Raw genomic sequence first — 576716 nt, 5'->3', positions numbered from 1 at the left:
CACTTTTATGGTGCCTTTTATAAAACTTGAAAGCCTCATTGCACGGAAAACATTTTGTAGCACCACCACATTTCACATTTTGCAGCACTTAAGACAGAAAATCACATTTTTTTTTGGAATGACATGAACAACTGAATTTAAATTTCTGGGTTTTCTGGAATGCTGCATTCACAAGAAAATCACTATGAAAGACCATATGGAAAAATTTGGAAAGGATCACAAAATTGCCTCATAGATATTGATTTGACACAACATTTAATTTTCATTTGTGCACATATGCAAAGGCTGACGCTGTGGCAAATTTCACTGACATGTCAAGCTTTTTGCACAAGAAAGTCTCATTTATTTATACATGCCAGATGCCTGGAAGTTTGTATTTTCAAGACAAATGAGATGGTTTTCTGAGTGTCAATAAAGAACACATCAGAATTTTTCATTTTTGACACAGTAAAGTTCCTGCATGAGAGGTTCTGCTTTTAAAGCACCTCCAGGGGAAATACGGTGCCTGCATCCACAATGTGAGGAAGTTGCGTTCTGACCGTTCACAAGCCATTGCTTCAGGGTCAGGCATCACCGGACATGCCATTCATCTTTCTAATGAGCCATATATCTACACCTTGGGTCATCTTTGGCAGCAAGCATGACACAGATCTGACAGCACCTGGAAGCCTGTTGGGAGATTCTGGGCGAGAGGTTCAAAGCAAAAGAGGCTCGGGATTGAAGCTTCATGCTTTAGAGACTCAGCGTGTGGAAAAGAAAAATCAAAATCCTCCTGGTTATTTTCAGAAGTTTTGGGACTGCTTTAAGACCAGTCGAAATCCGCCAATCCTTTAACAAAGCACATCGAACTGGCACTCGCACTTAAAAGGATGAGAAAAGGTTAAGGACGGACTTGTGAAAATGATCTGAAAAGGGCACTGTGGGAAAAAAATGTGGGGAAAAGGTGATTCACACAGGACAACCTACAGTACACGAGCTGATCAAAGCTATTATGTCCCTGGCAATTTGCGTCATTGGGGTTCAGACATGTTTGTCTGCAAGCACATTCATGAGCCAGTGACTTTCATTGGCAGTTCAATTAATTTCACAGCAAATAAACAACCAAATTAAAGCTCTAATGTGAAAGCACAATCATTTCAGAGAGCTCCATTTCCTTGTTTTCCCTGATCAAACAAAGCCAGGCAGTTTGGCTGATACAAAGAAAGCGAGAACGAGTGCATTTTAGAAAGGAACCGAGAGGCGTTGAAATGCAGCTGACTGAAAAAAATGACACAGTGGACAATGCATAATCCACTGAATCTTAGCTATTGAATGAAATCCCCAAATCCTGCTGATTCCAAATGGCACGGAGACTAAAGCGATGCTAGTCTTTGACAGTAATCTTACTTTTCTTTTCAGTTTCTCTATATTTGGCAACTTAAGACATCACAGTCATGATATTGACTCAGGTTCCCAGCTAGAAGTGTTTTGCTGTGTATTTGTTCTCTTGAATTCTTGAGAGAGTACAATAGTCAGCAGAAATCTTCCATATTGTTCAGCTAATCTACACTAGCTTCTCTGGATTGATCTCCTATCATTCAATGTCTTTGGAGTTGCTGGCCCAAGGCAGTCACAATCCTATTTTCCTATCACCAATTACAACAGCTTCTGAGGAAAAAAAAAAAAAAAACTGGGACATGCCAATCAAAATGTCTGCTTCGCAATCTCTAAAGATTTCACTATGGAGTAATAATATTTACCTGCCAACACTGGTATAATGTTAGCACAAGCTGGAGAAAATTGTGCTTAATACAGAATTCAGTACATTACAGAACTACAATATTTAATATCTAATGAGTGATAACCATAGAAAACATTTTTTTTTCCCAGAGTAATAAAAAGATAAATGTGAAGAAATAAAATCACACATGGAAAAAAGTCAGTGTGTGATAAGCTACAATTGTAGGATTTAAAGGGACAGCTCACCCAAAAATGAAAATTCTGTTAATTACTCGCCCTCATGTCGTTTCACCTTTGTTTATCTTTGGAACACAAATTATGATATTTATGACCCTGCATAGACAGCAATGTACCTGACACGTTCAAGGCCCAGAAAGGTAGTAAAGACATCATTAAAATAGTCCATGTGACATCAGTGGTTTGACCATAATTTTATGAAGCTCCGAGAATATTTTTTTGTGCACAAAGAAAACAAAAATAATGTCAATTTTTCAAACAATTTCTTCTGTTCCAAGTCAGTCTTTTCCGTGCGTTCAGGAGAGTACCACAATGCATTGTTATTTTTGTTTTCTTCAGAAATCTCTCTGATTTATCAAAAATATCTTAATCTGTGTTCTGAAGATGAACAAAGGTCTTACAAGTTTGTAACTACATTAGGGTGAGTAATTAATGACAGAATTTTAATTTTTGGGCAAACTAACCCTTTAAGAAAGATTTACATAATATTTGTGAGATACAAAGTTTCAATAGTTGCATTTTTGAGATAGAAATTTGCAGTTGCAAGAAAATAAGTAGCAATAATAAAAAATAGTTGTAATAATGAAATATTTGCATTCACAAGAAATAAGGTGTAGATACTAAGTTGTAATTATGAATAAAAACAAAGTTGCAAATTTTAAGATATAAAGATTATAGTAATTACTAAAAAATAAGGTTGCAACTGTGAGACAACATTGCAGTTATAAGATACAAAGTCACAGTTGCGACAAATAAAGTAACAATGGTGATATATCAAGACCAACACTATCTTACGACCAATTTGTACGTATTTTACGAGGTGGCTAATTAGTAAGAATTCGTATGACCTCACCTATACAATTTGTAGGATTCGTGTAAACCCCAGTGATGGGTAGGTTTAGGGGCAGGGTTAGGTCATTCGTACAAACTCAGGCGAATTGTGCAACTCTTAAAATAAATATGATTTAGCAAAAAAATTGTATGCGTGAGGTCATACGAATTCGCCACCTCGTAAGATCGGGCTGTCAAGATACATTTATGACAAATAAGTTACAATTGTGAGATATAAAGGCGCAATTACAAAAAAAAAAAGTCACAACTGTGAGCCAAAATTGTACTATTGAGATGCAAAGTCAGAATTACAAGTGTGAAACAGAAAGACACAATTACAACAAAAAAAGTCACAATTATGAGCTATAAAGACACAGTTACTAAAAAAAATATGTTGCAATTGACCCTTCGCAAACGACTTGATTGACAGGCGATCTGACCAATCATAACACAGAATCTGTCATTTTGTCCGACAAACATGAAAAATTATGTGTATTGACATCTTTCTGCGGTTGAAATAAAATACGTTCTGACGTTCATTCATGTTTTTTTCGTACTTTAAGTAAAGAAGAAAAGACAATGGGTTCATGTGTCATTGATCTAATAAGGCATTACACAGATCTGTCATGACACATTGAAAAAAACACAAAATGGTATTTATTGTGTGAATTTCTTAAAAAATTACATTTTAAAGTGGTTTCATATCAGGAGTAACCTGCTCTGTTTTGTCTGTTGGTGTGTTGTCAGTTTCCTCTTTTCTCCACAATGTATTTTTAATGCGTGATAACATGATGTGTAGTGTGAGAGCGGCACTGTTTGTCGGACATAGCAACAATATAAGGAGGGCAGGTCAATTGTAGGGTCAATTGTAAGACAAACTTACAGTTTTCAGTTATAAAGCCACAATTACAAAATAAAAGTCACAATTGAGATCGAAAGTCTTAATTACAAGTTATTAAGTCACAATTGTGAGATACGAAATTGCAAAAGTCTCAATTAAGAAAAAAAAATAAAAGTCCCAAAGACCCGCCCACCTTAGTTACTGTGTGTACTGTATGTCCAACAAGCGATGACGCTCTCACATCACACATCATGTTCTCATAGAGTGAAAAATACATCACAGAGCAAAAAGCTAACTGACAATGCACTGACAGACAACACACAGCAGGTTACTTTTGGTGTAAAGCGAAGTCTTAGCTTTAAAATGTTTTTTGTGGCTCTTTATTGTGACAACGAACCGATTATCTCTTCATCTTTACTAGTTTTACCACAAAATAAACATGAATGAACAAAAGAAGGAATATTGTTTCAACTGCAGAAAGACATCAATACACACCATTTTCAAGTTCAAGTCCATTGACGTTAATTTAATTTGTCAGACAAAAATGGCAAGATTCTGCGTCGTGATTGGTCAGATCACCTGTCAGTCAAACTCCCTGCAAGGGATCAGTTGTTTTTCATTTATTTATTTGGTTATTTTACTCTTAGGCAGAAATGGGCTTCCATAAATAAACAGATATTGCTGTTGGCCATTGATAATAAAAAAAGCAGTGCTTCCAAGATTTCCTCAGGTGACAGGCATAACAGAGATCTCATCTTATTTTAAAGACATTCATTTTAGACATTCACATCAGACCGCTGGAGCAAAATGTTCCCTCCTCAAGCCACCTATGACTCCTCGTGGCTGTTTAACATGCAGCATTGGTCTCATATCCCGACCCTTTACTCGCTACCTCCAGCACCTGTTTTAATGGTTACTGGATTCATTCCACATTTTTTCCATGTACATCACACATTTTCTAATTACGTTACATCTAGCTCGACCCGCAACTCACGAATGCATTTTTTTTACGAGGCGGGCCTGCGGTTTGGTGAGGAGGGCACTCCAAACTCAATTCAATCCACAATGTCATTACGGGAGTGCTTGTGTATAGCCATTTTCTTTTGGACGGCTGTCTATTGTTTGGCAGCACAATATAACTGTTTTGAAGTTTAATGAACTGAAATGGCTCAGTGTGTAAACAGATGAGTGGAGTAGGCTTCAGACATTGTGCTGTCGCTGAACGAGAGGCTTGTTTTTCACAGACGGTTTGTAACATTAAAGCAGCAGAAGGCCGATGAAGAACATGTCACTGACATCAATGGAAAACATACACTCTTGTGTTGTTCGTAATTACACGCCTCGCTGGATTACGTTGCAGTGAAAAACTGAGAGACATCTGAGAGAAAATGAATTATTATGAGGATTCTAGATTTGCATGTTGGAATTTCAAGAAGTGACCTAAAGGTCATAACAGAATTTCATGCATGATTAAAGGCAGTCATGAGTGTCTTATAAAGGCCAGAGAGCATGAAATTATAATATACGATACAAAAAGGTGAAGATTATGCTATTAGAAAAGTTTATTATGAAAATAAAGTCATAAGCATAACAAATCAACACCTTCAGATGCATCATCTAAAAGAGTTTATGCCAGCAAGCTCCCTTGTAAATGCAGCTCTAAAGTACACAATTGACTTTGCGTTAATCAAAACAAATAGGCCTGTCTTGCCAGATTTCTACTCACATGCCTTTTGATCCTTTCATAAATTTTCAATTACTGTCTGATTGCCTCAGTAAAAGATTGCTTATGCAGCCGCAAGGCAAAATTTTTGATTTGAGAAGTAAAGATGCCATGCAATTGCTTGATGAGTGCAGTTTCCTCTCCTACTGAAACATTAAGTTTTGGTGAGACACTCTGACGGGCTTTAAAGGAAACTCCAGGTATTAAGACTTGTATGGCCTAACATAATGTATAAGATGTGTTTTATTGAAATATGTTGTAGAAAACCCATTAAAGATTATCGTTTTATACATATTTTGGACTATGGGGAGCGCCATTATTAGCTATTTTTACCACAACAAAACTTGGAAAATAAAATACTGATACGATGACCACAGCTACTGAAAGAGCTTACAGGTGGCGATGGATATAAACATAGGCTTAAACCAAATGCCGTACCATTGATTTTGCCCACGAGGAGTCTAAACGCCCCTAGATATCAAGTGAAATCCACACTGAGAAACTCCTTTAGTCGTGACAAGCGTGGGCATATTACATTATAGTATTTATTCATATTTGAATATTTAGTTAAATTTGTTAATTTAACTTAATTTAGTTAGATAATTGTATGTATTTTTGTGATTTTTGTGAAAATTTAATCACACGCACACACACACACATATATACATACATATTTATATTATTAACACTTATTTCAGCTGCCAATATATATTTTATTTAAGTAATGAAAAATTATGTTGTACATTGTAAAATGTGCCAGATTTAGTCAGGGTGGCTAATTTTCTCTGTAGTCCCAGAGCAGAAAAATTAAAACAAAACAAAAAATACATATTGAAAAAAACACTATACATATGTACAACTTTTAACCTATGGAGCCCATTTCTGCAACATAAGAAAACAAAAAAATGCCTTACAAAGTCTAAAATGTAACATACTTAAGTCATTATTACGAGATAAAAAGTTGCAATTATGATTTACTAAGTCAAAATTATGATTTTAAAAGTCATAATTAGGAGATATAAAGTTGACATACTGAAGTCATAATTATGAGATAAGTCGAAATTATGAGATAAAAAGATGAAATTATGACAAAAAAAATCAAAATTATGAGATTAAAAGTCAAATTTCATCGACTTTCGACTTACCTCATAATAATTATGACTTAAGTCATAATTGCAACTTTTTCTCATTTCGACTTTTAAAGTCATAATTTCGTCTTTTTATCTCATAATTATGACTTAAGTAAATCGTAATTTTGACTTTTTATCTCGTAATTACAACTTTTAAAGTCATAATTTCATCTTTTTATCTCATAATTATGACTTTTAGTGTCATAATTTCGATTTTGTAAGTCATAATTGCAACTTTCTCATTTCAACTTTTAAAGTCATAATTTCGTCTTTTTATCTCATAATGACTTAAGCAAATCGTAATTTTGACTTTTTATCTTGTAATTACAACTTTTAGTCTTATCTCATAATTATGACTTTTAGTGTCATAATTTCGATTTTGTAAGTCATAATTGCAACTTTCTATCTCATTTCAACTTTTAAAGTCATAATTTCGTCTTTTTATCTCATAATTATGACTTAAGTAATTGTAATTTTGACTTTTTATCTCATAATTACAAGTTTTAGTGTCATAATTTCATCTTTTTATCTCATAATTATGACTTTTAGTGTCATAATTTCGATTTTGTAAGTCATAATTGCAATTTTTATCTCATTTTAACTTTTAAAGTCGTCATTTCGTCTTTTTATCTCATAACTATGACTTAAGTAAATCATAATTTTGACTTTTTATCTCGTGATTACGACTTTTAAAGTCATAATCGATTTAGTAAACCATAATTTCAACTTTTTATCTCATAATTATGACTTAAGTATGTCATAATTTAGACTTTTTAATGATTTTTTTTTCTTACATGGTGGAATTTTAAAAGCTAAAAAACACAAGCATCTAGAGGGACTTCAAGCAAATAGGCATGCTTTAAAAGCCATTTCATGAGGTTAGAAAAAAACAAACCATACATACAAAGCAAAAACTAAAAAACAACAACAACAACAACAACAAAATCCATCTATTCTTGTGTAAGATCTTTTCATTTTTGTCTCTGATGTACCGTGATAGTACAGTTCTGCTTGTTCACATTATGCCCATAATGTCGGCCCCTACTGTGATGGGCATAACTGCAGGGGTTCTAGATAACACTTTACAAGAAAACACAGTTTCTTCAACTAAGCGGTTTGCAGGAAACAGGGAAGATAATGTTGGTAAAGCTTTGTCATTGTTGGAGCAGATGCTCTTGCTGCACCGTAACACCCAGACTGTCTGTTAACACAGCATGACACAGAACGAGAGGAAGAGTTTGCTGCCAAACATGCTTCCTCATTTGCATCACACTGACAAGGGAACATATTACACGCCATATAATGTATTTGCAATGATTGATGGGCTCTATACAACAATGAATATATGAGTACACAAAATAAAGTAATTTCTAATGAATTAGTGTCAAAGATACTAAAAACGTTCACCATATATGGTTTAAAGATCCAATTAAACAAAAATGTCTGGCTTTTAATTAACGCTTGTTAGTATTAAGGTCATCTGTTTGCTGGTATACTCCTAAACACTGACAAAATTCAGTTTTTAAGGAAATATTCCAATATACTGATGACTCATGTTGCACTACACAGATTTTGGGCAGTAATCGGATCACCTGAGACGGATCTTAATACCATGAGCAAATAGGGTCATAGAGTGTAACTGCTAATGACTCATTTTTTCTTCAAAAATGTGTATTCTACGTCAGGCCATAAAAGCAGTGTAATTTGCTAGCAATTTGGTCTGTAAAGAATGAAGTGTTCTCATCTAATTAGCAATGAGGGTGCTGCAAACCTCCCCCCTCCCTTCATTAATCTGTCAAGCAATTACCCTGCAGCTTTGGTCATGCAGTTGGTGTGAGTTGACTCTATTATGCTGCTGTTCTGGTCAGATCAACAATATGAAGCTTTTCTGTATGGACACACAAATGGCGCAATGTGTTTCTACTGGGTTTCTCTTTACTCATTGCTCTGGGGATGAGCAATGAAACCTTCGGAAGCATTCTGAAAGAGAATTCAGTGATTTTTCTGTAGGTTATATAATTATAATTATATAATTATGCCAGTAGGTGGCGACAAGTGACAGTCTTTATGAGTGAGTCAATGAATCATTCACTGAACTGATTTGTTCAAAATACTGATTCATTCAGTAACAAATTTGGCCCTGTCCTAAATCACACCCTAAACAATTTTGTGACGTAATGTCGTTTTGACTGATGGGTTAGAGGATATCAAGCACATATTGTTTTCATTTGTTATGTGTCTTTTAGAAACAAGGCGCACGTTTATCCGTGAGTTTGTTGTGATTGGAAAAACTTCAAAGTCTGCTAGTGTATGATCCTCAGTCGTGTAGTGTATCATGGCCAGTTTTCCTCTGTCACTATTTACAAATTTCGTAAGTGTATGATGCCTAGTGTTTAAAAAATCTGTTCAGATTTTAAAAGAGTCGTGTAGTGTATTTCAGCTTTAAGTCACATAACAATGACCACATGATGAATGTAGTACACCTGGATTACATTCATACTACACAAATCATAATATATACAATGCATTTTTTATACAGTCACAAAGTAATTATGTTTTTGGATGCAGCTAATGTCTTTGTGAGGAAATAATTTAATATTTCACTGAACTGATTTATTCAATCACTAATGCGTTAAGGAACCAAATAAGTGACTGTCATTGTGAGTGAGTCAATTAATCATTGAACTAATCCATTTGTTCAAAAACATTGATTCATATACAAAACAAGAGACTAGGTGTGTCCAAAATTGCATACTGTCTCGTAGGTATTACATTTGGTTTAAAATCTTCATGGCTATTATTAAAAAATGGCTACACTTTATTTTAAGGTGTCCTTGTTACAGTGTAATTATACATTTAAGTACTGAGTAATATTAATTAACTACATGTGTTTACTATATGGTTAGGGTTAGGAGTAGGGGTTGTCTGAGGGTTACTTGCATGTAATTATGCATAATTAATTGTTATTATAATAGTAATACATGTAACGTGTAACAAGGACACCTTAAAATGAAGTGTTACCAAAAACTGTATATAGAATAAATATGGGTAGTATGAATGGAATTCGGATGTAATACATCCACCATCTTGCCACTGTCACATGACCAACCAGCATCAGTTGCGTCACTTCACTGCCATTTACAAATCCTTTCCCGTTGCCTCATGGGATAGTAAAACATCTATTAAATGTGCACTCCAGAATCTCAGGAAAAGTAGTAGTTAATCCGTAACTTTTTTCGCCTACTGTTTTATAAATACTACGAATTCAGCAACCTGATCTTATGACGAAAACTTTCCTGTGGGAATTTTTTCACGAGATGCATACTACCATGTACGTTTCGTGACATATTCGATGTGAAATGTCAACTAAGTGGTGCTAAAAGAGTGTTCATTTTTTTCCCTCAGAACAGATGAATGGACATATGGTACGTTTTATGTGACATTGGTTTTGCATGTGTAACCTTAGTTCTGATTTGAAATGTCCATTGAGTGGCACTATAACTCAAATGCACCATGTTTTAAAATAACATACCATCTGAACTACACCTAAACCTACCCTACGAAAAAACACAATCGCAAGCATGCCGTTTTGGTTTGTTTTTTCAATCTCTCATCTTTCAGCTCTTTCATCGTGAGTTATGTTTTTCACAGGATTCGTACCCAAAGATTTCTACATCCTAAGCCTAATTCCGTGCCGTCTGAGCAAGCTTGTTACATCCGGAAAGTGAAACATATGGAACTGTAATCAGAACTGTGTACGAAAACGTTGTGTTCATTTCTGTTGAAAACTGCAGTGATATGTGCTTATTGGTACGCATTTCGCGTCTTGCGAAAAAGTTCCCACAGGTACATTTTTGTCATGATATCAGATATAGTTTTCGCCTACTGTTCTATGAATACTATAAATTTAGACATACTATTTTCTGGCATACTAGTTTGTATGAAAGCAGGCTTATTCGAACGCACTTCATGGAACAAGTTCATGGAACATTTACTAAACCAACTTCAAAATCACTGATTTATTCAGGCGACAACAATATTCTTGTTTTTCAGAGACGATTTCTGCTGTCACCTTTTAAAAAAAAAAATCAAAATTAAAATGGCAGTGAATGAGGGTCGAGAATTCGAAGCCCAAAAAAAGTGCATTCATCCATCAATTGCTTCACACAGCTCCAGGGGGCTAATAAAGGCCTTCTAAAGCAAAGCTATGCATTTTTTAAAGAAAATATCCATATTTACAACATTATAACTGTCGTACGTGTTTTCACAAGAGTGCCATTCCAGCGGATGATGTGACAAGAAGTTTTCACATTTGTGTGTATGTCCGGTGTTTTGTTTTGCTCCCTCCACTCCTTACGGTTTATAAAATTTTAAATATGGACATTTTTCTTACACAAACGCATCGCTATGACTCAAAATCGCTTCAAAATCGCTATTAACAGCCATTATAAAGCTTGGAAGAGCAAGGATATTTTTTCATTTAAGTCCGATTGTATTCAGCTAAAAGAACAACGTCATTTACCCCTGGGGTACTTTTAATTTTTGGGTGAATTATCCCTTTAACTAAGGATTATATACTGTTAAGGGCGAGGTGTTTTAATGATTTGTATAGACATGGTTTATGTACCCATCAACTGCAGCATGCACTTACATCGGATAGATTGGTTTTCACACCTCTCTCTTTTCAGACCCCCGTCCCCTCAAGCTTGGGCCCTAACAACGCACGCACACTCATCTACCACAGCAACAATTACCCCGGTGTCAGAAAGACACATAATAATCATGTAAATTAGCCAGTGCTGTTGGACTTGTCGTAGCATCTATTTGCCTCCGTTAACACCAGTGCAGCAAAAGTCTATTATCTTCTCGAGCCAAAATGGCTGCCGGCCAATTTACGGGGTAAAGACTGTTTTTTCCATAACAGACTTGATGGGACACATATGAATTATTGAAAATGTATTTGCATGTAGAGCAAAACTCTACAGCACAACAAAGAAAGTGGCTTATGTTGCACTTCTGCTTTTTTCCACACCTGCAATGCAAAGCTTTCTCTGTCCTTTCAAAGAATGCAGCAGTGTCTAATGAATAATCATCTGCTACTAATGTCCTCTGCAGGGAGTCGGGCTTAATAAAAGCCATGATGGGATTGCGAAAATGAGATACAATCTAATTAGAGCTGATGTGGAAATCTGACACATCACCTGCGATTTGGCATCCATCATTTCAATAGGTTTGCATGCAGACAAGGACAACTGTGAGGGCGTCAGTCTGTCTTTCAGTTAAACAGCACTCGAAGCTCATAAAGGTGAGTGTTTTTTCCTCCACTGTGTGCGTCTCATTTTTAGACATCTGTTGACTGTTAATGGGATTGTGGAGGGCTTTCCATCCATCATCCACAGCCGCACTGTGTCCTTCCATCCCTGAACAGCATCTGTGCTTCAATACCCAAACACATGAAGGTTTTCACGCTGGAATACTTTCAAACTAACCTGGAGCCGTGTAGTATTTACTTCAGAGGGCTTGGAACAGACGCGCTTGGATTTGAAACACAGAAACATGTTATTGTTTTATCATTCCTGTCAGAATGGTTCAAATTTTGCAGCCGCCAGAGATTAGAAATCACAGACGCACATGTTTGAATGCCTCAGTCTAAGACGAGTCTCCTGACATTTGAAGACACCGAAAATTGGTTTGTTTACAGAATCGCAACGATTTGGCAGACAGCAAAAAGACTGGAGGAAACGCTGCAAAGTGATAAACAAATATAGCACAAAAACAACATTTTGTCATTGACACATGCAAGATTATCACCTTCTCGCACAATTATCTCACAATGTGAGATTTTCCATGCAAATTACTCCCGAGGAACGTTTCCTCCCACTTTCCAAACACGCCAAGCTGTTTGACATTTCCCTCTGAGGGAAACCCGACACTTGGCTTTAAATCTGCCCAACAATATAAGAAAAGAGCCTCTATTCAGCTTTTATCTGGCACTAGTGATTCACAGTGATGGTCCGATAACATGCCGTGGCATTTAGTGCCCCCGCGGCTCGGCCATGGATGCCAATGGTGGGCTAGAGGGCCTTCGATTTGCCTAGTGAAGTTAATACAAAGTGACAAGATTTTTGTCTACGTTCGCTTGACACATTTCTTCCAAGCAGGGGTCTGTCAACACATCGACACGACAGAATGGCAAAAACAAAACCAGCCAAAAATACCTCCAGTCTGGTTGCAAGCAAATTGATCGAACAGAGCAAAATAATAAGAGAGACCTTCAAAAAGCCCTTATACATCAAGTATCTCCTCAAGTTATTTTTAGTAATTAAATGCTTTTATTTTTTTTACAAAAATAGATTATAGGATACATTTAATTATGCAATTTACATAACATTAAACAGCCTAGATTAGAATTAAATATATATTAATAATAAAACATTTTATATATTTTGATAATACTATGATACATACATATTTGCATTTTGCACGTTGATTTTAATGCAAAAAGGTTATTTTTTATGCTTGTGTGTGTGTTTTATGAATGTAATAAACATTAAAAGCACCAATTTTACATTATCTTTAAAATATATTAATAAAACAAATAAATATTATTTATTTCTAAAGTTTTGATTAAATATAAAATGATTGGTTTTAATGCAATGCTTTTTAACCTTTTAACTGTCACCCATGCCTAAGTTTACTTATATATATAATGAAAAATTTTAAAAATGTGTGTGTGTGTGTATATATATGTATATATATATACATATATATACACACACACACACACACATTTTTAAAACAAATTTAAAACCTCAAAATTCATCACCTTTTTAAAATCTGACATTGCATTACTATTGAAATTGTACTTCAAAATCATATTAGAAATTTGTTTGTTTGCATTTGATTATGAATTATAACTTTTTAGATTTGGATAGTGCACTTTCTCATCTGTGGTCAAAAATGGGGGTGACAGTTAAAGGGTTAAACGTGAACAATAAAATAAATAATAAAAAAATGTAATAATATGATATTTCTTTAACAGTTGCTTTCTAATAAAAGTAACATGGTTGCTTTTAATGAAACGCATTTTTAAAGTTATTGCCCTTTCATCTTCAATGATTTCACAGATGTGCACAATGTTTTCAAACTATCCAAGCTGCCTTGTGTCACTGAAAGTTAAAATTTACATTTAAATTAATTAAAATGCATTTATGTGTCAAAAAATATATTTAAGTTCTAACAAATTAAGGAGAACCCAACTCGAGAAATCATGTTAAATCTATGCCTGAATTAAATAAATAAATTAGATAAGGCTTCCACACATGATCAAACGTTTTAGTCCACATCTAATAATAATACAACATAATTCTGATCAAAGCATGAGCATAATTTTTCTGTCACAGTGCATAAGCAAAATCCGTGGCAAATCCTATTTTTATCTCTCGGGGATACTGAACAGTTATTGCCAAAGTAATTTTCTTAACAGTATCTTCTCATAGGAATCTTTGGCAGGCAGTGTTGGCAGTTTTGGATTTAAATAATTATTCCCTCTACAACCCACACAGGAATCCAGTCAAACCATGAGAGATGCTATCCTGAGAGTAGGTCATTTTTAACTTAACACCAGCCTGGCTCTATTTCACAGGTGTTTCTGAGCCAAAATAAAGGCATTTTTCTTTTAAATGGGATCCTCATTCATAAAAACACCATGAATAATAACATAATCCACTCTACAAGCAGAAAAACCATAAATCTAAATAAAGAGTGGTCATTACCAGAATCCTTGTGGTTGTACTCTTGATTGGAGATGAGAAAGAGGAACTCCTCACAGGTGTTGTGGTCCAGCCGCGGGCTGTCCTGCGTACAGAGGTCAACTATGAGAGACACTGCCTTCTGACAGATCATGTCATGCCCCTTTCCGGCAGCAGTCATGCTCCTTGACGCATCCTCGGCGTTACTGCCTCCTCCAGCGGGATCCGAACACACCCCCTCTCACCCACAGCGCTGCTGAAACACCCACATGAGCGCAAGTTTCTCCTGCTGCTGATTCTTATTGTTCCTCAAGTGCGTGTGCAAGAATGTGTGTGTGACAGTTTTTGTTTGTGCATTTATGTGGGTGTATCATGCAAACGTGTGTGTGCAGTGCTTAATGATTCACTAACGCCCCCAGGTATTCCAGAGACGGCGTTATTGCATCACATTTAATCTCAAGATCCACAAATGAAATGCAACAAATGAGTCCAGTGGCGCAGGAGGGAGGCTGTGATTATATAGCACTGAGCATCTGCCTCCTTCAGCCCCTCTTTGCTCTCCGCACCCCCGCCCCACACCAGTCCCTGTTCTCTGTAATGAAAAGCCTCTCATTATGACCATTGGGCTTGTTTTTCTCAGGTCGATGTGTCCCTCAGTGCCTCCTCCTCCTCGGAGGCTGTCCTCAGAGATCAGAGCCCTGTGTGCATACGTGTGAGTAGAGGGAATAGTGTGTTCTTGTGTACGTTCCATTTGTCTTTAATGACGCTTCTGTAGAGCGACTGTGTGGATGATTCATTACTCTAATTTCTGTTTTATCATGACTCTAACTATATGTGGCTGCTTGCAGTTAAAGTGTTTACATATTCACTGCCGATGTGAGATATGGAGATTTTAATATGTTCAGAGCACTCAGTCAACAGCCGTGTTAAATTCATGCAACTGAACTGCCAAGACAAATCAGCGTTGATGTATTTTGTATCTGTAAATAAAAACAGAAATAGAAAGATATAAATATACACACGTCATTATAAAACATTATTATTTTTTTTTATATTATACAAAGAATTTAATTATATTAATGTATTATATAAAACAACAGCGGAGTGTTTTTAAAAAAACGCTCTTTTGTTTGGAACTACTTTCTTCCCCTACGGATTCAATCTTAAATTGACAGCTGAAATGACAATTCGAAAATGTCAAAAGCCTAGCCTACTATTATTTATATAAAATATTATTTATTGAATAATAATATTTAATAAACATCAACAGCCATCATAAAGTTGCTAAGCAATTCAGTCAGAAGTACAAAGGCAGTGCTCTGATATACAGCGTTAAATTTACATAATAAATAACGTGATGCGATTTTGCCCTCAGCCAAAACTATTTGCTCTGGAACAAATAATAGATTAATGAGACCAAAGACTGTCCGTTAGATTTAGCTAAAATTAATTATATCTTATGTTTAACCACTATAGAGACATCAAAGTCAGTGGAAAATTCCAGAAGATCTGGCCGAGGAAAGGCTGCTGTTGGTGGGTTCATGAGTGTTGAGCGTTCGCTGACACCCTGGAGCTCACAAAACATCAAAGCAAATTTTCAAACAGACGTTATTTTTAATAACAAACTGGATATTTTAAGTCTAAACAAGTACATTATTACCTAAAAAACTATTAAAACTTCATTCTATGACAAAAAAAACAGTATCATTAATAATATTATAGTGGATTTGGGCATCCGCCATAACACTAGCTGTGAGAAGTATCACAAGCGGAGTGATACAAATGGTAAAACGGTTGCAGCTCTGTTATCACTAGAATATCACACTCCTTAAAAGGGCTATTAGCCAATCAGATTCGACAACACATTCTCACTTCCAACAACGCTTGGTCAGGACCCTTTGGCATCACTTTTTGACCCACAGGGTACCCCTTTAGTATCATTTTTCGACGTACAGGGTCCTTCCTTGCTTTAAATAAGAAACCCTTGGCACTATCATGCTGCCGCAAAAGGCACTGGGAATTTTACCGTCATGATTAAATTATATATTGGGTAATAATATTGCCATTTTTGCATATATGTTGGGGTGTGATTTTTCAATGTAAACAGTCACAACAGTTTTATTTACATTACATTATTTACACATTTACAAGCACGTAACCCAACCCTTGAAACCTACCATCTGTCAATAAAACAGAAGATATAACAGGCAGATACAGCTGCAGTCATAATTTATTCATAAAGTATTAATATTCCAAGTTTTCGGAGGCAAAATGATTGATTTGTGAGAAGAACAGACGCACCGTCTCCGTTCGCTGTTAAAGCTCAGTCTGTTTGTGTGTAAATTCAAAAAATGGCGCCAAAAGAAGCGTTACGTCAGCCTTGGTTGTGAAATGCCATTGACTCTTGTGTGTCTCGTGACTGATAGCGCCATGCTAATATTCTGGAGTATCTTTTTGAATGAAATATGAGCGCATTAACGGAGGGGGATCAATTTCAGCGATTAAAACCTTATGTTTCACTCTTTTCTTCGCATAAAAATATTGTATGGCTTCAGAAGACCTGGAATGCAACACGACTTGTTTATACTGCTTGTTTATGGCCAGTTTCTGCAATAAATACATGTGACTGTACTTATATTTGCCTGTTATGTGTTTTATATTGTTCAGAAGTGGGTAAGTTTAGGGTAGTGTTGGGGTGCTCCAATGAAAGTATAAATTTATATAATATTATTCATATTTTTTACAAATGCATGCAAACCATTAAATTAAGGCGAATAACTGAAAGTGTCAATATGTGACAAGTTGGGAGTGAGAATGTGTTGGATTTGAGGACCAGAAAGAAATGTTGTGCATATCATAGTTCTATATAATACAAAACAAATAATAATAATAATAATAAAAATCTAATGCACTAATGAAACTAAAAATACAATATACATGCACCATTACACTGTAAATAAAAAAAAAAAAAAAAAAAAAAAAAAAAAAAAAAACAGTCAACCCACTAAAATGGACTAACGTTTAATTGCAGCCTTACAAAAATGAAGTGATGACCAGCAGTAATGAGTTCACTGCACTTTTTTTTAAAGACTCTTAATAAATTAATTGCTGATGACAATCAAGTTAAATCCCATAAAATCAAGTAGAAATAAAATGATTTTGATAGCCTGTGGTTAAATGGACTAAAATAAATGTATGATGATATTAAGAAAATCTTACATAAGTACTGTGTACATACATACACACACACAGCATAAATATAGGCTATCATATAAATATACAATAACCATTTATTTCCTGCACATCTATTTTTAAAATACCACTTTAAGTAAAAATATCTAATATAAAAAATTCTGAGACAAAGGGCCAGGTAAATTACAGGTCAGGTAAGCTGCAATGAATATAATTTAATCAGATTTTTTATTTCACCCCATTTTGTGTCACACACCAAAGAATATGCAGTGTGAAATCATTTACTGAGTCCAGCAATGATTTGAATTATCCATTTTTATATCACTTTGAAAATTATATACACACACTACACAGCTGAATCAAAATTCAAGCAAATAAAGTAAAGAATAAAATAAATAAACTACTCAAACAGAGCTTCAAAAATGAATTTGATTTTCTAAAAGGCGTTGTATGGTTCATTAAATACTGTGCCGCTCAAAACAATGAGTTTGACTAAATTAAAGATGTGACACAGAAGAAGTAATTGTTTGCTAATTGACATCTTCATTTACTGTTTATCCTCATCGGGACTCCCCTGATAGTCTGGCGTTCTCCTGTTTTAATAAATACAGAGTCAGTTTAGTCTAAGGCTTAACAAAGCTGTTAGTTCAGACTCATGCATTCTTTATCTTTACTATGGACCCTGAAGGGTCAAACGATGCCTGTTCCTCTTTAATAAAGAGTTATTCCATCACAGAGAGAAATGATTAAATAAATGCCTCCGTCAGGCAATGGTGACAGAGTGCTATAGGGGAAAACATCATTTTATTACTGTGCTGTGCTTTCCAGTGATATCACAGTGTCATGATTAGACCAGCAGACCTATAATTTACAATTTTATGTGGCTCAGCACTTGATGTTTTTATAGCAGGGCATCAATAAGAAATAATACGTAGTCAGAAAGACTGATGGTTTTCATGATTCTGAAATGGTGTCTTCAGCAATGGTATTTTGCTCATGTAGACTTAGAAAATAAAGTCTGATGCTGAACACTGAAGCGCCGCAAGTTAAAGAAACACCCAAATATGCTGTTATATTTTGTAACTGCATCATAATCACTGTCTTCAGCATCATCAACCTGCATTTGGCAGTGCATGTTTTCCACTGAACACACAGGGTTAAGCTGTTGCTCATATAAACTGTTTTTTTTTTCTTTCTGCATCATTAGATTGTTATTTCTTCTGGCTGCACTGATCTGATTGTGAAAAGTGAGGGATGACAGGTGTTAGAGACTCTGCCATCGAGGAATGGCTGAGGTGACACTACGGTTTTTCATGCTCCTTCATGTTCACTAATTTCCTTCAGCAACTCAAATCACTCCATTGACGCAGTTTCAGCCTCTTGCCAATGGCCTAAACAGCAGTGAACTACACCTTTTCATTAGGGACATTTCTGCTTAATAACCAGAGGCTAATCAAAAAAACGGAGTGGGTCTGATTACAATCAACATTGTATTGTTGATTAAATGTTTATGTTGGGATATTTCAGATTTCAGGTTCCCAGTAATTTTCAACCACTTGATTACAATTCGGGGAAAAAATTCCTTTATCATTTTGTTGTTTGTAGCCCTGAAGCAAATAAATCTGGGATTTATTTTAAAGCTGCTAGTAAAAAAAAAACCTTAACACAAACCATAATCTCAATATTGATTCCACATCTCAGGACTTTATTGATTTAGCATTTTAGCTGAAAGGATGTGATTGTTTTCAGTTGTGCTAATTTTTTCTAGCTGATTTTTTTAAGCAGACACTGACAATCAGCTCCAGTCAAGTTTTCATCAATTAGTGCCCTATAAAATCTATTTTATTTTTTCCCAAATTCTGTTTTATTTTCTCTTAATTCCATTTTTTTAGAACTCTGTTTTAATAGTTAATTTAAATGTTATTAATCAAAAGCATGTCTAATTAAATGAAATCATGAAACTTGAAACATGACACAATTTAACAGCCATTTATTAAAAAACTGAAGGCCCTATGAAGTTTTATTTTGTTCCTCAAATTCATTGTATTTATTTATCTATTTTATTTTTTTTTTTTATTTACCTACTTAATTACCAAATTCGGTTTTCCGTAATTTTTTGTATTCATTTTTAATTGTTAAAAGCATTTCAAATGAATGTATTTTATTAAAAAAAAAAAAAAAATCGGGTAAATATTCCTTAAAGAAAACTTTTAATAGTCCCAAACAATTTAATTATCAGTGGTATCATTATCATTACATTAAGTAATACATTTCGGTCACAGTTTCTTCAAGTTAAACCGAACTTTTATTTTGACAGGTTACTGTTTGTATATGATATGACAATAGGTTTTCTCAAAAGTAAGAAATGTCATGACATTCATTTAAGTGATTTATTCTTTTAAAAAATGGTATAGAAACAATTTTCACACAATTGTTAGTAAATTTCACAATTATAACAAGTAACACACTGAACTGTAGAAAAACTGAAATAGTATTTTCTTTTAAAACATACTCCAATCCACCTTTTTCCTGAATTAGTGGTGTCATAAAGGATTCTCGACACTTTCACTTTTAGAAAAAGCTGGATAATCTTTGTTATTTAAAACATTGAAAAATAATTTTTGCAGTAAATAGTAGTGATGGTTTTGCAGAGAACATGGAAACATTTATATTACTTGGAAAAATGACCTATTTTAACTATTACATCAAAAATTGCCCCCATATTCTGTCATATTATTGTCCTATTTTTTGACCCAGAAACTACCCTAAAGAGAATTTTAGTTCAGACAACTAAAGTTAATTCCAAGAGTTTAGAGTTGGTTTATGAGCAGTGATGAATCTCTGAAGTGACAAGGCAGTACCTGCAGGTGCAAAACTTCTCTGTATGGCTGTCGCATGGCATAAGAGGCTGCTTATTCAAATCATGCTAATCAAGTACCGTATTTATAAACACTCAGAATGCATTTTGTTCAAATGGAAGAATATGATGTCTAGTCCATTTGTGGCATGAATCCAAGGAAAAAAACTGACATCCATAAAACATATCCCTGACCGTCAGCAAATATAATCCAACCCCCTCAGAGAAACTGCATCCAATCTTAAACAAAGGTTACAGGGAACCATGCAGTAACCTATTGGAATTACATTTTCTCCATCATCTTCATAAACCTCAGAAGAAGCAAACAATACGAGGGCAGCCGTATCACTCATCTTCTGCGATCTCATCATCTTCTACGTTTATCAAAGCATCACATTTTCAATTCTATACCTTCATTACTGTTAAACAAGGACATTTCTTAGAGGTTACATTTGATCGCATAAAACATGAGCCTTCATCTCGAATACAAGTTGAACCCTGTAATCAAACATCTCTGCCTGCATGCTAATTAATCTCCCTTAATAGGCACCTCTTGGAGGACAGAACATATTTCTGATATAGTATGTTGTTCCAGCTGTGTCTAGGAGAAATGGGTTAAACAAACCTTTATTTTAATTAAACATTACACTTAAGTGAATGGTTTATTGTGGAGGTGATTTAAGAAGGTACAATATTAAGAACACTAGTTTCATGCTACTGTTGATATAAACTAGCTATATGCCCTTATTAAAGGCACAATATGTAATTTTCACCACTAGAGGGTGCATATTCAAAACAAACAAAGAAACAAAGGCGTAGTTTGATGACGCCGTGGTTGAGTGTGTTATCATGGAAGTTGTTGTCTTCATCCACACAGTGGATGCAATTCGATGGAACGCGGGCAGAATTCATGCTCATGGATGAGCTAATGTATTAAAGATTTATTAATATCACTGTAGTATGAAGCAGGGTGGGCCTGAAAACAGTGGAAGTCGAACGAAGCCGCTGGAACAATTGCTAATGAGAGACGAGCGTGACACTTGGCTTGAACTGAGCTTTTATTACCCCACATTTGACTGCTTCCGCTCTTTCCAGTCATGCAAATATATGATAAAGCAGCACTGTTTATGCGTTTGTCACCTGTTTAATAAAATTTATAACATATGAAAGCATCTTTGGTGTTCCATGTTTTCTACAAAACAAAACCGAAAATCAAGGGTGTATGATGTCACTGGCATGCTACAGAATGACACGGTCCACTAGTTAAATTCTTTATTTGTCTGGATTTAAACATTCTTTGAACATTTGGGATTCTGAGCCTCAGATTCTCTGCAAAAAAACATCTGTTTGGTTTTGAATATAATGTCTACTGAGCTGAAAACATGCGTTTTAAAACCATATTAGTTTAAACTTCTGACTTACGGTTTTCTGAGCGTACACATACGAAGCACACAGACAGAAAGTGGCTGACACAAGGCACGTGAGTACTAAACTAAGTGATCTTTCACACACAAGTTTTTGATAAAAACACACATAAGTTACAAAAACAAAAGTCGGTTATGTCTTTGAAGTTAAACATCCTGGAAATAAATCGCATGTTTATATTAGATATAGATTATGTTTTCACGACGCATCAACAGTTGGCCATATTGGCGACACTGAACATAAACCATGACACTAAAACGAACTGAAACTTTGCAGATTATTGCTGCTGAAAATGATCAATTATTGTCACGTTTTGGGCTGTACTAATCGGTTGGACCAGAAAAAACATTTGGAGTACTATAGACTGCCAAAAGTTATAACAAATCAAGGAAAAGAGTACAAAAAACTGTCTGAAGAACAAAAGGCATTTGTGGTTGGCCAAACTTAATCAGGATTTCCAGGGCAAGAATCTTGACAACATTCGTGCTTGTTCTTATCATTTCCAGTCAGGTAGGCAAAAAATTAGGCTAATATCTTAATTAATACTGCTCATATATATCTTTATCATCCTAACTTTAGTTTGTCAAAATATGGTGACTTTTCTAGCTTACTAAGTCCTTCTCTATATGATCTAGCAACTTCCACACATTTTTTTTCTGTGTTTAGACAGCATAAATTAGCAGAACAAAGTATTCAGTAGTACGTTAACCGTGAAATCCATGCTGTTGTTTACATCCGTGTATCTCCAATATGGCTGTTTATCCGGGTAACTGACCAAACTATGATGTAAGTGCAAACCCTCTATACAGTGCGTATACTGCTGTCTATAATCCAAACAATAAAATAAAAGCAGAAAATAACTCACTGGACTGAATAATGTCTATAGCTGTAATAAGAAGACATTCTTACTTGAATGCTGCTTTTAAATGCTCTGGTGTGAAGATTAACATGGCAAATTGTGTGCAGCAAACTCAGGGCTGTGTCTCGGCTATTACGACAGTGACTGTCAAGAGTCTTGGGTGGGGCTTGTAAAAGGTGACATCACATTTTGTGGATTCTGTTATTGATTGCTCTGGCACACTGCTTATGATTTATGGGGACTTAAAAAAAAGGAGTAGCTGGATTTTTATCACTATAGGTTGGTTGTGTACACACCCTGCCAACCAGAGGCGTCATGCCCATTAAAAGTAAGGGGGATTTTGAATGCACCTTCCAAAAGACAAAAAATAGCTGAATAATATTTTCTATATTTGATACAATCACACCGGCTGATTAGATCGTTCGCTTCATTATCATCAGCAGATAAATTCAAATCTGACGTTCACTGGCTGGTGCTGAGCCAGAGAAATACACGTTTTACAGCACTGTGCATATAACCAATCACACACAATGCTGTTGAGCTTATGAATGCATTGACCAATCAGAGGCGTTCAGATGAGTTAACGCTAAAATGCCGGTGTTTCTTTACTCGCTCACTGACTAAATACCACTTTCTGGGGAATCTCAGTGGAGATGTGTGTACGAATCTGTAAGTAAGATTCACAGTGTAAACAGTTTCAGTGATTTTAATGGGAGTTTTTGAGAGTGCTTGAACTCTAGATTGTCAAAATGTTATTTGATATTGTAAATGTTCTTTGCTCTTTCAGTACAATTAAAGTGTTATGATTAGTAGCCTAACTTTTATTCACATTAACTTTAATTGTTAAATTCACATTAAATATAAAGTCAGTCATATTAAAAACCCTAACTGTAACGACCGTATTGAACCGGAAAAAATAGAGTTCAGGCCGACTTAGATAAGATGAGTGTTTGAGGTTAAAAAGTACATAAATTGTCAGTTTGTTTAAAAAATGACGGATCATTTTGCTAGATAAGACCCTTCTTCCTCGGCTGGGATCATTTAGAGCCATTTAAAGCCGCATTTAAACTGTATTTTGGATGTTCAAACTATTGAAGATAGTCCATTATATGGAGAGAAATCCAGAAATGTTTTCCTCAAGAAACATAATTTCTTACCGACTGAAGAAAAAAAGACACAAACATTTTGGATGGTAAGGGGGTGAGTAAATTATCTGTAAATTTTTGTTCTGGAAGAGAACTTCTCCTTTAAGAATCGAGAATCGAGATACTTCATGATATAACATAAGTCTATTGTGGCTGCTGTGCCCCCCCAATTTGCGCCCCCTTAAAAATAATGAGTGCATGACGCCAACACACATTTATGTTCAAACAACATGTACAACAACAGCATTTGAAAGTAAACAAGTTGATGAAATATTAAATCCAACAATATTTGTGGGGAAAGTGGGGAAGAAATCTCCACCCCCCCCCGAAAAATGAAAATTCTGTCATTTATTCATTTTAAGTTGTTTACCCTCAAACCTGCATGAGTTTTCTTCAAAAAGATATTTTGAAGAATGTCAAACAACGGTAGCCACTGACGGTAGCAACTGTTTGATTACCAACATCCTTCAATCTCCATTGTGTTCAACAGAACAAAGAAACTCGTGCAGGTTTAGAACAAGTGGTGGGTGAGTAAATGATGGCAATGTTCTTTTTGGGGTAAACAATCCTTTTAACTAGTGTTTTGAGGCGGGGAACACAACATGAAGGGTTGAACAGACTGAACATAAACAAGCCTAATTATACATATAAGTGAAGCCAAAATACAACAGAATTACCCCATAAAAAAGGTTTAATTGAATGCACAGCTTTTAACGGCGACAACAAAAGATACATAAAGCATTTTGTCATGCATTTTGTTGATAAGATAATGATAAATTGATTGCCTTTTGGGATTACAACACCTTGAAAACTGCTGGTTTGGATGACACAGATGAAATAACATAGCTAATATGTAAAACTCAAATTTGGATGCAATAATTCTATTGACTAGTAGTGTGAAATATTAAAAGTTAGCTGCACGGTGAGTAACAGATGCAACAGGTTATTTCCTTTCTCCTGCAGTGCTTTAATTTCAGTCTGAAATGAAACAGGTTGTACACAATCAACCTTTTTGATAAGAGCAAAATGAAAGAGAAAAGCATAAACCCATGGCCAACTTTGATTTAATCCAAAAGGAGATCACAGAGCCGGGCGGAATGCAAATGATGTGCTGCTCTTTAACGGAGGCCAGGCACTGAATATTACCCTCAAAGACAGAAGCTGATATTGAAGACACACTCTGGTCACCTGTTGCCTCCATTTTCAAGTTGCCGATCGCTTTGAAGTTCACATTTAATTTATTTTTCAGATTAGGTTTGTTAAAAGTTTAAACTGAATGAAAGTAAATCATATTAGTGGCTAAAATATCTAAATTCACATTGTTGTTTTTGGTTTTGCACATTTTGTTTTGTACATGATCCAATTGGGCATGAGAACACGGTGTTGTTATTATGTTGATTTCCACATTTTTTAATATTGTTGTCTGTAGGCTAATAGAAGGTTATTTTTTTCAGTGTAATTGGCCTGATTTGTTCACATAACAATGCAAAAATCAACTAGGAGCCTCTCTCCATATTTACTTTGTTATTAATGTCCCTGTCGCATCGTTGCTCCGCCTGAGGCGATGTGAGAGATACATTGTAAGAGCATGTCAAAACTCCTTCACATATCGGACTCAAACATGGCATGGCATCTCCTGCAAGCCTAGCCGAGGATGTGGAATTAATTCAGGGCTGTGTGTCATTGTCATCTCAGATGTGGAAGTTTATCCTTTATGCTCCCACTGTTTGTTCAGGTGACTCATACAACTAATATCCTTTTTTTTTTTTTTAATTTATCACAGACAGAGACAAATAGCCACACCAGTGTTTTCCATTTCTTTATGCAAGTGTCATATACTTTATAAAATCTTTAGCTGAGCTGCTAATTTAGTCAAAATATTTTGATTAATGATTGTATGAGTAACTGTTAAAATATATTACCAAAATAATTTATGTACATTTATATTTAATTTAATGTTTTAATCAATCAATCAGTCCTAACCTAAAACTATGGCTTTGTTGTTTTGGCTCTTTTTCCCTCTTCTCAGCTTGTACTGTTATGAATAATTTATATGCTTGCATTGTTTGATCATTTACAAGACATCAAACTTATTTTCTCATTAAAAACATGATATGAAGCACAGAACACTGAACTAAATTAAGCTAAATAAAGGACATAATTTGCATATAAATGTACTTATAATAACTGAATCTACAGGTAATTGTTACGATGATTGAAGATTTGAAGTCATATCAGCACCTTGGTGATGGTGAGGAAATAAAGGAAATAAATATGATTATATTATATATAGTTACCCCATTATTTACTCATGCTTAAGCCATTCTAGGTGTATATGACTTTTTTTTTAGACTAATACAACTGGAGTTATATAAAAAAAATGTCCTGGCTCTTTCAAGCTTTATAATGGCAGTGAATGGGTGCTGAGATTTTAAAGTCCAATAAAGTGCATCCATCCATATAAAAAGTACTTTACACAGCTCCGGGAGGTTAATAAAGGCATTCTGAAGCGAATCAATGCATTTGTGTAAGAAAATATCTATATTTAAAACTTGAACCGTAATCTCTAGCTTCCGCTAAATGTGATGCGCGTGTTCACAAGAGAGTGGCGTTCCAGCTGATATCGTAAGATGTAGGCATAAGCTCCGGTGAGCATGTGTTAGTCTAGTAAAAAGCAAATTTTGTTTACAGCAAAGGAAAACCAGTCTCCTCTTGGCTTATGTCAAAATCCTCCAACATTTTTATTTACAAATCCTTGTTTTATACTTCTAATTCATGTCCGGTGTTTTGTTTTACTCTCTCCTCTCCTCTCCTCTCCGCATTTGTCTCACTGGAGCTTACACTATACCTACGTCCTACATCGCTGGATCGCCACTCTTTTGTAAACGTGCATACAGTTGCACGCAAAAGTTTGGGAACCTCTTGCAGAGCCTGTGAAAATTCTAATCATTTTAACAAAAAAAAAAAAAGAGAGATCATATAAAATGAGAGCTGGGGGGGGGTGAAAACTTTTGAACAGGATGAAGATGTGCAATTTTTTCTTATTTTGTTGAAATATCGTTTTTTTCCATTTAGTACTGCCCTTCGGAAGCAACAGATACTTGCATGTTTTCCGGAAGACAAATTAAGTACAATTTACCTTGATCTTTAAAATCAAAAAGTTTTCACACCCCCACCTCTTAATGCATTGTGTTTCCTTCTGGAGTATCAGTGAATGTTTGAACCTTTTTTAATAGTTGTGTTTGAGTCCCTCACTTGTCCTCAGTGTGAAAAGATGGATCTCAAAATCATACAGTCACAGCTGGAAAGTGTTCAAATATGCAAAAGATGGGGAAAAAAAAAAGACAGTTATAAATCATCCAGAAAACCACACGCAGTATTAAGAACCAAGGGTTCCCAAACTTTTGAAGGGGGTTATTTTAATAATTTCAGCTATTTTTTGGTCTTGTGGACTATATGTAAACATAAAAATATGTTTTACGTGAAATATCTCAGGACAGTACTAAATAAAAAAATAACATGCATTTTGTATGATCTCTCTTATTTTGTTAAAATTACTTACATTTTCACAGATTCTGCAAGGGGTTCCCAAACTTCCGCATGCAACTGTACATTACTATATTATAATGTTTTAAATATGGATATTTTTCTTACACAAACACATTGATTCACTTCAGAAGGCCTTTATTAACCAACTGGAGCCATGTGGAGTATTTTTTATGATGGATGGATCCACTTTATTTGACTTTAAAATCTCAAAACCCATTCACTGCCATTATAAAGCTTGAAAGAGCCAGGACACTTTTTAATATTACTCCGACTGCATTCATCTAAAAGAAGAAAGTCATATACACCTAGAATGGCTTGAGCGTAATTCATGGGGTAATTTTCATTTTTGAGTGAACTATCCCTTTAAATTACATTTGTATGTCTTGTTTGTCAAATGTCTTAAACTTAAAATGTCAAGTCCTTTTTTTACAATCTATAACATCTAATTTTTACAAATTAAGAGGATATTCTAAAAATGTTAACCTGACTGTTGTTGACAGATGTTTTCATGCCCATATTATGAGACAAATACATGTTTTAAACCTTGTATTGCATGAAAACTTTTCCTCCAAGTCTCCTGCCTAATTTGTCCCGAGACTGTAATTGCACCAATTCACCCTGGTAACTGAAAGCCTAAGATGGACAGGGAAATTACGGGTGCTGTGCGGTCAGCCAGTGAGTCAACAGCGAGAGCCGTCTGAGTCTGACTGCACTGAAGCAGACAAGAGAGTGCAAAGTTCTCAACGAGAGTGACACAGACTTTAAAGTGACCTAGGAGCAGCTGTCCCTTTCTCAAAAACCACATGTAATAATTGAAAGAAAGTCTGCGCAGCTGGTCTCGGATCAGTGTACTAAATAAAGCTTTTTCTGAGCTCCGGTTTGCTTCTTTCTCTCCAGCTGTGCTGTGTCTAATAGCAGTCGCTCAGTGTTTGAAATCAGCCAGGTGGAATGATGTGAGGTTTGGCTGTGATGCAGAGGCGGGGAATTTATTTTTGTGTGGATAAATACAACTTTCACCACCGTCTCCCGGCCTTTGATTTAATTTTAAAATGGTCATGGTGAGGAAATCACTATCACTAAGCTACTGCCAACTTTTCTGGAAAATAACTTTCAACATATAATTATATTATATACAGTTATTTCAATGAGCAATTCTTCCAAGCACAGTTCTTCCACTTTTAATAAATGCTGTCTATATTGAGACAAGAGTTGCATGTAATTTCATTTACTTTGGATCAATAAGAGTGGAAGATGAACAAAAACAACTTGGAAAGCAATCTTGGAGATTAACGCATGGAAGGCAGAGAAAAGTTCTGGATGTTGCCATTCACCGCAAATGCACATACACTGGGCAAAACACTCTGATGACATCTAGCAAAAGGTCACGCAACTAACTGCCGTCACATACAAAAATAGACAGAGAAGCAGAGAGATAACCCCCAGATACAGTTTCCCAGCAGCCAGAACAAAGAAAGAGCAGAAACAGTGAGAAATGTCAGAGGAAAGAGGTCATGCAGAAAACTGAACCTACCTGCGCCAATTAAATTCACTAACAGCTTTCAAAAACCTAACTCACGTTCATATTTAAGCCCCTGTACAAATAATACTATGTAAATATTTATGGGCGTATATCCAACTTTTGGTAGTCTTGTGTCCCTTGGGTTGATTTTTATTCAAACTTTTTAATGGTTATTTTTCCGGTATCTTTTTTTCTCATGGTTAAATGAAGGTCACATAAAAACTTCAAAACTAATCTTCGAAACTTTTTACCATGCATTTATCACTTATTCATCACTTTTTACCTTGTAATAGGCCTATACTGTATATTTTATCCTTCTACCCTTGTCCATTTTAGACTGTATAGATCCATTATAAAATTACTATATGGTTAAAACGTGACCATCTAATCATCTAATCAATACTCAAAGCACCTCAATAGATATTATACAAAAATGTATATAAAAAAAAGTTTCAAGTACTATCCCACAACAGTATTTTTTGTTTTTTACTTGTTTACCAAGAGAAAACGGTGTCACTAAAGGTATGCATAAGATGAAAAGAAAATAAAAATAAGGAAAAATATATTTTAAAAATGATATTTTTAAGTGTGCATCATTTCCAATCAAGCTAGAATTTTGTCCAATTGCACAAAATATCATTTTAACAATGAAAATATTAATTGGGCTTCATTAATGAAACACAAGCAGATCGAATTTTTGTGTAAACTGTTTTTAAAGCTGTTCTGATGTAAACTTTGGAATTCATGAAAGTGTTTGTATTTTCAAATGTTAGTTGGTACAAAAAAAATGTACACCTGCTTCCTACCATGTGTAAATGGCGCGGTAAATGCTCTGTGTTCTTTTTGGCAAAATTTTGATGCACTATAATATTTTACAGGTTCATTTGCCCTTTTTTTTTGTAGCTGAGAGTTGATAAATGTTTAAATTTGGGGGAAACATGGCGCTCCTCACTGTCACTTTTTACACCGACCAACCATCCTACAACGAAAGAATAATAATGAAGAAGTTAATACTACTGCTTACTGCACTTTAATATTCAGTAGGCTCTTCAAAATGAGACACTAGTAATACATTACTGCTGTGGATATTCCAAATAATAGCAACCAAAGCTGGAAAATGCTGTGCCACCAATGCATTCTCAAGCGCCACCAGCTGGTTAGCCTTGGATTTTTTTTTAGCTGACTATAAACGCTTTGGTGGATGCAAGTTAATTTAAAATTTATGAATGATTGGAATTCATTAACACGTTTAAGCATTAAATCTGATGTTTACGTGTTTGTGAATTCAGAGGAGAGTTTTGGGGAAGGTCCGTTTTACATGCAAATTACTCTGAATTTACTCATATTACTCAAGTTTTATGAATGAGGCCTATTGTATGTATTTAGGATACATAACTTGCTAGCTATGGAACTAGTCATAGCACACCTTTTTAAAGGTGAAATATCATGAAAATCAGACTTTTTCCATATTTAACTGCTATAATTGGGTCCCTAGTGCACCTACCAACCTAGAAAATGTGAAAAAGAACAACCCAGTAACTTCGTTTAAAAAGCTGGTCAGCAGAAAGAAGCATGAAGTGCTCTAAAATTTCTTGGTAAATGGGTGCATTGACTTCGATTTTCAAAAAACACAGTGGACCAACACCAGCAGATGGTTGTGCATCTTTTTCTTCCACAATTTTTCCTTCCACTCAACTTTCTGTTAACATGCTTGGATACAGCACTCTGTGAACAGCCAGCTTCTTTGGCAATGAATGTTTGTGGCTTACCCTCCTTGTGAAGGGTGTCAGTGATTGTCTTCTGGACAACTGTCAGATCAGCAGTCTTCCCCATGACTGTGTAGCCTAGTGAACCAAACTGAGAGACTATTTTGAAGGCTCAGCAAACATTTGCAGATGTTTTGAGTTGATTAGCTGATTGGCATGTCACCATATTCTTATTTGTTGAGATAGTCAATTAGTGGGGTTTTGTTAAATGTGAGCCAAAATCATAACAATTAAAAGAACTAAAGACTTAAATACTTCAGTCTGTGTGCACTGAATTGATTTAATACAAAAGTTTCACAATTTGAGTTGAATTACTGAAATAAATGAACTTTTCCATGACTTCCATAATTTATTGAGATGCACCTGTATGTTTTTTGGCAGAATATCTGAGATATGAGCTGTAAAGTGACAGCCCTATTCTGGAAAAGGGGGCAGAGAGCAGCATGAAAACAGCATGTTTCTGCTTCCACTCAAAGTGGGCATTTCAGAATTATATAATAAATGATCTGTGGGGTATTTTGAGCTGAAACTTCACAGACACATCCTGAAAGTGCTTGCAATTCCAAACAAAATACATAATTTGAGATGCTGTAAAAATGACTTGAGATACCTGTTAAAACTTTTTTAAAAATTAAAAAAAAAAAAAATGGATAATTAGGTGTTTCAGGAGCTCGCCACAGTAAAGAGCATCAGTATGATTTTTACCTTTAGTACCTGTGAAAACGATGACGTGTACCTTTGACTTTGAGCCAAGCTGTTCTTTTCTTCTTTCCCCGTTATGTTCTAGAGAGCTGCAGGCAGAGAGGTGATTTGAGGGTGAGCGGCAATATAATAAAGACCGAAAGCAGAGTCAGAGTTCAAATGGAGAGTGAAGTTTTGGGGGTGAGAGAGAGAAACCTCATCATGAAAGTGAATTACATGGGAAAAGATGAGGAGATCGCTATAGTTGAGTTGTAATTGAATGTCTTCACTTGAGCTGTGCTGACAGGAAAGATGGCGTATAGCGTTACCACTACCATATAATCAAGATACCATAATTGAGATCCCCTATAATTTAGATGCTGTAATAATCAAAACATTGAAAAAAAAAAAACCCAGATCCATTTAGCAATTTCTTGAAAAGCATACTTGGTCTGAAATACATACTGATTCAGTGGTCGAATGTGAACAGTTTGAAAGTGAATAAAAATACATTTCAGCCACCTTCCCAAGCTGTGTGTCTGAAGAGCCCAGACTGAATCTTTTATCTGCAGTTGTTGCAAAGTCAGAAGCCTCTTCAAAGTGCTTTAGTCAATGTGAAGCCCACTTTATTCCTGTTAATGATCAGTTGACTTCATTCTCTGCCCACTGAGGCTCCATTTTAATGACACAGCTGTTTAGACGTCCTGTGATGGGCCAGCTAATTGAGGGGTCCTCCAGAGGGTGAGGCAAAGCTGTACTTCAGACTGTGAGGGACATGTGGTTCTCACAGTCTCCTGTGGTGTAATGTCTTGTTATTTTGCCATGACAGAACCAGATTAAGCGCAGTCAAGCGTTATTGGTCGTCTCAAGGAGCTGTTCAGCCATGTTCTGATATGAGCCACTTTCGTGTTTCATACATTTTTAGGCTTTGATTTAAGAGGGTTTGGAATTGAGTTGCACTGAATTTCAAAACCTGACAAGGGAGTTTCATCCTTGAGTGCACAGACACGCACTGAGAAATATCAAAAAGTGATGGGAAATAAGAGATTGACCAGCCTGGTCTCTGAGAAAATAAAAAGCTGATGTTCTTTTTACTTTTTAAATTAAAATGTATTATATGGATAGTATCCAAATTAGCATACACTACCATTCAAATGCTGTTCTTTTCAACTTTGAAGAATCCTTAAAAATTGTATTACAAAAATTGTATCCTTTCGAACGTATTCATACCCCTTCTTTTTTTTCGTTTTGTTATGTTGCAGTCTTATGTTAGACTGCTTTAAATTACTTTTTTCCCCACATCAGTCTACACTCCATACTCCATAATGACAAAGCACAAAACATATTTGTGACAACTTTGCAAATTTCTTAAAAATAAAAGACTGAAATAAGTACACTTCATAAGTATTCATACCCTTAACTCAGTACTTGGTAGAAGCACCTTTACAGCCTCAAGTCTTTTTGGGTTTGATCCACTTCAAATGTTGTATATGATCATGGAGCTCAACTAGAGTGACCATCAGCTTCTTGGTCACCAGTCTAAGTTTGGCCAGTTGTTACAAACTTCCTAGAAGAGTCCTAGATGTTACAAACTTCTTCCATTGTGGATAATGGAGGCAACATGCTTCTGTGAACTTTCAATGCAGAAGAATTTTTTCTGAACTCTTCCCCAGATCTTTGCCTCGACGCAATCTTTTGACCTCAGGGCTTGGTTTTTGCTCTGATATGCATTTTCAACTGTTAGACCTTTTATTGAGAGGTGTGTGCCTTTTCAAATTATACTCATTCAAATGAATTTGCCACAGGTTAACGCCACTCAAAGCAATATGAATGCTCCTCAGCTAAATTTCAAGTGTCCCAGAAAAGGGTATGAATACTTATGCAATGGAATCAATTCAGTTGTTTATTTCTAATAAATAACAAAACCTGTTTTGTGCTTTGTTATTATGGTATATGGAGTGTAGAATGGTGTTTAAAAAAGTAATTTAAAGCATTTAAGGCTGCAACAAAAAATGGAAAAAAAAAAATGGATATAAATACTTTCGCAAGGATCTGTATATATAGTAGCAGTATGATAGTAGTTCAGCCACAGTAGCTGTATTATATTCATTGCAGCGCTTTCTGTTTGACCCATAGTTCCACACTCTGTTCTTGTAGCGTTATAGGTCACAGTTCATGCTAAATTGAAGGTTTGAGGATAGCTGGGAGACAGAACCACTCTAAGATAATAGGCGCTTTCCCACATGCAGCCTTTCCTATAAATTTAATGGCATATTTTTCTGTGTGAATTGGCCCTGTTGTCGAAATGCCAGCAAAGTTCCATAATGATGCAATGTGTGAACAAAGCCATATTAACAGTTTTAGCACGTTAGGATGCTCAATGATGCTCTGTCGTAAGATTCTGAAAATGATCTGAAAAATCAATTATATCATGCTGTTTAAATCTAAGCCTATGATGTGAGTCTAAAAGATTTTTTTTTCAGACTTGGCCATCAGTGGCTTTAATAGCCCAAAGCCAGTTTAAAGTTCACTTCCTTAAGTGATTTCAGTTTACTTTTGAACCTTGTGCCGAAGTAGTGCTTTGAGACACTTACTACAGTAATGCTGTGCTGGCCTTTCCTTCAACTGCTGACAGGATGATTGATTGCATCCTATAAAGGGTAAATGAACGGATGAATGTCTGTCGAGTCTGAACACTCTGTGGAGGCCACTGTTCCCTTTCCCAAATGTGTAAAGAAAAGAACATATTCTGATAAGTGTGACCAAAGAACAAGAGTAAACACTAATGCATCCTAATGCATTTTTGACAAAATGAAGATGTGTGCAGTAAATACATTTCTTGTGCAAGTGAAGGGAAGTGCTGGTCTTCATAATGTGACTGAAACACAAGATTACTTCCATTCCATTTCACAAATGATGGGACACATCAGGGGAATTCAGTATGAAAGACCAAACTTAGTGTCAATGGAACCTTGCAAATGATGTTTATTTCTTATTCTGCCATGACTATAAGGAGCTGACAGAGAAAGCCGAATGAAGCCCATACATCAGCTGATGGAGATTTATCGACTAGAGTACATGTGTCCCATAGGAAAAGGGTTTCAAGCATTTGTGTGTAATGAATGCAAATATGGACTCAATTCAGACACTGAACAGAACAAAGAACACCCGCAAGATATAGACTACACAAACCATAATTTACCATGTCAAATATCTAGAAAGGGTTTCAGCTATTTCTCTCCTGGCACTTAAAGAGATTCACCAAATAATGAAAATTCACTTACTCCACAAAAAAAGATATGGAAGTGCTGTTTTTGTTCTTACACACTAAAAATGCTGTTTTTTTACTCAAATGCTGGGTTCAGCCAGTTTATTGGGTTGTTTTTAACATTTTACCCAGGAGCTAGGTTATTTTTTTCACCCAAATGCTGGGTTTAACTTTTTGGCTCATTTTGGTTATGTTGATTATTCTTAATATTTTTACCCAGGTGCTGGGTAGTTTTTCTGTAACTTGCTGGGTCACTTTTAATGCTGGGTTATTTTTTTTATTTATATTGCTGGGTTAAGCAGGTCTCTGATGAAACAACCCAGTTGCCGAGTTACAGTCAGTTAGACTGCTGGCTTTTTGAGTCCTCTACAGGAGAGAGCAGTTCTCAGCGCTGCCGATTTGGTGCACTTCTTCAGCGAAATAAAGGTTTGTATACATTTTAATTAAGTCTTTTCTGTGCTGTAAATTATAATATTTTATGCAACGCAACATAAGGACAAGATCTCAGTCAGCTGCATCAGCAGCGATCAATTCGCATGATGGAAATGTTTTTTGCCTTCCATAAAATAAATGGTTACCCCCGGCGAACAGCAAACTTCAAACCGCAGCCTCGCGTTTCACTTGTAGCTGAAAGATGCCCTGCCCATAAACAAACAGTACTAACATTAGAGAACATATTTTAACATTAAATTAAATTAAACCCAGTACTATAACGAATAAAATCCATTTATTTTATGCAAGGCAAAAAGCGTTTCCGTCATGCGAATTGATCGCTGCTGACGCAGCTGACTGAGATCTTGTCCTTATGTTGCGTTGCGTAAAATATTATAATTTACAGCACAGAAAAGACTTTATAAATTAAATAAAATGTATAAAAACAATTATTTTACTGAAGAAGTGCACAAAATCGGCAGTGCTGAGAACTGCTCTCTCCCGTAGAGGACTCAAAAATCCTGCGCTCTAACTGACTGTAACTCAGCAGCTGGGCTGTTTCATCAGAGACCTGCTTAACCCAGCGGTTGGGTAGAAAAAAATAACCCAGCGTTAAAAATGATCCAGTAAATTACAGAAAAACTACCCAGCACCAGCTCAGGTTTCAGCATTACATATTTAAATGTTACTTTTTTTATGTCTAAAATGCTTGTTAAACAACTTTAAATGTATGTAATATCATAAACTATGTAGTATTCACCCAAATAAGTTCAGTTTGTCTTGTATTTTATCCATGTGTTTTTACTTAATAATAAATGTTAAATCTATTGATTATTGCTGTTGCCTATAGAACTTTGTGTGTTTTTATAAGTTCCAATCCATTTTAAACCAGACATACAATAATTTTTAAACAATAGTTGACTTAAATAAAATAACACAGCATGTTTGGTAAAAACATTTAACCCAACCAGCTGGGTCAAAATAATCCAGCATGTGTTCTGTCCAATATTTACCCAGTGCTGGGATGCCAAATAACCCAAGCTGGATTGTTTTTAACCCAGCATTTTTTAAAGTGTACAAAAGAAAAAGCCTGTGGGGTCCAAAAGAACATTGGACACCTTTTGATTTTATTATGTAAACATAAGAAATATGTTCTTTTGAGTTCCACAGAAGAAACGTACAGTTTTGGAATGACGTGAGGGTGAGAAATTATGAGAGTTTTCATTTTTAGGAGGACTATTCCTTCATCCCCTTTATCTGTTTCAGAAATGCATATAATCACCATGAGGATTGACACAACACCAGGTGTTTAAAGGTGCAGAAAATAGAAGGATAATTGAATTCGGGTGATGAATAGTACCCACAGTGAGAATCTATTGTGGTATTTAAAGACTCACAGGGGTTGATGACAATAACAACCAAATGTGCTAAAGAGGCATTGCCAAATGGCCTAATGATAAAAGACTAATTACAGGTTGGTATTACTGGAGGTTTGTATTCATCTCAGATACTAGAACCCATTTTTATGCAGAATTCTGTAAAATGACTCAAACAAGCCATATGCCTCATTACTTTCCTCTGGCTGCTCTCATGGAAGCTGATTCTCTGTCTAATTGACCTGAAATGCTCTCTGAACCCACAAAGTCGCTTGTGGATCGTTGAAATCCGTTGAATAAATGTGATATAGTTGTTTGAGGAACACACCTCTGTCAGGTGCTATTGTTACATAAAGAATAATAATAAACTTTTTGAGTCATAACTGCAAGAGACTGTAATTGAAAATATCATCAAATTATATGTAATTAAAGTAGTCATACAATTAAAACTTTCCATTTTATCTATTTATATTTATATTATGCCTTGAGAATTTCTGTTGTTGTGAAAGGAAAGAAAATTGATACCTGTCAAGTATTTTTCCAACCTCTAATTTAGGAGAAAAACTGAACTGAAAACTGTCAAGAACAGGAAACAAAGAGCTGATTTAAAAAGAAGAACCTATATTTTGCCAAACGAGGAGAGATTGTTTTAATCCTAAATAATATTCAGATTTCTGAAGGATCATGTGACACTGAAGACTGGAGTGATGATGCTGAAAATTTAACTTTGTCATCACAGACATAAATCACATTTTAAAATATATTAACAGCATAAGAGACTTATCTTACCTACCTCAAACATCTAAACAATAATGTGCATAATTTTACGCTGTTCAGTAATTTGTTTGTGGCATTTTTCAGCTTTGAACTGGGTTCTTGAAACAAACATTCACTAAATAAATGAGCAAAAGCCAGAAACTGTTACAACTATTTCTGCTCTGCTCTCCTGTGATGTGACAGCAAAGATAATGGCTTGTCAGAAACTAGACGAGACAAATTTATGATTTTTAGAAAGAAAGATTTCTGCCCTGATATTGTGGGCACAGACCACCGTTTCAAATCAAAGTTAAAACAATGTCAGAACACAAGCCTAAACAAGCACATTGACATTCAGCTTCAAGGTGAAGGGCAGCTGTGGATTGAATTTTTGCTGTCAACTGAAGATGAAAGCAGCTGGACCTTCTTTTAACTGACACGCAGCCTTTAAGTTGAAGGATAACAGCTAACTCAATGTCCCCAAACCAGCACATCCACATGGAAATGATCAGTCTAGTCACCGTCGGGTCACCAGTCTCCAAATGAAAAAACCCAACGGAACTCTTGCTATTTGAAGGAGAATAAACCTCAGGCCTGAATAGCTAATAATGTGCAAATAAAATAATAAAACACTGATAAATGGAGGTGCAATAGCAAATGTGGAAAACTTTAGACATACTCTGGGAAGAAATTACCCAGTTGTCTGAATAATGAGTTTAGTTTAGTCACTAATGGTTTGTACCAGGAAAATAAATGAGCTTCAATAACTGTACTGTTGCTTGATTTTCCATGATCTCAGCATGATACTTACTCAGGTATTTATTGCTAAATTTGGAGCTGTACCTTTCCTTCATGATTAACACTTTGAACATAAACATCTGGACTATGCTGAATCTACTAAAGCAGATGTTTATCGGCATGTAAACTTGGTCAATATACAGGCTATACTATCAGTCAAAGGTAATATATACTACCAGTCAAATATATATGGGCCATTCTACAGAATTGGTGCCGATTGCTGTCCCACAACCAAAAAGCACATTTAAGTATTCAAATCTTAGATGTTTACTAAGATCCTTCTATTATCTGTTGCTTAATATAAGCTTAATATATTTAAAAACATTTTTTTTAATGTGTCCCGCATTTTCATGTCACTACCAAAACAATGTATGTTTTAGTATATATATTTATATTTATATATATTTACAATGTAGATGTAAGCAAAATCTTAATAGGTCAAAATAACCCTACTAATTAATTATTATTACTGTTTCGCTAGTGACAAATTTAGAGACAGGACAAATATTCCAAAAACTAGAAATATATACCTTGGATATTATACTATTTGCATACATACACATTTTTTGGAAAAAGACAAAAAAAAATTGTTTTTTTCCAAGACATTTCCACCTCTGACTTTTGTAAATTCTGTAAAATTCTGTAAAATGGCCCACATATGTAATATAAAATGCAAGGACAAGACAAAATAAGGATAAGAAAAAACACACTTCTTTTCTTGGAAGAGAAAAGACAGTCCTCAGATGGTCATCTTGAATTCTAAGCAACACCCTTGAGCATCACCTGATGATAAACGTTTCCCCGGAGATTTATGAGTTCAGGTTAGAATGCATTAACCCCTTCACACAGAATCTTCAGTGTGTTTCACTATCATTAGCAAAGTAAACAAGTGCTAAAGCTAATGCAGAGTTCTTTAGCACAGCTAATGTACTAAAAAATATGTAATGGACAATGCACAGCCATCATTTCATTATCACAAAATAAACCAAAACGCAGTAATCAGGACTGAAGCGATAGGAAAGAAATAAAGTCCATTAACAAACAAACTCAGCAACAAGACCAACACTGAAGCAATTATCTTCCAATATAAATATTACGATATTAAATATTGACTTTTAAAATTATTTAATAATAGGCCTAGCCTATTATCTGTATACCATCTGCTTCCGCTAGGAAAAATAGTCTATTATAAAGTGCATTACAATTAGCAGCAAGACGAACAGTAATATTAAAACTCACGTCCTCTGAGGTTATTTTGAACATAATTGATAGCCTAAACAGAGACACAAGATGGTGCAAACTGTGTTTGTATTAAACATTAGCGAGTTTGTTGGGCATTAAAACTGCGCTTTTCACTTTAAAAGCGTGAACGTTGCCAATTGTGAATATTGGGAAACATAACACTACTAAATTCCACAATTATCCAACGACCCGTGTAATAATAGATGTTTCTACTTACTGAACCTGATTGTTATTTTTGGCAAGAGTCTGTTTACACACAGCACTTTGAATGCAGTGTTATAATTGTTTCTGTGTGCCGAGAACTGTGCAAAATCATATCTACAGCATTTCCCTTCTCTCCGCTTCCCCCGCCGGCTGAAGTGTTTATTGGCATCCACACTCTGGTTTAACAGTTGTATCAATAATTTATGCTCCGACTGTCTGACAGTGGTGTTTTTCCCCACTGCTCTGCTCAGCAGAATGATAATAGAACAAAACAGTCCACCGATTTAGTGTTGATCAGTAACATTACGCTTCAGTGCCTAAATCTAGCTTTACGTTACGTCATCCAACTATAAAACGACTAATGCCAAACCTTATGTTGTGGACATTTTTATTAATTCTCACGATTAATGCACAAACCTGGTAGTGTATCTCTAAAGCAAAGCTGTAAACCCACGCTTAGCATTGCCAAGAATTGTGGAAAATGAGGATATAATGCACACTGGATTGTCAATGGATTTTTTTCTGCATATATGAAGCCTATCCAGGTCCAGATTTGCAGTAAATTGATGATTGCTAGTTTCTACACGAAAAACAACTACATAAATAAATAGGATAAATAATACTCCTATTTATAACTTATATAACTTATATAACTATTAGCATTGCTTGCAAGAGTGAGTTTACCAATAGAAATCTGATACAGCTTAACTAAAAACAAATACATACAATATGTGAAATAGCTCCATCTAGTGAGTAAAATGTTTCCGTACAGTCATTTCAGATGTATAACCACTGCAGTCTAACCCCATCTAAGCTCTCAGAAATAAGCATGAGTTCTTAAACTAGACTGAGCAGGGTGCATTTCAGCCCATTCCTCTCGAGCTATAGCATTACTGCATTAAAAGACTTGCTTAAAGGCAAAATATCTTCTTAAGGATGAATACATCAAAGTTATGTGGCAGTTTCTTCTCCACATCAATCGTGAGTATGTTAAAATGCACTCAATGTCATGGCTAATCAATGAAGAGCAGCAGCATGAGCCTGGAGTCAAAGTGTTTTTTCTCAAAAGGGAGTGTCAGCATTTTCTGGGCCAATGAAAGCTGATGCAGCTTCATGGGAATGTTGGACTACTTATTGTGAAGAAATGTTTAATCTGAAGGTGCATTCTAATCATTGAAAGAAACATGGACATTCTTAGAATGTTCATATTTAATAGCAACTAACTCAAATGTATAGTCATTTGCATTTCTGACACAGAACTGCTTCAGGATAAGATTTATTTATTGGATCTCACATAATTCAATTTATACGCCTCATATGTTTTTTGAACTTAAAACCTGTAAGCACACACTAAATCCATATTCAGAACTGAACATGATTCAAAAAAATCTGACAGTTTTTGTTAATCATGATGCTTATCTGAAATGTTCTTTTCAAAAAGACAAGATTTCTGTTTTTCCATGTAACCATTCATTCACACAAATAATTATCTCTGATTATGCATGCAAAGACTTAGTCTTGGCAGAAAGATTATTTTACAACACCAGGGGGCCTAGCATTTTAAATCAAAATCTAACAAAGCAGGAAATAATCTCTTCGCTTTGAAGCCAAAAAAAATAAAAACATAAAAAAAATAAAAACAAACATTAAAATGCAAAAATGTTCAATCTGATTAAAGAGTTTTGTATATATACAGTTATGGACGCCAAGGCTCTCACTTTTTATCTTTCAGTGATTATTTCTAGAGTGATGTTATTTAGAAAATCCAGACATCTACAGAATATTTCCACCATTATCTTCTATTGAATTAATAGAGGGCCACACAGAACTGGAACGTGCAACATGCTGACATGATGAAAAATTGAAAACTGAAAAATTGTATTTCAAGTTTATATTGTACATGAATAAATAAATAAATAAAAATCTTATGCCATCTTCCACAACATGCAACTAGTCAGTCCATGTAATCGGTGTCTTTTGCATCCCTAAGGCGGATGATGCCATCAGCGGACAGCCAGGTGATACAGAGGGTCCACGACAGTTCCCAAGCAACATTGCTCAAAAAAAAGTTGCCCATCAAAATTGCTCAAAAAGTTGCCCTGTGTATCATCAGCTCAAGAGTTGATCATACATATTTAATATTTATTAACAACAAATAAATATGTAATTTAAAAAAAATAACAATACTATGTATGCTTTCATCAATATTACATTTTAAAAAAGCGTCAATTAAACATTATTTTAAATAATTTAATAATTAATATAATTATTATTATCTAATTTAATCATTTAAATAATTAAATTATAATGATAAATTATAGTTAAATTATAATTAAATAATTTAAATGTAATATTGTTACATCATTTTAAATCATTTTTAGCATTTATGCTGGTAAGGGTAAGGTTTTTTTTTTTTTTAATTTTTAAATTAATGTTTAATTTGCCAAATGAAGGCAAAATTATATTATTAAAATCACATTTGTATATTAAGTGACATATCAAGTGACATAATTTCTAGGAGGTTACATCATCTCTCAACCAGGGTTTTAACACTTAAAACATACACATGTTTCTCTCACTCCTCTATAATATTCTATTTTTGATTAATTATGACTGGGGTGGGGTGGGCGATTTGTCTGAAATTGTCAAACCTGTTAGTGTCAACCTGTTACTTTTTAGAGTAACAGGTTTTGACATGTGGGTAACAGGGTGACATTGATTAGGTTTGACCCTGTTTTTAAAGATTCTCTGTGTAAAATTCTACCATTTTGTAGGTCATCCTCAGTAGTCTATATTATGGAGCTAACGCCTATTTCATTCAGTGGCATATGAGTTCTAATTACACTATAGTATCTAGTAACGCTTGTGTCGGTAACAGGGTTGACAAAAATACCATTTTGTCATTTTAAGGTGTCTTCATTTCATGGATTTAAAAAAAAAAAAAATATTAAACTTATTTTATTTTTCACTTTTCCCAAGTGGAAAAGGCACCGATTTCTTTGCTGAATTTTCTATTTGTTTGGAGAATTCATACAAAAATAAATAACGTGCTATTACTACATAAACAGATTTTTGAAATGAAACATGATCCACTGGTAGAGAAAGCAAAAGCGGGATTTTTGATTCAAAACCTAATATAACTCCCTGTGCCTTCGGTGTTTAGCACTTTATTGCAAAACCTGATTCCCTATAATCTTTTTAAAAAAGACCTACAAACATACCGGGTTTATGCAGAAAGGGAACATACAATCTCCAATTGATGAGCGTCCATGTGCGGCGTCAGTTCAACAGTTTGGTCAGTCAAACTTGAGAGCACGTCACCATGTAACTGCTGCACAAGTGTCCAATGAGGGTCTCTTATGATGCGGAGTCATGGCGCTGACATGAGCGAAGACAAAACAGACACACTAGCAAAGTTAAACGCTAAATAGGGATATAGGACAGATTATACCGATCTTTCAAACTATCCGAGGCGGATAGCAACCGAAATCGTTAACGGCTTGATTCGGTAAGTAGAAAAGCGTCAGAAACAGCCTCTGTATGAAGGTGAAAATGTGACGCTTCTCGTGTTGTTTTTCTCAGCCGAAGCAGACGAACAGCAGACGGTTATTGTGTCGGAAACCGACTTCACGTGTTTCTGTAGTGATCATCACGCTCAAGTATTTGTGATTAATTTAGTGGATTGAAAAAAAAATATTTAAAACGTTTCCATTGTTACGTGAAGCCTCGTTGGTATGTAGTTGGCAGTAGGTGAAGATGAGCAATGCATGACATTAACCATCAGGTCAAATCTTAAAATAGACTGGCTTTTGAAGGTCTCCTGGCTATAGGCTATTGCAAAAAGGTCTGGTGAAAGGGTAAAACTAGCTTAAATTCCAACATTCAAGGTTTAAACATTGATAATAATTTTGTAGTCCATAAATTTGTAAACAAGTTTCATACGCAGTGCTGATGGCAGATTGACTACTTACCTAACGTTAACGATTTTGTTCAGTTTCAATTGAAAGTGAGAAAATTAGTTTTTATATGTATAGACACTTGTTCCCACTAAAGAAACAAATCCTTTTTCAGTATACATGTGGCAGTGGACCACCAAAACAGTTATAAGGGTCAATTTTCTGAAATTGAGATTTATACAACATCTGAAAGCTGAATAAATAAGCTTCCTATTGATGTATGGTTTGTTAGGATAATATTTGGCAGAGATACAACTATTTGAAAATCTGGAATCTGAGGGTGCAAAAAAAAAAAAAAAAAAAATATTGAGAAAATCACCTTTAAAGTTGTCCAAATGAAGTCCTTAGCAATGCATATTACTAATCAAAAATTTAGTTTTGATATATTTACGGTAGTAAATGTACAAAGTATCTTCATGATCAACATGATCTTAATATCATCATGATTTTTGGCATAAAAGAAAAATCTATCATTTTGACCCATACAGTGCAATGCATAGTTGGCTATTGCTACAGATATGCCTGTGCGAGTTATGGCTGGTTTTGTGGTCCAGGGTCACAAATGTGATGGATTGAGGACTGCTTTAACTGACTATATAAAGTGAAGCAGTGCCTGATTATGGTTGTCCCAGGGCCCAAACTTGCTTAGCTCCTTTGGATTTGTGCTGATGGAATGCAAAGCCGTGGCAGCTGTGTTATGATGGGCATCTCTCAGTCAGGTGCAACATTAAACTGCAGGCCACTGGTGGATTAGAGAAACACAGAGGGTATACAATGGCTCTGCAGATAGAAGGGGGCCCTGAGGGGTTCATAAAGGGATTTGCTATTCTAAAGTTGTACAGAGAAGATACTTACCGTATATATGGTCCACTGGTTGCAAGATATAAAGGCTGCACTAAGTAGACAAATGTAGAGTTCAGTCTAGCTATATATAAATATTTAATAATAATTTTGTTGTGCTTATGATGTTTTGTCTTACAGGTTTGTTATTAATCTGATGTTTTAGAAAGTCCTAATCTTGGGTTTCCTGTGTATAATCATGACTCATGTCTCATAACTATAGATCATGACAACTTATTGACATGGCAGGACAATAAGTCAGGAGATGTCTAGTGTTGGTCACTGTCAGCCATGCTATTTTTGGACTGACTTGTAAACAGACTACTAGTAAGCAATTTGGTATGCGAGTTGCCTAATACGCAGCAGGTATAAAAGAAACAAGATGGTTGTTTCATAAACATGACCTACTAAAAATCAGTGTTCATTTATACAAAGCTTATTAATGAATTGCCGTACTGTAGGTCATTGTCAAGAGTCGATTTGAGAAGCAATGCTTGTTGGAAAACATTCAAATTCTGTGTGGAAATTCCCAACCATTCTACTAATAAAGTGGCTTGCTATTTAAAAGCATTTTTAATCAGTGATGAAAACAGCTGCCTTAAAATAGAATTAAAAATTTGTAATCTTTCAATATTTCTTTGATAGATACAAACACAGAACTGAGACACTGCATTATAGAGAATATATATTGGCATCTAATGCATTCCAAAAATACCCAGCCTCTCGGGAACCCAGTATGTGCACAAATGAATGCGTTATTCCTCAGCCCTACTATGCATAATGTAGGTCTCTCACTGAAAACTGTAGAGCTTTGCTGTTCAGAGCCGGTCTATTTCCTTGCAGTTTGTTGCCCCTTTGGGGCTCCTCTCTCTCATCCTTTTTGATGAGGCAACCTCCATAAAACATTGAGCTGCCTGCTGCATAGGTGGATCACTGCATGGAATGTCACATGGCTCTTCAGTATAAGCTATGCTTGTGTTATGCCTTCAAGGAGTCATGTGTGTTTGCCAACCTGCTTTGATACCTGACCCTGTAGATGGAAATGCCATTTTATTTTAAACTCACACAGACATAGAAAAAACTCTTACTTCAGCTACCTGCCTTGTGACTGTTGCTTAGAACATAAACAAAATATAGGAGAGTGTAGGGTATATTTATGCAGACTGATAAATGCTCTTTTTCATTTTATGAGCAGAATATTTTACAATTTATACACATATTGTCAATCATTTTTTCACCGTCATTCATATTTCTTTCTTCTGTTAAACTGCAGTTTCAGTGCAGCTTTAAAGGCATCTAGCCTATCTAGCGAAAGGTATCTAGCGAAATGATTGGTCATTTTCTAAAACAGAATGAAAATGTATATACTTTGTAACCACAAATGCTTGTCTTGCATTAGCTCATCTTCACATTACATAGTCATGTAGGTCACGTGCGACATAGGCGGAAGTACCGACCCAGTGTTTACAAAGTAAATATGCAAAGAAAGTCAAATGTCTTTTGCAATAAAAGGTAAAACAACAATGTTCACCCTACCCTCCTGTTTTGAACCACAGTACACAGATAAAGGTTGACATTTCCAACATGATTACATAATGCGTCATAGTTGCGCACCACAGAGCTAGTGCAATATGAGCATTTGTGGTTAAAAAGTATTTAAATTCTTCTTATTTATTTATTTATTTTTTAGAAATTGATCGTTTTGCTGGATAAGACCCTTTATTCCTCAGCTGGGATCGTGTAGAGCCCTTTGTAGCTGCTTTGAAACTGCAATTTGGACCTTCAAACCACTGATCCCTTTGAAGTCCACTATATTGAGAAAAATCCTGGAATGTTTTCAACTGCAAATAAGATTTGAGAGCTATGACAGAGAGGAAAATTTCACAATATGAGTGAAATACATGGATAATACTAGCTTGATCATTCTGTCCTTTGTGTTACATTAAATGGAATGACGTGAGATTGAGTAAACGATGACACGGTTTTATTTTTGGCTGAACTACACCTTTCTTTAGATTTGTTGCTGTATGAGGAGTTACTCAGAGTGGATAAGTTTCTGTCATCTCCAGTAAGCAAAGCTAAAGGGTGTGTAGAGACCCCCCCTCACCCAGGCTGTGAAAATGGACACTGCTGGTGTATTTATAGACCAGACACGACGAGCACACTTTCTTAAGAGACCAACGCTTGCACACATTCGTCATAACCACATGATATTTGGTTCTAGAAGCTACTGGGTCCTTTCACTAATTTAAACACTTTGAGAAGAAACGCAGGTAGGCTGAAACTTCAGTTTGGGGGTTTTCTGTTCTTTTATAACTTGTTTTCACAATGTAAAATAAGAAACTACTACTTAAAATTACTAATCAATCTCCTGTTCTTTGTTTAAAGATGAATCCGGAGTTCTGACCAGACGTACGCCAAGAGAAAAACAAGCTATGGAGAAACCAGTTTTACAAACGCAGCCCTCTATGCTGCCCTTCTTTGACGCGGCCCACGCTGTCAACTTGCTCCGTGGCATCCACGAGCTCCGTGCTGAGCGCAAGTTCTTCGACGTCACGTTGTGTGCTGAAGGCAAAGAGTTCCACTGCCATCGAACTGTGCTAGCAGCTGCCAGCACCTACTTCCGTGCCATGTTTGCTGGTACACTGCGAGAGAGCGCCATGGACCGTGTGGTGCTACATGAAGTATCGGCTGAACTGTTGGGCCTGCTTGTGGACTTTTGCTACACGGGTCGCGTGACCGTCACACACGACAATGTTGACCTCCTGCTCAAGACGGCGGATCTCTTCCAGTTCCCATCTGTCAAAGAAGCATGCTGCGCATTCCTGGAGCAGAGACTTGATGTTTCCAACTGCTTAGAGATCCAGGACTTCGCAGAAGCTTACGCCTGTCGTGAGCTTGCGACTAGCGCACGCCGTTTCGTGCTGAAGAACATTGTGGAGCTGGCGAAGAGCATGGACTTTGAACGGTTGTCTTGGAAGAGGCTACTGGAGTTTGTGTCTGATGACGGACTGTGTGTGGATAAGGAAGAAACGGCGTACCAGATTGCCGTGCGCTGGGTTAAAGCCGACTTGCAACACCGGTTGCATTACTGGCCTGAGTTGTTGCAGCAAGTACGCCTACCGTTTGTTCGCCGTTTTTACCTTCTGGCCCATGTGGAGAGTGATCCACTGGTCTACTTGTCGCCAGCCTGTTTACGGTTAGTCAGTGAGGCACGCAGCTTTCAGTCTTACGAATATGACCGCCATGACCGACCCAGCCATCGCATGCGCCCACGTCCGTCCACCGGCCTAGCCGAGATTCTGGTGGTGGTAGGAGGATGTGATCAAGACTGTGATGAGCTTGTTACTGTGGATTGTTACAACCCACAGACTGGACAGTGGAGATACTTAGCAGAATTCCCAGACCACCTTGGAGGTGGCTACAGCATAGCCGCCCTGGGCAATGACATTTACGTGACAGGTTAGTACAATGACGATGTTTCCTGTTGGGACAAACTCAACAAGCAAGCTCAACTTGTGCTGTAATTATTTCATGCTAAGTTAATAGAAGAAAGCACAAATCCCCAGGCAGGCTCAGAGTGTCCTGCTTTCCAAACTGTTTACAACATGGCAGCTGATGTATAAATAAACCCCTGTATATTCAGCTAAGTAAGAGTGTGGCAATAGGACATAATGTTCTGCCAGATCAGCAGTGGCCAGTGTGATTTCGGGTGACATGAACGTTACCTTCCGGAACAGACAATGTTTTAATTTCTTGCGGTTATATACTGCTTCTATTCTAAGTGTCCTTTGCTGTTACGTAAGTGGTGTTTAAAATGGTGACTGAGCACTGACTATGTAATTCAAGAGTTCCCGTTTCAGTTCCACTCAACTCGATTCCAATAACAAGCCTTAAAGGGAACCCTATGTATTAAGATTGAAATATGTAGCAGAAAACCCATGAAAGATGTACGTTATTTAAAAAATCCACATTGTTTTATACATATTTTGGACTATGGGGGCGCCATTATTTAGATGATGTGAAATGGTTGCACTCGGTGAGCTACTGGTGCTACATGTTGCTATTTTTACTTAAACACAACTCAGAATACACAACACGGAAAATAAAATACTAATAGGATGCCACATTGTACAGCTTTTGGTTGTAATTTTCAGTTGAAGGGCAACAAGGGAAGTGATGAAAGTCTTCACTGCTTTCCTAGTGATAAGAAGAGGAGAAAAGAAAGACCAGCGTCTTTGTTCTCTCCACTTCAGCCCTGATGCCTTTTAGTAGACCACAGCTACTGAAAGAACTCACAAAAACTAGAGACAAGAAACTATATGCCATCCTGGCAGGATGTAAACATGCCACGGCCCCTGAAGGAGTTTGTCAGTGTGGATTTCACTCAATATGCGTGGGCTTTTAGACTCCTTGTGAGGAAAAAATCAACGGTACAGCATTCGGTTTATATCCATCACCACCTGTAAGCTCTTTTAGTAGCTGTGGTCATCATTATCAGTATTGTATTTTTTTGAGTTGCGTTTTGGTAAAAACAGCAACAGTTAGCGCCAGAACCAATTTCATGTCACTGAAATAATGGTGCCCCTCATAGTTCAAAATATGTATACATTATTGTGGATTTTTTTTAAATAATGTAAATCTTTCATGGGTTTTCCGCTATATATTTTAGTAAGAGACATCATTTACATTATATTAAGCCATAGAAGTCTTAATACCCGGGGTTCCATTTAACTGTTTATTAAACAACATCACTCAAGAAACAAAAAATGGTAATATATTTCAATCATTTTTTATATAATATTACTAGCTAAACACATAATGTGTATTTATATTACATGTAAAATGAACAACTAGTCAATAACTACACTGATTCAAGTCAGTTAAAGTGCAGTCACATTTACCATTGTACTGTAATTTTCACGGGTGAACTAACTAATAACTAACTAACTAATGTTAATATGAATCCACACTATCTGGAATTTTGCATTGTCTTCTCTACACAGATTTCAAAACAGGTTCAAGAAAGCTGCTTGGTTTGAATGTGACTTCTGTAAAATGCACTTCATAGTTTGCCACACAAAATTTGACTAACATTACCAGTCAAAAGTTTTTGAACAGTAAGATTTTTAATGTTGTTTTTTTTTTTTTTTTATAAAGAAGTCTCTTCTGCTCACCAAGCCTGCATTTATTTGATCCAAAATACACAATACAATTTTGTACAATACAACAAGTACAATTTTGAAATATTTTTACTGTTTAAAGAACTGTTTGAATTATTTTAAAATATAATTTATTCCTGTGATCAAAGTTTAATTTTCATCATTAATCCAGTCACATGATCATTCAGAAATCATTCTAATATTCTGATTTGCTGCTCAAAAATCATTTATTATTATGTTGAAAACATCTGAGTAGATTTGCTTTCAGGTTTCTTTGATGAATAGAAAGTTCAGAAGAACAGAATTTATTTGAAATAGAAATCTTTTGTAACATTATAAATGTTTTTATCATCACTTTTGATCAATTTAAAGCATCCTTGCTAAATAAAAGTATTAATTTCTAACATTTGTTTTCCAAAAATCTCCAAGAAATAAAGAACAAATCAGCAAATTAGAATGATTTCTGAAGGATCATATGACACTGAAGACTGGAGTAATGATGCTGAAAATTTAGCTTTGATCACAGGAATAAATTACTTTTTAAAATATATTCAAAGAGTAAGCAGTTGTTTTACTAGTAAAAAAACATTTCACAATATTACTGCTTTTGCTGTATTCTGGAGCAGACTTGGTGAGCAGAAAAAAACTTCTTTAAAAAAAAAAAATAAAAAAAACATTAAAAATCTTACTGTTCCAAATAATAATCTGTAATCAGGTTACACAAGAAACTTTAACAGGATCAAATTATATTTTGTCCTGGTATTTTTTCAACTATCATTAATAATCCCAAATTATCCCTATTTATAACAGTAACCCTGAGGCTATTAGTGTAAGCAAGTTTGAGTAATAGGGTTGATAAATAATAGGAAGGAACATCTGCTTTATTTTTAGCTGTTTGGTATTGTGTTAAGGATTTCAAACCTGCTTTATTTACAACAGGTGGCTCAGATGGATCACGTCTTTATGACTGCGTTTGGCGATACAACTCCAGTGTGAATGAGTGGACGGAGGTCTCCCCCATGCTGAAAGCCAGAGAGTACCACAGCTCTTGTGTCCTGAGGGGTCAACTTTATGTGGTAGCCTCTGACAGCACAGAACGCTATGATCATACTCTAGACTGCTGGGAGGCTCTTCCACCCATGCCACATCCCATGGATAACTGCTCTACTACAGCATGTAGGGGACGGCTCTATGCTATTGGCTCCTTAACCGGAGAGGACACAATGGCAATTCAATGCTACGATGCTGAAAGCAACCGTTGGTCACTAGTCAACGGGGGGAGAACTGCCTCCATGGTCCTTTGCCCCCAAATCAGTGACTCTAAATGGGTTGATCTACTTTGTAAGGTGAGGTGTTTCGTTTTTTTCCCACAATTTTAAATATACAGTTTAAAAAAAAAAAAAAAACAATGAAGGAAGTAAGTTTTTCATGTTTCTCATGACAACGGTTGTGTTTCAGGGATGATTCAGCAGAAGTAGATGTCTACAACCCACAGAAAAACGAATGGGATAAGATTAGTCCCATGACACAAGTATGTACATTTTACGTCGTTTCACTCTTTTAAAGGGTTAGTTCACCCAAAATAAAAATTCTGTCATTATTTACTCACTCTTATGTTGTTCCAAACCTGTAAGACCTTCGTCCATCTTCGGAACACAAATTAAGATATTTTTGATGAAATCTGAGAGCTTTCTGACCCATTAAAGATCCAGAATGGTACCAAGAACATCAACAAAATGGTCTATGAGACATCAGTGGTTCAACTGTAATTTTATGAAGCTACAAGAATACCTTTTGTGCACAAAAAATCCTTAAAAAATAACTTTCCTTCTCCTCCGCATCACCCTAGCGCCATTTTTTGGAGAGTACCACGATGTATGCGGTTGAACCAGAGATGTCAAAAGGACTGTTTTATCGATGTCCTTAATGCCTTTCTGGGCCTTGAACGTGGTAGTTGCATTGCTGTCTGTGCAGGGTCAGAAAGCTTTTGGACTTCATCAAAAATATTTTAATTTGTGTTCCGAAGATGAACAAAGTTCACATGATCTGAAATTTCGCTTGAGGGCAAAACATTTTCGCACACAGATTTTGCATCAGGTTTAAGTTGGCCATGGCATCGTTATTGACACTTTTTTTTTTTTTTTTTTTTTTTTGTCTGTGAAATTAAGCGAATTATCGTGACCACACCTTTACATATTATGTACATGGGTCAATGACATATTACAAATTTTTACAAATATCATGAATTATTCATTTAAATTTTTTGGGGAGTCGCACCTCATGACATTTTAAAATTTTAACTGACCTAGTCATAAAAAGGTCAAATTATCTAATATTTCATTACAATCTCACAAGAAAACGTGACTATTTCAAGTGCTGATGTACAGTTGAAGTCAAAAGCAGAAACGGCAAAATGTTAATTATTTTACCAAAATAAGAGGGATTATACAAAATGCATGTTATTTATTTGCATGTTATTAGATATTTCACATAAAAGACGTTTACATATAGTCCACAAGAGAAATAATAGTTGAATTAATACTAATACTTTGTTGTTACCTGAATGATCCACAGCTGTGTTTTTTTTGTATAGTGATAGTTGTTCATGAGTCCCTTGTTTGTCCTGAACAGTTAAACTGCCCACTGTTCTTCAGAAAAACCCATCAGGTCCCTCAAATTCTTCGGTTTTTCAGCATTTTTGTGTATTTGAACCCTTTCCAACAATGACGGTATGATTTTGAGATCTATCTTTATACACTGAGGACAATTAAGGGACTCGTAAGCAACTATTACAAAAGGTTCAAACGCTCACTGATGCTTCAGAAACACAATGCATTAAGAGCAAGGGCGTAAAAACTTTTGAATATGAAGATCAGAGTAAATTTAACTTATTTTTGTCTTCTGGGAAACATATAAGTGTCTTCTGTAGCATCTGAAGGGCAGTACTAAATGGAAAAAAATATATATATATTTCAGCAAAATAAGAAAAACACATCTTCATTTGTTTCAAAAGTTTACACTCCTTGCTCTTAATGCATCGTTTTTCCTTCTAAAGGATCAGTGAGTGTTTGAACCTTCTGTAATAGTTGCATATGAGTCCCTCAGTTGTCATCAATGTGAAAAGATGGATCATGTTTATAAACACAACAGCGGGAGACGGAGCCGGTTAGAGGTCATTTCTAGTTAATGATGTCACAGAATTTACCGGTATTTTGAAACCGATGTGTGAATGGTGCTTTACCGGTAAAAAGACGGAACAACGTTGCCTGGGTGAACAGCGCATTATTGTATTTACTATTTACTGTTCCTGTACCGGTGATTTTACAGCAATTTACTGGTATTACTGTGTGCAAGGGGCTGTTGACCCACATTATCTTATTCACACAGATAACTATAAATTCTCGCCTTCCACAGGTTCATGTTGGAGGCAGTGTAGCAGCTCTGGGTGGTCGACTATATGTATCCGGTGGCTATGACAACACTTTCGAGCTCTCTGACGTGGTGGAGGTCTACGAACCCTCTACTCGATCTTGGACCCCAGCTGGCCGGCTCCCCCAGCCCACCTTCTGGCACGGAAGTGTCAGCATATTCCGACAGTTCATGCCTCTTGTTCCAAGCACCTTCGAACCCATCGACATACCCGAGGCCAACGCCATCCACCTCCACAGACACCACCGCAACCAGGCACTTCACAACCACAACAACAATGTCAATCAGAACCGCAACCAAGATGTCAATGAAGTGCGTTGAGAACGTTTTCGAAACGTGAGACTGAAGGTCATTCAATGTGACGTCGCTACTAGGTGTTTTGCACTTTATGACATATTCACCTCAACTGGGCAGCAAAGGGAGCTGGTGAATGGACAATCAATGTTTGCATTTTTTTCTCCCAGTAACCCAGTGTTACTACAGCTTTAATTGTTGCATGCATTTCTAATGCTGACTGTGTTTACCTTGAACAGAGACTTGAGTGAAGTGACTCATGAAATAGTGCCTGGCGAATTTCAAGCAATCCATACCTTGGAAATTGCATGAAGGTTATGCTCATTTTTCTTTTTTTAATTTATTTTATAAATCAGCATGGACCTCTTAAAGTGATCCACAACATTGTAACTTCAAGTCAAGATCCCCAAAAATATAGTATACCAATAACCTAATGTGAATTAAAATTTTGAGACCCCAATCATTCCAAAAGGTTAAAGCTTGGATCACGTAGACTGTAGATGCATGTTTGTAGCGTGATTGGACAGTACTCTGCAATGTGGAAAACTAATGGTATTTTATATACACAGAGAAAAGTCTGAATTTAAATATTTAGGAGAATCTGAGATTTTCCAAAAACAACATAATTTTGTTTGACAAACAAACAACTCTGTCCCAGCATAACCCATTGTTTAATGTTCATCATACTAGAATGACATATTTCAGACAATCTAGCGTGCATGCAGTGGTCACATTTTTTTTGTGAATTTGTATCGGACTTGCTTTTAAACTCTCATATTTTAATATTAAATTAAGTTTATGATTATCTAGTTATTGTTTATTTTAGAGGAAAGTACACTACCAGTCAAAAGTTTTTGAACGGTAAGACTTTAAAGAAGTCTCTTCTGCTCACCAAGCCTGCATTTAATTTTATAATAACTGCTTTCCGTTTGAATATATTTTAAAATGTAGAAAAAGTTACAGAAATTAATACTTTTGTTTAGCAAGGATGCTTTAAATTGATCAAAAGTGATATTATGTTACAAAAGATTTCTATTTCAGGTCAGCGCTGTTCTTCTGAACTTTCTATTCATCAAAGTATCCCGAAAAAATTCTATTCAGAATATTAGAATAATTTCTGAAGGATCATGTGACTGAGGAATGATGCTAAAAATTCAGCTTTAAAATCACAGGAATGAATTGCATTTTATAATATTTTAAATAGTAAAAATATTTCAAAATGACTGTTTTTGCTGTACTTTGGCTCAAATAAATGCAGACTTGGTGAGCAGAATAGACTTCTTTAAAAAACTTTTCAAAAACCGTTCAAAAACTTTTGACTGGTAGTGTATGTAAAATGTAAGAAACAGCTTGTGTTTACTAAGCTGTCTGTGATCATGAAGAAATGTGAGGAAGAGATGAAGGCATTGTGTTTTTGTCAAATTGTATTCGGATGCTGTACTAATAACTGGAAGTAGTAATTCAGTATCTCGTTATTCTTGAGTAAATATATGTGTTTGACAATACCAGTACTTATGAAACTAATTATTTACGACACGCTTAAGCGGTACTTGATGTTTATTTTATTTTTCTTACAGAAAGTTTTGTTTGTTTTGTGGCCAAAATTATTTGTACAATACAGACAAGGCGATGATTTGTGTAATGTTTGTTTGTGTGGTCAACCAATAAATGACTGCCAGCACTGTTACTTTCTGCTCTTATCACGTGTATATGTAATAATGCAATGATTATGAAAAAGACAAACTGTCTTCAACATTCAAACGTTCAACATATAATCAAAACTGACCCAGATTTATTGTGAACTATTTATCTGTGCACATTATTCCAAATCATAGTTAAATCAAAATATATTAAATTTTACAGTTTCACTCTGAAAATGAAATGTAAAAATTTTAATTTACTTTTTTCTTGAATCTAGCATTTTAATTTAACTTTATGGACTGAATTACGGTTGAACCGCTGCTGTCACATGGACTATTTTAACAATGTCTTTACTGCTTTTCTGGGCCTTGAATGTGTCAGTTGCTGTCTACGCAGGGTCAGAAACCTCTCAGATTTCATTAAAAATATCGTAATTTGTGTTCTGAAGATGAACGAAGGTCTTACGGGTTTGGAACGACATGAGGGTGAGTAATTAATGACTGAATTTTGATTTTTGGATGAACTATTTAAACCAACAAGACGTGCATAGAAAAGTGAATACAAATAGACAGATTTGTACGTATTTTAATGGTTTATTCCATTAAAAGAAGAGCATACATGAAGCTTGTTTTACAATAGTCTTTAATTTACATTTTGCCATCCAGATGCTGAATAAATCTAGACATTCTCTTCCAAGAACTTTGGTCACATTTTTGTATCCAATTTTGTCAAACATCTTGTAACTTGAAGTGCTAGTCAATAAATAAGACAAATACAAGAGGCATAATGCATTACTTTTGCCTTACAGAATAAAAAAGCTTTAAGTTTATGTCTGTTCATTCAAACAGAGAGAGAACATTTTCCATTAAAAATTGTAGACACAGTCTGACTTCAAAAGTTAAAGGCGAAACATTTTTGCAGAAGCTGGGTTCAAATGACTTCTGACTGCAGTAGACAAAAATGTAGCTATGGAAATCTCAAGATGATCTTGCAACGTCATGCTTGATACAAACGAGTCTTCTGTCATTTCCAACTTCTTTGAAGATAAGAAATGAATATGAAAAAGACTTCTTCATGCAAGAAAGCTATTTACAATGACTGACATGTCTCAGACTCTAAAAGGATAAGTCCACTTACAGAAAAAAAATCCTAATAATTTACTCACCCCCATGTGATCCAAGATGTTCATGTCTTTCTTTCTTTCTTCAGAACCAAAGAAATTAAGGTTTTTGAGGAAAAACATTCTAGGATTTTTCTCCATATAGTGGACTTTGATGGTGGCCAATGGGTTGAAGTTTCAAAATGCAGATTCAGTGCAGCTTCAAAGGGCTCTACACAATCCCAGGCAAGGAATAAGGGTCATACCTAGCAAAACGATCAGTCATTGTCTTAAAATAATAAAAATGTAAATACTTTTTAACCACAAATGCTTGTCTTGCACTAGCCTGACCTCACATTACGAAATCATGTTGGAAATGTCACGCGTGGCGTAGGCAGAAGTACCAACCCAGTGTTTTCAAAGCGAACGTGCAAAGAAAGTCAAACACCCTTTACAAAAAAAAGGTAAAACAGCTAGGTTGGACAATTTTGAAGTTGGACCTTTTCGAAGCAAAGTACACAGACGAAGAACTAACCATGCGTGACCTTTCCAACGTGATTACGTAATGCTTTTACGTAAGAGCATTTGTGGTTAAAAAGTATATACATTTTTATCATTTTAAGAAAATGATTGTTTTGCTAGACAAGACCCTCATTTCTCGGTTGGGATCATGTAGAGCCCTCTGAAGCTACATTAAAGCTGTGATTTGGACCTTAAACTCGTCATGAATCCCTATTGAAGTCCAATATATGGAGAAAAATCCTGGAATGTTTTTCTCAAAAACCTTCATTTCTTTGTGACTGGAGACAGAAAGACATTAACATCTTGGATCACATGGGGGTGAGTAAATTAATAGGAAATTTCAATTCTGGAAGTGAACTTCTCCTTTAAACCACATGCTTTGTTGTCAAGTAGCTTTGTTGCTCTGCAATCAATAAGTCTCCTTAATTTAGACTTTCTCATCAGTGTCAGAGCCGGGCAGTTCCACCACCACGCTGGGCTGATGGATGGAGTATGCATCGGTCACCAGCAGTGTCTGCTCCATCACTTCGGTTACAGTAAACGGAGTTTGCTCCACTTTGCCATCAGTCATTCCAGTCAGAGCAATCCCAGTCTGTTCAGCACTCACTGCTCCATCAGCCAATGAATATGTGGCCTGCTCTCCTCCTGTTCCTTCAGCAGAGGCTGAGACGACCTGTTGCACCACAACTGCATCTGACTGGATAACCAGTTTAACTATGTCCGCTGGTTCTTCCTGAGCCTCGGCATGGCTGGGAGGACTGGATGAGGCAGCTGTGCTCTCGTCCTCCACTATTAGGTTACGTAAGCGTCTCTGTCTGGGGCTGTAGTTCTCCACGCGGTTGTGGATCTGTAAGTGTCGGCGCAAATGTGCCTGTCAAAGGCAGGATAGAGACACTGAGGTCTTAGGGATCAAGTAGGAAATGTATATGTTAATATGTTAATCCATAAATGCATCTAATTCATACCTGTCTGGTGAACTTGTAACCGCATTCAGAACACTCAAATTTTCTCATGCCTTTGTGACGTCGTACATGAACACGGAGCTGCTCAATGGCTGATGGGACATAATGTGATATTTAATTATTATTAATTACTGATCACTTTAAATACTCTTTCATACATTCTAGTTTTCAATTATATATTGATATAATTAATAATATATATATATATATATATATATATATATACACACATATACATATACATACATACACATATAACATGATTATACTTATATATAATACTAATAATATATAAATCATATTAATGAAAAATATTTGTTGGCAATTGACATAAATAAATTGTATATTATTTATATATAAGTTAACTTATATATATATATATATATATATTTAACAGTATAATCAATCTTTATACATTATAGTACATACATTTTTTTTATTATATATATATATATATATATATATATAACATATATAACATAAAACATTACTTGTCAAATAAAATAAATACATTGTATATAATTTATATAAAAGTTATATACACACAAACATTTATAACATTAATATACTTTCATATACTTATATAATATTACTCATATATAATCATTTTTTTTATTATATATATATAAATAATGATCTATATATTATAGTACATAAATGTTTTATTTTATATATTATTTTATTTTATTTTTTTTATATATTATATTATGTCTTGTTTTTGACATTAATGAAAATTATTACTACTCAAATAAAACAAATAAATTGTATATAATTAACATAAAATTTCATAATCATATTATTCTTGTTTTTGATATTAATGAAAAATATTTATTATATTTATTAAATAAATTGTATATAATTTATGTAAAAGTGTAAAATTATGTAAAATGTATGTAAATGTATTTATTTATTTATTTATTTATTTATGTAGAATAAACAATAAAATTATTCATTTCTTTTAAATAAAAAAAAAATATTTATTTTTAATAATATATAACAAAAAATGTTAGAATATATTGTATAAATATACAATAGCATATTTTTCTTTCTCCTATTTATACATTTTTTCCCAAAACTGCCTCAAAAGTGTAACTGTCCTGATATCTTACCTTTAAAGGTTTTGTTGCAGATTTGGCAAAAGTGTGGTCGACCTTCTTGGTGTTTGCTGGCTATGTGGCGTAAGAGAGGGCCTTTCTCAGTAAATCGTTGCTCACAAAACTCACAGCTATACGGCCGTTCTCCCGTATGCGTGCGGTGGTGTTTGTCCAGACTCGCTGCTCACACAATCAGCAAACATTGGGTTAATAATACAAACCTAACAGAAAAACTACATGGATTCGTTTTTAAAAATCATCTAGAAATCAAAATGACCAGCGTTAAATCATTCCGACTGCAAAATTACCTTGTGTGCGAAACGTCTTGCCACACAGATGGCACTGGAAAGGTTTCTCTCCAGTATGCGTTCGAAGGTGCATGTTGAGATTAGCTTTCTGGGTAAAAGCATGATTGCAGAACTCACACACAAAAGGACGCTCATTTCTGGAAAGCAGCGCAACAAATACAGCTCAACACTAATCCAAACACAAACATGCAAAATGAATTACGCATATAAACACCACAAAAAGGTTTCTTTTTTGTCCAGCTTGCTTTCATTCCCATTGTTTACCATCTTTTCACCACATGCATGCATAATTGTAGCATTCGCTAACAGTCTCGCTTTTGAATAGCAGACAGACGTAATCAGCAATCAGTTTAAGCAATAAATAAAGCATGTTTCAGTTCTTTGTTTCTTTATGGTAATATTTAATAATGGCATATGTTTACCTGTGAATGGCTTTGATGTGCATTTGCAGGCCGTTGCGGCTGGAGGCCCGATGGCCGCACTCCTCACACACAAACAGTTTCTCACCACGATGTTTAGCTGCCTCATGCAGACGTAGCTCAGTGCGGGACAGGAAACATTTGGGACACAATGGACACTAGACAAGACATATCACAGATAATACATAACATTTAATCAGTAAAAACTCATATTTTGTTCAGTTTTCAGTGGCAGGCCATTGTGGTATTGCAGACAAGTTTTAGAGTCACTTACTGCATGGGGTTTGGGAGCTCCGTGAACTTTAATCATGTGGATCCGGAGGTCTTTCTTCTGCATGAACTGCTCAGGGCATGACGTGCACTATATGACAAGTAAAATAACATTGGCACAATGTCCGCCGACAAAAGGTCATATCTGACCTCCACAATGGATGGCGTACCTTATTGGGCATCTCTCCTGTGTGTGTGACCGTGTGAAGACGCAGCTCATGTCGCTTTTTAAAGGTCATGGTACATTTTGAACACGAAAACACCTGGCGCAAACCAAAAGTTGCATTATCTAAGTATTAGTAATACACTACCAGTCAAAAGTTTTTGAACAGTAAGAATTTTTATGTTTTTTAACATCTGCTCACCAATCCTGCATGTATTTGATCCAAAATACAGCAAAAACAGTAATACTGTGAAATATTTTTACGATTCAAAATAACTTTCTGTTTGAATATATTTGAAAATTCTATTTATTTGTGTGATCAAAGCTAAATTTTCAGCATCATTACTCCAGTCTTCAGTGTCACATGATCCTTCAGAAATCATTTTAATATGCTGATTTGATGTTCAAGAAACATTTTATTATTATTATTATTATTATTATTATTATTATTATTATCAATATTTAAAACACTTGAGAAAATTTTTTTCAGGATTCTTTGATGAACAGAAAGATTCAAAGATCAGCATTTATCTGAAACAAAAAGCTTTTGCAACATTATACACTATAACATTCAAAAGCTTGGAGTCAGTATTTGTTTGCTAATTTTTTTTAGCAAGGATGCTTTAAATTGATCAAAAGTGATTATAAAACCTTACCAAAGAAACCTGAAAATTTTCTACTCAGCTGTATTCAACATAATAATAATAATAAATGTTTTTTGAGCAGTAAATCAGAATATTAGAATGATTTCTGAACAATCATAAGGATTACGTGAATGAGTAATGATGTAATGATGCTAAAAATTCAACTTTGAAATCACAGGAATAAATTACATTTTAAATTATATTCAGATAGTAAAAATATTTCACAGTTTTACTGTTTTTGCTGTACTTTGGATTAAACAAATGCAGGCTTGGTGATCACTTCTTGGAGAACATTAAAAATCTGTTCAAAAACTTTTGACTCGGAGTGTATAAAGGCTGCACTGCTTGACATATTATTGTTATTGTATTGATGCATATTGTTTGTTGTCTCCTTTGATACTCACCACTTCTGCTCTGATAAGACAATTCCTAGCTTCATGCTCCAGCAGGTTTTCCTTTCTATAGTAGCATTTCCCACATTTAGAACATTCAAAGGGCTTCTCTCCTGTATGTCTCCTGTATGGGAGGAAAGACAGAAGTTTGGATTAAGGCACGATCAATCATGTTACTTAAAAAAATTGCAAAAAATGAAAAACACCTGTCCTTTGACAGTGTCTATATATATATAATTAATCTTATATGTGACACTGGACCACAAAACCAGTCTTAAGTAGCACGGGTATATTTGTAGCAATAGCCAACAATACACTGTATGGGTCAAAATTATCGTTTTTTGAAGATCATGTTCTATAAAGACATTTTATAAATTTCCTACTGTAAATATATCAAAATGTAATTTCTGATTAGTAATATGCATTGCTAAGAACTTCATGTGGACAACTTTAAAGGCAATTTTCTCAATATTTAGATTTTTTTACACCCTCAGATTCCACATTGATATATGTATACAGTATTAAAGGGTTAGTGATGAAATATTTTAATTATCTTATAGAAAACTGACTGACTGTGTATCAGTACCAGAGATGGGAGATGCCACGGGATGACATGTGGTACAGGATGAGACGTGGAAGTGCAGAAACAGATAATGTGTGTAAAACTCATTAAAATCCTAAAATGTTTATGCCTTTGCTACCTTGAGCACCCGGAAAGTGGTAGACGAGAAAAACAGACTAGCAGGTGTTTTTCTACAATAAAAGCAAGCATTATGAAAACTAATAAACAATTGTGGGAAAGTACTGGGAATGATATATCAACAAGTGGTCTATATCCTCACTGGACAGTAGCAACCGATAACGAAATTATACAAAGATGGTAGTCTGGAGAAAGAATTAGATGTTCTGCAGGCATCTCGGCTTTGTTGTCTTCTTGCAATAAAGTCAAATTTTGACAACTGGAACTCTAGTTCATTAGTTCTTCCAAAACTGAAAATGTTGTCTTTAATTACTCACCTTCATGTCATTTCAAACCCATAAGACCATTTATCTTCGGAACAAAAATTAAGATATTTTTGATGAAATCACACGTTAGAGTACGTAGAGTACTACGACATGTTACACTTATGAATGCACGTCGACTGACAAGGAAGAGAAGAAACTGTTGACTAAAGTCGTTATTTTGGTTTGAATTATATTGGTTGAACCACTGATGTCACATGACTTTCTGGGCCTTGAATGTGGTATTTGCTGTCTATGCAGGGTCAGAAAGCTCTCAGATTCTGCAAAAATACCTTAATTTGTGTTCTGAAGATGGACAAAGGTCTTACGGGTTTGGAATGACACGAGGGTGAGTAATTGATTACAGAGGGGTTTTTTGGTGAACTAACCCTTTAATTATATATAAACATACAACCCCAACCCCAAACTTTTGAATGGTAGTGTGTGTGTGTGTGTGTGTGTGTATATACAGTCATGTGAAAAAGTTAGGACACCCTATTGAATTCCATGGTTTTCTGTATCAGGACATCATTTAAAAAAAAAAAAAAAAAAAAAAGGTGCTTGGCTGGTCTTATTTTGAAAATAAAACCTCAGATGAACAACAATGACTGATAAATTCACACAGAAAATGAATGCTTCAAGTTATTGCTGCTAAAAGTGGATCTACAGGCAACTGACTCATAGGGTGTCCTAACATTGTCACACATGGCCTTTCCATATTGGTTTTATTATTGTTAAATAAATAATGACACAGTGTGATGTGACATGTGATGATGTTTACCTGAGGATTTATTTTCTAAATTTTAAGACCTGCCAAGGACCAGATAATTTTTTATTATGTCCCGATATAGAAAACCATTAAATTCAATAGGGTGTCCTAACTTTTTCACATGACTATATATATATATATATATAAAACCTTAAAATATTATGTGTATCCTTAACAAAGAGGAACATACCTGTTGTGTACTTTCAGGTAGTACTTGCTGAGAAATGTTTTGTGGCATGTAGGACATTGGACAGAGCCTTTCTTACTGTCTTTAGATGTTCTTTCCCCATTCTCTTTATTGGTGTTTTTCTCGTGTCGTTTGTGCTTTCCCCGTGGAGTCTTTGAGGTCGAGCAAGGTGAATCATGAGGCACATACTCTTCATCAGTTCCCTCAAGAATATCTATACTGACACCTCTGTCACTGTCATCATCATCGTCATTGTCATTGTCGACGTCGTCATTTTGATCGGCAGATCCATCCACCTGCTAAAAAAGTTATTTAATTCATTTATTATTTAATGAATTTTTAGCAATTTTTATAATCAATGCATTCAATTTTCATTGTCAGATCAATGCACACATGTTCAAGTTTAAATGATTTGAATTAAATAAATGTCTTCTGGTTGAATGTAGATGTACTGAGTACCTCAGTCTCACTCATTTCTTGATGTTTGAGATCATCTCTATCTTCAATGGCAGCAGTCTCCTGCTCTTTGTCTTCTAGAAATAATGATTTTCTTCTTCCTGCTCCCTGCCTTGCGACAGTATTCATGGAATTTTCTCTGACTAGTCGACTGGGCCCTTTAACGCGCCTTCCAGAACGTGTGGTGGTAGTAGATGTCGAGGCAGGAGGGTCATCATCGCTAGTTGTGCCCGCTGAACCAAACCGACATGCATCAGGTTTATTTTTCGTCCTCTGCCAAGATTTAGTCTTTCCTTTCGGGGTGTGATCAGGGTGAGGGTCTGCAGACGTGGGAGTGAATAGTGGTTTGGCTGTATTATCTACACTCAAGGCAGGTGACTCTAAAGTCTTTACACCTGGCAAACTCTGGCAAGGTATGAGAGAATCCGGCACTGATAGTCCGCTGGCTGCATTCTGAATTTTTTCTAAATTGCTGTCGTTTAACTGAAGTTCACCTGTGTAAAAAAAGTTAAGCAGTAGCTCAAGTCCATCATCAGGGCACTCTAATGGCAGGTCGACTTGTATAAACGGTTTGTTTGAACTGGGGTGTTGGAACAAGTTGCTGAAGCAGGCAAGAACATTGCGGTGGGCCAGATGCACCTGCCCACTGGCTGTGCTTAACATGGCATCACAGAAGTGGCCAAGACCCCTCTGTTTGTTGAGCAAGGACAGCACCCGCTGAGCGTGAGAGGTCCGTTGAGCAGGTATCTCCATCTGGAAAAGCAAGAGACATCAGTTTAATTTTATTAGTGATTTTGTCTTAATGAATTTACAGGTAAAGATAACATCATTTAAATTAAATATTATGTTTAAATGAATATAAATGTAAACATTTATTTAAAAATGCAAATTATTTTGACTAATTCATGGATATTTATAATAATCAAAAAATGGTCAAGCTCAGAATTATAATATATACTTGTGTAGAATACCATAAAATGTGCGTCTGTTCTGGTTTAATTACTATAATTATCAATAAACATAAAAACGATTTTTGAAAATCATTAAAAACTGACATTATTGTACTACAAGCACAGGTATTTAATTCATTTAAATTCAATATTAAAATGATAAATTATACATATACATTTTTCATTTACATTTTAAATAATTATAATAATAAAAATGGTTCATGCTCAGAATTATAATAAATTTGTGTAAAATACAACAAAAAAGTGTATCTGTTCTGGTTTTATTATTATAAAATTCTCATTACTAATAAATGTTTCATGCAACTTTAAATAATTTGATAAAATCACAAAATGATGCAATTATTGTACTACAAGCACAGGAGTTTATAGCAATAGTTAGCTTCTTTTGGCGTAGTTCGTTTTATAAACAGAATTTCACAGAAAATATTAAAACTACAAATATTATCTATCTACCTATCTATCTATCTATCTATATATATATATATATATTACAAATAGTAAATTATACATATAAATGTTTCATTTACATAAATATTTTTTTTACTCATTTTGTTTGTGGGTATTTACAGTATAATAATAAAATTTATCATGCTCAGAATTATAATAAATTTGTGTAAAATACCAAAAAGTGTGTATGTTCTGGTTTTACTGTTATACTGTCACTACTTAGAAAGGTTTTATGCAACTTTAATGCAACAATAATTTTTGAAAATAATGAAATACTGCAATTATTGTACTGCAAGCATAGGTGTTTATGGCATAGTTTATGAAAAGCACACAGAATTATATTATAAATATTAATTTATTTTATCAATGGATATTTATGATAATAAAAAAATTTATGCTCAGAATTAAAATACATTTGTGTAAAATACAAAAAAAAGTGTATTACTATACTGTCATTACTAAAGTTTTATGCAACTTTAAATAATTTTAGAAAATCATGAAATACTGCAATTATTGTACTACAAGCATAGGTGTTTATTGGAATAGTTTGCTTATTTTGGCATAGTTTCTGAAAAGTACACAGCACATTTTCATTGAAATTAAATATAAAAAAATTATAAATAGTAATACTTTCTTTAGATTTTAAACTACTTTTAGTAAAAGTAGAACATTTTTGAACAACATGAACATTTTTAGAATAAACAGCCATCAATAAAGTTCAATAAAAAAGTATTTTACTAATTTATTCATGGATATTTATGATAAAATGTTCATGCTAAGAATTATCATACATTTGTGCAAAACACAATAAAAGAACAGTGTCTGTTCTGGCTTTATTATTATACTGCCATTATTTATAAATGTTTCATTAAGATATAATGTTTGTAACATCATGAAATAATGCAATTATTGCACTACAAGCATAGTTACTGCAAGCTCGTGCTTATTTTAGCGTAGTTCGTTTTATAAAACAGTACACAGAATAATTCCGCACGTTTTTATCCATCCACGCTCAAGAATATTTTCCCATACCACGCGGATGACTTTGACTGGTTAACGACTATTTGATTATTTACTATTACCTCAACGTTAACCGCAATGTCCGCATTTTAATGACGCTCCCTAAACTACTCGCTGCACGCTTAACTGTCTATGACTCACCTTTAGCGTAAATTAGATCATCGCTATCTTCTTTCTTTTCATATACTGAAACTCCACTTACACGTGTTATGTAATCAACTAAATAACTTATATATTGTATAGCATCAAATGCTTAATTTGAGCTAAACAAGAAGAAGCCATGTTGAAACAGAAACAGGAAGTGACGATATTGTTCGGTAGCTGGCCATTCAACCCATAACGCTGGGAGAGCATTTCTTCAAACGTGAACTGTTTGAATAGTTTAGCTCATACGACCAAACTGCACAACAATACTTTAATTTTATAACATTTTTGAAAGCTGTGGTGAAATTTTATATAGTGACGTATCAATTCAGGATGCTAGTGTAGAATCAAAGCTCTGTCGAACTCCGTAACATCTGTTATTGTCCGTCATGCTAACTGTGTGCGCCCAGCGCTGCACAAAATTGCTTCTGTTAACCGGATAGTCCTATATGTAATATGTTTTCTGCTTCATCTTCGTCTCTCCTATATTTGTCCTCTCAAACGCATTCATCAAACAGTGATAGTGCGGTCTTAAATCAGAGGAAATGAGCAGCTTCGTCTCGATTAGTGGAGTGGAACCACAACAGCATCGTGCAGCGTGATTTCATGCTCACAAGTCACTGCCAGTTACATAGAAAGAACAGTGTGTTCATAGAAATTCTATTTATACGTGTTTAATGTTTCTGATTTGATTCAAATCTGTTGTATTACCGGTTGAAGCGGCTTCTCATTTTAAACAGGTACGTGAACTAACGGCACCAACGTAGTGATATTTAACTATAACTAACAGCTGTGAAAGTATCATGGTTTTACTAGAGATTAGTTAAAATGTGTGGAACGGTAATTTTGCACCGTATTTTACCAACTGAACACAGTACGCTATCAGTTAGTATTGTAATAACATGTAGGAGCACAGCTCTGTTAACTTGGCAAAGTCAACTTGATGATATTCTGTTTAAATGCATTTCTTATAGACAAAATTAGTTTTGTAACTCCAGATGTTCTGATGCTGTCATTAAAGTTCTGTCTTCATTCACAGGTGTCTTCCTGCCCTGGATTTATGACGTTTTCAGTCTTGTTGGAGTTCATTGGATGACAATGAAAGTCCACAAGGGTTCTTCACGGTCCCAACACGAGCAGCGAAACGCCACTAAACGCCACGGCAAGAATAAATGGCGCAAAAAGATACACAATCTGGACTCCGCTCTCCTAAATACAAGCCCTGGGACTGCAAAGTTGGGGCAACAGATAGCCAAACAAGAGAAACCCACATTAAAACGTTTGAAGAAGTCGTATACAAAGCCTGTCCCTGAAAACAGTTGTGCTGAGGAGAAAAAGGTTAAATCCGCTTCGGAGACTTTTGCTCATGTCCACACAAACGGAGGCACAGAACTGGACGACAGCAGCAAGTCACTGGACTCTCAAGAATGGAGTGAATATGCCAATAGTGTTCTTCAGAACGGCATGGAGAGTTCAACCGTGCCTAAAACAGATGAGATGGAGGAGGGTGGTATTCAGTTCCATGCCCACTTTGATCATACCCACAACCATGCTGTTTTAGTCCTGAAACAAGGCCAGGTAGACTGGAAATCTCATATATTATAACATTACAAACTTTAAAACGGTCAAATGTGACCTTGGACCACAAAACCAGTTGAAAGCTGAATAAACAAGCTTTTCATTGATGCATGGTTTGTTAGGATAGGACAATATTTGGTCGAGATGCAACTATTTGAAAATCTGGAATCTGAGGGTGCAAAAAAATCAAAATATTGAGAAAATTGCCTTTAAAGTTGTCCGCATGAAGTTCTTAGCAATTCATATTACTAATTAAAAATTAAGTTATGGTAGGAAATCTACAAAATATGGAACATGATCTTTACTTAACATCATCATGTTTTTTTTGGCATAAAAGGAAAATTGAAAATTCTGACCCGTACAATATGTTTTTGGCTATTGCTGCAAATATACCTGTGCTACTTAAGACTGGTTTTGTGGTCCAGGGTCACATAATAGCATTACAGATTTTTAAAACTCAGTACTTTCTGCAAGTAGACTTACCTTTGTGTTTGATGTTTGTGCAGGTCTTGTGTTTCCGTGGGACGTGCCTGCTCACTTGCCTCTATGGTCATGTAGAGGTGCTGGGCTTTACCATAGAAGAGGGCCAACAGCCTTACCCCCTGTTCTCGCCACCGTCTCACTGCCCTCTCACCATCACGGCCTTAGGAAACAACTCCCCCTCTGGCAAGAACAAGAAAGAGGGGCAGCTGGAAGCAAAAGCCATTGTTCGAAAATATATCTCTTCAGGTAGCATCAGAGTGTCCTCCCACCTTATTACCTTTATGTTATTTTTTTTTTATCACTTTCTTACCCTCTTATCTTCCATTAAGGAAAAACATTCCTGGTGAGTAGGGTAGAAAATGTAATAGATATCACCATATCACCCAGTTGATTGATTACATTAATAATAACCAGTGTTGGGGGTAACGCATTACAAGTAATGAGAGTTAGGTAATATTATTACTTTTTCCAAGTAACTAGTAAAGTAACACATTACTTTTTAATTGACAAGAAAATATCTGAGTTACTTTTTTTCATTTGTCTATTTTATGGGTCTGGTTTCACGTCTAATCCGCGTCCAAAACAGTTGTACAAAACAGCTTGTTTTGCTGTTTGATATTCCAAATTGGTGTGTCTTACCATATTATTTTAGTGTATTATCTTAATTATGAGCACACTGGTTTGTAGTGCAAACAATTTTACAGTTTACAGCACTTCCCTCTAGCAGCTAGTGAAACAGAAGTCTCTCCCATTAGCTTACTTCTGTGTTTAAGAAAATGGTGAATACATTTATGCTATTTTTTGCATATATTTCCATAGCAGAAATCTGAAAACGGGATAAACACAGGTGTAAAATTCCTGGTTTGTTTTGATGGTTTTTACAGAGGGGTGTTTTAATCGCTCCATGAATCAGAAAATACTCTCAACAGCCAAAAAAAAAAAAAAAGTCAGCATTTTTTTAAGAATAAAATTAGTATAAATGCAGGCAAATATCTAACTATCTATCTATCTATATATACTTGGAAAGTTTAATGTATGTAAGTGCTATTGAAGTGGAGATATCTGGCTCAGTGCATGAGAGAAAACTAATTTTGGGGAAATGGCTTTTAAAGGAATAGTTCACACAAAAATGAATGTTTGCTGAAAATGTACTCCCTTTCCGGCAATCCAAGTTTAGGTGAGTTTGTTTCTTCATCAGATGTGGAGAAATTCAGCATTACATCACTTGCTCACCAAAGGATCCTCTGCAGTGAATGGGTGCCGTCAGAATGTCGGTTTAAATAGCTGATGAAAACATCACAATAATCCACAAGTAAATCTACATGACCCCAGTCTGTCCATTAACATCTCATGAAGTAAAAAGTTTGCAATAAACCCATCAAGATATTTTTAACCTTGCTTCCATCTAAAAATTGACTTATTTACCTATAATATTGCTTCCTTCAGCAAAAAAAAAAAAAAAAAAAATTTATTTTTTATTGTAATTTTTTTAATTGATTTTATTATACTTGTGGATTATTGTGATGTTTTTATCAGCTGTTTGAACTCTCATTCTGATGGCATCCATTTACTGCAAAAAATAAATTGGTGATATAATGCTACATTTCTTCAAATCTGTTCTGTTTAAAAAAAAAAACCTCACCTAACATCTCAGATAGGCTGAGGGTAAATTGCAATTAAATAAACACCTAAACATGTATTTTGGATACACAAAAAGCCACAAACCCCACAATCTCAAAATTGACCAGTGCATGAAAAAAAGTTTTTGTCTTAAGTGTCTTGCCGTACATTAATTTCTACCTGCACTAAAGTTCCTTTTTGCACTTGCTTTCTAACATTTTGTTGCAATTTGTGTTTTTGTGTCTAGAGCCAAGTAAAAAGCTTATGAATGAGGTGGACTCTGACTCCTGCGTGGTGCTTCTTGAGCCTCTGGACACACCGCTCACCCGCTTCCTCACCAGCTTCTCTGAACTCTCAGAGATCTTTGGCCTCAACTCGGTAAGTTGGTGACTTTTCAGATTTTGTATGTTCATGTTTAAAATAGCTGAGATGTATATTGTTTGTAATGTTGAAATACATTCTCAGTTTAATATGCAGACGCAACTGTAAGTAAGCCATTTGTAGGAAGAGTGTAAACACTGTGGTTCTGTGGTGCTTGCGATATTGCTTGTTTGAGCATCCGGATATAGCAACGTAGATATATTTGTGTTTGTGTTTATGCATCTTGCAGAAGGAGCTGAAGTCTCAGGCTGCCGTCTATAATCCTGCTCTGTCAGCTGTGGGTGTAACAGCTCTGCGTGGAGATTGTGCACAGGGTCTGGTTATGTCACGTAGCTACAGAGAAGCTATAAGCAGTTTGCTCAGTGCCTGGGCAGGTAAATGTGAACGTTTTTTTATTTACTTATTGAAGGAATAAGAGTTATTTCACCCAAAATGCATGTAAATTGATCATTTCTTCCTCTTCATTACTAGTTATAGAACAAAACAAACATATATGAGCATCGAAAGGTATTTTAAAAGAAAGTAAAACTCACCAAAATGTGTGATCTACCACTCATTCAGTGTCAATCATCATGGAAAGACAATAAATCAGCTTGTAAACAGTGTCACGTAACATACTTTTCCCTTGGGAAAGCCATTCATTGTCCACAGGTCATTAGTTAGTTCTATATTACATATTCATTATATTTTATTTGACCTGTTGGTGATGTCAAGTGTTGTATGTTTGAATAAATCTGTCCTGAAATCAATTTTTTTTATGACAGCCACTGTTTTAACAACAAATTGGAGCTGAAACATGACTGTACAATTAAAAATGTGATATAAAGCTGTCTTACATGCAATTTAAATTAAAATATTTTTTTAAAAAAATGTTTTTTTTTTGTGCACAGGGGAATTCGATCGCTGTCCCATAATTCTTGTGTGTGGGGGGAAATCCTCTGGCAAATCTACTTTCAATCGACACCTTATTAACAGCCTTCTCAATCAGTGAGTTCAGTTGGTTCGTTTTATCAGTTTAGTAATATGCAGCAGTAGTAGGCTAGCCTGCATGCAAAGTTATGGATGGAATTGATGGAATTGACGTGTATTGTCATTTTAAAGTGGTATTTTTGCTCTCTACCTTGTGTGTAGCACTGTAAGCGTAGAGTATTTGGAGTGTGATCTAGGCCAGACTGAGTTCACCCCTCCCGGATGCCTTTCCTTGAACACAGTTACAGAACCACTGCTGGGTATGTGTCATGCTCTCAATCTCCATGAAGTACATTTTTCTTCACCAGTGTCATTTAGCAGATTCTGCTTATTCAAAAATCTGCTAATAGAGCTTTGTCGTGCATTTAGCATATGTTCTTTGTTATATACCCCAACAAATAGACACATTTGTGATTGTGCTGTTCTTTTTTTAGGGCCTCCTTTCACACACCTGCGTGACCCAGAGCACATGGTGTATTATGGTCAGGCAGATTGTCAGGCTGACATCGATCGGTATCTGGACTCTCTCAAATCCCTCTGGCGCCATATTGGTGGAGAAAGTCCTGTCATCATCAATACTATGGGCTGGATCAGAGGTCAGCAATAAAAATATTGCACATGAAGGTTTTTGAGGAAAACATTCCAGGATTTTTCTCCATATAGTGGACTTCAATGGAGATCAACGGGTTGAAGGTCCAAACTGCAGTTATAATGCTTTAAAGAACTCTACATGATCCCAGACGAGAAATAAAAAAAAAAAATTCTTCCTCTTTACTACTAGTTATAGAACAGAACAAACATAAATGAGCATCAAAAGGTATTTTAAACGAGAGTGTAACTTACTAAAATATCATCTACCACTCATTCAGTGTCAATCATCATGGAAAGACGATATGCCAAGTGTTGTATGTTTGAATAAATCTGTCCTGAAATCAAGTTTTTATGACAGCCACTATTTCAACAAACAATTCGAGCAGATACATTACTGTATAATTAAAAAAGTTGATATAAAAACTACTTTACATGCAGTGTTTACATAGCAAATGTGCAAAGAAAGTCAAACAAAAAAAGGTAAAACACTGACATGGGATGATTTTGAAGTTGGAGGAGAAAATTAGATGATTTTTTTTCACCCTACCCTTCCTTTTTGAACTGGAGTACACAAACAAAGAACTAACCATGCACAACTTTTCCAGGATGATTATGCAAAGCATGAAGTCACGTATGTGCATCACAGTGCTAGTGCGAGATGAGCGTTCGTGGTATATAAGTATATTTTTTTTTTTTTTTTTTTTTTTTTTTTTAGTAAATTGACGATCGTTTTGTTAAGTAAAAACCTTATTCTTCAGCTGGGGTTATGTAGAGCCCTTTGAAACTGCATTGAAACTGCAGTTTGGACCTTCAACCTGTTGGTCACATTTAGGAAGTGAATTAATCCTAGTATATTTAATATTTAACCTTTCTCTTTTTAATAAATGTAATGTTTTCTTCTGAGTTTCTGGTACTGACTTAACTTGTGCCTTCCTCTTTTTCACAGGCCATGGCTTTCAGATATTGATCGACCTCATTCGCCTGTTTTCCGTTACACATGTAGTGCAGCTGAGTTATGGAAAAGCTCCACAGTGTCAACTTCTTACCCCAGAATTCCTCAGAACTGCCCACGGCTGGCAGACGCACCCTCCGACGCCGCCCACCTTGACAGAGGAGTCTTCTACTCACCCCTCCATTCGATCTCATGTATTTCTCAGTGTCCAGTCAGAATTTGAAGGTGCTGGAACATCTGGAGAAATGTAAGTTGGTTGACTGTACCCCTGATTTTAACTGCATTTATGATTAGTTGGCAGTTGTTGTGGTGAATGTGTACTTAGTTCAGACTGGTCATACATATTTGGATATTACTACTACAAAACGTAAAGTGAATTCCCATCCTGCTTTCCTCATAGGAAACATCAGCGCAGTAATGAGCTGCGAGATCTGGCTCTGCTCGGCTATTTCAGTAAACTGCAATCCCTAGAACCCGGCCCCATCCGTCCGCTCCACTGCTTCATACCCTACCAGGTTTTTATGTTTTCTTTTGAAAATTTTTTATTTTAATTCTTATATACACTGCCGTTCCAAAGTTGGGAATCTTAAAAAAGTTACTTATACTCATCAAAGTTTCATTTAGTTGATCAGAAATGTAGAGAAAAGGTAATATTATGAACTATTTATTTATTTATTCATTTATTTATTTATGTAATGCAAAGCTGAATTTTCAGCATCATTACTCCAGTTTTCAGTGTCACATGATCCTTTAGAAATCATTCTAATATACTGATTAATTATTGAATGTTGGAAACAGTTGTGCTGCTTGAAACTTTTTTTTAGGATTCTTTGATGAATAAAAAGTCTTTACTATCATGTTTCATCAATTTAACACATCCTTGCTGAATAAAAGTATTAATTTCTTTCAAAGAAGGAAAGAAAGAACTTTGAACGGTGGTATTGTTTCAAAAGATTTCTATCTTAAATAAATGCTGCTCTTTTTAACCATTTCCAACACTGATAATAAATTTAGCGTATTGTAATGATTTCTGAAGGATCATGTGACACTGAAGACTGGAATAATGATGCTGGAAATTCAAATTTGCATCACAGGAATAAATTCTATTTCAAAGTATATTAAAATAGAAAACACTATTTTATTTCACTATTTTATTAAACTTTATTTCATTTATGACTGTTGTTTATTTTTCCTTAATTTTATGTATTTTGAATTATTTGGTTTTTTTTTATATTTTGTTTTATTTTGTAAATGTTTTTTTTATTTTATTTTTTTTTTACTTTTTTTTTATTTTAGGTTTTATTTTATATATGTGTGTATATATATATATATATATATATATGTGTGTGAATAATGTATATGTGTATATGTGTGTATATATATGTGTGTGTGTGTGTATATATATATATATATATATATATATATAAAATTTTGATTATTTAATTTTATTGTTATTATGTATTATTATTATTCATTTTATTTGTATTTTATTTTAGATTTTATTCTATTTAAATATATAATATATAAAAATAATTTTTTAGTAACATATGACTCTTTTTTGAACGTCTTTATGTGCTCTATTATTGCAGGTCCCACACTCAGCAGTGGCTATAGGCGTAACACACTGTGAAGTGGCACCCACCAACATCTTTTATGCGGCCAATGCCAGTATAGTGGGATTATGCTGTCTCAGTGAAAAGGTTATGGGCAGAGGAGGTCCTGTTGTACTCTCCCAAACTCCTATCTGTCAATGTGTGGGATTAGGTGTGTATTCATGGCCTTTAATATGTGTACCTGAGATTGAATTAATCTATCAAATTAAATAGCATATGTGGTTGCATTACAAATATTCATTATACAGCAATGCAAGATTATAAAATCGTCCTTAAAATGTAATTCACCTGCTGTTGTGTTTTTAAGGTGTTCTGAGAGGAGTAGACATGGGACGTGGTCTGTACTTTCTGGTTACTCCAGTGTCCCCCTCTGTCCTAAAGCACGTGAATTGTCTCCTGCTGGGAGAGATCGCTCTGCCTAAAATATTGCTCACCAAGCAGGTACGTAAATCAGCATTACATACTACTGTTCAAAAGTAGTGCTTAATATTTTTATGCCTGAAAAATGGGTCTTTGTTGTTTTCTCTTGATCCAGCATGGAGTTGAAGGAGATTTACCTTATGTCACCACGGACTACAGCTTTGAAGTCCAAGGGGCAGGAAAGCTTCACGTCTACAAAGGACTGACAAGGCCTGGTTTTATAAAGTCGAATAACTAAGCTCTTCTGTATGGACTCTGCTTTCTGTGAATGACATTTGTATCCTTGTATTTGTTTTATACCCTAAATATTGAGGTGAAATTTGCCATTGAATGTACAAATCTACACAAGTATTTTGGCTTTTGGAACTGTATACTGTGGGGAGATGGAGTGTATGAGTGCATATGCTGTTTCTTTATCTCTTGTTGAATGGCTCCATGTTTAAAATCCATATGGGAAACTTTGCCTCCTGTTTTGATTTGCTGTACTGTTACAGTTTGTCAACATGTCACTAAGAAAATGTCATTGAGAGTCTTTTTCTTTTACCAAGTCACATTCCCAGACCAAGATAATGCAGACTGTAAAATATTAAAGTGGGTTTCATTTTTGTCAAGAAATTAGTCTCTCTCCTTGAACATCTGTGTTGAACAATATAGTAACAAAACTGCTTGTTTTTCAGCATCTAAATTATATTAGGTTATTTTAATGCAACCTGTTTTACATGCCATCTTGTTGCCTCTTTGAATATGCTGAGATCCTTTAGTTGAGAACCACTGCAAAAGAAACCCTCAGTTGGGTGTCTGTAACAGAATTAATTTTATGTTTATTTATTCACTTCTGCACTGGATCTATGCATTAGATATAAACATATCAGCTACACAAACAACAGTGGCATTTGACCTTACAGTATGTGCCGCCTTTTGTTGCTTTCAATAGTGTTTTTAATTGTATGAAGGGCCAAAATTACATATTACAACATTTACTGCATCTGGCAGCAGGTGGCGCTACAGTTTTGCAATTTTTACTTGGGATATGTTTTGGATATTTGTTAGGATATTTTTTTGTGCAATATTGTTAAAGCAGTGCACACATAAAGGCACTAGAAATCAAAAATGATCAAATACACATTTTTTACTTTTATTTAAAAATAATGTTACTTTATATTTACTTTATATTACATTTGAACGGTAGTGTATATTATTACAAAAGATTTCTTTTTTTAAATAAATGCTGTTCTTTTTTAGTTTTTATTTACCAAAGTATCATGAAAAAAGTATCACATGTTCCAAAAACTTTCCAATATTGATAATGAATCAGCATATTAGAATGATTTCTGAAGGATCATGTGGCACTGAAGACTGGAGTAATGATGCTGAAAATTGAAAAAAAAAATGAAAATCGCAGGAATAAATTATATTTTACAGTATATTAAAATAGAAAAACGTTATTTTAAATTAAGTAATAATATTTCACAATACTACTGTTTGTTCTGTATTTTTAATCAAAGAAATGCTTCCCTGAAAAGCAAAAGAAACGTCTTTAAAAAACAATTAAAAATCTTACTGATCCCAAACTTTTAAACGGCAGTGTATAAGAGTCATGCTATTTTTAAACATTGTAATAAGTATAACAGTGTTAAAATAGCAAACATTATTTTTAAAGTGCAATAATATTAGTTTGTTTTTCATTACAGTTTGATAAATGCCACTTGATGAGCATAAGACAATTTTTTTTAATTTTTCCGATCCCAAACTTTTGAACGGTAGTGTTTTTATTTCGTTTTATGCATATGGAAAGTTATCACTAATAATATTAAATGATGTTACTTTTTCTGTTTCATACACTAAATTTATCATTTCACTTCCACACAGTTAAAAACTATGTTTAGTTATCTACGTATGAAATTTTGTGTTTCATTTCAACAGAAATCACAAGAGTAACACGTTTAACTTAAAAACGTTTCAGTTTCACCGTGTTCTTTGGTAAACACCTGCCCTGCCCGAAAGCCGTGACGTCATCGGCAGCAAGATGTAAACAAGGAAGAGAATCGAAGCAGCGAGTGAGCAGTTCAGTCAGTTCAGCTCAGTTAAAGCTTTGTTGTTTTTAACGCGTTTTGTATGTTACTTCCACAAATAAATTAACAGTAATTCCGTCATATTGAAAACGTCTCATAGCCATAAACATTTTTAATACTGCTAGAATGGACCCTAAACACAGAAAGATACTTCAGCTGCACAGGTCTGATCTAGTCATATCATTAAATCTTCCGGACATCTACGATTTGCTTTTGTCAAAGGGGGTCTTCACCCAGGACATGATCGATGAAATACGGGTAATGCTGATTTCTTTGTTTACATGTGGGAAACTGGGAACGGGATTGTGAGAGTTCACATGCGGTCGTTGTGAAAGGTCACAAAGGAACAGTACAATTTGTTATTTATTTAATCACCCTCATTCAACCACTATGACTTTCTTTCATTCCGTGAAACAAAAATGAAGAATATTAAGCAGAATGACAGTTACCATTTACTGACAATCTGCTGAACATCTCAAACTATCATGCTACAGTTAATGGCGTAAGATGATATGACTTTTTAAGTGCAAATGGTTCCCTTATTGCCAACCTGCAAATGTGAAACACTGTTGTTCTCTTAAAAGAGCAAGGGGCCAAGACGTGACCAAGCCAGGCAACTGGTGACAGACTTAGAGACAAGAGGGAGTCAGGCTTTCCCAGCCTTCCTGGAATGTCTGCGTGAAACCGGCCAGCATGACCTGGCAGAGCTTCTTCAGTGTGGAAATGGTGCTCGACTGCCTCCTTCTGTCCCCATACAGCCTTCACTGATCCCTGTGCCAGTCGGTAAGTGTGTTACTTCCATTAAAAACACAGGATTTACTTGGGACGTTCTCATAACACCCTCACCTACCCATGATCCTCTTGAGCCTTTCCTGTAACTGACATTCTGCTATGATTTTTTTCCCCCTGAAGTATATTAAAAGATGCATGTTTGATCTTATGGTTTAATGCAGAGAAACCTGAATTAACAGAAAAACCAGACAGACCTGATTTTACTCCACCACGGTTAGCACCACTGAGACCAGAAACCCTGCCTGTCCCCAAACCTTTTAGCCCATGTGAGTCATTGTCATGTTTTAATTCTCAATAAAGTATTCTAGTTTTTATCTGTTAAATACTACCCTTAAAAAAAAAATTAAAGGGTAATTTGGTTAGAAAGCATGAATAACCTTTGAATTTATACATTTACACAGCTTTTGAAACTCAAGGAGTGAGACAGAGAAGAGACAGTATACAGGTAACAGTGATCCCTCTCAGCAAACAATCCTGAATGTTTAAAGTCATTCGTTCTTAATTATTCACTTATAATTGAATACAAGTGTTCTTATTCGCTTGTTAAGTCGTGATGTAAGAAATGCTGTTTCCGGACCCAAGCTGGGTCCAACTCATTTCTCAACAGCCGTTTACGAGCACTGTTTATTTATATTACACATTTAAGATAAACACTTAAAAACGTACGGTGTACACACAGTTTAATGGTGTTAAAAATATTTAACGCAGTTAACACAGGGGTAGGGCTAGAGTTTGCCACCCACTCACAACTGCTGCTTCTGTCTCTTTTTTTTCTTAGCAAGAAGTGTGTTTATTTATTTGCAGAATGTCTTTACGACCACATCAAACAGGAGATTTTTTAGACATGCACTCACTTCACTTCAGCACCAGATGCTAGTCAAATTAGCGTGGGAAAGGTAGAGGTGACAAGGGAGCTTCAGTAGAACAACAGTCAGCTGTGGCCGGATTAGGCTATATGTCAGTAAAAACAAATGTCCCGTCAGCCGTTATACTGTGCTCGTAGTGCATGTTTTTCAATTGCATGCACAAATACGGCGGCACACGCTGTAGCCTGTATCATTTCATATTAAAGCGTGAATGAAACTACAAATATGCAAATGCAAATACAAGCTTTTAAAGTAATAGCAGACAGATAACCAAATAACCCAGCTGCTGTGATGTCTAATATTCAAAGAACAAACAAAAACAGGGGAATCAATAACTTTTGTTGCTTTAAGGATTCATCCATATTTAATTTAGTATTTAGTGTTTGATAACTATTCAATTTCTGTATATTTCCTTCTTACTGAAGAGCACAGGTAAATAATGGGTTTATGTTAAGATTGTTTAAAGTTCACTTAAGTTTTTTTTCTAAGAATTTTTTTTTTAGTCTAATAAATGTTAAAATTGATAGCTCTCAATTATACTGTAATATTAAATGGCTATAGTCAATGGTTAAATATAAGGAAAAAACAACTAAATTGCAATTTAAAAGGATATTTAAAAGCTTAATACTCATAAATCGCAGCACAATGTTAAGTATCACGTGAAACTGAAGACTCTTCGTTTAATACTATTTTAATATATATTCATAAAAAATGAAAGTGCAAATGTTCATATATAAGCATAATTTAATATGTTAATATATAAGACTACTGCTTAAAAGTTTGGGGTCACTAAGATTTGAGATGGCTGCTAAAAATTCAGCTTTGCCATCACAGGAAGTAATAACATTTCAAAATATAGTAAACTAGATAACAGTTCTGTCATGAAAACTCTCTGAAAAGTTAGCATAGTTTCTCATGAACTGAGAAAACTAAATTCCTTTGATATTTTGACATATAAGAGGTCATTGTACTGTAAAAACATCTTGTAAGTTTCAGAACTCTAAAATCAGCCTATACTGACACCAGTCTACCAAAATGGCCCCTTTAATGTGTTTGGTCTTGGCGGAATAGATCTTCTACACTGCTGCTGCTGCAGCAGAGCAAGTACAGAGGCTTGTTACTGCCAATATATCCACAGACATGCTGCTGTGAGTATTTAAGAAATACTTCTGCTTCACATATAACATGTGTGGAAAGTGCAGGGTTTCTGAAGCGTGCAAACAACATTGTTGTTAATATTGAACAGCAAGCTCATGCAACAAAAACCAATCAGCTGTGCCATGTAAATAATAATGTGATTATATCAGACTAAGTTAGGCCTGCACCATGTAGAATTTTATGACCGAACTTTGTGTTTACTGTACTTTTGCTGTACTTTTGTTCAAACAAATGCCGTCTTGGTGAGCATAAGAGACTTCTTCTTCTTATTTTTTTTTAATCTTAATTGCACCATTGTACCTAACCACCCACTTACTATTTTTTGCAGTGCTATAAGATGGATGCCATTCCGTGTGGGATCTGCCTGATTATAAACAATGTCGATTTTGACCCAGGCTCTGAACTAAAAGATCGAAAGGGGTCCGACATTGACTGCGACAAGATGGAGAAAAGATTTAAAGCTCTAAACTTTGAGGTTATTGTAAAAAGGAACTTGAAATACAAAGTAAGCATAGTACTTCCTCTTCTTCTCAGCATAAACAAAGCTGTTAGATAAAATTCCATCTGTCTTTAATACATTAATATATAATAAAATGAATAAAAACTTTTTTTTCTCCGCTCTCTAGCACATAAGACACGAGATGTCATCTTTGGCAAAGAGGGATCATTCTGCATATGACTGCTGTGTGGTGATCATCCTTTCACATGGTACTGAGGTAAAAAGCGGTCACATCTTTTTTTCTCTCCAGAAAAAGAGGATATATGTAATATTTGCTTTTCACATTTATGAAGACTATTAGTTTTCAACAAAGAAGTACAACCTCCAAAGAAGTTTATTTGCTTCCTCATTTTGTAGAACACCAACAAGTTATCCAATTACAAAAACATTACTGAAGTTTTCTCATTTTGCTTTGGGGCTTGACATTCGTCTAATGTTTAGGCGAACCACAATCGTTTTCCCGGAGCAGTTCATGGTGTTGACGGACCATCTGTCCCAGTTCAGTTAATCACAAACTACCTCAATGGCCAGAACTGTCCTTCTCTGCAGGGCAAGCCCAAGCTGTTCTTCATCCAGGCCTGTGGAGGAGGTGGGCATCCGTGAAATCTTTCACAAGTCTTGTAGCCAAAAAGTCACATGTACTGAATTTTCATGCAAAGTCCAGTCATGACATAAAGAATATTGTTTCCAGGCACTTTAGAATTTTAGGAGCACTATTATTATTTGTTATTATTTTAAACTCACAGTGAAGTTCATTTGGAGGTAAAAAGTCCACCCTGCTGAAAGCAATGCTTTGATTAATAAATAAATATGTGCCACTAAAATGAAGAGAAGAAATCAGAAATCTGCTTAGTTTGTAGGTGATTTCTGTGTGTGACCACACCTAAAAATAATAAAATATTTGAGGTTTTCAAATGTAACATTTCCCAGTGTGCTACAGTTTTTCAGATTATGCTAACATTTTTATTCTCACCTGTAGGTGAGAAGGACACCGGTTTTGAGGTATCTTCAGATGAGGCTGAGCCCTCTTTGGGTGGGATAGATGACCAGACGGACGCTATTCCTGTATCCTCCAGCAGTGACTCTCTCAGCATGTCTGATGAACCTGATGCTCGGGCCAGTTTGCCCACACCCAGCGACATCCTGGTATCCTACTCAACCTTTCCAGGTCTGTGTTTTGATCATTACAGAATTGCATGTTGTGCCTGTAAAGGAGAAGTCCACTTCCAAAACAAAGATTCACATATAATGTACTCACCCGCTTGTCATCCAAGATGTTTATGTCTTTCTTTCTTCAGTCATAAAGAAATTGTTTTTTGAGGAAAACATTTAAGCATTTTTCCTCCATATAATGGACTGCTATGGTGCCCCAATTTTGAACTTCCAAAATGCAGTTTAAATGCGGCTTCAAACGATCCCAAATGCAGTCGCAAACGATCCCAGCTGAGGAAGAAGGGTCTTATTTAGCGAAACGATCGGTTATTTTATTTTTAATCTCAAATGGTTGTCTTGCCTTGCTCTGCCTTGCTCTGTGTATTCTGGCTCAAGACAGTTAGGGTATGTTGAAAAACTCCAATCGTATTTTCTCCTTCAACTTCTAAAATCATTTCAAAATCATCCTACGTCGCTGCAGAAGTACCGACCCAGTCTTTGCAAAGTGAACATGCAAAGAAGATCAAACACCCTTAATAAAAAGGTAAAACAGCGATATAGGATGATTTCAAAGTTGAGGGAGAACATGAGATGGGAGTTTTTCGACATACCCTAACTGTCATGAACCGGAAAAAAACAGTCTAGGCAGAGTAAGACAAGACGAGCGTTTGACATTAAAAAGTATATAAATTGTACATTATATGTGAATCTTTGTTTTGGAAGTGGACTTCTCCTTTAATAGTTATTTGGTTAAATAATACTTTTAGAAAGACAAACCTATTGATTGCTAAACACAAATGGATTACACATGCTTATGCATCTGCAGGCTATGTCTCCTGGAGGGACACGCAAGCCGGATCCTGGTATGTAGAGAATCTTGATCGTGTGCTTGAGGAGAATGGTGCCATCCATGATCTGGTGACCATGCTGATGATGGTATGTCTTTGTCCCATAAAGCATCTTAAAACTTTAAAGGGTTAGTTTACCCAAAAATTGAAATTCTGTCATTAATTACTCACCCTCATGTCGTTAAAAACCCATTAGACCTTCATTCATCTTCAGAACATAAATTAAGAGACTTACATTGGTTTAACCACTGATGTCACATGGACTGTTTTAACAATGTCCAATGTCCTGTTACCTTTCTTTGAGGCTGGAACGTGGTAGTTGTGTTGATGTCTATAGAGGGTCAGAAAGCTTTTGGATTTATCAATAATATCTTAATTTGTGTTGAACAAAGTTCTTACGGGTTTGGAGTAATTAATGACTGTTTTTTCATTTTTGGGTGAGCTATCCCTTTAAGATTTAGTTGATGGAGACAGCAACTGATAGATGCAATAAATATGTCCTCTAAAATGCAAAAAAATTATCCAAACTAAATTTCTTAATAATGCTACCAATTAGGGTAGAACAGTATGATGGTATTTGCCATATCAAACAATAGATATTCTGCTGGCTTATAAATAATTTTATAAAAGATTTGACATCAAAAAACTAGTCTAGTCAAACTGCATTGCATATAAACTCTTTTCAGTTGAAGTACTATATTTGCACTGGTTCCAGATATAAAATTCATACGTTTAGGCTGGTTTTACACTGGCTTTAAAAAATCCGATTTTTTACTCGCATGTGACACAGATCAGATATTGCTGCATATTTGTTTTCATCTATTCTGGGCCACTTACAAATGTGGTTTTAAATCCGATATATATATCCGATATGTGGACATCTGGTATATGTTTAAACACATAAATCTGATTCCTGTTGGAATTCCAAGGAATTCACAAGGTGAGGGAGACATATAACTTTTCTTAATATGTGATCCTGGACCATAAAACCAGTCATAATGATTTTTTTTTTAATTGAGATTTATACATCATCAGAAAGCTGAATAAATAAGCTTTCCATTGACGTATTGTTAAGATGGGACAATATTTGGCTGAGATACGAGATCTGTAATCTGAGGGTGCAAAAAAAAAAATATTGAGAAAATCACCTGACATTGTCCAATTGTCCAGCATGTTCTTAGTAATGCATATTACTAATCAAAAATTTAGGTTATATATATTTATGGTAGGAAATTTACAAAATATCTTCATGGAACATGATCTTTACTTAATATCCTAACGATTTTTGGCATAAAAGAAAAATCTGTCATTTTAACCCACACAATGTATTTTTGGCTGTTGGTACAAATATAATCATGCTATAATTGTGCTGGTTTTGTTGTCCAGGATCATAGCATTATGAAGCAGATGTTTCCTCTATGCGCTCATGCAAAAACTCTGCTTCTGTTATTGAGATGCAGACTTAATATAGATAGATAAGAGATAATGCGCACACACAGAAACAAACTTGTTTTGAGCCCCCCATTAATTTTATAAATAAAATATCATCACTACTAAAAGCTACTGTGCTGTTTTTAAGTCATTTTAAGCACATACTTTTTTTTAAATGATGTTGTTAAGTAATTAAACTTACAACTTTAATATAGAGAGGTGACAAAGATGCAAATCATTTACACACATAATTAGCAAATGTTATTTGACCACACATCACAATTCTAGTAATTTTATCCGTTCAGTGAAATTTTGCGCTGTAAACATCAATAACAGCTTTAACTGCGGGTTGGCAAATATGTAATGTAAATTATATAAAGAATTTTTATATATAGCTGTTCAAAACCCAAGTAAACCGTGCTGCTGAATGAGATCTCTCATATGTTCAGTAAATGTACAGTAAGCATCAGATACAAGCCATGACTTAAGTAAATAGGTGTTACAAAAAGTTGGATATGGTCAAAAGATCGGATCTGTGTATTAAGCCCTGCAGTGTAAACACAGCCTTAGGTTTGTTTCCTGCGTCCCAAAAGAAAAGTAAAGCTAAGCATATTTTAAGTTAGATTAGTTAGATTAGTTATATAGTTAACCCTCTGGTTGTGTTCGGATTCCTGTCACACTTGTGGTGTTCCCATTTCAAAAATGACCGGACTCCAAACAATCGCTTATAAATCTCTCATTATGCTATATTATCACCAAATATTGGATTTATTCTTTTTGTCAACTTGTTTTCTTTTATTTAGGACTGGTTTTGTTTTTTTATTTGCATCTGTTTAATCGTAGGCCTCATTTATCTGAGAGTACATAGTAAAAACTAAAAAACACAATTTGTTGAGTCAGCTTAAAATAAATTGTTACCCTGCTGCCTTAAAATTTTAAGTTCAGTCAACTAAAATAAGTTTATTCAACTTGAAATGTTAAGTTGTACTAAGTAATAACTTAGATATTTGTGTTTGTTAAACTTAACAGATGGGTAAGTAACCCAGCTGCCTTAAAATTTTAAGTTGATTCAACTCAAATATCTAAATTGTCACTTAGTATAATTTAACATTCCAAGTTGAATAAACTTTTTTTGAGTTGACTGAACTTAAAATTTTACGGCAGCCAGGTTACAAATTATTTTAAGTTGACTCAACAAATTGTTTTTTTACAGTGTAGGTATCTCGTTTAGAGTCCGGTCATTTTTGACCGGGAACACCACAAGTGTGACTTTGTGCAATTTTGTACAGTTTTGCCTACTTTTAGATAAATGAGGTTAATCAGATGCATATAGAAACACAAAACCAGTCCTAAATGAAAGAAAACTGACAAAAAGATTGAATCCAATATTTGGTGATAATATAGCATAATGACAGATTTATAAGCAGTTGTTTGACAGAGTCTGGTCATTTTTGACTGGAACACCACAGCTGTGACTTTTTGCAGTTGTGTACAAAATAAAAGCATTTAAAAGCAAACTTCCTTATTAAACATTAAAGCACACTAGTGTGATACACAGTACATATTTTCATAATTTTTTATCTCATATTGTGAAAATTATTCATAAACATTTTTTCTCACTCAAAAAACGAGGTACCTTCTCTCAGAAAAATGAGGCCTACGATTAATCAGATGCAAACAGAAACACAAAACCAGTTCTAAATGAAAGAAAACAAGTTGACAAAAAGAATGAATCCAGACTTTAGTGATAATATAGCATAATAAGAGATTTATAAGCAGTTGTTTGGAGTCTGGTCATTTTTGACTGAGAACACCACAAGTGTGACTAGGTGAAATAAAACCCACAAAAAATTACGAAAATTCTAAAAAAAATTCAGAGAAGTACTTATACCTTGTGTGAACAAAGTCAGTAAGTTTGAGTCAAATATAATAACATTAACTAGTATTTTCGGGAAAAAGAAATTATGACCTGAACACAACCAGAGGGTTAAGCAAAAATAGACATTATTAATATAATTTATGCCTATGTAATACACTAAACTTTTTTTTGTTTGTCTTACAAGCACAGATAATAATATTTATAAATTATTTTATGTTTTTTAATGTTTTTGGATTAAAATAAATGATATATGAAATATCTATTTTCTTTAGGTAAATGATGCCGTCTCCCAAATATCTGCCAAAGGCCTGTATAAACAAATGCCCGGATCTTTCAACTTCCTCCGAAAACATCTCTACTTTCAGTCTTCGCAGTCATGATCACTTGAAGATCTTTCTTTCTTTTTCTGCTGTATTTTGAACACTACCATGTACTTGATATCATGTGATAAAACCTATTTGTTGTTTTTTACATCATAAACTGAGCCATGTGATCAAAACATTTGACTTTGAGTTTTCGTTTTTAACCTAATTCTGTTTTTAAAATTCTAAATTCGCAAGCAGAAGATAAACTTCACGAATATAAACCACTAATAACTTTTAACATTAATTTTATAAATTCAATTAGATTCTTTTATATATCATTTTGCAGTGCACAGCAAGAGGACAGTAGTCTTTTAATGCACTTGTGGTGCAGTTGTGGGTTTTTTTTTTAGTGGTTAACTGTCACACTGTTCTTAAGAAATAACCAGTTGCATACTGCGCACATGTTTTGCAGTGAATAAAAAATACGTTTCAAATGAATAAACATGTAAAATGAACTTAATAGTTTCAATAATGAGACTAATAGTCGCTAACAGACTTATCATGGGAAACAGATAAGACTGTCAGGAGAGGAAGGAAATGATTAGGTCCTCAGACTCTAACACCAATAAAAGCACTGTGTTTGTGAGAATGTAAAAGTGAGGTGTCACTAAACATGTACTAGTAAAGTGAATTTTGAATGTTTTTAACTAATTTGGTAATCTGCCATCTGTTGCAAAAACAGAACCTGTTTTTATTTCCTTCTTTTGAGCTTTAAAACTGGATGGATTAAATAAATAGGAACAATGCAGGTGCACAAGTGAACAAAAATGATGAGATGCAATCGGATCCATACAAGCTGCTGCTTCTTCTGTAGAGGGAAAACTGAAAGGTCAAAAATGCTTATTTGGAGGTCAAAGCAGCTATTACTTTAGCTGCATCAAAATCAAAGCGTTTCCACTACTTTTTGTTTGTTTTAGCAACCTTGTTATTGGTGACCTATGTGGGAAAATCTTCAATGGAAACCTCCACTTACTTTCAAAATGACATCAGTCCTTTAAAATCTCTAAATGGGCAGACGTAAATAGCCATTACTAAGACGTGTAACCTCAAAAAAGTCAGTTCAGGCTGCCTGAATCTGAACTGAAAAGATAGTGTTTGTGAAAGTGAGACAGCACGGTGAGGGAGGAGGGGCCAGTAATGTAAGGTTTTACCGAGCATTCAGCACACTTACTGTCAGCACACAGTGACCGAGTGAGGAAGGAGAACGGTCTTGTCTTTCTCCATCTCACAGTGCTTACGCACGAGGGAAAGATAGTTTCTCAGGTTTTTGTTTTGGACAAGCGATACTGAGGGAGTTGTGAAGCTGTTTAGAAGGATATATTGAGAATGCCAATGTGAACGTCTCCAGGAATTACTAAGGTAAGTGTTGTGGGTTTACTTACATGCAATGCAAAAATAGTTTTATGTTTATAATTTAGTTGTTTTATTGTGTAGGATTTTTACTAACTTTTGTAGCTGTCAGTTTGCATGTGCTATTCATTTTCACACATTAACTTTGGTTAAAAAGTATACAAATATAATTCATAATGCATATTAAACTTTTTTTCACATATATTGCTTCGTCAGAAAATAATATTCTGTAAAACGAAGTTTTAACATGAGCCAGCATGAGTAGGTGAAGGTAAATCTAACCTCATGAAAATATATTTAAAAAATGTTTGTTGTGAAACATGTGTTTTTAAATTCTAAATACCTCTGTTAACATGAAGATCTGAAAGCAATTATTTCATTGAATGATTGCTTATTTTCATGAGATGTAAATGAGGAAGTTTCTGTGAAGAGTGATAGAAGGAGAGAGTCTGAGGGGGTGGCCTGTTGTCATGACTCATGGTGAGAGTGTGCTGCTGCGTCTGATTTGCTCTAAACACAGGAAGTCTGCTACCTTCCCCTTTTTTTGACACCCTAGATGTGCAACTTGTTCATTAAAATTGAACAGTGAACTGTACATCCACTGTACTTTAGGTCATGGCATGACGAAGGACCGCTGTCACATTGAATAAGGACACTCCTGTTGGAGATTACAATGAGCTGATGAATGAATATACAGTGTCTTCATATAGAAATTGCTTTATATGCGTATATATGCTTATTAATTCCCAGTTTGTCTGTTTTATTTGAATCTAAATATATTATACAAGACATTTTATATTATGTTAAAGAAGTAGTTCACTTCTAGAACAAAAATTTACAGATAATGTACTCACCACGTTGTCATCCAAGATGTTTGTATTGCATTTGAGGTTAAAAAGTATAGATATATATATATATATATATATATATATATATATTTTTTTTTTTTTTTTTTTTTTTTTTTTTTTAGAAAATGACCAATTGTTTCGCCCTTATTCCTCGGCTGAAAGCTACATTTAAACTACATTTTGGAAGTTCAAACCCATGGCCACCATAGAAGTCCACTATAAAAACATAATTTCTTGACGACTGAAGAAAGAAAGACATGAACATCTTGGATGACAACGGGTTGAGTATGTTATCTGTTTTTTTTTTTTTTTGTTTGTTTTTTTTCTGGAAGTGAACTTCTCTTTTAACTGCTGAGAATGTTTATATATTTGCTGCAAATTATTATTTTACACAATGGTTGGTTGCCTGAGTACTTGGACAAGTAGGTGGACAAATCAAGTTTTTGTTGATTATTATAGTCCAAATTAACCAAATGAATTAACTAAGACAAAGAAATTGTGAGTATAATTTTGACCTTGTGATTGATTTTGGCGTTAAAATGGATGAAATGACAATGAATATGAATGTGGAGTATGCATTAAAAGTCAGCGTTTCTCATTTCTATGGGTCATATAGATTAGTCAAAAGTAAGTAGCAATGGAAATCTATTTCAAATACATGACATCTGTTTATTCACCTAGTTGAAGCTACAATGACGTCCCATGTCAAACTGTGGAGAGACAGATTGGGGACAGGGGACTATGATACGCAGATTAAAGGTAACAGATGTCCTAACATAAACACAAACTAATTCCTTTGCAATGAGATAAGCTTTGCTGATCAGTTCCTCTTTCTAGTTTTGTATGTGCTTTCAAAATCACAGATCTGTCTATCTGTCTATCTATCTCGCTATAGCTAGCCGTCTTGTTAAACTTTGTGAACAACATAGTCTAGTTCATTTGACACTTGTCAAATGAAACATTAACAGAGAGGAACTATAGAAATAGTATTTATCTGTCTTTCTTTGTCTCCACTAGAGGTGCGTTTGCAGCTGGCGGAGCAGCTGAGGATATTTGACGGTCAGGTAGAGCAGAAGACTCAGGTGTTCCAAGATCTTATCGATTATTTGCGCAGACGAGGCGAGATCGAGGGGGAGTACGCCCGCTCACTGGACAAACTGTGTGACAAGTTTTCCTCCAGAACCAGGAAGTGAGCATATGCAAAGAAAAAAATGTTTTTAATGGGATAGTTCAAACAAAAATGAAAATTCTGTCATTAAATACTCACCCTCTTGTTGTTCTAATGATGAAATCCGAGAGCTTTCTGACCCTACATAGACAGCATGTATGCGTCGTGGTACTGTTATGAACATGCGGCGTAGACTGACACAGAAGAGAAGAAACTGTTGAGTAAAATGTCGTTATTTTTGTTTTCTTTGCACACAAAAAATATTCTTGTAGCTTCGTAACATTACAGTTGAACCACTGATGTCACATGGACTATTTTAACAATGTTTTCACTACCTTTCTGGGCCTTGAAAGTGTCAGTTGCGTTGCTGTCTATGCCGTGTCAAAAAGCTCTCGGATTTCATCAAAAATATCTTAGTTTGTGTTCTGAAGATGAACGAAGGTCTCACAAGTTTGGAACGACATGAGGTAATTGACAATGAGATAATTAATGACAGAATTTTCATTTCTGGGTGAACTATCTCTTTGACCTACGAATGAATTTTATATATACAGCAAGTGCCAAAAAGGTGGCCACTTTTGCTACCCTTAAAAACCTTGTAAGAACAATTTATTTTAAAGAAAGATAGCACAAACACAATTTTCAAGCAAAAATGACACAATAACATATTATACTTCCAATCAAAAGAGGTTGGTTGAAAAGTTTGGTAACTCTTTACACTAAGGTTAAATTTGTTAACATTAGCTTACGTTATTTACATTAACACCGACAAATACTTTTAAAGCATTCATAATTTTGATTTCAACATTTAGTGATACATTACTAAAATCAAAAATTGTATCTGTTAATATTATTTAATGTACCTAAACAAATAAACTAAGAATGAATTGTTGCATTTTTATTAACTAACATTAACAAAGATTAAGCTATACTGTAAATTAACTATTAACAAGTAACTGTAAAACAGAGGTGTCAAACTTCGGTCCTGGAGGGCCGCAGCCCTGCAGTGTTTAGATGCAACCCTAATTAAACACACCTAATCCAACTAATCAAGTCCTTCAGGCCTAATTGAAAACTGCGTAGTATGTGTGTTGGAGCAAGTTTGGAACAAAACTCTGCAGGGCTGCGGCCCTCCAGGAACTGAGTTTGACACCCCTGCTGTAAAGTGTTACAAAGTGTTTTTGACAGAAGTCTTGTATGTTCACCCTGGCTGCATTTATTTGTTTAAAAACACAGTAAAATTAGTAATATTCTAAATTATTATTACAATTTAAAGTAACTATTTTAACTGTTTAAGCTATCTGTTTTAAAGGGGTCATCGGATGCACATTTTCCACAAGCTGATATGATTCTTTAGGGTCGTAATGAAAAGTCTATAATATACTTTGGATAAAATTCTCAAAAATTTTCCTGGTAGTGTAAAACAACACCCTTTTTACCTTCCCAAAATCAGCTCTGCAAAAATCATCCCATTCTGGTCGAGGCTGCTTTAAATGCAAATGAGCTCTGCTCGCTCCGCCCCTCTCTTCTCTCTGTGGAGTGACGAGCATGTTTACTTTAGCCGCATTTAGCCGCTAAATGTAGCTGGATCACAAATGATTCGCGTGAACATAGACGGATATATGTAGATCGGGAGGCACATTCGCTTCACAAACAAACGTAATCCACTGCATCTTCAGCGCCTCAGATGACGGGAGTAAATGACGACCACTATGTTCATTATTACATCCAGCAACACAACACCTTAATCGCTCAATTCTTGTCTAACTTACATCCGTGCTCCGGCATCAAAACATGGAGGTTGGACTGTTACAGCTGATCTGAGGTAAAACACTCATGTCAATCAACTATCGTGGGAGCGGCCTCTGTGGGTGTGACGCCACACCGGCAGGCATCTGAGAACGGCTCGATTTGAAAAAGGGAATCTTATTTTTACAGATTAATTAAAAACCACTGCATGGATTTTTATCATTATAGATTTGTACACTGCCAACACACATTAATGTTCAAACAACATGTAAAAGTGAACTTAGCATCCGATGACCCCTTTAATATATTTCAAAATGCAGTTTATTCCAGTGATTACTTCCAGCCATTACTCAAGCATTTATTTAAATTAGAAAACTTTTGTGACATTATTAACACTTTTAATCAATTTAGTGCATACTTTTTCATTAAAAGTATTAATTTCTTTAAAAAAGAAATTTAAAAAAATGACTGACCCCAGATTTTAAACAGTTGTGTATATATTTATTTTTAGTGTTTAGTGTAATGCATTAAAAGTAATGCACAATAGTTTGCCTTACTCCCTAAAAAAGTAGCTAATTGCATTACGTAGAACATTTTATGAAAAGTAACGCATTACGTTGCTTTTGCATTACTGTTTCTCACCTGGGCTGGGCTTCCTTGTTTGCTTGTAATATAAAACAGTTCTATTTTTGGCAAATGTAAAATCCCCCACACCAAAAGTGTAATGAATCTCAGGCTGACGGAATTAAATACATAAAGGATTTAAAGTTAACATTCAATTATTGCAGATTTGCATCATATTCTAAGTTTGCATTTCACTGTTTTTATTCATTTTAAGGATTACTGAATCTGTTTTTGTACAAGTGAAATGAGTAAATAAATGCATGTTCACATTTAGTCTCAAACTACAATAAGCAACGTGTTTACATGCACTTACTCCTAATTTCTCTCAACATGGGGACAGAAGAGCTGTCAATCAGTAAATGGGGAAAAAGAGTAACTGGCATTACATATTTGAAGATGTAACTTAGATATTTTTTTTGTAAATTAAAAAGTAATATTAATTTACTAGTTACTTGAAAAAAGTAATCTGATTGCTGTTACTGGTAATGCATTACCCCCAACAATGTTTATTTTAGGCAAAGCAAGCTATGTATATGTTGCTTACCAGGAACTTGGTAACTCAATTTCTTGGTTCCTGTCCCCTTCAGGAAGGAGCCCAGCTATCAGTCAGTGGTTAACTGCTGGCAGGTGTTGTTGACACAAACACGTCAGGAGAGCAGAGATCACAGTTTCTTGAGTGACAGCTACAGCAACACTCTGCCTCAGCAGCTTTCACACTGTGTTGAACATGCCCAGCGCCTGGCCAAACGGGTACACACCCACCATCACACACACATACATACACACATTCACACATTTTCACATCCTTCCACATTTGCAAAATGAAACACCCACACATTACTAGACTTGAAGGAGAAAACATGCCCACGTATATACATGTGGCTTCCTTTGCACTGACACTTTGCAGACAATGCCTTTGACATAGTCACCTTGCGCTCGTCTGACATTGCAATACACAGCTGCTAAATGATCATTTATCTTTCTGTTTTTATTATTTATGTTTTTCAGAGCAGAGACATTTGCACCCAGTTACAGGATGGACTTTTGAAGGTCACCGCCGAACTTCATACAGTGAGCTTAACCCTTCCTTCCTCTCATCGAACTACATTTTTCTTTTAGAAACGATGTTTGCTTGCATTTACAGTTAATGGATTGTAAAATGTGACTGCAAATCTCATTCCTATTTTTGTTGAAAACAGACCTTGAAGACATATTACCAATACTACACTGAGTTCCTGTCTGCAGAAGGCAAATTAAAGGAGGCAGTCAGACTGGAGGAAAAGCAGAAGCAAAGTGCATCTAAAAAGATGGAAAGACAAAAAGAGAAAGTATATCTCCCCTTTTAATACCAACATATGAAAGAGTTGTGAATGAAATGGTTATAAATAGGATATGTTTAAGGTTCAATGGTACAAGTTAAACTCAACCGACAGCACTTGTGGCATAATGTTTATTACCAATAAATAAATAAAATATTAAAAAGAGAGAATTTCCACTTTCCATTATTTTTCCCACATGCACTACCAGTCAAAAGTTTTTGAACAGTAAGATTTTTTATATTTTTAATAAGACGTCTCTTTTGCTCACCAAGCCTGCATTTATTTGATCCAAAGTACAGCAAAAACAGTAGAATTTTTGAAATATTTTTACTATTCTTTCACAAAAATAAATAAATGAATGAATAAATAACTAAATACAATACTGGCTTTGAATAGTATAGAGTATAATGTTACAAAATCTTTTTTTTTTTTCAGATAAATGCTGATCTTTGGATCTTTCTATTCATCAAAGAATCCTGAAAAAATGTACTCAACAATTTTAAATATTGATGATAATAATAATAATAATAATAATAACAATAGAAAATGTTTATTGAACAGCAAATCAGCATATTAGAATAATTTGTGAAGGATCATGTGACACTGAAGACTGGAGTAATGATGCTGAAAATTTAGTTTTGATCACAGGACATTTTTAAATATATTCAAATAGAAAACAGTTATTTTAAATAGTAAAAAATATTTCAGAATTTTACTGCTTTTGCTGTACATTCAATTTTATATAATATATATATATATATATATGTATACATCTTTGAAGAAGTCACTTTTTCTTATGCTCACTTGGGCATTTATTTAATTAAAAATAAACTAAGGAATGTTGTTAAATATTATTTACAATATAATAGTACAGTTTAAAATAACTGTTTTATGTTTTTAATTCATGGCCACAATTTTTTTTTATTTTGCTTTTAAAGAAAATTAGGAATATGTCCAAATTATTTAGGATTATGTGACAAAAAAAAAGAAAAGAATATCTGCCCGGTGACAGAATCAAGAGAGCAACAGAATGTTTTGCCTGCATGAACTTGAGTTGCAGTTTCCACCGTGCAGAGTGATGTAGGGCAAGTGTTCTCTGCATGTGATTGGCAGAATACAGATCAGCGGTTGGTTATTGTGGCCACCTTGTGTGATTCGACTTGTGACTCACTGAATGTGTGTGGAAAAGTGATTGTTCCAGTAACATCTGAGGTTACATCTCATATCTTTTTATGTGTGCACAGAGACAAAGTAAAGTTCAGGAGATTCAGCTAAAGTGCACAAAAGCGCGCAATGATTACCTGCTCAACTTGGCTGCAGCAAATGCATGCATGAACAAATACTACCTTCAGGATCTCTCCGCTCTCATAGATGTGAGTTCACTACATTCAATCTAAATAATAAGGTTTCAGTACTAAGCAGGTTTAACTCAACCTCTCATTCCATGTCCTCTCAGTGCTGTGATCTAGGTTACCACCAGTCCATATCTAAGGTTTTTCGATATTACCTGGCCAGTCGCCAATGGGCCCAGCAGAACGTGAGCGCTGGGATGCATCAGCTGGACACAGCTTTGTTAGAACTGAGCCAGAACCAGGATAGAGACACTCTCATGCAGGCCAACATCTCTGCCTTTTGCCTGCCCCTCCGCTTTCAGTACCAACCCTACGACGGCGACCAGGTACTGCCTGATAAAACGTGTCTGTACAAGCGGAGAAATGTGTGGTTGCTTATGTACGTTTCCTCTTCCAGGTAGTTGAGGTGTCAGCAAAGTCTGAGATGATGGCCGAGCTGGTGACCCGTTTTCAGCAGCTGCAGTCCAGGCTGTCTTCAGTCACCATGGAGGTTGAAGAGGTACGCAAACCCCATAGCATCAAATGCGACACTACTATGAAAATAGATGGATAGATGTATGGATATTTGCATGAGGGAAAATTGTGTTTTTGTGTACTTCTTAGAATTCAGGTTTGTCTAAATATGAACTTACATAAACATTTTTTGCAGTCTGGCAAATTACTTCAGTCAGCTCAGACTTCCATGCTGGATGGTATTGTCGAGGACACATTTGGATCTGCCCCAGACTTTCCCATCATCCCATCATCACCAGAGGGTGATATATCAGTCAGTAAGACATATCAGCTGAAACGCAGAGCCAGTCTTCCGGACACTGAGAGTTTGTACTTCTCGGTAATCTATCTATCTATCTATCTATCTGTCTATAAAAGGAAAAAAAATCATAGTACAAAAATAAAATATAGCATTAAAAAGTGTATATCAGTTGTAAAAAAAAAAAAAAAACAACCACCACAAGGTAAAGGTACAGCAGGAGTCTGCATCTCTATCGCCTCCCCTGAGCCCACTGAGTTTTAACAGACCCCCTAAAGCATGGGGGGTAATTGAGATTGAATGGGGCAAAGACACGTGAGAGAGGCAGTGCCTCCATCGCAATATGATTGGATATGACTGGTGTTATTGTAGGCTGTGATTGGTTCATGTGATAAATCCCGCCTTGTGTTTGTGCACGTTTCACGTACACGAATCAGTCTGAATGAACAATATAATGATGTTAATGGGAAGACTAATTTAAAAAGTAAGTAAACTCACACACTTAAATATAGCCACTTTGTTATGTCAAAATAAGACTTAAAATGACATGAAAACATGATCTGTGGGAGTTTTTAGTAAATAATCAGCTTGGTGAAATTTAAAGTAAATGTCCATGTCTGTGACCAGTATTTACTGTGCTTTGATGATTGATGATCCAAAAAAATAGTTAAAAGTTAATTTAATTAATAAGAATAGCTGAACATAAGTTCACAAAAAAAAAAATATTATTATTTAAATTGTTACTGCCTTGAGTTATTATTTTGAAATAAATGTAAAATTCTTAAAAACACTAACTTGGTGAGATTCATACTTGGCTTTATTAAATGGAATATTGATTACATTGTTAATGTAAAAACATAAAATACAGTTGTTTTTTTCTGATACTTTACTCTTGTCTGATTCTTTTTTTCTATCTAAATAAATAAATAGTTATTTTTATGAAATTATTGTTGTTATATTAAATATTTAATATAAAAAATTATATACTTATATGCATTTTTTTTTTTTACTTTTCAAAACATTTTTCAACATTGATAGAAAGAAATTATTCTTCTGTTATGTATATATTATATTTCTGTTATATATATATATATGCAGTGTGTGTGTGTGTACAATTAAAATTAAACAAATAATAACATTAATATATTTCTATAATGTTGGTCAAAAGTTTTTGGACATTTTTAATGTTTTTTAACAAGAAATCTCTTCTGCTTACCAAGCCTGCATTTATTTGATTCAAAGTCCAGCAAAAACAGTACAACTGTTTCATAATTTTACTATTTAAAACAACTGTTTTCTATTTGAATATATTTTAAAATGTAATTCATTCCTGTGATTTCAAAGCTGAATTTTCAGCATCAACAAATGTTTATTGAACAGCAAATCAGCATATTTAAATGAGTAATGATGTGGAAAATGTAGCTTTGATCACAGAAATAAATAACATTTTAAAATATATTTAAATAGAAAGCAGTTATTTTAAATAGTAAAAATATTTCACAGTATTACTGCTTTTGCTGTATTTTTGATTAAATAAATGCAGGCTTGGTGAACAGAAAAAAAAAACAGAAAAAGAACATGAAAAATATTACTGTCCCAATACTTTTGACTGCTAGTGTAGTAGTAGTAGTAGTATAATCTCTGTTGCTGTTTTTGTCTGACATTTTCTATATTTTATATTGCAGAAAGTCAGGGACCATCTATGTAACAGCTCTTTAATATCAAAACTGGAGGCCAAACATGACCTGCTGAAGGTTGCCATTCAGAAAGGTGGAATAATGTCTCCTATTTTTACAGAAATTGTTGTAAAGCAAAGACAACACAAACAAGTGAAACAATTTCTTCAATTTTGTTCTTCTGCTTCTTTCTCTTATCAGCTGAAAGTGTTGACAGTAATCATTCCAGGTAAGGAAATTAAGGCTTAAAATATATATATTTTGTATGAAATAAAAAATATTTGTAAATGTAGGGTAGCAAGAGCAAAAAGGCTTGTTTTTATTGTTAGTGGTGAAGCATTTCTTGACTATAATTAAACATTTCTGTTTATTTAGAACACGCTCCAAAAGATCTGTGCGTCATAAAAAGAGTTATCCTGGTACCCAGATCAGCCAGAAGCTCTTTAATGGAGATCTACTGTTATACATCCAAGTAAATCTCTCTGATTCAAGAAGTGTTCTGGATTTACTCAAACAAGTTCAAGGCAACTGACTCACTCTGTGTTTACTCCCTATTAGGCATCGGGACAGCTCATTCCAGCTGTGGTGGAAAGTTGCATTCGCTTCATCAACCTCAATGGTGAATCTAAGGCAGTAGATAATGCCTCTTTCTACCATTCTTTCCATCTTAATCACTGGTTTTCTGACCTATTCACTGTTTTTCTCTGGTAAGGTTTACATCATGAGGGATTGTTCAGAGTGCCGGGATCTCAGATGGTGGTGAATCAGCTGAAGGATGCGTTTGAGAAAGGTATGTGTGTTGGGTGATGATATTCCCCTCCCTTTCTCTGAGTATTAGTAATAGGCTGCGATTTGTGAATTTATCCGTAGGCGATGACCCGCTCGCTGATGAGGGGTGTGACATGGACTCTGTTGCTGGAGTGCTGAAACTTTATTTTCGAGGACTAGAGAAACCCCTCTTTCCTGAGGACAGTTATGAGCAGCTGATGGAATGTGGGCGTAAGAGCACTTTACTACACTATCATGTGCTTGTACGCTTGTATGTTGACTGTGTGTGTGATTTCTTTCCTGTGATAAGATTTTCTATTTAAACAGGAAGTTTGGGAAGGACATATTGAAGTCTCATTTTTAGTTAGCCAGTAGCCTTATTTAGCCCTATTCAGTGCCTGATTAAAACTCCAGCAAAATGATGTACATTACTGTTTTTTTGTTTGTTTGTTTTTTAAGAAATTAATACTTTTTTTTTTGGTAAGGATGCATTAAATTAATCTAAAGTGACAGTAAAGACATTTATGACATTACAAAAGATTTTTGTTTCAAATAATAATTGTACTTAACAAATAATATTAAACTGTAATAATTAATATTATTAATTATATAATTATTAAATTTTAATATATTAATTATATAAATATTATATAATTATTAATAATTATATTATATTAAATTGTAATAATATTTCACAATATTACTGTTTTTACTGTATGTTTACAATACATGCAGCCTTTGTGAGCACTTTTTTTTTACCAACAGTTTTTTTATTTCTAGTGTATACTATTACATTAAGAAACTTATTAATTATTATATATCATTCTTTCTTTTCAATACTGAAAATATTTATATATATATACATACATATATATATATATATATATATATATATATATATATATATATATTATTGAATATATATATTGGGTATGTTTTTTTAAATAGAATTTTTTTAAATGATATATATATATATATATATATATATATATATATATATATATTATAAAATATATTATTTTACAATATTTTTATTGTAAGTACTACAACTTATATTTTTCTAATTGTCCCAAAAACATTTTGCTGGTTTGTAGCTGTTTTTTTCTCAATCAAAAATTAAATCTGCTAGTGTTTAGCTGTTTTTTGCTAAATAAACTGATTTTAGCTGTTTTTTGTTGTTGTTTGTTAAATCATCTGGTTTTAGCTGTTTTTTTAGCTGTTTTTGCTAAATCAACTTGTAGTTTTTTTTTTTTTAGCTATTTTTTGTTAAATCCTCTAGTTGTAACTGATTTTGACTGATCTTTAGCTGTTTTTGCTAAATAAACTGGGTTTAGCTGTTTTTGCTAAATCAGTTGGTTTTAGCTGTTTTTTTAGTTGTTTGTTAAATCAGCTGGTTTTAACTTGTTTTAGCTGTTTTTATGTTACATCTGCTGGCTATAACTGGTTTTAGCTGATCTTTAGCTGTTTATTTCTAAATAAACTGGTTTTAGCTTGTTTTTAGCTGTTTTTCCTAAATCAGTTGGTTTTAACTGGTTTTTAGCTGGTTTTGCTAAATCAGGTGGTTTTAACTGGTTTTAGTTACTCTTTAACTGTTTTCGCTGAACACTGGTTTTAGCTGTTTTTTTTAATCAGTTGGTTTTAACTGTTTTTAACTTGTTTTAGCTGTTTTTATGTTACATCTGCTGGCTTTAACTGGTTTTAGCTTATCTTTAGCTGTTTATTTCTAAATAAACTGGTTTTAGCTGGTTTTTAGCTGGTTTTAAACTCTTTTTTTAATCAGCTGTTTTTTACTGGTTTAGCTGATTTTCGCTAAATAAACTGAGTTTAGCTGTTTTGTTTTTGTTTTTTTAAGTAATATTTACTGACTTTTGCTATTATTGATTTGCTGCTAGCTATTGGTAGTTGATTCTCATTTTAGAGAACATTTCACTGGACAAAAGTCAATATTTGGCTGACCATTTTAAATGCATATCAATTAAACGTTTATTTTTGTCGACCTATAACTAACAAACATCTTTAACTTCACCTCCCTTACAGAAATAGATGACGAGACTAAAAAAGTAATGCAGCTGAAGTGCATCATCTCCTCATATCCTGCCCCACTCGTCATTGTCATGAGATATCTTTTTGCGTTCCTTCACCAGTGAGTATTACAGGGGGTCATTGGGTTTTGCCCTTTTTCGATCACAAAACCTCCACATCTGAATGTCTGTATGTGTGTGTGTAAAGTGTCTCCCAGTACAGTGATGAGAACATGATGCAGCCCTATAACCTGGCAGTGTGTTTTGGTCCCAGTCTGGTGAGGGGGCCAAACAACGGCGATGCGGCAGAGCTTCAGCGCATCAACTCGCTAGTCAAGAGCATCATTATCCAACACGAGAGCATCTTCCCCAGCCAGAATGAATTGCCTGGGCCAGTGTATGAAAAGTGCATGACACTGGAAGAAGATGACTGGTAAGAATGAGGCACCATCCCAGTACTCTATGCTCCCACACATACAGTATGGATAAAAATGTGCTAACATATTATAAACAAACATTCTGATTTTTGGTAAAGCTGCTTTGAAACAGTGTGAATTGTGAAAAGCGTTATACAAATAAAATTAACACGACTCAATATTTCTAATGTGTACAGTGAGGCTGTAGCAGAGGAAGGAGATGGAGAATCAGACCAATCTCAAATTAAAGAAGCAAAAGATGGTAAGGTTGATATGATGGTTTACTTATCAACATTTGCCATTTAGCAGACATAACTAAGTTGGCTTTCAAAAGCTAACTTACTACTCTCTACTATTTAAGCTTATTATTCTTCTTCTGAGCCATAATTGAAACAGTTTAAACTGTTTTAGCTGTTTTATGTTAAAACAGTTGGTTTGAGCTGGATATTAGCTGTTTTCGTTAAATGAATTAGTGTTTTTTTGCTAAATCAGTTGGTTTTAGTGGGTTTTCAGCTGACTTTAGCTAGTTGTAGATGGTTATTTGTTGTTTTTCACTAAACGAACTGGTTTAAACTTTTTTTTGCTAAACCACCTGGTTTAGCTAATTTTAGCTTTATGTGCTAAATCAGCTAGTTTTAGCTGGTTTTTAGCTGTTCAACTGGCTTTAGCTGGTTATTAGTTGTTTTTCACTAAATGAACTGGTTTAACCTTTTTTTTTTTGCTAAATTAACTGGTGATTTTTAGCTTTATGTGCTAAATCAGCTAGTTTTAGATGGTTTTAGCTATTTTTTTCTAAATCAGCTGGCCTTAGCTGATTTAGCTGGTTGTAGCTGGTTATTAGTTTTTCACTAAATGAACTGGTTTAACCTTTTTGCTAAATCAACTGGTTTAGCAAATTTTTTGCTTTATTTTTCTAAATCAGCTGGTTTTAGCTGATATTTAGCTGTTTTTCCCCTAAATCAACTGGTTTTAGCTAATTTTTAGCTGTTTTTTACTAAATTAGCTGGCTTTAGCTGTTTGTTTGTTTTTTTGTTTTTTTTGTTAAATTAGCCATTTGTCGCTGGTTTTAACTGGTTTTAGTTGTTTTTTCTGATTGTTTGTTGTTGTTGTTAAATTAGCTGTTTGTAGCTGGTATTAACTAGTTTTAGCTGGTTTTAACTGGTTGTAGCTAGGTGTAGCTGTTTTTCACACAATTATTTTTTTTTTTTTGTGTTAAATTAGCTTTTTTGGCTAAATCAACTGATTTATAGCTGGATTCTAGTTTTTTTGTCCTAAATTAGCTATTTTAACAGATTTTTAGCTTTTCTTTGTTAAATTAGCTGGTTTTAGCTGGTATTTAGCTGTTTTTTTTCCCTAAATCAACTGGTTTTAACTCGTTTTTAGCTGTTCAGCTGGTTGTAGCTGGTCATAACTGGTCGTTGTTGGTTATTAGCTGTTTTTCACTAAATTAACTGGTTTTAGCTGTTTTTTGTTGTTAAATTAGCTGTTTATAGCTGGTTTTAACTGGTTTTTAGCAGTTTTTCACTTAATTACCTGGTTTAATCTGTTTTTTTTTTCTGTAGTTTTTTTTTAGCTAAATCAACTACCTTAAACCTGGTTTTTATTTTTTATTTTTTATTTTTTTTGTGCTAAATTTTGTGTATTTTTTTGTTAAATCTGTTTGTGGCTGGTTTTAACTGGTTTTAGCTTTTTTTTATCAGCTGTCATAGCTGGTCGTAGTTGGTTATTAGCTGGTTTTCACTAAATTAACTGGTTTAAGCTGTTTTTTAAGACTTTTAGGCAAAACAACTAGTTTTAGCTGCATTTAGCTGCTTTTTTCAAAATCAACTGGTTTTAGCTGTTATTTTGCTAAATCAGCTTGTTTTAGCTGTGTGTGTGTGTGTGTGTGTGTACTTGTTTTTGCTACATTGTGGTACCAAATGTCCCCACAAGGATAGTAAAACCTAAAATTTTTGACACTGTGGGGACCGGCCTGCTGCAAACATGTTTTCTGTGAGGGGTAGGTTTAGGGTTAGGGTTGGGTTAGGGGATAGACAATAGCGTTTTGTCAGTATAAAAACTACAGAAGTCTATGGAAAGTCCCCACAATTCACAAAAACAAACGTGTGTGTGAGAGTGTGTGTGTGTGTTTGGATGAACCAGCTGCTCCTAGCTTTTTTTTAAAAAAACCTTCAAACTTCAAGCTTATAAAACTACTTCGAACTTTCTGGCTTGGCTTTTCCAAGCAAACTTTAAAGTTTGCCTAAACCTTGTGGTTTTTTTTGATGTGCAGAGCTGCAGGGAGTAGCTTTGTTCAACTACACAGGCCGTTCTTCAGCTGAGCTGTCCTTTAAACATGGAGACCGTCTCATCCTACATAGCAGAGCCTCCTCTGATTGGTGGAGAGGGGAGGTGAACGGAACAAAGGGTCTCATCCCAAATAAATATATCAGTGTGTCAAGGTAGGTTTTCATCTCTTGGATAGCATTGAAAATGGCCGATAAAATGCTTTGTAATGCTACACTTCATTATAGCTCTTATAGGTATAATATACAATAAAAATATGAGCACATTTTACTAAAATTCAAACGGGACTTTCTGTAAAGCTTGTCTGAGTGAACAACCCAACCGAGGGGGCGTTGCTGTGCAAATGGTCAAGTGAAGAAACTGCTTTTAATTTCACTTCTTTATTTGCTTGATTGTCCATAATCAGTGCATTTATATACCCATTTATGTCACTGTCTTTTTTTTTCATTATTGTATTTAAAGGCATTTAGAAGGCTTACTGATTTAAAATACTAGCAAGTTGTGAATCACAGGAATAACAGACTTATCACTATTGAGTCAATACCACTATCAGTTACTACCAGCCACAGTCTAAAGTGTCATAAAACTTCTCAATCCTCTCCCTCTGTGTTGTTTAGCATGGATGGAGGCCAAGATCAGAAAGGGAAGGAAACTTTGAAATCCAGCTACACCAGACAGCAGACAGAAGAAGAGCAGAAAGCAGAGCAAAGTACACGGTAAAACCGACTGTTTCATGTGATCTGCTGAGTGCAAAGACATGAACTATAACCATGTGGAGTTTTTGTACTAGTACAACCACATGGTAGTTATTCTTTTAAAAAAAACTTTATTATTATATTAAGTGCCAAAGTCTTTAAAGTCTTGATTTGAAGTATAAAAAAAAGTATTTGTAAATCAAACAAACAGACAAAGGTACAAGACTGTGTATTTAACAGCTTTAATGAGGGAAGGAACTACAATTCCATGAAGCACTGTGAATGACAATCAAATTAAAAACATTTATTATGTATACGGAAACAATATACATGCAAAGGTATGCATATACAGTAGATACAAATGCAGTAATGCAGACAGGCTTAAACAAAAGCATATACCATATATTAAAAAGCTCATACCTCATAATAGCATGTAGGTATGTAATTTAAGTGAACTTTATGTGAACCCTATTCTTACTACTTATTGATGATCAAAGAATAAAAAACTTAATTCTTACTGCATAATGATGACCAATGACTGAGTCACTAGCTAAACTAAATAATTTTATCTTTATTCATTTTTTAGGCTTAAGGCCACGAGTGACAAAGCGGGACTCGGGCCAAGTCACGTCACTTCTGGAAAGGTTTCATTACAAATACCCACGGCACAGTACGCACAGCCAGGAAATTCTCCAGGGGCTCTCCGGAAAACATTAGAGTGTGTAATGAGACTGCTTGCTTTTAATATCACAAAATATTATCTACAGAATAATGACGAAATTGGTCAATTTATAATTTTCGCAGCCCTCAAATGAGACGATCTACTGCCGATGGAGGAAGCGGAGAGGAATTCTCAACAGACGTGGATAAGGTCAGAACATTTAAAGCTCATTTATAATCCTAATGAGTTCTCCAGCCTTCCTCTATTAAAGTGTATTTTTGATCATACTATCTTGCAGGAAGTGCATCACATGATGCACTCCGTGTTTAAGGAGCTCCTCATTCGCCAAACTTCCCCAGATCAAAATACATCTATAACCTCAGAAATCACACCCCCTGTGCAATTGCCTCCAAACAGAGGACCAGGATGGAAAGGAAAGGCTTTATTTAGATCAGCTGATCATGTGGACTGAAAAAAAAGAAAAGAAAAAGAGAACAGGGGTAAACCTGTGTAACCGTTCAGAAACACAAGAAAGTTTAGATGAAATATCAGTTTGAGTGAGAGCTCAATTTTTGTTTATGGTGTTTTTGTATAGTTTAAATAGATGGGTTTAAGAGGCACTTTCAATTCAACGTGAATTTTTAGATATAAATATGCACTGTGACAATTCTACTATGTACATTAAGTTGCCATTTTCTTTTATTTTCTATTTACACTCGTTGTTGTAACAAGCAACTGTATTTCTGTGAAATAAGAACCAATCAGGACTACTGTAAGGCTAAAAGCTCACAAAAGCTTGTTTACAATTTTTTTTTATTATTTATAATGTGAAAACCTTTTAAAACGCCACAAGGCACCACGCCGAATGTAACTAACAGTCCTGAGATATAATAACAGTATCTTTAAACAGTAAAACAAAGAAGTGTCTAGAAGTGTATAAAATATGTGAACCATCCTTGATCAAGTTTTCTCATTCCTTGTGACAACAAACTGTAAGCTGCAACAGAGCCAGAGCTACTTTTCTTTGTGCAAGCACATAACTTGATACAAACAGGTGAATATGGTATGCAATTTCCTGCGAAATCCGTCCTGACAGGTCTAAAATATATATCATTATATTTATATAAATCATTATATAATAAATAATAAATTAAATAGATTTATTATAGTGTATTTGAGTGATATAAATTCATGTTTTTTTCCACTCTCCCATTGATAACATTTTGTTATTTTTCAATTTATAAAGTTACATTGTATTACAATGTATCTTTCAGTTGTGACCCATTCAGAAACTGTTGCCGTTTACTAACACAGCTGCGTGGATTAGGGAACTGACAGGAACAAAAAAGAAATTCGGAAGTTCTACAACGGTCAGAAGTTCTAAACAGCGTTTACATCGCCTCTACATGGTAGGTCACATACAACAGAGTAGATAATGTCGTCCTATTTTCTGTATGGAGTGTTTTCACGACGCGTCAACAATTGGCCATAGTGGCGGCGGCACAGAACGTTTAACAATGCGACTGAACCGAATGCAACTCGCAAATTTAGCCGATTATTGGTGCTGAAATTGGTCAGTTATTGTCATGTTTTGGGCTGTACTAATCGGTCGGACTCGGAAAAACATTTTGAGTACTATAGGCTGCCAAAAGTTATAACAAATTAAGGAGAAGTGTCCAAAAACTGTCTGAGGAACAAGTTTTGTGGTTGGCCAAACTGAACCAGAATTATATTTCCAGGTCACAAATCTTAACAACATTCGTGTTCGTTCTTATCATAACCCTGGTGAAAAAACAGCATATGCTGATAGGTATGTTTTGATGCTGGAATGCTGGTTAGGTAGGTTTTCATGTTGGTTTAAGCTAGTCCTTTGCTGGTTTATGCTGGTCCTTTGCTGGTTCATGCTGGTCCTTGACCAGCAAAAACCAGCAAAGGACCAGCTTAAACCAGCATCAAAACCTACCTAACCAGCATTCCAGCATCAAAACATACTTACCAGCATATGCTGGTTTTTTCACCAGGGAGCACTGGCCAAGTAGGTGAAATATTAGGCTAATATCTTATAATATTGATGTTGCTCATATGTATCTTTACCACTTAGAAAAAAAACAAACAAACAATAGAACCACCCCAAAAATTCTAATGGTTTCCACTACAACTACCATTACAAACATTACAAACTATCAACTTTTAACCATTAAAACCATTAAAAAAAAATTCTGTTGTGTGTTTTGGTGTATTTGGTTTTAATAAGCCACCAATGGACCTTTTTCACAAGACTGATGACGCGTTTCAACGGTCATCATCATAAATCCTTTAAAGTTTTTCATATTTTGATTGTTTAAAATAATGTGTGTACATTTATAACATTATACTTTGTATTATATCACCTTTTCATCAAGTTACAAAAACCTAGTTAACACGAGGGTGTTTCTAATGGCGCGTCTATGAGAGGAACTGTACATTTGACATTGTTTGCTCTTCTGAATGCCGATATCAGTCTCTCTCAATTTTTTTCCTTTGATTGAAAGTCGTGAAAACACTATCGTGGAGTTTTTCCTTTTGTTATTTAAGCAAATGTGAATGCAAAAATATATTTGTGGTACTCTCCCATTCACTGCTCACGGATTTTACCCAACTTTGACGACTTCCGCTATGATAAACGCGGAAATGTGAGAAAGGTCCATAGAAGGTGACCAATTACCAGTAGAGACCAACAGGGTTCATTACAGTTTCCATTAAAACCAATACATGTCCCATTATGACCAGTAAAACCATTAAAAATTTTGTGATGGTGTCTGTTTTTTTGGTTGTTTTTTTCAGCAGGGTTGTCAAACTACTGCGCCCTTTCCTGCTTACTAAGTCCTTCTCTATATGATTTAGCAGTTTTCACACATTTTTCCCGTGGTTTAGACAGCATAAATTAGCAGAACAACATGTTCAGTAGTACATTAAAGAAGAACTCCAATTTCAGGACAACAATTGACAAATAATTTACTCACCCCCTTGTCATCCAAGATGTTCATGTCTTTCTGTCTTCAGTCGTGAAGAAATTATGGTTTTTGAAGAAACAATTTCAGGATGTTTCTCCATATAATGGACTTCATTGGTGCCCCGATTTTGAACTTCCAAAATGTAGTTTAAATGCAGCTTCAAAGGGCTCTAAACAAGCAGAGGAAGAAGGGTCTTATCTAGCAAAACGATTTGTCATTTTTTTAGAAAAATAAAAATTTGTATACTTTTTAAGCACAAAAGCTCTGGGATGCACGTTCACACACTATTGTCGAAAGGTCATGCAGAACGTAGGCGGAACCACAGACCCAGTGCTTACAAAGCGAACGCACAAAAACTAAGAAAGTGCAAGTAGGTCAAACGCTGTTTACAAACAAAGAGGTACAACGATGTCGGACGATTCTGAAGTTGTAGGAGAAAATAACATGGAGTTTTTTGACATACTCTACCTTTCTGAGTCGGAGTACACAGATGATAAACTTGTGGTGATTCGAAGACGTGACGACTCGTTCTTCCCGAGTCACATTAAAGATTCATTCAAAATGAATGAATCGTTCAAGAATGACCCGTGGACGTGCATTCCAGAGCCTGTGCTACACAAGCTTTTACAAATTTTTATTTTTCGAAAACAATGACCGATCGTTTCGCTAGATAAGACACTTCTTCCTCGGCTGGAATCGTTTAGAGCCCTTTGAAGCTGCATTTAAACTGCATTTTAGAAGTTCAAATTGGGGGCACCAATGAAGTCCATTATATGCAGAAAAATCCTGAAATGTTTTCCTCAAAAACCATAATTTCTTTCTGACTGAAGACAGAAAGACATGAACAATTGGATGACAAGGTGGTGAGTGGAGTTCTCCTTTAACCATGCATCAATGCTGTTGTTTACATCCGAGTATCTCCAACATGGCCACGCATCCGGGTAACTGACCAAACCGTGATGTAAGTGCAGACCCTCTATAATTTTTAATCTAATAGCAGTCCTATCATTTCCTTTTGATATTGAAATTGATATTGATTTTCACTGGTGTCCATGATCTATGTCCTGACAAAGGGTCCTCCAACCTCATGTTCAGATGTTTCTATAAACAGCCAGAAATTATCTTGTCCCTTTAAAGGAATAGTTCAGCCAAAAATGAAAATTCTGTCATTAATTACTCACCACCATCATGTTGTTCCAAACCGGTAAGACCTTCGTTCATCTTCAGAACACAAATTAAGAGATTTTTGATGAAATCCAAGAGCTTTCTGACCCTGCATAGACAGCAATGCAATTGAAATATTCCCAGGCCCAGAAACGTAGTAAGGACATCGGTAAAATAGTCCATGTGACATCAGTGGTTCAACCGTAATATTACAAAGCTACCAGAATACTTTTTGAGTACAGAGAAAACAAACATAATGATTTAATTCAACAATTCTTCTTCAGGGGCAGCCATCGGTTTTCGTCAATATGTTAATTTGTGTTCTGAAGGTCTTACAGGTTTGGAACGACATGAGGGTGAGTAATAAATGACAGAATTTTCATTTTTGGGTGAACTATTCCTTTTAATGACCATGAAAAGGTGGAGAGGCATTTTTCCCTGAGGCAACAAGTTACTGAATCACTGTAATCACTGCAATAGTATATAGTGCAATTGTATGTTCATTTGGTTTCTGAACTGATGCAAATATTTGACCTTTTAGTAAAGTTAATTTTCATGTAAAAGCTAAAAGCCAATTGTAGTTCTGACTAATGAACACTAGAGGGCAGTAAGACTTCAAATATGAGCAAAGTGACTAGTCATAGTCAGTCATCAAAGTTGCCTTTTCTTCAAGATTAAGTAACATTAGTATCATGATCATTTTTCCAAATTGTAATAAAACAAGCCTGACACTTTTCCCATAAAATGTTAGTATAATTGGCTACAGTACTTTCCAAACACTGTAGTCTTCATTTGACAGCTTAACATTTTTATAAACTTTATAGGCCATTCAAGACTTTTCCATAATACTTCAACACTTATAGCTATTTAAGTGCAAACAAGACTATGTATTAAATCGAATGCAATGTCTGGCAAATGTGTTTCTTGTCTGTTCAGTATCCAGCAGCGTGGCCAGCTGCCAAGACGGCCTAAGGTGACCTGAAACACAAGGTGTAACTAATTTCATCCTTATTAGAGAGTAATGTTCAAAGCTTATGCAATGCTGTAAAATAAACAGGCGGTTCTTGCAGAAATTCTGGAAAAAATTCTTGCAAACGGCTCCTAGATAAATATTTTGGAGATGAAATGGGGTACAGACTAATCTTATTTTGAGCAGCTTTTTTATTACGTCGGCTAATTCTAGATTGTATCTTTATGCATGATGTGATTTGGTGTGCACATTATTTTAGCAGCAGGAGATTTAAACGTCCTTACTTTATGTTTATTATCCTTTCAGCTCTCTCTTGACATTTATATACGAATTCTAATGTAGACCAGCTGTTTGTAATCATGTTGTGTACACCCATCTGTGAATGTGACAATACTCTTCATTCAGGTTTTATATTACATAAAGTTCACACTGTTATTTCCTATCATCGTGCTGTGGTTTTCTCAGCTGTTTTTGAGATACACTTTAAACAGTTACACAGAACAGAACTAGAATAATATACTACCATATGTGCCATAATGAAAATTGTAAATTGGGCGCTAAAATCCTAACTCAGCTTTGAAGGCTGTCAGAAAGATATTTATTTATATATGAGATTCCGCAGATGCTTTTGCTCTAAAATGGGGGGAAAAAATGATGTGGACAACATTTGCCATGTGGATTGAAAATGTGAGAATCCATCACTTCGACGTGAAAATTACAGAGTGGAATTCCAGTCTTTCCTGGATTATTTTGAAAACCTTAAATTCTTTGTTGTCTCTTCATGCTGTTTATTGAGTGATATATTTTCTATAAAAAGAAATCAGATTTTCTTTCTTTGTAAGCATAAGTTTATATCTGACCCTAACTGCTTTTTCACCAGAAGGGACGGCCACTGCATGTCAACCTCTCAAAAGATACGCTCATTATTTATATCTCTAAAACTGCCAGAAACGGCAGTGAATTAACGCATGACCTTGGACGCAAAACGCCATCCAACACTGGCAGGATTTCAGTGGTCCTTCTGAACCACAGCCATTAATAAGCCCTGCATAGCTGTCTTACAAACCCAATGGGATGAGAAGAAATTATGGTTTCATTCATAGGAATGTTTCAAAGATCCAAATTTATCCCTCATGACCCTGGCTTTAAAGCTTGCACTTCCAAACGGATGTTTGTTTGTTTTTTGCCACGTGAAGAGTGTTTAATAAAGCTCATTTGCCCAGCAATTAGTTTAACACTGGTCTTCATTGTATTTCCCTACTTAGGTGTCCACTGTACAATCTGTGATCCAAAGTGACATGCCTATAGTGATGTCAGAAAGATTTATACCCTTTTAAGGGCATAGTTTTGATTTTCCAAGTGAGCACAGAATGTTCCAATTACTATCCCTCAATGTAGTAAACATTTTGTTTTAGTACAAATTGTATGTTGGTGTTATAAACAATTGTATGTTTCTGTGGACAATTCACAGCTCTTTTTTGTTATTATGCAACAACTGGCAATGCATAGCTGCAGTAACTGACTAATTAAAGAAATACGTTCATATGAAGTATTGATTTGTACAGCGTACAACGTAATGGACACAGCAACAAAACTACACTATAATTAAACTAATAGTTAACCCCAGCCAAGATGTAGATGAGTTTATTTAGCAATTATATTACTTGCTCACCAGTGAATCCTCTGCAGTGAATAGGTGCCGTCAGCATGACAGTCCAAAGAGCTGTGTTTGTAATAAACAAATACATCATTGCGATGTTCTTAACTTCAAACCTCTGCTTCAGGCTACAGCTCGAGTCCTCTATCCATAATCTTGCTTTGTCCACTTAAAAAGTCATCTCTTCTGAATTATGAGCCTAATACGCCCAGATGAAGCAGTGTTTACAAGTGAAACGGTCCAAAACAGTTCTAAACAAATATGTTGGTGGATTTTAATGTGAGAGGACAAAGGAAACATTATTATGAATTATGAACTCATATATTGTTCATTTCGCACAGCTTTTTACTTCACAAAATGTTAAAGGCAACCCCAGGTGTTAAGATTGTATGGGTTAATATAACGGAATACGCAACTCGAAAAATAAAATACTGAAACAAAGTTACATTGTGCGGCTTTTGGTTATAATTTTTAGTCGAAGGGAAACAAGTTAAGTTAAGTCTTAGCCCTGGTGAAAAAACCAGCATATGCTGGTAGGTATGTTTTGATGCTGGAATGCTGGTTAGGTAGGTTTTGATGCTGGTTTAAGCTGATCCTTAGCTGGTTTAAGCTGGTCCTTTGCTGGTTTTTGCTGGTCATGTTGCTGGTCAAGGACCAGCATGAACCAGCAAAGGACCAGCTTAAACCAGCATCAAAACCTACCTAACCAGCATTCCAGCATCAAAACATACCTACCAGCCAGGGTTGGGGCCATTCATGAATTGAATTGAGAATGAATGGTAAATTCCAATTCACTTCCTGGAATGGAACTGGAATTGGAATTGCATGCAGCTGACAGGAAATGGAATTGGAACTGAATTGGAATGTCAGGAAACAGAATTGAAATCAAATAAATTCCACTAAATTCCACTTGAGATATTTAGGCCTGAGAGATGCAATCTTAGCGATGCCAAATTTCAGGAAGTGATGATAATTCAATGCAATAAAAAGTGAATGAAATACATGAATGAACATGACTCATTTTTTTGTGAGTTGAGACATATATTATGTGGTAATCATATATTGAATGTATAGTACATCCAGAAACTTATCACCACTGTCATTCAATTATTAATTCATAATGTACAGTTCTCATTTTTATTTACTTGCATTTGATCAACTCTATTTCATACATTACTTGGTATTTCTAAAGCATCATAAATAAAGTTCAAATGTATGTCTCTAAATGCAATCACAAATAAATGCTCAGAAACAGCAATAAACGGAATTCAGTGGAATTTCCCTGAATTGAATTCCGCTTCCTGTAATTCCAATTCAATTCCAACTCTGTTTCCTGTAATTTTTGTTGAATTCCAATTCCAATTCCATTTCCTTCTTTGAATTGGAATTGTTGAGTTCATTCCTGAATTGACCCCAACCCTGCTACCAGCATATGCTGTTTTTTTCACTAGGGAGCTGTTTTCCTAGCGATAAAATGAAGAGAAAAGAATGGGAAGATGCCTGTGGATGCATAAAACTTCCTAAAGACCCGCTTTTTTGTTCACTCCGCCTTGACCATGACTACTGAAAGGGCTTACAAATGTCAGAGACACGAAACACTCGATACCGGGCAGGATGTAAACATATCAATGCTTGTCATGACGCCGGAGCCATTGAAAGAGTTTCTCAGCAGGGGTTTCACTCGATATCCGGGGGCGTTTAGACTCCTTGTGGGGAAAAATCGATGATACAGCATTTGGTTTAAGCTTACGCTTATATCAGTGTCCATCTGTAAGCTCTTGCAGTTGCTGTGGTCATTATATGAGTATTTTATTTAGCTGTGTATTCTGAGTTCTGTTGCGGTAAAAATAGCAAGGCAGCGCCAATACCTCACCAAGTGAAACCATTTTACGGAGTCCCCTATAGTTCAAAATTTTAAAAAAAAAAAAAAAAAAACGACGTGGATTTTTTTAATAATGTAAGTCTTTCGTGGATTTTCTACTACATAATACAGTAAGAGACATCATTAAGCCAGGTCTTAATAGCCGAGGTTCCATTTTAATTGATGGACTTGAGTCATGTAGATTATTTGAGGATTATTGTGATGTTTTATCATCTCCCAGATAGCACACATACGTCTGCAAGACGTCTGTTAAAGATCACTTAATCTGAAAAGCATCTGCTATGTATAAACATCTGACAGACATCTGTAAGATGTCAGTTTTACATACGCTCTAAATCATAAAAATCTTAAATACATCTAATAGACGTCTATTTGATATCTGATAGGTAACGTCTTATAGTCGTATTGCAGATGAGCAAAAACTCTAGGGGAGAGCGGGGACGAAAGTACCATTTTTTAGAAAAACATCATTTAAAAAGATAACGTTGTAGACAGAGATATATTTTTGCCGTGGCCTGTAACTCAGAAGTGTGGTTCATTAATACCAGGTGGTATTCTGTAAAAATGTAGAAAGACTTCTAATTTCAGTTTGAACATAAGTTGCACATAAGTTGTTACTTTTGACCCTGTTGGTTGGGACGAATGTAACACGCAGGTGGGTCAAAAGTAACACACCTAGATTTTTTGTGTTACTCTTGTTTTTATTAAATATACATGACTCTGACCTTGTTAATATGTAACTGCAAACATATTTTGTCCTTAATCTTTGCAAAAACTTATTACAGTTTCCTTTCACATTTAAGTTTCATCAAATGTTTCAAAAACTGAGTGTACAAACTTGAATTGTTTAAATTATTTATTCATTCAACTTACTTTTATAAAACATTTTTTAACAGAACGAACAATATTAAAATTAGATTAAATTAGCATAATATAAATTCTCAACATAGTTTAACAGTAGGCCTATTCATGTTTCTATCCAGTTGTTTGTATGCATAAATTCAAAATGTGCATAAAAACATCTGGAAACACTGCAAATTCATTGGTGGAGGTTTAAAAGCTTTGGAAAAAAGGTATGGCTAAAACCTAAATATGACTAAGGTAAATAAAATGTAGCAACAGCCCTGAGACTGATATTCCTGACATGGAATGACATGGAGACTGATATTCCTGACGGCTTATGTCCAGAAACACCCTCTCATGAACATGTGGCTAAATCAGACCTCTGTCTGTCTTTCTGACCCTCACTCTTGGCATATTCTTTTGGTATAATACAACATAAACATTTATAATAAACGTTTTAATAAATGATGCAAGACACAGAAAGTCAGCAAATTAGCATGCTGCTAATTACTTCTATAATTAGCTGCTAATTACTTCTATACTGAAAAACTCTGAAAAGCCAAACTTCAGGATGTATTACAGCACATGTAGATTGATCATTACTGTGACACATGAAACGAGAAACACAACACATCTAATTTGAAAAAAATTACCGCTTCCATAATTTACTTATTGTATTCGAAAACTGGTTTCCGGACCTGGTGGGAAACAATGACGAAATCACGTGATATTTCTCAGCTCCATCAAGGGTTGAGTGCTGAATGTGTTGTCATAGCTTGGAAAGCAAATAGTGTCTGGGCTCTAAGAAAATAGCTTTGTTACTTTCATCCCCGCTCTCCCCTAATAAATATGTCTTGCAGATGTAAATGCAGACGTCAGATAGACGTCTCTGAGATGTATGTGTGCTATCAGGGCTGTTTCGACTCTCTGACGGCACCCATTCACTGCAGAGGATCCATTGGTGAGCAAGTGAAGTAAAGCTACATTTGTCCAAATCTATTCCAGTAAAGAAACAAACTTGTCTAAATCTTGGATGGCCTGAGAGTGAGTATATTTCCAGCAATTGTTTTTTTGTGTGTTTTTTGGGGGATGAACGTTTCCTTCAACACCCAAGTCCTCTGAGGAATCTTTCGTATGGATCAGTTTGTGAAGAATTTTAGCCTATTTGTTCACAGTCCATATCACAGATGATAACCTCATCACCATATGTTATGGCTGGAATGAGATACTTTCCTGCAGTGAAGTGTTTTGTCTTTCGATCCTAATTCACGCTGTAAGTTTTAAAATTTCATCTTATATGTCTGCAGTGCATTCTTAAAATAGCTGGATCATGCAGGTGGTCTTTGACCAGTAGTCGTGGTGGTAAACCTGGGGTTATTTGTGACCGCCAGATGTATTTGCTATATGACTTCTTCTTCTACCATTTCAACTAATGCAAAAACTACCAACAGTGAGCTACACATCAACGAAAATGTATTGATGTGTAACTGTGTAAAACCTTTCCATTGTCCATAAGGACTTTAAATGATATTAACCACTAAAGGTGATGTTAAAAAGTGCTGTTTGACAAAGAGGTTAATTTGGATCAGTTGTTCTAATCTGTTTACTGATCTTCTTTGACTATCAATAAAATTTAAATGATCAGCTCACATTCAGATCGACAAAAAAAGTGTATTTAAGATCAGTTACTCTTAAAGTAACTCAATTTTCAACGTTAGGGTTTTTTTTTTTTGTGATTGGGCATGTTTATTTTTTGTTTCTGGACTATATCACAAGGATTTGACGAAGACATTTTTCTCTTTAAATGCAAAATAAATATATTTAGATAAACATCTGTAACAATAGATTTTAAAATTATTTACACTATATCTTGTGTGTTTTCATTTAATCTAAGTCTTTATATGTACAGTGTCAGCTACTGCTACAAAAATATTTTCTCAATCAGTACTTGATCAGTCTTGTTTTATATACAAAAATATTTAGCCATACTTAAATAGAAGAAGATAATAACTGATAAGCACAAGATATGCCTTTTTAGTGGTTTATGTTCTGGCCAATTGGAAAATGATTTGTTCTAATTTTAAGCAAAAATACTGATTAAGAAAATAATTTTTGCAGAGTATCAGATGACGGGATCTGTATATACATATACTGTACATCAGTTTAATTCAAGGCACTGTATAACATGATGTCATTTTAATTTCTCTTCCATTAGTATTTTCTTATTTTCAGTCTGACTTTTTTATTCTCACACAACTTTAAATAAGCTATCAAGCGCTCAATAAATAACTTGACTGTTAGCGAGAAACTAAAAGTATTGCTGCTTTGCACACAGCTGGTGTTTGACTGAATAAAACCATTATTATTTTCTTATTCAGTATGCCTCATTAAATATACAAATTTGTCAACATATGTTCAGTTTTATAACAGTACCTTTTGCATTGAATGCGTATGAAAGCCATTTGTCAGATATTTGTCCAATAAGGAATATATATCACTGTTTAGTCCTGGATTTTTCAGTTTGGCATGGATTTGAACTGTCCCCTGGATATAGTTTCCACGCATGAATCACATAATTTATGTTCTTCCTCAGTCCTTGCAAAGAAAGCTCTAAATCCGAAGAAGACTTATGGCAGAAAGACTGATAAATGGGATGAAATAGCTGGCTCTGGGGTTAAGGCCTTGATCTCTTCTTCCTCTGGACTTAAGACGTTTATCTCCATCTCATACCTGATAGTGGACAATACTTTGATAAATTTTAGTGTTTAATAAATTATACATTTTTTTCTTAGAGTTTAATTAAGCTTATTATGGCAGTCAGTAAGCTGTTCTTTATCCTGGTTGATGAGACAGCAAAGATATTCAGAGGTCCATTTTTGCATAAAATCCTCATGAATTCATCTTTGTGTCATACACTGGTCCTGTTTGGTCATTAATAAGCCACTCTTTGCAGTTCACTCGGTTAAAGTGGCATCGTCAGATACTCTGAATAAAGATGCGGCAATATCTCATGACAACATGTCTTCCACATGCGTAGGACAGATAGACCGTACACGCGCATAAATCGCCGTCTCTGCTGACATTCAATTTTCGTTTCTTCTGTAGGGGTCAGTACTGGTTGTCCTTGGTAGTTGAAGTGTTTATGTCACTGGAGTGGTCATGCGTTGAGCTCCTGCGAGGCAGCTTTGGCCGACAGCGCAGCAGAGCGAGAAGTTCACGGGACACGCTGCTGGAAAAGGCTGTGTAGATCCATGGATTCGTACAGGAGTTCAGACTGGCTAACAACATCAGGATAGTGAAAGCCACTCCTGAGAATGAGGGAGGGAGGAAGAGAAAGTCAGATCAATTTCAAGTCGATTATTGTAGAGGTCAAGTTATTGTCCTTATTTAAGGGTTACTATTAATATAAACCACATTAGAGACAGTGGCTCCTTGAATTGTGTTGATCTAAATTCGACTAAAACCTTGTTTATACTTTCACAAATGCTTGCCCAAGCTAGCGGAGAACGTTTTTAGAACGTCTGGGAAGGTTCTTTTAAAGGGGTCATCGGATGCCCATTTTTCACAAGTTGATATGATTCTTTAGGGTCTTAATGAAAAGTCTATAATATACTTTGGTTAAAAATTCTCAATGGTTGTGTAAAACAACACCTTCTTTACCTTGTCAAAATGAGCTCTGCAAAAATCATGCCATTCTGAGGGATTGTTCCTTTAAATGCAAATGAGCTCTGCTCGCCCTGCCCCTCTCTTCTCTCTGCTGCTCTGAGAGTGTTTACTTTAGCCGCATTTAGCGTGTTTAGCCACAAAACTTGCTAACTAGCACGTTATTAGGAAAGGTGATTGCAGAGATTCATTAAAAAAACCCTTATACTCAAATCTGCTGTAGGTGAAGCTGGATCACGAATGATTTCGCAAACATAGACGAATATATGTAGATTGGGAGGTGCATTCCCTTCACAAACAAACGTAATCCACTTCATCTTCAGCGGCTGAGATGTCTGGAGTAAATGACGACCACTATGTTCATTGTTACATCCAGCAACACAATTTAAATCTAATTTAAGTCTAATTTAACATCCCTGCTCCGGCATCGAAACAATGTGACGGCACACCGACAGGCATCTGAGAATGGCTCGATTTGAAAAAGGGGATATTATTTTCACAGATTATTAAAAACCACTGCATGGACTTTTATGATTATAGGGTAGATTTGGACATACACTGCCAACACACATTAATGTTCAAACAACATGAAAAAGTGAACTTTGCATCCGATGACCCCTTTAAAGTTATGTTCCAGTAATGTTAATAGAATGTCATTCAGAGGTATTGTGTCTTTAAGAAATTTCACTCTTTTGACAAGTTTGTGACACTGTGTCAAAATGACTCAAGTGCCCTCAGGTCATGCTTGTTATAAGACATACCAAGTTTGGTCAGAATCTACTAAAGCGTTGTGGAGATATAGCCTCATGTCAACTTTTGCACAAACGTCGTCAAATTCGTGAACATGCTTTACGAAAATAGTTTTGTATATCAAAAAGCTTTTGATAACTTGTTGCCCAAATGCTCTGAAGATGATCTTTGTGAAAATTAGACAAACCATCTAGGACGATGGTTTAGAAAGTAGACTTTTCGGATAATTTAAAATTGTAAAAAATCTTGACCCATAGAAATTTACATCTCGGTATGCTTTCGACTCAGCAGGAGCCAACGAATTAGATTAAAAAAAAAAAGAATTTTGTTGGCACTTGAGAGTTTGAGGTAGAAACTACAAATTTGCTGTGGTTAATATTGAGACTATCTGTGTGCCAAATTTCATTACTTTCCCACAAGCTATTCTATGGGACGACTGAAGTGACCTCAGGTCATACTTGATATAGCACAAGCAAAATTCATTAACACACTTTTCAAAATGGTTTGGTATATCAAAAAACTTTTTGTCAGAATGCTCTGAGGATGATCTGAGTAATATGAGTTCGAAAAAGTCTATTTTTTGGGGTAATTCAAAATTGCGAAAAATCTTGGCCCATAGAAATGTAAATTTTGGTATGCATTCGACTCAGCATGAGCCAAGGAATCATTAGGAATCAATGCTTTTAGACATTACAGTACAAATATTAGCAGAAACAAAGCATAAATTTGACCTGTTGGTGGCGCTAGAGAGTTTGAGTTAGAGACTACAAAATTGCTATGGTTAATATTGATATTGTCCTCTATCTGTGTGCCAAATTTCATAACTTGGGATGCCATAGACTTCCAGAGAAGAAGAAGAAGACGAAGACTAATGGATACAAGAGGTGCCTACAGTAAGCACCTTTGGTGCTTGGCACCTAAATATATTAAAACAGAAAACAGTTATTTCATCACTCTTTTTACTCTATTTCACTGGACACTCTTAAAAATCGCTTTAGAGCTCACACTTTAAACTGGAATAGTAAATAAAGAAATAGAAGCCAAACAGAGATTTATAATGACAAAACATTATATTCAACTGTTTAATCAATGGCAATATATTGCCCATTTGGCTGCAAGTAAACAGCTGAAACCAATCAAAAGCAGCTGGGGTAGGAGCACACATGTGTGTATTAGCAGCTCTCAGTTGCCTGTGGTGAGAGATATCAACATCTGGTAGGTGATAGAACAGCAGCAGGGAATGGAGATTTATTGATGTGAAGAAATGGGCTTTAAATATGTATGTGTGTAAGAGCAGAAAGAGAGAGAGAGCGAGGAAAGAGATAGCGAAAAGATAGCTGGAGGGCATTTGTGGGATATTTCTTGTAGTAAACACCAACATGACTGATTGCATTGATGGGCTGAACATTTTCCAGATAATCTGCAATCATTCCAAAGCACTTCCACAATCCAATGAGTCAGTCTCATTACTGAACTACCCTTATCGAACAGCCAAATGTCGTCACTGAATTACAGTGACTGACTTTTTTCTCCAAAAATGGCTATGCTATATCTTTCTTGTTAGGACTGCTTTAGTTTCTCACCTTGTTCCGGGGGATTGGGGTCCCAGGCACCCCACAGCTGTACAATGAAGAAGGGTGACCAGCACAAGGTGTAGACAAGCACAATGACCAGAGTCATCCTCACTGTCTTAGACATAGCTTTCGACACACCTGTAAGAGGTGGATGGAGGGGGTAAGGTGGGTAAGAGGGGTTTGAGGAAGCATTGAAGTCCTCAGTAGTGGTGTTGTGAGAGTTCCTGTGAGGAACAGAGTTCCCATGTGGTGTCTGGACGGCAGCAGAGTTGCTCCAGATGGTGTGAGGATGAGTCTGAATGTGAGGCAGCATATCAGGGGATGAACTGTGAGTCTGTGAGGCCACGTCATTGGGACTGTAGCCATCCTGACAAGATGGGTCACAACAATCCAGCTCTGGTGCATCCTCAGAGTTGCAGGTGTGAGAATCACTGTTGGTGTTCTTTTTATGAAGTTCTCTTACTTCTCTCATCTTGTGTGAGCGTCTAGCTCTCTCTCTGACTGTGCTGGCCCGTTTTTTGAAGACGGGAAAGTGAAAAATAACTAGGTTCTTCCTCACGTCAGCAGAAACCACACGTTCTGATTTCAGGTAAATGTTGTCATGGATTTCTTTAAATATTCGTACCTGGAGACACAAATATATAAACAAATAATAGGACTGTCAGCACAGTAATACATTAAGATTAAATAAATTAGTTTGACATGTAAATTCCATTTTACACGACTTCTTTATTCTGTTCTGGGTTATTACTACAGACCACAAGTCGTTGTCGCTGTTTAATACATTATGGACAAATTAGTGGTGCGGATTGTGTCGGTGACTTGAATCGTTTAAATTGGTTCACTAAAAAGATTCATTTAGATTGGTTAACTCATTTGTTTTTCTGCAAGTAGTTTGTGAGCAATTCTTTGAATCATGCATGCAAAGTATTTGTTTAAAACCACTGATTATTTATCTTTATGTCAACCTCTGGACATGCAGCCTTAACAAACAACTCATATAGTTGGTTAGAAAATCATTTTGTTCATTAGTTCACAAACTAATTAAAAAAATGTAACGCTAATTTATACAAGCACAACGGCGGTTATGGATCCTATCCAAATTTAGATAAAAATTTGGAAAGCTGAATCAGGTATTTTACGTAAGAAATCCTAAAATGTGCAGTGTTGAGAATTACTGCTTTCTAATCTCTAGCACTTACTTATTTATTAAGTCAATGATAGAGCCTTTAATAAAAATCTTGTCTATAAACCAAACCCATATGGGACGTTTAACAGAAGTAATTTAAAAGCTTTGTATGGTGGTATTGAATCACCAGTGACACTCTGCAAGTGAAACAGACCATAAACAAGTCAGCGGCAAAAACAACTTTACACGTGTAAGTTCACAATATGAGAGATTCGTTCATTATTTTTGTGAGCTTTGTGGGAATTATTTGATGTATTTTATGAAAGTAGAACATTTTCACGTCAGTAAGATGTTAGCCTGGAAAGTTTTACTGTGCAGATGTTTTAATGGTCAGACCAGCTTTGAGAAGGTTCTTGCTAAATGTTTTCTAAAGATTTTTTGTTGCCAAAGACACATTGTCCAAAGACACTGTGCCAAAGACACTCAGTGGGAAGCCGTTTTAGGTTTACACTGTACTCTTTCTTAAATAAGATGATTGACTTCCTGGGAACTGTATCAGCTCGTTGAGGGAAAGATCTGCACATTTGAGATTTCCTCTCCTGAAATAGACTTCCACTGACCAAAACCCCTTGGCCAGGTCAGAGATCATAATCTCACTAAACAAGCATTATGATACATGTCAGGGGATCCACCTCCTCTTAATTACTGTCACCCCAGCAGATCATGTTTTATCTCCAGATAACAAAAGTCCTTTTCTTCAGATCACAGCTGAGACAATAGAATCTTAAACCTGGAAACTAGTTACTGTTTTAGCACTTCCGGTTCCATCACCCTGAAGTCAATGGGTAAAATGCCTAAAATAGGTTTGATGGTAAACACAAGCTTAAGATATTTTATTCTACGACTTATAATACATACAAAAAATAACCCACTTGTTTTTTTTTTTTTAAGCTTTATCTTGAAAAAGGCAGTTGCTAACACTTGACTAGCTGGGACAACAGAGGTGTTTAGGCACATTTAACATTATCACACCAAACAGAATCTATTCACTAGTCCATTTTTACAGCCTTTTTGTGTTTATACTTTTGCTGCTGCAGACTATTCTAACTCGAATTTTCCAACTTGTTGATTTCAAATTAAGATTGAAATAATTGGTAGTATCTTAATGGTGATGACGCTGAAGTGTAGTGTAGTTCATATATAGACACATCATCAATCACCCATATTGGAGGCACTGAACCAAATAAAACCCACATATTTTGCTGATTACTGCTGCTGATAATGGTCAATTATTGTCATGTATTGGGCTGTACTAATCAGTCGGACCGGGAAAAACATTTGGAGTACTATAGACTGCCAAAAGTTATAACAAATCAAGAAGAAGAGTGCAGAAAACTTACTAGAGGAACAAAGGGTGTTTGTGGTTGGCCAAACTAAACCAGGATTTTCAGGGCAAGAATCTTGACAACATACGTGTTTGTGCAAACATTTCCGGTCAGGTAGGTGAAATATTATTATCTTTACCACCTATTAACTTTAGCTTGTCAAAATATTGTGCCCTTTCCAGCTTACTAAGTCCTTCTCAATATGATGTGGCAGCTTCCAGATGGTTTTTCCCAACATATTCAGTAGTACATTAACATAGGGCTGCATGATAAATCGCATGCAATATCCAATGCGCATCTTGTCAGTAAAGCCGGTTATGTAACCAGTAGTAAATCTCCATCAAATGTGTGCTTTCAGATAGAGCAGCGTTTACTACACAGAGCTGTTGCTCACTTGATACCGTTACGCCTGTCGTTTACACTACTCCGGAGTTTTCAACTTTTGAAAATGCTGCAGACCCCATTTTAGTTTGAAAACTCCAGGGTTGCATTTCAAGCTAAGTTTACACTAGTGCGTTTTCATTTTAAAATGCATAACTTTTGCTACGGTTACGCCTATCATTTACACTACTCCAGAGTTTTCGACCCTTGAAAACAGAGACTTTTGAAAATGCTGCAGACCCCATTTTAGTTTGAAAACTTCAGGGTTGCATTTCAGGCTACATTTACACTAGTGCATCTTCATTTTAAAATGCATAACTTTTGCTAAGGTTACACTGTGTTTTGAAAACTGCAGACTCCATTTTAGTTTGAAAACGCAGGGTTGCGTTTCAGAGTAAACGGACCAAAACGGAGACTTTTGAAAACACCTCTGAAAACTCAATACGTAAAATTCCTTCATATTAACACAGTACATTGGGTCTTATTTTTATGAATTTTTCTTATAATGTTGATTTGTTACTAAAGGAGAAGTCCACTTCCAGAACAACAATTTACAGATAAAATACTCGCCCCCTTGTTATCCAAGATGTTCATGTCTTTCTTTCTTCAGTCATAAAGAAATTGTTTTTGTGTTAATGTACCCACCCCCTTCAAAAATCATTTCAAAATCATCCTACATCACTGCAGAAGTTCTGACCCAGTCTTTGCAAAGTGAACATGCAAATAAGATCAAACACCCTTAATAAAAATGGTAAAACAGCAATATAGGGAGATTTTGAAGTTGTGGGAAAAAATATGATTAGAATTTTTCGACATACCTTGTCTTCAGCCAGAATACACAGAGTTCAGGGAGAGCAAGACAAGATGAGCATTTGACATTAAAAAGTATATAAATTGTATTATTTTATGAAAATAACCAATCGTTTTGCTAGATAAGACCCTTCTTCATCGGCTGGGACTGTTTGAAGCCGCATTTAAACATTTTGGAAGTTCAGACTCTGGGCACCATATCAGTCCATTATATGGAGAAAAATCCTGAAATGTTTTCCTTAAAAAACATAATTTCTTTACTTGGATGTTGTTCTGGAAGTGAACTTCTCCTTTAAAAACACTATAGTAAATACTAGGCCCACTAGTTGTAATTCTTAACTGTGCTAACATTTATGTTTTTTTTCCCAAGGTGATTGGGAAAGCTGGGATTCCAGACACAAATGGAATTTGCAGACACCAGGAGTACCTGACAAACGGTGATAATAAAGGTAGGAAGCAGAAATACAGCTACAGTCATCCAGGTCACATATGCTTTCAACCCCCAAGGCTCAGCAAAATTCGCCCAGCACTCAAACACCCCTGGAGAAACCTCTGACCTGGAGAAAATAAACATCTGTAGGGAAGACAGCATTGGGAAAATATGTTAAATATTTCAGAAAGACTCCATTTGTATTTCATGGAATAAACAGCAGTTTGGAATGACCTGAAAATAAATAAATAATAAATTGTCAGGTGAGTCACTTTAAAAGGAGTAGTACACACAGTCAGGCCTTTAAAGATTTAGATGAGTTTATTTCTTCATTGCAACAGATTTGAGAAATTTAGCATTACATCACTTGCTCACCAGTGGATCCTCTGCAGTCACTGGGTGCTCTCAGAATGAGAGTTCAAACAGCTGATAAAAACACAGTAGTGATGGATTTGTCTATTAGAAACAGTTTTTTGCTTTCCATTCACTGCAGAGAATCCACTGGTGCTCAACTGATGTAATGCACAATTTCTCCAAATCTGTTCAGATAAAGAAAAGAACTCATCAGCATCTTGGATGGCCTGAGGGTGAGTACATTATCTGCAAATTTTTATTTTCGGGTGAATGCATATTCACTGAAGTGTAGTCATTTACAACTAGTACCTGTGGCACACTGAGAACAAGGGCTAGACCCCAGGCTACCATGATGTGTGTATTCCAGTGTGAAACTGCCCCTCCTTTGTAAGTCTGCAGGGGGAAGCAGATGGCATTATGGCGGTCCACTGTCATAGCAACAATCATGTAAGAGGATGCAAACATTCCCACGATCTGCAGATATTTGACTGAGCGGCACAGCACATCAGGACCCTGAAATCTCTCTGTGATATCCCATACTAGCTGTGGGAGCACCTGCAAAACATTAGTGTAGTGCTGTTGACTAGTGACTTTAAAGATGAAGTACTACACTAAGCATTAGACCAAGTTCAGCTCACCTGAAAAAATGCCACCACAAGGTCTGCAACACACAAATTGACCATAAATATGTGCATGGGTGCGTTGTATTTGCGCCTCCTCAGCAGAACCCACAGTACAAAACTGTTCCCTAGTGTTGTGAGAGCAAGAATCAGACCCAGAACTCCAATCTCAGCTTTGGCCAGAGTCATGTCCCGCACCCTGACCGGAACGGGCGCCTGAGTGGGGTTTATTGAGCTGTTTTGAGACACCAACCAGAAGTATGATCCTCCTTTGAAAGTGTTGTTGAGTCCAGGACGCTCAGAGAATGAGGAGGAGGATAAGTTGGGCCATGCAACGGTTGCATGGAGGGATCCTTCCCAACCTGGCTCCCTTGAGAAGGGCTCCATGCCTGCATGAAAAAAGCATGATTGTCATAAAAAGGTGAGAAAAGATGAGAACTTGCATATAGGAACAATTTCTGAAGGACTTGTCCCTTGAGACAATCATTTTCACATAATTTTTAATGCAGCCTTTGTGATGTCTTTCAAAAACATTAAAAATTCTTAATTATAACAAACTTTTGACCTTTAAAGGGGACATCAGGAGCAAAATTCACTTTTACATGGTGTTTGCATATAAATGTGTCTTAGCAGTGTGTGAACACAACCACCCTACAATGATAAAAATCCATTCACTTCTTTGTTTTTAAAAAACCTAAACCATCTCAATTATCAAGCCGTTTAGATTTTCTTAGCAGTCAGGGGGGCCTGTCATACTGCTCGGGCCCCACCCACGGCCACTTACGGGCTGTCCCGTATTAGCATATTTCTGCCCTCAGCCAGTTGTATGCTGTCCGCCATTTTCTCAAGCAGCTGTAGCAACAACGATGTCTCACAAGCAATACAGGTGTCTTGTTGTTTGAATGTAAAAGTAAACATAAGAGTGTTCATTTTTTCCCAACATCAGAGCCACTGAGGACCCAGTGGATTAGTTTTGTTTATGATGGTAATGTGCCACCAAATACGCAAACAAACAGAGGAGAGACAGGGTAAACAGTAGCTCATTATCATTTAAAGAGACATGCACCGAAATGGCTCGCTGTGAACAGAGCTGTTTTTGACAAGGTAAAAAGGGTGTTTTACACAATCAAGACAAATTTAATCAAAGCATGGTGCAGAATCATACCAACTTTTGGAAAATGGGCATCTGATGACCCCTTTTATATAACATGGCCATCACACATAACATTGAAACTCTTATCAGTTACTTTAGCAATTTTACAGACACTCAAAAAGCAAGCAAACAAATCTGCTTCCTCTTCCACTTTGTTTTTTTTAATTTCCCAAGGGTGCAATTTCCCCCCCAAAGTGAGTCTTGTCAAGTGCTCTTGTTTTTGTTTTGCTTTATGCTCTTGATTTGACTCCTATCCTACCCAGCTTAGTCTATCACGTTCGCTCCCCTTTAGTATCTCTCTCATCCTCGTTTCTTTTCTTTCCTCCTCCGTCTATTTTTCGTTGCTCATTCCTTTGCGCCGTTTTCTACTGCTTCCTCTCTGTCTCTTATCAACTGTTCCTTGACCCATTAAAATGTGGTTTATTGTAGTAAATATGCAAATAAATAGTGCAAATAAAATATTCAAAATTTCAAATTTGAGATTTATACATACAATCTGAATAAATAAGTTTTCCATTGATGTATGGTTTGTTAGAATAGGACGATATTTGGCAGAGATACAACCATTTTAAAATCTGGAATCTTGAAGGTGCAAAAAATCTAAATATTGAGAAAATCACCTTTAAAGTTGTCCAAATGAAGTTCTTAGCAATGCATATTACTAATCAAAAAATAAGTTTGAAATATTTACGGTAGGAAATTTACAAAATATCTTCATGGAACATGATCTTTATTTAATATCCTAATGATTTTTGGCATAAAGGAAAAATTTGGACCCATACAATGTTCCTTATCTAATGATGCTAGGCACATTAAAACTGATAACTAATTATACTGACAAATTTATCTGCCCTAAAAATGCAAGTGCTATGATGAAAATCTGACTAAAAATGAAACAAACAAAAAAAAGTAATTCATTCATTAAATTAGATTAAGCAGGTTTTCATAGATTATGCAATTAATTAGATTATACAGCTTTCAAAATACCATTCCATAGTGCAAGAAACATTGTCACTATACTTTGCATGTTGAATTTTTCACATCTGACATCTGGTTTTTACAGTGTGGAACAAAGGCACAATGGTGATTCATTTCATTACGGACTGGTTGAACCTGGATACTTGCTATCTAATTCTTGTTATTTCATTTCATTATACTCTGATGAAATGAATCATATATCATAGTCTAATCTCAAAACGGAGCCCGTCTATCTCATTTTCAAGTCTTTGACTCTACCTTTCCCCTTTGTTTCTGCATTCTTTCTGAAAGCCCATTGTTTCCAGCAGTCAGCTCATCTTAAATCAACATAAGGTTTCTTTACATTGAGTGTGAGCTGTGCGTCTCTCTGCGTAATTATCTGGGCTTTGGTGTTAATATATACAATATATCTTCACCTGTCTTCCACCTTCCACACACAAGTTTTTATATACATGATCAAATACAATCTGTGATCTTAAATATATATTTTATATTCAACTTTTAAATCTTTAGCCCTGAACACTGGTCCGGACTAAAACAAGAATATGTTTTTTAGGAAAATCTGCATAAATAATAGCGAACTTCAGTATTTTTCAGCAAACATAAATAGTAAGATTGTAAAACTCTTGCTTTTTACAGAAATGTCTTTCGCTGTGGCTTTTCCAGGTCCAGTCATAAATAACAGCAAGCGTCCCTGTCACAGCAGTGTTTGAGGTCATTCTCTGAAGCAGCTGATGCATGAGCTGCTCAGTTTACCCTTGCTTTGTCATTTTCTGCCTCTCCTTGAATCCCTTTCCCTCGGAGGAATCCACCAATATGGCGCAGCAGAAATGTTGACCTAGACTAAATATAACTGATGATACAGAATAAGGACTTTGCTTTTGCAAGCTGCTTTTTATGCATATGCACAGCAAATGACAGATTACGTCGGGTTGCTTTAGGATGATTGACTATGAAATAATTGGGTTTTATTAAATGCATCAATAAGATAAATTTAATAGGATTAAAAAAAAATGTCACCATATTTATTTAAGATTTTGAGGGAACCATGATACTTTTGCACTTTTAAGAGTCTGGAATTAATATATTATGACACTTTTGTTTTTCACATGCAAGTTTTTCTAAGCTTTTTTCTAAGCTCATGTCTATTTTTAGCTCTTGCTTTTCCCTTTCTATTTTGACAAAGAAAGTAAAGGCGTTTGACAATAAACAAGCCTAATTGAAAGAGGAATTAAAATGCACTTCTGGTTGAATGGCCAGAATTTCAGATATGCCATATGTAGGTTGACAGCTGGTCAAGTTGCGTAACAGTTGAGTGTGTCATTAAAAATTAAATTCCTTTCCAAAATACTTTTCATTAGTTTTATCCTCCAATGGCTTATGCAATTACAAATTCATTTTCCGGTTCATGGATGCCTGCCTCGTATCGTATTATAATAGTATTCAGCACCTTATTAATTTAATCGATCGCACACTAGAATATTGCGTCAGCATGTGTTTTATACCTCCCTTTTGGATTTCAACAGATTCTCACATCAGATAAGAATATTTACTTGCAAATTCATGGATTTACAGAAAACATACGAACTAGATTAATATGCCATGATAAAATATAAATAGTACATGACGTTTGTCTTCTTTATTGTTTGTTTTATCTTTCATTCTTCAATACTAAATCTCACCCTACACTAGAGCTACACAAATGAATCAGAAAGAAGATGAAAGGCTGAATTTTAGATTATTTATATCCACATACATATCCCATGTTTAAATGCTACTGTCCTACCGTTCCCTTTAAGCCTTTACTGACCGCATCAAATGGAATCCATCCTTACCGCCTGATAGACTTTAAAATTAAAATTAAATTGTAATGTTTGTACAATTTTCCATTTTCTGAGATTAAACAGTTAGAGTATAAAGAGGCATTATTCTCATAAAGTGACCACTAAATATGTCTACATGAGCAAAACTACATAAATCTTTCATTGAATGTAAACAAGTCAGTAGTGCTGTGTTTCCACATTCAATTGTTGACATGCCTGTGGACTTTGAAGATTGAGATTTTAGGTTTATATGATTGTGTAAGGGAAAGTCTTTTCACCACTTCTAAAGAACGTTGGAATTTCTTAAACATGTTGTGTTTTATGAGGACTTTCCATAGTCATTTTGAAATTGATATTTGATACCCTATCCCTAACTCAACATTATTTAGTGTGATATGTAAACGGTCTTCTAATTTTGTTCACACAACATCAAAAATTTTAGTTTAAATGTAGGGGTGAATAAACATAGATTTCATGTAATATCTTAAATAATGTTAATATGTCATGAAAACTGCGTGTATTTATAAAATACGTAAAAAAAATAAGTACTGAAACATTTTTAAAAATTTGTATAATGTCATATTGAAATGCGTCAAATTCCCACAAGTGTTTCAAGGTAAAAACCCATATTTTTTACTAAACGGGTGACAATTATTGAGTTAAACTTTCACGCTCAGCTCCGTCAGCACATGCTTATTACTTCAATAGTAGCTTCTCATTTATTCTGTTACACTAAAACGCATGAATCAAACAGAACGAAAAAAATCTCTTTTCAGAATTTAGCACTTAAATAAAATTCAATGCAACCTTTCTAGATCCCTTTGAGTTCTGGAGAGAAAAACACTCAAATATCTGCCCAGCACAGGAAAACTACAGACCTGTCAGTTTGGCATTTATACTCCCATTCTGATGGATTAACATTACTATCGCTGAATTTCTTACTTATTCTAAGATTAAATAACTTTGATAATGGTCTTTTGGCACTTTTCAAATTATACTTTAGTATTAGCTCATTTTTTCATATCTCATACATACATCCTTACAGCTGTAATGCTCAATTTTGTTAGATGTATTCTTGGAATAGGGAAAAAATTGCCAGAGTGGTGAAGATATTCAAGATAAATTACAGATATGTAATACTGGACCACAAAACAAGTCATAAGGGTCAGTTTTTTGAAATTGAGATTTAAACATTTTAAGCTTTTCATTGATGTATGGTTTGTTAGGATAGGAGAATATTTGGCCGAGATACAACTATTTGAAAATCTGGAATCTGAGGGTGCGAAAAATCTAAATATTGTGAAAATCGCCTTTAAAGTTGTCCAAATGAAGTTCTTAGCAATGCATATTACTGATCAAAAATTAAGTTTATATATATTTACGGTACAAAATTTACTAAATATCTTCATGGAACATGATCTTTACTTAATATCCTAATGATTTTTGGCATAAAAGAAAAATCTATAATTTTGACTCATACAATGTGTTTTTGGCTATTGCTACAAATATACCTGTGCTACTTAATACTAGTTTTGTGGTCCAGGGTCACATATATCATCAGAATTTAACAAAAATAACTTACTCTCTTCTCTCGAATCAGCAGCAATAATCCATGTGTTTTGTAAGGATCCACATTCAGTTCTTCAAAGCTGCAGTTGTGCTTTGTGATGGTTAGTTGACACAAGAGTTGCTGTGTTTATGAAGAGCGTTGAGATATTTCACCACCCCATGTGAACTTGTCAAGCTGTAGTTTTGCAGCTTTCACCCAAGTTCATGTTCACAGAATTCAGAGCTTCTTTTCTCCACGCATCCGTCTGACAGAGGCATGCAATTTATTCCAAGAAATGTCCCATCGTTCCTGAGTCTCAGCGTGTCGGAGCTTCAGTTTCCCACATTATGCGAGCACCAGTGCACTGATGGCGTTGAATTTGAGCCGGGCTTAGTATAAACATATCTCTTACATTCAGTCACGCACTCTCTTCTCTCCCTCCCTCCCTCCTGTCTCTCCTTTTCTCAGGTCTCATGTGTTGTAAGATGAGGGGGGGAGCCAGTAACGCGAGGTGTTCTTATACATCCTTCTCCACTGTAACAGAGAGAACAGACATAAGCAGAAAGCTCTTGGTCACAGTTTGTGCTATATATTGACACTGTTCAAACCGGGTGAAATCTATGTCAATATTTGCTTCCATATTTACATTAAACTGCCCTGGGTGTGACTGTACTCTTGCCAGGTGTTTTAGTTTTGTTGGACTAATAATAAGCATGATTGACATTCACACAATGCATATTGTGTATCCTTATGTGTAAATTGTGAAATGTCTTTGAAATGTATTTGCAAATGATTTATGGATTTGTATTTTGGACAAAGCAAGTCACAACAGATACATTTCCATTTTGGTATTAAGAGGTCGTTGCTAAAATGTTATTTGACTTGATCAAATTATAAATTAGCATTAATAATAAATTGCTATCATGAGGTAAATATACCTTTTTGTTGTGTCAGCAACAGATATATATAATTTAACTAGGTAAAATTGTAATTTATTTATATAATTTCATTTGATAATATCAGTCTTCATGGTGAAGATCCTCTTTCACAAGCGCTAGTGAGTTTAATGATTTTAATAATTCTACGTTAATTCGTTTATTTATTTATTTATTTATTTTGTGCAAGCATGTCAGCTAGAATTTTTTTGATTAAATAGTTTTTTTTTTTTTTTAATAATTTCTCGTACTTTGGTAGGTCCACTTAATAGAAAAACACATGACTACTAGAAAATGAAAGTAGTACGAAGTGGCACCACAATAATTAGAAAAAAGCAATTTATTACCCCAATAAATTCATGCACAAAATGTAAAATGTTAAAATGATTTTTAACTGGTGTAATGGGGTATTAAAAACAGCTCTCTTGAGACTATACACTATTAGTCAAAAGTTTGTGAACAGTAAGATTTTAAATGTTTTTGATGCCTGTATTTATTTGATCCAAAGTACAGCAAAAACAGTACAATTTTGAAATATTTTACTATTTAACATAACTGTTTTCTATGTGAATGTATTTTAAAATGTAATTTATTCCTGTGATTTCAAAGCTGAATTTTTAGAATCATTGCTCCAGTCACATGATCCTTCAGAAATCATTCTAATATTCTGATTTCCTCCCTCAAAAAACATTTATTATTATTATTATTATGTTGAAAACAGCTGAGTAGAATTTTTTCAGGTTTCTTTGATGAATAGAAAGTTCAGAAGAACAGCATTTATCTGAAATAGAAATCTTTTGTAATATTATAAATGTCGTTATCATCACTTTTGATCAATTTAAAGCATCCTTGCTAATTAAAAGTATTAATTTCTGTAATTATCTGAGCTTTTGAATGGTATAGTGTAAAATGTTATAAAAGCTTTTTATATTGAGTAAAAATGTACTCAACTGTTTTAAATATTGATAATAATAATAATTAAAAAATAATAATTCTTGAACAGCAAATCAGCATATTAGAATGATTTCTGAAGGATCATGTGACGCTGAAGACTGGAGTAATGATGCTGAAAATTTAGCTTTGATCACAGGAATACATTTTAAAATATATTTAAATAAAAAACAGTTATTTTACATAGTCAAAATATTTCAAAATTGTACAGTTTTTGCTGTATTTTGGATCAAATAAATGCAGGCTTGGTGAGCAGAAGAGACTTCTTTAAAAAAACATTAAGAATCTTACTGTTCAAAAACTTTTGACTGGTAGTGTAATTCACAAATAATGTATTTTTAGGGCAAAATGTAGAATTCTAAACTGCTTTAATTTGTAACAGACAAATATGGAAATATTATAATATAATATTATATACGAAATACAGACATTAAAAACAAAGTGTGCTAGAACTCTCCCTGGTCTCTTCGGTTCCATAAAAACTTTTTTGCAGTCTAAATAGGCTTTGTTTATAGAACTAATAGGACTTAAGTATTACATATAGTAGCCATAATACTTCATCCTGAACACACTGAACTCAAATGCAGCCTGTCTCTTGAGCCTCTCCTATTGTTGTAGACTTGGACAAATATCTAGGAGGCAGAATGCATTTGCAGCATAAATCAAGCAGACATGGATCAAGCCCCAGTCATTTCCCATCATCAGCGGATTTATTGAAAGGAACGTTTCCAGGGCCCCGTTGAACAGTACGAGGGCCAAATCAGAGCAGTTCCACATCTCACTGACCTCATATGGTTTTCTATAGATTCAGACCTTCCTCTGTGGCCAGAAATGAAAGAGACAGCTGTTTTTCCCCAAACAGAGCATTTGTCTGGCAATGTACACATATGTGTATCATCAGCGGGCTTCTTCATAATAAAAGCGCTGAAAGACCCAAATCTTAACAAACAGTCCCTCACAAGATCAGGCATGTGTTTTAACATGTTTCTGCCAGAAAGTACATTCTCCAGCCTACAAAAATACTTTTGCTAACATTTTTTATAAATGTTCTCAGAATGTTCAAACATTCAAGTCCCCCTGTAGTCAAAATTTTTATCTCTTAAAACTGATCTTTGATCATCAAAATGACATATTTAAATGTTTTTTCTTGTCAAAATTTTTTTTTATCATGCCTTAAAACAGCTTGAATGTAACTCCCCTTGCCTCATTTACTATACGCTGAACTATGAATATGCAAATTAGCCCCGCCCCCACGCAGTCACTCCAGCCAGAGCCCCCTGATCCACTAACTGAACTGTAATAAACGCGATATAATAGCGAAACACGGATAATGACTGATAAAACTATGTTTTTACTAGCGGACAACTACAGTAGACACTGTAACATTTGTTGAAGTTACTTACTTCACAACGTTGTGCCCTCAAAATGCCTTAAGTGCTCGAATGCAGCCTAGTTTGTGATTCCAGTTTGCGCCTGCAAGCATATGCGAGTGAAGTGCCAACGGCAATGCGGGAGAGGTGCATTTGACTCCGGGCTACTTTTACTTGTTGCGGCGGTTATTTTTCAAGTTAGCGGTTAATGCTCTATATGCTCTATTTAATGTTCTATATGCTCTATTAAATGCTCTATTAATGTTTGCTTTTGTGCTGAAAATCCTATTGGTATATGATTGGTTACTTATTTTGTGACGTAGCAAAAAAAGGGCTGTTCAAACCTCATTTTTTGCAAACATTATAAGAGTTACTTTTGAATGTTCTCTGAACTAGAGGCTGACATTTTTTCGGGAATCCCGCGGGTCACGGGATGGGAAACAAAATGACTAATAATTACGGGATTGGGACAGGATAGGAAAAAATGTCAGCGGGAGTGCGCGGGACCGGGAATCGTAATGCTATGGAACCCAACTTTATACACAAATATACCTTTTATATAAATAAACTATAAACGATATATTGTAATTTTGAACTTAATTCTAGTTGACCTGTCTCTTTATGCTCTCATTCTGTATGCTTTGGTGTGGCTGGTTAAGCACGGACAGATCGTTAACGACTGGTAATACAGCAGGACATCCAAATGCTCACCTATCATTCATCGACCATATGGCTTTTCATTTGAAAGATGTATGTAGTAGCAAGTTTACATGGCCGCTCAATCTAATGTTAACCTAGAAAAATGTGCGCTATTGAAGTTTTTTCCCAGTTTTTTCGTGGGATTGGGATTGGGATTTTTTTTCTGGGAGAGGTTTGAAAATCCACTCCCGTGTCACCCTCTACTCTGAACCATGTGAAACTAGTAAGTAGTAACATCAAAAAAGTTAGATGAATGTCTAACTAAAGTGCATGAAAGATGTATAAATAATCTCTCTATGCTACTGTTTGGAGAATTTTATTACAGACTTGTTAGCTCTAAACAAACATTCTATTAATGTTACTGGAAGTTATGTTTGTTCATGACTTTGAGAGAAATTTCCCAGAATGTTTGCAGAAGTTCTAAGAATGTTACCTGTTTCCTGAAAACGGTTTGATAATTAATACATTTATATCTTGATAACCTTAATAGTTGATAACTGAGTTGATAACAGATGTGGTGGATTTTTGTGGCTATTTGCGTGTGACTGTTGGCCACGATGACTCTGGGTTAGCACCTGGTCTTAGATTTCTTTGAAAGCTTCTGCTCTATAATCCAATGATTTTCAGACCTCTCGCAAAGGAGTGGGAGAGGTGAAGTATATGAGGCTTTTGTGTTGAGGCTCTGGAGGCTTTACAAGGGGAGTGCAAGGAGACAACGCTGAACTGACAAGCGGTAAAATCAATGCGAGGTCTCATGTGAAATACTACTTCATTTAAGTCATTTCTCCTGGGCTTTCTGGTGAGATGAAAGGGGCACAGAATCAACAAGTTTAGACAAAAGAGCCACAGCTATTGACTGCTTTGAGTTCAAACCTCTTCATTTTAACCTTTAGAAATCATCCATGTCTGTCCAAGTTGCAGGTTGCATCATAAATTGGTTAAACTGTAGTTCTCACAAATATTGGTTTGGATTAATTTATTTATATATCTTTTGTTACCAAAGGTACCCTCAGCTTCACCTGTTTCACACCAGATTGTTGTTTCCTCACAAAAGCTCTATTGTTTTCAGTTAGTTCATTTTTCTTTCTTTTCTTTTTTTTCATCCAATATACATAAATACTAAAAATAAACATTAAGATTTGAGTAATCTGTCTTGTGAATGATAAAGTTAAACAGATGGAAAACAAAATACAGACTAGAGCAAGTAAACCACCAAGGTTAATTAGAGGAAAAGTCCAACTCACAAAGTTTAATTTGTTAACGTTCTATAAAATTTATTATTCATTCGCTAATGCTAACATGTAGAATATACAAAATACAAGGCATAACTTTAAAAAATATAAATATATGAAGGGCGTATGTGAAGCGTGCTTTTACAAAGTCAAAGTCGTTATGTCGTTGTTAATTAATCAGGAAGTGCATGCTCATGCAATATTTGCTTCATAAATAAATCATACTTTAAGCGCTTGAAAAACCTGATGATTTCATCTGGTAACAAGTCTGTGTTTGTAACCACTGTATGAATTGTGAGAGAGGTTGCTTCTGTATGTTCATTTAGTAATTATTTAGCTTTATGTACTATTTAGCTTTCAGCTAAGTAGTGTAGTGTTTTTGTTCTATTTTAAATGTTCTACCATATTTAAATTCATTATACAAAGTTAATTTTAACCATTTTATCCATTTAGTGGAAAACAGTAGGGTCTAAAACAACATTACAACTCTTTGACTTTAATTTTATGGATTAAAAAAATAATAATATGAATATACATACACTGCCGTTCAAAAGTTTGGGATCAGTAATGTTCTTTAAAGTTTCTTATGCTCATCAAGGCTACATTTATCTCATCAAAAATCCAGAAAAAAACAGTAATATTGTGAAATATTATTCAGTGTAAAATAACTGTTCTGTATGTGAATATGTATTAAAATGTCATTTATTCCTGTGATGCAAATCTAAAATTTTCAGCATCATTACTCTAGTCTTCAGTGTCACATGGTCTTTCAAAAATCATTTTAATATGAGGTTTTATTATCAGTGTTGAAAACAGTTGTGCTGCTTAATATTTTGTTGGAATCTGTGATACAGGATTCTTTAATAAATAAAAATAATTTGTTTAAAATAGAAATCTTTTGTAACAATATAAACTACCATTTAAAAATTTGTGGCCAATAAATTGGTATTCTTTCTTGTTTTGAAAGAAATTAATACTTTTATTCACTAAGGATGTGTTAAATTGATAAAAAGTGATAGCAAAGACTTAGCAAATGCTGTTCTTTTGAACTTCTTATTAAAGAATCCTGAAAAAAAAAATCACAGGTTCCAAAAATAAAAAATTAGGCAGCACAACTGTTTCCAACATTGATAATAAAAGTAATGAATCAGCATATTAGTATGATTTCTGAACGATCGTGTGACACTGAAGACTGGAGTAATGGCTGATGAAAATTCAGCTTTGCAACAGAGGAATAAATTATATTATAAATATATTAAAATAGAAAACCATTATTTTAAATTGTAATAATATTTCACTATATTTCTGTATTTTTGATCAAGTGGGGGGGAGGAAGAAAAAAGTCACACAGATTTGGAATGACAGATAGAGTGAGTAAACGATGACAGAATTGTAATTCTTCAGAGAAATCTCTAAGCATTAAATATCTGAAGAGATAAACTGCTATAATGTAGCTTTTTCCGAATGTCTGCTACTGCAGGAAACCATATTATATCACACAACAATATACGCCTAATAACCTAGATTATGTCCCGAGTTTATCCATGCATACATATGGATATATGTGACCCTGGACCACAAAACCATACATCAAACAAAGCTGAATAAATACGCTTTCCATTGAAGCATGGTTTGTTAGGATAGGACAATATTTGGCCGAGATACAACTGCTTGAAAATCTGGAATCTGAGGGTGCAAAAAAATCTAAATATTGAGAAAATCACCTTTAAAATTGTGCAAATGAAGTTCTTAGCAATGCATATTACTAATCAGAAATTAAGTTTTGATATATTTACGGTACAAAATTTACAAAATGTCTTCATGGAGCATGATCTTTACTTAATATCTTAATGTATTTTTGGATTTTACTACAAATATAACCATGCTACTTAAGACTGGTTTTGTGGTCCAGGGTCACACATGTGTTAGTAGGTGTGTCTGAATGCACATGTACTCGGTGGGGGGCACAAGGCAAAAAAAACACAGATCAAGGACGGCAATGTCGCTTTATCCCTTGCTTTGAACTAAAATGTTCTCATTTCTACCTAGCCTCCCTTGATAGACAGAGAAAAGCAACAAAAGCCTGAAAGGAGTAGAAAGGGACAACAGATGAATATATAGGAAAACTTAAATTGGCAGATAACTGCAGATCCTGTAGCGCAGCACTCATGCAAGCAAGCACAAAGAAACCGAAAAGTACAAACAAAAGCTCTCGTATCAAAGGATGCATCTCAAACAGAGTGTAACATTACATTTCTAACCAGCCGAGGCAAACAGACCGGCAGCTGAGGAAATGAAATCACTGCCATGCTGAGTAACTGTCTTATTCATTTTATATGGACTGCAGGGCTTGTCACGGACTCAGGCTAATGATTTTAACAAGCCTATTTCATTTGTGTGTTTTTATTTACACATATTTGGATGTCTGAGAGTGCGTTGACGTCATTCGGTAATTTATGGCTGCGATCATGATGATGATGATGATTGTACTTATTTGTGAGAGAAGGTGGAAAAAGGACTGAAAGGGAGCTCTGTTGCAGAGGAAGGTAGATGCTGAAAGGAGGTACAGAGCAAAAAAAAGCTGAATGGTCCACTTGTGGTCTATTTTACTGTTAATCGTGAGGCTGAATGAGAATGTCAGTGAAACCTTAAATGTGTTTTTAACTTCTTGACTGCATACATAAGCACTGATTAAGGTTGTTAATGATTTAATTGCTTTAGATTCTGGTTGTCTTTCAGTGTTGATCTTTCTTGATCTCAGCGTCGCTTTTTTTAGATCATTCTCTTTTAATTACTCATTTAGAAACTGTTTTTGTGGTCTCCGATACTGCACTTAATTGGTCCTACCACACAGATCGTAAGCAATTTGTTACCAGGGGTGGATTTAGGTCTGAGGTTTGGTGTCGTGCAATCTGGAGTCCCTCAGGGATCAATTTTGAGCCCTTTGCTTTTTAAAATCTACACTTTTCCACTTAGTCAGCTTTTGGGGCTCTAGGCCAAAAATGTAATTTTTATCCAGACAACACTCAAATTTGATGATACTGTGCCTGTGGATTTGCTCAGTGTATTTCTAAACAGGAATGGATGTTGCAAAAAAAAAAATTCTCGTTGGTTCACCCCACCAGCTGCGTAAAGTTTACATAAAGCTTAGTTTGGCTTTTATGCGTCTTTGTACTCTTGTGAATGTGCTTTGAAGACTGACACAGCAGAGAAGAAATTGTATAAAATCGTTATTTTTGCTTTCTTCACGCACAAAAGGTATTCTTATAGCTTCATAAAATTAAGGTTGAATCACAGATGTCACATGGACTATTTTAACAATGTTGTTACTAACTTTCTTGGCTTTGAATGTGTTAGTTGCGTTGCTGTCCATGCAGGGTCAGAAAGCTCTCAGATTTCATCAGAAATATCTTAATTTGTGTTCTGAAGATGAACGAAGGTCTTACAGGTTTGGAACAACATGAGCGTGACAACATGATCTTTTCAAATGTGCAACTATTTTATGTTAGTCTCTTAATATGAGCTCCTGAATGCATATTTTAAATAACTTTTATAAGAAGTATAACATGTCATACAATCACACATGCCAAAAGTATTTCATGTCAGCTATTCTATTGTAATCTGAATGCTTATAGATCAAAGTCTAGTTTTACAATTGTTCCTGGTTGTATAATGAGGGATGTGGCCAAACGTACTACTGATGGACAAATGCAGGATTTCCGATTCATCTTGATAGAAGTGTTTGATTTTGACTAAAGTAAACACAAATTGATTGTCAGGTGTGACACAAGAACAGTAGATGGTGTGAGAGAAGATGAAAGAGAGAGAAATGTTCAGAAGGAGAAAATTCAATGTGAAAACAATAGTGGTTTCTTTTCTTTAAATTATAGTTGACAAAGTAGACAGAGAACAAAGCTGTACAGAAAACAGAGACACTTTATAAATACAGAAAGCTTTTTGACACACCACAGAATGAGAAACACTCGCTGAATAAGAAAACCCTGGAATTTTTTTTTGAAGTTCTGCAAGAATAGAAAATAATAGTTGAATTCGTGCTGATCCACACTGAATTCAGCATACTTGCAGATATCGCAATAGAAGTAATGGTGTGCTATAGTATGCTCTTCATCTGTTCATCTGTCCATCTAGCATACAGTTTTATGCAAAAGTTTGGGAACGCCTTGCAGAATGTGTGAAAATGTGAATAATTTTAACAAAATACAAAAACATACAAAATGCATGTTATTTTTTATTTAGAACTGTCCTGAGAAGGATATTTTAAATAAGATGTTTACATAGCTGAAATTATTGGGTTAAGGGAACCCTTGCTTCTTAATACTGTGTGTGGTTACCTGGATGGTCTACAACTGTTTTTTTTGTTTTGTTTTGTGATGGTTGTTAATGAGTCCCTTGTTTGTTCTGAACTGCTCTTCAGAAAAATCCTCCAGGTCCTACAGATTCTTCAGTTTTCCAGCATCTTTTGCATATTCCAGCAGTGACTGTATGGTTTGAGATGCATCTTTTCACACTGAGGGCAACTGAGGGACTCAAACACGACTATTAAAAAAAGTTCAAACATTCACTGATGCATTAAGAGTTGGGGGGTGAAAACTTTTTGAACTTGAAGATCAAGGTAAATTGTACTTGATTTGTCTTACGGAAAACATGCAGGTATCTTCTGTTGCTTCCGAAGGGCAGTACTAAATGGAAAAAAATGATATTTCAACAAAATAAGAAAAATCTTCATCCTGTCCAAAAGTTTTCACCCCCCGGTGAAACTATTATTTACTCGCGCTCATATTATTCCAAAACTGTAAGATCTTCATTCATCTTTGGAACACAAATTAAGATATTTTTGATGAAATCCAAGGGCTGTCTGATCCTGCATAGACAACAACAATACCACTTTCAAGACCCAGAAAAGTAGTAAGAACATCATTAAAATAGTCCATGGGACATCAGTGGTTCAACTGTAATTTTAAGAAGTACGAGAATACTTTTTGTACGCGAAAGAAAACAAAAATAATGACTTTATTCAATAATTTCTTCTCTTCCGTGTCAGTCTTTGGTACGCGTCCACAAGAGTACCATGACGCACGCGTCAGTTGCGTTGCCGTCTATGCAGAGTAAGAAAGCTTTCGGATTTCATCAAAAATATCTTAATTTGTGTTCCGAAGATAAACGAAGGTCTTATGGGTGTGGAACGACACGAGTAATTAATGTCAGAATTTTCTTGTTTAGGTGAACTATCTCTTTAAATTGTACAATTTTGACTTTTCTTTTCAGAATTGCTCAGAATTGTCTCACAACTGTCTTTTTTCCTCACAATTATGAGAAAAAAAGTAAGAACTGCAAGAATATAAAATCAGAATTGTGAAATTTTAAAAAATTGTCTAATATAATAATATAGTGACAATGGCTTGGCCAATGGCATGAGTTTAGGTCAGGACTATCTGTTTAACTGACCAATGTGAGATGGAGGAGTGATGGGGCAAAACAGTTTGAAAGTAGACACTGCAAAATTAATAATGGCGCAAAATGAAACGACAAACATGTATTCACCATATCCGACAACAAACAGACTAATTTGTAAAAGTTTATGAAATAATTATTTGTAATTTATTACTTCTAATTGCCTATTTTTAAAAATTCAGAATTTTGCCCAACCGTTAGACCCTGTTTTTTTTTAAAGAAAGAAACAAATAAGCAAGAAACGCATTTGTTTTGTAAATAGCCATGTAATGAGTGAATAATGTACAGTTTTATCTGGTCGTTATCACAAAATAAACTACTTCAGGAGTTATACAAGACCCTGTTGGGGTTTATTTAGCGATAATGACGTCTGTAACACCGCTTTCTAAAAATCAAATAAATAAATGGACACGAAATGTTGGTTTGAGTTAAAAGTATTTGATTAAGACATGGAGTTCTATGACCTAGAATTTGCACAGTGTTGCCAGGGACTATAGTCCCTGTAATTGTATACAGTTTAGTGGTCATTATTCAAAAATTATTTGACAAACAAATATAGCGACAGATCCGACGGACTTGTATATTCCAGCTCGATGGAAAAACTCTCACAGCCTTCAGGGGATAAAAGAGTAAATATTAGAAAACGGTAAACATTAGCTGAACAATATAATGGAAACAAGTACAAAAAGAAAAACAAGCACTCAAAAGAGAGAGGTTTTGCATTGTTAACAAAAACATTCACAATTACATTTGTCATTCAACTTGTATGAAAGGTCTGTCTGATTTGTGTGTGATGTAAGTGTGTGTGTTTAAAACTTCACAGATCTTGTTAGTCTGGGTGTGGCTAGAAAAAACTAAGAAGCTGCAGACACTAACTAATTTGGTCTACTGTTGCCATCTGTTTACATTGCAAGACAACGCATTTGCTTAAACGGAAGTATTCTCTAAGGTTCAGTGAGAAAATGTTTGTTTAGCTTATTCTCTTAAAGCAAAGTGTGTTTAACATTTACATGCAACAATATCTGGATGATGTACTGCAAACCTAACGAGTTGAGCTTTTATAAGGAAACATTTGTCTTACTTCACCCTCTCGTAAAATGAAGAATAAACCATTTTAAAAATTTTATAAATGGCAATTTAAAAAGAAAACTGACAGCTGCACTCAAAAAAAATAGTGTGGGATTTGCTTTTTTTTTTTTACTATTCCAACACACTTTATTTACAACTTTAAAAATCAGTGTATATTCCAGAGCCGTTTTGCAAGAAAGGCTTTGCCTCAAAAAAATATTTAGATGAAACTAATAGTAGTTTGAAAAGGAAATCAAACAAATATGAATAATATGATAGCAAATGTGTGTAAATCACTTATTTTTTTCAAAAGTGACAGCACTTTGGGAACCTAAATGAACTTCAAATGACTTGGAACATGAAATGATCTGTGAGTGAGCGTGTTTTTAGCAAGCACACAGTTTGGGTAGATTAAAGCTGCACCTCCGTGCCTGTGGCTTTAATTACACCCGCAGTGTTTGCAGAGGGTGTGATGACTAATGGTCCGAAAAGAAGGTGACTATTAATAATAATAGCTGAACAACAGCTGCTGGTGACAAAAGATGGCTGAAATTTTTTTTTTACTGAGAAAAAAATAAATATATAAAAAGGCAAAAGGTAAATGAATAAATAGCATGCTCTTTACATCCAAGTCACAGTACACAAGATCAGAGAACGCAGAGGATCATTTTATGGAATTGCTTTTAGCAAATTGCAAGGCTACTACACATCGTTTATTGTATTTTTTCAAGTACACAATATCAGATGTTGTGTATTTTGGTCATGTGCTATTTTTGCATTATAAACCACAAAGGAGATGGATGACAGGTCATTAGTGTGCCTCCGTAGTGTATTAAATGCACTTCAGTAATGGAGAGTAAGGTGAGAGAGAACTCACAAAGCTTTGCTGCTTGTTTGTCAGGGCTTCATTATGCTACGAGGATTAAGGAGCTTTTCCTATCATATTCTTTTTAAAATTGAAATGGAATGGAGATCTGGTTATCCTAAATTATTCTTCCCTGGTTTGTATCATCATAGGACTTTACTGCCAAAGTGCCATCAACCCCTTTATGGTGAAATAAACATCTGTTCGTGCAGTTTAAATGAATAACCCAAAAATGAAAACGTATTTACTCTCAGGCTGCATTTACACTGGCAGAAAAAATATGATTTTTTTTCCCCACATCTGACACAGATCAAAATTTGATGCATGCGTGTCAACACAAAAATCTGCACGAGATCCGATTTTTTCACATCCGATGAGCCGTTTCCAAATGTGGTTTGAAATCAGGCTGCGTTTACACTGCAAGTCTTAATGCACAGATCCGATCTTTTTGCCATATCTGATTTTTTTTGGCCCGTCTGTTTACATTCACTTTAGACACGCCACATATCCGATATCCGTGTTTACACTATCTCCAGCATAAAATCATTCCACCGGCTTTCATGACCGTGAGCGCAAGGACTGACTCTCGAATCCTGGATGGACTTATTCATATTTTCCAAAGTCTGCAAAAGTATACCCGACAGCAAATAATTAAACTTTTTAATGATATGTTAATGCTATAGCGTACTGTGTCATGTTTATCAAAATCGTCTACCCTCCTTACTGAATGTGTTCCTTCTAAAGTGAAAGTAAATTTGAAAATAATAGCGCGCATACGAGCCAGGCAGGACAGGCAGGAGTGGTGAAACCAAGTCGACTCCTTTGACGAGAAGGAAACAGTACAACATTTTTGCTTAAACAAGACTAGCTTTGAGTTTCTATGTGAGCGCTTTCGCTTTCTTTAATTATTTGCTGTCCGGTACACTTTTGCTGAGGCGTGTCTCGCAAAACACAGATTATGACGTTCAACGCAATCTGTCGTGAAACAATAGGGACTTTAAACAACAACTTCCAAGTTGATATGATTCTTTAGGGTCTTAATGAAAAGTCTATAATATACTTTGGTTAAAAATTCTCAGTGGTAGTGTAAAACAACACCCTTTTTACCTTGCCAAAATCAGCTCTGCAAAAATCATCCCATTCTGGTCGAGGCTGCTTTAAATGCAAATGAGCTCTGCTCGCCCCGCCCCTCTCTTCTCTCTGTGGAGTGACGAGCATGTTTACTTTAGCCGCATTTAGCACGTTTTGCTGCGTTTAGCCGCTAAACTTACTAACTAGCACATTATTAGGAAAGGCGATCGCAAAGATTGTATGTGTATGTGTAGGTAAGACGCTCATGCCAATCAACTATCGTGGGAGCGGCCTCTGTCGGTGTGACGCCACAACGACAGGCATTTGAGAATGGCTCGAATTGAAAAAATATATATTTTTACAGATTAATTAAAAACCACTGCATGGATCTTTATCATTATAGGGTAGGTTTGTACATACACTGCCAACACACATTAATATTCAAACAACATGTAAAAGTGAACTTAGCATCCGATGACCCCTTTAAGCAACCGTAAACAAGACGGCACAACGCGGCATTCAGTCCTTTATTTAAGTGCAAATGATGGATTAGCTTCAATTTATAACATATCAACACAAATGAAAGACTAATGGTAGAATCGTATACTGATGGAATTACAGTGGTATATACTATAAAACGTAACATTTATCTACCTAATAGGTAACGTTGTTTACCTTTACAGTCATAATCGACTGTTTTTGTAACTTATGTGTGTTTTTAACACAAACTTGTGTGTATTTGACAGTTCAAGCGCTCCTGTCTACTACAGGAGAACTACGCCGATTGTTTGTGTCAGTTAAGTCATTAGTCACTTATGGAACGGCAACGGCATTCCAACGTCATATTGGGCGTTCGCGACTTTAACTGCAACTTCCTGACTTTCGACTGTAACCGTCTACTACAGGAGAACAGCTGGTTTGCTGATTAAATTCTGTGTTGGTGCTGATAGCCTAGTGGGCAAGTGCGCTGACATACAGTGTCATTGCACTACGGGTGTCCCGAGTTCGAATCCCATCTCGAGGACCTTTTCCTGATCCCATCCCCCTTTCTCTGTTCCACTTCACTTCCTGTCTGCTTTCCACTATCCTATCATAACAAAAGAGGAAAACGCACAAAAAAAATGAAAAATCCATCAATGACGGTCAATTTTCAGTTAACACAACCTCTGATCTGCACATATCTAGCTTACTTGAACATACCTGACAAATAACTGCATGGCAGGCACGCTGGGTCCTATTGAAGCATTAACAAAGAGTGTGGACAGCCTCAAGCTGTTGGTTTATTTTGGTATTTCTTTTTTTCTTTGGCTAGTTGAAGTCATGAATGCCCGGTAACTTACAAATTTAGTAGCCAAATTGGCTGGTGAGTGAAAAAGTTCAACCACCCTGGTGCCGTCAGAATGAGAGTCCGAACCGCTGATAAAAAAATACTAGAACCGCACTGTGGGGGTTGAACTCTGGGGTTCAAGCCTCCATTGAGGACAGCAAGCCAAGTTTGTTTACCATTAACCATCAGGAATGGATGGGCAGGTGAATTTGTGAAGTAATATAAGTCTCAGGTGTCCCCGGAATGTGTCTGTGAAGTTTCAGCTCAAAATCCCCCTCAGATCATTTATTATATGAGTTTGAAAATCTCTATTTTAAGTGAAAGCCGAAACACGCTGTTTTTGTGCATGTCTCTTTAAATGCAAATGAGCTGCCTTTTTCAGAATAGCGCTGTGCCACTATAGCTCGTACCTCAAATACTCTGCTAAAAACCATGTTTGGTTTTGATTCTCATGTCTATCGCATTGAAATCATGCGTTTTAAAGCCATATTAGTTTAAACTTCTGATATAGTGCACAGAAAGCGGCTGTCACACGGCATGTGAGTACTAAACTAAATTCTCTTTCATGTCTTATTGCGCTTGATCTGTCAAATACACACAAGTTTGTGTTAAAAACACACATAAGTTACAAAAACAGTCGATTATGACTGTAAAGGTAAACAGCTGGGAAATAAATTGCATGTTTGTATTAGATCTGTGTTGCAGCAGTGTAATATACAGTAAGTAAATAAATCCACTGCTCTCTTGTCTACTCTGAGGCTGGGACTCTAAATAGTGTTCTGTGCTCATCTGTGCAGCCAACGACAGAACAGTTAGCATGCTTTGCTTGAACTTTCGCCATGGCGTTAGAACTGGTACACCGTTGCTTGCTTGTAAAAACACAATGGCGGCACCGTGAATGGAAACGTGCAGATTAAGGGGCCGCAATATTATAATAAGATTCCCTTGTCGATCGAAACGATCGCTCAGATTTTTTCACATTCTTGTAGAAAAACGCTTACCAAAACAAAGTTACTGGGTTATACTCTAAGTTTCAGAACTAAAAACTCCTATCCCAGTCCAAAAATGGGTCCTTTTGAAATCATCACAGCTGTAGAGTGTGTGCTTGAAAATGAGTACATGTGTTTAGATATCATCAGTATAAGATAGATAGGGTAAACTGTAGCTTGGACTTTGTCAGAGAAGCCTTTCAATCTATGTGGAACTGATTTATCAACCAGATAAAGAGGAAAGCCCATAATGATGCTGTTAAACTCCCAAAATGTCCTACACTTGACCTGAAAACAATATCATTAGGAGACTAAAAGCTACTTCAAGCTTTAAATAGTGAGTAAACCTTAAAAAAGCACAATACAGCCATTTTATGTCAAATCTTGTAAAAAATAAATTACTATATTAAATTAATCCACAAGTAGTCCACACGACAATTAAAGCCTTCAATTAAAGCCTTGTACAGTGAAAAGCGGCTTGTTTGTGACGGCACCCATTCTGACCCACCCAAGTAAAGTAATGCTAAATTTCTCTAAATCTGTTCTGATTATAAAACAAGCTCATCTACTGTCTTATAGGTGCTTTCTAATTTACACAGGCTCTTGTGAATCTTCAAGATCACGTACTTTGCATTATAGCCTATAAAAGCCTATTTAATTTTGGAGCACATGCAAACCTTACCAAACAGCCACATCTTGTCCCCTCATGGCATATGCCATTCCACCCCTGAGGACATGAAGGCATCTGCAGTAAACATTGGACAAAAATGAAAACATTTGGCTCAAGCAGTAATGCAAATTGTCAATCTGTGTTGGAAAAGGCCTGCTGAGGATGTGTTTGTATGAACAGAAGTCTAAAGCTGACAGGAGAAAATGAGCTGACTTAAAACAGCACCACTTTGAGTAGCATCAGGATTATGGAAAAGCAATACTCATGTATTGGTCTAGTGCCATTATTCATTTGAGAAAGCAAGCCTTAATGGTAATGGCTTGGGGTGTATAAAGAACCCAGTCATACTGGAGTCAAAGTAAAGATACCTTTATGGAAAGTAAAAGTGCCTGGCGTAAACAGCTGATTATAGCTATAGCAACTAGGTGAGTGCCTGTGACGGCGATGAGGTGCTAGAATCTATGTTAGGGTATGTGTCTAAATGCAGAACACACCAAAATAACTTAATGAAGTTGAGCCAACAGAATAATATTAAAAATATATGTACTGACAGCACTAGTCAAAATTTTGGAATAGTGAAGATTTCTTAAAGTATTTTATGCACAACAAGGCTGCAAAAATACAGTAAAACAGCATTATTGTGAGCAATCAGCTGATTTGGTGCTCAGTAATCATATCTGTTAGACATATAGGTAGGCCTATATGGTGTCAAATAAATACAATTATTTGCAGTATCTTTAAATTGTAGACTTAGTAAATTTTTGTATAAAACAAATTGATACAGTACAAATTATTTTGGCCACTGAAGCCTATCTGTAAAATCTGAAGCCTACATCTGCTAAATGTTACAAATATCAACAGTTCTCTATCATAGCGGGAGATAGCTATCATATACAGTACAAATTTAATGGGAAATAACTTAAACATCTGCATTTGACAGTGCTCCTGATGTTTCAGTAAAAAACATATCAAATTAATTTTATATCCAAATGCTTACACTAAGTCTGATCTGTTTAGATCTCCCTGTGGGAATCCACTGCTTGTTGTTTGGAGAAGTTCTCTACTGATTTTGAGGAATGTTAAATAGAGCCCATATTCATTTGGAGCATAGAAAAACTGCTGTTTATCGTGAAAACATTTACACACACTATCAGAATGCATTGCTTTAAGCTGACACATTAACTGTCTCATATCACGGAAAACCGGATTTCCTCTTTATCTGATTGATAAATTGGTTCCGCATAGACTGTTTTTTTTTTTGTTTTTTGTTTTTTGGCAAAGGCTGAGCTGTAGTTTCCCACGTCTGTCTTATTGTAACGGAGTGAATGAGACGAGAGGCGAGCGGATCCATCTGCGAGCTTTTATTTGAGGGACTAGACAGATACATGGTCGAACAGGCAGGGTCAAACAATGGCAGGCAGGTATAACGAAGACAATACACAATAGAAGTCCGTGAAACAGGCGAGGGTAGATCCGTGGCGAACGTAATCCGTAAGGGGCTTGGCGAGGAGAATAACCAGAAAACACGAGCGAGAGTAAGTAGGCAGGCGGCGATGAGTCGAAACGATATAACCAGGCGATAGAACCAAAACACGGGAACTAGGAACTCGGGAACTTAGGGAACAAGGAAACTAGGGAACGCTAACAACAATAACAATCCAGGAAGTGCACTGGGAGGGACCGGCGCTTATATAGAATGCCTGATTGGTCACGGGGGCTGACGCAATCAGTGCGGTGGAGGATGGGAGATGCAGTCCGGAGTGTGGTGCAACAGTCAGAGTGTGTAGGTGAGGTGAGAGTGACATCTGGTGGTGAGCGGACGACGGGACACCGACCAGATTCGTGACATAGCCCCCCCCCCCAAGGAGTGGCTTCCAGACGCTCGAAGGGAACAACAGTCCAGGGGAGCGGTGGCGTGGGAGCGAGACAGGGCGTTGGCTGGAGGACCAGGTCCATGTGGGGGGCCCAGTGATTGAGGCAGGACCAACAGAGCAGGTACCCTCCAGGGCGGGGCCGGAGGCGGAGCAGGAGCCCTCCAGGGCGGAGCCGGAGCCGGAGCAGGAGGCGCAGGAGCCCACCAGGGCGGAACAGGAGGTGCCAGGGCCCTCCAGGGCTGAGCAGGAACCCGCGTCATGGACTGGGACCTGGGGAGAGCAGGGACAGAGGAGGCAGAGAGAACAGGGAGAGAAGCAGAGAGACCACAGGATAACGCCGCCTCCCTAGGAGGATCCACAGCCGAAGCTGACACCTCAGGAGGCATTGGCGCGGCTTCTCCGACAGGGAAGGCCTCTGAAGTTGACTCGTGGTCAGACGGGACCTTTGGAGCAGACTTGAGACCAGACGGGACCTCTGGAGCTGACCTGAGACCAGACGGGACCTATGGAGCAAACTTGAGACCAGACGGGAGCTCTGGAGCAGGAAACCGCGTTATGGCCTGGGACCTAGGAACAATAGAGACAGAGGAGGCAGACAGAATAAGGGGAGAAGCAGAGAGGTTGTAGAGGGATGTCGCCTCCGTGGGAGGATCTACAGCCATGGCTGACACCTCAGGAGGCATTGGCATGGCTTCTCCAAGTGAGGGGAGCTCTGGAGCAGACTTGAGATCAGACAGGAGCTCTGGAGCAGACTTGAGAACAGATGTGACCTCTGGGGTGGACTCGTAAACAGACGTGACCTTCGGAGTGTAGTGTGCGGCCCACATACTGAGTATGGTGATCGCCATCGCACTGGCCGACATGATGTGACTTGACTCTGGGCGGTCCGGCGGGACGTGACTGGACTCTGGGCGGTCCGGCGGGACGTGACTGGACTCTGGGCCGTCCGGCGGGAAGTGACTGGACTCTGGGCCGTCCGGCGGGACGTGACTGGACTCTGGGCCGTCCGGCGGGACGTGACTGGACTCTGAAACAACAGCCATACCTTGACTTGGCTCAATAAGTGCTGCTGTGACTTGACCTGTCACGTGAAGTCCAGCGATGATTTGACCTGGCCTATGAGGATCAACGGTGACTTGACCTGGTCCGTGGTGATTGGCTGAGGCCTGACTTGGCTTGTGAACATCAACTGTGACTTGACTAGGCTCGTGGAGATCTACTGTGACTTGACCTGGCTCGTGAAGATCAGCCATGGCTTGACTTGGTTCGTGAAGATCAGTAGTGAACTGACTTGACTCTTGGAAATCAGCAGTGACTTGACTTGGCTCGTGAAGATCAGTAGTGACCTGATTTGACTTGTGGAGAATGGCCGCTGTGTCCTGACTTGACTCAGGGGTAGCCGCCGCGACATGAAGGAGCGCCACTTTAGTTGCCCATACTGACATTAGGGGTGAGTCCAGCACGTGGGCCATCATGACCACAGGTTCTGGAATGGCGGCTATCTTGTGGAGTGGCTTGGAGACGGCGGCCATCTTGTGCAGTGGCTCTGGCGTGGCAGCCATCTTGTGCAGTGGCTCTGGCGTGGCAGCCATCTTGACAGTGCTTGGCTTAGGAAAGATGGCTGTTCCTTGACTTGAGATGGGAGTGATAGTTCTAACTTGACTTGACACTGGAACAGCAGCCGTAACTTGACTTGACTTGGAAACTTGACTTGACTCGGGAAATGCAGCTGTACCTTGACTTGACTCTAGAAATACAGCTGCAACTTGGGTAGACTTGGAAACTTGACTTGACTCAGGAAATGTAACTGTACCTTTGAATGGCTCTTGTATGGCAGCTGTGACGTGACGGAGCTCTGTGATCGCCGCCATTTTGTGAACGGGCTCCGCCGTCGCCGCCATCTTGTGAGCGCGCACCGGCGCCGCCGCCCTCTTGCGAACGGGCACCGCAGTCGCCGCCATTTTGTGCACGAGCTCTGTTGTCGCCGCCTGAGTATGATCGCGTTCCGGCGCGGCCGCCATTTTGTAAACGGGCACCGCTGTCGCTGCCATAGCTTGAGCGCGCTCCTGCACGGCCGCCATTTCACGGGCGATCCAGGCGGCAAACGTGTTTGTGGGATCGTGCTCCGGCATGACCGCCAATCTGCGGGTGGGACGCGCGGTCGCCTTTACCGCGTTGTCGCGTTCCCTCTCTGCGACCCCCACGGTGCACGGCGAACCCACGCACGACAATGCAAAGCTCATGAGAGCTGCTAGAGAGGAGCGCGGACCCTCGCGTCTCAGTCTCGCCCTCAAGTGCTCGTTCACACCGTCACAGAACACCTCAATTTTAATACAGTCCGGGAGGGTGGAGTAGTTAGAAATGGCAATAAACTCACGGGTATATTGTTCGAGGGTGTGGGATCTCTGTTTGATTCTGCATAGAGTTCTGTCGGTGTCCATGTCTGAATGTCCGGGGGTGAAGCTGCTGGATCCTGTGGTGCTGGATTGTTCTGTAACGGAGTGAATGAGACGAGAGGCGAGCGGATCCATCTGCGAGCTTTTATTTGAGGGACTAGACAGATACATGGTCGAACAGGCAGGGTCAAACAATGGCAGGCAGGTATAACGAAGACAATACACAATAGAAGTCCGTGAAACAGGCGAGGGTAGATCCGTGGCGAACGTAATCCGTAAGGGGCTTGGCGAGGAGAATAACCAGAAAACACGAGCGAGAGTAAGTAGGCAGGCGGCGATGAGTCGAAACGATATAACCAGGCGATAGAACCAAAACACGGGAACTAGGAACTCGGGAACTTAGGGAACAAGGAAACTAGGGAACGCTAACAACAATAACAATCCAGGAAGTGCACTGGGAGGGACCGGCGCTTATATAGAATGCCTGATTGGTCACGGGGGCTGACGCAATCAGTGCGGTGGAGGATGGGAGATGCAGTCCGGAGTGTGGTGCAACAGTCAGAGTGTGTAGGTGAGGTGAGAGTGACATCTGGTGGTGAGCGGACGACGGGACACCGACCAGATTCGTGACACTTATACTGATGATATCTGAACACATTCATTTTCAAGCACACACTTTACAACAAAGACCCATTTTGGCAAAGTTTTAATAAATGGTTTGACTGGGATAGGAGTTTTTAAGTTAACACAGTGAGCTGCATCAAATTAATTTACTTTAAGTCAACTTTATTTATATAGTGCTTTATTGAAACAGTTCAAAAGAACAAGGAAAACCCATTGAGATGGTGGTAAACTTCCACAAATGTTTTATATGTGAACGTAATTGTATCATTATGAGACTGAAAGCTACTTCAAACTTTAAATAGTAACAAAAAAGCACAAAACGGCCATCCTATGATGTAATATCTTCGAAAAATAAATACCTTATTCAGGTCAGTACTAAATAAACAACATGCATTCTGCATGATCCCTTTTATGTTGGTAAAATAATGAACATTTTGCAGATTCTGCAAGAAGATGTACATTTTTGACCTCAATTGTACTTAAAGAGATCAAGAGTTGAAGAGATTCATTGTTTAAGAGATCCATTTTTTTCACACTGAGGACAATTGAGGGACTCTTATGCAACTATTACAGAAGGTTCAAATGCTCACTGATGCTCCAGAAGGAAAAACGATGCATTAAGAGCCGGGAGTGGAAACTTTTGAACAGAATGAAGAATGTGTACATTTTTCTTATTTTGCCTAAATATCTTATTTTTTTCATTGTTTCATGTTTCCCAGAAGACAAAATGAGTTAAATTTACCCTGATCTTCAAATTCAAATGGCTCTTAACACATGTTTTTTTTTCCCTTCTGGAGCATCAGTGAGTGTTTGAACCTTCTGTAATCATTGCAAATGAGTCCCTAAGTTGTCCTCAGTGTGAAAAAATGGATCTCAAAATCACAGTCGTTGGAAAAGGTTCAAATACACAAAAATGCTGGAAAAGGATTTTTCTGAAGAACAGCAGGCAGTTTAACTGTTCAGGACAAACAAGAGACTCATGAGCAACTATCACTAAACAAAAAAAACAAAAAAAAAACAGCTATGGATCATTCAGGTAACAACACAGTATTAAGAATCACAGGGGTGTAAACTTTTGACCAGGGTCATTTTTATAAATGTAACTATTTTCTCTTGTGGACTATGCATTTTGTATGATATGATCCCTCTTATTTTGGTAAAATAATTAACATTTTGCAGATTCTGAAAATTTTTCACCTCAATTGTACTTCATTAAAATCTGTGTAATAACACATTTTTTTGAGGTGTGACAAATTTAGAATACATATTTAATACAGCTTTACACAGACTTTAAATTATTTTGAACAAGTTCATATTTTCTGATATTTTTCTAGCTTTCTTTTCCTGCTACTTTTACAGATTAAAACCTATTTAAAGGTGCCCCATTATGCCCCATTTTACAGGATATAAAACAAGCCTCTGATGTCACCAGTGTGTGTATGTGAAGTTTTAGCTCAAAATACCTGGCAGATCATTTTTTATAGCTTGTTAAAATTGCCACTTATAGGGTATGAGCCAAAACGCGCCATTTTTGTGTTTGTCCCTTTAAATGCAAATGAGCTGGTGCTTCGGGGCCCTTTTTCAGAATAGGGTGGAGCTTCAAGAGCCAGCAAAGACAAAACAGGTCAATCTCACGCACTGAAAATGTCAAACTCTCAGTAGAGGTGTTCAGCCAAACCAGAATCGGTTTAAAAGTTTGTGATTATATGAGCTCAATAAATTCAAGCAGTCGACTTCACATTGCTTTCATATGCAGTTTTTAACTCCCACATTCCTATTTACGATCATTCTGATAGCACGTGAAGGCAGCATCAGTAAAAACAGACAGAGACAATGCTAGCTTTAGCAACATTAGCCCTACAGACTGCCAAGAAGCTCTTTCAGAAAGGCAATACGTCTGGAGCTGATGTTCGTGCACAAAGCATTGGTATTGATCCTTTAAACATAGGTGACCTTGCCAATAATTTCCAGGACATTTCCTTCGAAAATGCAATTTAACCACAGTGTCCTCCATGGCTCAGATGAATGGAGTCTATGAAGACTCTTATGTTTGTTGGCGCTGATATTGCATCGCCAGCAGCTACAGCAAGAAAATAGTAATGGCGGACTGCTGCTTCTCACTCAGGGCTGTGTCTATGCTAATCGTCACAAATGGGCGGGACCTTTTCCCTACGATGATGTGTACATATGGAGAAATCTGGAATCGCATGTTTAGAGAAACTGTTTATGATTTATTGGGATTACAAAAAAATGAGTGGGTGGATTTTTACCATTACAGGCTGGTTGTTTTCACACACTGTGGCCACACAACTGTTTTCAAACACCTTATAAAAGTGTTTTTGCATAATAAGTCACTTTATCAAAGAAGCGTGAACTGCATGTTTTCACATAGTTGAGATCGTCCTTTCAGTAGTCTGGTCTTTAACATCATTAATGTTTTTAAAATGTTGGCATAAAAACATTATTTATTAGTTATTCATGGCAAGTTTTTACCTGAAACATTTTAGTTGAACATTCATCTAACATTTTTTAAATGTTACTACTTGAGTCCCTCAGTTGTCCTCAGTGTGAAAAAATGGATCTCAAAATCACAGTCGTTGGAAAGGGTTCAAATACACAAAAATGCTGGAAAACCAAAGAATTTGTGGGACATGAAGGATTTTTCTGAACAACAGCAGGCAGTTTAACTGTTTAAGACAAACAGGAGACTCATGAACAACTATTACTAAACAAAAAAACCAAAGAAAAAACAGCTGTGGATCATTCAGGTAACGACATAGTATTAAGAATCACAGGGGTGTAAACTTTTGACCAGGGTCATTTTTATAAATTCAACTATTATTTTCTCTTGTAAACTATATGTAAACATATTTTACGTGAAATATCTTATTCAGGTCAGTACTGAATAAACAACAACATGCATTTTGTATGATCCCTCTTATTTTGGTCAAATAATTAACATTTTTTAAAAGTTACTACTTGTTTTAGAATGTTCAGAGAGTATTTGAAAGTAACATTCCCATAATGAAAAATAATAAAATTGAATATTCCTTTACCTCCACATAACCAAAAAAAAAAATGACTTTAAAACATTTAACCTGGATGAGAGAACTTTCAGAAATAATGTTTTCATAACTTAATGGGAAACGTTAGAAAAACATTCTTGTTTTTGTTAGCTGGGGAGAGGCTCACTGGTTTGTTTTTATTAATTGCATTACAGTACATTTACGACTGATTACGTGGTTAGACATTAACTTCAAATGGTAAATAAAGCCATCACAATCACGCATATGCAAAATACTTTTGATAAGAAGAATGAAAGCGGAAGCAATCAGGCTTGTGTTTTGAGGTGGATTTTCAGTTAAATCTGTTTGCTTTTTAAAAACAGTCCAAGGTGGGCAGGGGGATGTTTGTTTGTATGTTCTCACTCTTTCTCATTCTTTTTGTCTCCCCTGCCTTTCTATAAATGTCCTTAGTTACATTCTAGACGAGTCTTTGGCAGTCATGACGGAGAGACAGAAACTGGGGGATGCAGTATAGCTAAAAGAGAATACAGCTGCTCTTTGACAGCTCATGTGATGGATTCCCCTTTTAATGTGTTGTCTTCCCTAAAAACCTGCTGCATGTAAACTTAAGGGAGTGGGGGAGGTCACACATTCACATAATTGATGACATGATTCCAGCGCTCAGGAAATGATAGGAGAGTTGCAATATGACAGTAAAAGTAAACTATTAATGATGCGACAAGAGCTGAGGCTGATGTTATATTTTGCGCTGAGAATTACAAATACCCCTTACAGAAGGAAAGGAGAATGAGTCATTGTCAGACAATACAGTTCCATCAAAAGCAGAAGCTTCTGCAGTAAATTTAAAGAGCTTTTTATATTTTTCAACATACTGTACAGCATATTTTGCACTGTTATAAAATACATAAGTATGAGCTAAGTTAAAGGAATAGTTCACCCAGAATTTGCTGAAAAATTACTCACCCTCAGGCCATCCAACAGTTTGTTTCTCTATCAGAACGTATTTAGAGAAATATAGCATTACATCAATGGATCCTCCGATGTAAATGGGTGCTGTCAGAATGAGAGTCCTCCTACCATAATATCGCTTTCTCTACTATCTCAAAACAGCTCTAAATGAATATTCGTTGGATATTGATGTAGGAAGAAAACAGGGCATGGACTTTATCAATGGAGGAAGTGCTATAATAGATTATGGACTGGTATTTTGGCCTGAGGTGAAAGTTTTAAAAGGTCTTGATGGATTTGTTCCTTACAAATATAGCTTTTCACTTCGTAAGATGATAAATGATGGAAGCTGAGTGATGCAGTGCAGCTGAATTTGTTTGCGATAAAGAAACTCGTCTAGACCTTGGATGGCTTTAGGATAAATATATTTTTTGCAAATTTTCATTTTTCAGTGAACTGTTTCTTTAAGCCACTTGCATTTCTTGAATACTTAAGTACAAATACATCTGTTTTGCACTTGATACTTTGATTGTGAATTGAGTAAAAGTTTGACACGCATGCTTAAAAAAGCTTTCCATCTGTTATCAAAGTTGAATTAACTCGCTATAGTTTAAATTGGCTAAATACCAACAGAAGGCAATATAAATACATCATCCATCAACCATGATAATGTGTGAAAAGCTCGAATGAGGGCAATGAAAACTATAATCCTGAACTCAAGGGTCTGAAATCCACTGAGGAAATGACTGAAAAAAAGCTGCTGGAAATGTGTTGGAAAGCAAGAATGTGGTGAAGTAATGGTGCCATATAAATAAGTGATCGTTTTCATTTTGTGCTGCCATATTAAATGGAAAGGCATGGAGAATTGATAGAGATGCTCAGAGGTCACAGAAAATAAAGGAATTGTAAATCGGCATGTCATAACACGATAAGTATCTAATAAGTAACCTATTTCCTAATACACTGGGGATGCATGTTGGAAACAAGAGGTGCCCTGAACAGAAGTTGTTTAAAAGTACTAAAGCTCTGACCTTTAACATATTTCCATGCAGTTCCCTTGACATTCACTTACTGCCAATAATTGAAAAAGTTCATGAACCCTTTAAAATGATCTGGATGGGAACAGATACGTGATGATTTCATCTGAACATGTTGATGTAAACAGTCATTAAATAGGTGATTGACTGATCAAGCCCTGCCACATGTCAAATTCTGTCCCTCATATCATAATTCTAAAAGATCACAGAAGAAGATTTGCTAAAACATCCTTTCTTCAGATGCAGTTGGGATCCTGCAGTTAGAACAGGAGAAAAAAACACTTGTGAATCTGACAAGCACACAGCAATATCCAATATGATTTACCGCCTTGAGAGTTTACAATCGTGAAGAGATCAATAAAATCCGAATTGTTTCAGGAAATTCTGAAGCAAAATACATGGCGTCTGTGTCTGAGAAGTTCTCAAGTAGTGAGATCATGACCATGATTAGAACCCTTATACATAAGTGACCCTGAACTACAAAACGAGTCGTAACAGTCAATTTTTTAAAACTAATATTTATACATCATCTGAAAAAATAAGCTTTCCATTGAAGTATGGTTTGTTAAAGGGGTCATCGGATGCAAAGTTCACTTTTACATGTTGTTTCAACATTAATGTGTGTTGGCAGTGTATGTACAAATCCCTATAATGATAAAAATCCATGCAGTGGTTTTTAATTAATCTGTAAAAATAATATCCCCTTTTGTCTAATCGAGCCATTCTCAGATGCCTGCCGGTGTGGCGTCACACCCACAGAGGGCACTCCCACCATAGTTGATTGACATGAGCGTCTTACCTCAGATCAGCTGTAACAGTCTGACCTCCATTGTTTCCATGCAGGAAGTTAGACAAGAATATCACTGATTGAGCGAATGAGGTGTTGTGTTGCTGGATGTAATAATGAACATAGTGGTCGTCATTTACTCCCGACATTTGAGCTGCTGAAGATGCAGTGGATTACGTTTGTTTGTGAAGGGAATGCGGCTCCCGATCTACATAAATGCGTCTATGTTCACGCAAATCATTCGTGATCCAGCTTCACCTACAGCACAAGTGAGTATAAGTTTTTTGATGAATCTCTGCAATCACCTTTCCTAATAACGTGCTAGTTAGCAAATTTCGCGGCTAAACGCGTTAAATGCGGCTAAAGTAAACAATCTCTCAGAGCAGGAGCTTGTTTGCATTTAAAGGAACAATCCCTCAGAATAGGAGCTCATTTTGACAAGGTAAAAAGGGTGTTGTTTTACACAACCATTGAGAATTTTTAAGCAAAGTATATTATAGACTTCTTATTAAGACCCTAAAGAATCATATCAACTTGTGGAAAATGGGCATCCGATGACCCCTCTAAGAGAGGACAGTATTTGGCTGACAACTATTTGAAAATCTGGAATCTGAGGGTGCAAGAAAAATAAATAAATGTTGAGAAAAGTTTTTAGCAATGCATATTACTAATCAAAAGTTTTGATATATTTACAGTAGGACATTTAGAAAATATCTTAATGGAACATGATCTTTACTTAACATCCTAATGATTTTTGCCATAAAAGAAAAATCGATAATTTTGACCCATACAATGTATTGCTTCAACCCGTGCTACTTATCACTGGTTTTTGTGGTCCAGGGTCACATATAAGAATGAAAATTCAATACTGATCTCAGCTTTATTGGAATTTTGTGGCATGAATTCAAACACACTGTAAGGCAATGCAAAAAGTTAATGTAAAATCACATTTTTGTTTTGTTTTATTTTGCTATCCACCTTTTCCTGAACGCGGACGTCTCGCCCGACAGGAACAATGCTTTACATGTCCAGTCTTTGGGGTTTCTAGTCAAATTATGGCCCAGTAATATAACGTTAAATTTATGGAAATGTTTTTAAAAGCACATGGCGTCATAGTTTCCTCACTTTACAATGTCGCAGTGACCGTCTTTTTGCAGTAACTCACTTGTCATAAGTTTAATGTGTAGGAAGATGACAAGAAGTGACGTGAGGTTAAGGGAAACAGCTCTTGAAAGGTGGAATTCACAGGATTTTGTCCTCAAAATGATATATGCACACATTATATTATTATTTCACACACAGTATTTAACTTAAGCGCTGTAAGCAAAGCTCAGTTATTTTTCTGTCATCGTCACGGGTAGATTTGCTGATAATGAAAACAGTACAGTAAATTGCTGTTACTGTGGCAGCCAATAACAGCACAGCTTAACCCTGCGCACATTTTTATATCTAGTTATATTGAAGAAGTTTAAGTTTAATCCAGTCGATCTTTTAACACGGATTTCTATGACCGGAACACGAGAGCCCCCAAACGGAAGTTAGGATGATCAGCGTTCATCAGTTACTCAGAAAAAAGGTGGATCCATCGATCGACTCACTGTACATCATCCTGTTTATTACAAAGACTACCCAACAAATAAGTAAATACATGGACATGAAAATAACTTAAGAACATGCAGTTCAGCGCATCCAGTTTTTTTGCATGACCTTTATCAGTCTCTGTGTTCTGATACTGACTGCTTTTTACAAGCCATCTCACACCACTCTTATTGGAAACACTTGATGCAGAAGGCCTACAGGATATTTAATCACAACATTATATAGCCCTTGACATGTCTGTTAGTTCATAAACTTGCATAATCTACTATGAATAACATTCCACATATTTTCCCCAGCTGCTGTATTTTGTTAGCGATCGCAAAGATTGTTAAACTGCAGTGGGAAATTGCTATTTCTTCTGACTCGTGTTATTGGAAATTATACTTCCATTTAGGTTCCTAATATTATTTTATAAGATTTGAGTCTGTCCCTTGGGTTTCCCACTCAGAACAGCAGGCTGTTTTTTCCACACGTGAAGGTCCAGCTGTAAACAATCCAAAAAGAAATTGATGTCAGCAGACTGTCAGCCTGTCATGTTATTTACGAAAACTGTGCATGTGGTTTTATGGCTGAGAATCAATTTGAACAGACTTTATTGGTTACCTACAAAGATACATTTATCTGTGATTTGTTGCCCTCTAGTGCCCAGACTCACACTTGATGCATCAATCTTTTAGGCAGTGTGTTGGCTTGGAAGTAGCAATGTCTGCAGGAAAACAGTAACCTCCCAATTTTGTTTTTCTTAGTTCAGAGTCATACAGGACATTTGGCAAAGGCCCTGAAAGAGGGATAATCCTTCAAGTGGAGTGTTGATGTTTTCTTGTCACCAGTGTTCGCTCAGAATCTGTTTTTTTTGTACTGCCAAATCTCCTGCTCCCAAAGCCTCAACAGTACATATTTTTGAATACGTCCCTTATCTAATACACAGATTCAACTCAAATTTACCTTAGTGACCATGGACTCCAAGATTTTAATTTGGTATTTGAGATGTTAAAAACTAAAATGTTTAAATGTGCATTATGGGGGAGTATTAAAGGGATAGCCTGCCTAAAAATTAAAATTGCCCCATGATTAACTCACCCTCAAACCAACTTAGGTGTATATGTCTTTCTTCTTTCAGACAAATACAATCAGACTTATATTAAAAATGTCCTGGCTCTTTTCAGCTTTATAATGGCAGTGAATGGGCGTTCAGATTTTGAAGTCCAATAAAATGCGTCCATCCATCATAAAAAGTGCTCCACACAGCTCTGGGAGGTTAATAAAAAATATTCTTATTTATTCAACTTTATAAGCTGTAATCTAGCTAGCCTCCACTACCTGTCGTACACGTGTTAACAAGAGAGTGGCGTTCTAGCGGATGACGTAGACGTAGGCATAGCGTAAGATGCGCAGATGAGAGAGCAAAACAAAACACCAGTCACGAATTAGAAGTATAAAAACAAGGATTTGTAAAGAAAAAAGTCAAAGGATTTCAATATAAGCCAAGAGGAGACTGGTTTTCCTTTGCTATAAACAAAATTTGGTTCTCGCAAGACTAGCACATTCTCACCACGTCATCCGACAGAACGCCACTCTCTCATTAACGGTTTATAAGGTTTAAATATAGATATATTTTTTTACACAAATGCATCAGTTTACTTCAGAAGGCCACACCCTTGGAGCTGTGTGGAGTGTTTTTTATGATGGATGGATGCACTTTATTGGGCTTCAAAATCTCAACACCCATTCACTGCCATTATAAAGCTTGAATTTTTTTTAAAATAATTCCAACTGTATCCATCTGAAAGAAGAAGGTCATATACACCTAGGAAGGTCTGAGGGTGAGTAAATCATGGGGTAATTTTGATTTTTGGGTAACCTATCCCTTTAAAGCACATCCAATTTCTCAGCCTGTGTTCAACTTGATGTTGCCAGTGATTATACCAGTTTAAGATAACACAACAAGCAAAACATTTTAACATGATAACAATGATTTTATTTAGTATGTCTTGATATTACCAGTGAGTCATTAAGGATTTGTGCAACAGTCTAGATTTTTAACCTCTTACAGCAGTGGTTCTCAACTAGGAAATGACTTGGATGACTTAAAATTAAAGTTTAAACTTACAAAAAAAAACTTAGAACATAAAGACCCAAACTAACTGATGTAACATTAGATCAACATTGAATATTGATCATAAATAATACCACAGCATAAAGTCTAAAGAACAATATAATCTCATGGACATCCAGAATATAAATTCCATTTAAACACCCAACTTTTTAAGGCCGTAAAAAAGTAAAATGCTGCAGTTTATACAAGTATAATATTGTAAGTGTACAGTTGGAGATTTGTTCAGGGTCATTAAAGTAAACATAAGAGGTATAAACTCAAAATTACTATGTTGTGTTTGAGGATAACATGGTAAGAATGGATAAAATATGGAATGCAAGTGAGCAGCGGAAACACAAATCCAACGCAGGACCCTCTTTATAAATACTGTATTAGCATAGCATTAAAACAATATAACCTTTAAGATACAATCTGATAAATCTAAAAACTGCAGTTTCCATGGAAAGACCACTACGCCCAAGAAACACCACAATCACAATTATGTATGCTGTATTTCATGTGACAACATCTCCACCCCTGATTCCCGTAAGGACTGCAGGATTCAAGAATAAATCTCTTGTCTTAAGCGAAAGCAACATTATTGAGACATAAAATGATGTGCAGATGTCCTTAAGAAGCTGAAAATAAAACACAGGAGGAAAAGATATTATTGAAAGCCAGAACTGCATCAACAATCACAGACACAACATTAAAAGCCCTACCAAACAGGAAATGGCATTTAGAATAACTTGTTGGCACCTTTTAATGGATTATATTAGAAAAAAAATGATGTGCAAGAAACACTCAGTACCAGACAGCGGTGGAGTGACGCTGACTCTGTTTAGATCTCAGTGGTGAGGGGGCCGCCGCTCTGGATGATCCTCATGATGGACTGAACCACTTCTGAGGTAGTGCCCTGACCCCCAATGTCAACTGTGTGCAACTACAACATGAAACAATACAGAAAACATTACAACATATGACAGAACTAAGCAACAAGCATCTGGACTCTTCTGAAAATTATTTGATTCTGATTGTTAAAACTGAAAAAATACTATTCTGACACTAAGAACCTCACATAGAAATAGGAGTAATATTTTTTTAAATGGAACCCTGGATATTAAGACTTAAATTGCTTAATATAATGTAAATGGTGTCTCTTACTGAAATATGTAGTAGAAAAACCATTAAGATTTGTTATTTTAAAAAATCTACATGGTTTTATACATATTTTGGACTATGTAGAGCACCATTATTTTGACTATATCAAATGGTTGCACTTGGTGAGCTCCTATTTTTACTGTAACAATAACTCACATAACTATATTATGATACATACAGTGATACAAAATTACTAATTACTAAAAAGAGTTCTTTTATGCACCAATCCAAAGAATGTTAAGAATGTCTGGTACCTTGAGGAACAGGTATTCACACAAAATTCTTATTTACTAAAGTCAGCTATGATCTAAAACCTGCTTTACGTAATGTGCAAGACCAACCCTAAAATGTGAACAGGTAGGTTAAAGGAGAAGTCCACTTCCAGAACAACAATTTACAAATAATGTACTCACTCCCTTGTCATCCAAGATGTTCATGTCTTTCTTTCTTCAGTCGTAAAGAAATTATGTTTTTTTGAGGAAAACACTTAAGAATTTTTCTTCATATAATGGACTGATGGTGCCCCGAGTTTGAACTTCCAAAATGCAATTTAAATGCGGCTGTAAACGATCCCAGCTGAGGAAGAAGTGTCTTATCTCTTAAACTCAGACCGTATTTTCTCCCTCAACTTCAAAAATCATTTAAAAATCATCCTACGTTATTGCAGAAGTTCCGACCGAGTCTTTGCAAAGTGAACATGCAAAGAAGATCAAACACCTTTAACAAACAAGGTAAAACAGCGATATTTTTTTTTAAGTATGACGATTTTGAAGTTGAGGGAGAAAATATGGTCAGAGTTTTTCGACATACCCTGTCTTGAGCTACAATACATAGAGTTCAGGAAGAGTAAGACAAGATGAGCATTTGACATTAAAAAATATATAAATTGTATTATTTTTATGAAAATAACCAATCGTTATGCTAGATAAGACCCTTCTTCCTCGGCTGGGACCGTTTATAACCACATATGGGATCGTTTGAAGCCGCATTTAAACTGCATTTTGGAAGTTCAAACATAGGGCACCATAGCAGTCCCCATTATATTAAGAAAAATGCTGAAATGTTTTCTTTACAACTGAAGAAAGACAGACATGAACATCTTGGATGACAAGGGGGGTGAGTACATTATCTGTAAATTGTTGTTCTGGAAGTGGACTTCTCCTTTAATAAGTTAGAAAGTGCAGGTGTGACTTACCCTGGTCTCATTCATGGTGGTGAGAATTGCACCTCGGACCATGTTGGCATAGTCATGAAGTCTGAAGAGAAATAGAAGATAGAAATAGAAAACTCATATCCTAAGCAATGCACTACAGTAATACAAAATGCTGTCAGTGCATATTAGCTGATTTTATATAACAGGACAATTCTGGTTGTTTGTTAAAAGCATAGTTCACCCAAAAATGAAAATTCTGTCATTAATTACTCACCCTCGTGTCATTCCAAACCCGTAAGACCTTTGTTCATCTTCAAAACACAAATTAAGATATTTTGGATTAAATCAGAGAGCTTTCTGACCCCTGTATACCACGTTCAAGTCCCAGAAAGGTAGTAAGGACATCATTAAAATAGTCCATGTGACATCAGTGGTTAAATTTTAAATGTTATGAAGCTATGAGAATAATTTTTTTGAGCAAAGAAAAAAAAAAAAAAAAAAAAATATATATATATATATATATATATATATATATACAGTGGGTACGGAAAGTATTCAGACCCCCTTAAATTTTTCGCTCTTTGTTATATTGCAGCCATTTGCTAAAATCATTTAAGTTCATTTTTTTTCCTCATTAATGTACACACAGCACCCCATATTGACAGAAAAACACAGAATTGTTGACATTTGTGCAGATTTATTAAAAAAGAAAAACTGAAATATCACATGGTCCTAAGTATTCAGACGCTTTGCTCAGTATTTAGTAGAAGCACCCTTTTGATCTAATACAGCCATGAGTCTTTTTGGGAAAGATGCAACAAGTTTTTCACACCTGGATTTGGGGATCCTCTGCCATTCCTCCTTGCAGATCCTCTCCAGTTCTGTCAGGTTGGATGGTAAACGTTGGTGGACAGCCATTTTTAGGTCTCTCCAGAGATGCTCAATTGGGTTTAAGTCAGGGCTCTGGCTGGACCATTCAAGAACAGTCACGGAGTTGTTGTGAAGCCACTCCTTCGTTATTTTAGCTGTGTGCTTAGGGTCATTGTCTTGTTGGAAGGTAAACCTTTGGCCCAGTCTGAGGTCCTGAGCAGTCTGGAGAAGGTTTTCGTCCAGGATATCCCTGTACTTGCCGTGTTCATCTTTCCCTCGATTGCAACCAGTCGTCCTGTCCCTGCAGCTGAAAAACACCCCCACAGCATGATGCTGCCACCACCATGCTTCACTGTTGGGACTGTATTGGACAGGTGATGGGCAGTGCCTGGTTTTCTCCACACATACCGCTTAGAATTAAGGCCAAAAAGTTCTATCTTGGTCTCATCAGACCAGAGAATCTTATTTCTCACCATCTTGGAGTCCTTCAGGTGGGCTTTCATGTGTCTTGCACTGAGGAGAGGCTTCCGTCGGGCCACTCTGCCATAAAGCCCCGACTGGTGGAGGGCTGCAGTGATGGTTGACTTTCTACAACTTTCTCCCATCTCCCGACTGCATCTCTGAAGCTCAGCCACAGTGATCTTTGGGTTCTTCTTTACCTCTCTCACCAAGGCTCTTCTCCCCCGATAGCTCAGTTTGGCCGGACGGCCAGCTCTAGGAAGGGTTCTGGTCGTCCCAAACGTCTTCCATTTAAGGATTATGGAGGCCACTGTGCTCTTAGGAACCTTAAGTGCAGCAGAAATGTTTTTGTAACCTTGGCCAGATCTGTGCCTTGTCACAATTCTGTCTCTGAGCTCTTCAGGCAGTTCCTTTGACCTCATGATTCTCATTTGCTCTGACATGCACTGTGAGCTGTAAAGTCTTATATAGACAGGTGTGTGGCTTTCCTAATCAAGTCCAGTCAGTATAATCAAACACAGCTGGACTCAAATGAAGGTGTAGAACCATCTCAAGGATGATCAGAAGAAATGGACAGCACCTGAGTTCAGTATATGAGTGTCACAGCAAAGGGTCTGAATACTTAGGACCATGTGATATTTCAGTTTTTCTTTTTTAATAAATCTGCAAAAATGTCAACAATTCTGTGTTTTTCTGTCAATATGGGGTGCTGTGTGTACATTAATGAGGAAAAAAAATGAACTTAAATGATTTTAGCAAATGGCTGCAATATAACAAAGAGCGAAAAATTTAAGGGGGTCTGAATACTTTCCGTACCCACTGTATATATATATATATACATATATATATATATATATATATATATATATATGTCTGGTGTAAAAATTAAAATGAATGTCAAAATTAAGAATTACTACAGCTCTGACAAAAAACTTAATATCGCTATAATAATATCACTATATATATGCTTAATATCGGCGCCAATAATCGGTGGACCCCTAGAATGCACATAAGTGTGCCATGGTAAGGGTGACCACCTGGCAATAGATCTGCTGCGGGACAGATACATTTACTACTCTTATGCTGGTTCAAATGAATTTTCCGTGTGCGCTCGACCATTTCTGTTGGTGGTGCTAGATCACTTAGAGGTCCACACATCGCTTGCACGGAAACTACGCCGCAAAAAAATGAAAATAATTAGCTTTCTTAAAAAGCCAAAAGAATGTATGTACATTTTCTTAATGTGACAAAAACCAACAGACTGATGAAAAACATTTTCTCAATATGCGACGTGCGGGACAAGGGGTGAAAATGCTGTACTGAACATGAAAACGTACTTACAGGCTGTGAGTCAGAAGCAGCAGACTGTCCTTGCAAAGTTGAAATTGCCTCACTCTATAGTGTGCACAGCCAGAATTGTAGGCTAGTCTCCCAGGTTCAGGAAACAGTCCTCAGTAAAATGCGCTGCACACACTCAAATATTTGTGTTGTACTGTTCTGGAACAGTATTGAAAATATAACTTAACCACTGATTTCTAGTAGTTTCTAGAAACACACAGCGTCTCCGCAACATGGCGGCGGCTGCAACAATATTGCAATGAGAATAAATGTTATGCCTTCTTTCTCTGTGTATACATTTGGGCGCTGTTATGCAAATCTTCCCACACGTGATGTTGACGTGGGGGTGTGTTTGAATGAGCCATTTTAGGAAGGCGTGGCTGAGTCTTAACTTTTATAAAGAATATCTCTATGGGTTTGAGACTTTATTCTTTGCAACTTTACAGGTTTTATATATGCACAAACAGCATTTAACACTCCAAAGACAAAAGAAAACATGAAATCATATCATATGACCCCTTTAACGTTGAACCACTGATGTCACATGGACTATTTTAACAATGTCCTTACTAGCTTTCTGAGCGTTGAATGTGTCGGTTGCATTGCTGTCTATGCAGGGTCAGAACAAAAAAGTCTTGAGGTTGAGTAATTAATGACAGAATTTTCATTTTTTGGTGAACTATCCCTTTGAGTTAGGATATGTAAGAGTGGACAAACAACCAGAAGGCAAAAATAAGCAAAATTACCATAATAAGTGTTGACACTTATGAAATAACACACACAAACTCCTCATTCATTACTTACTTGAGATGATCTAACATGAGGCAGCTGGCAAGCAGCATGGCAGTGGGGTTGGCAATGTTCCTGTTGGCAATACTCTTTCCTGTATTTCTGGTGGCCTGTCATTACAAATTTAATGCTAGTTATTCAAGTGTCAACTTAAATTTACATTTCAACTTAAGTGACATGAAAATGCATCTTCCTATATATTTAAATACACAAGCACATCATAAACTCTGGATTGTAAATACTGATCAGTCCAGACATTCACTCAGTAGTTAAACTACAGAGAGGTACACTGCTGTAAAAATATTTTTAATGCTTTTAAAAGTATCTTTTGTTCACTAAGGCTGCATTTATTTGATAAAAATATAATAAGAGCAGATATATTGTGAAATAATAATATTATCATTTAAAATGATTTAGTAAAATATATTTAAAAATGTAATTAATTCCTGAGTTCCTGAATTTTCAGCATTACTTCAGTCTTCAGTGTCACATGATCCTTCAGAAATCATTCTAATATTGTGATTTGGTGCTTAAGAAACACTTCTTATTAATATGAATCATAATTAATATTTTTGTGGTAATCGTGACACATTTTTTGATGAATAGAACAACCAAAAGAACATTCTTTTATAACATCATAAATGTCTTTACTGTCACTTCTCATCAATTTAATGCTAAATCAAAGTATTAATGAAAAAAAAAAAAAATCATACTGACCCCAACTTTTTGAAACTGTATTTTTTTTTACAGTAGTGTCATATGCTAGCCATATTAAGCTTACTGAGGCATCCGTTCCTAAATCTGTTGTTTTACATAGCTGGCTACCAGCAAGTCAGGATTGTTCTAATCGCCTGTCTTTTTCTTCAGACCAACCGTTTCAAACACAGCATAGTCTCGCCCGTAGTTGGCACCAGGCACCAGACCGGGTCCTCCCACCAGTCCTGCACACACATTGCTGACCACATTTCCATAGAGGTTAGGCATCACCATGACATCAAACTGGTGGGGCCTGGAAACAAGCTGAAAGATAGAACATAATCACAGTGAAGGTAGAGTTTTTTGCTTTCTCATGAACATCAAAATTTGTTATTTGTTTGATTATTTGTGCATGAAGACCTCACCTGCATGGTGGTGTTGTCGACAATCATACTATCAAACTCAATGTCTGGGTATCCAGAGGCCACCTCCTTACAGCACTGCAAAAACAGTCCATCCGCCAGTTTCCTGAAGAGAGTGAGAACACATTACGAGACCAGTGACATTCTCTGCTTTGATACAGCTGTGAATTAATAGTGCAGATGACGAAGGAGTTGACTGACTAACATGATGTTAGCCTTGTGGACAGCCGTGACCCTGCGGCGACCTTTCTCTCGGGCCAGTTTGAAAGCATAGTCAGCGATGCGGAGGGAGTTGTTCCGTGTGATGATTTTCAGAGACTCTACAACTCCAGTTACACTCTGAAAAACACAGGATATGATGATTATTTATACTATGATATAGACCAAAAAAGAAAACATATAAAAAAAAAGATTTTACACAAGAATGAGGACGCATAGAAAGTGTCTCACCAAGCCTGAATTTATTTGATCCAAAATACAGCAAAAGCAGTAATATTGTGAAATATTTTTACTATTTAAAATAACTGCTTTCTGTTTTTTTTTTTAAATGTAATTTATTTCTGTGATCGAAGCTAAATTCTCAGCATTATACTTTAGCATGATCCTTCAGAAATCATTTTAATGAAACATTAAAGAAACATTTTTTATTATTATCATCGATATTTAAAACTGTTGAGTACATTTTTTTCAGGATTCTTTGATGAATAGAAAGATCCAAAGATCAGAATTTATCTGAAATGAAAAGCTTTTGTAACATTTAATATTTTAATTTAGCAAGGATGCTTTAAATTGATCCAAAGTGATGATAAAGACATTTATAATGTTACAAAAAATTTCAGATTTCTACTCAGCTGTTTTCAAAATAATTATAATGTTTTTGAGCAGCAAATCAAAATATTAGAATGATTTCTAAAGGATTATGTGACCGAAGTAATGATGCTATAATAAATTACATTTTAAAATAAATTCGAATAGAAAACGGTTATTTTAAATAGTAAAAATATTTCCAAATTTTACTGTATTTGCTGTACTTTGGATCAAATAAATTCAGGCTGGGTGAGCAGAAGAGACTTAAAAAAAAAAAAAAAAAAAAAACTTACTGTTCAAAAACTTTTGACTGGTCGCGTATGAACAATTAATGAAATGTATTGTCTACAGTATATATACTATAGAATACATATATAAAATATATAATATATATTTCTATTGTATACAGATTTCCCTAAATGACATTGAGACATTGATTTTAAATAATGAACATTTTATTGTACACTACCATTCAACAGCTTGGGGTCAGAAATTAAAAACATGAATACTTTTATTCAGCAAGGATGCATTCAGTTGATCAAAAGAGACAGTGAAGACATTTATTTACATTACAAAGTATTTCTATTTTTAATTAAAAATGTTTTTTTGAACTTTTTAACTTTCCATTCACAGAATTTCAAAAAAAAGTATCACAATTTCCATAAAAATGTAAGCAGCACAAGAGTTTTGTTTCCGCATACGGATAATAATACATTTCTTGAGCAACGAATCAGTATATAAAAATGATTTCTGATCATGTGACACTGAAAACTGGAGTAATGGCTGCTGACAATTTAGTCTTGCCAAAAAAATATTTAAACGATGGTGTATTTTACTTTTGCACTTTGTCTAATAGAATAATACATTTTAATATCTTCACCGATTAATTCACACATATATGTCGACACCCTGTATGGGTAATATGTGTGAGAAACAGATGAAGCTGTGTGAAAGTCTGTTGAGCGGGTGCGGAAAAATTCTGACCTCATGCTCCAGACTGCTGTACTCGCCCTCTGTGTTTTCTCTAATGATTATGATGTCGATGTTTTTGTGGCGCGTCTGGACTCCAGGAAGTGACTGGCAGTGCATCACATTGGCATACAGATCCAGACTCGTGCTGAGAGAGAGAAAGTGACAGCTGTGCTGAGAGCGAACGGAGGTGAATCTGTCTAGATGCACAGTCATGGGCCAAATCTGAGGTACTCTGCCATCACTCATCAAACTCAAACTGAGGGGCCCCAACAACATTAACCACTTTCATATAACAGCATAAACATCTAATGAGGATGGTATAAAATATTAACTGTATAATCATTCGTCTTTCAAGCTTACCGTAGAAGATTGTTTCGTGACTTGTGGTTAGAGGGCATTGTGTGGTTGGTCTCAATGTTACCTGGGAAAATAAGATTTTTGTTATCTAAAATCTCACAAAGAATAGAGGAACAAATATAATCCGGATGTACAGACCTTTAAGAGCAACTCCATTGCGGCGAATGGCCGTAATGGCATTGTTGATGTCGTCCTCACTGGTTGATGCAGAATCTACATGCACCACCTCAAAGTCCACAGGAACACAACTGAACCTATGATCCAACAGGAAAATCTTAATGTGGCACTACATTAATATCAGCCTCTATTTATGTTTTTGTAAAGTATTGATTTGACAAACCTGAAGAGCTCCCGCACGTGGTTAAGCAGTTCTGGTCCAATCCCATCTCCGGGAATCAATGTTACAGTATGCCGGCCTCCATACTTGGCGGGAGGAGGCTGCAAATAAACAATAAATAAATATTCAGTGGCCATATTACATGTGCATGATAATTATGGAAATAACTGAGGTAATGGGCAACATGATTTTATGTTTGCTTTTAAGTTACTCCATACTTACTATGATTTGTCCCTTCAAGACAGAGGTCAGAGGTGAAGAATTTATTTAAAAAAAAAAAAAAAAAAAAACAGAAAAAACAGAGAATTAGGTACTGCAATTCATTTTTTACTCCTTAAGCTCACATAAGGCATTCTTATAATCAATAATACAATAAGATTTTTAATGCTTTTTAAAGAAGTCTCTTCTGCTCACCAAGCCTGCATTTATTTGATCCAAAGTACAGCAAAAGCAGTGATATTGTCAAATATTTTTACTATTTAAAATAACTGCTTTCTATTTGAATATATTTTGAAATGTAATTTATTCCTGTGATCAAATCTACATTTTTAGCATCATTACTCCAGTCTTTAGCATCACATGATCCTTCAGAAATCATTCTAATATGCTGATTTGCCATTCAAGAAACATTTTTATTATTATTGTCAATATTTAATACAGATGAGTATATTTTTTTTAGGATTCTTTAATGAATAGAAGGATCCATAGATTATTATTTATCTGAAATTATAAGCTTTTGTAACATTATACACTAAACTTTTACTAACTTTATACACATTCTTTTATTTAGCAAAGATGCGTTAAATTGATCAAAAGTGATGATAAAGACATTTATAATGACACAAAATCTATTTCAGATAAATGCCATTCTTCTGAACGTTCTATTCATCAAAGAAACCTGAAAAAAATGTACTCAGCTTTTTTCAACATAATAATAATAAATGTTTTTTGAGCAGCATATCCAAATATTAGAATGACTTCCGAAGGATCATGTGACTGGAGTGATGATGCTAAAAATTCAACTTTGAAATCACAGAAATAAATTACATTTTAAAACATAGACAAATACAAAAACGTTTTTTTTAAATAGTAAAAATACTTAATTTTAACTGTTTTTGCTGTACTTTGGATCAAATAAACGCAGGCTTGGTTTGCAGAAGAGACTTAAAAAAAAATATACAAATCTTTTGACTGCGATAGATAGATAGATAGATAGATAGATAGATAGATAGACCCACTGAATATGTAGGTTTTCCTCTTTGACTGTTGACTGCTGCGCCAAAAACCTACAAAAAAAACATTAAACACGTTAAGTATTAGATGTTACAGCATGCCTCGCATCATGACTGTGTTTCAAATCCTAGTGCGCTGCCTACTTAGACAGCAACATCTCATGACTAGAATGCAAAAAATGTTGTCTATGTTGGCAGCTCACTACGTTTTGAAACACTGCCAATCTCTGAAATCATGCAGAAACATCATGTCAGTCGCATTTGTATTTTTGCAACGTCGCACTGTAATTTTAAATATAAATGTACAAAAAGTACAAATACGTAAGTGAACTGTATGAGCTAAAATACAAGTATGCGGACTAACTCTAAACTGCTGTTTAGCGCGCGCTGACCTTGTCTTGCTGAAATGTCACGCTAACGTGCCTCGCTAATAAACATAATGTTATTATTTGTATTTACAAGGTTTCCCTGGTCATATCGTGTAAATAAAATGCCTTGCCTTTGCTGTATTTCCCAACTGCCTTCCCAGGATTGGTTTTAAAGCTTTAGTTAGAGTTGCCATCATGACAGGAGTATGCTTGTGCGTTATATTCCGGATTAAACACCGACCGGTGAAGAAAGGTTCCGGACTACATTCTTTTAAATAAATCTTTAAAATTACTTAAAAAAATGTTTTATTTATTTTGACGGATTTAAATCATACGCATTTGTAATTGTACCTTTAAACATGTCGTTCTGCTATAATGTCTTACATTATTAAAAAATGTCAAGTACTACATATTTGTTTTTCTTGCAAAATCTTTATGTATATACACACAGCACTATTTTGCATGAGTCGTGTGTAATTTTCATGTAAACTAAGTAAACATTTGTAGCATAAGAGATGACATTTGCATACTGGGTGCGCACTAGAACCACGTGTTCATAATTGGCTCCCCAAACCGGAAGAGTGTCATCGGAATTTGTGTATTGGAAACTGGAGGACGCCGAAGAAGGATATCTCGTTATTACGGAGTTGTATGCTCGTTAAATTTTCGTCATATTTGAAAATATTTCGTGTTTTTAAAATGAACATGCAGCGTTGAACGCGAGTAAATTAGTCGAGTCAAACCAGAAGAAACAATCTGTTACACAAATTTGCTGCACAGGGTCACTACAGGTTTCAGGTTGGACTGTATTTTGATTTTTAAATGCGTGTGTAACGTGTGTTTGGATTCCATGATTGTGATCCGAATTCCAAATAGTTGTTTGCTTGGTTATACAAGCAGAGACTAGTGTGATGCTGGTGTCTAGGTGTCAATTCCAGGGAGGTTTGCTTCCCAGCTGATTAACAGGTCTAATGTCATATAAGTGGGTAGTGCTTAAAGCAAAATATGTTGAAAACGTATCAAACCAGCTATTAAAAATAAAATATTAAGCAGAAGTAGACATCACACTTGTTTAAAAGTATGTGTAAAACTGCTGCATTTCCTGAATTTCAGGATAGTCAGTCTAGTTATTAACAGTTTTGTGCCTGTTTAGTTTAGTTTGATTTGGAAACTTGTTCTCTGTTCATGAGTAACTTTATCATAAATGTTGCTGCTTTATGAGCTTAATGTTCTCATTTACTCCAAACAGAATCTTATCAAAGTGGCCGTTTGCTGACCAGATTTTGACATCTGTCTACTATGAGGTTTGCAGGTCTGTGTATTTTTATGCTTCTCATGTACTGGTGATGTTTCCTCCCACAATTGCTTTCAAATGCTATTTCCTTTCCTCTGTATTCCCCAGTGGCACTGCGTGCTGTTGCTTTGGTTCTTCTGTTGGGCTTTACCTGGCTTCTAGCAAATTCAATGCTAGGAGGGGATGGAAACTCATTGATACGGATGCTGTTTAGTGGTAAGGATGTTACATGTATTAAGGGATGTGTTGGTGGTTGACCGCAATACATTATACAGAATGTATATAGACAGATACACAGATGCCAGTGTTATTGTTGTATATGTTATGATGATACTGAGTGAATGCTTCTGACACATATTATATGTCCATCAAGTACTTTTACTTCAAACTCACTAAATTCCAGCCTCAGCCCAATCAGAAGTACCAGTACTTGCATTGAAACCTATACAAAGTAGCCAGAAAGCAGGCAGAAATACATTTAATTTCAAGAAAAACATTGAAGAAATTTAGAGGCTTTTGCATCTGTACTCTACTCTTTATATATATATATATATATATATATATATGTATATATATGTGACCCTGGACCACAAAACCAGTCATGAGTTTAAATTTTCCGAAATTGAGCTTTATACATCATCTGAAAGCTGAATAAAGCTTTCCATCAATGTATGGTTTGTTAGGATAGAACAATATTTGGCCGAGATACAGCTATTTCAGTATATGGAATCTGGGTGCAAAAAAATCAAAATATTGGGAAAATCGCCTTTAAAGTTGCCCAAATTATCTTCTTTGCAATGTATATTACTAATCAAAAATTAAGTTTTGATATATTTACAGTAGGAAATTTACAAAATATCTTCATGGAACATGATCTTTACTTAATTTCCTAATGATTTTTGGCATAAAAGAAAAATCGATAATTTTGACCCATACAATGTATTTTTGGCTATTGCTACAAATATACCCCAGCGACTTAAGACTGGTTTTGTGGTCCAGGGTCACATATATATATATATATATATATATATATATATATATATATATATATATATATATATATATATATATATTATACGCTGCTAAAAAAGTTCGGGATCAGTAAGATTTTTAATGTTTTTTTAAAGAAGTCTCTTATGCTCATTAAAGTATCATTTATTTGATCAAAAATACAAAAAAATGGTAATATGATGAAATATTATTGCAATTTAAAATAACCATTTTCTATTTTAATATACTTTAAAATATTTATTTCTGTGATGCAAAGCTGAATTTTTGTCACCCAACTCCTCCAGTCTTCAGTGTCACATGATCCATTAGAAATAATTCTAATATGCTGATTTGTTACCAATGTTGGAAATAGTTGTGCTGCTTAATATTTTTTGGAAGCTGTGATACTTTTTTCAGGATTCTTTGATGAATAAAAAGTTAAAAAGAACATCATTTATTCAAAATATAATTTTTTCGAACAACGTAACTAATATTTACTATCGCTTTTTCAATTTTTCAATTTAACACATCCTTGCTGAATAAAAGTATTAAAGCTATAAGTTTTATTCATCAAAAAATCATGGAAAAAAAAAATCACAGGTTCCCAAAAAAAAAAAAAAAAATGAAGCAGCAACTGTTTCCAACAATGGTAATACAGTAGTCAACGTTTGAAGTGGATCAGTAAAGTACATCAAAGTTGTCCTAAGACAAGAACAGGTATTGTTTTAGTTTTAGGACAACTTTGATGAAAGATTTTGATCCACTTCAAATGTTAACTACTGTATATCAGCATATTAGAATGATTTCTGAAGGAAAGGAAGACACTGAAGACTGGAGTAATGATGCTGATGCATCACAGGAATAAGTTCTATTTTAAAGTATGTTAAAATAGAAAACCACTATTTTAAATTGAATTAATATTTCTCAATATTACTGTTTTTTTTTTTTTTTTTTTTTTGTATTTTAATCAAATAAATGTAGCCTTGATGAGCAGAAAGACTCCTTTAAAAACATTAAAATTCTTACTGATCTCAAACTTTTGAACGGCAGTGTATATATATAGTGTTTATTTTGAATTTCAAGTTTAGTTATTTTAGTACATTTAGTCAAGTTAAGCTAAACCAAAAAAAGAATAGTTATTTTATTTCAGACCGTTAACTTTAAAAATATATTAAACTAGATAACAGTTCTTTTAAATTGTAATACTAGTTTTAAAAAGTACTATTTTCATTAGATAAATGCAGCCTTGCACTTTTTTCAAAAGGAATAAAATATCATAATTTGTCATAGGTTTTAAGTCTAATAAATGTTAAAATTGATAGCTCTCAATTATACTGTAATGTTAAATGCCTATAGTCAATGGTTAAATATTAGGCGGGAAAAAAATCAGACATCAGTAATATTTATGGCTTTCAGTCATAAAAAAGATGCCATTAAACAAATATTACAAATATACTGTCTTTGTTGTTTATACATTAATTTAAAGATTGAATGAAATTATTGAAATATAAAAGTATATTTAAAAACGTCAATGTTAGGTGGAATTAATCGCGATTATAGTGTCGGAAAAAGTGTGATTAATTCGTTAATTTTTCTTTTAATTGATTGACAGCACTATTTAAAACCTTTGACTGATAATGTGTATATATAATTTAAAGATAGTAAATTACACAAGCATAATAATTGCTGCAATAAAGTATATATGACATTGTATCAGCCAATTATGAAAAAAAACGGTGATATAACGGTCGACCACTAGACCACTATATAATATAATATAATAATCTCATGAAAGTGGCTTAATGGTCATTCACAAAGTTTTATCGTTCATAGGTGGACAAGAAGAGCCTACTCCAGGTAAAATTACTTTGCACTTAAAACATGCAATTTTCCACAAGACGCATTTAAGCAATCTAATCATTCAATGCAATAACCTGCTTTTCTCCAGAACCACGACCACGCAAGTACAAGTGTGGCCTGTCAGCACCATGTCCCCCCAAACATCTCGCGTTCCGACTGACCTCCGGTGCTGCCAATGTCATCGGCCCGAAAATCTGTCTGGAGGATAAAATGCAAGTTGCCTGACCTTTTCGCTGCTACTGTGTCGCCGTTGTTCTCTTTAATGAGCTTGCACGATCACCACTGCTCACTAAGCTCTGCATGCAACCTCCCTCCCTATTTCTTGTTCTGTCTGCACTGGTATTCATCATATCGTCTTTGTTTTTCTCATGGCCATCACTGCCAGACTCATAATCTTATTGGGGGACGTGATGCAAGTAGGCGATGGTTTCTTTTTCCATGCCTATCTTTTGTTCATATATTCTATTTTCTCATCCTCCCTTGACTTCTACCATAGCATTAAGTGTGTTATTACTAAAAATGATGCTTATTGACTTCTGTTTGTTTGGTCTTACAGTCTTGTTAGCAGTGCTAAAAACAATGTTGGCAGAGGGCTCAATATTGCTTTAGTAAATGGTGAATATTTCATTCTTTTATACTGATATGTTTTTGCATGTGTTGCATATGCATTGTTGACAGTTCAATTTCCATTTTCTTCAGGGGTTAATGGAGATGTTTTGGAAATAAAGGCATTTGATATGTGGGCAGGAGGTAAGTTGACGTTTAAGGTGGCTGTTTTTTCATTAAGGTGGTTCGTCAGATCTTTAAAAGAGTGCTTTCTCTCTCTGCCACAGATGTTTCAGAGCTGCTGAAGTTTCTTCGTCCTCTCCATGAAGGAACGCTAGTATTTGTTGCCTCTTTTGATGACCCGGCCACCAAGTAAGAGTCTGTTTAAATCAAGAGAATGTCAGAACTTTTTTTTTCTCCACTGTTTCTTGGATTTACTTACTGTTAAACGCATTCACAGGTTAAATGATGAGGCTCGGCGGCTGTTTGAGGAGCTGGGGAGCACAGCTGCAAAGGAACTGAGCTTCAGGGATAGCTGGGTGTTTGTTGGAGCCAAGGGAATAGAAAATAAGAGCCCATTTGAACAGGTATGATTTATGGGAAGAAATATGCATTTTTTTTAATGCAACCCCCTTGTTGTGAAGGTTTTCACAGTGTTTACATGTCTGTCTATTGTTGTAAAGACACACCATGTACAAATTCATTAGTTAGCACCATTGCTACCAAAGAATGTCTCAAATGCATTGTGAAACAGCCCATTACCTACCACTACAACTTTTTATTTCATTAGCATATGAAGGGAACATTATTTTTGTAACATTAGCAACACAGTGTTAGCTGTTTGATAACATAGACAAGCCAAAGGCTATTAATATCAATTGCTGTTACATGTCTTTTGAGCTCAATAGATAAAATCAATTACAATTCTGATACATTGCTCTGTAGATGACCCTGTATAATTCTTTGGAATCAATTTCTGTTCTAAACATATATGGCTGAATTAATCCAGTATTTTGTCTTGCCATTGTGTAGCGCCAGGCAGAGATTTTCTTAATATAGGGAGATGAGAGGGTCTGTATTACTATTGGAGAAAGCGTAACCGCTAACTTGGATCATGTGTTCCTTAATAACCACTCACATTACAGCCTTGACGTCATTGAATTTCGGTCAGAGTTGTGCAAGACTCATTGGCCGTTTACGGATGCCATAGGAATGAATGAGAAGTGCCGTAAGCTAAATCCCACCTGTCACAAAAAGTCAGTGACTTCTCTTATAAAACTGCTTTTTTTTCATGGTAAACTCTAAAACTAGTTCAATCCAAAAGTATTGTTTAGTGTAAAACATGTCAAAGATTAGCCAACAGGCTGTCGATTCATTAAATGATAAGCCGTTTCCTCTAAAAAGCTGTTTATTCAGCGTAGTGAAGCCTCTCTTCCATTGACAGCCATTCAAAGAAAACAGCCTCTACAGTTGTACGGTAGCTTTCCAGGTGTAGGGTTGGAGATCCCTGGGACTACAGTAGTCAACACTTCAAGTGGATCAAAACCTTTCATCAAAGATGTCCTAAAACTAAAACAATACCAATTCTTGTCTTTGATTAACTTTTTTGATCCACCTCAAATGTTGACTACTGTATACCATGGAGCCAGTTTAGCTGGCTATTCAGGTAAGTTTCAGTTTAGATGGTGCCAACTCTGGGCTTTTGGCATTGTGAAAGTGGTTTGGACTTGCATTCCTTGGCTATCCTGCTATCTCTGATGAAGCTGATGATACACAGGGCAAGTTTTTGAGCAGTGTTGCTGTCAACAGGCAACCAGGCGAGAAACAGGGCCCACGACTGATGTAAAGTATCTACATAGAAATTTGTTCCTCATTTTCAAGATTTCAAAATAATATCATCTAGCTTTTAGTATAGATTATTTATTGTAATTGTTTAAATATGATTTATATAATAATTATGCTCTTAAATCATTACACGTGCCATTTTATTGTAATAATCAGTATGCCTTTATTTTAAATTAATATAAATGTGTAGAGATGATGATGATAATATGCAATATAAATATTTTTGGGGATAGTTTACCAAAAATGAAAATTCTGTCATTGACTACTCATCCTCATGTCGTTCTAAACCCCTAAGACCTTCGTTCATCTTTAGAACACAAATTAAGATATTTTTTAAGAAATCCAAGAGCTTTCTGACCCTGCGTAGGCAGCAACGGCACTACCACGATCAAGGCCTAGAAAGGCAGTAAGGACATTGTTAAAACAGTATGTGTGACATTGGTTCAACCTTAACGTTATGAAGCTGCAAGAATACTTTTTGTGCATGAAGAAAACAAAAATAAAATTAAGATTAAACCACCATTCATTTGAAGATGAACGAAGGTCTTACGGTTTTGGAACAACATGAAGGTGAGTAATTAATGACACATTTTTCATTTCTGGGTGAACTACCCATTTAAGAATCAATAGATATATATAAAGCTTTAAACATGACTACACATAAGCTTAGAGGTTTAAGTCTTTTTATTATCTATTTAAATTATTAACTATATAAACTAACTTCACTATTGTCACTTGGACTGAAATGGCAAGATGTTTTCATTACGTTGTCCTCTTTTATGGACAGCTCTTCATCTTGCTTTGTAAACTTGTTTCAATTCTTCATATTTTTCAGTTTTTAAATCTTTGGCAGTGAATTGCACTGACTTTCTCACGAGGAGTGAGTGACAATTTCAAGGCATGTGATTTGCTGTTCATTACTGATGTCACACTTTCATATGCTACATGAACTCAGAATCAAAGTTGACAGAGAGAGTAGATGATCAGCGTAATGGTACCAACAAAGCCATATTGGATTGGTTTGGTTTTGTCAACTTAAAACTAATCTTGTAACTCTGAGTTTGTCCAGCCAGCTTCATGGTTCAAGCCCCAGGTTTAGCATTTACTAGTAGTCCGAACTGATTTACTCACCATCATGTCCTGGCTCTTTCAAGCTTTATAATGGCAGTGAATGGGCGTTGAGATTTTAAAGTCCAATAAAGTGCATCCATCCATCATAAAAAGTACTCCACACGGCCCTGGAGGGTTAATAAAGGCCTTCTAAAGTGAATTGATGCATTTTTGTAAGAAAAATATCCATATTTAAAACTTCATAATCTCTAATCTCTAATCTCTCAATCATGAGATGATGTAGTACGCAGGTTTTAAAGTTTTAAATATGGATATTTTTCTTACACAAATGCATTGATTCGTTTTAGAAGGCCTTTATTAACCCCCCGGAGACATGTGGGCCACTTTTTATGATGGATGGATGCACTTTATTGGACTTAAAAATCTCAACAGCCATTCACTGCCATTATAAACCTTGGATGAGCCAGGACATCTTGTAATATAGCTCCGATTGTATTCTTCTGAAAGAAAAAAATATATGCCTAGGGTGTCTTGAGGGTGAGTAAATCATGGGGTAATTTTAATGTTTGGTTGTACTATCCCTTTAAATGACCATCCGCTAAGCCCCATACTAAAAATCTGTAGATATTCTATGTGATTAGATAAATCCTCTAAAATTGTTTAAAACTATCCAAAAAAAAATCAGCCAGTACAGATACCACTGGATAGTGTTTGACTATCTCTAATTCACTGCCTACCCTAAACTTTATAACTTCAGAAACATCAGAACCTTTCTGTCTGAATATGGTTTTACCTTCTAACCTCCACCCGAGACCATTGTGACCTTCATGAAATATGCCAAATCGCTCCTTTTTCTGAGTACTAAACTTAAACCCTGATGAAAGCTATTTGCTAAAAAAAAAAAACACTTGGCACTGCTTACTGGTGCTTTGCTCTTGTATAATAAATTGCTTCTAATATTCCTCATTTGCAAGTCGCTTTGGATTAAAATATCTTGCTAAATTAATTGCTGTGTTCCTTTAATGCAAAAATGGCAAATAAAAATCCTTGTAATGTCTCACTTCATTCTAACCAATGTACAATTAATATCCAGCCAATTTGAGAGCATTGAAAACATTTTACTGCAAATAGAGCTGTTCATTGATGTTTTGGAAAGTTTGTCTGAGCAAGCAACAGTAAAAAATGGGGGCAGATAAGCTATCAGTGCATTTAAACGGGTTAATAATTTACGGTTTTGAATTCTTAAAGCAAGTATTTCACCTCACGAGTCTTTTCTCTCTCTCTTTCAGAGAATGAAGAACAGTAAAAGCAGTAACAAATATGAAGGCTGGCCCGAGTCTCTGGAGATGGATGGCTGCATTCCTCTGCGCGCTCCTTTAGAAACTTAAGGCCTCTTAGGGACTTTGAACTGTAGGAACACTTCAGACACAAGGATCAAGGAGCTCTACGTACAATTACAATTGGCTTCCATTCAGAGAGTGACTCCGATGCCTAAAAATTTTACTCAGTGGATGGTTCGATGTGGATTTTCCTTGCAGAGCCGTCTGGTTCTTTTCAAGGTGAAGAAATGAACTGAAGTGAAAATATAGCTGGAAGTCTGTCTGCTCCGGTGGAATTAGAATTGTTTTTATGAAGAAAAAATATATTGCCACAGTAAATATTTTTTATGTTTAGAAAGGTTCTACTGTTTAAAATGTGTGAAGTTGATACTGCATAAAATCTGTGCCTAGCGGTTGCTCTGAAGGATGGCATTAATATGCTTTTTAAATTCAAAGGAAGAATATTAAATACACATTGTCCGGAGAGTTTATTATATATTGTCACCTATTTATAACCCATGCTTGTAATAAGATGAGTCTCATAAGACTCAATCTCAAATTAACTTCTTCCATGTGTAGGTTTTGTTCTTTGTAAAATGATGCACTGGTGAAATGCACTGTATAGACAACCTTTGATGGAAATCGACTCAAAGATCAAGATTATTCGTGTAGTTTTATTTAGGACAGCCTTTTTTGGGAGGATTACGTTTATCTTATCTCATAATAAACTCTCACAGATGTTTATCCCCTCGTGTTTTGACCAGCGTTGCGGTAGGCTGTTTGAAATGTCCTATTTTTGCAGCCACCAAAAAGCAATGTGGTTTGTTTTAGAGGAAATGACTTGTCGGTGCACACTTTTTAGTTCACATGCAAACAGTAAACCCATTTGGAGAAGCTTGTGATCACGTGTGTTGTAAGCAAATTAAAATAGCCCAAACAAGCACCATGGACAGCGGCGTTACTGTTCTTACACACTAGAGGGCAGCAGAGAAGGAAGAATTTGAATGGAACCTAAAATGGCAGTTTGAATATGATTATAAAAATATTTTTAAACTTTTATTAATTTAATTAGGTTCTGGATTTTAATATATATTTTTTTAAATATATTGCAATATTTATTTAGTAAAACGAACTAGTACTGATTTTTATGTTAGTACTTTTTTGTTTTTAATTAACTAAACCAGTAGTGATTAATAGGTTGTTGTTTTTTTCCAATTCTACACTACCAGCCAAAAGTTTTTAAAGAAGTCTCTTTTGCGAACCAAACCTGCATTTATTTGATCCAAAATGTAGCAAAAGTAGTAATATTGTGAAATATTTTTGCTATTTACTCCTTTCTATTTTAATATATTTTAAAATGTAAGTTATTCCTGTGATCAAAGCTACATTTTCAGCATCTTTATTCTAGTGACTGAACATTTTTATTATTATTATCATCAATATTTAAAAGAGTTGAGTACTTTTTTTTTCAGGATTCTTTGATGAATAGAAAGATCCAAAGATCAGCATTTGTTTGAAATAAAAAAGCTTTCGTAACATTATACACTATACCATTCAAAATTTTGGAGTCGTTACAATTCTTTGTTTGTTTTTGGGAAAGAAATTCTAGAAATTAATACTTTTATTTAGAAAGGATGCTTTAAATTGATCAAAAGTGATGATAAAGACATTTATAATGTTACAAAAGATTTCTGTTTCAGATAAATGCTGTTCTTCTGAACTTTCTATTCATCAAGGAAACCTGAAAAAATTCTACTCGGTTGTTTTCAATGTAAATGTTTTTTAAGCAGCAAATCAGAATATTAGAATAATTTCTGAAGGATCATGAGTGGAATAATGATGCTAAAAATTCAGCTATGAAATTACAGAATTAAATTACATTTTGAAATATATTCAAATAGAAATCAGTTATTTAAATTAGCAAAAATATATCAATATTTTACCATTTTTGCTGTACTTAGGATCAAATAAATCCAGGCTTGGTGAGCAGAAGAGACTTCTAACTGTCATGACCGGAAATGTTTTCCTCAAAAAAACAAATTCTTTACAATTAAAAAAAAAGAGAGAGATGGATGACAAGGGGGTGAGTACATTATCTGTATTTTATTTTATTTTATTTTTTTTGTTCTGGAAGTGAACTAATCCTTTAAACATGAGTACATTTCAGACATTAATATAATCATTGTATTGCGTTAAGTGTTAGTTTAGCAGGATAATTAGTTAGCATACGTTAACAAATTAAAATCAAATATTTGTTCCTTTAGTTATATAATGTGTTTTGATACATAACACATTTTACATTAACTGACGTAAGTTATTTTCATAATTAAGGCCACATGAATTGTCAAGTGATGTTGTAGGTTCGGGCTATGAATAGGAAAAACAACAAAAAAGTAAAGTCAGACATGTCCTTTATCCTAATAAGCAACAACCCTATTAAAATGTAAATTAATTAGATCAGAATGCTCAAATCTTATTGTTCGATCAGACGTTTACTGGGACAATGCGCGACCTCGCGTGGTCAGACAGAGGCGGCGGCGGCGGCGCGCATAGTTGGAGCACGCGGTACGAGCGAGCGAGCGAGCGCGCGTCTGTCTTTAACCGAAAAAGGAAAAACGATTGTGCTCGATTGAACTACCACGAACGCCGCAGCGACGGATGTTGCTTTGTAAATTATGTAAAATAAACATATGTGAACACGTAGCCGTTACATTCACCGGCGGCGCAAAGGTGTGCTGATAATCTCGCGGTAAGGCAGAGCAATATGTTTTTTAACAGATGATGTGTCCAGGCGGATTTGCAGGATTTAACGACGCCGCTCAAACAACAGAACCAAACGCACGTCCAAGAAAAGGAGTAAACACCGGCAACCTTACACGGCAAATTACGCTTAGATGCTGACGAACTGTTGAGTCTATGGCATAAATTGGAGAAAGCGAGACCTTTCGACAAGCTGCTTCTGTTTAAATAACGACAGGGGATGCAGCACACCGGTGAGTAACGTTACCATTGACTATTGTGCTAAATAACGTCAGTCATTAGCTGTTGATATCCAGGGGACTTGTCTTAATACATGTCATTTGTTAAATAAAAACGCATCTTTAGGTTGCCATATGTGTCTTTCAGACATACAGGAATCCTAGGCAAACATAGCTTAGATGCTAACACAACACGGTGGTGCTGAAATAGATATTGGCAATGGACGAGACGAGTAATGTTATTACCGCTTGAGCGGTAAAATGAAGGTGTTTCCTTCCTTCGTCTTTTCTTAGTCTGCGTTTTACTTCTGATTCCGAGGAGGTTTCTGCTCCTTGTATTATTGTCTTTTATATTCTTCATCCGTCTTGCTAACCGAGTCCATGTAAATGAAGACTGAATGTGCAGCTCAGACAGGCGTTTGCTCTCTTATCTGTCTGTATTATGTCATACGCTGCCGTTGACAGATATCCTTATGTTTACTGTCAATTTGTCGACTGGTGGTGCTTCAGTTTTCAAGTTACAATCTAATAGCACACGTTTGTGTATTTTTGTGGCTGCCATGTCTTCTGTTGCTATGTGTTTTTAACTCAAGGCATTGGCCGCTGTTGGTCAGCGTAGTGGCTAATAGATGGTGCCAGTCAGTAAGTTGACTTTACCTTATCTTTCTTTAGGGCTTTGTTTAAATAGTAGCATGATGTCGTAGGAAATTTCATCTGGGTCAATGACAAATAAGGATGTCTCGGATGAGAAAATGAGAAATCTAGTTTGGAGTGGCAAGTGCTTTGAAAATGGTTGATGCCAATTATTACAAATGTTTCATGGAGTGTCAAGGGGTTTAATCAACAAATTATTTGTTAAAACATGGTCATTGCGCCTAGAATAAATGTGTGAATTGTTATTTTTGTAGTAGCTTTTAAAAATATATATATATTTTAATACAAATCATGAATTTAGTCAAATATCAAAAGGGTTTAGGCTGCCTGGTGTTACTCCATTTGAACTAACCTAATTTGACCTGCCTCAAAATATGTGATATTATGTTTGTTTGTTTGTTTTTTAAATAGTTTTATGACATGACACCACAGTTACACCAACTAGGCTTTTTTGAATGTTAACGTAAAAATGGTTGTTGTTGTTTTTTCTATGTGTTTATTTATTTATTTTTAATATATTTTAAAATGTACATTACCAGTCAAAAGTTTTGGAATGGTAAGATTTTTAATGTTTGTTTTTTTTGTTTGTTTTTTTTAAAGAATTCTCTTCTGCTCACCAACCCTGCATTTATTTGATAAAAATACAGCAAAAGCAGTGATATTATAAATTATTTTTACTATTTAAAAAAGCTGCTTTCCGTTTGAATATATTTTAAAGTGTAATTTATTCCTGTGATCAAAGCAAAATTTTCAGCATCATTACTCCAGTCTTCAGTGTCACATGATCTTTCAGAAATCGTTCTGATATGCTGTTTTGCTGTTCAAGAAGCATTTTTAATATTATTATTATTATTATTAAGTTTTTGTAACATTAATAACAGCTACACATAAACTAATAATGTTTCAAAAATAAACGATAGAAACTAATACTTTTATTTGGCAAGGATGCTTTAAATTGATCAAAAGTGATGATAAAGACATTTATAATGTTACAAAAGATTGATGAAACTTTCTATTTATCAAAGAAACCTGAAAAAAATTCTACTCAGCTGTTGTCAACGTAATAAGAATAAAAGTGGCAAATCAGAATATTAGATTGATTTCTGAAGGATTGTGTGACTGGAGTAATGATGCTAAAAATTCAGCTTTGAAATCAAAGGGATAAATCAAATTTTAAAATGTATTAAAATCTAAAAGAGTTATTTTAAATAGTAAAAAAAATTGAAAATATTACTGTTTTAGCTGTATTTTGGATCAAATAAATGCAGGCTTGGTGAGCAGAAAAGACTTATTTATATATAAAAACATTAAAAGTCTTACTGTTCAAAAACTTTTGACTGGTAGTGTAATTTATTCCTGTGACAGCAAAGGTACATTTTCAGCATCATTACTCCAGTCTTCAAGTCAAGTCAAGTCAAGTCAAGTCACCTTTATTTATATACCGCCTTTAACAATACAGAATTGTGACAAGGCGGCTGTACAGTATTAAATAGGAAACAGTACATCAACAATGCCAAAGGCAACATTAAACACTCACATTATAGGTAAAGGTAGTTAATCAAAAACAATAAAATAAAATGCAATATTGTGTTAAGAGAAAGTGTCCCCAACTAAGCAAGCCAGAGGCGACAGCGGCAAGGAACCAAAACTCCATCGGTGACAAATGGAGAAAAAAACCTTGGGAGAAACCAGGCTCAGTCGGGGGGGCCAGTTCTCCTCTGGCCAAAGTTCCCGTGGTCTTGTGCAGACAGCCGTCTAGGTGATGTGGTCTTTAATGTGGATCCGTCCCTGGGGCTCATCTAGTTGATGTGGACTCCGCTGACATTCAGGGCTGTAGAGGTCGTCTCTAGGTGCTGATCCACCGTCTGGGCTGGGTTCGGACTGGATCCGGGGGACTGCAGTGACCATCTGATCTGGATACGGACTGGATCTGGTGGTTAATGTGACCTCGGAATAAGAGAGAAACAGACTAATATTAGCGTAGATGCCATTCTTCTGACGATGCACCGAGTACATCGGGTGTTATGGGAAGTGTTCCCGGTTCCGGTTGACCTAATTAGTGCAGCCTAACAATCCTTTAACGGATTTGAATTATAAGAATGTGGATTTGTTATGTGTAAGCAAGGTTAAAGAGATGGGTCTTTAATCTAGATTTAAACTGACAGAGTGTGTCTGCGTCCCGAACATTGTAGGGTAGATTGTTCCAGAGTTTGGGTGCTAAATAAGAAAAAGATCTGCCGCCCGCGGTTGATTTTGATATTCTTGGTATTATCAAATTGCCAGAGTTTTGAGAACGCAGCGGACGTGAGGGACTATAATGCGATAAGAGCTCACTCAGGTACTGGGGAGCTAAACCATTCAGGGCTTTATAAGTAATTAGCAAGATTTTAAAATCTATACGATGTTTAATAGGGAGCCAGTGCAGTGTAGACAGAACCGGGCTAATATGATCATACTTTTTGGTTCTAGTAAGAACTCTAGCTGCTGCATTTTGGACCAGCTGGAGTTTGTTTATTAAGCGAGCAGAACAACCACCCAATAAAGCATTACAATAATCTAACCGTGAGGTCATAAACGCATGAATTAATGTTTCAGCATTTGACATTGATAGCATAGGTCATAGTTTAGATATATTTTTGAGATGGAAAAATGCAGTTTTCAGTGTCGCATGATTCTTCAGAAATCATTCTAATATGCTGATTTGCTGTTTAGGAGACATTTCTTCTTTCTTTTTTCAGGATGCTTTGATGCATAGAAAAAAATGTATTTATTTATTTGAAACTTTTGTAATATTACAAATATCCAGTGTGTTAAAAAAAAAAAAATTACTGACCCCAAACTTTTGAACAGTAATCTGCCCCATAGTGTATAAAAGGATAAAACAAGAGAAGCTTACTTTAGGCATAAACCTCAAAAGCACAATAGTAAGCCACTTATCATGTATAATCCACATTCATCATGGCAAGCTTTGATTAAACCGGTCTCACCTAGATTATATCATAGACTGAGTGAAAAGTATTAGGTAGTATCTGGTCTCTTTTCTGGTTCACTGTGTACCCTACTCTCTGTGACCATAGTGACACTCACTTTCACATGCTTGACCTAGATTGGACAAAAGTGTTTGTTGTATGTTGTTCTTGCTGTTACTTAATGGGATAAGGAGGGCAAACTTTATACCTTTAACTCCAGCTGTCACTTCTGTAATCTACACCTTGAAATATTACAAGTGCTAGATTTAATTTAATAACATTTACAGTTTTGATGGTCTAAGCTGAATCCACTTCCTCAGTGCTTATTTTACCTTAAAAAGAGTGAGTTAGGTTTAGAAAGACTTTACAGCTGTTATTGTTGTCAATCATAACACAACCCCCCTTTCCTAGAAATATCTCGTCAATAGACTGGTTGAGGAATGAGTGTAGATGTGATTGGTTAAAAAGAAATTAATTGTGACAGCAAATTATCCAGCTACTTACATGAGCGCCTAAAGCAAATGCTCAGATCTGCAGTCTCAAATTATACATTTGATGAATCTGCCTTTAGGATCAGAATGAAATGACAAAGAACGAATGACCATAGTGAAACCTTTCTTGCTCTGCAAACTGACCTTTTCTTCTCAGGATGAACTGGCACTTAACTGGGTTGCAAACTGAGTCGTAAATTATGTAGATACCTTAGTAATCCAAGACAGACACCACATGTCTGAGGGCCCAATTTAAAATGACTCTTTGTTGTTGTTTATACTTCCTAACGCTTTAAGACAAAAAGGGACAGTTCAACCAAGAACTGAAAAATCTGATCATTTACTCACCCATGACCTGTCGTTCTTCTGCAAAAACACAAAAGAATGTTTTGAAGAATGTTTCAACTGCATTTGTCCATTCAATGCAGGTCAGTGGGCTTTAAAATAACAATGGCGCCCTTTGACTTTCTTTGTATAGATGAAAAAAAGAATCATCTGAACATTTATTATATTTATTATACTCAACATGAAGACATAAAAGTGAGTAAATGCATTTTTGTTTTTAGGTGAATTGTCCTTTTAATAATGTGGTTCTCAACATTTTTGACTCTAGGGCCCCCTAAATTGATATTTACCTCTGGTGCTTTTGTTGTAATAAAACCAAATAAACACAAAATATGACGACAGTTTAAAGGATTTGTTCACTCCAGAAATAAAATTCTAAAGGAATTTAAGGTTTTTGAGAAAAAACATTCCAGGATTTTTCTCCATAAAATGGTCCTCAGTGGGGATCAACGGGTTGAAGGTCCAAATTGCAGTTTCAATGCAGGTTCAATAAGTGGCTTATCTAGCTAAACAACTGGTCATTTCTTAAACCAAATAAACATTTTTTTAACCACAAATACATGTCTTGCACTAGCTGTGCGTCCACGACTTCACACATTACGTAGTCACGTTGGAACGTGTAATGTAGGCGGAAGTACCGAGCCAGTGTTTACAAAGTGAACGTGCAAAGAAAGTCAAACATCCTTTACAAAAAAAGGTAAAACAACGATGTTGGGCGATTGTGAAGATTTGATTTTGAAGTCGGAGGAGAAAATGAGATGGAGTTTTTCACTCTGCCCTACCTTTTTGAACTGAAGTACGCAGACAAAGCACTAATTGTGCATGACCTTTTCAACGTCATTACGCAATGCATGAAGTCGTGGATGCAGAGCTAGTGCAAGATGAGCATTTGTGGTTTACTTACATACTTTTTTTTTTTTTTTTTTTTTTTTTTTTTTTTTTTTTTTTGTTTTAGAAAAATTACTGTTTTGCTCAGCTGGGATCATGTAGACCCCTTTGAAGCTGCTTGAAACTGCAGTTGGGACCTTCAACCCGTTGATCTCCATTGAAGTCCACTATATGGAGAAAAATCCTGGAATGTTTTCCTCAAAAACCTTAATTTCTTTTTGACTGAAGAAAGAAAGACATGAACATCTTGGATGACATTTTTAGCATTTAGTGACGATTGTGAACGTAACTAAATATAACTAATTGTAAGACTTAATAGCATTAAACCTCAAGCCAGAACAAGGCAGCACAAAAGATCTCTAATCATTTAAAGCAGAGGTCCCCAACCACCAGGTCGCGACCCAATACCAGGCCCTGGAAGAATTTCTACCGGGTCGCAAATTTGTATAGATATGATGCTCTGTTATTTATTTTGCGTAAATGATTGTTCTAATTATTCTGTACTTTCGTTGTATGCGATTGATATGGAGTAGCAATTTGATGATTGCATGTTAAATTAGTGAGTAAAAGATTGCTCTGATCTGTCATTTAGCCTATTAGGGCTTCAGTGGATCACAGTTGATCCATGATACATACAGACGAGGTCCAGACCCCACCGTTCAGCATATGATTTGTAGATTAATTTGACAGTTTATATGTTCAAGCTAGTTCTTGCACATATTTCCGATTCCGATTTTGCTTATTGATTCTGATTCTTTTCGATTCCCAGTTTCGATTCCAATGTGAATGAAAGATGATATTAAGCATATTTATTCTGTTTCTTTTTTTTGCTAAACATTTAGTTGCAGCTGAATACCATGAACAAAAATGAACGGGCTACATAAAAACAAGATTCACTTAAGAGCTGTTTGCAAAATAGAGTTGCATGATTCTGGATAAATTATTGGTTATTGTTTTTGTTTTTTTTAATGGAAGTTGTGGTTCTCTTACAATTCTGAAGAAAAAAAAAAACATTAGACAACTAAACAAAATCACGTGTAAGCCGAATTTATAAGAGAATGATTCAGTGATTTACTTTGGTTCTTTACTTGATGAATCAGTGTTTTTGAATGAATAATCAAATTAACAGCCCCCTTTCGTCATCTGCTGGCATAACAATGTAATCAATAAATCTTTAACATTATTTAGAAAGTCAAATTAACTTTCAAAAGGACGATTTACTCTATTTTGATCTCTACCGTACATCTCAGAGTTTATGTCTGGACTATGACCTTTTATCCCAGTACATCTGTGATTATTTTAATGTTTGTAACACAGAAATAATGAACCGTGTGGTTAAAAAGACTGTGAAACTGTTTCATTCATATATATGACCATGGCTCTCTTTAGGTCAGCGCCAGTACGAACGCAGATTTGAATGTTCAAATCACACTAGTATGATCGTATGCTGCACAGAAGAAAGGTTGAGGAATCGAACAGCAGATGAATCATTGTAGTTCAGGAACAGAATCATACTGGTTTTTGAATCGTGTTTGTGATCTTTAAGAATCTGTTGACTTTAAATGCTTTGTCATATTGGTGCTGACACATCTATTGCAAGATGTTTACCTTATCACAAATATTTCAACATATAAAATCAATTCAAAAAATTCAGTCAAATCAATTTCAACATATAAAAATGAGCTTGCTATAATTTTTACAGATATTACTAATTTTGTTGATGAAGCTAAATCTACATCTGCATTCTAACTCAAGCTACTATCAAATGTGTATTTCTAAGAGACAAAAAAAATGCTATATTATTATTAATATTAGGCAACACAAACCTGTTTTTTTTATTTGAAAAATATTACTCAGTAAAACACGCAGAACTAAGAAATTATTTTTTTCTATTAAGATATTTAATTTGTTAAGGAAAAATGACTGTAAAAAGTGTCAAGAATACAAAAACGTGAGGTGTTTGTCATGTTCTGACCATAAAGAGTTTTAACTTGAAGAAACTGTGACAGAAATATATTACTTAATGTAATGATATCCCCCAGCCCTAATTCAGCATGTTGAATCTGCATTGGCCTGTTGGTGAATCAGATCACTTTGATTTTCTATTCAGCCATGCTGTTCTAATTTCAAATCGTTTTATCTGTGCATTCCAATACGAGTATTTTTATAACGATACAGCTATCTGGACTGAAGAAAGTGATCAACATGATTCATGATTTAAAAACGAATATAGACTACTGATATCATCTGATATAGGTAGACCGTTTATTTATCTCATGAAAGTGCTGAACATTTAAATGCAAGTCGGCTGTTAGTGGTGTTCAAGTGTGACTTTTTAGCCCAGGCAACAACACAGTTTGATTTTGACATGACTATTGTCTGTTGTAGGTTTGGTATGACACAGCCTCTATTCAACCCCCACTGGAAATTTTCTGAGGCCCCCTAGTGGACCCCGGCTCCCTGTCTGAGAACCACTGCTTTACAATTGAACTGAATTATGATAAACAAAAAGTGCTCTATTTACTATGCACAGTTTATTTAAAACTGAAACAATGTCTGACACTTCAGTTTAGCTTTTCTTATTTCATGTACTTCTTTGGCTGATCTCATCATACTCATATTCTGCTCCACCCCTCTTCCACTCCCAAATGCCCAAACTTCAGTTGGTTTTGTTGTGGTGGAATTTTGTCTATTGTCACTGCTGTCACTCACACTCACACCAGCACATATTTTATCACGGGAAAATCTCACCAACTCTTTTTGTGTGTGTGTGTGTGTGCTCGACCCCCTCCTCCTTTATCTTCCTCTCTTGTTCCCATTCACGCACATTTTTCCCACCCATTTCAACACAAACCCCCCTCCTTATCTGTCTCCCCCTCGACTGGCTGTCTAAAACCTTGATGTTCTCTCTCCCTACCCACAATCCTTTCCTGTCCCCCCTCCTCCATTTTATCCACACTTTTTCATCTAGATTCATCATAGCTCAACCCCCAAACCCTTCTGTCTGCCCCCTCTGTAAAACACACACACACACACAGATACACACACACTCTGTTCCCTGGCTCCCTCTTTGTCTGCCTCAGTAAATCAGCAGAGCCTGCTCAGTTCCAGGGGATTAATGTGTGTATGCCAGTGAAGAGAGCAATGAAAAAACTGGGAGAGGCAGAGAGGACCTGATTTTTGTGTAGCGCCTGTTGTGTTTGGAGTTTCAGAGCTCTGTGGGAGCGGACAACATAGCGTGTGTATGTGTGAGAGAGAGAGAGTGCTTTAACTACACAGTGCACTGATTAGCTGTACCGTTGTTGAAGAGGAGCTCGGGTATGGCATGATAAAGTGATATCAAATACTTTTAAGAAGGTCTTGTCCAGTGTGAGCTGCAGTTGATGCACTTTAAAAGCCTGTCAGACCTTTTAAACTCACCTAGAGAAAGCGTTTGCACATTTCAAAGAGGATTAAATCACAGGCACGGATATTCAAATTAGCGATACATCTGGGTGAAGTTGAGCACCGTATGTCATGATTAGTCCCACATGCTCCACTGACAGATGAGAATGTAGAATAACAGAGCTGATGTACCAAACTAAACATCCTCAGAGGTGACTGGGCTTGTCATATTCAGGTTTTCCCAAAGCATTGTATGCTAAATTACACAGGCAAGTTAAGGCTACTCTGATGCATCCCTGCCTGCCTTTGTTGTGTGTATGAAATGCTGCATAAAAGTAATGCGAAAATATGCAGATGTGACCTGCCTCAGCTCATAGTGACAGAAGCAGCTCTGGTTCTGCTTTGGGTTTGTGTGAATGAAGTTATTTATTAATAGCTTCAATTCACTTTTATTTCTTTCCATTTTCTCAGTTCTGTTTTTTAAATTTTTCTAGACTCTGGTTAAATGTATAAATAATATTCAAGTTTATCTAATGAATCAAAATTATGACACACACAATTTAGCAACAATGTATTAAAAGTTTAAAGAAAATTAAATTAAGGCTCTATAAAATGTTTTATTGTTTTCTTAAATTCAATTTTATTTTTACCAAATTCTGTGTTTTCCATTATTTTCTGGATACAATTTTAATAGTTTTATTAAACAATGGAATGCTTCTCCAATTAATTGATTTTATGTAAAAATGTCAATTTATTATTATTTTATTTTATTTTTTTTTTTTTTTCCAGAAATACTGTGTTGCGTATTTACATTTTCCTGGTAAATAAAAAGTTTAAAAAAAAAAAGTTTAATAATACGTTTATTAGTAGTAATAGTACTATATTTCTGTCACAGTTTTTCCAAAGAAATGGTAAAATGTACTCATATTATGAGGTGTTAGAGGCTGAAAACACCACGAGCATCACACGCGCTTCAATATGTGTGTAGTAAACAAAACCATGTGTCTGTGCCATTCCTTCACACAGAGACGCAGAATATGCAGGATTTGTTCCTAAATAGTATTTTTCTGGGTTATTATTCACAGACCGTAGTCCATATCACATTTTAATTTAAGTATACTGACCTACTTTTGATTTATTCACCCAAAATCTGGCAAATTCCATGACATTCTGCGTTATACAGTAAATTCCATTTTTATGACTGGATTCCGCGATCCATAGGGCCCTAGAATGAAGTGCAAAATTAATGCCGGTGTAAAATTTTGTAGTTAATGGAGCAGTGATGCACTGAAATTCTGTACTTCACACTGAAATCAAAAGTTTGAGGTCAGTAAGATATTTTTTTTTTTTTTTCCTTTATGCTGTAGTGATGCATTCAATTGACAAAAGTGACAGTAAAGGCATTTATAATGTTGCAAAATTACTTTTATTCTAAAGTTTCTACTTATCAAAGAAAATTGCAAAAGAATGTATCATGATTTCCACCAAATATTAAATAATAAAAATAGAAATATTAAAAATGGAGTAATGGCTGCTAAAAATTCATCTTTGCCTTTACAGAATAAATAACATTTTAAAATTTATAAAAATGTAAGTAGTTATTTTAAAACAGTAATAATGTGAATTAATATTGCAATTTATTGTACTTTTCAAATCAAATAATTCTGTTTTTCTTTCAAGTGGCATTACTACCATATTATTTATGCTCAACCCTTAAAATATTGGATAGTATATCTCAATATAAGCACGTTTTATCCTATAAAATCCAGTGTTGCCATTTTTGTTTAAAAGTTTTACTGACCAAAATCCACTCAGTTGGCCTAGTATTATTATTTTTTTATAAGAAAGAATTGACTTGTGTCAGTTGACTCTTCAGTTGTGGTCATTATTCAGTTTTGCTCCTGTCTGTCACACGACACAATTTGAAAGTCAAACCTTTTAATAAATACAAATGTGTACTGTCTGCACAAATGTGCTTAACCATATTAAGCTCATTTATATGAGACTGACAGCTGTATTCTGCTGATGTGGGAATGAAGCCATAGATGCAATGAAGGAATATCTGATCGTGACATGATCTGAATCCTGTGTGTCAAATGAGTTTGAGAGAGTGAGAGAGAGTGTGAGTGATGTGCCTGATGTATGTGTGTGACATTCTGTAATCACTCTGTCCGGTATGTGGATTTCACAGGAACACCTAGCCCTGAGGACACAGGCAAATAAGCTTGTTTAAAGCAGCACTTCCTCCTGGGTTGTTGATGTTGTTGCTTCATGCCCTTTTATATCTGCAGTCAGCTCTCTATTAATTTACCTTTTTTTTTTTGCAATGTAATAACCCAATACTGCAACTCCCTTTTTTGTTAATCAAGTGAGTCATCAGAAACATCACACGTGACAAATAAAACTTAAAAGCCTTTTAGTTACAACCTGACATACCATTCATGTCATCATCACTGTATGAATGAAGGGATTGTGAAGTTTAGGAGGAGTGGTTGATGTCAGCTAGTGTAACTAGTCTAATGACTTCCCTTTGTATATTCAAAGTTTGCATTTGTGTGTGCGTAAGAATCTATTCTGTCAGTTCGTGGTTTACTTTTATCTCATTTGCAGATGGTTTTTTAGATAAACCAGAGCTGCCAGATAAACTTGCATTTCAAGATACTTTCCTCAGGAAATCTTTAAGCTCAAAAGCAAAACGTAAAGAGACCTTTAACTGAAGTTTCTTGCAAAAACAGAATTGAACTAGTCTAACAGAAACTTCCTGCTATTTCACCTTTACTTTAAAGGGGGTTCTATTATGCTCTTTTTCAAAGTCTTGATTTTGTTTTGGGGGTGTACTAGAACATGCTGTCATGCTTGGTCGTTCAAAAAACGCATTATTTTTACAATACCTTTCTCCCCAGCCTGGCACAAATAGCTCAATTACTTCCGGGTTTAATGAAGGCCCGCCTTCTGAAAAAAGGAAATGTGTTATGATTGGTTAACTATCCCAGTGTGTTGCGATTGGTGAACAGCTTAGACGGTGTTTCAGTACTGCCACGCCTCTTGCAGTTAGCGCAAGCTAGATTTATAGTGAATCTTATGTTTTAAATATGGATATTTTTCTTACAAAAACGCATTGATTCGCAACAGGAGACTCTTTTTATTATGGATGGATGCACTTTATTAGACTCCGACTGCATTTGTCTGAAAGAAGGAAGTCATATACACCTAGGATGCATGGAGGGTGAGTAAATAATACGCTACAGTAGTGTTGAGTCCTATCCTCTGCCTGCGAGATCGCCAATACATGATGTTATCATGCTAATTTATTTATTTATTTTACATACTTTGTTTCATTGCCCGAAATCAGCTCCAGCATAAAGCTAAAAGCAGCCTAACATCAAAAAAACGTCATCACTGATTAGCCTAGCCTATTCTAGTGCAAATTTATGCATTTTAAAAAACATTTGCGTTATAAGTGATATAGTGTAGCTATCTACGCTGTATGATGAATAAATCTCTTACCACACACTGTACACGTCTGCAGTGTGTTACGGCTCCAATGCAGCAACCAGAGTAGATTGTGGCTTCACCAGGTGTTTCAACCCTTTGTACTGCAAACGTCTGCGGTGCATTACTGCTCTGAAGCGCCCGCTCTAGTCAATGCTTGTGCTTATACCCGCTGCGCTGCGGCTCGTTGAAGCGGCTCTCTGCGCTACATCGCTAAAGTTTGGCTAATCCCCCACCTCGTCCCTACCCACCCCCCAAACAGTTCGAATTTCCGTAGGTTATTCTAATGGACCGCGTTGTGACATCATTGCATGCGGAAAACAAACGCTGTGGTCCAAAGGAGCCGTTTGTTGTAGTTCTTGGAAAGGATTTTTTTTAAAAAACGAAATATCTTCCTTTGTGATGAACTTTGAGATTTGTAACTTTGTAGATCTTTTTTATGCCCAAAGATACACACCACACACTGACTAAAATTCAAAAAGTGAAAAAACATAATGGCACCCCTTTAAAAACAACGGGAATAAATTGTTAACCTGTCTGTGAGATTCAGAGGAGCATCTTGTTCCACCTCTGAATCAGTCATGTTATTATTAACAGCTTGTTTGTAGCAAACTAACCTGATGGATGTGGCCTGCCAGAAGACAGATGGGCTTGACAAGAGGAGAACTGAAGATAATGATGTCACTAGAGAGTAAAAGCGAGAGATTGAGTTTGGGATAGAAGGCAGAAGTAGGTTGTATGGGTCAAAGAGAGCATTGAATCTTGTGAGAGCCAGTGTCAGGTTTTGCAATGTCTGAATAGACCCAGAGAGCATGAGGAACAATGAAGATTCACTCACTGTAAACATGAGAAGCTGTAATGCTCCCCATCTGGGGGCAATACTGCTGGCTACAATTAATAATCGCATATGATCCCTTAGCAATGATCTGTGGTGGTCACTCATGTTCATTCTGTATCCGCTCTGCCTCTAAATTATTTAACCCTAAAGGGCCTTTATGCCATCATTCATTATTAATCAATCACAATCCACTGTGTTCCTTTTGTTTTTTTTAATGGCTAATATTTATTGGCACTTTATGGATTTGTTATGCACCAGGTACCCGTCATGCTCCTGGACGGTTTAATTAATCACTGGATTAGTCAGTTACTTTCCCCTGTGTTTGAGGGCTCTTGTTTAGAATATAGATGGGCTACTAATCACCTTAATGGATTTATTCATTCTCACAAGTTATTCTAAGTGCCCTTGGCAACATGCACACTTGAATAGTTTTTAGTGACAGTTTGTGAACAGGCAGAGGCACTTTTTTTGGTGAAATGCAGGCCCAGTGCTATAAACTTGAAATGGTAGCTTAAAGTGCTACCGTCTTTTAATGATGCATGTCTATGTTCTTAAATGTACCAAAAATGAAATTGAAATTTTTTTCTATATTTGAGTATGTACAAATTAAGAAATAAGCTTGTTAAGTTGCATTTCCACCACAATTTTTAATCAAGGTCAAATCAAGAAGTGGTTTTGAGTCATCCTTCATATGAAAAACATAATACAAGTTCAAATGTTTGTGAGCAGTAATTTACTTTTTTTTTTTTTAATTAATACTTCCATTTAGCAAGTAAACATTACATTAATCAAAAGTGACAGTAAAGATATTTATAGTGTTACAAAAGATTTCTATTTAAAATAATTGTGGTTCTTTTGAACTTAATAAATATAGCAAAAAATAGCAGCACAATTGTTTTTAGCACTGATAATAAGAATGTTTCTTGAACGCCAAATTTTGCATATTTCAATGCTTTCTAAAAGCTCATATGACACCAAAGAATGGAGTAATGGCTACTAAAAATGTACCTTTGCCAGTTTAAAATATATTTAACAGAAAACATTTATTTACAAACTGTAATAATAGACCAATTTGGAGTAGATGTCACAGTTACGTCTAGGGCTGCAATGATTCCTTGATTTTTATTTCAGTATTCGATTTTTAAAAAATCCTAGATTGCAATTTTGCCTGTGTCGAGTAATCTGCAAAATACCGGAAGTGGCACATTCCACATCTTAAACCCATTTAAAAATCATAATAAAGCATAATGCATAATTCTCGAATTCACAAAAGCTATGATTCAATTAAATAAACATATGTGATGCAGGTTTAATGTTTGCGCTTTAATTATTATAGGTTAAAAATCACAGTAAATTCTGCGTTTCAAAATCCATCTCTGCATATTGCTGTGAGTTTGGCTTTATTATAACGTTCATCTGGAAACACAACATGCGCTGTTTTATCAGATTTGTAAGGTAGATCATTTATAAACCTACGCAAACACAGGAGAATAAATTATTATCTTTCTCAATATGCTAACTGTTCACTGCAATTTCAGAATAAAAGTGTAAACCCTTTTACAGTTTACACGTTTTGATGTCCACATATTCAAGAAATTACATTGGCTGTAGCTTTCCTATCGTAAAGAAATGGCCAAATATTAAAGATTAAGTGGACATTTATATTAAATGTTGTTGAGTCAATATTAAACAAGAATTAGATTGCACAGTAAAGTGTAAAAACAATCGTCAGGCCGTTGACACCCTCTGCAGTCATTTGGTATAATGTGTAATGTACATTAGCTCTATTGTTTACAATACATTATGTAGTTTAACAGTTTTGTTCAGTAAAACCATATGATTTCTTGCTTTTGATATTTTATTTAAACTAATCATTGTTGCCTCGTTCCTATTATACATATATTTTAAGTCATTATTGCTTACTTTGGTAAGAAAAAAGCCAAAAGTGTGGAATATAAACTCATGATTCTGAGCCAAGGGAAAAAGAGAGAATGACAAGTTGATTCTTCTTATCAGAATTGTGAGGTTTCAAAAACTGTATAATAAAAAATTTAAAATTTTCTGTGACTGTTTGATGTTTGTTAAATGAAGACTGTTAAAATGCTCTTACTTGCAACAAATTCTCAATAACAGTACCCTGTGTTTTTCTTCTGTAGGATACACCTGAAAATCCCCCCCCTCGCTGAAGGCCATTCACCTGTGAATCAGTCATTTCTGAGCCAGCCACAATAAACTCTATGTAGGATAGGAAATGGAGATAAGGAAAGCACACAGCAAAAACTGAATTAACCTGCCCAGATATACTAACCAAACAAGCACCCTGTGATACTCCTGTGAACTCGAGAGAACGCAGAAGATAAAAGCCGCAGAAAAAAAGAGAGTAATTCTTGTCGCTGACAGCTGGCAACACTGGAAGGACGGCTGAGGAACTTTATAAGAGGGTAAGAGGGTGATCACAGAGTGAGAGAGACGGGGACTGACAGAGAGCCAGAGTGCAGGAGGGGGCGGCGGCGGCGGAGGAGTGGGAAAGGTCAATCGCCATGGCGACGGACCCGGGAGAGCCCACTGCCACGGAGGAGTCCTCTGGAGAGAAACCTGATGGAGAGAGGGAGGAGGAGAGTGACCAGGGGAACAGGGCCGCCCGTGAGAGAGAGAGGATGCACAGCACTGCGTCTGACTTCCCCTCCTCCCAGACCCAGGAAGGGAGAGCTTGGGGAGCAGGAGGAGGAGGTGGCGGAGTGGAGGACGGTAAAGAAACAGAGGTGCTGGCCAGACCTCTGACCTTCTTCATGCCCTCCTCCCCAGCAGCCCACGAACCCTGTCGGAAACGGGAGAACAAGCGTTTTTTCCGGAAGAGCGTGGAGATATGCGAGGAGGACGATGAGGTGGAAGACACCACCGGCGCCCCTCACAGCGCCCCTCACCTCGAGTTTTGTGCCTCCGACTCTGTTTTCACCAGCGGAGCCCAGCAGTTACCCACTAGTGCCTCGGCTGCCTTGGGTGAGGATGGCACTCACGGCACGCAGGATCCTGATAAGTCCGGCCTTACGGAAGCCGCTCTGAAGGGGAAGGAGAGAGATAAAGAACAGGAAGAGGAGGCCGAGATGAAGGCCGTCGCCACTTCACCCGGTGGCCGCTTTTTAAAATTTGACATCGAGCTTGGAAGAGGAGCATTCAAAACTGTTTACAAAGGCCTGGACACGGAAACCTGGGTAGAAGTTGCCTGGTGTGAACTGCAGGTGAGACTTGTTTACCCACAATTGAGTTACGGTTACTGTATTAATGCAGCTAATGCACCAAAGGTTTTGACATTTCATTGTTAGCGAAGATTAGTATTGGTCGCCTTTCCTGGACAGGAATTTGAGTTGTATCATGTTTTTCAGTCTAAGTGCTTTAGCTCTGCTGGTTTGAATTAGGATGCTGTTACTCAGGAGTTTGTTGGTGAAATCTTAGCCTCTTGTGTTTCTCTTCAGGCTGTTACAGTTGAGTGCAGTGAGAACAGTAGAAAAAAGAGTTTCAAAGTCAGAGCTCAATAGCTTTATAGATTACACAGAGACTATCCGTGGGAGAGAAGGGTCAAGCCTACTCACGGCGCAATGAACTGGACAAACAACAAGGCTCAAAGAGGCTCTCTTGTTGTGAAATGGAGTCTTTTTGCCTTTGCCACTATGCTGAACCTATTGTTGCCCACAGCAGATTGTATTTTCCAGGAAAAGTCGTCACTGAATAATTGGTTTTGCGACAGGGACCCGACTGTTTCGTAATGATGTTGTAAACAGAGGGATGTGCATATATAGATGTCGGTGGTGGGGCTGCATTGACCACGTATCACAACAGACTATATAACATACAATAGCTTAGCCAGCATGCCATCAGAAATATTTCAGTGCCACGTGTCCTTTTAAATCCTCTCATGAAGCAAAGCCTTTCAGCTCATGCAAAACAGCCAGCTGAGAGGAAAGCCTGTTGCATTTCAGCACTGAAATGGTGATCGGTACAATAATTAACCAATAAGGTCCATTTAAGGAGGTTAATACCAGCTACATAAGAGGCTTAGCGAATCAGATTATTGATTTAAAGGTTGAAGTGGCATGTAAATCACAAGTCTGATCAAGGGAGATTATTCAGAGACTAATTATGTACATGTTTCCGTCTTATTCTAATTTTTCAGTGGATGTAGGCTATTGTTACTAATTCATCTCAGTCTGCCAAATAAAGTACTTTTCTAAAGATTTTTATTACAAAAGAGACATTTTAGTCTTGAATGTGTTTATTAATCCAGGGGTTTTTAATTTGTTTTTCTTTCCACTGTTAGTGGATCATACAAAATGCATGTTATTTTTTATTTAGTACTGACCTAAGTAAGATATTTCACATAAAAGATATTTACATATAATCCAAAAGAGAAAATAACAGTTGAATTCATAAAAATGACCTGGTAAAAAGTTTACATACAGTTGATTCTTAATACTGTGTTACAACCTGAATGATCCACAGCTCTGTTTTTTTTTTTTTTTTTTTTCAGTGATAGTTGTTCATGAGTCCCTTGTTTGTCTTGAACAGTAAAACAGTTTCTTTGTTTTTCATCATTTTATCATTTTTGTGTATTTGAAACCTTTCCAACAATGACTGTGATTTTGAGATGCATCTTTTCACACTGAGGACAACTGAGAGTCATATGCAACTATTACAAAAGGTTTAATTGCTCATTGATGCTCAAGAAGGAAAAACAATGCATTAGGAGCCAGGGGTGTAAACCAGAGGTCACCAGACCCGGTCCTGGAGGGCTGGTGTCCCTGCGGAGTTTACCTCCAACCCTAATCAAACACAACTGAACCAGCTAATCAAGGTCTTACTGGGTATACATGAAACTTCCAGGCAGGTGTGTTGAGGAAAGTTGGAAATAAATTCTGCAGGACACCGGCCCTCCAGGAACAAGTTTGGTGACCCCTGGTGTAAACTTTTAAATGAAATGAGAATGTGTACATTTTGTACATTTTTCTTGTTTTTCTTAAATATATTTTTGAATTTAGTAATGCTCTTCTAAAGCTAGAGAAGATACTTGCAGAGAGAAGACAAAATAAGTTACCCTGATCTTCAAATTCAAAAAGTTTGATATGCATTAATGCATTGTGTTTCCTTCTGAAGCATCAGTGAGTGTTTGAACCTTCTGTAATAGTTGCATGCGAGTCCCTCGGTTGTCCTCAGTGTAAAAAGATGGATCTCAAAATCATACAGTCATTATTGGAAAGTGTTCAAATACACAAAAATGCTAAAAAAAAAAAAAAATAAGAAAAATAAAAATCTGTGGGACCTGAAGGAATTTTCTGAAGAACAACAGGCAGTTTAACTGTTCAGGACAAGTGCCTCATGAACAACTATCACTAAACAAGCAAACAAAAATAACACAGCTGTGGATCATTCAGGTAACAACAAAGTATTAAGAATCAAGTGTATGTAAACTTTTGAACGGGGTGATTATCTTAGTCGGGTCAGTACTAAATAAAAAATACCATGCATTTTGTATGATCCTTCTTATTTATTGTTTTAATAATTTTTGACTTGTTTTCTGAAATTTTTGCTCTAGTGGCCTATTGGGGGTCACCAAGCCCCATTTTGAAAACCCCTGCATTGATCATTTTACACAGCTAAATTTGCCAAAGTTCAGACCAACCATACAATTTATAATCTTTATAAAAAAAGCACTATTAAATTCAGCTATCCAGCAAAACAATGTAGTTGTTGTTGTTTTCTGGCCAGTCTTGTTATTGGCCTTGTCATTGTCTTTTTGTTCATCATCGATAGACTGTGTTCCTCCTTCATAATGGCAAATTTGTTGCCAGTAGCAGGCTGGAGGCAGGACAAAAACAGAATAACAACACGCCAGTGTACTTTTGTGGTGATTCTGCTAATATGTGTACAAACAGTGGGCTAATAGGGGTGAATTAGATTTAATTCTGCTGTTGATTTAAAAAAGGAAGAAAAAGATGTTATTAACACTCACAAACAACAGAAAAACAAGCAAAAGATACTTCATGGGAATACAGATCTGTGATACTCTGACAGTAAAGAGGAACAATGACAAATGGCTAAACAGTGACTGAATGAGCAATCTGATATTTCTTCTCAGTTCTCTCTCTTTATCATGTGTGGTTTGTTTGGTTGCTTTGTGTTGAAAGGTTGGGAGTCATGTGTTTGGCTTGGAGCTAATCCCACACACACTCAGGGGGCCAATTCACTAAACAGTTGCACCACTTTAGTTTGCAATATTTCAGAGTGTGTTTGCTTATCTGCTACGCGAAAAACAATGCGGACAGCGCATGCAAATAAACACAGTACATTATTTTGAACCACCCAACCTTCCTCAACCTTCTCTTTATGCCAGCAGGTGGGCCATCCTGGTACTTGTAATGAAGTAAACATTAAAAAACTGTAGTCTGCACACATACAGTGATTGTATTCGCTTTAATCCTTGAGCTGTGGTGTAATCTCTTGACTGAGATTGAGCAGATGAATCTATAGTTTAGGAGGCATTCTCCCAAGCCTCCTTGACCCTAACAGTCCATGCTGCTGCTTAGAGAGTAATGTGATACAGAACTAAACTATCCATCTCTTAAAGTCCTGATGTGAGCTCTTTGACACGATGTGGTTATTGGCGTTTCCTAAAAACTAGGACAAGAACCAGTCCGGAACATAATGAGACACTGTGGTTTGTTAAGAAACTGTATGTGGTTTGTTAGGAAACTGTATGTGAGATAATGGTACTTTGCAATAATTTTGTCATTAACTTCCAGTCACTTATTGCCTTTCAGGGGAATTTGAAGATAAATGTCATGTTTTTCCAGTAGTGCATTATGTGAAAGATTTCACATTTGTTTCTCTTTGAGTCCATTGTGTAGTTAATTTCTTATGTACATTGTTACAACGCAAAGTGCTTGGTGTTCACTTTAGGTCCTCAATAACATAATTCCAAACATTTTTGATTACTGCAGGTTATAGTGAGGAACTAATATGTCCATCTTGTGTTTTATGCTGATTTAAATTTGTCCAAGGTAGAATTATCTAGCTACCAGAAGTGTGTTTGATTTATTTTATTTTATATTTTATTTTATTTATTTTTTCAGCTTTTCATAGCTATAATTGTGAATTTAAAACCTAGTTTTTGTTTTGTTTAAATGGAGAAATTTAGTTGATTTACATTATCAACCAAATATAATTGGTTGAGCAAATTATGTGGGCTCGTTACTCAGTGTTAAACTGAGCCTTTACTTGGTGTTCGTTTTTCGAATCTTTTTCTCTGTGCAGTGATGGAAAAACATTCGACAGTCATAAATACATATGTTAACACACAGGGAAAATGTGACGGAAAAATTTACCGGCCGCTTATAACGTTGTTTATTACTTATCAGAGCTGTTGAAACCAGAGATTCACACTAATAAAATAAATAAAATACAACCAAGTATAGCCTTCTGCCACATAAAACTAGTGAGTGTGATTTAATCTTAAAGGGATAGTTCACCCAAGAATGAAAATTCCAGCATTTATTACTCGTTTCATACCCATAAGACCTTCGTTCATCTTTGGAACACAAATTAGGATATTTTTGATGAAGACCACAATGTGCTGTTTTACCGATGTCCTTACTATGTTTTTGGGCTTGGGAACATTTCAGTTACTTTGCTGTCTATGTAGGGTCAGAAAGCTCTCAGATTTCATCAAAAATATCTTAACTTGTGTTCCGAAGATGAACGAAGGCCTTGCTGGTTTGTAACAACATGAGGGTGAGTAATTAATGACAGAATTTCTGTTTTTGAGTGTACTATCCCTTTGATGCACATAAAATTTTCATATATATTTTTGTATGTGGCGTGTATGTGTGAATGTGGCCGAAAAACAAAAGTTGTGTTCAAATTCTGAATAGATAACCGTGTTTCCCACAGACTTCCACTCTATGTGTGGCGGGGCTGTAAAACGGTTGCAGTCTGAATGAAACTGTATTCTTTGCCACAAATGTTGCTTAATTAGGCATTACAGGCATGATGAAATGGAAATGAAATCTAACATTTACTGAAGACAGTTGGTTTTCAGATATTCACTAATGTAAAAACACTAGCGCCACGTTTTGATTTTGAAACGTGCTGTGCTCATGTTTATTCAACAAAGTCAAAGCCTTTTGAAAAATCTATTTGTGGCGTCAGTTGTGATATTGTGGCAGCCCGCCACGAATAAATCAATGTATGGGAAACACTGGATTATATGTAGCCTAGAAAGCACGCAAGGAGCATTCCCTTTGTAATCACTAAAAATATTATAGAGAATATCTCAAGTTTTTGCCATGGGTGCTCAGCCATTCCTGTGGGTCACCTGTGAAGATCCTAGGCACCTATGCTTTTAAGTGAAATGATCAGAATTATTTGTATGACAATTAAATAAGCCAAAATTGCATAATGGTGACAGACGTATTGTCAAATAAGTTCAGATAAGAACTCTATAATGAGTGCACAATACAATCGAAAGTGCTGAAGGAGTGTGTAAGAGTGACCGGGTGATAGATGAGCCAAATAGAGGATTAACATGGCATCAGTCCCAGAGAGAAGCTGAGTGGTTAATACTAACCGCACACACCCTTATATATGCAGTGAGGCCTGAACAAGCTGATCTAATGCACTTACATGGGTCATAAGAAGGCTCAGTTATGCCTTCGGACTTTCACGTGAGTAGTTTCACTCATTTTTTGTAATACTTCAAGTATAATTACAGATGACTGTAAAAGTAAAATCGAGCATGAACAAGACTGCTGTTGTTCTGAATATCAGCGACCTCGTGGCTCAGGTAGCCTTGCAGATATTTAGTACAACAGCAGGATTTCCTCTCATTGCACAGAGCTTTCTGTTATCGCTCTGGGTTTTCCATTTCTCACTCCCTGCTGAGAGAAACCCTGCTCTGAGCAATCCTGGAGCGAAAAAAAAAAAAAAAAAAAAAAAATGCATCTCTGTCTTTCATAAAACTAGTTCCTTGCCACAGGCAAAATCACACAAATCCGCTTTAATTACAGTTAACTTAAGCACAAAACTGATGATTTGCAGTTATCTCTTCTGTAATGAGCATAATAGCTTCCTGGGTATTCATTTATATTATGAAATCTCATGAAACGATCCCTAATAGCCTGATAAATGATTGGAATTGTATATTTATCTATAATTCATAATTCCACACCTAATTGAATCATACAAAATTGCTCTGTTGGAACTGGTTTCGACATTTTTATTAGTTGTTTCAACTCAAGAATGGCATCAAAACATCCTGTTGTTTCCCACTCATGATTATAGTGCGTGACAGTTAGAAGAACTATAAAAACAACGCCGTGGAGCTCTGACTGAGACACTCGTAAGTGATTATAAGAACATGAGACAAGTGAGGTGTGAAGAGTCCCTCTCACAGTAGGCTCGCATATCCGGTAACAACAGCCTGCACTTTTCGCTTCGAAATGCTCTTCTCCCAGGGCATTTATGAAATTCTGTGAGTTATGTAAATGTAAGGTAGAAATTGTTTGTAAATGTTTGATTTTATTAATGAGGTGCTTAAATGGATGTCCTTAAATGTTGCATGGGAGTTCATTGTGTAAGTTTTGAGGCGAGCATGGGTTTGGCCTTATTTTGAATAACCTGATTATGTCAGCTGAGGTGAGGTCTGGATTGCTTTCAGTTTTATTTCTGATTTTGAGATTCCTCCTTGTTTCTACTTCATTTACTGTGATAGAAGAACACCTCTCCATGCATGTTACATAATAAAGGACAGGCCTCGGTTATTTCAGAACAGTGCTACTCTGCACGACCTCACTGAGTCCAGACAGATTTGTACTGGGTGCCAGTAAGAGCAGTAGTGATGGTTAGAAGGCATGTTGTTCTGTCATTTCGGTGATGATTTTGTTCTCTATATGGCCTCGATCCAGATAAAAGCAGACAAGTGCATAACCCTGTAATGAGAATTTGGCTATTTTTGCAACTACATAAGCTGAGCAGAGTTAGCTAGACAGATATTCTTCTACAGCCTTTAGGTTGTTTGTTCAAGATGTTTCTGTCTGGACAGCATGTCCTTTAATGACACCTTACCTTTAAAAGCCTTAGAAGATAAAAACTAGAAGTTGTTATATTGTCAGTGCAAGAACAACTGTGGATTTGTGGTGTTTACTGCATTATCAGTTCTATGTGCAACTTATCTGATACTTGTTCATTACAATAGCTCATTAAGGTCTCATTTGTTTCACTGAAAAGCCTTATTAAAACCTCATCCGACACACTCACATACACATTTGTTTGAGTATCATGGTGGGAGAGCACGATATATTGGTATCTTAGTATCTGCCAAAAGAAGTTATTGGAGTGAGGGTTTGTTACTGAGTAAAAGATTTAAGAAGTCTGGACTGTCACAGGAGTTTGATTGACAGGCGATCTGACCAATCATTACACCGAATCCATTATTTTGTTCGACAAACAAACCAGACAGGAAAGTTAATAGATTGATGTCAGTAGAGTCAAACTTGAAAATAGTGTATTGATGTCTTTCCATGATCGAGACAACATTCCATCTGATGTACATTCATTTGTATTTCATGTAACCTGCTGTGTCTTGTCTGTTAGTGTGTTGTCATTGTCCTCTTTGCTCTGCGATGTATTTTCACCGAGTGATGATATGTGGATCATCTCTTCCTCTTTACTACTAGTTATAGCATGAAATAAATGTGAATTAACATTAGTTATGTTGTTTCAACCACAGAATGAAAACAATACGCCAATGTTAATTTAACTCGCCTGTGTGGATTGTTTGTCAGACAAAATGGTGGATTCGGAATTATGATTGGTCAGTCAAACTCCTGGCAAAGGTTGAAATCCCTCCCTACATTCCAGAAGTCGTTTCAGTCTAATATATACGCACTGATCTATAAGAGTATTATATATAGATCAGTGGATATACGTCACAATAAGGAAGAAAAGACTGTGCAACTTCCATTTCATGTCGACTTTATAATTCTAAATTAAAAATTGCATAAATCATGCATTGTTGAATCATTCACAGTAAGATCAGTAACATCTGTTTTAGAAAAAAATAAGGTAAATTTCCATTCCATGCCAACAAAAGTCTTCAAGTAGCAATCTATGGAAGCCATGGAATAAAGGAATAAAAAAAGTAAATTTGAGTTTATATTTCAAAAATCAGACTTTTGTTCTCGCAATTCCATATACACTCCATATATTATATTAATAGTTGATTGTCAATTATTGAGTTAAATCAGGTTATAAAATCTGAACTAGGAGATTTAAGCTTAAAATGGCATGTTTGACAACAGTATTTTATAAAAATGATTTGCATTCCGATTCTGACATCCAAAGGCATAATACATTTTTTTTTCTTTAATTCTATGGATTTTACCCGTTTCCCTCCACTTGTTACCGCAATGCGGTGACGTAACTGTGACATCTACTCCAAATTGGTCTGTTAAAGCATTATTTATAATGTTTATTAAGCTATTGTCCTTATGGGGACCACTTGCTGTTCCCAACAGCATGATTTCAGTTTATAATATCCTAGTGGGCACATTTGTTCCCCACGATGTGGGAATAACCTGACCCACACATGCACACAAAAGTCCACAAACTCTGGAAGGGAAGGGACTGTTGAGATAGGGATTAACTGTGTTAAAACACTTAAAAAGAGTGGAAAACTTGCGCGGAAGATTCGATTGAGGCGCATCGCAGCAATCGCATCGCCCAATTCACATTATTCGCATTGCCCGCCACAAATTTGTGTATGTTCGCATATTTGCATTGACTTTGTATGTAATCTACTGGTAAATAGTTACATTCGCTTTGGTATACACTATAAGTTAATATTTCCTAAACATGTTCTTTAATATATGTTTGCAAGAGTTTCTTTCTTAATTTATTACATTGTGTGAGTGCAAACGCAGCTCAGGTTTGTTATTATGCACTCTACTCCTTGCAGCTCTATACTGGCACGTGAACTACAGTGTTGTGTGCCTTTGTTATGCGTGTGTGTGTGGGGCGTACAGTGTTGGAGGGGTGTTCTCTCTGTCCGTGTGATTGAGTATACAGGGTGATCCAGGGAGTTAATTACAGTGGGTGCCTGTCAGGCCTGAACAAAAAGCCTGCACAGACAGCACAACTCACGCAGAAACACAACTGGCTGAATGCAAGCAGCCCAAACCAGACCAGTCTGCCCCAGCTCAGCTCCTGCCACAACAAAACACACTCCAGACCATAGAAAAATAATTAATTTACAATATAATTATTTAAAAATAAAATTGCTTTTCTCTGGATGCTTGTCTGTTTATAAATAGACTAGCTGAAATGGTAAGTGAACTGCTAGATATATGAATATTCAAATATTACTGCAGTCTAAATGTGGGCGTTATGAAAGGTGATGTGCTTTGGAAGCAGTGGTCACAAAATCTCTTGACAAGACGTATGTGATTTTAATTATATCATTTATACATCATGCGAGTAATTTTAGCCAGAATCTTGGCAGAAAAGGTCTATAATGAAGATACATACGTCGAAAATAAGAGCTTTTTAGCAATACAGAGTTGTACTGTTTTTTTTTTTTTCTCCCAGACTAAATTTATTTAATTCAGAGTAATGTATCGTATTGCAGCGGAACTTTTCACCCCATCAGTTGTGGTCAAATTTGGTGTCAGACATTCAGTGACATAATGTGGCTCTGAGTAAAAGAGAAACTGAGGCAATGGCTCTGTGTGAACATCTTCATTCTGCTGGCAGAGCTCTGAGCCCTCTGTTAAACACAGAGGCCAATCCTGTCTGTGCAAAAGGTCAGTGTCCTCAATGTTCAGTAGCATCACGTTCAGGCTAGGGTTTGAGCAGTGAGTTTTTAAAGGTACACTCAGTACTAAATAGTCCTTTTGAAAATTTGTTCAAATCATTTACAGTCACATGAGATGAAGACTTCAGTCATATCGGTAATGTAATAAATGCTGTGTTTTGCATGGAGCAGGTCACCTGGGGGCCAACAAGTTAGGATCACATGACCATCCGACTATTTTTGATTGAATTGATCTTTCATGAAAATTTCTAACTGCCGAACTATGACAGAGTTCATCTTAAAATCTTTATAATAATAATAATAATATATAAGTGCTGTAATAATATATAAGTGCTGTAAAATCGATTATCTATATAAATATAAATATAAATATAAATATATATATATATATATATATATATATATATATATATATATATATATATATATATATATATATATATATATATATATATATATATATATATATATATATATATATTAATATTTATTTATTTATTATATTTATTATTATATATTATTCAAAGTATTTACTGACTTTTTATAATATAATAATTGCATTAAAATATAATAAATATATATATATATATATATATATATATATATATATATATATATATATATATATATATATATATATATATATATATATATATAATGTATATGTAGTGTTTTATTTTAATTATTTTTTAAAATAGAAACAATGGTACCTTTTTTTAGAGCTGTTTTCAATAGAAATGTCTAACTCCCAGTTATCACTCATTTTAGAGGATGAAAAGGATGAAAATGATCACTATCAACAATTTTTAGTCATCATCAAGCATCAGTCTCAGTTATTTCTTTAAGAATGATAGATATTCATCTGTTCTAGGTACTAAATTAACTCTTGTTAGTATACATTTGAATCATTTTGTCATCCGACAAGTTGCTTGTATTAGTGCATTTATTAGTTATTACAGGGTTGCTCAGTCAAACTATCTGTTTCTTGTCATGTTTGTTTTCACTAGCGCACACACATATACACAAAGACAGGCATGTATCTTCTTTGCAGTACATTGAGCTAGTGGTATTATGTTGCTTTTGCCATGCTGCTGTATTACAGTGAATGTGTTAGTAATATGAGCTGATCACCCACCCTCCCTTGCTTCTTCATTGCAGTTAAACCCAAAGGCATATCGACTAGCACAATAATAAAAAGATGATGCTCATGATTGCTTTACACATCCATAGGGATCAGAGAATTCGTTTAGATTAGAGAACGTGGATTGAACAGCAAAACTCAATTTAAAAGCCATGATGTACGTGCTGTGTACTAATGCATGCTACTTGTGTTTCATCAGCACGCGGGGAGTTCAGCAAGCGTTGATCTGTAGTGTTTTTGTGGGGCTTTTTTGGGCTGAACAGGTGACAGATCCTGAAGTGTTTCCTTTTGTGGAAAGGGTCAGACTGGCTTAGGCTTTAGGCTGTTTACGGTAGCCTGAGTTACTGCAGCCTAACCTGACAACTGAACAAACAAGCTGTCAAACTGAGCAGACGCAACTTTTACATGGAAACTCAACTTGCATAATGTTTAAAGTGTGGTTGACAGGCTGTCTGACCGGTTTGTTTCTCATTTCAATGTGTGGCGTCATTTGTGACTAAGAAGTCATATATATTAAACAGCTTTTAGCGACCTTAGGTCATTGCCAAGGTTTAGTGTTGATTTTAACTAAACAAAAAGGTTTACATTAGGCCTGTCACAGTGTTTTGGTAATCAAGTAATCTGTCGATTATTCTGATGATTAATCGAATAATCAGATCATTAAAATTATTTTTTTTAACAATAGCCTTTAAAATAACTTAAAATACATATACAGTAGCAATGAGGCAATAATAATTAGTTCAAATAAAGTATCAAAAGCAAGTAATCGCATGGTTTTAAGGAACAAAACTGTTAAAATACATAATACGAATGTGTCAGTTACTTGACACGGGCATTTTGCAGTTGAGGATTTTTTTTTTTAAATCGAGTACTCGAGAAGTCATTACAGCCCTTGTTTACAGGGACTTTTGACATTTTGTAAAATAGTTCTAAATTTAGTAGTTACATAAATTAAAAATCTAAATTAATAGTTATAGCACAGGGGTTAGTTATTTTGCAATCTGTTATTCCGTAAAAAGGAAATTTCAGCTGGATACCCGGACAATATTTGTTCTGGTTTTACATGAAATGACTAATCGCTTACTTTCTTAAAGGGATAGTTCGCCCAAAAATGAAAATTCCGTCATTAATTACTCATCATCATGCTGTTCCAAACCCTTCGTTCATCTTCAGAACACAAATTAAGATATTTTTTATGAAAACTGAGAGCTTTCTGACTCTTCATAGACAGAAACGCCCAGAAAGGTAGTAAGGACATTGTTAAAATAGTCCATGTGACATCAGTGGTTCAACCGTAATTTAAATAAAGAATACTTTTAATAAAGAATACTTTTTGTCCACGAAGAAAAGAAAGAATGACTTTATATAACAATTTCTTTTCTTCTGTGTGTGAATTTTAATTTTTGGTGAACTATCCCTTTAATTCCCCTCACTGCTGCTGAGTCAGGTTGCTGAACATACTGCTTTAAAAGCCAGGACAAGACGCTGTCATGAAGAGGCCAAAGGAGGAGGTGAAACTCAGACAGACAGAGGCGCCCTTACGAGACAGTCTTAGACACTAACTCAGCATTCAGAGTTCAGCAGCAGGGCTGCACGCAGATGCTCAGACACACACCAGCACACACATGCACAGATACACTCATGTTAGCTTTCAGCCACAAAACAACGAGCTCAGCATGAATTTTCAGTGCACCACAAAACAGGAAGCATCTGTCAACACAAAGAAACCTTGTTGCAGACCTGGAAATGAATAGTCAAAGTTCAAGGATGCTTTTAGTGATGTGTAGAAACTGTTATAAGGTTTATGTTAATAGCTTTATGTTTGTTGGCCAGTATGGGTTTTTCAATGAGATGTTATTAAACTTATTTTTTCCAATCTATTATAGTTGATTACAACCTTGACTAGGTCTAAGCAAATTATGTGTACTTGCAAGAGGTGGGGGTGAAATCCATTCACTGATGCATTATGAGGCTTTTCTGAACAATTCCAGATCGATTCTCGAATTCATCGGAATTTAGATTAATAATTAATAATTCTGGTTATTGAAAATGCTTTCATAGGGCAAAACAGTACAGATAAGTGCCTTGCTATGTGCAACACTACAAAACTGCATAGCAGGCATATCTGCAGTGGTATGTATACCATGAAAAGTATGCTTGCACTGTACAAACAAGCACACACAGGACCATTCAACACCACACAGAATCCTCTACAGATTTCCTCTTATTCTGTTTTTATTGGCTGATCAAAGCCGACATACTTTAGTACGCTGTTTATGTGGAACCTTCACTGAATTAGCAAGAGACACCTCGACAAATATTTGCCTTTACGCTGTTGCTGAAGACTTGAGCTTTATGGTTTTGGAATCAAATTATGACTTGAATTGAAATTGAATTGACTGAATATGCTTTAAAAAGTCTTTAGTTCTCCATTTCTATTGGTAGCTGCAAGAATTTTTTAATCTTTTAAACTCTTCTATGGTCACATTTTTGCATTCAGTAAGTTTTTTAAAAAATGTTTTGGAAAGAAGACTCTTATGCTCACCAAGCCTGCATTTATTTTTTTTAATGGAAAATCATAATATTGTGAAATATTTTTGTGATTTTAAAATAACTATTTTGTTTTAAAATACAGTTGAGGTCAAAATTTAACAAACACTTTGTAGAATCTGCAAAATGTTCATTATTTTACCAAAGTAAGAGGGATCATACACAATGCATGTTATTTTTTTTAGTACTGACCTGAATAAGATATTTCACATAAAAGACATTTGTATATAGTCCACAAGAGAAAATAATACTTGAATTTATAAAAATAACCTCGTGCAGAAGTTTTTCTACGCCTGAATGATCCACAGCTGTGATTTTGAGATGACTGTATGATTTCGAGATCCATCTTTTCACACTGAGAGACTCATATGAAACTGTTACAAAGGGTTCAAATGCTCACTGGTGCTTCAGAAGGAGAAACAATGCATTAAGAGCAAGGAGGTGAAAACTTTTTCAATTTGAAGATCAGGGTAAATTTAACTTGTTTTGTCTTCTGAGAAACATGTAAGTATCTTCTGTGGCTTCTGAATGGTAGTACTAAATGAAAAAATATGATATTTAGGCAAAATAAGAAAAATGTACACATCTTCATTCTGTTCAAAAGTTTTCACCCCCAGCTCTTAATGCATCGTTTTTCCTTCTGAAGCATCAGTGAGTGTTTGAACCTTCTGTAATAGTTTAGCATGAGTCCCTAAGTTGTTCTCGGTGTCAAAAGATGGATCTCAAAATTATACAGTCATTGTTGGAAAGGGTTCAAATACACAAAAATGCTGAAAAACCAAACAATTTGTGGGACCTGAAGGATTTTTCTGAAGAATGGTGGGCAGTTTAACTATTCAGGACAAACAAGGGACTCATGCACAGCTATCACTAAACAAAAAACACAGCTGTGGATCATTCAGGTAACAACACAGTATTAAGAATGAAGCATATGTAAACTTTTGAACAGAGTCATTTTTATAAATTCAGCTATTATTTTCTCTTGTGGACTATATGTAAACATCTTTTATGTGAAATGTTTTATTCAGGTCAGTACTAAATAAAAAATAACATGCATTTTATATGAACCCTCTTATTTTGGTCAAAATAATAAACATTTTACAGATTCTGCAAGGTGTATGTAAACTTATGACCTCAACAAAGCTATTATCGTTACTCCAGTCTTCATTGTCACATGAAATTTCAGCCACAAATCATTCTAATATGGTGATTTGATGTTTAAAAAAAACGTTTCTTATTATCATCATTGTTAAAAGCAATTGTGCTGCTTAATATTTTTATGTAAACTATGATACTTTTTTTCAGTGTTTTTGAAAAGAACTGCATTTTTTGAACTAGAAATATTTTGTAACATTATAAATCTTTGGACTGTCACTTTTGACCAATTGAATATCTTTGCTGAGTAAAAGCATTTTTTTCTTTCAAACCAAAAATCTTACTAACTCCAAACATTTGAATGGTAATGTATGTAAAGAATTTTGTGAATGACCGGTGTTTGGATTATGCATTGCTTTCGTCAGAGTTTTGCGGGTCTACGTATAACTTACTGGCATAGAAAGGAGGAAAAGAAAACAAGAGGCCTCAGCTTCCACTGAATACTTCCTCAAAGAAACACCCAGTTAGTTGATGACTTAAAACAGAAGGGGGAGCAGAGAGAGGATGACATGATTTACAGATGGAAGTTTAACAAGAGAGAAACCTCATTACATGGCAAATCAGATTGCACGTCACAAAACAGCCTCCAGAAATTAGCCCTATTTGTTGATGCATAGATGGCAGGCCATTGGAAAGTTGTTTATAGAAATTAAAGTAAAATTATGTCTATAAATCTCATGCGATTTAACTGTGAAAGCTGACATTTCTTTCTTTTATTTGGCTGTTTATTTTGCACACTGCTTGCGTAACTCATGTCGTGGCCTTTGACCCAGACATTTTTGATTATTTTACCCATGTAGGTCATGTACTAACTCAAAGCCTAAGGGTCAAGGAATCTCAATACTTCATTTGTATTCAGCTACAGTACCAAATGACCTGTGAGAACCTAATGTAGAGCTATTTATTTTTTCATCTATTGAAATTAGAATTCAGGGAGATGTCCTGTCAGCACACAGATTAAAGATTACAAGCCTTTTTTAGGACATCTGTTCAGATTCAGTGAAGAAAAGAACAAACAGTGGCTTGTCTTAAAGGGATAGTTCATCCAAATATGAAAATAGTCATGATTTATTCACTCTCATGTCATAAACGAGATGAACCATAAAATAATCTTCTTTTTGTGAGTAAATGATGATATAATATTCATTTTGTGCAAACCGTTCCTTTAAAAACGAATGCATTCTATTAGATGAAGCTTTTATGCATTAACATTGTTTTATTAGTATCATGGGGGTTGTTCAGGGTGAGCATGGTTAATCATCAGTGTGTCGCATGGCAGCACAAGCGTGTGTGGTGTTCGCCAGCGGAGTGAGCAGGCGTGTGTGCGTGCTTGGTGTTGGCACTATGGCATTTTCCCCACTGCGTGCCAGCGAAGGGATTTAATCAACATCCGCCACACTGGGGCAATCTGGTCATGGTGGCCGCTGTGGCTGAAATGTGATTTTTAGGCCAATGCTGGGTGTTGCCTCCCTGTCACGCATCTTCTTATTGCCAGCGCCACCTGGTGGCCGTTATTAGCTAGTGTACCGTCTCTGAGCGCACGTGCCCATGCTGAACCAAGCGTTTTGCTGTGTTCAGCCGTCAGTATACACCTCTAAATATCTCTCCCTCCACCCCACCTGCCAAAGTGCTGTATTGAAACCACCAAAGATGGCAGATTCGCTGATGAACGACATAACGTAGCGTGTTTGGGAGGGTTACATTCTTGCAGTAAAACTGAATGGATACAAAGCGTTGAACATTCCTCTCTCGCAGCACATTTTTTAAAGGGGAACTCATTTTCTCTCAGCAGCAAGTGGCTGGAAGTGTGCTGTGCCATCATGGTATGCTGACATTCATAATTAATGAGGCAATGCAATATAATTTATGAGTACTTTGCTGTGAGAATTTAAATCACATTTATATAAAATCACAGACTAGTTAGTAATATTCATGACTTGGTCATTAACATGATTAATAGGACAGTCGAGAGCACTTTTGGGTGTGAAAATGATTATATCTTTCCTAGAGAGGATGTTGAAGCAAGTGCTGTTTCATTCATGTGTTATTTTTGCTTAACAGTACAATCATAATCGGTTCAGACATGTCTGTATCCTTTTTTTCGTTCTCTATCCCAGTCTTTAAAGAAGTAAAAATGTAGATGAGTCAGAGTTTAACAGTTGTGAGGAATTTTAAATAATTACAGGCTGCATTTCATTAACATGTTACAGTATTTTAATGTTTTGTGTTTGTGTATTTGTCAGGATCGAAAGCTGACCAAAGCAGAGCAGCAGCGGTTTAAAGAGGAGGCTGAAATGCTGAAAGGTCTACAGCATCCCAACATTGTGCGTTTCTATGACTCCTGGGAGTCTGTTCTTAGAGGCAAGAAGTGCATCGTCCTAGTGACTGAGCTCATGACCTCAGGAACGCTCAAAACGTGTGTATTATTATATTTTAAATTCTATTTACATTTTTTCATTATACATCTGTATAAATGTATGTGAAAGGTAGTGCTGTCAATCGATTAAAAAAAACAAACAAACGAATTAATCACTTTTTTTTTCCGGAAATTAATCGCAATTAATCCCACCTAACATTAAAGTTTTTAAATATACCTTTATGTTACAATAATTTCACAGTCAATCTTCAAATTTATGTACAAACAACATAAAGACAGTGTATGTTTTATGTTTGTTTAATGGCATCTTTTTTTATGACTGAAGGCGAGTATCGCTGATAGCAATACTACTGATTTTTTTCCTAATATTTAACCATTGACCATAGCCATTCAACAGTGTAATAATGAGCTATCAATTTAACGTTTACTAGACCTTAAAAATTAACAATCTTTTCAATTTAAGTGAACTTAAAACAATCTTCACATAAACCCATTATAATATCATATTTACCTTTGCTCTTCAGCAATTAGGAAATATACAGAAATTGAATGAAGTTATCAAACATGAAATTCAAAATTAAATATAGATGAATCCTTAAAGCTGCAAAAGTAATTGATTTTCCTTTTTTTTTTTATCTTTGATTAATAGACATCACAGCAGCTGGGTTACTAGCTTATTTGGCTGCTATTACTCTAAGAGCTGCCGCTGCTGATTGTGATGTGGATCTGACACCAATGCCTGTAGTTTTGTTCACACTTTAATTTGAAATAATGCAGGCTACAGAGCACACTGCCAGGACAGGAAAATTTGTTTTTACTGACATATGGCCTGATAACATCTCATCTGACCGCAGTTCAATGTTGTTCTATTGTAAGCTCCTCGTCACCTGTACCGTTTCCATGCTCGTTTGACTAGCGCCTGGCACTTAATTGAAGTTGGAGAACGCGTCTGAAAAGTCTCCTATTTGATGATGTTGTAAAGATGTGGTGCATCTAAATAAATGCAATTCTTGTCAAGAATAAGAAGTCAAAAGTAAGAGTTGCAAGTGGGGTGGTCACTCCACCGCTGCGTTAACTGCGTCATTAAATCGTCATTAAACTGAAAAAATTAATTGCCTGCGTTAAAGCGTGCTAAATTTGTCAGCACTAGTGAAAAGTACATGTATGTTTGAAAAATAGGAATAGATTGATACAGTAGCTCTGGGGTGCATTTCACAAAAGCAACTATGGTCACAAGTTCTGTCATTACCAATAGAGTTCAATGGAACTTGCCACCATCGTTAACAATGCTTTTGGGGAATGCACTGTTGAAAAGTTAATTTGTTGCACCATATGCCATCAATTTTTAATCAAATCTGCCTGGAAATCTGTCTTAGCATGTGACCAACTGGTGCAAAATGTTGCTTGTTTATTTTTGGCCCATTCAGACTGTTGCTGCTAAGATTTCATACAGTATATACAGTTAAGGTCAAAAGTTTACATATACCTAGCAGAATCTGCAAAATGTTAATTATTTTACCAAAATAAGAGGTGTCATACAAAATGCATGTTATTTTTTTTATTTAGTACTGACCTGAATAAGATATTTCACATAAAAGATAGTTACATATAGTCCAGAAGAGAAAGTAATAGTTGAATGGGGTCATTTTTATAAATTTAAAAGTTTACATAAACTTTTTCATACTGTGTTGTAAATGATCCATAGCTGTGTTTTTTTTTTGTTTAGTGATAGTTGTTTGTGAATCCCTTGTTTGTCCTGAACAGTTTAACTGCCTGCTGGTTTTCAGGAAGAAATCCTTCAGGTCTCACAAATTCTTTGGTTTTTCAGCATTTTTGTGTATTTGAACCCTTTTCAACAATGACTGCATGATTTTGAGAACAGTCTTTTCACACTGAGGGACTCGTATACAACTATTACAGAAGGTTCAAACACTCACTGATGCTTCAAAAGGAAACACGATGCATTAAGAGCTGGGGAGTGAAAACGTTTTGAATTTGAAGATCAAGGTAAATTTATATTAGTTTGTCTTCTGGGTAACATGAAAGTATCTTCTGTAGCTTCTGAAAGTAGTACTAAAAGAAAAAAATATGATGTTTAGGCAAAATTTAAAAAAAAAAAAAAGGTACACATCTTTATTCTGTTCAAACGTTTTCACCCCCATGGCCCTTAATGCTTCATTTTTCTTTTTGGAGCATTAGTGAGCATTTGAACCTTCTGTAATAGTTGCATATGAGTCCCTCAGTTGTCCTCTGTGTGAAAAGATGGATCTCAAAATCATACAGTCATTGTTGGAAAGGGTTCAAAAACACAAAAATGCTGAAAAACCAATGAATTTGTGGGACCTGAAGGATTTTTCTGTAGAACACCGGGCAGTTTAACTGTTCAGGACAAACAAGGGACTCATAAACAACTATCACTAAACAACAACAAAAAAAAAAACACAGCTGTGGATTATTCAGGTAACAACACAGTAATAAGAATCAAGCGCATGTAAACTTTTGAGTGGGGTTATTTTTATAAATTCAACTATTATTTTCTCTTGTGGACTATATGTAAACATCTTTAATGTAAAATATCATATTCAGGTCAGTATTAAATAAAAAATAACATGCATTTTGTATGATCCCTCTTACTTCAGTAAAATAATTAACATTTTGCAGATTCTGCAAGGTGTATACTAAACTTTTGACCGCAGATTTAATCACCAAGTAACATCGAAAACAAACAACTTGTGTCTGTTTTCAGGTACCTTAAGCGCTTTAAAGTGATGAAGCCCAAGGTTCTCCGCAGCTGGTGCAGGCAAATCCTAAAGGGTCTTCAGTTCCTACACACCCGTACGCCACCCATAGTGCACCGTGACCTCAAGTGTGACAATATCTTCATCACAGGCCCAACCGGATCCGTAAAGATCGGTGACCTGGGCCTCGCCACTCTCATGCGGACATCGTTTGCCAAGAGTGTCATAGGTTTGTGCCTTTCATTCAGTTTCTTGTGTGTGGTAAAATACGTTCTTTGAATATGCAACTGACCTCTTTAGAGACTTTTGGTAAATGCTTCCCCTGAATGGGGTACAGGTCTTCCACACTAGTGACTGTAATTATGCTCTATCAGGAATCCAAAAAAAAGGTCTCTTCTTGGTCTCTTTAGCTCTCTTAACGTATATTGCTGCACTGAAACACACTAAAAGGCACTGCTCACCGGTCCACATTATTGACAGCAATGTGTGCACACACAGAAAAACATCAATACCTACTGATTTTTTTTATATATATATATATATATATATATATATATATATATATATTTACTGAGAGGAAAGTTAGTACGGCAGATATCCAGACTAGTTCAAACATAAAAAATGAAGCAGCACTTCAATTTATAACACTTTTATTTTTAACAAGGTAAACCTGAAAGCTCCAGCAGCAGCATACTTGTAAAATATTATACAATTATTTCAAGTCTCACTAAGATAGAGTTTGCTGCAAAGGGTATCATTATTAGCAGGATCTGTGAAAGCACCAGGCTGCTGCATAGATGATTTCAGTTTGCAGTCGCTGAAGTCCTTCATTAGAATTTCAGAAATTGCGAGATCAAGCCAGAAAAAGGTACACAATTGGTTCAAGGGCTTCTTGATTGCTTCAAATGCTTGTGGTTTGCAGTTGAAAATGGTTTGAACTCGTTTTGCCTTTGTGATACGTTTAAAAAGCCTCAAATGTGGACTGTGCACATTTATATGCTTCAAGGTCATTGTGATAATTAAGTTTTCATAAGTACTTGCACATTGATTGGCTGTTGTCAAGGAGAAAAGAATAAATGAGTTTAACTGATTTTTGTTTTTTTTCCATAGCAACTGAAGATAAAGATAGCAAAATGGCAGACAGATGCCTAAAGAGACAGAATGTCAAATGAATGTTGTATTGATTTCTCAGGTACTCCAGAGTTCATGGCCCCCGAGATGTACGAGGAGCACTATGACGAGTCAGTGGATGTCTATGCCTTTGGCATGTGCATGCTAGAAATGGCTACCTCAGAGTACCCATATTCCGAATGCCAAAATGCTGCACAGATCTACCGCAAAGTCACTAGTGTAAGTCTTTATATAACTCTCGATCAGGTGAATTCACTAAATTATGCATTTATTCTGACACATGGTGTAGTCTAGTATACTTTCAGCATTTTAAAAAGACAGTGCCTGGATTGCAATAGTGCTACAATGCTGTACACACAAACCAGTAAAGTATGGCATATTGTGGTAGTCTGATGCAATCTGATACATCTGACACTCAAAACCAACCTGCACTCTTTGGAATTGAGTCATGCAAATTGTTTAAGCATGTGCAAATAAACCTCACCATCAGTAGGCACAATTACTTTTAGTGAATTCACCCTTTTTGTTTTTTATTATAAATTTTTTAGTGTTTGCTACAGTTCAGTATGCAGATAGCATGGTGTTTTGGAAATCATGTGGAGGATTAACACACTACTTTTTCTCTCTGTGCAGGGTATCAAGCCTGCCAGCTTTGACAAAGTAAATGATCCTGAGGTAAAAGAAATCATTGAGGGCTGTATTCGCCAAAACCGATTAGAGCGGTAAGCACGCAAACAGTGGAAGTTCTTCTGTAAGTGAAGTGAGAACGCAAAGTCAACTAAATTCTCTCTTTTTACTCTCAGGCTCTCAGTGAAGGATCTTCTAAATCATGCCTTCTTTGCGGAGGACACCGGCGTGCGTGTGGAGCTTGCTGAGGAAGATACAGGCGGCAAAGACTGCCTGGCCCTGCGCATCTGGGTTGAAGAGCCAAAGAAACTCAAAGGCAAGCACAAGGACAACGAGGCCATCGAGTTCAGCTATGACTTGGAGAATGATAGTGCTGAAGAAGTTGCACTAGAAATGGTGAGAAACGTGAAAGAGGACAAGAAGAGTGTATTATAAATCTATAAAAAGAGAAGTAATACAAGTATAATTTGAGCTATTTATTGTGATTCATTTTTTAGGGGACAGATCTAAGCACTAATCTGTTTATAAAATACTTTTTCTCACATTTTTATGTCATGAGGCTGATTTTTTTTATTATTATTATTTTTATGAGGACACACATTTCAGGACTCAGAAAAAAGAAAAACAATTTTTTGTTTAATTGAATATTTACTAGAATTGTGTGCATAAAATGTCATTTTTAAGTAGACTTTTATAAAATGTTATTATGTTTTATTTTATTTTTTAATGTTTAATCTATATCTGCTATATAATTGCCTATGAAACTGATATGGCAATACATTTAAATATACCCAACCAATACCCCCAAAAAATTGTTTACTCAAAGTTATCAAACACAAAACTCTAAATGTGACCACAAAGCCAGTCATAATTGTCAATTTTTTGAAATTGAGAATTATAAATCATCTTTCCATTGATGTATGGATTGTTAGGATATTGTTCATAATATTTGGCTGAGATACAACTATTTGAAAATCTGGAATCTGAGAGTGCAAAAAAATCTAAATATTGAGAAAGCTGCACAAATGAAGTTCTTAGCAATGCATATTACTAATCAAAAATTATTTAGTTTATTTAGTTAATTATTCCGTTTATTTACAGCAGGAAATGTACAAAATATGTTGATGGAATGATTTTTGGCATAAAAGAAAAATGGATAATTTTGACCCATACAATGTGTTGTTGGCTAATGCTACAAATATACCCATGCTACTTAAACCTGGTTTTGTGGTATAGGATCACAAATTAAATATAGATGAATCCTTAAAGCTACAAAAGTTATTGATTGCCTCCTTTTTTTGTTTTGTTTCTTTTGTTCTTTGATTAATAGACATCACAGCAGCTGGGTTATGAGGTTATTCGGCTGCTATTACTTTAAGAGCTGCCGCTGCTGAACATGATACATATATAAGCCGATATGGCAATAAATTTAAATACACCCAAACAATACCCCCCAAAAAATAAATTTCAGTCATCCTCATGTCGTTCAAACCTGCTTGACTTTATTGTTTAGAAGATAAAAAAAATGAAGTAAAAGAGGACTGGAGCTGACGACACAAGAAACAACAAACAGTAAAATAATCATTCAAAATTCCTCCTTTTGTGCTCCACAAAAGACAGTAAATCATACACATTTGGAATGACATGAGTGTGAGTAAATGCTGACACAATTTTCATTTTGGGGTAAACTGTCCCTTTAAGACATAATTTAGATTTTCCCTTCCATTCACCTTTTATCTTTTTTACTCATGCCCCAAATCTCTTGTTTCAATCTCTTTGTAGGTGAAGTCCGGCTTTTTCCATGAAAGTGATGCTAAGGTGGTGGGGAAGTCCATCAGAGACAGAGTGACTCTAATTAAGAAGTCCCGAGAACGGCGGCAACAGCAGCTCCTCCAGCAGCAGCAGCAACAAAGTTTGGATGAGCGCCGTGACTCCACGGTCCTAACTTCCTCCTTTTCTTATGTCCAGCCTTCCGCCACCACCTCCTCACAGGGCACAGGAGCCGCTGCAGCTGCTGGGGGTCACGGAGAGGCAGAGGAGCTGCCGGAAGTGGACCAACATGTCCAACAGCAAGGTACTGCTTTGGGGCTTACAGGTGAGCAATTAATTTTAAATAACAGTTTATGAATAGGATCTAACAGGCAGTTTTAGCTAATGTTGATTTGGCATTCCCCTTTTCCATATTCAGAGAGTGAGAGTCTTTCTGCTGTCACTGGACAAAGCCAAGCTTTTTCCGTACCCGAGACGGGGAACCAATGTGCTCATGCTCAAACCAGCTACCCCACTGGCACATCTGTAAGTACTGCTACTTCAGGAAACAATTTTATACTTTGCATGTTCACAAACACATATACATCCCCAGCTGCTGAGACACCACCATTCTTGCTCATTTGAAACCTTTATTGTTCAGTACAAAAAAGTAGTTGTTGTTTGAATGTACACTTTGGTTGGATAAGAATTGTTTCCTTTATTTAGGGAGTGAAAGGAGCAGGGGTTATGTCTCACCCCCAGCTGCTCCCTATTGGTCAGAGCGGAGGGGTTCCAAATGTGCCTGTTGGCCAGAATGGTGGGATATCTGGCATTTCCATTGGCCAAAGTGGTGGTGGGGCTCCTAACATTCCTGTGGCACAGACTTTCATTCAACCAGTCACTATGGCATCACAGGTCCCATTAAGTGTGCCTCAACAATATTCTCAGGTGATTGTCTCCCTTGTGTTTTTCTTCTTCTCTTGGTCCACTATTGCACTGGACACGAAAATTCATATCTAAAACAAATCAAACCAGGGAGACAGTGTCGAATTTTATTTTAATAGAATATGTTGAGGGACTACTGGAGTATGTCATCCCTCAAATTCGGTGTCTTTTGTCAGTTGTACTAACTTTATGTGCCTATAAGTGACCCTCGACCACAAAACCAGTCAGTCAAGGGTCAGTTTTTTGGAAATTGAGATTTATGCATCATGTGAAAGAAATGATTTAGAAATAAATAAGCTTTCCATTGATGTATGGTTTGTTAGGATAAGACAATATTTGGCCGAAATTCTTGAAAATCTGCAATCTGAGGGTGCAAAAAAATCGTCTTTAAAATAGTCCAAATTAAGTCCTTAGCAATGCATATTACAAATCAAAAATTAGGTTTTGATATATTTACAGTAGGAAAATTACAAAATATCTTCATGGAACATGATCTTTACTTAATATCCTAATGATTTTGGGCATAAAAGAAAAATTGATAATTTTGACCTATACAATGTATTTTTGGCTACTGCTACAAATATATCCGTGCTACTTAAGACTGGTTTTGTGGTTCAGGGTCACATATTGTCAGTAACATGTAGATATGGCACTCTATTACTGAAATACTGAATTGAATGTTCTCTCTGTGCAGTCTGTGACTTTGATTTAGGTCATGTGCTGAGTTACATGATGTTCACTGACCTACATTTTTAATGTTAGGTCAAGAGAACATATTTGTTGTTAAATTTTACTGTAAAATTGGGTTGATTATTATAAAACCAAGCAAAATTTTATTTAACTGCGGTATTTAATCCTTGAATTCAAATTATATTATATACTATAGTAGTTTAGTGTCATTTAAAAATGTATGGTTTTAGATAGTAAGACATCTGTCAAAAAAAAATCGATGAAGTACAGAGGAGTGCTAATAACAATATCTGAGGGGAAAGCTACAATGTTTGCAGAACAGAAATACATTTCCTGAGGCAGTGAGTTGGAAACATTTTTGAATTATGGCCTATTCACACACACCAAAACAACAAATTAAAACAAATTGACCACATAAAATGCAATTTGGGGTTTCAAACTCTGAAAAGTTGGCATACCTGAACAAAACAGCTGCAGTCATTCAAAACCCGTTGCTGCATTGCAGGGCCAATATTCACCAATAGGAGTGCATCGTTATGATTTCAGCCAGCTTTTTTTGCATTCAGTGTGAATGGGCCTTTAGGGTCCATCTTTAGTGGTGCAGACCCGAACACCATATTTAATGGCTTTCATTCTTGGAGTACAGCTATCTCTGATCTGACGAGGCGTATAATCAAAAAACAGCAGCATTGATTGTAGGCTGAACACAGTCTAGAAATAACCTAATGACTCCACATGTGGAATCCTGTTTCATATCTTTGCTTTCCATAATGTCTTGTTTCCTTTGGATGATTAATGAACTGCACTAATGCTTACTCTTGCTCTCTCTTTTTCTCCCTCCCACCACTACTTGCTTCCCCAACCTTCCTAAATATTGTTTTCCCCACCAGCCCCTTCCACCATACTCAACAGATATTACATCCTCACAAATGTTACACTCCCGCCCCGCTGACGCCCCCACTCCCCACAGTTCTCTTGTACAGTCACAGACATACATCCCCCCAATATCACCCCAGGCACCCATGACTGCCCTTGCTTCCTCCATCCCGACTGGAGAACCCATAGCATCAGCAGGCAACATCATGCCACCTATGCAGACCCAAACTACTATTGCTCCTGTACAACCCACTGATGTTTTGCCCCAGCAAACTATCGTTCAGACGCAACAGCAGGTGATGTCAGAATTGCCTGGGACATTGCAACTGAACATCCAGCAACCAACACCGCAAAAGCAGGCAAATATAATGCAGCAGCACCCGACGGTGTTGTTGCCACAGCAGACTGACCATGTTCAACAAATGGCGGTTTTGTTACAACAGCCACAGCATATAGACCAAACCCAGGTCGTTCTGCAGGAACAGCCGCCACATTCCAGTTCATCTCAGCAGCCATATATCCCATTGCCACAGCAGAAACAGCAAAGTGATCTACAACAGCAGGTGTACATACAACAACCTGCAAGCCAACCCCAACAGCAAGTTGTGATTCAGCAGCATCAGGCACCAGTACAACAACCCCCAGTGGAACAATATCAACAGCAGGCACAGCAAGTTTATTTGCAACAAATGGCGGAATCACAGGAGCAGAACATGGTAAAGTCCATAGTACAACAGCCACCGGTACTTCAAACAATCCAGCAGCCATTGCAATTGACGGAGCAACAACAACAGCAACTTTTAATTAGGCAACAAATGGAGCAGCAACAGAAGGCTGTTCTGCAAAATCAATTGGAAAAGCAACATCAACAGCAAGTTTATATTCAGCCACCACAAGTTGAGCAGCAACAGATTCTTCTGCAGCAACAACAAAACTTGACGGTGCAGCAACAGATTGAGCAACAAAAGCAAATAGAACAGCAGCAAAAGGCCATTTTACAGCAACAGGTAGAACAACAAAGACAACAGCAGCAGGCTTTGTTTCAGCAACAGCAACTGGAGCAACAACAAGCATTACTGCAGCAGCAGCAGCGTGAACAGCAACAGGCTCTTCTGCAGCAGCAACAATTGGAACAGCAAGCTTTGCTTCAACAACAGCAGCAGCTCCAGTTAAAGCAGCAGCAAGCTCTTTTACATCAGAAACAGTTAGAGCAGCAGCAGCAGGCTTTGTTTAAGCAGCAGCAGCAACAACAGTTGGAGCAGCAGCAAGCTCTTTTACAACAGCAGCAGCAACAAGCACTCATTCAGCAGCAGCAACAGTTAGAGCATAAAGTGCTGCTACAGCTGCAACAGCAGCAACAACACATAGAGCATCAACAAACTTTATTACGCCAGCAGCAGCAGCAGTCTCAGCAGATAGAGCAACATGCTCTGCAACAACAGAAGCCGGCAGATCAACAATTGCAGCAGCAGATCTTTAAACAACAGGCCGAGCAGCAACAACAGACATTGCTCCAACAAAGAGAGTCACAGATGCAGCAGCATCTTCTGATGCAACAACACCAGATTGAATTACAGCGACAACAAGCCGAAAAGCAACTGCAACAAGTTTTATTGCAGCAACATGCTGCTCTACCAGATCATAGCGTGCAACCGCAAGCAACCTTAGTGAAAGCACAGCCTCCGGAGACGATCCAGCAGATTAGTCAAATGCACTCTCAACAAATGATTGCAACAAATCTTGCTCAACAACAAACTGAACAGCAGCATGTCTTGATTCAGCAGCAGCAAGCTGTCCTTCCCCAGGCATCACACAGACCATCTCTGGTAGAGTTGCAAGTTCCGACCCTAGTTCAAGCAGTACCAAAAATGGTTAGCGCTCAAGTACCAGCCCCAGTACTCATCCAGCAACAAGTACCACCGCAGATGTCAGCTCAACCTCCAGCGCAAGTGCAAATCCAGAGTCAAGGGGATGCTGCGATTTATACTCAGATTCCCTTGCAGACTGCACCGCAGTCAATGGGAGGCCATATTCAAGCAGCCCAGCTGCAAGTTCCTCAACCAACCCAACAAATCACATCTCCAACACAAGTTCCTACACCACAACCCATTCATTCTTTTGTCCAGACTCCAGCGCAAATTGTCTCACAAGGGCAAACCCTTCCAACTCAAACTCAGTTGGTACCACCTCAAGCTGCAGCTTCTCTCCAACGTCAAGTTCCGTTAGGGTCAACTACTCCTGCGCCTCTTGTTCATGCTACAGTGCCGCCTGCTTCTACACTCCTGCCCACACAGTATGCTCAAGCACCTGTCGCTTCGCAAACCATCCAGTCTGTTCAGCTGGACCTCACGCAGTCTGTGAAACAACAACAGCCGGCTCTGCAGCAATATCAGCAAGCAGTACTGTCTCCAGTGTCACTTGCACCTACCATCAACCCAATGGCCACTTCATCAACACAGTGCTTTTTACAACAGACAAGCCAAACTCAAATGCAGGCCCAGGCTCCGCCAGTTATCCAAGCTCAGCAGCAACCAGTCAGCGTGGCCTCAATGCAGACGGTCTTGCAGCCCATGGCTCCAATGCAACCTCAGGCTACCCAACAGTATGAACAGCAGCTGCCTCAAGCCCACCACGTGCAGCAGCTTCTACCGCCAAATGCTGTCCTACCACAAGATCTCCACCAACAACCTAGTCAGCCTCAACCAGTACTCCAGCATATGCTCCCGATGCACATTGCACCCAGTCAGGTACCTCAGACCCAAGCTATAACGGTACCTCTGTATAGTCAGGTGGTCTCGGGTCCACCAGCCTCCCCACAGAACCAGCCGAAGCCAACCCATCCTAGTGTGCAATCACAAGCACAGGCACAGACCCACATAGAGGCTACTGGGAGTTTTGAGCAGCCTTCTTACTCCCAAGCTGCCTTTATGCCATCACAGATCCCCCCAAGTCCATCTCATACTTCCTTACAGCCTTCTGCCACACTCCCAGCCCTACAACCGGCTGTCCCAGTTTCAGAAATTCCTGTCACAGTAGATGCGCAGATAACCCAGGCAAGGCCTGCTGACATGATCCCTGCTTCCCCTCCTACTGTCAATGCTTCACAGTCCCATGACTCTAATGGATCTGTGTTGCCCACCACCTCACTGGCAGAAAGTGACGCAGCATTGCTGGGTATTGCTCAGGTACAAAAGCACCTTAAATTAGTTTCAGATATACAGTGTTGCACAATAGCAGTGAACATTTTTGACCAGCAAATATATAAAATTGGCCTTTTTATGTGCATGTGAGGATTCTGCAAAACATGTTAATGGGGTAGAAGGCATACAAACATCTATCTCTTCTAACTCTGTTAACTTGAGATGCAAGACCCACTACTTTTTTAACACTTGTTAACACCTGCAAAATTAAACTTACATAAATCAAACTTACAATTTTATCTTTTTAATTAAGGACAGTTTTGTTTTTTTGGTTAGCACACATACTTTGCCATTTTACTTATTTTTTTATGTTATTGTATTATTATTTGTATAGCTTGTTACATAACTGATATTTTGTCTTTTGTTTTTCTTTTTGTTTTTCTGTTTTCTGGTATGTGGTCGTTCCTGTGTGTGTATTTGTTTGTTTGTCTTTCCTCTGGCTAAACAGGAGAGCTTAAATCAGTCTGCCAATAGAGGCTCTTCATCAGGGTAAGCAGTTGTGTATTCTTATTTGACTTTTTTGGTAATACAACCAAAAAATGTGCTCTGTGATTTCATTTAAAATATTTTATAAATCCAGCTCTGCTCCTGTCAATGGAGATGAGGCCCAAGTGCTGTGGGCCAGTGCTAAATTAGAAAAGGTAAAATCTCAGAGGAGATCATCCTGTCAAAAGGCTGAAAAAACTCATTTTCAACTCAGCATGTTGCAGGTATGTAAATCACAATATTTGCAATATTTTCTGTGCTTCATTTTTAGTTTAAACATTAAAGGATAAGTTTACTTCCAGAATAAAAAGCTCCTGATGATTTACTCACCCCCATGTCATCCAAGCTGTTTATGTCTTTCTTTCTTCAGTCAAAAAGAAATTAAGGTTTTTGAGGAAAACATTCTAGGATTTTTCTCCTTATAGTGGATTTTAATGGGAGCCACCAAGTCGAAGGTCCAAATTGCAGTTTCAATGCAGCTTCAAATGGGTTCTACACAATCCCAGCTGAGGAATAATGGTCTTATCTAGTGAAACGATCTGTCATTTTCTAAAAAAAAAATTTTTTTATTTATATACTTTTTAACTACAATGACTAAGCTGCATTGAATCAGCAATTTGCACCTTCAACCCACTGGCTGCCATTGAAGTCCACTATATGGAGAAAAATCCTAGAAATGTTTTCCTCAAAAACCTTAATTTCTTTTCGATTGAGGAAAGGAAGATATGAACATTTTGTATGCCATGAGTAAATGATAAGGAAATTTTTATTCTGGAAGTGAACTAATCCTTTAAATAAATCCTATTATAAACATTTTCTCTGTGTTGTAGGTCTCAGGCACAGGGGACAACATGGTAGAGTGTCAGCTGGAAACTCACAGCAACAAGATGGTCACATTCAAGTTTGACATTGAGGGAGATGCGCCTGAGGACATTGCAGATTATATGGTGAAATACGTTCAGCAGCTAGAATGATTCATTCGCTTCTTGAGAAACATATTTGTGGTAGCTGATGCTGACCTGTTGCTTTTGCTTTAGAAGTATGTCTACACTAGTAAATTTCTTAATAATGTGATTCGTGTAGGTGGAGGAGGATTTTGTCCTTGAGCCTGAGAAAGAGAAATTTGTTGAGGAGCTGAGAGCTATAGTGGAGAAAGCTCAAGGAATACTAAGCACTCAATCACAGGTATGTATTGTGGCTGAAAATCTTCATTTTGGGATTAACTATTCCTTCATGTAGTCCTGGTGATCTTTTTTTTCACTTTATGAAAGAAACAAGGTATTGTTTTTTGTTAATTTTTTCTACTTTGATAAATCTTTGAATAAAACATTGAAAAGAATAACATTTGTTTGAAATAGAATTTTTGAAGCCTTTAGTGTCACTTTTGATCAGTCTAATGTGTCCTTGCTCAAAGTATTTAAAAAAAGGAATCCTACTAAGTGTATGTTTGGTCTATTTCTAATTAAACTTTTTTTCTCTTTCAGACTGGCTCCTTGGAGCAACTCCATGTGAGCACCCCATCCAGTGCAACAAGTGAGTTTAACAATCTGATCTTCTCACAAATAAAATAGAAGAATAAAGTTATTGTCTGTCATTTTTTTTTTTTTTTTTTTTTTTTTTTTTTATCTTTTAACTCTGTTTTTTTTTTTTTTTTTTTTTTTTTTCCATTTTCCAAAGTGGATTCAGCCCCTCAGTCTTCCCCAGTGGGTCGCTGGAGATTCTTCATTAACCAAACCATTCGTCATCGTGACTCACACTCCAACCAGGGAGCTTCCACTCCCCCTCCAGTGGGAGAGGCCCGTGTTCCCAAGTCCACAGAAACAGAGAAAGGTAGAGAATTCACTCTGACATGCATTACTTTTGGCCTGGAGTGAAATTGAAATGACACTACCAGTCAAAAGTTTTTGAACAGTAAGATTTTTAATGTTTTTTTTGTTTTTTTTTAAATAAGTCTCTTCTGCTCACAAAGCCGGCATTTATTTGATCCAAAGTACAGCAAAAACAATAAATTGTTTAAATATTTGTACTATTTAAAATTACTTTGTATTTGAATATATTTAAAAATGCAATTTATTCCTGTGATTTCAAAGCTAAATTTTTAGCTTCATTATTCCAGTCACATGATCCTTCAGAAATCATTCTAATATTCTGATTTGCTGTAAAAAAAAAAAAAAAAAAAAAAAAATTTTTTTTTTATTACTGTGTTGAAAACAGCCAAGTAGAATTTCAGGGTTTCGGGTTTCTTTGAATAGAAAGTTCAGAAATTAGAAATGTCTTTCCCATTTGAATGGCATAGTGTATAGTGTTACAAAGCTATTTATTTCAGATAAATGCTAATCGTTGGATCTTTCTGTTCATTAAATAATCCTGAAAACTTCTGTACTCAATAGTTTTAAATATTTGATGATGATGATGATGATGATGATAATAATAATAATAATAATAATAATAATAATAATAATAATAATAATAATAATAAATGTTTATTGAACAGCAAATCAGCATATTAGAATGATTTCTAAAGGATTATGTGACACTGAAGACTAGAGTAATAATACTGAAAATGTAGCTTTAATCACAGGAATAAATTACATTTTAAAATATATTCAAATACAAAGCAGTTATTTTAAATAGTACAAATATTTATAATTTATAATAATATATATATTTTTTGCTTTTATTAAAATGTAGTTATAGTGATGGTAATTAATAGAACAACGTTAATTACAACAACTGTTTAATATTTTACTCTGTCTAATGTATTATCAGATCACGAGAGCCCTCAGCGCTCAGAGTCTTTTGCTGGGATAGCATCTTCCCCAAGTTCTTCACTGTCTGCATCCTCTCCTCCAGTATCTACTGTATCAGCTCCCGCATCCATGTCAGCTTCGACTATTGCTGCCCAAAAAGATGTAACACCCATTGCCTTGCCAAGAGTAGAGCCTGCTACTCTGACTGCAGGGCCAATTCCAGTCACAGCCTTTACCACCTCTGCTGCTCCTTTCCCTGCAGTCGCAGCCCTCATTGGCTCCAGCACGGACCAAAGAGATGCTACAGTTAATGGTGAGGGTGAACAGCCCCTCTCTACCTTACCTACTTATGGGACACCTCCAGCGTCACTGGTGACCCACGCTGATCCTTCACAACAATTACTACCGCAAACCCAACTGCAGACTCCGGATGTATTTCAACAAACCCAGACACTACAGTCAGCAATGCCCACCACCGAACAAGCTCAGAAACAACAGATTACACCTCAGCCAGTGCGGCAGGTTGCTCCTCAGCTGCCTAAACTCCAGCCTAGTGAGTCAAAAACACTACCACAGCCAGTGCCAATGGAGACGGTACCTTCACAGGGAGGTCTTCCAGCTGCCCAAGTTCAGCAGGTTCCTCACCAACAAGTACCAGTTGAAACTCAACAGCCGGCAGTGCAACAGACTGCTTTCTTGCAGCAACACGGCCTTCAAACAGCCCCTGCTGAGCATATCCAACAGCACAAGGCGTCTCAAGAAACTACAACGATACTCTCCATGCATCCACAGCATGGCCTCCAGACCCAGGATCCTCAACAGGTTCGAGCTCCATTTCAGCCGGTGATCCCACAGCAGGTTCCCGCTGAGCAAACCCAGACGTTACTTCAACAGGTACCGCATGATATGGCACAAACCACAATGCCTGTGCAAAAGCAGGCGTCTATCCAGCAGTCGGAGTCTGAGCTGTCCACTGGTGAAGACACTGTCAGCCACTCCGCCCCACCCCATCCCTCTTCGGACACCTCACTCCCACCCCTGCCGCTCTCTGAAACAGCTCTGCCTGCCCTCTCCCACACGTTCACACCCTCTCCAGCCCAACCTTCCTCAGTAGCAGAGTCAGACAGCGAAGGCCCACCCAAAATCGAGTTTGTGGACAACCGTATCAAGACTTTGGATGAGAAGCTGAGGACTCTTCTGTATCAAGAGCATAGCGCTGGCGGGACAGTACTGGGAAGTGGGTCCACCGGCGGTACTGTGCCTGCTCCCAGCTCCACTTCTGGATCTGCTGTGGCCTCCACCGCAGTTGATGAGTCTTCAGAGCCCCCCAACACATTCTCCGCTCCTCCTACAACCTCCTCAGACACCTCCCCTCACTCCAGCTCTTCCACCACCTCCTCCACCACCCCTCGCTCTTCCTCTACCTCTCCGGATGGAGAGCGGGAGAGAGCAGGGGAGGAGGAGACGATCCCGTCTGCTGTTCAACACCAGCCTGCCTCATCCTTCTCCTCTACATCCCCTCCATGCTCTCTCATTTCCCCTCCACAGGAGCCTGGGTCCCCGAAAGTACAGAGTGAACCATCTCTAAGTGTAAGTGGGGTGTGTTTATCTCACATGAATAGGTCAGTGATATAAAAATGTGTCTTTATGAGTTCAAGCATGTAGCACTGAAACTATTGTAATTGTTAGAATGGCCAAGGATCACAATTCTCTACCTAAAACTGATCGGACAGCCCAAATCGTAAGTCATAGAACTTGAAACTTGGAGGGACGATAGTACTCACACAGTTTACAGCGTCACCCCAGTCGAGCTGATGGTGGCGCAACAGCGATCAAAAGTACAAAATCACTCAATTTTTTAACGGTTAGTCGCCTTATATATACACATTTGTAAGTCGCCTTTACTACAACGCCGGTAACTCATGAATGAAATTAGATATTTTGCCAAACTCAGAACACATATGTGACCCTGCACCACACAGTCTTAAGTAGCACATGTATATTTGTAGCAATAGCCAAAAATACATTGTATGCGTCAAAATGATCAGTTTTTCTTTTACGCCAAAAATCATTAAGATATTAAATAAAGATCATGTTCCATGAAGATATTTTGTACATTTCCTACCGTAAATATATCAAAACTTAATTTTTGATTAGTAATATGCATTAAGAACTTAATTTGAACAGCTTTAAAGGTGATTTTTTTCAAAATTAAGATTTATTTTTTATTTTATTTTTTTTTTTTTTTTCCACCCTCAGATTCCAGATTTTCAGATAAATTTGATATAGAATTATCAGTACATATTGAACTTTGCCCTTTGGGTAGCTATAACAGAGTCATTTTGAAAAGGGGCTAGGCCAAATATACCTACAAGCCTACAAATCCTAATAAAAAACTCAAAGCTTCAAAAAACTAGGTGAGCATATGCAACAGATTTTAAACAAGCATACAAAATGTTATGGAGATTAGACTGTTACAGTCATTAACGTTAAAAATCATTATATTTCTGTTGTCCACAATCTTGGATTTGCCAAAAATGCTTTTTCGGTTATTGATTTATGTGGTTACAAGCTTGCTAAATAATACATAATGTCTTATCATTTTGTTTTTAATTTTGGGTGAGGGGATAAAATAGAAAATGTCAGAGTAATACTAATGTCCTGATATCATAATGAGAAAAAAACAGCTCGGTAATAATATTTTATTTTTCACAAAACATACCAGAACTGCTTATTAATTAAATTGTAAATTGTAACAATGTATTTTTTTCTCCTAATTCAAATTCAATTCAAATTCAATTCAAAACAACCACTATGAAAAAAAAACATAAAAAACAGGTATGATATCATAGAGAGGACTCCTGCAGAATTGACTATGTCAGGCCATTAAAGATCAGAGTGTAAAAAAAAAAAAAATTCAGGTCATTTGACCTTTTAATGACAAGATAATGTTAGTTCAGGTTGTTAAATGTGATTGTGGTGTGACTCCCCAAAAACTTATTGATATTAATGAATCCATGATGTTTATATATTATATACTTTATATATATATTTTTGGTGCTTATGTATTTTTGAGTGTATAAACTTCAAAAAAGTTTTTATTTTTATTTTCTAAAAAGTACTTTTTACCTTTACCTACCTAACACGATGGAGTAAATTTATAAAATGATGATGTAGTTTATTTTAGATTTGTACAGTCTTTTCACAGCACTTCTTACATTTGTTTGCCTCCTCTTGTTCATGTGTGGTGTCCAGGCTCCCCCTTCCCTCACTGAAAGCTCCACCCCTGGAGATGTTCTGTTGCCTTCCTCTTCTCAGCCGCCTGTCCCCCTGTGGCCTGGACAACAGCAGCAGCACAATGAAGGAGGTGGATATTTTGGCCTAAACCTGACATGTCCTAGTATCAGAAATCCTGTTAGCAAGAAATCCTGGACTCGCAAATTCAAAAGCTGGGCGTGCAAACTGCGCCACTCCGCCAGCTTGTTCAAGAAGCCCAGAGTCCAGCAAGGTAGTGTCCGCAGGAAGCGCGCAAGAGAGAGCGAGTGAGGGGTGTGGGTGGGCACTGACCTAAAACAAATGTTAAGGTTAAACATAATGTAGCTGACTCTTACCTTGCTAGTTAGGGATTTCTTAATGTTTAAAGTACGCTGTTAGAATTAATAATTAATTATTAATCCTAATAGTTCTTCCCTGGTGACGTGGTTGTTGCTGTGCTTAGTCTGTACTGAAATCATTACATCAACTAGCCATACATTTTTCTTGCTTTAATTTTTGTTTGAACTGAATTGCTCTGCTGTACATTAACATTTATGTTGTAGCCTCCTTTTCGTTTTGTCTGCATGGGTTACCCAGGGGTAAGAACAGAGGAGTGTAGAAAGGGGACAGAATCTAAGAGGAACGACCCTTGTGCGTCGCACCTGGATCTGAGTCTCCAGTCCCATCGTATGCAGTGCAGTATTGCAGTGCCCACGCCCCTCACCTTCCTGCACCCTGCCTCACTCACCCAGAGCACCTGCAGTCGCAAAATAGCACACTTGTTTGCAAACGACACGGGCCACCATCTGAAGTTTGCACCTGTTCATTTGTTATTTGTTTAGTAATTGAAGAGCCGTAAAACTAGATGACACACTGTTGTTCATCATGCCCACTCTAATTAAGTTTCTGTCCATTCAAATGCAAAAATAATAACAGCTGCAAACTTTCATTAATTTAAAGAAATTAATCTGGCCACATGACATTTTAGAATTTATGTTTGTATGCACAATTAACACTAATGTCTGTGAAAGCCAACAGCTATTTTTCAGATACTAGCCATCCATTTTTCATATGAACAGTTTTATTTTCTCCCAGAGCTTTAGATCATATCCTGTTCTTTCCTACCTGGGTAGATTTTTGGAAGATTTTATTTTCTATATTTTTTGCATGTCCATGGGTATGTTTGGAATGGTGTACTAGCATATGCTGTCCTTGCGTCTTTTATTTAAAAAGTAGTATGTGAAACAGTACACAGTATGCACTGATAAATTTTAAAACTTGTCACAGTTGTTACATGTCGCTCTACCGTTCTAAAGTGTGGGGTCAATGAGACTTTTAATTAGGGTTGGAGCTGAACTCTGCAGGGCTGCGGCTCTCCAGGACTGGAGTTCGCCACCCCTGGTATAATGCATTATATTGATTAAAGTGAAAGTAAAAACATTTTTACCAAATATTTCTATTTCAAATAAATGTTGCTCATCAGAGAATCCTGAAAAAAAAAATGTTTTACAAATATAATGAATATAATGAATGAATGAATATTACACAATGTGTGTAATTATTATTTTATATATAATTTTAATACTTTCTTAATAAAAAAAAGAAAATGTTTGTTAAATATTAAATCAGCATAAAAGAATATAGAATTTCTGGAGGATAATGTGACACTGAAAACTGGAGTAGTGACTGCTGAAAATTCAGTTTTGCCATCGCAGGCATAAAATACATTTCAAAATATATTAAAGTAGATATGTTCTAATAATCATATATTCATGATCTTACTGTATTTTGTTAAAATAAATGCTGCCATGGTGAGCATAAGACACTTTTAGAAATCTTACAGACCCCAAACTTTTAAACGGTTTACATTGTTCATTGTTAAATATTTATGTTATGTTAAATTCTTTAATTTTGTAGTAAAAATGACAGTCTGATCATGAGTGAGAAAAAACATTAATGTCTTAAAAGATGACAAAATAGTTATTACTTGTATTTTTTTAATCTTATTCCATAAAACCTGAACATTTGCATTCTGTGCACAGTATATATATTTCAATGTTTGCATACACTGTCATTCAGAAGTTTGGGATCAGTAAGATTTTTAATGTTTTTTTTGTTTTGTGTTTTCTGCTTATCAAGGCTGCATTTATTTGATTAAAAATACAGAAAAAAAGTAATGTTGAGAAATATTATTGCAATTTAAAATAGTGGTTTTCTGTTTTTATATACTTTAAAATAGAATTCCTGTGACGCAAAGCTGAATTTTCAGCGTTATTACTCCAGGCGTCAGTGTCACGTGATCACATGTTTTTTTCAGGATTGTCAGATGAATAAAAGTTTAAAAGAGCAGCTTTTATTTAAAATAAAAATATTTTCTGACAATATACACTACTGTTCAAATGTTTGGGGTCAGTACATGTCTATTCTTTATTTTTTTGGAAAATGTTATGTGATTAAGAAGTGATTAGCACTTAAGTGACTTACATTGTTCAAAAAGATTTCTACTAAATGCAGAATTACCGGAGTAATGGCTGATGAAAATTCAGCTTTTCATCACAGGAATAAATTATATTTTAAAGTATATTGAAATAGAAACCTTTATTTTACATTGTAATAATATTTCCCAATACTACAGTTTTTTTCTGTTTTTTTGATCAAATAAATTCAGTCTTGATGAGCATAAGAGACGTCTTTAAAAAGTATTACTGATCCCAAACTTTGGAACAGCAGTGTAGTCACCAAAATGCATAGCTTACAACCAGAGAACACTAAAAGGAGTACCGTATCATACCACTTGTACTAATTTATCTAAATGTTCCATGAATACAAAAAATGTGCATACTGTGCAAAATGTGTATATATTTAGTATGAGTAATATGGTAGTATGCCATTCCTCACATAGCCTAAATGTACCCTAATATATTGTAGCGTCAGTCCAAAACAATAACGCAATAGTTTTCAGCAGTTTAAGCCTGACAGACTGTACATGTTTAACATGCATATGTGTGTGTGTACATATAGTTGTGCATCATGAAAAGCACCTTAGGAACCATCATCAACTAGAAATAGTCCCTGGAATGATACAGTGTTTCTGTATACACACTCTGAGCACACAATAGATGTGGATACTGCAATTCACACATGCTGACTGGTATCACTTGCTCTCTAGGCAGTGATATTAGAATCTGACAGATGAATGCAATCGTGTGAGTGTGGATGGATGGGGGCATTTTACATGTGTTTATTATTCTCTAATGTTTTGGAAGTTGTACTGCAGAGATTGTTCTTCCATGAAATGGTTTTACTGTTTATTAAAGCTGCTCCCTGCCACCCTTCCCCACACCCATTCCCCATCACACTCTGCATCCACTCAGCATGAAGTTTGAGACGATAATCATGTTCGTATTCATGTTCACCGACTGCCAGTGATGGTGTAATTTGCCGTGCTGACTCTATAATCTTCATGCATGGATGCTTGTTAGTCAGAAAAGATCTCTTGTGTGCTTTAGTTATTAATGCCACCTTTCTGTGTCTGTGGTGTCTCTTGTGTGTTTGTTTGTCTTGTGTGTTTGTTTGTGTGCTTGTTTTTTTTATACCAAATACACTGTTTTTATGTTCTCATTTCATTTTACTATTGTCGTTGTGTTCCCTCGTCTTTGCGTCTCTCTTTATTCTTCCTGATAAGATGGCAACTTGAGCCAAGGGATGAAGGAGGAAAGAGAGGTATCTACAAATGACCAACCCTGCTCACGCAGAGGCCGTTTCCAGGTACTGCAATTATTCACTTTTATTACACTTTTCCAGAATAGGGCTGTAACTTTACAGCTCGTACCTCGGATACTCTGCTAAAAACATCTGTTTGATTTTGATCATCACGTCTGTCGCACTGAAATGTGTATTTTAAAAAATATTAGTTTCGAATTCTAATATATACGGTTTTCTGAGCCCACACATCCAAAGCACAAACACAGAAAGCAGCTGTCACACAGCATGTGAGTACTAAAGTTCTCTTCCATGTCTTATTGTGCTTAAACTGTCAAATACACACAAGTTTATGTTAAAAACACACAAGTTACAAAAACAGTTGGTTATATCTGTGAAAGTAAATAGCTGGGAAAGAAATAATGTTTATATTAGATCTGTGTGGCAGCAGCGTAATATACAGTAAATAAATCAATAAATCCACTGCTCTTGTCTCTGAGGCTGGGACTCTAAATAGATGTGATCGTCTGTGCAGCCAACGACAGAACAGTTTGCATGCTTTGCTACAATTTTTGCCATTGCGTTAGAACTGGTACACTGTTGTCGTTACTGAAAAACAAAATTACGGCGCAGTGAGTGAAAACGTGCAGATTAAAGAATGGTAATTCATGCTTTCTGGGTTGGTAGATGCACTTGGGACCCGATTATGGTACTTAAACACGGAAAAGGTTATATTTTCATGATATGACGCCTTTAAACTTAAAGTGAAGTATCAGCTGTTCCCATTCTCTTTTCTCATAGGTGATTCCAGTGTCCCAATCCGCTGAGCCTCTTCCAACACAGGAGGCTCCACCAACCCAAGGGGTCACGCAAAGAAAAGTTGGCCGTTTCTCTGTCACCCAGGCCGAACAAAGAGAGGAACATTTGACTGACAGCTCTCCCGTGTCACCTGACCTTGAGCGAGAGAGGAGGAAATCTAAAGGAAAAGATGGCGAGAGAGATGAGAAGAGAACTACAGCGCCCAGCCACCCACCCAGGAGTCATGCACACTCGCCCCTGGGCAGCAGCGATGATGAGAGCGAGGTGGAGGATGAAGATTTGAGGAGAGAACTCCACAAGCTAAGAGAGAAGTAAAAGAAGTTAAATTCTGCAGTGCTGTTTTTCTTTTCCTCTCTTCCTGTATTTCAATCTGATGCTTCCTCTTCCTTTTATTTTTGCAGACACATCAAAGAGGTGGTATCCCTGCAAGCACAGCAGAACAGAGAGCTGCAGGATTTGTACAGGCAGCTCCGCTCTCTTAAAGACCACAGACAACCTATGTCCATGACGCTGCCCCGGACCTCTCCTCTGCCCACGGCACCCCTCGCCATATCCCCACGCAGACCCCGACCCGCCAAAACCAAGCTTCGGCCCCGACCCCACTCTCACATGGATAACAACGGAGTCACACATCAAGGTACTAGTACCACCATACAGTGCCATAAAGTAGTCATACCCCTTCGTTTTTTGTTTTATGTTGCAGCCTTATGTTAAAATTCTTTAAATTACTTTTTTCCACATCAGTTTACACTCCATACACCATAATGACAAAGCACAAAACAGGTTTGTAACAACTTTGCAAAGTTATTAAAAATAAAAAACTGAAAGGATTCCATTGCATAAGTATTCATACCCTTTTCTGAGACACTTGATATTTAGCTCAGGAGCGCTCACATCGCTTGTAGATGTTATTACACTTCAAGTAGAGTTAAACTGTGGCAAATTCATCTGAATGAGTATGATTTAGAAAGGCACACACTTCTCAAGGTCTAACAGCTGAAAATGCATATCAAAGCAAAAAACCAAGCCCTGAGGTCAAAATAGGCACAGATCTGGGGAAAAGTTAAAGGGGTCATCGGATGCCCATTTTCCACAAGTTGATATGATTCTTTAGGGTCTTAATGAGAAGTCTCTAATATACTTTGATTAAAAATTCTCAGTAGTTTTGTAAAACAACACCCTTTTTACCTTGCCAAAATCAGCTCTGCAAAAATCATCTCATTCTAAGGGGTTGTTCCATTATCCTTAAAGGAAGACAACTCAAACTCTTCCAAGAGTTGGCCTCCTCCCCAAACTGAGCAATTGATGGAGAAGGGGCTTGGTAATACTGGTGACCAGGAAGGTGACCTCAATTTCAAGCATCGTGTTTGAAGGAAACCAAGCACTGCTCATCACCTGTAGAGTACCATCCCAAAAGTAAAGTGTGCTGGCCAGCCTCATGCTGTGGAGCTGTTTTTCAGCAGCAGGGACTGAGGAACTCGTCAGAGTAGAAGGAAAGCTCAGTGCACTAAAATATTGGGATGGCCTTAATAAAAACCCAGTTTAGAGCATCTAGAACTTCAGGCTGTGCAGAAGGTTCACCTTCCAACAGGACAGTGACCCGAAGTGCACAGCGAGAGTGGCTTGTAGATGACTCTGGGAATGTCCTTAAGTGGCCCAGCCAGAGCCTGGGCTTGAACACAATCAAATATTTCTGGAGAGACCTGAAAGTGTCTGCCAGGCCCCATCCAAGAAGAATGGCAGATAATTGCCAAATACAGATGTACAAAGCAGGTCGCATCATACCCAGAAAGTCTTGAGGCTGTAAAGGCGCTTCAACTAAGTACTGATTTACTGAATTAGTGAATACTTATGCAATGTACTATATCTGTTTTTTTGCTTTCCCATTGTGGTGTATGGAATGTAAATTGATGTGGGAAAAGAAGCAATTTAAAGCAGTTTAACATAAAGCTGCAACGTAACAAAATGTGAAAAAAATGAAGGGGTATGAATACTTTCGCAAGGCACTGTATTAAGGCTATGTTGTTGTTTTTTTGTTTTTGTAACTATAATTCACTTGTACCATTTTTCTCTTGATTTTTAAAACACACAGGGAGTCTTCAGCAGTCTAGCAGTTATTCTGGTGGGGAGCAAAGCAGGCTCCACTCATACTGCAAGCCGGAGAAAAGCCAATCACTGACCACTAATAGAGGTACTAAACCTATAGAGCATGCTCAAAATAATAAGACTCTAATGACTGCTGAAAATTCAGCTTTGCCATCTTTTAAACAATAGCATAATTACTAAGAATGACATTTTTAGTTAACAGTTACCTTGTTTCTTTTTCAGACCAGAGTCCTTCAGCCCAGGGTTCTGCCAATAGAAAGAGCACATTTACAGATGAGCTGCATAAGCTTGTTGATGAGTGGTCAAAGGAAGCTGTTTGCCCTGTTCAGCCCAAGCCTTCTTTGAATCAAATCAAACAGATCCAACAAGTTCAGGAGTTGGGTGGATGGGGCCAGACTACAGAGGTAAAGCATACATAAAAAAAAGTTCCAAACATCCACATGTAGACTAGCATGTTTAAGTTCAAGTATTTTTGGTGTTCAAAAGTTTAAAGGTGCTGTGTGAAATTTTGCTAAAAAAAAATCCATTGTCTGTTGTTAATAGTGTGGTGATTTATGAAGCGCAGCTCACACAGAAGTTACTTTCAAACAAAGCGTCAGTGAATTTGTGTTACCAAATTGAACACATTGCGAAATCAGATTGCATGGATCTATTGAATCTATTGAGATGACTGGGTTTTGTTCGTGGAAATATGCTAAACAATAGTAATCATAACTGCATCTTAAGACCGCTAGTGAAAATGGCTTGTATTTAGATTTTTTCTAATTTAATACTTTTTTTTTTTTTTTCATTAGAAATTATGCAGCATGATGTAAACTGCATGCTTGGACTCAAAGGGTGATCATCAGTCAACATTAAAAGTTTGAAAGTGTGAAAACAGTATGAAAGTACATAACTTAAAATCATACTCTTTTAGCCTTTTTTAAAGACACCCAGGAGTGAGTAGCACACCATGAACAATCAACAACAGACCACAGAAAAAAACTATTCTTTGATTTTACAACATGACAATTAAACCTGTGGATTCTGCATAATAACAGGAACATTTTGCACTACAGGCAATTTAAAGTCCGACAGTGATCATCTTAAAGGTGATTGCTGTAAAGGTGGTGCTGTAAATGAGATGAATGCTGTGCTGATTGTTTAAAGGGTTTGTTCACCCTATTCCTGTAATACTTAAAAGCACGCTATAATGTTCTCAGTGATTTGAGAAAATGGGCCTTTGCCAGTGTACTTATAATTTTCGATCAGACATTATCAAAGCAAAACATAATGACACATACGGATGTAAGAGCTGCACAATAAGCTGATGAGCTTCAGTTCTCTCCAGCAACCTGTCACTCTCATGAAATGATCAAGTGACAACATGTTTTACAATTCAATCAAATCCTGATGGACAGAATCAAGTCCCACTCTACATTTGATATGCTGTTGAAAATAGGATAGTCAAAATGTCCTTTTCAAGTCGACTTTAAATGTACCACCACTAAAAAGAATTAACTTGCTATTTGACCACACAAATCAATTAAGTTTAATTAAAGTTTAAAGTCAAATAATTTATTGTATTTATCATTTTAGTATTAGTAAAAGGGATAGTTCACCCAAAAATGAAAATTCTGTCATTAATTACTCACCCTCATGTCATTCCAAACCTGTAAGACCTTCATTCATCTTCAGAACACAAATTAATATATTTTTAACGAAATCTAAGAGCTTTCGGACCCTGCATAGGCAGCAACGTAACTGGCACGTTCAAGTCCCAGAAAGAAAGTAAGGACATCGATTAAATAAGCCATGTGATGTCAGTGGTTCAACTGTAATTTTATGAAGCTACAAGAATACTTTTTGTGTGCAAAAAAAATAAATAAAAATAATGACTTTATTCAACAATTTCTTGACAGTACCATAATGCATGTTGTTATTAATAAAGTTATTTTTGTTTTCTTTGAGCACAAAAAGTTTTCTCGTAGCTTCATAACATTACGATTGAAGCACTGATGACACATGGACAATTTTAACAATGTCCTTACTACCTTTCTGGGCCTTGAATATGGTGGTTGTGTTGCTGTCTATGCAGGGTCAGAAAGCTCTCGGATTTCATCAAAAATATCTTAATTTGTGTTCTGAAGATGAACAAAGGTCTTAAGGGTTTGGAATGACATGAGGGTGAGTAATTAATGACAGAATTTTCATTTTTGGGTGAACCTAACCCTTTAACTACAATAACCTTTGTCTGTACTAAAAGTAGGACTATCCTCGACCAAAGAATTTTTTTTGGTCAACTAGTAGTCGTTCATTTTAGCATTAGTCGAATATTAATCGCACATTTATTAATAAACCATATAAATCATAATAATGAGCCTACATAGCCTTAAACACTTAAACGCATGCAAAAAAGCTTGCCACAGTGCATGGGCAGATATAATAATTACAAATGTGTCAGGGAAAAACATCAAGGAGACTGCATTTTAATAATTTATTGATAAACTAGTGTTGTCTTTGTTTTCGGCTAGATGAAATCGGCGACACTTACTTGTCACTTCCACAGTAGTGATGCGCCTCATACAGATTGCACAGTTTGAGAATATTTGTTTTGTCTTTTAATTGGTTCATTTAAAAGTAGACATTTCACTCTCTATAGATATATTTTTCATGTTTGTAAGGCAAGTATACACAGTTTCGAAGTGACGCACTCAAGTTCAGAGACCAAGATGGCAGAAACCTCATCATGTTTGCTTTCATTATTTTACAAAAGCGCAACATTTCGTTGTTATTCTGAATGCACACAAATAAACATAGTCTTTACAGATTTGAAAGATGTATTACTTTTATCTGTATGACCAAAAATGGAGTATTTTAAGAGCAAGTGACCCCACCAGTGCCTTCATCTGTCATGCAGTAAGGGCACTACTATTCAGCTTCCGCACTCCGACACTTCAATAGCGCACATTTTTCGGTTAACATTAGATTGAACTACCGTGTAGAGTTGCTACTACATACATCTATCTATAAGACTCTTCAACTAATGGTGTTGACTATTGGGGGGCACCCCTAACAAAAAGTCACATGATCAGTGTCATGAATTTACTTGGTTTGTGAATAAATTTTGTCTAGATGTTATATTTTTCATATCTCTACATCTTTTATTTCCATATTTCCTTGTTTTTAGTATAATCCCAGAGATCTGGATTCATTTGTATTAACTGGTATCTGCAATAATAAAAATCGAATAACAAGTAACGTTGTATTTCAGACAACAGCTTCATCGGGTTGGTTTTCCGGAGCCCCTTTGACTGCTCCAGTCTCAGTCAGCATGTCGACAGTGGCGCCCGCCCCCTATAGCACCATCGGCGGACAAACTCAACCGCCCCCCACGCAATTTCCCATCGCTCCTCTATCCCAGCAGAGCACGCATCTGCAGCCGGCCCTGCACCGCCAGCCCCTGCAGTACAGCCCGACTCCCCTGCACCCGCCGCAGGTCCAGCTCCCAGCGTCCGGCGCACCTTCCCTCATAACCACAGCGGGGCCTCCTCTAGCCCCCGCCACCAGCATCACAGCTGCCTCCTCTCCCGCCACGGCCGCCAATCAAGACGCCGTCTTCTGCTCGTGCTCCTCCTCGTCGTGCTCCTCTTCCTCCTGCTCCACCTCCGCTCTGCCTCCCAGTGCCAAACTTCACCCCAAAACCTCCACGTCCACACTTCCTTTAGGACAGCAGTGAGAAGACGGATACATCTTGTACAGGAAGGACACTAGTAGCAAGCGGTTGGGGTGTATAAATACTGTAGTGTGTGTATTCGTGTGGGCGTGCGTTTGTGTTGCATTTTTCAATACATATCCTCTGTGTGTTTCCGCACCGTCAAGTTTTCTATCCGACTTGAACTCGCCCTATATAGAGACATTTTTGACATGAGAAGGTTTGACATGATCCTCTTTGTTTTTATTTATCAGTGCTTCGGACGAAAGGACTATTTGAATTTTAAAAAGTGCAATTAGTAACTGATATTTAAATTCATCTTTTCTGTGTTGTTGTGACGTGGATCTGTATAGCTTAAAAGAAATATTTTTTATATATATACGCACAGAAACAACAACCAGACGTCAGCAGTGAAGCGCCATCTTTATAGAGCACAACAGATTCAGCTGGCGGCCGGATCGATCGCATGTTCCAGCGCAGAGCATGGTAACCTTGCAACCATCATCGTAGCTACGAAAAACAATCGTTGTGCACGGATAAGGCATGCTCCTCATGTATTATATTTTACGACGATAAATAGCGGTAACGTTTTAGATTTAGCCAAGATTTTTTCTAGAGTAACACAAATAGCCATTGACTAATTCCTTTTAAGATCCTGCAATTGATTCTAAAAAGAAGAAAAAAAGAAAGAAAACACATTGGTTTCAAATGAAACTAGCTAATATGATTGCAGTATTTTCCTCTCTGTTTTAGCGGACGTTCATACTTTTAAGGTTTACACTATTAACATTAATCCCATGGTGAAGTGTGCAAGACTAGACGGCTGTTTGGAAAGCTCAAGTGAAGTGAATGCAGCTTGTTCTCGTTCTTGTGTGTTTTTTGCACAGTCCCGTATGAACGTGCTTCCGTGCACACCGAACTGTGATCTGTGAACTGTGAGTTTGCTTTTAGTGAATGCAGCGCATCAGCAAAAAGACGTATTCCTCATCAGATACTACTCTGGTGGAACTTTACATATGTATACATAAACACAACTGCCAAGCAAGTTCATGATTGGGAGAAAATCCAGAAACAGTTTGCCTTTCTAGTGTATTTTTCCTGATCGTAAAGCGCCACCAAGATATCAGAGCCCAGCCTTTAAGTCTGTTGTACAGCCCATATACAGAATGTTCTTTAATGTTTTGTTGGAAAAGGTAAGAGGGGTTGGTGTAATAGGTGAGAGATACACAGGGTGGAATGTATTGTGTTAAAGTGCACAGGGAATGAGGAACTGGTTTGTGTTGTGAAGTTTTTTTTTTTAAACTTGTGGATGTTACAAAAACAGGTCAACGTGGCCGCTGCCTTCGGAGGGTTGTGATAATTCAGTTTCCAGTATTTTATGTCATTTTTCTAAAGACAAGACCCGCCTCTTCACAGTAAAACCAACAGTACCGTAGCGGTGAGTAAAAAGGCTGTTGTGTCTAAAAACTCCAAACATTATCCATTTGAGCTGTACAAATGGAAATGTAAAGATAACCCTCTGCTGAAGTGTTACCAAAATGTAATCTAAAAAGAAAGCATTATTTTTGTATTTTGAAAGGGGTTGTAAAAATGTAAAATTGTGTACTGATCAGTGTTGAGAAAGCTGTGGGTATCTGACAAGACACAGGTCCTAAAACGGTTTCTTGAGTTCCCCTGGCTTTACCCCAGACGATTACAACGTGATTTAGAATTTAGATTTTTAGAGGGGTTTTAATTCATTGTGTGTGAACGGGAACATTAGAGGCCGGATTGTTTCTAAAGTGGAGGTGTAGTAAAACCAGGGGGACTGACCACCAATAATTAAAGGTTATTTAAGTGAAAATAATCTATAGAGGACTAAACTTATTGCTGGTGATTTAGCTACTGTAAATTGTAACTAATTCAACTGTTGATTCTATTTATGTTTTGTAACTAATCAAAAATAAACATCAAATGTTAAACATCAAAGTGTTACGGGTTATTTTGTCATGTTCAAAGGCACATGTAACTTTGTCATTGTTTTAATTAAAAATATAGTAAAACGGTAATCTTGTAAAATAGTCCTACTTAACTGTCTTATTTTAAAATATTGTTTAATTCGGTTAAGCTAAATTTTTAGTCTTCGGTGTCACATGATACTTCAGAAATCAGTCTAATATACTAATTTGCTGCTGAAGATACATTTATCAATTATCAATTTTGCAGACATTTGCTGCTTAATATTTAATATACAGTGATACATTTTTTCAGCGCTCTTAATAGATATTTTAAAATAACAGCATTTATTTTTATTTTATATTTTTATGTATTATTTGATTGATTGGCTCTGATGAATAGAAATGTTAAAAAGTTTTTTTTTAATTTTATTTATGTATTTATCGATTGATTTATTGACTGATGAATAGAATTTTTTAAATAGCAGCATTTATTTTTATGTATTTACTTTTTGATTTGATTGATTGACTCTGAATAAATTTTAAAATAACAGCATTTATTTTATTTTATGTATTTACTTATTGATTATTGACTGATGAATAGAAATAAAAAAACTGTTTATTTTATTTTATTCATGTATTTACTTCATTTATTAATTTGACTATTTGATTAGAATTTTTTTAAATAACACTGTTTTAAGTATTGATTGATTGATTGACTTTGAATAGAAATTTTAAAATAACTTTACTTTTTAAAATAGTTTTATTTTATATTTACTTACTGATTGATCTATTGACTGATTATTTTACATTTTAAAATAACAGCATTTATTTTTATTTTATGTGTTCCCTTATTTATTGATTTGATTGATTTATTGAACCTTTGATGAATAGAAATTTTTAAATAACAGCTTTTATTTTATTTACTTATTGATCGATTTATTGACTTTTTAATGAATCGAAACTAAAAAAATATATATATTTTTATTTTATTTACTTATTTATTTACAAATGTCTTTACTGTCACTTGATCAATTTATGTATGTGCTAAATAAAAGTGTTGGTAACACTTTACTATAAGGGTAATTAGTTAACATTAGCTAACCACATTAGTTAACATAAACTAAGAAGGAACAATACTTCTACAGCATTTATTAATATCACAAGTTTATTAAATATCACAGGTTTATTAAAATCACAAGTTGTTTGTAAACATTAGTTAATGCACTGAACTAACATGAACAAACAATGAAGGACTGTGTTTTTAACTAGCATTTACAAAGATGAATAGTGTAATAAATGTATTGTTTATTGTTCGTTCATACATGTTAACAAATGACACCTTATTCAGAATCAGAAGATTGTTATTTAAATTATTAAAGTATTAATTTCTTGAAAAATCCTACTTTTGAAAGGTAATTTATTTCATTGCACGCTTTCTAAAATTACAGTGCCTGTAATATTCTATGATACCAGTAGAGGTCTCAAAAGTGTCTTTACATTGTAGTGAATAGAGTAAGCCTTCTTTACTGCATACAATCACAACATGACAAGAATCGTTCAACAGAGATAATTTAGCCATCAACGCAAAGACAAAAAGTACATGTCCAGTCAATAAGAGACATGTTAGCCAGAATCCTAGAGGCTGAAAATAAGCACCATGAAACCAGATTTTCCTGTCCGCTAAGAAAACTAAGAATAATCCAGCAGCTGACATCATCATAACTGTAAATTCATACATAATGAAGCGTGATGTCAAAGCCTTCGCTCTTCTCTCAGATGTGCGTGTTTGCCATCGTACAGTGGACGGTCTGTTGAGATCAGGCATGTTCTGCTGCGGGTTCAGAAGTCACCAAACTGTCTGACAATGTGCCTATTGTGATAGCTCGGTCTATATGCATCAATAGGGGGATTAAGCAGTCGACATGGCACGAGTACAATAATGCTCTTCACTGTGAACAAGAAAGCCATGCAAGACCCTCTGCGGATGACGACCCGCTCATAAAACTCTGCGGGACTCTGACAAGAGCCTGACTGGAGTTTCTGTGTGATACCTGTAGAATTATTACCACTCAACCCCTACAATTAGCATAACTATATGTCCTGAAGGAAGCTATTTAGTGGGCATGCAAATGAGGGATTCCTCGAGCAGGATTCCTCGTTTCAGTCCCCTAGAATAGTTACTTAGTTTTTTACATGTTGAAAGGTAAAATTTAAAAAAATTGTCGATATTTGCAGGATAAAAGCAAACTGGTAGAATTCTAATAAAGTACTTTCACTTTTCCCTTTCTAAAAATTCTATAAAAATATTAAAATCGGTGACAATTGTACATGTATTCTGAAAAGTTTTAATCACGACGTGAATAATAAGAGAATACTATAGACAGAAAATAAGAAGTCTCTGCAATTGTTACTAAGATGACCAATCAGAATGGACATGTAAATAATTTATATAAATAATGTTAAAAAGGGGGAGGCTACATGAAATGGAACCAGTCATGGACAGAGGCAAACTTTCAAACCAATCAGCTTTCAATATTACGTTCGTCATCAAACCTACAATGGCTGAGGAGAAACTCTGAAGATTTAGCCAAATATTCACCTTATTCTTTAGAATAACAATGTGCAGTAAACGGTAAAACTGTTTGCACTACAAAAGTGTGCTCATAATTAAGATAATACACTAAAATAATATGGTAAGACACCAATTTACACTATCAAGCAAGAAAAGGAGCCGTTTTATTCAGCTAAAAATAGCTGGATGCAGATGAGACCGGAAGCCTCGCACATAAAGTTTACAAATGGCCACGCCCACTCTTGTGAAAAAAAAATCCGGTGGATTGCTATTTTTTAAAAAAAATGAAAAATTAAAACGATTGAACATTATATACTTTAAGCACACTTGTCAGTAAATAGCCTATTAAAAAAATATTTATTGCAGTTTTTATTAGTCTATCAGTATTTATTTGCAGCAGCCTCCCGGTAATATTTCAATTCTAAAACAATCAATTTTACTGCTGGTTTATTACCATCGCGCATATCACAAACCATACTAAATCCTATAGAAATGATGTGTTTATGCCGGGACGTGATTTCAACATTGTTCCTCAAGACTGCAAAGGTGCACTTGTAATTGCAGCTCATCGCTGCATGGAGAATCGCCCATCAGTTTGTGAGTCACGGGCTGTTGCTCTAGTTTCTGAAGGGTGGAGAAGCGGAGTGTTCATGTAGTGATTGGTAAATAGCAGCGCTCTATCGGGCCAATCCAAATGTGCACATCATAAGTGTACACTCAGGGAGTGGTGAGCCTGCGTCATACCTTCAACTTTCCTTCTCACTCTCCTAATCTCGTTTTAGCCTAGTAAATAGTTTATTGCCCGTTGACTAACCGGGAAAATCCAATGGAAAAGGTGCTACCGCAAAAGCGGAATTTATTCTTGATCATACACACGCCGCGGATTATTTGACAAGAAGTAGTGATTATTCTACAAGGAGAGCACCCGAAGAAAAGTCATAGATGAGTTTCATGGATGTTTTATTTTAGCAAAAACTTTTTTCCCACTGGAATATCATCCACGGGCTGTCCATCTTCCTTGAGAGGGGAGCGCTAGGTGTCTGGGTTTCCGCGGTTATGTCTGAGGGCGCTCGTGCCAGCTCGAGACGGTCCTTCACGCACGAGACGAGATGAGACAGCAGGTGCTCGCGCTCAGCGCGCTCGTGTTTCTCTGTGTACCTCAGCCAGTAACTTCACAAACACAAGAAGGTATAAACGTCTTTTAATTTTGTTTAAATGCTATGTATTACTGTTAAAGGCGTTATAGGAAACACGTGTGTAAATAACTATAGTTGTGCCGCCTAATTCTTCATGTGAGTTTAAAAATTAACGGGCATTTGTTTTCCCTTCATGGTTTGTGCCCCTTAATGCCCCCTGGGTTTAGATCCTTTCCACCTGTTTAAACTGAATGAGCTGTTCCACCTGTAAACTAGTTAATAGGATGTAATCTGTACTTGGGTAGTTGACCAATAACTTTTTTCTTATTGTTGTGGTTTACGTCCTATTTATCTGTATAAAGAAAAGCAGGTGCTATGATTTTTCAAGTCGTTTTTACATTTTTTGCAGCTCATTTAAATAGTCTTTTAAAAATATAAAACCACTGTGTAGTTATTAAAACTCGTGTAGAAATAATACATAGTCCTATAATGTTAGTCCAATACATGGTCCTATAATGTTTGCCATTGAGTTTAGCATGTCACAGTGCAGGACGCTGCTGTCTCTTCTTGATATGTCAGAAACCCAGTAGAACTGTCTAGACATCACCTTTGACCACAACTGACCACAACTGACCCTAAGCTTTTTAATATACATGGTGCAAAATTGTTTAAAAGAACCGTTTTGGGTTTCCTGAAGCACCTTTCACTAACACACTTTTTTAAAAGAACCTTTTTTCTGCATTTAAAGAGGAACGTTTTGTGCATTTTGGGTTCATTAACTTTTTTTTTAAAATATTTACATACTATTTGTACTATTTGTAAAGTAGGTACTATGATTGGTCACGTTTTCACGTTTTTCACAGCTCATTTAAGCCGAAATAGTCCTGTCCTGTGGAAAATGCATTTTAAAAACACTGTCATTGAAACTCATGTAGAAATAATTGTGGCAAATAGGCTTTTAATGTTTTGCATGAAGTTTAGCATGTAGCACACTGCTGTCACTTTACAATATGTCAAAGTCCCACTAAAGCTGTCTAGACATCGCCTTTGGTATAGAAGGTATAGAAGAACCGTTTTGGGTTCCCTGAAGCAACTTTCAGTGAACACTTTTTAAAAAAAAAAGAACCATTTTTTTTGTATTTCTATTAATAAAGAACCTTTTTCCGTTATGAAGTACCTTTTGTGCAAAGTACAGTTTCCATGGATGTTAAAGGTTGCTGTCACTTCTTGATATGTCAAAAACCCATTAGAACTGTCTAGACATCTAGACTGACCCTACGCTTTTAAAATAAATGGTCCAAAAAGTGTTTAAATGAACCATTTTGGGGTCCCTGAAGCACCTTTCAGTGAACACTTTTTTAAAAGAACCATTTTTTTCTGGATTTTTAAAACCTTTTTCCATTCTAAAAAGTACCTTTTGTGCAAAGTAAAGTTTTCATGGATGTTTAAGGCATTGCCTTTGACCACAGCTGACTTTGTGCTTGTTAAAATAGATGGTCCAAATTGTTTTTAAAAGATCCATTTTAGGTTTTCTGAAGAACCTTTCAGTGAACACTTGTTTTAAAATAACCATTTTTCTGCATTTTTAGTAATAAAAAGGAACCTTTTGTGCATTTGTGGTTCCCTGAAGTTTTCAAAGAACCATTTTTTTCTGCATTTTTAATAATAAAGAAGAACCTTTTGTGCATTTTTGGGTTCCCTGAAGCACCTCTCAGTGAACTAATTATTTAAAAGAAAAAAATTTTTCTGCATTTTTAAACATAAGAGCCTTTTGTGCATTCAGTGAACACTTTTTAAAGAACCATTTTTTCTGTATTTTTAATAATAAAGAAAAACCATTTGTGCATTTTTTAAAAAGATTTTTTCTGCATTTTTAATCATAAAGAAGAACCTTTTGAGCATTTTGGGTTCCCTAAAGCACCTTTCAGTAACACACTTTTTTAAAAGAACCATTTTTTCTGCATTTTTAATAATAAAGAATAAACTTTTTGTGCTTTATGGGTTCCCTAAAGCACCTTTCAGTTAACACTTTTTTTTAAAAGAACCATTTTAAGGATTTAGTAATAATAATAAAAATATAATAATAATACTTTAATAATAAAGAAGAACCTTCCAAAAGTTTCCATGCATGTTAAAGGTTCTTTCTCAAACCATCAATGGCAATTAAGAAATGTTTATTTTGAGTGAACAGAACTACCAAGGGTGTATGAATGGTTTGAGACTTGAGTGCTTAAAACATTAATTAGGGGAACATGTCTAACAATGACTTCTGTGCTTTTACACTAGGCTTTTGTGTACTGAGTAAGAATAATCATATTATTAATAATAGGAAAATGCATGCTTGCTCATTTAAATTAACCTCAATTCTAAACTGTTGCATGGTTGTGAGTCATGCTGATGTATTGACACTCTTGAAATAATTAAACCAGCTTCTACTTAAACAGCTTCAGGGCACAAAGCTCTTTTTTTCCACAGTAGCAACTTTTCCACAGAACGTTAGCTTAAGGAACTATGATTCCCATGATAGCCGATCCCAATCTCGTACTTTTGCCGCCAATCACATTACGTCATTGAGCTACACAGAATAAGGTGTGGGGGACTATAGTGCCATATCATAAACCACTCTTTAATAACTCCTTTACAACCACGGCTCCAAAGTTCAGTCTCTTTTAAGCACACAAGAGGTTTGATAGGAAGGACTGGACTTAAGTTAATAATGTAATCACCCTTTCCTTCCGGTGAGAAGAAGTCTGGGAAGCTTTTGAATAGTTGACATGTGCACTGACCTTATAAAAGCTCTCCAATATCAAATATTAAGATACTGCATATGTGTGTGTGTATAGGCAAAGCCTCTTTGTTTTACAAGTGAAATGCACATTTAACAGATTCCTAGTAGAGGCAGAAACTATGTATACATCCCACTAGCTGCTGAAACCAATGGCCTCTCTTTCGGAGCAGTCTGTACTTGCATTAGTTGACGTGAATAGGTGTGGATGTGTGTTTTAGAAATTGTCCTTTTTGTCTCATGCTGGCTTCTGTTTCGGTTTGACACTAGTAGTTGTTTCATTGCTTTCTCCGTGTGTCTACTATTCTATCTTTGCTTTCCCTCATGGATTCTTCCATTCACCCTATTTTTTTGTCTCTTGTTCTGCCTGTCATACTTGCTCAGTCCCCGCCCTGACTCTAAGCTGTTAATGCTCTTTGAACTATAATCATTGTGCTCTGCTGGATTCTATTGTATGTTCCATAGAAGCCTCTGCTCTCTATCTGTGGTGCTGTTGACTTAAGATTATGTGTGTGAATGAACAGGACTCCATAAATCCATACACAATTAGCATCCAGACATCATGTGTGTGTGTGTGTGTGTGTGCATGTGAGTGTATATGAATATGCATATGCTATCTAGACAATACCTGGTGCAACAGCAAATATGTACAAGTCATGTGGGTGTGTACACCTTTACACGTGTATGTCTGCATAACCTTTTGTGTAAGGGTGTTTCTCTGATTTCATTTCAACATACTAGATTGATAATAAGGATGCACTGATTAAAACTGTGGCCAATTTAATGTTACGGCAGGTAAATATTAAAAACCTCTACTAATTTGTCTAAAAATAATTTTATTCATGTTGTGGTGCTGAAGAGAATTTAGGCATCACAATATTGTGATATACACAATATGATATATGGATAACTATTGATTTTGCCATCTGTTTAAGAATGTAATGACAAAACAATGTGGAAAGTCTTTAAAAAATGCTCTTTAAGAAAAAGTGCTCTCAAAGAGTTAAAGGAGAGCTCCACTTCCAGAACAACAATTTACAAAAAAAATGTACTCACCCCCTTATCATCAAAGATGTTCATGTCTTTCTGTCTTCAGTCGAAAAGAAATGATGGTTTTTGAGGAATTTTTCTGCATATAATGGACTTTATTGGTGCCCTGAATTTGAACTTCAAAAATGTAGTTTAAATGCAGCTTCAAAGGGCTCTAAATGATCCCAGACGAGGAATAAGGGTCTTATCTAGCGAAATGATCGGTCATTGTTTTCAAAAAATAAAAATTTGTATACTTTTTAAGCACAAAAGCTCATGTAGCACAGGGGTGCGTTCACGGTTCGTTCTTGAACGATTCGTTCATTTTGAACGAAGCTTTAATGTGACTCGGGAAGAACGAGTCGTCTCGGGGAGTGATTCACTCAGTCGCACATGCGCAACATCCTATTAGGTTCTATACCGGAATTAGTTCACCTGTTAGGAGTCTTCGGGTTTTTTAAATCGTTCGTTCATCTTATGGGGCTGTCACGTGATGCTGATTTTGCTAAAATGAATGAAATGACTCAAAAAAAGATTCGTTTATTTTGCTGAACGAGACTCAAAGGTCCGAGTCGGTAAAATGATCCGAACTTTCCATCACTACTATGAGTCTTCAAATCACCATAAGTTCATCGTCTGTGTACTCCGACTCAAAAAGGTAGAGTATGTCGAAAAACTCATTTTCTCCTACAACATCAGAATCGTCCGACATCGTTGTACCTTTTTGTTTGTAAACAGTGTTTGACTTACTTGCACTTTCATAGTCTTTGCGCGTTCACTTTGTAAACACTGGGTCTGTAGACCCGCCTACGTTCCGCGTGACCTTTCGATGTGATTCAATAGTACGTGAACGTGCATCCCAGAGCCTGTTTTTTTTCAGAAAAAAATGACAGATCAAATCCAAATCCACCAATGAAATCCGTTATATGGAGAAAAATCCTGAAATGCTTTCCTCAAAAAACATAATTTCTTCACGACTGAAGACAGAAAGATGTGAACATGTTGGATTACAAGGGGGTGAGTAAGTTATTTTTTTTTAGAATTGTTGTTCTGGAGGTGGAGTTCTCCATTAAATCTCTGCTGTAATGTTGCTGTAACGCAGTCAGGTCTTTTTTGACCTGGAAGAGATTAAAAAAAAAACATATTTTAGTAAAGGAACCAAACTTTCCAAATGGGCCAAGCACATAATTCAATTTTTTTAGATTAAAAAAGAAAAAGAAAAGAGTTTTGACCCGGTTGTAAACTGAGGGTTTACACATCATGATGTTATGCAGACTTTCTTTTTTTACATCTTCAGTTTATTTCTTACATGTATGAAGTTATGAATGGTCTATTTGGCCTTTTTCCAATATTTTGCACACACTTTTGTGACTGAATTTTGTTGGTAAACATGAATATGCATGCCTATTAATGAAACATTGTATCATGCAAAATTAAGCTTTTTTATGTATTTGCCACTAAAATGAATTTAAGTTTTGTTTGAACAATTTCCAGATTAATTTTAATTTTGTTTTGATATTGTTTTGTTAAAAAATACATATGTACCTGACTAGGTGTCGACCGATGCAGATACAGATTATTACAGATCAAGTAGACCGATAACCGATATTTTGAACCGATATACACTACCAGAAAATTGTTGAACAATAAGACTTTTAGTGTTTTTCTCTTCTGCTCACCAAGCCTGCATTTTTTTGATTCAAAGTGCAGCAAAAACAGTAAAATTTAGAAATTTCAGAAGAACAGCATTTATTTGAAATATAATTTTTTTATAACATTATAAATGTTTTTAGCATCACTTTCAATCAATAAAAGTATTAATTTCTATAATTAAAATTATTATAAAAAAATACTGCAACCTTTTGAATGGTATAGTGTATAATGTTACAAAAGCTTTATATTTCAGATAAATCGAAAGCAGTTATTTTTAAATAGTAATAATATTTCACAATATTACTGCCTTTGCTGTAGTTTGGATCAAATAAATGCAGGCTTGGTGAGCAGAAGAGAATTCTTTAGAAACATTAAAAATCTTACTGTTCAAAAACGTTTGACTGGTAGTGTATATGTCTAGGGTAAAAATGAAAATGAATGTCAAAAAAAGGACTCCAACAAAAACAAAGACTTCTTTTGGTTTTGGAAATGACTGATACCGATAAACCATAAAAATGCTCAACATCGGCGATGATAATTGGCCAGACTCATAATCGGTCGACCCCTATACTTGCACTCAGAAATGCAAATCTGCAGTATGCAAGAATGTAAGAAAATGCACAGAAGAGCATCTACAATTAAATATCCAACATTGGTCAATAAATATCTAATATCAGCTGCTACCAATCAAAAGTCACCTTTATTGTTCAATAACGATATGCTCTCGATAAACTGCTAGATAACATTCAAACTCGACTGATAAAACCACTTGAGCCAATATATAACTTATATTGCAGAAACTAAAAATAAAAGGCCCTGTTTATAGATATAACAGCATTTAAAGTGCATTCGTTGTGAATTTGCTCTTTAAGACAAACATGCAGATGCATGCAGAACTGAAAAACCCATGTGACAGCACTTCCTGTAAGCGGCACATTTTTATGCTTTCCCAGAACACATGCTACTATAACTCGTCCCCTCCAGCCTCATTCCATCAGACGGGCAGGCGAGTGCGTTTGACTGCTGTAGTTGTAAAGTCTCTCAGTGGTGTGGTTGTATATATTTTGGGATGCAGTAACGTATAGAATAGAGCAGTGTGGAGGACAGCGGCCACTCTTAGATTATGTCCTTATGTCCCCCTCTCCGGACTCCCCCTCCTCTTGATAGAGTACCACGCTCACACTCATCCTATTGTCTGGTTGTATGATCTCAGCCCTGCACACACACACACACAGAACCACTGTCAATCACAGCTACACATTAACAGAGCCACACATTTATAGCTAAGTGACAATACTGTGCTTTGTTCATTAATAATGCCTCTCTAGATCTCATAGCCAGATACAGCCTAAAGCCCCAGACATGCAGCTGAGCATTACACTCTGCCAGTCTCGGGAATATACCGTTTAACCCCTCGCAAAATACGCCCACAGTGTACACTAGGCTCTCCTGGCTCTCAGGCAGTTGCCAGCTCCCAACATTTAAAGATTTTCTTTCTTTCTTTCTTTCTGTCTTTCTTTCTTTCTTTTCGTTCTTCTCGAGTGTTCTTTGCACACAATTAATATTTTACAGCAATGCTATGATGGATGGGTTTATTGAATGCAAACGCTAGCAGGTTCACCAGCCAGAACTTGCTGTGTTTGTTTTACAATGTCATTTTCAAGTCCTTCTGTTCTTAAAGGAATATTCCAAGCTAAACTCACGCCCCATTTGACATATTTGTGGCCTGCTCGTCCTACCTCTAAGGGCTGATTTGCACTGCTCTACAAAGGCAAATGCTGTAAAATTGAGTTAAGAAATTGGGTCTCTGTGATCTGTGTTGTGATGGACAAGTTTGACTCAGATTCCGAGAAAACATGTCGGTATCTAATCAATCTAAATTCAATCAAAAAACTTTGATGCACTTTTCTCAGGTTAGTTTGTGTTGGCTTTTTAGAGCAAAACTTGCTCAACAGTAAATATAGCTCACATAAGATTTTGACAGAGGAATTTGTGAATTCAGGTGCTTCAACAACAGTGCAAACATCACATGTTTTTTTCAGAATCTTTGTGTTACCAAGAAAATCTGTTTTTAAACCTTTTTTCAAAAGTTCTTTCTATGTTTTTACAGCATAAAACTGTTAATTACTCTAATTATAATGAAAACTACAACAACAACAACAACAAAAGTAATTGTTCTAAATCTAATTGTATGATAATGGTTAGGTCCACACCACAGCAGTAATGATAACTTCACAGAGGAACGATATCATTGGAATAACTTTTGATTTTTCAGCTGCTGAGTGACCCCACCTTGTTGGCACCAACATGTGGTAGGGTTAGACAGCATTGCTAAAGATGCCCATTAAACAGCAGTTCCAGTGCTGTAGGTAGTTAAACGTTTAGCAATTATTTTTTTATGCAGTTGCCTCAAGTTCAAATCTGTCTATCTGTCTGTTTATGGCTTTTCATCTGAAAGATGTAGTAGCAATTTTACATGGCAGCTCAACCTAATGTTGACCTAGGAAAATTGCACTACTGAAGTGTCTGTGCCGAGTGTTGAAGCTGAATAGTAGCGCGCTCACTGTATGACAGATTGAGGCGCCGGTGTGATCACTTGCTCTTAAAATACTCTGTCATTTTTGCTCATAAAGATAAGAGTAATACGTCTTTCGAATCTGAAAAGACTCTACGTTTATTTGTGTGCACTCAGAATAACAACGAAACGTTGTGCTTTTGTAAAATAATGAAAGCAAACAGGATGTGCTTTCTGCCGTCTTGGTCTCTGTGAACTTGAGCATGAAACTTTGAAACGCTGTGTATACTTGTCTTACAGACATGAAAAATATATGTAGGCATTCAAAGGCGCATTATTATGATTTATATGATTTACGTTCAACTAATAGTCGACTAATGCTTAAAATGAATGACTAGTAGTCAAACAGAAAAATGTTTAGTCAAGGACAGCTCTAGTAAATAGCATCTATTGCTAAGAAAACATGCTGTATGAAATGTTGTTCTGTCTGTTGATGTGGTTGGCAGCTTAGTTATTGTTATAATTATCTTTATAGATATCTTTCTTAGTGTGATCAGGCCTTCTATTCTCAGTGTATTTCTTTAGACATATTCTCTGTTCATTTTTTACCGAAATTTGTGTTTTATGAAAAACACAAGTTTTACTAAATTTAACCTGGAATATTCTTGCTATAGCTAAAACACAGCTGAGATTAGTTTATCGTCATGTCTTACAAGACCAGAATCTTAAATCTCTTCAAATCTGTTGCAATGCATGCTGGGTAACCTCGAACGCCACAGTGTAAAAAAGTGATACACTTTTTGGGAGATAGTTCACCCAAAAATTAAAATTCCATCAATCACTCACCTTCATGTTGTTCCAAACCCGTAAGACCTTCGTTCATCTTCGGAACACAAATTAAGATATTTTTGATCAAATCCGAGAGCTTTCTGACCCTACATAGACAGCAACGCAACTACCACGTTCAAGGCGCAGAAAGGTAGTAAGGACATCGTTAAAATAGTCCATGTCACATCAGTGGTTCAACCGTAATTTTACGAAGCTGTGAGAATACTTTTCGTGCGCAAATAAAACAAAAATAATGACTTTATTCAACATTTTTTTTCCGAAGATGAACAAAGGTCTTACAGGACATAAGAGTGAGTAATTAATGACAGAATTTTCATTTTGGGGTGAACTGGCTAAGTAATGTGCTCATGATGAACAGTCTTCTGTAATGCCTCTCTGCAGATGCACTGCAAGAGTTACGGCTTAAGAGACATGGAGACCCTTGTGTATTTTATGGTTGGGGTGAAGGGAGGGAAAGCAAGAGAGAGAGAGATGTTTCTATCGTCATTAGTTGTTATGTCTCTCTGTCACCTCAGGCTAATAACCCTAGATTCCATCTATGTCTGAAGCTGTTTCCAACTATTATGTACTTTTCCTTTAAAGTCTGTTTGGGGACTTTCAGTTGTCTTGTACTACATGCTGACCTGCAGCATCTCGGTGACCTCTGACCTTGCCCTCATTATGTTAATGACCTTGTGTTGCAGCCACTGCATGAAGTCTTTGTGTGCGCTGTGAGTGGACGCCTTGTGTGGAAGTGGCCACTTCAAAAGGGCTATATTTGTGTACAGAGGGTCTCACAAGAACAGTCTCATACATTTTTGTGCTATTTATAAATAGATGATCAAACTGATTATTAAATTGATCAGTAATTCACAAAGATGATCAGCGTCAAACTACTGTCCCACAACCAAAAAAAACACATTTAAAAAGCATTTAGGTATTCTAATCTTAGATGTTTACCAAGATCCTTCTATTATCTGTTGAAACCCACAATAATATTTAAAATATTCGTAAGCTTAATATTTAAATCATCATTTATTGTGTAATTTTAATTGGGAGGTGGCTGTCCCAAACCCTAACCCCTAAATTTCAACTTATGAAAATGATATTGAAATAATTTTAGTATTTTTTTTCCATTGTTGTTTTTAAAATTATCTTTTTGATTCTTTTAACAAATGAAATTTCAAAATACAACAAATCTTTTAACTTACACTTGAAATATTGTAAAAATGTAATTGTTATTGATTTACCTTTGGAGCAAAATCTTAATAGGTCAATATAACCCCTTCTAATTAAATTATGATTACTGTGTTTCAGTAGTGACAAATTTGGGGAGAGGACAAATATTCCAAAACTTTCTGAAATACAATATGAGAATGAACTGCAGAATTACTAGAAATGTGTACCTTGAATATTATACAATTTGCATACATACGAAGTTTTTGGAAAAAGACACATTTTTTAAGACGTTTCCAACTCTGACTTTGGACCAGTTCTGTAGAATGGCTCATATATTTAAATGGGTTATCACAAAGAAGTATTCTGGGTTATTTACTACTTAAAAAGTCTGTGGACAGCATATGTTGATTACTATAGAAAATTTGATTCGCCGTTTGGTTTCTAAATGGAAAATGTATGAACAGCAATACATTTAAACTTAGAAGTCATGCAGACAATTGAGTAGTACTATGACAATAATGTTTAAAACACAAAGTATTAAACTGGTTCACTTCCTTATCAGCTGAATCAAAGTATTATTTCTCTAAAAGAAAAAGACAATATGAGTTGTGACAGTAAATTGCTATTCAAATGATACAGCATAATTAAATCTAATTGTTCTCTTTTCCCACCAGTTTGCACAGGCACCAAAAATGCTCTGAGCTCCACAGGCACACCTGCACAACACTACAACAACCTGAAAGAGCGCTACACCGGATGTGAGATCGTCATGGGCAACCTTGAGATCACACAGATGGAGAGTGACCTCGACTTCTCTTTTCTTGGAGTAAGAGAATTTTTAGACATACATAATGGTTGATGTGGCAGTAAGATAAAATCCTTATCTGATGCTTCTTCTTTCAGAGTATCCGAGAGGTCACAGGCTACATCCTCATTGCTATGAACCAGTTCAGCAGGTTGCCACTTGACCAGCTCAGAGTGATTCGTGGTAGCAGCCTGTATGAGAAGGAATGGGCCCTTTCTGTCTTCCATAATTTTGAGAGTCACAGTGGCCTTGAAAATCTGGGCCTCACCAACCTCACAGGTGAGATGAGACTGTAAAAATGTGTTAAAAGCGTCAACGTGACAGTTGTCACATTGGGTTTCCTTAAATTAGTAACTTGTCCAAATGACTAATCTAGGGATCATCAAAATGTCCTGCCACTTATCGGTTGTAAATACTTTGAGGACAAAAGCGCATTTTTAAACGCACACTAAAAAAAAAATGAACACTGAAAAGTTGGCGTTTGAATAATTTTGAAACAGTTCACTCAGAAACTGCTAAATTTCGCAGATAACAATGAAAAAACAAATAGCACACTAAATGAAGCATGATTTTTTTAACATAATCCAATAATCACTTTTGCAATAAGGAAGAGATCACTTTTATCACTTGAATCATAAATTCTTCCTCCGATCATACCTTTCTGTGTAGCATTTATGACTCGTGTCTTGTAAAGCTACCTTCTCAAAACAAATGGATGTGACAAGTTGATTTGACATCAGTGATTTGCGGAAATGTGTAGGAGTGTTTAGGAATCTGGCACATTTGCATAGTGTAGCACTGGCACACCCTTGTCACTCAGTAGAGCAGAATGCTATACAGACAGGCTCAAAAGAGCTTGAGCTTTGGCAGAAGTGTCTGTGTGTTTTGTAGGTCACATCATTCAAATTGTACCATTTGGCTTGTTCAGACTCATCTGAGACGAAAATGTGCACTGAAGGGACACACACTGTATGTCTTTTGTGCTAGCTCAGCAGTATCTTACATTTTTTGCAGATCTTCTGAGACATTTACGAGAACTAGAACAATCCCTCTAATTCTGTCTTGACAGTAAATTGAAACTTAAAATAGCTTGTCACGCTTAATATAGTACAGTTGAGAGACAATACTTTAGAGAAGCACAAGTGCAAGCAGGTGTTTGTTCCCCCTTAATACATCACATGTTCTGCCTTAAATGAATCAGACTTTCTTCACTGTGTCTGCAGAGATCTTGGAAGGAGGAGTACAGATCGTCCATAACAGGAATCTCAGCTATGCTCCATGGATCAACTGGCAGGACATTGTCAGAGACAGTGACGCTCGCATCCAGATCCAGAACAATGGAAAAAGAGGTTTGTGCATTCACACCTTGATTGGGTGATTATTGATTGGCAGTGTGAAATAGGTGTGTGTCACTGCATTACGTAAGACCATTCATCATTCATCTTCTCAACACAAATTAAGATATTTTTGATGAAATCCGAGAGCTTTGGCACGTTCAAGGCCCAGAAAGGTAGCACGGACATCGATAAAATAGTCCATGTGACATTAGTGGTTCAACAGTAATGTTATGAAGCCACGGGAATACTCTTTGTGCCTAAAGAAAACAAAAATCACTACTTTATTCAACAATTTCTTCTCTTTTGTGTCAGTCTCTGTCGCACGTTCACAAGAGTACTACAACGCATGCGTGTGGTGCTGCTGACACAGGAGGTTTACAAGCAAAAGAAGATGCATACTGTACATAAAACAGTCTTCGTAAACATGTCTGAAGATTTCGACAGAGATCGAGATGACATGCAATTTTTAGTTTGAACCAAAATATGCAGACGATAAAGTAAGAGAGATGGATGATCTACCTTAGAACGTCGGCTCCTGCGTCAGCAGTACCCCACACATGCATTGTAGTACTTATGTGAACGCACGGTGGAGATTGACACAGAAGAAAATAAATTGAGTAAAGTGTTTTTTTTTGTTTTCTTTGCGCACAAACGCTTCAAAAAATTACGGTCACATGGACTATTTTAATGATGTCCTTACTACCTTTCTGGGCCTTGAATGTGGTAGTACCATTGCTGTCTATGTAGTCAGAAACCCCTCGGATTTCATCAGAAATATCTTAATTTGTGTTCTGAAGATGAACGAAGGTCTTAAGGCTGTTTTACACTAGGCATGATGCGAAAAAGCAAGGTGAACGCTGACGAAAAGTGCTTTCACACCGAGCGTGAAACAACTGATTGCCTTTTGCAGATTCACACCTGCACACTAGGTGGCGCTGACCAACAATGCATTTATCACCTATATAGATTTAAAGGAGAAGTTCACTTCCAGAGCAAATATTTACAGATAATTTACTTATCTGCTTGTAGGGATGTGACGAGATGAGATCTTGTGAGATCCACTGTGCCTCGCAAGACTAGTCAAATCTCGCAAGAACTCGTGATGATATCCTTGAAAAACATTTTGCTGTTTACATTAAAGCTGCACAATGATTAATCCTTAAAATATCGAGATTACGATTCAAACACCCACGCAGTCTTATTCCTGAATGACAACGATTTTGCTATGTCTATTAGGACTGTTTCACGAGTGTCAGTGGAGCGTGAGAAGCACGTTTTGTCGCTGCCCATGTTAATGAATCAAAGGGTCGACAAGTGCCTGTTTAAAAAAAAGTATGTCATTGAATCATTCATTCAGGAGATTTCAATAGTCAAACAAGTCTTAATGAAGTGAGACACTGACTCCTTCATTGAATGTTTTTTTTTTTTTCAATAAATGAATATATGTTTTTAAAAGACTTAAACAATAAACAGTTTGTCAGAACCACTAGTAAATTACGTTACTTTGTTTAGTTTATCTTTTTTCTCCAGAATCGTGAGAAAAACCATGGTCTCCAATTTATTAAAAACAACTGGGATTTTCAATTTATCCAGAATCGCGAAGCTCTTGTTTAAATGTTGTTTATTACTGCATATAATTAATTAAAATGGAAGTTTGATTTCATAAAGTTCAACATGCACCCGCATTTCTTCTGCATTTTGTCTTTTTCAGTTGAATAAAAGACTATTTTCCCTATATATTTCATTATTGAGGTTTTCTTTAAAAAAGTTTACAAATCTTGTCTCGTCTCGTGAGATAAGTGTCTCGTCACACCCCTACCCCCTTGTCATCCAAGATGTTTGTGTCTTTCTTTCTTAAGTCGATAAGAAATTATGTTTCTTGAAGTTCTCCAAGGTTGAACTTCCGAAATGCAGTTTAAATGCAGCTCCAAATGGCTCTAAACGATCCCAGCTGAGGAACAAGGGTTTTATCTAGTCTATCTTATCTCGTCTTGTCTAGGTCTGCGTGAACTCAGTTTTTTTATGTCACAGTTAGGGTATGTCAAAAAACTCCCATCTCATACTCTTTCCCAACTTCAGAATCGTCCTACATTGTACCTCTATTTATCTTAAAAAATAAATAGAGGTACAATTAACATCAAGCTACATTTGATAATTTATGTGATAATTAATATTTTTGCTTAAAACCCACTTTAAACCGTCATCGAGTGCTTGTAATAACTTCTGATTGAGATCTAAAATGGATTTTTATTCTATAATGGGCAGACGTGCACTCTTTGTATGTTTTAAAATTGGTTGAACGCAACAACTGCTTCATTTGTCATACACATCCTTCACTGTCATAAAAAATACCATGAGCTGGATAAAACAAATATGATGCGATCTCGGAAAACCCGTCGGATGTCGCGCTGGCACGTTTTCAGGAAATTCGAAAAATAGGTTGAATGTCATTTTTTTTGGTTAAAAATTAGGTTTTCATTAAATTATTATGCTATAACATCTTGACTATCATCTCTGAAAATATCTCGGCAAAATTCTCTTGTTTAGTGCAGAATAATAGTGATTTATTGCAGCAAGCAGAAATGACTGTGTCTTTCTTAAAAATTCTCAATGGTTTTGTAAAACAACACCCTTTTTACCTTGTCAAAATGAGCTCTGCAAAAATCATCTAATTCTAAGGGGTTGTTCCTTTAAATGCAAATGAGCTCTGCTTGCCCCGCCCCTCTCTGTGGAATGACGATCTTGTTTACTTTAGCCGCATTTAGCCGCGTTTAGCCACTAAACTTCCTAACTACCACGTTATAAGGAAAGGTGATCGCAAAGATTCATAAACTAAACTAAAAAAAAGCACGCAAAGTTTTTTTAATTAATTTTTAATATCGTGAGATGGCGGAGCGCAAGAGAGCAACGCAGTCTGAAGTACTGCAGCTGCTCACTTAACCGATCTTACTTGTCTTAGTCTGCTCAATCTTGGTGATGTCAGTGCCTTAAACGATGTTATAATGGACTATTTTACGTCCAGAGATGAAGAATCAGATGATGAAGTTACTAAAGAGAAGGCCGATGACAGTTGCGCTACGGTTGCTTTTCTAAATGTAAACTACAAGGTAAATATTGATGCTGTCTAAACATATAAGGGGTGATCAAAAGTTCAGAGACTATCCCCATGATAAACAACAGAAAACTGTCCTCTTCAGAATAACTTTAGTCTGTTTGGGTAATGATGCAGTATAGCACTCCTGACAGACAGCTCTTGTTAAACCTGTGAAATGAAAGTGTAAACTGTCTCACATTAAACAAACAAGTTTTTCTCACAATTCCATTCCGGGAAAATCATACCTATTAGTCAACTTAAGATAGCCATAACTTTTCTTACGTTCAAGCTATGGACAGAAGTAAACAGAAGTTTTGGAAAGGGCTTGAAGCCAGCTTCCATATGGTATCAAAACCTAAAAAAGGTAAAATTTCACCATGTGTTGGGTTTTTCTAGATTGGATGGGTTTTGAAACAGCGCCACCACTCTCACCCTTTTGTGCAACAGTGGCAGCTCTGGGCACGTGATCTAAGCTCACATGTAATTGCAAAAAAAAATAAAAAATCGATGCACAGGATGAAAAAACATCCCCATAGGGATCTATAGTTTTGATTTAAAAGTGTAAACCAAATGTTCACGTTCAGTGTGAAATGGCCTTTACGGGATTGGAACAACATGAGGGTGAGTAATTAATGACAGAATTTTCATTTTTGGGTGAACTATGCCTTTAAATGCCAGTATTGTCAATGTAAACAATTGTTTTGAAAGAAAAGCAAGAGAAGAGATTAAATGCTGGGTCAAAACTAAATGATGAAGAAATGTGCAACAACCCGTTTAATTTAATTTGTTTGGGTCTTCAACCTCTCTGTGTGTCTCATAGGATCCTGTGATTCTGCATGCGGAGAGTTCTGCTGGGGTCCACATAAAGATCAGTGCCAGAAATGTGAGTAACTGAGATTCAAAATTCTCTCATTTCTTTTTTTTTTTTTTTTTAAATCATAGTGACCTCATACTTTTGAATTATTGTGTATCTTGTGTGAAACTTTGGACAGTTTGTATTATTTAATAACTGTCCTGCTGTCATACACAGCTATACTAAGGCATTTTGTCTGTGTTTCAGTGACAAAAACAGTGTGTGCGCCTCAGTGTCATGGTCACTGTTTTGGGACCAACCCTAATGAGTGCTGCCACACAGAGTGTGCTGGAGGCTGCATTGGACCAAGAGACACAGACTGCTTTGTGAGTACCAGCACTATTGCCATTATGCTCTAATTTAATTTCTCAAGATCTGCCACATCTGTTGTAGGAGACAAATACAGTGAAAACAAAGCAAACTTTTCTCAAGTTTTTGACACTGATGCTTCCCCAACAGGCCTGTCGACATGTCAACCACTCAGGCGCCTGTGTCCCTCACTGCCCTTGGCCTCTGGTATACAACCGACAGACCTTTCAGCTGGAGCCCAACTCTGAAGCCATGTATCAGTACGGATCCATCTGCGTACCCAAATGTCCTGGTGAGTTACAAGCCACCACACTTAGTTTAGCACAAAAGAAATCTTTACTAAAGCATGAGCCGGAAAATAAATAACCCGGTTCTGGGGATATGGTGGCTTTGGGGGATAAAGATCTAGGATTGTAATTTACAAATAGCTGGTTTGAACCTGTTGGAAATGATGTATAGGTTAGTAAATTATTGTAAATGGACTGTGAATGAACTCTGGGAGCATTCACTGAGAAAGCTGGATGATATGCCTCATTGACGGTGCATCAGAACTGCACAGACGTATCCATGGAGGACCATGAACTACATGGTAAACAAGACACGTTTAAACAAACGGCAGATTTGAATGGTGCTACACCACTCCCCTGTACTTTTAGATTAAATTTGCGGACAGAGAGTCCACAATTAACACTCGCCAAACACCACCTGCGTTGGCGGCAGAGAGTAAATAAAGCACAGGAGAGATGGATGGTCCCATTTTTAGGAATTGTATGATAATACATGGTTTTAAACCACAGTGTTTGGTTGCTAGTCTTGAGCAACATGAACAAATCAAATCAGAGATACCAAAAGTCTACTAAAGAAAACTGATTTTTACTTCCCATTAAAAGCATATTCAGAAAGTCACAGAAACAAAAAACCCTACATAAATCATTTAAATACAAAAACAAAAACAATAAATAAAAATGTAAAAAACTTTTAGAAATACACATTTATCATTTGAATTATTTTTATTTATAGTCATTTTAAATTTATACATTTTAATTTGACTTAAGCAATGTGAGCAAATTAAATCAAAGATGCCAAAAGTCTACTAAAGAAAACAGACTTTTACTTCCCATTAAAAGCATATACAGAAAGTCACAAAAATGAACAAAAAACCCCAATCAAAATATAAATAAATAAATATTTTTAAAAACCTCCAAAAATAAGCATTTTATCATTTTAATTATTTTTTTGTAGTCGTTTAAAATATGTACATTTTTGTATTTGACTTAAGCAACGTGAACAAATTCAATCAGAGACAGCATATTCAGAAAGCCACAGAAACAAAAAACCCTACATAAATCATTCAAAAACAACAAAAAAATGTAAAAACCTTTAAAATAGACATTTTATCATTTTAATTTTCATTTATAGTCATTTTAAATGTGTTTATTTGTTATTTGACTTAAGAAACGCGAACAAATCATATCAGAGATACCAAATACCAAAAGTCTACTAAAGAAAACTTACTGTCACTTACTATCACACCTATATATTTTTATGATTGTAATAATTTTATTTTTAGAAATTGTATGTATACATAAACATATTTTTTATAGAAGTTTTGCTAAATATACTTTTATGGCAAATGGCTCTTCTTTGAGTACTGTGATTATATGTAATGCTGTAATAGCGGTAGTACATTAAATAAAAAAAGAGTTCTTGTAACTCTCTTAAGACACATAATGAAGAGTGCAGTATGTAGAATAGATGTCTTTATTCTCCTGTTATGTTTTTTTTCAGGACACTTTATTGTGGATGGCAGTGCATGTGTGAGTAGTTGCCCTCCTGGTAAAAGAGAAAAAAAGAAAAATGGCATTAAGCAGTGTGAACTTTGTATTGGCCTGTGCCCCAAAGGTAACCATTATTTAATTTACTAGACCACAGCAGCTGAATGCAGTGTACGCTTATGAGTCTTAAATAAGAGACCGTTCATTTGGTGTGATGTGGCCCCTCAGATTTTTTTCTTTTTCTCTGTGTATGTAGTATGTGAGGGAACGGGAGCAAATCATAGACAGACGGTGGACTCCAATAACATAGACAGCTTTATCAACTGTACCAAGATCCAAGGAAGTCTACATTTTCTGATCTTAGGTATCAAAGGGTAAGACACACATGAGCACACTTTTTTGATAAGCTCTTTTAGACCTGAACAACACTGTGTCATAAACAGTCTGTGCTATATTCAAGACCTTTGCCCTGTAATGTCATCGAAAGCTTTAATTAGGCCTTCACATGTGATTCACAGGCTGTTTCTCACCTCAGATTCTGTCTTCAACAGCGCTTCACGTATTATTAACTGATGAATAAACAGAGCTGATTGATGAGCGGCCACAGGGAGTCCATTACTGAAATTGTTTATGCTAATATCCACACTGTTTTTATTCTGCAGAGATGTCTATCATAACATACCACCTCTGGAGCCTGAAAAACTCAAAGTTTTTAACACTGTGAGAGAAATCACTGGTATGCTGCTTTATTTTAGGTTTGAACTGACTGCTCTCTGTTTGTGTTCTTGTTGCTGTAGCTTTTGTTACGTCATTGAGTGTCACGTTGTGACTCAACGGTGTGTGTGTGTGTGTGATTTGTAGGAATTTTGAACATTCAGTCTTGGCCTGATGAACTCAACGATCTGTCTGTTTTCTCCAGTCTCACCACCATTCAGGGAAGATCTCTACACAAGTAAGACTGAGAGTGTGTAGGTGTATGAAAGAGTATGTGTTTAATGTGTGTTCACAGGGTCCAATATTAACCTTTTTCCACACATGCAAATGGTGGGTGAATTGTCACGAATGTTTCTTACTGGCCATGGAAATGTATATACTGCAGTATTGTTATTTCAAAAAAGATGTTTCTTGTTTACTATGTTTACTGTGTTTATGGCAGCCCATAGAACCAATTGCAGGAAAGGTATGAAATTTGGCCGAGTCGAATGCATACCAAAATTTATATGTAAATTTTGAATTTTGCAAAAAGTCAACTTTTGTCCAATTTTCACCAAAATCTTCAGACAATGCTGGCTGAAAGTTATCAAAAGCTTTTTGATATGACAAACTGTTTTTGTAAAGCGTTAACGAATTTGCCAAAATTTGTCCAAAAATGGGCATAAGGCATTAATGCAACGCTTTAGCGGATTTGGACCAAACTTGATACATGTTATACCAAGCATGTCCTGAGGGCACATGAGTAGTTTCGGCACCTATTGGTCAAAAGATATAAAAATTTGACATTTTAGTTTATAATTTCTGACCAGTTTGACCAAAAATCAAAAGAGTGATCTTGTTAGATTAGCGGTATACCCATGTCAGCCATTCTGAGCGTGCACCATTTCAAAATTTGTTGTAAAATGCTGTATTTTTCAATGCTTTACTGTAGTATTATGAATTTTATAAAATCGCTTGTGGGAAAGTTATGAAATTTGGCATATGGATAGGAGACATTTTCATCATTATTTACAGCAAATTTTGAGTCTTTAACTCAAATCATCAGATTTTCACAGTTTTGAATTTTCTCATCCTAGAATTCATCTTTTCACCAAAGTTGGGTCAGATCATCTTCAGAGCATTCTGGCCAAAAGTTATCAATAGCTTTTTGCTATACCAAACCGTTGTCATAAAGCGTATTAATCAATTTGACAAAATTCATGCAAAAATGGACACAAGGCTATATCTTCTCAACACTTTATCACAGGGGTCACCACACACGGCCCTGGAGCTCCAACCTTATCAAAACACACCTGAACCAGCTAATCAAGGTCTTACTGGGTATACTTGAAACTTCCAGGCAGGTGTGTTGAGGCAAGTTGAAGCTAAACTCTGCAGGACACCAGCCCTCCAGGATCAAGTTTGGTGACCTCTGCTTTAGCAGATTCAGACCAAATTTGATATGTGTTATAACAAGCATGACCTGAGGGCACATGAGTAGTTTCGTGACTTACTGGTGAAAACATATAAAAAAATTATATTTTTGTTTATCAAAAATCAAAGTAGTGTTCTCGTTAGAATTAGAGTGGCTTCCCAGCTTTAGCCATTTTAAGCGTGGACCATTTAAATTTTGTAGTACAGTGCTGTATTTTTCAAACGCTGTAGCGTATTGTTATGAATCTTACAGAATCGCTTGTGGGAAAGTTATGAAATTTGCCACACAGATAGAAGACATTCTCATTATTATCCACAGCAAATTTGGAGTCTCTTACTTAAACTTTCTAGTACCACCAACAGGACAAATTTTCATTCATGTTTCTGAGAATAACTTTTAAACCATAAGGTTTAAAAGCAAAACTTTTCTTCGGATTACTTGTCTCATACCGAGTTGAATGCATACCAAACATTGCATTTCTACGGTCAAGATTTTTAGAGATTTTAGAGCAATTTAGAGTTTTCCAAAAAATCTACTTTTTCAAATTTGTCCTAGACAATTTAATGTCCAAATTTTCACCAAAATTGGCTCGGATCATCTTTAGAGCATTCTGGTAAAAAGTTATCAAAAGCTTTTGATATATACTAAACCGTTTTCGTAAAGCGTGTTAACGAATTTGACGAAGTTTGTGCAATAATGGACATGATGCCATATCTCCAAAGCTTTAGTGGATTCTGACCTGTTATAACAAGCATGAACTGAGGGCACATGAATAGTTTTGGCATAGCTCCACCTACTGGTCAAAAATATGAAAAAAACGTACATTTCTGCTTATAACTTCTGACCAGTGTGGCCAAAAATCATAAGATTTGGAACGGCATACCGAATCAGTGTCGGCCTTTTAGAGTTCTTTGGTAAAATTCAGTATCAACAAATGTCTTTATTTTTTGATGGAAAGGTTAAAAGAACGGCATCTGTTTCAAACAGAAATCTTGTAAATCTAAAAATACAAGTGTTTTTAAGATGTAAATTTTTTGATCAATTTAATACATCCTTGATGACTAAAAGTATTAATTTCTTAAAAAAAAATCTTACTAATCCCAAACTTTTAAACGGCAATCAGACAATATATAATATGTAATTGTTTATACTCATTTGCTAATTGTATACACTCCTTTTACCACCATCTAATGCTCACTTAAAGTAAATCTTTCTCAAAGTAAATCAGTCTCAGAATGAAAGTCCATATGCTGATGCCTAGGTTTTCCTGAAGAATGAAAAAATAATAATAATAAGGCTCACTAACACTAGCTTTCTCTATTCTTTTTCTATTCTATTTATTTCTTTTCTTTTTATTTATTTATTTTTTTTAAAAATGGCCGTGTGTACTGTATTAGACTAACTGGAACTTGTCACAGTACTTAATATTGCTCTTTTGTTGTTGTTTTTTGCTTCTGTTGTCCTCTTTCTGCCAAATGACAATATGTAATAAGAGTGATTTTAGTTCTTAATATTTTATTTTTCAGTTGTTTAGATGAAATAGTACAGAATTTAAATTTCATTTATCTGTAATTTTGGACTCTGTGTGGCACATTTGTCATTATTTTGTGCGTCATATCCCAATCACATCCCGTGTTTATTTTATTTAATCCTGAATCTTAAATGTTTGCCTCTCCACTAAATGTTTTAATGCTTTTTAATCCTGCAGTGTTTAACATTGTGCATGCGTCTCACCATTGTTTTTTTGTGTTCCCTGTGTTTTGTATGTTACTCCCCTCATTCTCCACATGCGCTTATATCTGTCCCGCAGCCCCAAGAGGTATGTACTCCCTGCAACCCGCCAAACTAACCCTCTGAAAACTGGTATTTCTGTTCTGCTCTGTCTCTCAGTCACATGCACAAACATTGTTTTTATCCTGCTGTGGGTTCCAAGTAATGACTACAGTATTCCTGTTGGGTTGTGAAATGTTTCCGTAAGGATAATTGGGGCATGTATGAGCACATATTCAAACTGACATCAGATGAGGGTCATGAATCGTTCATCTGCTTTTGTTTTGTGATCTGACACGGGTGCTTATAAGTTCTCAAGGGAAATCATTGTGGATCTGTCCCTTCCTTCATTTGTTTTCCTTTTTATGCTGCATTTTCTCATTCATGTCATTTGCACCGTTAGGCCCTTCTCTTTGTTGGTGATGAAGATTCCCTCCCTCACATCTCTGGGACTGCGTTCCTTGCGTGAGATCAGTGATGGCAGTGTGTACATCACTCAAAATAAAAACCTGTGCTATCATCACACCGTCGACTGGAGCCAAATTGTGACCGGTAACCGTGATAATGACATCAAGGACAACAAACCCCAAATCAAGTGTGGTAAGTTAAGTTCCCACTAACTGGAGAATGCATACTGCTTCTTTCACATATGTATGTTATTATTTTGTTGTCCATCGTTAAGTTGTACACAAACAATCGTTTGCTTTGCATGTCTGTGTTCATGTAAACAGAGGAAGAGGGCCATGTGTGTGATCCACTGTGCTCAGACGCAGGATGTTGGGGCCCGGGGCCTGAGCAGTGTTTGTCATGCAGGAACCACAGTCGGCACGGCACCTGTGTATCCCACTGCAACCTCTACTCTGGGTCAGTGTGCTTGGTAGATTTGTTGTAAGTTTATTGAAAGTTGGGCCAGTGTCTGAAGGACTGCTTGTGTCCACAGAGAGCCACGAGAGTTTGCAGCATCGAATGGAGAGTGCCTTGCTTGTCACCCTGAGTGTTTACCTCAGAATGGGAAACAAACATGTCGAGGAAAAGTATGCAACTTAGTCTTTTCTTTTTTCATTTTGCTTTAGCTGTCCATGGGGGCTCATTTCAGTGTTGTTATTTTCATTCATTTAAAGGGATAGTTCACCTAAAAATGAAAATTATCATTAATTACTCATTTTCATGTCGTTCCAAACCCGTAATACCTTTGTTTATCTTCAGAACACAAATTAAGACATTTTTTAAAAAAATTCAAAAGCTTTCTGACCACGCATAGACGGCAACGCAACTGACACGTTCAAGGCCCAGAAAGGTAGTAAGGACATTGTTAAAATAGTCCATGTGACATCAGTGGTTCAGCCATAATTTTATGAAGCTACAAGAATACTTTTTGTGCGCAAACAAAATAAAAATAAAAATACAGCTTTATTCAACAATTTCTTCTCTTCTTGCCAGTGTTCAACACACGTTCACAAGAGTATGAGAGTTTAACCTACTTTGACCTACAATTTATTCATCCAAAATTCGGCAAATTCCGTGACATTCCGCGTTGTACAGTAATTTCGTTTTTTATGACTGGATTCCGCAATGCAGAAAATGCAGACGGAATCGCAGAATCCAGTCTTTAAAACAGAATTTACTGCATAACACGGAATGTCATGGAACTTGACAAATTTTGGATGAATAAATCTAAAGTAGGTCAGTACACTGAAATCAAAATGCAATATGGACTAGTGTCTATGAATATTAAGCCACAAAAATACTATTTAAATAAGAATTCTGCATGCTCAGCATGTCTCTTTGTAAAAAAAAAAACAGACGCGTGGTTTCATTTACTACACGCGTACTGAAGCAAGCGAGATGTTCGTGATGCCTTTGCCGCCTCAGTATATGAGTATTTGAATACATGAACAATCTCTAGAACTGCATTTTATAATTTCTTTTGAGAAAAAACTGTTGTCATAAAACATAAAAGTTTGGTTTAACTTGAAGAAACTGTGACAGAAAAATATTACTTGTTGTTATATGTAATAATAATAGTAATAATAATCAAATTATTATTGCAACATTATTTTAATAACATTAACATTATATATTAGTGTAAATACACAGTATTTATGGAAAAAAAGAGGAATAGCCTAATATAATAAAATAATAAATACATTTTATAAAATCAATAAATTTGAGATGCTTTTAATTATTCAAATTTAATGAAATCATTAAAATGGAATCCAGAAAATTAACTGAAAACACAGAATTTAGTAAAAAATAAAGCTGAGTTAAAACAAAAAAGTAAAATCTAAAGTCTAAAAAAAATTCAAATGGAAAAAAAACAGAATCCAAAAAATAAATAAATAAATAAATAAAATTTTATAGGCCCTATTAATGACTGTCCCATTAAATATAAAAATAAAAATGTGACAAAAAACATTTCTGTTAATTGCCAACATTTCTAAGTTTTTGATCAAGTAAAACTGAAATAGAAATAAACTAAAGTTAAATAGAAATGTATATAAAATAAAATAATGACAAAGCCACATAAAAAAATAACTAATACAAACTAAAATAAAAATGAAAACTGAAAACTATTAAAATAATGTAAGTAATATTAGAATAACACTTGTCAAAATGTGGCATTAAATATTCTTTTTAAAGTTATTTTTCTCATCCTAAATTACATGAAATTAGATATTGACTGATTATTTTTTTTAAATTGTGACTCATTTGTTTGTTTGTTAGTTTGTATGTTTTGATAATTTATTAATTTGATAATCTCAAAGCCGTGTAGCTTTCTTCTTCTATAGATTTCTGTGTCTGTAAAACCATTATAGGCATGTAGCAACTATTTACTAAACTATTTTAGCAACTATTCAGATATAAGTTTCTGCTCCTGTGCACAAGTCATATCCTAGCTTTTATCTATAAAATGACAGTCTGCGTATCCTCTTGCAGTTAAATTTTACCCCACTTAGAGGAAAATAGTTTACATTTTTTCCCGCTTAGATTCTGTCCGTGTTCCATCTGATTTGTTTTTCTTACACTTTAAGATGTCCAAGTCTTTGTTTCTACCAGTGTCTACTTGACACATTTTTAATCAATCTCTTACATGTTTCTTATGATAGTGCTAGAGGGTGTTTTGATAACGTTGTGAACAAAGGCATTTTACGGTAAAAGAAAATCCAACCCACACACTCTCTGTGTAATGTCTGCATGTTCGCTTGATTACAGTAACCTGCCAAACCGGCTTTGCAGGCTCTTTGATTCAGAACTGTTTATTGTGCAATGCATGACATTTTAACAGTGACTTAAAAAAAGAAATTCATCCAAAATGTTTGTCTTAGCACAGGTGCTTAGTGACAGGAATATTTGTTTTACTAATAAATAACTTATATAAGTTTGTCGTCTCTCTTTTTTGTGCATCAGGGTGCTGATCAGTGTGAAGCATGCTCGAACCTGATGGATGGCCCTCACTGCGTTTCTACTTGTCCTAATGGAGTAAACGGGGAAAAGGGTCAGACCATATTTAAATATCCAAATGCAGAAGGTCATTGTAAGCCCTGTCACCTCAACTGCACAAGAGGGTAAGTCGCACTAAAATTAACACGCTCCACAGATGTCAGTTCAGGTTGTTCGTTCTGAGAACACTGTGGATGAAATGAAAAATTCGTTTTGGTTATTTTGTCCCCTCAACAGATGCACAGGCCCTGCGCTCACCAACTGTATAGAGGTTGACAGACTTGTGAACAGGTTAGTAGCGCCCTCTTCTGGTTACAATCAGAGAGCACAAACCTTGTCAGATGTATACATCAATTATGCTTTCCTCAACCAAACACCTTCCTCCCAGCTCTCAGATCGCAGGTATAGCAGTTGCTGTGTTTGCTTGTATCATCGTGCTCCTGGCACTGTTTGTGCTTGGTATGCTGTATCACAGAGGCCTGGCCATCCGCCGCAAAAGAGCACTGAGAAGGTACCTGGAGAGTGGTGAGGTGAGCCATGTCATCTGCTTAAATACAAAGCTCATTACTTAACTTACATAAATGTAAAAATAAGGTTCCATGCATTCTTCATTTGTTGGATAGTTCACTCAAAAATAAACATTCTGTCAACTATTACTCACCCTCATGGTGTTCCAAACCCGTAAGAGCTTCGTTCATCTTCAGAACACAAATTAAGATATTTTTGATAAATTCTGAATTTCCTCCTGTCTCCACACAGAGCATGGAGCCACTGGATCCAGGAGAGAAGGGGACAAAAGTGCATGCTCGTATCCTAAAACCACAAGAGTTGCGAAAGGGCAAACTTTTAGGCTACGGCGTCTTTGGCACTGTGAATAAGGTTGGAATGGCTCACACATTACGTTCAGCCTTAAACCGAGTTACCTGTTCTCTGAACTGTAATTAAGCTTAAGTGACTTTTTCCTCAGGGCTTTTGGATTCCTGAAGGAGACTCTCTAAAAATCCCTGTAGCAATAAAGACAATCCAAGACCGCAGTGGCCGGCAGACCTTCACAGAGATTACTGATGTGAGACATTAGCTTGCAATAATGTACAATACAATAATTGCAACAATGTTGCAATACAGTGTTGATTTAGGCCTTCATATTCATTATTCACCTGTCTGCAGCACATGCTTGCGATGGGAAGCCTGGATCACCCGTATATAGTGCGTCTTCTTGGGATCTGTCCAGGGACGAGTCTACAGCTGGTCACCCAGCTCAGTCCTCACGGATCCTTACTGCAACACCTTCGCCAGCACAAAGACAACCTGGATCCACAGCGTCTGCTCAATTGGTGTGTGCAGATTGCAAAGGTGAGATGACTGAAGATGAGAAATAGTATGTAACACAAAGCTTGTTGGTGGATAATGTTTATATACAATATTTGTATGTATCTTTAGGGAATGTATTATCTTGAGGAGCACGGCATAGCCCATAGGAACCTCGCTGCTCGCAACGTGTTGCTCAAGAGTGACTACATAGTGCAGATCTCAGACTTTGGGGTTGTAGACCTGCTGTATCCAGATGATAAGAAATATGTGTACAGTGAACACAAGGTAATTTACAGATTAAACTTCTCCTGATACTTTTTTTTAACATCAAATGTATATTCATGTCCCAGCTGCATTTTATTGGTTAAATAAACATTACTTACGCCAGAGGTCAAAAGTTTACATCTCCCTCTCAGAATCTGTAAAATGTTAATTTTCCCAAATTAAGAGGGATCATATAAAATGCATGTTATTGCTTATTTAATAATTTAATACTGACATGAATAAGAAAAGATGTTTACATATAGTCCACAAGAGAAAATAATAGTTGAATGTATAAATATGAACCTTTTCAAAAGTTTACATACACTTGATTCTTAACACTGTGTTGTTACCTGAATGATCCACAGATGTGTTTTTTTGTTTAGTGATTGTTTTTTATGAGTTCATTATTTGTCCTGAACAGTTAAACTGACTGCCGTACTTCAGAAAAATCCTTCAGGTCCCACAAATTCTTTGGTTTTCCAGCATTTTTGTGTATTTGAACCCTTTCCAACAATGACTGTATGATTTTGAGATCCATCTTTTCACACCGAGGACAACTGAGGGACTATTACAGAAGGTTCAAACATTTACTGAGGAAAAACCATGCATTAAGAGCCGGGGGGTGAATTATTTTTTTAATTTGAAGCTCTGGCTAATTTTAACTTATTTTGTCTTCTGGGAAATGTGTAATTATCTTCTGTACCATCTGAATGGCAGTACTAAATTAAAATATATATATATATATATATATATATATATATGTTTAAGCAAAATAAAAAAAAAATGTACACATCTCCATTCTGTTCAAAAGTTTTCACCCCCTGTAATAGTCTTAATGCATGTTTTTTTCTTTCTGGAGCATCAGTGAGTGTTTGAAAAGTGGCTGAAAAGGGTTCACATACAATGAAATACTGGAAAAGAATTTGTGGGACCTGAAGGATTGACTGTAATGACTGTAAGTACAGCAGTCAGTTTAAGTGTTCAGGACAAACAAGAGACTCATGAACAACTATCACTGATCAAAACACACACACAGATGTGGATCATTCAGGTAACAACACAGTATTAAGAATCAAGTGTATGTAAACTTTTAAACAAGGTTATTTTTATAAATTCAGCTATTATTTTCTCTTGTGAACTATATGTAAATGTCTTTTATGTGAAATATCTTATTCAGGTCAGTAGTAAATAAACAATAACATGCATTTTGTATGATCCCTCTTATTTTAGTAAAATAATTAACATTTTGCAGATTTTGAAAGGGGGTTGTAAACTTTTGAGCTAAAGTGTACACTATCTGAAAAAGAGGGAAAAATTATTTTATAATTTTTTACACTAAGTGTAATCAATATTTTGTTTATTAAAACCAAGTATGAATCTCATGAAGTTAGTGTTTTTAAGCATTTTACATTTATTCCAAAAAAACCTTAAGCCATAATAATTTAAAAATTTTATTTGTGAACTTATGTTCAGCTATTTTTTCAATAGCTAACTTTTAACTACTTTTGAATTTTTCAGATCATCAATCATCAAAGCTTGGTTAATATTGGTCATAGACACAGAGATTTGCTTTAAATTTCACAAAGCTGATTACTCACTAAAAACTGCCAAAAATCATGTTTTCAGGCCTTTTTAAGTCTTTTTAAGTCTTGTAACACGCACAAACACGAGAGGCGATCTATCGCATGTACCAATCATATCCGTCATATCCAATCATATCACGATGGAGGCATAACCTCGCTCACGTGACCTTCCCCCATTCGTTCTCAATTACCCCCACCAAACTCCCTGCACGCTTTAGGGAATCAGTTAAAACCCAGTGAGCTCAGGGTAGGACAATGTTTCTTTAGAAAAACGAGTGGTATAAACTGTATATAAATTCTCAGACCACCTAGTGAAGGGGGTGATAATTTGTTATTTTTATGAGAAAACTGCAAGTGTAGTAAGAAGGCATCATCTGTTGAAGTTGCTGATGTTTTAATATGGCCTCTTTTTCAGATGCCAATCAAATGGATGGCATTAGAGAGTATCCTCTTCAGAAGATACACTCATCAGAGTGATGTGTGGAGCTATGGTGAGTCTCGGTGCTGTAGAATATCAGGTGTTTGATTTTGTTTAGGTATTTGACGTTCTTCTTACTCATTCCAGGGGTGACTGTTTGGGAAATGATGTCATATGGAGCTGAGCCATATGCATCCATGCATCCCCATGATGTGCCAGGTCTATTAGAGAAAGGAGAGCGACTGGCTCAACCGCAAATCTGCACCATAGATGTCTACATGGTCATGGTCAAGTGTAAGGCAGATGCTAGACACATTTGGGAAACATTTAATGAATTTAGAGCACTGAACATCTGTATAAACACATTTTTAACCCCTCTATTCTCAGGCTGGATGATTGATGAAAATGTAAGGCCTACATTTAAAGAGCTCGCCAGTGAATTTACGAGAATGGCAAGGGATCCACCACGATACCTTGTGGTGAAAGTAAGAAATCAGGATTTTATTTGAAAGTGTTTAAATATATGTACCAGGAAGCAAGTTTGTCATTGTTTTTAATGCTGATTACTGTGTCAAAATGTAGCTTCCTCAGAATTGCGCTGGTGCAGATGAAAGCCATCAAAGATATGTTAAAGCCTCTCATTTAGAGGCAAACCTGGAGGAGGACGATGATGACGATGAGGTATTGCAGGGTGGGTTTGCTACTCCTCCCCTCCAGCTGTCACCAACTAGAAGTCATTCTCGCCACCGTATGACCTCCTACAGGGTGAGATGTTTGCAATTTAAAATATATTTTCTATTTCAATATCATGTAAAATGTAATTTATTCCTGTGATTACAAAGCTGAATTTTCAGCATCATTACTCTGGTCTTCAGTGTCTCATGATCCTTCAGAAATCAGTCTAATATGCTGATTTTTTTTCAGGATTCTTTGGTGACTACAGAGTTCAAAAGAACAGCATTTAATTGAAATCATTTTTTCTCTCTCTTCAGGCCACCACAGATCACACAACACCGATAGGCTATCTCCCCATGACCCCAGGCGAGGACCATAGACAGGTCAGCTTTCATTTCATCTGATCATGCTGACTTGACTATAGTTACATGTAACTTCAGGGTTTAAGTTCAAATGAACTTTTTTATTATATCACAGTATGACCATGTATTAGATAGGGGCTCCACACTTTTTGGTTCAAAAGACCCCCATATATAATCCTTGTGTGAAAAACACCTTTCATAAAATCTAAAGTCAGCTATATATTTTATACTTAAAGACTCAAATATACTGTGTAAGAGAATGCAACATTAAATAATAGGCTTTTCTATTACTTATATTATGAAATATTATTTGTCTATTATATATTACGTTACCATACTGGAGCAAAATAATTGACCTAGAAAATACTGACTTACTGAAAAAGTGGTTTCAACCATTTTGATTCAAAGGTACCACACATTATTCAAATATTCAATATTTCATAGAATTCTGGTGCAATAATGACAAAACTGCTTGTTTTTTATTATATAACATTACTTAACTAATAATTTGTTTAACCAGTAGTTACTGAGGGAAGATTTAAAAAAATATGATTTCAGTTTTAGTATTAAAGTGTAATATTGGAGTAATTTTTATATTTATATTTATATTTACATTATTATTTAATCTATTATAATATAAAAATATAATGATATATATTTTCATTATTGTATTATTTATATTATTATTTTTATATTTATATATACACTGCCATTCAAAAGTTTGGGATCAGTAGGATTTTTAATGTTTTTAAAGAAGTCTTTTCTGCTCATTAAGGCTGCATTTACTTGATTAAAAATACAGAAAAAACAGTAATAATCTGGAATATTATTGCTATTTAAAATATTGGTTTTCTATTTCAATATACTTTAAAATTTAATATGTATTATGTGATGCAAAGCTGAATTTTCAACATCATTACTTCTGTCTTCAGTGTCACATGATCCTTCAGAAATCATTCTAATATGCTGATTAATTATCAGTCCTGGAAATAGTCATGTTGCTTTTTTTTTTTGGAACCTGTGATACCTTTTCAGGATTCTCTGCGTAAAATGTTAAAAAGAACAGCATTTATTCAAAATAGAAATATTTTGTAACAATATACACTACAGTATGTTAATTAGATGTGATACATAAAGTTTGTGGTCAGTAATTTTTTTTCTGTCTTTCTTTGTATGAAAGAAATTAGTACTTTTAGTCAGCAAAAATGTGTTAATCTGATAAAAAGTAATAGAAAAGACTTTCTATTTGTAATTGAAATAGAAAAGACTTTTCTATCTTCATAATGGTTTCTATTTGAAATTAATTGGTGTTCTTTTTAACTTTTTATTCATCAAAGTATCCTGATATACAGTAGTCAACATTTGAAGTGGATCAAAAAAGTTAATCAGAGTTGTCCTAAGACAAGAATGGGTATTGTTTTGGTTGTTTTGGACAACTTTGATGAAAGGTTTTGATCCACTTCAAATGACTACTACTGTATATATATACATATATATATATATATATATATATGTATATATAAAGCAGCACAACTGTTTCCAACATTAATAATAAATCAGCATATTAGAAGATTTCTGAAAGATCATGTGACACTTAAGACTGGAGTAATGATGATGAAAATTCAGCTTTGATCACAGAAATAAATTATAAATTATATATATTATATTATAAATTATACATTTTAAAGTATATTAAGATAGAAAACTATTCTTTTAAATTGCAATAATATTTCATAATATTAATGAAACAATTGAAAAGCATTGCATTAGATCACATAAGAAGACAGAAGTTGAAATAATCTATTTGTATTGTTCCCACACAGATGAGAGCCCAAAGAAGGAAGATGGGCTCTGTGAGGACAGAGTCCGAGTGCTCAGAGGGCAGGGGGACCATGGTGGACATGGAAATGTCCGAACTTAGTTCTCAAACAGGTAGTCTACACAGAGGTCATAGCCGTATGGACAGCGCCATATCCACCGGCGTCTCTGTGGCCTCAGATCCATTTTCCTCAGGTCTGGAGGGTGTAGACGAGGACAATTACGGATACGTGTTGCCCACAGAGAGAGGTAAAACAATACTGCACTCGCAGTTTATCTAGAGTCATTATTGCAACTTAACCCGATGCCATTTTTATAAGACATATCTTCTCATTTAGGTTCCAGAAGCGCGGTTCCTCATAGTAGGACATCCAGAAGCTCCAAGACTGCTCTCCCACCACCAAAAACAGAAGTACAAGAGTACGAGCTAATGAACAAACAGCCTTCTCGGCTTTCTGCTTCACCCACAGATAGCACTGATGGCTCATCAGCACTGAGCAATCCATCCTCCCCTGCTTCTCCTTACACATGCAGCGTTTTACCTCAGAAGAGAGACACTGACTCAACACAAACCGAACTGTCAGAAAAAGGTGCTAGTGTGCCTGAAGGGGACAGCGTTGAGTCTGCTGCTTGTGAAAACAGTCTGGTTGGAACTGTAACATGTACTGATGAGAATCAGTCTGACAGCAGTCCTGTAGAGGAAGAGCCACCAACGGAGCCACGGCCACAAGAAGCGGTGGTTGAGTATGAATACATGGACATACGTACCGACATAAACCAGCAAAACAATCCCACGGGCAGTCCAGATGAGGTGGAGAGTTACAGAAGAGAAGCGATTTATCAAAATGTGAATGCAATACGTAAGGAGAATGAGGATTCTGATCTCACTACACGGCGGAGTGAATATGTGGACATGGAGGCTTCTGGGGGGACTGGCTCTGAGGACAGAGATCAGGCTGAATATCAGAACTTTCCGGTAAAGGGAAGACCTGCTGTGGGAGAGGAGCCACAAAACACTGGTCTCAGGTCCTACATAAAAGTGTGTGCTGGAGTGGAGGCGCAAAACACTTCATTTGACAACCCGGACTATTGGCACAGCAGACTGTTCCACAAGCAGGACACCGTTTGCACATAATTATTGACTGGCTAACATAAACAATGTGATGGATCATTGGTGGAAACAGAATGGACTGGCAAACCCAACAACTTTTTTTTAAGGACGTATATCTACCATGTGTTCAGTATTTGAACATATAAGTTATGCTAGCGCTGTCAAATCGATTAACTGCGATTAATCGCATCCAAAGTAAAACCTTGTGTTTACATAACAAATGTGTGTGTGCTGTGTATATATAAATACACAAATGTACATATATATATTTAGGAAATATTTATGTATGTATATACTGAATATGTGTATTCATATTTAAATATATGTAAATGTGAATATATGTATTATATATTACATTATATATTACATTTTTTAAATGTATACATGTATGTGTGTATATTTATATGTACATATAAATATACACAGCACACGCACATATGTTGTTATGTAACACTCAAACTTTTACTTTGGATTCGATTAATTGCAATTAATCGATTTGACAGCACTAATTTATGCTAATGTGCCTACAAAATATTATACTTTATTGTAGTATAAAATCACTTGTCGTGTTGAAGATTGGCCTACCTCCACTTGTGTGTCTCTGAACTCTTGTGGTTTTGTATAGAATTATGTTTGTTTTTAAGACGATGATTTTTGTGTACTCAATGAGGAACAAGTCTTTTATGGAAAAAAAGCTATTGTATATTGATTTTTGTCTATTAGTAAAAGTAATCGTTCAAGTTTATTGTCTCCCATACTTAATTGTTATTATTATATGAAAATATTTAGCTGACACCAGTGTTTTGCTAAACTAGAGTATGTTATTATATTTGAAAATATTTGAATTGAAACTGTAAAAATCATTTTATAAAAAAAAATATTTGTTTAGGCAATTAATAATATTTGGTGTAATATTTTGTAAATTTAAGACAAATGAATGGTTTGCATACATAGATTGAGCTAAAAGCCTATAAGTCAGACTCTTGCATATTTTGTTAATTTACAGGTAAACAGCACAGTTATAAAATCATGGTATAAAAACTGAATTTAGAACATAATTTATCTGAAATAAAAATATTCTGTTGTTAATGTTTACCAGGTTTTATTTATTAATTATATACAATAGCCTATCACTCATAACAACACAAATTATAATTTTTATATGTCTTCAGCTTCAGTTTCACGTGTACTAACTTTTAGACTGGTTAATTTGAAGTCAAACATGACTACTTAGGATTCAACAAGTGAATAATTTTAAGCATCAGTGTTTTGATTCACTAAAATGAACCAACCCTTGAGAGTCATTTGATCGGGAATCTGAAACCAGTCGAGCTCAATTACATGTATATTGTTAGATCTCGATTTATTCTAATAAATAATAAAACAAACACACAGTCTGATAAACAGAAAAACCTTGATTAAGTTCTCTTTCTAGAAAGCTGTGATCATATCACAGTGCCAGAACACATGCATCACAACACCAATGCTAGCCTTACTATTGCAAGTCTAAATGTTAAAACAGCTTGCCATACAGGTAGTATTCTGTTTTTGACATCATCTATTAATATTGGACACTTGATTATTCCAACAGTGACTAGTATCTTTTTAAATAATACTAGTAAGCATTCATTAGATAGTACTTATTTATTTAATACTGGTACTTATTCAATAGATACTAGTATTTGTTTAATAGATACTAGTAGTTATTCATTCAGTGTTACTTATTTATTAGACACTAATATCTTTTATAATTAATACTAGTAGCAATTTGTATCTTACTAGTCATATCTGCTTTTTACTTGTCTCATGTTATGACTAGTCCAAATGGCCACAGTATATTTAAATTAAAAATTTTACTAGTGAAATAAAAAAAAAATCCTACTAGTAACATTTACAATAAATACTTGTACCTAACAGCTAATCAGTAAGTGTTAGTATGTAACAAATAAGTGCTAGTATCTATTTAATAGGTCAAATTACCTAATGAATAAGTACTAGTATCTACTAAGAGCTAGTATTTACTGAATAAATACTAGTATGTAACCATAAAAAGAACTAGTATCCATTTAATAGGCAAGAGCATCTAATAATATGCACTAGTATTTAATGATTAAGTACTAGTAAAACTAATATCTTGAATACATACTAGTCAAAACGGATTAGTTAATACCTCAATGACAGATTCCCATAGAAGTCAATGGAAAAATTTTTCCATTTATACTAGTATCTAATGAATAAGTACCAGTATCTATTTATTTGGTAATAATATCTAATAATAAGTATGAGTATCTAATGAATAAATAGTAGTATCTAATAATTAAGTACTTGCATCTAATCAGTGTTGGGGAGTAACTAGTTACATGTAACGGAATTACGTAATTTAATTACAAAATAAATATAACCGTAATTAGTTACAGTTACTGAGAAAAATGTGTAATTAAATTACAGTTACTTTTGAAAATGTTAATGATTACAAAGTGGGTTACATCTGATTTTTTTTTTTTTTTTTTTTACATACACCCACATACAGGTTTAATTGACTTTTAATTGACTGCTCTAAAATGAGACACCAATGTTTCTGGAGTTTAGGACACAGAATAGGACACATTGTCGCCTTAGAATTATAAGGTTCTATCTGACATTTTTGTCAAAATTAAGTTATTCACATATTCTTATTCAGTGACAACTTATTTACATTATGTGATGTTTCTTTTTTAAAGGGCCTTTTTTTAGAAAACAAAATGGTTCTATCTACAGAAGTCTATGGAATGCAAAAACTTTGAAGCTCAATATCTCAAAAGTGCTCAGAATGCAGATAGAACCTTATAATTCTAAGGTGACAACATACTTATTCTTAACTGTTTTATTTCCCATTTGGGTTTATGCATATACTTTATTTTTAAAGATAAGTTGTTTTTGTTTTGTTTTTTGTTTTGTTTTTTTTCAAGGCATTGTTAAATGCCAGTGTCTCCTGTCATAACTATGCAAACTTTTGATTTCAAAACCAGTATCATAGCTATTAAACTATTTCTTGTTATCATTTCAAATCTGTATTTAACCTCAGAATAATAAGTAAATTAAAGTAAATAAGTTAATAATTTGTGGCGGTTGTGCTTTAAATTAAATTATTACACGGCATTGTGGAATGCTTGATTCTGATTGGTCAGTCATGACATTCCAAGGTATGTTATTCCCCGATAACAACTGGTAAAAGCTAATAACACAGACTCATCCGGGCAACTTAAGTCGGCACTATACAGTTGATAGTTTTTCTTGGTGGAAGCTTTGGGTTTGGTTAGCTAATAAAATATTAAAACTCAATTCAATATTATGTGCATAATTTCTTAATTCTGTCAATTTGCCACTTGCTAGCAACTGATTTCTTCATGGAAACTTTGTGTTCAAATATTTCAACTCAGACCAGTGTTTCGTGTCTAATTATTTACTTTTGTGCTAAGCAGCTGTGTAATAAGTCAGATAATGCACATCCAGCCAGTTGTTATCCCAAAATAAAATTGTATATTATCCCTTACTTGTTATAATCTTAACTCAAGTGCTAAAGGATTTTGTAAGTCTGACAGTAATCAGTGTTGAGTGCTACTGTAAGGTCAACTCTGCCTGGTTCAAATGTTTCAAAATGATTAACAGTTGCAAACTTGAAAAGTAATCAGAAAGTACTCAAATGTAATAAGTTACATTACTTTTATAAAGTAATTGAAAAGTTACACTACTTATTACATTTTAAATAGAGTAACTTGTAATCTGTAACCTATTACATTTCCAAAGTAACCTTCCCAACACTGCATCTAATGACTAAGTACTAGTATCTAATGAATATGCAGTCTAATATTTAATATGTACTAGTATCTAACAAATAGGTGGTAGTATTTAACAATAAGTACCAGTTTCTAATAAATAGGTAGTCGTATCTAATAACTAAGTACTAGCATCTAATGAATAAGTACTAGTGTCTATTTAACAATAAGTAAGAACTAGTATCTTTTAAAGGTACTAGTACCTAAAGAATAAGCACTAAGTACTAGTACTTAATGGAAAACATACTAGTATCTTTAAAAAGTACTTGTAGCATGAAAATAGATACTAGTTTGGTTTATAGATTAAATGGTAAAGCGGCCTGCCATACACTTACACATAAAAAACAGTTGGGAAACATCTTGTGGAGACCAAATAAATAGGCTGTAAGAGCATAATCATTTTCAAAAGTAAAACCTAAATATAAATACGTTTTAATTAACTTTCCAAGACATTCATGCGCTGTAACAAAAAAGAAAAAATAAATATCTTATCCAAGTGACAAAAATATGCAAGATGTTGAAGATATAATTGTTATCCTAATTTGTTTTTTTGTTTTTTTTTTTTGTATATAAAACACTGACACCCATGTGCCAAACCGGAAAATTTCTGACGAGATGTAATTAATATTTCCCCTAGCTCCCGCAGCAGAGGTCACTCTGTTAGTCTATCGTCAGGTCTCCGACTTTTATTTTGAAGTGCGACGCAGTGATCGGCCATCTTGCGCGTTTCCACGGCTGCTGTTGGCGCAGGCTGTGAGATCTGAAGCGTGCTGTGCTTCATCATCCCGCAAGCGAAGCGAGGGAAAAAGTTACGAGCTCCTCTTGAATCCCACCACTGACAAGCATGTCAGGAGACGACGACCAGCAAGAGCTTACCATTGCTGATGACTTGGTGGTCACCAAGTACAAGATGGGGGCCGACATTGCAAACCGTAAGAACGATTCTGGAGCTTTATGCGTGATTAACGGTTGAACTTGACCGAGTGCTGGTAACGTACAGCTCAACGCTCGGCCATGTGTCTGCGAGCTGTAGGCTGATAGACACCGATACCAGTCGTTTCTAATTTTTTGGCTTGACTTAACCTGAAATCATATGGACTGCTATTAGCAGCCGATGTTTTGTAATCTTAAGTGCGTTATTTACGTTTATAAATATTGAGCTAGCAGGTTAGCCAGTTAGCTGTAATTGAAACGTAGCGACTTAAAGTGGTTGTTCACTCAAAAAGTTAAATTCTGTCAATATTTACTCACCTGAATGTCACTCTAAACCTGTGTGAGTATGAAGCACAATTGGAAACGTTTGACAGAATGTAAGTGACAGACAGCCTGAGTCACCATTCACTTTCATTGCATCTGGTTCATTACAATGTGAATGAATGGTGACTGACACTGTCATTCTGTCAAACGTTTTCTGTTGTGTTTCACTATCTATATATAGTAGGTTATGTTGTAGTAATGTGAAAGTGTCATACTGACTAGTACATTTGTTGACAGGTGCTGACACTGTTATTTACTGTCAGCTGCTGAAATGTTACATTTCTTTCCTTTACTAGAAGTGCTTACTGATTTAATGTGTATTGATCTTCTTCAGACTACGTCGTGTCACACAGCCTCAAAATCCTTTGGTTAGGAAAGCTTGGTGTTTAATGTGAAACCTTTTTCTCTTTCAGAGGCTTTGAAGGTGCTCATCGAAGCAGCCAAGCCTGGTGTTTCGGTCCTCAGTCTGTGCGAGAAAGGAGACGCCTTCGTCACTGCTGAAACAGGCAAGGTCTTCAAGAAGGAGAAAGAGATAAAGAAAGGTAGGAATGCTTCTGAATTTCTATAGATGTATAATAGTCATTGCACTCTTGAATCAGTGATTTTTAATTTGACATTAATCAGTGATTTTAAATGTGGTGTGTTTATATTATTGAATAAAATATTGTTTTTTTATATATTTATATATTTAAAAATATAATATTAATAAATCAGGATTTTAAAAAAAAAATACAGTAAAAACACTAAGATTGTTCTTATATTGTAATATAATGTAATCTTACAATTTAAAAGAAGTGCTCTCTATTGTAATATATTTTAAAATGTCACTTATTCCTGCGATGGCAAAGCTGAATTTTCAGCAGCTATTACTTATGAATAGTGATTTCAAATGGTAACAGTATTTCACTTTTGACAGTAAGATTTTTTTTAAAGAAGTCTCTTCAAGCCTGCATTTATTTGATTCAAAGTACAGCAAAAAACTGAAAAAATGTAAGTATTATTACTGTTTAAAAAATAGTTTTCTATTTGAATATATTTTAAAATGTAATTTATTCTTGTGATTTCAAAGCTGAATTTTTAGCATCATTACTCCAGTCACATGATCCTTCAGAAATCATTTTAATATTCTGTTTTGCTGCTCAAAAAACGTTTATTATTATTATTATTATTATTATTATTATTATTTATATTGATATTATATTGAAAACAGCTGAGTATATTTTTTCAGGTTTGTTTGAATAGAAAGTTCAGAAGAACAGCATTTATGTGAAATAGGAATATCTTAAATAGAAACATTATAAATGTCTTTATCATCACTTTTGATGTTATTTGAACAGCAAATCAGAATATTAGAATGATTTCTGAAGGATCGTGTGACACTGAAGACTGGAGTAATAGATGCTGAAAATTTAGCTTTGATCACAGGAATAAATTACATTTTGAAATATATTCAAATAGATAGCAGTTATTTTAAACAGAAAAAAATGCACAGTATAAATGCTTTTGATGTATTTTTGACCAAATAAATGTAGGCGTGATAAGCAGAAGAGAATTCTTTTAAAAGCATTTAAAAATCATAATATTTCCAAACTTATGACAAAGTACTACATATGAAAAAATGAAAAATTATTCTTGTGTGACAGGAATTGCCTTTCCCACCTGTGTATCTGTGAACAACTGCGTGTGCCACTTCTCACCGCTGAAGAGCGATCCAGACTACACACTTAAAGACGGTGACTTGGTTAAAGTGTGGGTATTATTTCTGTTAAATATATAAATATATGTATTTTGTTTTCATCTGTTTTCAGCACATTTCTTAATTATTGCTTTGTTTTTGTTTTTTTCCACAGTGACCTTGGAGTGCATGTGGATGGCTTCATCTCTAACGTTGCTCACAGCTTTGTGGTTGGTGCAACCAAGGTATGTCTCTCTTAATTGTGAATGCAGAGAAACTCATTTTTCATTCAAGTGCACTTAAAGGGATAGTTTATCCAAAAATGAAAATTGTGTTATTAAGTACTCACCCTCATGTCGTTCCAAGAACTTCGTTCATCTTCAGAACACAAATTAAGAGATTTTTGATGAAATCCAAGAGTTTTCTGACCCTCCATAGACAGCAAGGGTCCTACCACGTTCAAGGTACCATAAACATTGTTGAATAAAGTTCATAGCTTCATAAAATTAGGATTGAACCAAGATCTTACGAGTTTGGAACGACATGAGGGTGAGTAATTAATGACAGAATTTTTGTTTTTGGGTGAACTATCTCTTTAACTTTGCTGTTCTTCTAGGATGCTCCTGTGACAGGACGGAAAGCAGATGTGATCAAAGCTGCCCACCTGTGTGCAGAAGCTGCTCTTCGGCTGGTTAAACCTGGGAATCAGGTTAGTTGGAATCAGTCTGGTCCTGTAATTAACTGCTAATAACATCCTCATGAATAACACTGATTAATGATTTAATCTCTCTTTGAAGTCACAATAAATTCTCTATGATAAAATGTGTAAGGATTATTTAACATTAGTTTAAATGTGATTCACAACCTGTATATACACAATTAGAAAGCCATGGTGGATCAACTGGCTGTTTTTTTGTTTTTCTTAGAACACTCAGGTCACAGAGGCCTGGAACAAGATTGCCCAGTCATTCAAATGCATGGCCATAGAGGGTAAGCTGACCAAATACTAACCTCACTCACTGTTGAAGCATCATAATATGGTTTTTAAAGCTCCTTTTGTCTCTGCACAGGCATGCTGTCTCATCAGTTAAAGCAGCATGTCATTGATGGAGAGAAGACCATCATTCAGAACCCCACCGACCAGCAAAGGTCAGGACAATGAAGCGCTAGATTGTTTTTCGAAAATGATTGAGTGTTCCTCTATGCTAAATGCTCTCTGTCCTTGTCTGCTCTAAGGAAGGACCATGAGAAGGCAGAATTTGAAGTGCACGAGGTGTACGCTGTGGATGTGCTCATTAGCACCGGAGAGGGAAAGGTGAAGACTCATCTCAGCGTCAACTGTTCCCTCAATGTCTGCTGTTAACGTGACAGATAGCTAATCACCTTGATTTCTTTCTTCTTGCAGGCTAGAGACTCCGGGCAGAGGACCACCGTTTACAAGCGAGACCCCAGCAAGCAGTACGGCTTGAAGATGAAGACCTCCAGGGTGTTCTTTAGTGAGGTCGAGCGGCGATTTGATGCCATGCCATTTACTCTGAGGTAATTTGTTTTAGGTTCAAGTAGAGGTTTAATATTTTTATTATCGCTAGGTGATAGTTAGGTTAAGTTACCAAAGGGCAAGCAATCCATTATTAAAGGGGTAAATCCCAGCTGGAACGATCAAGCTACAGTTGAGGTCAAATGTTTACATACAGCGTGCAGAATCTACAAAATGTTTGGGGGGGTTTAGTGATAGTTTGTTTAGTGATAGTCCCTTGTTTGTCTCGAACAGTTAAACTGCCTGTTGTTCTTCAGAAGAATCCTTCAGGTCCCTCATATTCTTTGGTTTTTCAGCATTTTTGTGCATTTGAACCCTTTCCAACAATGACTGTATGAATTTGAGATCCATCTTTTTACACTGAGGACAACTGAGGGACTGTACTGCAACTGTTACAGTAGGTTCAAACTCTCACTGATGCCCCAGAAGAAAAGAAAAACAATGCATTAAGAGCCGGGGGGTGAAAACTTTTGACTTTGAAGATCAGGGTAAATTTAACTTTTCTGTCTTCTGGGAAACATAAGTACCTTCTGTATCTTCTGAAGGGCACTACTAAATGAAAAACAAAAAAAGATATTTAGGCAAAATAAGAAAAATGTACATCTTTATTCTGTTCAAAAGTTTACACCCCTGGCTCTTAATGCATTGTGTTTCCTTTCGAAACTTTAGTGAGCATTTGAACCTTCTGTAACAGTTGCGTAGTCCCTCAGTTGTCCTCAGTGTGAAAAGATGGATCTCAAGTTCATACAGTCATTGTTGGAAATGGCTCAAATACACAAAAATGCTGAAAAAACAAAGAATTTGTGGAACCTGAAGGATTTTTCTGAAGAACAACAAGCAGTTTAACTGTTCAGGACATATAATTAAGCGCATTTCAGTTCCACTCACACGTATGACTTTGAAGTTCCTAGTATCTCAAATGAAAGTGCACTATTCACCTTTGTTGCTCATCACATTTCTTTGTGTGCCTCTCCTTGTCTTTCTGTCTTTGTTTGGTCTGGTGTCTGTGCTGTCAGGGCATTTGAGGATGAGAGTAAAGCTCGGCTAGGTGTGGTTGAGTGTGCCAAACACGAGCTGCTTCAGCCCTTCAATGTCCTGCATGAGAAGGAAGGTGAGGCGTTAGCACCACAGTCATAAAATGTCACTTTCATATGTAAAACTTTCAACCAAGCATGAAGATGATAAGGTTAAAGCTTTGCAACGAATCACTAAACGAAAATGAAAAATAATTTCCTGTCACGGCTGTGCTTAGAGAAGCGCATCCAGCACATTTGCCGCATGACCAGGTCAAAGACTGTTCTTATTTTAGAAGTTTGGTGCCATCAGCAAAGTCTCAAGAGTCACATTGTCAAACCTTCTGTCTCCTCCTCATCTTCTTTTCATTCAAGGTGAATATGTAGCGCAGTTTAAATTCACGGTGCTGCTCATGGCAAACGGTCCTCTGCGTATCACCACTGGACCTTTTGATCCAGAGCTTTACAAGTCTGAGCATGAAATACAAGATCCAGAGCTCAAGGTAAGAAAAATAAGGGTTTTGGTGTTACATACATACATGTACACTACCAGTCAAAATATATATATATTTTTTTTTTTTTTTTTTTTTAAAGAAGTCTCTTTTGCTCACCAAGCCTGCATTTATTTGATCCAAACTACAGCAAAAACAGTAAAAATGTAAAGTATTTTTCCCATTTAAAATAACTGTTTTCTATTTAAATATATATATTATTAAAATGTAATTTTTCCAGTGATCAAATGTAAATTTTCAGTATCATTACTCCAGACTTCAGTGTCACATGATCCTCCAGAAACAATTCATGCTGATTTGCTCTTTTAGAAACATTTATAATTATCTTTTCCAATATTTAAAACAGAGTATTTTTTTTTTTCAGGATTCTTTGAATAAAAAGATCCAAAGATCAGCATTAATCTGAAATAAAAAGACTTTGTAAAGTTATACAATATACCATTCAAAGCTAGGAGTCAGTATAATTTTTTTCTTAATTTTATTTATTTATTTATTTTTTAAACATAATAATAATAAAGTTGTTTTTGAGCAGCAAATCGCAGTATTAGAATGATTTCTAAAGGATCATGTGACTGGAGTAATGATGCTAAAAATTCAGCTTTGAAATCACAGGAATTAATTACATTTTAAAATGTATTCAGATGGAAAACAGTTATTTTAAATAGTAAAAATATTTCAAAATGTTACTGGTTCGGCTGTACTTTGGATTAAATAAATGCAGGCTTGGTAAGCAAAAGAGACTTCTTTTAAAAAACAAATTTCTTCTAAAGTAATTATAAAAAAAAAAAAAAGTTATTATCTACAGAATTATCATTTACAGAATTTTTGCTTTTTAGGGACTGGTTCGAAATGATTTATTTTATAAAAAAATATATTTTTTTCCAAATATTATCAAAAATAAAATAATTTTAAATTATTAAAAATATTGAAATTAAAATGTCTAGGGCTGGGTAAAAATATATATATATATATATATATTTTTTTTTTTTTTTTTTTTTTCCCTTTCCCCTCAATTTTAATTGATTCTCATTTTTACTATATACTTTTTTTTTTTTTTGCTATTTTTACTTGTATTTTAGTGTTCTTCAATATTTAATATATTTAAATAATTATCAAGTTTATATGACAGCTGCAATTTAAGTGTTTATATTTTAAAAAATGAATTGTAGTACAAATATAATTGCAGTTGTAAAGTTAACTTTATTATTATAAAATTTAATTGAGTATAATTTAAGTGTTTGTATACAAATCGGTTACTTTTAACATTCAATATTATAGTACCAGCTGACTGTATTTTATTTTGTATATTTTATAAATGTATGTAAAGTATATTTTACAGCAGATGTTTTCTTTCCTTGAGAAAATCTGCCATGTACTGTACCTGATATATAGCCAAAATATTCAAATTGTGAAATGTCAATACCCAGCCCTAATGTCTATAATTCACTATTATTCATTAATGTATTTTTTTTTATGTGTGTGTGTGTGTGTGTGTATATGTATATATATATATATATATAATATAGAAAAATGCTCTACAATAAAACAATGAAATTGTCCGGTTGAATTTTTGTTTTGTTTTGTTTTTCATTTAAGATTTATTGGCAACATGTTTTATCATTTTCAGGCATTGTTGCAAAGCTCAGCCAGCCGCAAGGCACAGAAGAAGAAGAAAAAGAAGGTTTGTTGCATCAGCATTCGCTTTCCCAATTTCTAATGGTGCTGTACTCTAAATATGAAACCATATTTGCATACTTTTTCCCAGGCATCCAAAAATGTGGAGAGCGCCACAGGACAGCCAGTGGAGGCTGAGAGCGAAGCTGCTGCATAGTGTCCCACTGCCAACCAAGCTGACTGACAGAGCCTCTGCACAGCCCAAAGAACAGAACCGTTAAAGCTAATTATGACCTGCCCCACTGAGAGGCCTTCCGGCCAAGCCTTCTGTCTTTTCGAATACCTCCTCATTAGTTATATAAGACTGCTACAGGGTTTGTGCAGTTTACTTACGTTTGGTCGTTTTTGAACGCGGCTGTTCTCCGGAGCAGCTGGGAGTGTACGGATGAGCAGGTAGATACTGTCCAACCGTGTTTACAGGAGGCGAGTGCTGGGTTTCTTTTGACCCTCTCTGTCATTGTACAAGCCATCATGAACAATAAAAGTGTAACGGTGGCACTCCTTAGGCAGTATTGCTACAAAGTGCCATTCATGTCCATGCAGATGAGATCCCCGTTTGATATCTGTTAAAGGTTTGAGTTTTTGTCAGTTGGGAAATGATCATAATTTGTATTGGTGACCTGTAATGAGTCTTTGGAGCGGTACCTGCCTCACTACAACTTAAACATAGCAAAACAACTACAATGGAAGCACTGTTAATCAATTTGGTAAGCTTTGATTTCTGTTAGATGACATTCAGCATTCGTTTTCTAGTACTTCCCGAATTATGAAAATGCTTTTCCAGGGTCTGTTTCGATGTAGATCTTCCTCTCAGCTTATTGGTCTGACTTCTGAAACCATTGTTTATTGACTAAACTGACTGACCAAATTATCCTGCCATTTTTTTAAGCGTACATCTAATAAATTTAATTAGCCAATTTATGGATCAAAGTCTGTTTTGTTTGAATTTAAACACTCAAATGTCATCACACTCTAATCCTGGGTTAAAAACTATCCTGTGCTGGGTGAAATATGGACAAACCCATGAAACCCAGGTTAAATGTTTAACCCAACCTAACAGTCTATATTGGTTCATTTTAAGCCAGCCACATAGTAATTTTTAAACAACAGTTGAGTTAAATAAAACTACCCAGCAATATGGGTTAAACATTTAACCCAACCACTGCGTCAAAAAACAGCCCAGTTGCTGGTTTTGTCCACATTTTATTTGTGAGATACAAAATGTCAAACCCGCTGGCATCTGCAAACCAATGACATACCTTTTAGAGATCATTTATGTAATCATTAACCATCTGGTCCCAAGGCAATTTAACTGGAGAAACATTTAGGGGTTATTGCCAAAAAAAAAAAGTCCTGCTCTGCATAACTCTCCAGCTGATTTTTACATTTAAGATTCATTGGCAAATGGTCTCAAGGCAATTTAACTGCATCTTTGGAGTCATTTCCTGTCTACATCACACGTGTCCTAGTAGAGTATCCACAAGTTTATTTCATATTAACTATGAACATAGTCTACCGAGTTTGACAACTAGAAAGTGTTGAAATACTTATACTTAGTTATAAAAATTACTTTTTGTGATATGTTTTGCTCAAAGACTGTGCTTTTGCAACATATATAACTTTTTAAGAGTGGTCAAAGTGCCGTAATACTTCTCAGGCCCACTGAACATCAACATGGAAAAGCCTTGTTGCAGGTAAATGATTGTAGGTCATAAATTGTTTGTTGTACAAATTACTAATCCCATTATATGAAGAAACGTCCCTTTTGCAGGACACTACATTTTAATATTTTAAAGATAATTTTGTAAAAATACAAATAAGCTTTACAGATCTGTACTTGACAGGTTTAAATAAGAAAAAATCATATTTGTTCAATAAATTCTAAACGAGCACCTGTGGAACAGTCCTTAGGATTTTAGAGAGGGTTTACAGGCGGTATGCAATTAAGGTTAGTTATAATAATTTAAAGTAAATTAAAGAGAACACCAGAAGAAAGATGCCCAGGGCATGACGACTGCAGACGTGACCAGAGCAATATTTATTTATTTTTTTTATTGAAAAAACAAAAAATGTACAAACCAAACAGGTTTTAAATAAACCAAAATAGAAAATATCAAAAATACAATTGCAAGTGCATAAGGCAGACACAACTATACACTGTATCACCATATGACAACATTTAAATTGGAGTACAAAATCAAGATAAACTGTATTACAATAGACAAAATATATAATAATAAATAAGTGAATAAATAAGGATAAAATAAAATAAAAAATAATACAAAACATTTACATAACTTTGCAAAAGGGGTTATAAGTTATTATGAATTACTAAACTCTTTGAAAAAATTAGCTAATGTAATAGCCTTATTATTTGAAATTGTACATAGGGATGAAGCAATAATTCTAAGCTCATTTATGAAATGAGAAAAAGATGGGGTGGTCTTCAGAAATCTACATTTATGAATAAAAAATTTGCCACAACAAATAAGGTTGTTAACCAAGTAGTGTTGCATACAATCTTTTTGAAACACTCCAAACTTAATTTGTTCATAATTAACAAGGTTGATATGGATATTGACAGAGGACATTCTATTATTTAAATGAGACAAAATAGCTTTGAATGAATACAGTTGAAAAAAATGTGCTCGGTGGTTTCAATATCACTTTCACAAAATTGACAATGGATGGATATATATCATTCATTATTTTAAAATGAAGCTCTTTTACTTTTGGGAAGACTGGAAATGAAAGGTAACTCATTCTCATCTCTTTTAATTCCTTTGAATCCAAATCCTTAAAAATATGGTGACGTCTGAGTTGATTTGGGTATAGTCTATTAATAAAAACACTTCTTATAAACAAGTTAGTACATTTTTGATCTCGAACAGAATAAGGACCCAAATACAGAGATGGAAGAGAGAATGTCACAGAATAATGAGAAAGAATTCCTTTGAGCAATAATACCATACTTACCATAGGAATGGCATTTACAACTTTATAAAACTCCTTAGGGTGACATACAAATCCATGTTTCAGGCAAAAATCACTGTAGCTGAGAATGTCCCCATGGTTATCCATCATATCCAATAGAGAAATAATATTATACTTAAACCAGTTTTCATAAAATAAAGACTTATTGTGATGTAAGATAAAACGATTGTTCCAAATACAAGTCTTGTGGGGACTGAAATTGTGAGAAAAGGCTAGTTTGCAACATAACAAAACCTGTTGATGAAAGAGAGACAATTTAAGAGGTAGCTTGGACAATTCAAAATCACATTTGATTAAAAATTCGAGACCACCTACTTTCCCAAACACTGAAGAAGATATTGTAAACCATATACTGTGTGTATTGTGAAGAAATGATCTTAGCCATTGAGTTTTTAAAACATTATTCATATTCAATGTTTCCAAGTCAATAACATTCAGACCTCCTTTTTGTTTATATAGTGATGCCTATTTTTCCAAACAAAATTAAAGATTGTGCTGTTATATTCTTTTATTAAATGAAAAGGAATTGCTAATGACGAGGCTGGGTAAACAAATCTAGAGAGAAATTCCATTTTGGTTAACAAAATTCTTCCAAAAATCGACACATCTCTTTATAGCCAACTACTGAGAATTGATTTTGCTTTTAGAAATTTGTTTACAAAATGTTCCTGAATGTTATGATTATTATCTTTAGTAATAGTAATACCCAAGTATTTTACAGAGGTTTTAACTGGGATATTGCATAAAAGTCTAAACTGCTGTCATGAATTGCAATTAATTCACATTTGTTTATATTTAAGTGTCGTGACCAGGGCAATAAACGGCGCGGTCTGTATCGTAATACGCATAAGACAGTGCGACAGGAAGGACCTGATCGTCCTTGCAGTGGCAAACCACATGTAACCATGTGTCCCACCAGACATGCTCAAGAACTTTGAAGTCCCTTGGTGGAAGATTGAGAAAACCCCTCACAAAAAGAACAAGCTAATCTGGTTCAGTCCACGAGGAGAGAAGCTGGTGCCACACAAGATATACTCATTATTCCATTTTACTTTCTAAATGTATGCTACAGTTGCTAAACTTGTATGTTGAACCGAATATTTACACATATTAAGGAATCTGCTTAAATAAAAGCAGTTAAATATGAGGGGAATTTACACACACACACACACACACACACAAACAGTTTTCTAATAATACCATAATTATTACAAGCGTCAGGAATAAACTGTTTAAGGAGCCGTATTTGTCTGTTGAATTTGACGTAATGGCAAAATTGAAAAACTTTTTTTCTGTTATTAAATATGTGTCGTCCATGTCAAAATCAATAAAATTAGATGGTAAATCAAACCCGTAAGTTATGAAACATATTCATTGAAAGCATTTGGTTAATTATATTAATAATTATAAATGTATGCATAACTAATAATAGTTTATAATTAACAATAGTTCTATTTTACAAAAATGTTTTAAATTACATTTTAATTTTTTTTTTTCTAGAGTGCGTCCCATATACACTGGTCGTGCGTCAAATAAATAACGTTACCTGCAAATATTTAGTCAAAAGTACACTGTGAACACATTATAAAAAAATGATCACTGGTACATTTGATGAAAACGGAAAATTTGAACATTATTGACAGGTGTAGCACGCGTTTCTTTTTATAGTCGCTGAAAAATGACGCAACCGGGGCGTATAAAAGAGCCCGTCTCCCGCATGACGTTCTCTTGGAGTCGTTGCTATCGCTTGACGAGGTGAGGAAGTTGCATCCGCAGACATTGTGTTCACATCTCATACAATCCATAGTAATCTAAGACATTTACGCACCATCCATCAACAACTCTAACGTTATTTGTTTATTTACAGAACCATCTTCTCATCATGAGAGCGAAGGTAAGTACATTTTTCAGTTATGTGTTAAATTGTGTTTGTCATTATCAGGCTAGTCTCTGTAGCATCTTGCTGGCTAATACACTACTTGTTACAACTACTTCAACTGTTTGTTAGTATTAAACTGGATATCTTTCCTTTAAGTTTTATTTTTTTTTAACCATGTGGAATAAAGTCACTAACTACTGAGAACATTACTGTTGTTTTGTAGTAATATATATTCGGGCCTGCTTTGCTAGCTTGCTAACACACTGTCGCAGGGAATTTTGTGACCACGTTGAGTTTGCAGTCGCTGCATTCTTTCTTTTTTTTTTTAAAAAATGACTTATTCACATTGTTCAAATATAAAACGGTGGCTTATTATACACGTGTTAAGTCTTGTTCATCGCTTATTTTTGGCTTCTTAAAATTTATTTCGGCCGAACGGCCATGCTGCACAGTGAAAATCCAGCCAATGGCGCCAGTTGCTAATGCGCATGTTTGGTTTTAGAAGCTGTAACGTTAAATTGAACCGCTTTATCGATACTAGTTTATTAATGGTTGTGCTCTCTTGCAGTGGCGAAAGAAGCGTATGCGCAGGTAAGTTTGTAACCATTTGAGCTGGATCTTCTGTTCTTGCTGTATCGGAATAGGCATGAAATGACCGATTCCATGTTTCTTCAGGCTGAAGCGTAAAAGGAGAAAGATGAGGCAGAGGTCAAAGTAAACTGGACCCTGTTCGCTGAAGCTGAGTGTTCCTCCACTTCCATCTCCTTGGCAAGAGTCTGCTGGAAGCCCAATTGAAGCTCCACTCCTCCACCATCTAATGAGGCCTGCTTTCTTCTGAATGAGGATTTGGATTTCCATCACCTGGTTCTACAGAAGCGTCCTGGTCTTGATGACCATGTTAACTGTTTTGGACATTCCTCAGACCTGTCATTTCAGCGAGTTTTTGTTAATTCTTCAATAAATCTTTTTGGTTTAAAGAATCCTTTGGCCTGGTGTATTCTCTTGTTTGGAACAACTATTTAATTCATGCTGTATGATTTTGAAGGTCAAACTAAGGTATTTGCAAGAGCAATGCATCTAGAGAGCTTTCATCTTTGGCTTTGCTGCCATTGTATATTTAATTGTGCATGCTCCTTTCACTTACTGTCAAAGTCTTAGATTGCATAATGCTTAGACTTTAAAACGTGGTGTTTTATTTACCTGAATTAACTAACTTTTAAATCTGCCATTGCATTAAAGGCTGTAATTTTATAGTATGCCATAACCTGAAACCTAGCCATAATTGTAGTTCAGTGTCTGCTGCTAGGCCTCTGACAAAACATGTGCCCAGTGAATATGGGAGGAGTGTTCTTAAAGGGACACGACAAAACGAAAGCTGTCAGTAAGTACTAACCCCCATGTCGTTCCAAACCTTAAAGACTTGCGTTAATCATTGGACCACAATGGACTGAAATCTCTCAGACTTCATAATAAATGCCTTAATTTGTGTTCTGAAGATAAACGAAGGTTTTACAGGTTTGGAACAACTTGAGGGTAAATTACTATTTTTGGTTGCACCGTCTCTTTAAATTAACCCCCGAGGTGCTAACTTTGCATGGGCTGCTATGGACAGCAGGTTTTCACATGAAAATCGACTTTTTTAGGGTATATTTTATTTACGCATATAAGCAGCGGTGCTTTTCGTAATGTGACCGCAGGGTGGTAGCTGTGTTAGAGACTGTACATTTGTCTCCGTGTAGATTCTTTTAACAAACCAGTGCATAAACAATGCAGATTTAACCTGCACAGAAACGTAACCTCGGCGGAGCTGGTTGCTGGGTGATGCAATGCAGGTGTGTCAGTAATCCGTAATTTAGTCAGTTTATGGACAAATGTTCGTTTGCATTAACTTACCCGTCATTAAACAAAATGCATTTTCTGCATCATTTGTTTTTTTGCTTAACGTGTACGAAAGTACACCACACTGGTTGTCGCAAGACACTATGTAAACACCCATGCGACAGCTTAAATGTGTGCTGGAGGCTAAAAATATGTTAATGTACACTATCTTTAAAAACCCTGTTTTCGCTTTTATCCATTTTTGTACCGTACAGCGTAACATATAACGAGGTTTCAGTTACTGGTAAATGATGGATGAGACTGTAAAAATATACATTATCCCATACCCAGACATTTTAAGGTTCTCGGTGTGGTTTTTACAAGAATCTAGGAGGGCTGAAGCTTTCAAAACACGCCCCTACACGCCCATCTTATAAGCAAACTCGAAATCCACAACTTTCCGCTGCAAAGGAATTGACGCCTGTGCTGTGTTTTTGTAGAGTGAACGAATTATGAGTCATTTTTTGTTCTTATTTAATCGTATGTGTACAGCACCTATTCGTTTTTAATTGTACTGAGTGGGTTTCTAGTGTCTAGCGCTGAACCGCTCACAGAAGACAGGATTTGATGGAGAAAGAGCCGATGTCATCTGATGATGCAGGGCCGAGCGCGGGTGCCGCTCCGGAGGCTGCGGAATCGGCCCTGCCTCAAGAGTCCGCTGGAAAACACGCCGTGTCAGTTCTCTTGTCCTTTGGAAAATGCGTCGGTGCCTTACTGCCGGTCTACCTGGCTGGCTATTTCGGATTCAGTATCAGTTTAGTTTTGCTCGGTCTCTTGGTGTACATGGGATGGAAGCACAGTCGCGATGGAAAACTAGCGCGAGTGCAAAGCGCGATGTATTTTTTGGAGAATGAACAGGATGTCACCACGACACGGGTGTTCAGAAGTAAACGGGATTTACCGGCATGGGTAAGCGAGTTTATACCATAATTGGCAATGATTCTGGTTGTTCAGCACCACAGTCATTCAACACATTAAATCTTCGAGCAGGTTGACATGCAGGAGTCCCAGCGCTTTTCGCTGTTACTTCAGTCTACAATAAGACTAAAAGGTCTAACGTCATATTTAGATGCTATCGTGTCAATGACAGCTTATTTTCATGATATGATATGATTTTAAATATTTGTTTACTTACTCTTACAGTGCAACCTGTTAGAAGCTATTAAACAGTCCTGTTTTTTCTTCAGCCTGTGGATATTTAGTCATTTTCATCATAATTACACTCTGTGTTCTTTATTTCATTTAAAATAACATCTGTTTATGTTACTAATACTTATTTTTTATAATTACTAGTAAGTAATCCAGTAGTGACCACTGTCTTTATCTGTTTCGATTTTTTTTTATATTAGTAGCTACTTATTCCAAAATTGACTCGTATCCATTAAATTAGTCACTAAAACATTAATTACATAATAGTATACGCATCCCATTGACAAGTAACTGTTCCATTTGTGACCGGTTGCATTTAACATTGAATTTTATGGAGACCTTTGGTTAAGATTTAAACTATTTTCTTCTGACTGCTGACTAATATGCATTTAATACAAATAGTACCCATTACTTCTACTAGTTACTAACCCAGTAAAAAGTTAATATTCCATTTGTAACTGGTAACAAATTGCGCTTACCATTGAATTTTATGAAGATCTGTAGTTCAGATATCAACCTTTCACTTCTGACTGCTGACTAATATGCGTTTAATACAGATAGTACTCATAACTGCTACTAGTCATTATCCCATTAACAAGTAAATATTCCATTTGTAACTGGTAACCAGTTGTATTTACCATTGAATTTTATGACGGTCTGTAGTTCAGATATAAACCTTTCACTTCTGACTGCTGACTAATATGCATTCATTACAAACTACCGCTCATAACTGCTACTAGTCACTATCCCATTAACAAGTAAATATTTCATTTGTGACTGGTAACAAATTGCATTTACCATTCAGTTTTATAGATATAAACCTTTCACTACAGACTGCTGACTAATATGCATTCATTACAAACTACCGCTCATAACTGCTACTAGTCACTATCCCATTAACAAGTAAATATTTCATTTGTGACTGGTAACAAATTGCATTTACCATTCAGTTTTATAGATATAAACCATTCACTTCTGACTGGTGATTAATATGCACTTATTACAAACTACCGCTCATAACTGCTACTAGTCACTATCCCATTAACAAGTAAATATTTCATTTGTAACTGGTAACAAATTGCATTTACCATTCGGTTTTATAGATATAAACCATTCACTTCTGACTGGTGATTAATATGCATTCATTACAAACTAGTACAAATAACTGCTACTATTATTAACAAGTAAGTATTCTATTTGTGACTGCTAACAAATTGCATTTACCATTTACCATTTCTAGGAATCGGTGCTTCAGATAAAAGCTTTACCTCTGACTACTGACTAGTATGCACTCCAGGAAAATACAAGTTTACTGAAGTGTATTCATTACAGACTAGTACCCAGAACTGCTACTAGTCACTATCCCAATAACAAGTAAATTTTCCACTTGTGACTGCTAACAAATTGCATTTAACATTGTAGTTTCTGAGGGTCTGTGGCTCAGATAACTACTAACTAGTATGCACTCCAAGAAGATTTAAGTTTACCGAAGTGTATTTATTACAAACTAGACATTATCACAATAAAAGTGATATTTCAAAATATTTCATTTGTGACTGGTAACCAGTTGCTTGTTCCATATAATTTGATGTAGACTGTACTTCAGATATTAGTTATTTAATTCTGCACAGAATTTCAGATTACTAGTGTTTTCCTAGCAGTAATCGAATAGATACTGGTACTTTTTTATTAGGCACTAGTGTGTATTCCAGTTCATAGCAGTAACATTTTTAATCTTACTAGTAAGATTTTAATTAAACTATTGAGTAATTTTTCTGACTATAGACCATTTTGCTAGATGTAAACAACACTGGTCCAGAAGCACTTCCTGTTTTTTTTGTTTTTTGTTTTTTATTTTATTTAACATATACAAATGCACCTTAAAGGTGCTAATGTAACATTTTCATCCAGTCAAATGTTATGTTGGTTGTATTTTTTGTGATGTTTGTGTAAAGTTAAAAAAAAAGAAATAGAAAGTGTATCGGGACCAGTATGTTTACATCTGACGAAATGGTCTATAAGTCAAAAAGCAGTCATAACTAGTGAGATGTCAAATAAGTGTTTGTTACTCTAGTTATCGATGCAGTTATCGTTGGAATTGCATACAGAAGGTTTTCATTTTGTTATCAGAGAACCCATAGTTTTGGTGCTATATTTAAAACAATATTACAACATTATTACTCGGAATGCATGATCATGCTTATATTACAACATCATCATGGTGAGAGCTTCTTTTAGCCACATTTGCCAACCAAAGTTTACAGTTTCTCCATTTCATAAGCATTCTGCACCCTGACAGAGGTCTTATTTTCTATTCTTCTCTCCTCCCTCCTTTCATCCCCCTCCCTCATTAACTTCATTACATTCCAAAGTCAGTCCAGCCCTCGCTATATTTGGACATTGAAGTATCCAGTCTCATGGGACTGAGTCACCGGCAGCTAAATGGCAAAATGAACCATTTGCAGAAAGAATTTGGTGAGGGGGTGATGGGAAAACATTGAGAAGTTGAAAATTCTTTGGAAAGTATGACCTGTGGTCAGAAAAAGAGTTGTGCCACTTTTGTATCTCAGTAGCTTGTACATAGTGGTTAAGCTGATGTGTTTTGTATAAACCTAACCACATCCTGTTACAAATCATGTGTTTAAACATTAAAGATAACTGCTGCAGAAAAATATACCTTTGTCCGGTTACTTACTTTTTTAAATTAAATTGCAGTGTTTTATTTATTTATTTGTTTTAGTTAAACATCTACACTGAAATCAGAACTGACCTTTAATCAAGGTTTCTTTGCCACTGAATGTTTGTTTTTAGTCATGCGCTCTTATGATTCATTCTTTTAACTATTATGATCTACTATTGCCATATACATTTCGGTAAACATTCACAAGTATTCTTGTGCAAGAATGATGGTATTTTCAAGAACTGGCAGAACTGTATATTCCTGTCTGCACAGCTGATCTCCTCGTTGGAAAAAGCTGCTGTTTTGTTACCAACAGCTCGGCCTTCACAATATTTACTTAGTGTACAAAAAAAGAGGTCATGCATACTGCATGTAAAACCAATGTGCTGACATCGGAAGTCAAAGTGTACTCTTTTGTTTTTCCACAGGTGAACTTTCCTGACGTGGAAAAGGTTGAATGGATAAACAAGGTATTACATTTTGTATTCAAATACACAAACACACATGTGACCGTAGCTGCTTTTCTCATTGTTGCTGCTTTGTGTTCCTGAGGGCACGGCGTGTATGTTTTCAAATGCAGTCCCTGAAGATAAATAGTTGAATGGTTTGGCAGCGCTCCAGTCTTTGCATGATGTTTTATTAAGTTAGTGGTGTGCCTGTTGTCATTGGTGTAACACACCTTATTTAGAGTAAAGTAACCTACAGACTGCATTGCAAAACTTTGTAAAATGTGTGAAAATTACAAAATGTTTGCTTATTAGACAGATTTTAAAACGGCCACACAAACCGCACAGACTTATGAGAGCTTATCAGTCAGAAAACTGCCTTGTGAAAGTCTTAAGACTGCTTACTACATGATCTTCCGGATTCTTTTATTATTTCTTCTTTTAGAGCACAAAGTTTTAATACTGGCTTTGAAATTTCATTAGCCTATTCACAGACTAAGAGTACAGGCCAGACATTTCACGGATTGTTCTTGAGTCTGCCTGCACACCAGGCTTGTTGTTAACATTCAGGCTTCAAAGGTTGGCCTTAAATAACCTTGTAGACAGTTTAGACAGTGAGAATAGAGAGGGTAAATTGTGCGATGTGCATCAAAGCTAGCCATAAACTGCTCTTAAACTTTACTAAACAGCTCGGATTTCAGTTGTTGCATCAATCTTAGTGCTGTCAAATCAAAATAAATCTACACAGAACGCACATATATTGTGTAAACACGAACTTTTATTTTTGATACGATTAATCACAATTAATCACAATTAATTAATTAATTAATTGATCTGTGAAAAAATTAACCAGTATTTAAAAAGGAATAAAAGTTTATTGAGTGCAGCAGTCTGGTGAAGAAAAAAAAGTGCTTTAAAGGGTTTTCATCCTAAGTGCGTGTGGCTTCCGCCCGAGGTTTAACTGACAAATTAGATTCATTTTGTATGTAGTCATTTCAACACATAATGCTCTAATGTTTGTGTACTAGATATTGACATCTTCATGAGTTTCTACCAGTTCTTATTGTTTTTAACCGTCCTTGCTCTTAGATATTGCAGCAGGCCTGGCCGTTTATTGGACAATATCTGGAGAAGCTGCTGGTGGAGACTATTGCCCCTTCGATCAGAGCCGCCAGCGCTCATCTGCAAACTCTCAGCTTCACCAAAGTTGACTTGGGCGACAGGGTATACAAATCTATTTCTGATAAAAGACTTATTACTATGGAAGCCCGTTTCCGCCACTGAATAAGAAATTTAAAAAAAAAAAAAAAAAAGCTAATTGCAACTTTTCATCTTACATTTTTTTTTGCGAGTTCTGAGAAATAAAGTTGCAATTCTGAGAACTGAATTCAGAATTGCGAAATAAAAACTTGCGGTTCTGAGAACATGTCAATCTCAAACCCTCAAAATTGGACTGTATTGGCAATTGCAAGTTATCTCTCAATTCTGACTTTATTTCTCACACTTTGTGAGTTTATGTCATGCAATTCTGAGAAAAAAAGTCTGAATTTTGAGTTTATCTTGCAATTCTGACTTTATAACTCACAAATGCGAGTTTATATCACAATTCTGAGAAAAAAGACAGAATTGTGAATATATCTCGTAATTCTGACTTAACTCGCAATTGCAAGTTTGTATCTCACAGTTCTGAGGAAAAAAGTCAGAATTGTGAGTTATCTCAATTCTGACTTTATTTCTCACACTTTGTGAGTTTATATCATGCAATTCTGAGAAAAAAGACAGAATTGTGAGTATATCTCGTAATTCTGACTTAACTCGCAATTGCAAGTTTGTATCTCACAGTTCTGAGGAAAAAAGTCAGAATTGTGTTATCTCAATTCTGACTTTATTTCTCGCAATTGTGAGTTTATATCATGCAATTCTGACTTTATAACATGCAATTGCGAGTTACATCACAATTCTGACTTTATCTCTCGCAAATTGTCAGTTTATGTCATGCAAATAAAATTCAGAATTGTGAAATATAAAATCGCAGTTCTGAGAACATATCAATCTTTTTTCCTCTCAGAATTGGACTTTATAACTTACAATTGCAAGTTATCTCTCAATTCTGACTTTATTTCTCACACTTTGTGAGTTTATGTCATACAATTCTGAGGAAAAAAAAGTCAGAATTTTGAGTTTATCTCGCAATTCTGACTTTATATCTCACAAATGCAAGTTTATATCACATTCTGAGAAAAAAAAGTCAGAATTATGAGTTATCTCAGTGATTTTATTTCTCGCAGTTGTGAGTTTATATCGTGCAGTTCTGACTTTATAACTTGCAATTGCGAGTTTATATTACAATTCTAAAAAAAAAATTGCGAGTTATCTCTCCATTCTGACTTCATCTCTTGCAAATTGTGAGTTTATGTCATGCAATTCTGAGAAATAAATTCAGGATTGTGAGAAGAAATAAAGATGTGATTCTGAGAAATAAAGTCAGAATTGTAAGATATGAACTCACAGTTCTGAGAACGTTTTTTTCCCCCTCAAAATTGGACTTTATAACTTGCAATTGCAAATTTATATCTCTCAATTCTGACATTATTTCTCGTAATTGTGAGTTTATATCATGCAGTTCTGACTTTATAACTTGCAATTGTGAGTTTATACCACAATTCTGAAAAAAAAGCCAGAATTGCAAGTCATCTCTCCTCTCAATTCTGACTTTATTTCTCGCAATTATGAGTTTATTTTGCAATTCTGACTTTATGACTCGCAATTGCGAGTATCACAGTATATAAGAAAAAAGTCAGCATTGCAAGAAAAATGTCAGAATTGCGAGTTATCTTTCACAATTTTGAGTTTATATCATGCAGTTCTGACTTTATAGCTTGCTATTACGAGTTTATATCATGCAATTCTGAGAAAAAAGTTAAAATTGTGACATACAGTAAAAAGTCGCAATAATCTTTTTTATTTTTCATTCAGTGGCAGAAACAGGATTCCATAATTTGCATATGTTGCAACATACCAGAGCTATTTATTTATTTTTTTTTACATTTAGCCCACTAACTAAGAAGTTTGAAAAAGCCATTAAACTTTAATTTTTTTTTAACAGGCTTTGAAGGTAGTTGGGGTGAAGGCCTACACTGAGTATGATAAGCGTCAGGTGATACTGGATCTTTATATCAGGTAGTATTACTTCTATAGTATTTTTATTATATTTACAACAAAAACAGACTTTTTGTACTAGATTGTATTAGAGTTTTATTCATATTCATATTTTGAGAACCCCTGGCTTATAGCCATTCTTAAAATGTTTTGGTTGTATTGCAGTTATGCTGGAGATGTGGAGATTAACGTTGAGGTGAAGAAGTACTTCTGTAAAGCTGGAGTGAAAGGCATTCAGGTAAGGAGGAGAACAACGTGACACATTAAAGATAACAGATAAAAGACTGACTGAAACCAGTATCTCTTCTTCTATAGCTTCATGGAAATTTGAGGGTGATCTTGGAACCTCTAATTGGAGATGTTCCTCTTGTTGGAGCCATCACCATGTTCTTCATTCGCAGACCTGTTAGTCCACCATTTTCCATCTTAATTACTATATCACATCGTAATGCCCCCCTCTATTATTACACAGTCTTTGTTTCTACTTCTGTCCCCCATAGAAACTCGACATCAACTGGACCGGCTTGACCAATTTGTTAGACATACCTGGTTTGAAGTGAGTGCATTTGTTTTGTATCACCGTTCTCTTTTGGTTTGATGATTCAGATATACCACAACTGCACTAGTACTATTAATACTGTAACTCTCTTTTCATATGCTTCATTCATTAATAATCAGTAAGGCACTGGTCTGATTATTCAAAGTCTGCTGAGCTTCCCTTTATTCAAATAAAGCAGGGAAACATGCAGTCATTCATATTTATCATAGCTTAACTCATTATAATCACTCAGAAGCCATGCTTTAAAATAGTTTAAATGTATTTTGTTTGTGCCTCTGTGTCCCATTTTCTCTGTACGAACCCCTTGCATTCATTTTCAGTGCCATGTCGGACACTATGATAATGGATGCAATCGCCTCTTTCCTGGTTCTCCCAAATCGTCTCACTGTGCCTTTGGTGGCCAATCTGCACGTTGCACAGCTGCGTTCCCCTCTCCCACGGGTAACACTTCACTGTGCTTTAATGGAGTATTTAACTATGTTAACCTACTTATTTTAACTATTCAAGATCCATCAATTGTACTTTAATACTCCATAGTTTCATCATGCATGCTTGTCCAGTGTATCTGCTTCGTAACTGCAAGGGCGTGTTCTCATTTACATAATTACATATGATAATTAAAGGAATAGCTCAGCCAAAAATGAAAATTGCTGAAAATTGACTCATCCTCAGGCCATGTAAAATATAAATGAGTTTGTTTCATCTGGGGAACAGATTTGGAAATTTAGTATTACATCACTTGCTCACCAATCAATCAACTGCAGTGAATGGGTGCCGTCAGAATGAGAGTCTAAACAACTGATAAAAACATCACAATAATCCTTAATTCATTCACATGACTCCAGTCCGTCAGTTTACATCTTGTGAAGCAAAAAGCTCCATAATTATGATGGATTTCAGCTTAAATACATACATAATATTATTTTCTTGCCACAGTTTAAAGTTAAAATGTCTTGATGGATTGGTTTCTTATAAAGATTCATTGATGGACTGGAGTCATGTTGATTACTTGTGGATTATTGTAATGTTTTAGCTGTTTGGACTCTCATTCTGACGGCACCCATTCACTGCAGAGCATCTATTGGTGAGTAAGTGATGTAATGCTAGATTTCTCAGAATCTTTTTCGAGCTTAATTGGCCTGAGGGTAAGTAAATGTTCAGCGAATTTTATTTTTGGGCAAACTATTTCTTTAAGGCACGCCTCTTGCACTCTGTTTACCCTTGTTCTGTTTACCTATAGGGTATAGTGCGCATCCACTTGCTGGAGGCAGAAAACCTTGCTGCCAAGGATAACTACATGAAAGGCGTGATATCTGGGAAGTCTGACCCGTATGCAGTGTTACGCGTGGGAACGCAGACCTTCACTTCCCACCACGTGGACAACAACCTTAATCCTCAATGGAGGGAGATGTACGAGGTTAGAGAAAGAGATGTGTGTTAGTAACATGTGATCAGTGTGGTTGCTGAAAAAAAGTGTTTTCTGAGGAAGGGGAAGCTGTGGGTGTTTGAGTTTCTAACATGTGTAGGTGTTTGCTGTGTTGTGACTTGTTGGCAACAGCAAAAGAACAGAATGTGATAGTGCAGTATGTGACTATCATGTGCTAAGATCAGATGAGCATAGAGCAAAAACACAAGCTCAGAGAAACATCTGATAATTGCAAGATTATTGCTGTGTCAGCAATTGGTTAATATCATTTGTTACTTTTTTTTTTTTTTTATATCTATGCATGTGTGCATTTGTGTGTGACACTGTGTTTGTGTGATTATTAGGTGATTGTTCATGAAGTGCCTGGTCAGGAGCTGGAGCTGGAGGTGTTTGATAAAGATCCTGACCAGGATGACTTTCTTGGAAGGTATAATTTCATTAATAACTTATAATTAATAATTATGTTTATATATAAAAAGTTTGGGATCAGTAACATTTTAATGTTTTTTAAAGAAGACTTTTCTGCTCATCAAAGTTGCGATTATTTGATTAAAAATACAGAAAAAACAGTAATATTGTGAAATATTATTGCAATTTAAAATAGTGGTTTTCAATTTTAATATACACTCCCCTTCAAAAGTTTGGAAGCACTTCTGGCGAAGTGTGGTTTTGGACGATATCCACCATAAATGGTGCAAATACATTAAAGTAACTTGACATTGTCATTGAAGACCAGCAATAATAATTTTCATTTTGATTACATAATAACGACAATATATACATGTCAAAGTCAGACATGCCCCTTTGCCAGCTGTGATGCCTGGTTACTGGTTTAAACTTGGCCCAGGTTTTTAAAAGATTTTTGGGTCAGCACACATTAACAGCTTTAACAATTTATTGCCAATTAAGTTTAGAATACAATGAATTTAGGCCCAGATTATGCAGAGCTGTAATAGCTCAATTTTGATTAATCGAAAATTTAAGTTTGTTCTATGTATAAACTGTTTATGTAATAAAATGTGTTTTCGTAGTTTGTGTTGTCCCTTATCAGTCCAAAATTATCACAAATTAAAAAGGATTCATGCCAATATTGTCCCAAACCCCACTTTTCTAGATTGTTTCCAAAGTTTTGGAGGGCAGTGTATTTTAAAATATAATTTATTTCTGTGATGCAAAGCTATATTTTCAGCATCATTACTCCAGTCCTCAGTGTCACATGATTCTTCAGAAATCAATCTAATATGCTGATTTGTTATCAACGGAAACAGTTGTGCTGCTTAATATTTTTTTGGAACCTGTGATACTTTTTGCAGGATTCTTTGATGAATAAAAAGTTAAAAAGAACAGCATTTATTCAAAATAGAAATATTTTCTAACAATATAAGTTGCTGAGTAAAAATATTAATTTCTTTCAAAGAAGGAAAGAAAGAAAAAATGTACTGACCCCAGACTGTGATAGGGCAGTGTGTATTGTTACAAAAGATTTCCAACATTGATAATGAATCAGCATATTAGAATGATTTCTAAAGGATCATGTGACACTAAAGACTGTTTCCAGCGTAATGATCCTGAAAATTCACTATTTAAAATTGCAATTTTAATCAAATAATCACAGCCTTGATGAGAAGAAAAAACTTCTTTAAAAAACATGAAAAATCTTACTGATCCCAAACTTAAGATCGTAATTTACTAAACTTTATATACATATAAACATAAATTCAATTCAATATATTTAATGTATATTTATTTTCAACTGCGTTAGATATATAATAAAAATATAAATATATACATATTAATAAATAATTTCTAGATGTATTGTTCTGATATTTATATTAATGTCTTTACCCCTCTATTGTCTCTGTATCATCTTTTTTAGAATGAAGCTGGATTTAGGTATTGTGAAGAAAGCAGTTCTTTTGGATGAGGTACAACCTTTAGACTAATTTTGTTTTTATTTATATATTTGTTAGTTGATTTTCTTACACCAAGAACCCTTCCCATTATTGTTCTGTATTTTTATCTCTTTGAAATCAGTGGTGCTCATATTTCACCACCTTTTCTGTTTCTCAGTTATGCAGTCTGTATTGTTTATGATAGTAAAATAATGCTGTTCTCTGTGGTTTTAGTGGTACACTTTAAAGGATGTGCCATCAGGTCAGGTTCATCTCAAACTAGAATGGCTCTCTCTGCTGCCCTCTGCAGAACGCCTTAGTGAAGTAAGATCTTACCTGACAGACTGTAAAAACTGTGTTTGTTGATATTCTCTTTTAATTTCCAGACTAAAACCTTTTAACAAATACAGGTGCTGGAGAGGAATAAAAACATTACCATATATGGTAAGACAGCAGATGCTCCTTCTGCTGCCGTTTTGACTGTTTATCTGGACCGGGCACAAGATTTACCTGTAAGTTTAAATCCTTCACCTTTGTTGCCCTTCTTTCAGCATTTATTATTTTGTTCAAAGAGTGATTTAAATGTTGATGTTATTCAGTAAGACTTGTTTCTATTCAGTTTAAGAAAGGCAATAAGGACCCCAGCCCCATGGTGCAGATTTCTGTGCAGGATACCACCAAAGAAAGCAAGGTAGGATGCCATCATTATTGTCATACCTCGTGTAAAGTTTAAAAAAAAGGCATATTTATACTTTTGGAGTCACTCTTTCACGTATTCTCTCATTAATTAATAATCCAGACGGTGTATGGGACTAATAATCCAGTATGGGAGGATGCCTTTACATTTTTTATTCAGGACCCACGCAAACAAGATATCGACATCCAGGTATAATTACTATGATTGTAAAATATTAAATCTAAAGTGTTATTCATTTACTACTCATTTTCCACTTTTTTATGATGTAACTTGAGTAATTTAATTAATAAGTGCTCATTTGATTGTGTATATATACATGTAAACAGCATTTTTTCACTGTGTTTGCTTCCTTCTGTCCCAGGTGAAGGATGATGACAGGGCTTTGACACTGGGCAGTTTGTCTATACCCTTGTCCCGTCTGCTCTCCAGTGCTGAGCTCAGCATGGATCAATGGTTTCAGCTAGAAAAGTCTGGACCGGCCAGCCGTATCTACATCACAGTTATGCTGAGGGTAAGATGAGATAGATTGATTTTTATTAAACACTATTGAAGGGGACATTGGACACTCATTTTCTACAAGACTGTATGATTCTTTATGGTCTTTATGAAATGGCTGTAAAATACTTTGGTTATTTTTCGGTGCATGTCTCTTTAAATGATAATGAGTTACTGCTAACCCCGCCCTTTTCTTCCATTTTTGTGTATTCGTTGGAACATTACCATCAAAAACAAAACTAATCCACTGCGTCCTCAGTAGCTCTGATGTCGAGAGTAAATGAAGACTCTACAGTTGCTCAAGCACAGAGAAAATGTTGGACAGTGTACAACTGGCTGAGGGCGGAAATATGCTAATACGGGACAGTCCATCAGCGGTTGTGGGCGGGGCCTGAGCAATATGACATCATACTGCTCAGAAAATTAAAATAGCGTGATAAATTAGACGGTTTAGGTTTTTAGGCGATAAAAAAAGGAGTGAATGGATTTTTATCATAGTATGTAAACACCATGTAAAAGTGAATTTTGCATCCGATGTTCCCTTTAAAAACTTTGAGGACACATAATGTGGGAGATGTTTGTTTCAGGTGTTGTGGCTGAATGAAGAAGCCATCCTTACCACACCTGTGACCCCATTACCTGGAGATGGAGGTGTTGAATCAGAAGTGTCTTCAGGGGTATCAAAAGTGACTCCCACTTCAAAACGTCCCGACCACACTAGCCCAGACAGCAATTTTGCCTCTGAGGTGAGCCTGTAGAGAAGTGTAGATCTTGATCTCTTTTGAGGATTGAGGTTATTAATATTTATAATTATCACATGTTCAATATAGGGTGTTCTGCGGATCCATCTGGTAGAAGCCCAGAGTCTCATCGCTAAGGACAATTTAATGGGCGGCATGGTGAAGGGAAAGAGTGACCCGTATGTGAAGATCCGTGTGGGAGGACTGGCCTTTAGGAGTCAGGTCATCAAAGAGAACCTCAATCCTGTCTGGAATGAACTGTACGAGGTATGCATGCTAATTTATTTCATGTGTAATATGGAAGGATATGGGTTCTTTTTTTTTTTAAACAGATGGATTCCATCTCATCTAGCTGATTTCTGCTTCTCTACTGCTCTGCTGGCATATTCAGACATTACATTTTGTGTCTGGGAAATAAATGTTCCCATGCAAACGGATATGTATAAGTAATGCATACCTGGCTTCTTGCACTGTAGGTGATCTTGACCCAGCTCCCAGGTCAGGAGGTGGAGTTTGACCTTTATGATAAAGACATTGATCAGGATGACTTCCTCGGCAGGTGAGGTGGCAACCTTCCTCTTTTACTTTCAGAAGTTTATACTGTTTCATTGTAGTTGCTTAGTGATTCTTGAGTAATAAAGAAAAACAGGCTAAAAATAACCTACACTTCTGTTTAAAAGTTTGGGGTCGTTAGGATTTTTTTAAAATCTGTTTGAAAGAGTGCTCACCAAAGCTGGATTTGCTTGATTAAAACAGTAATGTTGTGGATTTTTATGATTTAAAATAAGTTATCTATTTTAATATATTTTAAAATCTAATTTATTCCTGCATACTGAATTTTAAGCAAACAATAATCCATTCTTCAGTGTCACAGGATCATTCAGAAATCATTATAATGTTTATTTGGTGCTCAAAAAAACATTTCCTGTTATTATAAATGTTGCAAACAGTTGTGCTGCTTAATATTTTTGTGGAAACCATGATACATTTTTAAGTGTTCTTTAATGATAATTAATAAAAATCTTAAAAAAAAAAACAGGATGAGAGAAATTATTAAACATTGTTTAAGAAGAATATACATAATATTTATTTAAATTAGATGATTCAAATGTAATAGAGCCTATGTGATGTTACTTGCCTCATGGCACATACAATATATCTTTTTTTTTTTTTTCAAAATGTCATTCTTTGAAACATAAATGTTTGTATTTCTGTTTTGCTTAGGCCTAAAATATATATTTAATATACAGTATATGAAGTAGTGAGCTACAGTCTGGGGACAGAAGGCTTTAAGGACAGTAAATTTGACAAAATAAGATAAAATCTAATTAAATTGTACATTTTTGCAAGAAAATGATCTCTGATTCATTTCAAAGTAGCAGTTAAGGTTGTGTGTTACAAAGTTTTGGTTAATGCATCAAGAGTATCAGTTCTTCAGTTTTGTTGATGAATGTCAGTATTGTTCCTGCATTGATTTATTATCTGTTTGCAGGGTGAAAGTCAGTCTCCGAGACCTCATCAGCGCTCAGTTTACTGATGAGGTGAGACACTCAGTGCATGTTTGTTTGTTTTAAATATAACATTCATCATGTTTTTTATACTTTCTATATCTATCTGTTCTATACACATTCATGGTGCAGTGGTATACTCTGAATGATGTGAAGTCTGGACGAATTCACCTTGTGCTGGAATGGTTGCCTAAAGTTTCAGATTCCACCAGACTTGAACAGGTAATGTGCTTTTATTATATATTCTTTAATTGTTCATTCGAATTCAATAATATTAACTGATTTTGTGATTTTTGCCATCAGATCCTACATTACAACATTCGTCAGTCTTACCTGAATAAAACCGTCCCTTCTGCTGCACTGCTTTTTGTGTATGTTGAGAGAGCACATGGTCTGCCTGTGAGTTTCATGTTATTTTTATTCAAATATTTGATTTATTTCTTCACAGCTTAATTTGGTGGAATTTAGCATTGACTTTGCTTCAATGAACTGAGTATGTTAGCAGCACCTCTGCATTGAAAATGTACTTGTTTGCAGTTAAAAAAGAGCGGGAAAGAGCCGAAAGCAGGAGCAGAAGTGTCACTAAAAAATGTATCCTACCGGACCAAAGTAAGATCCTCAAATCCTGAGACGTTTATGCTAATGTTATTAAACTATCAAAGACTTACAAAGGAATCTTGTCTTCCCTACAAGGTTGTCAACCGCTCCACTTCTCCACAGTGGGATGAAGCTTTTCATTTCCTGATTAATAATCCAACAGAAGACACACTTATAGTCAAAGTGAGAAACTATTTTACAAAAAATTACTGATTTTAAGGTGTAGGACTGTATTAATGTAATGTTTTCTGCTTTGGAGTGTATTTTATATGAATTTGGTGTGTGTTTGTAGCTCTCTCACAGCTGGGGTCAGGCTCTGGGCTCACTTGTGCTTCCTGTGAGGGAGCTGCTGGGTGAGAAGGATCTGGTGCTGGACCGCTGGTTCAGTCTGGATGGTGCCATGCCTGAAAGTCAGATTCTGCTGAGAGCTGAACTCAAGGTTAAAAATCACACATTTTCAACATGTGCTGCACAGCAGGGCATATTTATATTCAGCCAGATGTTAGGATTAGTTCACTTCCAGAACAAAAATTTACAGATAATTTACAATATTATTGTTTTTACTGAATTGTTGTTTAAATAAATGACATGCATAACATACATATTCAAAAAGCAAAATGCTAGTTTAAATAAAATAAGAATATCTTGTCTGTTAAAAAGCTTCTAGACAGCAAGTTGGCTCAATGTGCCGATGCAGAGGGTTCGAGTCATGTCATCCCAAGTGGAGACGCAGCTGTTGAGGCCAGTTCTGAGCTCCGACACAGGAGTGTGCCCGTCCAAGGGTGAGCTCAAGAAGAGCTGTATTTCTTTTGCAACAGTGCGTTAGTTGTCATAGGCAGAACCAAACAGTAACTTACATCGATTTATGTGTTGGTTTATTTGTGTGGATGCATGCAAATGCAGAGGCGAGGATGCCAGTTCAACCGGGAAGGCCCAGGTGAAGCTCTCTGTTGCCTATTCATCTGAGGAGAACCGACTGGTTATTTCCATCAATGCCTGCAGGTAGGTGTCATACAAGTTCTCTCACTTAAATGGATAGTTTACCCAAAAATGAAAATTCTGTCATTAATTACTCACCCTCATGTCCTTTCAAATCCATAAGACCTTTATTAACCTTAGGAACGAATATTAGATATAAAGATTAGATATAAAAATAAAGATATTTTTGATGAAATCCAAGATTTGGGATGTTCATTTCAGTTATTTTTCCTAACCGTCAGCCAACACTCGTTAACCGATTATTAACCGTTAACCGAAAGTATTATTTTAAATGAGAATTTAATTATTTTAGAAGGGTTAGGTGTCTGTGACCCTTTAAAAACCTGCCCAATTGCTACTCAAAACTAGCCCAAAATTAGCCTAATCGGGTCCCTCGTTAAAAATCGGGTAAAATACATGCTTTTTGGCAGGGTTCCCCTGGTAAAATTTGCATGCCAGAGGATAAATATCATGTTGCTGGGGTCGCTTCAACTCACGGACATGAAAAACAACCTGCTGCAACAGTGTTAAAGTAGCCCAATTCCGCGGCTATTTTTTTGTTGTTGTTTTTTTTTCATTATTCTGTATTTTTGCACAGGAACTTGCCGTCCTACTCTAAGGATCCTCCAGACACTTACATCTCATTTATTCTACTTCCGGACAAGAACCGGAACACCAAAAGAAAGACCAGTATTAAGAAGAAAAGCTTCAAACCTGAGTTCAATGAAAGGTTAGTGGTAACATTCATCAAAATCACTATCTGATGACACAGAGAGCCAAATGTTCACCATCTTTCACTTGCTCCTACAGATTTGATTTTGACATGTCACTTGAAGAAGCTAAGCAGAAACATCTTGAAGTGTCTGTCAAGAACAGTGTTTCCTTCATGAGTCGTGAAAAAGAGCTTCTTGGCAAGGTATTCGTCATGTGACGAGTCAGATAACAACACATTACAGACCATCTTAATGTAACGTAACGTACAATGTAAATTTCAATCTGCGTTCTGTTTCAGCTTCAGCTAGACTTGAATCAGCTGGATCTCAAGGCAGGAGTATCACAGTGGTATGTGCTGTACTGTTCACTGTAGATGACTCTCTGAGTACAGAGTGTTTGCTTACATCTGTTCTTGTTTGTATAATTTCAGGTATGACTTGTCACATGAGACCAACTGACTGGCCTTCCCATGTTGACTTCAGTTGCAATCGTTTGAAGTGAAGGCTGATTTCACGAACGTTACTTATTCTGAGACTAGCGGGGTGTCAGGAATAAGACTGCATAATGGAATTGCTGCGCAACTAGCTTTCACCCAAAATACAGCCTGCTTGATTTCCATCTTAAACAAATGATGATAGCACAAGAAGGCTATGAGGGCGCCACCTTGAGTCAAATCAACAGCAGTTGGAGAAATGTTACATTTTTAAGCATTTAATTTGTAGCTTTTACTTTTTATGAGCTCCTGCACTTTACGGGTCATTGAGAATGCAGCAGTTAGAAGGTGGAGCTTCTGTTCAGCTGTGATTTCTTTCAGTGTTTATTGCATTCCAGCATTTCAACAAAGAATACTTCTGGAATTGATTAGTTCCAGATAAATCAACATCATGCATTTCAAAATAACCAAATTGCAAAATATTACAATTTACAAAAAAAGGACGTCTATGAAGTTAAAATGGAAGGAATCTTTTTTTATTGTTTACGCTCACATTTTAGCCTCATGTTTGTGACTAGACTATTCATTTTACACATATCAAAAATGTTTCAATCACTGTGCAAAGTATGTACTTTCCAAAGATTTAAAATGTATATTTTATGTATGTTTGAACGAAAAGGCAGCATGAATATTTAAATCTTAAGTGCCAATGAGTCTCTGAGAGACAGACGCTCAGAAATGTTACAAAATGCTTTGAGTTGTATCTTGAAGTACAGAATTAGTTCCTGCTGAGAAAGATGCTTGAATAATCCGGCGTAGGAACGAAAAGATGTTTTCGACATTGAAATGTAGTGCTTCTGCACCCTATTAACCAGAGCCTGTATTGCCATTTTAATAAACATGCCATTTGCACTTTAAACATAAATTAGTTTTATTTTTGAGTTTAAACATGCATTCAGTACATTTGCACCACCAGTCAAAAGTTTTTAAACAGTAAGATTTTAATGTTTTTTAAAGAAGTCTCTTCTGCTCACCAAGCATGTATTTATTTGATCCAAAGTACAGCGGAAACGGTACAATTTTGAAATATTTTTACTATTTACAATAACTGAATATATTTTAAAATGTAATTTATCCCTGTGATTTCAAAGCTGAATTTTTAGCATCATAACTCCAGTCACATGATCCTTCAGAAATCATTCTAATATGCCGATTTGCTGTTTAAAAAACATTTATTGTTATGTTAAAAACAGCCGAACAGATTTTCAGGTTTCTTTTATGAATAGAAAGAACAGCAATTTCCTGAAATATAAACCTTTTGTAGCATTATAAATTTTCTTTATCATCACTTTTGATCAATTTAAAGCATCCTTGCTAAATAAAGTATTCATTTCTATCATTTCTTTCCCCCCAAAAATTATACTGACTCCAAGCTTTTAAATGGTATAGTGTGTAATGTTACAAAAGTTTTTTAAATGCTAATCATGTGATCTTTCCATTCATCAATGAATCCTGAAAAAAATGTACTCAACTGTTTTAAATATTGATGATGATAATAATAATAAATGATTCTTGAACAGCAAATCAGCATATTAGAATGATTTCTGAAGGATCATGTGACTGAAGACTGGAGTAATGATGCTGAAAATGTAGCTTTGATCACAGGAATAAATTACATTTTAAAATATATTCAAATAGAAAGCAGTTATTTTAAATAGTAAATATTTTTTAACGATATTGCTGCTTTTGCTGTATTTTGTATCAGTGCAGGCTTTGTGAGAAGAAGAGACTTCTTTAAAAATCATTAAAAGTCCAAAAACTTTTGACTGGTAGTGTGTAATTAAATAATTTGATTCTTTATTAATAATGATTTAGCCAGTTATGTTCAGAATGTTAAACAGCTGAAAGAAAAGGGTATTAGGCTCAGCTAAAGCCAGATAATCATGAATAAAGTCATTAAAATGCCCAGGCTTAGTTAGTAATGCTAAAATTCCGTCGTTCCGCCAGCAGATGGCGAGAGAGAAACCCGACAGAAAACCTCAGTAAAACCCCACTCATTCAACTTTACGCTAGCGATGTGCAGTTTGTAGATGTGATAGAGGGTGGGATCAGTCGCATGTCGATAGCTTTCATTTGTGGACGCAGTCAGTTAACAGATGAGCACTAATCGGGATTACCCAAAACACATCATAAACAAAAATCTACAACATAAGCAAGAGAAGAGAGACAGCACAAAAAGAAGAAATAAGACTCACTGCTTGACATGGATTGTCCAGACATCTGCAGTACAATACTTTTAAAAAGGACATCAGAGTGATACTTTTTTTTTATTCACTTAGATGATTTAAATCTAACGCATTAGATATCTCAGCATTTTTAAAGATTCGTGCCGATTAGGAATCGGTTCTGAAACGGATCACTTTTTCATCCTTTTGAACTTTTTTGACAAAACCAAACAAAAGTGGAATGTGATCGCACGTATTTGGATGTATATCGGATTTATAAAGGGCGCCGGGAGGCAAAGAGTGAATTAGACACAGAGCATCTGAATCCAGCATCTGGACGATATTATAAAAGTAAAAATGGGGAATATTGAGAGTGTGGACGGGCAGTCTGAAATGAAGCATCATATCATGCCCTTAAAAGTTCCCATGCCTGACCAAACAGAGCTGGAAGAAAGATTTGCCATTGTTTTGGTGAGTATGCTGTAGTTGCATGTCCAGATATACAATATTTTTACTTAAATAAATATATATATATATTTAAAACTTTTAACTAAGCGTTTAAACTGTTTACTTTATATCAGGTTTATTTTCACAGATGCACATAGCTATAGTCTGTATTTACAGTAAAGCATAACACGTATTTCCTTCATAGTTTACTTAAGTGAAATTAAGTATTGGTGTTTTTTCTCCAATGTTCTTAACGGTATTTTTTAGAATCTTAAGCATCACAGTGATCAACAGATAATCATATCGCATAGTTGCGCTAAAGGACGTGTTGACATTTCTTTGATATGTTCCGTATGTCAGAAGCTTGACTCTCTCAAATGTTTCACTGCCACCCCCATTTTGTTACTCGCACGCTTTTCCTCCTTTTGTCTGTGAAGCTTCACAAGCGCTGATACATGATGTGAAATTTGGCATGATGGTGAAACAGACACGGAATTTACTTTACATCCCAAACGTTTTGTATGGTAAATTGACGTACAGACAAAAAGTGTAATTTTGTGAGGGGTGTAATGTAATTCATCTCCACATAGAGTGCAGCATTTTCTGAATTCCCCCAAAACTCCTACGAGCGAGAGATGGTGAAAGATCCGCCTCCTCCTCTCTCTCTCTCTGCCTCTATCCAGAGCCTGGAGAGGGTTCTGAGTAGACACTGTGCTTACAAACTCATCTGTCATTGTGAATCTGACATTATGAGGCAATCAGGGGTGTTTATGTAATACAGTAACTGAATCATAACAGCGTAATGTTTGGAAACATCACCCACCCGAATCTGTCAAACAGAAACCTTGTAGTTTTTTAGTCTTTGTTAACCACTGTTGGGAAAATTACTCATAAAAGTAATGCATTACAATATGCACCTCACTCCCAATTTCTCATTGGACAAGAGAGGTGTGAGTACATAAATGGGATAACAAAGTAAATTGCATTACTTTTTTGAAAGTTGTTTTTTGTCAATTGAAAAGTAATGCGTTACTTTGGTAGTTACTTAACAGTAATCTGATTACGTAACTCGCGTTACTTGTAATGCGTTACCCCCAGCACCTATGTTAATAACTGTTGATTTGCGTTTGCAGTTTAAAAGAAGATTGATAGATACTAACAGTGTTGGGGAAAGTTACTTTTAAAAGTAATGCATTACAATATTGCATTTACAATAATCTGAAATTAATAAATCTCAGGCTGAAGGAAGTGCATGTGGTCTGCACCTCACTCCCAATTTCTCACGGGACAGGAGAGGTGTCACTGCATAAATGGGAAAACAAAATGTGTTACTTTTTTGAAAAAGTAACTCAGATATGTTTTTGTAAATTGAAAAATAATGTGTTACTTTACTAGTTACTTGAAAAAAGTAATCTGATTACGTAACTCGCATTACTTGTAATGCGCTACCCCAACACTTTTGTTAACCAACTGTTGATTTGCGTTTACGTTTTAAAAATAGATAATAAAAAAATACATAAATAATAAATATAATAAAGTTACTTTTAAAAGTAAAGCATTACAGTGTTGTGTTACTTCATAAATAGTAACTAATTGCGTTACTTAGTTACTTTTTGTGAAAAGTAATGCATTACGTTACTTTTGCGTTACTTTTTTGTCATCTGGGCTGGGCTTGCTTATTAATTTTTAGTAACAGAAAACCTAAAAGTTATATTTTTGGCAACTGTAAAGACCCTTTTACACCAAAAGTGAAATTAATAAGTCTTAAGGTTATTTATAATATTATATTTATATATAATTAAGGTGTCAGTGCATAAATGGGAAAACAATCTGTTACTTTTTTTGAAAAAGTAACTCAGACATTTTCTTGTAAACTGAAAAGCAATGCGTTGCTTTACTAGCTACTTGCAAAATAGTAATCTGACTACGTAACATGCGTTACGTACTTGTAATGCGTTACCGCCAGCACAGTTGTTAGCCAACTGTTGATTTGCGTTTGTGGTTTAGAAAAAGATTAATAGATGTGTTGGGGAAATAGATGTGTTAACAGTGTTGGGGAAAGTTACTTTTAAAAGTAATGCTTTACAATATTTAGTTACTCTCTAAAAAAGTAACTGAGTGCATCGCTTTGTTACTTTTTATGGAAAGTAATGCATTACGTTTGTGTTGCTATTTCTCATCTGGGATGGGCTTGCTTGTATGTTTTTAATATGTTCTGTTTTGGTATATCTAAAAGCCCTTTCAATATTTGGACAATTTTTGGCCGAGATACAACAACAAACGACAAAATCTGGAATCTGAGGATGCAAAAATCAAAATATTAAGGAAACTGCCTTTAAAGACTAGCCTGTTGCTAGTCAGGTGTTCTGGGTGGTTTCTAGGGCATTGCCTATATTCCCCTAAAAAATGTATTTAGAATTTTAGATTTATTTTGATTAAAGAGTTCTAGTTTAGCAACAAAATGACCTCATCCCCCTACTGGACCAAAGATGGAAAGACTGACCATCCCAGGGTGGTTCCGAGGTCAGTTTTAGAGCCTTGTCGGCAGTCTTCTTTAAGTTCAGCCAGATTTCCGCTCCCTGCTTTTACTTTGTGGGAAAGCATAACATTTTGAGTAGCGTTTGTTTCAGTGCTGTTATCGGACGACAGCATGTGCTGGGCTCTGTCTGTCCCGCTCGACAGATAAAGGAACATCAAAGTGATTGTCTGGTAGAGAGCTAACCACTCAGGAAAAGAGGGTTTCGACTTTACACTATGGTACTGATTAGAGTCACAAAGGTTGAAAATGTTTCTTCCTTCATAGAGGTATCAATGCAGCCTGAACAAAAAAATGAAAAAATGATATTCTGACAGTCACAGCCTCTCTTTTACATGTATTTATAACAGAATACATCATATAGTCAGTGACGTAACTCTTCTTCCCTCACTTCCGCTATTGATTTCCTGTGTGCTACTGCTTGCGGTGCACTTTTAGCTCAGTGTGAGGTTGTGTCTGCTCGTACCATCTCCCCTCCCTCAGACACACGCTCTCAGACGGGTAGCGCATAATGATGTCATAGGTGTAGGCCGTGCCAGCGCAGTAATAGTCGTGCAGTGATGGTTTTAACAGAAGCTTAGCACACAGAAGGGCGGGCTGTGCGTGGAGATGGATCAGGGGGATGAGGCCCCTGGGTTACATCAGACAACTTCATGCGGCCCGCTAATAAAACGCTCGGTTCAGGCCTAACCGAGCGCATGTGCCTCATGCATCGTTTTGCTCTTTTCCTTTGTCTAGCGCCGCTTCATCTCAGCTCTCTGCGGCTGGAAACAGCTGCCTGACATTTTTCCCTCGTTTGCGAAAGGAAATTGCATTGTGGAGCTGGCTGCGGCCTGTTTCTCCAGCGGTGCCTGGAGAGTTTGGCTACTGGCTTTCTTGGTCTCAATCTAGACTATCGCATTGGTCACGCGGTCTTCTCTCTGAGGATTATGATTTTCTTATTCAAAGCAGCAAGATTATATCAGATTTCAGGAAGACTTAAAGGATAGTTCACAATGTAAAATGAAAATTCCGTCATCATTTACATACTTCAGGGTAAGTAAGTGATGACAGAATTTTTTTGGGATCAGCTATACCTTTAAAAAGTTTTTTTAGAAGCTTAAGTGGGTGTGTTAAAGTCAACACGAGCTCTGTTTACTTTCTTAATCTGTACCTGGTCTTATTGTGCATGATTCATTTTCCAAATAAAAATGTTTGTGTACATAGTCTTCATCACAATGTAGGCTCCACCACTTGTTGGCTGACATCAACTCTCATCCTGCAACCATCTGACTCCATTCTGGCTTTTCACAATCCAATTAGTTTAAAATCTGTAATTTGTTAACTTGGTTGATATATTTTTCTCGTTAAATGCTCTTTTTCAATCCAAAATACATCAGTCAATCACAAAATTTATATGTTCAGTTTTCAAGTTTTAGTAATTTCGCTATTGGCTTTAGTCATTTTTACTAGTTTTTAAAATATTTCTATTTTAATTGTATTTTTTTCTTTTTAGTGATTTTAGTACTTAAACATTTATTTGTTATTTGCATTTCAAATTTTCATTTTAACTTTTTTAAGTTTAAGTTTTTGATCTAATATTTATTTTATTTCAGCTTTATTTCAGTTACCAACAATTTTAGTTTTAGCTAACAATAACAGCACTGGTTAACTTTAATCTGCACTATGGAACTTACGAAATCTAAAATTGACAAATTTCACAAGTTACTTGTGAATTTAATATTTTTTTTGTTTGTTTTCTTTTAATGACATGACGTAAACATGCAAGGGGAACAACGTAAACCTTTAAAGTTAAAAATTCTGTCACAAATTAAATATTTTTATATAAATCCGAAAGCTTTCTGACCTTGTATAACCAGCAATGCAACCCCCATGTTCCATGTGTGATAAAATTAAGGTTGAACCACTAATGTCATATGGACTATTTTAATGATATCCTTACTACCTTTGTAGGCCTTGAACATATCAGTTGTATTGCTGTCTATGCAGAGTCAGAACGCTCTTGGATTTCATCAAAAATATCTTAATTTGTGTTCCAAAGATGAACAAAAGTCTTACAGGTTTGGAACAACATAAGGGTGAGTAATTAATGACAGAATTTTCATTTTTGTGTGAACTATCCCTTTAAATTTGACCTGGAAGTTAATAAAATTAATTATTGTTGTAGGCGTACTCCTCTATAATGGGTTTCAGTCCATTTTAACCTCTGTAGTGCAACCTTAAACAATGTAGGTGGAATCCATATGGAATATTCTATGGTAATGGAACACTCTTACGCCTCGCTCGTTCCCTGAAACTGAAGTTGGAGTCTGGCTTCCTAGCTAAACTTCTCCATATGGGCCTCTGTTTTGTTAAAGAGACAGGAGGTGTAATTTTTTTTTTCCAGAGGTGCAGCAATGGAGCAGGAGTAGATGTGTGTGCAATATCCTTTTTCAAAGTGCTCCCGCTCGACTGCACCGCGGTGGATTCCTGCGGTCTGCTCTCGGTTAAAGCCACGGGAGAACTTTAGAGAGGGAAAATTCCCTTTGAACTGGCTGTCTGCCACTATGCTCCGTTGTAATGACTTTACCAACACTTTTAACAGAATGTCATACTGTAGGCCTGTTTCAAAGTCCGCTACTTTGAAGTAGACACTAAAAGAGATTTGCAGTCTTGGTTATCGTAGCAAACTACTTTTTGCGATTCAAAGAGCTTTATGGTGTGCGCGAGTGTTTAAGTGCAAGCTTTGCCACACAGGAAGAGGCAACACTGTGACCCTTCCAGCCCCATTTCTTGTCAGCGTGACCCCTGACACTATGCTGTCTGTCATGTCACAGTATTTGATAGATGTCACTCAAGTGGAACTAATGGAGTCAAGCTGTGGCCCCTGTTTATGGGACATTAAACCTAAATCATTTTCATTAGTTTGGCCCGTGCTTCGTTTAGCCACTCTGTGTGTCTGGTCAGCATGCTTTCGGGCCCGAGCGCTTCTAAAAAGCCTGCAGGTGGGGAGGAATCGGCCATTGATTGTTTGTTGAGGCTCAGAGTCATGCTGTGGGAGTGTACATCTGTCTCTCCAATGGCCCCGTCACAATGTTTGAGATGGGATGTCTGAGGCTCCTCTCTGTAGGCATCCTTGTCATACACAAAAACACACAGACTCAGATGCGTGTATGCAGAATCACATGCATTCAAGTCTGACAGGTTTTTGTTTTGTGAGATGAACTTATCCGGTGCAACTCATTCTTTATAGTTGTTCATTGGGAATTTGTTGATATTTAAATAGCAGTTTCAATGCAGCTTCAAAGGGCTCTACATGATCCCAGCCGAGGAATAAAGGACTTATCTAGCAAAACGACTGATCATTTTATAAAAAGAAATTACATTTTTTTTAACCACAATTGCTTGTCTAGCACCAGCTCTGCATCCACGACTTTATGCTTTACGTAGTAACGTTGGAAAGGTCATGTGTGACGTAGGCCGAAGTACCGACCCAGTGTTTACAAAGTAAACATGCAAAGAAAGTCAAATGCCCTTTACAAAAAAGGTAAAACAACGAAGTTGGAGGAGAAAATGAGTTGGTATTTTTTCGCCCTACACTACCTTTTTAAACTGAAGTACACAGGTGAAGAACTAACTGCCCATGACCTTTCCAGCCTAATTATGCAATGCGTGAAGTCGTAGACTTCAAACTCAAATCTACTATATGAAGTCAACGTTTTCCTACTTGAAAACATGTCAAAAGCATAAATTTTTGTAATGTAGCTGCTTTGCAATATATTGAACAATATATGCAATTTTACATTTGCATGGTTATATTTGGCTGTAGGTGTGTGTGTGGGGGTCAGGCTGCTCTCTTGCAGCTGTGTTGAGGGTCCATTCTGAGCAGTGGTTTCCTCTCCAGCACAAAGGAGGCTCTGTGAGTGTGTGTTGTTTTAGAGCGAGGGCCTCTCCCCCCTGAGCCCTTTGTGCTAGTTTCTTTTACTATATAGAGCTTGCAGGAACTGCTGCAAGAGTTTGTACTTGCAGATAATTGCAATTTCTGCACACGTCTCGTTTTCGTCAATATCACACCACTAAGACCAGAACATTCTCATTTTCAGCTCCTTTTCTCAGGCTCACGTTCAAAAAAAGCCTACTCCCGTTGTTCCATGTATTTTAGGGTTGGCAGGACTGAGTGGGTGGTGACTCTGTACTCGAACTCACCATTATTATTATCTCAGGGTGAGTTTACTCACCACACCATTATGACACAGGCGGTGGCCCTTGGGCCTTTTTTAGCTAGACATTGTGTGTATTTAACTTTCTTCAGGATTTTGCTAAGCAAGTTCCGTTAATCCGTGCTGGCAACATTTGGAGCCTCTATGACGTTTTCATGGATAGATCCACTATTGCTGCATATTAAAGGAGAAGTTTACTTCCAGAACAAAAATTGAAAGATAGTGTACTCACCCCTTGTCATCCAAGATGTTCATGTCTTTCTTTCTTCAGCCATAAAGAAATTATGTTTTTTGAGGGAAACATTTCAGGATTTTTCTCCATATAATGGACTGATATAGTGCCCTGATTTTGAACTTACAAAATGCAGTTTAAATGCGGCTTCAAACAATCCCAAATGCGGTTGTAAATGATCCCAGCCGAGGAAGAAGGGTCTTATCTAGCGAAACGATCGATTATTTTCATTAAAATAATACAATTTATATACTTTTTAATGTCAAACGCTCGTCTTGTCTCACTCTGCCTGAACAGTTTTTTTTTTCCAGTTCATGACAGTTAGGGTATGTCGAAAAACTCCCATCTCATGTTCTCCCTCAACTTCAAAATCGCCTTATATCACTGTTTTACCTTTTTTGTTGAGAGTGTTCGATCTTTTTTGTATGTTCACTTTGCATAGACTGGGTCCGTACTTCTGCAGTGATGTACAATGATTTTGAAATGATTTTTGAAGTTGAGCGAGAAAATACGATTGGAGTTTTTCGACATACCCTATTGTTTCGCTAGATAAGACCCTTCTTGCTCGGCTGGGATCGTTTACAACCACATTTGGGATCATTTGAAGCCGCGTTGAAACTGCATTTTGGAAGTTCAAAATCGGGGCACCATATCCGTCCATTATATGGAGAAAAATCCTGAAATGTTTAACTCAAAACACATAATTTCTTTACGACTGAAGAAAAAAAGACATGAACATCTTGGATGACAAGGGGGGGTGAGTACATTATCTGTAAATTTTTGTTCTGGAAGTGAACTTCTCCTTTAAAGGTGATCATGAAAATGCTACTTTTTTCAGTATTTAAGTGCTAGAATTGGGTCCCTGGTGCATCTACCGACCCAGAATATGTGGAAAAAGTACAACCCAGTAATTTTTTTTTTTTTTTTTTGGTAAGCCTTTCTCTGCGAGCTTGTGAAAAAACAAGCCACTCAGATTTCGCTCCCCCCATGAAGTAGGAAGGGGATCTTATTATAATATTACCACCCCTTAATTTGCATTTACCACAGCACCGTCATTTTGTTTCCAACAACGTTTTACTAGTTCTAACGCCATGGGAAAAGTTTGAGCAAAGCATGCTAAGTCTTCTGTCTTTGCCTGCACAGACGAGCACAGAACACTATTTAGAGTCCCAGCCTCAAAAGAGACCAGAGCAGTGGATTTATTGATTTATTTACTGTATATTACGCTGGTGCCACACAGATCTAATATAAACATGCGATTCTTTCGCAGCTGTTTACCTTCACAGACATAACCGACTGTTTTTGTAGCTCATGTGTGTTTTTAACACAAACCTTTGTGAATTTGACAGGTTAAGCGCAATCAGACATGAAAGAATTTAGTTCGTTTAGTTTAGTGCTAACATGCCGCGTGACAGCCGCTTTCTGTGCGCATGCTTTGGATGTGTGCGCTCAGCAAAACCTATATCAGTAATTTAAACTGATATGGCTTTAAAATGCATGATTTCAGCACGATAGACATGATAATTAAAACCAAAAAGATGTTTTTTTTGTCAGAGTATCGGATGTACAAGCTGTAAAGGCACAGCCCTATTCTGGAAAAGGGGGTGGGGAGCAGCAGCTCATTTGCATGAGACATGCATGAAAACAGCATGTTTCTGCTTTCACACAAAGTAGGCATTTTCAAAATGATCTGTGGGTTTTTTTGGGCCTTTTTCCATTTTTCTTTGACAGGACAGTGGAGATGAGACAAGAAGTGAGTGGGAAAGAGAGAGGGGGCGTGGGATCGAGATAGGTCCACGAGGCGGGGTTTGAACTCGGGACACTGGACAAGTTTTTTTCTTTGTGCACAGAAAGTATTGTTGTAGCTTCATAAAATTACAACTGAGCCACTGATGTCACATGGACTATTTTAACAATATCCTTACTACCTTTTTGTGCCTTGAACATGGTAGTTGAGTTGCTGTCTATGTGAAGTCAAAAAAGCTCTCGGATTTCATCAAAAATATCTTAATTTGTGTTCCCGAAGTTGAACGAAGGTCTAATGGGTTTGAAACAACATGAAAGTGAGTAATTAATGACAGACTTTTTATTTTTGGGTGAACTATCCCAAAGTTTGCTAACATATGTGTACAAGAGTACAAATGTTTGGATGTCAAAACGAAGCTGTCTCCTGTGCTCTCATTCCTGTTGTGCTCTGTATATCCGTTATGACCCTGTTCCTTTCCATCTCCTGTGTGGCCGACTGAAGACACAAACAGGACATCCTCTTTCAAAGTGTCAGCCAGAACCTCTGATTCACTATAAATGATATTTGTACAATGTTTATATTTATAGTACCATGCAAGCTCAGTTCTCACTTCATGACTCTAGATCTGATTCACATGGTTAGAATTAATCCCTCTCATATTTAATAACTGAGATGTGTTTGATCACGAATTTTGGAGAGCATTTAAGTACTTAATGTGCCGCAGATCCTATCACAGAAAGTAGAAAGGGAATCTGCGCCGTCACATCTGGAAGCCTCATCATGATCTTCAGTAGTTCCTGAAATCACAGCCTCGTGACAGGAAACACTTCCAAAAAACCACATCATTGAAGACAGTATGTCTTAAATGAAAACCCACTTTCACACAGAATGCTTAAACCAAAACTGGAAGTGAACGTTTTCACAGCATTTTTGTGGTTAGAAGATAAGAATGGTCAGGCTGTCCTTGTGAGCTTCTGAACTATTTTAAAGGGAAATGTTTTTGTGTCTTTGACCCGACTGATGATTTGTGGCTGACATCATGTTGAGTTACTGAGAGCACCAGGGAATCTCTTGGTGGAGAAGAGCGTAGTGCACTAGTATGTGAGAGGCATGCCACAGGTGTAGACCATCGAAGTGTTAATGGCCCCATCAACATGATGTTATGGGACTTTAAAGTGTCTGTGTTTACCAATTAACCCTCTGTGTTGTTGAGGAATTTGAGTGGGAAGTTTCATATGCAGAACATTTTAGGTGTTTTCAGTTCTGAAGAGCTGAATTTGTATTACTAGTTTTACTTTCAAAAAGTGAGTTAATTCTCTTATCACAGCTGATTACAGTGGTGTGTGCTTGGGCATTTAAACAAAGAATCTACAGTGAAATTTGGTGATATGATAATTAGATATAATCATTTTCTTGTGTAAATTATTTATTGATTAATTGATTTTATTAGTTTTAAATAATGATAAAATTTGAATTAATTATAATCAATATTAGTAGTTTATTTATTATTTTTATATTATTTTATTATGTTTTATATATTATATTTAGCCTAGATCCTGAATGGCTTGGAATGGGGATTGTTTGTGTTTCTTATGTAAACATTTGGTGGGGGATGGCGTAGCAGTTCTCTAGTACCTCGACCTCAGCCTCTTTCTGTGTTGTGGTGGATGGGACATTTGTGTTTTGTGGATTTGCTTTGTTGTGATTGCCTGGTTCAGGTTACTGGTTAGGTTTGGGAGATTAGGTGTCAGCGCAGTGAATGGAGGACAGCATTTTCTCACACTCCAGTTTGTCTTGCTCATTGCCAGGAGACTTGCCTGAGAACAGCCCTGACCTCCTGTAGATCTCCACTTTCGTTCCCAGCAATCTTTTGGTTAGAGTAAACTTGCTTTTGAACAAAATTTAAAGTAAGAAATCCCCCTGGCCTTGTGATACCCTTCCCAACTGAGGTTCCTGTGCTTCTTTCTTGTACTGTACACTGTTTCAAAGAATAAGAGGAACAGTAGCTACAAGCGTTTGTGTTGATGTGGTTATGTAAACAGGGAAATTTACCCATAAACCCAATACCATGTCATTTACATGTGATAGTGATGTCATTGCTTAAGGTCATTTTCTTTAATAAGAATCCGTTAGTCATTTGTCAAAGGGCCTGGGTTTTTTAAATAGGTGGTCCATGCATGTCCTTTGAGGGGTCCAAAGATAAATATATAAAACACAGCATTTTATATATTTTATATATATAAAATTTGTATAAAAAAATGTATGTGTATATAATTTTAGAATAATTTATAAAATTATTTTATTATGCAATTATATTACATTATATTTAGTGCTGTTAATTTGATTATTCACAATTGATCGCATCCAAAAATTCATATCTGAATGTTGTTTAGTAATGACCTGTCCAATATTATAGAAGGTAATTATATAGAATATTTACAATAATTGAAAGAATATTTTGTTATATTATTAAATTAAAAACACATATTTAACACATATAATAAAAAACATTTATTACAATGATATAATATGTTTATTTAGATTATTAATATTATTTTAAAATGATTATCTAAATGGGTTACATATATATGTGTATATACATATACAAATACATATATATATATATTCAGTACACACATATATAAAAACACATATTTTTATTTTGGATGTGATTACTTGCACTTTGATTGATTTGACAGGACTAATTATTATATTATATTATATTATCTAAACAGGTTACAGTAATGATCTTAAAAGTATAATAGAATTATGTTGTCATTAGTAAGTGTTACTGAGAAAATCTTTTTTTTTTTTATACTTGGGGTCCCTAGGTGGGTTTAGGGCCTGGGTGGGATGTCCCTGGGATTGTTAAAATTAAGTTTGTCTTAGTTTTAGGGGTTTTTTTCTCTCTCTGTCCCTCTCATAATATATTCAGAGACCTTTCCTTGACATTTCATAAGATCAACATCTCAACAGACCTTAGATCAGCAGTGAGGGAAGTGTGCAGGTTTTGGTCACATCCTTGGGGGTGAAAAGTGTCATGACTTATTGAATTAGTTTCTCAGAGGTTTATTTTGAGCTCTATCCAGATGACTTTGGCCTGTACAGCAGAAATGGGTCTCACTCAGTAAGTTTTGGTTTTCAGGTTGTACAAGAAGATATGGTTGAGAAAAGGTGCAAAATATAGATATATAGAGTAAAACTTTTTTTGTGTGAAGAATGGAGAAAACAAGTATTTTATTGTCTTGACCAGGCTTCATGTAATATTCAAATTCCTTGTGTTTAATGCAGTGAAGCAGGGCTTTTTTTAGTAAGGGAAAATGGTTGGAACGTTTTAATATTTTACTGTCTTAATATATTGACCGTACAGGGTTCAACACATTTTCCTCAAAAGTGGCAAAAACATCTGGAAGGATGAGAGGAAAAAAGCTTCAGCAGGCCAGTGTGACGTTCAGTAAGAGCTATTGTTTCCCATTCAAACTTACAGTCCACTATATCTGGCAGGGTTGGTGTGCATTCCTCAGGTCCTACGTTGACGCTCGGCGCCTTGGGACCTATTAGGTAAAGCTCAGTAGCTGAAAGGGGGAGACGGTCAGATGGGGAGACGGTGTGTGTCTGGCGCTCCGCTCCGGTCTAGTCGACTATGCTGACATGTGCTAGATCCATTGAAAGAATACGAGCTCCCAGACTTTCCCCCCGTTCTTCCTGTACTACAGTAGGCTGCTATTGAAACAGTTGAAAATGGAGTCAGGGAGGAGACTCTACCTGTTGACTTAGTAGTCAAAGAGCCGTTTAGATCAGTTTGTAAACCACTCTTATTGGCTTTAGGGTTTAAATTACATTAAGCTTGTAGATTTAAGTCAGCTTAGGAGGAGTTTATGTTGGATGTCTCCCATAGTCTAGTCTCAGGCATGGGAGCGGACGCTTGGAGCTGTACATGGGCGAAGTACATATTTGCATTGTTTGTGTTTATAAATGCAGCTAAGAATTTTTGCTCACATGAACTCCCACTGCCCTCTCAGAGCGGACGGAAAACCAGCCAAATAAGGCTGTGAAAGTGTGTGGCCCTCTTTTAAACATGCCATAGCTGTACCCCTGGTGAAGGCTAATATTTGACCACATCAGAATAGGGAAGAAGAGCCTTTTTGATGCTGCTTTGTGATTTTCACCCATGAGTATTGGCTTTTATCTGTTTCGTAAAGTCAACATAAAATAAAAAATGACCCTAAAGTTCACCCAAAGATGAAAATTACTCACCCTCGAGCCATCCTAGGTGTATATGACTTTCTTCTTTTAGACAAATACAGTCTGAGTTATATTGAAAAAATTCCTGGCTCTTCCAAGCTTTGTAATTGCAGTGAATGGTGGTCAAGATTTTGAAGTAAAATAGAGTGTGTCCATCCATTATAGAAAGTGAAGCCAATGTCCTACGTCATTCACTGGGACGGCACTCTTTCATGAATGCACATATGACAGTTGGTGGAAGCTATAGAGATGACAGTTTATACAGTTTATACCTACACAAACACATCGATTCACTTCAGAACAGTGTTCATTTTGACAGCAAATTTAGATTTAGTCTTAGTCATAGTCTTTTGACTAAAATGTCATTTAGTTTTAATCATCTGAATTGTTTTAGTCTAGTATTAGTCGACTAAATTTCATAAGATTTTAGATGACTAAATCTACAGTAGATTTAACTAAAATCTAATAGGTTTATTTATAGTGTAGTGCATTTATTAAGCATTTATCTAAAATTTCCAAACTTATTAAGGTTTTATCAAGATAAACACAGATTTAACTGCTGTGACATGCAGCATGCCTTTATATTAAAGTCAAATCAAACCACTTCTCATAAAGAAACAAGCTCATGGTCTTCTTTTCAATAAAATACCAGTGGTTAAAAAGGCTAATTATGCATTCATTATAACAACTTGTTTACCACATTCTTCATTCTTTCAAGCAGACATATTTATTTATATAAATACATTTAGATTAATCTTTATTAGGGCTACTGAAGTGATTCAGTCAAGAAAAGATTTTTCTGTCTTTATGTTGTTGCTTGATTAACATCAATGCCACAGACAACTGCAACTAAATTAGGCTGCTGTCCCTTTAAAACTGAATGCACAGATGCAATGTACTGATTGTGTTTACATGAATACTTGGCATGGCTCCATACCATAATTTTGACTTAAGTACGATACCAGAATGTAATACCTCAGTATCGATACTAAATCGATACCATATAACCAGTCTTAAAAGATAAGTGAACTGAAAACAGTTTAGTAAGTAATGTAGTTCATTTATCATTTATAACTTAATTATTGACCTAGATTAATAAGTGCCGTAATACTGTTAGGTCAGCTTGGCTAATGAATTTGAACAAAGGTTGCTTTACTGTAAACAGTCAAAATATTAAAAATCACGTTATCTCTCTCTCTCTCCGATTGTTTTCAGATTTCAGACTCAGATATCCAAAGAAACAGCATTAAATATAAATGTCGCTCTCTCAGCTGCTTCATATTAGCGGGCGGTGGCACGGCAGAAACATTACCTTCATATTACTGATACTAAAATTAATATAGCGAACCTCTTGCTTTGTTTAAATTCAGTTAATATTTGATTGTTTGAAATGCAAGTGCAAATATTATGTGACCAAAGCTAAACTGGTTCTAGCGTGTCACACACGCACATTTGACCTTTCGTCTTAGGTAAGTTATGTGCGTTGGTCAATTGTAAATAAAAATTTATGAAACCTGCATTTATGAATGATGAATGATGCACTCACCTGTTGATCTCTAAATTCACGTTAAAGATCAGGATGAGCAAGTGACAAATGCTTGGCAAGATTTGATGTGTTGGCTCATGTGGCAACACATGATTTATAGCACAGCTTGCATACAGGTGCAGTAAAGTCAGTTCATTCACATTTATCATCTGTTTTGTTTGCAAAATAATGGCATATTTTACTTCTACTGTTGTCTTTATTTACTAGTTTTGAGCGCGTTGATGGAGTTTCATCTGTTTGATAATCCATTGCGTTGTTCTGTTGTCACGTTTACCCGTTTCGCAGCAATTTGGGAAGCATTGCCACCTACAAGTCATAAAATACAGAATTGATCAAAATGATAGTATCAAACCATTTGAAATAAAATACATATTTTCCAGTACTGGTATACCGCACATTGCTAAAACTTGTTAAAACAGACAATTCAGCATTATTTTGTGTTAATAAGACACGAAAGAGTACTCGTGTGCAGTGTGAGAGGTGCTGCTTCGTGTCTGTGCTCAGAAAACCGGTTTTGACCCTTTACAAAAACCCGCCCTCCTTAGTTACTGTTGCTATGTCTAACAAACAATGCTGCTCTCACACTACACTTCATGTTCTCACGCAGTGAATAATAAATGACAGAGCAAAGAGGAAACTGACAACATGCTGACAAACAAGACAGACCATGTTACTTTTGATATAATCAAAGTCTCTGCTTTCAAATATTGTAATTTTTTAAGAAATTCAAGCAATAAATACCAATACAAATACACTCTGTATCGCTGTAGTGCCTCAGTTCAAGCGGCACGTAAACCAATCATCTCTTCATCTTTTACAGCACGACATAAACATGAGGGAACATTAATGACTATCTTTTTTCAACCGTGGACAGACATAAATACACACTATTTTTCAAATTTAAGTCCACCGATGTTAATCTACTCTCCTGTCTGGTTTGTTTGTTGGACAAAATGACAGATTCTGCATTATTATTGGTCAGATCGCCTGTCAACCAAACTCAAGCTGAAGGCTAAGAGTCCTCTTAAATAATCGTTTTACTCAGAAAAAGTGCAGATTTCCATCAAATGATGCAAATGATGTTTCATGTTATCTTTAAAGAGTATACATTAGTATTTCTGGCTGCGTACACGTCATAAACAGGAGACCACTCTTCTACATGAGAAAGCACAGATTGGGTTTCTTTTCTTTGACTGTATGATGTCTTCCTGTCTGTGCTCTCCATCACGTGTGATGTTTTGTGAGGAGGCCTGTGCGTGACTGGGGTTCGTTCTCCGCTTCTCTTCTCTGTCTCTTGAGCTCTTAACTTCTCTTCATTCACGGAAATCTGATACCCAACAACAAATCAAGCTACTGTTCTCTTAAGACACATCTTTCTAGCCCTTCTGCCTGTCCCACTCCCTCTCCAGCCAAATGTCTCAATTTCTATAGGCAATTTTCCCAATTCCCCCTGTAATTTGCAGTACAGTCTTTACTCACTTTCATTGTCAGTAATTCACATGGTTCATCTCATCACATGCCTTTCCCTTCCCAAGCTTCTCTTCCTCTTTTTATTAATTAATTTTGTCTTATTAGAGAATAGTTTTTCCTGAATTGCCATACATGTAAAAATACATGTTCCTAGAAACTAAAATACTGCACTTAAGTCATTTTTATTTTAGTGTGAGATAGTAAGTCAGTTCCTCAAATTTTGGGTGGTTGTAGTCACCAACAGTCTATTGTTCAACATGATCATTTGCCAACAGCTCAACATGCCAGAAAAAGGGAATGGTTCTTTGTTGTATCTGCACAGTCACTCTTTCACAAACTATACTGGGATCAAACAGAAGCTCTTTTTGTCCCTGTGGTGGGTAGCGTCACTCTATTTTGGAAGTGAAGAGCTTTAGGGAGTTGATTTTACGTTTTATTTTCAGACACTGAAAAATGAAGATATTTTCATCTCGGATATAAGATGTGGGCCTGTTTCTAAAATCATCATGCCAATAAAACCGGACTTTTGTAGGAAAAGTCTAATCAGATTTGCAAAATTAGATCAGGAATGGGCAGTTAGCTAAACCTTTTGCTATAGCAGAGTAGCCAGGAAGGTCCTTAGGGGAGATATCTGCTTTATTTTGTTTTGTTTGGTGTTTCGCATTCATGTTTTTGGACGTGACCACCTTTTTATATTGTATAATGTTTGCTGACGTTTCATACTGAATGTGCGGGACTTTATATGCCAAAATGAGATGAGTTCTTCCTTTCCAGGAATAGACAAAGTGCATTCATCCCATTGGACAGTGTGCCATCTCAGTGGTTAGGACTGAATTCAGTGTTTTGTTATTTTAGACTGCTGTTTTTAGTGTGGCCTGGAGTGGACAGGCTAGTTTTTCTCCATAAATATCCAAATCTTCCTAGTGTTCTCTTTGATTGTACTTCAATGAGTTTTAGCATTGACTATTCCCCCTTTGATTTAAAGATGTTTTTGTGCTCATTTTTTGTACTTAGGTTTCAGCTGATTGTGGTGGTGTTACTCCAGAGGTTTAGCTAATAATATCTGTGCAGGAAGCTCTTAGTATTTACCCTAAGAAAACCCCCTAGGGTAAATACTGCACAGCTGAATCAGAAAAGTGAATCTTAAGCTTATTTGCTTACACGCTCATTTCTGAAACCAAAAACAAAGAAGCCTAAATCTCAGAGAGCTACTGTAGATCAGATAAGGGCTCATCTGAGCTCTTTGCAGCCGCTGTTATCAGTGATGTGGCACCAGATCCTGGATCACCATGTGAAAGGAGAACTGGAACCTCACTGTGCTCTAAGTGCCCTAATTACATATCAGACCAACAAATGGTCACTAGGCCATCCTGGCAGCAGACATATGGTCAGATCCAACCTCTGACTCCTATTTTGAAGCTTCCCAGAAGACAGTTTTATTGCTCACAGGTTGCTCAGGAGACCAGAGCTCTTTAAGTATCAACTTCGTGTCAGATGTTTCTCCTAAAATTGCTCATGAGAAAACTAATTAGACAACTGTTGACATACAGTAGAATAGAGCTCTAAAATGAATGTGGATTGAAACTTTGATGTATTGGCAAATGTAAGACTTTGTTGACAAGTCTTCTTTAATTTTCATGTTTCTCATAAGAAATTCTCAGAATCTCTTTGCTGTCTAGGGGAAAAAATGAATAATGAGAATATATTTCTTTCAGATTTGATCTATTGGCTCTTTTGCTGTTGACATAAAAATGCAATACAGCTGACATTTTCCCAGAGACTGGATGCTTTCATATTTCTTCAGCATGGATGATGGTATTTTTGTAGGCTTATGCTACTTTTCTTCCTCAGAAACAATGGATTAGGTTTGTTGTGTGAAATGTTCGGAAGCAGTGAGCTCATCACAAAGAGCTGCCGTTTACGTCATTTATTAAATGCTGCATGCTAACAAGTGTAGGAGGCGACTGCTCCATCCTTGACATTTGAGTTGGAGAGAGAATAGAGAGAGAACTTCCACTGTTGAATCTATAAGCTCAGTTGAAAAGAAGGGAATGGAGGGAAAACAGGGTGATAGAAAAGATGAAGTAGGATAATTTATAGCCAAATTCATTACTGTTATAAACAGGACACATTCCTTCTGAAACTGCGGACATCTGGAATGCACAATGTCGGTCACAACTGGGGGGGAAAAAAAACATTGGAAGGGGAATTGTGGGAGGGAATGGTAAGGCTTGAGATCTTCACAGGCAGAGCCAAATAACATTCTCCAGGGCCTCTTTTTACACATTGTCATTTTTGTTTAAATGTTGTTAGCTTTTTTAGACATTACAAACCCTAGTCATCATAATTGGGATGTCTTCCAGGCGAATGTGGTTTTAAACAAAACAAATTTACTACATGGTCAGTTGAGTCTGCCTGCTGTTGTGTTAAATGCTGAAAGCTGGACTGTCTGAGAAACACACACCGGATTTATAAACTACAAACTTTGCTATATATGAGTAAATGTACAGCTGTGGACTTTGATTATAAACAAATTTTTCTAAACTTTAATTCAGTTTGTACAACAGTTCTCTCTGGTCCTTGAATCTGATAGGCTGAGAGGAGGGTGATATTCTAGTGATAACAGAACTCCAACTGCTTCACAGTTTGTATCACTTCGTTGGACGCCCAAATCCACAGGCATGATTGTAAGCTACTTGATTTGTTTTTAAATATGCAGTTTGTTAATAAAGATAACGTCTGTTAGAAAATTTGCTTCGTTGTTTCCGGAAAAGTGAGCTCCAGGTTGTCAGCAGCCATTCGGTGCTCACGAACCCGCCGAGAGCAGCCTTACCTCGACCAGAATTTCTGGAATTAACTGTTGGCTCTGATGTAATTCATTTTGGGTAAATCTAAGGGGCAGTCTTTGGTCTCATTAATTTATTATTTGTTCCAGAGCAAACTAGTGGCTAAGGGCAAAATCTCATCATGTTATATTTTATGTAAATTTAATCTTGTATATCAGAGCGCTACCTTTCTATGTTTGTCTGAATTACCTAGCAACTTTTATGATGGCTGTTGTTGTTGTTTATTAAATATAAAAAGTATCTTAGTATTTAATAATAGTATTTACAATTGGGAAATGTATGTGTGTTTGTGATGGTGATTAGTTACATTGTTCCGCAATTAGATGGCGACAAGAGGATGTTTTTATGCGTGAGTCAGCAGACTTTTATATTGAAAGGGACTGACGGAGGGTTGTAAACAAGGAAGTTATTTTTACTTTCAACAACACCTTGTAAGACGCAGCCAACAAATGGGAAAACACCCTTAACAGATGAAAGCATAGTACGACAAAGATATCGCTTTCCTCAGCGGATATTCAAACTAATGTTTTATTGTGAATATGAGATTGAGCTAAGGAATGAATGTTATCAGAAGCACGTAATCACACTCGCTCAGTCCATCTCTCTTTCATAATACTGTACATAATATAGTAAGCTTTTAATGAAGCAAATTAATGTTACTTTATAACTAGTTCTAAAGTGACGTTTTTGAATTAGTAACTGAGGCTTGGGCTCAGCTGTTAAACTGTCAAACTGAGATTCGAATCCATGGGGGAAGGAAGTAGTTTGCACAAAAGTGGGTTTTTAAAGACACTCCATTGTTGTTTCTTATGTACTTGCACACTTGTGCCATTGAACTGTTGTATTAATGCATTATCACACTTGTAGACGTGAGATATTGTTGTATATCAACACACTGTGATTTACGGTACTGATGATGAGATTAAAAAAGACACAATTAAGCTTAAATTATGATTTAATAGAAAGGCATCTAATTGTTTTGTAAAACAAGTATTTTTTTCCACTGCTCTTACATGGATTTAACCAGCAGCTGTCTTTGCGTCTAGACTTTTGAGTGTTTTAAATAAGAATCGTTTTGTGAAGGAATTGGTTGAGTTGATTCAAAGTTTAAAAAGCACTTGCAACCTGATTCTTTTTATGAATCACACAGGTTACCAGTCTGATGAATCCTTCAAATGCTGCCAAACTGTAAGAGAAATTGCCATGATACACATGGCATTTACAAGCCTTTCCCAGACATTTCACTGAATATGATTCATTTGAGCTTTTGGAAAGGTTTAATCACTTTACAGTGGAAATAAAATAAAATGCATTCTTTCAGCACATACAGTATTCACTTTCCACAAATCATGGGGTCAGTACCACTGGAAAAATGTTTTGTTTATAATGGAGTGGTTATGTAATGTCACTGAGATTATATGTTGCCTTGGCAGTAGACTGTGAAGCTGTTGGCTTTTGGGGTAGATGAATCACTCTAACATGGAGTGCAAGGACATAGGTGATAGATGCTTGGGTGGGTGTTGAGATGGGTGTGATTGGTATCTTCAGAACAAACACCTCTTCCATCTTCAAAGGGGAAACCCATTGAGAGGTCTGTAATGTACTGGGGGAATCTGCTGCTCGCTATCTGGAATCACAGCACAGAGTCTCAGGTTAAAAAGACAGATGCAGTGTTTGTTGGAGACGGTTGTCAGCTCACACCCCACACCTGACTCAGTGTGTGTTCCACTATTAAAGACATTTAGAAGACAAATCACACACTGATCTGTTTGTAGTGCAAACGTGACTTGATATCAGAGAGTAGTTTGGTTACAGTGCAGTGCCCTGTCTATTATAAGAAGTCGCAGGAAGAACAATGGTTTATTTATCATTTGAACAATAGCATTATTATTGTCATCACACTGGTTGACATGGGAATCGTGAGCATATATATCTCACATTTACACTACTATTTAAAGGTTTGGGGTCAGTACAGTTTTTTTTTTAATTTAAAGAAATTCATATTTTTATTCATTAAATTAATTGAAAGTGATTTAGTTGTCTGTGCCATTTAATCAAGAGTGTTATTATTTATGGAGGTTGTTCTAAACATGATGACTTGCAACTAACTAGCAAGTCAGCTTCTCTTGTGCTCCTGCAGCATATTGTGTGCAATGCACAAAATCATGCTTATGTGGAAGTGTCAGTGTTTATGTAATAGTGTTTTCGTAAGCTTTAACGCATAAGTCATTCTTCAGCTAATGCAGTTTGCTTTCTAGCAACACCCTAGTAAACACATAAACACTGCAAACCACTCAGAATACCTTGGCAACTGCATAGCAGCAACACACCAGCCATCACCCACAATTGTGGCAGTGAGTTTTGCAAAGGCAGTTTCTTTCAGAAAATGTAAAAATCTAGTTTAAAATGGAGAATTTAGAAAAAAAGTTTTTTTTTTTGATGTCTGAAGAGAAATATGATTTCAAACAGGATATAAGTCAGCACAGGACATAAGGTTGTGCAAGGTTTCTCATGTCAGACAAGAAACCGCTGTAACCCAAGAGAAAGAGCACAGAGGCGTCTCAGCAAGGTCGTTGCCTTGGTGGAGGAATACATGACTTCCTGTGTGTGCTGATGCGAAAGCGTTCTCTTGTTTTTCAGAACTCTATGAACCTGCCCCCGGATAAAGCACGTCTCCTCCGGCAGTACGATAACGAGAAGAAGTGGGACCTCATTTGTGACCAGGTACATCCTTCACAATCACCCACTATTATGTCACATCCTTGTCTCTGTGAGGCAGTCAGAAGAACACACTTCCAAAAATGGTGTTGACATGTCATTTTATAATGTATATATATTGTTACAGTTATTTTTAACTTATTTTTTATCAGATTTCAATTCTTAACTGAAAAGAAAAGGTAGACACAGGATCATACCATCTACTCATTTCATTTAAAGAAACAGTTTACCTGAAAATAAACATTCTATCATTGTTTACTCACCTTCATGTTGTTCTAAACAAATATTCTTCTGTGGAACACAAAATTAGGGATTGTACTGGTTGTTCTTTTCCATTTACATGCAATGAATGGGGTCTGAAGCTTTCCTGTCAACCTATGGACCACTTTATCATAACTTTATGGTGACTTTAGCCATAGTCCACATGCATTATAAATGAATGGAAAGTAGCAGCCTGTACAGTCTTCATATTTTCTTCTTTTGAGTTTGTACTTTTATACAGGTTTGGAATAACATAAGAGTGAGTAAATGACAGATTGTTCACTTTTACAGAAACTGTGTTTTTAAGTAAACTGACATGTCTTGTTAAATAAAGGATCTTGCAGAAAAAATCCATCAGTGCAGTAAATGATGACTTTAAGTGTTACATTTCGTGCATGTTTTTGTGCAACTATTTATACATTTCTAGTCATGCATCTTGACAAATCTGAGCTGCTGAAAAAGGGAGTTCATGGTTACACAAAAAAAAATAGTTTGAGAATAATGTCAGGTTTTTTTTGTTTAAACAAACAACATGAAATGATGAAGAATATGTGTATGTGTTAGTTAAAACAGAGCATTTATCTTTTGTTGGAGATGTTTTTTGCCTGTGTGTAACTGTCTCCCCCTCTTCTGCGTCTTAGGAGCGTTTCCAAGTGAAGAATCCTCCACATACATACATCCAGAAACTACGTGGATATTTAGATCCAAGAGTCACACGCAAGGTCAGCATCTTTCGCCAGATTGTGTAACTAATGTCTGTTTTTCACCTGGTTGCATGTGAACATGACTTACAGCAGTTAAAGAACTTCCAGAACAAAAATGTACAGATAACATACTCACCCCCTTGTCAGCCAAGACGTTCATGCCTTTCTTTTCAGTCGTAAAGAAATTATGTTTTTTTGAGGAAAACATTTCAGGAATTTTCTCCATATAGTGGACTTCTATGGTGGCCGCAAGTTTAAACTTCCAAAATTCAGTTTCAGTGCAGCTTCAAGGGCCTCAAAACAATCCCAGTCAAGGAATAAGGATCTTATGTAGTAAAAAACGATTGGTCATTTTCTAAAAAAAAAATAAAAATGTGTATACTCTTCAACCTCAAATGCTCATCTTGTCTAGCTTTGCCATGCATATGCGTACTCTGTGCACTCGGTTCAAGACAGTTAGGGTAGGTCTAAAAACTCCCATCTCATTTTCTCCTCCAAATTCAAAATCGTCCTACATTGCTGTTTTACCTTTTTTTTGTAAAAGGCGTTTGACCTTTTTTGCATGTTCACTTTGTAAACACTGGGTCGGTACTTCTGCAGCGATGTAGGACGATTTTGAAGTTATTCTGAAGTTAAGATAAGGTACATTATCTCAAAATTTTTTGTTCTGGAAGTGAACTAATCCTTTAATAAAAATCAAATTGTCCTTCACCAAAAATAGTAGCACTATAATCATACCCCAAAGGGGAAAAAATAAAATAAAATAAAATAAAATAAATAAATAAATACACTACTTTTAAGTTTGCGAACAGTAAGATTTTTTTATTCAGCAAGGGTGCATCAAATTGATCAAAACCAAAGTTAATGACATTTATAATTTTACTTGATTATTTTAATGATTTCTATTTCTACACTGCTGTTTAAAAGTTTGGGATCTGTCTTATCAAAACAGTATTTATTTGATAAAAAATACAGAAAAACAGTAATATTGTGAAATATTATTGCAACTTCTAATATTGGTTTCCTATTTTAATATACTTGAAAATATGATTTATTTTTGTGACGCAGCGCTGAATTTTCCACAGCCTTTACGCCAGTCTTCAGTATCACATGATTCTTCAGAAATCATTCTAATATGCTGCTTTATTATCAGTGTTGAAACTGTTGTGCTGCTTAATATTTTTATATATTTAATGTTTTAATATACTTTTTTTCAGGATTCTTTGATAAATAAAAAGTTAAAAAGAACAGCATTTAATAGAGTCTTTTCTAACAATATAAGTCTTTACTATTAGTTTTTATCCATTTAACACATCCAAAAAAAAGAAACTTTTGAATGGTAATGTATGTTGTAACACAAAATTTCTATTTTGAATAAAAACTGTTCTTTTAATCTTTTTATTTATCAAAGATTCTTAAAAAAAAGTATCACATGTCCCAAAAAATATTAAACAGCACAAATGTTTCCAACATTGATAATAAATCAGCATATTAGAATGATTTTTGAAGGATCACGTGACACTGAAGAAGGGAGTAATGATGCGGAAAATTCAGCTTTGCTTCACAGGAATAAATGATATTTTAAAGTATATTAAATCATTATTTAATATTTTTTTTAAGTTGCAATAATTGTTCACAAAACTACAATTTTTTTTCTGTATTTTTGATCAAATAAATGCAGTCTTGATGAGCATAAGAAACTTCTTTAAAAAACATTAAAAATCTTATTTATCCCACACTTTTAATCAGCTGTGTAATGAATGGAAATAAATGCTTTCTATTTATGGAAGAATCTTACCAACCCCAAACTTTTGCATGGCAGTGTACATGCAAAAAACAAATAAACAAACAGACAAACCAAAAAATCAGGATCAGTTACTTTCTTATAATTTAACCAAATAGTTTTTTCCTGTGTACATCGTTAGTGTTGACCTCTTTTGTGCACTAATAGTTTAACCAGAAATGTTGTTTTACCCAGCAATAGTTAGTGTCTATTAAAATGTTTAAACTGTTCTGATGAGGTTGCGTGTTTTTCTCGATAATCATCAGTTTGTCTCTGTGTGTGCAGAAATTCCGCAGAAGGGTTCAGGAATCCACCAAAGTCCTGCGGGAGCTGGAGATATCGCTGCGAACCAATCACATAGGGTGACTAATTGCTGTCTTCTCTCATTTAATCCTTCTTTTACATTTCTTCGACTTGGATTGATCTCTACAAATACCCCTCCCTGCAACCACCCATGATCCTCCAGTAACTAATGCAGTGACGTTCTGAGGCTCCTGTATACAGTGCAGGGAACAATAGCACTGCTAGTGGCATGGACGGGAAGCTGTGGTATTGTTTGGCTTTCCCCTCTAAAGAATCGCTCTTTCTTTGTTCTTCCTGTTGTAGAAAGCTAGATATAGTGTTTGCTTGTGCACAAATCCCTGCTGTTGGGCTGTTCTGCCAGCCTCCCTGCGCTTATAATGCTGTCTGTAGACCTCGGCAGCGTCCAGATGGTTTTTATTCATCTCGTCCCTCACACACCACCCCCTTAGCAGCTTCAAGCAACTCAGGAAGCTGACTTGTGTATGCTGGAAAGCCAGGAAGCCTGTAGCATCCAACAATGTAGTGTGTGAAAGGACACGTACACACACACACACACACATTGATGAACACAGACAAAACACTGACACACAATTCTGTAACACAATGAAGCACTGACAACTACGAACATCTTTTCACTGTTTATATTCCGTTTTCAAGGACACACACAATTGAATACAGAAAAGCTGTTTGTTGTGAAACTGTAAAACCATTTACACACATCCGCATTAGAGAAAAGCATGCTTTGTTACGCTATATATGGCACATCCGTACCAACTGGATGAATGCGCACATAAGCGATGGGGAGTAATTAGTAACTTTACTACATTTTTCAATAGTTCAGGTGTTTTGCAAATTCCAAAATGCTACTGGGTTAAAAACAACCCAGCGCTGGGTGAAATATGGACAAACCCAATGAAATATGGGTTTCTCCATGTTTTATTCAGCGCTGAGTTGTATTTAACCCAGCATTTTTAATGTGTAGTATTGGAAAAATTGATTTATCAGATAGAAACAATTTATCAACATTTATTACATATTTAATTGCATGCTGCTGTTTGTTGTTTTTAAATTTGTTATGTAAAATAGGCTGCATTCTAGTTTTTGTTAGTGGTTTATTGTATCCTGTTAGTTGTGTTCTAATTGAAACGGCTTTATATAAAAATAATTATATTCATAATAACATTTAAAATAATATTATAATTACACTACCAGTCAAAAGAGTAAGATTTTTAATTTTTTTAAAGAAGACTCTTCTGCTCACCAAGACTGCATTGATTTAATCCAAAATACAGCAAAAACAGTGCAATTTTGAAATATTTCTACTATTTAAAATAAATGTTTTCTACTTGAATATATTATAAAATATAATTAAAATATAAATATATAATATAAATATATTATATAAATTAAATTATAAAAATATAATTTTTAGCATCCTTACTTCAGTCACATGATCCTTTAGCAGATTTGCTGCTCAGAAACGTTTATTATTATTATTATTATTATTATTATTATTATGAAAACAGCTAAGTAGAATTTTTTCAGGTTTCTTTGATAAATAGAAAGTTCAGAAGAACAGCATTTATCTGAAATAGAAATCTTTTGTAACATTATAAATGTCTTTATCATCACTTTTGATCAATTTAAAGCATCCTAGCTAAATAAAAGTATTAACTTCTATCATTTCTTTCCAAAAAAAAAAAAAAAAAACACACACCAAGCTTTTGGTATAGTGTGTAATGTTACAAAAGCTTTTTATTTCAGATTAATGCTGATCTTTGGATCATTCTATTCATCAAAGAATCCTGAAACTATTTTAAATATTGATCATAGTAATACTAAAAAAAGTTTCTTGAGCAGCCAATCAGCATATAAGAAAGATTTATGAAGGATCATGTGACAGTGAAGGCTGGAGTAATGATGCTGAAAATGTAGCTTTGATCACAGGAATAAATTACATATAAAAATATATTCTAATAGAAAGCAGTTATTTTAAGTAGTAAAAATATTTTAAAATTTTACAATTTTTGCTGTACTTTGTATGAAAATAATGCAGTCTTGATGAGCAGGAGAGACTTTAACAACATTAAAAAAAGTTTGTGAACTTACTGTTCACAAACTTTTGACTGGTAGTGTAATAATAATATTTAATTTAATTTTAATAAAAGCATTTAATTTTTAACATTAAACATTTTAGATTTTAACCTTTTATAACAATTTTAAATGATATGTTTAAAGATTATCATCTTGTATTTAAATATTTAAGAAGATTTTGTTCAAGTTGCTTTTTCTCAAGTTTTTTTTGTTAGCTGTTGTGTAGGTTAGCTAACTACTACTTTACAAGATTAAAAGGCTGTATTCAGTTCAAATTACTATAAATTATGAGTATCTTGGCAAACTACAGGTTTAAAGTAGCTTCCTGAACACTGATACACACACAGAGTTATTACATGAGCGAAATCTCAGAAAACACTGGTAAAATATGATTCTGAATTACTTCCTTTGTCTTCTTTGTGAGCCATAAATAACCAATCCACTCCTCTCTCCTGTGTTATTAGGAGCCAGGGGTAATGTGTTTCTCATTAAGAACAAAAGAAAAAGAATAGGCAGGCTATTTTCACTTTTTTGGGGGGGCTGGATGAAATGGAACAGAGGACTGTTTATTGCATGTGTCCGATCCCTGGCCTCTTTCCGATGTGCTACTCCTTACTTTGCCAAGACAATCTGAAATAGCATCTGGCCGGACAGGAAAGGAGTCTAAAGGGGAGCAGGGAGGGGGGGGTTGGTAGGCAGGAAGCTGATGATGGAGTGAGCCCCCACCACCTTTTCAGTCTGAAAAGTCTGTTTCTTGCTCAGTTCCACATTTTGTCTGTTTTTCTTCTTTCGTTTGGGAGTCTGCTAGCTTGCAGAATTTTTTTCTTATTTAACAATAGAGACAGATTTCAACTAATCATTACAGCTTGTGTTCGAGAGGTAAAATAAGAATGAAAATGAGAGACATGCAGAAAAAAAGAAGAATGCGTGTATATATAAGTGAATGTTTGCACAGGGGAGGCAGTCTAAACACTCCCACTGTCAGCGATTTAACCTCCTCTCTCAAGCTATGATCTCTACGTTCCTTTGCTCTGCATGGTGGGAATTCCTTTTGCTTTGAGTTTTCCCCCTCAGAAATCTGGAGCTAAATGAAGGAAATCTAAAACTAGCCTCTATTCTGGACTTTCCATCTCAGTCTTGCCAAGCCAGTCAACTCAGCAGCCTTGAGGCTGAAAATGTCTTGGGATTATAAAGTCAACATGAAACAACATCCACTAATATGATGTATTATTCGTTATACAACACATATCATATAATATGTGGGAAAAAAAGTCAAAAGTTTACATACACCTTGCAGAATCTGCAATATGTTTATTGCTTTACCAAAAAGAGGGAAAATGCATGTTATTTTTTATTTAGTACTGACTTGAATAAGATATTTCACATAAAAGACATTTACATGTAGTCCAAAAGAGAAAATAATAGTTGAATTTATAAAAATGATCCTGTTCAAAAGTTTACATACACTTAATTCTTAACTGTGTTGTTACCCGAACAGCTGTTTTTTTGTTTTGTTTTGTTCATGAGTCCCTTGTTTGTCCTAAACAGTTAAACTGTCTGCTGTTCTTTAGAAAAGTCCTTCAGGTCCCACAAATTCTGTGGTTTTTCAGCATTTTTGTGTATTTGAACTCTTTTCAACAATGACTGTATGATTTTGAGATCCATCTTTTCACATTGAGGACAACTGAGGGACTCATATGCAACTATTACGAAGGTTCAAACGCTCCCTGATGCTACAGAATGAAACACAATGCATTAAGAGCCAGGTGTGTAAACTTTTGAACAGAATGAGGATGTGTACATTTTTCCTATTTTGCCTAAATATCATAATTTTTCATTTACTACTGCCATTCAGAAGCTACTTACATGTTCTCCAGAAGACAAAATAAGTTAAATTTACCCTGCTCCTCAAATTACCCTGCTCCGAAAAAGTTTTCACCCCCGGCTCTTAATGCATTGTGTTTCCTTCTGAAGCATCAGAAGAGCATTTTAACCTTCTGTGATAGTTGCATATGAGTCATACAATCATTGTTGGAAAGGGTTCAAACACACAAAAATGCTGAAAAACCAAAGAATTTGTGGGACCTGAAGGATTTTTCTGAAGAACAGCAGGCAGCTTAACTGTTCAGGACAAACAAGGGACTAAAGAATAACTAAAAAAAAAAAAAAAACACACAGCTGTGGATCATCCAGGTATAATACAGTATTAAGATTTAAGTGTATGTAAACTTTTAAACAGGGTCCTTTTTATAAATTCAGCTATTATTTTCTCTTGGACTATATGTAAACATCTTTTATGTGAAATGTCGTTTCCAAACCCTTAAGACCATTTATCTTCCGAACACATATTTTTGATGAAATCCGAGAACTTTCTGACCCTGCATAGACAGCAAAGCAGTTGACTCGTTTAAGACCCAAAAAGGTAGTAAGGACATCATTAAAATAGTCCATGTGACATCAGTGTTCAACCCTAATTTTATAAATCTGCGAGAACAGAAAACAAAAATAACGACTTTATTCAACAATTCCTTCTCTTCTGTCTCAGTTGACTTGCATTCATGTTATTTTTTATTTCAGAAGGATGCTAACAGGATGCTTTGATCTCCCTCTTTAATATGGCAGGTGGGTTCGTGAGTTCCTCAACGATGAGAACAGAGGCCTGGACATCCTGGTGGAGTATCTCTCCTTCGCCCAGTGTGCTGTCATGTGAGTGACACACCCTAAAAACAACCAACCTCAGTTATCTTCACAACACACCAATCCATGCTCCATCTGTAGGACATTTAAAAGATCAAGCAGCCAGACTTTTGCTTGGGACAAAGGCTGTGATAAATGTACTGCTGTTTAATGATTATAAACATGCTGAATGCCTCATTGTAGGCGTGCTGCATTTTGTTTTGTGCTTTATGCCATGCTATAATGTGCTTGGATGGTTCTGTGCCGCTCTCTGCGTAATCCTGAACCCCCTGTTACTGAGCTCTGTTGCTAACCTTCCCCATCCTTACCCCTGCCTTCCCTTATGTGCGGTTCCCTGTCTATGCGGCTCAGGTTGGATTTTGAAGGGCTGGAGAATGGTGAGGACTTTTCGCTGGACAAGGCTAAGTCCTGGAGCAGGTCCATTGAGGATCTGCACCAGAATGGCTGCAATACGCTGGTGCGCTCTGCGCGGCAATCCGTCCTCCGGTATGTACTGGCCTGCTTGTGCTTGCTACGCTCTGCCTCGCTTTAAAATTATGTTTGCCTATGTGGTAACTTGCCTTGATTTGGTTTGGTTCAGGCTGCTGGCCAATCACAACTTAATTATTTAAAAAACTGAATGCACAATTTTGAGACTGATCTCATATATATATATATATATATATATATATTTTATTTATTTTTTTTGTTATTAATTTTTTATTTTTTTTGGAAAGTGTCAACTATTGTTCCAGACTTTCACAGTTAGCTTCCTGTCTCACTGCGTAGGTTATAATATGTGTGTTCATGCACTGACAGGAACATTGCTTTGCACCGAAACTAGGAGTCACATGCGTGCGTTATTTTGCCCACTGAGCCATAGTCACACTTCCTGAGGGTAGATAACACGCAAACGAAAGTACCTCTTTATATGGCGTATATCAGTGATCATTTGTGCATGTTTATGTCATTTTAAATCAAGCACAACTCTTGTGAACTACTAACTTTGTCCTTCTATTACAGTTATGGCTCAGCTGCCAACAGCAAAACTATCAAGAACTCCAGATTAGTCAGTCAAAAGGATGACGTACACGTGTGCATCATGTGCCTCAGAGCAATCATGAACTATCAGGTACAGGATGCATAGACCTGATTGGTCACAAAAACCTCAGGGATGTCTGACTTGATTGCACATGAAGAAAAGCAGGAAATGAAAACTGTTCTACTAGTAGTATTATGAAAAGTCGTTGAATATGAAAAGTAACCTGTTACTTGCCACATTGTTTTTCATATCAGTTTCTGTTCTTTTTACAAACAGCATCTCTATTGAAGTGTGGTGAATATTTTTTACTTAAACCACATTGCTTTTCCTGTCTCACACTAGTATGGCTTCAACCTTGTCATGTCTCACGCACATGCAGTCAATGAGATCGCCCTAAGTTTGAACAATAAGAATCCAAGGTAAGAAGTAGGGCTCTGAATAGTCTGTCACCTCATCTCTTTCTATAACTGTATGAGTTTTAGGGCTGGGTAAAAAAAAATATAGATTTCTCTATTTTAACTGATTCTCATAAAAAAAAAAAAAAACACATTCATTCTTAAATCCCACTTTAATTTGCTTTAATGTCAGATACAGTATGAAATAAACATGAATGAACATCTGAAAGTATGTTAAAAGAAAATACAACTTACTGAAACCCATATTCTGTCTCATGTAATCGCTCAATCAGTGTTTCGACCACTGAAAGATGTCAGTATAACAGCTTGTAAACAGTATCGCGTAAAATCACGTTTACCTCAGAAAAAAACATATTTGCTGACCATAAATTCATTAGTCATCTAAAAAAAAACTTATATATATATATACTATATATATATTTTTTTACTGTTCTTTAATATTTTACGTTTGAATAAATCCATCAACTTTTTATGACAGCCAGCATTTAAATGTTTATACTTCAAAAAATGAATTGCCATAGAAATATAATTATGTAATTGTGAAGTTTGTACTATAAAAACATATACGTATACAAATCAGTTAATTTTAATTAGTACCTGCTGACTCTCATCATGCATATTTTAGTTGAGATATTTTTTTCCTTCAGAAAATTTGCCGTTTACTATACTTGATATATCCAAAAAAAAACAAAAATTGAATTGAGTCTAATCGGATCAGAATCAGAATCTGTATCATATTGCAAGCTTGTGAATAGAAATTGAATCAAACTTTTTGTCAATACCCAGCTCTAATGAGTTTCTTTCTTCTGTGGAACACTAAGGAAGATATTTTGAAAAATGTTGGTAACCAAACAGTTTGAAATCCCTTTTGACTTCCAGTAGTGTTTTTTTCCATACAATGGAAGTCAGTGGGACTCCAAATCATTTGGTTATCCACATTCTTTAGGATATTTTCTTTTGTGTTTCACAAACCGGTTTCTCATCCCACTGACTTCCATAGTGTTTCTTCAAAATATATTCTGAATTTCTTATTTTTACATTTTAAAAACATGAGACACAGGACAGTGGAATAAAAATAAAAACACAAGGCCATTAAAGTTCACTTCCAGAACAAAAAATTACAGATAATGTACTCACCCCGTTGGCATCCAAGATGTTCATGCCTTTCTTTTTTCAGTCGTAAAGAAATTATGTTTTTTAAGGAAAACATTTCAGGATTTTTCCCACATGGTGCCCACAAGTTTGAACGTCCAAAATGCAGTTTGAATGCAGCTTCAAAGGGTTCTAAATGATCCCAGCCAAGGAATTAGGGTCTTATCTAGTGAAACAATTGTCATTTTCCAAAAAAAAAGTATATAATTTAACCTCAAATGTTCGTCTTATCTAGCGTACCCAGTGTAATCCAGGTCAGTACAGTTAGGGTATGTCAAAAAACTCCCATCTCATTTTCTCCTCCAACATTAAATTCGTCCTACATCGCTGTAGAAGTCCTGACCCAGTGTTTACAAACAGAACATGCAAGAAATTCAAACGCTGTTTCCAAAAAAAAGTAAAACAGCAGTGTAGGATGATTTAAATTAGGAGTTTTTCAACATGCCCTAACTGTGTTGACCCGGATTACACAGAGTACGCATGTGCATCGCAGAGCTAGACAATACGAGCATTTGAGGTTAAAAAGTAACTAAATTTGTAATTTTTTTTAGAAAATGACAGATCGTTTCACTAGATAAGACCCTTCTTCCTCGGCTGGGATCGTCCTTTGAAGCTGCATTTTGTATTTTCAAACTCGGGGCACCACTGAAGTCCAGTATATGGAGATCACTATATGTTTTCCTCAAAAAACATACATTTCTTTGCAACCGAAGAAAGAAAGACATGAACATCTTGGATGACAACGGGGTGAGGGTATACATTTTTGTTTTGGAAATGAACTTCTCCTTTAACTTGATTGCGTTAGTCTAATGCTTGTTTACATAGAAAAACAATGGAAAAGCAGCACACTGGAATGCAAAAACATGTTCTTTGTGAACATCCTCTTAGTGGGCAACTACTAGATGAATCTGTTTAATGCAGTACTTTCAGTGACCTTTAGTTTAGGTAGCGCTGTGAAGTTGGGGATTAGAGTTGTGCTTTTGTTTGGTAAGAATGAATTCCTTCAAGCAGATTAGTGTCAGTCTGACTAAGTGTATTTGTAGTAGAAGCTTAGATCAGTTCAGACTGAAGCATGGAAAACCCCCCTGCCATCTTAAAAACCATCATTCCTAGAGCTCAATGAATCATACACCAATGTATCACTCAATCACAGCTTTTAACTGCACTCTATAGGCTTTTCCTGGATTTTCTTGGGTCATTCCTAAAAAATCACCAAAAAATTACCCCACCTACATTTACTGATACTCATCATCAGATGTGACCCCAATGAGAGGCTCAAGATGAAAGTGCGCTATCATGTTTCTGATTTTGAAAATTGTATAACAATGGACACAAAGCTGCTGTTCTCCCTGAAGGATAGATCTAAGCAGGTGTGGGTGGGTAATGATCTGTCAAGTTGGTAATGTTACCCGTCTTATTGTGTGAGCGCGGCTCTGCCGCTCTAGTCCAGTTGAATGCTCACAGAAGCTTTTGTTCTGCCTATAGAACAAAGGCGCTGGTCCTGGAGCTGCTGGCTGCTGTGTGTTTGGTGCGAGGAGGCCATGAAATCATCCTCTCAGCGTTTGATAACTTCAAAGAGGTAGATCCTGGGACTTTTACACCTGCATGTGTCTTACGGATGCTATATTAATGCTTAAAAAAAGTTGTTTTGTTTCAGTTCATGCACATGTAAAGCCAATTAGCTGGGCATTTTCTTCCTTCCCACATGCATTTGTGGGAAAACACCACATCTTAAGTCAGTCGTTTTATCAGACCCACGTCTCTGATAAGGATCAGTGTTTTGGGGGGGAGTGAATTGCCTGCAGACTCAACCGTTCACTCAACCACTCAGTTTTGTTTGCCCAGTAATTTAAATACCGGAAACGGGCCAATTATCCTGTAACTGTCCAACTCTATCCTGAGAAACTAAGAAAGAAAGTTCATCAACACAGCAGTCACAACAATGCAGTGAGAAAGACTGAAATAAAACAGCCTGTAGACTGGCAGAACTAGTTTTCAAAGAGTCTGTGGTTGACCTAACTTTGCATTTAGACTAATTAAATAAACGTTCCACATTTAAATCAGCAAAGCATTACGAACGAGAAGCTGATTGAAGTATTTGGAAAAAGTTCCCATTCTCCCATAGTGAAAGTTGCTTTGTTATTTGATCCCCTTCTTTTTTCATAAAGTCCATTATAAAGTCTGACTTTTTTTTGTATGGACTGTGATCTGAATTCTTCATCATTCTCAGCTTACTGAACCCCATAACCTCATACTCTGCTGTTTCTAGAGCTAGAAAACTCAAGTACTAGACTACCAGTCAAAATTTTGAACAGGAAGATTTTTAATGTTTTTTTAGAGAGACTACTGCTCACCAAGCCTGCATTTATTTGATCCAATGTCCAGCAAAAACAGTACAATTTTGAAATATTTTTACTATTTAAAATAACTGATTTCCATTTGAATATATTTTAAAATGTAATTTATTCCTGTGATTTCAAAGCTGAATTTTTAGCATCATTACTCCAGTCACATGATCCTTCAGAAATCATTCTAATATTCTGATTTGCTGCTCAAAAAACATATTATTATTATGTTGAAAACAGCTGAGTAGACTAGACTATTTTCAGGTTTCTTTGATGAATAGAAAGTTCAGAAGAATATTTGTCTGAAATAGAAATCTTTTGTAACATTATAAATGTCTTTATCATCACTTTTGCTTAATTTAAAGCATCCTTGCAAAATAAAAGTATTAATTTCTATAACTTCTTTACCTTAAAAAAAAAAAAAAATTATGCTGACTCCAAGCTTTTAAATGGTAAAGTGTATAATGTTACAAACGCTTTTTATTTCAGATAAATGCTGATCTTTGGATCTTTCTATTCATCAGATAATCCTGAAAAAATGTACTCAGCTGTTTTTAATATTGATAATAATAATAAATGTTACATGAGAACAAAATCAGCATATTAGAATGATTTCTGAAGAATCATGTGACACTGAAGACTGGAGTAATGCTGAAAATGTAGCTTTGATCACAGAAATACTTTTAAAATATATTCAAATAGAAAGCTGTTATTTTAAATAGTAAAAATATTTCACATTTTTACTGTTTTTGCTGTACTGTGGATCAAATAAGTGCAGGGTTGGTGAGCAAAAAAGACATCCTTAAAAAACATTAATAATCTTACTGTTCAAAAACTTTTGAATGGGGATGGGATTTTTTTATGGGATGGTTATTTGTAAGGATATAAAAGCTATAACTTTTTTTATATCACACTTTATATTTTAACACAACAAATCTGTTTATACTAGACACAGGGGTTACTGTGTGACTGACTAAATCAAAATATGTGCAGGTATGTAAAGAGAAGCACCGCTTTGAGAAGCTGATGGAGTATTTCCGTAGTGAAGATGGGAACATCGACTTCATGGTAGGCACTTTTTAGCACTTTTTAGTATTTTGTGTGAGACGTGGATGTGTTTGACTGTGTGGTTTGTGTCTCAGGTGGCATGTATGCAGTTCATCAACATTGTGGTCCATTCGGTGGAAGACATGAACTTCCGCGTACATCTGCAGTATGAGTTCACTAAACTGGGGCTTGATGACTTCCTGGAGGTATCCAGTCAATGTTCAAACTAATCTAAAATCATTCAGTGTTTAAATAGCCAAGTTGTTGCATAGATGTCTTTTTGTATTTAAAATACTATTGAATAATTCAGCCACACAGACATTTGGAGATATAAAGAGTGACCACATGATAAAACATTAAGAACTCCCATATGTTTCCTTTCAGAAATCCAAGCACACAGAGAGTGATAAGTTGTCGGTGCAGATCCAAGCTTACCTGGACAATGTGTTTGATGTTGGAGGTCTGTTGGAAGATGCTGAAACAAAAAATGTGGCCCTGGAGAAAGTAGAGGAGCTGGAAGAACATTTGTCACATGTAAGAACCATTAGATACTCCCTTTCATTAATGCTATGTTGTTATTATACATCATACAATAAGCATACATCAGCTAAAATGTGAAAAGCCTTATTGCTTACATAAAAAAAATGATGCAGAGCAGATTGTTATAATAAATAAAATAGTATTTTAATAAAAATTAAATAATAAAATTATTAGTGCTGGGAAATTATTAGTGCTGGGCAATGATTAATCGCATCCAAAATAAAGTTTTTATGTACATAATACATGTGAGTGTACTATACATACATACATACATATATATATATATATATATATATATAAACACACATACAGTATATATTTAGAAAATATTTACATGCATTTGCATGTATATATTTATATTCATATAATTTATATTATATATAATATATTTAATATACATACATTAATCATTGCCCAGCACTAAAAATGATAAATTAGTGATAATTAATAATAAATATTTTTTGTTTTAATTATTTATGAATTATCTTGCAATGTATTTGACACTGAATAGTAAAAAAAACCCTTTTATTTCTTTTTCTTTTTTTTTACGTTTTTAATAACTTACATCAAAATGTAGGATCAGTACGTTTATTTTTTAATATTTTTAAAAGAAGCATCTTTTGCTCGCTAAGGCTATAATATATTTTAAAATGTGATTTATTCAGCTAAATTTTCAGCAGCCATTAATATTTTTGTTGAAGTTTAAAAGAACACCATTTATTTAAAATATAAATCTTTTGTAACCTTGTAAATGTCTTAACTGTTACTTCTGATCCATTTTAATGCATCCTTGCTGAATAAAATTCACATTTTATTTACTGACACCAAACTTTCAAACGGTAGTGTATATATTATGGTTACTCCTAATGATGTCAGATGTGTAAATATTAAGGATAGTTTATCATAGCACAGGTCAGTCATGTTGACACTTTCAATATCTTAATGACTTCACTCTTACCAAAGTTCACAGAGTTCAGGGAAACAAGGGTTATTCCCTAGCATTTACCACAAGAAGTCGCATACACAGCTTAATCAGTCACGTTTGGTGCAGAGAGATCATAAAATATCATTTATAATCTGATTTGCAGACTGATTTGCATTATACGTGTTTAGCACAACAGATAAGGCTTGTAAATCTGAGTGTGCAGAATGCAGGCAGTGTGAAAACAAACCTTGGATTGTTCCTCTGATCTTGACTCAGTAGTGGGCCTTTCTGCTGGGCTGAGTTATGCTCATGGCAAAGGTCTTGAAATGACTAGAGAATCACACAACAACTTTTTTTCTCTTCCTGGGGGAGGAAGACAGAATTCCCCAAATATTCCACTATATGTGTAATCATCACTCCTTCAAAAATGAAAGTGATACTGTCTCATCTGCCGTGTCATACTGCTGGGAATATTATTATTGATCCACACCAGAGTGAGAGAGAAAGAAGGAGGCTTAAAAGCGTATGGGAGAGATGTTTATTGGATCAACGATCTGAACCGCCTTCTCCATCTTCACTCATTTTCGTTTCGCATCCTCTCATGCAGTCATGTTTTCTCTCGTGCTCTCTTTGTTTTTGTTATAGGTGACAGAGAAGCTTCTAGATGTTGAAAATGAGACGATGATGAAAGTGGCAGACCTGGAAAAACAGCTGTTACACAAAGACAAAGAACTGACAGTCATAAAGGTAGGCCTCAATCTCGATCATTTTTATCACCTTCACTCATGAGTTCAACATGCAAAACCCTCTTGTAATGATTTGTTTTTGTAATATGAGGAATTATGACGGAAAGAGGAATGATGACGATTGCATTCAGTGAAAAAAATTGTCATTAATTTTTTGTGGCTTTTGTATAGTCTGGTTACTAGATGTCTAAATGTCTAATAACACAGAATAAAATACCGTATCTTTTGGGCATGTGTTTTATGACATTGGCATCAAATGACAAAAAAGTTAGTTTGATTGTAGAATGCGGTTGTCATTTATAACAACATGATAAACCTTACAGGATTAGTTCACTTCCAGAATAAAAATTTCCTGATAATTTACTCACCCCGTGTCATCCAAGATCAGTGGTGGCTAACGGGTCGAAGGTGAAACTGCCGTTTTAAAGCAGCTTCAAAAAGCTCTACATGATCCCAGCTGAGGAATAAGGGTCTTATTTAGCAAAACAATTGGTCATTTTTTTTAAAAAAAGTAAATTTAAATACTTTTTTACCACAAATTCTCATCTTGTACTAGCACTGCGATTTTTGTCTGACTTAACGCATTACGTAATCACGCTGGCAGACATCCCACCCTGCAAAAACTAATTTTTGAACACATATTTGAATAATTTACAGTACACACATAGAAACATTAATTTTTATGACTTTGTGACATTTCTTTTTGTAACCTACTTGTTCTACAGATCTGTGTTAAATGTAGTTACTAGTGTTAAATGCAATAACCTGTCCATGAGCTTTTTTGATTACTGTGATTGCTAAAAGTGCAGGCAATGCAGTGTTGCCAGATATTGTTATAAAAACAAATGAAAACCAAAAAATAAACCGAAATTATTTGAAATATTTTGCAAATAAGATAACACATGGATATCACTGACACTAAACTGCAACTTCCTAAAGTGGAAAAGCTTAACAGCTGGATCTGGCAACACGGCCAACAGGTTGAAGGTCCAAACTGCAGTTTCAAAGCAGCTTCAAAGGGCTCCTCATGATCACAGCTGAGGAATAAGGGTCTTATTTAGCAAAACGATTGGTCACTTTCTAAAAAAAAAAATAAATTGAAATACTTCTTAACCACAGATGCTCATCTTGTACTAGTTCTGCAATGTGCGTCTGTGACTTGACGCATTATGCCTGTGTCCTCAAGACTCGTTCACTCCGCCAACATCTCGTAGCGATCATTTTCATATATGGACGCTAAACATTCAATATCAATACATGTGTCTCTCTCGCTCAAGTGGCGCTCTTTCCTCTTGCTCGATCTCTCCCTTGCTGCCACGATTTCTGAGATATTGGATCTAATTTGCGGGCGTCAGGGAGCCACTATGAATATGCGGGAAACTCCCGGAGCTTCTGCGTTGTCTGCGTTGGGAAGGTCATGTGTGGTTAGTTCTTCGTCTGTGTATTTTCATTCAAAAAGGTAGGGTAAAAAAATGGCATCTCAATTTCTCCTCCAACTTCAAAATCATCCGACATCGTTGTTTTACCTTTTTTTGTAAAGGTTGTTTGACTTTCTTTGCACGCTCGCTTTGTAAACACAGGATTTACATAATGTGTGAGGTGGAGCTAGTGCAAGATGAGCATTTGTGGTTAAAAAGTGTATACATTTTATTTTATTTTTGAAAATGACCGATGAGCAGTGTTTCCTTTAGCTAAGGAGCGGTTTCTGCTGAGGAAGCAGCTGGACTGAGACAACTATCTATTAAGCCCTTGTGACTGTTTGGAAACAAATTTAGGATTGTTTTGCTAGATAAGACCTTTATTCCTCAGCTGGGATTGCGTAGAGCCTTTTGAAGCTGCACTGAAATGGCAGTTTGGATCTTCAACCCGTTGGCCACCATAGAAGTCCACTATATGGAGAAAAATCCTGGAATGTTTTCCTCTAAATCCTTAATTTCTATTTGACCATAGTATTTTAGGGGAATTTGCATGTGTTGTATGGCTTTATTAGATGTTAGGCTGAGAGAAAAGTACAAAAAATGTGTTGGAATACCTTTGTACCCTAACATCCTTGACTGGTCATTCTCACGGTTGTGCAGGAAACGTATGAGTCGGCCAGCTCACAGGTGCACACACTGCGGCGGATGATCCAAGAGAAGGATGCCGCCTTCCAGAGGCACAACAACATCGAGAAGCAATTGCTGGAGCTGGAGCAGCAGGGCACCATCCGTTTACGCAAGCAGCCTGATGGGGATATTGCCATTGAAGCTCTGGGTGGAGGAAGACTGCCTGGTGGAGCAGTGGCTGGAGCACCTCTGGGAGACCTGAGCTTGCTTGCTGCAAGCATGAGTGGGAGTGGAGGCCTGGCTGTCACTTTACCTGCTCCTATTGAAGCAGTTGCACCACCCCCACCACCACCTCCTCCACCACCCGCCCCACCACTCCCTTCAGAAGGTACTGAGTCTTAGAACAGCCATCCTCCATAGTGTGCTGTCAGTTACTGTTGCTGAGATTCTCAAGACTCATTCGATTTGAGGGCGGACAAGTAAAAGTTTCGATTTGGCACCAATGCAAGCCCATATTCAATGGAAAAAAGTTACGTAAGGGTTCCCTTGAAGCTCAGAATTATGGAGACTTTTAGTTATTCTAGTGTGTAATAAGCAGAAAAACAAGGCTCAGCTGTGCACACTTAGTTCCCTCTGATTTGCAGAGCTTTAAATGTACAAGTTGTTGCAAGGCTAGCAGGAAAAGGAAAAGCTAAGGGTGTTTCCTTTAGCTAAGGAGCGGTTTCTGCTGAGGAAGCAGCTGGACTGGGACTAACTATCTATTAAGCCCTTGTGACTGTTTGGGAACAAATTTAGGAGTAAAGCTAAAATGCATGCATGCTAATGTATTAAATCTCTCTTATTTTATAGTTGAGTGTGTTCCTATTCCTCCTCCACCTCCTCCACCTCTTCCTGGAGTATCACCATCAGTCATCCTTAGTGTCGGCTTATCAGGTAATACAAAATTAACTGTAATAATAGGAAACAGTACATTACTTTAAGTAAAAGTAATGCTTGACCATAATGTTTATTCTTCTCATGTAGCCATACGCATCAAGAAACCCATAAAAACCAAGTTCCGCCTACCTGTCTTCAACTGGACTGCACTGAAACCCAACCAGATTAATGGCACCGTCTTCAACGAGATCGATGATGAGCGTGTGCTTGAGGTGATATTGAGTATGCATGTTTTTTTGAGCAATTGCTCCATGACACTCTTTACCCATGCTATGTGCTCTTGATTGGTCATGTAGGAGTTGGATCTGGAGAAGTTTGAGGAACTGTTCAAGACGAAAGCCCAGGGTCCTGTGGTGGATCTGTCATGCTCAAAGAGCAAGGTTTCAACAAAGGTTGTCAACAAAGTTCAGCTGCTGGATGCCAATCGCTCAAAGAACTTGGCCATCACTCTGCGCAAGGCCAACAAGACCACAGAGGAGATCTGCAAAGCCATTCAAACGTAAGCAAATATACAATAGTCATAAAAGGATAGTTCACCCAAAAATGAAAATTCTGTCATTAATTATTCACATACATGTTGTTCCAAACCCCTAAGACCTTCGTTTGTCTTCAGAACACATATTAAGATATTTTTTATGAAATCTGAGAGCTTTCTGACCCTCCATAAACAGCAATGCAACTACCACGTTCAAGACCTAGAAAGGTAGTAAGGACATCATTAAAATAGTCATCGGTGGTTCAACCTTAATGTTATGAAACTTGATTATTTTAAAAATGATTATTTTAATGATGTCCTTTTTGGGCCTTGAGGCCTTTCTGTCTACTGAGGGTCAGAACGCTCTCAGGTTTCTTAAAAAATATCTTAATTTGTGTTCCAAAGATGAACGAAGGTCTTACAGGTTTGGAATGACATAAGGGTGAGCAATTAATGGCAGAATTTTTGGGTTAACTATCTCTTTAATTTTTTCAAAAATCTCCTCTGAGATTAATATGATGCAATTTCCATGTTGAAGGTTTGATCTAAAAGCCCTGCCAGTGGACTTTGTGGAATGCCTGATGCGGTTCCTGCCCACGGAGGCTGAGAGTAAACTACTGCGTCAGTACGAGCGTGAGAGGAGACCTCTGGACCAACTAGCAGAGGAAGACCGTTTCATGCTCCTCTTTAGCAAGATTGAGCGACTCACTCAGAGAATGAGCATCATCACGTTTGTGGGCAACTTCAACGATAATGTCAACATGCTGACCCCGGTGAGCAACTGTGATGGTCAACAAATGGGAAGTTGGGAAATTTTGTGGGTTTCTTAAATAGATTTTCATCAAAGAATGACCATTCACAGTGATTTTTTGGTTGCAAAGATATTTTTTTTGACCAACATCCTCCTTGTTCCTGGAACAACATTCCTATTCACATTTTGGGGTTAAACTGAGGCATAGACTTATCAACCTATCATTTCCTTCTGATTTTAGGGGTTGTTAGGCTTGGGGTTAAGTATAGGGTTAGTTTGTTTGATGGGAATTTTACAGAAGATGTTGATCTAGGAACACGTTATTGGCACAGTCACCCTGATCAAACCATGATTTGACATCTTTTGATTTAAATCCACAGCAACTCAACGCCATTATCGCCGCATCAGCTTCAGTGAAGTCTTCTCCAAAGTTAAAGAAGATACTTGAAGTAAATGTCTACTTCTTTGACTTATTCCTAAAGTTTAAAATCATCTGAAATGTCTCTCCTGTTATGCTTAAATATCCATTTTTGTTTCCACAGATCATTCTGGCTCTAGGCAACTACATGAATAGTAGTAAAAGAGGCTCGGTGTATGGTTTCAAACTCCAGAGTCTGGATCTGGTGAGCTTAAGTGTAGAAGTGGCTTCAGTGATATTGTACTTGAATAACAGTGCTGTTCTCACCCATGATGATGTTGTTCTCTCTCAGCTGCTAGATACTAAATCTACTGACCGGAAAATGACACTGCTGCACTACATAGCTCTGGTCGTCAAAGAGAAATATCCTGAACTGGCTACCTTCTACAATGAACTGCATTTTGTGGATAAGGCTGCAGCAGGTTTGTGTCCTTTAGAGTTGGAATTTTAATTGAACTGACCATGTCTCATGGGATGTTGATTTGTAATTTAAAGAAGTTCATTTCCAGAGCAAAAGTTTACAGATAATTTACTCACCCCATTGTCATCCATAATGCTTTCTTTCTTCAGTCAATAACAAATTTTGTTTCTTGAGGAAAACATTTCATGAATTATCTCCATATAGTGGACTTCAATGGTGTCCCCAAGTTTAAACTTCCAAAATGCAATTTAACAGCTTCAAAGGGCTCTAAATGATCCCAGCCAAAGAAGAATGGTCTTATCCAGCGAAACGATCGTAACACTTTGTAAACACTGGGTTGGTACTTCTGCAGCGATGTAGGACGATGTTGAAGTTGGAGAAGAAAACGAGATGGGAGTTTTTTTCCGAAAATGCATTTACTCTGCATTTTGGAAGTTCAAACTTGGGGGCACCATTGAAGTCCACTATATGGAGATAATTCCTGAAATGTTTTTAAGAAACAATTTCTTATCGACTAAAGAAAGAAAGAGATGAACATCTTGGATGACAATGGGGTGAGTAAATTATCTGTAAATTATTTTGTTTGGAAGTGAACTTCTCCTTTAAAGGGGTCATCGGATGCCCATCACAAGTTGGTATGATTCTTTAGGGTCTTCATGAAATGTCCGTAACATACTTCGGTTTAAATTCCTCAATGGTCGTGTAAGACAACACCCTTTATTACCTTGTCAAAAACAGCTCTGTTCACAACGACCCGTTTCGGTGCATGTCTCTTTAAATGTTAATGAGCTCTGCTCACCCCAACCCCTCTCTTCTGTTTTTTGTGTATTTTGGGGACATGTTAGCATCAAAAACAACTAATCCACTGTGTCCTCAGTGACTCTGCTGTCGGGAGAAAATGAAGAACATATGCCTGTTTCACATCGCAAGCTTGAGCTTCGCATCAGCGTAAATTCATTGTCACTGTAGCTGCAGACTCGTGAGAGTATTCACACTGGAAGCATTTGTACAGTGTCACAACAGTGGCTGCTCATGCTTGCTGTGTGAAACCAGGCTTACGTTCACTTTTAAATCCAACTACAAAACACCTGCATTGCGTTACGAGACATTGTCGCTACAGCTGCTCAAGCGTTGAAAAAAAATGACAGACAGCATACAACTGGCTGAGGGTGGACCTCCAGCGGCCGTGGGTGGGGCTTGAGCAATATGATATCATACTGCTCAGAAAATGAAAACAGCTACATAAATGAGACTGTTTATTCGCTTATAGCTTTGTGGTTAGTGTGATGACATATAGCGTAACTGCGCTCACGGCAACCCGAGTTTGAATCCCGCCTCAAGGTCCTTTGCTGATCCTACTTCCCTCTCTCCTCCCAGTACTTTCCTGTCAGCTCTCCACTGTCCTCTCACAATAAAAAGGTATTAAAAAATAATAATAATAATAAATAAATAAATGAGACTGTTTAGCTTTTGGGGGATTAAAAAAAAAAAAGAGGGAATAGTCAATCATTGTAGGGTGATTGTACTGACACACCGCTAAGACACGTTTATATACAAACACCATGTAAAAGTCAATTTTACATCTGGTGACCCTTTTAAAATTAGAACGAGAAAGCAAAAATACAAAAAATGAAAACTACACTTACAGAAATTCTAAGAATTCCTTTGGATTTAACTCTTATTAGCATTCATTCGAAATCTTCCATTACAGTCTCCCTGGAGAATGTGCTGTTGGATGTTAAGGAGCTGGGTAAAGGCATGGATCTGGTCAGGAGAGAGTGCAGTCAGCACGACCACGCTGTACTCAAGGGCTTCCTCCAGACCAGCGATACACCGTTGGACAAACTACAAAAAGATTCCAAGACTGCTGAGGTGTCCTTTCTCTCTTTTCCAAAACACTTTCTGAATACAAATCCAGATTATCTGAATCTCAAATTGAATCCGTTTACAGGAAGCCTTCAACAATGTGGTGCTTTACTTCGGGGAGAGTCCTAAAACCACGCCACCCTCTGTTTTCTTCCCAGTGTTTGTACGGTTCATCAGAGCCTACAAGGTAGGTCACTCAGTGGTTCTAACCGCTGCACTAATAATCATGAATCTTCATATTGTGACAAGGAGAAAACACATTTGTGGCTCTGTGTGCTTATCAGATCAGGAAGACTTTTATTTTCTAAGCCTCAGGGGGAAAGATGAACCCGACCTGCTTTTAGGTCACTGGGGACAGGAAGGAGCCGTCCACGTGATCTTGTTTAGTAAACATGATGCAGTGAAAGATCTGGCCTGCTAACCAATAGTTTGTGGCTTTAAACCCTAAATGGGCACGCAGATTATATCCTTTGGTCATCCTTGTTTTAATGTCTTCCCTGTTGGAGCATCAGCGTCAGAGCGCTGGGGTGGAGCAGCAGACGTTAGCAGAGGGTGAATAACAGGAAGGGGCAGCTGGGCTGAGATTTAAGGGCAGCTGCTGTGTTTAGACTGGGCTTTGCCTTCACCACCTCTAACCCGGACACACACGCATACACACACCTCTTCCTCACATTGTTCTGCTGCTGGATTTATGAGTCTACATGAGGAGCCGAAAATGCTCCAAGATCTCTCTGCGTTTGTGTGTCCATATTCATATCCCTTCTCAGAGGTTGCTGTGATTGTTTAGATATGAGGTCGTAGCCGGTGTTTTGTGCAGTGTCAGGACCCGGATCACACTCACCTCTCAGACGGAACGGTGTTGTTGTTGTTTTCTGCAGGAGGCTGTGGACGAAAACGAACAGAGGAAGAAGCAAGAGGAAGCCATGAGAGAAAAACTACTAGCACAGGAGGCCAAACAGCACGACCCCAAGGTGAAATCTAAGAGCTAAGAAAAATACTTGAAACAGCATTTTTCCTTTAATTATCAAACTAGAGAGCTTTCTTTAGTTTTCAACAACACGTTTTGTTAGAATTCATGTAATGCACATGTAAATGTATGGGCCGTTCACATATCGTGTCTTTTGCGTGATCAAGTTCGTTATTTCAAACGTAGATGCGCGGCAGCCGCGCTTACAACTGAAGCGACGCGGTCGTTTTTTCAGGCGTGTCCGCGCCACATTGAGATGAATACATCTCAACTTTTCAACAAGCGCACATGTCATGTGACAAGAACCAACCAATTAGCTTCATCCTTTCCCATAACAACATTGAAAGCTCAGCCGAGATGGAGAAACAGCTGATCGTAGCTGTACAGGGATAACCATTTTTAAATAAATTTTGTAGCAGAGCTACAGCAAGTGATTTTTAAGAAGAAATCGGCGTGCCTAGCGTTTTCCACACGCTTTTAGGCGCGATATGTGAATGGCCCCTAACACTAAAACAATTAGTGCATGTAAACACACCAATTGCTATAATACCATGCTGTTCTAGTAAATTTGCCTTTGTAACTATTAAATATTTGAAGCATTTTGAGATATTAGTGGTAAATATATACCTTGTTTTTTCACTGCAGGTCCAGGCTCAAAAGAAGCAAAAACAGCAGCAGGAACTGATTGCAGAGCTCCGGCGCAGACAGGCCAAGGATCACCGGCCTGTATATGAGGGCAAAGATGGCACCATTGAAGACATTATCACAGGTGGGCCAGGCAGGGCTACAATACCCATCAGCCAGGGGTCCACAATCACTGTGGTGGTCCGCAGATCTCCACATCAGCAGTGTACTCTCTGTTATGTTAAACAACGGCCCTTACAGCTCAGTCACCACAATTTGCAAGTGCACATCAGCTAAAATCAATGGTTTAGAATTTGAATCAACTCTCAGGAAGTTAATTAGATGCCATACTAAGTGTTTCTCTTTATTAAGTATGTAAATGAATTGTACAGGATGGCCTTAAGAGAGATTGCAAAGACTGTGATAACAATTTTGATAACAAAATCATAATGTATAATTCACCTAATGCTCTCTCTTAAGGGTATTTATATTTATTTAAATTATCAACCACTGAATGTTTGTTTGTTTGTTTGTTTGTTTGTTTTTTGGCAAACACTCTCATTCTTTTGAGATTTTCTGAAGCTGCTATACTGACAAAATAGCCAAAAAGGTTGTGCACATGTAGGGAAATTGTTAGTATTTTAACATTTCATAAACAGCGTCCCAGCCTTATGAAGGCATAGATATTACTGACAGAATTAAATATAGTCACCTTTCTCCTCTGCTGTTATCCCAGTCACAAAATAATCAAGATTGAAACTCTATTAATGCTTAATTTTTACTTGAACAGTTTTATGTTTAACATGTACTTTAATGGTTTATTCTTAAAGTACTCATGTGTCCTGTGCTTTGGTTATAATTTTTCCTTAAAAATATATTTTAGATATACACTAGTGTTCAAAAGTTTGGGATCTGTAAGATTTTGTTCATGTTTTTAAAAGACGTCTCATAAAGGTTGCATTTATTTGCATCAAAATTACAGTAAAAACATTAATATTGTGAAATATTACTGCAGTTTAAAATATGTTTTCTGTATTAATATTTTAAAATTAAATATATTCCTGTGATGGAATTTTCAGGCGCCATTACTTCAGTCTGCAGTGTCACATGATCCTTCAGAAATCATTACAATATGCATTCTTATACAGTTGAGGTCAAAAGTTTACATACACCTTGCAGAATCTGGAAAATCTTAATTATTTTACCCAAATAAGAGGGATTATACAAAATGCATGTTATTGTTTATTTCATACTGACCTGAATAAGATATTTCACATATAAGATGTTTACATATAATTCACAAGAAAAAATAAATTTATAAAAATGACCCTGTTCAAAAGTTTACATACACTTGATTCTTAACACTGTGTTGTTACCTGAATGAACCACAGCTGTTTTTTTTTAGTGATAGTTGTTCATGAGTCCCTTGTTTGTCCTGAACAGTTAAACTGCCAGCTGTTCTTTAAATAAATCCCTCAGTATTACAGAAGGTTCAAACGCTCACTGATGCTCCAAAAGGAAAAACGATGCATTAAGAACCAGGGGTGTAAAAATCATAGTCCAAATACACAAAAATGCTGAAAAACCAAAGAATTTTTGCAGGCAGTTTAACTGTTCAGGACAAACAAGGGACTCATGAACTTGGAAAAAAAAAAAAAACTGCTGTGGATCATTCCGGTAACAACATAGTATTAATAATCAAGTGTATGTAAACTTTTGAACAGGGTCTCTTATGTGAAATATCTTATTCAGGTCAGTACTAAATAAAAAAATATTCCTCTTATAAATAATTTTGCACATTCTGCAAGGTGTATGTAAACTTTTGACCTCAACTGTACATTCTATGTGCTGCTTAATATTTTAGAACAATAGCATTTGTTTAAAATATAAATATCTTTACTCTGACTTTTGATTAATTTTATCTTCCTTGCTGAATAGAAGTATTGATTTCTTTAAAAACAAACCTTACTGACCCCAAATATTTGAATGATAGTGTACCCAGCATAGAAGATTTTATAGCTATGGCTGTTAAATCGGATTAAGCACATCTTGCACAAAAAAGCCAGGAAGTTGCACGGGTCAAAACAAGAGGTTTTTCTTTTAGGAACACGTCCTTCTTAACCTCGGATATAACGTTCTGTTTCTGACCTGCCTCCCTCCCTCCCTCAGTGCTGAAGAGTGTGCCCTTCACAGCCCGCACGGCCAAACGGGGCTCTCGCTTCTTCTGCGATACCAGCTTCTTCGACGAGTCCATCTGCTAGCCCCCCAAACCCCCCAAAAAAACTGCCCTTAATGCCGCAGGTTGTCCCGTTCTCTTACCAGTTGCAAAATGCATGCATACAACCACTCGCATGACCCATTCTGTCACTCTGGTTACCCAGCATCCTTTACTAACCTAAGCACAATGGAATAGTGGGAGAACTCAAGCTGTGGCTGTTCACAGTTAGGAAACACGGACCGGCCAAATCTTTCTCAAGGGAATTATGACAAATGGACAGAAAATAATATAATATAATATAATATAATATAATATAATCATATTTTGTACTGTAAAACTGTTGCTTGACTGATGTTTACATATGCTTTTTTTTTTTTTATTTAATATTAATATACTTTCTATTTTGTCATGTTGTCCAGAGAGATTTGGCCTGTGTAACAGTCCTTATTATGTTTCACTTGGTTTGTCACCTGCTAACTCTCATCTTCTCTCCCATAACTCTTTGTTCTACCTTTCCAGCAGAACAGGGGATAAATCTGAGTAAATTTGAGCACAAAATAATTGGAGGGTAAGAAAGGCATCATGGAGCTTCATGACGCTTTGCTCCTGTCTGCCTTTTTACCGTAAGCTCAGTTGCTTTAGCAGTGCTACATTTTGTACATTGCTACAATGCTGAAGCTTTTGTGGCCAAATATTGCTTTTTTGCATTGCTAAATATATATTTTATGAAACTTGTCATTTTCACCAAAAAAAAAAAAAAAAAAGATAATAGCTATAATATTTTTAGATTTTTCCACAAAATAAAAAAAAGACTTTTTATCTCGTAATTCTGAGGTATTTCACAATTTTGAGTTAAATTAGAATTGTAAAATATAAACTTTTTGAAAAATAAAATTTTGAAAAAAGAAAGGTAAATTCTGACTTTTCTTTCAGCTACTGCGAGTTTACATTTTACAATTCTGAGTTTATATCTCGCAATTCTGACTTTTTCCCCTCAGAACTCTAAGATTTTATCTCGCAGTTCGTTTTTTTTTTTTTTTTTTACCAAACAAAAAAAAAAATATTAAAAAGTAATTGACTTTTTTAATCTTGCAATTCTGACTTTTTCCTTCAGAATTCTAAGATTACATCTTGCAATTCAGATTTTTTTTTTACTAAGAACAAAAAATAAAAATGTAATTGACTTTTCACAATTTCCTTTAGATTTCTAAGATTTCATCTCAATTCAACTTTTTTAAATTTTTTTTTCTAAGAATAAAAAAGTAATTGCGACTTTTTAATCTCACAATTCTGACTTTTTCCTTGAGAATTCTAAGATTACATCTCACAATTCTGATTTTTTTACTAAGAATAAAAAAATGAAGTATCTGGAACTTTTTAATCTCACAATTCAGATTTTTTTTTAGTAAGAATTAAGTAAACAAGTAATTGACTTTTTAATCTCGCAATTCTAAGATTACACCTAGCAATTCTGTTTTTTTTTTTTTACTAAGAATAAAAAAAATTAACTGACTTTTTAATCTCACAATTCAGAATTTTTTCTGTAAGAATATAAAATATAATTGACTTTTTAACCTCACAGTTCTGACTTTTTCCCACAGAATTCTAAGATTACATCTTGCAATTCAAATTTTTTACTAAGAACAAAAAAAACAAAGTATTTGGAACTGTTCAATCTCACAATTCTGACTTTTCCCTTAGAATTCTAAGATTTCATCTTGCAATTCAGATTTTTTAATAAGAATAAAAATAAAATAGCAACTTTTTAATCTCGCAATTCTGACTTTTTCCCTCAGAAGGCTACTAAGGTTACATCTAGCAATTCAGATTTTTTTTATTAAGAATTAAAAAATAAAAAAGTAATAGCGACTTGTTAAACTTGAAATACTGACTTTTCCCCGTAAAATTCTAAGATTACATCTCGCAATTCTGATTTTTTTACTAAGAATAAAAAAAAAATGGTAAATTGCAATTTTTATCTCACAATTTTGACTTTTACCTTACAATTTGTGAGTTTATATATGTTTACAATTGTATCTCTCAATTCTGACTTATTTCTTAAATGGCCTTCCATATTTTTTATTTATAGAAACATTACAGTTTTTTAAAAGTGATATTAAATATTGTTACAAATTAATCATTGGATAATACAAATACATTTTATTTTTCTAGTAGAATTAGTGTTAGCTTTTCCACAGTATTTTCATAGGCCTTTTTTGGAAAGGATCCAGGAATGAAATCTCTATTTTCTTGTCATCACTGTTGCATGTAAAGCTGTGTTTGTCCGCTGTATCTTTGCACTGTGCTGTTTGTCTAACGTTTTTGTCTGTCACCTGCATGCAAATCTGTGTTCTGTTCAGCAAGATCTACATGTAATGGTTACATAGTGGTAAAGTGTTTCATTATATATGAAAATATATGTTTATAGTATCTTTTAAGACCTTGCTGAACACTGAATCTATCAGTTCAGACATATTTGTGTTGAATGGTCTTACTGCAGTGATTGTATTTTGTTTTGTGTCTATGTTACTGTATGTGCTTTATAAGTGCAGGGCCATGCCTATGTTTATGCTAAAAGCAGTTTGAGATTGAGATTGATATTAAAGGGATAGTCCACCCAAAAATGAAAATTCTGTTATTACTCACCCTCATTTCGTTTTAAACCTGTAAGATCTTTGTTCATCTTGGGAACACAAATTAAGATATTTTTGGTGCAATCCAAGAGCTTTCTGATCCTGCATAGACAGCAATGCAACTGACACGTTCAAGGCACAGAAAGGTAGTAAGAACATTGTTAAAATAGTCCATGTGACATCAGTGGATCAACCTTAATTTTATGAAGCAAAAATAAGGACTTTATCAAAAATATCTTAATTTGTGTTCCGAAGATGAACGAAGGTCTTGCGGGTTTGGAACGACATGAAGGTCATGACAGGACTTTCTGGGTGAACTGTTCCTTTAAGATCTGGAAAGTGAGAGCAGCAGAATTCTGCATTCCTTCAAGCTTTTTAAAGACAGCAGAAATATTAGCAGCCAGCTCAAGTGCTGAGAATGACCCCTGCTACCCTGAGCGTTCCCTGGTCTAACTCTAACTCTCTCCCTTCCCCGCTCACAGATCTCCGAAGCCAGCCCTTCCTGCGAGCTGACGCGGTGATCCGGAATGGGTGGAAGCGACCCTAAAGACCCCTCACTCACTCACCCTCTGCTACTCTCCCCCCGCTTTCTTCTGAAATGGCATCTTCCTGCAATTCACAGTGACCGAGGGAAGTGCAGGACCAAACCAGTGTCTTTGGTTTTAAAGGGGTGGGGAAGTTGTTATTTATTTATGGAAATCCTTTTTGGATTCTGCACTGGAGGCTCTTTCAATAAAGCCATAAAAGCACAGACATTAAGGGTGGCCCCACAAACGCTTGCACATGCAAATCCTGAGGAGCGCCTGTGAAAGCTTGTGTTGGCACAGGAAAAAATGCTTGTTGTGGTTGACACACAGACAGCGGTAACACTAGCTTGCTGACCCTGAAGAGCCTTCCATCGGGATCTCACGCCCATTAACGTGGATTTCCTTTTATTGTGCAATGTAAGCATGACTTTCTGTCTGAGGTCACTGACTTTCAGACCCGTTTGTACAGCTCGTTATTATCTATGAACTCAAATGATTTGTTAATCCTGTTCAACTACCTGGAGCAGACTCCAGTATTTTAACCCAATGCAGTACTATGGTTACAAAGAAGTGCCTTTTTGTTGAGTCAGTATTATTTCTTATAGCCAATATTGATGTATCTAAGTTCATACTTGTTATGTTGTAACATTTCTGTTGCTTAATGTAAATATAATATGCATTTATCCAGCTTTAACAAAAGAGCGGGAAGAAGTGCTCTATTTAACTGATCATGTGCCTTGTTGATGGTGCCTTCTTCATCCAGCATGTACCAGAACAAAGTGTACATAATGTTATGCCATGTTGTGAAACTTCTTAGAGAAAAACTCTCTGATCCGTTCTTTACCCTACAGATTTATTATGTATATAAATGCATTTCATTGTTTTGAAAGAATATCCAATGGGAATCGCTCCAGGACTGTAAAGATGATATAACAGAATCTTCTGGGTGTGCAGTTTGTACTTGTTACCTCTAAACCAGTTGCCCGTGTTAGTACAATGAAGGACAGTCGTTACGGTTTGGAGGACTTAATTCATTTGGTTTAACCAAAAATTTATGATGAATTTGCACTATCATTTAATAAGCGGCGATTATCCAACTAGTGACTCGATATGAAATTAGCTTTATTTTAGCAATAACTTACGCAAGGCCACGCTTTACTGTGAATAGGTATATTCACAATACAGTACGACCTCAAGTACTTATTGTTTTTATAAAACTAAATGTTTTAGATTTTAAGGAAAAATTATTACGTTAAGAAAAATGCATTACGTGGTGTCTTTCTGCTAGATAAGACAATATTAGCCCTGACAACTGCTATGCAACAGGAAGAAAACTTTGGCGCTGCAGGTGTTTAGCGTCATAGTGTTTGGATCGCTGATTTGACTAAAAGGAAGCTAGGACAGGAAGTGTGCGCTTTATAAGAAGGGACATATTACCATATGACTCAAGCTCAAAAAAGGAATAAACTAAACACTAACAATTTTTGTAGGTTCTTGGAGTTATTCTTAGACTGAACTTTTTTTGTTATATATATTGTTGGACATTACTAAATCAAGCCATTTGGGAGTAAACGCAAAGCACAAGATGAATGTACCAAAGTTTTAATGTTATTTGGTTGAAATGGACCAATGAATGCAGCAGTTAACTGGATATTCTGTTGATGTGGCAAATAAAAATATTTGAGACTCGATTTTGTCTTTCTAACAATTTCATCAACTTTTTCACAGTGTACTGCAGTGAATGAAGGTGAAGTGGGACAACTTTTGGATTTCTCCCTTTCTTTTACACTGTATATACCTGCTGTAAAAAAATTTTTTATGGTTTCCACTACAAAATACCATTACAAACCATCAAAACCATAAAAAAATGGTTTCCTGTAGTATATTTTGGGACATATTCTGTTAGGATTGGGTGGCTTTAACAATCCACTAATAGAAGATGGCAGATTACAAGTTTTTTTTTTTTTTTTTTTTTTTTTTTTTTACATCTGGGGATCATATTTCAAATCGATGCCAATGACAAATAATCAGAAAAAATTCCATATTATCTGTACTCACCCTAATCATATCTAGTACTAGGACAACAGTAATTGTTTTAGATTCATACATTTATTTGCATGAGTCATGAACTGCCTTTTTATTATGTTGTACTGTTCTCTGAGGACTGAGGTCTACTTATAACATTACCAAGAGTTTTACATCAAAAAACAATTTATAAATACAGGATATTTTTCAGTCCTTTTTTAACACCCCTTAAACGACCTACCACTGCAATGATTAGGTAAACAGTTGTACATGTTTGACAGCTGCTGTGATATACTCCCATATAGGTTAAAAACGCATACATTTTCACTCAGTATATCAAACGATTTGTAATAACTGACAAAACATTAGTGACCACAATAGAAACTCTAACTCTCAGTTGTGTGGTGCCACATTACTGTGGGATCCAATATGGACGCACAGTGTCGAACTGTACCTTGTTTGTGAACGAATCCGCGGTAAAATGAAGTAAACAAAGGACCAAGTTCTTCCTGACGCGGTCTGTAACTTCCTTATAATAAAGTTCATAAACTCTTTATAAAATATTAGGAAAATATTGGGATCAGAATTAAAGCAATACAAAGTATTTTTTTCCCACAACTTGCCACTGCACCGCGTGTCGTTGTTTATCGTTTGGTTTCATGCCGAGACCCGCGTCTGCCTTTCCCGCTCTTTACACTAAATGCGCGAATCGGTGGGCGGGGCTAAACAGGGAGTGATTTAAAAGCAGGCTTTGATCTTCTTCTGCTGAGGCGATGTTTAGCCACACTATTACATCATAAAGTGACACATTCCACAACCCGTCCTTTTGGCAGATAGTGCAAATAGTGATGACGTTTTTGTGGGCGGAGCCTATCTGGTTGCAGAAAATTAGTTTTTAAGTAGCAGTCTGTGGAAGCCATGGAATAAAAAACTAAAAAAGATCAAGCTGAGTTTATATTTCAAAATTCTGACTTTATTCTCACAATTCCAATGTGACGCTGAAACACAAACCCAGTCGCACGAGTATATTTGTAGCAATAGGCAATACATTGTATGGGTCAAAATTATCATTTTGTCTTTATGCCAAAAATCAAAGATCAGGTAAAGATCAGGTTCCATTAAGATACGTTCTAAATATTAATGAATCTGTTCCAGTAAATTTTCTTAATATTTAGATTTTTTTGCACCCTCAGATTCCAGATTTTTAAATAGTTGTATCTCGGACATGTAAAGTCCGAAATACAAGATATAAACTTGCATTCGCAAGAAAAAGAGTCAGAATTGTGAGATAAAATAGCCAGGAAGGGTAAATGTAAAATGCTACAGGTTTAAATAATATTTTATGCTGTAGGGCTAATTTAATATGTCCCCTATGAACTGTATATGTGAATATTATGCAAACCTATTGTTTTAATCAAATTTATGCTTTAAAAGCAATCATAACAGGTTTCATCCCTTCTGTCCATTCAAACATCTGCATTTAGCTTCAGTCAACAGTATTCCATAAAAGTTATTTCCATTCTGATTCTGACATCCACAGGCACAACAATACATTTTATCTTTTATTCAGTCGATTTCACCCGTTTCACTCCACTCGTTACCAGTGTTTTTCTGCCACCACAATGTGCACGCAGCTGCAAGTAAGGAAACTGTGACTTCTACTCCAAATTGGTCTATAAGCTGTTTTTATACTAAGGAGAACGTTTTGAGTTCTGAAACTAACAGGATGTTTTCATAGTACCTGGTTTAAAAAAAAAAAAACAGCATCTGCTGGTTAGGTTTTGAAGCATGGATGCTGGTTTGAGCTGGTCCTTAGCTGGTTTAAACTGGTCGTGCAGGAGCTAGTTGCTTAGGACCAGCTAAGGACCAGCTTAAACAAGCTCAACCCAGCATCCATGCTTCAAAACAAAAACAAAACATATGCTGTTTTTTCAACAATGTCAAAAAAAAAAATCTTGTCCATCATTCCTGGAGACTCTGACCTTTGACTTAGACTCTTCTTGGGAAAACTGACCACTTGTACCCACTACCAAGCTACAGCAGAGCACCAATCCAGAAACCACTTTTATTTTTGTTCTGTACACATTTTTATTTTTAATATGTGTTATTGTCTGTGATTCATGAAGATCTCCAGCTGAAAACAGAAGAAAAGAACATCACGCTGTCTCTCCAAAAGAAGGGCTGAGCCACCATGCATTTCTACTATAAAAAGCAGTTTAATTATTTTGTATATAAAAAAAAAAATAAAAACAAAACAAACCAACAAAACTACAGAAACGGTTGCAGGGTTGTGACACTAGTCATCTGTGACAGTAAAAGGCCACGGAGGGCCGCGCTAAATTACATTTGATCGTAAACAGAGCAGACACTTTACGTTAAGTCCAGATGCTCGGATGAATACTGTTAACATGTATCTGTTGAGCCGACGCTAGTCTTTTTGCGCTGTTGGATCCATGCATTAGCCTATGGCGCACGGGTTACCTCCATTAGAAGCAGTGGACGCTCGGCCACAAGCAGGACTGGCCGAGTCTCTCTACAGGTCAGGCAGATGAAAATGATGGGAAGAGTAGCAGCAAGGCAGTGAGTTATTACTGGATCCACACGAACCTCACAGGAATGCACTTACACTGAGCATAAAGTCCATAAGACACAAAACTAGTGAACTAAAAGTGACATACAGCTCCCATTGAAGTGGTATGGAACAGTTCTGTCGAAGCCACACCGACCGAGAGCAGACGACAATCATCTGCACGTTTCTCCTGGCTGTTTCCGGCGTACTGGAAGACATGGCGTCAGATGAGGCCCGCATCCTTTGGACGTACCGCTTGCGTACACACACCAAGGCCACTGATACCCTGGAAACAGTTCTGGAATGTCCTCACGTTTGCCATCCGTTCGGATTCATTCGCTCGTTCATTCAGTCCACATCTTGTCATCCATTTAAAAAACCGAAGCTAAAACAAAGACAGTTATATACTGCTATTCGTACGGGTGTCTGCTTGTATTCCTGGGTATATTTGTCAAGACACTTTGTTAATTATATATGTAAATATATATAAAATCAATCTGTGCAAGGAGTATGACAATCATCGTAAGCGTTGTTCTCTGAGATAACAGTATAGAAATAAAAGCGATGCTGACTCGTCCACGTCTCGCAACACTCACGCACGCATGTTCGTTCTCAGCCATCTGAAAATCACACACGGGCCAAGTCAGCATCAGTATCATTCAGTCGGCCGTGCCCCCCCTCCCTTATATTTCATTAGCAACACTTGGCAATTTTGCTTTTCCTAAAAGAAACATTGATCTCTATACAATTCATACAAAAATAAACTTAAAACCAAAAACCAAAAAAAAAAGATTTCCCATTTTGTTGTTGGCATCTTGTTGAGCACAGAGGTAGTGGCTAAATGGAGGGGAAAGGTGAGAAATTAGGTATGCAAACTTCTGAAAAAGAAACAGAAAAAGGGAAAGAAAAAAAATATATGTATAGAAAATGCTTTCTTTTTGTTGACCAGAAGGATTTCTTGAAGAATAAAATATAATACTGCGATCACATACAAAAGTGTCCTTCATTTTTTCTTATCTTTTTTTTGGTTTTTTTTTTACACTTTGTACAGTGTTCCTGCTCTTGTTGCTTTTCCTCTGACGTGTAAAGGCATAACGGTCTGCGTGAGGGTGGGCGTCCTGTCGTGACTCTATGCCAGCGGGTCTCCCATGTCGTCGTCTCCTGCAGACAGCAGCTCTTTCTTCTCGTCTGTGCTGGCCAGAGAGTTACGGCTGTTATGGGCGCCCATGTAGAGGGTGGCGTATACGGGGTTGGTGAAGTTTGTGGGCTGCAAGAAAGAAACAAAAGCAGATAAGTTTTTATGGTCCATAAACGATTAAATGGCCGACATTAAAATTCTATACTATTTTAACTACGTGAATTAAATTGAATAGATTAAAAATGAATTTTGTGAATTTACGCAATACCAACATTATAAGACACAGTACCGAAAAAGGATATTGAGATTATATTTAAGTGTTTTAAATTATTTGTAAAGTTTTTTGTAATTATTTTGTAAAGACAAACCTGACGGCAAAAGTCATCAAATATTTGTGTGTATGTTTTTGAATAGTAAGATTTTTATGTTTTTTAAAGAAGTCTTGTCTGCTCACCAAGCCTGCATTTATTTGATCCAAAGTACAGTAAAATTTTAAAATTTTACTATTTAAAATAACTGTTCTCTATGTGAATATATTTTAAAATGTAATTTATTCTTGTGGTTTTAAAGCTGAATTTTTAGCATCATTACTCCAGTCACATGATCCATCAGAAATCATTCTAATATTATAAATTGGTGCTCAAAAAACATTTTTATTTACATTATTATCATTATGTTGAAAAGAGTGGAGTAGAGGTCTTCAGGTTTCTTGGATGAATAGAACATTCAGAAGAACAGCATTTTTCAGAAATAGAAATCTCTTGTAACATTATTAATGCCACTTTTTAACAATTTAAAGCAAACTTGCTAAATAAAAGTAAAGTAATAAAATAAATAACAAATAAATAATTTATAATTTTTTTTCCAAAAAAAAAAAAAAAAAAAAAAACCCAGACTCCAAGCTTTTAAATGATATAGTGTATAATGCTATAAAATCTTTTTATTTCAGACAAATGCTGATCTTTGGATCTTTCTCTTTATCAAAGAATCCTGAAAAAATGTACTGTTTTAAATATTGATAATAATAATAAAAATAACAGCAAAACAGCATATTAGAATGATTTCTGAAGGATCATGTGACACTGAAGACTGGAGTAATGACGCTGAAAATTTTGCTTTGATCACAGGAATAAATTACATTTTTAAAATATATTTAAATAGAAAAGTTATTTTAAATAGTAAAAATATGTACTTTTTTTGTAAATCTGTTTTTGCTGTACTTTGGATAAAATAAGAATAAATTTTTTAAAGATACATTAGATACATCATCTGAAAGCTAAATAAATAAGTTTTCCATTTGTTAGGATAGGACAATATTTGGCTGAGATACAACTATTTGAAAATCTGAGGGGGCAAAAAAAAAAAAAAAAAATTATTGAGAAAATCGCCTTTGAGGTTGTCCAAGTTCTTAGCAATGAATATTACAAATCAAAAATTAAGTTGTGATATATTTACGGTAGGAAATTTACAAAATATCGTCATGGAACATGATCTTTACTTAATATCCTAATTATTTTTTGGCATAAAAGAAAAATCAATTTTGACCCACACAATGTATTGTTGGCTATTGCTACAAATATACCTGTGCTACTTACGACTGATTTTGTGGTCCCATATTATAAAAATCAAAATGACAGACCAAGGAGTTGGAGAAAAACATTAACGTCACCTTATCTGGATCCAGAGTGAAATCAGAGTCCAACAGCTCCCCTGCGTCATCGTCAGGCTCTCCTTCATAAATCTTGTACGCCGGGTTCCCAATCTCAACGTTCATGGCTCCGTTTGTCATCCTCTGGTGCTGGAATCCCTTAGCGCTGCGGACACAAACACCAGTGAGCAGTTACATCTTTGTCCAAGCTTGTTTGCAACACACCTCTGCAGGCCGAGCCAAGGCACAGGAAGTTACACTCACGCACACAAAGTAGCCTATCTTCAAGCAACTCACAAACACAGAAACACAGCTACATCCACCAGGGTCTCTCCTGCCGTATAAACACATGTGCAAGGAGCCATGACACTTTGAGGAACCATCCATGTGCTTTCAGGTGGAGACTGCCAGCCAGAGTGAGCAACTCTGCGGGGTCTTAGAGAAAGCTGGATATCCACAAGACATGGTCCACTACGGTCAATGAGGAGCCAAACACTTCAAGCACAGCGACACTGCTCTCACGGACATATAGAAACGGACACACGTCTACGGGATGGCGCGAGGAGGAGTGAGAAGGACAGGACGCAGACCAGCGCTGCGTCTTGCACCAACCAGTTGATCTATTTTTAGCTGTCGTCAATAGATCCCTGTGTTGAAACTGGTAAAAACCACAGGAATACCAAAGTAACAGCACAGGATCAGGCAGGAGAAGCAGGGAGAAAGAGAGGTAGAGTATGAAGATGATGGGGGAGGAAGAGAGGAGAGGATGGACTAGGATGGGACCCTGCTGTTATAGAGTCAGAGTTACCGCGAACATCTGGAGCTGGGCTTGCCCCGCCTCACAGACCTGAGAGACAGAAAGATGCAGTTTAACCACAGAGAGAGAGCGAGAGAAAGTGAGAGAGCTGGAAATTGAGTTTAGTGTTAAATTAAAGAGGAATGCGGAGGAATTAATGCTCTAAAGCAGGGGTCTTCAACAGGGTACTGCTAAATACTGCATGAGCTTTGACTAAATTTTGCAAAAATATGTATGCAACAAAAATAATAGTAAATAGTGAAAATAATTGTTGAGTTTATAAAAATTACCCTCTTCTAAAGTTTACATACGCTTGATTCTAAATACAGTGTTCTTACCTGAATGATCCACAACTCTTTTTTTTGTTGTTGTTGTTGATGTTGAGTCCCTTGTTTGTCCTGAACAGTTAAACTACCTGCTGTTCTTCAGAAAAATATTCAAGTCCTACAAATTCTTTGGTTTATCAGCATTTTTGTGCATTTGAACCCTTTTCCAACAATGACGGGGGTGAAAACTTTTGATTTTTTTTTATTTTGCCTAAATATTGTATTTTTTTTTTGATTTAGTACTGCCTTTCAGAAGCTACAGAAGATACTTACATGTTTCCCAGAAGACAAAATAAGTTAAATTTACCCTGTTCTTCAAATTCTTAATGCGTCATGTTTCAAATACACACAAAATGCTGAAAAACCAAAGAATTTGTGGGACCTGAAGGATTTTTCTGAAGACCCGTGGGCAGTTTAACTGTTTAGGACAAACAAGGGACTCATGAACAACTATCATGAACAAAAAAAACTCAGCTCAGCTGTGGATCATTTTGGTAACAACACAGTATTAAGAATCAAGTGTATGTAAACTTTTGAACAGGGTCATTTTAATAAATTCAACTGTTATTTTCTCTTTTGGACTATATGTAAATGTCTTGTATGTGAAATATCATATTCAGGTCAGTACTAAATAAAAAAATAACATGCATTTTGTATAATCCCTCTTATTTTGGTAAAATAATTAACACACTGCAGATTCTCCAAGGTGTATGTAAACTTTTGACTTCAACTGTATAAGAATAATTACATGCAAAATATTTTCTTTAACCAAACTTTTTAACATATTTAAGAATGTATAATATATAATCCTACACCTATCATACAAAATTACGTACAAATATTTTCTTTAGCCAAACTAATGATTATAGCATAATATATATAATTATATAATTACTATGTAAAATCACTAAAACTAAGGCTTTTGAACTGAAAAAGTGAAAGACCCCTGCTCTACAGTAAAATGAGGGAGATGACAGGGGAAAAAAAAGACAAAATAAGTTTGGCTATAGCCCTGGAGTGTCTCTGAGTTTCTCCGTACACACTGAAATTGTATCATGTATGTACTTACCCACGCATTCGCTTCTTGTACCACAAGATGGCGCCAACCACTAACAGTGCAAGTACGAGCAGTAGTATCACCGGGATGACCACTGACTGAGTATCTACAAAAAGAAGAAACACGCATTATTATTGCCCAGATGTCTACATGGCGACAGGCATACAAAAAATCCATTGCAAAGCTTTTTTTACCTTGCCAAATTTATTAAATATGAATCAGAGAGATATGTAAAGAAATGCTGGCACTTACTTCCAGAATCTGACTTTTGAACAGGGGCGACATTGAGGTCACAGCGGAAACCTGACCATCCCGTGTGACACACACACACATACACACACACACACACACACACACACACTTCATGTCACCAGCAATCCTTACAGTGCTTAGTTCAAACTTGGCTATTCTATTGTCGCAGCAATTCTTATACAGAAACTTGTTAATACAGGTTTAAAGATCATGCTATACACAGGGTTTGTCAGCTATCTTAAGTACAAAACTCAGGACATTTAAGAAGATTATCTTTTTTTTTATGGGGCACAACAAGGTTCAGTACTAGGCCTATTTTAGTTTTTTACAGAGGGTTTTCAAGACTTGTCATTAATCGACCATATTGGCAGCACTGAATGTAAACAATGCCAAAAAATAGAACAAAACTTGAATATTTTGCTGATTGTTGCTGCTGAAACTGGTAAGTTATTGTCATGTTTTAGGCTATACTAATAGGTCGGACCGGGAAAACCATTTGGGAGTACTATAGACTGCCAAAAGTTATAACAAATCAAGGAGAAGAGTGCAAAAAACTGTCTGAGGAACAAAAGGCGTTTGTGGTTGGCCAAACTGAACCAGGATTTCCAGGGCAAGAATTTTAACAGCGATGTTTGTTCTTCCCATTTCTGGTCACGTAGGTGAAATATTAGGCTAATATCTTTATAAATACTGCTTGTACATATCTTTACCATCTATTAACTTTAGTTTGTTAAAACATTGCACCCTTTTCTAATTACTAAGTCGTTCTCTATATGATTTAGCAGCTTCCACACGTTTTTTTCCGTGGTTTAGACAGCATAAATTAGCAGAAAAACATATTCATTAGTACATTTATAATGCAATCCATGCTGTTGTTTACATGCGAGCATATCCAATATGGCCATGCATCCGGGTAACTGACCAAACCGTGACGCAAGTCTAATTTTCCATTTCATGTGAATTATATCTGTTGGTGTGTTTTATCTTTTTCTTTACCAACAAAACATTTGCAAGAACATAAAAGCAATTTCTTTTATACAGCTCTGTCCACGTTACCTGCACTGTGGCAGCAAAGTATGAGGGTCTATAGAGCACTGGCCCTCAATGCAGAAGTCACTACAGGTGTAGCAGGTGGGCTGCTGGATATTACTATTGTCACATCTACACAGAAGAACATAAATTATCATAAGCACAAAACTGATTTAAATCCATATTTACACAACTCACTATTTCAAACAAGCTAAGGCTTAATGCTGGAAGACTATAAAAGCTCAAATGAGTTAAGTGTGCTAGTACATACTTGCATGTTATCCCGTTGCGTAGCACTTCACACTTGCCCTTGCCACAGTATTCACATTTGTATATCTCACATTGTGGACCAAAGTACAACTCTGGACACTGGCACTGCTTAGTGCCGTTCGTCATCTCCATACAAGTACCTCCATTCTTACAGAAGTCCTCACAGTGACCTGCACAGATTGATTTAAAACAACATTAAGAACATGCTCTGCAAAACATTAGGGGGTTATTATAAAAGACTTAATCAAGATGTTAAACTCACTGTACTGGCACTGGTCACCCAAGAAGTCCTTTGGACAACGGCAGGTTGGCTGGTTGCCCTGGTTGACAGTGCAGCTGCCCCCATTCTGGCAGTAGTTGCTGCAAACGTGCAGGTTACATTTGGGGCCAGTGAAGCCAGTCTGACAGCGGCAGGTAGGAGCACCTAAGGAGAGGAAACAGAAAGTGTTGCTGATGTAGCTATAGAGATAAATGTGGAGAGCACTAGCCACAATGTGTCTGTGAGTGTGCGTACCTGTGCGTGATGGTGAACACGTTCCTCCGTTTTGACAGTAGTCTCTGCACTGGTTGACTTCACAGCGTTCTCCACTGTAACTGGTGGGGCAGCGGCATTTGGGCTGGTTCCACGCGTTGAGGAAACAGCTGCCGCCATTCTGGCACTGAACATTACATGTAGGAGCTAAAAGGAAGAAATGTTAAACATGACTAAGTTTTTCTATGGTTCAGTGTAATATGTTGCTTCAGCATTGTTCTGGCTGTGGAATAAAATTAATTAGGATGTAGTGTGAAATCAGGGTCTTACTGAAGGGGGATTGGGTCGCTGGCGGCACCTCCGTACAGGTACCGTTGTCAGGGATGTGGTCATTAGGGCAGGTGCACACTGGCCCACTGGGACTGAGTAGACACAACCATTCACACTTCTTCCTATCACATGGGTTAGTCACTGTACAAAAAAATACACAGATTAGATTAAGGGAAAAGACACTGATATTCGCAGTCAGACCCTAAAAATGTGTTTAAACCACAGGCACTCACTCTCAGGCTGTTTGTAGCGGTGATATAGGACTATGTCAGTGGCGTGGTTGATGCCAGTGGTCAGATTCTCCGCCTGACCTTTGCCAAACTTGTTAACCCGAAAGACAAAGTTATTGGTGTAGGTAACACCATAAATGTAATCCTCAAAGATATCAATGCTGAAGGGGTGGAGGAGATCTGTAAGAAAGACGAAGAAGCTGATTAATGTTCACAAGATATATATATATTTTTTACCTAATTATAAATTGTAGTCTAATATTAAAAAGGACATTGGATGCAAAATTCACTTTTACATGGCGTTTGCATATAAATGTGTCTTAGCAGTGTGTGGACACAACCACCCTACAATGACAGAAAGCCATTCACTTGAATTTTTAAAATCCCCCCCAAAACCTAAACAGTCTCATTTATCAAGCCGTTTTGATTTTCTGAGCAGCATGATGTCATATTGCTCCGGCCCCACCCACGACTGTTGATAGACTGTCCCTTATTAGCATATTTCCACCCTCAGCCAGTTGTATGCTGTCCACCATTTTCTCTGCGCTTGAGCAGCTGTAATGCCAATGTTTTGTAAGCAATGCAGGTGTTTTGTAGTTGGATGTAAAAGTGAACATAAGAGTGAAGAGAAATGGAAGAGAGGGGTGGAGTGAGCAGTAGCTCATTATCATTTAAAGAGACAGGCAACGAAGCAGGTTGCTTTGAACAGAGCTGTTTTTGACTAGGAAAAATGGGTGGTTTACACGACCACTGAGGAATTTCAGCCAAAGTATGTTGCAGACTTTTTACATGAAGACCCTAAAACATCATAGCAACCTGTGGAAAATGGGCATCCGATGTCCTCTTTAAAAAAAATCTTATCAACAAATGTTTGAACGGTAGTATATTATATTATTGCTAAATATGCATTTTAGTTGATAGTCAAGCATGAGCTTTAAAGGAGAAGTTCACTTCAAGAAATTTGAAAAATTTACAGATAATTTACTAACCCCCTTGTCATTCAGGATGTTCATGCCTTTCTTTATTCAGTCGTAAAGAATTTATGTTTTTTGAGGAAAACATTTCAGGATTTCTCTCATATATTGGACTTGCAGTTTAAATGCAGCTTCAAAGGGCTCTAAATGAAACGATTGGTTATTTGTCTGTGATTAAAAAAAAAAAAAAAAAAAAAAAAAAAAAAAAGTACAATTTATCATCTTGTCTAGCTCTGCGTGAACTCTGTGTATTCCGGTTCAAAACATTTAGGGTATGTCGAAAAACTCCCATCTCATTTTCTCCTCCAAATTGTAAACACTGGGTCGGTGCTTCTGAGGCGATGTAGGATGATTTTGAAGTTGGAGGAGAAAATGAGATAGGAGTTTTTCAACATACCCTAACTGTATTGACCCGGATTACACAGAGTACGCATGCGCATGGCAGAACTACACAAGATGAGGATTTGAGGTTAAAAGTATATACATTTTTTTTTTTTTTTGAAAATGGCCAATTGTTTTGCTACATAAAGCACTTCTTCCTCGGCTGGGATCGATTTTAGCCCTTTGAAGCTGCATTTAACCTGCATTTTGGAAGTTCAAACTCGTGGGCACCATAGAAGTCCACTATATGGAGAAAAATCCTGAAAAGTTTTCCCTCAAAAAACAACTTCTATACAACTTGGATGACAAGGGGGTGATTAAATTATCTGTACATTTTTGTTCTGGAAGTGAACTTCTTTAATGCCAGAGCATAATAGCATTACTGAACTGTTTTTGATGTTGGATACGGCCACAACAGGGTCAGAGCCATCCAGACGCACACTGCCGATCATAGAGAGCTTGACATCTGCCCAGTATAGACGCTCATTGAAGTAGTCCACTGCAAGACCTGTTGGATTATAAGACACATGGATTTAATTTAAATACAAAAAACGTATTTCTAGATACAGCTGGTTAAAAGCAGTATTGCGCTGTAAGACCTGTAGGCCATTGGATGTTCTCATGGACCAGGGTTTGTCTGAGAGTCCCATCCATGGCTGCTGTCTCAATCTTTGGATGATTCCCCCAATCAGTCCAGTACATGGTTCTGAGATATGAAACAAAAATGATCATGAACATAAATTAGTTTGTCCATTTGAAGCAACTGTACTGTAGAAATAATGAAACATACAGAATATGTTTCTTACCCTCTTTGAGGATCCACTACAATTGCATAAGGCTCATCAATCATGCCAGAAATCAGCGTCTTCCTGTGTTGGCCTGAAATCTGAGCAACCTCGATCACATCACGTCCCGAATCGGTCCAATAGAGGTTACCAGCCACCCAGTCTACTGCGATTCCACGTGGCATCTTCAAACCTGGAATCTAAAGAGGAGATGGAAAATTCAGGAAAGGTATCACGAAGAAGTTCAATATTGAACACTGAATGTTTCTACTTACATCGAGGTTGGTGATGCTGCCTTCGCTTTGCCTCGTGTTGCGGTGAGAGTTGGACGTAGGACCTGAAGATGAGGATGGAGAGGGCAGCTGGAAGCAGGAAATGCCAGACGTGTGCCAGTTGGTCCAGAAAATGCGGTTGGTCTTGACATGTAAGTCCATGGCATCGATGCGCACATTGGCGTCACCCTGGAAAGTCTGTTCATAAACCCATTTGCGCATATCAAGGTTTAGACTGCGGATCTCATTATCATCCGCAATGTAGAGGACCTGTTTACTAATGTTCTGACCTGCAGATGCAAAAAAAGTTTTAGGTGATTCCATCAGTCAACTCTTAAGGTAAGCTCTTAAGGGTGATTTACAGAATAAATCAGCACATACTGTCAGCCTTGCATGTGGTGTTAATTCTTGTGAAGTATTTGTGGCAACTGCACTTGTAGGAGCCCTTGGTGTTGTTACATATGTGAGAACACATACCGAACTGCTTGCACTCATTCTTATCTGAAAGGAGAACACAACAGTTTACCAAATGTTGATCTGCATGTTAATAATCTTCACTGACAAGAAGATCATGTACCTTCACAGGTGTTGTGTCCAACACTCTGGAAACCCTGTTTGCAGGAACAGAACGTGTCTGTGCCGTTGGAAACGCAGTGAGCCTCATCGCCATCTCCACATAGAGACTTGTTACTCTTACAGTCATTCAGCATGGTGTCTACAAACACAGACAGACACTTTAAGTCAATTCAAGAGCCCTTTTAAATATCAAAAACTACATAAAGCGGATTTTATCCACAAAGACTGACACTGGCATTATGACAAACTATTAAAAGTAGATGGTGAAACGTGTTGATTAAAATACTCAAAAACAGATAATTTCACTGTCTATTCGAGATTAATATGGAAGCCTGTTTCCGCCACTGAAAAAAAAAATTGGCGACTTTTATCTTACAATTCAGACTTTTTCTCAGAATTGCATGATATAAACTTGCAATTGTAAGTTATAAATTCAGAATTGCAAGATATAAAGTCTCAATTCTTACTTTTTTCTCAGAATTGCCTGATCTAAATTCACAATTGCGAGAAATACGTAAAGTTTATATCTCGCAATTCTGACTTTCTCTCACAACTGACTTTTTTTCTCAACTGTGAGATACAAACTTGCAATTGTGAGTTATAAAGTCCAATTCTGAATGGGGGGAAAAAAAACTGATATGTTCTCAGAATTACGAGTTGACTTCTCTCAATTCTGAGAAAAAAAGTCACAGTTGATTTTATATCTTGCAATTTTGAAAAATAACTCAGAATTGTGACTTTTTCTCAGAATTGCGACTATATCTAACTCACAATTAGGAGTTTATAACATAATTCTGAGAAAAAAGGTTAAAAGTGCAAGTTTATATCAAGCAATTCTGACTTAATTTCTCAGAATTGCGAGTTTGTTTCTGACTTTATGACTTGCAATTGGGAGTTTATTACCTGTAATTCTGAAGAAAAGAAGTAAAAATTGCAAGTTTATTTCTCGCAATTCTGACTTTATAACTCGCAACTGCAGGTTTATATCTCAAAAGTCGCAATTAGCGGAAACGGTCTTCCATAGAATAATTCCATATGACACCAATAAATTTCTATGATTTTATCAGTTAAATGAGTCAGTTATTGCAGGTTTACGTTTTTTTCCCCACTAATTTTGCAAATTCATTTTCATGATTTTGCCTAGAAATAATTTTCTAACTACAATTCTGGGATTCCAGCACAGTGTTGTACTATGCAGATGGCAACAACTTACCTGTCTTGCAGCCAATCTCATCTGATCCATAATCTTCACAGTCATTGAAGAAGTTGCACCGCAGGTTGGCGCTAATGCATTTGCCATTGCTGCACTTGAACTGGTCTTTATCGCAGGTAGATGTGTGGTCTCCTATACAAACATGAACCATGTTGCACAGGTCATGAAAATACTCACTGAGTCTGATATAAAATCATTGAGGCATGTCAGAGCAGACGACTCACCACAATTGGTCTCATCTGAATTGTCTCCGCAGTTGTCCACACCATCACAGCGCTTGCCACTCCAGAGACAAACACGATTATTCCGACAGCGGAAATTTCTGGTGGGTGGGCACTGGAAGTTTCCTGAATGACAGAAAGGAAGGAGTTTACAGTCTGAGCTCACCATGTATTAATAAATACTTTCCATATATCACCAACAAAACACTGCCAATGTATTGTAAACATTTGTTAGGGAAGCTCATCATTTTTATTTTTTTACAATTCAACTGTATGTGTGTGTATGAGAAAAAGACTCTTACTGCACTCCTCAGGGTTCTCATCAGAGTTATCTCCACAGTCATCCTCCCCATCACACTTCCAGGACAGTGGCTTACACAGAGTGTTATTACACTGGAACTCCTCATGGGGGCAGTGCCGTGCCACTGAGAGAGAACAAAAAATATTTTAAAAAGAGCACTTGACACATATTAAAACATTTCAAAAAGAAGCAGACATGCATTCTCACCAGAAATGTCACAACTCTCTTCATCACTGCCATCAATGCAATCAGCGTCAGCATCACAGCGCCAGCGGAGCGGGATACAGTGACCGTTCTTACACTGAAATTGATCCTCCTCACACTTCAGATCACAGCCATGCTAAGAGACACAATAATATATGCACTGAGTTTAATATACTGTATTATATTATAATAAAGTGCTGAGTGTCACAAATGGACCTACTGTATGTAGTAAGGACAAAAACCAACCATCAGTAGAAAACCAAACTATATTTATATTTCTTAGCTTGAATTTTAGCTGGAAGCAATGATTTGAAGTTACAGATATCTGAAAGGATAGTTCACCAAAAAATGAAAATCCTGTCATTAATTATCCGTCAGACCTTCGTTCATCTTTAAAACACAAATTAAGATTTTTTTGATGAAATCTGAAAGTTTTCTCACCCTGTATTGACAGCAACACAACTGATACGTTCCAAACCCAGAAAGAGCATTAAAATAAAACATGTGACATTGGTGGTTCAACCGTAATGTCATGAAGCTATTACCCATTCAGTAAAGATGATCCAATTGTGAGCAATGCGAGGTATAATGTTATATATATGTATATGTGTGTGTGTGTGTGTATATATATATATATATATATATATATATATATATATATATATATATATATATACATACATACATACATACATACATATATATATATATGTATATAATATATGAAAAATTTACATAATTTATTTATGTCCACAAAAGGATTTAAAAGGTTTTCAAAATCATGAGAAACAATTAATTGACGTGTGTTCAAACTAATAAAAGTTTTCCATATATTTTAGGAAGAATCACTTGGTTTGTCAGGAACTTTATTTTGGGTGAATGGAGGAACATTGCATTTAAGCTTTGATTAAATGGTCCTTTGATTATTGCAGTTTTTAGACTGGCTATATCCAAAATATATGAGATTTTGAAGCGGGCCAGTGAACTGTAGTACCTCATCAGATCCATCTGAACAGTCATGATCTCCATCACACTTCCACCTTCCAGCAATACAACGGCCGTTAGTGCAGGCAAACTCACTTTCAGAGCACTGACGCGGCACTGGTAGGGAGAGAGAGAAATACGATGTTAATATTGAAGAAAAACTTAATGTGGCAGAGAGCACAATAACTACAACAACTACAAGGAAAACGTAGGAGGAAAGGGACACATTTCAAGACAAGGTCTATAGGTAAGCTAAATATACAAACACAATAAGGGCTCCCACATAATAATGATTAATTTCTATGCATTTACGAATTTGTGATTACTCGAAAAGGCATTTATATAATTTTACTTTTCTAGATTTTTTTTTAAAGAATCAATTTCTGATGACCGTGTAAAACCCTACTAAATTAGTTCAGAATGATAAAAGACAACATAACCACAGTAAAAACCAACAAAAACAAATCCAATTTTATTCCAGTTTCAAAATCTGAGCTTATATGCACAAATGTTCACTTCTAGAAGTTTCACTATTCAGCCTGGAGGAGGAAAACAAACTACCATTTTTCCACTAGGGGGCAGAAGCTGCAATTGGCCACTTCTGTCACAAACGCAAATGGATTCATGGGGAGATGAGAAGAGAGGAGAAGAAAGGGAGCTGGGAATAGGTGGTTTGGAGGGAGGAGAGACCTACCTCTGAGTCAAGCCAATGGGTCAGTGTGAAATGAAGAATAGAGACAACATGAAGTGAGATGCAACAGTGAGCAATGTGAGTGAGCTATGACATATGACAAAATAACCACAATGCCTCCCACAGACATATGTGATGGTCACAAATAATAATAGCCCACTAGATTTACTCCGATAACCGGCTGCGAGCGTACATGCAGTCTCAGGTGTGCAAATGGGAAGCAGGAACATGATGGTTTCTGTGAGTTAAGATACATACCGCACTTCTCCTCATCTGAGTTATCGCCACAGTCATTGTCATAGTCACACTGCCAGCGGCCCGGGACACAGCGGTTGTTCTTACAGCGGAACTGATATGGCTCACATGTTCTCTCATCTACCTCAAGAAAACAAATATTTAATTATTCACTTATATTGAAATAAGAAATGTGAATAAATCAATCACTTCCATGAGAAATCAACATTTTTGAATTAATAAATAGAAGTATAAATAGAGAAAACGAAGGCTGTCGTACCGCACTCTTCTTTGGGCTCATCTGAGCCGTCTCCACAATCGTCCTCTCCGTCACATGTCCAACGAGACGGGATACAACGGCCCGAGTCCTTACAGCGGAACTCGTCCACACCGCACTTCATCTGAGCTGTAGAAAACAAACAGCTTTAATTAGGATTGCCAGTTTATTATTTATTTAATTTATTTGGTTGTTTTATGCCATATTATCATCTAAGGCTATTCTTGTAGCAAGAACAATAAAAAATAAAAAATACACTGTGTGCAGAATTATTAGGCATGTTGATATTCTGGTCATATTTTTTTTCCAAACACATTTTACCAATTCCAAACCACATCAGTCTTAATAACTACTGTTAATTTTGTGTTTAATCATTTATATGTGATATATAATTGTCCGTGAAGGCTGGAAGTGAAAAACTCCTTATATTCAGGTGTGCAGAATTATTAGGCATGTTTTCGTTTACAGCTAAAATGAGCCAAAAAAGAGATTTAACCCAGACTGAAAAGTCCAAATTATTAAATGCCCATGAGAAGAATGCAATACTAATGCATTACAAGAATTTGCAAAGTTAAGGCTTGACCATTGGACAGTGAAATGCTTGTTGAGTCTGCATGGTCAGAAAAAACAGGTGGAGAAGAAAAGATGCATGTTAACTGCAAAAGAATTAGGAATTAAGGTGAAGAATTAGGTGTGACACCATCAGGAACCGTTTCCAGTTCTCCAGCGCCACCATTTTCCAGAACTGCAACCTACCTGGAGTCTTCAGAAGTACAATGTGTCAGGTTCTCAGAGACTTTGCTTGGTAAAAAATCCTAAAAAATGCCCCTGACTTAAGAATAACAAGCTGACGTCTTGTGAAATACATGAAGACAGTTTTTTTATATGCTTTAGAGACAGATAAGTTGAGAGTGACTCTTGAAGGACAAGCATCACATCCTCTTGTACCTCTGATTCAAGAATTTATCTTCTAAAATCTGGCAGTAAGTTTTGGGAGTTCATTTTAGTCCATCTCTGCAAGTCAGACTTTTCAGGATAAGAGACTAAACATGAACTCCCAAAACTTACTGCCAGATTTTGGAAGATAAATTCTTGAATCAGAGGCACAAGAGGATGTGATGCTTGTCCTTCAAGAGTCACTCTCAACTTATCTGTCTCTAAAGCATATAAAAAAACTGTCTTCATGTATTTCACAACACGTCAGCTTGTTATTCTTATTAAGTCAGGGGCATTTTTTAGATTTTTTACCAAGCAAAGTCTCTGAGAACCTGACACATTGCACTTCTGAAGACTCCAGGTAGGTTGCAGTTCTGGAAAATGGTGGCGCTGGAGAACTGGAAACGGTTCCTGATGGTGTCACACCTAATTCTTCACCTTAATTCCTAATTCTTTTGCAGTTAACATGCATCTTTTCTTCTCCACCTGTTTTTTCTGACCATGCAGACTCAACAAGCATTTCACTGTCCAATGGTCAAGCCTTAACTTTGCAAATTCTTGTAATGCATTAGTATTGCATTCTTCTCATGGGCATTTAATAATTTGGACTTTTCAGTCTGGGTTAAATATCTTTTTTGGCTCATTTTAGCTGTAAACGAAAACATGCCTAATAATCCTGCACACCTGAATATAAGGAGTTTTTCACTTCCAGCCTTCACGGACAATTATATATCACATATAAATGATTAAACACAAAATTAACAGTAGTTATTAAGACTGATGTGGTTTGGAATTGGTAAAATGTGTTTGGAAAAAAAATATGACCAGAATATCAACATGCCTAATAATTCTGCACACAGTGTAGGTTAATAAACTATTAACAGACGCAACGCAAGTCTTCACTGCTTTTCCTAGCGATAAGAAGAGGAGAAAAGAAAGGGAAGATGTCTGTGGACGAATAAAACTTGCTAAAGACCTGCGTCTTTGTTCTTTCCACTTTAGCCCTAATGCCTTTCACGCTTTTCGTAGACCACAGCTACTGAAAGATCTTACAAATGGCAGAGACAAGAAACACTAGATGCCATCCTGGTAGGACGTAAACATGCTGACGCTTGTCAGCACCGCCGAAGAAGTTTCTCAGCAGATTTCACTCGATATCTGGGTGTTTAGACTCCTTGTGGGGAAAATCAGTGGTATGGCATTTGGTTTAAGCCTACACTTATATCCATCGGCACCCATAAGCAATTTCAGTAGCTGTGGTCATTGTATCAATATTTTATTTTCCGAGTCGTGTTGCGGTAAAAATAGCAACAGGTAGCGCCAGTAGCTCACTGAGCACAACCATTTCACATCATCGAAATAGTGGTGCCCCCACAGTCCAAACTATGCATAAAATGTACATTTTTTGAAATAATGCAAATCTGTCATGCGTTTTCTACAACATACTTCATTTAGAGACATCATATATGTTACATTAAGCCATACAAATCTCCCTTTAAAAGCAATACAGCAATTGGTTTGATGATAAAAAAAAAACAAAAAAAACAAGCAGAGCAGTCTATCAAAGCAGTCAAAACAATACTAATATAAATACTTTTGAATAAAAAAAAGGCTTCAGAAATCAGTGTGTTGTTGGTTTTTATTTCCTTACTGCAGTTGGCCGGTTCGTCGGATTCATCCACGCAGTCGTAGTCTCTATCACACACCCAGACTCGTGGTATACAGCGTTTGGTGATGGCACACTGGAACTGGTTAGGAGCACAGGTCACCTCAGCTACAACACAACACAGTGACACATCAGAAAACAGCCTCATGCATAGTGTAGATGTCAAAACATTCAATTTTTCAATTAACGAGAAACTAGGACTAGACTTACGACAGTCCTTCTCATCTTCTCCCTGGCCGCAGTTGTTCTGACCATTACAACGCAAGATTCCAGGAATACAGCGACTGGGATGTGAGCACTTAAACTGACTGGGCAGGCAAACATGGATGTCTGAACAAGGACAAAAATGGGTATGCATTAAGCAAATGTCCTAAAGATGATTATTTCAGTACTATACAATTGACTGGACATCATACCACAGTTGGCTTCATCTGAGTTGTCCTGGCAGTCGTTGTCTCCATCACAGATGTAAGCCGGGTTGGTGCAGAGACCTGTGCCGCACTGGAACTGGCCTGGTCTGCATTTAAATTCGGCTAAAACCCAAGAACACCGAGCATGAGGATGTTATTTACTATATGTTTGAGAGTGTCCAGGGTGTCTCTCTCTTAGTTGAAGCCCTGATACTTACGACAATCAGCAGGCTCATCTGAGCGGTCTCCACAGTCATCCTCAGTATCACACTTCCACCAGAAGGGAATGCACTTATCATTCTTGCAGACAAACTACAGTCAGAGAGAAAGAAAAGCGAACCATAGACAATTAACAGAGCGTCATTTCTGACAAGAACATGTCCAGGTCATATTTCACGTTTTTAGGACAATTAGGATTTTTGCATCGTAACATTTTCATTTCAAGTTTGACTTTTACTTCTCATTACTAAAATGTAAATAAATAAATAAATAAATATTAATAATTGTCATTACTGCATCACAGTGTTATTTTAGTGCCACTTTAATATTGATCTATTATTTAAGTTTTATATTTTCAGTTTTTAAGTTTAGTCATTTTGTTGTTTTTGTAATTTATTATTATAATATTATAAACATTTATAATGCAAATAAATATTTACTCATTTTTATTTCCAGTTTTAATAAATATTACTACTTCAAATTAAACTTATTTTCAAATTTAACTTATTACAATAATAATTAATTATTTTAACTTATTTTTAGTTATTCTTCCCCATTTAATATTTATTTCCCAGTTTTATTTTCAATTAACATCTCGTTCTTTCTTACGTGTTAATGATAATACTGCTATAAATGAAAAAGTAAATTTATTATTTTAAAAGTCTTAGTACATTTTTAACTAGAATCTAATAAGAACCACCCTTGAGAATAATGAATACTTCATATGTTTGCTTATTTGTACCAAACTAACACACACCTGGCTGGCAGTGCAGTTGGACAGGCACTGTTTTCCATCAGCAGCCAGATAGAAGTTGGTGGGACAGGCACACTTGTAGCCTCCTCCAGGTGAGAGCAAACACAGGTTACTGCAGCCACCATTATCCACCTGACACGGGTGACCTGTCACTGTAATCACAAGAGCATCAGAGAGGAGAACACTTAGAAACCAAAATCAAACACTGCAGGAACATTTCCATTAACACTACACTACAGCACGTGTGTATCTTCTCACCCTCAGGTTGTCTGGAGGGATGATAGATGTGTATGTCCATTGGTCTGTGCAGGGTGCTGATCAACATGGTCTTGTTGGTGCCCAGGGTTTTGTGAGCTCTGTTAATGGACTTGGTCTCCCAGTCGGTCCAGTAGATGTACTCCTCAAACAGAGTCATGGCAAAGATGTGAGGGATGTCCTGATTCAACACTGTGGGGGAAAGAACACAACACTCACATTTAAAAAGGCAGCAAATAGAATATTGAAATAATAAGGGTGAAACTTTATTTTATCCTTCAGATTTGAACGGATCATGAAAAGCAGTTTATAGTATCACTGGTTATCATCAAAAAAACAGGCTTACTTGCTTGATTAACTATGGTGGAAGTTTGTATGAATCTTACTATATTATCTTTATAAGATAATATTGATTTCCTTTCATCTTCTGACTTTAGCATAACAAAGACACAAATAGGTTTCAAAGTCAAACAGTTTTAATCTGGGACAGAGCTAGCATGTTCTTGCGTGAGATTTCTGAATACGAAGAATTCATATGGAAATAAACCTCCTCCTCACTGGCCGTCTATCGCACATACCAGTCTCAAAAACAATAGATTTACTGTAATATTAAATAATACGGAGCTTCTATGATGTCATATATTGGCAACATGAAGGCTGGGTCTTTGTCTAAACTAATTGCCTGAAGAAAAATGACCTCATAATCAGTGTTTGTGTGTGTTTGCATTTACCAATGTGTCTGTTGGTTCCATCCAGGCTGGCAAAAGCAATGTAGTCTTCACGAGCGTCTGCCCAGTAGATGCGGTCATTAATAAAATCTAGCGTCAAGCCGTTAGGCCATGTGATCTTATCTTGAATGATGATGCGGCGATCACTGCCGTCCATGCCGATGCGGCCAATATGCGGCACGTCACCCCAGTCTGACCAATACAGATACCTAGAAAAAAAATAAACCACCAAAGTTAACGGAGTTCAACATGCATCAATTGTAAATTAATTATTAAAAAAGCTACAACATATAGTCACATATATCCATTAAGAGAAAGTACTAGGGCTATTTTATATTATTATTTTACAAATATTTTTTGTTACATTTAGAACATTAATATATAGCTGCAAGCAGCAATTACTGGGGTTCAAGTGTGTAAGGCATTTAAGCCTGTAAGGAAAAAGACATTACATATTATTTAGCAAGGCAGCACCCACCTAAATCAATGATTAAAAAAGCATTTTTGGCAAATCCAGGTCATTTACCATAGAAATATAGTGTTTTTGAGTCCTTTTTAACTGTTATAGTGCCTTTGCATGCATGTTTAGAATCACCTGCCGCATGTGCTCATCTGGTTTCATGAAGTTTTGAGTTCTCCTTTAGGCTTTATAGGATTTTGGGTAAATTTGGATAGGTTGTTTTTCTAAGCGACCCTGTTACAGACACCCAAAGGGTCAATTTCAACATTTAGTGATAATTATTAGCTTAGAGAGTCGAGAAAATTGCACTGCAGTGTTTTTCCAGATTGAGCAAAAAAACTAGGGCTAGTTCGCAAAAATATGTTTTTGACATCATCTCAATCATTTAACAAACAGTTTGATTGACAGCAGTGGTTCTAGAGGCAAAGTTTATTTATTTAATTTTATTTTATTTTTTCAAATTTCTCTCAGACCTTTGAGGCTGAGAGTCGAACAGGCCCACCGAGTTTCGTTTCGATCAGCCTCTGTTAACCTTGTCTAACAGGTGCTCAAAATTCATCAGCCAATGGTGGCCATGTTTTTTTGAGATATGCAAATGTCCCTATATACACTTGTGGCACTTTTGGATCAAGGCAGTGCCTACCGATTTTCATCTTGAAAGAACAAATAGTTGCAAAGTTATAGCCATTTAAAAAAAAAAATACCCTCTTATAGCACCACCAAGTGGCCAAGCTCTGCGATTTTTTTCCTGTGACCTCTGATTGAGCTCTTACATTAGTGTTCTGAGCTTGATGAAGATATCTAATTCCATTCATGAGTTATAGGCATTTTACTAAAAGTGGCCTTGCCCTTTTCTAATGTTTTGCAGTCCAAATTAAAAAAAAAAGTTCAAATTTTATTTTTTTTTTTACTTATTGATATTCACTCTCCAGAGAATCTTTTTGCACTGGTTTGGTTCCGATCAGGCGAAAAAACCTAGGACTAGTTTGCAAAAGTACCCGAAATACCCACCAGGCTCGCAATTGAATCTGAAGTGTTTTGTCCATCATGAGTCAAGGATTCCGACGACGTAAGACACTTGAGCCTGCGACTGATGGTTTAGGAGTTATGAACAATTTCGTACTTTTGTTCGTTGTAGCGCCCCTGTCAGGCCGATTGGGGCGAGCCTCTGCGACTTACGGTTTTGGTCTGCACGATCAGTTTTTATGAAGATCGCTGACCCATGACCATTCTAACAATTACAATAGAGTTTCAGCACTACGCGCTTGAACCCCTAAGTACTGGGAGAGTCAGACTGGCTTATATAAAACATTATGTAAGATCAGTGACTGTTAGGGAACTAAGTTTCGACTCTCACCCATTCCTCACATCCACAGCCACAGCTCTGGGCTCTCGCAGGCCGCTGTTGACCAGCACACTTCTGTAAGCTCCGTTCAGCTTGGACACCTCAATTGTGTCTCTGCCCTTATCACACCAGTACAGATTCCCACCAACCCAGTCCACAGCCAGACCATCAGGGTTACTCAGAGAGGTTCTGTGCAGCACCTGTCCAAAAGCCAATCAAACATGCCCAAATGAATGAACTTCAGAGGTAGAATTATATTTTTAAACACATCCCGCATCAAAGCCCAGGCTCTAGAGTTACACGGACCTGCACATTACTGCCGTTGATGTTCATGCGACGGATCATGCTGCCTTGTGTGGTCACGTCAGTCCAGTAGATCATCTGCTCCGCGTAATGATAGTCCAGAGCCACTGCGTTATTGAGCCCCTGTTAACACATACAAAATCAGCACACAAAATATTAACAGTTAAACATTTAAAAAATGACAACAGTCTACAAATAAGATCTTTGGACTTGGTTGACAGCCACCTCTCACCTGTTTAATCAATGTGTAGTTAGATCCATCCAAGTTGAGTTTGCGCAGGTAGTAGCGGTTTGCAAAGATAAGGAAAGGTTCCTCATCTGAAACGTAAGCAACACTCTTTTAGTAAAGCAGACTTTGCTAAACAACTTTAACTAGCAATGCCAGTTTTTATAACAGTCTGTACTGTTGCTTATTACTCTGAGAAAGAAACACACGTCCGTTGGTAATAAACCTAGAAAGATAACAGAACAATGAGAGAGGGCTCACCAGATGTGGATTTGCAGCTGGTGGGGTCGTCAGGACGTTGCACAAAACCATCGACACAGAGACAGTGGAAGCTACCATGCGTGTTGATGCAACGCTGAGCGCAGGGGTATGTGGTGGTGCACTCGTCTACATCCACACACGTCTTCCCATCGTGCTTCAGACGGAAACCTGGATGACACCGGCACTGCAGGGGCCGGGCAAGAGGCATGTCATGTATTCATTGTTGTATTTTCAACTAAACATGACGTGTAAATAAGGAAAAATATATACATACCTTGAAGCCGATCTTGAGGTCTTCGCAGAGCTGTGAGCAGCCGCTTTGCTTACTGTTGAGACATTCATTGATGAAGCAGTTGTTCTCATCAGAGCCGTCGCCACAGTCGTTATTACCGTCACACAGCAATGTCTCGTTCACACACTTGCCATTGGTGCACAGGAAGGCAGTGTCATTACAGTGCCTCTCTATGGAGAAAAACAAAACAACAACCTGTAAAATTTTTGTGCTGGGTCCCATGAATATCAGTGATGGAACTGACTGTAACGGACATTATTTGATAATATTATGGCACTCGGATAAACGCAGTAGCGGAAAAAAATATCTATGGAACCCCAAAGAACTTCAAAACAACACCAAGGTTCTTTTGGAACTTTTGTACTTGGTGTAATAGATTTTAAAAAGTCTTAATGCTGTAAGAGGTCATCCATAACCAGATATTAATAAAGTCACTCCATCCCAGTCAGCGATCCAGAATTAATACTGCCACAGGAAGTTGTGCCTCTAATGAAGCAGTGAATTGAACAGCATTAAGCTCCTTTAACACACTACATTACCCATTGGGCACATTTCCAGAACCCACAAGAGCCTGTTTATTACCATAGGTTTTTATTGTTAGACATTCAACTGTAATATAACCCTGCTCTTTGCAATTTCACGCAGGTTTGCATTCAAAGACAAGATCGTATTGTGATGAAAGGCGGAATGTTTTTAAAAGTAGTCACCAAATCTGCATTTATTTGATCATTACAGCAGAAACAGTCAGATTTGGAAATATTTTTACTATTTAAAATAACTGTTTTCTATTTGAATATATTTTAAAATGCAATTTATTCCTGTGATTTCAAAGCTGAATTTTTAGCATCATTACTCCAGTCACATGATCCTTCAGAAATCATTCTAATATTCTGATTTGCTGCTCAAAAAAAAAAAAAAAAAAAAAAATTATAATTATTATGTTGAAAACCACTGAGTAGAGAATTTTTTTCTGATTTCTTTGATAAATAGAAAGTTCAGAAGAACAGCATTTATCTGAAATAAAAATCTTACTATAAATTATACTGACTCCAAGCTTTTCAGCAGTATAGTGTATAAAGCTTTTTATTTTAGATAAATGCCGATCTTTGGATCTTTCTGTTCAAAGAATCTGTTTTCAATACTGATCATGATAATACTAAAAAAATCTTCCTTGAACAGCAAATCAGAATATTAGAATGATTTCTGAAGTGTGACACTAAAGAGTAATGATGCTAAAAATTTAGCTTTGATCACAGAAATAAATTACATTTTAAAATGTATTCAAACAGAAAGCAGTTATTTTAAATAGTAAAAATATTTCAAAATATTACTGCTTTTACTGTACTCTGGATCAAATAAATGCAGGCTTGGTGAGCAACCATAAAACATGTTTTTGTTACAACCATAAAACAAATAAATAAATAAAACAAATAAATAAATAATGTGATAATAGCCACATTTTTCACCTTGTCCTTCAAGGTTGCCATACGTACCTGAGTCTGTGCAAAGTGGGTTTTTGGGAGCTTCATCTGATTGATCTCTACAGTCAAACTCTCCATCACACTCCCAGTTCTTCTGCTTTAGGCACTGGCCATTAGCACAGTGGAAATCATTCGGCCCGCACGTGGGATATTCTTCATTATAAAAGGGAAGACAACATTTGACTTACTGTACGATTCACTGCGGTGGTCTGTGTGACTACTAATAAAAAACAACACTAAAAGATGCACTAAAATGTACACCAAATGCTTACCACACTCCGGTGACTCATCAGAGCCATCGCGGCAGTCAGTGTCATGATCACACATGAAGTTTTTGGGAATACACTGATAATTCTGACATTGGAACTCAGAGTCATCACAGGTCTTGTTGAACACTTGAGAAAGGGAATAAAGACATACGTAGAAGCAAAGAAGATTACAACATTACAGTTGCAAAGACTGGATTCTGTGACTAGAACAATATTGGAAGTGATTTCTTTTGCAACTCACCACAACCAGCCTTAATTCCCTCATCTGCACCATCAGGACAGTCCTTATCCCCGTCACACTTCCAGCGCTGAGAAATACACATGTGAGATCCAGGACACTGGAATGCCTCTGGACTGCAAGTCTTTGTCTCTGAAAGAGATACATAAACTCAGTGTTACTTATGCATTTCATCATCCAGCCTCAACTAGATTGACATTGAGATTCATCATGAGTGATAACAAAACAAAAACTGAATATTGGTAACCAAAGAGTTGGTGCGCGCTTCATACTATGGAAGTCATTGGCTACCAAAAACTGTTTGGTTACAAACATTCAACAGAAGAAATAAAAACTCATAGAGGTTTGCAACAACTTGATAGCGAGTAAACAATGGCAATTTTGATTTCTGGATAGAGTACAGCTGTTTTATAACTTCAAGGTCACAGATAAAAGGCTAAAAACTTGAGATCAGCTAAACAGCTCTTAAGGGGTAAAGGCACTAACATTGTTTTGTTGACGTCAAATGTGGTGCGTCCAAACAACTCATTAGTGGTGCAAATTTTTCCATTGGTAACTTGCCAAATTAAACCAGTGCCAACATGGACAGATTGCGTGATATTCTCAAAAATGAACAAAGGTAAAAGTACGACCCAGAGAGCATTAAATATGGTTACAGTACATTTGCAGTGAGGATAAACAGTTTATCTGAGGTCAGAGCTTTGTTTGTTGATGTAAGCTGTACTGTGACTCACTGCATTTGCTGTCCTCATCAGTGCCGTCTCCACAGTCGTCAGCGCCGTCACACACCCAGGATTTGGAGATGCAGCGATGGTTCCCACATTCAAACTGATTTGACGCACAGAACTTATCTGAGAAAACAGGAGTGAACAAACTTATTGTCAAAGAATCTAAATATGATAAACTTAATTATCAGGTGTAGCTGTGGTCAGGGTCAGAAATTAACCGGGCTTTTATCAAAAATGATCCAGATACTTAAAATATCTTTGTTTTATAAAAGTAGTGATATAATAAATTATATTCTATTCTAATGAATTCCAGTAGTACATTTTACAACTACTTCTGTATTTCAGTTTTTTTCTATCTACTTCATTTTTTGTAATAAACATATAGCAGTTTACATGATTAAGTGTTAGGTATTAAATAAAAAAACAACAACAACAAACTACTAATATTTTACTATTATTTTAATATTATCATTATTACTAAAGAAATGTTCTCAAGGAGACAAAAATGCCCTTGACAATTTTAGGGATGATAATAATAATTAATAATTTAAGCATTATTATTATTATTATTGTTATTATTTGTTGTTAATGTTATTATTACTATTAAAGCCATTTTTTCATGAAGACAAAAATGTCCCTGAAAATTCTAGAAATAATAATAATAATAATAATAATAATAATAATAATAATAATAATAACTTAAGTGATATTATTATTATTATTATTATTATTAGTTATTATTAATATTAATTGTGATTGTTGTTAATGATTACTACTATTAAAGATTATTACTATTACTGTTTTCATGAAGACAAAAAATGTCCCTGAAAATAATATAATAATAATAACAACAATATAATAATTTGATTCTAAAAAAGAAAACAAAAATGAAGACAAAAATGAAGACAAAAAATGTCCCTGAAAATAATATAATAATTTAATAATAATAATACAATATGATAGTAATAATGTAAGCATTATTATCATCATTATTATTGTTGTTGTTATTATCAATACTATTATTATTATTAAAAAAAATGTTCTCATGGAGACAAAAATGGCCCTAAAAATTCTAGCGATAATGATGATAATTCAAGCATTATCATCATCATCATCATCATCATCATTATTATTATTATTATGATCATTTAAGCATTATTATCAGCATCATCCATTATTCTTATGAAGACAAAAAATAGCCCTGAAAATTCTAGGGAAGATAATAATACCTTAAGCATTGTTATTATTATTATTATTATTGTTATAATTATTATTATTATAATTATTATTAAAGAAATGTTTTCATGGAGGCAAAAATGGCCCTGAAAATTCTAGGGATAATAATGATCATTTAAGCATTATTATGATGATGATGATTATTATTATTATTGTTGTTAATATTATTATTACTACAATTAAATAAATGTTCTCATAAAGGCAAAAATGGCCATGAAAATTGTTATTATAAAGAACACAGTGTTTTTTTTTGCCTCTTGAGAACATTAAGTACATCAAAGATGAAGTATTAAGATGAATTTTAAACATATTTGACATAACATCTAATCTAAAAACAAACTGAGAACAGAAAAACGTAAATCAATCTTGTAAAAAGTCCAAGAGACGTTCACTAACCACAGTGAGACTCATCCGCTCCATTCTCACAGTCGTTTTCCTTGTCACAGGTCCAGCTCAAGGGAATACAGCGGCCGCTCGGACACGCAAAGAAGTTCACAGGACAATTATGCTTCCGTTTCTCTGTGGGAAAAAAGTGAAAGGTCAATTTTATTATGTAACATCACACATATTTTACGTGCTGTGAGAATGAGGTGTCAGTGCATGCTGATGTGTGAAGAGGCTGACCCGGACAGTTTCTTTCATCAGAGAAGTCTCCGCAGTCATTGGAGCCATCACAGCGCCAGGAGGGGGCGTAGCAGAGCGTAGTGAACTCACACCTCTCGAAGGTCACGCCTTTCACACCAAGCAGATAGTAACTGGAGCAGTCAGTGGGGCCTGAAAGAGAAGGTACCAAAAAATTGTATCTGTTCGAGAGAAAATGCTATTTTGTGTCCCCCATAATGACACTTAGCTTAGTTTTTTATATGCTGAATTGTGTAAGCATAGGTACTATTGTTTTTTTTTGCCTTGTAGTTCAGTAAACAGGCAATCTTTTGGTTTGGTTACCAGACGAGATTTTTAGATCAACACTTACTGCAGTTCATCTCATCACTGGCGTCCTCACAGTCCACCACCTGATTACAGCGACTGGAGTTATTGATGCAGGAACCGTCTTTGCACTGGAACTCAGCAGCGCTGCAGAGAGTCACTGAAGTAAACAGAGATGGATACAGTGAGGATCTATTACGGCTGTGGTTTTATTTAGTCAACAACGCAAAAAAATCTTTTAGGTTTGTATTTCTTCTTGCCCTTAAACTCTTCATTCTTTAAGACAAATCACACCCTACTTACTGTTGCACGGCAGCTCGTCTGAACCGTCTCCGCAGTCGTCAGTGCCGTCACACCAGGAGCTGTGTTTGATACAGCGTCCGTTAATGCAGCGCCGGTAGCCCTTCTTACACATGCGGTTTGCTGCAAACACAAAAAAAGAGAGAGTTAATATGTAATACTTCAAATACTGAGCATTCTATACAGGGTACAAATTAGGAAATGCTTACCGCAGTAGGACTGTTTCTCATCAGATTTGTCCTTGCAGTGGCCGAGACTGTCACAAGTCAGGCTGTAGTCGATACAGTCGCCGTTTCCACACTCAAACTCATCCACGCTGTTACAGGTTGTGTTCTCCGCTGTGAGACAGAGAGATGTGTTTTATCATGCTGCACTTTTCAGAGGAGACTAATAAAGCATATTTAGAAGAGACTTTATTTTTAAGACACTAGCTTCCTGTTTGTCTGTCTTACCAACACAGGTGTTGTCTCCTAGTAGTTTGCGCTCTCCACGGCAGCTGCAGTTGACTCGTCCTTCCGACGTGAGAAGACACAGGTCCTGACAGCCTCCATTATTGGTGAGACATGGAGAGAATTCACCTACAGACACACATAAACACAAATGACCAATTTCAAATTAATTACGGGCTGGGTGATATAAAAAATCATCATTGGTTCCATTCATTTTCATAATTAGTTAATCAATTATTAAACATTCTTTAATTAAAGATATATTTAAGCATTATCATTAATATATTGATAAGATTAGCATATTATTATTATTAATATATTAATAGTATTATATATTACTATGTATTATTATATCAGTGCATTATTATAAAAATGGTTTTAATTACAGTTAACTGATTTATTTTACCTTTATTTTACTGGCTTTTTGATTGAAATTATGTGCTAGTGTACATGAACAAGTATATAAATAAATAATATAAATAAATACATATTCACCCTTTCAAGCCATTTTAGAGCAGTATTACTTTATCACTGAGATACTATTATAGTCTTGGTTGATATCTTGGTTGATATTTTTATTAGTTTTTAATGTTTTTAAACATGACTATGTATTTTTTTCTTTATTCTATTTTTTTTTTAATTAATTCTATTTATTTCTTAATTTTCTATTTTTAAATTTAGTTATTGTAGTACATTATGATAAACTAAATTAAAAATATTATTATATTAATAAAAATAAATGTTTTTTTTGTTTAATTTCAAATAATATATACACTACCAGTCAAAAGTTTTTTAACAGTAAGATTTTTAATGTTTTTTTTTTTTAACAAAGTCTCTTCTGCTCAACAAGCCTGCATTTATTAGATCCAAAATAAAATAACTGTTTTCTATTTGAATTTTTTTTGTTGCATTTTTCGTGATAGGACATTTGAGATATGACAGGAAGCAACTGGGAGAGAGAGTGAGGGGGGATGGGATCGGGAAAGGTCCACGAGGTAGGATTTGAACTCAGGACACCTGAAGCGCAATTGCGCGACATGTCGGCGCACTGCCCACTATTTGAATATATTTTAAAATGTAATTTAGTCCTGTGATTTCAAAGCTGAATTTTTAACATCATCACTCCAGTCAAATGATCCATCGGAAATCATTCTAATATTCTGATTTGCTGCTCAAAAACATTTATTATTATTATTGTTATTTTGTTGAAAACAGCTAAGTAGAAATAGAAATCTTTTGTAACATTATAATCCTGCTATAATATCCTGCTTTATTCACAGGAATAAATTACATTTTAAAATATATTCAAATAAAAAGCATTTATTTTAAATAATAAAATTATTTCACAACATTACTGCTATATTTTGGATAAAAAAAAAATATACAGGCTTGGCGAGCAGAAGAGACTTCTTTAAAAAAAAAACAAAATCTTACTGTTCAGAAACTTTTGACTGGTAGTGAAGGTAATGCAAATTTTTATGATTTTAGTTTTTGTTGAGTATAATAATCTTGTGCAAATAAATAAATATCAAAATATATTTCTGATATTGCCAAGCTGAAAAAAATATTTAAACCATATCTCATAGACAAGTCAGTCTTCAGTACAAAACTCACAGCTATTGGTGTCTTTGGCCACAGCAATGATGCCCATTGGCTGTTGAGGAATGTCGGCACGTAGGACTTTCATATCTGTGCCGTATTTATTAGCTCTGAGCACAGCTCTGCGCACCCAGTCAGTCCAGAAAATATAGTCACCGTACACAGCCAAACCGAAAGGATGCACTGGCTCGTTCTTCAGGACCACCTGATCACAGGTACAATTTACATTCATTAATTGTGCAAAGAAATTCAAGATGTACATAAATGTCAAGCTCAAAAAAGCATTGTTACAGTCATAATTCACCAGGTAACAAGAAATCTATCTCATGAACAAACATAACAAAATAAGACATAAATATAGAGGAACTTACATAGCGTCGACTGCCATCATACTCGCAGCGTTCAATCTTGTCAAATGTGGCGTCTGAAAAATAGATTTTCTCAGCACGGTGGTCGATGGCAAGGCCGTTCGGCGTGCGGATGTTACTGCCGATGATCACAAGAACGTTCGCTCCAGAAAGAGACGCGCGCATGATACTTGGAGCCTGTTCATTCCAGTTAGTCCAGAACATCAAGCTGAATGAAAAAAAACAAAATGAATTTAAAAATAGAACCTGACATGTGAGGTCTACTCAGATCAAAAGCAATATTACAAAGTAACAACATTAAATAAATATACTAAAGTATTGAACAATTATACATTACTAAATGGATAGTTAACTAAAAAATAAAAATTCTGTCATTCATTTCTCACCCTCATGTTGTTCCAAACCCGAAAGCCCTTTGTTCATCTTCAGAACACAAATTAAGATATTTTTGAGGAAATAAGAGAGCTGTCTGACCCTGCATAAACAGCGACGCAAAATGTCTTAATCTGTGTTTCGAAGATGAACGACATGAGGGTGAGTAATTAATGACAGAATTTTCATTTTTAGGTGAACTATCCTTACAAAGTTATTGCAAAAAAAAGAATGATTACATAAAATTACAAATAAGTTATCACAATGGTCAAACTTTATTTTAAGGTCCAGTTCTCGCTATTAACAAACCATTAACTGACTTTTGCCTCGATAAACTCCTGATTTGCTGCTTATTAATAATTAGTAAGGTAGTTGTTAAGATCAGGTATTGGGTAGGATTAAGGATGTAGAATATGGTCATGCAGAATAAGATGTTAATATGTACCTAATAAGTAATAATAAACACCCAATACGCTAGTAATATGCATGCTAATAAGCAACTAACATTACAATTAATTATGTGAAAACCACTTTAAAGGAGAAGTCCACTTTCAAAACAAAGATTAACATGTAATGTACTCACCCCTTTGTCATCCAAGATGTTCATGTCTGTCTTTCTTCAGTCGGAAAGAAATTATGGCTTTTGAGGAAAACATTTCAGCATTTTTCTCCATATAATGGACTGATATGGTGCCCCGATTTTGAACTTCCAAAATGCAGTTTAAATGCGGCTTCAAATGATCCCAAATGCGGTTGTAAACGATCCGAGCCGAGGAAAAAGGGTCTATAGCGTAACGACTGGTTATTTTCATTAAAGAAAATACAATTTAAACACTTTTTATTCTTAAATGCTCATCTTGCCTTGCTCTGCTTGAACTCTGTGTATTCTGGCTCAAGATAGTTAGGGTATGTCGAACATGCAAAGAAAATCAAACACTCTTAACAAAAAAGGTAAAACGGTGATATAAGACGATTTTGAAGTTGAGGGAGAACATGAGATGGGAGTTTTTCGACATACCCTGTCATGAACCGAAAAAAAAAAAAAGACAAGACAAGACGAGCATTTGATATTAAAAAGCATATAAATTGTATTATTTTTATGAAAATAACCAATCGTTGCGCTAGATAAGACCCTTCTTTCTCGGCTGGGATCGTTTGAAGCCGCATTTAAACTGCATTTTGTAAGTTCAAAAAGCAAAATTTCTTCACGACTGAAGAAAGAAAGACATGAACATCTTGGATGACAAGGGGGTGCGTACATTATCTGCGAATCTTTGTTTTATAAGTGGACTTCTCCTTTAATGATCAAAACAACAATAAAGATTTTATTTGATTTTAAATAAAACTATAAATTCATTATTATAATCATTAATTATGTGAACATCACTTTGTCAGTCAAAGCTTAAATTAAACATACTCTTGGCATTCATCCAGAACAAAGGCTCTAGGGTGGTCGTCCCCGGACATAGTGACCACAGTGTCTCTGTCAAAAGCTCCTGTGCGACTCTGGTCCACAGTGTGCCGTGTGATGGTGGAGGTGGTGTAGCTTGTCCAGTAAAGTGTGTCCCATCCCCGGTGATAAGCCAAACCTTCTATTGATCCTACATCTGTTCAAATAAAAATAAGAACAAAAGGTATTAAACTAAGGAAGTACACAGAGAATCCTGCTCTGACTGCTTGTTTCTGATCCAACTCTGTTGCATTCAGTCTGTTTTTCTTAATTATAATTCTGTACACTGTATTTACTCCGAACAAACTGTTCCTGTAGCTCTACTGCTTCCAAAAGCACACTATAGCTAAAAATAAAACAAAAACTAGGCTTTTTTTAAATTCTGGGAAAGGCTGGCAAACAACTTCAAACTGGATTATTGTCACATAACCTTTATAGAGTAAATCAGATCTGTGATTAACAAAGGACGAGTCCAAAACATCTCTTTTAAAACTCCTTATTCCGTTCCAGTGAACGGTTTAATCCCATGATACGTGTGCATGTTGGTTTCAGCGTGCTGTGAGATAGCCGTTGTCGCTGGTGCATGTGTGTGTTTAGTGGCTTAGTGTCATCCGGTCATTTCATGGATGGGTGCCTGTGCATACAAGACCCCTCCCTCGGTGAATCTCTTTAACCACGGTGACTAGCTCTTCCACAAAGAGAGGACTGCTGGAAGAGTTTCAGACACAAGCAATGTGGAGCAATGCGCTTCAGTCAGCACCGTCCAAAGAGTCTCAATGAGTCGAAGTTAAACTGAATAATAGTCGCTCCCACTAAATTTGTGAACGCATGAAGGGCTCCGCTGCATCCGTCTGCATGGCTGCTTTACGACAGCTTTTACTTGACCATAAAACAGAAAGGACACTCAACCAAGCTGTTTACTTTTGCTCAAAAAACAATAATGATCCATCAGTCTTTAGGGTAGGGGAAAAATAAGATACTTGCGTATTAGCCACCGCCCACGTCTAAGTTGGGACGACGTCATCAGAAACGATGATGTTCTAAGAAAAGGCCAGTAAACCTGACAATCGATGCATTAGATGATTACACCTGAACAACCACTCATTGTACTTTGAACTTGGAGGTCAGGAGGACCATTATGGTGTTTGTTATTAGTCGTCCCTCCTACTACTTCTCCACCTCCACAAGAGCAATCTCACATTAGGACAGGCCAAGAAGAGTCGTTTTGCTTTCTTTGCAGCATAAGCCTTGGAATAGCCAAGCTAAAGGAACTGGAATTAATCTGAAGAGTCATTTAATTGATCATAAGAGGAAAGTTGCATCGGGCAATTAGATTCAAGTAGAATCGACTGTTCGTAATGTAGCAGATGCAGGGAATCACGTTTTGCAGGGTTGCCTGGTTTCATTCAATCAATACTAGGAAACAGCAGTCATGGATGGCCGTAAGGTAAGCACCTTTAATACTTTCGAATAAGAGATGAAGTTTAATAGTTATCACATGTGAGAGGAACAGTTTTTTTTTTTTTTTTTTTTTTTTTCTTTTTTACATTACAAATTATGAAATACAAATACTTATGGTAATACTAAAAGTCTTCGCTTGTAAAACTAATAAAAATGTGTTTCTGTTTATTTAAATAATTTCTAATTTTAATTCTAGTTTACTAAATTCTCATTTTAGATTAAAAATTACATTTAAAAAATTACTAATGTTGCATTGACAACGAACTGAAATAAAATAAATTGAAACTGAAATAGCTAAAGTTAAAATTAAAAGTAAACTGACTAATAATTAAATTAAAATAAAAACTATCAGAAATATATCAGAATTAAAATAAAAGAAAGCTAATTCAAAATATGAATAACTACTAAAGCGGTTATTCATATTTTAGCAAGTTATTTATATTTATTAGAATAGTATTAAAATGAAAATGCTGCCAGCATACAAATCCAGTAGGTTTATTGTAATACACTATACTATAATATAAATGTTCATTTAAATAATTTGTTAATTAAAATAAACCTGACATAAATTACTAATTTTAGATTTATTAATTTATTAAAATTTTAATGAAAATTAGAAATGTTGCATTGACAACTAACTGAAATAAAATAAAAATGACTAAAACTGAAATAAAGTTAAAAGTAAAATTACTAACAATTATTTAAAAAAACTGAAAATATATATTTTAAAAAATCCTACTACTAAAATATAAAAATAAAAATATAAATAACCACTAATATGTGCATATTTTACTAGTTATTCAAATATTATTATTTATTCAAATAATATATAATATTATAATATAATATAATATAATATAATATAATATAATATAATATAATATAATATAATATAATATAATATAATAACTTATACGCAATTTTACTTGAATCTATTATATTATATTACATTATATTATATTATATTATATTATCACTATTGATTAGTTTTTTTAAAGGACTTTTGATTTCAAAATTTTCGATGCTAGAAATTTGCATTGTTGTCACTGGGTATTTGTTTGGATATTTGTTTACATGAATTTGTTCTATATTATGTTTTATATTATGTCGTTCTATTTGTTCTATATAGTAGACCAGTCGTTATCTTTTGGACACCCTGCATATGTTACTGAAACTTTATAATAACAAAAATATTTTGAAATGTCCTCTATGTACAAAAAAAAGTGTTAACATGAATTCTCAACTTCCTAGGAGGATACATTGCGAAATGCTAATGCTAAACACTAACAACCTCCCCACCAGAGACTGGCTTTATCAACTTGGAGTAAACACCCCAACGATGCTTTGCCATGTGAGGAAGTTATTAACTCTCAAAAGGGCTAATTATTAGCCGAAGCAGACGACAATTTTCATCTTGAGGTTGAATGTGTGCCGTCTACACTTCAGTAAATTGCTCTTCAGTGTATATCAGGACAATCTGCACGGGGACAGTATGAATATTAGCCATGACTGTGGGAGTCTGAGCTGGAAACTGACACGGGTTATAGCTCCCACTCTGGACGCAATAATCATGGTGATCGGGCTGGTGGGACACTCGCTGGTCATCTATGTCCTGACCGGACGGAAGAGGAAAAATGGACAGCAGCCTCTTCAAGGAACAGATACGCTACTTTTAGCCTTGAGTGCTTCAGATCTACTAACGCTCATTTGCCTGCCCTTCCACACAGCTGCCATAGCACTGGGCTACTGGCCCTTCAGCTGTACCCTTTGCAAAGTCATCAGCTTCCTGGGAGTGGCCTGTAACTCGGCGAGCGTATTCACTCTATCCGCGTTAGCGGTAACTCGCTACCTGATTGTGGTGTACCCCACTTGGACATATCATTTCCGATTGCGCCGCTGGCTGCGGGTTACTGTGATTCTCATGTGGGTGCTGGCTATGGCCCTCGCAGCACCTCAGTTCGCTTTCCGCCGATTGAGAACTGCTCCCATCCACTGCTTTGCATTTCTATCAGACCTCAGCCAGATGGTGTACAGTACCGTTCTGTTTCTGTTCGGCTTTGCTTTCCCTCTGATCATCATCGTCGTTATGTACACCAAACTCTACGGCTTCCTACAAAGGACGCGACTGCGAGGTACCTCGTCGCAACTGGAGCGCTACCAGTACCAGGTCACCAAAACGTCAATCCTGTTGGTGTTGGTCTTCACCATCTGCTGGTTGCCATCCTACATCCTCATGTTTTTTCTCATCTCTACCAATAATAACAGCATACACAGACATCATTTCAACTTCGCCATCTTCGCCCGGCTGCTAGCGAGCTCTTCGGCTGTAGCCAATCCGCTGCTCTACGCTTTCATGTCAAACAAATTTCGCCGAGAGCTGCTGTCATTGGGACGGGTGTGCTGCAAAAGTTGCGGGTGCGTTATGTGTCCAGGAAGAGCCGCAGTGCAGCCCTTTAACCCTGTGGAGTTGGACACTCCTCCCCAGCAATGAGGATAAAATCCCGGACTATGCAGAAGCATTTAATGTGCTTAAAATTAGTGATGGGTGTGTAATGATGTGCTGAGATAAAGCAGGGCTCGCAAAATTGCTAGCTTGACTTCTCAAGGGCAATTGTGTTTTTTGTGCTACCAAAATGCATAATCTTGAATAGTGAAATAAAATCTTTTGCTTGTAGGGATGACAACAGATCACAGTTGATCATTTGCATGTTTTTCTAAAGGATTTTTTTGCACGTTAAAAAAATAAATACGACCTCATGTTGTGTTAATCACGTTTACACACTGCCTCCGAAACTTTTGTCCGTCATAAAAAAAAAAAATTCAGATCAGGTTCAATTTTCTGTTTTCGCATCCATAGCAAGAATTTTGATAAAAAAGGATGATGAATACCAAAAAAACAAAAACAAAAAGACTCAGTGTGCAATGACCTTAAAGGAGAAGCCTGCCTGAAGGACTAACAGGGATATTGAAATTTTGAGAGCCCTGTGAAGACAATAAATATGTTTGACATATGTATGAAGTGCATTGGTTTGTTCTGCCAGATATAGAGCCTGAATTACCTGGGAACACTTCGATGATATTATGTAATAACGCACGATTTTGTGAAACTGTATAACCATATATTGTTAAGCAATGTACTTTAGTTGACCTGAAATGTCCATGCTAGGCTTTTAATATATGTGAAACCATTGCTGACTAAACCTCAAATGGCATCTGAACCTCAAATTGACAAAAAATTAAAACCCTGATTGAAAAAAAAAGGTTTTTAAAAATCAATAAAAAAATAAAATAAAAATGTACATGTTTGTTACATCTGAAATACTTGACTCTGATTGTCCTGATTATCTCAAATATTTCTAAAAAAAAAAAAAAAAAAAAAGACTTTTGTATGCTATACATTCTCATTCCGAAGCTTTTTAAATCTCTTTAAAAACTAAGTAAAAACATGACAATTTAAAATAACCTTTTGATATTAATGTATCTGAAAATGCAATTTATTTCTGAAATCATTCTAATATGCTGATTTGAAGTAAGATTTTAGTTGTGCTGCTTAATAGTTTCTGGAAAACATGATATTTTGTTCAGGAACTTTTGATGGACAAAGTAAAAAAAAAAACAACAGAATTTATTAGAAAAAAAAAATAGCTGTTAGTACTGCTGTTAGCCTCATCCTGATGAACTGCACAATACAGAGTATTCAAAAAACGAATGAAAAGATCAGGCACTTACTCTCAACTATGGTCTTGCGGTCAGAGCCGTCATCACTGATCTGCTGAATGTTACCAAAGTGAATGTCGCTGTAGAAGATTCGATTGGCTCCTTTTCCACCACCACCCCTGTAGTCAAAGGTAAGGGCGATGACGTTCTTCATGTGCTCCGGGTCTTCGAAAGGTTTTATAGGAGCATTGAGATTTGTTTCATCTGATAGGTGAATGCTCTTTAATATCGTCCGCTCTGAATAGAGGAGGTAACCATCGTAATCCCTGCAGCTGTGGCCATCCTCTGCCAGCATGCCGTGCGCGCAGGCGCAAGTACGATTGCCATTACCACGGTACAAACATAGCTGTTCACAACCGCCATTGTTCACTTTGCAGACGTTGGTACCTGCAAACGACGTTAAGAGATTAAAATGAACAGTTGCTGTTGCTAAAATCCAACTTTTTATATACTAAAGTCTCCTTGTTGGCTGAGAACCTGGGTGGAGTATTCTGCTATTAAATATTTAGAAGGATACACACCTTGCTGTCTTGCACGGTTGAAGACTTTAATGTCTTTGAGCTGTACTCCAATTCCTGTTCTCAGGTACACCATATCTGTAGCATTGTCCTTGTTTCCTCTCTTGATGGAGCCATTGGCATGCGTCCTATTGGAAATAGAAGATAAAATGCTTATTGCCTGTAAATCCACTGCAGTAGTAAGATATTAAAACTTTTGAGATGATAAATGAATATGAACAAAAGGGGACAGTTAAAAGGTAATAATAGGCAACTGTTAAAGGAATAACGCGCTCGCACCTGTCACTCCAGTAGATGTAGTCCTCAAAGACAGAAACGGCAAACATGTCCATGTTGTTACTAGACAGCACCAGCTCACGGTTCTCTCCAGTTTCCAGATTTATGCGCTCGATTTTGTCTGTACGTGCATCACACCAATACAGCAGGCCCTCCTACACATTGCATAAACATATAGTCATATAGCACTTACCATACTGTTGTAGTTACATTTTTATTTCATTTTATTAATTAATATAAAAAAAAAAAAAAATAAATAAAAATAAACACTACCATCCAAAAGTCTGAGGTTGGTAAGATTTTTTTTTTATGATTTTGGAAAAAAAAAAAAAAAAAAAAAAAAAAAAAAAAAAAAAAAAAAGTTTAAAAATACATTTACATTTACGTCAATATATATTTTAAATGTAATTTATTCCTGTAATGGCAAAGCTGAATGTTCAGTAGTCATTACTCCAGTCTTCAGTGTCACATGATCCTCTAGCATTCCATTTTTTTTCCCCCAAATCGCAGAATCCAGTCATAAAAATTGAATTTACTGTGTAACGTGGAATGTCATGGAATTTGTCAAATTTAGGATGAATAAATACATAAACACATAATCTCTAGTAATCATTTCTAATGCTTTCATGAGCATTTTACTGTTTCTTTTGAAAAAAAAGAAATGAATAAAAAAAAAAAAAAGAATGGGGGCCTTCACAGCAAACCGTCAAAATTAAAGTACGGTTTAACTTGAAGAAACTGTGACAGAAATATATTAATATAATAAAAGTACTACTACTAATAATAAAAATATTATATAAATAATAATATATTTATAAATATAAATATAAATATAAATATTATCATTATTTACCAGAAATTATTTACCAGAAAAATATAAGTTCACAACACAGTATTTATGGAGGAAAAAAAAATAAATAAATAAATAAATAAATAAAAAAGTATATATATATATATATATATATATATATATATATATATATATATATATATATATATATATATATATATATATATACATATATACATACACACACATACACATACACATACACATACACAACCGTTCAAAAGTTTGGGGTCAGTACATTTTTATTGTTTCTTTCTTTCTTTTTTTTTTTTTTTAAGAAATTAATACTTTTATTCACCAAGGATGTATTAAGTTAATAATTAAAAGTTAATAATAAATAATTTACATTGTTATAAAATATTTATATTTTGAATAAACACTGTACTTTTTAAACTTGTTATTCATGAAAGAAAAAAAAAAAAAAAAAAACCACAGGTTCCAAAAAATATTTGGCAGCACAACTGTTGATATTATCCAACACTGATCATTCTAATAATAAATCCGCATATTAGAATGATTTCTGAAGGATCATGTGACACTTAAGACTGGAGTAACAGCTGATAAAAATTCAGCTTTTCATCACAGGAATAAATTCTATTTTAAAGTATGTTAAAATAAAAAACATAATTTTATATTGTAAAAACATTTTGCAATATTACTGTTTTTTTTTCTATATTTTTTTAATCAAATAAATGCAGCCTTGATGAGCATAAGAGACTTCTTTAAAGACTATTACAAGTCTTACTGACCCCAAACTTTTGAACGGTAGTGTTTATATATATATATATATATATATATATATATATATATATACTGTATATAAATATATATATATATATTTTACATAAAATCAATTAATTAGAGTTGATATTTATTATTGAAATCAAATGAAACAATTAAAATGGAATCCAGAAAATTAACAGAAAACACATAAATTGATAAAAAATAAAACTGAATTTGAGGGGAAAAAAAAACATTATTTCACACAGCCTTAAATTTAATTTTTGTTAAACTTTCAATAAATTGCTGTTAAATTGTGTGTGTTTCATGATGTTAATTCATCAGACATGCTTTTTGATTTTTTTAACCATTAAAACTAGAAAAATTAAAATGGAAAAAACTGAATCTAGAAAAATTAAAAAGTAAAATAAATAAATAAATTGAATTTTGGAAAAAATAAGATGGATTTCAGAGGCCCTAGTTTATGTACAAACCTGGTAATCAATGGAGATGCCATTGGGCCAGCTGATGCTGACATTTACAAGAACAACTCTCTCAGAACCGTCCAGACGAGATCTTTCAATACGCGGATACTGACCCCACTCTGTCCAGAACAGATACCTGTACAAACAAATACTTAAGTCTAAGATTGTTTTTTTTTTTTAATACAAGAAAGAGCAAATACACTATTTTCTCATGTTTACCTGCACACATTCACCCTTCACAAAACATACAGACACATTCCCTCACCCTTTCGCTGGATGTACAGTAATGGCACGTGGTTTGTCCAGACCCTGAGAGACGACCACATAGCGGAAGGAGCCGTTGAGTCTGGCCACCTCAATCACATCAAAGCCTTGATCAGTCCAGTAGATGTTGCCTATTTATACAAAACAACACAATGTGTTAGACACACTGAAAAACATATGTGTTTTTAATTGTGTGTTTGCACATTTGCACACCTGCAATCCAGTCCACGGTGATGCCTTCCACACGTCCGATTCCATTGGTCACTATATCTTCCCTCCAGGTCTGGTCTCTCTTAGCTCGGCTAATAGTGCTCAGGCCCATGTCAACCCAGTAGATGGTGTCATTCTCTACAGGACAAAAGAAGCACAAGACACCTCAAATTAGTTGTTTTCAGACTGAATCTTTGTACACAAACATATCTGTATACTCACCAGCATGGAAGTCAATGCCCACAGCAAGAGAGGTGCCTGACACAGGCACCAGGGCATCAGATTTATCTGATGGGTCCAGAGGAATGCCCCGGATGCCCTCGTGCACAGAGTAGAGCAAAAACGAGCCCATGCCTGCATATAGAAGTGTAGCACACAGCGTTAGAATATGGTCATGTGAAAGTAAATGGTGTATATTACAGATGTTTGTATGAGATCTTGCCTTCGCAGGACTGTTGGCCACTCTTCAGACTATATCCAGCCGTACACATGCAGGCTCTTGTAGTTGGGGAAGTTGGCAAGCAAAGCTGAGAGCAGTCGCCATTGTTTTTACTGCAGAGGTTGGTACCTACAATTGATATCAAACACATTGAAATGGTATCAGCTTTAATTTATAGTTAGCACTGTTTTTTTAAATTATTCATAGTTTTTGTTCATTTTAAGCAAAATGTATTAGGACCTATTATAATATTAATATGTAATATGTCTTGTTATCTGACAACTCAATAATTCCACTTTGATTATGTGAACCGTTTTGGAATATTTAGTACATTACTACTAATAATAATAACAGTTGTTGTTACTTATATTTTAAAATGACTAAAAACTTAGAATAAATTAATAGTTTATCAATAGCTAATTTTTCCAGATGCAATTACAGTGACAAAGTCACATAAGCAATTTAGTGATAAATGATCAGAATCTAAATCATATTATGCAATTGAATTTTAAGCATTAATTGAAATGTATTAACCTAATATCATAATATCAATACTTATTCTATTTTACCATCTGAAAATCTAGAAATTCTTAAGACTTAAATGCATATTCTTTAAATTGCATTTACAGGAACAAAGTCACATAACCACTTTTGGGTTAAATACTCAATATAAATTATATTATGTATAATATATATATATATATATATATATATATATATATATATATATATATATAAATAATATTATGTCATTTAATTTTAAGTATTAATTTAAATGTGTTAATCTCAGTTATATCATCAATATTTAATCCAGAAATCTCTCTTTAGATTAGGTGATCTATTTTAAGATTTAACTAAATTTTCTTTAAAGTGAATATATTTAGTCAATTAAGTAACACCAACAAAACCACACCAATAATAATAATAATAATAATAATAATAATAATAGTTGTCGTGACTCATTATATTTTTTAATTATTAACTAACAACTTATTTGTTATTAATGTAGAATTAATTAATAGTTAAGCTAAAATAAATTAATTAATTAATAAATAAATAAATAATTTTCCCACATAAACTTCTCCATTTTTACCCTCAAATGCATTTACACTGACAAAGTCACATCAATTTTGGGTTAAATAATATAAATTATATTATGTAATTTAATTTTAAGAATTAATTTAAATGTATTAATAAAGTTTTTTATTAATACATTTATTAAGTTTTATTACCATTTTACAATCCAGAAATCCCTCTTTGGATTATGTGATCTATTTTAAGATTTAATTAAATATTCTTTCATTTTGCAGAAACTACAAATTTCGTCTTTAAGTCATTTTGTAGAAACCTTGATAGATTTTTTGAGTTCGAAAGAACAGCATTAAAGAAAATCTTAAAATCTGTTAAATTATGTCTTTACTGTGTCCTTTGTGAAAAAAAATAAAAAAATAAAATAATTTCTTAAAACAAAACACTGACCCCAACTTCTAAACAGTAGTGTATAATAACAACAGTTTAAAAATTATTAATACCTTTGATATTACAAAAATGTAATTTATTTTTATTTTAAAAAGAAAAAAAAGTAATTTTATAAAGAATAATTTTCACTTCAATATTCATTTATGGGGACAAAGTCACATGCATTTTAGGTTTACATAATCAATATATAAAAACACACCTAGTTGATGCACAGTCTCATTGTAGATCTTCATATGCATCATGGGTGACGTGTTATTTCGGAGAACCTTCCAGTTGCCTCCATCGCTCTTGTCACACGTACCGATCTGATCTGTGCCTTGATCGGCCCACCACAACTTGTCTCCTACACATAAAACATAAAAGACGTCAATTGGTTATTCCAAATGGGTTAAAGATGCAGAGAAAAACTTCAGTGAGCAACTTTAGTTTTTATTGCACTGGAAATAGTTTGATGATGCTCTCTCTCTCACCCATGATGGCAAGGGCTGTAGCTTTGGTGAGTTTTCCTTTCACACCCTCAATGATCTCCAGTCCAGAACCATCCAGCTTACAGCGGTTAATGGTGGTGTTCCCTGAGCTGATCCAGTACAACTGCTCTGAGTAATAGTCTATGGACAGACCTGCCATGGGAAGAAGTCAACGTGTAAAACATCATCTCCAGAAGGTCTCCTTTTAGTGTTAGGCAAACAAAAGTTAGACAAGACTGTTCACTTACCCACTGGCCCTTTCTGATTGGTGAACAGTAATGTGCGGTTGGTGCCGTCCATGTTGGCCATACTGATGTTGTCCCCATCAAGCCAGTAGAGCTTTCTGTAAACAATGTGCAAAAAATAAGACGAAAGCAGCTCAGTGCTGACAAAGCAGATATTAACCAAGCAGATCTCTGCAATTTATTTACAAAAGTGTTTTGAGTTTTTTGTTTTTATAATTTCAGATCTTATTTTAATTTTAGTTTTTTGCAATTCTTTTAAGTTAGATTTTTTAATATATTTTTTTATACAGATTTTTAGTTTAACTTTCAGTATTTTTAAATAGCTTTCATTTTTATATTTTATTTTAGTTTTAGTAAATTTAGTACTTCAACTTACACATTTATTTCAGTTAGTTATCAAGGCAAGTTAGTCTCATTTTAAATTATGTTAATTTTGTTCAGTTCTTTTGTCATTCTTATTAGTTTGTTTTTTATTATTTCAATATAGCAATACAATTACTATATTTAATTTGTTTTTATATCAGTTTTAGTTTTAAATTAAGGTAATTATATTATGTTCTTTTGTCATTCTTATTAGTTTTTTTATTTCTATATAGAAATAGAATTTCTATATTTAACTTATTTTTATTTCAATTTTAGTTTTAGTAAAGTTAGTACTTTAACTTAAACGTATTTATTTCAGTTAGTTATCAAGGCAGTTTCTAATTGTTGTTTAATATTTATTTTTTCTTTAATTAAGATTTGATTAGTTTTAGTTACCAATTTTATATATGAATAGAATGTCTATATTTAATTTATTTTTATTTCAGTTTTAGTTTTAGTAAATTTAGGACTTCAGCAAACATTTATTTTAGCTAGTTACCAAAACAAGTTAGTTTTCATTTTAAACTTTAAAAATAAAGTTAATTATGTTATGTTCTACTGACATTCTTATTAGTTTTTTTATTTCTATACAGAAATAGAATTTCTAGATTCAATCTATTTTTATTTCGGTTTTAGTTTTAGTAAATGTAGTACTTTAACTTAAACATATTTATTTTAGATAGTTATCAAGGCAATGTTTTTAACTGTTGTTTAAGATTTAAACGTAATAAAATCATTTTGGTAACTGAAATAAAGCTATAATAAAATATAATTTTATTTCAGCTTTATTTCAATTACCAAAATGATTTTAGTAGTTTTAGTTACCAATGCTTGTTTATTTCCAAAGAGCACCATTCTGTTCAAGTTTGTTGAGGATCTGTTATTCAAAGTTTTGGACATAAAAAGCCATAAAAAGGTTATTTATTTATTTATTTATTTATTTAAGCTTTTTTTGTTTTAGTTTAAGTTTTAATAATGTTGTTCCATACTTTTGTCATTCTTATCTAAAGCTTTAATTTACTGGTTTTAGTTTAACTTTTAATATTTTTAATTAGCTTTAATTTTTTATTTTCAGTTTTCATTTTAATTTTAAATTAAGATCTTTTGTCATTCTTATTAGTAAGTTTTGTTATTTCTTTATTGAAATTAATTTTCTATATTTAATTTATTTTTACTTCAAGGTTTAGTTTTAGTAAATTTTATATTGAAACTAATTCTTTTTAGTTAGCTATAAGGGCAATGTTTCTAATTGTTGTGTACATTTTAAATGTTATATTTATATTTTATACCAAAAATTTATTTTATTAGTTTTAGTTACCAATACTTTTTTTTATTTGCAAAGAGCACTGTGTTGTTAAAGTTTGTTGAGGTTCTGTTATTCAAGATTTTGGATGTAAAAATGCATTGTAATTGATAGATAGATAGATGGATAGATTGACAGATGGATAGATAGAATATATGTCAGTCAACTGAATGCCTCAAAAGACTGTGATATACTGCCAATGGGAGACGAAATAAACACTAATTTATCACAAACACTGTAGAGGGGAAAAAACACACTGAACGAATGAAAAACCAGCTGAGTGACTTATATTGTCTGCATGCACAAGCTTTCTCTATTTTTATTAGAAACTGGCGCGTCTTGAAACTAGCACACTGGCACTACAACAAACACATCTGGTTCACATTGGCCACACAGCAACAGACTGAGAAGCGCAACATGACGGCAGCCATATTGTCAAACGTATAGCTCACACTAATGAGCAACATCTACATTTCTCATCTACACCCTTTACAATCTCTGCCAGAAACATACTGACAAGGCATCTGCTCCTCTCCAAATGTGGCCTACTAAACCAGCTGAGAGCGAAAGAGGCTAAAGAGACTAAAATGACAGAATGGCACTAATGCTAAGCCTGAACTAGCAATTGTGTATGTGCGAGCATTTGTACGAACCCCAGGATAGGATGCAGCACCAAACAGTGAGGCTTGTCCAGTCCGTGGATTACAGCATTCTTGAAGGACCCGTCCAAGCGTGCAACATTGATCTGCTTCTTATTCGTATCATAGCTAGTCCAAAAGAGGTTTCTGGAGACCCAGTCTACAGCTAGACCCTGAGCGTTAGGAAGGTCTAGCAAAAAAAAAAAGACATTTTTATCACGATTACAATTGTAAACTGATCAACACAAGGTGAAAAACAGAGCAAAAACAATAGGTATTTATCTTGCTGTCTTTCCTCAAAAGGTCTAAAGCAATAAAGTTACATTTTTAATCATTCATATACATTTTTGGGATCAGTGTACACATCGAATAACAGATTTTGAAAGCTTAAATGATCATCTCACCAGCTGATACCACCGTCTCCACTCCAGTCCCATTGATAAAGGCTCTTTTAATCGTCTGAGTGCGAACATCAGACCAGTAGATGCGATGCTCCAGAGCATCATAGTCCACCACTGTAACATTGTCGATGTCGGGCACAGTAAAAGAGATGATGTAGTTGTAATATGGATTATCAATGTCCACCCCTCTGATTTCAATCTGACGAGCGTATAGCAGGAACTGACGATACTCTGGACAAGAAAAACAGAAAAGTCAATGTCACTAGATATATAATATTATTATAAAACACAAATATATTTTTATTTATAAATACCTTTACTAATGTCAAAATCTACTGTCTTCATATCGATTAGCCTAAAGAGAGGAGCGGTTGCTTCTCCTATCTAATGTCAGTGTTAATTCATCACTGTATCTACAGGTCCTCTATTCCAATCACTAGGCTCTCCACAGAGCCATAATGGAGGCCGTGCTGCTGAATACTAAACACTGATCGTGCATCTGGGCGGCAGGGTGCACTGTTGTTTTCTTGACGGTTAAAGAGATTTACAGCCCACACAAGACTACTAACATTCAGCCAGACCTGAAAAATCTAACACTTGAGGATCTAGCGCCAACGCAGAAGGAATCTAAAAGAAAAGCCTCATGCTGTGGAGTTCATATACTATCTGTCCTAGTGTGTGAGATAAGAATTAGTGCATTTAAAATAACCGTAAGCTGAAAAGATGTTTTTATTTTCTTTGGATTTTCTAATTGTGCAGCCACATGTACACATTCACATTAATATAATTTGATTACATAAGATTATATTCCATAAGACTGAAGCTGCCACAGTTAGTTAGTAATGGATTTAGCTAGACGCCAACACAAAAAGAACACAGCAAAGAGGTTTAACAGTAATTTTGATCATTATTCACTCAAATTTCCGAAGAGATCACTGCATGGAATACTGTATCCCACAATGCAAACCACTTGACCAGTGTGAAGGATTAAAATAGAAATAATATCAGCAGCATTTTTTAATCAAACAGCCATAGTTAATTTATTTGACAATAAAATGTATTGAGGTCATTTGATGATACTTGAAATGTACTATATTGTCCAGTACTCAGTAATTAGTAAAACGGCATTTGGAATTTAGCAAGTACCAAGAATGACATTTGATTGGATCTAAGGGCTGAGGGAGAAGGAGCCTACCGTAGCAGGTGTGCTTGTCTGGCTTAAGTTTCATGAGGTGTGGACAGGCACAGGAGAAGGTTTGGTTGTAGTTGATGAGGCACAGGTGAGAGCACGGCCCCTTCCCGTCATTCGCCGCACATGGGTTTGGAGCTGCATAGGTGGAAGAAAAAATTCACCAATGTTATTTTCAGATTTTTTGTATAGCAATACAGCAATAACATTACAGAAGCTATTATTTATATATTATATTTTTATTTATTATGTATTTATATATTTATATATATATATATTTATATATTATTATATCATATATTTTTTTATATATATATATTTAATATTTTTGTTTAGTTTTCATATTTTTTTGTTTCTTTTTCACAAAAGAAAAAGGTAATTACGACTTTTTTCACTATTTTGTTTTTTTTTTTTACATCTCAATTCTACGTTTTTTTCTCAGAATTACGAGATATAAACTGGCAATTGTGAGAAATAAAGTCAGAACTGCAAGATACAAACAATTTTTACTTTTTTTTTTCTTTAGAATTGCGTTTATATTCGAGTTTATATCTTGCAATTGCAATTTATTAAGTTACTTCTGAGAACATATAAATCTCAAAACATATAAAGTCAAAAACTGGACTCCATAACTGAGAAAAAAAAAAGTCAGAATTGTAAAAAAAAAATACCAGAATTGTGAGAAAAAAAAAAGCCAGAATTGTGAGATATAAGCTTGTAATTGCACAAAAAAAGTCAAAATTGTGAGATACAAACTCACATTTGTGAGAAAAAGTCAGAATTGTGAGTTTATATCTTGCAACTGACTTTATAACTAGCAACTGCGAGTTTATATCTCACAATTCTGAGAAAAAAAAAAAAAAAAAAAAAAAAAAAAGTTTGCATCACGCAATTCTGTGAAAAAGTCAGAATTGTGGGATAAAGTCGCAATAACCTTTTATATTTTTTTATTTAGTTGCGGAAACGAGCTTCCATAAGTTTACCTTAAGTATGAGTTGAAGTTTTTCATCTAGTATTTATATTTTATTTCAGTTTTATTTCAGTTAAAGAAAATAATTTTCAATAGTTTTAGTTAACCATAACAACACTGGCGTTTACAGCTTAGAACATGAAAAATATGCAAGCAAAAAAGTTTCCCGACAGTTTTCCGACATATTACTTCAGGTCATGCTGGTTCTCACCCTGAGGTTGTCTAGAAGGATGAAACACTTGAAGGTCAAACGGCTGAGTGTTTGTTCTCTGGACCACCGTCACATTGTGTCCCGTCCATTTGTTCGCTTTAGCCAGAGTGTTGGTCCTCCAGTCCGTCCAGTAGACCTCTCCACCATACATGGTGACGGCAAAGGGATGCGATAAGTGTTCATGACCCCGGAGCACCTCGATCAGGCCGGAACCGTCGTAAGCAGCAGAGTAAATGGCATCAGATCTAAAGACACATTTTTGTTTTAGAACATAAACTGAATACTTTACATTTTAATTCACTTTTAGTGCCATTAGCATGTGCATACCTGGCATCAATCCACAGGATACGGCGCTCTAGGTAGTCCACAGTGAGACCGTTTGGCCAGCCACCATTCCCAGTCTCTTTGTGAATGGTGCGACGGCCCTCCCCACTCATAGACGCAGCCTCTATCCTGGGGGAGCTGGCATCCCAGTCTGTCCAAAACAGAATACTGGGGGAAAAAAATAAGAAAAGAGATATTGCTTGTAACAACCTAATTCTGTCATTAATATCACTGATAATAAAATAATACAACTGTCAAAGTATGAAATGTTTTACCCATCTCTTGGGTCAAGCGCAATTGCACGCGGATGCTCCACTTCTCCAGCTAATAGCGTTGTACGCATGGTACCATCCAGCTTGGCCACCTCAATCTGATCAAGGTTACTTTCCACCCAGTAGATGTTTCCTGCGATCCAGTCCACAGCCAGACCCTCTGGAGTGGCCAATCCATACTGAATCACCACCTCAAAACTGGTGAGAGCTGAAACACCAAGACAAGGAGAATTAATAGAAATCCAAGTTAAACCTAAAAATAAAGTTGCACCAAGAAAAGAACAATTTAATAATGTGATAACCGCTTGTATTTCGCTACTATATTAATTACGCTACCAGTCAAAAGTTTTTGAACAGTAAGATTTTTAATGTTTTTTTTTAAAAAGTCTCTTGAAAATTTGATGAAAATTTTGCTTTGATCACAGGAATAAATTACATTTTAAAATATATTTAAATTAAAAGCGGTTATTTTAAATAGTAAAAATATTTCAAAATATTACTGCTTCCGCTGTATTTTAGATCAAATAAAAGCAGGCTTGGTGAGCAGAAGAGATCTTACTGTTCAAATACTTTTGACTGGTAGTGTATATTAATGTAAAATGTAAAACACTAAAAAAAATTATAAATGTATTATTATAAATCCTATAAATGAATTTAGTCAACACAACATTATGATGTCAATATCAAACATTGACATTCATTTTGAGCTTTGCAGTGTTACTAAATTATTCATTTTGTAATTAATTACTACATTACTAGTGTTTTTAAAGATTAATTTTAAGTGACCCTTATATGATTCCAAGGTAATTTAAATGTAAAAATAAACAAATAAGATATACTGTGCATCCCTTAAGAAATATTTAAGATTCTGCAATATTTCTAGCTCACTATTCAAATAGGAAAATTTGTGACACTTTTTGTACAGACGATCAGATGTTCTTGCTTCCACTGAAGCTTAAAATGTTCTTTGTGTCATTTGAAATCATACTGGAAAACATGATCGTCACATTTCACACAAACTTGTGAAGTTCATGCAGCTCAAGTGCAGCAAAAGGACATCAAACCAAATACTAAGACACTCAGAAGTTCATTTGAATTTCTCAGTTTAACTCTTCACACAAATTGTTATACATTATAATGCACTGCCTAATGAAACATTTGTATTAAAATCAAAACAAATGCATTTTGATCTCAGTCAGTATATATTTGGATAAGAAATTATTTGATCACTTCCAGCCTGAAAGCCATATAAGTCAACGCTGCAATAAATATTCCCCCACTCTAAACTATAGCCATGTGGAAGAGAAAAAAATCATTCCCAATCAAGGCAAGCTGCTCTGTGATCTGTGAGAGAGACTCTCATACAGAGCAGTAATTAAAGGTCCAGAATGGCTCTCTGTTGGGCTGGAGACAGCGCGGCCTCTCCGACGGGGGTTGAGAAACAACACTTTGTTACAGTGTTGGCAGCAATGTCAGTCATATTTTTACTCCGTCAAGGATGACAGCAGGGATCCAAAACTTGGACAGTGCATCGTATCTCAGGAAAGAGCTGTTCAGAAAGGGAAGGAGGTGCGTGCGCGTTTCAAAGCAACATGGTGCTTCCGACACTTTACTTTTACTCTGGCTATAGTCACGCAAACTAGGAATGAGTCAAATGGGTGAAGACAGAGGCGTCCAAATTCCCGTGCTACGATCACACACACAGACTCACTTAGGCGCACGCTGTGGTTTTGTGAACTGAAAATAGCTGTAATAATTACGGACTAACTTGGTATGCTGAAAAGAACAAAACAATGTGGGAAAACACAGTTAGACAACAAAGTCAACCCAGAACTTTAAGCAAGTCTTTAAAACAAGAGAATGCGATTAAAGCTCCTTTTCCCCCAAAGCCATTATTAACTTAACTAATAAAATTCTCCAGCTAAAAATAAAATGTTCGTGATTGTGTGTGTGTATACAGTTGAAGTCAAAAGTTTGCATACACCTTGCAGAATATGCAAAATGTTAAATATTTTACCAAAATAAGAGGGATCATATAAAATGCATGTTATTTTTTATTTAGATATATCACATTAAAGATGTTTACATATAGTTCACAAGAGAAAACAGTTGAATTCATAAAAATGACCCCGTTCAAAAGTTTACATACGCTTGATTCTTAATACCGTGTTGTTACCTGAATGATCCACAGCTGTGTTTTTTTTTGTTTAGTGATAGTTGTTCAAGAGTCCCTTGTTTTAACTGAACAGTTAAACTGCCTGCTGTTCTTCAGAAAAATCCCATAGGTCCCACAGATTCTGTGGTTTTTGTGTATTTGAATGCTTTCCAACAAAGATTGCATGATTTCAAGATCCATCTTTTCACACTGAGGACAACTGAGGGACTCATATGCAACTATTACAGAAGGTTCAAACGCTCACTGATGCTTCAGAAGGAAACACAATGCATTAAGAGGTGGGGGTGAAAACTTTTGAACAGAATGAAGATGTGTACATTTTCTTATTCTGCCTAAATATTCGATTTTTTCATTTAGTACTGCCCTTCAGAAACTACAGAAGATACCTAAATGTTTCCCACGATACATAATAGATTACATTTACCCTGATCTTCAAATACAAAAAGTTTTCACCCCCTGGTTCTTCGTTTTTTTCTTCTGGAGCATCAGTGAGCGTTTGAACCTTCTGTAATAGTTGCATACGAGTCCCTCAGTTGTCCTCAGTGTGAAAAGATGGATCTCAAAATCATACAGTCATTGTAGGAAAGAGTTCAAATACACAAAAATGCTGAAAATCCAAAGACTTTGTGGGACCTGAAGGATTTTTCTGAAGAACAGCAGGCAGTTCAACTGTTCAGAACAAACAAGGGACAAAAAAAAACACAGCTGTGGATCATTCAGGTAACAAAGTATTAAGAATCAAGTGTACGTAAACTTTCGAAAGGGGTCGTTTTTATAAATTCAACTATTACTTTCTCTTGTGGACTATATGTAAACATCTTTTATTAACAACTAATAATTAGACTTAGGAACAACCACTCCCACAGGATGAAGATTAATCTACCTCCGTTTTCTGACAGTTTTCCCCGATATATCTTGTCTTCTACCACATCGGTCCAGTAGAGGGCACTCTGGTTGAGGTGGAAATCCAGGGCAATGGTGTTGCGCAGGCCAGGCACCAGCACGCTGAACTCGCCCTTGTACAAGTCAATCCGACGGATCTCATGCCGGTTGGAGAAAATGATGAAGGGCTTGAATGGATCTAAAGAACATGGACACGGCACATTAGAACAAAGAGTCTATAAAGTCTTTTATTTACTTTTTTATATTTACCAGTGTATTGTTTATCTCAACAGGAGGTTTAATGGATAGTTTACCCAAAAAGGAAAATTACCCCATGATTTATTCATCCTCAAGCCATCCTAGGTGTATATGACTTTCTTCTTTCAGACAAACACAATCAGAGTTAAATTAAAACATGTCCTGCCTCTTTCAAGCTTTATAATGGCAGTGAATGGGTGTTGAGATTTTGAAGTCCAATAAAGTGCATCCATTCATCATAAAAAGTTTTGTCTGAAAGAGGAAAGTCGTATACACCTAGTATTTCTTGAGAGTGAGTAAATCATGGTGTAATTTTCATTTTTGTGTGAGCTATCCCTTGAAGTAAAAATAAAAAATTCTAGGTATCTTTACTCATCCTGTCCTCCACCCTCACCAGTGCTCTTGCAGCTCTCGCCGTCTGGCCCGAGCGCCCAGCCTTCATAGCAGGCGCACTTAACAGTGGCCTTTTCCTGCACACAGCGCTGGCTGCACTTGAGATGCTTGGCGCAGAAGCTTTGAATCTGGCAGGTCTTGTTGTCAGTACCCAGCTCCATGCCAGTTGGGCAGGAGCACAGGATGCCCTCACCAGGAGCGATGGAACAGTTGTGGCTGCAGCCTCCATTATCCACCGTGCAAAGATCTAGAATGAAAACAGGTAAGAAAGAAGCAGGTGGGATTAAAAGTGTGTTTGAGAGTAATTTGCTGCAAATGTTTCAAATAAAAGAAACAATGAGTTGGAGAGAATGTGCGTATTTCATTTTAATTCAAGCCTGAAATTTCTGTGTGTCATACTAATGGGAAACACAAGTCGAGCTGGCGTGCTCTGAGCAAACTGAAAGATTTAAAGGAATAGTTCACGCAATAATGGCATTTTCGTCATTATTCACTCACCCTCAAGGCATTTGTCCATGGAATACACACAAGACAAATATTTAGATCTATTGGCTGTCAAGCTCCACAAAAGACTAAAATAAGTAAATAAATAAATACATACATACAATTTTACAAAAAAGTAGCACATTTAACCAGTAAGGTGTGCTAATGATTTAACATGTTACTGTCTTGCGCTCACCAATTCCACATTTACGCGAATACAGTAAAAACAGTAACATTTTTAAAAAATGTATTTATTACTGAAGTCTTCATTGTCACATGATTCTTTCTCAGTCATTCCAATATGCTGATTTTTTTTTTTTTGTGTGTAAAATGTGACATTTTCTTCAGGATGTTTAATGAATAATATAAAGTTCTAATGATAATAATTTATTAAAACAGATTTTTTTTTTACTAATTAATATCTTTACTGTCACTGTTAATTTAATGCATACTTGCTAAATTAAAAAATGTGTAAAATGTGACTTTTTTTCAGGATTCTTTGTTGAATATAAAGCTCTAATGATTCATTATTAATTAATTACTATTTAAATAAAATTGTTTTTTTAACAATGCCTTTACTGTCACTTTTGATCAATTTAATGCATCCTTGCTGAAATAAAAAATAAGAAAAAATACATATTATTGTGTAAAATGTGACATTTTTTCAGGATTTTTTGATTAATATAAAGTTCTAACAATAAGCATTTAAATAAAATAGTTTTTTACATAATTAATGTCTTTACTGTCACTTTAATGTATCCTAGCTGAATTTAAAAAAAAAAAGAAAAATATATACTTTTTTGTGTAAAATGTGACTTTTTCGGGATTCTGTGATGAATATAAAAGTTCTAACGATAAGCATTTAATTAAAATAGTTTTTTTTTAAACATAATGTCTTTACCATCACTTTTTATCAATTTAATGCATCCTAGCTGAATTTAAAAAGAAAAATATATACTTTTTTGTGTAATATGTGACTTTTTCAAGATTTTTTGATGAATGTAAAGTTCTAATTATAACCATTTAATTAATTTTTTTTTTTTTTTTACATAATGTCATAATGTCACTTTTGATCAATTTAATGCATCCTTGCGGAATTGTGTGTGTATGGTAGCCTATGTGATTCTTTTTGTGATGCAGAGTAAAATTTAAACATGTCTAAAATTGAGGTTGAGTAAAACGTGACAAAATATAAGAAGTATATGAGTGTATTTGTGTTTGAGTGTGTGTGCATTACTGCAAAGCTTCTCGTCCGAGCCATCGGGGCAGTCATCCTTGCCGTCACACAGTTTCTCAGGAGGTAGGCAGATGGAGTCGTTGCTGGCACAAACATGGTGGGAGAGCTTGCACTCAAGAGCCTCGCAGTTCTCTTCATCCGAGTTATCCTCGCAATCGCTGTCCCTGTCACACACCCAGGCCTTACTGATACAGCGAGCTAAAATACACACAAAGAAAAAAATTAAACCCAAAATTCAATATTCACTTGCAAAAATGCTTCAATTTATGATTTTAATTTAATTAAAAAACTAGCAGCATGGCAAAATTGTAAGTCAGGTGGTTATAACAGAAGGGGAAAGACAATCTCATTTTTATTATCAATATTTTTGATCTTTATGCAAGAAGACTATAGATTTTAAATGTGTAATCCATTATATTTAGTATTACACTAGCATAAAGATGCTGTTAAAGCTTACATACACAAGTGACAAAACGTTTGATTTCTGGATATTTTGATTCATCATGACATTGATTTATCAGTATGGCTAAATGTGTCCTAACCCGAATCTTTGCAGGCAAACTTGACGGCAGGGTCACACATATGTGTGACGCCCTCGCAGTTCTTCTCGTCGCTCAGGTCCATGCAGTCCGTGTCTCCGTCGCAGCGCCATCGCATGGGAATACACAAGCCATCCATTCGGCACTGGAACTCGTCTGTGTGGCACCCGCCGGGAGGCCGCGTGGCTGCGTAAAAACAGAAACGGGCGCACAATTACAATGCAACCGTGTGAACATTTATACAAAGGCACGTACACGTATCTTATTATTTGATGGTAATGAGTGCTTGGCTTCCTGACGTCAAAAATCAGTTCCCAGCGATTGAGACTGTAACCAGTGTGAGCACAACTACAATGAGGTGATCCAAAGCAAACTTTCTCATGAACAGCGGCCCAGGGCTGGCACTGTGTCGGCCATCATTAGGCATCGGACATAAAGGCTTTCCCTCATGGCAAAGGTTAGTGTCTGGCAGAGTCTGGAGAGGGGGAAGCGGAAAACCAGATCTCGTCCGTAAACAGAGAGAAGTGTGTCCTCGAACAGGGATCTGCTGGGGTGAACTGACCCGAATGACATCATACTGCTTGAGCAGCATGGATTCACTGTCTCTCTCTCTCACACACACACACACACACACACACACTAAGTAGTTGATATCAACACTGAAATCTGTATGAAATATTACAACTGTCTGTCAAATTCAATATGCTACAATAGCAAAAATGTATATGATACTTAACACACTCCTCTATTTTTAAAAACAATGTTCATATAAATTGACAAATTAAATTAAAAATTCAAAGCAGACTTCAAATATTTTTCATTAAAATTACATTTCTGACGTTTTTTTTCCTTTAATTTTACGAATTTGAAAATAAAGTATACAAAAGTTAATAGTTACATAGCACTAATAAACAATTTATGTAGTAAAGGCAGAAAAAAATAGTTTAGCAAAAATGAATATGCTACTTAACACTCCTCTATTTAAAAAAATGCTAATATAAATTGTCAAATTAAAAAAATTCCAAGTAGCCTTTAAATATTTTAAAATAATTGCAAATAATGACGTCTTTTTTTGTTGTTGTTTCCTTTAATTTTATTTTATGGAAAGTTTACGAATTAAAAAATAAAAGTATACAAAGTTAACAGTGCTAATAAACAACTTCTGTAGTAAAGGCGGAACATAATAAATCCCAATATTTATGTAAATACTTTACCAAAAATTAATATGCTACTTAACACATTCCTCAATTTAAAAAAATGGTAATATAAATTTAGTCAAAACTAAATAAATAAATAAATATCCACATAACCTTTAAATATTTTTGAAAATAAATTACATTTTACATGTTTTTTTTTTTTTGTTTGTTTGATTCCTTTAATTATGAATTCAAAAATAAAGTAAAGTAAAATTTACTAAGTACTAATAAACAGTTTACGTAGTAAAGGCAGAAAATAATAAATAAATTCCAATACTTATGCCAATACTTTACCAAAAATTAATTAAAAAAAAAATTTTTTTTTTTAAATAAATTAAATTTTAAAAAAAAATTTTCCTTTAAAATGTCAAAAATAAAGCTACAAAAGTTACCAGTTACAAAAATAATAAACAATTTATGTAGTAAACAGAAAATAATAAATAAATCCCAATATTTATGTCAATACGTTAGCAAAATGTATATGCTACTTAAGCAAAAATGTATTTGCTACTTAATACACTACTTAAAATATAAATTTTGTCAAATAATAAAAAAAAAATCTAAGTAGCCTTCAAATATTTTTAAATAAATTACATTTCTGACAAGTTTTTTTTTTCCCTTTAATTTTATGAATTCAAAAAGTATACCAAAGTTAACAGTACTAATTAACAGTCGTGTAGTAATGGCAGAAAATAATAAATAAATCCCATTATTTATGTAAATACTTTACCAAAAATTAATAGGCTACTTAACACACTCCACTATTTAAAAAATGCTTATACAAATTTTGTCAAAAAAATAATAAAAATAAAATAAAATAAATCCTTGTAGCCTTCAAATATTTAACATTTTGAAGGGTTTTTTTTTGTTTCCTTTACATTTATGAATTAAAATTAAAATATATATAGTAGTATGTATAAAGTATACAAAAGTTATCAGTTACATAGTACTAATAAACAATTTATGTAGTAAAGGCAGAAAACAATAAATAAATCCCAATATTTATGTAAATACTTTACCAAAAATGAATATGCTACTTAAAACACTCCTCTATATAAAATAAAAATGCTAATATAAATTTTGCCAAGAAAAAAAATAAATAAATACGTAGCCTTCAAATATTTAACATTTTAACATTATTTTTTGTTTCCTTTAAATTTACTTTAAATTTATGAATTAAAAAAATATTTAAAAGTATACAAAAGCTAAATTTAATAGCTACTTAATACGCTCATCTATTTAAAAAAGTTGCTAAATATTGACAAAAGTAAATAAAGCAACGGCATGTAGCCTTCAAATATTTCTAAATTAAAATTTCAAAAATAAATTCTAATTTCAAAAATAATTTTTCAAATTCAAAAATAAACAAAATATACTTCAACAGTTACATAGTGCTAATAATAAACAATTAACAGCAAAGGCAGAAAATGAATAAATAATTTTTTGTAAATACTGTAAATGAATAAACTACTCAACGCACTTTTTTAATGTTAATAGAAATATGGACAAACTTAGATAAATTAAAATAATTTTTAAAATGTAAAAAGGTATACAAAAGTGAAAAAAAAAACAAACAAAAAAAACGGTTAAATAGTGCAATTATGTAATAAATGCAGAAAATTAATAAATTCTAACAGCGAACTAATATGCTACTTAACACAGTCTTCTACTTTCTCTTAAATGTTAATATAAATTTTAACTTACAACTTTCTTATAACTGATACCTTTTCAATGTTTCACTTTTAAATTGACTTGGTACCAAAGTACCATTACTTTTAACATCCCTACTCCAAACTCGTACTCAGTGACTTAATGAAAGATCTCTCCTTCACAACGCATGCTAGCATGACCTCATTCAGCTCTACATCTTCACACAGGCACAAACACACTGTCAGGCTCCCATAAGGCCCAGCACTCTCATTAGGCCTCTGGCTTGGTTCTGCTGCATTGATTCTGTGAGTCTATTAAGCACCAGCATGCCACAGGGATTAGAGAAGAGAAGGACAGAGCCCAGACCCCGAAAACAGAACCTAACCTCTCTATTCCTGTTCCACGCAGGGTCCGGCCAACCACTGACCAATTAACAGCTATGAGGCCAAATGAATGGGACATGTGAAGAGGGACAGAGGAGGAAAGAGATAGAAACAAAAATGCACGTTGTGTGGATACTCCAGCGGCTCATGCGTCGAGCGTCGCGGCACATCTGTGCTTGTGTAATCCCTCTAGACAGCAGCTCTCAGAGCAGTCATTAACACTGCTCTCCACGGGGACTTTCACTCCCTGCACTCCTCGCAGACATTCTTCAAGATTTTGTGGTTGACGTGTTTCACCACAGACCACAAAAAAGAAAAAGATGACAGCCCAGTTTGTGAAATCGTGATTTACTCCAGTTAATGAAGAGCTCAGTTGCATTAGTCACTGTGGTTTCGCTCAAAATCTAGAGACACTTCCCACACCACTAAAATAGCTTCAGAGAATAAACTAAACAGTTTACATAATACAAACAGGATAAAAAAAGAACCTGATATTATTAAACAAAAATACTTTTTCTTATAAACAAATGATCACTGAAAGAAGTTGCTTCATCTTAAGAAAATACTGATCATCAACCTAAGGAGGTCAAACTTAATATATGAAGATGTTTTCTACTGTGTTCACCTCAATTATAATACCACAATTTAGTTCTTTTCTAACAATTATAAAAAAAAAAATAAAAATAACAATAAATAAAAAAAACTAGGGATGCACTTCTTTGGATTTTTGCCGATATCTGATATTTTTTAACTCATTTTCACCGATACTCGATGCCGATATATTTCCTTTTGTTTGGAAACAACACCAAGTCTCTTTCGTGTGGAAATTATAAGCAAATTATTTGTCATTTTGATTAGTTTTTTAATAAGTACTTATTTGTTAGAATAAAATAAACAATAATGAAGTTCTTTTATAATGACAGTACATTTAAACTTTGAAAATAACAATAAATAAACTATTATATATATATATATATATATATATATATTTTTTTTTTTTTTTTTGAAAAATGCTGTGGTAACCTTAACATTTTATTTTAAGATTTAACATTTGTTGATGGTCAAAAGCAAAAGAGTTGTAAAAATTCTTAAAATCTTTTAGAGCTCATACTTTGTTTACCAAAAATGTAACATTATACATTAATTAATAAATCAGTATATATAAAATAGCCATTATCGGACGATTCCGATGTCGGTCTGATAATATTGCGCATCCCTAAAAAACATTTGTTTAAACAATTTGCAAAATCAAAATAAATATAAAAATAAACATATAAACTAATAAATATAATTTTAATTCAAAACCAAATAATGAAACTGATTTTGTTATTTTGTAACAATAAACGATACTAATCTATTTTGTTCGCTTTATTTAGATATTTGTTAATTCCGCTACCTATTTACTTACTAATTTCTTTTACGTAAAATATTTCTTAAGAAATGGACCACAAAACCAGTCAGTAGTAGCATGGGTATATTTTTTTTTTTTTTGCCAAAAATCATTAGGATATTAATTAACGAGTATGTTCCATGAAGATATTTTGTAAATTTCCTACCGTAAATATATCAAAACTTAATTTTTGCATTGGTAAGAACTTTATCTGGACAACTTAAAAGGTGATTTTCTCAATATTTGGATTTTTTTTCTATTTTCAAGTAGTTGTATCTAAGCCAAATATTTTTCTATGCTGACATAAAGCGTACATCAATGTATCAAGCCAAACATAAATGAACCAAAAATTAAAATTCAGTCATTAATTATTCACCCTCATTTCGATCCAAACCCGTAACCCGACTTTTCGTTCATCTTCAGAACACAAATTAATATATTTTTGATGAAATGCAAGAGCCTTCTGACCCTGCATAAACAGAAACGCAACTACCATGTTCAAGTCCCAGAAAGGAAGTAAGGACATCATTAAAATAGTCCATGTATACTTATATGATGAAAGATAAACTTTCTTCTTTTGAGAAAATTTGGACACCTTTTTAAACTTTTTTTTAAAAAGGAATGATTTGGGGATCTCGGGTTTTAACAAAAAATATCTTAATTTGTGTTCTGAAGGTGAACAAAGCTCTCACAGATTTTGAACAACATAAGGGTTGAGTAATTAATGAAAGAATTTTCATTTTTTGAAAGAATTGAATGAGAATTCTTTTCTTTTATTAAATACCGCCACTCTTCCAAACTCACCCTGATTGGTACAGTTGGCATGAGTCTCATCGCTGTAATCTCCACAGTCGTTGTCTCCATCACAGGTCCAGTACTCCGGAATACAGCGGCCGCTGTTGCATTTAAACTGCACGCTGGAGCACGAGTGACTGCAGCCGGCTTCATCACTGTTATCCCCGCAGTCATTATCTAGACACACACACACGATATCAGTTCTTGGACATTGTAAGTCAGCGTATGACAAATGCACATTTGTAGACAGCATTAGAAACTCACCATTATCGCAACGCCAGTTGACATTGATGCAGCGTCCATTGGCACAGGTGAACTGAGTGAGTGGGAAACAAGTGGGATACGCTGGAGAGAGGAGGAGATTAAAAGGTTTACATTCTTGAAGTGTCACCACGCCATTATGACAAATGGAAAAGAGGTTCAAATTTAGATACCACAAGATTGTGGTTCATCTGAACGATCGCCACAATCATCATCCAGATCACATGTCCAAGAGACAGGAATACAACGGCCACTAGAGCACGCGAACTGATTAGAAGGACACGTCCGTGCTGGAAGAGAAAATAAAACATGACAAATTCTCAAAGCACATAAAGGCTGATGTACACCATGGACAGTTATCTGATCCTATTAACATGCAATTATTAAGTTCACAATACCCGAACAGGTGCTGTTAGATTCGTCTTCATCATTCCCACAGTCATTGTCTCCATCACAAAGCCAGCGCAGCGGGATACAACGGTTATTCTGGCACTTAAAGCGGTCTGCAGGACAGGTGTGCTGGTCTAAAAATGGGACAAATTGGAGCATTTAAATGTACGTTCAGTAATGTTTTGTTTCTTCCGATGGCTAATATAATAGTCTGATTTATGCTGACACCTAGTGGCATGGATGTATAAATCACACTAAAGCAAATATGTAATTACTAATGCCATTCTTTTTTTTTTTTTTTAAGACGTTTATTCAGCAAGAGACACATTAAATTAGTAAAAATGGAATTTACTGTATGATGCTGAATGTCACGGAAATTGCCAAATGTTGGATGAATAAATTAAAACTAGGTGTGTACATTTAAATCAAACACGTCTATAAATATTAAGCTGCAAAATTCAATTTAAATATGGATACTTCATGTTCTGCGTGTCTTTGTTTGAATTAACCGCACGTGCAGCTATGCTGAACATATGAACAATCTCTAGAACTGCTCTGAGAGTCACTTCATAAGCATTTTACCATTTATTGAGAGAAAAACTACTGTCATATCATATACAGACAGAAACCTAAAAGTCTTTACAGCAGCCTGACAAAATAAAAGCTTGGTTTAACTTGAAGAAACTGTGACTGAAATATATTACCGAAATATATTACAGAAATGTAATGATAAAACTACTACTACTATTTTTTTTTTTTTAATTTTAAGGAATATTTATCAGAAGAATTATTTACTAGAATTTATTTACCAGATAAATATAATAATACTAATATAATAATAATAATAAAAAAAATAACACATACATTTTTAAATAAAATCAATTAATTAGAGATGCTTTTGATTATTAAAATTTTAGTTAAAATGGAATTCAGAAAATCAGTGGAAAAAAGAATTTGGTAACAATAAAACTAAATTTGAGAAAAAAATGAAACATATTTCATAGGGCCTTGAAAACTTAATTTTGATTAAACTTTTAATAAATTACTGTTAAATTGTGTGGTTCATTATTTCAATTAATTAGAAATGCTTTTTGCTTAATATTTCTTAATTTAATCATTAAAACAGAGTCTAGAAAAATTAAAACGGGAAAAAAAAAATCCAGAAAAATTAAAACTGATTTTATAGAACCTTAATAACAAGGTTTTTGAACATCAGATCAGCATATTACAACGATTTCTGAACGATCATGTGACACTGAAGACTGGAGTAACAGCTGCCGAAAATAAGTTTCGCATGACAGGAATAAATGACATTTTAAAATATGTTAAAATAAAAATTATTTAAAACTGTAGTAATATTTCACATTATAACTGTTTTTTACTGTATCTTTGATCAAATAAATGCAGCACTGGCGAACATATGAGACTTGTTCGATGTATGTTAATGAAAATATGAGACAAAAGGACACTAACGGCACAACTCAGGGGCCTCATCGCTGTTGTCCAGACAGTCATTGTCCCCGTCACACTTCCAGCGGTCTTGAATACAGCGATTATTCTTACAGGCAAATTCTCCAGGCTGGCACTGAGGAGGAGGGACGTAGGAAGGGTTTGCTGGCGAGAAAAAGAACAATATTTTCAAACTCAAAACCAAAATGGGCCATTGGGCCATTTTAAAAATCCTTTGAGGCTATTAAAGCACAGAATACCCACCTTTACAGGTCTTGTTGTCAGTATCTAGTATCTGGTCGTCAGCACAGGCACAGGAGCGTCCAGTGGGCGTCAGCAGACACAGACTGCTGCAGCCACCATTATTGGCACGGCACACATTGGAGCCTGTGACTACACACAAGAAAAACATCCTTAGCAGATCCCAATAAAACGTTCAATAAAACCACCGAAACTCTGAACTCATTAGTCTGTTACCACAAACTTTGTGTAAATAAAGTGGTTGTTGAGACATGTTAACATACAAAACAACACAATTAAGTCTTTGTTTGATCCATCAGCTCATGCTGTACATATGACTCATAAATGACTAATTGGCAAAAAAAACAAAAAACAAAACTCAGGGTGTTCAGTACTTTGCTGTTGTTGTGCGTCATAGGTGCGAATCTCATAGATTGGTGGTCGTTCACTGCGTAGCAGTGTGGTCTTCTTGGTTTTCATGTCCAGTTTGTAGATTCCTCCACTGCGGTACTCATTCCAGAACAGAAAATTATCATAGTGACACAGGCCAAAGGGATGGTTCAGCTCCTGTCCTTCATATACCGTCTGGATCAACAGAAAAGTATGATTTTTTTTTTAATACAAAGTTGGGATGTCATAAATTCATTTGCGTTCAAATCACTTTTGTCAGCACAAGACCTTTTATACAAAAATGACATTTTTTCCCCCACCATTTTAGAATTTGCATAGGGCGTTTTTGCTTTGTTTTGTTTTTATTTGATTTGATTATATTGATTTGATTATGTTGTACTGATATTATTATCATCATCAATATTTAAAATTAGTTTAAAACAGTTAAATTTCTTTTCAGGATTTTTTGATGAATAGAAAGATCCAAAAGATCAGCATTTATCTGAAATAAAAAGCTTTTGTAACATTATACACTATACTTTTCAAAAGCTTGGAAAGGTTTTTTTTTGGGTAAGAAATTGTAGAAATTAATATTATATTTAGCTTTAATTTATGCTTTAAATTAATCAAGATTTATAATGTTACAAAAGATTTCTATTTCACATAAATGCTGTTCTTCTGCGCTTTCTATTTATCAAAGAAACCTTAAAAAATTCTACTCAGCTGTTCTAAAGGATCATGTGAATGGATTAATGATGAGTTAGAAATAAATTACATTTTAAAATATATTTAAATAGAAAACAGTTATTTTGAATAGTATATTTTGGATCAAATAAACGCAGGCTTGGTAAGCAGAAGAGACTTCTTTAAAAAACATTAAAAATCTTACTGTTCAAAACTTGTGACAGTCAATGGTAGAATGGAAGAATGGTAGTGTACATTCAAAAAATACATAAATATAATTTCAACAAATTTAACACCATATCTTCTCACTAAAACACCATCAGCTGCTGAAAAAAACCCCTAAGTTTCTCACTCTTAAAAACCTAGTTTCCCACTCTTAATTATGGCTTTGCATTCACAAGTGCTGAACTCATAAATACAATCTTTCCAACATGGCTTGAATGCACCAAATTTTCATGTTACAATAGAACCATTAAATGGCTGATGTTAAAGGTATATACTATATACATAAACTAAAAAGAAAAAAACAAATTAGAGAAATTTAATATTGCATGAATAATAAGTTAGTTAGCTAATTGTAAGCCATTGACTGAAGTGGGGTATTTTAACCCAATTCACATTTTTACTTAATCTGAAATGTGGGATAACACAGTAAAAGCATTTCATGTTAAGCTAAAAAGCACAGTCTGTGTACTAAAGCCACAAACAGAAAAAGGCAAATGGTAAAACCTTTGTGCTCAAAAACAGCCTAAAGTATAAAATAATAAACCTAATTAGATTTTTAACAGTACAAAAAAAAAAAACATTTCATTTATGACATTTGGTCACCATATTATAATGGCATATTAAAGGGATAGTTCACCCAAAAATGAAAATTCTGTCATTAATTACCCACCCTCATGTTTTTCCAAACCCGTAAGACCTTCGTTCATCTTCAGAACACAAATAAAGATATTGTTGATGAAATCCATGAGCTTTCTGACCCTGCACAGACACCAATGCAACTGACATGTTCAAGGCCCAGAATGGTAGTAAGGACATCCATAAAATAGTCCATGTGACATCAGTGGTTCAACCTTAATTTTATGAAGCTACAAGAATACTTTTTGAGCGCAAAAACAAAAAAAAACCCACTTTATTCAACATTGCATTGACACACCAAAAGTATTCTCGCAGTGTCATAAAATTCAATTTTTTGCCCAGAGATGTCACATGGACTATTTTAACGAGGTCCTTACTGCTTTTTTGGGCCTTGTACATGTCAGTTGCTTTGCTGTCTATGTAGGGTCAGAAAGCTCTTGAGTTTCATCAACAATATCTTCATTTGTGTTCTGAAGATGAACGAAGGTCTTACGGGTTTGAAACAACATAAGGGTAAGCAATTAATGACAGAATTTTAATTTTTGGGTGCAATATCCCTTTAAGGCATAAGGTTTATGGCTGAAACCCTTATGTGTTTGCTCACCACACGTTCTGTGGTGTTGAGAAACACCATCTCGATGCGGTCGTAGTATGCATCCACCCAGTACAAGATGCCCTTCTGGATATCCAGGCTGAGGCCATTGGGCCAGAGCACAGTTTTAGACGTAAGCAAGATGCCAGTATTTGAACCGTCCATCCAGGCTTTCTTTATACTGCCACGATTGGTCTCTTTAGGCTCCTCCTCCCAGTCACTCCAGTACATCATTCTGCAAACAGCATGGATTTATGCATTCATTCAAACCTGTACATTTACATGTCATTTGGTTAACATGGCCTCTAAAAGCCTACATATAAAATATGTAAAACTGTTAACTTCATCACAATAAAGCAGATATTTCACCAGTGTATGATTTTGGAATCAAGCTAAAATAATTGATTTACCCATGAGAAGGGTCTACTACTATGGCTCTAGGATGGGTCATCTTGCCCTCAATAAGAGTTTTGCGAGTCTGGGAGGCTTTCTCCAGTTTGGCCACACTGATGGTCTTCTTAGGTCCATCATCAGTCCAATACAGGTTTTGCCCCATCCAATCCACAGCGATACCTTCTACTGTGTGAATACCTGTGAAACAGAGAGACAAAATGAATGAGAAGGAGAGTGAGAGATATGAAGAGATGTGAAGTTGTCCATCTAATGTCATTCTAACATCATTCTGCACTCACCATCCTTCACTATGATGTCTCTCTCAGTGCCATCAATTTTCTGGCGGCCGATGATGTAGCTGGTTGCATCAGCGAAATAGATAAATTCGGTCTCAGTGTGGAAGTCTAGCGCTCTTGGGTTATTCAGGTTCTCGATGGGGATGATGTGCTCGTCATACACCCTGGCATGCATGTCCATACCACGGATGACACCAGGCCGGCCTTTCCCGTACACCAGGAAGAGCTCATGCTCTGGTTCTGAAGAGAAAAAACATGATTTATTAAATGCAAGGCAGCCCTATAATAGGCAATGCTGTTATGTAACACAGAAACTGTGTGTTTGAGCAGGTTGGTTTGAGAATTTACTCACTCTTGCAGGACTTTCCATCACTGCCCAGACTGAAACCAGAACGGCAGCGGCAGGTTCGGCTCTTGTGACTGTTACCCAGCAGGCAGATATCGGAGCAGCCGCCTGGCTTCCCAAACTGATCCGGAGCACATGCATGACTACGGACTGTGAGGACGAAAACAAAAGCTTAATTTTAACATAAGGGACCAGTTGGGAAACCACAATGAATAGTACTGAGTCAGACACGTAAAAATGTGCCTCTACCAAAAGAGAGTGAATTATGCTGCCTTACAATTAAAATGCTTAAGCAATTGCTAAACTTCACATTTAGAAACATTTAGAAATTCAAAACAGTCGCACCTGCGGGTTGACGTCGTTGGTGGTAAACGTGAAGGGCGCCGCCCTTATCCACGCGGGTCACCACTTGGAAGTCAGAGCTGTTGAATCGGTTGACTCTGATCACACTGGTTTTGGGCTGCATGTTGGCGTTGTCAGAGTTGGTGGCATACAGATAGTTTTCAAACACTGTTAGGCCATAGAGATGCTCAATCTGCCAAAACAAACAAAAAAGCATAAAAAATAGAGCCATTGTGAATAAGTGTGTGACAGAGTATACACTGTTTGCCATCTGATGCACTGTGTTGAATGATAAAGCCATGTATTGGTCAGAATGATCACCTATACAAGTGGCTTTCAGCATTTTTGACAATTTTTGACTCAAATGCCTCACCTTGTCCACAACAATATTCAAAGGCTCTATGACTTTTCCAGTTGTTTTTGATTAACTGGATAAGAATCCAGGTTTTTACTCAATTTCTACCCCGATAAAGTATTTTAGAGCTTGGCATAACGAGAATATACACTGCCGTTTAAAAGTCTGGGCTTCAGCAAGATTTTTAAATGTTTTAAAGAAGACTTTTCTGCTCATCAAGGCTGTTTTTGTTTGATTAAAAATACAGGAAAAAAAAACTGTAATATTGTGAAATATCACTGCAATTTAAAATAGTGGTTTTCTATTTTAATATACTTTAAAATAATATTTATTCCTGTGATGCAAAGCTAAATTTTCAGCATCATACAGTGTCACACAATCCTTCAGAAATCATTGAAATATGCTGATTTATCATCAATGTTGAATGAAACGGTTGTGCTACTTAATATATCTTTTTGGAATCTGTGATACTTTTTTAGGACTCCATTTAAAATTAATTAATTTAAAAATGTATTTATTTCAAATAGAAATCTTTGTAACAATATACACTACTGTTCAAAGTTTAGGGTCAGTACATGTTTTCTTTCTTTCTTTGAAAGAAATTAATACTTTTATTCAGCAAGGATGTGATCACATGTTCCAAAAAAAAAAAACAGCATTGATAATAAATCAGTGATAAATCAATGATTTCTGAAGGATGTGAATGGCTGATAAAAATTCAGATTTGCATCATAGAAATAAATTATGTTTAAAATAGAAAACTGTTATTTAAAATTGCAATAATATTTCATAATATTATTTTTTTCTGCATTTTTGATCAAATAAATTGAACTCTGATGAGCATAAAGACTTGGAATTAAAATCCAAAAACATTAAAAATCTTACTGATAGCAAACTTTTGAAAGGCAGTGTCCATACTCCTAAAAATGCCCTTGGTATTTTAAGATTTTTTTTTGATTTTACATGACTTGTCCAGTTCTAGAAATCACACAAATGAGGCTTCCTAATACATTACATCCCAGTTTTTAAAGATCGTGGGATTCCTGTTTCTTCAAAGAAAAAAAAAAGCTGTTGAGGAGGTGAACTAAAATAAGAACTAGTGTAAAGTTTTTAATAATTGTTTAAAAAAAACAAACAAACAAAAAAAAAAACCGTCAAATGGATTTATGAGCATTTGTGGAGTTATAATTTCCTAAAAAAAATTTAAACCAGCACAATTTAATAAAATATGTTTACGAGATGCTGCCTTCTGGTATGGATCATGAAAATCTAGTGATAATTGAAAATGCAGATGTGACTTACAGGAGAAGTCCACTTCCAGAACAACAATTCACAAATAATTTACTCACCCCCTTGATATCCAAGATGTTCATGTCTTTGTCTTCAGTCGTAAAGAAATTATGGTTTTTGAGAAAAGCATTTCAGGATTTTTCTTCATATAATGGACTTCAATTGTGCCCCCGATGTTGACCTTCAAAAAAAGTTATTTAAATGCAGCTTCAAAGGGCTCTAAACAGCCCAGCCGAGGAAGAAAGGTCTTATCTATTAAAACAATTGGTCATTTTTTTTTTTTTTTTTCCGAAAAATAAAAATATGTATACTTTAAGCACAAAAGCTCGCCTAGCACAGGCTCTCGGATGCGCGTCCACGGGTCGTTCTTGAACGATTCGTTCATTTTGAACTAATCTCTAGAACGAGACATCTCGGGGAGTGATTTGTTCAGTCATGCATGCGCAACATCCTATTAGGTTCTGTACTGGAATTAGTTCACCTGTTTCGAGTCTTCAGGTTTTTCGAGTCATTCGTTCATCTTATGGGACTGTCACGTGATGCAGATTTTGCTAAAATTAACGAAATGACTTGCAAAAAAGATTCGTTCATTTTGCTGAACGAGACTCAAAGGTCCAAGTCGGTAAAATGATTCGAACTTCCCATCACTACTACGAATCATGTCTAAGTTCATCGTCTGTGTACTCCGGCTAAAAAAGGTAGAGTATGGCGAAAAACTCCATCTTATTTTCTCCCGCAACTTCAGAATTGTCCAACACGTTGTACCTTTTTGTTTGTAAACAGCGTTTGACTTGCACTTTCTTGGTCTTTGCACGTTCGCTTTGTAAACACTGGGTCTGTAGTTCCGCCTACATTCGGCGTGACCTTTTGACATGATTCAATAGTACATAACGTCGTGAACGCGCATGCCAGAACCTGTGCAACACGAGCTTTTGTGCTTAAAAAGTATACACATTTTTATTTTTCGACAAAAATGAGCGATCGTTTCGCTAGATAAGACCCTTCTTCCTCGGCTGGGATCATTTAGACCCCTTTGAAGCTGCAATTAAACTACATTTTGGAAGTTCCATTATATAAAGAAAAATCCTAAAATGCTTTCCTCAAAAACCATAATTTTTTTACAACTGAAGACAGAAATACATGAACATCTTGGATGACAAGGGGGTGAGTAAATTATTTGTGAATTGTTGTTCTGGAAGTGGACTTCTCCTTTAAGTCATTTTAAGGTCCCTTGGAAGTTCGCTGGTTAAGAACCAATGGCCTGTCCTGTTTTCTGTAAATAAATAAATAAACAAACAAAAAAATCTAACTTCTAATTGATGTTACTGTTATATAATACACATCCCTATGCAAACATTGCCCCTTTTGCAACATCAGATAATAATATCTAGTAGGACTATGATAACTTCCACAGTGCAAGTTTGAACAATCCAGTGTTTATTTTTGCAATACGCTGAATGTAAACTAAAGGACTGAAATGTTTCAAGAAGACTTCAAAAGAAGTGACACTGTGGACTTGCACAATGCTCCGTTTGCACTGCTGCAGCAGGTTTTAAATGAGCTAATGCTGATCTTTCAGTCATGCTGATCATGTGATGTTCTCAGTTCCAAAAATTCATGAGCGATGACGTTAATGCAAGTGACATCCTGAGATCGAGTTCATGGCTCCAAACAAACAAATCTCTAACAGCGTGTACGTGTTTGGCATCCGCAAACACTCATGTGACACTTTACACGTACCAGCAATCCCTGAATGATGGTGTGCCGGTTCTTGCCTTCGTAGTCCACCACCTCAATGTAATCCAGGTAAGCGTCAGCCCAGTACACAAGCTTGCTGACCAGGTCCAAAGTGATGCCGTGAGGGAAGACGATTTTACTGTCTACTAGTTTGGTGCGGTTCTGGCCGTCCATATCACAGCGTTCAACCTTCGGGATCTGGCCGTAGTCTGTGAAGAACACTTTTCTGGAAAAGAACAAAAGGAGAACTTTAGGATATATAACAATCAACTGCAAAACTAATTGCACAATAATTTGAATGATCTATTTTAGCATGTTTTTTTTGTAAGAAACCTCAATTTATACAACATAAATTATGGAATCTCACAAAAAGCATGATAAAAATGTACATTACTTAAATCTAAAAAACATACAAAATAAAAATCTTAAACAAATAAAGAAATAAATTTCACACTATGTTTCTTTTGTTTTATTTTTTGGCAAACTGTTTTCTTTTTTTTTATGCAGGAGTGTTTTGTTTTGCAGTGTTTATAACCCTCTTTATTCTAGATTATTCTATTTAAATTCATCATGTCCAGACTTGATGAATGTTTATTTTAAAATATTTCATCCTTAAAATCTCAAAAAAAAAAAAAAAACATCACAAATTAGGGGATGTACAACAAATACTACCCAGACATATACTTACTGTACAAATAAATAATATATGTTTTATGCTTAAGATTAATATTAAAATTCTCTCCATATTAAACATTGGGGGATAAATGTGTTTAATTGCCATGAAAGTAAGGTTATAAAAAGTGTTAATACTTATTTTCTTTTCTTTATTTGTAATTCATTTTCTTTCTTTCTTTTTTCTTATGGAACCCTGTTTTTGCCACTGAATCAAAAAATAAAGGTAATTGCGACTTTTTAATCTCACAATTCTGACTTTTCCTCGCAATTTTGAGTTTATATCTCACAAGTCTGACTTTTTTCTCAGGATTGTGTCATATAAACTCACAATTCCGACTTTTTTTCCTCAGAACTGTGAGATATAAACACAATTGCATAAAGTCAGTTATAAAGTCAGATATAAACTCACAATCCTAACTTTTTTTCTCACAATTGTGACTTTGTATCTTGCAAAAGACTTTTTTCTATTTTTTCAATTGCAAGTTATAAAGTTCAGTCCTGAGGAGAAAAAAAAGACTGATATGTTTACAGAATTGAGAGTTTAAATCTTGGTATTCTGACTTTATAACTCGCAATTGTGAGTTTATATCAGAATTGTGAGACAACAGTTGCAATAACTTTTTTTTTTTATTTTATATTCAGTGGCAGAAACGGGGTTCCATAGTTTCTTTAGTTTTTAACTTGAACTATGAGCTGAACAGGCTTTTGGGAGATCCACATTTATTTTAGTATTTCCTCATAATTACAGTAAATTGAAGAAGCGATTGTGCTATCATTACAGGAAATAAAAATGAGTCATGGGCACTTGATAGGAACTGATACTGTTGTATGATGCAAAAACACTTGGCATGACCTCCAAGTCAGCTACAAAAAGCCACTGTTGCGATATATCTGCAGAGAACTAAAAATTGCATGAGTGGCATTGTTGGATATTGTTTGTGCAGACAAGAAAGAGGGAACAATGGTCTTGGGGGTCTTACCCCATGGCTGGGTCCAGTGCAATTCCTTTAGGGTTATAGAGCTCCAGGTCCAGTAGGATGACACAGGTGAAGCCATCTTTACTGCACACAAAAATGCGGTCGTCCACATCATCCACAAAGTAGAAGTTTCCTGTCAGCCAGTCAATAGCCATCTGCTCCACATCTGAGTTTGTGAGAGATAAGCAAGACAGGAAGAGAAAGAGAGAGAAAGAATACATAAGGGAAAAGAGAGGGAGAGATGTTTTGAGTGTTTGCTTTATTTTTTAGTCAGTCATAACTGCAGCTTCTGTCTGAGTCAGCAGAAAGATGCCGCACTGTGTTGGAAAGCAAAACTTGGAGGACTAGAAAAGAGGAAACTGAAAACAAGAAACTATGTAAATTTTTTAAGTCTCATCCGACATTGTTGTTTTTTTTTATAAGGGGCATTTTATTTTATTTGCATGGTCGCTTTGTGACGCAGAGCTAATGCTAGCCAAACATTTGTGGTTAAAAAGAGTATAAAATTTTTTTTTCTTTAAGAAAATGACTGATCATATCGCTAGACCCTTATTTCTCATCTGGGATTGTGTACAGCCCTTTGAAGCTGCATTGAAACCGCAATTTGGACCTTTAAACTGTTGACCTCCACTGAAGTCCACTATATAGAGAAAAATCCTGGAATGTTTTCCCTCAAAAACCTTAATTTCTTTGCTTTGAAATCTCACTAGCTGCGTTATCACTTTGCACATCAACGTTTGTGATATTTTATAAATGTCGATAAAAAACTAGTGTGAAACGACAGCATTTCCATTAACCAAATTTATGCAACTAAAGCATATTTTTTTCCTTTTGCGATAAGTCATGGTGACAGACGTTGGTAGGCTTACACATGTCACAGCCATCGCAATAGTCATTATTTTTAATCAGAGGAGAGGTAGGGGTGTATCTTTAGCGAAGTAGCATACAGACCAGCTTCTGAGATGCTTCTGAAACGTGGAGGCTATAGTACATTAAAGAATGATCATGTGGCTTTTATGTATGCCAGGTGACCTGTAAATGGGGCAACAACAAAAAAAAACATTTCCATTTCAGTTTTGTGAAATATTCCTTTTTCAAAATGTCAAGCGTGATATTTTTTGGATATATGGGAGTTTCCATTGGCTGTATTTTCAATGGAATTTTCAGTGGAATTCTGCTATTCATAGTTTAGCTTTAATAACAAACATAAAAAAAAACAAACAAAAAAAAAACTGTGCACTTTTTTTTTTTTTTTTTTAAACTTTCAGCGCGGTCATGTTTTGGCCGCATAGCATCAGTTAATGGAAACGCTGTGATTTAGCAATAGTTTTTTAATCAACATTTCTAAAATGTGACCCTGGACCACAAAACCAGTCTTAAGTCGCTGGGGTTTATTTGTAGCAATAGCCAAAAATACATTGTATGGGTCAAAATTATTGATTTTTCTTTTATGGCAAAAATCATTAGGAAATTAAGTAAAGATCATGTTCCATGAATATATTTTGTTAAATTATTACTGTAAATGTATGAAAACTTAATTTTTGATTAGTCATATACATTAAGAACATTATCTGAAGAACTTTAAAGGTGATTTTCTCAATATTTTGATTTTTTTGCACCCTCAGATTCCTGATTTTTAAATAGTTGTATCTCTGCCAAATATTGTCCTATCTTAACAAACTGTACATCAATGAAAAGCTTATCCAGCTTTCATATGATGTATAAATCTCCATTTTTGAGACTGGATCACAGTTCACAAAAACTTGTGATCCAGTGTCACAAATATAACAAATCTGTAACGGAACCGCACCTTGAATGAATGATCTGATAGTACAGGCTTCATTTTATTCAAAAATTCATAATGTGGCCCACACACGAATCTGAAGCATAGGAAATGTATCTAAATCAACCAATCAGTAATCCATTCTGACATAAAATGTCAGACTGAATTAAATGTAACGGTTGCATAAAATCTGCTGCATGGATGATTTACGCAGAAACTTGTTCTGCTTTGTGTTTTATGAATAAGTCCCGATGAGTTTTATTCAGGTCTCTGCATATGTATGTGTTTGTGTGGGTGCGTATCGGCCCATCTCTGAACCACTGTCACAAGACGATTATTCACTCAGAGAGTGTTTTTTTTATACTCTTACGCATTGATGCAATTAAAAAGACAGCAAGCAAAACAACCTCACTGCACAAACATTTCAAATACTATGGTAAAAAAAAAAATTAAAAAATAAAATCTTACACTAGGTAAAACTTAATACTGTCGTGCCTCAATTGTCTCCACACGTTTAAAAAAAAAACAAAACCAAAAAACAGACACAGACACTTGGTTCTCCTGCACCTTATCCTTGCACAGGGAGGCTGGACTTGGCCATACAGATATCCTCAATTCTAGGAAAAGAGTTTGAAATGGTAATTCACTGAATACTAAGTTTCTCTTTCTCTTCTCTCACAATAAGACTTTCTGTGCGGGCCGCGCAAAGCTCCAGCTGTGCAGGCTGGTCCGCTGTGCCTCCCATGATGCTTGGTGTTGCAACAGCTGCCATCGTACTTCCTGTTACTGATTTGGGGGATGGTTTCTGCAGGCATCTACCAATGATCTGCAGACACAGGAATATGTCCCGGTTGTGCAACCCAGTGCAGCGAGCTTGTGCAAACCAGACACAAACAGTTCTCACACATTTCTACAAAGTCCAGTAAACAGAAGCCCTGCCGGGAAATGCTAAACTACCTCCAGGCCACACTAAACCCTTCCCCCCCTCGTCCCTCAGCCTCCAAAAACAAACATCCACAGTACCTGTTGCGCAAAATTGTCAAAGACAGAGGGAATTTCATCCTGACACTCTCGTCCTGCGTAACAGAGTTACTCATCTTTCTTCACCCCCTCCTTTCTTCAGAGGGAAAGTATGAAACAATACGTGGTAAGAACATCTGTAACTAATCATTTGTAACTACATCTCAGTACAGACGAAAGGTACCACATATGGTTATAAACCGGGAATTGTTGTGAAAATATGGCAGGAACTGCAGATTTTGAAAGCCGAAACACAAGGGAAAAGGAGAAGGGAAAGTAAAGATTGCTTGGATTTCAAATTACTCACAGGATCTAAATTGCTGTAAGTGGAAACTGATATAGTCATGTGATTACTAATATATCAAGTGTAACTATGGTAGATAAGACAGGGTTACAGCTACCAGTAAAGTGAAGCTTAACTATATCAGTGACAAAAACACAAGAGATTTAAGAAGGGTAAGGAGAACAAAGCGCTAAGTGTCTTTTAGGTCTGGGACATGCTGGTGGGATTCTTATGAATGGACAACTCTTTCAACAAGGCCAGAGTTAGGGTAGTTCTCAGGCGTATGGAATATACAACACTGACGCATTAAATAACAGGAAAATAGTCATCTGGTTATAAACCGGGAATTATAGTGGTTGTTAAAATAATGCATATAACTAACACCAAAATAAATGAAGATTATGTAAATAATCCTGCAGAGTGAAATGAACTCTCAAGCCACTTAATGTGATTAGTGGATGTCTAATATAGCATCTAGCAAGGCCATTATTTTGGCAAATTTTAGCATTATTGGTGGAAAATTCAGTTGGCCACTATGTCACATTCACTGTGTACTCTATAGCCGCTTTCACACTGTGCGTTGATTCCGGAAAATTGCCGGAGTGCCCTCTGTGTGAACGCAAACACGTCCCAGGATTGATTCCGGGAATGTCCCTGGGTTGTAACATTGCCGTGATCTGTCCCGGAACGAGCGCTGTGTGAACAAAAGCCAGAACCAATGGCGTAAAGGCTGTGCTGTAGTGATGACGCACGTTGCTGTGCGACTCTTTTACCGTGTGTTTTGAAGGCAGATAAACGTTCACGACGAAAAAATGTGTGCAAACTGGAATAAAGCAGTGATCAGGGAGCTCGTCACTATCCGCGCTGAAGCCAGTTTAGTGGAACGGTACGCGTCACTTTACATCTCACATCCAAATGTAACATGTCTTTACAGGATCTTTACGGGTTGTATATGAACTCACGTACACATTCAAGAAAATCACTGGCAGTGTGAATGAACCAAAATCAAAAGATTCCGGGACAAATCACGGGACACATTATCTGTGTATTTTTGCTGTAAAAAGAGGCTTATATAAATTTTTTCATTACCAGGTCTTCATATAAGGAAATATGGTTTCCAGTACACAAAAACTGATTGGATTTACCTGTTGGTTACAGTGTTCAACTTCAATTTTAGTCACAATTTTAGTAACAATTTCTTCATTATAGAACAAATATGTTTTAACACACTACCAGTCAAAAGTTGTTTTTTTTTCTCTCTCTCTTCTACTTACCAAGCCTGCATTTATTTGATCCAAAGTACAGCAAAAACTTACAATTTTGAAATATTTTTATGATTTAAAATAACTGATTTATGATTTAAAACAACTGTTTTCTATTTTAATATATTTTAAAATATTTAATTTATTCTTGTGATTTCAAAGCTAAATTTTTAGCATCATTACTCCAGTCACATGATCCTTCAGAAATCATTCTAATATTCTGATTTGCTGCTCAAGAAACATTATTACCACCAATATTTAAAACATGCTTTTTTCAGAATTCTTTGATGAATAAAAACATCCAAAGATCAGCATTTATCTGAAATAAAAAAAAAACTTTTATAACATTATACACAATACCATTCACAAAGAGAAACCATAACATTTTTTGGAAAAATTAATAGAAATTAATGCTTTTATTTAGCAGGGATGCTTTAAATTGATTAAAAGTGATGATAAAGACATTTATAATGTTACAAAAGTTTTCTATTTCTGATAAACGCTGTTCTTTTGAACTTTCCATTCATCAAACAAACCTGAAAAAATTCTACTCAGCTGTTTTCAACATAATAATAATAATAATAAATGTTTTTTGAGAAGCAAATCAGAATATTAGAATGATTTCTGAAGGATCATGTGACTGGAGTAATTATGCTAAAAATTCAGCTTTGAAATCGCAAGAATAAATTAAATATTTTAAAATGTATTCAAATAGAAAACAGTTGTTTTAAATCATTAAAAATATTTCAAAATTGTATTGTTTTGCTGTACTTTGGATTAAATAAATGGCTTGGTGAGCAGAAGGGACTTCTTTAAAAAAAAAACATTAAAAATCTTACTGTTCAAAAATTTTGACTGGTAGTATATAAAGCATAAAATATTTTTTATATATAATTATATATTTTTAAATATATTTTTAATAAATTGATACATTTCATTGATATCTTTTCATCAAAATCCATCAAATTATTTTTCACATCAATTAATTTTAGAAAATATTAAGGCTGGGTTTTGAGAAATTTTTACAATTCAATTCAATTCCGATTCAATTCGATATTAATTATTTTTGATTTATATCTCAGGTACAGTACATACCAAAACTTATCAAGGAAAAAAAAAAATCTCAGCTAATGCTGTAAAATATACATGAGAGTCAGATAGTACTACACTACTATAATACTGAAGGTTAAAATTAACAGATTTATATACACTCACTGAAACGTATCAGACTAAAAAGTTTATGGTCACCAAATATATTTTTTTCTGAGGTAAAAGTGACATTACGTGACATCGTTTACAAGCTGTTACACTGACATCTGACACTGTGTGTGGGCTTGAACAAATGAAGAAACGTCTTACAGACAAACAAAAAGCAAACAAATGTACAAACTCACAAATTAAACTAACACATGAAAGACAAACAACAAGTGAACGAATTAAACAAACAACTAACGAATAAACAAAAAAACATGGATTTAGAAAACATACGAGCCACAAATAACAAATGCAAACGAACACACACTTGTACGACAAGCAGTGACTGAAAAAACAAATGGATGGACGAACAAACAAATGAAAGCACAAACAGCTGATTTGCACCTGACACCAGATTAGCACTTGACTAAAATTTCACCATGACCAATATTGGACTCACATTAGCATCCTTTTAAACAATCCTTGATGTTTTTCAATAAAGTGTTTTAGTGAAAAAAACACACAATTTCCTAAGTGCTGCAGTTCTTAGTGAACACAATTGAAAACACCAGAAATATGTACAGGAAGACACATCAATCCCAGTTCATGACAGAAGACACCAGCAGCCTCTAGAGCTCAGATACATCTGGACTAGATGTGGGCCATTCTTAAAACTGCAGGAGAGCTATTACACAACCAGCGGCAAGGACGTCCTGAACCAATGAAGTGTTGTGACACCCTCAAGCATGACTAAGAACTGATATCGCCCTCCACCCCTCCTCACAAGCCGAAGATGAGTTTGTGTGTGCGTCCTGCTCTGTTTTCAGGCTTTTTACGGGGGAGAGCGGTCACGGGGCACATCTGGAGTGCTCATCTGCCCAGCATGCAACAGTTATAAATCACTCCCCCCTGTGAGAATCTGGGCCATTCAAGTCAATGCAGCACCATTACCACACCACACCCCCCACCATCAAGTAAACCTTCCGCATCACAGAATATCTGCAGCATATACGCTCATTAAAAAGACTCATCCGTCTCCTGTCCTTCCATTCCTCCCACCTTTCCTGCAAAACGGCCACACTGAGTCATTAGGGATGTGGATGTAATAACAGTTGTCCTATATACACAGAAGAGCCGAGGCTGTTGATTTATAGGTCCAGTTAGAGGGAGATCAGAACTTTGATAACATATAATTATCTCAGTCCTGGTGGCGTAGAGCCTCTGGACATGGCGTAATTGAACGAGGATGCTCTGATTTATGACCTCTTTGAGGAAGTCTTGCGGCTGGTTTTGTAAAAGGCCTGGGAAGCGACATAATTGGTGGCGTAGGTGCTCACAGCATTAAACCTACAGTGAAGCAGAACAGAAGAGATCTGCTGTCTTTGAGAACATCAAAGTCTTACTGTCTGTTTAATGGGGCCATATTGGACGCCGTTTTGCGCTACCGTACCTTTAAGACTCCTGACCACTGTTTAGCATCCTTTTTCTGAAGCTGTATGACTGATTATGCTTGAATGCTTCAGTCCCCATTCATTTCTACTACATGGAAAAGAGTTACCGTCACAGTCTTCAAAATATCTCCTTTTGTGTTCCACAAATAAATCACACAGGCTTGATTCAACATGGGAGTCCATAAATAATGATTTACAATGATGATAATTTTATGATATCCCTTTAAACATTGTGTGTCTATCTAACTGGCTGATCCCGGAAGATTTAGTCATTTGGACACATTCTTTTGTGTTCTGGTAGACAGCTGAAGCTTGGTCTAGATGGGAGACGGAGACGGAGACGGAGACAAAGACAGAGACAGAGACGGGCTGCTAAATTACTCAAACGGACCTGATCAGTTCTCTAATCACAACACAGTTCGGAAATTTATAACAACTATAACAAGAGACGTGTAGGAAAGGTCTCTGGGTCTCTCTGACGCTCCAAATGTAGCCCAGTACCTGAACCACAGTTCTCCAAGTCAAACTCAGAAACTCTACAGAAAGGTTGTGACTCATTGTTTCTTCTTGTCTGTCTTGCACGTAGCTGGATCTGAGACAGTGATGCACAGGGTCCAGACTTCCTGTAAAACTATTCTGAGACACTGAAGGTTTGTTCTAAAACCTAGCGAGCTTCCTTACTGTCTACATAGGCAGCTGAATTATGAGGTTCCATCGCTGTTATTAAATGATGACATTATAGATGACAACGTTAGCATCTGTTAATTTTAATTGTTGGAAAAAATTTGAAATCTACATTGTGCAGTTTGTGATGTGGCAATGGACTATAGTACTTCGATGACGTTGGTGTCTCATAAGTATTCATGAGACTGCCTTTTCTTATCCTATGAGAAGACGCTTCGCCTAATTACTCATGACAGCATGTGTTGATGCTTTAGACTGCGAGATTGCTTATGTTAACTGAGAAACGTTTATGGATCGAAGGAGAGTGTTTGTTTTTGTCCAAATAAAAAAATAAAAAAAAATGTGCAAAAGCAATTTTATGTCCATAGAAAGCACATTAAATGTAAGTAGTCTACTTTTAAGGTTTCAAATAAGTTTTTGGAGAATAAAATGTCAAAATTTGGTTTAAACAATATCTATGTAAAAATTCAAACAAAATGCTTATTCTGACTTGTACATATTAAAATATATAAAAGAATAAGGGAGCATATAAAATTTTATTGTGTTCTAAATGAGTGAAAAATCTTACTGACAAATGGGGAAAAACCTAGAATACTTTTAAAAGCAAATTTTAAATTTTAAAAATGTAGAATTACAACTAATTTGTATATGGGGTGAAAGTAATTCATCTTTTAAAATCATAAATTGATTTTTGTTGTAAATATGCCTGACATGATTGTTACACTGAATGACACTTCAGTGGGTGTCTTCTGTAAATTATGGAAAATGTATGATATTTATTTTTTGCTTAGAAAAACAAAAATAAAAATGCAATTAAATTAAACAGAAAACTTTTACATTTTTTTTTGAAAAAAAAAAACAAAAAACAACAATTTAAAGCAGTATTTCACGTATAGTTTTTATGCTTAAACCCTTTTTTCGTCTTTGACCCATAAATATGAATACATGTAAATATTTGTTTAATATATACATGTATGTTTGTGTATTTATATATAAATATAAATATTCAAAGCAGACACACATATATTATGTAAATTTAATAATAATTCAATAATATATAACTATAAATAATTATTCATTATATAATGATAACAGTAATAGTCAAATTGGCAAATTGGCTGATGACGGGGATTAATTTATTCTTAATATTAATAATAATATTAATAATTGTTTTTATTTATATAATATTTTATACATTTATACATTTTTATTAGAAAACTTAAAAGATATTTAATTCATTATTTTATGCATAAATAATATTTTAAAAACATTAATGTTTTATGCATTCATTTGATAACCAGAAAACTTAAAATTCACAATACAAAATTTCTGAAAAAAAAAAAAAAAATAAAAAAAAAAAAATAAATAAAAATAAACTAAAATAAACAAGCAAACAAAAAACAATAGGTATCATAGTAAAATAAAAAAAAAAAAAAGCTTTCATAGGGCTACTGTAAAAATAAAATGTTAAATTGCATAAGTTTAATGATTTAATTGATTAAGCATGCTTTTATTTAATAAGGAGTCCAGAAAAACTAAAGCAGAAAAAAACGGATTTGTAAAAAAAAAAAAATGGAAATTGGGAAAAAATAAAATTGATTTTATAGGGCCCTAGTTTTCATTAAAATTTTAATTTCTTTAATACACATTTGTTTACATTTGTATCAAGTTGCTATAATACTAGTAATAAATCATTATTATGATAGTCATCACTATTATTATCATCAACTATTACTATATTACGATCATAACTATTATCATTATCATGAAACCTCGAGTGAGCAATCTGTAACAGCGCTTTGCATGTGAAGTTACATGGCACAGTTCAATCTGTGACACTGTGAGCGACATCAGTCCTTAAGAGTAAACAGGGTGTGATTATTTCCAGCAACAATAAACTACTGTGCACTAACTCACCGTCCCACCCTGCACACCCTTCCTGTGAAACCGCTTCCTTGGTGTGCTGGCGAACGGCTTTCCCTGGCACTCCGACATCAAGCACACACACAAAGAGAAGAAAGTGTTGCATCTCAGACCTCTGTCTCTCTGTACCCATTATCCCTCCGTGCTGGAACACACAACCACACTTGGCAGCGTCTTCATCAGAGAGCAGCCAATATTTAGTCTGAGCTGGCTTTCAAGACACATTGATCACAGGAAACGTCCACCACTTATCAACAACATGCACATCAGCACGGTATTTAGTATCCTGTGAATCATTAGGGTCACTGTCTAAAGGTTACACCATTAATGGAATAAGGTTCTGTACAAACGAAGAAGATGTGACATTAAATCCTTCTGTGAAGATGTCCTGTAGTGTGACATCATCTAGAACTTTTACAAACAACTATTCTGCTACTTTTATTTAAAAGAAAAAATATTATGCATTCAATCGCCTTTTTTAAATCTTATTTTAGAGTGGTTTCATGTTCACCTGATTTCACCAAAACACACTTTCTTTTTCATTATGTTGCACTCCACCAGGATGTGTTTGAAGCCAAGAACATGACTGAGAAGAGGGGATTTTTAACTTCTTAAGTCTTACAAAAAGAAAACATTTAAAAACATGAAATGGGACATCTAAAGATGTGCGCTTGCATGTGTACGGCTGTAACGGCAGTGACTTAAAGAGGATGAATTTAAAGATACATTTTCCTAGAGTGCTTTTTACTTAGCAAAATAACAGCTAAAAAATAGACTGTCAGCACAATAAAAGAAAGTCACTAAAAATATCAAAAATAAGCAAAATATTCTAATTACATAGTAGTTGTTCAAACCCATTCCTACCTCAAATAAATATAGAGACTACATCTAAATCTAAAAAACAAAAAACAAAAAAACAATTGTCACACTGCAGATCCCTTTAAAATGACAGAAAATAAATATTATAAATGGTGAAAATAAAAAAGACAATTACCAGTTATAAAATAGAATTTTCCTTGTACATAAATACATTAACAAAAATCTTGATATGAAATGAAATTAAATTTAATTCAATGAATGAATTAAATGAATGAATGAATAAATGTATATATTATTTTTAGTTTTTCAGTACCTCCTCCACTAGTATATATATATATATATATATATATATATATAAGTATATATAAGTATATATATATATATATATATATATATATATATATATTTATTTATTTATTTTTGCAAAGGAAGACAGTACCTCAAAATCCTGGACGATAAAAAAATATTTTCAAAAATCTTGTTGAAAATAAATAATTAATTAATTATTATATATATTATATACATTATATTTTTATATATATATATATATATATATAAATATATTTTTTTTTTTTGCAAGGGTGCAAGGGAGGCAGTGCCACCTCAAAATATTGGATGAAACAAAAAATTGTAGTACAAAAATAAAACAATGCTAACATTGAACAACAACAACAAAAAAAACATTCAAAAGAGTACAAAATGCGGTGGATTTGGGTGAGGGGGTAAATGAGAATTAATGGGGGAAAGTCACATGAGAGGAGGCAATGGCTCATCACAATATGACTGGATATGACTGGTTATATTTGGCTGTGATTGGTTCATGCAATAAATCCTGCCACTTGTGATAATGCACATTCTGCATTTGCAAATCAGTCTAAATGAACTAAAATCATTATGTAGTGCATGTAATTAACTGCCCATGTATATATCTACATGCGTGCATACATGGATACTGTTGTATCTGGGCATTAATGACATGCCATGCTGCAAAATGCAGGCCAGAATTATTTAGAGCCATGTCAGCATGCAATTCTGTTGCAAGGAAGTTACATGGAGAAGTACAGTTCATCGCTGCCCTCTTTTTCCTCAAAACTTGTGTTCATGACGCACTTTGTGGTTGGACTCGTTTAAGCCCTGCAGACTGGGGTGTCACAACTTTGGAAAAGCCTTTTTAGCAGTAAACATGAAGGGGAAATATTTTCCCACATTCTAAACTAGAAAATCTGCAGGATGTTTAATCTTGCCTGAACACAGCTACAGTAGGAACAAAACCAGACCAGGCAAATAAGACAGACCTAATAACACAGAAACTCCCTAAAGGGCAGGAATGTCTACGTGATGTAAGAGTTGATGTAACGGTTGATGTTATATGTTATGAAAGGTGTCGTAGCAATTGCTGCAACGATTTGGGGAGTAAACAGCGTTTCCTTGACATCCTAAATCACAGTTATTGTGTTTTACAGTCTAGGACAAACACGTCACTGTCGGTATGTCACTGCGAAGAGCATGTCGTCAGACACTAATTATATGTTTTCCAGTCAAACATTAAGACTAATCATAGACTGAGTCGAATCAAACGAAATAAATACTGACATAAATACGTGAAGTCCTTTCTCTCGCACTGCAGATGTGAAACTGTGGCCAAAAGCACATCATGAGAAAGTGCACATCCACATCATTTTATTACAAAACCATGTGACTTTCTTTCGTCAATGGAATAGTTAGTAGGTTAGTGAATGAGAACTGCAGATGTTAACAAAAAGCATTACGAATGTAGCCTAAAAGTAGACTCATGATTTATATTTCAAGTCTTAGTCATCAAATCTTGACATCCACCTTAATGCTCCTTGGAGTACAGGGAAGTAATAATGTCTGATTCACCAGCAAATTGTTCTTTCAAGTCACATCTTGTTAATTAATTACTTAATCCAGGTAACAAAACTTGTTTAAATGATCCATTCATTAATTAGACTGGGTCTGGTTCTCTAGCTAGATCTGTTGCTCACACGATCAATTATACAGCTGAGGTCAAAAGTTTACATTCCCCTTTCAGAAGAGAAAATAATAGTTTAATTTATAAAAAATGACCCTGTTCAAAAGTGTACACATCCTTGATATTTAGTTTTGTTTTGTTACCTGAATGATCCACAGCTGTGTTTTTTGTATAGTGATAGTTATTCATAAATCCCTTGAATGTCTTGAACAGTTAAACTGCCTGCTGTTCTTCAGAAAAATCCTTTAGGTACTACAAATTCTTTGGTTTTCCAGAATTTTTGTGTATTTGAACCCTTTCCAACAATGACTGTATGATTTTGAGATCCATCTTTCAGCTATCACAGAAGGTTCAAGATGCTCCAGATGGAAAAACCATGCATTAAGAGTCAGGGGTGAACCCTTTTAGAATTTGAAGATCAGGGTAAATTTCACTTATTCTGTCTTCTGGGAAACATGTAAGTATCTTCTGTAACCTCTGAAGGGCAGTAATAAATGGGAAAAATATGATATTTAGAAAAAATAAGAAAACTCTACACATATATACACATTCTGTTTTCTAAAAACAGCAGGCAGTTTAACTGTTCAGGACAAACAAGTGACTCGTGAACAACTATCACTAAACAAATAAACACAGTTGTGAAACATTCAGGTAACAACACAGTATTAAGAATCAAAGGGATGCAAACTTTTAAATGGGGTATTTTTTTTATAAATTTAACTATTATTTTCTTTTGCGGACTATATGTAAACATCTCTAATGTGAAATATATTATTCGGGTCAGTACGAAATAAACAATAACATTTTTTTGTATGATCCCTCTTATTTTGCTAAAATAATTTACATTTTGCAGATTCTGAAAGGAGGATGTAAACTTTTGATCTCAACTGTAGCAAAACAGTCATAAACTACTTTTGTGATACTTTCAGATTTTTTTTTTTTAATGACATTTTTAATTGTTTTAGCAGTTTTACCAACCAGCAAAAAACACAATTTTTCCTTCTGAAGAAATTACACTACCGTTTCTAAAGTTGTGGGTCAATAACATCAACAATTTATGCTTTTATTTAGCAAGGATGCATTAAAGGAGAACTTCCAGAACAACAATTTACAAATAGTTTACTCAACCCCTTGTCATCCAAGATGTTCATGTCTTTCTGTCTTCAGTCGTAAAGAAATCGTTTTTTGAGGAAAACATTTTTTAGGATTTTTCTCCATATAATGGACTTCACTGGTGCCCCGATTTTGAACTTCCAAATTGTAGTTTAAATGCAGCTTCAAAGGGCTCTAAACAATCCCAGCCGAGGAAGAATTGTCTTATCTAGTAAAACGATCAGTCAATTTTTTGGGAAAATAAAAGTTTGTATACTTTTTAAGCACAAAAGCTCGTGTAGCACAGGCTCTGGGATGCGCGTTCACGTACTATTGAATCACGTCGAAAGGTCACGCGGAACGTAGGCGGGTCTACAGACCCAGTGTTTACAAAGCAAACGCACAAAGACTAAGAAAGTGCAAGTAAGTCAAACGCTGTTTACAAACAAAAAGGTACAACGATGTCGGACGATTTTACCGATTTAGACCTTTGAGTCTCGTTCAGCAAAATGAACAAATCTTTTTGAGTCATTTCGTTCATTTTAGCAAAATCAGCATCGCGTGACAGCCCCATAAGATGAACGAAAGACTCGAGAAACCCGAAGACTCGAAACAGGTGAACTAATTCCGGTATAGAACCTAATAGGATGTTCCGCATGCGCGACTGAACGAATCACTCCCCGAGACGACTCGTTCTTCCCAAGTCACACTAAAAATTCATTCAAAATCAACTATTCGTTCAAGAACGCGCATTCCAGAGCCTGTGCTACACAATCTTTTGTGCTTAAAAAGTATGACCGATCGTTTCGCTAGATAAGACCCTTCTTCCTCAGCTGGGATCGTTTAGAGCCCTTTGAAGCTGCATTTAAACTACATTTTGGAAGTTCAAATTCAGGGCACCAATGAAGTCCATTATATGGAGAAAAATCCTGAAATGCTTTCCTCAAAAACCATAATTTCTATACGACTGAAGACAGAAAGACATGAACATCTTGGATGACAAGGGGGTGAGTAAATTATTTGTGAATTGTTGCTCTGGAAGTGAACTTCTCCTTTAAATTAATCAAAAGTGTCACTAAATTTACATCTTCACAAAAGACGTATATTTCAAATTCTGTTCCTTTGAACTTTCTATGGAAAGCACAACTGTTTTCTGCATTGATAATAATAATTCAAAAAAATTGAGCAGCAAATCAGCATCATAGAATAATTTCTGAAGTATGATGTGACACTGAAGACTGAAGTAACGGCTGCTGAAAATTACATTTTAAGATATATGAAATTAGAAAACAGTTATTTTAAATTGAAATAATATTTAGTCATTTTAATTTTGTAATAATTTTAACATTAATGTTTTATGGTATATTTGATCAAACAAATGCAGCCTTTGTTTTTTAAAAAAATGTTGTTTTTTTTTAAATCTCATCCACCTCAAACTTTTAAATGGTAATGTAAGTCGGTTTAAAATTAGGGTTTTAACCTATGAACTTATGTTTATGGATGAACTTTTAATTTGGCAGCACAAATCTGTAATCACAGGTACAACCCAAACAAGGAAGCTCATCAAATTATTTCTTGTGAACCATGAGGGTGTAAACAAATTTGTTAAAGCGATAGTTCACCCAAAAATTAAAATTACCTCATGATTTACAGGGTCTTAAAAACTTTCTCGTGAATGGGTACAATAGTTGGCAGAAGCTAGAGATTATGGTTTCTTACACAAACGCATCAATTTGCTTCAGGAGGTCTTTATTAACCCCCCTGGAGCTGTGTGGAGAACTTTTATGATGGATGGATGCACTTTTTTGGACTTTAAAATCTCAGCAGCCATTCACTGCCATTCTAAAGATGGGAAGAGCCAGGACATTTTTTTTTAAATAACTCTAGATTGTATTCATCTGAAAGATGAAAGTATATACACCTAGGATGGCTTGAGGGTGAGTAAATCATGTAAGTTCATGCTTTTTTAGATAATCTTATTCATGTAAAACACAGAATTAAGAACATGGTACTAACGGTGCAGGCTGAGGGAGATGTTGATGGTCTTCTCGTCTGTGAAGCTCTTGGCATTGGGGAATTTGGCACACTTGAGTTGGGTGGCAGCGGGAGAGTCACCCATGTGGATCCAGCACACGGTCTCCTGGGCGTAGATAAAGTCCATAGCGGTTGTCTGCTTGGTGTTGATGGAGATGGGATTGGCTCCGCTCAGAGAGGTGGCTTGGATGTTCTGGGAGTTGGCTATGAGGAGGTACGGATGCCGATCTACAGGGTCTTAAACGTAGATGGGAAAGCATGGTGAGGCCTTGTCCTCAGGATTTGACCACACAGCGAGCAAGACAAAAAGAACAAAGGATCAGCAGAAACTATGTTCATTTCCTACCGTTCTTGGCCTTGCAGGAACGGTTGTCTGGTTGAGGCAAGTAGCCCTCCACACAGCTGCAGGTGTAGGAGCCATCTGTGTTTGTGCATGTCTGACTGCAAGTCCCGTACACTGCACACTCGTTAAAGTCTGACGCAGAGAAAGCCACATGGTAAAAAAACTCACATACTTCTAGTCATCACTGAATTAATAAATCAAAGCCAAAGCCATTCAAAGCTCACCTTTGCATCTCTTTCCATCTTCTCCCACCTCATAGCCGTTCTTGCAGTAACACTTTGGACCCGTCAGTGTGACTGAACAGTTGTACTGGCAGCCCATGATGGTGCAGTTATGAGCAAACTCTATAGCACAGGAAACAGAGAAATCAGACTGTTAGCAAAAAAAAAACATCCATATCCAAATAAAATATTATACAAAAGAGATGAAAAAAAAGGATGGTAAGTAGGACTAGACAATTCATAACATTTGTCAGTTTTAATAATATAATATAATATAATATCCTGCAATCTTACGGAGGATAAGCAGTTTGAAGAACGGATAGATGGATAATTTTAATGTTTTTTAATCTGCATATAAGGTGTCCTTGAGTGTCACATAAGGTGCCCATAAATAAAATGTATTATTATTATTATTAATTTAAATTGTTTTTTTATTTCAAAACATAAGTAAAACTTTCAGTAAAATCCAGCAATTGATACAACTGTGTATTATATTACATTATAAATTACATCTTTTAACAATAAAATAAAAAGTAAATAATGTAGGCCTAAATGAATACTAAATGAACACAGGGAAAATTGGCGATGAGATATAAATTTTATGTGCAACAATATAACAACAACAACTATTTATATACGTGCAAGAAATATTGTTTTTTTTAAAGCCACGTTCTGAGGATGAATCACTGAATCATTTTTTTTTTTTTTTTATTTAATCACTGAATCAAACCATTCTAACAATTTTTAAATAAAAATTAAATCAAATAAAAGCAAAACTTTTGTTTAATAAAATAAACAATAATATTCAAACTACGTAACAAAATATAAAAACTAAAAACAACATTTACTTATGTGCAATAATACAGATAGATAGATAGACAGATAGACAGATAGACAGATAGATAGATAGATGAAGATAGATAGATAGATAGATAGATATCTATTCTTAACTGAATCTATGAATTAAACCAGACCTTTCAACAAAACCAGGTCATAACAGCTCAAAATTGGTTAAGCAGGTCATCTGGATTTTTTTTTTTTCCAGTTGTTTATCTAGAACACAGTTAACCAGATAAACCAGACTTCCATGAAGCCAGCCCCAGAATTAGAAGTCCAGCTAATTAAAACCACCTAGGATCAGCCTTAGTGTGTTATGAGTGTTTCGCTCATTTACAGACAGACAGACAGACAGACGGAGAGATCGACAGATAGACGGACGGATAGACAGATAGATAGACAGATAGATAGATAACTGAATCTGAATCAGTTATCTATTCTTAACTGAATCAATGAATTAAACCAGTTTTTAACTTTGATATGAAAAATGTATATCTCCAACAAAATAATACTAAATATATTGTAAATATTGTACTGCCCAGCCTTATTTTCAACAAAACCAGGTCATAACAGCTCAAAATTGGTTAAGCAGGTCATCTAGATTTTTTTTTTCCAGTTGTTTATCTAGAACACAGTTAACCAGATAAACCAGACTTCCATGAAGCCAGCCCCAGAATTAGAAGTCCAGCTAATTAAAACCACCTAGGATCAGCCTTAGTGTGTTATGAGTGTTTCGCTCATTTACAGACAGACAGACAGACAGACAGACAGACAGACAGACAGATAGAGAGATCGACAGATAGACGGACGGATAGACAGATAGATAGACAGATAGATAGATAACTGAATCTGAATCAGTTATCTATTCTTAACTGAATCAATGAATTAAACCAGTTTTTAACTTTGATATGAAAAATGTATATCTCCAACAAAATAATACTAAATATATTGTAAATATTGTACTGCCCAGCCTTATTTTCAACAAAACCAGGTCATAACAGCTCAAAATTGGTTAAGCAGGTCATCTAGATTTTTTTTTCCAGTTGTTTATCTAGAACACAGTTAACCAGATAAACCAGACTTCCATGAAGCCAGCCCCAGAATTAGAAGTCCAGCTAATTAAAACCACCTAGGATCAGCCTTAGTCTGTTATGAGCATCTCTCTCATTTACGTGCAAAATGTGATACTTGGAACTTTATACTTGATATTTGTGAAAATGGCTTGTTGTTGTGATTTCCATGCGTGTGATGTACAGTGAAACGCTTTTAGAGCTCTTAGAGACTCCTTTAGGACATCTTGGCAAAATATAGAAGCGCAACAGGGGCTTCACTGCCCGACCAACCAAAAACACAGACACACAGAGCGTATGATTAAAAGGTTTGACTGGACACAGATGAGTGCACTTGGTTTTATACTGTGGGTATTGCTGTTCTGCCAAACACTGTATCACTGTCCACCAACCTCTGTGTGAACTCAGACTGCGGCTTTGCTCAGACAAAAAACAAGTCTCCACGTGCTCACCGGATACACACAGGTCTGGGAAAGCCACATCCATCAAAACAGTGATTTTGTCTGATATGTTAATGTGGGAACAGTTCAGGGAAGTACAAAATCACAATGGTAATGGTAATATTTACTTAAAGAACTCCTTTATAATCCCACAGGATTTTTAGACCAGGTACATCTCAGTTGATCTGATCACAAGCTGACAAAGCTAAATACACTCGTAAATGCGAGCCGACCTTCACAGAAAGTCAAAATTAAAAATAAAATAACCATTTTACAAAATCTTTCAGAAGTAAATCTGGAGATGCATCTGAGACTGAAAACAAACAAGGCCACCATAAGTCATTCGGTCAGTTATGATTTAAAGAGCCCAAAATGCTCAAGTCCAATTGGCCCACAATGCACTGCAACGCTGTCTCCTCCTCTCTGTCCTTTCTTTCTCTTACAGAGACTCAACCACACAAATGTACGCACAGGGACAATGAGAGTCCTCATCACACAAAAGCCTGTGGCACTGAGGGGTACAATGGGGCTTTTGTGGAATGTGTAGAGAGGAAGATGTGCAGGCAAAACACTACGGCCTGTATCGAATCAATTCCCCCATACCATCCAACCACAGCTCATACACTGACCTCACACCCAAAAACTACTCCAAACAGCGTTGAGGGCGTTCGGGGCATAGCGTTGGCTACCCAAAAACTGTCAGCCATGAGCAGGTCTAGACAGAGTCTGCAGACGTCTACTGTATTTTTCTAAATGAATTTAAAGGGATAGATCACCTAAAAATGTAAATTCTGTAATCATCCTAAAGTTGTTCCAAATCAGTATGATTTTTTTCTTCCAAATTTCCCTTGCTCTTTTGACACAGAAGAGGTCTTTGTATGCTTAATACATCCTGCATAACTTAAAATGTCCTCATCATCAGTAAAAAAGCATTTACGTACAGTGTTAACACTCAGAAAACAGCTTGTTTGGATCCGAGATGCAAGGTGATGTCATCCAGGCGCAGTCGTTTGCATAAACACTCCCTCAACTCCAAGGCATCAACGAATAGTCGTCTTCCCACCAAAGAACGTTCGTGTTTACGTGTTTAGTTTAAACAGCTTGTTCGCGTCTTGAACAGATATCAAAAAGATCCCAGCGTAAGGAACAAGTGGATTTTGCCAGAGGATTTTTCAAGCTTCAGAGCATGTTGTTTTGTAAACGAGGCACAGTGTCACAAAAAGTTCACAAAGAAACATTTGTTGAAAGACGAAGCTAGATCTAGATCTGACTGCAGCTGCATCACAAACTGTAAGTAAATGATCTGATAATGTATTATCTGGGAATGAGCGCCTTTTTTTTTTTGGATCATGTTGTTGAGGCGTTAATATGTTTCCTATGCAATGACGTTAGCCAATTATAACAGTGGCTGATTACTGACAAGCCTTAAAGGACCTGTCCCTTAAAAACAGGTTGTTTTAGACAGAGGGTTAAACATGATAATATTTCCCACACATTTATTTGTGCAAAAAAAAAACTTTATTAACATTATAAGTAAACCTCAAGGAACATTTTAAAATAATTAAAAAAAAAAAAAGAATCCATGCCATGACCCTTTAAAGAATGTTAGTAACCATAGAGTTTCTGGTTCCTATTTAATTCTATAGTATTTTTTCTATTTCTTTTTATATTTAACAGAAAATTTCAAAGGTTTAAACAACTTGTGGGTGAGTAAATGATGAAAATTTTCATTTTTGGGTAAACTACCCCTTTAAGTAAGGCAAAATGTGTGTACTACACTTGTCTGGGTAGCTGAAAGTATTATGGAATTTTAAAAAAGTAAGAATTACGAACATTCAAAATGTGACATAAGGACTTTCTGCAGGCACAGATACATAAACATGTACCCTGTCCTGTCATATCATTAAAGGAATGTTGCTGGTTTAATACAAGTCCAGCAGCAGAGTTTGTAAAAACTGAAAATGTGTTGACAGTTAAGGACTTAAAATGGAAATATGGATTAATGTACAGCGGTTCACCGACTGACATCTATTGTAAGTCAATTTCTATCAGCACCGAGTTTCTTCTGTTTATTTTATGTATTACGGTACAAGTTGAAACAATTTCTCAAGTATGTCAAAAGACATTAATTTGAATATGATCGCACCTGTTTCTGAACCAGGTTTTGCCAAAAAACTTCCTATTTTTATTATATTTGGCTATTATTATTTTAAATCAGTACTGTATGTATGTTTGTGGGTCTTACAAATATTTAACAAATGAAAAGCTTTCAAAAGAGCTTGTGATTAAACCTCATAACACCGCTGGATCCTCAAATTGTCAGTCAAACCTCGTAACTTCAGCCCGACTCCATTCAGAATGAAGTGCCATGATGCACAGTTTGAAGACAGACGTCTACTTCTTTGCAATGCAATGGTAAATAAAGAAGTGATGTTGGAATAAGTACAGCATTCACTCAAAAACACTGTCACTGAAATAAAATTATTTAAAATAAGACAACCATTACAAAAAGGAAACCAGAATTCCCACTGACTTTTAAAAAGTCTTGAGGCCTTTGAAAATTCTTGTAGACAATGTGGAGCCTTGGAGTCAAAAAGCTTAAGAACCACTGCTTTTCACCAGGAAAACTGGATGAATTCCATGAAATCAAAAAATTCCATCATTTGTGATCACTGGACAATCATCTTTTTTTAAGAGATTTCACAAAACTGGAATGGGAACAGATTTTTTTGTTGATTTTTCCAAAATACTATTTTAAAATCACTGACAATTCCAGGTTTTCCACACCCATGGGGAATATTCCTTTGAGCAGGAATTTACCTCCAATCGGCAAGTGCAGACTCCAATTCCCACAGCCGTGCCTTGCCTCGTGGGTATTTAGATTGGTATGCAACCCACGTGTTTGTGGTTTATTGGGGCAACGAAAATGATTTTTCGAGGATCATTTCAAGTAACCGTAAGAGTGCAGCCAACATTCCATTATAATTAACAGTGGAGTGCTGGAAAAAAAAAAAAAAAAACAAATGATGCAGAAAGCGAGAAAAATAAAGAGCGAGACACAGAAGGTTGGAAGGTTTAATACCACACCACAGAATCTCTCAAAGGCGACAGCTACAAAAACATTGGCAGCCAGACCTAAAATCACTGTTCAACCGCACCATGTGCGAACCACTCAACCTGTTACAACACTACTATTAACAGGTCCAGGATCAGCTCCGTTCCATATGTCTGGAGCAGGAAAACTTCTTCAGAACATCCAGCTCTCTTGTTCTCAAGCCAGACTTATGCACAAGCAGAGAATCGGGACACACATCCTGCATGTTTCATAAGGAGAACAGGAAATGGCTGAAACTTTCATGCTTCCTATTTTGGCACTTGTGATTTCCATTAATATTTCAGTTGACGAGTGGGAGAGAAGGCCAGTTTTGGGAAATAAATAACCATAAGCAGAGATGCTACTAACTTAACTGCATGTTTCAGTAGCGTGACAGCAGGGAACGCAGCTGCTCTAGTAAAAGCTAGTTTATACAACACAGTGGTAAAGCATTACAAAACGCTACATCACTGTATTTGTCACATTTACTCACGCAGCATTACAACAGAGCAAACTGAGGCACTAAACAAACACTTTCCTAAACTCTCAAACAGCTCTGGCAAGTTAATTCATTCATTTCAGTGAGTCAAGCAATTCAGACCGCTTCATTTAAATGTACTGGTTTAAAAGTGATTCATTTAAATGATTACTCACTTTTTGTTTTCCTACAACTCATTGTGTAGCATTTTATATAGTGCTCTGTGTGGTGAAATAAACTGTTAGCTAAGTACATAAATAATCAGATCAATGTTGTCAACCTAGCTGATATCCAGATAATCTGCCTTTTTTTTTTTTTTAAGTATTTTTTTTTTTAATCTGACAATTATATCCCAAACCTTTAAGACCTTCGTTCATCTTCAGAATACAAATTAAGATATTTTTGATGAAATCCAAGAGATTTCTGACCCTGCAGACAGCAACAAAACTGACAAGTTCAAGGCCAAGAAAGGTAGTAAGGACACTGTTAAAATAGTCCATGTGACATCCGTGGTTCAACCTTAATTTTATGAAGCTACGAGAACACTTTTCACATGCAAAGAAAATCAAAATAACGACTTGAACAATTCCTTCTCCTCCATGTCAGTCTTCAGTCAGACGTACAAAGACTATTATCATAGCTTCATAACACTGCGGTTGAACCACTGATGTGACATGGACTATTTTAACAATATCCTTACTACCTTTCTGGGCCTTAAATGTGGTGGTTTCGCGGCTGTCTATGCAGGGTCCGAAAGCTCTCGGATTTCATCAAAAATATCTTAATTTGTATTCTGAAGATGAACAAAGGTTTACTGGTTTGGAACTTCATGAGGGTGAATAATTGATAGAATTTTCATTTTTGGGTGAACTATCGCTTTATCCTCTGCAAACAGCGATTATCAATAGAAATTTACCATAGAAATATGATTTTTAACATTCATGACTGTTGTAGCACCACCTATGGTCAAGTTTCCATAAAATGTTGTATGCTTGTTCAGAACCATCTGTTGCATAATTTTATGAAGTTTTGAGTTTTCATTTAGGATTTATAGGCTTTTGAGTATAATTGGCCCTACTTTTTTTTTAAATGACCCTGTTATAGCTACCCAAAAGGCAAAATTAAACTTTTTTTTGATAAATTATTGATCTAGAGAGTCCAGAGAATTGCTTTTTGCCAGACTGAGCAAAATACCTAGTTTGCAAATTTGATTTACATTTTCTCAATTATTTAACAAACGGTTTGATCGACAGCAGTGGTTCTAGAGGCAAAGTTGTTCGGAATGAGGTGGTCTATCATATGATACAATTATCGTGTGTATGTGTGAAAATACGCGCAATTTACAATCGTTTGCACCAGTGGTTCTCAACTCAAGTCCTCGGGACCCACTGCTCTACACATTTTGTATGTTTCTGAATCTGACACACTCAGTTCAGTTCACGGATCCCTCTCCTAACGAGCTGATAATCTGAATCAGGTGAGTTAAATGAGGGAGACATACAAAATGTGCAGAGCAGTAGGCCCTGAGGACTGGGGTTGAGAACCACTGGTTTACGCCCTTGAAAATCACCCCAGTGCCCGATTTCTTTTAAATTTCTCAGAGACCTTTAGGACCGTAAGTCAAAATGGCCTGCTGAGTTTCATCCCTTTGCGTTAGAGAGTTAAAATTCCAACTATATTTTGATAATTATTGATATTTACTTTACAGAGAATCTTCCTGCACTGGTTTGGTTCCAATCGGGCGAGAAACCTAGGACTAGTTCGCAAAAGTAGGTTTTTCAAAAAATGCTAAACACCTGGAAATTTCCCAAGGGTGATAGATAAATCTGAGGCATGCTTGAGCTTGCTATGAACGGTTAAGGAGTAATGAGTGATTTCATACTTTTGATCACTGCAGCACCCCTGTCAGGCCGATTGGGGTGAGCATTGGTGACGGTGTGAGTACTACCATCCCTCCAAGCTTCAAGTCTCTACGACTTACGGTTTGGTCTGCACGATCAGTTTTATGTGGATATTGCTAATCTTTGGCCACTATAACAATTACAATAGGGTTTCAGTGCTACACATTTAACCCCCTGAAAATCATATTATTGATCCCAAACTTTTGAATGATAGTGTACAGTTAAATTGCATTTAAATATATTGCAACACTATAGACTGTCCAAAAAGATGCATGTTGGATTGCATTTAGTTTGAGTGGTGAAAGACCATTATGCCACTCTGCTGCAAAAAAAACAAAAAACAAAAAAAAAAACCCTGAACCACTTCATGGCACTGCATAACACACTTTGTAGCATGTTTGTGTGTAATATTTCTCACATCTGAGATCTTGCTGTCTGTCTGATGGCAGGTCTATGCATGTTTTTATGTGTGTGTGTGTGTATGCGAGTGCATATGCGTGCTTGGTAATAATTGAAAATTATTGGGAAATTATGGGGGAAAATTTTTTCTTGACAGCAAGAGTTCTTGTCAGGTCAGGGGGTTGCTGAACTTCAGCTTTGGTCTATGTGTGGTGTGTTTGTTCAAGAACGATTGGGAAAGATATGAGCAAACCTTTCGGCAAAAAGCAGTTTCGGGACACGCACACACAAACAAACCAGTGTTGAAGTTCACTGACTCCTAATGGGACAAAAAACTCCAATTGTTTTTAATATGGGAAAGTCCTCGAGATGAACTCGAATGGCAAAAACAAAAACAAAAAAAATGACATTAATCAGCCTATTTATCTGAGCTGTTCGGTGTCCAATCGATACTCCTGATTGCCCTCCCTGTTCTGTCACAATAACACGCAGTGATGTGAGCCAAACTCATCCATCAGTGCAGTGAAAACATCGTGAAGCCCTACAGTGGAATAGAAACAAACGGATAAGCCATTGCCCAGAATGATATGCGGTTGCCAAAGCTGAGCTGAGATAAAGTTGAAAGGCATAGTGGAGTTTGCCAATAGCAGTGCAAAGTTCTATTTTAAAGGGCTAATCGTTCTTGTAAGTGCTGCGTATTTGCCTGCGTGTGTGCAGAGCCTCCTGTGTGAATAGGTCAACTAAATATGAGCAAACAGAAACGGGCAGCTAATACGAGTCTAACAGAGGCACAACACAGGATAAACACAGACACCATGGCCACATTAGCAGATAAAGTCCACAGAAACCACATTTGCAAACCATTTAACCTCTAATGTGACATATTTCTAAAAGAACCAGGATTTTAAACGAAAAACAGTAAGAAGTCAGGTTGAAGGTGATGATTTATAAGATGATATTTTAGAGGCAGAGCAAGCTATTACATATGGGTGAATGATTATGAAGACAAACAAAACAAACTGATTAATCGTTCACATGAAGGAACCTGCAATAAGAAAGTACATTTTTTACTGAATTATGAGTAGCTTGGCCTTTCAGTTCAAAGCAGGCAAATCAAAATTCAAGCTAACCAACGATATACAGATAGACACGACTTAACCGGTAGAAACTTGTCAACAAGTAGTGAACTCATTCCGCTATATGTGCACACTGTCTGAAAGACTTTTTCTGAGTGCTGTCAGAGAGGTAAGCGCGCATGAAGATGGTGCTGGAGCTCAGGAGTTATTTTTGACACTTTATAGGCCTTGAATGGTTAAACACACACAATTGTATGTGTTAAAATGCCTGTCCTTGCAAGTATCCTCGTAAATAGTAATTTAGGTCTTAAGTGAAAGCAAACAGCTGAGAAAGAAAACACACGTGTTATAGTATATTGGATTCGGGCAGCTCTTAAAGTGACAGCAGTCTAATATTCTTGCTGTATGTCATTCATGTTAATCAAACAACAAAAGAGGGAAAATTCTCTCACTGCTCTTGACAAAATCACTTTTGTAACTTTAATAAGATGAAATATACATTTAATTTACACAGAAAAACAAGCAGTGTTTTTAAAGATTTGATTGCTTTATACAATGTATGTAGCATTTCTTATTTGTTCTACTGTAGTTTTTTGTTGTGTCACCTGTAATTTAATTCATTTAATCACTGATCGTTTGGATGTCCTCACTGAGCTTCAGTTTTGTTTTATTTTTTAAATTTAGGCTAGTATTGTTTTTTGATGCTGACACTGGTGACAAGAATTATTAGGTTTCTATGGTATCAAAAATTGATGTCATAAAGACCTTATTTAAAGCAAAAATAACTATATCATCATATATGTTGTTACCATTAAATAAAATTACTCATATTGTGATATAAGATTTTGGTCATATCACCCACCCTTACTAGCCAGCTAGCTAACTATTAGCTAACTATTTTTATCTAAAATAGAAATCTCAATCAATATACACTACTGTTCAAAAGTTTGGGGTCAGTACATTTTTATTCTTTCTTTTTTTGAAAAAATAAAAAATAAATAAATACTTTTATTCACCAAGGATGTGTTAAATTAATAAAAAGTGATAGCAACTTGTTATTTATCAAACAATCCTGAAAAAAATAATGACAGGTTCCAAAAAAATATTTGGCAGCACAACTGTTTCCAACATTGATAATTCTAATAATAAACCAGCATATTAGAATGACTTCTGAAGGATCATGTGACACTTAAGCCACTGAAAATTCAGCTTTGCATCACACGAATAAATTCTATTTGAAAGTATATTAAAATAAAAACCATTATTTTATATTGTAATAACACTTTGTAGTAATATTGTTTTTTCTGTTATTTTGGTCAAATAAATGCAGTCTTGATGAGCATAAGAGACTTCTTTAAAAAAACATTACAAGTCTTACTGATCCCAAACGTTTGAGCGGTAGTGTACACAAACTCCTAAATAAGCTATAAAATGAACAGTACGCAATGATCCGCCTTCCTTAAAAAGCTACCATCCTTAAAAAACGTCATCAAATTTCCCTTTCTTATCTGTAAGGTCTATGCCAGTAAAATAAGTTAAGAAGCTGGGAAATGGCTAACGCTTTACAATAAATATATTCCTTTGCTCTGTTGTGAAATAATCCAGTTTGAAGAGTCCAAAATATGTAGGAAATATGCAACGAGAGCTGACCAGAGACATTTTTGTGCAAATTTTCAGTGTGTCCCAAAGTTCGAAAACTATAAATCTCGGGTTCCTCATCAGAAAGTTATTTTGGAGAGGGCTGACAGTTTTTGGCCCGTGTCTTCGGAGCGGGAGGAACTGGACAGACCTTGAAACATCTCTGAGAGGCTTTAGTACAAAATGATTAAATCAAGACTGCGGGGAGCCAATTAAATCTGCCAAGTGGGAAAACACAATCAAACTGGCATTGAGATTCCCAGCTCAGTGAGGGGTTGAATTTACAAAGCCCAGGATAAGATGAACCAGACTAGCATGAGCACGGCTGATATCAGAGGTCAGGCAGGATGGTTAGCGTTCCCATCACTGGTTTCTTGATGCCGAACTGCTACATTATTAACGTAGCAGACAGATCACACACAGCAATAAATTCATCCCTGCCTCCCTCTTGCCCAACTTATCAACGAATCTGTAAAAGTTACTTAGAAATATAGACTGACAAAGTGTGTTTTGAAAACACTAAAGCTGAGTTTCTTGCACAATCTCCGCATCTGTTCCGGGGAAACAGCGCGATGCTTGTGAAACGGTAAACCTTTCTGTGAAAGCACGAGCAAGCAAACATCGAACAGGAAAGGCATGTGAGCATATGTTTGTGTGCATTCTGTGCAATCTGGGTTTGTGTGGAAGAGTGGGTGAGTGGGTGAGTGTTTACCTATGGGTTCAAAGGGTCGACATTTGAGCCGGAGGACAAGTGAAGTGTGTGTGTCTAGGCTCAAAAAGCTGGACAGAGGCCAGGTCAAAAAGGTACATTATTTATTATTCGGCCTTTAAAACCTCAATCCCGGTCTGTCATTTGAACATTCCAACAGTATGGAATGACAGCGGTGGACAGACTTGGACTAACATTACAGGATTTATTTGAGCCCACAGTCTAAGCCTTCCTTTAAAATGAGATTATCTGTCAGTCTGATTTCTTTCAATTACTTGCTAAGTGGCTGGATCAGTACTTTAAAAGATATAGGTCAGCCGGATGAATCCGCGTATCTCCAGACTTTGGACACAAACAAGATGAGTTCCTGATAACTCATGTAAGGATGATATTAACCATGCTCAGTAGCCAAACCTTTGTGGACACAAGGATTTCAAACACAGATCTTGGCACGACTGCCAATAATTACAATATCTCTGTCTAAAAGACAGTCAGAGCTCACAATACACAAAACTTCCACTGGAAGAGATTTTACTTGCAATGATATTTGATAATAAATCCTGAATAAATAAGCTTTCCATTGATGTATGGTTTGTTAGGATAAGACAATATTTGGTCAAGATACTATTTGCAAATCTGGAATCTGAGGGTGCAAAAAAAAATCTAAATATTGAGGAAAATCGCCTTTAAAGTTCCTAGCAATGCATATTACAAATCAAAAATTAAGCTTTGATATACTTACTGTACGAAATTTACAAAATATCTTCATGGAACATGATCCTTACTTAATATCCTAATGATTTCTGGCATGAAAGAAAAAAAAACTATAATTTTGACCATACAATGTATTTTTGGCTATTGCTACAAATATACCCGTGCTACTTAAAGGGTTACTCCACCCCAAAATGAAAATTTTGTCATTAATCACTTACCCCCATGTCGTTCCAAACCCGTAAAAGCTTTGTTTGTCTTCGGAATACAATTTAAGATTTAAGATTTAGTGTTTTCAAAAACTGAGAGGTTTGTGACTGTCCCATTGACTGCCAGGTAAATACCACTGTCAAGACCCAGAAAAGTATGAAAGACATCTTCAAAATAGTCCATCTGCCATCAGTGGTTAAATCCGAATTTTATAAAGCAATGAGAAAACTTTGTTAAATAAAAAAGTTTTTATTTAACAATTCGTCTCCTCCGTCTCAGTGTAGTAGGGCTGTCAAACGGTACCGGGTTCGGTACTTTCGGTTCTGAAATTTTAAAAACGTCCATTTCCCGCTCACATTTGAGCGCTGTTGAGCCGATTTTTAAACATCGTTGATTGGCCATAGTGTTCACGCGCTCAACAGACATGACTGTGATTGGCTACAATGATAAGCGCTTCACGCTCCTCACAGAGCGCTCACAAATAAGCACAACGGGAGCGTTTGAAAGCCACATGTCAGCGGATCCCTAATACATCTGCATATAGACGGATCCGCTGACAGACGTGGCTTTCAAACGCTCCTGTTGTGCTTATTTGTGAGCGCTCGGTGAGTGCGTGAACACTATGGCCAATCAGCAATGTTTAAAAATTGGCTCAACAGCATTCAAATGTGACTAGGGAATGGACGTTTTTAAAATTTCAGAACCGAAAGTACCGAACCCGGTACCGTTTGACAGCCCTACAGTGTAGCACAATTTGGAAACAAATTGTGTATGCCGAATACGCTATTTTCATTCAAATCAAAGCATAAATAAACGTAGAAACCATATCTGTGTGGTACGACTGACACAGAATGTTGTACGCAGTTTGCATCCAGTAGATACTCTCCAAAATGGCGCTGCACTGATGCGGAGAAGACAAATTGTTGAATACATTTTTTCGATATATTTTTGAAAATATGTTTTCTTTGCGTACAAAAAGCATTCTCGTTGCTTCATAAAATTCAGATTGAACCACTGATGGCAGATGGACTATTCTGACGATGTTCAGAGCGAGCCCTTCTATTGCATGTTGCTTTAAATGCTAATGAGCTCTGCTCACCCCGCCCCTATCTACTGTGAGCCGTAATGTTTACTTTAGCCGCAAAACTTGCTAACTAGCACATTATTAAGAAAGGCGATTTGCAAAGATGCATAAAAACCCTAATGCTCAATTCTGCTGTATGTGAAGCTGCATCACAAATGATTTCTGTGAACATAGACGCATTTATGTAGATCGTCGGGCACATTTCTTTCTAAAACGAAAGTAACGTTAATCCTCTGCGTCTTCAGCAGTTCAGATGTGGGGAGTAAATGACGACTGCTATTAACATTATTACATCCAACAACAGAACACCTCAATCACTCAGTCAGAGACATTCTTGTCTTCCCCTGGACGGGAGTCGAAACAATGGTGGTCGAAGTCGAACTGTTCACAGCTCAGTCAGGGCGGTTCTAAGGTAAGACGGTCATGTCAATCAACTATTGTGGGAGCGGCCTTTGTCGGTGTGATGTCACACCGGCAAGAAGCTGAGATGGCTTGATAGGGGATATTTCTTATAAAGATTACAAAAATATAATTGGGTGGATTTTTATCATAATAGGGTGGTTGTGTACACTCACTGCCAACACATATTTATGTTCAAACAACATGTAAAAGTGAGTTTTGCATTTGAAAAAAAAAAATGTATATACTTTTTAACCACAAATGCTCGTCTTGCGCCAGCCCGACCTCACACATTACGTAATCATGTTGGAAAGATCACTCGTGACGTAGGCGGAAGTAGCAATCCAGTGTTTACAAAGCGAGCATGCAAAGTCAAACCCCCTTTACAAAAAAAAAAGGTAAAAACGATGTCGGACAATTTTGAAGTTGGAGGTGAACATCAGATTGCAACCACGCTTGGCCTTTCCAACATGATTACATAATGCACGAAGACACGCATGAGCATTGCAGAGCTAGTGCAAGACGAGCATTTGTGGTTAATGAGTATAAACATTTTCATTTTTTAATTAGAAAATGACCAATCCTTTTGGTAGCTAAGACACTTATTCCTCAGCTAAACTGCCTTTGAACCTTCACTGAAACTGCAGTTTGGACCTTCAATCTGTTGACCACCATTGAAGTCACTATACGGACAAAAATCCTGTAATGTTTTCCTCAAAAACCTTAATTTCTTTGCGACCGAAGACAGAAAGGCATGAACATCTTGGATCCCATGAAGGTGAGTAAATTATAAGGAAATCTTTATTCTGGAAGTGAACTACTCCTTTAAGAGCAGATAAATTTGTGTCATCAGTGTAAAAGTGGAATGACACCCCATTTTTAGAAAGAATGGTACCCAAAGGAAGCATATACAAGGAGAACAAAAAAGGGACCAGAATAGAGCCCTGAGGGACTCCATAATACAAAACAGAAACAGAAAGCCCGTCAAGACAAACAGAAAAAAATTATATCATTCAGATAGGATTTAAAATTTATTAAGAGCACAATTAAGGACTTAAAACCCAAAGACCTAGTCTAAAGATTTTTGCTCGTAAGAAAATCACAGTGTATGACGGACACAAACTATGAATGCGTCCAGTAGAAGGATGAATGCACAAAGCCGTTTTCTTTCATCACTACATACAGTTATCAAGTGTATGATTGCTTATTTTTAACATCTGTTCAGATCTGTGTTCTGCACGTGTGTTACCTCGACAGTGTGGCCCCTCGTCACGCCCATCCGTGCAGTCCGGGACGCCGTCACACAGCTTGCTCAGGTGAATGCACACATCTGTTCCTCGACACTCAAACTCATTGGGAGGGCACTGTGACACCTGGGTGTGATGGCCTGCAAAGTTACACAGCAAACAAACACAAGTTAACACATTGCAACGATACAAAGAAAAGCAGCTCCATTCAACAGCTAGTTTGACAAGTCATGTCTATTTCTTTTAGAACGTTAACAAAGTTAACACCTGAGTGATGCAACGCATGATAATTTGCACACTACAGTGACAACAGACTCATAAAGTGGGAGAGTGCGAGAGCATGTGGATTTGAGTTTCAAACCATTCAATTTTAAGAGATAGCTCACCCAAAAATGACAATTCTGTTAACCGTAGGACCTTTATTCATCTTCGGATGAACCACTGATGTCGCATGAACTTTTTTAACAATGTCCTTACTACTTTTCTGGGTCTTGAACATGGTAGTTGTATTGCTGTCTATGCAGTGTCAGAAAGCTCTTGGATTTCATCAAAAATATCTTAATTTGTGCTCTGAAGATGAACAAATCTCTTACGGGTTTGGAACAACATGAGGGTGAGTAATTAATAACAGAATTTTCATTTTTGGGTGAACTATCCTTTTAAATGTTTTCACTGGATGTAAAATATTGTTTTTAATTAGTGCAACTGGTTTTAGGACAACAGTTAAGACAGCAAAAGTCACTATTAGGTCAAATGAAAAGACACTACAAACCCCTTGTCTCCAGAACCATCAAAAGTTAAAATTGAGGACTAGAACAAAGAACTATTGTCTTTTGTTTAGAAATCTTCTTGGTGAGACTATAACTTGCTCTCTCAGTTTGGAAAAAAATAAAAAGTGAATGTAAACCATTCAGAGCATCGCTATTGGTCGGAGCAGTTCTCTCTCCATGCGGCCCACACTGCAAAGCAAATTGTTTGTCTTGGATATTTTTCTTCCACCTCCTCTTTCTTTCTTTCCCTCCACCTCTACTCATAACATCTGCTGACCCATTTTAGAAAAACACAAAAAAGGAGGGGGAATTCACCTCCCATATAAAAGTAAAGACGTTTTTTTAGCCGGGTTAACGCCACGTACTGTACATTGCACCACACGACTGCTTCTGAAGGTCCATTAGGTTTTTCTGCTCTCTTAACAGCACATGTTAGTGTCTTCTGGGACGGAAATGAAGGGGCCAATGTGCTTATTTGGTTCATTAAAGCTTGGCGAAAACAGACTGGAAAAATGTTTCTGTGGGAGGCCCCAACAGAGCTTTAATTTTATACCAAGGGCAACATTATAGCTCCGTTCCAAAACCTAGTGAGCTGTCTATGTAGGAAACAATTTGTGTGTATGTAGAATGTTCATAATCAATTACGACGTCCCATTTCTGCTATAGAAGGCCTATATAGGCAGCTCATCAGATTTAGGAACAGACCCATATATGAACTACCATTTTAGCTCAATCTATTCTCAAGCAATAGCATAAAAGCCGAATGAAAATACTGTGATTGAACTGTCAAAGACAACCGCATTTGCAAACTCATTTTCATATGGAAACATATTGTATATAATCTACTGGGATTTGACTGGATTTGTGAAAAGTGTGCGAATGAGGGCATTTTTTTTCCTCCGCCCACACAATCAAGGGAAAAAAAGGCAAGCACATTTTGAGGAAAAATTATAACGAACAAACATTGTTAAATCTTGAGATAGGAATATCTATCCATAACAGTACAATGACTTTGTACTTATGTAACTCCCATAATGAATACTTCCATTCCTGTAATAAAACAAAACTAACAAATACCGGATCCAAACAGCCCTCATTTTTCCAAACGGGGCTGTTTAATTTCAGCTGTTCCACTAAAATGCGGAAGGAACATGGTGTACTTCCTCTTTTACAAATTCTCCAGCCTAATACTTATAATGTTTCTGATTCATATCACATGACAGCATCCATCTATCATGTTTTATAAGGGGAGTGAAACCGGGATCAGAGATCCCAAGAAGCTTTACATAGACCAGAGATCAGCAGCCTGGGAAACGGAAAGAAATGAAAGGGATAGTTCACCCAAATATGAGAGTTCTGTCATTAATCACTCACCCTTATGTCGTTCCAAACCTGTAAGACCTTTGTTAATCTTTGGAACACAATTTAAGATATTTTTGATGAAATCGGAGAGCTTTCTGATCCTGCATAGACAGCAATGGAACTGATGTGTTCAAGACCCAGAAAGGTAGTAAGGACATCGATAAAATAGTCCATGTGACATCAGTGTTTCAACCGTAATTTTATGAAACTACCAGAATGAATGTTTTCTTTGCTCACAAAAAGTAAAAACATAGATTTTATTCAACAATTTCTTCTCTTCGTTGTCACCTGTACTCTCCCCGAACACACCTGAAAGACTGACATGGAAGAGAAGAAACTGTTGAATAAGTTGTTATTTTTGTTTTCTTTCTGCACAAAAAGTATTCCCATAGCTTCATAACAACACGGTTTAACCACTTATGTCACATGGTCTATTTATTTTATATTTGATTCACGAACCAGCTCAGAAGTTCTGATCTTAATTAAATGATTCGCGAGACAACATTTCAGATTATTACTCTGAGTGCAGACTGCGAATCATTCAATTTGCAGAATGATTCACAAACCAGTTCCTATCTAAATCAAATTATTTGTGAAAAATCATTTCAGATTAGTACTCGGAGAGCGGATCATTCAATCACTCAATTAGCGAAATGACCGACGAACCTGATTTGAAGTTCCGACCTAAATCAAGTAATTTGCGAACCTTCTCTGAAGTCCTGATCTAAATTAAATAACTTGTGATATGCGAAGTTCCGATCTAAATCAAATGATTCGCGATCACTACTTTGCAGTCTCAATTTGAATAATGATTCGCGAATCATCAGATGAACTTCATAACGAGAATCATTCAATTTGTGAAATGATTCGCAAACCTGCTCAGAAGTTCCGATTTGATCAAAAGGTTCACATATCCACTCCGATCAAAGTCCCAATCTCAACGAATGATTTGCAATACACACTCCGAAGTTCCATTCTGAATCTAATGATTCACGGACCTGCTTCGAAGTTCCAATCAGCATCATAAGATTTACGAATCTGCGCCGAAGTTCCAATATGAATCAAAAGATTCACAAACCTGCTCCGAAGTTCCAATTTGAATCAAAAGATTCACGAACCTGCTCTGAAGTTCCAGTCTGAATCAAAAGATTCACGAACCTGCTCTGAAGTTCCAATCTGAATCAAAAGATTCACAAACCTGCTCTGAAGTTCCAGTCTGAATCAAAAGATTCACGAACCTGCTCAGAAGTTTCAATCTGAATCAAAAGATTCACAAAACTGCTCCGAAGTTCCAATTTGAATCAAAAGATTCACGAACCTGCTCTGAAGTTCCAGTCTGAATCAAAAGATTCACGAACCAGCTCTGAAGTTTCAATCTGCATCATAAGATTTATGAATCTGCTCCGAAGTTCCAATATGAATCAAAAGATTCACAAACCTGCTCTGAAGTTCCAGTCTGAATCAAAAGATTCACGAACCAGCTCTGAAGTTCCAATCTGCATCATAAGATTTACGAATCTGCGCCGAAGTTCCAATATGAATCAAAAGATTCACAAACCTGCTCTGAAGTTCCAGTCTGAATCAAAAGATTCACGAACCTGCTCTGAAGTTCCAGTCTGAATCAAAAGATTCACGAACCCGCTTCGAAGTTCCAATCTGAATCAAAAGATTCACAAACCTGCTCCAAAGCTCCAATCTGAATCAAAAGATTCACAAACCTGCTCCGAAGCTTCAATCTGAATCAAAAGATTCACAAACATGCTCCGAAGATCTGATCTAAATGAAATGATTCCCAATTCATGATCTGCGATCCAAAGTCCTGCTCTGAATAATGATTCGTGAATCATCATTTTAGATTGGGACTTTGGATTATTCAATTCCTGAAATTATCTGAGTGGTTGATTTTTTTAAATATATTTTCATGGGTTATAACTTTATCAACGTCCTTACTATCTTTCTGGGCCTTGAACTGTCAGTTGTATTGCTGTCTAGGGTTAAAAAGCTCTTGGATGTCATCAAAAATATCTTATTTGTTTTTAAAAAAGATGAGCGAAGGTCTTATGGGTTTGAAACGACATAAGGGTGAGTAATGACAGAATTTTAATTTTTGGGTAAACTAACCCTTTGATCTTAAATTGTATTTATTAAATGGATATTTTATGTATAACTGTAATAATATTTCACAATATTACTGTACTTTTGGTTAAATAAATGCAGCCTTGGTGAGCCTAAGAGCCTTCTTTCAAAACCTTAAAAATCCACAGGCTCCTTTTCTGACCCTCTCTCCACCTCTGTGTTTTATATTGAAGCTCTGAGATCCTTCTCTCTCAGGGTTTGCAGGCAGGGTAACAATTCAAGCACAGCCTAAATGCAGCTCTTCAAGTTCAAACGTCTCTGCAGCCATTGCTACCCTTCTGAAACAACCGAAAAGATTCAGTGAGGAGTGTGGAGAAGACGCCACTCTAAACAAAACTTACCAACTAATCCTAATTCTGCCATTTACTCCTAAATCTTACTAAAAGTTTTAAAATGTGCATAAAACGTTCTGTAAATTGGAAAAGAAAGCAATAAGGGGTAATTCTGGCATTCACAAAGCAGTTCTGCTAAGGAGAAAAACACACAATGGGTGCAGACAGAGGGATGTTTCACAATGAGTGTGTGTGAGTGAATTGGGGGCAGATCTCTGTGATCTTTGAGTGAACTGGGAAGTCGTTGGCCGTTTGCTAACAGGAGATCTCTCATACAGGCGACGACTGCTACTTTCCTGCACTGTCACTGACACCCTAAAGCACATGCACTAAATACAACAGAGAGAGCGGGGAAAAAAAAACAAAAGAAAAAGCAGGAGGGGGAAATAGAAAACACACAGACTGGACATCCACAGATCAACAGATATAAGGCTATTATTAAAGAAAACAAACACTTTAAATAAGTAATCTAACCATCGAACATTTCACAGAACACATATTTAAATAAATGGATGAACCTCATGAACCCTGATGAACATGTCCAAGTCATATTTCTAACTAAAATAAATATTTCGCTGAAAGAAAGGGAACAGTATAAAAAACTTTTTTATTACTGTTTTACTGTTACTGTTACACATTGCATGTTAGGTTAACGTCTTCCATTGTTAACTTGTACCATCTTTAATTTTTGCTTATATTAACAATACAATTAGTTATATTATAGTACTTTATCACAATAATGTTCATTAGAAAAAATCCTTCCAGATGAATTATAGAGAAATTACAGAGAAAGTACTTTTTTAAAAATGTTTTCTTAATTTCTTCATTATTTGAAAATAATGTAAATGCAAAACAAATTGTAATGATATATTTAACAAAGTTAGGAAAAAATTATACTTCAATGTACAAGCTAAAATGAAATATAAATATAAAAATAAATATAAAATATAAAAAAAAAAAATATAAAATATAAAATAAATATAAACTAATGTAAAATATTTTAAAAGTACTACATTTTATGAAAAAGTAAATGAATAAATAAATCAATAAATCAAGCAATTAATTATAATCGTTCTATGTTTTAAGAAAAAAGTAAAGTAAATATGTAAATGAAAACTAAATAAATAAAGATACAAAAAATAAATATGTTTTAAGAAAAATGTAAAGTATATAGGTAAATAAATAAATGAATAAATAAATAAATAGAGCAATAGAACTGTAAATAAGTAAATGGAAAATAAATAATTATAAAAAAAAAATCCTAAATAAATAAATAAATAAATCAATCAATCATTCAATCATAACAGTCCTATGTTTTAAGAAAAAGTAAAGTAAATAAGTAAATGAAAAATATATAAAGATAAATTAATACAAAATATTTTAAAGGTACTATATATTTAAAAAAGAAAATCCTAAATAAATTAATCAGTCAATCAATCAGAATGGCCCTATATTTTAAGAAAAACGTAAATAAGTAAATGAAATAAATATAAATTAATGCAAAATATTTTAAAGGTACTATACATTAAGAAAAAAAAAAAAACTAAAAAATGTATCAATCAATCATAATGGTCCTATGTTTTAGGAAAAACTAAATGTATCCATCAATCAAAAAAGTAGGAAAAAAAAGTAAATAAATAAAATGAAAAATAAATAAATATGAATTAATGCAAAATATTTTAAAGTTACTATATATTTTAAGAAAAAAAATCCTAAATAAATGTATCAATCAATCAATCATAATGGTCCTATATTTTAGAAAAAAGTAAAGTAAATAAGCAAATAAAAAATAAATAAATACGAATTAATGCTAAATATTTTAAAGGTACTATATATTTTAAGAAAAAAAAAACTAAAATGTATCAATCAATCATAATAGTCCTATGTTTTAGGAAAAAAGTAAAGTAAATAAATAAAATGAAAAATAAATAAATATGAATTAATGCAAAATATTTTAAAGGTACTATATATTTTAAGAACAAAAAATCCTAAATAAACTAATCAACCAATCAAAATGGTCCTAAGTTTTAAGTAAAAAGTAATAAGTAAATAAATAAATATACATAAATACAAAAATATGGTCTTATATTTTAAGAACAAAGTAAACAAATATATATTTTGATTTAAAAAAATATATATATATATATATATATATATATATATATATGTATCCAAAGGTGTCCGCCTTTTTGACAACATTTTTTGCTCATTACGAAGCCTACTTCCTGGGGAAGATGACTTGGACTAAACCTGGGTACATCCAGTCAAGACGAGCTGTACTTAAGCACTTGAGCGGAGCCACAGGGAGTCTAAATACTATGTGAGCAGTCTGTATATGTGTGTCTAAACTCAGCTTACCCTATCCTTACCCCTAGTTACATAATGACCTCCCATTTGGCTTTCCTGTTGTGCTTTTGTTAATTGTGTGTGTAAGATGCACCGTTTCCTCCCCCCACTTAAAGGGCTTTTTTTTAAACGTCTGCCTGCACCGGCCCCAGCGGTAACATCCAACACTTCTTTGCCCTGCGCATATTACAAGCATTTTTCACGTCATGTAAAATAAATGCTACAAGAAGTACATATATGTATTTTAAAATACATAAATCATGGCCTAAAGCGTAACTGCATTACAAAACAACATCACTACGCATTAAAACGATCTGAATTATTTATTCCTCCTTCCTTTTTTTGATAGCAGAACAAATTGGTCTTTAAACAAATTGTCCTTGACCTTGCGTTATCTTCACCGCCACAGTGGAGTCTCTTTTTTGACACTTAATTTTATGCTGTCTTTGACCAGCTGATCCAGGGTCAGCGGTGACACGCCATTAACCCAGCGTCCTTGCAAACCTTCTGTTCTCTGTTTCCAGTAACAGATGAATCAGGTCAGGCGATGAAATGAACCTCTGATCTCGGTTTCTGCTGTCCGGAATACTCATTATACCCATTAGCTACCAAGGTCATTCCTCACCGACCTTAGTTCATTCCTACGCTTCCATTCATTCACATATTTTACTGTCACTGTTGCTTCATTCATGAATTTCAGCTCCATTCTTTTCTCATCTTCCCTCTTTAAATTACCAGAGGTTGCGTTAAACAAAAATTCCATTTATGAATTCTTAAAAGCTGGTACTTCCAAATAGCGTCACCTCACCACATGAAAGGCAGAGTTATATTTACCGCTGCTTAATTTCCATAAGAATTCAATCATTCTGCAGACATCGGCACATTTGAGAGTTTCACGTTTTAGCGGAAAAACGTCCCCAGGCAAGGACTGTCACTAACGATTATTTTAGTAAATCGTAAATCGAGTAATCAGCCGATTATTCTGACGATTAATCGAGTTATCAGACAATGATAATGAAATTTTTGTGGTAATTTAAAGGCAAACAATAGCCTTTAAAATTACTTATATAAAATATATAAAATACAAACATAATAGCAATGGGGCAATAATAGTTCAAATTAGTGCTGTGAAATGATTAATTGTGATTAATCATTCAAAATAAAAGTTTTTGTATATATATAGTTTTTGTATATATATACACACATACATACATACATACATATATATATATATATATATATATATATATATATATATATATATATATATATATATATATATATATATATATATATATTATATTTATTTATATATTTATATTTATTTATTTATTTATTTATTAGTTATTATATATAAATATACACAGTACACACACATATTTGGTAAAAAAAAAAAAAAATATATATATATATATATATATATATATATATATAGGATGCAATTAATCACAATTAATCGTTGCACAGCACTAGTTCAAATACAGTATCAAAAGCAAGTAATCATATTGTTTTATTTAACAAAACTGTTACACAATGTATTATAAACAACAGAACTAATGTAAATTATGTAAAAATGTGATATTTAGCCTGTGGAATGCAAATTTTACTAGGGAACCACCAAAAAACACTGGGGGACCCCACTCGAAACGTGACTTGGCTAGTTTTAAGTAGCAATTGGGCAGGTTTTGTTGTGAAAACCTGGCAACCCTGGCATAGGGCGCCAACGGCCTGATTGTTTTTACACTTTATAGTGTGATATAATCCTTGTTTATTTTTGACCAAACAACATTTAATTCAAATGTACACTTAATCAAATCTTGCATCAAAATGAGCAAACTCAGAGTGAGGGTTTGAGCTTTAATTCTGAAATCACTGTTCACAGTTAGCATATTGAGAAACTGATGGATTCTCCTGCGTTCACGCAGCCTTGGAAAACAACCTAACAATGCGTTTTAATGGATTCTCATCCGCGGAACGCGTCACTTCCGGGTTACTCAACACTGGCAAATTGCAGTTGAGTATTTTTTAAAATCAAGTACTCGAACTGAATCGAGGACCAGCCCTAGCCATATGAATTGAGCAACAAAAACCAGCTTGAATGTGACTTGTGTGTAAGCTGTGCTTCTTACATCTCGACGCTGTTGAGAAGAGACAATGCACCTTTTGCTCCAGTAATTTTCCTGCAATTTTGCTAATGTGGCTCCACCTTAAGAAGAATAAATAAATACTGATACTGATTAAATGTATTTAATAATTCTGAAACAAAGACTTGTGGGTATATCAAGACAATCTTAACAACAATATAAATGATAACTAAATGAAACTTTTATCGTTTTATGACTCATAGGCAAGATAAATGCTAAAATGTAACAATGAAAGACATTATATAATCTTTTTATTGTGCTTTACAAAGCCCTCTTTGTTTTCCAGGCATTCAAGAGAATGCAAATATAAAATATTCATTCACAAAATGTCCACAAACACTTCTTTGTTGTATGTTAACCGTTATTTTATTTTATTATTTTTAACACAGTAAGGTTCGTTAGTTAATATTAGTTAACTATATTAGTTAACATGAACTAAGAATGAACACTTCTACAGCCTTTATTAATCTTAGTTAATCTTTATTTCAGCATTTACAAGGCATTATTAAAATCATAAGCTGTGTTCGTTAACATTAGTTAATGCACTGTGAACTAACATGAACAAACAAGTGTTTCAGCGTTAACAAAGATTAATAATTAGCGTAATGTATTATTCATTGTTCGTTCATGTTAGTTATTAAATATTCTTATAAAGCAAAAAAGCAAAAAAATATTTTTTAAAAAATAATTATAATTATAATTTAAACTAATGACCGATTAAATCAAAAGCGTTATTTTTTTCCCCTCAACTTAGCATTAACAAAAATCTACTATCAGTCTACATCTCCCAATCAGTGACAAAATCTTGTGAGGGACAAAACTAGTTATTTGCAGGTCACATGTCGTGATGGCCTTCCCTCAATCCAAGCAATTGCTATAAATGACACGGACAGATATCAGTCTCCTCAGGGGCGGCTGTGGGAGGCAACAGCCTTACACAAGTGCAAATTACACTGAATAATCACTCCTCCTCACCCATTCAATCAAAGAGTCTAAAACAGCATCTGAATGTAAAAAGACAGCATTTACATACACACTCAAATGCATGCGGCCCCACACTGAGCGCTCTCGTTTTCCCAGAGCTTTCTGGAACAAGATTGCTGATTTACCAATACATTTGGTGCAGTTGGTGTCTCCTTTATAATAATAATAATAAACACATTTGTGTGTAGTAAACCACAGCTGCAATTTTTTAACTGTAAACATCACAGTGCATGTAAATATGACATAACTATCCTTTCTGAAGTCAGTACAAATTTACTGTGCGTCAGGGACACGCCTATGATGCCTAAACCTGCTGTCTACATAGGTGGATCACAAGGGTTTGGAACACAGCTGAAATGTAAAATTAAAGGCAAAGAAACCGAAAACGAATTCACAGAGAAGCCGCAAATGAGAGAGGAGAGAAAAGAACAAAACTGGAGAAATGTCACAAAGAGAATTTGATATCTCATTTTGCGTATTCGAGTCCGCCTGGGAAAGATGAGTCAGATGAGCTCCACGGGCGTGCAGCGTGATGCCCTGACACAGCCAGACTGTGAGAAGTCTGTCTTTACCTCTGGAGGGTAATTGCAGCTTAGGTAAGACACTTGGGAACAGTGGTGCAATTAAGACAAAAGACTAAATGAAAAAGCGCCGTGACTCAGTATGACATACTTCTAAGGCTGGCTCAGGATAATGTGCTTACACATACTAAGGATGGGCACCAATAATATGGAAGTGCCAATTATCAAACAGGAAAATGCAATAATTGAGCTGACCTGCTTATTAAAATGTTTCATTTCACACTAATAAACTAAAACAAGCAAACATAAACATGCCAAAACAGGGACTCTAATTTCACGATCGCCAGTGTCTAAAAAAATATATTTGTTTAAATACGTACACTACTGGTCAAAACATTGGAATTAAGATTGCGCTGATATTTATTGGCAGATTTTTGGTTAATTAAAAACCATCGGCATATCGGAAATAGCATGCAAAGGGCCGATATAGTTTCTTATTAAAGGAGAAGTCTACTTCCAGAACAAAAATTTACAGATAATGTACTCACTCCATTGGCATCCAAGATGTACATGTTTTTCTTTCTTCATTCGTAAAGAAATTATGTTTTTTGAAGAAAATAACATAGTTGAGTTCTATGGTGCCCCGAGTTTGAACTTACAAAATGCAGTTTAAATGCGGCTTCAAAAGATCCCAAATGAGGTTGTAAACGATCCCAGCCGAGGAAGAAGGGTCTAATCTAGCGAAACTATTGGTTATTTTCATTTTAAAAAATACAATTTAAATACTTTTTAATCTCAAACGCTTGTCTTGTCTTGCACTGCCTGAATTATTTGTATTTTTGCTCAAGACAGTTAGGGAATGTAGAAAAAGTCCAATCATATTTTCTCCCTCAACTTCAAAAATCATTTCAAAATCATCCTACATCGCTTGGATGACGAGGGGGTGAGTACATTATCTGTAAATCTTTGTTCTGGAAATGGACTTCTCCTTTAACTGCATGGAGACAATGAGTTGCATATCTGTTGCATATTCCAGCGTTTTTTTCTCTGGGACAAATAATGAAATACTTGCCAAAACAAAATAAAACCTGTACAAAATATAGTTTGTCAGATGGCATATGGCCTATGCAAATGTGAAACCCTCTAAGACCCTCTTTGTGTCTTGTTGAGTAAAAAATTTGCAGTACTTTTATTATTATTATTATTATTATTATTATTATTATTATTATTGGCAAACAAAAAGAAAAAAAAAAAAATTAAAAAAAGTTATTAACAGTTTTTTTTCTAGGAACGCAGGAACAGAAACTTTTAAATACAGATTCTGCTCAAAGTGAACTGATTTTTTTTTTTTTTTTAAGCCCTGCTTTATGCAGTTGACCAATATCAGTATCGGCCAATAGTTTTTTGTTAAAAATCGGTATCTGCCAAAAAAAAAATCCTATTGGTGCATCCCTAATTGGAATAATTAATATTCTTTTTTTTTTTTTTTTTTTTTAAAAGAACTTTCTTACGCTCACCAATGCCGCATTTAAATGACCAAAAACAGAAAAAAAAAAAGAATACTGTGGAAAAAAAAAAAAAAAAAAAAATTACTAACTGGTTTTTATTTGAATACATTTTTAAAATGTCACAAAAGCGTCCCATGATACTTCAGATATGATTCTAATATGCTGATTTGGTGCTCAAGAAACATTTCTGATTATTATAAATGTTGAAAACAATAAGAACCATTAACAACTGACAATAAGCAGCAAAGCAGCATATTCAATCATATTCAGCATATTCATCATGGAGTAATGACTGCTAAAAATTCAACGTTGCCATCATAGAAATAAATAAACATTTTAAAATAAGTTAAAACAAAAAATTGTAATAATATTTCACAAAATTACTGTATTTATAAATCAAACAAATGCAGCTTAGGAAAGCAGAAGATATAAAAAAAAAAAAAAAGGAAATTATTCCAAACTTTTGATCGGCAGTGTATTTAATAAACTGATATAAAATATTTGTAATATTTAAATACTACTACTAACAACGACAATAATAATTCATTGTTGTATTAAATTTATTTTATTTTTATTACATATTTCATTAATAATATTAATTAATTGAACAAACCAAATCGACCATCCTTGAATACACATCTCTAATACATCCATTCCACGCACATACAAGCGCTACCTTCCCATTTAGAGATGATACAATAGTTGGCTTTTACCACAGGTGCATTAGAAATTGTGACAGATAACGTCGTCAAACCCTTCTCAATCTTCCCTCTTTATTGTAGGGGAGAGAGAACAAGAGAGAGAGAGAGTTCCTCAGTGCTCTTGTCTCTTATCTCAGTGCTTTTCTAATGATATACTGACCTACTTAAAGATATAAACAAGCCCTGCATTAGGCGCCAGGTTTGTTAAAATCTCTGATTTACACTCAGAGAGAAAGTGAGAGGGAAACAAAGGGGAGAGAAAGAAAAGGAGGGCGAGATTTATTTGTTCTGGCAGCATGGCATTGGTGGGAACTCAGTCTGTTAGTTAGAAATTAACCTGATGAAGTAGGACACAGGAACAACCTTCAAACACACAGCACACCTTCGTAGCACAATAAGGCAAGTCTCAACTGAACCCTGAGCAACAGCCACCAGACTCAAGTCTGAATGAGTGTGTTTGTGTTTTAAAACCAGAAGAATAGATAAACAGGTTTCTGCAACCCATCTCAATTGATCTCTTCAATGGCGTTACATCCGGCAGACACCGCCTAGTGACTTTACAAAGACTCTAATAACAAAATGACAGTTAAGACCAGGATTAGACTTGACACTAAAATTTACATACATTCTCGGTTGAAACGCTGACAGCCGGTACAGGCCTTTCTCTCGAATTTAAAGTGTTGAAAACAGCTTTAACGAAGAGGATTAAGTGTGTAATTGGCAGAAAGAGATCATGATAAATCAGAAGGTCAGAGCTTCCGTCTAATGAAAAGCCCCTTTGTGTGTTCAGCCAAACTGCATTAGTGGCACTGAAATTATATTAGTGGCGCTCTTTGAGCGACAGATGGTGGGACCGCAGCAGAAAGTTTATTTGCTGGCGGAAAATTCTTTGATGTTTACGTGCTTTGAGCACCTTGTTCTCAAACGCCTGGGAGCTACTCTGTGTATCACGTCCAAACGATGGGCCATTTATTTGGAGGTGTCCCGTGTGAATTTCTCATCACAGTCCATAAACTACAGCTGGATATTCCACATAATTCTTTTGGCTTGATGAAGCAAAAAGAACCATGGTATAAGCATATGTTAATCATTCAGTACCACAGTGCACAGTGTATGTAAGTGCCATGGTATTAAAGAAGTTCACTTCCAGAACAAAAATTTACAGACTAGGACTGGTACGTATAAATATACCATGGAATTACTGTTAGATACCATGCATGAGCCATGGTAAAATTACAGAGAAGCTGTGCATTTCTGTAATTCATTTAGCAGAGACAGGATGAAATTAACATAAAAATACCATGATATTACTATGTTTTTAAACATGGTATTACTTAAAGGAATAGTTCACCCCAAAATTTAAATTACTCCATGACTTTCCCTGAAAGCCACCCTAGGTGTAAATGACTTTCTTCTTTAAGACGTAAACAAGTTATATTACAAAATAGGCTCTTCCAAGCTTTATCATTGCAGTAAATGGCTGTTGAGAATTTGAAGTTCAATAAAGTGCATCCATCCATCATAAAAAGTACTCCACACAGCTCCAGGAGGTTAATAAAGGCCTTATCAAGCGAATCAATGAGTTTGTGTAAGAAAAATATCCATATTTAAAAGTTTCTAAACCATAATCTTTAGCATCTGCTAACTGTCACGTTCGAATTTGGTTTACTGGTTATTGAGTTTTAAATATGGCTATTTATCTCACACAAATGCATCAGTTCTCTTCAGGAGGCCTTTATTAATCCCCAGAGCCATGTGGAGCACTTTTTATGATGGATGGATGCACTTTATTGGACTTCAAAATCTCAACAGCCATTCACTGCCATTATAAAACTCTGAAGAACCAGGACGTTTTTTAATATAACTCCAATTGTATTTGTCTGACAGAAGAAAGTCATATACACCTAGGATGGCTTGAGGGTGAGTAAATCATGGGGTAATTTTCATTTTTGGGTGAACTGTCCCTTTAAGCACCATAGTTTCTGAAGTAACTTGTCAATGTCTAAAATATGGCATTTGGATTACAGTACCACAGTACCAATTCCAGTACCACTTGAGTACCACAGTAAATCTCACGGTATTACCCAACAATACAACTGAATGCAATTTCAGCAACTGAAAATATTCCTTCAAAATAGCTAAAAAAGGAAATTCTGATTTTGTCCAAAATAGTTTCAGAGGTCCAAAATCATTAATCGAAATATCAAAGGGAGGTCTGTTACCAAATAACCTACGGTTTATAACGTATGTAACAGTTTAAAATTCAGTTCACCACGAAGTGTCAACCACAGTACGTTTTCTAAGGAGTGAGTGGTGAGAAAAAAAAAAAAAAACACATTAAAAGTCAAACACAAAAGCTAAAAAATAATAATCAAGAAAGACAAGCCCACAATCTTCTCCAATGAATTAGTGTAATATAGAAAGGCTAAATGAAGAAAAACCATTAGACGTAAACACAAACTAGCGTACATGGCAAAGAACGCATGTTTGCACTTTGTTTATCAGCCTGAGAGGATGAAAAGGTGGCTACAATTACAGCACAGAAGGTCATATGTAAACACTTAACTAGCTCTGTCTGTTCTCCTGCTGGACAGTAAAGCACTACCCAAATGCTGATGGTGGAACCATCATGGCCGCCTGCTGTGAGGGTGTCTGGCTTGTGTGACAGATGTGAAGTGAGGTTCGGTACACCCGGCTTCATTAGGTCTGCGTGTGCGGAAATGTTTAGGAGCAGGTCAGTGTGAAATAAAAAGAGCCAGGCTCCTGTTTTCTGCGTTTGAGATGAGCTCACACCCACAGATCACTTGGCTGGACAGGACTGTGTGCAGTCAGCCAGACTAAACAGAGCAGTTTAATTAGTGCCATCGCTCAGAAGACACACACAGAGAGTCCTTCAACACACACTTGTACGGCAATCTGTGTCTGCCTTTAACCCACATGTGCTAGGCCACTTAACACTATGCATATGGTCAATGCAGTGTAAGTTTAGTTAGGTGCATATAATTAGGAAAGGTCACAGGTACTCAAATGCATGATATAACTGTTCTATATCAATTCTAGACTTACGTTTGCATACATGCCGACTTTCATTTCAGGGCAGCAACAGCTAGACATGCCCTTTCTTTCAGAAACAACTAGACAGCATGCAACAGATCATACAGGTCTGGAGATAAACTTGTACACACACATAAAAGTACCTGAGGTTTTATCTGTCTTCAGTTTACAACGCCAAAACATTTCAGCACTGCCATGATAATGCTTATCATAACATATTTTTGTGTCATAATGTCATGTTATACATATCTGATGAGATGCATAAACATGTTTACTCACAGATATCTGCGGCTTCATCAGAGCCGTCGGGACAGTCTTTCTCTCCATCACAGCGCCAGCCTTTGGAGATGCAGGTCACCTGGTCTTTACACACAAACTGCTTCGGACTGCATGTCTTCGGAGCTGAAACAGAGAAATAAATTGTCAATTATTTTATCAATATTTGGTCAGCCTGAGGTTCTCGCGTAACACTTGACTCAAGTTTTTGAGTAAATTAAAGGGACAGTTCACACCAAAATGAAAATTACTCCATGATTTACTTACCCTCAAGCCATAATAGATGTATATGACTTTCTTCTTTCAAACCAATACAAACAGAGTTACATTACATAATGTCTTGGTTCTTCCAAGCGTTATAATGGTAGTGAATGGGTGTTGAGATTTTGAAGCCCAAAAAAGGGCTCCATCCATCATAAAAAGTACTCCACACGGCTCCAGAAAATTAATAACGGCCTTCTGAAACAAATCGATGCGTTTGTTTGAGAAAAATATCCATATTTAAAACGTAATAAACCGTAATCTCTAGCTTCCAGTGAATTATGTAGGTTAACGCGAAAGTGCAGTGGAGAGAGCAAAAAAAACAGTCACAAATTAGAAGTACAAAACAAGGATTTGTAAAGAAAAATGTTGAAGGATTTCGACATAAGCCATGAAGACTGGTTTTCCTTTGCTGTAAACAAAATTTGGTTCTTGCAAAACTAACATATCCTCACCAGAGCTCCCACTATGCCTACATCCTACGTCCACTCATACGAACACCCGATAGCTGGCAGAAGCTAGAGATTACAGTTTATAAATTTTAAAATATGGATATTTTTCTTACATAAATGCTTCGATTTACTTTAGCAGGCATTTATTAACCCCCCGGAGCCATGTGGAAGACTTTTTATGATGGATGGATGCACTTTATTGGACTTCAAAATCACAACAGCCATTCACTGCCATTATAAAACTTGGAAGAACCAGGACGTTTTTTAATATGACTCCAACTGTATTCATCTGAAAGAAGAAAGTCATATACACCTAGGATGGCTTGAGCGTGAGTAAAACATAGGGTAATTTTTCATTTTTGGGTGATCTGTCCCTTTAAGTAAATAGTATACTATGATGATGTTTAATTTTAGCAGTTTCTGAAATGACAAAATCTACTAAACCTTAAAAATATATCATTAAAACTAGGGGTGGGCGATGTTTTTCAGAAATATCACGATTTTAATCATGATTCTTTGTCATGTTGGTTTCACTATTTTGCAAGTTGTCTGAGCAGTACAGCCAAACTAACTTCCCTTTTTTAAAAACAAAGTAAAGTATGAAATAAAAAGAATAAATATGATATAAAAAGAATGGCAGATATTTAGGCCAAAGTGGGCAAAGATAAAAATCTTTGTTATTATTTTATCTTTGCTATTAAAAAAAAACAAAACAAAACAAATTACAAATAAACATAATATAAATAAAACACACTGCTTTATTTTCAGGTACAATAGGAGTATTTTGCAGTAGCATTCAAGAAATTGAATTAACAAATATAAAAAGTAAAACACTATATACGTACACACTATAAAAAAAAGCATATTTATCTCATACCGTCATATCTCACACCCCTAAAATAAAAAAGTTTATTACTATGTTATTTTTAAAATCCTAAAACTAACTAATGCTATGACAAAATGAATAAGCAATCCCTAAATTATTTCAAACATAACTAAATAAGAAAATGTGTGAAAATAACAAACCATTTTACCAGTGGTTTTATATTTTTGTACTTTAAAACTAGCAAAAATCAGTCATCCTGTCCAGATATCAGCCACTGAACAACCCATACTGGTTAACCACTAAATGTTTTGCCAATTATATATACAGTTTTTGTTGAGGGGAACATCTAGATGTGTACCGGATACCTCAGTGACCTGCAACTTTGACAGGACAAAACTTTGTGGATGTGGTCGCAGTTTTTGCTGAAACTATCATTCCTCAATCCAAAGATAGCTGGTTTTAACCGAGAAAACACATTTGGGTCATGCCAAGTTCACAACTGCGCTTTATATTTCAAGAAAACTCATTCTGCTGTAATATTAACCCACTTATTTCAGTATAGGTGCTGTTATGTTTGTTTATTTCCCAAGCACTGCCCACAAACAGTGGTTTTCTTTTGCCCTTTATAACCTGAGAGATGTTTTCTCTCACCGCGCGGACAAAGGTCTTTTCATTACCGGCGGTAGGGCGAAGTATGCGTCAGTTCAGTCTAACTCCGGGGAGAGCCCGGCAATCAGAGGAGTATTTTTGCTCAGTCAGTCTGATGAGATTGTTGAGGTAAACCGCAGAACCGCCTTAGGACTGTGGGTAATCTGGCCCTGCCCCACTGCTGACACTGGTCCACTCAGCCAGAAGTCAGAGATCCTCAGCAAAACCGCTGCTGTAATTAAACCATTTGCAGCCCGTCCGTTCCTCAGTAAAACACTGCAGCTACAATACCTTCTGTGGGTGCGGCCCACTTGCATATACAACTGACCACAAGACAAAAAACTGTGAAGTGGAAAAATTTCAGAACAATCATCCTTACAAGTCTTACATATTTACATGTATATATATATAGATATTTATATATTTGCACTGAAAAAGTAACATCAAAATCACTGATATTCACAATGTTGCGTGACTTCAAATCCACAAAACAAAAAGACCAAACACAAACACACTTACAGCAAAATGTGACCATAAAGAGGGACATCATGGCTTATGGGCATACTTTTTGATTTTAATCAGTCATTGTTTTGCCAAAACAGTACACTGACTGTAGCGGCTGTACACTTTATCTCAAGTAGTAGTTAAGTACAAAACAGGACAGCGGTAACTATCTGATTGTGATTCTCTGCAGGACTTTCCCTCTCTAACACTTACCTCTCTGCACACTTGGCAGGAGGAGAGGTGTTTTGGAAAAGGGAACCAGGGGAAAAGCTGCAAGGGGGAGAGGATGTGACTGCAATCACAAGAGAGACGTGATGTGCATAGTCACGTTTCTGTACTTTCTCGAAAGTGATGAGAAAGCTGGAACACTGCCTAAATTCTCAGACCATCAATTCTCAAACTGTCTGCAAGTACTGTTGTTTGACACAAGATGTTTTCCCCACACAGACATGACGGATGATAATAAAGACAAAGTGGGTAAAATTATGAAGAATCTAGTGAAATGTGGATTTCGGAATGTTTTGGTCTTTAGCTTTGCTCTAAAACATCCTGAGCTGCTAACTGAAGCATTTTTCTTATAAAAATGGAAGGAACTAATTTGGAATGTTCTATTCACTTTTGTCTTCAACGCAGAAGAATGAGTGAGGCTTCCGGTTCATTAGGGAAATAACGAGAATAATAACAATGTGTTGTTGCACAATGGTAAAACTGTGCACTACAAACCAGTGTGTTTAGAATTAAGGTAATACATTAAAATAATATGGTAAGACACCAATTTGCAATATCAAGCAGCAAAACGAGCTGTTTTGTACAGCTAAAAATAGCTGGACGTGGATGGGACTGAAAGCCAGACCCATAAAATTTACAAATGGCCACGCCCACCCTATTCTATTCCCTCCCAAGTTAGCATGTTGCTAAGTTAGCAGTGACACTAATGCAAACAAAAAATATAAATATAGCTGCAAGCAGCGATTACCAGGGTTCAAGTGCTTTAGGTATTTAAGCACATATGGAAAAAGACATTAAATACTATTTAACAAGACTGTAACCACCTAAATTAATTATTAAAAATACTTTGCATGCTTGTTTAGAATCACCTGTTGTATGTGCTCAGCGGGTTTCGTGAAGTTTTGAGTTTTTGTTTAGGCTTTATAAGCTTTTGGGTACATTTGGACAGGCCCCTTTTCTAAAGGACCCCGTTATAGCTTCGGAAAGGGTAAATTTCAACACATTTTTGATAATTGTTGACTTACAGAGTCCAGAGAATTTCACTGCAGTGTTTTTTTCCAGACTGAGCGAAAAACCTAGGACTAGTTTTTCACAATTTTTCTAACGGACTAACGAGTTTATGGTCATTAAAGGGGTCATCGGATGCAAAACTCACTTTTACATGTTGTTTGAACATAAATGTGTGTTGGCAGGGAGTGAACACAACCAACTTATAATGATAAAAATCCACCCTGTGGTATTTTTTTTAATCTCTATAAATAATATCCCCTTTTTCAAATCAGGCCATTCTCAGCTTCTTGGCGGTGTGACGTCACACAGACCATGACTGCTCCCATGACAGTTGATTGACACAGCCATCTTACCTTAGACCCACCCTGAATGAGCTGAGAACACTCCGCCATTGTGTCGATGCCAGAGCAGGAGTAGTCAGTCCAATCGTCAGAGGATTAAAGTTACTTTCGTTTTTGAAGGGAATTCGCAAATCCCTGATCTACCTAAATGCGTCTATGTTCGGCACAAAAATCATTTGTGATCCAGCTTCATCTACAGAAGAAGCGAGTATAATGTTTTTTTTGTAATCTTTGTAAATCGCCTTTCCTAATAATGTGCTCATTGGCATTTAAAGGGACATGCAATAAAATCTGTTGCTGTGTGCAGAGCTGATTTTGACTAGGTAAAAGGGTGTTGTTCTACACTACCATTGAGGAATTTTAACTAAAGTATGTTATAGACTTCTCATTAGGACTCTAAAGAATCGTATCAACTTGGAAAATGGGCATCCAATGACCCCTTTAAATATGCTTTTTCTGAGGTAAATGTGAGGTTATGTCGCACATTGTTTACAAGCTGTTATACTGATGTCTTTCCGAAGTTGAAACACTGATTGAGCGATTACATGAGACAGGATATGGATTTCGGTAAGTTGTACTCTTTCTTTTAACATACCTTCATGTTCATTCATGTTTATTTCATCCTGTAACTGGCTAAAGCGAAGAAGACAATCAGTTTACATGCGCTTTGCACTGCCTCTTCTCTTGAACTGAGGCACTACAGCAATCTGTCACTCCACATTATACAGTGCTAAAACAGAATTTGAAATTTGAGACTTTGTTTCATATCAAAAGTAACAAAACTTATTGCGATTTATTGGATGGGAGGCACGCTACAGGTTCTGCTCATTAACTGAAAACAGGCTAGATTAATCGATTCTTGGGATTTAAAAACCAATACTGTTTCGTGAAAATGAGAAATCTATTAAAATTGAGAAATCTATATTTTTACGAAGCCCTACACAAGACACATTCTACTATACAAGTAAGCTAGATGGAGTACAAAATATGGCTTAAGGAAGCATTTAACATCAGTCCAGCTAATGCTTGCATACAATAGCTAGAAAAACAGCACAAATAGACACAAGAAGTTCTGTGCTTACAAACTGGCCAAAAAAGGAGATACTAGCTATACCACACACAAAACAAGTACTTAAATCCTTGCTGCAAGTTCTCCTTCAGGACCACTCCCAGGATCCAATAAACACAATGCATGTCCACATCCAGGACTTTTTATCTCTTCCCAAACAAGCTCGCAGAACTAGGCTTTGTTCCAGTGCACCAGTTAAGCTCTCAGAGATCCGGTCAGCAGTATTAGGAGGATGATAGATACAAAGTGGAAAGAGCATATAAAACTTTACAAGCCCCAAATAGACATTGAGGAAAGAAAGAAGGAAAACTACAAAAGAGAGAGCTTCTAAAATATGGAGAATAGTTGGAAGAAATTGTTGAATAAAGTCGTTATTTTTGTTTTCCTTTTGCACAAAAAGTATATAGCTTCATAACATTACGCTTGAACCACTGATGTCACATGGACTATTTTAAAGATGTCCTTAATAGCTTTCTGGGACTTGAACATGGTAGTTGTGTTGCTGTCTACACTGTAAAAAATAAAAAACACAATTTGTTGAGTCAGCTTAAAATAATTTGTTACCCTGCTGCCTTAAAATTTTAAGTTCAGTCAACTAAAATAAGTTTAGTCAACTTGAAAGGTTAAGTTGTACTAAGTAACAACTTAGATATTTGTGTTTGCTAAACTTAACAGATGGGTAAGTAACCCAGCTGCCTTAATTTTAAGTTGATTCAACTCAAATATCCAAGTTGTCACTTAGTATAATTTAACATTTCAAGTTGAATAAACTTTTTTTTTGAGTTGAATGAACTGTTTTAAGTTGACTCAGCAAATTGTTTTTTACAGTGTATGCAGGGTCAGAAAGCTCTCAGATTTCATCAAAAATATCTTTATTTGTGTTGTGAAGATAAATGAAGGTCTTACAGGTTTGGATCGACATGAGAGTGAGTAATTACTGACACAAATTGTCATTTTTGTGTGAACTATCCCTTTTACTATGAAAGTGTCCAATCTCCATCAACAGCATTAAGCGAAAACAGTTAGAGGCACATGTTATTGACTCTGCGTTCCTAAGTTCTTAATCTTTCAACCAGACTAGGGTATTCTCAGCATTCAGGCCACTGACTGTACATAAAACGCGACAATAAAAACATTCAGCATCTAAATTTAACGCACGATCACACAGCGGCAGCGAGCGACCACGAGGAGGAGAGCCTGTGACTCTAATTGGAGGTTTTGGGGTCGTTGGGGGGAACCGAGTACACAGGCAACTTTTCCCACAGAGCTTGCCTTCATTCAAAGCACACAAATATTTCAGACAGAGATGTGGATTGTTAATTCAGAGCTGTTTTTTTCCAAACGCACAGCCAAACTACTGACAAGTTTTTGAAGGTGCAAATCAAGGGGGACTGTTAATCATTTCAGAGCATCTGAGTCTATGGTGGGGAATCAAGAAGGCCTTTATTTGTCCCTCTGGGCCTGCACCCAACTGCAAACATCAGGAGCATCCCAAAAAGGTGCACCAGCCAGGACTCCTCAAGCTAAGCAACCCAACATCACACTGCAGTCATTCGAAATACCACAATCCCGTTATAACAAATGCTGTTTCCACACAAGGTCTGGGAGCCAGCCAGAGGACCAGCCAGTGCGGAAGAAACTTCCGTCTCATTCATCTACGCTTTGTCTCGGGGAACAAAAAAACGTCAGGGGTGTTTGACATTCAGGCACCTTCACAGGTTAAAAACATTGATCTTTTCTCTGAATTCTGGCCGAGGCTGTTTAACCAATTTACAAGTTTGTCCTCTGATGTTAATTTTCTAGGACAAATCTGAGTTGAGCTTGGCGCTGCAGAATGGGGCCAGTTTCTAATGAGGTGAAATTCCAAAGAAATGAGGCTAAAAACCAATCATTCATACATCTCCGTCGTTCAGCGTTTTTTTCCCGTACCCTCCAGGCTGACAGTGCGGTGGAATGCACACCGTCATTTTCCACAACAACTAAGAACGTATCTGCTTTACAGAGAGAAACACTGAATGGAAACCGAAAAGGAACCATCATGCTTTATCAAATATCAACATGAAACATCGGCACACCCTACTTCAAGGACTTCAAGCTAAGATTCATCTCATTGTTTATCATCTTATTGTTTATCTTATGACTTCTTTGCTTTCTGTAAATGCATTTAACATTTGACCACTGAATACCTGGAATGTGAGACTACCTTTGCATGTCTGTTGGAAAGCATTATCAGATTGGAAAATATTCATGGGCTACAACCTCAGGAACATCAGGGCCTGCATTTAGGGAATGAAAAAAAAAGACAGTCTGACTAACTCTTCAACTTTATTTCCTTATTGTGGTTTGTCTGGAAACCTCAAGCTGACTTTGATTTTTTTGTGTGTGTCACTGGACAAAATCCAAGACAGTGGACACAAGCAACTGCAATGATTTAAACAAAAAGTCTAAAAGTATGATCATCCAAAATGGCTGATTAATTCAAAAATAATGTTAACCACCTAAATTAGTCTAAAATTTTAGTCATTTTCACAAAACAGATAAGTTAAAAATTTCAAAAGTACAATACATTTCCGGTTTAAAAAAATCTGAGATATTATAATAGGACATCACTAAAATAGTTGACTAATTTATCTAGATTTTCTCTTCAGGATTTTTTTCTTAAACATTCTCAATTTTTAATTAAAATTATGTAATACTTTATTTTCTAAATAAAAATATATATATATATATTTTTTTTTTAAATCTTTTAGAATCCCACCAGCCCATCACAAACATTACACTGTTAAGATGCTGTGCTAAGTTAAAAAATATATATATAAAATAATAATAATAATGATAATAATAATAATAATAATAATAATAATAATAAAGAAAGTCAAAAGTTTTATTTACAGTCTCTTCTGCTCACCAAGCCTGCATTTATTTGATACAAACTACAGCAAAAGCAGTAATGTTGTGAAATAGTTTTACTATTTAAAATAACTATTTTCTATTGGAATACATTTTAAAATTTCATTTATTCTTATGATTAAAGCTAAATTTTCAGAATCATTACTCCAGTCTTCAGTGTCACATGATCCTTAAGAAATCATTCTAATATGCTGATTTGCTGTTCAAGAGACAATTATTATTTTTACTATTATCATCAATATTTAAAACAGTGGAGTAATTTTTTTTTTTAGGATTCTTTGATGAATAGGAAGATCTAAAAATCAGAATTTATCTGAAATAAAAGGCTTTTATAACATTACAAACTATACCATTCAAAAGCTTGGAGTCAGTTTATATTTTTATAAAAGTTACGATAAAAACATTTTCAATGTTCCAAATTATTTCTATTTCAGATAAATGCTGTTCTTCTGAATTTTCTATTCATCAAAGAAACCTGAACAAAAATCTACTCAGCTGTTTTAAACAATGATAATGATAAAACATAATAATAAATGATTTTTTGAGCAGCAAATCAGAATATTAGAATGATTTCTGAAGGATCACGTGACTGGAGTAATGATGTTAAAAATTTTTGAAATCACATTTTATTGTTTTACGTAATTGCATAATTGCACAGCCCTTTTTTTTTTATTTATTTTTTTTACATGCTGTGTTTTTATAAATACATTTTCATTTGATTTTGATCTGATTTTAAATAAATCATTTAAATAAAATTGTTCTTTGTCCACCTATTTTTTCAAAGAAAGAACGCGTCTTATTTAAACACTACAAAAAAAATGCATCTATTTTGGACACACAAACCCACAATCAGCCTAAATATTCAGACTTTCCTTGAAGTAATAATTCACCCAAGCATGACAATTCTCGCTTACTTTTTGTGGAATATTTTTAAAGAATGCTGGAAACCAAACAGAAGAAATGAGAGTGAGCAAATAATGATCATTTTTGGGTAAACTATCCCTTTCAGACAATTAGTCAAATAATCTTTCAGGCAATCCACTGACAGCTGGTTGTGAAACATTTTGCACATTCCTAATCAGAAATTCACTTCAAAGTTGATCCAAGCTGAAACGAGAGGAAGACAATTTTAAGTTGTGGGTGGCGAGTGATAAAAAGGGAGGGAAACCACAGTGGACGCAGACAGGAAAAGGGAGAAAGACCTCCTGGGCTCGTCTCATCTGGGGATCCCTATTCCAGCCAGCTGCCGTTACCTTTCTATGTCAAGGCGGCAGTGTGGCCAGCTGTGAAAAGCGTGACCCACTTTCAGCCCCTCAGTCTCAACTTCCCCCCCTCGCAGCACACCACCCCTCCAAATCAGCTCCAGGCCTCGGCCACACATTCCAGCACCTTTTAATTGATTTCATCTGCAGACTCGTCCTCTGTGAGGATATGGGCTCGTAAAAGACTCGAGTTCTCGGGTTTAACTCGGGTCTTTGGAGCCCACAATGGAATTTTTGGAACGGAGAGTCGAGATTTTCACTCAAATGACAAGTATATCAAGGGCGGTTCTTATTACAGTGCAGAAATTTTCTGGAAGTTTCACCAAACGCTGCTACATAACTCTCTGTTACGCATTCCCAGGAAAATTCCTGAAGGCCCTGTTTGTAATTACAAGTTGTAGGCTAAAATACAGAGAAACCAAGCAAAAAGAAAGGGAAAAAAAATGACAAAGAAAGAAAATGAGAGATCTGAGGCAAGGCTGGTTTTCATCAGCTTGCACTGCTCTCCTCCCTTCAGGAATGTCCATCTGCCTCGCAAACCTGCAGGTGACAGTGAAAGCTAACCACAGTGTGTAAATTACACCATCACAGTCCAATTTCTAAATTAAAAACAAGCTTTTTTGAAGTCGAAAATTTAGCGGGCGCCACATGAAGCACGGACTATTTTAACAATGTCCTTACTACCTTTCTGGGCCTTGAACGTGTCAGTTATGTTGCTGTCTATGCAGGGTCAGAAAGCTCTTGGATTTAATCAAAAACTTCTTCATTTGTGTTCCGAAGTTGGACGGGTTTGGAACGACATGAGGGTGAGTAATTAATGACAGAATATTCATTTTTGGGTGAACTATCCCTTTAAGAAAACTGAGTAATTGTTAAAAATTCATTTTTTGTAGAGTTGAAGTCAAAAGTTTACATCTGCAAAATGTTAATTATTTTACCAAAATAAGAGGGATCATACAAAAATGCATGTTATTTATTATTTAGTACTGACCTGAATAAGATATTTCACATAAAAGATGTTTACATATAGTCCACAAGAGAAAATAATAGTGATAATAATAAATAAAAATGATCCTGTTCAAAAGTTTACATACACTTGATTCTTAATATTGTATTGTTACTTGAATGATCCACAGCTGTGCTTTTTGTTTAGTGATAGTTGTTCATGAGTCCCTTGTTTGTCCTCGATAGTTAAACTGCTTGCTGTTCTTCAGAAAAATCCTTCAGGTCCCACAAATTCTTCGTTTTTTTAGCATTTTTGTATATTTCAACCCTTTGCAACAATGACTGTATGATTTTGAGATTCATCTTTTCGCACTGAGGACAACTGAGGGACTCATATGCAACTGTTACATAAGGTTCAAACACTCACTGATGCTCCAGAATGAAAAATTATGCATTAAGAGCCAGGGGGGTGAACACTTTTTGAATTTGAAGATCAGGATAAACTGAACTTATTTTGTCTTCTGGGAAAGAAGTATTTTTAGTAGCTTCTGAAGGGCAGTACTAAAAAAAAAAAAAAAAAAATTTTAGACAAAATAAGAAAAACAAAAGTTTTGGTCAGTGAGTGTTTGAACCTTTTACCTGTTCTTCAGTGTGAAAAGATGGATCTCAAAGAAAACAACCTGAAGGATTTTTCTGAAGAACAGTGGTCAGTTTACCTGTTCAGGACAAACAAGGGAGTCATGAACAACTATAACTAAACAAAAAAAAAAAAAAAAAAAAAAAAACAGCTGTGGATCATTCAGGTAACTACACAGTATTAAGAATCCAATGTATGTAAACTTTTGAACAAGGTAATTTTCTACAAATTCAACTATTATTTTCTCTTGTGGACTATATGTAAATGTCTTTTATGTGAAATATATTCAGGTCAGAAAAAAAAAAAATAACATGCATTTTGCATGATCCCTCTTATTTTGGTCAAATAATTAACATTTTGCAGATTCTGCAAAGTGTATGTAAACTTTTGACTTCAACTGTAGATTATACACAATACACAATTTTTTGAAAGGCCAGTTACACATTCCACCAATAATCTTACGACTTCCAGCATTTGAGATCGTCTTCTACAACCCACAAAACATCAACTCAGCAACATCTACAAACAAAATCACTGTCTGTAGGGAAAGAAGCTTCAGACAGAGAAAGTTGGCGAAACTTCTGCAACAAAGCAGTTCTTATCAGCGCATTTTGCTGCCTATTCAGCACAACGGTGCGGTACCCCTAGGAAGGGATATGGGTTAACATGAGGGTGAAGTAAAGACCAATTAGGCTATATTCTCTACTCACAGAGCTCCATTTCTGTGCTGAGACTCAGATACAGGCCAGTGACCCGTTTGAGCAACATCACACTGAGCAGGATGGGGGATCCACCTAATTTGAAACTTAGAAAAAGTGCATTTGAAAACACATTGAGTGCACTTACACACTCAAGCGTGCACACACACACACACACACACACACACACATTATGTGACCAGACCTTCTAAACAGTCATTCTGAGTGTTTACTGACCAAAAGTGGACACAAACACACTTCTGTTCATATTCTGTCTGCTTTTTATAAATATTTTGAAGCATACTAATACAACACAGGGCTAGTAAGAAACTTTAAAGGAGATAAAGCCAAGGAATAAGCTATTTTGCTTATGTATGTTTTATGATGATACTCTTTATGATTTGCCGCATTTGAATACCACTCCTGTCCCTTAAAGAGGACATATATTCATGGCTGCACCTATAATTACCTAGGCTGCCGTGTATCCAATCCCAACAAGTCAGTTCTTTTATACAGTATGAGAACATACCAAAAGCCTGAAGATGGCTTCCAGATACCATGTTGTGTAGGTTTAGACTAGACAAATATATATCAGTTATGCAGGGCCGTAGCTGGGGTTTGTGGGGCCCCGGTGCAGGCTGTACATGGGCCCTGTTTGAAATTGTTTAATTTGTATGTTTGTTCTATTTATTTATTTGTGCTATTTACACAGTGTTTAAGTTTTTCAAGTTTCGAGTAATCACATGTAAAATAGGACTGCATAATCTTCACTGCATTAAATAGCAGTGAGTGTTCTTCTTTCTTTCATTGTTTTTATTTACTCCTATTTTACTGTTAAAAAACAATAAAACAAAACTTCTCACAAATAATGTATTCATGAAAGGCCTCACCCTGCTCCTCATTGTAAATTGATCAACTGATTGTCTTTTAACATACCTCGCAGCTATTTTTTTGCTTAGCCTTACTTTCAGGTCAACTTTTACGACCTTTGTATTTACTATCAAAGCTATCAAAGAGTTTTAAGACTTAATACAACACTTTATATGTGACACAAAGAGCAACGGACAGGATTTACCAAGAGTGCATGATCTGTCTAGACATGTTTCCAGGTGTAAACTACCCATGAAACTATTAAAGGGTGTGTATGATGTCCACACAACACCTGTTTCCTTCCTAATACCGGTCATTTTATATAAACAACACTATGGCTGATTACAAGTCAGCCTTGAGTATAATGAAGGCCCCAGGTCATTTTCATGACCATCAAATGTACATTTCTAGTAAACTCCCGTTCACCTCCAGGCTGAGTACCTGTAACTTTAAGCCTGAGCATTTTTTACGGTTCTGGGTGTGATGCAGACGCTCTTTAGTCACAGCACCATAGATGATTTGGATCTGAATTGCTTTCACACATGAGCAGTTCTCTGACAGCCAGATGTGAGAGACAGGGAAGAGTGTTAAAAAACAAGACAAAAGCTTGAATGAACTGAGGTCATCTGGAATATAACACAACAACAAGTGGAGAACAGATACTTAAAGAAACAGGTCACCCAAAAATAAAAGTTCTGTCACTATTATTGTTTACTAAAACCCCATACCTTCCAAACCCATGTGAGAGAGAAATCTATAAAAGAGTTCTAGCACATGAGTGTGGGATGTTGAGAAAACATGACAACTGTCCTCAACATTTGAGCAGCCATGTTTGCGCCTCATGTGAGGAAGGAAGGCGGCAATCCATCCACCTTCAAAAACATCACATCTTCAGACTCTAAAGAAAAGGCCTAGCATTTCATCATGACCTAGTAGTTGACAGAGGCACTTGATAACTACCCGCTTATGTTCCCCTTCACATCAACAGCACCCATCTTCGTCTGTTTTTGCTACATGAAGTCACGTCCTCTTGGGTGTAGAAGTTAAATAGGGTAAACACTAATGTCGCCAACCGAAAACACCAATTACAGCACACTCAACTCACTACCACCAACAATATCCTTTCATCCACAGCTCCCATCCTCTCACACGAGGAGGAACCGTGCCATATCTAGTCGGTTATGCAAATCCGAGTTTAGCCCTCAGTTGCAAAGGAGTCTACCGTGTTTCCCAGGGAGAGGGGAGGTTAAAAGAGGGAGATTAGAGCCTCCTCAGGCCCTGGGTGGTAAGACTCCAGCTGAGCAATCTAATGCTATTACATTGCGCTTTTCTTATTTCAAGAGACAATTCTTGTACGGCGACAAAAATAACTGGTTTTCTGTCAAAGCCGTGAATAACGTTATAAGGAACGTTCCGGGTTCATTACAAGACAACATGAGAGGCAAACAAAAATCATGTTTCTGACTGCTACTATGCTTTAAAGGTATAGAAACATGAAGCTTATTTTTGTTATAAGCACTCATATTAATTTATGAGTATTAAATGGTGTTACTTAAGCTGTAAAAATGGTCTGAAAAGTGTCAAGATTATTCTAGGTGGAGCTTTACTCCATTATGTAAACATTGGATAGTTACATCATATCCCTTTATGGTATCCTTGGGAGTTTTGTGTGAAAGTTACTGCTTTATATGGTTTTAATACATTTAATATAATGAGTACTGCTGTTCAACGATTAATCATGATTAATCGAATCCAAAATAAAAGTTTTTGTTTACATAATATATGTGTGTGTGCTGTGTATATTTATTATGTATATATAAATACACACACATACAGTATATCTTTTGAAAATATTTATAGTTTAGGGCTGTCAAACGATTAATCACATACAAAATAAAAGTTTGAGTTTGGCTAATATATGTGTGCGTACTGTGTGTAATTATTATGTTTATATAAATTCAAACACATTCTTGTATATATTTAGGAAATATTTATAAGTATATGTATTTATTATAATTTTTATATAATTTATATAATATATAAATTAAAGTATTTTGCAAATAAATTACATATTTCTCTTAAATAAATACATTAATCTGTGTATTTATATATACATAACTACACAGTACACACACGTATTAGGCAAATTTAAACTTTTATTTTGTATGCGATTAATTGCGATTAATCGTTTGACAGCCCTAACATATATATTTTTATTGATATAATGAATATTACATATTATGTGTTTATATATACACATAATAAATATACACAGTACACACACATATACACAGTTCCACCATTTTTATTAGCTTTGCTTTTTTTATATGTAGGCCTATATATAGTTTTTATTCATTTTTACATTAAGTCAAACTTTTGACTTGAAATGAGCAAATGCTCTAAACAAACCTAATCTCTGTATCTATACTTCGCATATACTATTTATAGAAACATTAAAACATAATAATAAATACTTGTGCATAACCCAATTAACGGGATGGTTCACCCCCCCCAAAAAAAATCTGTCATTAACTACTCACCCTCATGTTGTTCCAAACCTGTAAGACCTTTGTTCGTCTTCAGAACACAAATTAAGATATTTTAGCTTCATAAAATTACGGCTGAACCACCAATGTCACATGGACTATTTTAACGATGTCCTTACTTCCTTTCAGGGCCTTGAACATGTCAGATGCGTTGCTGTCTATGCAGGGTCAGAAAGCTCTTGGAATTCATAAAAAATATCCTAATTTGTGTTCCAAAGATGAATGAAGATCTTACAGGTTTAGAACGACATGAGGATGAGTAATTAATGACAGAATTTTCATTTTTGGGTGAACTAGCCCTGTAATATTCATGAGCTAAGCATTTACCATTCTAAGTCTGATATGTCACAATCAGCACCTCAAACAGTACTGACAGCAGCCAAAGATGCGCTGAACCCAAATATTCCTTTAAGTGACTAAGCAGCCACATTTGAAAATCTGCTGTGCTGCATTTACATCAAATAAAGGTTATGTAACAGACTCTGCCATTGCACTGCTCTTCAACTAACAACAACAACAAAAGAAATCCCAGCCTGAATGAGAATGTTACCAAGAGGTTTATAATGCAGCTCTATTCATTCTTTAGATGGGGCAGAGATGGTGTGGGAGAAACGCATGGTTGAATGAACACTGAATGTATGAGTAGATGTATTAATGTATGAATGTAGGAGGATTCGTGGACTTATTTCAGACTATAAGAGGATTGTAGAAACCTCCGGAGCATCAGAGCCACAAAGACAGATGTGTACACAAGATGAAGCACTGATCAAGCAAAGGGCAAAACGACTGGTTGGTTAATAGCGTTAAAATGTGTTATTTATTGTTAAAACTAGATTTTAAAAAATAAATAAAAATTAAAAACTGACATTAAAGGAGTAGTTCACTTCCAGGACAAAGATTTACAGATAATGTACTCACCCCATTGTCATTTCTTTTTTCAGTCTTAAAGAAATTCCTCCAACTTCTAAATCATCCTATACTGTTTTACCTTTTTTTGTAAAGGGCATTTGACCTTCTTTGCATTTTCACTTTGTAAACACTGGGTTGGTATTTCTGTAGCGATGCAAGGTGATTTTAAAGTTGGAGGAGAAAATGAGATGGGAGTTTTACGACATAGCCTAACTGTATTGACCCAGATTACAGAGTACGCATGTGCATCGCAGAGCTAGACAAAACAAGCATTTGAGGTTAAAAAGCATATAAATTGTTAATTTTTTAGAGAATAACCAATCGTTTCGCTAGATAAGTCCCTTATTCCTCAAATGGGTAGAAATTCTTCCACATACGCATGGGGGTTTGTGGTTATGTTGCAATATTGGAAATATTCATGTTTTAAACCACGAAGGCGAGTCAATGGATACCACACAAGAAGCGAAAGTAAAAAAACTGACAAATAATAAAAAAAAAAAAAATGAAAAAAAAAAACAAATAATAAAAATGGAAAAAAAAAAAAAAAAAAAACCACATACAGTTACTTACTATTTAAACTTACTAAAACCTGTACTACAATTAAATTAAATCTGAAAATAGGTCAAAAGTTTTTTAATGTTTTTTTTTAAAACACTTTTCAGACCAAGTCTCTTCTGCTCACCAAGCCTACATTTATTTTAACCAAAACAAAAACAGTAAAATTGTGAAATATCTTTGCTATTTAAAATAACTGTTTTCTATTTGAATATGTTAAAATGGTAATTTATTATTGTGAATATTTTCAGCATCATTACTCCAGTCTTCGTGTCACATGATCATTTAAAAATCATTCTAATACGCTGATTTGCTGTTCAAGAAACCTTTATTATTCTTATTATTATGAATATTTGAGTTGATGAACAGAAAGATCCAAAGATCAGCATTTATCTGAAATAAGTACATTTCAAAGGCTTGGAGTCAGTATAATTTTGGTAAAAAGAAATTATAAAAATGAATACTTTTATTTAGCAAGGATGCTTTAAATAGATCAAAAGTGATGATAAAGATTTCTGTTCTTCTGAGCTTTCTATTCATCAAAGAAACCTGAAAAAAAAACTACTCCGTTTACATTCAACATAATAATAATAAATGTTTTTTTGAGCAGCAAATATTCTAAATATTCTGATTAGCATGATTTCTGAAGGATCATGTGACTGGGGTAATAATGCTAAAAATTCAGCTTTGAAATCACAGAAATAAATTACATTTTAAAATATAGTCAAATAGAAAACAGTTATTATAAATAGTACAAATATTTCAGAATTTTACTGCTTTTGCTGTACTTTGGATCAAAGAAAACGCAGGCTTGGTGAGCAAAAGAGACGTCTTTAAAAACATTACAAATTTTATTGTTCAAAAACTTTTGACTGCAGTGTAATTAAAAATATTTGTAAATAATAATAGTATGTAAATATCCTCTTTAAAAAATAAAATAAAACCTAAAACCTAGAACGAACAATTGTGAATACTACCAAAAATGAAACCGAAAACTTAAACAGATATTAAAATAGCTTCATTTTCAGATTCTAGTATTCTAAATCAAAAAAATGATGAGGAAAAACTGATCTAATCAGATAAATAAAAACGCATCAGTTCTCCTGCTCCAACAGCGATACACACAAAGCCACGAGTTTCTGCTGTAGTCATTGACAGCAGTCTGATTCCAACTCGGGCCCACTCACCACCTACGCCTGAACCACTGCAAGGGTCACTCTGCATTCCATGCAGCCAAATGCTAACATGTACATTAAATCAGTGCTTAGCATCACATGCCAAAATGTGATCCAGCAGTGAGGCAATGCCTCTGCAGGCACATACTCCCAATCCTATAAGCCAAGACCGGTCACTAATGGTCTCCTTTCCCATTCCTCCCTATATAACGTCTAGGCTAATGGGTCTCCTATATCCAGATGTTTCAGAGAGGGTGGAGCAAGATAACGCAGCACAGCAACTTCAACCCTTCCTCTGTCCCCCAGACCAGACGAACCCCCAGTTCATTTATGCATCATAAAACCTGCGTGTAACTCTCATACCATGCCGAGAAAATCTTGTTTCATTATGAAAGTATACTAAGATAAAGTTTGTTCAAATTTAGAACATTTGTTTACGACCGTTATCTTTACCTTCCAGCATAATAAAAATACCCACATCCCCCAGGCACCGAATTCTGTCTAGACAAGATAAAGGTTCATCTGAGGTCTGCTGAGGTTCACTTGCTTTCTTTTTTTGCAGTCTCAACTAAACCTATTATCAGAGCTCGACAGAAGCGACTCAGCAGCGACAGTCAAAATCATCTGACAGGCCGTCTGAGGTGGCGTCACGTGGTCAATGACTCATTCACATGACTTAGGATACAACTACTCATTTAACATAGTTTACTAAAAGAACTGATGATTACTGATAATTTGAAAGATTTGAAGGGATAGTCAGCCCTAAATACGACTTGAACGTTTTGTTTATGCCAATGGGGTCCAAAAACAACACCAAATCCCTAGTTAATTTCATTGAACATTCCACAGAAGAAATAAAGTCATATAGTTTTGAATTCTCGGAATGACATGAGGGTGAGTAAATGATTAAAAAAAAAAAAAAATTTTTGGCTAAACTATACTTTTTAGACAACATAACAGTTTATGTGCAACACACTCCCTAGTGAACGCCTGAATAACAAAGTTAATCACAGTTATTTAACTTCTCTTGATCAGGCCTACATTTCTTGGGCATGCATGAGCATTACATTTGGATCTGCATAATTTAAAATGTGGGCCATTTGTAGGCAAGTTTTTTGAGGCATACTAAAAAGGACTGTTACATAATTTATACAGATCTCACAGAAAACTATCTGGAGTATTTATACAAAAGGCATCCGGTGTGCTTTGTAGGCACCATTTTTCCTCTCATTTATTCGGATTGTTATTGTTAACATGGCAAACTTTTAAAACAAACGAAAAGGAATAACTAGGTCAAGCTCTTTGGTGTTTTAAAATATTTAGCATATGAGCGCGTCTTAAATACTGCTTTGGAACAATGACAACCATACTTTTACACTACCAGTCAGAAGTTTTTGAACAGTAAGATTTTTAATGTTTTTTAAAGAAGTCTCTACTGCTCATCAAGCCTGCATTTATTTGATCCAAAATAGGGCAAAGGCAGTAATATTGTGAAATATTTATACTGTTTAAAATAACTGCTTTCTATTTGAATATATTTTAAAATGTAATCTGTGATTAAAGCTAAATTTTCAGCACCATTACTCCAGTCTTTAGTGTCGCATGATCCTTCATAAATCATTCTAATATGCTGATTTGCTGTTTAATAAACATTTATTATTTTTATTATTATCAATATTTAAAACAGTACATTTTTCAGGATTCTTTGATGAGTAGAAAGATCCAAAGATAAGCATTTATCAGAAATAAAAAGCTTTTATAACATTATACACTATATTTTGGGAAAGAAATTAATACACTGTAAAAAATAAAAAACACAATTTGTTGAGTCAACTTAAAATAATTTGTTACTCCACTGCCTTAAAATTTTAAGTTCAGTCAACTAAAATAAGTTTAGTCAACTTAAAGTGTTAAGTTGTACTAAGTAACAACTTAGATATTTGTGTTTGCTAAACTTAACAGATGGGTAAGTAACCCAGCTGCCTTAAAATTTTAAGTTGATTCAACTCAAATATCTAAGTTGTCACTTAGTATAATTTAACATTTCAAGTTGAATAAACTTTTTTTTTTAGTTGACTGAACTTAAAATTTTAAGGCAGCCAGGTTACAAATTATTTTTTTATTATTAAGACTCAACAATTTGTTTTTTACAGTGTAGAAATGAATATTTTTATTTAGCAAGGATGCTTTAAATTGATCAAAAGTGATGATAAAGACATTTATAATGTTACAAAAGATTTCTATTTTAGATAAATGCTGTTGTGAGCTTTCTATTCAAAGAAACCTGGAAAATCTACTCAAATCTTATGTTTTCAACATAGAAATAATAATAAACAGTTTTTGAGCAGCAAATCAGAATATTAGAATGATTCTGAAGGATCATGTGACTGGAGTAATGATGCTAAAAATACAGCTTTGAAATTAGAAACAAATTACATTTTAAAATATATTCACATAGAAAAAGGTTATGTTAAATATTACAAATGTTTCAAAATTGTAGTTTTAATGTACTTTGGATCAAATAAATGCAGGCTTGGTGAGCAGAAGAGACTTCTTTAAAAAAAAAAAAAAAATCTTTTGACTTGTAATGTACCTTAGTGGGTCTCAAGTAAACAAAAATGGGTCACGGATCAGTTCTGACCATGGATAGAACGGAAACCAAAACGCTAAATATATAAATGTGCAGAATGAATAGGCCTGTCAACTATTATAAGGAAGGAAAAAAGCTCCCTGTATCTTTCGTAGCTGACATTAAAATCTGTGTCAAACACAGAAAAAACATTTGTCATAATTTATATTCATTTTCTAATAACAATGACACCACTAAGACTACTTATGTTGAATTTTGTATAATAAACAAAAGTGTCACTTGATTTACATCGTAAAAATCGGACTCCTGAAGTAGAACCAGTTGATACTAGTGATTCAAATCACTTCTATCCAAGCTAACCGAGCAAACTATTGATGAACTGGCTTTGGATACCTGATTTTGGAGTCAATATGAGCAAACACTGAATATCTGTCTCAGATAGTGACGTTTACGTCACGCAAAACACGCTAAAGAATCGACAGGACTCTTTTGTGGGCGACACCGCAGAAGCACTAGCAGAGGATGTGCCTATCCGTGCACTTGAATAGACCGCTAAGAATGCGGGAATATGGAGCATGTCCACTGCATGCAAATAAACCTGTGGCGAGCTCGGCTTTCCCTCTCATACTGTAACAATGCATGCAAGCAGGAGAATAACGTTTGACAGGCGTTTGAATTCATAAACGACTCCGGCGAATGCAGGGGCCTATGAAGCTATTACGAAATAGCTCAACTCCCACATCTCCGATCTGTCCCCACAAGGCACAAACGCGCTAAAAACCGGGCGATCGGTGGCTTCTGTGCACAAATGCTGATACGCGAATGTTTCGTAATGAATTAGCGCGAGCCTGGATGAGGATAACAAGGACGGATGTAGCAATCACAGCACAGGTGATTGCAAAACTGCGCAAATGCTGTTCTTCGCATATTTATTTATTGCAAAGCTGAAATAATCACCCTGCTGCCCACATAGTGGGTGTCGAAAGCAGCAGCCCACACGTTGCTTGGTCACTATCACCAGGCCATGTCTGAAAACTTTACAGACTGTCTCCTAAATGCATGCATGGACAAAATAAAAGGTTTAATCGTTGTAACTCACCTTCAATGGCTCTGGTGGGATTTACAATCTCTACTGCAAGAACTAATCCCAGGTAAAGCAATCCAACAGCCAGCATGTTTGCATTGCAAGATGGCATTGCCTATGGAGATATCACAATTGTTCACGTAAGGCTGGATTCAAACACCTCATCCAAACCTCGCAATTGTCCGCCGTGGTCTGTTGTTTCTTGCGCCCTCCGACACGCTAGCAAACGTAGCTGAGCAGACAGTGTGTCATTAAAATCTGTACATAAAAAGGCTTTTCCAGCCTAAAAAGGCGAGGTGTTGTTCAATGGCACGGTCATGTATGTTGCTTACTGACTAACAGCATGCAAACAGAGGTATGTGGTGTTTTTTTTTAAAAAAAAAAAAAATCCTTAAAATCAAAGCGGTCTTCTCTGTGATCAAATTATTCCCTTTTGTAAAATCAGGATGATACAAATGCGAGATCGTCCTTTGGCGCTGCAAAAATAAAAATAAAAAAGGTTCCTCTCTTCTGTGCCCCACCGCTTCTGATGCTGGTGGTTACAATTTGAGTGAGGGGGAAAAAGTGGAGCCTCTACTGGACTGCTGCATGACGTCACCCACCTCGACAGGAGTCCAAAAGACTGAAAACCCTACGCGGCACCGGGCTCCTGCGCATGCGCGGCTCAGCTTACGCCTGAGCATTTGTTTTCCCCCTCATTCGGTGGAAACTGATTCCGCCACGCAGCCATCTTGGCTCTATATTTATAACTCAAATTGAATAGCTTTATGAAGAATTGCTTTTGGCTACATAATTGTTGCAATTAAAAAATGTTATTAAGTTATAAAATTAACGCCTTATTTACGTTAGTTTTTTTTTCTTAAGCGTCAAGACATTATGATAAACAACAACCAAAAACGTAAATAATAAACAAAATGAATATTATAATTATAATGATAATTATTTTTGTTAATAGTCATGAACACTTCTGGAGTTAAGGTGGCTAGGATTCGCCTATTGTTATTTTGCTTTTTAAAAATATTTTAATACACTATTTTTTTTTCCATATTGTTTTCGATCAATTATTAAAGAATTCTAAACTGACATTGATTAAATGATACAGAAAGCAGCTGTGTAATAATTAGGGTTAGCTATTTGTTTTCTCCGGTTTTCGGCCCCCTATATTTCTTCCTTTGTTCATTTTCAGGTATGATTTCTTTTGTCTCCCATCTTAAACCCAGGTGACTTGGGTCCATCTAGTGGTCAGTATTGGTTATTGCATGAGAGGAGTTTGTTCTAAATTGCCTGGTCGTTAGTATACAAGTAAAAACTTAATGAGTGAAAAAAAAATGTCATTTTAAGAAAATTAGCATTTGTAAAATCAGTTTAAACAACGCTAATCATTATCATGATAGTAAGTGGGGAGTTTCTTTTAGTGTCTTCTTGCTGTTTTAAATCTACATGTCTTTTATCCTAGAGGAAGTTTATTGGAGGTCACAGTCCAAGGCACAGATAAACACATCTCTGGATAGTGTTGAATTATCTGAAGCTTGGAAAATCCACCTCACTAACAGTAGGTAAGTGTCATGAACTTTTGTTCCAAACAATCCTATAGTCCAGAAAGACTTGGCCTCGATAATGCATCTCTGAATTGACCATTTTCTTATATTGTATTGTACTATTTTATGCATTTACACTTGGAGCACCAACTGCAAGAAAGAGTGATTAAAAAGAAAGATTTTTTTTTTATCGTAGACGCCTGTGACGGAACATCTAATCAGTGGAAAATAAAACATCTGGTAAGCCTATGGTTTTGATAAAAGTGTCTTGCCTGATATGGACAGAAAAGAAACACAGAGACCAACCACAAGCTCATGGATCAGTCCATGCAGGGTTTGAGCCTAAATGAGATCTTTTATAATGCCAAAACACAGTCACATGTAGTCTTATGAAAGTTTGTGAATTTGAATTAATTACTACATTTATTATTTGTATTATTTATTATTATTATACTACATTTTATTTTATTTTTTTTATGTTATTACCAGTTACTAATATTACAAAATTTCAACCTTACTAAAGTATTTAGGCACTTATAGATAGGAAATAAGTAAGTAAATAAATAAATAATACAACTACAAAAAAGATCATTTTTTAATTAAATAAAATAAAATAAAATAATAACCTTTTCCATGCTCCTCACAACAAACATTGTTATTGTTAACAAAAACTTAAATATTAAAAATAGCTTTTATTAACTGAAATAAAGCTGAAAAATAAATATTAAAAAATACTTTTAAAAATTAAAAATAAAAATGTTATATGTTGTGTGGGTAGCTAACTGAATAAGTTTAAGTTAATGCAGATCTACTAAAAAGGAAATACATATACATTAAAGCTAAGACATTTTTTTTTTATAAAATAGTAATAAAATAGGACAAGTACACGTAACAGAAAAACATAACAGTTCACAAAACAGTTAACAATTAATTTAAAATTAAGTTTAATTAATTAAGAATTAAGAAAATTTACAATGTAAAAATGAAAACTGAAACTATAAAATAAAAACTAATTCAAATACTTTAATATATATATATATATATATATATACACACACACTCATTTACAAATACACTAAATAATTTCAAAATAATTGTTAAATCATTTCACTTGCTAGGATTAGAAGGAGATATATATATATTTTAAGATATCAGACACTAATAAAACACAAATTTAAAAAAAATGCATTTGATTATTTTTTTATCCTTTTAAAATTTACCTTTTAAATAATAACCTTTTCCATGCTCCTCGCAACAAGCGTTATTATTGTTAACAAAATAATTAAAAAATTAAATTAAATATAATTAAAAATAGCTTTTATTAATTTAAATAAAAATATACACTACCGTTCAAAAGTTTGGGGTCAGTACATTTGTATTGTTGTTTTTTTTTTTTTTTAAGAAATTAATACTTTTATTCACCAAGGATGTATTAAGTTAATAATTAAAAGTTTATTAAAAGTTAATAAATAGTTATAAAATATTTATATTTTGAATAAACACTGTACTTTTTAAACTTGTTATTCATGAAACAATCCTGAAAAAAAAAAATCACAGGTTCCAAAAAATATTTGGCAGCACAACTGTTGATATTATCCAACATTGATCATTGTAATAATAAATCCGCATATTAGAATGATTTCTGAAGGATCATGTGACACTTAAGACTGGAGTAACAGCTGATAAAAATTCAGCTTTTCGTCACAGGAATAAATTCTATTTTAAAGTATGTTAAAATAAAAAACATTATTTTATATTGTAAAAACATTTTGCAATATTACAGTTTTTTTTCTATATTTTTAATCAAATAAATGCAGCCTTGATGAGCATAAGAGACTTCTTTAAAGACTATTACAAGTCTTACTGACCCCAAACTTTTCAACGGTAGTGTAAATAAATAATAAATATTCAAAAAACACTTTAAAAACTAAAAACTAAAAAAATGTTGCGTTTGGTAACTGAAATAAAATGAGTTTAAGTTAAAGTAGATCTACTAAACTAAAAAAGAAACAGACAATTAAGACATTTTTTAAAAATAGTCATAAAATTTGAACAAGTATACATTACAGAAAAACTTAACAGTTCAAATAATAGATAAATATTAATTTAAATTAAGTTTAAAAAAAATAATTAAGAATTGTGACGCTGGACCACAAAACCAGTCTTAAGTAGCACGGGTATATTTTAAGCAATAGCCAAAAGTACATTGTATGGGTCAAAATTATTGATTTTTCTTTTTTCCAAAAATCATTAGGATATTAAGTAAAGATCATGTTCCATGAAGATATTTAAACTTAATTTTTGATTAGTAATATGCATTGCCAAGAATTTATTTAGACTTCTTTTTATTGATTTTCTCAATATTTAGATTTTTTTTGCACCCTCAGATTCCAGATTTTCATATAGTTGTATCTCGACCAAATATTGTCCTATCCTAACAAACCATACATCAATGGAAAACTTATTTATTCAGCTTTCATGATGTATAATTTACGTACAATTTTAAAAAAGTGACCCTTATGACTGGTTTTGTCGTCCAGGGTCACAATACTAAAATTTTAAAAATGAAAACTGAAATGATAACTAATTCAAAACAAATACTATAAAACATATAAATGTACAACAGCCCAGAACAAGTCAATACGTAAAAAAACCTTATTTATTCCATCAAAGTGTGCTGTCCTTTGGGTGGCGCTAGACACTAGCCTATTTACTCTGTTTTCTCCAGCCAGTGCACATTTTCTCATTTCAGGGCTTTTGTTCAGAGTTTGCTCCTCCACCCTCTCTAATAAATCCCACTGTTATATAGTGAACTAGATACCACACAGTTCTTTTAGGTTTTACAAGCTCCCACCCAAGCGTAATAGAAGTGCAGTGATTCATGGAATACCGCCTAGACTTCTCTTTAAGGAAGGCCCATTGAAATGATCTAATAGATCAGATGATGTCATGTCACACATGAGTCAGTGTTTAATGAGTATGTGCGTAATCGCCGCTAAATTTGCCATGTTTATCTTTTTTGATAGTCGCCTTGTTTTATTTGGTGCATGGTGTGCTTTAATTATGTTAAATTACCAGTTTTAATCTAAGCTAAATAACTTTTTTTTTTTTTTTTAACAGCAAAGAAGCCAAACCCTTTCAAAAAATTTTCATCTGAATGACATCTGCAATCCGTCGAGAGGTCAAGACAAGACAGCCGGTCTGTGATGTGGGGACATCCATTCCTGTCGAGTCTTTTGGGAAGATGTGCAGCCGGCAGATGTTGTGGAGGGAGAACAGTATTCTGGCTATGTGGAGCATCTGGGAGTAGCGTAGCAGGGATTTCTGGCCGTCCACGTGCCTCAACATGTATCTACCCTCATTCCCCATGCCTCACTGGGAGAAAGGCTTGGGGGTGGTGATAAAGCTCATTGTACATTGGGGTATAAATCCAACAAGCTCTTCGTCTGACACAGCATGACAACCATGCATGCTTAATGACCTCCTCCCCCCTAGGCATCTGTGACAATCTGTGCATTCAACTGTCTCTGAAACGCACCCAGCGCAAGATTTGGCCGCCAATTTGGCTAAAGCAAGCTCTTTTTTTCACTTTCAAGTGAGCCATTAGATTTGTCATCTTGAGCCACTATGAATCTGTGGGTTATTATGCCATCCTGCATCAAAACATCTGGTCTCATCCAAGAGTTTCATTAATTTTTCACACAAAAATAAGGTGGAACCCTAATTTTTCCAAACTGAATTTTCTTTCACACACCAGGGGCGTTTCCTCCGAGGAGGCTAGGCAGTGCCTCCCCAAAATATTGGGTGGGGAAAAATTCATAGTACAAAAATAAAACAATGCCAATATTACAAAACTCAACATTAAAAAGTGTACAAATCACTCATTTTTCTAATGAAACTTTGTCCGGCAGCGACAATGCCTCCCTTGCGATATGATTGGATATGACTGGTGTTTATGCCTCGTGTTTATGCGCGTTCTGCGTTCGCGAATCAGTCTAAATGACAAAATAGTGGCGTTGATGGGAAGACAAATGTAAAAAAGTAAGTAAACATCTCACACACTTGGATATAACCACCTTGTTAAGTCTAAATAATACTTGAAATGGCATGATATGCCATATGAGTTTATAGTGAGTAATCAGCTTGGTGAAATTTAAAGTAAATATTTGTGTCTATGACCAATATTCACCCAGCTTTAATGACTGATGATTTGAAAAATGAAAAAATAGCTAAGAGGTAACTATTAAAAAGAATAGCTGAACATACACAGTAGTTCACGAATAAAATATATTGTGCTTAAAACAGTAACTTGATGAGATTAATACTTGGCTTTAATAGTCTAAATAAAATATTGATTACACTGTTAATTTAAAAATATAAATTAGAATGGTTTCTTCTTTTCTTTTTCTTTTTCTTTTTCTTTTTCTGAGAGTGTAAGTAATTGTTATTTGTGACCCTGGACCACAAAACCAGTCATAAGGGTCAACTTTTTGAAATTTATATCTCAATATAAATCTCTGAGTAAATAAGCTTTCAATTGATGTATGATTTGTTAGGATAGGACAATATTTGGCCAAGATACAACTATTTGAAAATCTGGAATCTATGGGTGCAAAAAATCAAAATATTGAGAAAATCGCCTTTAAAGTTGTCCAAATGAAGTTCTTAGCAATGCATATTACTAATCAAAAAGTTTTGATATATTTACAGTAGGAAATGTACAAAATATCTTCATGGAACATGATCTTTACTTATTCTAATATCCTAATGATTTTTGTCATAAAAGAAAAATCAATCATTTTGACCCATACAATGCATTTTTGGCTATTGCTACAAATATACCCTTGCTACTTTAGACTGGTTTTGTGGTCCAGCATCACATTTAACCAAGAAAATGTAATATGAATTTACATTTGATAAAAAAGCCTTCTAATTTCAGAACACTGCACACCACTGACAAAAGATTTTAAAGGAATAGTTTACTCAAAAAAAAAAAAGAAAAAAAAATGGCTGAAAATGTACACACCCTCCAACCATCCAAGATGTAAAATGCCTTATTTATTCATTTGTTTCTTACAAACATGCAGCACAAGATGATAATTGAATGATTATTGTGATGTTTTTATCAGCTGTTTGAACTCTCTTTCTGATGGGACCAATTTACAAGTGATGCTTTATTCCTCCAAATCTGTTCTGATGAAGAAACAAACTGATCTACATCTTGAATAGCCTGAGGATGTGTACATTTTCAGCTAATTCAAATATTGAACTATTCCTTGAAGCAGGATGTTCATGTTGCTTCCAAATAATTAAAGTGAATGGTAACCATGGACTGCCAAGCTACAAAAGTGACACAAATCCAAAACGAAATCCCCAAAATGCCATAATACATCTTCATATTCTTGTCAAGTTAAATAATAGATTTGTGTGAGGAACAGAAAGAAATTAAGAAATCATTATTCACAGAAAACCGTTTTCTTCGTTCTCTGAAATATTACTTGTGCAATTTGAATATGTGCATATTGTGACCAAGTCACATTCGAACCAATAAAATATGGCATCACCCACGTCAAATCTAGAACGACACAATTTGATGTGACATATTTAGATATATGTAATATGCACATGTGAATGAGATTTAAGACTAAAATGCAGCAGTCGAGTAGGTAGTCTTGATTAAATGAGTCTGTTTTGCATAAAAATGTCAAAGCTAAATTAAAAAAAATGTCAAATACAGCGCAACAAATTTTTCTGTGCCTTTATTTTCCCACTTTGGTACTTGATCGTGGTCACCATCCACTTTTATGGAATGGAAAAGAGCAGCATGAACATTCTGCTAAACTTCTCCTTTTGTGTTCCAAAGAATAAAGTAAATCAAATGGTTTTTTGAGTAAATGATGCTAGATTTAAAAAAATATATATTTTTATTTTTTGCCTTTAAAGGGTTAGTTCACCCCCCAAAAAATCTGTCATTAATTACTCACCCTCATGTTGTCCCAAACCTGTAAGATCATCTTTGAAACACAAATTAGGACATTTTTATGACATCCGAAAGCTTTCTGACCCTTGAAAAAAAATATATATCTTAATTTGTGTTCCAAAAATGAACAAAAGTCTTACAGGTTTGGAATGACATAAGGGGGATTAATTAACGACAGACTTTTCATTTCTGTGTGAACTATCCCTTTAAAGTTACACTCGAACTTAAAAAATATATTTTTTATATTGTGACATAACCGAGTATCAAATGTAGTGTGCCGACTTCGTTCGATCCATCAGTTATTGATTGCATTATGAGATGTGGGCATTTTATTTAAAAAGGGCGGGGTTTAAGTGGACTAAATGATTTGATTGGAGAAGTCCTGCATATGTCATCAGAGAGAGGATCCGGTTATGACATTCTAATTAAAAATGACAAGTTCAAAAACAAACATAAATGGTTGAATTATTCATAATAAGATGTACAGTATGCATTTAGAAAATAGATAAGGTGATATTTAATTTCATGCAAACTTTATCAAAATTAAGTCATTACTTACAATTCATTTGCTTTATTTTGGGGAATGGATGCACCTCACGTTCAACAACTGACATGAAGATTGATGCTGCTCAGTTAGCAGAACAGCTCCTGAGCAGCAGCAAGGGAAAGAGATCTATGTATGTGTGTGTTTGTGTGTGTGTGTGCGTGTGTGGTGTCCTGTGAGGCCTAGCATGTTGTGTGGGGGTTGATTTGAGACAGTGCCAGCGTAAACAGTCCCAGACCACATGTTCTCTCAGGGCAAAGCGCCTGGCCACTCTCCAAGCACATCTGCACACAATCCCCCGCCTTCACCATCCACAGCGTTGGAGACTGAGCTGGTTACAATGGGGGGGAGGGAGAGGAACTGACTGCGTTCCCAGACTCCACCAACCTGCTGCAGACAGTCGGGACTACGAGAGACGAAATTACAAAAGGTCCAAGCGATGATTTATTGAATCAAATCACTCCCTGATGATTTGGTTCCCGTGCTATTTTGCGTACACGCATCTAGTTTGCTTTATATATGTATACGAAATGAGTTTCCAGCTAGGAAATGGAGTCCAATACGTGACGGCTCGGTAATGGCTCATATTGCCTTGCTGCGTTGAGCTTTGCTTCTGTTACCTTTGAGCATCACCATAATGTGTGAGAGCGCTATGAATAATTGGCAGCAGTTGAGACCTTTTCTCTAGTGTGCGTTTGTGTTTGTGTATGCGTGTGAACATTGGGTAAATTACATCACACATCTTGGACTGTGGGATGTCTGCTAGGCCAACATTACTCCTCTGGCCCTCAGCCTTGAGCGAAGATGGATAGTTGCATAAATCAGGCCTTGTGAATCTCCCAGCCCTGCACTGCAGATGTCACCGAACTCAGAATGATTGCATTTGCCAATGGCGACACTGGAAAGATACTGTTGCGGTGGCCTGTTTGTGTTAAACAAAACATATTTGCAACAAAAATGGAAATCCTGAAAATTCACAACACAAGTAGAAAATGTGCAACCTAGAGGTAACAATGGATGATGTTTCTGTCCAAAAAAAGGCTAAATAGCAGGTCGGGAAGTGAGCCAGGCGTACACAGGGTGATAATTACCACAAGGGCCATGCTGACAACACCTGAAGAATTCAAGGTATGTGCAAACACCAAAGATATTCCATTCCCAACCCCCATCAAGACTTTATTCTCCAGCTCCCTCTGCAAGACAGTCCCTCTCTCAGTGTCTGAACGACATTTCATACATACTTGCTTTAGGGAAACAAGCTGGTGATTAATTAAAATGTATTACGCCACCATCATTTATGATGCAATTGTCCATTTTAGTTTAAATGCATGTAATATTTATATATGTACAGACATTGCATATGTGTGCTTTACTACTTTTGCTAATATAATCACCCAGAAAAAAAGTATAAAAATGGTTAAGGACAGAAGAGAGAAATTAGAAAAAATTTCATTGAATATAATGTATTGTTACTACATTTTAAAAATGCTGGGTTATTTTTTTATCCTAAATGCTGGGTTCAGCCAGTTGGGTCATATCATTGGATTATTTTTGATATTTTTACCTAGGTGCTGGGTATTTTTTCTGTACTCAAAAAAAGCTGGGTTAAATTTTTTAACTCAAATGCTGGGTTCAGCTTGTTGGGTCATTTATTTTGAATATTTATTTTTACCCAGGTGCTGGGTAGTTTTTTCTGTAACTGAGCTGTTGGGCCATTTTTAATGCTGGGTTATTTTTTCTACCCAACCGCTGGGTTGAGCCTGTCTCTGACGAAACAACCCCGCTCAGTGTTGCCAAGTCCGCGTTTTTCCCGCAGAATTGGGCTACTTTAGCACTGATGCTGCGGGTTGAATCTACTCCAATAACGTCATATTTAGCCCCTGAAATGCGGCTTTACCAGGGGTACCCCGACAACAAACGTATTTTATCCCCCAGAATGCGATTTTTAATGGGGGACCGCCCTTGAAACGCGATCAAACTAGTTTTGAGTAGCAAATGGGCAGGTTTTGTTGAGAAAACCTGGCAACCCTGACCCCGCTGCTGAGTGACAGTCAGTCAGTGCATGGGCTTTCTGAGTATTTTACAGGTGAGAGCGGTTCGCAGCGACGCCGATTTGGTATACTTCTTCAGCGAAATAAAGGTTTGTATACATTTTATTTAATTTCTAAAGTATTTACTGTGCTGTAAATTATATTATTTTACGCAACATACACGGATGAGACGTCAGCTGCGTCAGCAGCAGTCATTTCGGAAGATGAAAACTCCTTTTGCCTTGCATAACATACAGTACACTGATTTTATTTATTATAATACTGAACTTAATTTATTTTGATGTTAAAATATGTTCTCTAATCCCAGTACCATTTGTTCACGGGCAGGTTATGGAGGCATCTTTCAGCTACGTGTGAAACGCCCATCGTCCATTAGATTTCAGCGACACACCGACACGAGAATTAGCACAATTTCGGTGAAAAGTTATTAAAGAGAACTGCAGACTACACTTGAATTAAAATGCTACTTTTAAATGTTATATTTTTGATTTCTAAAATGCTTGTTAAATGAGTTTAAATGTATGTAATATTGTAAACTATACTATATTCACCCCCCAAAAAATTCCATTTGTCTTATATTTTTGTCTAAGGGTGTTCTTGCTTAATAATAAATGTTAATTTTTTTTATTATTGCTGTTGCCTATATAATAATGCCTACATAAGTGTGATTTTCAATTTCCATCCCATTTTAAGCCAACAATATAATAATTTTTAAACAATAATTGAGTTAAATAAAACAACTCAGCATGTTGGATAAAAACATTTAACCCAACCAGCTGGGTCAAAATAACCCAGCATGTGTTCTGTCTAATATTTACCCAGCGCTGGGTCGCTGGGTTGTTTTAACCCAGCATGTTTTAGAGTGTATTATTTAAATACTCGGAGAAGTATTAATAAATAAAAAAAAATCTATTACTAAAATTATTTTTAAAATATTATTAGATTCATTAGATAGATTAGTTTAAAACACTTCTCTTTATTTTTTTTATTCAGCATGGATGCAATAAATTGATCAGAATTGACAGTAAAGACATTTATAATGTTACAAAAGATTTCTATTTAATATAATGCTGCTCTTTTGAACTTTCTATTCAAGAATTTTTAATAAAATCTTTTTTAAGCACTAAATCAGCATATTAGAATTATTTCTGAAGGATTATGTGACACTGAAGTTTTGAGTAATGGCTGCTGAAAATATCAATATATATGTTAATATTTATTTAGAATGAATATATTTTTCCATAGGATGTTTATAGGCATCTATCTGATGTTCGATTCGCACTGTGGAAGGCCAAACTGTTTATTTTCTTGTGTACATATGCAAATCAATAGCTCAGTGACCTTCATTTGTCTAGGACAGCTTACAGACTTAGAAACTCTTATAATTCTGTTTAAAAACTATTGTCTGATATTACCCGAGCTGAAACGTTATAAATCAAATGAACTGTAAGACTAAACTAACTAGACTGAACTCTTGTCAAATCATAAATCATTTGTAAATATAGATATATACATTTCCAATCCTGTTTTGACTCTCTGAGAACACCCAACAAGACTTTAATCATTAAAATATACAGAACGTGTAAATATGTCTCTACGTATTAAACACTGTACTAACGCTGAGGGAATGTAGCATGTAGCTCTTATCTAAACATAAACAAGCAAAATGCCAGAGACCTGTAGACAGAGCACTGGAAGCACAGAGATTTCATCTGCAGTGGTCAAACAAAGAAATCAGAGTTTTAAACAACTATCCTCCCACATTAGCCACTCATCTGACTTCAGATAAACACTGTCGGCTCCTCGGCTGTTGCTGTGATGCTGGAGGAGATGACTTAGTGGTGTATGACTGAGTTCTGCTGTGGGCTGACTCATGATCCCAAGTGTCTTTTGGGCTTTGCTGGCAACACGGTGTTCCTTTGCCTACACTGTAATAAAAAAAATAGCTAAATAGCAGGTGTGGTTGTAAGAATTTCACCATAAAAATATGTTGAGTGTTTCGGGGATTATGGGAGGCATTTTGGTAGGGCTGTCACGATTTCTCGATTCAATTTGAGTACTCGATTTCAAAAAGTCCTCCACTGCATTGTTGAGTACCTGGCAAAATACCAGAAATGGGGCATTCCACTGTGGAGAATCCATGAAACGCATTATTAGACCTGTTTCCAAGGCTGCATGATACAGTAAACCCATTTAAAAATCATGATAAAGCATAATGCTATTGTGAATTTATAAATGTTACGATTCAGTTATACAAATATATGTGATGCAGGTTTAATATATGCTTATTGTTGAGTTTGGGTCTATTATAACATTCATCTGGGAACATAATGTGCGCCATTTTATCAGATTTGTAAGGTAAATCATTTGTTGTTTACTCAGATGTAAACAACAGCATGGATTGGATGGTAAATGTACAGCATACTTTTTTCTGCTAATTTATGCTGTCTAAACCACTGATAAAAAAATGTGTGGAAGCTTGTAAATCATATAGAGACTTAGTAAGCAGGAAAGGGTGCAATATTTTGACAAACTAAAGTCAATAGGTAGTAAAGATACGTACGGCCAGTATTAATTAAGATATTAGCCTAATATTTCACCTACCTGACCGGAAATTACAAGAACAAACACTAATGTTGTCAAAATTCCATGCCCTGGAAATCCTTGTTCAGTTTGGCCAATCACAAATGCCTTTTGTTCCTCAGACAGCTTTTTGCACTTTTCTCCTTGATTTGTTATAACTTTTGGCAGGCTATAGTACTCCAAATGTTTTTCCCGTTCTGGCCGAATAGTACAGCCCAAAACATGACAATAATTGCCCATTTTCAGCAGCAATAATCAGCAAAATATGCAAGTTTCATTCGGTTCAGTGGCATTGTTTACATTCAGTGCCGCCACTCTACACATCAATATCTTTCTCATTACGCTAACTGTTAATTCTGATTTCAAAATAAAAGCTCAAACCCTCACTCTTTACACGTTTTTGATGTCCACATATTCAAGAAATTACAGTGGCTGTAGCATTAAATATTAAAGATTAAGTGGACATTTGAATTAAATGTTATTTAGTCAATATTTAACAAGGATTCGATTGCGCTGTAAAGTGTGAAAACAGTCGTCAGACCATTGGCGCCCTCTGCAGTCATTTGTTATAATGCATAATGTACGTTAGCTCTATTGTTTATATTACATTATGCATTTTAACAGTTTTGTACAATAACGATGTGATTACAGTAACGATATGATTACTTTATTTGAACTAATTATTATTGCCTAATTGTTATTATATATGTATTTTAAGTCATTTTGAAGGCTTATTGTTGTCTTATGTCTATTTTTATTAGGCCACCCTGGTGAAAAAAACAGCATATGCTGGTAGGTATGTTTTGATGCTGGAATGCTGGTTAGGTAGGTTTGACCAGCAACATGACCAACAAAAACCAGCAAAGGACCAGCTTAAAACAGCATCAAAACCTACCTAACCAGCATTCCAGCATCAAAAAACATACCTACCAGCATATGCTGGTTTTTTCACCAGGGCACTACACACACACACACACACACACATGTCTGGTTTATTATCCCTGTGGGGACTCTCCATAGGTGCAATGGTTTTTATACTCTCCACACTGTATTTTCTATCCCCTTACCCTAACCCTACCCCTAAACCTAACCCTTACAGAAAACTTTCTGCATTTTTACTTTCTCAAAAAAACTCATTCTGTATGATTTATAAGCTTTTGTACCCATGGGGACCTTAAGCCAGTCCCCACAATGTCAAAAAATGCAGGTTTTACTATCCTTGTGGGGACATTTGGTCCCCACAATGTAGCAAAAACAAGTACACACACACACACACACACACACACATATATATATATATATATATATATATACACACACAATTGTGTTATTATTGGATTAATCATTAGAATAATCGACCCATTACTTTACCAAAATAATCGTTAGTGACAGCCCTACATTTCGGTGACTGCATATAGAAGTCATAACCTGCACATAACTTTTAGAAGTTTGGAATAATATGCATTAAATGAGCGCTATTGACATGTGACTGTTGAAAATTTTGCTTTGCCATCATAGGAATAATTTTTAAAATATATTCTGATAGAAAACAATTCTTTTAAAACACAATATTAGTCATTTTTGTGGTGTTCTGCACCCTTGTTGTGGTGGACCAATCGCTTACATTTGCTGGTGCTTTTACTGAGTATCACAATACAGAATTACAATCTGAATTTGTAAATGTCCAGCCTCCCAGAGGTGCATATACAAGCAGCGAATATCATATTTAATGGTGTTTGTGCAGCTGGGAAAATTCAGCATAGATTTCCAGAAAGTTCAAGAACGGGTCTTTCGGTTGATTTCCTCCATCGTTGCTTGTTTAAAAAAGAAAAAGTTAATATGTAATCAAAACTCTTTCATTAGTCATAAGAGAGTACAGCTTTCAATACCATTTAGAACAGACTAGCGTTTACTATTGCTGTTTTCTTCCTGTGTGTGCTAATGAACAGCAGTGTGTGTGCGTGTGTGCGTGTGTGTGTGTGTAAGCGACTCAATCTCTTCCACAGACTCCAGGCTGAATGTCCCCGGTGACGTCAGCTGACTGTTTTGGCTGTACTAGGCGCTCCGGACACAGCGCGCTGCTGCTGCTGCTGCTGCTGTAAAAATGCTGCTCTCTGTGCCGCCAAGGACAGGAATCAACCCATATAACGGCTATACCAGCAGAACCAGTAAAAAGGTAAAGCCCTCTTCACATGCGGTGGCGTCAGCTGGTCGGGCCGGCGGAATACGCTCATTTCTGTCGCTTATCTCTGTTGTGTGTGTAATTGCATGAGTGTGAGCTGCAGTGTCCTTGAAAGTGGAACCGTGAAAATATTGAAGTGTATCATCGCGCTATCGTGCCGGATCATGTACCGCTGTGGAGAATGATACTAAAGTCGGCGTGTATTAAAAAGTGGGCATCTTAAATGTAGATTCATCTGCTGGCTGAGAAGTCACAGACTGTACGGAACTTGCGGTCCGAAATGTTCACGGACTGATACTTATTTATAGGCGCCCGATGTTTGTGGATTCGTTGCGGTAAATCAGAATAGAAAACTACTATTTGGAATTCTTGAGGTAAAATCGCTTGATGGAGAAAAAAGAAAATTAGTTTAACCAAGTTTTACGTTGAGTCATTCGCCCCACCCCTATAAATCCCACTACTATGACGGGAAACATTTAGGTTTCGGATTGACTTTGCAGAGACAGAAAGTCAATGAATCCGACACAGGATGCCTTTGAATTACGGGCTGTGTATTTTCGAAGAGACAAAGGTCAGAATGAGAGAAAAAACGCTAAATTTGCTTTTATAACATGTTAATGGCGCAGCTAATGTGTAATAACGAACATATGATGTTGGTTAGGCTACATGCAGTGAATTATTCACTATAGGTAAACTAATATAGTTGTGTTTTCTGACACAAATAAATCTTTCAATGAAAACATAACATGCATTATGACTATTTTAATACTAAAACAAATTTTCAAACAGATTACATCTAAGTTACAACCTATTATTAGGAAAAACATGTAGTTTCCTTTTTGTTAAGCTTAAGTTCAAAACACTACGTATTTATCACTTAAAAATGAACTGCTGTTGAGTTTGGGTGTGCAAATGTATGCAAATAGCACATAAAGTAAGATACATTACCTGTGAACATTGTTATTTCCTGTTGAACCCACAATGAAACAATGGCGATATTGTGTACTAATATTCTACTTGACATATGACATTAATACTGTGCAATTATGTGCAAGCTAGTTTATGTGTAAATGCACTTCAAGTTGCACTTGCTTGCAGGTTTATTCAAAGTACTCTTGCTTTGTCATCTGCAATCTTCAATGCCCTTACATCAAAAATATATATATTTTAAAACATGGAAATGAAAGTGCAAAGCGAAGAAAGACTATTGTGTTGAACGATTTATGTATTATTGCCTGATCATTTATTGAACTAGACACTGACATTGGGTATGATGGTCTGTCTACTCATTAACCGTTTCATAAGCATACACCCTGTGATCTGATCCAGCTTGGCTCTCTAAATGTTATTTCAGCTTCACGCCCATGCTCACGAAATAATCCAGAAACAACGCATGGATGTAAGCAGTCAGACCGGGCCGCTGATTTCATCTTACCTTTCATTTTATGAAAGACCACAGCTATTTAGTTTCACAGATACATGTTAACCACATTCATTGACCTCATTGTCCTTTTGATAGTAGAGCTAACCATGCACTCGATTTTTACAAAACCGACACTTTATTTGCTCTTGAAAACATTGAACTGCCTGATAGCAGAGCTTCCACCAGCCTAGCCGCTGAGCAGGCAGGTGTCTGAGCCCGTGGTGCATCTTTTCTCAATAACTCGCACAGCGGGGCGAGTGCTGGGGGAGGAAGTGTAGGTAGTAGCGTGAAAGGAAGTAAGCTGTGTTGGGCAGGTGGTCCCCTGGCCATGTTTGTCATCACTGAAAGGTTGTGTATTGCTATGGAATGTGGATATTATGCCATGCATCACCCTGGGGATGGCAGTGAAGATGGTAGACGGTGTTTTTGGAAGCAGAATTAAATTCAGGGCATCTGTTTGTAATAAAAAAATAACCTGGTGATGTCAGGTTACACTTCACCTGCTGGAACGGGCTGGATGAAACCATGCTCAGTGGGTTTGAGTAGAGGCTACTGGCCAAAAGCCTAGAGGCGGCCCTATGTGTTGAGTAAGGTTGGCTGTTGTTGCTGCCAATGGAAGCCATAACGGAGAATGACAGGTCCAGTTTGGACAACTTTAGATTCCACTTGGAATATGTTCGAAGAGTCCTGGCAGTGTATTTTGAAGCTAAAGAAGGCCTCTATATTAATTTTTAGTTGCTGAAGCTGTGTAAAAATGCAGAGGGAGAATGTCAAGTGTGGGTAAAACTACCAAACAGTATTTTTGCAGGGATACTGCAGCTCTCAATGAGTGTGGGCCAAGAGGAAGATGATCCGACTATAGTTGTGAGGCTAAAGGTCTGTTTATACCAAGAACAGATTGAGAAGGCTAATCAAAAGCACTCTCATTCACATTCTTAAACCGTGGGATGTTTTGATCCAATTTGATTACAATTTTTGAGTTGTTGTTAAACGTGTTTGCAAAGTGTCGAGACTCCAGTCTGCGTACAGAATTTCTATGATGATTATTATGTTTGCAGGTCAGTCTGACCCTCATATTGCATTTTTAAAGGCAGCTGCACAGACCTAAAATAAAACATTTTGTTCTGTCAGTCCTCTGCCTCTGAGGGTATTTACCTTTAGATTTATGCATTTGGAAGACATTTTTATCCAAAGTGTATATTTTTATGATTTTACGTATGCTCAGTTTGCTAGAAAGTACCATGCTGTACTTTTTGAGCTTCAGGAAAGCACACACCTCCACTGTTTAAAATGACAAAATGTTTTGTTTTTTTGTAATAGCTGGAATACTATTAATAATATTCACAGTTTATAAAAAAAACTTTTTTTGGAATGTGTGAGAGGTGTTAATGCTTTTAAGGTTTGCTGTTTTTACCAGATTTTTTTTTAATTATATAGTGTGATTATTTATTTTTTTTTATCATTTAGTGTGATTTTAATTTTAACGAATCAAAAGTCAGGAATCCATGACCATAATAATTTTTAATCCTAAATGCAAGATAATAATTCTAGCAATGCAAGTCAATGCAAGTCACTAACGATTATTTTGGTAATCGGTCGATTAATTCTGGCGATTAATCGAGTAATCGGATAATTATAATCAATTTTGGTAGTAAAAATAGACCTAAGCAAACAATAGCCTTTGCATTTACTTAAAATATATATATAATAGCAATAAGTCAACAATAATTAGTTCAAATAAAGCATCAAAATTAACTGTTAAAATGCATAAACAATAGAGCTAATGTACATTACGCATTACAACAAATGCCTGCAGAGGGCGCCAACTGCCTGATGAATGTTTTTACACTTTACTGCGTGATCTAATCCTTGTTTAATATTGACTAAACAACATTGAATTCAAATGTCCACTTGATATTTAATATTTGGCCATGTCTTTATGACAAAAATGCTACAGCCACTGTCATTTCTTGAATATGTGGACAACAAAACGTGTAAACTCAGAGCAAGGGTTTGAGCTTTTATTTTGAAATCACGATGAACAGTTAGCATATTAAGAAAAATATCGATGTATTCTCTTGTGTTTGTGTAGGTTTATAAATGATTTACCTTACAAATTTGATGAAATGGTGCACACTGTGTTCCCAGATGAACGTTATAATAACTCACAACTCACACACATTAAAATAAAATGCATTGCATATATTAATTTAACTGAATCGTAGCGTTTGTGAAAATACAGTAGGGTTTATTATGATTTTTAAATGGGTTTAATACATCATGCAGCCTAGGAAAACAGTCTAATAATGCGTTTAATGGATTCTGGTCTGTGGAATGTGCCACTTCCGGTATTTGCCCATTACTCGACATGGGCAAAATGCATTTGAGGATTTTTTTTTTTAGATTGAGTACTATTCACATTCTTAAATGCACAATATGTATCTGATAATACAAAATGTTGTCTTTGTGTGAATAAGCTCTGCAGAAAGCTTAATTTGAAACACTATTTCCACAGCCTGTGTGCCCAAGTTATCATGAGTTATCAGGGGACATTAATTTTTCCCAAATTTTTAGATTGTGAGAGTGTGCAGCCACTGGTCTCTAATTTCCTCCTTAAGTGCCCCAAACTTAGATAGGCTTCCTAAGCCCTGCAGGTCTGCTAAGCACTGCTGCACTGACTCACCCAACTGCTGTCAACTGCGGCGGAATAAAATCCACTGGAGAATGACACTCTGTGGGGCGGCAAAATGTTGCAAATCACTTTACACAGTATGAATTTTTGAAGCTCATTAGAGTCTTCCAAATATTCTGTGACCTTTCAGGTAATGAAACACCCTTTTTATGCGAATCACTCAGTTTTGAATGTAAAGTTGAGAGCTTTGAGATGTGTCTTGAACACTGCAGTATAGAGTAGAACAATGAGAGGCGACTACAGATGCTTCTTAGTAATACTCCAAGAACATCAAACCCATATGTGACCCTGAACCACAAAACAAATCTTAAGTAGCATTGGGTGCATTTGTAGCAATAGCCAACAATACATTGTATGGGTCAAAATTATCGATTTTATTTTATGCCAAAAATCATTAGGATATTAAGTAAAGATCATGTTCCATGAAGATATTTAGTAAGTTTCCTACCGTAAATATATCAAAACTTAATTTTTGATAAGTAATATGCATTGCTAAGAACTTTATCTGGACAAATTTAAAGGCGATTTTCTCAATGTTTTGATTTTTTTTGCATCCTCCTAGTTGTATCTCAGCCAAATATTGTCCTATCCTAACAAACCATACATCAATGGTGTATAAATCTTAATTTTAACAAACTGACCCCTTTTGTGGTCCAGGGTCACATATATGCCAGTTGCAAAACATTAACAAAGCTCAACAATAAGGAAAAATTTGTTTTTGGCCAGCAGCTCCGATTGTTAATTTTTCTTCAACCATATTCACTGATCCAACCACAAAATATAATTTACACTTTTTTCTAAATTTTAAAATATAAAAAAAAAAATATTATTAAAAATATTAATACATTAAAATATTTATACAATTATATTCTTAAATTAAAAATACATTCTTGAAATATTAATATAAAAAAAAAATACATTTTGAAATCCAATGAAATCTATTTTATTTTTTCCCGAATTCCCTTTATTTTTTTTTTTTTCAAAATTTTGTTTTTACCATTTTAATTCTCCTGGACTCCTTTTTTTCAGTTTTAATTTTCCTAGACTTTAATGGTTAAAATGGTTAAAATGGTTTTAATGGATAAATAAAAAAAATATTAAACAAAAATCATGTCCAATTAATTGAAAACATGAAACTTACAGACTTTACCAATTTATTTTTCACAAATTCATTTTATTTTGACCAAATTCCATTTTCCATTAATTATAAATAATTAATTTATTGTTATTTTATTTATTTCACTCTTTTTTTTTTTTTTTTTAAGATTTAAAGAACATTTTTCTGGTATATAAATTTTGGTAAATATTCCTTTAAAAAAGTAATGTTTTAATAATAATTTTATTAGTAATAGTACTATCATTACATTAAACAATATTTTTTCTGTCACCATTTCTTCAAGTTAACTGAACTTTTACTTTAAGTTTCTGTTTGTATATGACATAATGGAAGTTTTTCTCTAAAAAAAATGCTCATTAAGTGATTCTTAGAGCAGTTCTAGAGATTGTTTATGTGTTCATGTACATATATTTTGAGGCAGCAGAGGGTGAAAACACCACAAACGTCACGTTCGCTTTAATACGTGTGTAGTAAACGAAACAGATCGCCTGCGTTATTCATTCACACAGAGACGAATAACATGGAGATTCATATTTAGTCTTTTTGCAGCTTAATATTCACATACATTAGTCTATATCGCGTTCTAATTTAAGTGTACTGACCTACTTTTGATTTATTCATCTGAAATTTGGCAAATTCCGTAACATTCCACGTTATACAGTAAATTCCATTTTTGGATTCTGCAGTTCCGTCCACGTTTTCCTCATCGTGGAAATCTTAGGGCCCTATATATCTAATTTCCAGTAATAGTTTCAAATTTTACAGCTATAATGCAACTCTAATTTTTAACACTTATGCTGCAAAATAAAGGCATATGGTGCAAAACTATATTCAAGAATTATTACTAAATACACTAAATTATAAACTTGAACTGTAACATTTGTAAAGTTTTAAATTGCTACATTGTAAAGCTTTCTTCAGATTGTGATTCCACAAAAATATTTGAATCACTCAGCAGTGCATGCTGTAGATTCCTTGGGACAGGGTCTGTTTCTGTTGGTAGCTCCACAGAAATGTGTGTTCGCTCACACGCACTTACTTCGAAATTCTCCTTCACGGAATGGATCACTGCTGAAAGACACAGTTTTGAAAACCAAGCAGCCCAAAAGAAGGGTCATTCCCCTCCTTCCTGCACTCTTGGCAGGGATGCAGATTGCTCAGAGATAAATGACTTGGAATTCCTGGAATTCCCATCTCAAACATTGTGCGTGGATCCTGGGTTACTGGCCGTGGCAAAGAGAGGTTTTTTTTTTGTTCTTTAATTTCTACTAAAAGTGATAGTTTGACATTTTTGATTTGATTAGCCAAAAGGCGTACAGACAGAGAGCCTGAGAAAACGCCTGACAAGATAAAATCCTGATTTGTGAGTGTAACTTGAAAAGGGTGGAGAACTGAGGGATTTTTTTCTCTCTTCTCAGCCCGTCCATCTCGATTTTAATCCAGTGAACGATGTTTGGGTGAAAAAACTGTATATTTCACAAGACTCACCATATATGTGACTTAGAAACCAAAGCTCTGTTGATTTCTTTGGGTAAATGGGAGTGAGGGACAAAAACCAGTGTTCTGAAGTGTATTGTATCTAATAATATTGTTTCAATATTCTTATGCAAAGATTTAATCTTTTTAGTTACACAGTCACATTAATATTTTTTGGAAAACATAACCTTTTTGCATTATGTATTGTCTTATTAGGCCACCACAGTTTTCAATATTTTATTTAATCAAAGTCTGACTCTAACATGAATCTAATCTATTTTGCAAACCACAGAGTAATTTGACTAATGACACATTATTATTGCATTGTGATCTAGATATTTATATATGATATTGTATATTATGTATTTTCAGAAATTATGTCAAAATTATTAAAGTTAAAATTATTTGACTGCCATCTCAAAAAACAATGCTTTTTATTTAAACAGTTAAAAACATGTTGTAAAAATAGTAATATATTAAAATATTGTTTTAAAAAATCATATTCATATAATACACATATACTCTTAAAATATTCATAGTTTAAATATTAGTCCAGATTCTATTATAATTTCTCAAACCAGTGTAATCTGATTAACTACACATTAAAAATAATCACAATATTATTGCAGTGTGACCCAGATATCTATATCTGATAATGTATATTATGTATTTTTATGTCAAAATTATTAATTGAAGTTACAATCATTTGACTGCCATCACAAAATATAAACAATGCTTTAAAAAAAGTAAAAATATATGTTGTAAAAATAGTAATATATTAAAATATTATTTTAAAAAATCATATTCATATAATAAACATATATTCTTAAAATCTTAATATTTATTTTAAAAAAAGTCCAGATTCCAATATAATTTCTCAAACCACAGTATAATTTGACTAACTACACATTAAAAATAATAACAATATTATTGCATTGTGACCCAGATATCTATATATGATATTATGTATATTACATATTTTGATAAACTGATTACGTCAGAATTATTAAATAACATTACAATAATTTGACAGCCATCACAAAAAACAATACTTTTGTATTAAAAGAATATATACATATACGTTGTAAAAAATAGTAATATATTAAATATTGTTTTAAAAATCATATTCATAATAAACATATATTCGTATAATATTCATACAAAAAATTAAAAACAATCAAAACTCAGATTCGAATATAATTTGACTAACTACACATCAAAAATGCTTTTTTATTAAAAATGTTAAATATATGTTGTAAAAATAGTAATATATTAAAATATTGTTTTAAAAACCATATTCATATAATAATTATGTATTCAGAAAATACTCTCATTAAAAAATGAAAACAAACAAAATCCATATTACAGTATAATTTCTCAAACAATAGTGTAATTTGTCATTTGTAGTATGTATTTTTAAAAACTGACAACTAAAAAACAATCATAAATGCACCTTTTACTTTGTCTTATTTATTACGTCAAAATGATTAAACAAAAGTACGATCATTGGATTGCCATTGTCCATATACCTCCTTTCCAACAGAAAGCACATATAAAATGCATGCAAGTTATTTTCACTTCCTATGGAAGCCTGCATTATACCGCAATGTGTGTTGGTAGGTCATTAAATGTCCATATTCCCCGGCAAAACCTAAGCATGCATCGCAATACAATAACCTATGCAGGTTGGAGCGGTAGACAGACCATTTATTTCCATCCCCAGTCACACCTGGTACCAGCCCTTTAGAGCCAGATCCCCTGCTAACCCTTCAGAGCTGCTTACTGCCTCCTGTGACCTCTATTTCTGCAAACCTTCCCAAGAGTCTGCCCTAGTGCCACTGCAATGGAGTAATCAAGAGAGGTGCAAACCCTGCCATGCTCTCATTACCACACTGCGCATATCTATGGAAATGAAGAGGCGGCCTATAGCCGCTTCCACTGCAGTGCTGTCCTCAAGTGCAAATAAGGGAGGACTCTCGGGTTTCATTATAGTGCAACTGAGATGTTCAAGGGCACGTTTGCTGGTATTGATTAGATGTTGACAAGGATTTGTTCTGCATTCAGATACATTGAGCGCAAAGCGAAGTAAACAGAGCGGTCGCAGCAGATGGAGCACGTGAGGATGGTCGCCGTGCGTGAATCACTGTCAGCGCGGTTGTGCGCTCCCAGGAATGTCTTCACCTAATATATCACATGCTCTGCATGAACAAGAATTAATGCTGTAGGTTTAACAGATGTACTTGAATGGGAGTTGTTTGTGTAGAGTCCATATGGGTCGTGAGAAGTCATGAGGAGAATACAAGGCATGCAAACTTAGTTAAGCAGAACTAAAATGCATAGCTAAACTTTTCTTTCCAGAATGCAAGCGTAATACAATTACACATATTTTTGTGATATTGCTTGTCTTGTCCATTAAAGTACATTTTAATGTGCACACTGTAAATGTATTATTCAAAATTGTAATACATTAAAATATTTATACAATTATATTCTTAAATTAAAAATACATTCTTGAAATATTAATATATAAAAAAACTAAATTTGTTATATTTACAGTTCATATGTAATTTCTAATGACAGTTGAATTTTTTTTTTTTTTTTTTTGGCCACCAGTTCAGATTTTTACTTTTCCTTCTAACATATTCACTGGTCCAACAACAAAATATTTTTTATTTTAAAATATAGAAAATACAGTATATATTATCAAAAAAATAAAATAAAATAAAATAAAATACTTAAATTAAAAAATATTCTAAAATTAAAAATATTCTTATTAAAAATACTTATAAAAACTACATTTATAATATTTACAATTAATATATCTAAAATATTTATACAATTATATAAAATACATTCTTGAAATATTCATATAAAAAACTAAACTTGTAATATTTAAAAAAAAAAAATATATATATATATTTTGGCCATCAGTTCAGATTTTTACTTTTCCTACTGGTCCTTCCTTCCTGGTCCAACCACAAAATATAACTAAGTTAGATTAAATTAAAATATAATATAATATATATATCTTGAAATATTTACATAAAAACAACATTTGTAATATTTATAACGAATATATTTAAAATATTTATAGAATTATATTGATAAATTAAAAATACATTCTTGAAATATTAATATAAAAAATGACATTTGTAATGTTTATAAATAATATATCTAAAATATTTATAAAATTATATTGATAAATTAAAAATTCATTCTTGAAATAATAATATAAAAACAAAATTTGTAATATTTACAATTAATATATCTAATTTCCAAAGACAAGTGATATATCACATGAAAAAAAGTTTTTTTAAACAGTTTTCACTCTGAAATTGCTAGTAAATTTTACCAATAATTACACAGAAATGACAAGTAGCTAAGAAAATTTTGAAGTAGAAAAACTGAAATAATATTTTCATGTAAAACATAATCCAAAAATCTTTGTTTTATTTACAACTTTGAAAACGCTTTTGGGAATACTAGTTTGGGAATACAATTTTCTGCAGAACTGAGATAAACCAGACAAAACCTCCCTTATATTTCCATAATATTAATATTCAAATGTTTGGGATTGGTAAGATTTTTGTTAATGTTTTTGAAAAACATGAGTCTTTTGAATATTTTTTAAAATGTAACTTATTTCTGTGATTATTATTAGCAATATTCAAAGTCATATGATTCTTATTATTATGTTGAAAACACTTGTGCTGCACAATTATTTTTTTATTAGAACTGTGATACATAATGTGTTTTAAATTAATCCAATTTTTAGAGAAGGAAATAATGTAAAAATTGCAAAATAATATGGCTTGATTTGAACAACACGTCTGTCTGAATGGAAGTCATTAGTGGGTTTTGTTATTTTTAGCATGTAGTGTTTGTGTGGGTAAGACTGGTGTTGTTAGGTGTGCGGCAGCGGCACTGCTCAACCTTGAACAGCGTTGCAGGGCAGATGGGCTTAGTGGGGGGCAGTGGTTCAGTCATCTGTTTTCCCATGCAGAGGCAGAGTTAGCCGACTAGAGCGGTCCTAATGAGACAGTGCTTTCTGACTGCACCCAGCACATGAGAGGGATTAGCGCTCAACGCTAACAAGCTCAGATCTCAATTAGACAGGCTTCTATAACTAAGTTCAACCGGCTCAAGAGGAGAGCAAAAGACAAGAGCCCTATATATGACATAACGTTTGCGCGGCCACTTCTGGATGTGCCCCTCGCCCCTTTTTCCAACAATCTCAGCCAAACCAGTGAACTTGTGGCATGTATTAAACTGGCCCATTGTTCTCTGTCTGAGATTTGATTTCACAGGCTTGACTAATGAAATACTTCATCCTTGCCTGCCCCTCTGACTGATGAGGAGTTAATTAGAAAACTAACAGAACCTCTCAGGAGAGGGAAAGCCCCAGGCTTTGGACACAACAACAATCAGAGGCATTTTCTGTTTCAAATTCTGCTTGTTTATGTAAACCAAATCACATTTTTACAGGGAAAGTTCAACAAAAGTCAAACTCATGTTATTCCAAACCTCTACACTGTTGGATTTATCATATTTCAATTTTCAAGTCTTTTTGAGCCTTGCAATCCACCTTATTTTTCTGTAAGAGTGGGCGCAGCCATTTGTAAATTTTATAGGTCTGGTTTCCGGTCTCATCCACGTCCAGCTATTTTTAGCTGTACAAAACAGCTTGTTTTGCTGCTTGACATTGCAAATTGGTGTGTCTTACCATATTACTTTAATGTATTATCTTTATTATGAACACACTGGTTTGTAGTGCAAACAGTTTTACCATTTACTGCACATTCTTATTCTTCTCGTTATTTCCCTAGAGATACTAATAAACCAGAAGTCTCGCCCATTGGCTTATGTCCACATTGAAGAATAAGGTGATAGATTTAACTCAAAAGCTGAATTATTCAACCAGTGAAAAACTGACCGGTCTGATTTGTGAAGTAATCATTCTTTAAAGACTGTGGCTGCACCTGAAATCACACACTTCCCTGTATAATAGGCGATAAACAGCATGTGAAAAGAATAGTATGTCTTCATTTACAGTATTCATAAAACAGTAGGCGAAAAGTACGTGGATGACCTACTACTTCTGTCAAAATGTGTATCAGATGAACACTTTACTGTCCCATGATGCCACAGGACAGGAGTTGTTAAAGGAGAAGTCCACTTCCAAAACAAAGATTCACATGTACTCACCACCTTGTCATCAAAGATGTTCATGTCTTTCTTTTTCAGTCGTAAAGAAATTATGTTTTTTGAGGAAAACATTTCAGCATTTTTCTCCATATAATGGACTGTTATGGTTCCCCAGTTTTGAACTTCCAAAATGCAGTTTAAATGCGGCTTCAAACGATCCCAATTGCAGTTGTAAATAATCCCAGCCAAGGAAGAAGGGTCTTATGTATCAAAACGATTGGTTATTTTCATAAAAATAATACAATTTCTATACTTTTTAATGTCAAATGCTTGTCATAAACATTATTAAATATCATTAAACATCATTCACTCCAATCTAAAAAAAAAAAGGGAATCACAAACAACAGTGAGGAATCGATTCTTGGAATCAAATCCCATCGATTCCAGAACCAGGAATTGGACTCGAAATTCCAAAAATTCCTGAATCGAACTGCCTTAGATAGTTTACCCAAAAATGAAAATTCTGTTATTAATTACTCACCCTCATGTCGTTCTAAACCCGTAAGACCATCATTCATCTTCGAAACACAAATGAAGATATTTTTGATGGAATCCGAAAGCTTTCTGACCCTGCATAGACAACAACAGGACAATCACGTAGCGATTTTGGCGAGAGGGGGTAATAATTTGGCAGGAGGTCAAAAATGGGCACCACACCGGGTGTAACAAGCTTGCTCGGTAGCTCAGTCAGTGGAAATGGACTTAGGATGCAGAATCCTTGGGTACGAATCCCGTGAAAAACATGACTCACGATGAAAGAGCTGAAAAATGAGAGATCAAAAAACATGCTAAAACGACATGTTCACAATTGTGTATTCACGTCACATTCGCTTTTGTTCATGCTATCGGGCATTTACTCCCGACATCTGAGCCGCTGAAGATGCAGTGGATTACGTTTGTTTGTGAATGGAATGCGCCTCCCGATCTGCATATATCCATCTATATTCACACGAATCATTCGTGATCCAGCTTCACTTACAGCAGAAGCAGTGGCGGCTACTGGTCTGTCAAATAGGGGGAAGCTCATTTTCGGCCTACATCATAAAATTGTCTATTTATTTATTCACAAGAATGTGCCTTATTGTCATAAGTAAGTCACAATGCAAACAATCGTAAAAAAAAAAAAGCTTTAGTTTTATTATGCAAAATATGATGTATTTTTTCTTTTAGTCAGATGCTACTATATAGTATAAATATTTTGCAATTTAAATAAGGTTATTATGGAGATTTATTTATTTATTTATTTATTTATAAAGTATTTTAATAGAAATATAAGGTTTCATTATGTTATGTTAAAATTTTTCAAGATTACTATATATATATATATATATATATATATATATATTAATTTATAGTCATCCTCCATGTTAATATTTAATGTAGTAATCTATATATATATATATTGATTACTACATTAAATATTAACATGAATGAATGAATGAACGATCTAAAAAAAATATTAAACTCTGTAAAAGTGAAACAAGGAATGTGGTGTATAATTGTGTGAAATGTATGATGAAAATCAAGCAATTTCGCCAAGCAAATATAAAGAAATAGGTTGCAGCAGTTTTTATTTCGACTGAACTTGAGAAATCCGCGATGGGACTGAGCGCGAATAGCTTCAGCGATTCCTTATAGTACAAAATCGCTGTCAGTCAAAAGGAGATGCAATCTTTCGACAGACCCTCCAATCATCACGCAGAAGCTCGGAGTCCAGGCCAGCCCACTCCTCATTTGCTCCTCATTCACCCCCAGAGACGCTGAGCGTCCGTGGGCGGGACATAATCGCAGCGTTTATCCAATGACCGTCTAGTTTCAAAGCACTGAAAAAAAAACGTTCAAAGCAGCCGCATTGAAGTCAATGGACGCTGGGCTTCAACGGGGAAATGCACTGTGACGCTACGGGAATGTATGAGAAGTTAGATAGTTAGATACAGCAAGTCAGCCGACCTGCTATATCTAACTGATTCTGAACGAACTCGTCTTTGAGATGAACGTTTTCTAACGCATTTTTAGTCAATAAAATGTTAATACAATAGTACATAATTTGACCATTAATTTTGTGACATTATAGGGGAAGCTGAGCTTCCCTTGCAGTCTTAAAGAAATCGCCACTGAGCAGAAGTGACTATAAGGGTTTTTTACAAATCTTTGCAATCGCCTTTCCTAATAACGTGCTAGTTAGCAAGTTTAGTGGCTAAATGCGGCTAAAGTAAACAGGCTCGTCACTCCACAGATAGAAGAAAGGGGCGGAGCGAGCAGAGCACATTAACATTTAAAGCAACCTCAACCAGAACAGGATGATTTTTGCAGAGATGATTTTGGCAAGGTAAAAAGGGTGTTGTTTTACACAACCATTGAGAAATTTTTACCAAAGTATATTTTAGACTTTTCGTTAAGACCCTAAAGAATCATATCAACTTGTGGAAAATGGGCATCCGATGACCCCTTTAAAACGTCATGGAGCATTAGAGTTACTGCGCCAAAAAACAGAACACTCTTTTAGACATTGAATATGTCACAAAACGTACATTGTGCAACATATTTAGTGTCTTGCAAAAAAATTCCCACAGGCACGTTTTCGTCATGAGATAGGGTTGATTTGAACGATGTCCTTACTACTTTCCTAGGCCTCGAACGAGTTAGTTGCGTTGCTGTCTATGCAGGGTCAGAAAGCTTTTGGATTTCATCAAATATATCTTAATTTGTGTTCAGAAGATGAATGAACGCCCTACAGGTTTGGAACGACACGAGTGTGAGCGATTAATGACAGAATTTTCATTTTTGAGTGAATTATCCCTTTGACAGCAAATAATGAATACAATTTTGTTCAGTTTTTCCACAAAACGCTTTTGCATGGCTTCAAGAAGACTTGGAATATAGCACAATTACGTTTATGGGTCAATTTATTTAGTATGAACTGTTGTTGCATGGAAATCTCCCTTTGTGTTCTATGGAAAAAACCGTATATGGGTTTGAAATGACATGAGGATGAGTAATATTTACAGAATTTAAATTTCTGACTAAAATCATTTTTTAAAGATTAGTTATGTCTATAAAAATTCCTGTTATTTTCCCTTCATTTTGATTCTGAGTCACTAATGGTCAGCACAATAACTCCTTCTGCAGAATTCACAGATTTTAAAGGAAAACTCATGTCATTATATCTTATCTCTGTTTTCACAGCAGGCGTATGCGTCCTCCACCCAACAGATGGCGCCGCCCAGTCCCAACACCACCACCACCACCAGCAGTAATGGAAGCAGCAGCGGTGGAGACCAGCTGAGCAAAACCAACCTGTACATCCGTGGTCTCCATCCAGGAACCACGGACCAGGACCTGGTCAAGCTCTGTCAACCGTAAGTGTCCTTTAACAAACCTGTGTGAAAATGAATTTAGGATTAGGAATGGTGGAAGCAAGTAAGTTGAGGTTCATCAGCAGTTGGAGAGGAACTCAGGGTGTATAATAAGAGCAGAAAATGCATTAAGAAACAGAAGGAGTGTGTGGGAGAGGAAATCTAAGACTTTGAGCGTCCTGGTTTGACCCTTTATGAGGAGGTTAGAAATGAATTTCCTGGCAGATAATTCGCATTCATTTCAACACGAAGTGTTTTTGGATAAGCCTATACAGCTTCTTGATTTAGTAGACATTGTGTAAATCACACATTTCTATTCATGAGATGTTTTTGATATTTTATAACATTTTGGTGCAGTGCCAGAGGGGTGCTCGTTCTTCATCTTGGTATTGGTTCTCATTCCTTGTGTTTGTGTTGGTATATAGAGAATTCTTCTTTTTGAATAAATCTCATATCACTTTGTCACCATCAGATCTGTGCTTTCATGTTTGAAGATGTTTTGGTGGAATGTAATGACATAAACTCAACCGAGGTTTGGGTTTCAAACAAAGCTCTTTTTTGTTAACCAACTGCAGTGTTTCCAACAGCTAGGCATGATGATTCCCCCTCCTCGCCTCTTTCCCTGCCTGCACCTCACTTCCTTTTAGGGCTGATAAAAGTAGGGAAGCATTTGACGAGAGATTTTGGCTTCGGCTTCTCCCACCTAGATATCCCAGAGTATACACAAAAATTTATGATGTTTAAAAATAGTTGTTTTCATATATTTAACCTTTTGTTATGATGTTTATGTCTTTCTTCAGTCGTAAAGAAATTATTTTTTTGAAGAAAACATTTCTGCATTTTTTTTCCATATAATGGACTGTTATGGTGCCCCGATTTGAACTTCCAAAAAGCAGTTTAAATGCGTCTTCAAACGATCCCAAATGCGGTTGTAAATGATCCCAGCCAAGGAAGAAGGGTCTTATCTAGCGAAACGATTGGTTATTTTCATTTAAAAAATATAATTAATATACTTTTTAATGTCAAGCTCTCATCTTGCCATTTCTCCGTGAACTCTGTGTATTCTGACTCAAGACAGTTAGGGTATGTCAAAAAACTCCAATCGTATTTTCTCCCTCAACTTCAAAAATCATTTCAAAATCATCCTACATCACTGCAGAAGTACCGACTCAGTCTTTGCAAAGTGAACATGCAAAGAAGATCAAACACCCTTAACAAAAAAGGTAAAACAGCGTTATAGGACTATTTTGAAGTTGAGGGAGAACATGAGATGGGAATTTTTCGACATAGCCTGTCATGAACCGGAACAAAAACAGTCCAAGCAGAGTAAGACAAGACGAGCGTTTGGCATTAAAAAGTATATAAATTGTATTTTTAAAAATGAAAATAACCAAACGTTATGCTAGATAAAACCCTTCTATCTCGGCTAGGATCGTTTACAACTGCATTTGGGATCGTTTGAAGCCGCATTCAAACTGCATTTTGGAAGTTCAAAATCTGAGCACCGCATCAGTCCATTATATGAAGAAAAATGCTGAAATGTTTTCAAAAAACAGTTTCTTTACAGCTGACGAAAGAAAGACATGAACATCTTGGATGACAAGGGGGTGAGTAAATTATTTGTAAATTGTTCTGGAAGTGGACTTCTCCTTTAAGTACTAAAATAACTAAAACTGATATAAAAACTGATAAATATAACAGCTAAATAGAATAAACAAATGAACTAATAAACTAACAAACTGACAAAAGCACCTAATTTCTAAAACTTAAACTAATATTAAAATGAAATTTGAAAATATATAAATAAAAGCTAATTCACAATATTAACACATTCTAAAATATGATATAAATAATGCTAAATTAACATTAATTGCAAATCTAAATGTATTACCTTTTTATAAGACAATTCAGTTTTCTGTTGTTTTTAATTTTTGTTACATTGCCAAAACAAAAGTGAACAACTTAATATCTTTGATGCCCAGTTTGATGTGATCTATTTTGGCCAAAAAAATGTCATACATATCATGAAAATCTGACTTTTTCCTTATTAAAGTGCTATTATCGAGTCCTCTGTGCATCCACCAACCCAGTAAATGTGAAAAAGGACAACCCAGTAACTTTTGATAAGCCTTTTTCTGCAAGCATGTGAAAAAAAGACAGCCGCTCAGATTTCACTCCCCTAGTGACATAGGAAGGGGATCTTAATCATAATATTACCGCCCCTTAATCTGCATGTTTCCACCCACAACGCTGTCATTTTGTATCCGCAAACGACAATAGTGTACCAGTTCTAACACCATGCCCTTCACAGACGTGTTTTTATAACTTATGTGTGTTTTTAACATAAACTTGTGTGTATGTGACAGTTTAAGAGCAATAAGACATGAAGGAGAACTTAGTTTAATACTCACATGCCGTGTGACAGCCGCTTTCTGTGTGTGTGCTTCGGATGTGTGTGCTCAGAAAACAGTATAGCCTATATAAAGTTTAAACTGATATGGTTTTAAAACACGATTTCAGTGCGATAGACATGATAATCAAAACTAAACAGATGTTTTTTAGCAGAGTATCTAAGGCACGAGCTGTAAAGGCTCAGCGCTATTCTGAAAAAGGGGACAGGGAGCTCATTTGCATTTAAAGAGACATGCACGAAAACAGCGTGTTTCTGCTTTCACTCAAAATAGGGATTTTCAAAATGATATAATAAATTATCAGTGGGGTATTTTGAACTGAAACTTTACAGACACATTCTGGGGACACCTGAGACTTATATTACATCTTGAAAAAAGGTGCATAATACAGTAGGTGCCCTTTAAGCTTTATTGAAGTATATATTTCATTTTAGGACAAACTGCTCACTTATTTAAGATGGCGAAGTAAGAAAGTGCACAGATTTGAGAAGTATAGTACTGGAGATCGAGGCCCTCTCTGGAAGAAACGTCTGAGATGAGACTGCCCAGCCCTACAGGAAACTCTGAGCCCATGGGGAAAGGGAAAGACAAACAAGGGCAACAGCTGGGAGGGAGAGGAGACTAAAGTTGTTGGTGATGGGGGTGGGGAGAAGCTGTGAGAGAGAAAGAGAGATTTGGGGGAGTGTGAGAAAGAGAGACTGAGAGGGAGAGATAAGAGCTAGTCAAATATATCAGGTGTTTCTTAGCAAAGAAGCTGTTGGCAGAGAGGATGTTTGGTCAAGTAATTCCTGTTACCTTTATAGAAAGCGAGAGAGCAGATCACAAACCGAATGGTTTCAGAACACTACAGCTTGTTTTACAAGTAAATGCTGTGGCGCATTCATACATTTCATATATTTAAAGGGATAGTTCACCAAAAATTTAAATTCTGTTACTCACACTCATGTCATTCCAAACCTGTAAGACCTTCGCTCCTCTTCAGAACACAAACTAAGATATTTTGGATGAAATCCAAGAGCTTTCTGACCCTGCATAGACAGCAACACACCTACCACATTCAAGACCCAGAAAGGTAGTAAGGACATCATTAAAATAGTCCATGTTACATCAGTAGTTCAACTCTTGAACAAGGTTATGTTGCTGTCTATGCAGGGTCAAGAAGCTAAATATCTTAATTTTTGACTAAATCAGTTAAGTGAATGATTTGATGACTGAAAATTGGTCACTTGTTTGGTTCTTAAATGAATCGCTGTTTTGAATGAATCAGTAGAGTGAATGATTTATTGTGTTTTGCTACTGAATGAATCAGAGTCAAGCGTTACAGAAGTAAAGCCTTTTCTTGACACTAATTTTAGAGCTAACTGTCGCACCAACTGCTGCAGCAGGGTTAATATGAGTATTAGTTTCGTTTTGTTTTACACTAATATCTGCAGCCCATCTGATAGTGCTTGCTTGACCATGACTTTTGGTTGGATCTCACACATGACTAACTGTCTGTGCACCCCTGGGCTGCACTGATAGTGACATCAGGGAAAAACAAAACTAAATGCAAATAATAAAACGCAATTAACCATGCAGTCATGCATATTTAGGATGGAAAAATAAATAGGCTTATGTTGTGGCTTGTGTGCATGAAATAGGCAATAACACAGTCAAAACAGTCATCAAGAGAAGTGCTAAAACTATTTTAGCCAATGGTTATAGCCCTCCAAAACAATTTTGGCTGAAACTGATTTTTTTTTTAACAGGAGACTATTTTTCATTTTACTGCGTCTCTGACAGTCAAATTGCCTATTCCATCTATGTCATAATGCTAATTTTACATATTGTTGATCCTAAGTATATTATGTATCAAAAACAATTTTTGCTGAAACCAATTTTTTTTAAATATTTCTGGTTGCTAAACTTTCAGTGCATCACTAATCAAATTCAACAATTCCATGTCAGTGTTCACAATTTTATTACATATTAGTTTCCATCACCCTGTGTTTTTTACACATTTTAAAATATACCATTAGAAATGTATGGATGCCTGATTTCACTACTGAATAAAAAGGTAATTGTTACTTTTTATATCACAATTCTCTTTTCTCGCAATTGCAAGTTTACATCTCGCAATTCTGACTTTTTTCACAGAATTGTGAGTTTATATCTCGCAATTCTCACTGTATAACAAGTTATTAAGACAGAATTGTGAGATATAAAGTTGCAATTCTGAGAACTATCAATACTTTTCCCCCCCTCAGTATTGGACTTCATAACTCACAATTGTGAGTTTATATCTCACAATTCGGAGAAAAAGTCAGAATTGCAAGATACAAACTCATAATTGCGAGAAAAAAGTCAGAACTGCAAGTTTTGATGCAAGTTTGTATCTCGACTTTATAACATGCAATTGAGTTTATATTACACAAGAAAAAAATCTGAATTTTGAGTTTATATCTCAGAATTCTGAGAAAAAAGTCTGAATTGCAAGTTTATATCACGCAACTCTGAGAAAAAGCAAGTTTTAATGTGAGTTTGTAAATTCTGACTTTATAACACGAAAAAAAGAAAAAAATAGAATTGTGAGAAAAAGTCAGAATTGCAAAATACAAACTCACAGTTGCAAGAAAAAGTCAGAATTTTGAGTTTTTATGCAATTTTAATTACTCGCAATTGAGTTTATATCTCATAATTCTGACTTTCTCATAATTGCGACTTTATTTCTTAAAATTGTGAGTTTGTCTCGCAATTCTGACAAAAAATGTGAATTTTTAGTTTAGATTTCGCAATTCTGACTTTATAACACGCAATTGCGAGTTTATATCACAATTTCAAGAAAAAAAATCAGAATTGTGAGCTTATATCTCACAATTCTGAGAAAAAAAGTCAGAATTGAGAATTCAGAAACTCAAAATTCTAAGAAAAGTCAGAATTTCAAGTTTTTATGTGATTTTAATTACTCGCAATTGCGAGTTCATATCTCGTAATTCTGACTTTCTCAGAATTGCGATTTTATTTCTCAAATTGCGAGTTTGTCTCGCAATTTTGACTTTATAACTCACAATTGCGAGTTTATATCTCGCAATTCTGAGGAAAAAAAAGTCTGAATTTTTTGTTTAGATCTCACAATTCTGACTTTATAACACGCAATTGTGATTTTATATCACACGATTCTGAGGAAAAAAAATCTGAATTTATAGTTTATGTCTCACAATTCTGAGAAAAAAAGTCAGAATTGTAAGTTTATATCATGCAAGTTTATATCATGCAATTCTGAGAAAAAAAGTCGCAATTACCTTTTTTTATTCATTGGTGGTAACTGGCTTTTATAGAAAAGAATGATGGAAAAAAAATCCCTTATTTTGCAAAAAAGTTTTTACACTCGCTTAAGGTCAATTTTGACTTGCGAAAAATGATTAATGCAAAAAATGGAAAATGGCCGAACAGCAGGCATCCACCTCCGAAAACAATGACTGCTTTTATTGTTTCATCAGTATGAGGTGTGAGTAATTATTTATACATAAAAAATGACTATATTCAGTGGCTTCTCCTACATTTCTTAGTGATATTTAGTGCCAGTTTATCAGGAAGTGATAAAGCTCGTTCTCAAATGTTACATGCAAAGCCCTAAGCCAAATAATTTATGGTGCAAGCATCTACTGCTGGGCCTAAGCAGTTCATGCTATTATGTATACATATCAGGTGGTTTTAAAGATAAATAAATAATTTTGGCAGTGCATTTTGTTGCCATCTGTGCTGTTTTTAAATCTGTTTTAATAAAAACATAAACTGGGCAGGCATATTTGATTCAATGACTGAAGATGTCTTGTGAAAGTTAGAACTTTTAAAATCATGTTTCAAAACATCTGTGTTTGTTCCATTCCTTGTCCTACATGAATGACCCTTAAAGAGATACTTCATCCAAAATGAAAAATCTGTCATTAATTACTCACCCTCATGTTGTTCCAAACCTGTAAGACTTTTGTTCATCTTCGGAATACAAATTAAGATATTTTTGATTAAATCCGAGAGCTTTCTTATCCTGCATAGACAGCAATGCACAAAGAAAACAAAAAGACAAAGGTTAAAGGTCTTACGGGTTAGGAAAGACATGAGGGTGAGTAATTAATGACAGAATTTTCATTTTTAGGTGAACTATCCCTTTAAAACATAAATGAATAAATAAAAAGCTGAAACTGCTTTTGTAATTTTCCCATATTACTATCCCATATAATCTATACTACAATTACATGATATAGATTTAGTCGAGTGTGCAGGCAGTAGGACCCAGATGAGGAGTGTGGTGGAGGGCATTGTAGGTTGATTGTTGTGGATCTCAGCCAAAGCTGTGCAGGGCAGACAAGGAGAACTCTCAGGTTACACTGCAAGCACATGCCTGGATTGAGAACAACCACCCCCCTCCCCCTCCCCGTCCCTCAAACACCCGCAAGCCTCCAGCGATCCACAGACCTGTACACAAAGCTACAGCTATAAACCTGTATCGTGCTGCGCAAATGCCTTTTCCCATGATATGCAAAGCAGCATGAACAAGGTATGGAATGCATTATTCAAAGAGCATTACCATTTGATCAGGGCTTCTCCACCACCTCGGCACCCTCATGAAGATTCAATGCAAATGATTTCTGGATATGGGGGCCCATTGAGCGGCACATTGTGAATGCGGTGCCGTGCGTTTATGGGTTTTTGTGCCCCCGCTGCTCGCCTGTTTCCGGCTTAGGTTACTTTGGCTCTACCAAACTGTGTTTGACCTTATAAAACATCAGATACACATCAGCAAGTCTTATGAGTTTGGGTGGATTTATTATTATTAAGCTGTTAAAAAGCTGTTTAAGGTGTTTATCCGTTCATGTAAACCAAATGTTTCTGTTTGTTCTTATTTTGTATTGCACAGCTATGGAAAAATAGTGTCTACTAAGGCCATTCTTGACAAGACCACCAACAAGTGTAAAGGTAAGATGTGCTGTATAATTTTATCTTTAAAGGAATAGTTCACCCAATCCTGTATGACTTTTTTTCACAAAATGAGAAACTTTGAATAACGAGTTTTCTGTTACTTAACATGAGAGCCATCAAACACCAAAAATTACCAAAAAATCTGTTATATCACAAAAGTATTACAGTTCGTTATATCACAAAAGTATTTCATACAACTTCTGCCCTATATTCCATGTCCTTTGAAAAATATGATATTTTTGTGTGACAAAGACTGAAATTTAAGTGAACACTTACATAAAATCTTACTTGAAAGCTGTGGTCACCATGTACATTCATAGTATGGCGAAGAGCAGCTTTATTTCAATATTAATATTTAATATTTATTTTAATATTAATATTATATTTGTATAAATTATATTAAAATATTACACACACACACACACATATATATATATATATATATATATATATATATATTTATATACAATATATACTATTTTAATTAATATTAATATTTTATGTTTATATATATTTATTTATGTAATATATTTTAATATTAATATTATTTTATGTTAATATTATATTTTTATAAATTATATTTATATAAACACCCAGACACACACACACATTATATATTTTAGATAAATATTAAATTTTATATTTTATTACAATTTTAAAAATGTATAAAAATCCTTACCAAATAAAAAATACAAATAAAATTATTGTAATAATTCAATCAAATGAATCATTTAATTTTAATTTAATATATGTGTTTATTTAATATATTTTATTTATTATTAATATTATTTTTATCATAATATTATATTTGTATAAATTAAATATATAATTCTTCATTACAATTAAATATATATATATATAATTTTAAATTAATATTATAGTAAGTTAATATTATATTTAAATTGTATTTATACACACACACACACGCACACACACATATTATAGTTTTTATATAAATATTAAATATAATTTTTTATTAAAATTATTTAAAAAATGCAATTTTTCATTTAATTTTATATTATTTATATATTTATTTAATATTAATATTATATTTATAAATTATATATATATATATATACACGTATAGTATTTTTATTTTTTTATTATTCTTTTTTTAATTAATATTATTTAAAAACAAAATAATGAAAATGAAATGAAATGTCCAAATAAAAAGATTTTCCTCTTAAAATTCACATCACTGCAATGGCAATTTTTGTATATAGAAGAGCATCTTGAACCTTCTTCTAAACATCTGCTTTTGAGTTCCACGGGAAAAAAACAAAGTCATACACGTTTTGAAAGACATTTTGAGTGACCTGTTCCTTTTAACTCGTGAGCGCTCTATATACTTCATCTATTTTATCTCTAGCAAATGTGTGCTGATGTAACAGGAATGAGATTGGTATTGCATAACCCTACATCTGTCAAGTGGACCAATGCTATTACATTCGTGAGTGTGTGTGTTAGAGAGAGTGTATAGTTAACTTGGTCTGATAGCTCTTTTCTGATGTGGGACAGAGAGATTACCAGTGTGAGCTAAAGGTGCAGAGGAGTGATAGGGAACGCTATTGGCTTAACAACTAAACTCTAAGCAGTGATCACTGATCCTCTGTGTGTGTGTGTGTGTGTGTTCGTGTTCAGGCTATGGCTTTGTGGATTTCGACAGCCCGGCCTCAGCACAGAAAGCAGTGACGGCGCTAAAGGCCAGCGGAGTTCAGGCTCAGATGGCAAAGGTAAGAGACAGTGGAACAAAACACCCTGTCCCTTGACTGCTCTTATACTTGCTGTAAACCTTCTATGGCACTTTGAAACAGCTTCAAACGAATTCCAAACACAAGCATCACTATTATTACGATGGCTCATACTTAAGTTTGCGATTTGAACAAAGCCCTAAGCCAAAGTATTCAACCTTGGCGCAAATTTCATCCAGCACGGTTTCTGCTATGGACATAAATGATGCTTCAAATCATGTGGATTGATGAGGAAATGTACCAGACTTAGATAGTTCACCCCAAAAATAAAAATTCTGTCATTAATTACTCATCGTCATGTCGTTCCAAGACTTTCGTTCATCTTTGGAACACAAATTGAGATATTTTTGATGAAATCCGACAGATTTCTGACCCTGCGGAGACAGCAACACAGCTGACACATTCAAGGCCCAGAAAGGTTTATTCAAGAGTTCAAAAGAACAGCATTTATTTGAAATCTAACTTTTTTTTTTCTTGAATAAACAAAAGATTGTATAACTGCTTCAAGGGGAAACTCATTCATGTTTAAAGTAAATGCCGCCAATCACTTTAGTGTAGGACAGCGTGATTATTTTACCACACTTGGCCTGTCTGTGGGTGTTGAGGCATGAAAATGGAGCTGGTGTCCCCATTAGGCTCATGCAGGTCTGCCATTGAGAGCAGTTCAAAGTAAGTGCCTGAGGAGTATTTGTCCCGTTTCTGCTCCTGTGTGGTGTTCCAGCTCTACAAAGAGGTTGTGTGTTCTCTCTCTCACCCGTGGCTGAGTCACTGTCTGAGCAGCTTGGCTGGTAGTGCTGCACGCCCTCCGTAGAGGACCGTGGCCCTGCAGGCCAGCTCTGCTCCTACCCTGGCCAAGCACTCATACAGTCCTGCTCAATCACTCAGACCCTCTCGCTGATTTCACTTCCCTTTAATAGATTTTAATATTCGATTTTATGCAGAACATTTGGATGAATCTCACAAAATAATGTCCAGATCATATGTCACAGCAAAATAAATAATAAAATATAGCTGCAAGCAGCGATGACGGGCCCTCGCCGCCAGCGCAATCGACATGCCGGTAGCATCAGGAAAATGGTGCCCAGCGGGCACATGCATTGACAGTAATCCTGTGGCAGTTTGGATTAAAGGGTTACAGCAATGAAAGGGTTAAAAGCAAACTGCGGCAACACTTTCTATGAAGCCCATATTTATAATACTCTAAGGAGTGTTAGTTCACATGTAGTTGGACAATTGCTTATTGTCAATAGACTAGGGAGGGACCATCAAAATAAAACATAATACATAATGTAAAAACTAAATGTAATATGATATAGTCCGTTATAAATTAAGTAGATTTGATATGTTGTCCATTTTGTGTTATAAAAAATCATAATCTTAAAATTTATAACCTCAAATACTCAAGTATTTTAATGTATTATAATTGTTCTTATGATTATTCATGAGATGATATGACACATTATAAGGTTTTTATAATGCATTATGCATTCATTATAATCCCTTATGAATACCATTATAATGTATTATAAATAGGGGCTTCATAGAAAGTGTTACCCAAAATGCTTTTACATCATTCTGATAGACTGAGAATGAGCTGAAAAAGATTCCTTATCCTATGAGGTCATCTTGTGTTCATCCTTGGTATTATAGTCTTCTTCTGCTAGTTTACATGTGTAATATTTTAAATGTTTTTGCAGTCTCTGAAAATATGATATGATATTCATATGTAAGAAGTTGTGAAGAGTTAGGATAATACACTTTAAATACACTCTGTCTCTCTCTGTCTCTGACAGCCACCCTCCCCCACTGTCAACACTCACACTTACACACACACTTAATGCACACACACAGAGTTAGAGTGAGAGAGTTAGAGTGAGATCAGATGTTTAATAGTTTTTTAATTTTCTATTTTTATTTGACTATTTTATATTGATGGATCTAAGCATTTATTTCTCAGAATGACTAGTTTTATGTATGAAAAAAGTTTTGAAGTGTTTGGATGCTGCATTTTAAAATTACGGTTATGTTTTTTTACTGATAGTTTACAAAATCACCATAAATCAACCGTTCAAGATATCCCAAATCCGCTCGCAATTTAACATCTTCAATATGTTGGCATCATGTTGACAAAGTTTGGTGTGAACTGCTTATTCCTGCTTGGAGGAGTATGAAATTGTTTATAGCCTGATTTTTCCAAAAATCCACATTCAAATCAAAATAGCCAACTTCCTGTTGGTCGCAGCTAATGGGTGTAAATGAGAAAGTTGTCCAGCTTGATGAGACTAATATACATACCAAGTTTGGTGTCTGTAGCTAAAACTAACCCCCCCAACTTTTGACAAAAGGTGGCGCTATAGAGCGTGTCCTCCACGCCCATTTATGAGCTTTTGCCAATGTCTAACTATCATTAATACTGATGTGTGTCTTGAGTTTCATGACAATCTAAGCTTATTAAGTGCCTCAAAAACACAGGAAACAAATGTTAAAGTTTGACATGTTGCCATGGCAACAGCATTTAATGTATCCACGATCCCTTTACAGATTCTCATCGGCCATGTTTTGACATTATTCTGATGAAGTTTGAAGCAAATCGAGTAAAATTAAGAGGCTGATTTAAAAGCATTTTGAAAACGACACACTTCCTGCTTCCAGTTGGTGGTGCTTTAACTTTGACTCCTGATAGTCACATCTATGTGATCGGCATCATAGAACAAACAAACTCCTGAAGTTTCATCAGAATCAGACAATGTGTGCAATAGTTATTAGCCATTTCCTGTTTCTCATTTCTCGCCATAATTTCGTCGCCTCGCCACGGCCAAACCGTTCGAGATATCAAAAATCCCCTCACAATTTTTCATCCCCAATGTCTTGAAATCAGGTTGACCGAGTTTGGTGGCAATTGGGTAAAAAACCTAGGACTAGTATATCAAATTCCAGAGCATGCGCTTTTTAGACAGCCCTGAATAGCTCACTTCCTGTTGGGATTAGCTCATGACACAGAGTGCGTGAATTGTTCAGCTCAGTGAGATCTATATGTGTACCGAGTTTCATATGTATATGTGCAAGCATGTGCGGGATATACATCAAGATTTAAAAAGTGTTCCAGGGGGCGCTGTAGAGCCCCTGTGCCACGCACGGGTCCCAGCCTCTGTGGCGTCCTAATGGCCGCAGATTCCAATGTGTGTGCCGATTTTCAAGAGTTTTTGAGCACGTTAAGGGCCCCAAAACCCCCCAAAACCTTGAAAAAAATAAATAAATAAATAAATAAATAAGAAGAAGAATAATCCTTCGAAAAACAATAGGGCTCTCGCCCTTTCAGGGCTCGGGCCCTAATAATAAAATAATTATTTGACATTACATGCAATAAATAAAATTACTCTTTTTTTAATTTTATTTTTATGATTTTTTTATATATTATATTTAATAATGACTAATTGTTCATAAATAAATAATTATTTTAAGTTCACATTATATTTTATATACATATATAATCTAACAATTCCTATTTTAAATACGTATACATACACACACACACACACACACACACACATATATATATATATATATAATTTAAAATAGGATTTGTTTGATTGTAATATTATTAATTACATTTTCAATAAATAAAATTACTATTATTTTCAATATTTTCTTCTTGATTTTAAGATTCGGGGGGATATCATTTTAATAATAGCTAATTGTTCATAACCAAATAATTATTTTGAATACATTAAATTTTCAATAAATAGCATTATTCTTATTTTTAGTATTATTTTTAATTTTAAGATTTTTTATATATATATTATTTTAATATTAACTAATTGTAATAATTATTTTGAGTTGCAATATTATTTAAATGACAATGAATTTATTTTCATATTTGGTTTGATTAATTACATTTTCAGTATTTTATTATTATTTTTATTTTTAATATTTGGGTGGGATATTGTTTTAATAATAGCTAATTGTTCATGAACAAATAATTATTTTAAATTTATGTTATATATAACTTAACATTTAAGTTTATGCAGAACATTTGGGGAAATCTCACAAAATAAATAAATAAATACATTTTACATTTTCAACAAATAAAATTATTCTTATTTTAGTATATTTTTTTTTTTTTTGATTTTTTTATATATTATTTTAATATGAACATTGTAACAAATAATTTTTCTGACAGCACTAATATATATATGTAAAGTAATGTCACAATACAAAAATCCAACAAAAAACAGAATTAAGTTCGAGCAAAATATTTTTTTCCCATAAAACAGAATTAAGTTCGAGCAAAATATTTTTTTCCCATAAATTTTGCCGTAAATGTAACCTGGACATATTCTTGAAAGATTCTGTGAGATTCACCTATTTAATCTGTGGATCAGCAAGAAAGGGCAACCTCTTCACACAAGAACTTCACCAAGCACCCGTCTTAATTACAGCCGTTTTAGTGACCTGACCTATTTAAGAGTCTGTTGAAGCAACTGCCGTGGATTTTCCTCCTTCCATTCACTCTGTGGAAAAATGCACCGTCTCACGGCGCGATTACATCAGTACGAAAATCACCTTCATCGCAGGTCACTGCAATTAAGCATTCATTATTCATGGTGCTGAGATGAACTGGTAATGCATTTACAGCTCACATTTTAATCTCATCTGCACACCAAAGCAATGAATATGCAAATCAGTAGCAGGTGAATTGGAGGTTTGCTGTCTTGCAGCTATCTTTACTGCCTTCTGATTTGTTTAGACAAGTAACACACAACTCTTGCTTCAATGATAATGAACAAAATTAATTTGAGCCGCATAATATGATTAAGTGGCTAAGATAAAACCTCCTGCTCGCGCCTTATGCAGGAAGTGGGTAATCTGTAGAAGACATGCAAGCACAAGTCTTGTGTATCTGTTAATTTGAGGTTAGAAAGGTGTCACTTTGTACTGTATGCATATTTGCTGTCATGCCTGCAGCTTCAAATGAAGCTAATTAGGTTTTTATATGGTAATGAGCTGACTCAGTATTGGCTTTGAAAACGGTCATTTTGACACTAAAAAACACGTTGATGTCTAAAACTCCTGCATAATTATGCAAAGGTAAGAGATAAATACGGCAATTTTGTTTACACTGGTGGACAAAAGTTGGGAATACTTTAAAAGTTTGTAATGTTTTGAAAGAAATCTTTTATGCTTACCAAGGGTGCATTTCTCTGATCATAAACTGATGTGAACACAGCAATATTTTAATTTTAATTTAAACTTTAATTTAGCAAGGATGCATGAAATTGATCTGAATACTCAAAGAATTCAGAAAAATGATCACAGTTTCCACAGAATTATTTAAGCAGCAGTTTTAACATTGATAATAAGAAACAAATCAGAATATCATTCATTTCTGACACTGAAGACTGGAGTAATGACTGCTGAATATTCAGCTTTGCCATCACAGGAAGTAATTACATTTTAAAATATACTGAAATAAATTAAAATTTAATTGTAATAATATTTCACAGTATTATTTGCAGCCTTGGTAAGCATTAGAGACTTCTTTCAAAAATATAAAAAAATCGAAAAACAAGCCCTACATTTCATAGTTGAACTCGTGCAGGATTTGGCAGAAGCTCAACTAGTCTTATCACTCCAATCTCACACAAGTGCATCAACGCACATGGCTGCTGGTTTAGCAGTTTGTCCCACCTCTAAACTTCTTAACTCTTCACAGTCTTTTCACCCTTTCTTTTGGATTTCCAATATACATTATTTTAAAGGTGGAATGTATCATTACAGGAATATTAAGGTCATTCCCTGTATGTAGGATTTGTTGTATATGGCATTATATCCATTACCATAAAACCAGGAAGGGGACATTAAAAGGACATGACACGACTCTGTGTAAAGCGCTCAGTGTTTGATGGTGCTTTGCTTTGTGCCTGACAAGGCTGATGAGTCCTTAACCTCACCTGCCCATAATCCTAACCTTATTGAGCCTGTAAGGCTGATCAGTCCTTCAGGAACAAATTAGGGCACCTTACAGATATCCACCTACAGGAATTATGAAAGTAACACATAACCAGTTTCTCCACCTAGAAGCAGTGAAAGCGAATGAGGACTGAGGCAGTCAAGCCCCAAATGACTAAAAAGCACCATAAGGGTGCATTTTTGCATTCAACTGCACTGCTTTTCCATTGTTTTCTGTGTAAACGTAAACGTGACTATTCTGCATAACTCACGTCTTTTGCTTATGGTATAAATGCTGCGCTGAAGTTTCAAATGATCCATCTTACAAGCTAAACCTTTTTGTCCATTCCACCTTTCTGCACCTTTTCCCTAAAAGTAGTCTTACGAATAATGTGCTATATTGTAATTGTTAGAATGGTCAACAATCAGCAATCTCCATGTGAAACTGTTCGTGCAGACCAAATGTAAGTCTTAGAGACTTGAAACTTGGAGGAATGGTAGTACTCACACTGCCTACAGCGATCAAAAATATGAAATCGCTCATAACTCCTAAACTGTCAGGCTCAAGTGTCTTATGTTGTTGGAATCCTTGGCTCACGCTGAACAAAACGCATGCCTCCGATTTGATCGTGAGCTGGTGAAATTTTGGATTTTGGATTTTTCGAAAAACCTACTTTTGCAAACTAGTCCTAAGTTTTTCACCTGATCGGAACCAAACCAATTAAAAAAAGATTCTCTGGAGAGTGAAGATCAATAATTATCCAAAAGAAGTCGAACTTTCGATTCACCGTCGCAAAGGGGCACCAAAGCATTCGAAAGGGGTGGGGCCGCTTTTAGTAAAATGCCTTTAACTCCTGAACAGAATGAGATAACTTCGCCAAACTCAGGACACTTATGCAAGAGCTCAATCTGAGGTCACAGGACAAAAATCACGGCACTTGGCCACTTGGTGTTGCTATAAAATGGCTATACCTACACAATCATTTGTCCTATCAACATGAAAATCACTGTGCATGGTCCTGTCCAAAGTGTCAATAACATGGGTTCCCACACTCAGTCCTGGAGGGCCGGTGTCCTGCAGAGTTTAGCTCTAACCCCAATTAGTCACAGCTTAACTAGCTAATTAAAGTTATATTAGGCATGCTAGAAACTTCCAGTCAGGTGTCTGGAATGTTGCAATATTACATTTTTTATGGGCATAAACGATTGTACGTTGCATGGTTTTTCGCACATACACGCAATATTCGTAACATACAATAGAACTCCTCATTCCGGACAACTTTGCCTTTAGAACCACTGCTGTCAATCAGTTTGTTAAATGATTGAGAAGATGTAAAAAACCTACTTTTGTGAAATAGCCCTAGGTTTTTTGCTCAATCTGGAAAAAAAAACACTGCAATGCAGTTCTCTAGACTCTCTAGGTCAATAATTCTGAAAAAAAGTTGAAATTTACTTTTTGAGAAGCTATAACGGGGTTGTTTAGAAAAGGGGCCTGTCCAAATATACCAAAAATCCTACAAAGCCTAAAAAACACCCCTCAAAACATCATGAAACCTGGTGCACCATGCAAAGTTTTAAGGATATTAGATGGCGCTATAACTTTGCAGACGGATTTGCCAAAAATCCTTTTTTAAATAATTGATTTAGGTGGTTACAAGCTTGCTAAATAATGTCTTTTTCTATATGTGCTTAAATACCTCAAAGCGTTTGAATCCTGGTAATCGCTGCTTGTAGCTATATTTATTGTTGTTTATCATAAGTCATATGATGTTTCCTAGACATGACATCCTGTTTATTCTCTACCACATTTGTTTCTCTCTTCTTGATTACCTCTGCAGCAACAAGAACAGGACCCCACCAATCTGTACATCTCCAATCTGCCTCTATCTATGGACGAGCAGGAGTTAGAAAGCATGCTCAAACCTTTCAGCCAGGTCATTTCCACACGCATCTTACGTGATGCAAACGGCACCAGCCGTGGAGTTGGTTTTGCCAGGTACGCCTGATCAGCTTTCGTACGTACAACCTGACATTACCATCATTAATATTCCATTAATAATGCATCTGCAATTACTCTTTTAGGATGGAATCGACTGAAAAATGTGAGGCCATCATTCAACATTTCAATGGCAAATACATCAAGACTCCTCCTGGAGTAGCAGGTACTACATTTGGGTTGTTTTTCATATTGACAAGATGGATATGACGGGTAAGTAATGAGTGATATGTTGTTCATGAAGTGCCTACAGAACCCTTGCTGTGTAAATTTGCGGACGGGGGACAGAAGAAACGTCAGAATCAGGGGAAATATCACCAGAATGGACGGCAGTGGCCGAGAGAGGCCGAGACTGTAAGAGAGCTGCTTTTTCATGTTGATTTCAATTATTTTCTAGTCTGTGTCTTGATTTGAATGTCTCGCTTTCATTCTCTCACATGCAGGGCGGGATGACGCTAACATATGACCCTACTCCTGCTTTACAAAATGGGTGGGTTCCGAAATTGTTACTAAAGAAATATTGTACTTTGTGCTTTTAATTAAGACACAGCATGGTAACGGCTATTTCTTGTGTCTGTCGCCCCCTGCAGGTTTTACTCTCCTTCCTACAGCATTGCTCCTAACAGAATTATTGCTCAGACTTCTATCTCTCCCTACATGCACTCACCTGTATCCACCTACCAGGTATGTTTTGCAAGAGCCATATTACTGCTTTACTTAATGTGTTTGTATATTAGTCGCTGTTTCAGAATGACTCATGCTCTGTATTTAAAGTCTTTTGAAGTGCGTACAAGATGTACAATCATTATATATGAGGAATTTAACTTGTTTACTGCAAGTCTTCACATCCTCCCAAGCTTATTAGGTCTAAATTGTTATAGATCTGAATTATACAGTATAACGACCCAAATCTGAGTTTAAATGTGTTCCCTTTTCATATCAGGTACACAATCCATCTTGGATACATCACCAGTCTTACCTCATGCAGCCCACAGTAAGTTGCAGTGAAACCACTGCTCTGTTTCTAAAAGCAACTCTGCCTGTGTAACTTTCTTTTTCTTTTGTGCGCAGGGTACCGTCCTTACGCCCACAGTGGACCACACCATGACCATCCAGCCCACTACCATAATAGGGCCTCTCACACAACAGCTCAGCCATCTAACCCTGGGCAGCACAGGCACGGTACGTCCCCCACAGATGCTCACAGAGAACTCATTACAAATGTCTTGGGGAAAAAAATGTATTGGTCTAATACACTGCTGATCAGTAAGATTTTTACTGTTTTTTGAAGAAGTTTCTTATGCTCATCAAGGCTGTGTTTAAAAAATTAATATTGTGAAATATTGAAATAAATGTTTTTCTATTTTAATATACATTATATACATTATATTATATACATCAAAGCTGAACTTTCTTTACTTCAGTCTTCAGTGTCACACGATCCTTCAGAAATCATTCTGATATGCTGGAAACGCTGCTTAATATTTTTTTTGGAACCTGTGATACTTTTTTTTCAGGATTCGTTGATGAATAAAAAGTTCAAAACAACAGCATTTATTTAAAATAGAAATATTTTGTAACAATATACAATGCCGTTCAAAAGTTTTTTTTTTGAAAGAAATTAATACTTTTATTCAGAAAAGATTAATACAAAGTTATAGCAAAGACTTATATTGTTGGAAAATATTTATATTTTGAATAAATACTGTTCTTTTTAACTTTTTATTCATCAAAGAATTCTAATAAAAAAGTATCACATGTGCCAAAAAAATATTTGGCAGCAGAACTATTTGTTTTTATTTTTAGTATTTTAGGGCTACCAGAGTTAATATGCTAACTAGTATCATTTAAAATATTTACCTGCATTAAAGTTCTCATGACAGGATTTATAATGTTACCATATATCAAATATAACTTTTAAATATTTGTGGGCAGTTGTATTTAATTTTAGGAAGTTTTGGTGTCATGAAAATGTATTTTAGTTTAGTTTCAGTTATTATTATTTGTGTTTGTTTTGGGGCTGCACGATATAACAATATAAAATAAATATATACAGCAGAATATGCAGCACATAACAGATTAAGGTTTGAAAATGAAGAAATTGAGATGGAACTTTTTGGTATTGTAATTTTATTGTGTACTATAAAAATATTTTTATTACTTTTATTAAATATTCAATTTATTTTATAGCACAATAGTGTTATTGCAATATATTTCTTATTTTTTTATATTTAAAAAAATAATTGCAATAAAAATCATATTTTATAGATTTTTTTAAAATATATTTTATGGTCATACGGAATGGGTTAAAAACAGTGGTAATGGGGCCTATGAAAATTCAAGTGGAAAGAGATGTTTTTTTTATTAAATTCACTAAATTAATTTAATTACTTTTTTAATTTCATAAAATGTTTAGTTTCATTTGTCATCACATTCTTTCCCAAATTGTTCAGTCCTAAAAGGATTATTCACACATCTCAAATTAAAACTCACAAGTCTCAAATTAAAAATACATTTTCCAGCTTAAATTATTATTATTATTATTATTATTATTATTATTTTGCAATGCAGTTGCTAGCCCCAGCAAAATCATCCAAATCATTATAGAATGATTGATTCCAAAATATAAGTATAGCTATTCAAATCTTCTGGTGAAAATTACTATATTTTTTCATAGTGCAATATCCAGTTATTCTTCAACATGGAAGTAAGCCTATAGGCGAATCTTCCGGTTCATTATCTGCTATAGGGAAATAATGAAAAGAATAATAACATGCAGTAAAAAGTAAAACTGTTCACTAGATAAGACACTTCTTCCTCGGTTGGGATCGTTTACAACCGCATTTGGGATCGTTTGAAGCCACATTTAAACTGCATTTTGGAAGTTCAATCTTGGGGCACCATATCAGTCCATTATATGGAGAAAAATGCTGAAATGTTTTCCTCAAAAAACATAATTTCTTTACAACTGAAGAAAGAAAGACATGAACATGACAAGGGGGTGAGTACATTATCTGTGGACTTCTCCTTTAAGATAATACATTAAAATAATATGGTAAGACACCAATTTGCAGTATCAGACAGCAAAACAAGCTGTTTTGTACAGCTAAAAATAGATGAATGTGGATGAGAGTGGAGACCAGACCCATAAAATTTACAAATGGCCGTGCCCACTCTTGAAGGAAAAATAAGGTGCATCATAGAAAAACAAAATATCCACTGCCAGTTTTTCCCAATTTCACGCAGCCCTAGTTTTTATAGAAGTGCTGCGTCAAATATTCCTCTAATGTGAACTATCTGTGGCTATCACACATTTGTCAACGTTTGTCCATCTGTTCTCAGTATATGCCTGCAAACACAGCTATGCAAGGGACCTACATACCACAATACGCCCAAGTGCCTCCTTCAAGCGTTACAGCCGAGGTATGAAAGCCTTGCATGCTGAATTATTCCAAGTGTTTCAAAGCCTGTTTCACTGTGATGCATTGTCAGTAATGTTGACCTCATGCCACTGCAGGAAAATAGCGTCCAACAGCAGCAGGTTGCCATAGAGACACCCACAGACCACACAACATACACCTACCAGCATGGCAAGTGAAGAGGAGGTGGGCTACTTCCTGTTGCTTTGGAAATGTTGTGCTCTGTAATGGAAAGAATGAAAGTGAAAACAATGTTTATCCACAAGATAATGCTTTCATGATGTTTTATTAACATATCTACGGCATCCAAGAAATTAAAAAATCAAATCTTCTGAACTAGAAGGATGAGTAATGCATTTTTGTAAGCTTCTTTTCTGACTAATATCTTTCTCATGTTTTAGTAGATTCATAGGAGTGATGGAGGACTTTGGATACTGAACCACCTCTCTTGACATGAAAAACAAATGGACATTTTGAAAAGGAACTGAAAAGCGTGTCTCTTTCCAATGAACGAAAGCAGACATTTTTGCAACTTTTTTTTTCTTGGAGAAGACCAACCGATAATGAAGCTAAACCTATTTTAGTAAGTGAAAGACTTGGATGGAGGAAGCTATGACTACAAGATGTCATAAAAGTTCACAGAAAGCAAAGTAAGCTTTTTTTTAACACAAAGACTCACATACATGCACACACACAAACACATACTCCAACACACTTTGAGAAATATTTTTCTGCAACTTTATTTTCTAAAACGTTCTGCATAGCCAGAATGAAACAACTACGATGTTACAGCACCATGTGTCATTTTAATTTGATTTAATGTTTTTGTAAAATTCTTCAAAGATTTTGTTGACTGCTTTTGAACTGTCTGCTGCAAAAGGAGGAATTTTGTACATAAAAAAAATGTTTTTGCAAAGATCTTGCTGCATTTTTCTTGAATATCGATTTAAGGAAATCCTGAGGAACCTAAGCTAAGTCGTTTTGATAGATCTACAGAAAAATGTCCTGTATCGAAGAGCATTGTAAATGCACTCATTGTTTCGATTAAGTTTGTGTCCAGCGACACGAGACTGAATTCTGAAACCAAGACCTCATATCCCCTCGCAAAACAAAAATGTCCTTTTTTCCCCCTTCCAAAATGCTGCTTTATCTTGTAAGTTAGGTTATGCTCTGTTTAAATGTTGAGATTTATTTTTGTATTTGAAGATCATTTTTTTAAAGAAGAATTTCAAAGAGAAGCTATTTGGATGATAAAGTTTTTTATGGCTTTGTTTTCATGTCAATAGTTCTGTCTTGCCTCTTCATACGTATGGGTTATGTCTTTTCTTTATGCATTGTAACGGAGTGCTCCGCCAACGTTGTAATGTAGGCCTGTAAATTAATTTTTCTTGCCTTGGTGAACTTTAATAGTGAGGAGTGTGTTCTTTGGGCTGTGTCCCCTGAGATATAAAAATGGCAATATAATGAAAACCAAGAGAGTTCTTCCCTTATTAGTGGAACACTCCCTCAGTTTCCTTCCTTCTGAGGTACACGATTCTGAGCCTGGAATAGTGATTATTTGTGTTGTCCAACATGCTGAAATGTACATTTAAATTCGCTGGACAGGACAATAGTTCAGTGATGTATGAAATCATATATAATAATACTGTAAATCTAAATATATTAGCAAAAAAAGGATTACACTGTTTCATTAGCTCGGGAAGTTCCCTTCGAGAATGAAAATTTCCTGATAATTTACTCACCCCCACGTCATCCAAGATGCATTTCTTTCTTCATTTGAAAAGAAATTAGGGTTTTTGAGGAAAACATTCCAGGATTTTTCTCCATACAATGGATTTCAGTGGTGGCCAATGGGTTGAAGGTCCATACTTCAAAGGGCTCTGCACGATCCCAGCCGAGGAATGAGGGTCTTATTTAGCGAAACGATCCGTCATTTTCTAAGAAAAATACAAATTTATACACTTTTTAACCACAAATGCTTGTCTTGCACTAGCTGGACCTCATGCATTACATAATCACACACACGTGTGGACCCACTAGCTTTTTCTTCTGATGAAGTTTTATGGCGGTTGGCAAACCAACTTTAGATGCACTTCCGCCGGACCCACTACCCTTCAAATTGCGCAAACTGAAAATACACTTAATGGAAACACGTCAATTTCACAAAAACTCCCATATATCCAGGGACCGAAATTAAGTTTTTGACACACCGGCCAAGTTGGCCGGTGGATTAAAAAATCAACCGGCCAAGCTTATTTTTTACCTGCCAAAATTCTGAACGATTTAACACAGATATATCCAAAGCACGTTATTCTGTATATTATGTGTGCTCCGGACAGAGAGGAGTGACAATTAAAATAGGGCTGGACGATATGGCAAAAATTCATATCACGATATATTTCTTAATTTCGGTCGATACGATATAATTCCGATATCGATACGGACAATATTAAAAAGCCTCAGGAAAAACACACACAATGGATGTCTGTACCTACAAATGTCTGCAAACTGAATTTGCACAGTCTATAATACCTCCAGGCTCCTCCTATTAAAATTATATAATTTTTTTTTAAAAATAAAAACAGTACAAAAAAAATAAGGTTCATATTTTCAATAAGGTTCATATCAAATAAATAAAATTCTCAGACTCAGCTTATTAACAATAATATATTTCCATTTAAACTAGAACAGGCTGAATATTCATATAAATTGAAAAAACAAACAAACTGCTTCAGCCAGGATAAAAAAACAAAAATAATACAATAAAATAAATAAAGAGTGAGCAACAACAAAAACACATTGCTCTGGCCGGAACATTGTTGAGTGTTGATTAGGGATGCTCATTTTAACCGGTTAACTGTTAACCGACAGAAGAATTTTGACCGATTAATACAATCAGTTAAACGGTTTAAAAGGTCTTTTTTTCAGTAATTCAGTAATCAAAATATTGTAAAACGTTTTCTGGATTGTTAAAATAAAATGAAATTGCATTTTTGAGAGAAAAAAGATAAATCGCGTAGGCCTATCGTTAAGTCGCATTTTATTATTAAGAAAGACCTGGTGTCGACGCCAAATATTTACAATACACTATAAACATAGGCTAGGCTATTTTAGTTCCCCTCACTCTACAAAAAAATCCTTTCAATTCAACAGTATTTAGACAAGAACAAGAATGAAAAATATAAGAAGCTCGGCGACAAGACAAAACCAAACCATTGAGGCTAAAGCGAAACTGAAACTAATATTGTGTCTCATACGACACAAACCCAAATGTCTCCGTATTCAAGATGTATTTGAATGCTAAAATATTATTTGTTATGTAAACCTGGTTTTGTACTTCTCGCATTAAAATATCCACACAAAAAAAATGTTTGGCATAATATCACGGCAGTACGTTGATAACGATTAAGCAGTGTGATTTTTTTTTCCATATGTTTGGCTGATTGTGTGTGCGCGTGCGGCGCCGGCGCCGGCGCAATCACTTGATTTTTTCCTTCTAACAGGGGAAACGACTCTTTACAGATCATCAAAACTGTAAACGGTTTGCTGTTTGTAAAATAAAGAAAAATAGGATGCCGCTTTCAGCCGTCTTCCTTTCGCGCAGCACAAAAATAAACGAAAACTCTGCTACTAGCTACTTGTTGCACTTTTTTTTGTTTGTTTTATTAAGTAAAAATATTTATCTTATAGGCATATTCTTTCATTATATATATAGCCTAGCTTTATGATGTTTTTCTCCATTTGCCAGAAGCGCTGCAGGTGATGCGACGTGTCCATGTGAATCCTCATGTTCTGTTGTTTGCTGCTTTTTGCGCATGTAAAATTAATCCCGGAAAACAAATGTTAGTATTTTGACGGGTCACAGACACTTATCCTTTCTAAAATAATTATATTCTAATTTAAAATAATCTTGTCGGTTAACGGTTAATAATCGGTTAACAAGCGTCGGCTGTCGGTTAGGAAAAATAACCGAAATGAACATCCCTAGTGTTGATGACACTCTATGACAGGCTCTAGAGGTTTCTGGCAAGAAATATTATTCTGGTAAGAAATATAATTTCTGGTCAGGGGTACTCATTTTGTAGCTAAAACTTTCCGCGACGGAACTTAACCAACTACTGCTGAGCGCTGGCAGCGTGTCTGTGATGTACGTCATCACGCAATTCTGTTCTGCTCTTTCTGACGGCTGAGCACTTAACGTCATTCAGTGACAAATGCTAATGTATAAAATTATATATATATACAAATGTATATCGAAATATCGGAAATGGGTTTAAAAATCGTATCACCGTTATTGAAAAAAATTCTATCGCGATATATATTGATATCGAATTATTGTCCAGCCCTAAATTAAAACATCAATAAGAATTCTGGTGGTGGCTTTTCTTCCAGTTCGCCAAGCTTTCTTTTTGAAGGCTGGCTGGCTCCAGTTAAAAACCGCCACATCTCGCCACTAGCACGAAACTACCGCTACGTTGAGTGTGGGATAGACGGAAATGACGTGAGTGCGGCGCTCGCGTTTCACTTACGCTTCGGTACGTCGCATGCAGACGGGGGCCGGGGAGCATCACGGAGATCCGCGAGACTGATACTGATTAACATTACTGGTGAAAAGATTTACTCGCCATGTGGCGGATGGCGCTTTAAATTTAACTCGCCAGACAGAGAATTTACTCGCATTTGGCGAGTGGCGAGTGTTAATTTCGGACCCTGCATATATCGCAAAAAAGTTTTTACGCTCACATGAGGTGGTTTATCAGGCAATTCGAAAAAGTAATATATTCTTATATTTCTTAATATTTTTTTTTGTGCATTTTCAGCTCAAATGGTCACATGATCATTCATATGATCATTCTTCAAAGTCATATGATCCTTCTTTAAAGTACTACAGTACAACCTCCAAGGAACACTGCTTCTATAAAGATACACGCATACACCTCTTTCCATTAAATATAGCCAAAATCCGTTAAAATCCCGCCAAAATACGTTGCCATGATTTATCGCATGAGGAAAAAATTAAGTTTTAGTCGCATAACATTGGTTAATGGAAACGCTGTCATTTCGCAATACTTTATCGACATTTATGAAATATCGCAAAAGTTTTGCGCAAATCTGTAATGAAAACACGCTTAGTGTTTACAAAGCGAACCACAGACTTTTAAAAAATATGTCACCCATAGGCAGAGCTGAGCAGTAACTGATTACATGTAATCTGGATTACGTAATCAGATTCCACATTTTAAGTAGGCTACTTGTAATTAGACTACAGTTACTTATTATTTACACAATAGCAATAATTATTTGTAATATGTTGATTCCCCCTAATTCCTCTTTTTCATTTTTTAAATTTTCCTTTCTAAATAAAGTCCACCACTTATACACTCAGAAAGTTCTAAAGATTTGTGGACATCAGTCATTAGTCAGATGGCCACACCATATGACCACTGGTTTCACAGAAATCATTTCAGGTTTAAGGTTTATTTAACGTTTTTATGATTTAATTATTTTCCCCTGCAGTTCCTCAACAAACCCAGTTTGGGAAACCTTGACAAAATGTAATGTTTAGTGGACTTCATGTTGTTGATAACAACAAATAGAATATATTTTCATGCTCTTTGTACAAGATTATCGCATTTAAATCAATGTGAAACACGAATTAGTTCAAAAGTAATCTAAAAGTAGTCTGATTATATTACCTACAATGTGTAATGTAATGGATTACATTACTAACTACAATTTTTGTCATGTAATTTGGAATCAGTAACAGATTACAATTGGTAAGTAATTTACCCAGCTCTGCCCGTAGGTTTCTAAAGAGCATTTTTGAAGTTCGTAGTGGGCGGAGCCGTCTTTCGCCATCTTGGATGCCGTCACTCCCGGATAATCGAAAATGGGCAAAGAGGCGAAGAGTGGGTGGGGCTGGTTGCTGAAAGCACGCCCACCCTGCGCTACGGTGGGGACAGCAGCAGCAATCCACCTGTCACTCAAGTGGCCACGCTCTTAATTATGCAAAACTTTAAAGAGTCCGAAATTTTCGTATGGGTTTTTCCGTTTCGTATTCGTCATCCTTTCCTATCAAAATGCTTGCTACGGATGTGAAAACACAGAAAATCGAACCTGATCCGAACTTTTTTTATGTTTCGGAGGCAGTGTGTAAACGTGATTGACACAACGTGAGGTCGTATTTATTTTTTAAAGTGCGAAAATTACGGACTCAGTGTGCAAAGACCTTAAGGCTTAATATAAATTAAATGGATGAGTTATAAAAAAAATGTACCCCTCCTCACAGTTGTCATGAAGGGCAAAAATAGCTATATAGATCAAAACCATTTTTTTGTACCAGGCTGTAAACATTTTTTTCTGCTGTAAAGTTGGGCATTTTAACATGGGGAGTCTATGGGATTGACTTCCTTTTGAAACCAGTCTCTAGAGGCCACTCGATGGATTGCAGTTAAAGTCACTTCCGTGTTGGTTTCAAGAGAGACTGGGAGGTTGCAGAAAGTCAATTGCCCTTATTAAAAAAGGTAAAACAACAATGGATTTTGAAGATGGAGGAAAAAAAAGATGTTTTTCTCCATACCCTGCTTTTTATAATCGAAGTACACATATGAAGAACTAACCACGCTTGACTTCTTAAGAGTGATTATGTAATGTATTAAGAAATGTTTACATTTCGCTAGATGTAAACACACTGGTCCCGATACACTTCCTGTTTCTTTTTTTTTTCTTTACTTTACACAAACATCACAAAAAAATACAACCAACATAACATTTGACCGGATAAAAATGTTACATTAGCACCTTTAAGATGTATTTGTATATGTGAAATAAAAAAAATAATAATAAAAAACAAAAAAACAGGAAGCGCTTCTAGACTAGTGTTGTTTACATCTAGCGAAATGGTCTATTCCTCGGCTGGGATGGTGTAGAGCCCGTTGAAGCTACGCTGAAACTGCAATTTGGACCTTCAACCCGTTGGGCACCATTGAAGTCCATCATATAGAGAAAAATCCTGGAATGTTTACTAAAAAACCTAATGTCTTTGTGACTGAGGAAAGAAAGACATGAACATCTTGGATGACATGGAGGTGAGTAAATTATCAGGAAATTTTAATTCTGGAAGTGAACTTCTCCTTAATACAATATATATTTACAACAGAGTGTTCAAGAAATATATAATTTCAAGAAATATATAGTTTCACATTGATTTAAATACGATAATCTTGTACAAAGAGCATGAAAATATATTCTATTTGTTGTTATCAACAACATGAAGTCCATTAAACATTACATTTTGTCAAGGTGTCCCAAACTGGGTTTGTTGAGGAACTGCAGGGGAAAATGATTAAATCATAAATATATAATTTAGCATTTTTGGAGTTTCTACAAAGCTAGTCAGCAAAGTGTTTTGGTAACATTTATCTTTCAGCCACAGACTTGGCTGAACAGGATCGGGTAAAATTATCAATTACCATAAAAACCGCGACCTTCATCGAACGTTATCGATCGATTCTTAAAACATCTTTGAGTTTGGTAAAACAAACTTACTAAACTGCACAGAGAAACAGAGCCCTGCTGTTTTAGCAATATTTGTAATATAGGCTAACATACTGTACCAAGTCAAAAGGTTAGGGTTTTTATGGCTTTTTAGCAGCCTACCTTCGACGTAAATTCAACAACTGAGGAATCTTCAGCGTCACGGTTGAAAAAATCATATTTTACCCGAGTTGTGAATGAGTTTGAAGGCTGTAATGCAGCAAT

The 576716-nt window shown here is 35.6% G+C and overlaps 16 protein-coding genes and 2 long non-coding RNA genes across 30 annotated transcripts in view; 13 read left to right on the top strand and 5 right to left on the bottom strand.

Moving 5' to 3' along the window:
- Positions 1-14413, bottom strand: part of syt6a (synaptotagmin VIa) — a 61254-nt gene extending 46841 nt beyond the window's left edge. Inside the window, exon 1 of the mRNA XM_051096804.1 lies at positions 14257-14413. Coding sequence (XP_050952761.1) covers positions 14257-14413 — 157 coding nt within the window. The remainder of the gene's footprint in view (positions 1-14256) is intronic.
- Positions 14414-42647: 28234 nt separating this feature from the next.
- On the top strand, positions 42648-54669 carry klhl21 (kelch-like family member 21). The gene is given in 6 exon segments (XM_051096006.1): positions 42648-42809; positions 46486-47559; positions 50199-50533; positions 50535-50605; positions 50718-50790; positions 52674-54669. Coding segments are annotated over 5 exon segments (1842 nt in total). The 5' UTR covers positions 42648-42809; positions 46486-46532; the 3' UTR covers positions 53010-54669.
- A 579-nt stretch (positions 54670-55248) lies between these two features.
- On the bottom strand, positions 55249-65638 carry zbtb48 (zinc finger and BTB domain containing 48). Its single transcript, XM_051096004.1, has 11 exons — positions 65490-65638; positions 62914-63663; positions 62458-62753; positions 60509-60620; positions 59468-59560; positions 59302-59388; positions 59031-59185; positions 58609-58745; positions 58316-58480; positions 57210-57298; positions 55249-57115 (listed from the first exon to the last, which is right to left on the bottom strand). The coding sequence occupies exons 2-11, from the start codon at positions 63661-63663 to the stop codon at positions 56672-56674; spliced, it is 2328 nt and encodes a 775-aa protein (XP_050951961.1). The 5' UTR covers positions 65490-65638; the 3' UTR covers positions 55249-56671.
- Positions 65639-66010: 372 nt separating this feature from the next.
- On the top strand, positions 66011-74732 carry nol9 (nucleolar protein 9). Its single transcript, XM_051096005.1, has 13 exons — positions 66011-66232; positions 66532-67070; positions 67577-67799; positions 69421-69551; positions 69784-69928; positions 70445-70541; positions 70686-70783; positions 70958-71119; positions 72061-72313; positions 72467-72581; positions 73656-73830; positions 73987-74120; positions 74215-74732. The coding sequence occupies exons 2-13, from the start codon at positions 66585-66587 to the stop codon at positions 74335-74337; spliced, it is 2142 nt and encodes a 713-aa protein (XP_050951962.1). The 5' UTR covers positions 66011-66232; positions 66532-66584; the 3' UTR covers positions 74338-74732.
- A 1380-nt stretch (positions 74733-76112) lies between these two features.
- On the top strand, positions 76113-85295 carry casp9 (caspase 9, apoptosis-related cysteine peptidase). Its single transcript, XM_051096009.1, has 10 exons — positions 76113-76429; positions 76756-76954; positions 77125-77229; positions 77365-77408; positions 79316-79492; positions 79614-79703; positions 79928-80075; positions 80466-80654; positions 81465-81574; positions 85069-85295. The coding sequence occupies exons 1-10, from the start codon at positions 76298-76300 to the stop codon at positions 85174-85176; spliced, it is 1302 nt and encodes a 433-aa protein (XP_050951966.1). The 5' UTR covers positions 76113-76297; the 3' UTR covers positions 85177-85295.
- Positions 85296-86212: 917 nt separating this feature from the next.
- arhgap4a (Rho GTPase activating protein 4a) lies at positions 86213-105632 on the top strand. The gene is made up of 24 exons (XM_051096008.1): positions 86213-86520; positions 88041-88118; positions 88377-88548; positions 91488-91650; positions 91909-91971; positions 92100-92228; positions 93464-93592; positions 93676-93897; positions 93969-94070; positions 94221-94403; positions 96008-96092; positions 96200-96227; positions 96374-96470; positions 96557-96617; positions 96711-96788; positions 96869-96997; positions 98804-98909; positions 98996-99220; positions 99401-99465; positions 101476-101644; positions 102107-102205; positions 102771-102902; positions 102989-103055; positions 103144-105632. The coding sequence occupies exons 2-24, from the start codon at positions 88052-88054 to the stop codon at positions 103315-103317; spliced, it is 2745 nt and encodes a 914-aa protein (XP_050951965.1). The 5' UTR covers positions 86213-86520; positions 88041-88051; the 3' UTR covers positions 103318-105632.
- A 6846-nt stretch (positions 105633-112478) lies between these two features.
- On the bottom strand, positions 112479-154599 carry avpr2aa (arginine vasopressin receptor 2a, duplicate a). The gene is made up of 7 exons (XM_051095693.1): positions 154486-154599; positions 128987-129487; positions 123469-123839; positions 123140-123385; positions 122474-122620; positions 118351-118966; positions 112479-115662 (listed from the first exon to the last, which is right to left on the bottom strand). Exons 3-7 carry the CDS (start codon positions 123835-123837, stop codon positions 115463-115465), a joined length of 1578 nt encoding a protein of 525 aa, XP_050951650.1. The 5' UTR covers positions 123838-123839; positions 128987-129487; positions 154486-154599; the 3' UTR covers positions 112479-115462.
- A 5641-nt stretch (positions 154600-160240) lies between these two features.
- idh3g (isocitrate dehydrogenase (NAD(+)) 3 non-catalytic subunit gamma) lies at positions 160241-171178 on the bottom strand. Its single transcript, XM_051096673.1, has 14 exons — positions 171081-171178; positions 170588-170635; positions 169572-169583; positions 169353-169450; positions 169151-169266; positions 169016-169076; positions 168668-168800; positions 167082-167215; positions 166880-166982; positions 166632-166778; positions 165774-165868; positions 162345-162405; positions 160800-160931; positions 160241-160626 (listed from the first exon to the last, which is right to left on the bottom strand). The coding sequence occupies exons 1-13, from the start codon at positions 171144-171146 to the stop codon at positions 160830-160832; spliced, it is 1176 nt and encodes a 391-aa protein (XP_050952630.1). The 5' UTR covers positions 171147-171178; the 3' UTR covers positions 160241-160626; positions 160800-160829.
- A 350-nt stretch (positions 171179-171528) lies between these two features.
- Positions 171529-180618, top strand: fam3a (FAM3 metabolism regulating signaling molecule A). 2 transcript variants are annotated; one of them, XM_051096670.1, is made up of 10 exons: positions 171529-171747; positions 172199-172261; positions 172352-172459; positions 175067-175090; positions 175182-175305; positions 175650-175708; positions 175793-175843; positions 175927-176011; positions 176100-176226; positions 179845-180618. In XM_051096670.1, the coding sequence occupies exons 2-10, from the start codon at positions 172249-172251 to the stop codon at positions 179941-179943; spliced, it is 690 nt and encodes a 229-aa protein (XP_050952627.1). In that variant the 5' UTR covers positions 171529-171747; positions 172199-172248; the 3' UTR covers positions 179944-180618. The 2 variants fall into 2 exon arrangements, with proteins under 2 accessions (XP_050952627.1, XP_050952628.1); XM_051096671.1 differs by having other exon boundaries at positions 171539-171598.
- A 1794-nt stretch (positions 180619-182412) lies between these two features.
- si:dkey-151g10.3 (serine/threonine-protein kinase WNK3) lies at positions 182413-246732 on the top strand. Of its 5 annotated transcripts, none has more exons than XM_051096016.1 (25): positions 182413-182867; positions 198070-199152; positions 215862-216034; positions 218742-218962; positions 219926-220083; positions 220498-220586; positions 220668-220887; positions 222274-222565; positions 222680-222786; positions 222967-223188; positions 224766-227936; positions 228400-228440; positions 228532-228661; positions 229268-229384; positions 229521-229622; positions 229922-229970; positions 230115-230267; positions 231207-232777; positions 234443-234695; positions 238128-238210; positions 238946-239274; positions 239365-239600; positions 241056-241154; positions 241292-241473; positions 244323-246732. In XM_051096016.1, the coding sequence occupies exons 2-25, from the start codon at positions 198454-198456 to the stop codon at positions 244785-244787; spliced, it is 9162 nt and encodes a 3053-aa protein (XP_050951973.1). In that variant the 5' UTR covers positions 182413-182867; positions 198070-198453; the 3' UTR covers positions 244788-246732. The 5 variants fall into 5 exon arrangements, with proteins under 5 accessions (XP_050951973.1, XP_050951974.1, XP_050951972.1 ...); XM_051096017.1 differs by having other exon boundaries at positions 222274-222586; positions 234443-234554; XM_051096015.1 differs by having other exon boundaries at positions 222274-222586.
- A 3235-nt stretch (positions 246733-249967) lies between these two features.
- Positions 249968-284194, top strand: erbb3b (erb-b2 receptor tyrosine kinase 3b). Its single transcript, XM_051096742.1, has 28 exons — positions 249968-250460; positions 261072-261223; positions 261301-261481; positions 262426-262551; positions 266454-266516; positions 266694-266812; positions 266946-267087; positions 268584-268697; positions 268827-268944; positions 269233-269306; positions 269432-269522; positions 272872-273068; positions 273200-273332; positions 273409-273502; positions 275877-276034; positions 276147-276200; positions 276298-276439; positions 276669-276788; positions 276877-276975; positions 277077-277262; positions 277350-277505; positions 279483-279558; positions 279633-279779; positions 279873-279970; positions 280068-280250; positions 280478-280543; positions 282346-282589; positions 282679-284194. The coding sequence occupies exons 1-28, from the start codon at positions 250382-250384 to the stop codon at positions 283473-283475; spliced, it is 4209 nt and encodes a 1402-aa protein (XP_050952699.1). The 5' UTR covers positions 249968-250381; the 3' UTR covers positions 283476-284194.
- Positions 284195-287976: 3782 nt separating this feature from the next.
- Positions 287977-295851, top strand: pa2g4b (proliferation-associated 2G4, b). Its single transcript, XM_051097152.1, has 13 exons — positions 287977-288198; positions 288937-289065; positions 290167-290272; positions 290374-290443; positions 290815-290907; positions 291125-291188; positions 291269-291347; positions 291435-291513; positions 291604-291737; positions 292752-292846; positions 293124-293251; positions 294888-294941; positions 295026-295851. Exons 1-13 carry the CDS (start codon positions 288111-288113, stop codon positions 295089-295091), a joined length of 1185 nt encoding a protein of 394 aa, XP_050953109.1. The 5' UTR covers positions 287977-288110; the 3' UTR covers positions 295092-295851.
- A 3731-nt stretch (positions 295852-299582) lies between these two features.
- On the top strand, positions 299583-300787 carry LOC127154584 (uncharacterized). Its single transcript, XR_007825494.1, has 4 exons — positions 299583-299683; positions 299796-299822; positions 300376-300398; positions 300483-300787. It is a non-coding gene; the product is annotated as an uncharacterized LOC127154584 (long non-coding RNA).
- A 1233-nt stretch (positions 300788-302020) lies between these two features.
- esyt1a (extended synaptotagmin-like protein 1a) lies at positions 302021-320092 on the top strand. Its single transcript, XM_051096217.1, has 31 exons — positions 302021-302594; positions 305943-305984; positions 307050-307184; positions 309067-309140; positions 309285-309357; positions 309435-309524; positions 309620-309675; positions 309999-310119; positions 310919-311095; positions 311449-311531; positions 312981-313029; positions 313231-313320; positions 313407-313508; positions 313616-313687; positions 313796-313882; positions 314055-314204; positions 314776-314934; positions 315019-315195; positions 315405-315487; positions 316421-316469; positions 316569-316658; positions 316740-316835; positions 316974-317045; positions 317130-317216; positions 317326-317472; positions 317694-317815; positions 317937-318035; positions 318610-318741; positions 318822-318927; positions 319024-319073; positions 319156-320092. The coding sequence occupies exons 1-31, from the start codon at positions 302253-302255 to the stop codon at positions 319181-319183; spliced, it is 3240 nt and encodes a 1079-aa protein (XP_050952174.1). The 5' UTR covers positions 302021-302252; the 3' UTR covers positions 319184-320092.
- Positions 320093-321243: 1151 nt separating this feature from the next.
- fmnl3 (formin-like 3) lies at positions 321244-374975 on the top strand. 6 transcript variants are annotated; one of them, XR_007825502.1, is made up of 27 exons: positions 321244-321854; positions 343292-343375; positions 344272-344352; positions 346403-346479; positions 351137-351220; positions 351563-351697; positions 352214-352322; positions 352575-352651; positions 355286-355379; positions 357139-357213; positions 357288-357398; positions 357577-357726; positions 359303-359404; positions 361482-361836; positions 362298-362381; positions 362472-362596; positions 362681-362883; positions 363398-363632; positions 363991-364059; positions 364153-364233; positions 364321-364450; positions 366161-366321; positions 366401-366502; positions 367194-367286; positions 367928-368051; positions 370076-370692; positions 373240-374975. XR_007825502.1 is itself a non-coding variant. In XM_051096268.1 (27 exons), exons 1-27 carry the CDS (start codon positions 321741-321743, stop codon positions 373268-373270), a joined length of 3132 nt encoding a protein of 1043 aa, XP_050952225.1. In that variant the 5' UTR covers positions 321244-321740; the 3' UTR covers positions 373271-374975. The 6 variants fall into 6 exon arrangements, 4 of the variants coding, with proteins under 4 accessions (XP_050952225.1, XP_050952224.1, XP_050952223.1 ...); XM_051096268.1 differs by having other exon boundaries at positions 370647-370692; XM_051096267.1 differs by having other exon boundaries at positions 370644-370692.
- Positions 374976-377501: 2526 nt separating this feature from the next.
- Positions 377502-518894, bottom strand: lrp1ab (low density lipoprotein receptor-related protein 1Ab). 2 transcript variants are annotated; one of them, XM_051097221.1, is made up of 89 exons: positions 518339-518894; positions 496806-496928; positions 480671-480808; positions 465379-465498; positions 465158-465286; positions 464794-465048; positions 449277-449439; positions 447625-447847; positions 444243-444432; positions 443904-444047; positions 443555-443791; positions 443273-443453; positions 442875-443097; positions 440731-440920; positions 440360-440488; positions 440120-440260; positions 438655-438780; positions 438430-438546; positions 438260-438340; positions 438005-438172; positions 432585-432767; positions 432043-432240; positions 430324-430569; positions 429673-429870; positions 426617-426821; positions 426345-426509; positions 426018-426262; positions 424843-424974; positions 423651-423878; positions 423262-423436; positions 420946-421040; positions 420701-420850; positions 420430-420573; positions 418755-418880; positions 418535-418666; positions 418316-418450; positions 418104-418233; positions 417848-417974; positions 415787-415938; positions 415511-415635; positions 415002-415376; positions 409779-409968; positions 407993-408197; positions 407637-407826; positions 406026-406151; positions 405783-405911; positions 405577-405696; positions 405320-405433; positions 404971-405120; positions 404743-404865; positions 403117-403233; positions 402386-402514; positions 402148-402270; positions 401888-402028; positions 400377-400564; positions 400103-400286; positions 399848-399933; positions 399619-399738; positions 399325-399512; positions 397511-397716; positions 396783-396971; positions 396528-396676; positions 395770-395863; positions 395558-395674; positions 395352-395471; positions 395127-395249; positions 392543-392668; positions 392287-392403; positions 391348-391454; positions 390357-390489; positions 390151-390273; positions 389852-389974; positions 389628-389759; positions 388416-388553; positions 388220-388339; positions 387842-388128; positions 387588-387766; positions 387381-387487; positions 387170-387289; positions 385430-385606; positions 385197-385337; positions 384909-385073; positions 384657-384818; positions 384396-384564; positions 384152-384256; positions 383096-383166; positions 382856-382949; positions 380686-380830; positions 377502-379145 (listed from the first exon to the last, which is right to left on the bottom strand). In XM_051097221.1, exons 1-89 carry the CDS (start codon positions 518433-518435, stop codon positions 379008-379010), a joined length of 13641 nt encoding a protein of 4546 aa, XP_050953178.1. In that variant the 5' UTR covers positions 518436-518894; the 3' UTR covers positions 377502-379007. The 2 variants fall into 2 exon arrangements, with proteins under 2 accessions (XP_050953178.1, XP_050953177.1); XM_051097220.1 differs by having other exon boundaries at positions 438005-438340.
- Positions 518895-519784: 890 nt separating this feature from the next.
- On the top strand, positions 519785-523621 carry LOC127155206 (uncharacterized). Its single transcript, XR_007825549.1, has 3 exons — positions 519785-519879; positions 520058-520101; positions 522982-523621. It is a non-coding gene; the product is annotated as an uncharacterized LOC127155206 (long non-coding RNA).
- A 9416-nt stretch (positions 523622-533037) lies between these two features.
- Positions 533038-570705, top strand: rbms2b (RNA binding motif, single stranded interacting protein 2b). 2 transcript variants are annotated; one of them, XM_051097259.1, is made up of 14 exons: positions 533038-533195; positions 548301-548473; positions 555779-555837; positions 557482-557573; positions 565379-565536; positions 565623-565702; positions 565781-565890; positions 565980-566026; positions 566127-566220; positions 566480-566530; positions 566608-566718; positions 568879-568959; positions 569054-569141; positions 569360-570705. In XM_051097259.1, the coding sequence occupies exons 1-13, from the start codon at positions 533124-533126 to the stop codon at positions 569132-569134; spliced, it is 1209 nt and encodes a 402-aa protein (XP_050953216.1). In that variant the 5' UTR covers positions 533038-533123; the 3' UTR covers positions 569135-569141; positions 569360-570705. The 2 variants fall into 2 exon arrangements, with proteins under 2 accessions (XP_050953216.1, XP_050953215.1); XM_051097258.1 differs by having other exon boundaries at positions 569357-570703.
- The last annotated feature ends 6011 nt before the right edge of the window (positions 570706-576716 follow it).

Source organism: Labeo rohita, chromosome 23 (genome assembly GCF_022985175.1).
Source record: "Labeo rohita strain BAU-BD-2019 chromosome 23, IGBB_LRoh.1.0, whole genome shotgun sequence".
NCBI classification, from domain to species: domain Eukaryota; kingdom Metazoa; phylum Chordata; class Actinopteri; order Cypriniformes; family Cyprinidae; genus Labeo; species Labeo rohita.
Note: the sequence above shows the minus strand (reverse complement) of the source record. Positions and strands in the feature narration are given on the sequence as shown.

What these genes read in the sequence shown, in the direction of transcription:
- zbtb48 (XM_051096004.1), bottom strand. Translation starts at nt 63,663, where the DNA reads ATGGAGATACCTGCTCAACGGACCTCTCACGCTCAGCGGGTGCTGTCC. An exon ending in GAGCTCCCAAACCCCATGCA is followed by an intron (nt 59,186 to 59,301) that starts GTAAGTGACTCT and finishes TGTCTTGTCTAG; the next exon opens with TGTCCATTGTGTCCCAAATG. An exon ending in CAAGACGTTTCGCACACAAG is followed by an intron (nt 58,481 to 58,608) that starts GTAATTTTGCAG and finishes TTGTGTGAGCAG; the next exon opens with CGAGTCTGGACAAACACCAC.
- nol9 (XM_051096005.1), top strand. Translation starts at nt 66,585, where the DNA reads ATGACAATGAAAGTCCACAAGGGTTCTTCACGGTCCCAACACGAGCAG. An exon ending in TCGAAAATATATCTCTTCAG is followed by an intron (nt 67,800 to 69,420) that starts GTAGCATCAGAG and finishes TTTTGTGTCTAG; the next exon opens with AGCCAAGTAAAAAGCTTATG. An exon ending in CTGTCAATGTGTGGGATTAG is followed by an intron (nt 73,831 to 73,986) that starts GTGTGTATTCAT and finishes TGTGTTTTTAAG; the next exon opens with GTGTTCTGAGAGGAGTAGAC.
- casp9 (XM_051096009.1), top strand. Translation starts at nt 76,298, where the DNA reads ATGGACCCTAAACACAGAAAGATACTTCAGCTGCACAGGTCTGATCTA. An exon ending in CCCCAAACCTTTTAGCCCAT is followed by an intron (nt 77,230 to 77,364) that starts GTGAGTCATTGT and finishes ACATTTACACAG; the next exon opens with CTTTTGAAACTCAAGGAGTG. An exon ending in AAAGGAACTTGAAATACAAA is followed by an intron (nt 79,493 to 79,613) that starts GTAAGCATAGTA and finishes TCCGCTCTCTAG; the next exon opens with CACATAAGACACGAGATGTC.
- arhgap4a (XM_051096008.1), top strand. Translation starts at nt 88,052, where the DNA reads ATGACGTCCCATGTCAAACTGTGGAGAGACAGATTGGGGACAGGGGAC. An exon ending in GCAGCTGATGGAATGTGGGC is followed by an intron (nt 96,998 to 98,803) that starts GTAAGAGCACTT and finishes CCTCCCTTACAG; the next exon opens with AAATAGATGACGAGACTAAA. An exon ending in AATTAAAGAAGCAAAAGATG is followed by an intron (nt 99,466 to 101,475) that starts GTAAGGTTGATA and finishes TTTGATGTGCAG; the next exon opens with AGCTGCAGGGAGTAGCTTTG.
- avpr2aa (XM_051095693.1), bottom strand. Translation starts at nt 123,837, where the DNA reads ATGGAGCCCTTCTCAAGGGAGCCAGGTTGGGAAGGATCCCTCCATGCA. An exon ending in TTGTTCTCAGTGTGCCACAG is followed by an intron (nt 122,621 to 123,139) that starts GTACTAGTTGTA and finishes TCTTCCCTACAG; the next exon opens with ATGTTTATTTTCTCCAGGTC. An exon ending in TTATTATCACCGTTTGTCAG is followed by an intron (nt 118,967 to 122,473) that starts GTACTCCTGGTG and finishes TTGTGTCTCCAG; the next exon opens with GTACGAATATTTAAAGAAAT.
- idh3g (XM_051096673.1), bottom strand. Translation starts at nt 171,146, where the DNA reads ATGATGGCAACTCTAACTAAAGCTTTAAAACCAATCCTGGGAAGGCAG. An exon ending in CAATGGAGTTGCTCTTAAAG is followed by an intron (nt 169,077 to 169,150) that starts GTCTGTACATCC and finishes TTATTTTCCCAG; the next exon opens with GTAACATTGAGACCAACCAC. An exon ending in TCACGAAACAATCTTCTACG is followed by an intron (nt 168,801 to 169,015) that starts GTAAGCTTGAAA and finishes TCTCTCTCTCAG; the next exon opens with CACGAGTCTGGATCTGTATG.
- fam3a (XM_051096670.1), top strand. An exon ending in GATACGGATGCTGTTTAGTG is followed by an intron (nt 172,460 to 175,066) that starts GTAAGGATGTTA and finishes TATCGTTCATAG; the next exon opens with GTGGACAAGAAGAGCCTACT. An exon ending in ATCTGTCTGGAGGATAAAAT is followed by an intron (nt 175,306 to 175,649) that starts GCAAGTTGCCTG and finishes TTGGTCTTACAG; the next exon opens with TCTTGTTAGCAGTGCTAAAA.
- si:dkey-151g10.3 (XM_051096015.1), top strand. Translation starts at nt 198,454, where the DNA reads ATGGCGACGGACCCGGGAGAGCCCACTGCCACGGAGGAGTCCTCTGGA. An exon ending in TCTACCGCAAAGTCACTAGT is followed by an intron (nt 220,084 to 220,497) that starts GTAAGTCTTTAT and finishes CTCTCTGTGCAG; the next exon opens with GGTATCAAGCCTGCCAGCTT. An exon ending in CACGCAGAGGCCGTTTCCAG is followed by an intron (nt 238,211 to 238,945) that starts GTACTGCAATTA and finishes CTTTTCTCATAG; the next exon opens with GTGATTCCAGTGTCCCAATC.
- erbb3b (XM_051096742.1), top strand. Translation starts at nt 250,382, where the DNA reads ATGAGACAGCAGGTGCTCGCGCTCAGCGCGCTCGTGTTTCTCTGTGTA. An exon ending in GAGTGATGTGTGGAGCTATG is followed by an intron (nt 279,559 to 279,632) that starts GTGAGTCTCGGT and finishes TACTCATTCCAG; the next exon opens with GGGTGACTGTTTGGGAAATG. An exon ending in CTACATGGTCATGGTCAAGT is followed by an intron (nt 279,780 to 279,872) that starts GTAAGGCAGATG and finishes CTCTATTCTCAG; the next exon opens with GCTGGATGATTGATGAAAAT.
- pa2g4b (XM_051097152.1), top strand. Translation starts at nt 288,111, where the DNA reads ATGTCAGGAGACGACGACCAGCAAGAGCTTACCATTGCTGATGACTTG. An exon ending in GACGGTGACTTGGTTAAAGT is followed by an intron (nt 290,273 to 290,373) that starts GTGGGTATTATT and finishes TTTTTTCCACAG; the next exon opens with TGACCTTGGAGTGCATGTGG. An exon ending in TGTCCTGCATGAGAAGGAAG is followed by an intron (nt 292,847 to 293,123) that starts GTGAGGCGTTAG and finishes TTTTCATTCAAG; the next exon opens with GTGAATATGTAGCGCAGTTT.
- esyt1a (XM_051096217.1), top strand. Translation starts at nt 302,253, where the DNA reads ATGGAGAAAGAGCCGATGTCATCTGATGATGCAGGGCCGAGCGCGGGT. An exon ending in TTAGACATACCTGGTTTGAA is followed by an intron (nt 309,676 to 309,998) that starts GTGAGTGCATTT and finishes ATTCATTTTCAG; the next exon opens with TGCCATGTCGGACACTATGA. An exon ending in ACAGCAATTTTGCCTCTGAG is followed by an intron (nt 314,935 to 315,018) that starts GTGAGCCTGTAG and finishes TGTTCAATATAG; the next exon opens with GGTGTTCTGCGGATCCATCT.
- fmnl3 (XM_051096266.1), top strand. Translation starts at nt 321,741, where the DNA reads ATGGGGAATATTGAGAGTGTGGACGGGCAGTCTGAAATGAAGCATCAT. An exon ending in TTGAACAATAAGAATCCAAG is followed by an intron (nt 352,652 to 355,285) that starts GTAAGAAGTAGG and finishes TTCTGCCTATAG; the next exon opens with AACAAAGGCGCTGGTCCTGG. An exon ending in AGTTAAAGAAGATACTTGAA is followed by an intron (nt 364,060 to 364,152) that starts GTAAATGTCTAC and finishes TTGTTTCCACAG; the next exon opens with ATCATTCTGGCTCTAGGCAA.
- lrp1ab (XM_051097220.1), bottom strand. Translation starts at nt 518,435, where the DNA reads ATGCCATCTTGCAATGCAAACATGCTGGCTGTTGGATTGCTTTACCTG. An exon ending in TGAGAAACAGTCCTACTGCG is followed by an intron (nt 405,697 to 405,782) that starts GTAAGCATTTCC and finishes TTGTGTTTGCAG; the next exon opens with CAAACCGCATGTGTAAGAAG. An exon ending in TGAGCCCAAAGAAGAGTGCG is followed by an intron (nt 392,404 to 392,542) that starts GTACGACAGCCT and finishes TTCTTGAGGTAG; the next exon opens with ATGAGAGAACATGTGAGCCA.
- rbms2b (XM_051097259.1), top strand. Translation starts at nt 533,124, where the DNA reads ATGCTGCTCTCTGTGCCGCCAAGGACAGGAATCAACCCATATAACGGC. An exon ending in CTGGTCAAGCTCTGTCAACC is followed by an intron (nt 548,474 to 555,778) that starts GTAAGTGTCCTT and finishes TGTATTGCACAG; the next exon opens with CTATGGAAAAATAGTGTCTA. An exon ending in GACTCCTCCTGGAGTAGCAG is followed by an intron (nt 565,703 to 565,780) that starts GTACTACATTTG and finishes TTGTTCATGAAG; the next exon opens with TGCCTACAGAACCCTTGCTG.